At 39.4% G+C, this 551,599-nt stretch overlaps 6 protein-coding genes and 6 long non-coding RNA genes across 30 annotated transcripts; 8 read left to right on the top strand and 4 right to left on the bottom strand.

Annotated features, from left to right (window-relative positions):
* Positions 1 to 1,760: 1,760 nt before the first annotated feature.
* On the bottom strand, positions 1,761 to 10,316 carry PRPF38B (pre-mRNA processing factor 38B). Its single transcript, XM_064428005.1, has 6 exons — positions 9,950 to 10,316; positions 6,597 to 6,665; positions 6,155 to 6,306; positions 6,011 to 6,071; positions 3,232 to 3,455; positions 1,761 to 2,979 (listed from the first exon to the last, which is right to left on the bottom strand). The coding sequence occupies exons 1-6, from the start codon at positions 10,226 to 10,228 to the stop codon at positions 2,124 to 2,126; spliced, it is 1,641 nt and encodes a 546-aa protein (XP_064284075.1). The 5' UTR covers positions 10,229 to 10,316; the 3' UTR covers positions 1,761 to 2,123.
* Positions 10,317 to 12,205: 1,889 nt separating this feature from the next.
* On the top strand, positions 12,206 to 21,139 carry HENMT1 (HEN methyltransferase 1). 4 transcript variants are annotated; one of them, XM_064428018.1, is made up of 7 exons: positions 12,206 to 12,286; positions 13,715 to 13,843; positions 14,958 to 15,070; positions 16,802 to 16,936; positions 17,341 to 17,523; positions 18,682 to 18,859; positions 20,191 to 21,139. In XM_064428018.1, the coding sequence occupies exons 2-7, from the start codon at positions 13,730 to 13,732 to the stop codon at positions 20,584 to 20,586; spliced, it is 1,119 nt and encodes a 372-aa protein (XP_064284088.1). In that variant the 5' UTR covers positions 12,206 to 12,286; positions 13,715 to 13,729; the 3' UTR covers positions 20,587 to 21,139. The 4 variants fall into 4 exon arrangements, with proteins under 4 accessions (XP_064284088.1, XP_064284087.1, XP_064284086.1 ...); XM_064428017.1 differs by lacking the exon at positions 12,206 to 12,286 and adding an exon at positions 12,762 to 12,907; XM_064428016.1 differs by lacking the exon at positions 12,206 to 12,286 and adding an exon at positions 12,996 to 13,078.
* A 470-nt stretch (positions 21,140 to 21,609) lies between these two features.
* EEIG2 (EEIG family member 2) lies at positions 21,610 to 45,079 on the bottom strand. 2 transcript variants are annotated; one of them, XM_064428012.1, is made up of 11 exons: positions 44,476 to 45,079; positions 32,287 to 32,407; positions 31,648 to 31,677; positions 31,033 to 31,149; positions 29,826 to 29,872; positions 27,549 to 27,655; positions 26,922 to 27,017; positions 26,179 to 26,395; positions 25,969 to 26,096; positions 25,516 to 25,585; positions 21,610 to 24,087 (listed from the first exon to the last, which is right to left on the bottom strand). In XM_064428012.1, the coding sequence occupies exons 1-11, from the start codon at positions 44,622 to 44,624 to the stop codon at positions 24,045 to 24,047; spliced, it is 1,125 nt and encodes a 374-aa protein (XP_064284082.1). In that variant the 5' UTR covers positions 44,625 to 45,079; the 3' UTR covers positions 21,610 to 24,044. The 2 variants fall into 2 exon arrangements, with proteins under 2 accessions (XP_064284082.1, XP_064284084.1); XM_064428014.1 differs by having other exon boundaries at positions 44,520 to 45,078.
* Positions 45,080 to 52,508: 7,429 nt separating this feature from the next.
* On the top strand, positions 52,509 to 75,300 carry SLC25A24 (solute carrier family 25 member 24). Its single transcript, XM_064428019.1, has 10 exons — positions 52,509 to 52,839; positions 63,457 to 63,583; positions 64,053 to 64,140; positions 64,600 to 64,711; positions 67,323 to 67,481; positions 67,822 to 67,974; positions 69,101 to 69,208; positions 70,833 to 71,000; positions 72,010 to 72,160; positions 72,812 to 75,300. The coding sequence occupies exons 1-10, from the start codon at positions 52,654 to 52,656 to the stop codon at positions 72,988 to 72,990; spliced, it is 1,431 nt and encodes a 476-aa protein (XP_064284089.1). The 5' UTR covers positions 52,509 to 52,653; the 3' UTR covers positions 72,991 to 75,300.
* Positions 75,301 to 81,052: 5,752 nt separating this feature from the next.
* Positions 81,053 to 86,330, top strand: LOC135305001 (uncharacterized). Its single transcript, XR_010366279.1, has 5 exons — positions 81,053 to 81,619; positions 82,222 to 82,315; positions 83,617 to 83,731; positions 85,849 to 85,988; positions 86,187 to 86,330. It is a non-coding gene; the product is annotated as an uncharacterized LOC135305001 (long non-coding RNA).
* Positions 86,331 to 118,882: 32,552 nt separating this feature from the next.
* LOC135304134 (uncharacterized) lies at positions 118,883 to 119,846 on the bottom strand. The gene is made up of 2 exons (XR_010365577.1): positions 119,634 to 119,846; positions 118,883 to 119,510 (listed from the first exon to the last, which is right to left on the bottom strand). It is a non-coding gene; the product is annotated as an uncharacterized LOC135304134 (long non-coding RNA).
* Positions 119,847 to 128,306: 8,460 nt separating this feature from the next.
* VAV3 (vav guanine nucleotide exchange factor 3) lies at positions 128,307 to 274,308 on the top strand. 4 transcript variants are annotated; one of them, XM_064428028.1, is made up of 29 exons: positions 128,307 to 128,587; positions 134,638 to 134,685; positions 156,462 to 156,578; positions 179,872 to 179,930; positions 180,642 to 180,707; positions 182,912 to 183,020; positions 185,321 to 185,413; positions 185,510 to 185,578; positions 188,794 to 188,897; positions 190,842 to 190,941; positions 191,728 to 191,823; positions 193,469 to 193,537; positions 195,960 to 196,046; positions 196,476 to 196,561; positions 196,924 to 197,056; positions 197,390 to 197,499; positions 212,103 to 212,204; positions 213,353 to 213,453; positions 221,618 to 221,640; positions 224,547 to 224,592; positions 245,964 to 246,100; positions 249,780 to 249,845; positions 253,436 to 253,470; positions 255,219 to 255,335; positions 256,007 to 256,094; positions 259,185 to 259,314; positions 264,570 to 264,653; positions 269,951 to 270,102; positions 271,831 to 274,308. In XM_064428028.1, the coding sequence occupies exons 1-29, from the start codon at positions 128,384 to 128,386 to the stop codon at positions 271,870 to 271,872; spliced, it is 2,673 nt and encodes an 890-aa protein (XP_064284098.1). In that variant the 5' UTR covers positions 128,307 to 128,383; the 3' UTR covers positions 271,873 to 274,308. The 4 variants fall into 4 exon arrangements, with proteins under 4 accessions (XP_064284098.1, XP_064284100.1, XP_064284099.1 ...); XM_064428030.1 differs by lacking the exon at positions 264,570 to 264,653; XM_064428029.1 differs by lacking the exon at positions 134,638 to 134,685.
* Positions 274,309 to 282,182: 7,874 nt separating this feature from the next.
* On the top strand, positions 282,183 to 299,053 carry LOC135304999 (uncharacterized). Of its 3 annotated transcripts, XR_010366276.1 has the most exons (5): positions 282,183 to 282,638; positions 294,660 to 294,724; positions 296,484 to 296,668; positions 296,984 to 297,200; positions 298,061 to 299,053. It is a non-coding gene; the product is annotated as an uncharacterized LOC135304999 (long non-coding RNA). The 3 variants fall into 3 exon arrangements; XR_010366277.1 differs by lacking the exon at positions 296,484 to 296,668; XR_010366275.1 differs by lacking the exon at positions 294,660 to 294,724.
* On the bottom strand, positions 299,048 to 446,736 carry NTNG1 (netrin G1). 9 transcript variants are annotated; one of them, XM_064428042.1, is made up of 10 exons: positions 445,568 to 446,736; positions 438,897 to 439,586; positions 383,320 to 383,960; positions 356,206 to 356,378; positions 346,554 to 346,580; positions 336,965 to 337,030; positions 335,016 to 335,075; positions 329,826 to 329,993; positions 324,290 to 324,427; positions 299,048 to 300,271 (listed from the first exon to the last, which is right to left on the bottom strand). In XM_064428042.1, exons 2-10 carry the CDS (start codon positions 439,140 to 439,142, stop codon positions 300,027 to 300,029), a joined length of 1,764 nt encoding a protein of 587 aa, XP_064284112.1. In that variant the 5' UTR covers positions 439,143 to 439,586; positions 445,568 to 446,736; the 3' UTR covers positions 299,048 to 300,026. The 9 variants fall into 9 exon arrangements, with proteins under 9 accessions (XP_064284112.1, XP_064284102.1, XP_064284106.1 ...); XM_064428032.1 differs by lacking the exons at positions 335,016 to 335,075; positions 336,965 to 337,030 and having other exon boundaries at positions 445,568 to 446,734; XM_064428036.1 differs by lacking the exons at positions 329,826 to 329,993; positions 335,016 to 335,075 and having other exon boundaries at positions 445,568 to 446,734.
* LOC135305003 (uncharacterized) lies at positions 354,356 to 367,882 on the top strand. The gene is made up of 3 exons (XR_010366282.1): positions 354,356 to 354,562; positions 361,376 to 361,473; positions 367,788 to 367,882. It is a non-coding gene; the product is annotated as an uncharacterized LOC135305003 (long non-coding RNA).
* On the top strand, positions 374,330 to 383,279 carry LOC135305002 (uncharacterized). Of its 2 annotated transcripts, XR_010366280.1 has the most exons (5): positions 374,330 to 374,975; positions 376,114 to 376,398; positions 377,268 to 377,363; positions 379,315 to 379,396; positions 383,004 to 383,279. It is a non-coding gene; the product is annotated as an uncharacterized LOC135305002 (long non-coding RNA). The 2 variants fall into 2 exon arrangements; XR_010366281.1 differs by lacking the exon at positions 379,315 to 379,396.
* On the top strand, positions 394,456 to 438,902 carry LOC135304997 (uncharacterized). Its single transcript, XR_010366273.1, has 9 exons — positions 394,456 to 394,556; positions 399,959 to 400,120; positions 402,219 to 402,390; positions 403,599 to 403,689; positions 405,083 to 405,707; positions 411,853 to 412,090; positions 432,992 to 433,066; positions 434,776 to 434,837; positions 434,948 to 438,902. It is a non-coding gene; the product is annotated as an uncharacterized LOC135304997 (long non-coding RNA).
* Positions 446,737 to 551,599: the final 104,863 nt, after the last annotated feature.

Below are 551,599 nucleotides of genomic sequence, written 5' to 3' on the forward strand. Positions count from 1 at the left end.
GAGACAGTGCTTGTCCACGTTCAGGTCAAAGATTGTCTCAAATACCTGCATTTTTCCCTGCAAATGAATTATTCTTTCACTGTATTGCCCAACAGTCTCAGAAGAGGAAGAGCCCTGAAGGAAAAACTGCAAATCAGTAATCCATTTTCCCTGACAAAACACTGGTACTGCAGCCGCTCTGCCTAAGAACATACTTGTTTCAGAGACTGAAGGTTAAAAACAAGGCCAGAAGAAGCCCTCTAGACACAAGATAAATTAAAGTTGCCCTCACTGGACAGAATCCATGCAATCTCTTGGCAGACTGCAGAGACAATTCTAGTTATCTACTAGACAGGGCATTTTTTTTCTTCTCCCATCTTAAATGAAAGCTCAGTATTTTAGTTTGACACTGCAAGGGAATGAATTTGTTGAAGCTTAAGTTTTGTTTCAAGTTCAGACTTAAAATCAGGTAACACAAATACAAGCAGACAACCGTAACAACTTCAATATGAAAATGTTGATTACTAAAGATCATGGTGATAAAGACCATTACAGTTCTGAATACAGGACGAGCAGGAAGAAAAAGGTTGCTTCTTGGAATACTATGGAATGAAGTATACTGTTGGAAATCAAAACACTCTTTTCGCTGGATGTTTAAAACGAAATATGCCTAATGACCTGCATCACACAGAAGCAAAAAAAGGCAAAATACTGTATTTCTACCCTCAGGTTAATTCATCATTGATTCCCACTTCATATTCTTCCTATCTTGGGGCATTTATTTTGTTTGCTACATCTTCGTTGTAAGTTACTTATTACATAAAATGCCTTATTCACACAAAGTGTCACTTCGTCTGAAAATAAAATGTGGAGGAACTGAAGCACTCTTTAACTGGCAATGAACGTGCAGGGAAAAGCTGACACTCAATACAAAGGAATTAATTGAGAGTTTATTCCAGATGGTTTTCCTCACTTAGTATACAAGTCATCAGAATAATCTATGAAATAGACTTGGACTTTAATGATATGATCTTTTTCTATAATGCATTTTGGTTTTTCCTTCTAACAACCTGTTTAAAAAAAAAGTCTGCCAGATGAAATGTTCAGCACAAACTGTGATCTTTACTATTTGTAGAAAATATGAATTAAAAAAGGACACTATCAGTTAATTCTTATTTTAAATGTTTACACTTATAAAATGCTTTGGAAGCTTGAAACTTAAATCCTTTGTGATATTTTTCTTCTTCCTACCTCCCTCTTCCCATCTTAAATGCCTTTATTAGCCCAGGATTATCATAAATGACAGAGTGCAGCTGCTTAAAAACATTAAAGGACCACAAATGGATAAACTGTGGTTTTTTTTTAAAAAAAAAGGAAGCTTACATGGATTTTCTTCAAACAAATAAAATGCATAGATGGCTACGGTACTCATCCGTCAACCTTTACAGTGTCCGCTTGAGGTAGCCTTTCTACAGAATAACTAAACAAGCCCCAACATAATCTAAATCCTTGCATTAAAACCACTATCTCTGAAAGTCCACTCAATTTAACTCCACTGGTGATCAACATAATACATTTTAAAAGCTTTGGACAAAACAGCAGATACAGTGGGCATCAATGTTAGTTCTAAATCTGCAGCCCTCAATGTACATTGTACACACATAAATATCTCAGCTATAATACACATTCCAGATCCATCCCTAAAAGCCATACTATTATGGAAAGCACAGCCATGCTAACTTCAGGATACAAACCATAATTCCACGTCTACAAAAGGAAAGTATAATTAGTGGCAGTTTATTGCCTCATACAAATTTAACCAACATGGCAACCATGCCAAAGGAATTAAAACATTTTCAGGACATATGTACAGACTGTACATTTCAGAAACATCTGAACAATAAAAATGCAAGAACAATCTCGGCATTACAAATTAAACTAAACAAATGGTTTGAAACCGTCAATGCATTGAATGGGTTTACAAAGGCACTTCCCTACCGAAAATAGGAAATGACAATCTGCAGCCTAGAGGGAGGTTGGAGAAGAGTGCTCATCAACTACTGCACAATCTCAACTTTAAGAAAAAATAAGCAGGATTTAATCAAACATTTATAGGATTCAATGTGATCCACTTTTGAAAGAATTCACACAGTCTCATCTTTGTTTTTCTGTTGCTTTTCTTGGCTCTCTCGTTCTGTACTTTGGCTCCTTCGACGATCGTGTTTGTCAGAATGGTCCTTGCTATCACTGTGATCATGTTTGTGGGAACGTTCTTTGCTTCTGCTACGCTTCCTAGATTTTTCTTTGCTTGGACTCTGATCTCGTTTCCTGGACTTCTCAACACTATCTGTTCTTCCTCTGCTTCTGCTTCTACTTCGTTTATTTGACTTCTCCTTATTTTCATTTTTATGTTTACTTGATTTTTCTTTGCTCCTGCTTCTGCTGCGCTTACCTGTGTTCCTGCTTCGGCTCCTACTCCTATGCTTTCTTTCCCGGCTTCGACTTCTACTATGCTTTCTCTCTTTTTTGGAATCCCTCTTGTCGTCGCGGTGTTTCTTCTCATCTTTGTCATCCTTGTGTCTCCTCTCCTCTGTGTCACCCTTACTTTTCCTTTCTTTTGACCTTTCTCTAGATCGATCTTTTTCCCTCTCACTACCTCTTTCCTTATCATAATCTCTCTCTTTTTTCCGACTCCGCTCATTTTCTTTCTCTCGCTCCCTATCCCTGTCTCTTCTATCTCCTTTCCTGTCACGACTTCGACTCCGGCTTCTGTATCTGTCCCTGCTTCTGCTTCTCCTCCGTTCTAGTGAGCGATCGGTACTTCGAGATCTCCGCCTTTCTTTTTCTCTCTCCTTTGCTTCACGTTCTAATCTCTGCCGTTCTCGTTCTCTTTCTAGTTCTCTATCAAAACTAGATGATCCATGGCCTTCCCGATGGTGACTTCTGCTTCTGGATCTTCTGGGAGACCTCCTGGGACTGATGGATCTTGGTCTTGGAGACCTTTTAAAATAGAAAACATTCTATATGAAACACCTCCTTCAATAGTTAAGAAATCCTCTTTCCAATTTATACTTTACAGACACAGCTTGTCTTTAATCTTACATACAAAATATTATCTGATTATTTTAATCCACTAGCATCCATAAACTGTTGCCTTAAAACCTATTTCAGTGAAAAGACAACATGTTGCAGGTAACAAGTAGTTCAATATTGAACTTTTAACATTCATTTTTAAAATAATGTTTATGTGACCTTGAACGTCTACGTTCTGCATGCCGGTCTATTTCTTCCATCCCCTCCTTGCCATCTTTCTTGATTTTTCTAGGTCTGCTTTTAATTTGCTGGTCAATGGCTTTCTGGACTGGCACAGGAATTCTTGGAAACAACGTGGAAAACCATTCAAGCTTAGTCAGGAAGGAACGAAGCATCTCCCCAATGGTCATAACGCAACCCCCACCTGCCTTCACATCCAGGTCCTGCAAAATACAAGCAAAGAATATCCTGATGGTCAAAAATATTCTTTATTGATTTAAAAAAATGCTGCTACATTACTGTCCTACTGAAGTCTCATGATTATGAAAGTTTACTTGTCTCATATTCTAATACATTTCCTTAGAGAAATTCAAACTCTGCACCCTTTGGATTTGGCAGAATGTTACAGATAGGGAATGGGACTTAATATATATGCATGCAGGCACATACTAATCCTGCAGCCATCTGGATGGTAAGGGACTGTCGATGAAGAGATTAACACAAAATCCCCTTACACAGTCTGGTTATATGGTATGATCTTGCATCGTACTTAAATGCCACAAAGTTGAGAAGTCCTCTGAAACTACATTTAATACTCCATTTTGTGGATATACAACTGTGTACCATCATACCCAACCCTGTGGCCTAAATCATTTATGAACTACATCATCGCCTATCTAAAAATGATCATAGAAAAACCTCTAGTACAAAATGGCATCCTAACAGAATTGGAAGCAATAGCAAACCAACTGCCATGAAGCAGTGAGGTTTCTAATTTAGAAATATGTAAAAAAAGAAATAAATGAACAAATAATTGGAAACGCATAATCCATGATGACCATTGTCTCTGAAAAGGGTCATTACCGCATGAAGGCCTTCTTGCTATGCCCTCTCACAGCTCAGGACATGTTAGTCAGCTATTGTCAGTCCCAAACCTATAGTGCAAGCACACAAGGAAAGTGAGATTTGTTATCTAAACAGGAAGAGAAAATCTGAACGTAAAACTGCTTGCACTCACACACATTTAAGTGTTCAGATATACAGTTTTTCCAAATATAATCGCTGCAGAGATCTAAAGAAGAAAAAGAGGAGTTAAACGTAGCACCTGGAGAGTACGTACAGTTAAACAAAATAAACATAAGAAGCATTCTGAAAAGTAACTCTGTGTCCTGGGAAGGTTTTCACAGCAGCATGACAAAAGATGAACTGCTTCCAGATTTTTAAGAACTGGAGGGGAAAAAAAATCCTGTAGGTTTAAATAATTCCATATATAAAAATTTGCTTCATCCTACTGAGTTTGACCAGGACTGGTAAGAAACTTAAGCAGCCTCAAGCAGTTTTTCTACATAACACAAAGCTACTGATAGCAGCTGGGAAAGAAACACTAATTCCAAAAATATAGTGGGAGATTTTAAGCAACAAGAAATAAACACATCTTGACACCCAGTATCAGCAAGAACTGAAACGTATAAACTAAAAAATATGCTTTGGATAATGAACCAGTTAAGGCCTGCACAATGAATTGTACTTGCAACTGCTTTACAGTCCTTGGAATTGACTTTGTGGGACACTGAGAATGAAGCCAACCCAACGCTTCTCATAAAGTACAGTCCAATGTTGTGAAAAAGAATTCAGATCAGCCAGCCCCAGCTCGGGGAGAGGGACATTACACTGATTCAAGTCCAATTCGGTTTAATTTCTGCTGCAAATCTACTATAGCATGAGTTTACCTGAAATCACCAGTTGTTTTCTTTGCTCAGTGTTTCTGATACTTAGCATGATAGAAGCCGTTTAAAATAAATACACTGCACTGCAGTTAGATACAGGTATAATTAACAATATTTTTAATGCCAGTACTTGGACATCATTTGCAACTACAACATGTGAAATTTCTTCAAGTAGATGCCTAATGTCACACTGAAGATGGCAAGTGATCCTTCCTGTTCTATCTTAAATTTAGGAGGTAATTTCAAACCTGCTCAATAAATCTTAATTGCAGCAGTATGTAGCAGACCACATATTCAACTTCATAGCCCAAGAAACCTCATCCACCAGCTTCCTACTGTTTCTCCAAACAGTAAATCAGGACTAGGGTAACAAAGGTATTCTCCTATCTGACTGCATAATCAACCTTTTTAATGAATTTCTTCAGTTAGCAACTCATCTCTTTATCTACCCCATTAACAAAGACATTAAGATTCCAGAAATAATGCCACCTTATGCAGTATTCAGGCTTTTTGCTTCTCCTTTATAGAAATCCTGGGTTTAGTTGTTCCAGGACATGAATAATAACTACAGAGATTTCTGGCAGGATTTTCTAAGGTGAATGTTGGTTTCTACCACAAAGCTCCCACTCTCTCTTTTATGTGAGCATCAATTCCCCTATCCCAGTAATAAACAGATAATACAAATTTAGCACTCGCATTACTTCCTACACCTTACCTAAAAGTAACTATGATTTAAAAAAACACACAGAAGACTCATTCACACAGCCTGCTGTCTGCATTCTGATTCAGTACACCTGTTCCACTTGATTTTGCAAATCTGACACAGTAACATCTTTAACATGAAAAAATCTGTTAGATCTTCAAAATCTAAGAGAAATCACCCAGGTCCCAGCTCAGACCTGTTTCCTGCACTAATTAACATACATAATGTAAACAAGAACATAACATTGTAACATTCAAACTACAGAAATCTCTATCAAGCAATGCTTAAACCTAAAGTAGTAACATGAAAAGAAACAAAAGAAAATAAATTATTACCCTCGCCGACATACCTCTTCATCATCAAGAAAGGATTCAAACCAGTCCCATAGATCTGTAGGTGGCTGTGTGTACCTTTAAGCACAAAAATAATATAAAATTTTAATACAGCTTTCTGCATATTAGATCAGTCACTGGTTGATTATATTGATACTTACCTAATATACATAAATCCAAGAGCCCTAATATATGGGGAGTCTGTATGAGTGATAAGGCCCATCACTTGCTTACGAGTGAGCTTCAGTGTAAATAATTTGTAGAGCAGACAAAAAGCAGTAGACACAATTCCTCCAGTTCCAACACCACGCACCTTTCAAAAGCAGAAAGTTAGGTGAGGATGCAGGAAGTCACAAAGATATTATCCCAAACTTACAAAAGAATATAAGAACTAACACAGGATAAAATTTAAATCTACAAAGCTATGTGGAGAAAGGAACACTACTTACGTCCACAGCTTTGGAAGTAGGAAGAATGTATCTACCCTTTGTAATAAATATTGTATATCTAGAGACTGAGCCAACATACAAGCACATTTTAACTATGCTTTGAAAAGTTATTTACCAGACAGAAAAATTTAAGAAGGCACGTACTTCTACTTACCCCGCCACACATCCCTGTCTGGCCTGCTGTTTTTCTGCTGCCCTTTTCCCATGGTTCAACATGTGTAACCTGAAAGGGTGAGGTGGGGGACAGGAGGAAAGAAAGAAAATGACAATTACAACCTCCATAATGTTTAGGTGACCACACGAGCCTGATTTAACAATGGATATCCTAAACCAATCTTAAAAATCTGCCTTTGAACAAATTTAAGATCAAGTCTGCTTTCTCATTCCAGCAAAGCATTTGGCTATTTTAATTACCACATTAAGATATTACAGCCAAAATCTTGAATGAAATTTAAAACAAATCCCATAACCCCAAAGGAAACATCCATGCTTATTCTATACTCCACGAACTTTCAAGTACTTTATGACTAAACCCCATGATTATTATTTCCTTGGGTGATTGAACAACTGCCTTTATTTAAACTATCTTACAAGTTTAGTGATAACTGTTGATGACAGCCACAAAAGTCAAAATACACAGTCACACATTCCTAAGTCTCATTTTTGAAGTAAACTAACTAGAGAGTTATTTTCTGTCACTTACTATTAAGACAAAAGAAATATGTTTATCAAGAGTAGTATTTTAACATGAAGTCAATGTTTCTTCTCTTAGACTGCAGAGATGTAAAATTGCCCAAGACAAATCTTGTGAGATACATTTAGGGATGAGTGCACAAAGTTAATCAACACCATTCATAAAACTCGACAGTAAGAGTCATAAACAAGCTCAGAACCACATAACTGCCATTTGAAATTCTGAAATTCAGAGCGGCAGTATCTGGGTCAATAAACAAGTATATTTCCTAAACACATTGACTTAAAATATATGTAAAAGACAAGAAAGGATACAATGGTGTTACAGTGGATTGGGAATAAGAGTTCATGCTGTACAGTACTTCACAAATTAAGACTCTTTAACAATACATGAAATAAAACCAATTATGTACACAATCACATGAAATCAGAGACACACTAACAGCAGAAGTTGCTGAACTGTTTATTTGAGTTCTTTACAGTTGCTGTCTTTGCCAAACAGGAAATATGAGAGATGCCAATACTGTAGAATTCAAAATCCACTATGACTTCCTGTACTGTTAGCATGAGAAGTTCATAAATACTACATAAATAATACTGCATATCCTTCTGGTTATATAGTATTGCCTCTCACAGGAATTAAAAGTTTTTTTTTTTTTTGGTCAAAGGTTTGAGTATAACATTATCACAAATGCTAGTCTTCAACTTTAATTACAGTCAATGTAAACATGCTGGTTTTGACAGGTATCAATTAAAACAAACAACAAAATCCTGAAGACAATATTCATTTCAAAAAGGAGTAATTAAAGTTTTGATCCCACAAAGACTGCTTTGTATGCTTGTTGGAAATACACAGATGAAATGAAGCTGAGGACAGGCAAATGGTGTTAAGGTCAGGGATAAAGAAAGAGGAAGTCCTGCACTTCATAGATACAGAACTGAAACAAGAGCCCAGAATTACAAATTAATTAACTCAAATATCTGCACACAATCCCTATCTCCAAAGATGGTCCTTATCACTATCTGCCTGATTGACTTACAATCACCTTTTCTCATAATCCAGTGCCCAGCACTCTAATATTTTCTGGAAGAGCCACTTGTTCTTTAGACAGACAAATACACTTGAAGATATAGCTGCTATGACAGGTCATTAAAAACAACCCAACAACAACTAAAAAAAAAAAAAAACAAAAAAAAAAAAACCAAACAAACAAAAAAACCCCAAAACAAACAAACAAAAACCCAAAACACCCAAAAAACCCCCCCCCCAAAACCCCCCAAAAACACAAACCCATAGCAATTACTCAGAAATCTTAAAACATGAAGAGAATTCAGATCTTCTTAATATCAATGAAGAAGCTTTAACCATCAGGTTATCTTCTCTCTCACAGCTGTTACTCATGAGTGAGTAAGGGGCTGAGTTTTCTCTTTAACTGTCAAGTTCAGTAAATAGATAAATACACAGGTTTTTAATGGCTTGTCAAAATTCTTCCCAAATTTAAGATAAAACCACTTTTGGAATGAAACAGTAGGTCAAGCAAATGAACTATGTGACCCACTGCTGCTGAGCTCTACCAGTACAAAAATGACGAATTGCACCAAATACTTTTAGTGCATTTGAAGGGGTTCACTTGAAAAATAGAGTAAGCTCTCAATCTTTCTGAAAATATGTTTCTTTCACAACTTTTTCAGCTCTAAAAATCAGCTGCATAAGTAAACTCCACTACTTTCTATTCCAAGTCATGAGTCTCTCACACATGCAGCATGTAGTAAATTAACTGGAGAGATGCTGCCAACAATATATGTTACACTAAGTATTAGGAGAAATACATAATCAGCTCCAAATGACAGAGCACAGGCAGAGAAATGCTATCTTTACATGAAAAAAGAGTAGCATAAGTAAGCACAGACTGCCAAAAATCTCAAAATAGTGTGGTGGAAGTATTTTTCACAATTACGGTGCCTTAAGTAACTTGATTTGGCTTGGATAAATGAAACAAAAAGGCTACCTTTACTTTTTACTTTATTTATTTCAAATATACTGGAACCCATCAGCTGACACTATAACATTATCAAGCAAAATGAATTCACCTGAAAAAATACACCAATAACGACCAAAACACAGGTGACTAAATGAATTATCTAACCTTGAATTATCTAAATTTTGGTCTCGTTATCAGAACAAAGAAAGTGGCTGCGTTGATTAGCATTAATTATGCATACCTCTACCTGGGAGAGTGGCTTGATGGAAGCCTCGGTGCAAAACTGATTCAATCCTGCTAACAAAACAAGAACCGAGACATGGGTGCCCTGATACAGACCATTCATCTCCCCAGCACATCTTACCTCACGCCAACAGAAGCACTAAAACGAGCTCGTTAAGTCGTAAGCTGAGTTACGGAGGAGGGAACCCTACCGTGGAACTGAGACGGAAAGGCACACGCAGACACCCAGGGTCACCGCCATCCCTGCGGGGTGTTACGGGCGCGCAGGCGGCTCCGCGCCGCGGGGCGGGCCGGGCTCCGGCGGCCGCGCGGATCGCGCTCTCCGGCCCAAGGCGCAGCCCTCAGACGGCCATTTCGCCCCCACCGCCCCGGCTCACGCTGCCCTCTTCGAAACCCATTTACAGCTCGGCACTTCCAAATCCGACGCGGAACGCGCCTCTGTGGTGAGGCGGAGAAGGCAGAGCCTTGGATTCCCCCAGCTCAGCAACACAAGCGATACTTACTCCCATCCCTCGCCGCAAGATAAGGGGCGAAAAGGCGCGGGCCGCAGCCAAACCGGGCCCGGCGCCAGCGCGGCCCGCGGGCTCACCTTGAAATAGATCTCGTCCACCACTTCGTGGTAGGTCTTGAGTTCGTAGAGCTGCACCTTGAAGTAGGGCGACGAGAGGATGTTGGTGAGGATCATAGGGTTCAGATTCATGGTCTTTTCGTTGCCCCACAGCGGTAGCACGTTGCCCTGCTTGCCCGAGGCCGCCGGCTTGGGCCCCCCGCTCTGCAGCGGCTGCTGCACGGGCGGGACGGCGCCGGGCGGGTGCTGGGCCACCTGCTGCCCCTGGCAGTTCGCCACCGCGGGGCTGTTGTTGGCCATGGCGGGTCGGCGCTCGGGGCAGGCGGGCCGCGCACACGGAGCGGGGCCGGCGGGCGCTGCCTCAGCCCCGACAAGATGGCGGCCGGGGAAGTGACGGCGGCGCCTTCCGGGGCCGCGTCACCGGCCCGCGGGGCGCGGCGGGGAAAGGGCGGGGGAGCTCCGGAGCCCGGGCGCGGCCCCGCCCGCCGCTCGCTGCCCGCCCGCCGCTCGCTGCCCGCCCGCCCGGCCGTTTGCCGCGGCCCTTCCCGCCCTCGCCTCGCCTCGCGGCAGCCCGGGGCCCGGCGGGCGGGACGTCACCGCCAGGGAGGGCGAAGGGACTCTGTGACCCGAAGGGGGACAGCTGCTGACACCGACATACGGAGTTCAGTAGATTAAGCCACGCATTTAACGAAGTTGGAAACTGGTCCCCTCGGTCCCTTGTCGTTGGTAACGAGGCCCCGGCACAGCTGGCGCTGGCCGCTTCTGCCTCCACGGCAGTGGAGAAGCAAAGAAGTGACAGAACGCCTTGGGTGGGAAGGGGACCTTGAAGACCTGTCTGGTTCCAACCCGCTGCCATGGGCAGGGACACATTCCATTAGACCAGGCTGCTTCCAGCCCCATCCAGCCTGGGCTCGAAGGGACGGGGCATCCACAGTATCCCTACTGGGACAGGGGAAAGGCAGAAATGTTGAATATGTTCAGCATGTTGTAGCTGCAGGGCAATGATGGCTAGGGCATGGCTCAGCCTGTTCACTTGATGCCAGTGCTGGGTGCGAGGCCTGCTCCTCTGGCCAGGAGCTGGCTGAGCAGCTTCTGAGAGCCCTGTCAGACACCCAGGAAACAGTAACTCTTCACTGCTGCTCAGTTCCAGCTCAACAGCTCTTTCTGAAACTCCTAGTCCTACATACAGACTTGGAACAACCAGGATTAGGTTAAACAGCTAAGAGAGCATCACTGTCTACATATAATTACTAACAGGAAAGAGAAAATCCCTGGTTTTGCCTGCAAAAGCAAAAAAGCCCAAACCCAATATAACTAGCTACATACTTTGGTGTCAGTCTTTAAACCTGAAGTACAAAAGTGTGTTTTAGAAGAATTGCTGAAATATTCTAAACATCAAATGACTGTGCAAACAATTAACTGACAGTTCAGTGAAATGACTGCAAGCTGTGCCAAAGTATGCTCAGTTGTACACAGAAGGGCTCTCCATTGCTCAGTGCATCAGGAAACATGTACAGGGAAAAGTTGGTATAAAATCATCCATGGGAATAGCATCTCTACCTGCTTAAACTAACCCAGATTTTTAATTTAGAAAACAGGAGATAAGTACTGTTGGAAGTGACATAAAAATACCTTCACTCTTCATTACACATCGAAACATTGAGAAACTTTTCATTACTCTGGCACCTTAGAGCTTGTGCTATAGCAGAAAAGTGTTATCAGGGCCCTGGCAGCTAACAGTTTCTCTAAGCTGCCTGTTCTGCTATCGAGGCTTTTCACTCCTCTTTTCTAGAAATAAGCACCAGTCCTCTTTTGGCCTCTCCTCCCCTCTTGGCTGATTTCCAAAGACATTCACAAAATCTTTATTACTTGCATGGCTCTACCATTTTGATGTAAATACTCATTTAACAATCTCATATCAAATCAGAGAACTAATCAGAAAAACGAATTGCAAGAAAGTGATCTTGTTCTGGTGGTAGTAAGCTAGAGTAGTAACTTTTCTTTGATCATGAGTGGTTTTGTTATTGTTGTTTGGAGTACTTACTTCATTTTTATTGTGCAACCACTTCAAGACAGCCAATACATCTGTTATAGTTTCTATTGTCCTAATTGTGTTTCCATGGAATATTTAGGCAAATACGTTCCAAACCTCAGTATTTTTTGCACTCTATAAGATCGCGTTTTTATACTTCTTTCACTCTCTGGTGGTGATGCTGACACTTCTCATATAGTTGCAACCTATAAATCCATTTGCTCCAAATTAGATTTTCTTCCCTCAGGCATCCCAACTGGTTTTTACAGAGTACAGCCAACAAGAAAAACCACTGGGCAGAATTTATAGAATCATCTAGGTGAGATGTAAGTACTAAGTGATAGTTCAGGGTTAAACAATTACACAACAGCCAAAAAGAGTAACTGTGCACTCTGACTAGGCCACAAAAAATGTTAGCCAAAAGTTGGCATATACATTTCTAGAATATTCTGAAATCTTAATGGGCATTGAATTGTCTAACTTATCTAACTTTATCCTCACTGACACCAGAGTGCTGCCGTCTTCTAGGTCCCAGGCCTACACTAGATCTTCATTAATAACAGCCCTGCCCTGTGATTAGGAAACCCTTTTCCTTTCTATTTTCACCATGCTGCTACGCAGCTGCCTGCTCACCGAGAGACAAATTTGTCCTAGCATGGTAAATGCTTAATGAAACACTGCAAAAGACATCGATTGTTGGATGTTTGTGCTCTCTACCGCACTCACCCAGACAGGGCTAGCTCACTGTATGTGACAACCCGCCCCACCGCGCGCTTTCCCTCTGCGGCGGGGCACACACGGCTTTAGACACAGCAGCACCCCAAGGGACTTGCATGAGGAGGGCCGAGATTTTTAGGGTTTAGTTTAAAAAAAGTAGGGACACCGCTCGCCGCCGCCAATCGCCTTTTAATGACACTGAGGGAGGCTGGCACGGATCAGTAGAACAGGTGGGCCCGTGGACGGTCACTGGTGCCCATTTACCCTCTGGCACAGAAGTGCCTTAGGGAACATCCCCCGCACTGGGGCTGTCCAGTGCAGCTCCCGGCGCTGCCCGGAGGCGCCGCACCCCCGTAGGGGCGGCCGCTTGTGCCCGGCGGGAGCTCGCCGTGGGAGAGAAGGTGGAGCGGGAAGCGCGGGGGAGCCCCGGCAAGGGCAGGGGCTGTCGGGAGCCCGGGGGCAGTGGCTGTCGGGGGCAGTGGCTGTCGGGGATCGGGAGCCGGGGTGGCTCGGGAGCCGGCGGGGGTCAGGCGGGCGGTGCGCGGGCGGCCCTTCCCTCACGCGGGCGCTGCTGAGGGGAGCCCCGCAGGCCCGCTTAGCTCCGGAGGCGGCGGGGGACTGGCCTGAACACCGAGCCGGCTTTTGTGCGTATCTATACACAAAAATATATTTTTATTTGTGTCTAAAAGACGTCGTAGAGTAATCGGGTTGTGTGCAGGCTTGCCCCAGATGCGTTTGGTTGTAGTGTTTGGTTATGGTCTCTGTCCAGGTGTGCTGGATGGAGAGTGAGACTATGAAATTTGCTTTTTTTAGATTTGTATATGATTTATAGTCGTTTACATAAGGTTATTTACATAATTTCACGTAGAGAGAACAGCCTAATCTTTTTTTTGGTCATATTTTTGTCATTCTTTGAATAGAACTCAGATCAGGTCTGCCCGTGCTTAATTGTTACTCAAACACCATTGAAAACAGCAAACTTTGTAATTAGATTTGTTATGAAGTGCTTCAGAAAATAAGTTAACTTTTTATTCTAGGGTTGCCAGAATACTATGGATAAGAACTATAAAGAAGAGTTTACGCAAATTATTAAATTTGAACCTCCTTTGTACAAACAACGCTACCAGTTTGTTAAAGACTTAGTGGAGAAATACAAACCTAAGAAGGTTGGTATGTTTTGTGTCTTTAGGTTATAAACTTGAAAATAAATTGACGGCATTTCAGGAACACAAAATGGGTAAATAACCTGTTGTCCTAATTACCAAATAATAGTAATGAACGAACTGTTAAAACTGAATGGCCTTAGCAGATACCTTGTGATATGTTGTTTTTCAGGTGTGCATAAAATTAATCTTACTTGGTAGGAAGAGGTGAATATTTAAACAAGAGAAACGCCTTAGACTGTTTTTGAAAGTAGTGGGCATTCTGTTTTTAATTTAACACTGTTGGAATTTGGTTCAAGTTGCTTTCCTCATAGCTGGGCTTATCCAGTCTGTGATGCCATGGCAGTGTAATATGCTTTAAAATAGAATGTATTCACCAGTGTTGCATCTGTCTTTAAAGGTTTGAATTTCCTGATTTAGGATGTGGAATGGGTGGGAGGGTGAACTTTCTGTTTACACAGACAGTGGATAAACTAGATACAAGGATATAAACATGTTTTCATGTGGGGAACAGCAGTGTGCTTCAACCTTGACTGAGCCTGAGAAAGAAAGTGGGGATTGGTTTACATACTCAGCTATCTCTTTAGCTTAAAGGAAAGAATATTTATTATTTGCCTTCATGGTCTGAATGTCCCCAGAGTTCCCACTTAAACATTAGACTGAGCCTGTAAACTTGTTTTGTGCAGATTCTTTGCTGCTAACTTGGCTGCTGGTGAGCCTGTTCTCAGTGTTTTGAGGGAGAACAGCCCAGTGAAAAGCAGTGGTGAATGTGGAAATTGCTGCAGCTTTTGTGCTTAAAATCATACTTTACTGTTACTCATGTGGGAGACATTCTCCAGAGTCAGTGGGATGTCCTACATATACTTGTTTGTAGCTGTAGTAACAAAAGGTTAATTATTCTAAAAAAATCTTGCAGGATCTTCATATACATCTTTTAAAAAGAATTTTCAAGTCTGCATCTATCCTGCTTGCTCACAGCTGAATTTTAGTTATGATTCTGAAATGCTGTATCATTAAAAAGTTTTTTTGATAAGTATGGAATTTTAGTTTTATGCAAGTCTCTGAAATTACTTAGAACTATATAGCATTTATATGTTTTTCAATATCTAATTTACAGGTGGCAGATTTAGGCTGTGCTGATTGCAGCCTTCTCTGGATGCTGAAATTCTGCAGCTGCATTGAAGTGTTAGCTGGGCTAGATATCTGTGCAAATGTAATGAAAGAGAAAATGTAAGCTCTTTAATTGTTTTGAGGCTTGTGTTTGTCTTGACCTAGTGGTGTGGTGAGTTGACCCTGGCTGGAGCCAGGAGCTCACCAAAAGCTGCCCTATCATTCCCCCTCCTTGGCTGGACAGAGAGAGAAAATAAAACAAAGTGTTCATGAGTTAAAGGGCCGGGAGAGATCACTCATCAGTTACCATCATGGGCAAACCAGACTTGACTTGGGGAATTAATTGAATTTATTATCAAAATCAGAGTAGGATAATCAGAAGTAAAGCAAATTTTAAAAACACCTTCTCCCTACCTTTCACTCCTTCATGGGTTTAACTTTATTGTCTGTTCTCTACCTCCTCTCCTGCAGTGTTGCAGAGAGATGAGGAATGGGGATTACAGTCAGTTCATTACAGGTTATTTCTGCTGCTGCTTCCCCCTCAGGGATAGAAGTCGTTCCTGTGCTCCAGACCTGGTCTGTCCCCTGGGGGAGACACACTTGCATGAAGTTCTCCAGCACGGGTCCTTCCCACGGGCTGCAGTTCTTTGTGAGCTGCTCCAGCCCGGGTCCTTCCCACAGGGTGCAGCCTGCTCCAGCATGGGCACCCCACTGGGTCCTGCCAGGCTGCTCCAGTGTGGGCTCCCTTCTCCAGAGGCTGCTGCCAGGAGCCTGCTCCAGCATGGAGAGGGCTCTTCTATAGCCCCCTGGCCAACTTGCCATGCAAACCAAATACAAGTGGCATGGTGCAGCATTTCTTGTAGAGGCTTTCAAAATTAGGGTAACTGCAGAAATAGCAGCTTGGCAAATGAAGAGTCCTGTCATTGTTAGTCACACTGGATCTGTGCCTGGGGACTCCTGGCCTGCCGGTGCCCATAACGTCACCTCGTGTAGCCAGAGGTGTGGGTCATGCAGAGGCCTCAGGGTGTGCACATCTGGGAAATACACTGTTTGTAAAGGCACAATTGCATCGTGTTAGGAATATCTACATATCTTATACATGACATTCTTGTCTTTAGAATGATCAGTTTTGATCTTTTTGAAATGTACATAGAACTTTAGTCACCAAGGTAGGGACTTGTTTATCATTTTGAAATAGGAAGGTTAGCTCAGTGTGTGGTGTCTGGTTTAGAACCTCTCTAAAATGTGAGGTTTATGTGATCTTTGAAGCGTTGGTCCAGTGGATGAATGTAGATTTACTGAAAGCAGATCAACACAATTTCAGTGAATATGCAAGATCTGGATATTATCTCTCGCTCTTTCTCAAGAATGAAGAGAAGTAACCTTTTATATGTAATATTTATTGTGTGTTTTGTCTAATGCTGTACTTCAGAATGAAATTTGCACACGTACTTTGGTTTCTCAGTGTATTTTACTTGGAAAAAATAGTTAATATGCTTGCCTAAAACTACCCCTAAAACCCTGCAAAGCTTGTCTAAACCAGAGTTACTGTGTGTCTAGAATTGAACTATTATCAGAATTTACAAGTGGCTTTCCAAGTGACTTGAGAGTATAATGGAAATTTTTGTAAACACGAAGGGCAGTTTCTGGATTAACTTCTGCTCTTTCTGTCCTATTGTAGGTAGTTAGAAGTGTTTGTATTGCATATGCTTCTTTACATCCATGTAAAATGGTTAACCTTTTTGAAATTCATGAGGTATCTATGCAGGGTGTTTGCTAGTTCATTTTCATGCACTATTTATCTTGTCTTAAGATCCTTCCTGTAACATCATATTTTTAATACTTTTGTAGGCATACGTTGTCTCCTCTTCCTGTTGATTATTTGCAGCCATCTGAAAGATCCCTGACTGTTACCTTGCATCATGGCTCAGTTGCCCACAAAGATCCTTGCATGCTTGGTTTTGACTTGGTGACATGCATTGAACTGTGAGTATTAGGACAATGCAGAATGGTTTTTAAAGTCCATCAGAGTTCAGTTTGGAATTTTTCCATGCTTCAAACAGGCTTGATCAAACCTTTCGAGCAGAAGAGTAGAATTAGGAAAGTAGAAAGTAGAAAAGTGGCTCCTAACTTGTGTTTAAATTAACCATGCTAAGTAATTCAGGTAGTGCTTATGGCAGGAAGAGGATACTGATGAAAAAGTACAAAATGCAAGAGGAGATTTGCTCAGGCAAAATGCCACGTGCTGCCACTTGGCCACAGTGCCTGTGCTCATATTGCAGAGATAGGTGTAATTTCAAGTTACAGGTATGGGTTTGGGGTTCTTTTGACTGGTTGTTAAGATTGTAGTAGTGTGTTTTTAAACACAGACATCAACTTATTCTTTTCAGAATAGAACACCTGGAAGAATCAGAGCTGAAGAAGTTTCCTGAAGTGGTGTTTGGTTTCATGGCTCCAAGCATAGTTGTGATCAGCACTCCAAATTCTGAATTTAACTCTTTGCTTCCAAGAGTGATGTCATACAGGCATCCAGACCACAAATTCGAGTGGAGCCAAGCAGAGTTTCAAAGCTGGTAAGGTACTGATCATTGTATGCTGTGTGCATATGATGCTCATCTGAGTGCCCAGTAGTGTGCTAAATGAATGGCTGTGCATTTTCAGAGTGGTTCACTTATGTGGTTTTCTGTCAGTGAAGTGTCACCTCCTGCTTGGGTGGTTTCTTTGCTATGGAGAGCAGTTAAGCATATTCTGTGGATTTTGTATTTTATGATGGTTGTTAAATTGGCTTTTACTGTAAGTGCTCAGTAGCCAACTCCTAGTGTATCTATCCTGGAAATTTTGCCCCTTAAACTATATTGTTTCTGCCATACACTTTAAAGTATCCAGTGATTTTTGAGTAAATAGTTTTGCAAAGCTGGAAGCATGTATTTTTCTCTACAAAATGATGCTAAAACCTGCCTGTAATTAGCTACCTTAGGATATCTTAGAGAAAATTTCTATGACTTCAAGCATATTTAGATTTTGCTTTTAGATATATCTGAATTTAAAATATCAATATTACTGAAGAAATGTGGGGCTTTTTTGAGCTGCAAACATGAGAAAGCCTTTGTGTTGTGAAATAGAAATATTACATTATTCTCTAAAATACATGAGATATTAATTTAGTTTTCTTCTTTGCCATGGGGAATGATACAGGTAGGTAGTGCAGTTTTGGTTCCCTGCCCCATTTGTTCACTGGCTGATGTACTACAAGATACTTTTAATTTAGGTGTTATATACACTGTTGTAACCTTGATTAGGTAGATTTTAGTTTTTCTATATTAACAGCAAATCAGACTTTCTCTATTAAGTGGGCTCTTGTGGTTTAGAGGTGTGTATGTTTTTCATGGGTTCTTCTCAAATAATCTTGTTATTGAAAATCAGTTTTTAGCTGACTTCCAGGTTGGTGACTAAGCAACTGTGAGCATTAACATTCTGTGCACATATTGTAGAAAAACCAGTAATATTTGGATGGCTAAATTACTGATACTAAATGATTCAGACTATGATAGGCATCTTACAGCTCTGGTACAACGAGATGTGACAGTGCTTATCTCCAGGCATGGGAGTATTGTCAGAGAAATGATGTTCAAGCCTTTGCAGCCTTAGAGTCTTGATTCTCCTTAAGAATGGATCTTTATCACATGGAAAGATGAATATTTCACATAATTGGGATTACTGGTCTTTCTTAGGGCTCTAGAGACTGCTAGATGCTATGATTACTCAGTGGAATTTACTGGTGTCGGGCACCCACCAACAGGAATGGAGAAGGTTGGGTTTTGTACCCAAATAGGTGTGTTTTTTAGAAAATATCCTCAAACTGGTGAATCTGTTCAGTCTGAGAAACCCATGGAAGCAGTTTACAAAACAGTAAGTATTATTTTCTTCCTTTAGAGGTATGAATAAAGAGTAAAGTGTCTATGACTGCCTGTGAAGTTGTTACCATGAAATACAGCTGACAGTCACAGCAAGACAGTCTCATTCTTTGTGTTTCCAGTTGTACAAAGACCTTGAACTTTTAGGGTATTTGCTAAATAACAATATGGATAATCATTCTTATCTTAAGATGCTCCTATCCTTGGAATGAATTTTTCTTTTCTGCTAGCTATTTTTCCTCTAGTCATTAAATTTATTTATTATGTGGCTGTTGGCAATGACGCAGATTTTTCAGATACATAAAAAATTTTTAAAAAGCATTTCTTACTAAATGTGACCTGAACTGAAATGTAAAGTTGTGTTGTAGCTTTATCTTTTATGGTTTCCAAGCTATGAAAACATCTGTAATTTCTGTATTGGAAATTTCTATGCATGTGAAATGTTACCTGCCATCTATTGCCCTTAATAGATTAATGAAGTGCTCTTTAATGCTCACCAGACTAGGAAATACATCTAGGTGATGGTAATTTCTTTCTTTAGCTCCCGTTATAGGGTCATTTTGGAGAGAGTTTTGACATGGGTGTCCTTTGAGATGAAACAAAAGTGTTAATTTTGTGTGTTTCTTAACAAATTAATTTTTATAAGGTAACTAATTTATAGGAATAATTCAACATTTCAAGATGTAATTGCAAAGTAAGAAATAATTATAGACAGTGGGACTTCATTAGTAGTGTCTTGGTATAAAGCACTTCCTAGTAACCTGGTGGGATTGAGATTGCCTGCTTAGTTTCCTTAATTGCCTTGGGGTATAGCTCAGTATAGAACACACTACACTTCCAGAGATGTTGATGTCACCATTTATTTTCAGCATTCCCTACAGCTGTGAGAGCATATTTAATGTTTTACTCTGAAAACAATAAATGGCATGCTGTAGTCTTGGTTTCCAGATGACAATTCAGAAGTAGTTTAGAATCTCCATCACTATAGAACTGTCCCCAGAACTCCATAATGTGAGAAGAGAATTATTAAAAAGAGGTCAAGAATTACAGGGCTTTAACTTGCCTGATCTACAAGTGTTGCTTGCATGTATAGCCTGTTGGGTTTTAGGGTGTTTATTTAAGTTCAGTTAACTGCCAGTGTAGCTGTAATAAAGAAAACCAGCTCAAATTGCCTGGCTTTTCTTACCTGAAACTGTTTAATAATAAAGTTAAACAGGATTTAATAAAAAATGATGGTCACTTTTAGCAGCTTTTTTGGACAGCAAATGTTAAAATCTCAGCTTGTGATAGTGATAAACATTTTATGTATTCTTGTATATTGTAAAGGTCTTCAAAGCAGTGTACCCAAGTCTTAAAGATGAGAAGTACTTGCAGAATGCAGTGATCAATGAAGTTATTTTCACAGCCCAAATCATTAAGCACCGTTTAATGTCAAAACGTGAGGAGTATGGTGATGATCCTGAGAGAAAATCCAAATTCCAACCTTCAATGGACTGTTTTTCTGACTACCTTGGAAAACTGGTTGTTGAAAAAAACATGGAACCATTTGTCAGTGGAAATGAGGTTCACATACCTCTCAAAACAATCTTTTCTTTTCCCAAAGTGAATCGACTTTGTGGTACCTTTGAGAAGTTATGCAAGCTTATTGCAGGCAAGGTCACACTGAGCAGTGATGGTTCTGCTGTGATGTTCCATATTGAACATGAAAATGAAGAGAATTAGATCAGATTTCTCACACAAAGTTCAGTTGAAGTAATCAAAGTGGTTTTTTTAGAAGCTGTCAAATGGTATGTTCTGTATGCTAACTGGACCACCGAATACTTTCTAACCTTCCATCAGTGGTATTTATCTGTCAGCACCTCTCATTGAGTGAAGGTGAATGCTTCTGACAAAGGTAACAGTAATTCATAGGGGTTTCAAGTAGAGTATCAGGGGCTAAAAGCAAATAATTCATTCCCAAGAAGAAAATGAAGTATTTCTGTTTGCTTTTTATTGCTTTATTGTAGCTGTTGTTACTAGATTATTTCTGGTAGTCTCTTGTTAGCTTCAAAGATAGTTTGTTTTACCATCTACTGTGTATGTGAGTCAGACATAAATTTAGGGCAAGTTTTTTCTTAAGTTCTATAAAATTTATAGATGCCTTTTTCGAGATGAAAACTCAGCCTCGATGAAAACCAAATGTTGTTCCAGCTGAATTGAAATATGAAACTGGCATATTTGTTCTGTTTTTGAAAAAAAAAATTAAAGAACGGCAGTAATTGTGAATGCTAACCTATCTCTGGTGTAGCTGAAAAATTTTCTATGTTTTCATGGGCAGCTTTTGTTCAGAACTGTAAAATGCAAATAGAGTAGATGGCAAAAATTTAACAAGAAGAAAATCCCACAACACAACCAAAAAAACCCTTCCAACACCAACATCAAGAAAAGAGTGCAGTATCCTGAATGTAAGGGAAATAATGTGGGTATCTATTGTTTGGTAATGGTCAGAATAGTTGAACAGAACACTTCTTATCAGTGTTCTGAATTTAAAATTTTCATTCTAGATTAGAAAAAGAATGGGATCTAAATTACACATTTTCCTGATAATACAGATGTCACTTTGTGTTAACACACAGAAGCAGAGAAAAGCAAAGCATTTTAAAAAGAAGTCGTTAACTGGAAGAGAAACTGAAATAGACTCAAACTTCCAGTTAAGTTTGTAATTTTTTTGCATTTAAAAAAAAAAGACAACTGTTTAGGAACGGATTCCAAGCTGAAGACAGGAGTTTATTCAATGTCTGAGAGATTTGTATTCAAATACAGTTAAAAAAACACATAATCCACCAGTACATCCCGAACAGTTAGCAACATGGAAGTCTCCAGTATTCATATAACATATTTTACAAAAAAGAAAATACAGCACCTAAATGTGAAGGTTATGTTCCACTTACATGATGCACAATTAGATTATCACTTCCTGAAGAGTTGTAAGTCAAGTCAGAAGAATAAATGACTAAGATACAGTTTTATGAAAAGCTGGATTTCTATGTCAATTTCCCTATTATTTAAAATATCTGCTCAGGCAAGAAGATACTGTTTCTAGTAAACAAATCATCTAATCTATGACCATCGGCTGTGTTGTTTAACATCAAATGATATGGAAATTTCCTTGAGAATTACATAAGCAGCTGTACAGTGTTTTTGAAAAGTCTGTTTTCCTCAAACTACATGGAGTTTTCCTAGTAAATGTAAGTAACTACCATTTAGCTACTACTAGTTTTAATGGATACGTCAACAAGTATAGCAGTGTCAAAGACCACTGAAAGCAAAGAATGTATTCAAATTTCTGGCATCTTTTGCTTGCAATGGGATTTTTTGGTATGAATTAGTTATATAATAGAAAAGGAGACTATAATGTTCTGAGAGAGAGTTGTATACCAGCAGTTGAGTAGTTTCTGTTTAAAATTCCTGTGGAAAACAGAAACTGATAATACCACACTTCTATTAAGAGCAGCTAAAATAGAATCTTTGTATTAATTCTTTTACCTAATTAGATACTCTAAAGAGATCATAATTAACAGTAGAAATACAAGTATGCAAGTACCAAAACTGAGAAATAGCTCATATTCATAATTTTCAATAACAGCATTCTGGCTTTGAAGGCTAAAATTTCATTAAAAATATAAATAAAAATTCAATAATTCTACTATGGATTTATGGAAAACAAAGTCTGCTTTTGCTTATTTAACCTATAAAATATGGCCTACTTTTACATCAATAAAAAGGTGTCAGACATTGCTCTGAGCAAAATTTGGAGCATTCTGAGCTTTCAAAAGTGACAACACTATTTTTACATATTCCAGGCCTTAACTGATAAGCACTACCACTAAATTAAAAAAAAATTAAATCATTTGCAGTTTACAATTAATTACACCTATTTGTTACCCAACACATCCCTTTAAAAATGGATTCTTTCATATTCTCAATGAAAATTTAAAGAGCTCTTTCTTGCCTGTCAGGCAATCACTACTTGTGCAAATTTAAATACAGTACATTGACCTAATGTAACAGTGGACAGATAGCAAAAGAAGTGTTCAACAAAGCTGTTGCACACTAAGACTTTTTCAGTGTGCAGAGTATGTCTACAATAAAGTGCTTCTCTTAACAAGTTACATTAATAATAGTATATATAGATGTTTACCTAGTTTTAAAGCTTAAATTCCTTAGTAAATGGTTTAGTCTCCCTGTACACCTCCAATCCTGCAAGGCACATTCAAAACACAAGCAAAGCACTGACTGTGAAGGATTAAACTACAATTTAAAAAATTAAGTGGTAGTAAACTACTGACTAGGTTTGTAAACAGTACCATCCCATTGAATCTCAATGTTCATGCATTATGGAAGTGAGTTTCTGTGGGAGCAGCTGCTGAACTCCAGATTTAACAATCAAGGCAGCTTTCTTAATGAAACGCTATTGTGCCTTAGTGTTTTGGTGTGGAATCCCACCTTTTTCATCACTTGAACAAAAAGAAGTCACATTTGACGCATGTAAACCTGTAGCCTTAATTTACAGTTAACACAACTGATTAGTGGCTGGTCAGATCTATTTAGTTTTGGGGATTTGTTTTAAATGTACGTGACGTTCACCTCTTCTGTTGAAGTTGTGCTCAGTACTCTTAAGAGAAGATTTTGGTTATGTTAAAACATAGCTGGCCCGTTTTTTGGAGTCCATAACTTTGACCTGATAAAAACTGACTTGATAGGAGTAATTAGCTTCTGTAAAACTAGAATGGCATGTAGGATCAAATTCAGTAATTAGTCTTTTCAGGTTCTTTTAAGACCAACTTTCAGACGTTTTTTTAAAAACAACGTTACGAACAAAGTCCATCACTGCAAATCATCTCTTATATAAAATACTGAAATGGGACATGCTTCCACAGATGTTTCACAGAAATTAAGTAATTCCACCAGCATCAGACAGAGCTTACAAAAACGGTCCAAATGCTCTCACAAGGTACACATAGCTAAACATTGCCTTCATACCACAGAAGATGATGCTCTATGAGCAAGAGGCATTCCACTCCTTTTCAGAAAAAGATCACATTGAGTTCATTTTGTCATTCTTAGCTCTTGCAGCAGAGCAAACAGTACCAGAAGTATCAACACTGGAGCTCCAAGTTTTCCTCATTTGACATTCCAGTTTAGCGTTTTATCACCACCTGCTCGTAAGCGCCAGATCCTACTCTGAAAGTTTGAAAAAACTTAGTTCAGTGTTAATTTAAATGGAAGCTAAATAGCAAGATCACATATTAGCAAGTGTATTTAAACAACCCAACCAACAGCCTTCCCAAAAAAGCCCCAACAAAACCAACTAAACAGTAAATACCAAACCAGCTAAACGTGAAGGGTAGAAAACATTTGTCATTATTACCGTGCCATGGAGTCACCTACTCTTTAATGCACTAAAGAGATTTTGTACTACAGTCAAAATGAACAAAGAGTAATGTTACTGAACAAGAAGTTAATGTTGGACTTCACTAGAATTTCTTAAACATCACATTTAGGGTACCCATCCCCACAGCTGTATCATATGCAGCTAATACTCTTTATACACATTTACACATAAACAGGTCAATGTGTCTAAAAAATCCAGAAACTGATTGTCATCTTACATTAAGATACAAGAAAAACATCTTCAGTCTTTTGTTCACTCTGAATTGTAAACAAAACTCCCTCACCTCCCACATGACAGCCCATAGTGGGTGGTTTTCCATAGAAAATTGCAGTACTATGTAAAAAATTAATAGGGAAAGCTCTGCCTTACTACAGTGTCTGGACTGTTCTGGCAGCTGCATTAGGACAGATCTCTGCTGCAGGGGTGTGTTCTGTACCCTTTCATGTGATCCTAGACAGGTATTGGTGTGCCCAGTTTGCAGATGAGCCAATTAATTTAACCATTATTATTACATGCACATATAAAACCCAATTATTTTATGACTTTCAATATATTATCAGCTGCCTTTATATCTAGTCCATAGTAAATGCTGAAATACTGAGGCTGTTCTGATTTCTTCAGCTATAAACATTGAGTTACACAGGACTGCAGAAACAGTATTAGAACATATTCTTGCCTGGTTTTCATGGTTTTTAATCTGAAGATTAACACATTCAGGTCAAGTCATATATCAGGACTGAAGAAGGTTTAGAGAAGAAAAAAAGGTCTCTGGTTCTAAATAATAAGATAACCTGAAGCAGATTATCAAAAAAGTTTAGGGCTGCAAGTAGTTGAAAGATGAACAAGATTGAAACAAGTAATATAACAGGAAACAGGATTTGTGAGAAAAACTAAACTGAAAAAAATGAGACTTGTTATGAGGAAGACATAACAGTTTGATACTGTAAAGGCAGATGCATAAAACACTTAAAATTTTCTTCCCACTCTAGAGTAACGTAATAAGGCTGTAGAGCTCCCATTTGAAACTGTTTCCTGTGTCCATACTGACACATTGCTCAGATCTGAAAACCTCAGAACTGAGACTCCTCAGAAACTCTGAAAGTTATAATTCTTATGGCTGACACATCAGTTCTGTTTTGGAACTAATCTATGTGTCCTATTTTAAAAACTGACAATCTAGCTCTATTGCCCATGGATTAATTGTTCAGGCTACATACCTGTTAGGTAGATGGTGGCTTCCAAAAGAAGTGCTTCCACCAGGGCCCACAAATAATCTTAAACCTTCTTCTAAAAAGCAAATGATTAAAATATGTTAGCTTTCTTTAATGCTGTCGTAGCTAAAGCTACGTAATTTTAAATCTACCCGTTTTGCAGCTGACACTTTCAGATGCAAATACTTTAGGTAATGAAGAACCAACTCCTACATGGTGTAGGTTGGAGGAAGCACCTTTGTCATAGATTTGCACCTGCTCTTTTAGGCTTAAAGTAATCATCTGGGAGAGCTCCCTGAGTCATGTAAAAGTATTTTCAGTTTCTGGTGGATAAGATAAAGTAGAAAATGCAGCACAGTCCTTATGAATACAAACAACAGGGACTGTGAAGAGAGTGAGTTTTCCTAAGGCCTGTAATGTACATAAATTTTCCCTAAGCTTCCTTATTTGTCGCCATACCTTCTGCACTTGAGTCTAAACTGAAGTCTTGACTCTGGAGTATTTTTTCAACTATATCATCAGCATCAACTCTGGTAGCATCAACCCTCTTCAGCTGTGACTCCACAGAGTCTTGCTTTACAGGATGTCTGCAAAAATAAATATATTTAGGCTCTTACACATTATAAAGTAATTTACTTGTGCTAGATAAGGCTTTCAGATTAAGTGTACCTGCATTGTTTTTCTGGTGGTGCACCTTCAGTAGGTGTATCAATATCAGCTTCAGTTACTTTTGGCTCAGTCTCTTCACATGGCTCTAGAATACTTCCAGTTCCTGTTGAGGTGCTCCCCACTGAGGTGCTCCCCACTGAGGTGCTCCCCACTGAGGTGTTTCTCCTGTGGCAGAGTTCAGACAGACTGGATGATCTAGAGTGACATGTGCTATATCCTGTTGGGAAAATGCAGGAGGGAGGGTTAGGTGTGTTCTTGACAGGCCAGGTCCATCCTGAAAACAGAATTTGTGTTTTGTCTTCGTATAAAGGGACTTTCAAAAGCCCTGTGAATGTATGTGCATACATCAACTAGAAACTGACTTCAGATTTTGTATTCTAGCACTTGCCATTTTCTTTTTGTTCTAAGTAATTCCTGATGATATCCAAATAGTTAGAATGACAAGTATAGTCCCCTTCAGCTTTTAGAGCTAAGTCTCCATTTTTTTACTCATGGAAGAGGTAAAAATCTCATTCAGATATGTTAATTGGAGGGAACAAAGGCAAAAAGCTATCTTGTATCTGAAGAGATAATCCAGTGAATGCAGTAAATTTTAAGAAGAAAAAAATGTTACCGTTGCCACACTTGAAACTTCTAGGAAAAAGCTTTCAATGCAAACCTTTCTTAAAACATAAACTTATTTTCCCCTGTCTATGCCTGTGAAAGAAAACACAACAACTCATAACAAAATTGTGAACAGCTACCTGACAGTTTTGATTGCTGACTTGCATAGCTTGATGTTCTGGAATGTCCACATGCACCAAGTTCATCTGGGACTGAGGCACTCTTTGATGAGACATCTGCAACATGGGCAAGTCACACAGTGTTCCTAAAGCCAATTTTATTGCTACTTTGCCAGTAATCTTGATTAGATTCAAAAGTCACATTTCCCAGAGGGATTAGAGATTTGACACTGATTTTCTACAAACCTTTTGGAGATTCAAGTGCTGCAAAAATACCATGCACGTTAATGAATATACATTCTTTAAAAAATAAAAATCATAATATGTATCTGAGCAAAACAGTGAGTACCATTGGATTAGATAGATTTGTTTGAAATGTAGTTGTAGATTTGTCTAGTGTCAGTATTAAGGAGATGATCATTCTTTCTCTAGTATCATAGTAGAACGTTGGGACAGACTTTTCTGTCTGAAAAGCTAATCTGCTTAAAAACTTCAGCTGTGTTTGAAGCAGAAACTCACAAACCATGTAAGAAGGTTCCTTTGCAGGCCAACTGTCAGCATCCCTTTCAGATTTGAAGTATTTTGAACATCTTGAAACTATGAGACCAGTTATAAAAACATTGAAAAATTAAGAGCATTATTTTGTACCTGCTATACCCAGATGTGCTACTTTTAAGTTTTCTCCACCTTTCCTATCTTCATGCAAAGACTCTGATTCTCCAGCAATTGCTATAGATGTTGCTGTGGAAGGAGGCCTGTAAGAAAAAGGTGGTTAAGATTTGCTGTACTTCTGCTGTAATCCCTCCAAAATGATCAGCACATAGTTTTCCTTTCAAATGTGTTGACATCATTCATACTGTGCATCAAGTTAACAGACCTACAGTTATCTTCTGGAAACATGCTGCCTAGTTCCCCATTAAGGAAAATGAAAACAAAAGGAAGTTTTTGCTGTTGAGCTTAAGTACATTTAACAGAATCAATCTGATCAGCCCTCAGGCTTCTGGGGATCCTGGGAAAGGCTTTCCTTTTCTGATGATTGGTGAAGTGATATATCTTTAATTTGAAGTTGTTTCTTATTTTTTTTTAAGTGTATGCATCACAGGACAGTTTACAGACAGTTTACATGCTAAAACTATATGTAATTCAGTACTTGAAGTAATACATGAGAAGGTGGTAAATATAAAAAAAACAACAGTGTGCACAACAGTTGGCCAAGTTGGCTTCTGTGCTGGGACACAATCCTGGCTTTGTTTCATCCCTGTCATAGAGCAGACAATTATTCTGGGCTGATAACCCTGCCAACTCCTAAAAAAAAGGACCTATGGCACCATTTCCATGTATTGCACTCTAAATTTTACCTTCTACGAAATCAAAAAGCATCATGTATGACATGGTTTAAATTTTACTTACTTAAGATGTTACCTACAGGATTTTTTAATGCTTTGGTATTTTCTACATTGGGAACAGACTGTTGGTCTGCATACAAATGGGTATTTGTTGACATTTTTAGATGTGACATAGTCAATAAATTAGTAATTTTCTTCACGTAGAGTAACACAGCCCTTCTTAGGTTATGTTTGAAAGTAAAGAGAGAAAGAAAAAAGCACTTACAGAAATACAAAGCCTGTGTGACTTAACTGTGTAACATACTTTTGAAAGCAAGAACTGAATGGTTTCAGGGATGTCATCCCAGATCAAACACCAACCCTTCTAGGCTTCTTCATAAAATATGTAGTTGATGCCAGATTATGAAATTGTTTTAAGGTTTATTTTTCCTTCTACAAAGAACATCTGGATTATATAAATTGTTTGTTCTGTTTGTGTTGAAAGTTTGTGTTCCAGGAAATGGTTATATCACCAGTTTGGAAAAAAATGCCATGTCTGAATAATTTGAGTAAGAGATTTTTTCCTAGGAACCCAGAAAGTTATTTCATGCTAATTTCAACTCCTTCAGTACTAAGCAGTAAAAAACAAATACACTGCTGTGTTAGTATCCAAGACTAATGATTAGTTGCCTTTGAGGAATTGTTTATCAGTTCCAGTGATGTATTTGTTAGTAGGTCTGACTCTAAAATAAATCTACTAAAGTTGTTCTAAAGTAAAGGGGTGCTAAGCAACTTGGGATACAGAAAAGTTTTGCCCAATCAGACAAATTCAGATAATACCCTCTTGCTATTTATTCAGTAAGCACAAGATGAGATTCTGCAGTTGTTCAGTGTTCTTTTCTTCTCATTAAAGTTAGTAGAAGAGAAAAGAAAGAACATTTAGTGGTGCAAGGGGACACTGAAGAGTGCTGGGGAAAATCACCTAAGCCAGACTGGTACAAAACCACAGCACAACAATTACACTTCCTTAACTACAGATTAAGGAACAATGAGGCCAAAGGATCCTCAATGTATAGCATGAATTTTCCTAGCTGCCCCTCAGATGTTACCTACTGCATCCTTTACCAAGCTGCATAATGTCTTTGCTAAGTAAATACCTGCAAGTGCTTTCTCTTGTACAAAGTCATATCACACTTCGGTTATTTGTTGGGGGTTTTTTTGCAAATGAATATTTCAAAGTCATCTGAGACTTGTGAATAAAAGATACAGCAGTACATTCCCCCTGTACCAAGTACATTTATATAAGGTCACTGCAGGAATAGCTTCCCTGAAGTGTTTTGTTTTTTACAGTACAGATGTACATGTGAATATTCTGTCTTGATACCAAGTACCTAACACCAAGAACTATGACGCTTCTACTGGCAATTTCACCTTGTTAGTCATTATTCAGCTACCATTCAATTTTCTGTGGCTTTTTTTTTTTTTTTAATACTGTTGGCAGATTGGAGAGATGTAAAAACACAAATTAGAAGTGTAATTCTCAACATGGGATGTACACTCAAAGCACCACCCCACAGAGTGGGGTGTTTTACAAACTTACGTTTTAAAGCACGGGTCTCCAGACATCAGCTGCATGTTGATCAAAACCTACACATTAAGAAAACAAAATCCATCATAAAACAAAAAAAAAAAAATTGTTTGTGACTCGTGGTCATGTAAATAAGTTGTATTTGCCACAAATGTTATATTTAATGAAAATAAAATGTCATAATCACACATGCAAATAAACACACAGGCAAAAAATGACATCATTTTTCTTAGGCATAGAAACCACACAAAATACAATTTAAAGTAACATAGTTACACATACAAGATTCTGAAAAAGACAAATACATCAAGGAGAATCTTAGAATTATTAATAATTAAGATGGCTTCAAGGGAAGAACAGAGCCAAGAAACCTAAAACCTGAATGATCAAACAGAACATTGTTTAGATCAGTGGGTGCTGAAGTATGTTCTTTGCTGAGGGTGTTCAGCAAAGTGCTGGCTCTCAGTACGGGTTGTGCTAACATCAGAGACTGCAAAAGCACACAGGGTAAATAAGCCATAGGACACAGTCCATTGAAGGCTTGTTGGGCAGGCCAAAGCCATCCATTACAAGTGTTCTGGACAGTCTGGGACTGTCAGATCAGAAAGTCCATGCACAGACCGTATACTGAACAATATGGAAAATTTATCCTGGTGTCCCAGTAGGAAAAAAAATTTAAAATTACTTGAAACAATCTAAACATAATTATTTTTAGGTTTATGGGCATTCTTCAGGTTTTTTAACTCCCTGGACTAAGGGAAGAGGATGTCAGAGTGGGTGTCTTGCAAGAATTCTCCCCAAATGTTACAGTGATTATCAAATAGAAAACAGGAAAATTCCAGGACTCATCCCAAGTATTGAAGGTGGCTTGTGCATATATAAGCCAGTTAATAGATTCACTCTCAGAAAGATGCACAGAAGATTGCCCAGTCTTGAAGACACCATACATTAACTTGTTCATTTTTCAGCTCTTAGACTAGGAATACCTTTTAAAAGCTTTTCTTTTACAGCTATCCAGCTCCATTTCAAAACAGGGCAAATTATATTTTTGACTGTGTGGATTTTAATTATTATCTCTAAACAACACTTTTGGTTTTACTTCAAATAGCTTTCCTTCCAGAAAGTGGTTCAGAAAATAAGTTTTAAATTTCATTAAGTGCTTTTAATAGCACTTTTTCTCTGCTTTATTACTTTAAGTATGATAAAGGAAAGAAATTACTTTGAGAATGGAGTTGTCTTGTCTTGTATTTTTGGTATCATAACCTTCCAGTAAACAGCGACGAGTGGTATTTCCTGATCCAGCAAATTCTGCTAGATTTAGATCTGCAAATCCCAGCTGGTAAGAGAAAATGAAAATTAGTAGTAAGCATTTGGCTAAATGAAGGTACTTGCTAATTACACATTGAGTACCACTTGGTAGCAGTTTCTTTCAAATATGTGTAAGAGAATGCCTGTTTAAGGGAATGGATTGAGGCAAAAAGCAGAAAACAATCCAGAGTGTAAAAGTCAGCATAGTTGTATTTTCAGTTAAAAATTTAAAATGCCAAGAGAGAAAAAGAATGAAGAGAGTTTTCTTTATCATTTAATAGAAATATTTACTTTTACTAACCCTTTCCGCATACCAACCAGAAAGCAAAAAAAAAAGTTTTGGTGGTGTAACATTGTTACATACTTACTAAACACACTGATTGAAAGTTCCAACAGCACTGTGCTACTGTAATGTACATTATGAAGTCATGGGTATTAAGTACTATTCTGGAATTAGTGTAAAAGGGCATAAAATGGCAGAAAGAAAAGCTTATCTGTAGGCAAAATTAGCTACATCTCAATTTACCTTTGCATATGCCTTTCCTCCTTTTAATTCCTAAAAAAAAAAAAGGAAAAAAGATACACCATTAAGCCATTAAATATACTGACACAGGATTTTTCTTTGTTTTTTTTAGAAAAGGAGATATTAATCTTTATTTAAAAATATCTCCCCACACATTTGCTAGACTATGCTGTCATTTAGACCTTAATATTCATAATGCCTTTGGAGCAGGCCAGCAGGACACTGTTGTCTTGGAGAGAGGAATGGCAAATGCCTGATGCCAGCTGGCATTGGGCTCACAAGGTCTGGCCCCAAAGGTAGGATTTACTGCATGCAAAATTCTGGTACTTAGCACAGTTCAAGTCTTCTAAGCTTACTGCTGCTTGCTGGAAGTATCAATGAAGAGCTAACTTTATAAATACTGAAGAGAAATTCCTTTGCTGCCCTGCTGTAGAAAGGGTTTTCTTCAATAAAAACATAAACCCCCCATAAATTAGTCAAAGTAAAGTAATAAGATTACTGCAAAATTCTGAGTAAAGGAACAGCTGATGTGATTTCAGCTAAAATTTGCTTTATGAAGTTTATCAGACATTCAAAAATTAAATCAAAACAAAGGAAGAATGAGCAAGGAAAGAGGAGAGGAGGGGGAAGAAAGCTGCTTACCTTCCGTACAGACACCCTGCAAGTGCAAGTATCCAGAATCCCTGTTGTGGCACTGGCACTGATCTTACACATAAAGAAGAACTTCTTCTTCCAGCGGACACAGTTTGCCTGTACTACTTCCCTGCAAGCAGAGAGCACATGCTCACTGTTAGTTGCACATACAGTCAGAACCACACACTGCAATAAGACAGCTCAAGAACAAACACTGGTTACACTCTTTGTAGAATGGCCACTCCATGCAAATTCTGGTCCAAGGTGTGAATAATAACAATAATCCCCCATTCTGCTCTTAACAGTGTAGCATGACTAATAACTGTTTCAAGCCTTGAACACAGACCTCCAGAAGAATTCAACAGCCATGTGTTTTTTCAAATGAATAAAAGTCTAATTTCTGCAGTTTGCCTCATGAGAGTGAAGTCTTCCTGAACATCAGCTCCCAGGCACTGTCTCCCAAGCTGCTGAGCTTTGCAATGTGCTGAACACAGCATCTTTGACAAGTAGTGTTTCAGTTCAGAGAAAAGGAGCATCATACAAACAAAACTACATAAATTTGAGGCCTGGAAAAGTAGAAAGGAAATGATGTGCAATAACCAGACACAAAGTAATGCACTTGGGGAAATGAGAATTGCAGCTACATACTGTGAGCTTGCCATTTGAGAGCAAAATAAGCTGACACATCTGAAGGGATCTGTTTCTCACAGGAGAATAACAATCTGACAGTATGATGCAGTGAGAAAAAGGCAAGATGAAGGATGCTTTCAGTTATGGATGTCATTTTATAAGGTTCAGACAGAATACATTCTGTTTGGGTAATTCTGACCAAGAAACAGACTCCAAAATGAAAAGACACAGGGAGGACAACTAGAAAACCCCTGTATCTTAAAACAAAAAAAAATCCTGATAATTTCTTCTATCAGTCCAACCACTGAAGTACCGTCTTCACATATGAACATATTTCTCATTTTTCCTCTTCCATTTTCCTAATACATAAATTCCTGTTTTATATTAACTTCTGACAGCAGCTTATTATTGAAGTCTTTAGCAGATAGAATCCTATGGTTCTGTAGAAGCTGGAGCCAGAGTTTATCATGTGTATAGTAAAATGAAGAATTGCAGGATGCTCACAAAAGCTCCCTTTGCTGTGCTGGTGAGATTGCCAGCTCCAGGGCTCACAGGCACTGTGACTTCCTCAGGTGGGAATAAATCAGCCTAAAATGAGTCAGTGTAATGACCACAACAGACTAATAGATTCTGATGATACAACACTGAGTCACATTCAAGCATGTGACCTGGAAGGAACATGCTCTGTAAACACCATGATCTGCTCTATCTGGGATGTTTTACATTGCAAACTTTCCTGGATTGTGGGAAAAAAAGAATCCCATCCTGCTGTCGTGTGAGCTATTTGAATAAACAAAAGAACTGGAATTCAAAAAAGGCAGATTACAAATAGCTCCATCTCTATTGAAAGAGGCTCAGACAAGAAGACATCATGTAAAATTCACCCTTAAAAGGGATAACAACTACTTTTGTAGACATATAGAACAGTGCCACTAAATTGAAAGAGTTCACTTGTCATCCTTAAAGGTCAGAAACTCCTTTCTCATTACATCTGTTTGTTGCAGAAGTAGGGCAGCAGCCATCATCATCCTTCCCACCCTTTCCTTGTCACCCAGGACACCACTGGCTCTACCAATAACACTTCTGCTGCTATTCATCATTTCACTAAGTTCTTGGAGTGTTTTTGCTTCTGTAATTTTTCCAGTTAGTAATAATGATTTTTTTTTCCACTGAAAAAGTGTTTTTGTAAGCTCATAAAGTTGAAGCGATGTGTCAAAATCTTTGTACTACTCAGTATAATGGTTCAAGTTGTTTCTGCTTCTCAGAACAGCCTTCTGTCTCTACAGCAAAGCCAAAGCAGCTGCACATTCTACAGTTACAGTTCCAGACATCACTCACATTGTAGAAAAAGATAATGCAGTGAACATTAAAACGCATTTTTGCTTGTAAATGCAAGAGAAATTTAAGTAACATCTGCTTGGGAAATGTAAGTATTCTTAAAACCTTCAAGGATTTTGAATTTATTTCAACATACCAATACTACTATATGGCTATAATGGTTCAAGTACGGAAGAGAGCACAAAACCACTCTGCTTCTGATAGACTCAGTCCACTCATATCACAGGCTAGGATTTGCAAACAAGAAGCAGAAGTGGCAGTAAAAAGGCTTCAATTGTGGATACTGATGGTCTGATTTTTCTAAAAAGAAAATCAAAACCAGGAGTCCTTCTCATAAGAATGTCAGAAAAAAGGTACATTAGTTTCTTTCACTGGCATATAAATCACAAGATATTTGAAAAATTTGCACACAATTAAAAAAACAAAAAACAAACAAAAAACAAAAACAACAACAACAACAAAACCAAACAAAAAAACCCCAAAACCCAACCTACTGCCCCTATTCCCACTAAACAGTTCTTCTAATTCCACTATATAAAATAAAAAATTGATGTATTTTAATTCAGAATTTTTTTTTTTGTAAAGAGGAGTACCATCTAGCTATTCTCATTGTACTGAAAAAAAGGTCAAATAATCAGAACATTTAACTTCAACAGTAACATCTAAGTTTATAAGATTCTTAGTTAAGTGCCAGGCCGTTAGAAAATAAACAGCTGTATTGATTGGCTGCTATGGAAATGAACCCAGATAACTTCTGGCAGCTGGTGCTGTGCTGCGGCACGCTGGGGACAGCTTTCCGTTCTGAGTCAGTTTCCTACGAGCTCCCCGTCACTTTACCACATGCAAAGCAAAACCAGTTGTTTTCTTAATCAAAATGTATCTTGGTTACTAAGATGCACTGGAATACATACTGGGCTGTAGTGCTTTGGTGTAATTGAATAAATGCTGTCAGTAGCATGTAACCAAGAATAAATTCAATAAACAGATACTGTAGGATAAAATTACTCCAAACTATAGTGTGCTACCATCACTGTTTTTTCTTTAGAGGGACAATTGCACATTGACTCAATTTCAAATGCAAGATTTAAGCTGTAATCAAGTCCCTAATTTGTAGATATTTTGTATACTGTACACAATTGCCCCTTAAAATGTTGAATGAAAGTATTGGATTTTTCTTCTGACACGCAACAGAGAAAAAAATAAACTCAAATAATAGACAATAAATCCTAATCCAGTCACCTCCTCATCCTAAAGTGTTAAGAAGTGATGGACTTTTTTTAAGGTGTTTAGGTTTATCAGATTGTTTGTTCATTTCCATGTGGATAAAATCTATGAATAATGGCTTGTTCCAGCAAATAGCTACAAATGCAAAAATAAATCGCTTTTAAGGACCTTCAGTGTCACAGGGAAAATCCTTTCTTGCTAAATGGAAAAGCTTTAGCATGAGAGGCTCTGAAATAAAGAAGCCAAAACTCCTTGTGGACATTTACTAAAGACTGTGATCCATTAATCAGAAAATGTACTCAAGTTCTTATCTAAGTTATTCTAAACAGCCTATTAGTATCTTTAGCCATATGGGGATGATTATGTTAAACTGCTTGTGTTTGTAGTGCAATTATTTTGGATTTATTGGTCACCAAAGAAACAATAAATTGGGATAATTTGTTTTAAGATGCCATTCAGTCTTTATATCACGTGAAAATACTTCCAGAACTACTTTTGGGTTCAGCTGGGTCAGTACACTTCTTTATGTCGAAGTGGTGTTTGCTAATGCATCTTACAGTGTGTGAACAGAACATGAGTTATCTACTCGCTGTAAATACTGTAAAAAAACAGCTTTTTCACTACATGAGGTAAATGGGAATATTATTATCTTTCAAAGCCGGTAATTTGATGAGAGAGTCACCTAAGTTTTGCTTGTTTGTTTTGGAAGATCTCTCATGTTGATAAGTGGCCTGGGGGAAGTGAGGCTGCTGCAGCTGCACTGTCAGACCCAGCAGCAGCGGGGCTGCGGAGGTGTTCGGTGTTCCCGGGAATCCCCGCTCCCAGCACACAGCCAGCCTGTGCTGACAGCCTTGGCCGCCGCTCGGGCTGAGCAGGACAGGTCTGCTAGACATCCATCGATAGAGACCTGGGCATGGCTCCCAGGCTGTCCCACCTGCTCACAGCCCAGCTCCATCCCCGAGTGCTCCAGGTGCAGGCACCACAGGCACGGGGATCTCTGATTGCTGGTCCCACCCCAGTGGCTGGCGTTTGCTGTGACCCATCTGGGCTCTCCAGGTGCTGGCACCCAAGTGCTCTGGCCCACAGTCCCTGGCACAATGGATACACAGGGCCTGTGACCCACAGTCCCACTCCCATGGCATAAGTGTGCTCGCTCTGGCCTCTCCTGCTGCTGGCAGCCCTGTGACACTCTTGACTGCAGTTGCTGGCACTCAGACACCCCCTGCCCTGCAATGCACACTGAACAGAGAGCCCTTCCCCAGGAAAGAGTCACAATGTTCTTCAACAGGAAGATACAGCAGACATTACTAATTAGAAACAGATTAGACAAACGTACCAAACAGCAAACTGTTTACATCCAAGTGGCCCTTTATCCCCTTAACTGCCTGTTTTCCCCCACACTTGTTCCTCCTCAAACTCATGCCTTCCTCTACCTTTAGTTCCTCCCCAAACTGTCCCATGATAAGCCTCTTCCCTGGTATACCATGATGCTTTTCATAGGGAGCAACCCCCTCAGTCCAAAACATGCTTTAGTTTTAGTTCAACGTGATGGGTTTCCTGCCTGGACAATGGGGCTAAAGGTCTCCTGGGACAGCCCTGGGAGGGGCCCAGAGAGGGAGTCTCCTTGTGCAAGCCCATAAATTTCCCTTCCCCACCTGCCTGTGTGTCCCTGGACTTGTGTAGATGGGCCTTGATGGGCTGATGGTTCCTCTGACAGGACTGGGAATATCTGGAGCTGAATATTATTTTAGGCCCTCCACCCTCCCCTGCCTTGGCTGACTGCAGTCATTTGTGGGTCTGCAAATGGACTTCTATCACCTAAAGCTTCCTTTGATCGATCTCCCTCTGAATAGTTAGTACAGGTAGCTCTGTCCTTCTGATAAAAATACAGTATTTAGTAGCCTGGAGTTACTTTTAGTGTAGAAAATAGTCTTCTAAAATGGGAGCAATATCCCATTCATATAGAGATTATTATATTTTTTAAATATATCTAACATCTTCTGCAGAAATCTGGAACACTTAACAAAGGCCAGTGTCACCTTGCAGACAGGAATTAAGGCATTAACCTACAATCTAACAGTGTAGCCACACTGTCAGTGGGTTCAGGTACTGGAAGATTCAACCTTTCCTAGGCTGTCTTTAGTATTAGGAAGGTATTGTTGGATATAGAGTTCTCATTTATACTATACGCTAACACAGAAGGCTTTGGCATACAAGAACTGAATGACTTCTTGCACTCCTCCTACCCAAAATCTACTTCTGTGTAATATTCATTCAGTGTCAGAGTTGAGGGAAATATACAGGTAATCATTGAAGCAGTACTAAGCTACATTTTAAATTGTTATCCAATAACCAAAATGCTACATTTAGGCTTCATATAGAAAAGTACATCACTTGGAATGCTCAGAGCACAAGCTCCAAAATATGTGCTGCAGCAATAAGCTTATGCAAAGCTTTAATGTATTTCTCCATTCAGGAACAAATTCAGTTTACTTTTCCTTTAATATTCTGTTTTCCCCATGCCTGAGGCATATAAGATGATGCATTTTCTCCAACAAAAACATTTTTTTCCTAAGCATTGCTACAAAACCGAGCAAAACAAGTCATTTACACGAAGGCTTCAATGGTTCACAAATTTCAGGACTAAGCAAACAGCTGGCTCTGCAGGAAGAGCTTCACTTGTTTACAGTGCACTGCTCTCCAGTTAATTTGCTGCTAGTACATGCAAAATTTGAACAGAGTAATCATTTTCTATTCCACATGTTTTTATTCATAATAAAACAGGTTACATTTTTAACTAGCAGCATTTCATGTCAACAACTTCTTATAAAATATGTATAACTTGATTGTGGATGAAAAACTGCTGGTTACAGGCAAATGCAGAGACCTAGAAGGGAACTAGCACTGTGAAGGGTAAACTACCTTAGAAGACTGTAGTCAGCAAGTCAGAGGGAATTGAACATTTGAGACTGTATCTGCAGCAGTGTGCCTGGTTTTGGGGCCTTCTTGGCAGAAGACTGATGAACTGAAGGAAGTCCAAGGGTGTGAGATGAGGGTCTGGAGTCAGGGATGAATTCACTGATGCAGGAGAATTTGGAAACATGGGATTTTTACAATCTGATGATGAGGTGAAGGAAAATCTAATTGCCATCTACAGCCCTCTCTACTAAGTTAGAAGATGGAGCCAGACATTTCTTAGTGGGGAACAGGAAAGGAAAAGAGGCAAAACCAAGGTAAGTTCCAGTAAAGTAAGGGAAAAAATGTTCACAGTAAAAGTGAACAGCAGGGCAGGTTGTCTACAACGACTGGCATCACCATTATTGCAGATTTTCTAAAGCTGACAGGACAAAGCTCTGAGCTTCCTGATCCAACTGAAATTAGTCTTGCTTTCAGCAGGCAGCTGGACTGTGTGATCTCTGGTATTATCCTTCGCCCTAAATTATTCCGTGAACAGAAATAGTCCTTAAAATATGAAGGCAATCAGGTGCTATGGTACTTGCAAATGGCAAGTTTGTGGCAGAAAAATACTGTACTTCATGTACTGTGCTGAGGTCAGGGGAAAAAAGCCAACAAAGCAACGCCAGCTCTTTTAAATCCAAGTGCCAGTTCTGCACTAGGCAGGCACCTTAAGCATGAAAGCTTTTCCCAATGTCTCTCTCTCTCTTTAACAGATGTCTATCATGTATCTCTTCTCAAACTTGTCATTTTTTGTGACAAGTTAGGTGTTGACACATTTCTTATCAGTTCTTACAATTACAGTTAGGGAAGTCTCCCAAGACTGAGCCCTTTTTATATCTGCAATAACCAGTTACACCCCATGCAAAGAGCAGACTATACAAATATTTTCTTTTCCTCTACTGTATCCCAAAGATAAACCCCTTCAAAACAAATATATTCTTTATTCCTCTGATAAATTCTTTGTTTTTTCACAACAATATTTTTTAAATCAGTTCACTAAACATATTTTACTGTAACTATTAATGAAAGGAGAAGTACAAAGAAAATACATGTTGAAAAGTTGTACTTTGGATAGAGAACTTCTCACCTTTTCCTCCCTACAGAGGACAGTGTCTGAAAGCTGCTTAACCAACTATCTCTTCACAACTGAGGAAACATTAAGTGGGCATTTGAGAATTTGAAAAAAGCAACTACAAAACTGTAAGGTAGGACTTTTATCCCACTGCCAATATTCCTCACAGTACTTGGAAACTTATTTTGTTTCAAGTTCCCCAGCTGCAAATCCAGTTACAGCCAAAAAAGCTATTAGAAGTAGCATTATCCAGCTCTGAAGACTGTCAGCAGGATTCATACATCATGCAGGAAGATTAGAGTGATAGGGACAGTGATTCCATGTGACAGGTATGTTTTTCTAACAAGTACTGTAATTTAAAAACAGAATTAGTTAAGCTGTGTTACTATCAGGAGAGTTTCTCTCTTCCAAATGCAATAGCAGCAATCTGGAAAAAAATGGCAAAAAGACAACTTGAAGAATCCAGTGAGGCAGATGGTGTCACAAAAATATAGATGTAGTTTTAGACAGTTGAGAAGGAGGTAGCCATGCATCACTAGAAGAAAGAAGTACTTATCTGGCAGATAAGAAGTTAATTTCTACAGAAAACAATTACATGCTCTAGCCTGTACTTACTAGGAATATACTCATGCATGATGTCCCAAGACTTCCCCTCAGGACTCAAGAGAGTACATAAAAAAAGCCCCACATTGCTGAAATCCATTGGAAAATAAAATTATTTGATGAAAAGCTTATAGCTCTTGGCCACCTTGATCTCTCTCTCTCACATATAGCAATCACAATCAGCTTCTTAGTTTAGAATGTTGTGTAAAAGAAAGAAGATAGAAACATCAGCAATCTAAACTGTCAGAAATCAGATCTGAAAGGAAGGGGAATATGACCAAGCTGACGGCTGCAGTCAGAAGAACACACCAACCAGGTCCTTTCCTTGAGTGGCGTGCGACTGGAATCCAAGCTAAAAATGGAACTAGCAGGCTTACAGCTCCTGTAGCCTCAGTTGATAGAGCAGAGCATTGAAAGTACACCCTCAAGAAATCAGATCCTGATTCCCAAAATTTCTTGGATTTCCTCATATTCCATCTGTTCATTTACTGCTGAGCAACAGCTCAGCCTATGAGCCTCAGTTATCTGCTCTAGGGACCTATTAATTTTTGATTCAGCCTTTTAAAATGAGTGCAATTGCAGAAAGCCTATACTTGCTATATATTTATATCTACATTAGAATGGCCATGAATAAACATGCTTAGAATTTAGTCAAGTCTGTACCTTAAAATATTATTTTTTTCTGTTCAAAATATTAGTAAGTGCAATTTCTGCCCTGAAATAATTTTATGCCCTTTCATGGTTCATTGCCATTATGTGCACACTATTTCATGACCAGGCAGTATATAGATACACAGTATCCTGGAATCTGCACAAGTGTCATGTATTAACTTATCCAATTTCAAAGAGAGATCTAATGTCATTGGCCCAGGGAAAGGTAGAAAGATGCCTTGCCACACAGGAAACCAGGCTTAAGCAAGGAAGTTTTCTAAATGAAAGTGAGGTTTGTTACCATAACTTTGCATACATCCACAGCCCACTGGCCGAAAGTCCAGCTTTTATTCTAAAACACAATGGTAAAGATCCAGAAATCACGCTAGAAAGCCATTTCAAAAAGGAGAGTGCAGGAATCACACTGTATGGCTGATAGTGAGTTTGCTGAAACAATCAAACTGAGCCTCCCCCTTTCCACAACACCCTTCAAGGTTTTCCTGGTTTAGAGTCAAAACTTATAACACATTAATTCTTGCCAGAATTCCAAGGTCCTGCTCTTGCAGAAACTCTCAAACATTTTTACCAGTTTAAACACTGCTGCCACTTGGCTTGGTCAATGTCCTTGGATAAAAATGTTATTTGGCACTACCGGATTACTTTATAAGTCAATATTCTTGTGCAGAAATTAAACATTTAGTGTTATAATCCAGAATTTTATTTTCCCATAGTAAGGATTCACAGATGTGCACAGGAATGTTTCAAACATAAGTTTTCTAAACTGGAGTTCTAAAAAAGTATATGCAAACACAAAACTGCCAAGTGATGTGGTTTCTATTTACACACCAGCCAGATCACCATGTACTGCACTATACACGCTGGTCTCACCTGGTCACAGAATTTCTGTACGCTTCAGGCACACATCTGTGGGAGCCAGAAAAGTAACTGGACTGTGACAAGTCTCCAGTAGCATGACCCTTGTCTCCATAATGTATTTCTTAGGTAGCTCTTTCTCAGCAAAGATCTGAGTAATGAAGAAACCTTATTTTTCAGTAGCTTGAACTTTTATCAGTCTTCTTTCCCTCTCACTTCAGTGATCAGAGGGATGAGGAAGGTACCACATTGCTTGCAGGATCAGGACTTGAATCATTCATGCAGCATGATCCATAGAGGGCTGACAAGACAATCACTTGAAACTTGTTTTCATGACAACTTGCTACATACACATGGACCCCTATTCCAAGGCAGCTGCTGCCCTGGGTTTTTATGACATTCTTCTCTGTGAGTCTTTGGAAATAAAATGCTAATAATGTTAGGGTGGTTTATAGACCATAGATTAGAATTTTTTTACTTTTTTTTTTACTTTCTAAGGCAAGAGGCAGCAGGGTATTGGTTTGTATGGGCACCAACTTGAAAACTTCATAACTTCTCCCAAAATAATTATAGTTTACTAGACCTCAGTGAGTAACAAAAATAAAATAAAGCTATTGAGAAAGCAGAGTCAGTTTTCCCCTCTATTAGAAATTTTTTGGAATGAGTTTGTCTATAACTTTCTGAAACAAGAGAACTCTTTGAATGTCTTTTATAAAGCTAAAAAGATCATTACTCTAGAAATTTAACTGCCAGTTCACAGCAAAACTAACAAATGCATGCAACTAGGAGATTCTGGCCATCAGAAAGTTTGCAACTGATAAGTTTTGAAATACTACCGCTCTGGTGTAAACTCAATTTCCTCCTTATTTATTCAGCCCTTTGCTGAATCACCACTCTGAAAATTCATCTGTTAATTCTTAAGCCAAGAGCAAAGGCACTCCCTAAACTGGCACTGAAGGATCACTGCAGAAGAATTTTTACCTCCCTACCAGCATACTCAAACACTTCTCAGTCCAGCAGGAATGAGTTACACTCACAGGGACCTTGACATACCAGCATATGTTCCATTGCTGGTAGTTTCTAAGCCATAGCCCCAGAAAAAGAAAATGGAAGAATTTCTAAGCTTCAGCTCCAACACCATTTTTTACATCAGTTTCTCTACACGCACTGCATCCTACCACACACATTTTACTCTAATGAACCATTCACAAAGATATGAATGTAGGCTTTCAAGCATTTTATTTTAGCACCATAAATAGGCAAGGCAACAAAGACTAAGATCACCACAACGTGTCAAAACCATCTGCTCAGCTGAAAGCAAGTCCTTGAAAATAGACATCCTGTCCAGAAGATGTATGTCAGCCTGTGGAAATGACTTCAAGGCAATAAGGGCTGGAGGGGGACAGTAATGGCACATTAGTGCCTGAATCACGATTGTTATCATCATCATCTATTACTTATGAAGTCGCTCACAAGAGAAATGTTGAGGAAAGACATGAAATGAGATCAGAGCACAGACGAGCTGAACAACTTCCAACCATACGGAAGAAAAATTTGTCTTCAATTATACATGCTAGTATAATGGAATGGTTAAATAAGGAGGTTGTAGGCGAAAGTTCCATTTCTAGTCCTTCTCCTTGATTAATTTAATTTACAGAATCAAAAGCAGATAATTTAGAAAGCTCTGTAACGACAGTATTTTAATAAGAAAATAGCTGAATAATCATGGATTTATTACTGTCTTCTCCCATAATTCTATGATACATTTTCCAGTAAATCCTTTTTGCAATAATATTGAAATAATAACTGATACAACAAGAACACGTGTAATGGGAGAGGAATCTCCTCCTTCCCAGACCTGAAGCCACAGTACACACCCTTCCTATTGACAAGGTTCTGCCTCTGCCAGGTACTTGGAAAAAAAATAATACACTGTCCCTCTATTTACCCATTGCTACCCGTGGATCGGGAAGCCACTGCCACAACAGATGGCTGCTCCATTGCTGAGGCACAAGTGAAGGAAAAGAAAGAGGGAAAAAAGACATCTGCCTTGCACTTGCACTGCAGAACTGAGCATGAACAAAGTCAGTAATACATGACCTGAGCATTTAGAGGAAACACTGAGGACTTTTCCATGGATCTTAGGTCTCCGTGTAAATATCCACAGAACGAAACGCAACAAGCCAGTTTTCAATAATTAAACAATAAGGTCGCACGACTCACAGGGGACAGCTCACACTACAGGCTTGGGGACAAGAAATTCTCCCCTCCTGTTACCCATCCGCTCAGCAGCTCCAGCATTATGGTAGAAGAGACCCGTTTCTCTGGGACAACCCTCATCACTCAGGGATTCCTCTCCTCTGTTACTCCGCGTTTAGGAGCCTCAGTATTTATTTTACAACGTTACGACTCCAGGCAGCGAGCAGCCACGCAGACGAGGAGTTCCAAGTGCTGCCACATGTGTTCTCTCGCCGTTGATGCTGGCAAAGCAGGCGGGACGAGAAGACGGCCAGCCCGCCCGGTGCCACGCCGTGCCACAGGAGCTTCCCCTTCGGGAGGGGAGCGGCGAGCAGCACGGCCGCAGCCGCCAGGAGCCCCCGGGCAGCCGCCCCTCCTTTCCCCGGGCCCCCGCCCGCCTGCCCGCCAGCGCCAACCGGCTGAGCCCCGGGCTCGCCGCGGGAGCCAGCAGCGGGCGGAGGGCTGCGGAGGCGGCCGTGCTTTCCCCGCTCGCGGGGGACGCGGACTCGAGCGCAGCCCGTCGGACGGGGGCGGCCGCGGCCCGCCCGGGGCTCCCTGCGAGGGGCGGGCAGCCCGGCAGCCCCCGGCTGGCGAGTCCCGGAGGCACCTACCGGGAGGACTCCCCGCTGAAGCTGCCCCCGTCCAGCAGCCGCACCTTGCAGAAGAGGATGCCGTTGACGAAGGGCACGGAGGAAAGCTCGTCCAGTTCCAGCTCCACGCGGAACTTGAACTTCTTCTTCTTCATCATGATGAAGGCCATGGGCTAGGGGCTTCCCGGGGGCCGCCCCCACGGCAGCTCCGCTCCGGCCACCCTGCTCCGCTCCGCTCCCATGCCCGGGGCGAGGGCGGCACGGGCCGGAGCGGCGGCCGCTGCCAGCTCAGCCCCTGCCGGCCGCGGCGCTCCCGGCCAGCGCTTACATGGCAGCCGGCGCCTCCCTTTCAAACCCGCCCGCCTCCGCTCCGCCCGCTGCCGGCAGCGCCGGCCGGAGCCATTGGCGAGCGCGGCCGCCAGGGGCTCGCACGTCGGCGTGCGCTCTCCCGAAGTTGGCCCGGGCGGGGAGGCTATTGAACCAGGCTGTTCAATACCGGCAGCTCGGCGTGCCCCACGCCCCGCACGGTGCCCCGAGCCGTGACGCGGCCCCGGCCCCACCGAGCGGGGCTTGTGCAGCCCGGCCCGGCAGCTCCCGCGCCTCGCAGGGACCCCGCAGCGCAAACCTCCTCACAGCTCCTCCTTCAGACAGCATAACGCAACAAAGCATCGTTTACGCGTCGGCATTTAAACTCTGAATTTAGTTTCTTTCTGCTATAATTTACACCCTATGGGGGTCGCGTGCAGCCGTTCAACCTGTAATTTACAACCAGCGCCGCTTCCGCTACAAGCAACAGATGCTCTCGGTCTTGTAGAGGAGAGTGTACACATCTGTGTTTACATTTAAGAACAGTCCTGTGGCGTAGATGACTACGGCAACACACACGCGACTCTCTTGTTCAATGTACAGTTCAACACCAGCATATGCTCTCTAGGGAACAGCTTTGTCTTGAAAAACCACTGCAGGAGATTTGAACATAAAGCAAGCTCCGAGCAGCTTCCATCAGCAGATCAGTTTCCTCTTTACAGCGTTGCGTAAGGAACACACAGCGTGTCTTCCCACAGCCGGGCACTTCATCACATGGTAAGAAAAAGAACTTGTAAGACTACGTATGCAGTGTGATCTGCCCCATAATCTTCTTGCGGCTGGAGGAAGTAGTGCTGCCCCTCATTCAGTATAAATACATAGAAATATATTTTTTCATAGAATACATACCTGATCAATCCAGGTAGCACAAATAATATGCAGCTAAGTATGTCAGAATGTTCCCAACTGTCCTGTAGCATAATCCTAGGGGGAAGAAAAAAAGCAGTAGTAAGGAGCAAAAACAAAAAACACAAACAAACATAAAAATGGAGTGTTCTGGAAAATAAATGCTCCTGTTTTTTTCCTGTCCTCAAACATACAGAAAATGAATTTATATACAATTTCCTAGTAAAAAATAAACTACAAGGGTAGTTCTGATGCCATTGTCAGTTTTGCATTCCTAACAAAGAATTCCCTACAAAACTCCTAAATGTCAAGGAATAACTGGCTCTGAAAGAAGTCTTTTTACTGGAGTAAAATTAATAAAGAGATATCTTAGAGAGGAGATCTAGGCATTTGGCCTTGACCTATGGCTTCTCTTTCCAGAACATTTCTTTGATATGCCCTAAAGTAATCCTGAAAGTCTTTTCTGTTTAACAGACCACAAGTGCCTACAATATAGCATACAAAGCAGTTGTCTGGGTACTGTACTCATCAGCTCTCTCTGTTCAAAGAAGTGGAAGGTGAAAAGCTTTCAGCACCTAAAGGAACTAAATTAGTACTTAGTTGGTACCAAGTTGTATGAAGAGCCTCCTTTCTTTTTGTGTAAAAGACCCAGTTCTAGAGTTTTTTTGTTTAAAAATGGTTGATATACATTACTCTAGAAGGTCCATTGCATTAAGATGTAGAAAGAAAAATAGGGTTACACGCCAGATAATTTGTCTGTTAAAGTTCAATAAATACAATTGATCCAGCTATTAATCAATATTTTCAAGAAAAACTGGATTGAAATAAATGGGCAGGAGATCTTTCTCCTTTTTAATGCCTTTATTAAGAAGAATCAGCTCAGGTGGGAAGAAATCGACGGGTTGCGCCCTCGCCGCCGCTGCTCCCAGGCGTGGCACGAAGCAGGAGGATGATGCAGTTTTGTCTGCTGGTCTGCAGACAGAACTGGGGACTCTGTCCTCACGGGAGAGTCGTTGAGTCCTTAGTTTGTTGGTTTAGAAACCCGGGGGGTCTCTTTCATCAGTTTCTTTTCAGGTTAGGGTGAGAAATAAAAAGATACAAGCAGGTACGGGACAATGCTCCCATCCTTAGACGTCACTTTAAGTCACTTGTTGGCTCGTGATTTTAGGGGTTTTTCTTATAAAAACTGTAAAACTGTAAAAACCCAGGGTGCACTGCATTTGTCATTTGCATGTTGTTTCTGGTGTCACTGCCCATCTCTTTACCCTGGAGGGTTTCCCTTGGTATGTCCTTGGCATACAGCTAGCATCAGGGAAACAATCAGTTAATCACCCGCCATCAACGAGTGATTAAGGGCTTTTCTTGGCAGGGAACCTAAAGGAGTCTGACTCGGTCTGGCTTGGTTTTTTTAACTCTGAAACTTTAAAAAAATACAACTTTCTATTCATAACAGGATTACTTCACTCATCAAAGAAGTAGATGGGTAACCCTCATAAATTATAAAAGCCTATGTGTACTTTGAGTATTACCCCATAAAGCAGCTTCCCGTGTAAGCAATGTCCCCAGGCAGCTGTGAACTTACCCAGGAGCAGCCCTGAGCAGCCTCGCCTGGGCCCTCACCCGCCCCTGCTCAGGGACCTGTTTCAGCTCAGCCAAGCAGTCCTTGTCTGAGCCTTGGCTTAGCTCCCTTTGTTGTGTTGTCCGTGCCTTGCTGAGGGCCCTGACCCTGGTTTCTAAGCTTGGTTTCAGAGCTTTCTTCCTGTTGTAGGTGTGCCTGGCTGTGGCTGCTGCTGCTGAGCCTGCGGTGCTTTCCTCCTCTCCCTGCTCAGGTCCAGCCGGGTGGGCTCTGCCTGGGGGCCCTGCCCTGCTCCCTGGGCTCTTGCACCCATCCTGCTGCTCCTGGGGGAGAGCTGGCCCACAGCAAGGTGCCCTGCCTGAAAAAAATACAAGGCTGACTGCTGAAAAGAAATACAAGGGGGGATGCCAGATGACTTTAGGAGGTTTGAGTCAAAGGCAACCCTTATCTGAAAAAGCCCAATCTATTCTAGGGCTATATTTATGTTCTGAACAGGTGACTAGAAAAGACTCTCTATATTCAGTATAACCTTCTTGACCAAAAGAGTCAAAGTCAATAGTGTCAGAAGTATAGATTTTAAAATATATTTAGAATCTTTAATCAAAAGATTCTCAGAATAGCAGAAGAGTTTTTTTAAAAACAGATGAACACTATAGGTGATGTAACAATCCTGTGTTGTCATTGATAAAAACTTCTGTAAGATTAAAGCACTGGAGGTTTTTTAGGTGAAATGCCTAAATCTTTAAAGAAGTTGGATGTTACGGGTACAAAACTTCAAATATTCAAGAAAAACATGTTTTACAAAATGCCCCAGTTACAGTAGAATAAAACAAATAATTCAAGAGCTGTTTGCTCTCCTGAAGAATGTAAAATTTCAGTTACAAAATTGCAGGAGTTAATAGGCAATGTTCCTTATGGACAGGTGATTCAGTGGACAGCTGAAGCACAGGTTTCTGTGAGGTTTAAATCCTGCAGAGCATCATCATTGTTAGAGGTTGTGCTAATGTGATCTGTATTTATCCACTAGCCCTGTATATTTTCTGTGGCACCGGTTTCCTGCTGGGCACTTGATTTCTGACCTGTAGCTCTTTTTCCTGAGAATAGTAAAGAAAAGCTTTGAAATGCCTCTAGGTTTGACATTGGATCTGATGTAAGGCCTGGGCTCCAACCTATACCCAGATCAGTGCTCCCAGCAGCAGCACATTGTAAGCACTTTGTCTTGGTCATGGAAAGATTCATTGGGATACCTGAAATGAAATTAAACCAAAAAGTGAGGTTGGTGGGAGCTAAAAGCAATGTGTGTAGGTGAACTCTTTAATAATGACATTCCTCATGCTGCTGAAGTCTCAGTCCTCCAAATGTGTTTGCACCTGTCTAGCACAGACCCACAGGGCTGTCCCTCTGAGGGATCCCTGCCTTCGTGTGGCCTGGCTGTTAAAGCTGTGCTGTGAACAAAGCTCAGGGAACAGCGCCTGGCCTGGGCTGTTCAGTGCCCTCCAAAATGGGGATGTGTCACAGGAGAAGTCAGAACCCAGCTGAACCTCCACTGATGGTTTTAAATCATGATTTCTTGATGTAAATGATATTTACCTGAATTACACCACCAATCTGTCTGAATTAATACACAGTACCTTTTTCATGCTAAACCAGTCCAATGCTGTGTGCTAGACAAGAAGTGGTAAAGAAAAATATATGGGAAAAAAATCTAAATTTGCTATAGTTTATTATATGATAATAAGACTCCATATGGCTTTTTAAAGAATTATTTTATAATGTTAGTTTAAAACTGAACTAATTACATCTATATAATGAAGCAAGTATTAATTTTACATTAAATAAATTAAAAATAATGAACTTTGTTGCCTCTTAAATATTTATTACATTTATGTTCCTTAATTATATCCTCCCATGTGTGAAGTGAAGACTGCTCCATTAAGTGACATAAAATTTCTGGATGTACTTAACAGACCATTTTAAATGTGTAGCAGAACTGGATTTGATCTTATAATTTAAATATTACTCAACTTCCCTGCAGTCTTTGGAGCTACACCAGAAATTATTTCTGGCTCATGCAGTAGATGATTTTCAAAATCTTAGGATTATTATGAAGAGCTTCCTTACTCATGGAAAAAGAGCTACAGTATCTAAAGTAGATACCTAATAATGAAATTCAGCTGAGTTATCTTTTAGTCTATTAATAATATATATTAAGTCTGCTTCCAGTCTCTGAGGTTTTGTGATATCTATAGCACTTCATCTAAGTGGATTGTATTGATGTAATTTAAATATTTATTGTATATGTATTGATATAACATTAATTAAAAGTTTTTTTCTGGTAAGTTAAATGCTTTTTTTTGGCTATGTTTTTGCTCTTCTGATACTAATCAGTTTTGATATCAAAAAGCCATATAATACTAAAATAAATATAAATGTAATGGAATTAAAAAAAACCAAAACAAGCCAACAAAAACAGAACCCCCCATTCTAACATTAAAAATAAGATGTCTTGTGCAAAAGTATTTCTTGATTTTGTCCTTTGCAGGTCTTTGCAGTTCCTTCAAGCAAGGTGAAGATCAATGTGTAAAGTCATGGACTATTCAAGACTCACTTTTAACAAACAGGGACTTTGTAAATGAAACAGCTCCAAAACATGCCATACAAGGTCCTTTGTAGAAGAAATGATAGTTGTGGTAGAGCTAGTTTCCAAATAATAGGGAAGATTCATTTTCTCTTTGATATAAATGAGGCAGATCTCTGGATTTGTGTTTGTGGTCGCTGTCTCAGATGTCCCTGCAGGACGTTAGTTACACCTAAGGAGTTCTGTATCTCCCCAAGAGCAATGGCTTTCTCAGGAGTGTGCCTAATGGTTCGTCTATCAACACGAGTGAAATTCCTGAGGCTCTCACCTCCCGTTGATTGTCAGCCAGTCATACTGAAGTCAAAGCATTTATGCCTTCTGCACAGCTCTTTGCTACTTACTCCATTTTCAAGGAGATCAGAACAAACCTGAAGAATGAATTTCACTGTTGTGTCTCATCGGGATAAACAGTTGGATCAATGATACACAGCTGGTACCTCTGGCTTCTGCTCTGCACACAAGTGAAAGCCGAATCTATTTGCACATGTTCATTGTCAAACCAGGAAGCTATTATCTGCTTTTTATCCATCTGCTTTCTTCCTACACAACTCTGAACAGCATGGCACACCATATAAATGATACCTATGCAGGATGCATTTATGAAAGCCAAGCCTGCCACAAGTAGTTTTTTTTTTCTTCTTCAGGAAGAACAAATACATCTCTTCCTTGATTACCTTGAATTTTGGACTATTGGCACTAACTTTTCACATGTTTTCATGACAGAGTCTTGATGTCACTTTTTGAGTAGTTCTAATTCATGTATGTTATTAATATACACATACAGCACTTAGTATGATACATAAGAAAATAGGTGGAACCCTGAGACCTCAGACAGTGACAATGCTGGTTATTATTAGGAACTTACTGGCAGGCAGTGAGAGCTTAGGGTAGCACTGTTTTTTATTCCCATGTATGTCATCTGTCTAGGTATTGTATTCAGTAATGGGTTCAGATACTACTTGCATATTCTGGTTAGGGACAAAAGACAATGTTACTTCATTTGATGAAGATGTAAGGGTGATGGATGAGGAGAAAAGTGGAATCACAGGCTGTACTACTTAGCAGTATTACATTGCTGGGATGCAGTGACCTTCAGCAGAATTCACTTTCCTTATTCCAGATAGGGGTAAAGTATGTTCAGGCTCTGCCTATTCCAGTGTTTTCCAGTATTTCCCACAAACTGTGGAGAACTCCCTGGTGTGCTTGCCATTCAGAGAAGCTGGAGGAATGGGGTGACAGGGACTTTTTGAAATTCCATGACAAACATAAAGCACTCCCTCCTTGCAACCACAGGGAGCAGCTGTGCTGAGAGGACATGGGGGTCCTGGCAGAGAGCAATCTGAGCATGGGCCAGCAGCATCCTGGGCTGTATCAACAGGAGCATGGCCAGAGGATGGGGATTATCACCCTCTACTCTGCACAAGCCAGACTGTATTTTTACACTAGTTCAGTTCTGGCCTTCCCAATACCTAAAGATCATGGATAAACCAGAGAGTTCAGCAGATGGCCACCATGATGTCTGGGGGCTGGAGCACTGGCTCTGTGAAGAGGGGCTGAGGAGACTGAGCTTGCCAAGCAGGAGAAAGTAAGGCTTTGAGGCAACTTAAAAGGAGGCCTCTACCTTGCTGGTACCGACAGAGTTTACAAAGGAAATAGAATCAGGATTCTTGTCATGGAGTATGGTGGGATGACAAAAGACAGCAGACACAAAGTGAAATGAGAACAGCTCAGTGTTTTGAAGAGATCCTCCTCCCTGTGAGAACAGTCAGGCTCTAGCCCAGTTGCCTGGAGAGATTGTTTCCATCCTTGGAGGTCTTCAAGGCTGAAATAAAGACCTGAGTAACCAGGTCGGAGTTCATGGATGAGCCCACTTTGAGCACGAGGTCCCTTCCCACACCACTGTGACACAATGAATCTATAACACAATCCAGCAGTCTTTATATATGCAAGTACTAGTAGCAGTAGCCCTTTTTCAAACAGTAGTCCATGGTCAGACACTGTGGCACACTAGTTTTGTTAATTACTCTGTGAGCAAGGTTCCAGAGTTTCTGCTGTAGTGCTGAAATACATTTTCCATGGCTGTGTGTTGGCTGAATATGCCCCTGGAAACCAAGGCTCAGTTCCGTGGCAGCTGAAATTCCTTTTCGCGGCAACTCTCTTGCAGGAAGAGAGACTGTTTGGTGACATTTTCTATCCATTTACTCTTAGACAACCTGTGCACTTTTCCATTAACTCCACTAATTTATTTATGAAACCATTATGAAGAAAAAACCCCTAGAGGTTTCCTCTTGTAATGTTTATTCTGTTAGGCCAAGTAGCCAAGCTCTTTCAGGCTGCACTTAGGTTGGGATGCTCTTCATACACCTTCAACTGAGCTGTGCGCAGCTAGACTCCAATGGGGGGGAACTAGAATGAGCCTAAGCATCCAAACTGTGTCTTTTGCAGCGTTTGTGGTATTTCTCTGCCCGAGCAGGAAGCGCTGAGCTGCTACAGGCGCGTTGGTGCGGCGGGAGCGCGGTGACGAGCCCGAGGGGCTGCGGGCCGCTCCCTTTCCTCCCGCCCAGCGCGGGGGCGCGGGGAGCGCGGCGCGGGCGGAGCGAGCCCCGCCGCTCCCCGCCCTCGCTCCGCCCCTGCCCGCCGGGCGGGCCCGGCCCTGCTCTCCCCTCCCCTGGCAGCTGCGAGCGCTGGCAGCATCGCGGGCGCTGTCTCGTCCGCGCCCAGCCGGCGGGAGGCGAGGGACGCTGTCCGTCCGTACGCGCTGCACGGCCCCGACATGTTCCAGCTCCTGCGAGGCTTCCTTCTGCCGGCGGCCGCCTGCGACGGGAACAGGGATGGCGAGTCCCGCTACGCCAACCTCTTCCGAAAGCTGGACCTCAACGAAGACGGGAGGGTGGACATTGCCGAGCTCCAGACGGGTCTGCGGGCCATGGGCATCCCTCTGGGGAAGGAGGCGGAGGAGGTAAGCGCGGGCCCGGGCGCTGCCGGGCCGCGGGGAGCGCGGGGCGAGGCGGGCCCGGCCGCCCTGCCCGGGGACGGGGCGCGGCCCGGCCGCGGCTGCAGCGCCCGGGAGCCGCTCCTCGGGGGAGGCGGCCTCGGGCCTGGCGTTTTCCCTCCCCGGGCCGCAGTTCCAGCGGCAGGGATCGTGTTGTACAGGCACGCCCCGGGTTGTAGGCGAAGGGTCCCGAGCGCGTACAGCTGTCGGCGCTTCCTCTGCCAAGTGGGTTTACTCATCATGTGTGGACTTTTGACATCCTTTGGCTTCTTGTTGAGTGATATTCTGTAGCACCTTCCTCTTCCAGTAATATAAAAGATTGTAATTTACAGCTTTTGTCCGCCACTCCACCCATGCATAATCTAGATCAGAGTAAATGAGGGTTTGCTTTGGGCAGCAGGTAGTGTAAGCCTTTATAGCCGTAGGTTGTAATTTCAGAGCTAGTTATTTAAGCTAAACGCATAGACATGGAAGTTATTATTCTTGACATGGACTGTTGTCAGATATCGAGGCCCTTTATTAGAAAATGCTCACTCGTAACAGTAGCCATCAAACCGTGAAACTGACAGTGCTGAAACTCTTGGTGGTGTGGCTTCTGCAGTGATCAGTTGGACTGTTACATTCCTTTGTCCCTTGTATCAGTGTTGTGACCTCAGAAGTCAGTAAAACTTAAGTCATCAAGCATTCCAGTGTGATGCTGATTTACACTAGCAGCTCTGACCTGTTACCTGGAAGAGAAACTTCTCTTTCCTAATTGTTTTCAGTAATCCCCAGGGATCAGCATATAAAATCATTTAATACACAAATCTGTGGGAGCAAGTGTTTGTGTGGTAAGGCAAGTGTGCTGACAAGATACACATAGGTTTATTTGTGCTGAGCAGGTACACGTGAGAAGTGTGGGGGAAGCTACTGTTGTAACAATTCTGCTTGTTTCAGTTTAAAGAATGATTCCCTGGCATTCCGCTGCTGTGCCTGTACTAGCTGTTGCATACTTTCTGAAGGAGGTGCAGGAAAAGGAACTTAAATTTCAACTCCATTGTTAAAAGGTGTATTGGGTCAATAATTCAGTGACCTTATGCTGGTTGTGTGATAGTTTTTTCCCTGTGGTCTGGTTATTTCGTCTCTGTTTTGCCTCCTTCTCTTATATTTAATTCTCTGTCTCCTATACTTAAGAGAAAAGTATCCAACAGGCCTCTTGAGTTGAATGGTGTTTATTCAAGAGTATAAATGAAAGCACACTTCAGTGTTGCTGCTGGTCAAAATCATCTTTACAATAGGCACCTTTTCTGTTCTTAGGCTTTTGTAATTAAAGGAGGGGCAGGTTAGCCTTTTTGGTTATCCATGAGAGTTGTCAGTGTTCAGAGCATGCTAGCTATGAACTCCAGTCACACATTTATACACACATTGTTGTAAACCTGTTGTACCTGTCTGACTGTAACAATTTGGGGGCTTTACTTATATTGAACAATGGGGAAACAGGTGACCAGCTAATTTTGTGGTGTTTAACAAAGGTGGTCTTCCCACATAATTCACTGAAAGCCCTGGTGTGCTGCTGAATATTTCAGCAACTTAGAATTGAAGTTCCAAGTTATTTCTCAAAATCAGTGATCTTCATTAATAGTGCAATAGGTGTCAGATGATTCTCAGTTGCTTCAGGATAAACTGACAGGGATACCCATGAAACAGACATAATCTAGACATACCTGGATGTAACAGAGAGCAGGAACTGCTGCCTTAGTTGTTAAAGACACACCGAGTAAACAATACAAGCCATGAGTCACCTTCTCATTTGGGAGGAGTGGGAGAATTGTTGGAGTGCAGGGAAACTTCCGTGTGCTGACAGAAGTTGAGCTAACTGTGGTGGGCAGAGTTGGAACCAGACACTAGAGTAGTGCCTTTCCTGCCTTTTGTGGCTAATCTGCTTCCTGTCCTTTCTTGCAGCTCCATGCTGCTTTCTCCCACTTCTTACTGCTTGGTAAAAAGGTATTTTAATAACGAAGTCAGATATTGAATCATCATATTCGGAGAGGCAGAAGTAGTCTTATAATTACTAATAACCAATGAGTAAGGAATTGAGATGTAAAAATATTATACGATGGGGCAAAGTGTTTTCTTCTGAACTGCCCAGCCCTGCCAGCATAGTGGCACCATGGCATGGACAGAGCTTGGGATATCCTGGAGCAGAGTCAGTTTTGGTGCTTCATGGGTGCATCAGAGTCTCAAGCCTCATTATGTTGATGCTGGTCTGTGTTAGGTTTTCAAAAAACTCTTGCAAGGCTGCCTTCCAACACATAGAATGAAATCCATATGCCTGGGAGTGTATGCCATTGTCCTGAGCTGCACAGCTGCTTTCTGGCTAACCCATGGAAAAGGGACTCTGAGTGTTCCTGGGTTTCACTGCAAAGTCAGTTGGTTGATCCAAAGTTGTACCACCTTCCCAGTATAGTGTTTGTGCTGCTGGTACTGTTTTGCTGTTTTGTCTTTAAGTGTGGTTCCTCTCTAGAAGGAATATGCATGTTTTTAAAAGAGTAATAGACTACAGGTATGCACCTTCCATCAGCTGTGAACCTGTGTGGTAAGCTTTGGAGGTGGCTTGCATCTCCCTCTAAGGAAGAATCATTTTTCCCGCATAGCTCAACCTGACAGAACCTCCTGACTATGTTCTACTTGACCTGCCTTTTGGCAGTATCTGACAGACAAAAGTAAATGACTGGAAAATCTGGAATGTGTGCTGCTTGGAGGCTGCCAGGGTGAGTCCTGTTTGATATTTAGGACATACAATACCTGCCAGGAATGGGTTACTTTGCAAAGCTTTGCAGAAGATTCCTGACACAATGTATCGTTATCTGTAAAGGAGGAATTCAGGGTGGTAACTATCAAATGTTGCTCTACAAGCAATATTAACGGCTATTGTACAGTGACTTTGATAAGCAGGGACACAAAATAGATGCTGGGATCAGATCACAAATGATCTCATGCTGTGTCTTCAGAATGCCGTGAGTCTTGTAGGCGGGAGCACCATAAATGGTGTGAGTGGTTGGATGAAGTACTATTTTTGTTCATCCTTTCCTTCTGCTGCAATCAGTCCTTACAGTAAATCCGTAGGAGGTGAACCCCATATTTCAAGCTTCAGTTTGGGATAGGAACAGCCAAGTATTCAAATTCAGGTGCTGTTTATACATTGAGTTCTGGACTAGGAGTAGGAAGATGTTACTGAAATGAATAACTATATTCTGGAACCAGCCTAATGATCTTATTTGGACTAACTCTCTTAACATTTTGGTATAAGCCTTTGGCTACATTAAAGCTCTTTTGGATTAAAAAAAAAGTGTGAAGAGATCCCTCTGTGTGGTGGACACAGGGCCTAGTGAGACTAAATTCACAACAATCACACTGTCGTCTGTTTCAAGTAATTGACTGTTTCTGAAAATTTGAGTCCAATCACTTCTAAAAATACTCAGAACACTTGAAGTACGTTTCTGCATTTAAACCACAGGAAATGGAGAATTCTGCCAAGTGAGGCAGGCCCTGTGCTGTGTTCCAGTGCTGTGTCTCAGCCTGGGGATGGCTGACAATGGCCCAGGTGTGCATTGTTTCCTTCTGCGCTTTTCTCTGGCCTCTAAAACCTGCAGCTAGATAGTGCTCCAGAGCTTGAGCTTTCCCTAGCAGTTCTTAGTCCAGAAAGCACACACTTGTTTAGTGACTGAGCTGAATATGTTCTTAAATATTTCTCCACTGCTTTATTGAGATTTTTGCACTTATTTTAATTTTGGTAACTTCCCCTATATGCAAAATTAGAAGGGTAGTAGACCAAGGTAACTGAAGCTGCCTTAATCATGTTGTAGCTTGGCTAGAAACAGAAGAAAGTGACTACTTTGGTAACTTGGAGGAAGATACATGGGTGTCTTGTATCACACTGTATCTACTCTTAGAATTGTTCATACCTGATATACAGATCCACAGTCTCAAAAGCTTCAGTTCTTCCCTGTCTCTGTGTCATTCTGTATATGAATTGAAGCTTTCTCTCACCTTATGAGTTTGCCCAAAACCTGGTATTATAGATTTAGGGTAGTCTGGCATCTTCAACTTTTTATCAAAACAGATGTCATGCCATGTGATGTGATTGTAGAAAACTGGAACCACCTTCCCTTTTCTGGTGATAATAGATGTGATGATTATGACTGGTTATGGGGACTTAATTGTGAAATGCCACAAATATCTTCAGTAATGTGTTCAATTAGTAAATTGGAAATTGAATGTATCCAATTTACTTCCATTGCAAGCAAACATCTCAATCATTATTTCATTCCTATGGGTACAGCTTCAGAAGCTTACAACAGATAAATGCTGTAGTCTCCAAGTCTCCATATGAAAGAGCAAGATGAATCTTGAATTTGTTTTCATAACACTTTAAACATCCAAGGAGATAAAATGAATTTTTTTTAATACTAATGTGATAGGTTTTTTTCTTGAACAGTGACAAGGTACAGTGAATGATTAATTCTTCCTCCTGTTGCTGCAAAGTGCAAGAATGCCAAGAATTCCCAAATATGGGAAGCCTCACCTCTGAGACCTCCCTTAACTGCTGTGTTGAAATGCTTTGCTAAATCCCTGTCTTGAGGCAGCAGTGTGTCCCAGGTGAACAAACAAGGGAAACTGTTAAATCTTTTGAAATTACTATGGCTGGGATGCCTCAGTCGCAGAGTTGTCCTATTTAATGGGAAAACTCAGTCTACCAAGTATGCTCAAAGTCAAAAATACTAGTGTAACTTGCAAAGAATGCTGAATGAAAGTTCAAGGGATAGTTTGCATCTTCCATGTATGCTGTTTCAGATTCTTGAAATTTAATTCATAGCTATGAGTTGAGAGAGTTTATCCAGGTCCTGAAGGAGCAGCCTCTGCGAGGCATTTTGGGAGAGCACACTCACACTTGCATCTTGTCCTTTTTTGTCTCGTTTCTAGAGATTCTGTTAGCTGAAATGGACCAGGGAGAAGATCCCTGCCAGTGCTGTCCTGTTGCAGGGGAGAGCAGTGCTCAGGACAGGGAACAGGAAGGGGAAGCTGTGCAGCTGATAGCAACATCTGCTGCTGTCAAGGGTGCAAGTCTGCTCTGCTGGGGTGGGGGGCTCCTAATGTCTGTCTGGAGCAGGCTTAAAGAGCCTGCTTGGATACTCTTTACATGTCAGTAGTGTCCTTGGGGAGGCAAGAGAGCAAAAATGAATGTTGAATTTTGGCAAGCTGGGAGGCCTTTAGAGGCAGTGCGAATTCTGGTTTTACCCAGTGTTGTGCAGGATTGCTGGAGGTGAAGTGTCAGTCTGGTTCCTGTGTTGTGGGGCTCACTGGGCTGTAATGCTGTGTGAACACATCCTCAGGCCCTGTCCCTTTATGCTGGATTTATCTCCCAAGTGATGTAGTTTGACAAGGCTGACTTTAAGAATCTTTGCTAGAGATTTTGGGTTATCATAGTCTGCATAAATTTGTGTAGTCTTAGCAGATATAAATAGGAAAAAGACTGTCTGCTATGTGTCCAGTAAAGGAAGAAGTGTTGTGTATACTTCAGCTGTGACTGAATTTGGCAGCCAGTAATATTACACCTGAATAATTTAAAACTGTAGACTGCAGAGCTATGTGAATGGTTAAAAAGTACTTAAGATGAAAAGAATTGAAAAAGGGAAAAAAACAATATCATGATTGGTTTTATGTATAGTAACTCTGATTTTAAAAGCAAATGCGAAATTTCCTTTAAAAGGAAATGTGAATGTCTAAAGACATGATGATGTTCTTACTGTGGTGCTGGAGTTCTTTGTGTGCAGCATTTGTATCTGTGCCCTTTGGAACTCTGGTTGCAGATTGCAGAACACATAATTGCTACTTGCACCAGTGATGTGTCTTGAAGTGCTGTTTTATGCTTTTATCTTGTAGATAGCATGATAGCAATCAAGTAACTTCTTGATGAATCACTTCCTATTAAATATTCTTTACATTATATTAATTAGCTGAAATAACAAGCTAATGAATAGATTGGCAATCCTTTGTACTCAGCAGCCCCACCTTCTATGCACAGTTCAGTTTTGTAAACAGAATGTGAAGACTCATGCACAATACACAAATAATGATACTAAATAATATAAAAATTAGACTGTGAATTTGAAAGAAAAGTCTGCATAAAAACATCAAGCTTTCTAGTGTACTGCATTCATTGTCTTTACATTGTAGCCATGAATGTGTTAAAGTTCATAACTTTGGCATAAAGCAATCTAATAATTCATCAGGACACTTACAGAGAAGGGTAGGGAGTTTTTGATGTGTATATAAAGCCTGTCTGTAATTCTTTTTTTTCAACAGACCTGCCGACTGACTTACATTTCCACACCAAATACAGAGGTCTTCTGATGGAGTAGGAATTCAACACTGCAACATGATTTATATAATGGAGGAATTTTTTTTAAAATACCTTCAGTGTTTCAGTCTGCTCATGGCCTCTTGTGTTGGTTGTGCAGGACTTGGAAAGTAGCCGTATTAATGAAATATGCAACAGAAAAAGAACAAAAATAATAGAATTATGAAGAAAAGAAAAGAGTAAGAAAGACAAAGGTGACAGTGTCATGACCAAATAGGTCAGCACAGGAGCATTTTAGTCTGTTTGTGTGAAGGCTTGTAGCATTAAAAAGAAAGATCACAGAATCCTAGCATTGTTTGGATTGGTAGTGATTTCTAAAAGATCTTGTAGTCCAATTCCCCTGCAATATAGCAAGGTTGCTGTATCAGGTTGCTCAGAACCCCACCCAGCCTCACCTCAAATGTTCCCAGGGGTGGAGCATCTGCCAGGCTCTGGGCAACCTGTGCCAGTGTTTTACCACCCTCATCGTAAAAAACTTCTTCCTTATATGTAATCTAAATCAACGCTCATTGCATTTAAAACCATTCCCCCTGTCCTATTGATAAATAAAATATTTGTCTCTTTTATAAAACCCTTCAAGTACCAACAGGCTGCAATAAGGAGCCTTCTCATCCTCAGTCTGAAAAACTCCAGCCTTTCCTCGCAAGCATCTCACAGGGGAGGTGCTCCTGCTCTCTGATCATCTTTGGGGCCTCCTCAGGTCCTGCTGTACCAGGTCTGTGTCTTTCCTGTGCTGAGAACCCCAGAGCTGGATACACTGCTCCAGGTGGGATCCCATGAGGGCAGAGTAGAGGAATGGAAGCTCCCTTGAGCTGCTGGTCATGCTTCTTTTTCCACAGCCCAGGATATGATTTGCTTTCTGGGCTGCAAGCACACATTGCTATAGCTCATGCCATCATCTAAACTGTGTTCCTATATCCGTCAGTAATTAACAATTCTTTATGTGGTCACCATTTCATTTTACCCAGTGAATTATCCTTACTGCTTGGGATTACAGTTTTTAGACAATGAGAAAAAAAATGGTGTGCCTTGAAAAATAAACATTTGGATCTGAGCCTTTGTGAAGGTGAGGTGATCCCACAGTAAGGCAGTAACAAGAAATGGCAGGTTTTATGTGGCAGGCATGCCAAACATTGTTTCCCAGGGCTTGTAAGCGAGTGTTGGCACCTTGGTTCCTGCTCCATTGTAAGCATGCCTATTTTAAAATGCATCCAGTCCTCCTCCATCTGAGAAGCTGGTGACCCAGGCACTGGGAGAGTGACAAGTGGCTGTAATTATACAAAATCCGGTGGTATATTAAATGCAGAAGAGCAGAGTTGGATTCAGTGTTGAGCTGAAGTGGGGAGTGATTGACTGATGGAGTAGTTTGCGTGTGGAGGCTATGGAATCTCCTTCCTTGAAGATGTCCAAGACTCAGTTGGATGTGGTCCCACAAAGCCTGATCTAATTAGATCTAATTAGACATGCTTTCAGCTGGGGTTAGTTCAATGGACTCCAGAGGTTCCTTCCAACTTGAATTACTATTTGATGCTGTGAAGGGGCAGTTTGTACCAAGGACTCAGTGTGCCAGGCTCCCCACAGAATCCAGAGGTGTCTTCCTGCTGGCTATGCCCAGAGTATGGAACCCCCCCAGGAGGAAGTTTCTGCCTGCCAAGTAGAAGACAAGCTTCTTTCGGTGTTCCTGTTAGTTCCACAAACTTGCAAATTACTGATTTTAATCTGAAACCTTAACACCCACATAATTAGTTCACCTCACAGACAGCAAGAGGCTTTTGTTTGCATGAGCTTTTAGATTTGTACTGAGAGAAAAACACATGTGCCATATGTTGTTGTTCCCTGTCATTTCTGTCCTGCTTTGCTGAGAGTGGCTGAGACTGACTCGAAGTCTGGAAAATAACTGTCACAACAAAAGTAGGAAATGGAGAGTATGTTTGTGCTTACCATTTTCTCATGGTTACAATATGGATTGCATTTCTTTGGCAGATGAACTGAAAGGTGTCACCCTTCACATACAGAAATTACCAGCTCTCAACCTAGGAGTTTCTCTTTTCTTTGGTTCACATCATCCTCAGCAGTGGAGGTTTTACTATAATTATAATTTAGTTCAAGTTTTGTCCTCACAGATATGTGACACAGAAAACCACTTTCCTTGTTCTGCATTTTGGTTTGTGTAGTTCAGCTAGCAATAGGGAACAGTAACAATTGGTGTGGAGTAGAACTCACACAAAGTGATTGCAAGTGTCACATACGTCACCTCTTCTCAGGAAGGTGTGGGAACCCAGCAGGACACTCAGACCCTGCAGCATGAAGTGCCATGAGTAGAGTAATTGACTCAGTTTTTACTGTGCACAACTTGCTATGTTATGGAAGGTAAATAAGTTGCTCATTTCACTGGCGTACCATGTCAGTTTGCTCAATTTCATTGAGAAATCCTTGATAATCTTATAAATTTTGATTTTTTGAGATGAAACTTTGAAGTACATTACTTTTTGTAAAGGGATAGAGAAGATGAAGGAGGCAACATAAATTGTTTAGATGCCCTCAGTCTTTTTCAGACTTCTGCAACAAATACCAATACCAATACGACCAATTTTCTGCTTTCTTTGTGTTTAGTTTCTGTAGCCTAGAACTTGTTGGACTTTGGTCTTTTGAGTCCTCTACTAATTAAAGAGGAATAAACAAAATTAAAACCAGATTTTGCAGATTAGAACAGCCATTCAAATCTTGTTGAGGGTTACTTTATTCAGAAATTACAGTTGCGCAAGGCAGTCTGCTGAATAGAAGATATGTGAAAGAATTTTTGGTGGTTGAAATTGGGAAGAATTTCAGCTGCAGAAAAGAAGGACACTGGTGAATTTTTCAATTCAGTTTTTCAATTTCAATTTTTCAGGATCAGGAGCGTACTCAGCTGCCTGTGCTTGTGAATGAGCAGCTGCTGGATTTCTGCAATTCCCTTCACTGTGCACAAAAGCCCAGTGCTCTGCTGCTTCATTCTTGGCCTTCTGTGATCTGCACAGGACTGAAGCTGAGCGAGGCTATTCTCATTTGCTGCTCTTCAGCATCTCTGCTACATGTAGGCTGCAGTGCTGTGGAGCTGCAGTTAGTGAGGAGGTCGTGCTGTCAGCTTGGTCTCCTGTCTGCTACTGAGTGCTCCCCACTAGGATTTTGCACATTGAGGGAACCAACAGGGACCAATGTCCAAAGGAGGGATAAGACATAATTTTCCCTTAAATCTTGTGTTCTGGAGCAGGGTTCTGGGCTGGTTTCCCTGCTGCCTGACAGGACAGCAGTGCTGCAGCAGCATGAGGAGTGATGGCAGTGGCTCTCCGTGCCCAGAGCTGCCCTTGCTGGGCTGTGAAGCCCAAGCTCCTAAACCCTGCAGAGCTTCCCTGGGCTTTGCCTTGAGCACAAGACTCAGTAATTACAGGCTGCTGCTTGCAGGGCTGTTATAATTGCCCTTCTCTAACAAGTAAGTTTTCTCACATGGAGATGGTGAAGTCTCCTGGCCTGTTGTTGGTGGAGAAGTGTCTGCCTGGGCTGTGTTTTCCTGCAGTCCTGGCAATTGCATACCATGCATTCAATGCATAGTTAATTTTACATGAAGTGTTTCTATCTGCAGGACAGTTCCTAGGAAGCACATGCAAGGAAGGAAGATAAGTGTGTTTGTTTAAAAATGTAGTCAGGGCTTCAGTTTGGAGCAGAAAGCCATGTTCTCTCAAATGCTGCGGGCTGCAAGTGCCAGTGAGGCAAGTCTTTGTCATTTTTGGTCAGCATTTAAACAGTTAATTGCTGTTTGCATTTTTTATCTTTATAATTCATAATTAATAGACCACTTTATTAAGATGATAGTCAAGGTTCTGCTTATTTTGTTGACAGATTTCATGTACAGGAAACTCACAAGCTTAAGCTTGTTCTCTCTCAGGTTTTTCTCTTGTCCCCCACCTCTTCCTCCACAAATTATTTGATACCTGTAGGTATGACTTGCCAGTGCTGGTAAGAAACATTAAAATTTCTGCACAGAAAAGTTATGTAAATAATAAATAATGCTTTCTTAAATATATATTTACTGCCAAGTGTTTTCTCTCCCTATGCAAATATTGAGTGTGTTAAATTATGAAAACAAAATGGTGCTTTGTGACCTGCTGTAATTTGGACAAATAAAATATTCATTTTTCTCTCAATAGAAAATTTTTAAAGCTGGGGATACTAACCAGGATGGACAGCTGGATTTTGAAGAATTTATGCAGTATCTTAAAGAACATGAGAAAAAGATGAAACTGGCATTTAAGAGCCTGGACAAAAACAATGATGGTATACCTTGATTTATTTTATTTGTTCCAACATTGTCTGAAGAAACTGCATTAAAAGTAGTGTAACCTATATTTGTCTGACTGGAAAAAAAAGCTATGGAGTCCTTCTTTTCCTTAACATGATCATAATTAAAGTTTGCTATAGATAAAAAAAATTAAATATAGTCTTTAATATTTTTGTTCTCTCCAATACACTGAACTGGGGCTCCTTGTTCCCCAAATGGAGAAACTGTGAGAAAATTTCTGGCTGTTTCTAGCTATTAAAGATAAACCAGTTTTCACTAACTGTATATATGCATCCTATTTGCTTCATCATTGTAGTAGAAAATCAAAACACATCGTCTGTGCTAAGTTGATTTCTTTAGATCATCTTTGCAATTATTCAGCTGTTGCAATGAGCTCCAGGATGCTAAGTTTATTAAGATCCACATTTTAAATATGTATCATCTTTGTTTTTTTAATGTTTCAAGGAAAAATTGAAGCCTCAGAAGTTGTCCAGTCTCTCAAGATATTGGGTATAAACATTTCAGAAAAACAGGCAGAAAAGATCCTGCAAAGGTCAGGAATTATTATTTTTGAGGCAGCTTAATCTTCCTTGTATTGTTAATTTCTATATTTTTCTATTTCAGAAAGGGGGATAAATGGGATTATGACTTTGAAAGGTGTTGGTAGTGACTATGGGAGCATCTGGTTCTGGGAGGAGATTTCTCTGTAAATGTTGTTGATAGAAAGAAGCACTGTATTAAGTTTTTTAATGGAATAGGACAGATGCACTTGAATAAGAGAAGCATAGTATTGAAAGGCCATGGCAGATTCAGCCTTGAAGTCACCATATGGGATTTACAGTCAGTTTGGAATTTACAGTTGTTATTTGAAGAAGCATGCACCACAACAGTTATTGATGTGATAACCTAGGTTTAAAAAAAAGGTGGGGGGAGGGGGAAGAAAAAGCAAAAAACCAGAACAAAACCCTACCATTACTATTTCCTTATATAGTTTTGTTCAATTTCTTTTCAGTATTGATGCTGATGGGACAATGACAGTAGACTGGAATGAGTGGAGAGATCATTTTATGTTCAATCCAGCTACAGACATTGAAGAAATAATTCGATACTGGAAACATTCCACTGTAAGTTCAACTTCCCTTTTAACCTAGTGCAGCTCTTAAGTTCATCTCTGATGTGTTAATTTGTGATATTGAGTATAACAGCTTCATGCTTGTTGTATTTCAAGCATATCTGTATTGTTTGGTTTTCCTTTTCACTTCATGCTTTCCCATTTACGAGCAGGATTGTGTCAGATGAGTTCCTTCTGAACGAATAACGTCATCTAAACTTTGCAAATAATTATCAGTAATTCTTAGGACAGAATCTTTTTCCTCTTTTGGAGATATTTCACAGAAAAATAATAACCACAATATTAAATATTTTTCTTTCCAGGTTACAGTACACTTTGATTTGTTGAAACAACTTATATAGATATTTTAACTGTTTGTTATGCTGAAATTTGTATTTACAGCTATATAGTATCATTGTAATTATCATACAACCACTGGTGTCTTGACAGGTGATTTTGTGTGCACATTGTGCTCTTTTGTGCCATAGAATTTAATTTAAGCATACAGAATATACAACAATAGGTTATTTATTTGCAGACAATTTTTTTTAAGTTTTTATTACATGGAGCTGTTAACACCTCAGTGACTGATTTTTAAGAACAATGGTAAAGTAAGTAAACCAACAGTAATTCTGTTTGCTAGATATCCTTCCTGTAGATTATTGGAGGAAATAAAGTAAAGTTGGATGCCTTTGAATATAGTGAGACCATTTATATCTCCAGGGATTAGTCAGCATTTCCATAATAAAAAACATTTTATGAGATCTGAGAGCTTTGAGTGTTTGACACTGTACAAGGTCAGCTCAGGAATGCTTGCCAAAAGGCAGTTAGCTCCCTGTTTGCTGAAGAGAGCACTTGAAGCACTGCTATGAGATCAAACAGTCCTGGTCCCAGCTTACTTAGTGGAAAAAAACTTTGCTTTAATAAAATGCTCCTTATTATTATTATTAAACATAAGATCTGCATTTTTTGGGTTTTTTTTATTATGGAATGTCATTAGTTGCCCCCAAGGAACAACTGAGGGAGTCTCCTGTGATCTTAGTGTTGCAGTCAGCTGATGACCCAGTTATCACAGCAGGCAAAATCCAGCAACACAGCTGGTCTTTGAGATAAGAGCAGATGTGAAACCTCCCAGCCTGGCTGGCGTTTACATACAGCTCTTACAATTCTGTTTTTATAATATAATTGCTACCAGACCCTTCCAGGCAGATAGCTACATTGGCATAGAATTATTATGATAGCTGTGGCCTTTCTGTTATAAATTTATAACATTTATTAATGTTATAAATTATATAATGTTATACATTTATCACATTTGTTTATTTATTTATTTCCTTAGTTGTGTTTAGGTCTCGGTACACACGAAGTTTAAACCCTGGTAGATACACATATCTCTTAGAACACTGAATTTGTGTTTTGAGAGTTTTGATTGATCGTTCAATGTTTCCGTAGTTGAGCAACTGATGACACTTTACTTTGAAACCTCAAATGCAAGAAAGATGAAAGCATTTTCCAATTAATCTCTTCTGTGTTCAATATCCAGAATAGGTGGTGCTTATCCTTTTTCTTCAGTGGCTATATTTACACTCTGCATTCTGCAGGTTGTGTCCCAAATGACCAGGACAGTGTTCTGTCTACTGACAGAGAGAGAATGCAGCATAAATTAGGGATATAATGTCTACAATTAAAATCAGTGGTAGTTTAAAAGTTTATCAGTTACCACACTTTCTGGTCAGTACTTATCAGTTATTAATATATTTTTGTTCTTTTTATAAATATAATTTATGTGTAATAGCAGATTGCATTATCTACAGTATATTTTTCTCATGTGTGATGATTATAGGTTACACTTAAAAGCAAAAGTGACGTGAATTTTCATAGTGCCTGTCTTGGTTTTATCATTAAAACCTATATTAATATTGTTCTTTGATCAAATCCAATGGCAATACAAAAGTGCCCCCCTTAGTGAAATGTCAAACTCTTATAGCTGAAAAAAGTAATTAAATGTGTCTTTGAGTATAACTGATGATAAGAAAATCTATAAGGCATCTGTCAAACTATTCATTTGGTAGGATAATACACAGCAGTCACTGGAAATAGAATTTTCTGATATATCAGCTGTTAAAACTCTGCTTTAAAATGTTGGGGAGTGTGGGAGAAGGAGACATCCCACATGTGTGAATAAATTACCGTGAGAGAAATCTCTTGTTAGCAACTTTAGGAGATTACCAAAGTAATCCCACAAGACTGTCTGGTGAAAGGTTAGCTGCAACATATAAGCATTTGGAGCACTGCTGATCATGACAGAATGTCTTTGCTTGGGCCATACTCAAGGAGGAAGCCTGTGGTAATTTTTAATGATGATGGTGCAGTCTTTGAAATGGTGGGTCTGTGGTGTTATTGCTCAATATCTATGTAGAAGTCACTTAAAGTTGATTTTCTTTGAATAGCAATGCATAGCAAGTTAATTATGGAATGCAAATTAGAGATTTTTTTTTATTTTTAACTAGCACTTTGTTTGCACATTCTTAGGTAGTATATTCATTTGGAGTTAGAACTGTGGATAAAACTGAGGTGATGGAACGAGATAGTCACTTGCACATCTTTGCTTTGCATTCATACAGGTATTGGATATAGGAGACAGTTTGACTGTTCCAGATGAGTTCACAGAGGAAGAGAAGAAGACTGGGCAGTGGTGGAAGCAGCTGCTGGCAGGAGGAGTGGCTGGTGCTGTCTCTCGAACAGGTACAGCACCCTTAGATCGCCTTAAAGTCATGATGCAGGTAGGTGCAATGTTCAAGAATTTCTGGGTTTCCAGTGCATCACTTCAGTTTCTAGAGATCTGTTGGGAAAAAATGGGGGGCCAAGGTCAGTGTTTAAATTGCAGAGGTCTGGCTATGTTTTGACAATTTCCATTTTTTGTGTTTATAAAAATGGTATTTTATAGATGTGTGAAAAAAATGTAAGCAAATTGTTACAGTACTTGTGCTACTAAAATTAGATTTTTTTCAATAGTGATACAGTTTTTCCAGTTGGTATATTTAATCAATTTAATACTGATGAGTTTTATAATCTAATCAGAGCCATGTTCTGTACTGTGACTTTGGTTTTGGTTTTTTTTAGGTTCATGGTTCGAAGTCAAACAAAATGAATATAGCCAGTGGTTTTAAGCAAATGTTGAAAGAAGGTGGTGTCCGATCCCTTTGGAGGGGAAATGGTGTGAATGTTGTGAAAATAGCTCCTGAAACAGCTATTAAGTTCTGGGCTTATGAACAGGTAGGATGATAAATCAACAATGAAAATAATGCTAACTGAAGTCCTAAGTCACTCTCAATGTTCATTATTGGCACTGTTGTATTATATAGGATTGTTGTCGTCTTGTCCACTTGTCCCAAATTGTCCCCTTGTTGGGGATTTTGTCATAGTAATTTGAGTGACTTTCAGATTTAAAATAGCCTGTAGAATACTTACTATTAGGCAGATTTTACTGTTGCATTATAAGCAGTGCAAATGAATTATATCTGTTACATGTTTTAAACTGTCCCTGATTCTGCATGGCTTTGTGTGGAGTACTGCATTCATACCTAGATTGTTGCTGCAAAGTGAGAGCAGGCAAAAACTTGGCACATTGTGCTAGCTGAACTCACAGGGGATTCATTTGAAGTCAAATATCACAGTGCTATGTATGATGCCCTCATCCTGGATTTCAGAGTTATATTTACCTCTGAATCAGCTTTAAGCATCATGTTAAGGCCTAATCCTCCTTTGGAAAATGAACTCCCATTCTGGTGTATTTAAATGAGCTTTATTTTTGCTCTGTGAGGCATACGAGTGCCTCAAGTAAGACCAAATGAGCACACTGCACATCTCTCTATAAGGAGGAGATAAAACCAACAAAATACCAAATAAATTTGGGATGTTGCAAGACTGAACAGCAGATTTTGGTGCCACAGAATAACTTCGGGCATGTTATTCTTTTACTCATGGAATGACAGTGTGTACAGTACTCAAATGCTTCTGTGAAATTGAATCTGTGCTTCTGTGAAATCTTTCATTCTTTGATTGGACAGCTGGATCTGCAAGGGGATTTGGTTCCTCTTTGTTTTCTGGAGTTCTTAGTGTAGGTACTCTTGAGCTGGCTGTTTGCAGAACACTGATGATACTGTGGGTGACTGAGGTATTTAATCTAAGAATTCTTGCAGGCTGGAATGTTTTTTATTGTGTTCTGGAGAATCTTTTTGGGTTAGGAAATGTGACTGTAAATGCCTGGAAAACTAAGAACAGGCATGTTCTTATGCTCTTATGTTCTTATGCTTGAAAAGACATTTTGTACTATACTCTTACCTTTTATAACAACTCTTACCACTCCTAAAAAACGTGTGTTTGTGTTTTAATTATACAGTATAAGAAGATACTCACTAGGGATGATGGAAAGTTAGGCACTGTTGAAAGATTTGTATCTGGTTCTTTGGCTGGAGCAACAGCACAAACTTCTATTTATCCCATGGAGGTAAGAGAATCTGCTTCCACTGGAACCTGGAAAATGTTTGGTTTGTTTCCTAAATAAACCCCATTTTGCTCTTGAAAATATTGTAAAAATTCCTCTCTTATCTGGTACCCTAATTTTTTTTGCTTTGGACTTCCTTTCAGACTTTCAGTGCTAGGCATTTTAGAATGTACTAAGTTCTAACTGATTCTTGTGTTGTTTTGCTTTATAATATTTTTAAAAAACAATATTTAAATAAAACCTAGTGAAGGAAGAAAGATCATCCAAGAACATTTAACATTCAGTATGTATTCAAGCATTTTGTAAATTGGTCATAAATCCTTTTCCTGCTATATGTAAGGAATAGTGTCTGGTCAGAACTGAAGTTCTTTTCTGTTAGGATGGGAAGCTGGGTCTGATGAGGAGAAGAGTGTAGGGGAAGGATGTAACAGCTGCAGCTCAGGCTGGGTGGATTGGCTGCTCTTTCCCCTGTAGGTGGTACTACACACTGCAATTTAACTAGTGTTAATATAATAACTGCTCCAGTGTAACTGTAACACACCATTTCACAGAAACAGCGTGTATTTTCTTTACTGCTGGTTCCCCAGAAGGTTTATCACTTGTGCAGAACTTTGTTGGAATAGATGTTGGGGCTGGGACTAAACTAATACCAACATCAAGTTGGGTAGAAATGGCAAATCAAATGTAACCTAAATAGCTTTTTTCATGGATGGGGATTTCATTAGGAATGGAACAGCTTTCATTGCTGAAATAATAATGATCTCTTTAAAGAGCATCCTTGTTGTTCCAGAGGGTGAATCCCAGCTGAGCTGAGTACAGAGATGGGTTAAGTTAGGGAAGAACTGAAACATGATGTAGATTGTCTGGATTACACAGATCAGTGGAGACAGGGGAACTGTTCTACAGTATCTTCTGGTCTTCCTCACAAAGATATGGTACTGTCCTGGAAGTGTTTTTAGGATGTTTCTAAGTAAGAGAGAAAAGCCAAGTGCCAGGAAATTCCTGAGGAAGATGCAGTCTTACGAGGCTTTAAAGTAGACCAAATTGTTGCTTAGGAAACTTCCTCTGTGGTTTCTTTTGGATGCTGTTACTAATTTCTTTGTTCTAAGATACAGTACAGACTTGCTTGCATTATTAATCAGGTGCTGGGTTTCAGTAGTGAGACACAATTATTCCTTGTATTCCTCAACTACCTCTCTAAGTGTCATACTTTTTGAAATATTATTTTCTTAATAGGCTTTAGTGTTCCCAGATCAGCAGTATCATCTGCTAGCATGTTAGGACTCTCACTTGAGCCTTAGCTAATACTTGTATGGAATATTGCCTATGCTGTTGCCCTCAAGTTCATCAAATAACTGCCTGTTTTAATCAAGAAAATAAAGCGAAAATGCAATTTTAAAAGGCTAAGAATTTGTAAGCTAGTGTATAGTAATGTGTGGTGCCCTGCACTAAGGACAGAACTTGAAGAAGCCTGCTGCTAACAATGCCTTGCCAGTTTTCAAAAGGATTTGCAGCACCAAAGTGGAAAGCAGTTCAAGAGAATTCAATAAACAGAAATATACTGTGTATCTAAACTAGATTAATAAATAGGTATGTAATTAGGACTGCTATTTTTTTTTCCTTTTAGGTTTTAAAGACCAGATTGGCTGTGGGTAAAACAGGGCAATATTCTGGGATGTTTGACTGTGCTAAGAAGATTTTAAAAAGAGAAGGTCCAAAGGCCTTCTACAAAGGCTATATTCCTAATATTCTGGGTATAATTCCTTATGCTGGCATTGACCTTGCTGTTTATGAGGTGAGTTTAAATCAGTGAATGCATGTAGCTGTCATTAATTAATTTGCAAAAAGCATCAATATTTTTAGAATGTTTGTACTATTGCACTATTACAGCTGGCTCAATTTTAAAAAGACAAGTGAGACTTTCCACTGATGTTACTAGACCTCAGTGTTTCTGTTTGCCCCTCTTGAAGAGGCAGATGGGCCCTTCCATGCAAGAGTACCAAGCAGGAAATGTGCAATGAGAGGACTATACAGACCTTGGCAGTAACACAAGCTTTCATACTTACCTAACCCTGTTAGGCTGGAACATACCCATTTTATAGGAAATATGTGCCTTTAAAAGGATATTCATATTATGATAGTTTATACTTTTTTTGCCAGTTCTTAGGTTTATGAGTGGGTTACATTAACCTGAATTCCTTCTGTGTCTGTGCATGTTACCAGAATTCTTTCTGGCTGACACAGCTTTTCTGAGGAGCTTGAAACACTGCTGTCTTTCCTTTCCAGAGAAACTGGCACCTATTTCACCACCAGCAATGCTGCAAGTCTTTTTCTACCTTAGATAATGTGTGTTGCTAATTTTTTTCTAGTCTAGACAAATCTTTTTTTGACACTGCATTAGCCATCACCAGAACTGTTTGAACAAACATTTTCAAAGCTGTGTGGAATTTCTTTTCTACAGTTTGCATCCTTGTTTCTGCATTGGATGATGTGCACAGATGTGTGAGCTTTTGTTTCACTCTGTGGGGTGCTGGGTTGTTTCCCACCTCCTCTCCCCAAAGTATTACAGGTGCATGGGCCCCTTCCTACTGCTGGATCTTTTAAGGATTTCTCCTCTAGGTACTAACTGTTGTAGTCTGGTTGAAGTCCTTCCCTATGCACTTCAAGCATGTAGTGAAATTGGTCCAGTGAAATTGGTGCTTTTCAGGATTGAGCCCTTAGAATTCGTTATGAATAAAGAAGCACTTGTTTAACTTTTTGAATGCAGATCTCTTGTCTTACTGTTCAATTTTATACCGTGGCAGCTCTTAAAGAGTACGTGGCTAGAGCACTACGCGTCGAGCTCTGCGAACCCAGGTGTTTTTGTCCTCCTGGGCTGTGGCACCATTTCCAGCACGTGTGGGCAGTTAGCCAGTTACCCTCTGGCTCTCGTCAGAACACGCATGCAGGCCCAAGGTGAGTTCTCTTTCCTGAAAGTGCTTCTGTGTGGTCATGTGAAAATTGCATCATGGGGATAGCTCTAGCAGAGACATAGGAATAAAAAAAACCAAATTGGAAAAACGAAGGATGTATCTGGAAAATTCTTCTTAATGTTGGTCTCTTCTCCCTCTTACCCCCAACACTGTTGTTCTTCATACTCAATTTAAAAAGTAACATTTCAAGCACTGGTGCTTTATGTATTCTGAGAGCCACATTCCATACAAGACTACCAGACACAGCCCCTGTCATAGTCTGGAAGCACTCTTCTAAACTTTACAATGTTTTCTAAATTTTAGAGATTAAATGACAGGGCTTGAATTGTCCTGTGAGGGTAGACAGCAATGTTTGCTCTGTAGGGCATTTCATTAGGATAGTTTCATAGTTGAGATTTTTGTTTGATAGGTTTCTGCATAGACTTAAGGATGGGAGCCTAATTTCCAAGGAACATAGGTGGATAATGCTTTCCACTGGGATTAAGACACATGGATATCTCTCAGATGTGTGGGATTAAAAGATATATTTTCACTGGACCTGAGATAGTAGGCTCATGATCCAGGTGTTTGAGACTTGCTCAGGATTTTGAATATTACCAGAACTGTTTTATAACACATTATCTTTTTGTTCTAGCTTCAGTGGAAGGAGCTCCACAGCTCAGCATGGTTGGTCTCTTTCAAAGAATTGTTGCTACAGAGGGACTCCGAGGACTTTATAGGGGCATAGCCCCTAATTTTATGAAAGTGCTTCCAGCTGTCAGCATCAGCTATGTTGTATATGAAAAAATGAAACAGAATTTGGGAATAGCATGAAATGAAGGAAAAAGGTGAGATGCTTCTAATGCTGTTGGAAACACCAGAACAATAATGTTTTCTCAAGTAATCTGCTCTCACAATTAGAGAGAGATCTTTATAGAGAGATGCTGCAACTTCCACATTTGCCCTTAAGTGGGAAGAAACTTTCTTAAATTTTAGTTCACCATTTTTAAACAGATACTTATACTGCACTTTAAAATGTCACTGAGTTGAAAAAAAAAATCAAGAAACTGTCTTTAAATCAGCAGTATGTTTTTATTTTTAGGAAATCATGCATATTTTACTCATTGGGGTTTTTTTAAATTTGTCCTTTCTAAATGTGTATTTGTCTTGGATGAAACCAAAGGTAGGAGAAGTTTATACTGCCTTGATCCTGAATATATGAAAGTGACTTTGTGTTTTGTCGTGCTGCCTACACTCAAGCAATTCACAGGCGACATTCTGCATGCCTAGAAGTGAGCACTTTTGTTATTTTGGAAGACTTAATATTAAGTTCATAAGAAATTGCATCTTGGATACACACAATGATGGAATAACACATTAAAATATAGCCCATCACCTTTGTCTTCAGGCAAACCTTTTTTATTTGTCATTATTTAAGGAGCCTGAGAAACTGCTGTTCTGCAGTATCGGAATACCTCAAATGGATTTACATGGTATTTTTGTAATACAATCAGCAATTTTGATAACTTGCTTCACTGGACCTGCTTTTCATTGCACTTGTAAATGTCAGCACCATTAACCATGGCAAAATTTGGGTTACAGCTGCTGCATGTTTTATAGGATCGTAATACAAAGGAACAGAAAAGCTTGGATGTTAGATCCATTCCATACAAGTGCAAGTAGCTTTTTAAAAACAGGATGGAGGATCCAGTATGAAGCTGGTAGTAATTGTAGTACAGCCAATGGCAGAGCTGTCCATAGCTCTGGGAACAGGAATGCTTGTCATTTTGGACTCTCTATTCTTTCCCTTATTCAGAGGGCTACATCCACTCTGTGCTTTTAGAGGATTGCATTATTATGTAAAGGATTTTTACAGTTTTGTCATGCAAGGTCAGTCTTCCGTGCACATTGGCTGCGGGTGTGAAATTGGGATAATAAAATACTGAAGTGTTTTGTCCAGGTGACCAAGTGGCAGTGCTGACCTCAGGTGCCCATCAGATTGGTGTTAATGTAGCATGCAAAGCATGCATGCAGATCAGCTAGTGCTTGAGAAACAGCTCCTCCTCAAAAAACAAAGCAGCCCTTCCTCAATGCACATTAGGTATTTCCCTGTACAAGTCCTTCCAAAGTGACTTCCTTTTTTTTTTCTTTTGGTGTGTGTGGAGGGGCACACAGTTGCCTTCAGGCCTGAACACTGAAATAGATTAACAATTGTTAGCAGACTCATTTGTTAGGCTTTTTCTGCTTTCAGTAATGTGTAGTGTCTTAATCTTGGTAAATTCGAGATTATACTTACCTTGACCTTCTAAAAGCAACTGCTCTTAGACCACTTTCTGAAATTGGATTACTGAAGGAAGAACTTTATTCTGTTAAGGTCATTAAGGGTCTTCTTTTTAATTCTTTCTTTTTTTGGGTGAACATGAGGGCTGTGTGAGTTTTTTTGTTTGTTCTTGTTTTTTTTTAAACAGAAAAATAAGCAAGAAGCAAAAATAACTGCCTGAATCTCCCTTGTTCTACATATGCTTTGGGCTGTATTTCTCAAACAGCAATCACATGTAAATTTGTGTTCAGTGCTTCCATGGCTGGTGTTTATTCTCCATAAACTGATACATAGCAATTCTGTAAAATCTGTATTATAAAGTTTTTTATCACATTTCAGAAAATGGCAGCTCTAGCTGTATTTTGGCCTTCCCTTTAGGGAAATGTTGGACTTTGCACTTTAAAAAAAAAAAGTTATTCTATCCAAATCATTTATATGTATAATGCCTTTCTGATCTGAGTTTTCCTTGGTTTTGCCAATAACTTTGTACCTTTGTGGGATTTGTGAGATCAGTTGCTGGTAATTTTGTTTGACTGTGACCAATGAGCAAATGTATTATGTGTATGATGTAAAGATGACTTTAGCATTTCTATCTTCCAGACTTGTTCCATTTTGTTTATAGTGTGCAAGTGCCATTATGAGTATTGAAATCATGGTGACCTTTTCAAATGTTGGAAAGATGAGCTGTTGCAGATTTGATTTTTCATTACGTGCCTTGATGATGACTGTGTTCAATTGTGTATTCTTTGTCTCTTAAATGTATGTTTACCTTTGTAGCTCTATAAAACTACCAATTTGTAATAAATCTTTGTTTCCTTATCTGACTGGAGTGTGCTGAGCGTGTTTTTTTCAAGGTCTAACAGATGTCACTTCTTTATTGCACCATATGCATAATACTCAATGTAAAAAATGAAGGCAATTGATCTAAAAGTAGGTTTCAGACTAGACTATGCTTTGCTATTAAACTGATACTTGAAAACAGTTGGAGATAAGTCAATTATCATCCTATTTACAGCTGTCTCATTGCTTAATGGAAGACCACATGTTGAATATTTTTGCTTTTCATTGAACAGTATTAGCCAATAATTTGCTTCTGTGTACGTTGCGTGACAGAACTCTTCATAATCAGGGACAAACATTCTTGCTTGTATTACTGCTGATCTTGCTTTGTTGTTAATCTTAGTTGTTAGTCAAAGGATCAATATAAAATCTTTTCAAGGTAATTGACTTAATTTACTCTGCATGTGTGGTATGGTTATGCTGCTAAAAGCTTGTTAGCAGCCAGCTTTGACAACTCCTTTTGAGGTTTTCACACCAATCCTTCAAATGTTAAAGATAATTGTAAACAAATTAGGGGAAGCTTTTCTTGTCTCTGCTGCAAATACAGTTCTTGTAACATAAGATTTAGAAGAATTATTTTAAGGAACGGAAGAGGTAGAGGCACAGTGTATGATTCCTGACTAAGTGAACAATTTGATCTTCAATTTGACTTGAGGCAAGAATGCTTTTAATGGCAAATACTCTGCAAGAAGAGCCCAGAAGGGAAAGGGAACGATTATTTGTTCTCCCTTCAAGATCTATGTGGAGTGTGACAGCAATTCAGTACCATTAACACTAGAAAACACTGCAGAAACGGCATGAAATCTAAAATAGTGCTGCCAGTGTGTGTCTTTCCCTCTTGCTTGTGGTGGGCTGCCTGGCAGGGTATGCCTGCTGCAGCAGGGGCATTCCTTACAGTGGCACCAGCCAGGCCTGAGCTGCCTGGCACACCTGCCCATGGAAAGGTGAACTCTGTGTGCTGAAAGCCCCTTGGCAGCTTTTCCTTCTGCTGAAGAATGCCTGGTGCCCAAATTAGCCTTCAGAGGCCCAGGCTGAGGTGACTTCTGTCCTTTCCTGCCTTGCTTCACAGCTCTGAGCTGGCTGCACTCGCCGGTACAGGCAGGATGCATTGTCAGCTTTCTCTTTGTGACTTTCTGATTTTAAACGGTTGGATAAGGTGTACAGCAAGAAGTGTGTTGCAGTAAGTGGTATTGCCATGTGTATTTATATAAAATATGATGTCTCAACCTGCAGGCTATTTGCTGTGCAAGGAAGTGTGGTTTTTAAATGCTTCCCCTTCTGCTGTCAGAGTTGTCTTGGGAATGGCTTTTAGGACTCGAATTAAAACAAGATACTGATCCAAAACTGTACATTGTGGAGAACATAATTGATAAGAACTGGATATTTAACACAGAGTGATTTGGGAATATTGACAGTTTTGGTGTGTAACTTAGGAGCAGCTTCTAAGCCCTCTTGGTATCTGAAAATGTGTAGAAGTATTTTGTTATTTGTCCAGGGTAAAAATTGTCTGTGTTTTGGCAACTAAATAAATGCTTGAGTATTGTGCACCTAAACTCTTATACATTGCATCTGCTTTGCTAAAGGGCTAACAAAGAAGTCTGTTATGTACTGTGTAAGTTTCAGAAAACACCCATAGTGTGTATACACATGCATTTACATCTATTTAAGTATATACATGTATAAAACCTTCTCTTTGCACCAACTTTGTGCATTTCCTTTGTGCAGCAGCTGAAACAGCTTCCAGAATGGCCTTTTAAAAACTTCAACACTCTCGGAGCCCTGAAACTGCTGTCGCTGCAGAGCTTTCCCCTGCCAGCTCAAAGTAGGAGATTGAGAAGTAAGCTCTCGTAAATAATGTGGCAGTGGTACTTTTGCTAAAATCCAGAACGGTTTGTCCCCCCATGGCTCATGTGAACTGGAATATCTAGTGCCCATCCCCTTGAAGGAGGTGTTGGCAAAAGCCTTGGCTTGCAAGGTGGGAGTGCCGTAGGTGACCTTTTGGATGGGTTCTCGTGCCATTTTCAACTAAGCCTTTTGTTAACATACTAGTTTAGCTCTTGCTGAGGCTCTGATGCAGAAGGACTCGCGTTTTCCCTAAAGCAAATGCCACGGGTTTTAAGTGTTACAACTTGTGAATGAGCCACTCTCTCCTCCAGCTTAAGCAGTCCTCTCTGGGCTCTTTGCAGGATGGTGCAGGCTTGGATTGCATTCCAGCAGTGCCATCTGCTGTCGTGTTGGGGCACCCAATTCTGAGGGATGGCTGTCAGGCTCAACGCTGGAGCTCACTCCCTGCAGTTATTATCTTCACAGCGGAGGAAAAGCACTTCATAACAGTGCAGGATAGGCCCAGCTAAACCATGTTTTTATCACAGAACCATGGAATCTGTTGGCTCGGAAGGGAGCTACTGCCTTGCTGTTGGCCCTGGTGTGGGTCTCTGTGATGGCATGTCCCTGCAGCCTCCCCCGTGCCTCCCTGCCCTGTGTGTTGCAGTTTGGTAATGGAGCCATTTTGCCTTCCCTAATTAAACAAATTCCTTAACTTTAACTGGATTGCTGTGTAGTTAAACAGCCTCTGCCTCTTCCAGCAGTTCCATTCATTGCATTGATACCACTTTTACAGGGGATTTGTGTATGTTTGCTCCATCTAACCCTACTAGGTTAAACATAACATAGCTTCATGGATTTTTAAGCCCACACTCTTACCTCCTTTTATGGCCTCTTCTGATAACTGCAGGCCAGATAGCTTCATTAAATTACTTCATTGTGTGTCTATATCTGTCACATTCATTCCTTCCAGTGTAAAAAACCTTTCAAACAGCTGAGACTGTGAAATAACTGTCTAAAGGAGGAGAGGTTCAGAGGCTGGGGTGTTTTAATAGGACTTGGTTTACAAATAGGATTTCTGAGTAATCTTGGTGGCACAGATTACTGTCTCAATCCTGGCAGTAGCTCTGATGCCATCCTTCTGAAAGTAGATGTGTATAAAAAAATGTCATCTTTGCACAATAAATTCTTAAGCTAGCAATTCAGATTCTGTATGTATCTCAAATGTAAAGATTTTTACTGTCAGCTCAAAGATTGCTTGCAGCATACAGGAAAGAGCTACATTTTGGAATTCCTTTCCCATGATTGTTGCTTCTTTTTTCTCACCAGCTGGACGGATTTTGCAAAGTTTTCAGTAGGTAAGAAGGACTGAGATATAATTGCAAGTTTTGATGGTGATGAGGAAGGATATAAAATTCTGACTCGTGCATCACCACAGTGACTTTGTAACAGAAGTTCTGAAATTACTCTCTATGGCTTAGGGAAAGGTTGTGCTGTGTGCATGGAAAACTCCTGGACAAAGCTCCATGACTTGCTCATACAAAGCCTTCTTGGCTGGGGTGGCAGCAATATGTAACCTATCCTCGTTAATTGTCTGTACTAATGAATGACTGGCAGTGCACACATCTGATCCATCTGCCACATAAATGTTTTTCTTTTGCCAATCAGCCAGAGTCTGGCAGATGCTGTGCAGCAGAAAAAAATCTGCAAGTGTGGTGTTGCATTACTCCACAGGGAATTGGTGCTGAAGTAGGAGCATTTCTGAATCAGTCATGACACTGCCATACTCTTGAAGTTAATTTGGCTTAGACATCAAATATTACTCACTGGTCCCTGAAGGAATATCTGATTTCAGTTTGCTTCTCCAGTTGCTTTCTCTATCCTAGAGAAAAAACAATAAAGGAAGAGTTTTACTCTCACTTGTGTGTGCAGAAGAGTATTCTCACTTGCTCCTGCAGACTGGTGCTCAATGTCCATACCTCGCTGTGAGGCATTTGCTGGGCTGTTATCTAATGGCACTCATTTCCACAGTATGCATTTTGATGGAAAACAGTGTGATCCTGTAGATAAGAGTTTCTTGCAGATGGAGATTTTCATTTCAGTTCTGCTACTGATCTTATATATGTCCTTCCCCAGCATCTCTGGTCCTTGTATTTTCTTGTCTTATAGGTGTTAAGCTCCCTGGGACTACCATCATACTGTGATGGTTCAGTGTGTCTTCTCAGGCTGTGCTATGATACAAATAATATTCTGATTAAAAATTGAGCCCTTGGCCTACATCAGTGCTTGTTAAAGCATCGTGCATTTTATTGGCAGAGGTTTTTCGTTTGGTTTGATGATTAAGATAATACCACAGTGTGAGAAGAAACCTAATGGAAGCAGGAAATCAATCATATCCTAAAAAAAGTTGATTGCCAAAGCTGCCTGCTGAGATAAATTAATATTAATCTTACAGATAGTCTTTGATCTCTAAAAAGAAATTTGGCTTCCTTCTTGATTATTGTTTTTAGCCTTTTCTCCTAGTTTATTTTTAATTGGCAGTAGCGTCTTGCACCCTAATAAAGCAATCTCTAACATTGCCATGTAAGGGGAGTATCTCTCTCGGAGAACACTGAGAACCCACTGAACTGGTGTGGTAAATTCTGGTTTTCAAGAAGAAAGAAAGTGCCAAACTCCAGGGCCCAGTGTTTGAACTGCCCTCCTCACTGGAAGTACCCTCGGCCCTTGGAGAATACACGTGGATGGAGGGGGTCGTGTGCTCTCTGAATTGATAATGATAATTGTAATAATGATAATAATAGTAGTAGTAGTAGTAGTAGTAGTGTAAGGGTTTTGTGCAGGTCTTTCCACGCCGGAGTCTGTCAGAGCTGCGGCGGGGAGGGAAGTGCCGCCAGCGGCTGCTTCCCGGCTCCTTTCCCTCGATTTTCCCTTGGTTTTCCTTCGCTTTTTCCCTTGGTTTTCCCTCGCTTTTTCCCTTGGTTTTTGTTCGGTTTTCCCTTGGTTTTTGCTCGGTTTTCCCTTGGTTTTTACTCGGTCTTCCCTTGGTTTTCGCTCCGTTTTCCCTTGGTTTTCTCTCGGTTTTCCTTGGTTCTCACTCGGCTCTCGCCGCCCGGCGCGGCTGGAGGTCCCGCGCGGTCCGGCAGGGGGCGCCCCCGCGGCCGCCGCCCGGCCCGAGCCCTCAGGGCGGGCGCTGGGAATGGCGGCCGGGGCGATGGCGGCCCGGGGGGATCCGCGGAGAGAAACGGAGCTGCCACCTGTCCCACCCTGCGCTTGTCCGCTTCCTCAGGCTCTGGGCGAGCGGAGGGCTTCCCACCGCCGAGGTGGGATCGAAGTGAGCGATGAAACCCAACGCTGAAGGTCAACGTTTTTTCCTGACAGGGCAGTAGAAATCTCCCCAAGGAGTCCTATTGCTTGAGACACTAATTAAAAATGGAATAATTCAAATCTATGGCAACATGTATCACAGTCAACCCTTTACTGCTGTAGGTCACTTAGGGCTGCCACCCCACAAAGACAAAAGGTTTTTGATCGCTTTTAGCAGTCAGCAGGACTCTGTTTCATCCCCAGAATCTCGATTCCATTAACATTTTCTGCTGGAGTTTGAGGACCTGGGATGCCTCAGCTAAAGAGTCTCCAGCCTAAATGAAGTATGTAGGCAAATGCAAAGGCTTAAATAAGCATTCTGGGCTGAAATCTGATGCTCTGTCTGACCACACTAATTTCTCATGAGAAACTTGGAACAAATAATTGGATATTTCATTCTTGATAGTTGCATTAATCCTCTTGAGTCATTCTGTATGTCCATCTCCTTTAATTTCCCATTGTGCTGTAAGAAAAAGGTCAATATCTAAGATCCCCAAGGTTCTGAAAGTTTCCCAGGTGCCAGAAGTTGACTTTTAGGTGATTTACTCTATATAAAGGTACGAGAGCTGGAGTTTGCCATGACAGCTGGTTGGTAAACAGCCAATGCTCAAAGCATCTATCTGTGTCCTCACAAGTTGTTATTCTGTGGAACTACTTGAAACTTGTAATTACAGGCTCTTTGTTTAACTTTCAAGTATACCTTATTCATAGTTGAAGTATAAACACAGGAATGCGTGTGTGGAGAATGGGCCTTAAAAAATGACCCAAATTCAACAAAAGCTTTTCTGTGGTTCTCTCTATAAGGTGCTTTGTAATAGGGGAAGCTACCTCTCATGACCTCCCTAAGTGAGCTTCAAGTAAGTTCTTAGTGACTTGATGGCTTTCAACTTCTTGTATGAAAATCATTCAAGTGCCTCCTTAGAGAGAGGATGTCATGGAAAGAGCATTCCTGCATGCACGGGACTCTCCACAGGAGCGCTGTCCAGAGCCTCAGCAGGGCATCAGGGTTGCAACAGGTCTGGAGCGTGAGCTGCTTCCTCACAGCTAGCATTGTTTTCCACAGGTCGAAGTTCAAGGACCTTCTTAGAGGCTTCAGTAGCCAGCATGGAAATAAAGGTCATTAACTTGTATTCTTCAAGCACTTTGTCCCCCATTGCAAGCTCCCACTCTGCCTTTTTTTTTGAGGCATTTGTGAATATATGGGAATAAAGTGGTCTGTGTGTATTTGGGATCTTATCAGAATGGATCAGTGCTTAATGTACATAAACAGTGATCAATTGAGTACAAAATAACAAAAACAGTTTGTAAGGGGATTTTACTTTTTGTCAGTTATACCTTTAAAGCTATTGATCTGCCAGAGAGTGTTTTGGAGGTTTTTTCCATTTTTAGGGATTGCATATTTTGATGTGTCACCAGATGATTATAGAATTAAGACACAAATGTAGCTCAGCGTTAAGAGCTGAAATCAGTAATAAATATTTCATTAAGTTGTCTTAAACTGTCAGGGTGAGGAAATATACAATGTTCTTTATTAAACTTATGGATCATGTTGTTGAACCTCAGTTTACAGTTGTATATCAACAGCTAAATATAAAGTGTAAGGTCTTAAAGTCCTATTAGAAAAACTAGAAGCATGAGATGGAGACATTAAGAAGACATGTAAAAAGTTGGGGCATTTTGACTAACATCTTATGCTGAATTTCTGTTTGGTTCTGTAGGCAGTCTCCTTTCAGAAATGCTCATTTTAAGAGACAGAAAATTAACATCTGCCAGAAGATATCAAAACTGAGAGGATAAAACAGCCTTTCTCTGGTATCTGTGTACATAGAGACTTTTCAATGTCTTTATTTAAACAGCATATCTCCTGATGATTTCTCACAGCTCCTTTCCTAAGAACATGTCAGATGTTTTCCCTTTCTAGTGAAACAGGCAGTTTTTATTCACCTTTTGTTTAAAGTCTTACTAGGGACCTTGGGAAAAGATGTTACACTAAAGCTGAATGTGTTCAGCAGCAGGTTTGTCCTTCAGTAGGCACTGGCCTCATGAATCAATGTAACCTAAACCAAGTAAAACCCCTTTTCCCTCGTGTGCTCTCTCTGGGGGTGAGTCCAAGGGCTGAAAAGTGCTTTCTTTTCTGACTGGCTCTAGTCAGATCGAGTCACTTGGGGAGAGTCTGGATGGCATTTGCATGCAGATTGTTTTCATGTATGAAAAATGCATGAATATTCCCTCGGGTGTTAATTAATGCAATTTTTAGTTATTGAGAACTTCAAGCAAAAAATCAGTGTGTTCTCAGACTGTATTCAAATGTGCTCCCTACACCTAATTATTTGGACACACTCCTTAGGAATGTGTGGCAGACAAACTTCTCCTTCCTTCTATATTCCTGTGACTAACTGTGTCTTTGTAAGAGGGAGAATGTTGGGGTTTTTTTTCAGTTTTCCTTAGCTAGTTGTGAAGTAGGAGAATTTATTGTCCATTTCTGTTCACAATAATTGAGTTTATGGGTTTTAATTTGTTGGGTTATATTAGCTGTAGTATCCCTACTAAGTAAAGAGGAGGAGCTTGAACAACCTTTGATCAGACTTTAAATACTGCATTTTATAGTTGATTTAATCAGTAAACAGTAGGAGATTATTATATTTCTTGGGAATTTTTTCAAATTATAAAAATAACTGAACAAATGATAAAAATAGAACTCTTTCCCTCAGGACAGTGTTAATGAGGCTACAGTTTGGGTGGGATAAAGACACATGCAGCAGGTTTGTATGTTCCTGCTCTGTGTAGGATATGTGACTCTCTGGAATGAGGATTCCTTGTTGTTGACAAGGAATTTAATGCATGTGGAGGAAAAAGATTAATTGCTACTGGTTCTGATTTTCAACTTCACCTCCACAAAAGGAAGGTCCCTGTAATATCTCAAACTGTGTCATGAAAACAACTCAACTCCTTCACTAGTGGTGGTAGCTCGTACTGCTGCATTGAAATCAGCTCTGAAAGCTTAGTTTCTCTTGTAGTCTCCATGTTGGCTCTTGGAGCTTCTGGGAGCTAAGACAATGAAAATTAACAGCTTGATCCCATTAACAGCTTCCATATTCTTTTTTTCTGCACAGAGCCATCCCTTTAGACATAGATGCTACAGGAAAAATATCAAATGGGTTCTGAACAAAGCAGTTTTCACTGGAGGACATGGCTAACTTGAAAGCAGTGCTGTTAGTACCAGTCTGGGTGAGAAAGAACTTCATTTTTTCACAATCCATATTTTCAGTCAAGCAACAGGACAGTTTGACTTCCAGTTCCTGTCATAGTATGAAAGGAGAACACAAAACTGTGTACACCCTTGACTATTGCTTAGTGAAATACCAAGAAACACAACAATGTTGTAACTGTGTTACAATTGCAGAGAAGCAGATCTGAGTATCTTGTTCATACTTGGGGATATACCATAATTGCATCAATATTTAGTGATGGTAATGTGGAGAACAAAAGTTATTGACCTCCTCCTGCACACCCAGCATACTCACAGTGCACAAGGCATTTCCAGATAATTCTGTGCACAGTGGCTTTGCAGGAGCAAAACTTCTGCACAGGAGCTCCATGAACAAAACTAGAATTAGTATTTCTGCAATACATCTGGTATCATTGCAGTAGAAAGTTGTGAATAATACAAGGCAGCAGAATGTTTTAGATGGCAATTTCACTTTGCTTCTATCTGAGAAATTAAAAGGTCTTTTCAAGACACCTAAAATCCAGTGCTCAATAGCTTAATTTAATATGAACTATTTTTGAAAGTGAATGGAAAATCATAGGTAATGGTGATCGATACATTACTTTTGATGAAAAAAAAGATTCCCTAGGATGACATCACTTCTTGCATTGTTATAGCAGCCCTTAAGCTAGGCAGTCCCAGGGCTGAAGAGAAAAATGTACAGAAAAGAAATTATGTCTCCAACTTTTTTTTTTTTTTTACCTCTGTTTCACACTGAGTTTATTTCAGTCTCTGTGTTCAGATGATCCACCTGAAATTTGTTTTGTTGAGGTAAGTTGAGAACATAAGCTCTGAAATTAATGATAAGTTCCAGTTCAAGGTTGTCTGGTTATTTAAATAAGGTAACATTTTTTTCTTTAATGTCAAGATTGAAGAAATTTATTTACTCCAGGTTCACAAACAGCTGCCTTCAGCTTTAATTCAAATATATAGTGTTTGAAATCTGTCAGTGGAAGCCTCCCTGATGCCTCTGTCTATTTGTGGAATTCAAACTTTTTTGAAAGCAATAGTTTCTAAGCTGCAGAAAATATTTTAGAATGTGGCTAGTGTGCCACCTCCTTGTGTGTCATCTTTCCAAGCAGCTTTGCAGGAGAGCAGCATCACAAAGGTCTTGCACATTGTTTGGTTTTGTGTCAAAATCTGTGTTACCACTGGGAATTAAGAGTAAAAGGATGTGTACAAATATAGCTGCTCCTTCCTTTGAGCCATGTGAGTTGTGTCACTCAGACGGACACCTGTTACACTGGACAGCAGCACGGTGAAAATGATGAAATACATCTAATTACAATTAAATGAGGTAGACATTGAAAACTTTCAGTAATTGTTTGATGTGGAATATTGATCTGATAGCAGTTGCCTGGGGAGGGATTTACAAGAATTACATATAAACAGTATTGCTGTTGAAAATTACCGTAACTGTAAAGGTGGAGTGAGTTCAAGATTTGAACTCACTTGCTTTGGTTGTACTTGCCACATTCCTCCCTCAGGTGCAGAAAGGTAGGTATATTTAAATAGTTACCTCTCTGTGCCTTGACACTGTAGATAATATTCAGAGATAAAGACACTATATATCTGATGAAAATTTTACTCAGTGAGAGCTGAAATGCTACTAAATAATGCACCATGAAATAATATTTTTAACTCTTACACTGCTTCCCATCCATGCCAAACTATTAAATTTTCCAAAGGTATTTCTTTCTATTAAAGAGCAAATTAAATTGTTGTGTTGTGTATCAGACAGACATTTTGGTGAGTGGAGAAGTTTGATAATTTTCCCAAAGTCACAGGAGAAGTTGGTGACCACCAGGAATAGAAGGCACAATGCTGACAGCCAAGTCTGTGTGAGCCACAAGACTGTCCTTCCTCCTGCACACAGAGAAGCACTGGCACGAAAGGGAAGTAATTTCTGTGGGTTTGGAGAGGCCTTTCTGGTGATTCTGGCAGTGTCAGCAGAAGGACACACGGTTTGGATGGGAAGGACTGTGTGGCTCAAATTGTTTTGTAATGTTTTCAGCTTTCAAACTGATCTCATTTTATGAAGGTTGGCCAAATATTCTTCTTCTTCTTCCCCATGCAGGTAGAAGAACAAAGATGAAGCTACCATTTTTGTTGAAGATGTTAGTGAGTGGGGGATAAAAAAAGCCATATAATGCTTGTAAAGCCCTTTGGTCTGTGCTGTAGCAGGCACATGTGCCAAGGAAGAAACTTGTAAAACTGGTAAGAAGAATTGTTCTTTAGTGCTAGCTTTTAGATCTAGCTCTGGCATAAATAATGGAAAATATGTATAAATTATATTCAGCTACCTATTTTACTAGCAGTTCTCATATACTCCCATATTTTCAATGATTAACACCACTCCCCAGTTTTCAGTAGTCAAATGTCAAGACATTTTGTGTCCCTCCACTCTGTTTTCAGGCTGTAATTCCAGCAGGAACCGACAGTGTGAGTACTAACACTATGTAAAGCGAGACCAGAGAGATAGCAGCCCTCAAGAGAGTAGTCAGACAGGCAGCTGCTGGCTGGCCTGGGTCACACTCCATGGATGCAGCTGAACTGTTTGTGATGGGGAGGGAGCCGGCAGGGAACACAGCCCTTCCTGCCCACGCCATGGGATGGGTGCTGCCTTGAGGGCTGGTTATGTGTGGAGAAATATCTTTTCCTTCCTCTGATATTTTGACCCAGAAGAGTGGGTTAGTAGTGCAGAAGCATCAGGATGGCTTTCACAGAGCTTACCCCTGCCCATATGCTAGGTTTTGTCAGTATTAAAAATTGTTTAGTCCATATTTCTGTAATTACTGGAAAGACAACAGTAAAATAGTTTTCTTCTGAAGTCTTTGTTTATCCTCATAAATGTTTTTGCAAATGAAGGAGGTAAGTTCTTGTAGTACATTAAATAAACAGTGTGATTCTGCAGTTACTTTATACTGTCATCTTGGAATGGGTTGGGGATAATAAAAATAAGTGGTATTTAGTCATCTGACATCTGGCAATTAATATGAATACACTTTTCCATAGGCAACAGAAAGCAAAAGGATTATAAATGTAAAGTAATTATGTAATGTTAATGTTGCAGTAGTGGCCAAAGACCTTAGATTGGCAGTCCCATACCTTTAGGTGTTGTGCAAACAGTGAGTAAATATTTCTGGCTTAAAAAGCTTACAAATCCTGACAGCCTTTTTTTAGACAAGACTTGCTGTGTGTGCAGAGGGCGTTCTTGTTCAGTCACGACTAGAGCAGTCATCTTGAAATTGTGAAGGAAGCACAAGGTAGAGAATGTACAAATGAAAGTTGTAGAAACGGAAGAGAAAATGCATTTGTGGAATGAAAAAGTATTGATCACAGCTTGTTTCAGTGGACATTTATTTTATGTAGCAGCTGGTAAGATTCAGAGACATTTGGATTCCCGAAGGTACGTCATGCTCTGGTTGGCACTGCAACTTCAGACGTGGGAGTCCACCACATTGTCCTTGACACAGGCTGAGCACTGAGGTACATAACTCCCCCCTGAGCTCCACTGTGGCTTTATTGCAATGAGAGAGAAGAGACTCTTCTAAGTACTCAGGCCCAGATTTTTGGTGCGTTAGATTCCTGACTCTAAATTCTGCAGTCTTTTAATAGTGAGTTTTCAATATCTTACTACATCTAAAGAAAAAAAGGTAGTCAGTGCTTTACTGCATCCAGTTGGATTGATATTTACGTATGCTGCCTTCTGGCAGCTTTCCTTCTGTTAATGTCGCTCTGATTAGCTGTAAAAGACTGAGGAGATATTCTTGAAATAGGTTGTTCCTAAGGGCCACTCTGTTGTTTATCCTCTTATAGTATGGCACAGCTGGGAATGGCAATTTGCTCTTGTAACAGGTTGACCAAGGATCAGCTGCAGTATTAACAGATTAGTACCCAATAATTTCCAGTGAGCTGTTCTGTAATAAACTCAGCATGTTGATGTGGATTTTCAATGTTTAAATGTCTGTCTCCTTTATGTAACATTTCATTTCAAGTCAGCAAAAAACCCCAAAACCCCCAAAAAAACCCTGCCAAACAAAACTTCCCAAAAACCACCACCCCCCATATTCTATTCTATGAATTTACACTTTGATGTTAACAAACACTTTGATTTTAGACTTGTAAATTATGTAATGATATATGTATTTAGACATCTGGACAACAGCTCTGACAAAGCAAACAGGCCACTCTTAACCAATAGGTTGCTATGCTGCCAGCCAGAACAAATGAGAAGTATGTGGACTCAGTAGGAAGAAAACCAACCAGTTAATTTGTTTTCAAGGTTTATTATCATAGTTGAATCTTACTTATCAATGACCTCTGTACATACAAAACTGAATACATCTGTTATAACAGTGTTTTATTTATCTCACCACCCTGCTGTAAGCAGCTATCACTGTAGCATTACATATCCACTTATATCTCATTTTCCAAAGTGCATAGCTGCTATATGATGAAACCACAAAACAGCATTACAATTGTTAGCATTGAGAGGTGTAGCAGCACTCTTATTCCTTGCTGCCCTCTTAATTCTTCAGAGTTAGAGATGAGGACTTGTGTGGATCTTACAACAAAATTTCTGCATGGGAATTGGTAGGCAGGAGCTTTGGCAGTCTGGTGTCCTGAATGCTGATGGATCTTTTTCCAGTGCCCTGGATACAAGAGCGCTTTGATGTTACTTTGGATTTTAGCCATGGGAGATGCTACAACTCTTTTTCTCCAGAGAAAACATGGTGTTCTCTCGCCAGTTTTAGTCAGATGTTTAATGTTAACTTTTATATGTAAAATCAGCTATGCAAGAAAATGGAAAAAGCCTTTGCCCTCAGAGTGACACTGTGTTTCTTTAGCCTCTGAGCAACACAAGTTGGAATTACAGTGTTTGGCTCTTGGCCTTTGGAGCTGTCATAATGTCAATGAGAGTTATGACATGCTTGCCCTGACATTGTGCTGTGTTCACAGCATCTCTGTGCCCAGGACGCTGGAGTGAGCGATTGCAGATCTTCTATGGATGCTGTGGCAGGTTCTTTTGAACTGCAAAAGAGTTGTGCCAGATCTTCTTAAAATAATTTAAAGCCTTCAGGATCTGCTCACGAGCTGTGTGTGATGAAGCTGAGTGTGTGCCTTGGTTGCACAACGTAAAAGATGTGTTTTAGCAGGTTTTGAAGCACTGGATGTTGTGCTCATGAGAGCCAATTTTTTCATCCCTTAAACTGCAGCATCTCTGGTTCACATATGATAAGAGGTAATGCTATTTGTAACAATGTGCATTTGCTTGTTTTGCTATGGGTTGTTTTAAAAAAATCTGCTCCTGAAGGGTTGTTTTCCTTGTTTGCATGGCTGGCTTGTGAGGGCTTTAGTCACTTGGTTCAGGTTTGCTGCTGCTCCACTTAGCATCTAAAACATCTTGGCAAGGAGCATGAAGTGTTTTTCCTCTTCCCGGAGGCTCTGCAGAAGCTTCTGCACTGGCTGAGCCTGCCCCTTCACTGCGTGTTTCAAAAAGAAAAGGCAATTTCCCCTGTTGTCAGGCAGCCTGCGAGAAATGTGCCTCCTTGCCTCAAGAAGGATCCCAGCCCCTCTGATTCTCCACGTGTAAGGAAGAGGAGCTCATAATACTGCAAAATAAAATCCAGGATGGTGCTGTCAGCCTGTGATTGCTTTGGAGGTTGAAAAAGCAGGGAATTTGACAGAAGCTCTGAAGCCAATAAAGGACTCGTTTTGCCCTTGCTAGACTTGGCTTGAGATAAAAGTAACTGTGGGTGATGTATTTGATTGGTAGGAATCACACACAGTGGAAAACACATTAGCATTTCAGATCTATGGTATTTTGAGTCCAACATTATATGTGAAACAATAGCCAGCAATTTCAGCAGCAATAGTAAAACCCGTGTGAAAATTGATTAAGCAACAATATGTCCAGAGGGCAAGATATTTAGAGTGGGTATTTGGCCTTTGTTCATGCTTAAATGTTTTTAACCTTTCCAGTTATAAGTGGATTGTAGGTATATTCGTAATATGCATTGGTGTTTGCAGTTAAGCAGAAATCTTGAGCTAATGTTAGAGCTTAGTAAATAAGATGCAGGAAGAGGTATGTCACAATGGATATATTTTTAACATGCAAAATAGTCTTTGTTCACTATATTTTAGAAGGGACTATTGCTAAGATAAATAGATCAAATTCAGGGCTGAGTTACATAAAGCTTAACTTCAAATCAATACTCTTTAGTCATGTAGTAAATACCTGAAAACAGACCTTGATCAACATAAGACTACTAACATGCCAAGCATCCTTGACAGTCACCACTACTTTGAGCTTTGCGCTGAGATGTGAAATTCAACCTCTCTATTTCCTGTGTTGAGATGCAGTTGTTGAAGATATTTGCTGTATTTAAGTTTTACAGTAACTCCATGTAGCTAATGGTTGATTACATTTTGTCATCCTGCTGTCCAAGGCCTTGTAACTGAATGTCAGGCTTCAGCAGCTTTTGCTTGGCTCTGCCGAAACTCTTCTCCCACCCTGTTTTAGTTGCAGCAGCTGCTTCTCTTCTGACAAAAGTGTTGTTGAGAGGATGGATTTACAAAAGCATTTCTCCCACCCTCCCCAGGAGGAGAGTACCTGGGAAACTGAGCGCAAGGTAGAGATCCCCAAAGGACTTAGCACATTGTAATGCAGAAAGAAATGAGACTTCTCAAGCTGGTGTCAAAGCTGTACCTCTGAGAATTACATTGTGCCTCTGAGCTTTGTAATCTGGAAGTGAGCATAGAGGAATTGCCTCTTTTCTCTCTACTGGGTCAAATAAGTGCAGCAGAGCCTGGCTGTGTTGCTTCCTTAAACATCCATCTGTCTGGGAGCTGCTGTCTTCAGTCTAAAGGAGTCTGTGGGTATCTTAGGTCATCTTTGCCTCACAATGAATCTTGTGTCTGCCAACAGACATTCCCAGCACCAGGGCTTAAGGTGTTTCTGTAACACTGAATAAAGTTTTGCAGATTTTGGAGATAAATAGAATCCTTCTCTCTTCTCAGCTTTTTCAACTTCTGTGTTGTTCGGTCTCATAATCTTTCTTTTTTACAACCATATTGTGAGATAACAGAAGTTGAAAATTTTGTCCAGGATGAGAATTGTTGTATGAAGACTTACTAAAAAATAGGTTTATGGAGTGTTATCTTTTTTCCTTCCTAAAATCATAATGTGTTTACACACCTCTGCTACCCCTTAAATAATTAAAAAAATAAAGAACCAAAACTAACTTTGCTAGCTCAGGTAGAGAAGTGAAAAAAAGAGAGTGAGAAAATGCTGCCTTGTGCACCTGGAACTACAGTATTGAGAATCATGCAAGATAATAAGATAGAAATAAATACTGTTATGTACTTGAATTGTAAATTTTTTGCACATATCAACCAAATGCTTGACTGTAATTGAAATGGAGGAATTCCTGGTCTTTCTGTATAAGCAGCAAGTGATTTAGGTCCACAGGTGGAAGCCACTGATGGCTCTTGGGAGCTGCACCTGGCTTCCTCAGTGGAGCTATGTGGACAGCTGCTCTGAGGAAGCATCTTCCGAAGTTATTTTAGTTGCTGTCTCAACTTTCCAGGCTGTGTCTCCACCATCTTTCTTTGCTAGAGTTATAACAGTAGCATAAGGCAGAGGTGCACACTGCTCCAGAGCAGCCAGCCCTCACAAACCCCAGGCTGTCCCTTCCTTCAGATCAGATGTGTCTGAATGCAAAACCAGCCTTCTCACTCAGCTGCACCAGAACTGTCCAGATTTCTCACAGAAGTTTCATAGAAATTAATGCCAAGAAAATTGTTGTGAAATTTTAGTATGTAAGGCCTGCATGTTGGACTTGATTCTTGCCTACCTTAAGCTGTGTGCCACTATTTTCACAGGTGCAGGGCAAGATATAGCAGTGGAAATTGCCACTAACTCAAAACCATAACAATTTGCATGTTGGAAATGACTAATCAAGGCACAAAGCAACAGCTTTCAGAATGTGGTCTTGAGTTACTACTAGAGACAGGGTTTTGCTAGGTCAGGAATTGCACAGCTGTTTGGTTGGGGTTTTTTGTTTGTTTGTTTGTTTTTTGGGTTTTTTTTAATGTTTCAGTGGAAATAAATTAACTATTTTTTAATATTTCTCATAACCTTGTTAATTTTTCACTAGCTAGCATACATCTCAGTGCTGACTCCTGGGCTCTGCTTTGATAGAGATAATGAAAAAATTGCCACTCCTCTCTGCATCATTAGCTTAATGTTAGTTAATAATACTTAGTATTTTGCAGAGTCACTTGTATCTTCAAAGCTCTTAACAGTTATTAACTAATTAATCCTCACAAGATGCCTGTGAGTTGGAAGGTAAATAAATATTAACATTCCCCTTTTAGCAAAGGAGTAACCAAATAGGAAGATTAAGTGATTTGCATGGACTTAGTGGCAGAGCTGGCAAGAGAACTCCTGTGCTTTAATGCTTGTGCTTATCCTTCCAGCCATACTGGCTCAGTGTGAATTAAACCCTTCACCATTACCCAGTGTAGCCTTTCTAAATACTTCAGTACTTTTTCAGATCTAAAGTTTATGTCTCTGGTCATAGCCTATCATACTGAAGGATGGCTGCTGCCCTGGGGTGCAGATCTTCCCATGTCCCATTACACAAAGTGTGGGCAATATTAGAAAGGAGGCAACAACTCCCTTGTGCTTCCCCCAGAAAATCCATGCCAGGCCTGTATTTAGAATGTTCAGAACAAAAATATTGAGCCTTCTCATCAGGCCTGATTAAAATATATGTAATATCTGGCCATTGCTTTTACATAACAATATTAATTAATTATGCTGCTGTTTCACTCAGTGCTGAATCAAAGCTGGAGCACCTGAAAATGGTCTGTGGAGACCATGTTGTCAATCACAGTCTTCAAGAAGCATTTGTGAAACTATGGGAATTCTGTCTGATATGCCTAAATATAGTGAATATTTTAAAATTATGTAAATTATTTTTAACCAAGGCCCCCTGCTTTCCTCAAACCTTCTGTGTTCTGTGAGATCATATCCTAAGTGAGTCCAGAAGTCTCTGAGTAAATTTTTTGCATTGACAAAGCCTTCAAACAAAAATGTGGTCTAAATACCCGAAAAATGTTTATGTAAGTGAACACAGAGGATGTAATTTTTAATAGATATGTGGGTCAAAGCTCAGCTTCCACCTTGTCAGCCTCCCCTGTGGGAAAAATAATTTCCATTCTTCTGCCAGAAGGGGGTCACAGTAAGGGGAAATGCCTTGGCAATAGCTTTGGCACCAAAGGTGGAGCATGAGTTTGTGCCCTGGGATCCACTCCAGCAGTGGCCTCACATGGCTCAGTCGTGGCCCTTCCTACCCTGAGGATCCTGCTCTGCATTCCCTACACTACAGCTTGGAGGTGGGGAAAGCTCAGCGGTGTCACCCCCAGGCACCCAGGGACACGCTGCTGGGGAAGAGCTGGGGCTGGATGCCCTTTGCTGGCAGTCAGCTAACGTGGGTGCACCCAATGAGGAAATGTGGCCATGCCAACCTCCACGCCTTTCTCTGTGACAGCATTTGAGCTTTTCTGTCTGTTCTTAGACATATCTGGGGGCTCTTCCACAGCTGAGGGAATTAATGCCTTAATGCTGCTGATCTTCTAAACCTGGTGGCTGAGATATTTGTGTCCTCTCTTCCCCGCAGCCTCACTGTTCCTGCTGGTCTGTAGTGTGCATGCAGAATTATTAACAGTTGCCATGATGTAGGAGGACAGCTAGCTGTGGGACAGGGATGTGCCAGGGAGCAGATTCTTGTGTCCTCCTGTGTCAGCTTCTCCTGATGACCACAACCTGTCTTTATCCAAATTGCTCCTGCTTGTCAATCTGACATCTATCAAAATGGGTCAGAACTGAGCTCAATGTTTTGTTGAGCTATCCCTTGAGTTGTCCCAACAGGAGTTGCTGAGTTATCCCTGTTTCATGTTTGTTAATTGTCCTTTAGAGCTGGGTGATCTGCCAGAGAATAGGTTACAGAAACTGGAAGCCTAAGTAACTTTAACTTGAATTTAGTAAAAGCTTTCAGACAGAGACAAAAAGTGGAATTAGGATACTTGGAAAATGGTTTAGTGTTTTCTAAATTCTTTCTGCTTGTAGTTGGCACTGGTGAGGTTGCACCTTGAATCCTGTATCCACTTCTGGGCCCTCACTATTTTATTATAAAAAAACAACAGAAAAACTGGGTTTTATGAAACACCAAATTTAAAACTTATTGAACAGCATAGTTGCTTTAACACAAAATGGCAACTTGGCTATTTTTTTTGTTGTTCTGATGGTAAGAATACTTCACATTGAAATAGAATCTTTTGGATCTTGTTTTGATTCCAAGCTTTTTGGTAGGTCAGTCACCAGTCCAAAAACTATGGTTTGTCAGATGCTAGGTTTATTATCCTGTGCATCTAGGTGGAATTATTCCTATTTTTTCCCCCTAATGGTTGCATTGCTGATGGATTTCTTTTATAGAGCAGTAAAATACCTCTTGCATGTGCCAGTTTGCTTCTATATGGTGGCTGGCATCTCCTTGCCCTGCTTGTTTGGAGATACCCACCAAGAGCAGCCTGAGTAGGAGAAGTATGTGGCTCCCTGCTGCTGGTCATGCCTGTAACAGGGTGCACCCAGTAACTTCTCCGTGGGGTTTCACTCACACTCAGAGCTGGCTACAGTCCAATGCTACTCACACAACCGCTTGGAGAGCTAACAAATCCTACAAAGGGAAGTGGTACCTGTGTTCCTCTGTACAACACAGAGCCATTTCAGGGGATATTCACCTCTCACTGTTTAGACCATAGTGTGCATTCTAAAACTGCCCTTCAGTTCCCAGGACTCCTGCTGGCACCCTATTAGCCAGTTAAATGGGCTCTGCTGCCAGAGGCAGAGGGACAGGGTGTAGAGAAAACACAATGGCTTTTTATAAAATGTTCTCCTGATTTCCCACCCACTTAACATTAGGGAAGGCTTTTCTGATTCAAATACATATATTAATATTCTATACTTAAAAATCCTCCCTGCTCTCTTAAGCCAATGTCAAATCTCAATGGAAGCAGCTTTGTGTTGCTTTTTAAGAGTGCACACAGCTTCACTTAAGAACGACCAATTTTTCATGAGAGTAGGTGCTGCCAGCAGGATCCTCAGAAAGTGTGGGCTGAACAGTTTTATTTTCAACTCTTGCTGTAACTAATAAATTGGTTCTTGTGGATTTTCAGAGAAGCAAAATGATCCCAGTTATCTTTCTTAGCAAAAAATGAGCCACATCTTCCTTTGCCTTAGTGAAGTAGGACAAGTGTTTGGCAGGGGCGGCTACAGAGCTGCCAGCAGGCTCCGGGTCAGAGCTGGAGCTGTGGACTGTTGCAACACTGCCTGAGGCAAGATGAAAAATTTGATTAAAAGGAATTTTCAAACACAGGCTTTTGTTCTGCAGATTTCTAGGTATGAGAAAGAGGGTGGGAAGGAAGTGAGCCTTGTGACAGACAGGATGGCTGTGGTGTTCAGGTACCTCCTCACTTTCTGGGATGTTCTGTGTGTTCTTGTTTTTCAATTTCACATAAATGTGAAGTCCTGCTTTGGCTGCCTCAAGACCGGTTATGGGTAATATAAAATGGTAGTAAATTTAGCAAGGGTGCCATTTGTGTTCAGCATGACACACTGAGTCGTGCATCCTGTTTGCTATAGGCATTGCAAAACTGTATTTAAAATGTCAGCTGGAGAAAGTGGGGTTTCCAAATTGTTTTTTACACTTTTTCTGCTTTGATCTCTGGCTACTTCCAGAATGGGGGCTGGGAAGATGGCCTCAACGTGTTGTGTCTGCTTCCCAGGTGTTGCACCTGAAACTGTGACTGCAGCTAATGCTCTCCTACTGTTTTCCTCACACAGCAATGGCTGGGACCATGGTAGTCTTTCCTTCCCTCTGTCCAAACCCAACTGTTTTCCTTGTGCAGGCACATGCTGCTTGGCCAGTTCTCTGCAGCCATTCATCCAGCTTTCCCCTGTTTCTGGTATGTTTTTAACTAACACAGATGAGGGGAAGTATGAGACACCACGTTAAAATGCTTCCTGCACAGTCTCCCAAAGAAAGGTCCTTCTACAAATGCTTGACATACAGATCATATTCGACCTTTGATCATCTGTCATTTTATTGTAAGAGAGCATGCCATCATTTGCCACCGTTTAAAATAGACCCAGAGGAAGTCAGGGCTTAATCTTAACCTCAAACACATTGAGCCCTGTATTTCCTATCCAGCCATACACTGTGCTATCTGGTTTCCTACACCTCAGACCTGCTAAGTTTAGTTCCTCTCAGCCAGCTGCTAAGAAGGAAGGGAAACTGTGTTCGCTGTGGATAAAGCATTTGCTGTCCACGGCTCTCCCAGCTTTATGGACTAAGTGGTAGACACCAGTACAATTTTGAGGTTTCTCAATTTAAAAAAAAAAAAAGTATTTTGAATTCTTTTCTCTCTTAATTTGTCTGTGGGTTCATACATTTAAATTTTCAATGCCGTGCTTTCTTGGGCTTCTCTATTCCATGCTTAGGAATAATCATTTAGCATTTTTGACTATCATGTGGTTAGACCATTGCTAAATTATACACTGGAGTGTTATGCATTAATTAATATTCTATCAAACCCAGTGCAGTCACTCAGGTCTTTCATCTTAGAAAGCAGATGAATGTGTGGAATATATAATATACCATACAGAAATTGAGATTGCCTCAATAGAAATCTTTATTTATCATAGAAAGTAGCTGCATAAAATAGCTGAGATAAAACTGACCTATTTTTCACTATATCAGTATCATTCCTTGTCCATTTGCTTCAGGCAAGCAGATTGGAGGAATTGACTGATTTCCTTCTTGGGGGTATTCTCAGGCCCTGCTGTGGAAGCCATGGACCTGTTTCAGCAATGTATTTTCTAAGGACCTTAAATATTTATTAACGTTATTGCTTTCTTTTTCTCCCTAATGTTTAGTAGAATTATGATAATTTTGACACTGCTGGGTTATTGTGCCACATCTGGCAGCCACACACCACAATGCACACACAGGTGCTTCAGCAACCACAAGCTGGAGCTGGCTTTTTGGGGAGGATTTGGGAAGCCTGTATCCCTGCTGCACAGCAATGTATTTTCTCAGTGTAGTACACACTTCCTGGCAGAATTTTGGGTTTGGATTATTTCCAAAGCAAAACTCTTAGCAGCATTGATATCTCTGTGAAACCTACAAGACTGGGAAAACTCACTCTTTGTCCCTCATGATTGTACTAAACCTTGGTTAAATTCCTTCCTTCTGTTGTGTCACACATCTCCAGCATTTCAAATCATGAAAGGGGAAAGTCGTCCTGATGGAACAAGGTTTATACCACCATTACAAGAGACAGAAGGGGCTGAGGGCCTTATTTCAGTGTTTCTATAAAGCTGCTGTTTTGCTTTCCTACAGTTGCACCTAGTTTTATCTGAGTTGTTTTGATGTTTCCATAACCTTATGTCCTCCACCCCTGTTTGGTCCTTGCTTTTGAGTGGCAGCACTCATAAATTCAGTTTTGAATTTGGTATCAGGATCCACTTCTCTTAATGGCAGGGTGAATAAAAACATCCAGTTGGACCTAAAATACAGTAGACTTAGGTGGAATGTTGATATAGGACAAAAAAGAATGGTTAACTTCATCAAATGTAAAAAAGGTAGGAAATGCTACCCTGCATTTTTATTTTAATACATGGATGTATCTTATTTCTCCCCATCACATAATTACATAATTTCAAAACCGCATAATTGGTGAGCTTCAACATTCTCATTTTTAGTTAGAGGCAGATTGATCCTGATGCCTGCATACATTTTTAAAATTAATTATTTAAATGTGTGAAGGAAAAAGCAAACCACTAAGTTAGTACAGAGCATTGTCCTGCAGATAAGGACATAAAATGCACAGAATGGGGATGTAAAGCAAATGCTTTAAAAAAAATTGCATGGACCATGTAATTGAATTTATGTAATCCAGTCATGGAGACAGAAGAACCTGTCGGTACTGCTGTATTAGTCTGCTCACAGATGGCTGAAAACATATTGTGAAAATACTTAGATGCTAATGGCTCCAGAAAACTCCTGTAACACATCTTGGACCAGTCAGGACTGGTTAATGCAAAATTCAAAGCTGAAGGCCAAAGGACACTTTTGTGATGAGGAAGCTCCTAATACACCGAATAACCTTGGCAAATAGTTGCCAAACTTACTTACTATGATACCAAATGAGAGTGGGGATATTTTTGTCTAATTATTCTTGCAAGTGTGGAGATTCACAATCTTCCATCTCTCCTTCAGCTGGTGTGTGTATATAGCTCATCTCGCTGGCTTTAACACAAAGTGCAGGAACACTCAGCCTCAGTAAGGATGGCTAAGTAGCCCAGATTAAGGAGCTTTAATAAATGCTTGCTCCAGGCCCAGCTGTGTTGGTAGAAGCATTTCAGTGATGCTTCCCAATTACAGATGACTCAGAGAGCCATTTATTATACTTATGCAATTATTAAGGTTTTGTGTTGTAGGTTTGCAGTAACAACTTTGGTTTATATCAGTGATCTTAACACTTCACCTGTATTTCTCTTAATAGATTCAGGAGCAGACACCTCCATTCTCTGGGAAAAAAAAGATCAGCAGGAAAGCCTAAACCCATCCTTTTGTTTGTCATGTGTTGAGCAAATGCTGCTGACACCAGGAAATGTGCAGCACTTGACACGTGCATTCTGTAAGTGCTTGGATGCAGCTAGCAGGCATCGTGTGCCGTCAGCGCTTCATGGTGCTGACAGCACCCTGGCAGCTCATCATGCTGGACTGAAAAGAGGATAAACGACTATATAAAGCATATAATTACATTTTTATGTGCATAAATATGTACATTAGTGAAGACTTCAAAAAATTAGCACAGACTAATGTATTATTTAAGCTACTTTTTGAGGTGTAAATATATTTTAAACTATTTTAAGAATACAGTATTTTTTTTTAGGATGCTAGTTCAGACTTTGAAGATACCTGTGGTGGTCAGAGGAGCTGTGCAGTTGACTGGCAAGTTATTGTTCTTGTAACTGCTATTCCCTTTGTAACAGGAGATGACCATGGTGTAGAGGGGCAAACTGGAGCAGCAAGAGCGAGGAGTTATGTGATTGCCTGAAGAGGTGGAGTGAGGTGAGAGAGTAAAGGAGGGAAGAGGCTGGTGGTTCCCAGCCCTCTAAGGAGACATACTGATGGCAGACCAAGTCTTGGAGGGAAATGCTTGGAGTAGTCACATAACATTGCAAGCTTAGCCTTATCCAGCTCAAGCGTGGATGCACAGCCAGGCTGTGCAGACCCTCGGCAGTCAGAACCAGGCTGCATTTGCACAAATGTGCTGCTCAGCTTCTGCTGTAGTGAAAATACAGGCAGAGACTGTAAATCCCCAGCACAGTGTCCTGCAGCCACCTGTGAGGCAGAGCAGCCTGACCAGCTGGTGACCCCAGTGCTGGCAAAGCCCTGTCTCAGTCTGAAGGAAGCTGGTAAAACTACAGCTCTGACTGGCAGGCTCTGGATGAGAGGACAGATTTCCAAAACAGAGTTTAAGAAAAATCCCTGTGTATAAATCAGTTCCTTCCGGAGCATTAGGAGAATGCTGAACATGGGGTTTATAGGGGCATCAGCTCCTGCCTCTGCTCTTCTGCTCATAGCCCAGTTCTCACTCTTCTACCCAGGTTCTTCAGCCATTGGTTAACGGTATGAGTAGAAGAAAATGTCAAGTCAAGATGCCTTAACCATCATCCCACTATTTACACCTTCCTTGGAACTTGCACTGATTGTCTAATGCAGCTGCAGGCAGGCCACAGCAAGCCAGGGCCTCTGCCCCACTATGCCCCCTTCCAGTTTAACCTCTTCCTGAGACATTTGTGTTTTGGCTTGGTTGCACCCTGCCTGCAGGGCAGCAGCCAGTTCACTGACCTGGATGGTGTGAGGATTCACCTTGGGGACTCTGGCACTCAAGGGAGTCCTCTCAGAGATTGCAAAGGGCAACCCTCAGAGCTGAAAAAACTTGTTCAAAGGTTTTTGAGACCTCCATAGGTAGTGATGCAGAGCATTTATGTGTGTACAGCATCTAGCTATCCATTAGGAGAAAAACTGAATGAAATTGGAAGCAGGGAAATATTCCTGACATTACACTACTGAGTTCCTGTGCACATTGCATGACATCTGTGCAGAGCCTTGAGTAATGAATGACTAAGTATCATCTGATTCTCTGTTAATAAAAAGGAGGTGAATATGCGTGTTTCACTGAGGAAGGAAATTATGAAACTGGGGCAAAATACTTGGAAAGGACTGCATTTCAAAACCCCTTTTTCCTTCCCAGGACAAAGTAGATGCTGCTAGCAACTTTAGGGGGCAGTTGGGAAAAGCCAAAATTATAAGAATTATATAGAAAATTAAGGAAGCAGTCTTATGCTTTTAAGTCTTTTTGAGTTACAATAGTGAGTAATAGAAATTTCATTGTATATGTTTCCAGTGTAAAGCTATGGTGTGGGCAGATTTCCTTCTGCCTTTAATAAGAATTGGGTAATTCAGACACATGCCCAGCTGTGCTCTGAATTTAGAAATCAAGCACAGCTTTCAGCAATGACTTTTTGAAAAATTGATTTTCTTAATATAAATCATCTTCTAAGGTGACCTTGGGTAAGGCAAATCAATACAGGATTGCTGAGCAGCACTTGCTCTCAGCAGAACTGCCGACACCAGAGTCGGGCAGCCCCAGCCAGCCCCTGCCCCATGGCAGCCCTCCCACACCTGGCCTGGCCTCTTGTCCTGGCCCTGGGGAGCCCCCAGCACCCTCACATGCAAGAGAAGGTAATGTGGAGGGTGGCTTGAACTCATGGACGTCCTGGAATTGTAGCAAAGCAGCAGGATCTCAGGGAGACACTGGGTCTTCAGCTTGTTGTGCTGGTCTGTGAGATGGGCTCACTGGGGTCCTCTGAGCAGGAATTATGTTCTTCAGTTTGTTGCATCCCTGGGATCCAAGGTATTTCAGACTGAGCAATCTGGCTGTGACAATGGAGTGACCATGATGCACAGTCCTCACTCACTAAAGGTTTCTATTATTTTAAAGAAGTGCAGGGAGAAGTTACTACTCTAATGCTATCATGTACATATATGCAGGCTTGTCTTCCTTATGGCTTCAGATATTCCTGTGAAAAACACAGGAAATAACAGAAATGCAAAAGAACACAAGAAACCCAAATAGCCTATGCATCACTGTAGTTTCCATTATTTCCTGGATTTGACTAGCTCAGAAATACTGCAGGAAGTGCTTTTTCTTGTGGTATTTTTGCTTCCTCTCCCAGAAGAGTGGAAGCATTACACAACGACATGTGAAAATGAGAGAGGAATCCATGGTGCCGGTGGGCTGGGTCATGGGAGCGCTGGATTTCTGCTTTCTGTGGCTGTTCCCATCCCTGCACTGGAGGGCTGAGGCCTGAGGGCCGGGCTGGCAGCTCTCACCAGCTCTGAGCACCCAGGAATGCATGGTCCTCTTTGGGAAGGGGGGGCTGTGTGCAGGCACAGAGCTGCTGCGAGGGCACTGGGATCACTACTCTCTCCTCATTATTCTATGCTTGCATAGAAGCTGATCAGCCTGAGGCACTTCTTTGCAGCTTTAGGCAAATTTTTATTCTCAGTGAATCTGCCTAACACTCACATACAGCTTAATAAACACCCAGGAGGTTGAGCCAGTTCCTTGTGTGTACTTCATTGTTTTGACACATTTTGAGATCTCATTTGGAGATGTGAAATGCCTGTGATGTTCCTCCATCCAGGCTGTGCCCTGGCCAGTCAGCATTCACCCTGGTGAGCCAGTGCAAATGCATTAAATCCTGCATTAAAGCTCTGCTGATAACATTGTGCTTATTAAATAATACAACCATTTTTCCTGTTTGCCAACCAGTGGGGATCCCTAGTACACACTGGGGAAGCATGAACTATAAAAGCCTCTATTCTTTTTTAATTAGGCCGTATCTAATTAAAATTATTGCCTGCCAGTACTAGCATTTATAAAGTATTTTCCAACCCAGCATGACTCATGGGGCTATATGGAGACAGATTGCACTGCAGTCTATTTGGGATGTGTTTGCTGTGCAATTGTCCTTTATCATCACAGGCAGGCAGTGTTTGTTCAAATTATTATTCGGTGTGTACTGCCAGCCATCTAGGCCTCCACAGTTCTTTTTATAAATTCACTGATTAGCCTATTTTGAATATGAAATATGGGTTTGAGATCCAGCTTGGGGCTCTGAACAGACAAATCATTTGGAGGACTGTCCCTGGAAGTCACTGATGGGGAATTTAACAGCTCAAGATGCCAGGCTAGTTTGGGATTCAGCTATTGCAAATGATGTTGAAACACCAGCAGTCTTTCTATTAACCTGTGTGGCAATGGGAGCCATCACATGTGCTCCAAGCAGCCTGCTCAGGCTCACCCCATGAGGACTGACTGCTTTGTAGGGAAGCAAAGACCCTGCAATGGCATGGTTACCCCAGTAAAACCAGGCTTAGCCAGGTTTTACACCCACTGGAGTGCAGCCAGGTGTTCCTCCAAAGAGAGACCAACCAAGAGCCTGCATGGAGAGATGGGAAGAGGCTGTGGCAGGCAGATGCTTTGCCTACATTTGCCTGAAGAATAAAAGTGTGTCTGATGAGGGCATAGGGTGTGGTTGAGCATGGATGAAGGGAAATGGATTGGGAGGGAACTGCATCCAGAGGCAGCTGAGCCAGCTGGTTTGTGCAGGGCAGGAGCAGACTGCAGGCAGTGCTGCTGGCTCAGTGGTGAGGGATGGGTGCTGTTGTGGGGCAAGGGGACACTTGAGGCTCAGAGAAGTGCAGGGAGCTGTCCATGGAGCTGAGAGCAGCTGCTTCAGGCCAGGCAGTTGTGCTTGGAGAAATCATGCTGGTTTGGCAGGATCTTGGCTAGAAGCATGCAAAGTAATGTGTGACACGTGAAACCCCCAGGTTTACAGGCTGAGTGCTGATTCCCAGGCATGGAGGAGGACTGTGGGTATGTAGGCTACAGGGTTTAGAGCAGCAGCTCAAAGGGGTCAGACACCCTCCACTCAGGAGCTGTGTCTGCACTGGAAGGGTGCAAGGAGTGGAACAGAGTAACCCCCAGTAGAGCCCACGTTCCTGAAGGGAGGCAGGCAGGAAGCAATGCTTCTGCTGGGGGATGTGCAGGGCTGCTTTCCTTCCCTGCCTGCACAGCCCCTGCTGCATGCCCCCCACCCCACTCTCCAGCTGCCTCAGGTTGGGTGCCAGTGGTGGTGCAGATGTGAGGGGTGAGAAGCAGCCGAGGAGGGGGCAGCAGGTGCTGAGTGACAGGACACAATGGCAGTGGCAGTCAGTGATGGAGCAACTGAAAGTAAAAGGCTCAGCTCCACATTTACAGTGTATACAGGTGAGCTGAAGCCATTGCCGTGTTAGTGCAAGGTTTGCAGTCATATCTACTTTTTAATTTTTTTGTGGTACATTTTTCTTCCAAGGGTTATTACAGTGCATGAAACAGAGGTGAGATGCTATTATTGTCTTTCCTTTAAGTTCATCCCAAGGAAGACATGACAAAACATGGAATTAGGTTAAAATTAAAATCTTACCATATAAATTTAAGTTTTTAGTGTAGGCTTACCCATCTGAGATTATACCAGCTTTATTCTTAATGCTGTACCCAATACAAAATAAGATGTAATACCTGCTCTGTGAGCTGATAATCTAAAAGGCAGGGCCTTTAAAAAGAAAAGGCAGTATTTTTAGCTATAGGTGAGGAACTGGGACACACAGAATCAAATTACTCCCATGTGATGCAGACTAGGAATTAACATGTGTTTTGAATTTCCAGTTTCATCTTAACCACAAAAAAAATTTCTCTTTGAGTAGGGATAGTGTATTTTGGATTTTAAAGCATTTCTTATATAGAGTGCTGAAATAATTTATAGTTCTTGCTATGCTTCGGTTGCTCCCTTGATGCTTGGACAGCTACTTTTATGTCTGCAACATTTTCTTCTCCCACTGTGGATCAAAATACAAATTTTCTTACCTTGTGCAAGACAGTCTTTGCTACAAGTACTTGTTTTCTTCACTGTACCTTGAAGAACAGTTGGATGCATCATCCAATACAAGCTTTGCAGTATTTCTGGTGTTAAAAAAACAACAATAAAACCTCCTGGTGCTCTTTCCCACAGCTAAACAGTGTGGTAATTAATGAGAATACAGTTATTCATAAACTGCCACTCAATTGGCTTTTATGGGTCATTCTTTTATTTCTCTTTAATTACATGGTAGAGAAAGAAGAGGCTGAGGTTGTGCACGGGACAGGGCTGGTTGTTGCCATCTAACAGGAATGAGCTTTGCACTCATGGTTTCCTGCTGTAGAACACAAAAAGAGTCAGTGAGCTAACACCCAGGTTAGGTGCTGCTGTGACTGGCAGGTTGATTTTCACCTCCACGTTGCTGCCAGAGCTGAGTTTTTTCTGAGCTGCTGCTGTGCTGAAGCTGCTGCTGAGCCATTTAGATTGCTGTGATCATGTTCTGCTGGGAGCCTGATTTGCCTTCAAATTTAGGCCTTGCACCTCGAGAATTGAAGGCAGCATCTTGGGCAGAATTTCTTAGGGGCAGCTGTTTTTGCCAGCAGAAGGCTCTGAGTTAGACTGCCTGAATCCCAGTGCCCTTCAGCAATTTGTTTCTCATTTCTTAATGCAGCAGTGTTATTCCAGATGCCTGAACTTCTCACAGGAAAAACAGTGGGAGGAGGATGCTAAAATTAAGTTAGGGGGATAACAAGTTTATGCTTGTTTCTTCTGCTCTTTCCCCTGCATGGCTGTAAGAGGCAGGAAATTGAGGGAGACCAACCTTCAGGCTGGGCTACAAAGGTCACTCACCACTTTACATCTCACAAAACCAACTTCCCCACACCCCAAGCAACACTCACCCTCCATTGCTCGCTTGTGTGGTGTCTGGGTTTGCTTTCCTTCCTGAGCTGAACATGTGAGTTCAACGAGAGCTCACACACCAAAGCGCAGGAGAGAACGGGAAACCTGCCTGTTCGGTTGCATCTGGTTTCACCGGTTTGCAGCCACACCGAAAAAAAAAATTCAGCGTGAAACAGCAACTTATAGCAGAGGAGTTGCTTTTCAGTGCCATTGAACACAAAATGGTTGCAGGTCTTCAGTATCACATCTACTCCAGCTTCAGAATCACATCTCCTCCAGCTCTGGTCTTCCCTGGCACCACTGGAAAGACGGACCTGCTTTAGATCTCCTGGGCTTTGGATAAAACGATCTGTGTCTGAAAGGAAAACACTGCCAGAACAGTTAAATTTAGCCTTATTAAGTATTCCTGGCAGCCCATGCAGCGCCAATTAAACAAGGATTTAAATTCCCCAATGATTTTTGCAAAATTTTCACTTTCAATCTGTCTTAAGTCCTAAATATGCAGTCTGTCTGTTAGAAAGTGGTCACTTCCCTAAATAGTTTAAATTCATGTTATTTCATGAATGAAAAGAAAGGGTTTCTTTACTGTCAGAAATCACTAGTATATGTGCTTTTAGCTTGTCCTTTTTATTAGCTCTACCATCCTACTTCTTGCTTGGTTGCTTTTGTTTATCTACTCTCAAATTCTAGAGACTCATTAACCCTAGATTTCTATTTGTAAGACTTAGTGTAACAAAAAATGTGGGGGGTTTGTGGGGGTTTCTTCATTTGCTTTCTAAAGAGTACAACCAGACCACAGGCAGGTAGTGTTGTGTAACTACTCATTAGAATGGCACCAGGAGCAGGACAGCAATTTGAATGCCTGTAAGGTAACAGGAGCTTATCCCCAGGTGCAGGGCTGCCCTGGCAGGCCCTGAACCCTGCCAGGAGGTGTGTGGGAAGAGTGTAGCCATGCAAACCTGCTCAGCAGCAGAGCTGTGTTGTCACCCTGTCCTACTGTGTGCTGTGTGCCAGCCTGACACCCTGGGCGAGGGCAGGAGCTGCCCCAGCCACATGTCCAGGCACAAGGGTTCTTCTGGGGGTGAAAAATGGGTGAGTGGCATTTCTGTGGTGGGCTTTTCCATTATCCCTGCTATCCAGGGATCTGCTGGCTGTGATGGTGGGACATGCAAACATGCTCTGGAGACATTAAACATATGGGGTATTACAGGCACCCAATACATTGGTGGTTAAGGAAACTGCTCCTCCCTGCACTAAGGTTTATATCATAATTGCTTTAATTGTTGTCATAGTTTGGTGGGTGTATTTGTGAATTTCATATAAACTTGTGTGTCCTGTGAATAGGTAAAGCATGGAGTGTATGTTGGAAGACAGAAGCAGATGTTTCACATTGCTTGATAAATAGTTGTCACTTCTTCATCCTCTACATGGATCACAAGAGAAAGTAAAACATCTGCTTGTAAACATCATCAGGTATGAGTCAGTAAAAGGAAAGGAGTGCAGTATGAAATGATAAATTTTGCATGTTTATATGCTCATCTATCATAATACAGTAGGGCCTGGGAAGAATTTTAGCAAAAAAAAAATAATCACAGTATCTTACAAAGGAGCATCACATTACAAGGATCTCATGCTAATAGTGTTACTAAACATGAGCTGTGGTCACTGCAAGGATTCAAATAATCCTTATTTTCAACATGAATTTTGTTTCATAAGCAAGCTGTGACAACTCCATAAAGCCAAAGAAGCCTTGCTGTGAGCTCATGTGATAAAAGCCAGGATCATTGCAGAATCATACACAAAGAGCAGTGCAGAGGGACCATGTTAGCTCCCAGTGTAATTCCAGCCTCTTCAGCTTGGTCTGGAGAAAAACTTGGTTTGACCTTGCATCCATCAAGCCAAGTTTATTCCTGAGATCTAGGACCTGGCTGGTCATGCCTGTCCCAGGGATGGTGCAAGAGCCTTCAGGCAAAGTGCAGCAGAGAATCTGCCTAGGGAAACCAGATGCTTAGAAACATTGTCTTTAAATAGAGAATCTTCTGTAAAGTTGCAGCAGCATTACATTAGCTTCTAGTCCTTGTTGGAAAGTTGAAGGCAAACTACCTATAAGAAGTAGCTCAGGGTTTCTGCAAGACTGATACAGCTGGTTTACAGCAGCATTCTTCAGAGTCATCTGTATCAGATGTCTTTTGTTTGCCTGCCTGTGTTTTACAAGGGGCTGCAGATTGTCAGCTATGGGATTGCTCTTGAAAGAATTTGCTGTGTTCGTAGGGCATCAGAAAACCTCTCTTTTTCTGTAGAAAGATGAGGGGATTTGGCAAATACTGAATAGCATGATCAAATAATTTACAAATGTGACTTAGAGTTTGTTTCCTTTCCCTGAGCTATTTATGCAGCACACGTTTGAAGGCGAGCTGTGAGTATTATACAAAGAAATCTGCTAGCATGCAATCTCCAAGAGGAGATTTAAGATTTAATTTCAGGCAGGATCTGGATCACAGGAGCTAATAGGAAGAGCTGTTTACACTACTCTGACAACCATACTAAAAATTTAGTGTGTTTAATGCTTGTATTTCTGCACTCCATGTCTGCTGTGGTGAAGGGCATTTGCATGCATGGACTGAATGAATGAAATACCCTCTGATATGAAATCATGTTTTGTCATTAACTGCAGAAGCCAAGGTGAATGTTAGAGGGAGCGTGGAAGCTTCATCTCACCCACCAGTGTTTGTTGCCATAAACCAGTGATGGGTGTTCTGCTCGTGAGCTCAGGTGAGCTGGCTGCTCTCCTGTGGCACCAATGCCTCAGGACTCTGGAGTCTTGCCCCAGAGCTGAGAGGCAGCAGAGAGAGGAGCAAAGGTCTGGTTTCCATCTGCGCTCCCTGTGTGAACATGAATTAATTAACTCCTCTTTCTCTAGTTATAAACCTTTAATGTAGCAAGAGCATGAGCTCAGTGCAGTATCCTGGGCTACACCACTGAGTTCAGGTAGTCCAGCCAGAAGTGAACAATTGTGGCTCTTGCCTTCTTTTCTGTTTTTGCACTGTAAATGGTGCCTTTCCTCCAGCTACCAGAGCCATCCCTTACTGGTAAGGAAAAGCAGTAATGCCCTGTTTTTAAAAAATTATAACTTTGGACTGAAACACCCCTTAGTTGTGATCTCAGCGTGGTAAGGAAATGCAAATAGTCCATACCACTCCATCCTCACCAGCAATTTCATCCTTTCCCAGAAAACAGCCAGATTCCCTGAGATCCTGGGGACTGTAGCTGACAGGGATGCAAGCCCTGGCAGGGTGGGAGAGCCAGAGGTTGAGATTCAAAGTATTACAGAGGCTCTGCTGAGCTGGCAGCTCCTTGCTGTCTGCATCATGTGGTTGTAAGGGTTTGCCTTCCTTGCCTGTGGAGACAGAGGTAACTTTTGGGTCTTAAATGTCTGAATACATACAGAATTTGACAACTGCTTTGAGTTCCTACTAGCTCTGGGTTTGCACAAACCCAGTACTTTGTGACAAATACTGCAGCTAAATGCATTAATTAAGAGAAAATATGAAGCGGCTGCTTTCTCCTCTGCTCATGCTCTGCTTGGGCTGGCACTACAGTCAAGCATTAACCTGCTGGCTTCCAATGTCCTTTCATGCCCGACCACTTTGTCCACATCAGAGATTTCATCTTTTAGTAAGTTAAGGCATAATCTCTCTAGGGCCTTTCTCTGACCACTTCCTTTTTTACTCATTTTTATCCCTTTTTATCTTACTTTCTCCATTTTTCCCCCTGTTTTCGTAGGCTCCCAGATCCTCCTTCTGTTATGAAACACATGCAAGAATATAATGGCAATAGTTATAGCAGTTGGTATTGTAAGAAGCTCTAAATATTAGGATACTATCCCTGAAATTAGAGCTGGTTGCATAATCAATTTTTTTTAGTTCAGGTGTATTTGAACATTTCTAGTGAATGTATTGAAATACTTGAAAATAGGATTCTTTCTGAGAAAGTGACCCTTTTTCCTGGTGCAAACCAGCAGAAGGATACAATTCATTGAAGAGGAGGGACTCAGCACATGGCATGTCTGCTTGGCTCAAGTCAATGTCAAGGCTTCAGCTGCCTTCAGTGGAGTCAGGATTTCTCTGATAAAAGGAGCCTGTACTGCTAAATCAAACTGTCTTGATTACTGTCACTGGAAGGTCTGCTTGATTAGACACAACAGAATTTGTCTTGTGGAAGAGGTTCATGAGAGAGAGAGAGCACAATGTGTAGCAGGCACAGGGCCTGCAAGGCCCTGGAGATCAGAAGCCTGAGCTAGGAAATACCAAAGTCAGCATGACTAAGGATTTAGAAGCCCCCCTCTTCCGCCTTTGGGACCCTGTTATCTCTCTGTAAATCCATAGGCCACTTTTTCCCCTGACCCTTACTATTGGACAGTTTTCAATCCCCCTGTAAGGTATAAAAACCCCTAGCTCTGCCCGGTTCGGCAGAGGAGAGCTGTCACTGGACCCTTCGCGGAGACCCCAATAAAAGAACCCTGCGGAACCCACACAGCGCTGCTCTCTCTCTCTCTGCGTCTGCTGCGGCTATACCCAGGGTGACGGCCCCAGGCATGCTGAAAGAGCTGAAATCACTAAAGAGCTGAGCTGCAAATCACTATAGCTGCCTGGGCTGCCTGAACCCCCGCTGGGCGATCCTGGACCCTCGTTGAGCTATCCTGGACAACCGGCCACCCCGCTGGGCTTCTGCCCCGGGGGGCCATAGCTGGCGCTCCGAACAGAGCCGACGCCCGAACAGCGGGGGGCCCCTGGGCCGACATCTGAACCGCCGTGATAGCCTGGCCGCGGAACTGAATGCCGGACCTGGCATTTCAGAGGAGCAGCATTTCCTCGTGAAATTGTCACTGCCTCCGCTCGCCAGAGATCCTGGAAGGAGAAGCTCTCCGTTTTAGAAGGACTCTTCTGAACAGGAGGTCAGCCGACCCGCACGCCGACACCTGAGCACGCGAGTGTCCGTGGAGGCTGACGAGCAGACGACCCCCAGCAGAACTTTGACCCACAACAGGCTGAAAAGTGTAAGTTTAACACAGCCTCTCTTGCGCACAAAAATATTTTTTCCTCGGGTCCTTTTTTTTTGGGTTTTTTCTTTTTTTTTCTCTTTTTTCTGCTGGCGGGAACTGAAAAATGGGATCAAAGCTTAGTAAACGATCCCAGAACGAGAGAGATTTATATTCCCTAATCCTAGAAATCCTATCTTCTAACAACTTTTCTTTTTCTAAAGGTAACCTTTCAAAAACTAACCTGAAACGTTTTATAAAATGGATTCTCTGCCACTTCCCAGATACTAATACACAGACTATTACCTTAGACTCTTTTTGGGATACAATTGGGACCACGATATATAAGTTTCAAACTAACCAAGACTTTTCTGTAACTCAGTTTTTACCTATGTTTCACGCTATAACTAAAGCTGTAGAAAAAACTAACAAAAAGATTTTAGCCTCAGGGCTAACTTCTGTCGAACGAAACGAAAAGTTCTTATCTCACTTAACAGAAGCGCCTATTTCAAATGCTAATGGAGGAGATAACAGCCCCTCCACCCTGGAATCCAGCACTCAGCTGGGTCCTAGGGTCCCGCCATCTGCGCCGCAACCACCCGACCCCAGGGCGCCCACGGCCCCTGCCCACCCCCTCTTCCCCCCCGCCTTCCCCTCGGGAGCCACATCCTGCGCGCCTCCTTGCTCTGCGTTATCTCCGAGAGCATCTGCGCCAGTTCCCGCCGGGACCGACCCAAACCCCACCCCTCCCCCTGCTCCCCCCGACCCTACTGGGGCCACCCCCACCCCCCTTGCCGTCCCTCCTCTCCCTGCCGTGCCCGCCCCCACTCCCTCCCCCGCCCTCGCCCCCCCCGCTACCATCGCGTCTTTCCCTGCCCCCGGCACCGTCCCTGCTGCGGCACGGGATCAGCCCGCCTGGGTACCCGCGCCCCCCCCCACCACTGCGCTTTTGCCTGCCGCCGGAATTGTACCCGCCGCACCCTCCCTCAGTCCCGCCGCCTCCTACATCCAGCACCTCCCCTGCCCCCATACCCTCGCTGCGCAACCCCATACCCACACTCCGCAGCCCCCGGTCGGGACCCCCCAGACTTCCCTCAGTTCTGCCCCCCCTCCCCACGCCCCCCAGTCCTGTGCCTGCTGTATCACGCATTGCACGGCTACCCCGCCATGTGCCACGTGTAGCCACGTCCTGCCATGTGCTGCCTTATACCCGGTCCAGCCACATGCACCTCTGCCAAATGCAGCTCCAGCCTGCCATAAGAAACATAAGGCACGACCTGATAGCTCTCACTTCTCGTCATCTGATGACAGCAGTGACAGCGATTCTGATTTGGAAATAGAATATGTTGATCCTTGGGCAAAAATAAAAATGGAAGCCACACAGGCAGGGGACTGGAAATTAGCTCAGAGAATTACTGCCTTTCCAGTAGAATATAAGAAGGGAAAAAGAGGAGGTGCCACTAATAGAAAGACATGGGAACCTATTACAAATAAAGAACTTGTGCAATTAAGAAATACAGCCACAGAACATGGTAGAAGTTCACATATTTTTAGAAATTTCCTAGAAGCTACATTCTCAGCACATGTTCTGGTACCCCACGATATTAAAAATATTGCCCAGTGCCTCCTTTCTCCCGCCGAGTACATGCTTTGGGAAAGGCATTGGAAAAAGCAATTAAAAACATTATCAGATAACTATGCTGCAGATGCTGATAAGCCAAATTTTACACTCGAACAGCTGGCTGGTGAAGGGGATTTGCAGAAACCCTCTGACCAAGCTGATACTTTACCTAAGGCAACATTACAAGATGTGGCTATAGCAGCAAAAACCTCCTTACTTCTTACCCCTGATGATTCTACCCCCACCCAATATTTTTCTACTATCAAACAAGGAATAGATGAAAGCTTTATCAAATTTGTGGATAGAATTAAGGATGCTCTGGAAAAACAGATAGAGAGCACAGAGGCAAGAAAAGAACTGTTGTGTAAACTTGCCATGAGTAATGCAAATGAAAAATGTAAAACAATTCTGAGAGCCTTACCCTTGGACACAGAACCTACCATAGAGCAAATGCTGGAAAGCTGCACACGCCACCTGTCCACTGACGACACAGTGGCCCAAGCAGTTACTAAGGGTGTTGCAGAAGGAGTTTCTAGTGCATATGCAGTAATAGCTTCTAAAGATCAGGTCCGCTGCTACCACTGCGGAGATTTTGGACATTTTATAAAGGACTGTCCAGAGAGGTCACCTCCCAGGTACCCTCGCAATTTCTACCAAAGGCCCCAGAATCAGCAGTACTATCAGCCGCGTCCGGGAAACTTCCATCGGAGCGTGGTGGGGCCCCACGCAAGGACATCAAATCAAAGGCCATCCAGACCCAGTCACGCACCATCCCAGGAGATTCCAGACCACATGAGGAGGATCCAACACACGGAGCAATACCAAAGGGAACGCGCCGTCAGCTGGTAACTGCACTGTCCATTGACTTTAAAAATAACAATGTTTATCGTGTTCCCACAGGCAAACGTGGGCCAAAAGGAGGTCCTTCTAACATCCTAATTCTAGGTGATTCTCTCCATACCCCAAAGGAAATATTTGTTGTTCCAGAAGTACAAACAGTGCACCCGGGACAAGAAATCTTTGTCCAGGTGTACTGCACAGACTTACCATATTTTCTTCCAAAGGGTACCCCATTCGCACAGGCCTTTCTACTCCCTAAGAATCACAGGGAACAGCTTCCTCTCAACCCCACAGCAATGTGGATACAAGTTGTGGGACCGAGTAAGCCTGTCGTCGAGTGCGGTCTTACCTGCAGAGGAGAGAAGTTCCACCTACCAGGGATGCTGGACACCGGTGCAGACGTGACCATCATCGCCCGCTCTGAATGGCCAGCACACTGGGAGCTACAACCTGTGGCAGGCATGATCACAGGGATCGGTGGAGCTACAGTTTCCATGCGGAGCAAGAACAACATCCTCGTCGAGGGGCCTGAAGGCAAGTTGGCAACCATCCGCCCATTTGTGGTAAGGGCCCCCATCACCTTGTATGGACGGGACATTTTATGTCAGTGGGGAGCCTCCCTACGTATTCCCAGTCCGGATTTCTAATTGGGGCCACTGAGGAGCGCGCACTGCCAGACACTCCTCGTCTCACCTGGAAATGCCATAACCCGATCTGGATCGAGCAGTGGCCCCTCTCTAAAGTCAAACTGCGCGCACTACATGCCCTTGTGGATGAACAGCTCGCCAAAGGCCACATCGTAGAGACCACCAGCCCTTGGAATTCTCCAGTCTTCGTACTACAAAAACCTGGAACTGACAGGTGGAGGCTCCTCCACGATCTTCGAAAAATCAACGAGGTCATCGAGGACATGGGTCCCCTTCAGCCTGGCCTGCCCTCACCATCGATGCTGCCTAGAGACTGGACACTTGCTATCATTGATATTAAAGACTGTTTCTTCAGCATCCCGCTGCATCCCCAGGACGCTCCACGGTTTGCTTTCTCCGTTCCCTCTCTTAACAGAGAGGCTCCACTCAAGAGATATCATTGGCGTTTTCTTCCTCAAGGACTTAGATGCAATCCCAGTCTATGCCAGTGGTATGTTGCTCACATCCTGTCTCCTGTTCGGAACCTATTCCCAAATGCGATCATCCATCACTATATGGACGATATCCTGGTCTGTGCACCAGAAAAAACGTACTTGGACAAAGCAGTTAAAAGGACTATTGAAACCATAGAAAAGGCAGGATTTGAGATCCGTGAGGACAAAATACAGTACACCAACCCATGGACTTACCTTGGACTCCAGATCCGGGAACGGACCATCGTACCCCAGCAGCTCACCATCCGAGACGACCCAAAAACCCTGAGAGACTTACACAGTCTGTGCGGATCCATCAACTGGGTACGTCCACTGCTAGGAATTACAACAGAGGACCTCGCTCCACTGTTCAGCCTTCTTCGGGGCAAGGAGAATCTGGACTCTCCATGCACTCTAACACCAGAGGCCCGAGATGCCATCACCAAGGTCCAGGAAGCCCTGTCTTCACGCAAAGCCCATCGCTTCGAGCCCAGCCTGCCTTTCCAGTTCGTCATTCTGGGAAAAGCACCTAGGTTCTATGGACTGATTTTCCAATGGGACACTCAACTTCGAGACCCTCTACTAATCCTGGAGTGGATCTTTACAAATAACCAACCCACAAAAACCATCACCACCTTCCAAGAAATTATGGCACATTTAATAAAAAAGGCTAGAACTCGCCTCCGTTCCCTTGCAGGGTGTGAGTTCACATGCATATATTTGCCAATGACCACTGGGGACCTGGAACATTTGCTCCAGACCAATGAGAGTCTCCAGTATGCCTTAGACAGCTATACAGGCCAAATTTCAGTGCATATCCCAAAACATAAGCTTTTTAATCGTGACGTGACATTTCATCTGACTCCAAAATTAGTCCAAAGTAGGACACCTCTCAAAGCTCTAACCGTCTTTACAGATGGCTCAGGGTCATCCCACAAGTCGGTAATGACATGGAGGGACCCTAAGACCCAAAATTGGGAATCTGACATAAAAATAGTGGAGGGATCTCCACAGATTGCGGAGTTAGCAGCTGTTGTCAGAGCCTTTGAGAAATTCAAAGACGAACCTTTTAATCTGGTCACAGATTCAGCTTATGTTGCTGGCATAGCTATGAGAGCAGAACATGCTCTTCTCAAAGAGGTTTCCAATCCAAAGTTATACCAATTGATTTCCACATTAACACGCTTAATTTCCCACAGAAAACAACCTTACTATATAATGCATGTGAGGTCACACACTGACCTCCCAGGTTTCATTGCAGAAGGGAACAGGAAAGCAGACACCTTAGCCATGGCAATAGAGACTGCTAATGTCCCTAACATCTTTGCCCAGGCAAAGTTGTCACACTCATTTTTCCATCAAAATGTGCCTGCCCTTATCAGAATGTTCAAGCTTTCAAAAGATCAGGCAAAAGCTATTGTTGCCACATGCCCGAACTGTCAAAACTACCAGATACCATCTATGGGGACGGGAGTCAATCCCCGAGGTTTAAACAGCTGCCAGCTGTGGCAGACAGATGTAACCCACTTTGCACCTTTTGGAAGGTCAAAGTATGTGCATGTATCAGTTGATACGTTCTCAGGAGCAGTATTTGCATCAACACATACAGGAGAAACTGCGCAGCACACCATAAAACATTTTCTCCTCGCATTTGCAACCCTGGGAGTACCAAAGGAGATCAAAACAGACAATGGACCTGCCTATACCTCTCGTAAGTTAAAAGAGTTCTTCAGTGAGTGGGGAATACAACACAAGACAGGTATACCTGCAAACCCCACAGGACAATCCATCGTGGAAAGGACACATCAAACTCTCAAAAGAGTCCTCAATCAGCAACAGAGAGGAACAAAAATCACTTCTCCAGTTGAAAGACTTTGCAAGGCTCTCTATGTCATCAACTTCCTGAACTGTACAACCTCAGAGCCTGATCCACCAATACTTCGCCACTTTGCAAATACCACCCAAGCAAAGCTCACAGAGAAACCACCTGTGCTGGTGAAGGACCCAGAAACACATAAAGTCTCTGGACCTTTCGAACTCATCACGTGGGGAAGAGGATACGCGTGTGTTCTGCTACCATCTGGTCCAAGATGGTACCCAGGGAAAAACATAAAACCATACCTAGGCACTGCAAATACCAGTTCCACAAGCAGTGACAAGAATCCTCCTGAGTCAAACACAAGACCTCCTCAAAACCAGACCAGCTCGGCCTGGAGACGAAGACGTCGCCAAACATCCACAGGTGGAGGAGACAACTGTCCCATCACACGACAGCAGACAAAACAGAAAGCTGAACAACATTCTGTGGCATCAAGCCCTAGACCAGGCACAGCCTGAAAACAAAACTGTTCTCTGAATTAGATGTTATTACCCTTTTTTACCCTAAAAAACCCTATTGTCCCTTTTATCTACCCTTACCAAAAGCCTCTAACCTTTTACCCACTCCCCCACCCTTAGTACCATAGAAAAAAAAAAAAAAAAAAAAAAAAAAAAAAAAACAGTAAAAAACTAAAAATAAAGGGGGGAGGTGGGAGGAACAGAGGAAAGGAACAAGAAAGGAACCCTAACCCTCCCCTCCTACCATAAAAATAACAAGTTTTGCTTATATTCCCTATCAGAAGCCCCATTCCTGCCCAAAGATGAAAAATATCTCCGTTGGCGCTGTCCTCACTGCTGCCTGGATGTTCCTCACCGTGCCATGTGCCGTCGGTTGGATCGGCCCACAGCCGAGCCATAATGTCTGGGTAACCTTAGCAAGAACATTAAAACAGGATAACATGTGCTTATCCATGGGGAGCGTTGATAACCCACTTTCCACATGTCTAGTAGGAATTCCTTTTGTAGCCGATGATTGGCCCGCCTATAATTCAGAGCTTCTCCGCACCACAGGTAAGAGACCCCACCAGGTAGAAACTTGGGACGAGTGGACAAAAATACTGCCCAACATATCACCAATTAACAAAGCCTACAACCCTCACGATTGGTGTAATTACACTGCTCGTGTGATCTCTGTGTCCTCTCTCCATCCCAAAATTCTACCCAAGGGAACGTTTCTCATCTGTGGTGACAGAGTATGGGCTAGAATCCCCTCACGACTCCAGGGAGGTCCCTGTACCCTAGGAAAACTTTCCACCCTTACTCCAAATATCACCTTGTTGCACAATTGGAAAAAAGAGAGCGAGTTAAAACGCCACAAAAGGTCCTACACAGCATTTGATGAAAATTGCGATCCCAAATTATACGATTGGAACAAACCTAAAAAGATAGCGGTCTCTATATTCCTACCATGGGTTGCTGCAGCTAAGGCCCTGGGTGACATAAATCACCTTGGGTGCTGGCTCAGTAAGCAAGCTAACGCTACTTCTGCTGCCCTGAGCGATCTCTTAAAGGAAGAAGAAACCACAAGACATGCCTCACTCCAAAATCGAGCAGCGATTGACTTCCTGCTGCTTGCCCACGGACATGGCTGCGAGGACTTCGAAGGGATGTGCTGCTTCAATCTCTCTTCACGCTCGGAATCCATCCACGCCAACATCCAGAAACTGAAGGGACTTGTGAAGGACTTAAAAGTAGAACAGACCCCAGACTGGGTCAATGACCTCTTCGGTCAATGGGGATTAACGGGATGGGTTGCATCTTTGGTTAAGGGAATCTTGTGGATTTTTCTTGTAATTGTCATCGTGTTACTTATGTTCTCATGCCTTGTCCACTGTTTTAAAAGAACCATAGGGAACGCCTTTTTTCTAAATACAGAAAGTGGAGTTGTAGCAGGCACAGGGCCTGCAAGGCCCTGGAGATCAGAAGCCTGAGCTAGGAAATACCAAAGTCAGCATGACTAAGGATTTAGAAGCCCCCCTCTTCCGCCTTTGGGACCCTGTTATCTCTCTGTAAATCCATAGGCCACTTTTTCCCCTGACCCTTACTATTGGACAGTTTTCAATCCCCCTGTAAGGTATAAAAACCCCTAGCTCTGCCCGGTTCGGCAGAGGAGAGCTGTCACTGGACCCTTCGCGGAGACCCCAATAAAAGAACCCTGCGGAACCCAGACAGCGCTGCTCTCTCTCTCTCTGCGTCTGCTGCGGCTATACCCAGGGTGACGGCCCCAGGCATGCTGAAAGAGCTGAAATCACTAAAGAGCTGAGCTGCAAATCACTATAGCTGCCTGGGCTGCCTGAACCCCCGCTGGGCGATCCTGGACCCTCGTTGAGCTATCCTGGACAACCGGCCACCCCGCTGGGCTTCTGCCCCGGGGGGCCATAACAATGGATATCAGCCCTGGAAAAAAGTCTGGTTGTAAGAGGTGACTTGAGCTCATACAGGAGGCCTTATTAAATGGAGACCATTTGGTCCCACAGTTACAATGGATGTAGGGGGGAAGGAGTTTTTCATTAATTATTCAACGGAAGGGAAGTCTATATTTTGCCTCAAACTGACACTTTTTACCATCTGCTTCAAACATAACTGTCTCCTAACAACTATTATCCACATGGGCTTTTTCTCCTTTTTTAATCATTATGCTGAACTTCCAGATTGTTTAAGGTATCTGAGGTCCAAGTATGAGCATGCTGTTACAAATAGCTGATAGTTAAAATTGCTCTTCTTTTTCATATGTTTGGCTGGCAGCTCATTAGTACATTTGTTTTTCTCAGTTGTAATTGTGATCCAGCAGTGGCCTTGATCTTGCTAACTGCTATATCTGAGTTTAACTGCAGTCCTGTAATCCCAATAGGCTCATTTTGAAAGGACATAGTTACTCAAATTCATGCCTAGTATAACTATTGAAATTAGCATTTTTCACCAGGGATACATTTATCTCAGTATGTACAAGTGCTGTGGGCACATACAGAGGGTTGTTAGCTGTGGGCCCTGAACATGGAATGAGCAACCAGACCCTAACTGCTTGCTTTGAAGGTGTCATTTAGATAAGATTTTCTGTGTGCTCCCTCCACGTGTCCCACCTTCACTCCTAGGAAAAAAACCCAAATCAAACCCCTCCAAAAACCTACATGTGCTGCCTAGGGTCTTTGAAGGGAAACTGAGATTTATGCTGAACTCCATGAGAAAAGCATCCTGAAAAAGGAAAGGAAATTCAGATGTTTTCTTTCAGGGGTACACGAATTCCAAAACAAATATAAAATAACACCTCTTATATGCCACGAAATATTTAAAAAGTAATTAATGGTAAATTGAACAGAAATTTGTGGCTCTTGTGTGGTGAGTGTTGCTGCAGAGGACTGTCATCTTCTTCAGTCCTGCATTTTAGCGTAATGTTGAGAAATGTGACATCCAAAGGGCCACTATGGCTCTGCAGGTGGCTAATCTTTCCTCACTCGGAATGCCATCCCACAGTGGGAAGCCAAGACAAGTCGAGGCTGTCTTCAGAATACAATCCTGCACAAGTGGAGGCTGACTCCTGCTGCACCCTGTCCCTGGAAGCTGTGCTGGAGCTGGCACAGTGGTGATGAGCTGTGCCCTGCAGGGCACATGAGCAGGTGGCTGCGGGCTGTGCTGCACAGCTCCCACCCGAGAGTGCCACAGGACACCTCCTCAAGAAGGGGTGAAAGGCCATGCCAAACATTTCCAGTGTTGTTCTTATCTAGAAGGGGAACTTGCTTAGATCTATACAACTCAATGTTTGTCACACTGTCGTTTTGGAGAAAATGGTGGTAGATGGGTCATACTATTGGAAATATTTATTTAATTTTTAATTGTAGAGCAAAAGGACACTGTAAGCATATCATTGTGCATATACTTTTGTATCCTTTAAAATCCATTTTGTATTCTTTCCTGTTATGCTAGTGGATTTGTAAATTCTCTCTCATCCTTGCAGACTGGGCTGGAATTCTGAGCTACGGGTTGGGACCTCATTATCAGACATTGCCATGCAAGGCAGTGCTTACTCAGCCAGCCAAACAGCAGCTGAATTGCACCTTATCAGCTCTGCTCAAACACAGCGCATTTCACCACCCGGGTGGCTGAAACGTGCTTCTGTTCAGATGCCTTTTCAGATTCATGGCAGACTCTTTGCATATGCACCACCTGCAAGCAAGGGCTCCCGAGCGACTGCTGTCCATAGTTCTGCTGTCTCCAGCGGCAGGGAATGAATGTCACAGCTGGTGGAATTAAAGGCATCGATTATCACTGTAGTACCTATCATTCTCCATGGTTCTGGATCACTACAAATCCTTGCATTATTACATTTATAACACATAAAATGTTTGAGGAAAAAACCAAACCCCTTTATATCCATATGAGGATGACGCTGACAAACTAGCAGGGCAGATAAATTTGTAGGAAACCTGCAAATGACAAAACACTTCAAGAACAGCTTTCAGACAAGTTTAACCTATCTTGTATTCACTTAGACACCCAACAGAGCCTTCGGTATGGCCACATTAATTGTGTTCGAGGAGGTTTGGTTTAGCACACCTGGGTGCCCCAGCAGTTAAGCTCTGGCTGAGACACCTGGGAACCATTAGTTTCCCGGGAGACTAAAGACTGGTTTTTGGGAATGGCTATTGATTTGCCTTGCATCACTTCCTTAGGTGTTCTGCATACCCCCGGGGCTTCTTAGTGGCCGGCCTGGGGCTCGGCCCTCCTGCCTGCTCAGCGTTGCTCCTGCTCCAGGGACTGCATGCCAGGATAGCTTCTCTGCTGCCAGGCTTTTGTCTGGTCCTTGCCCACGCTTCATCTGCCCTTGGGTACCCCCTGGGAACAAGAGAAGTAAGAGCCAACAAATCAAAATCTGTAATTCCACTTGCATGCGTTTATACATCCTATTTGTAAACCCAGTGAAGGAGGCACTATAACACAGCAATTTGGGAACTGGATTGGTAGGAACACCTCTCCCTTGGAGCAAGGGAAAGTATCTTTTTTGTGATTGCAGCATCAGATTCTGCTCCAGTTCATGCTGAGAGGATTTGCTTGGATTTAATTTGTGCTGGTCATACTTGTGTCTTTCTGTTACTGGCATGTTTTTATTCCTCAAAAAAACATACTTTGCATTAGTTTATCTAATTTGGACCTGAAGCCTTCCGATGTCGTGTAAGCCTTTATTGTCATTAAAATTGTGTCTGGGGTATCGACATTTTCAGGCTGTTTTGTCAAATAGCCTTTAACACGGGGTGGGGGAAGTGGTGCAATGTGGTACATAGGTGGTTTAATTTCAGCTTTGTTTCCTTTGGTTGAACCCTGTGTGCAAGTTGCAGCGGTTTACGAAGGTTTGACTGCAGGAAACATGGAAGAATAAAAATGAGAGGCAAGTTAAGTGATGTTTGGACACTGAATTTTCTCTCAGTTTTGCCTGTTTGATCAGTCTTTTAGCAGATGCCTCTGCTATACCTGGGGCTTGCTGAAGTCCATATTACTTTCACAAGCTCTAAGGCTAGCTGTGTTTGTGTTCACTGTGCCTTTAATACAACCTGCATCCTAACAGAGTATTGCTTCTTAGCTGTTGCATTCCAGAAGTATATTTTTACTTCTTCAGTGAGCTTTTTTCTGGCAATCCCTCACGTTCTTGAGGATGAGATAGACGGTGGCTCACGGCACACAAAACAAGTTTATAGATAGGCCACAGTTAACTGTAGGACTTTTTGCAGGCAGTAATGGACCTGCACTCCTATTTTAGTCCTGGTACAGCTTTTTAAGAACAATAGGGAGAGGGTGAAATAATTTTACAACTTGGTTTTGCCATATGGACCACTGACCTCAGCTCACAGAAACCTAAGAAGCTATACATGTACCTTGCTACCAAAGCAACTTCTTTCTTCTCTACAGCAGTTTTATGATCTTTTAAGGTATAACATACTTGAAAACGAACCCCTGAGAAAATTCTCAGTGTGGCTCTTTGTTTTTAGTCACATATTGTGAAGTCCACTTTCCAGTGCAGCAGGAAGAGGGGCAGTTAATGAGAGGCATACTTCTCATGCCCCTCTGCTTGGTATTTTCATAGGATGGGTAAATCTCAAGTGCCTTAAATAGACAGACTTCTGCCACAATTTCTAATATAGTGAGAGCAGGGTAATTAATCTCTAACATGAATCTATATAGTAGATCTGAATTTCAATATTTTTGTTTCTAAATAATTATTTCAGTTTGATAGTTTTATCTCTATTTTATCTTTGATAGTTTTATCTGAAGCAATATTTGTCAACCAGGACTGGGGAAGTTTTGATATCAGCATAGTGGATGGGAGGTGACATCTTAAGACCGAGGATAATTTTTGTCTGTGGTTGATTTAGGACACTACTGGCCATATTAACATGGTCTCTGAATTGGATATACAGCTTTATAACCCAGGTTACTGGCAGCTATAGATACCACTGACTCAACTGAGGTGGGGATTCTAGGCAGTAAAATTCAAGACTTAGGATGAGATGTGTTTGGTTTTTTTCAGAATAAATGTTCTTGGTACCTGGGGGAGTGGGGTTTCACACCGTGTCTAAAACTGAGCCTGCAGAAATGGAAGTATGCAACATTCAGAGGACATCTGAGGATTGCTGTCCTGAGCTTGTGATGGTTTATTTTTCTGAAGGTGAAGGTTCCTTGGCCCATAATACTCTTGTTTAGCATGGCTGTCCGTGTTGCTGCAAATTCAATCCCAATGGCCTGAACAAAGAGCCCCTTATCTCTTAAATCTTGCAGTCTAGTGTTGGCCCAGCCTCATTAGACAAACAATAACCAGGTACACTCACTTATAAAAGGTGGAAAAAAAGTAGTTAGCAGAATGTTCTGAAATATTTATGTTCTTTATTCTTGAGGTGAGACAAGTATGGGTAACTTTAGGGATTAAGCTTCACTGCCTACTGAGTGTTTAGAAATATTTTGCCTGCTGAGTTCTCTAAAAATAAATTTGAATGTTCTGTTGTTAAAAATTATTAATATTTTTGACTGTAAGCATAAAAGGAAACTTTTATTTACTGAACTTAGATAAGTATGTAAATACAGATTTAACATTGTAAATGGAAAACTGGAACAGTGTCTCAGAGATTCTGTGTGACTGCCCTATTTATTCTAGCAGTTAACACAGCATGAGACTAGAGGCTGCTAGTAAATTGTGCCTTCAGGATATGAAAAATTCAATTGCCTAATAGCAGTAATTTAAAATAAATATTCTAATAGTAATAGAGTTAGAAACATGACTCCACATATATTTTCACTGTTTGAGTAGGTATTTAATGAATAGGACTTTTCAGTATTCCCAAACTTTAGGTAGATAGAGACTCTTTATTTTAATGTGAAGTTTTTTCTTGGTTTTCTATACATTCAGACCTCATCCAGTGCACAGTGTTTCCTGTAAGTGTCACACTTTCAGCAATTGATCTCTTTTTTCATGGGGGAAAAACCTTTTTGGATTCTTGGTTTTGGGTACTGAGTAGACTATGAAAAATCATACCTGCCTCACCCCCCCCCCCCCCAAAATATTTTCCTTGCTTTAGGGTTTACTTGTGCCAGTTTCTAGCTTTTCATATCTTGGTTATATGCACTTGAACACCTTGACTTCTGATAAAAATACCACCTTCTTGTCAGCTGAGACCACAAAACTATTTTTGTCAGCATCTATTTTCCTTCTGTCTTGAGCAAAGAGGGGAATTTTTTCTATCCTGTAATCTGATTTGGGTTTGCCTTCAAATCTTCATCTGACTGTTGAAAACAATCTGTGGAAGATGAGAAATGGAGATGAAATGGGGAAAGGGGTAAAAAACAGGAGGAAGACTACTAATTTATTTACTATATCAAGTTGCTTGGAGTCTTAGGAAGTCTTTTTGATATTGTGATTAAAATACATAAAGTTGTACAGCACAATTTCTTTTTTTTGCCTGCCCATAACTGGCTTCCTTATCATGAATGCTATGGCTTCCCTCTGGCAGGAGGTGAGTGGCTGCCTGAGTCTGGCTTCCCTGTTTTTCAGCACAAACAGGTGGCACATCAACAGCTTTCTCCTTTTCTATGAGTGGTTTTTACAAAGCTGAAAGTTGGCCTTCTGGAAGTCAAATATCCTGTTTTAGGAATTCAGCACAGGATTCTGCGCAGTAAAATGGGACAAATTTCTGTTAAGTTCAATAAAAAGCAGTTTTTGTCAGGAGAGGTGAGCCAATGCCTTCAACTCTTAACATGATTATTTGGTAATTAGTTGTTAGAGATAGGCAGGCTCTTTTACTGGTTTAATGTCTTATTTTCACATTGACTGGTCTGGATGGATCTTCCCTTGCAGCAACACTGATTCTTCAAATGCTCAGATGCACTTTGTGTTCAGGCAATTTTTTGCTGAGAACAGTATCTTAGTGTTCGTTTGGTATATAGCGTTTAGAATTCCTTTCAGTTTATAACTACCTATAAATTGATATATCAAGTAATTTCTCTGTATCTTCCAAGTTTTTAATGAAAACTAAATTTAATACTGAGCTCCACACATTATCTTACTTTATTATTTCCTTTTTATAATTTTTCTTCTGTTTTCAATGCTTCATTTAGATTTCAGGTCAGTTGTTTTACTTCTTACATGCTAACTTGAAACACTAATTTCAAGCAAAGCATAATGCTGTGCTGAAATTCAGGTGGTATTGCAGTGTAAGACAATAACAGAAACAAATTATTAAGAAGAATCAAATAGTGCTGCTTTTTCACTTTCTGCAGCAAAGTTCCCAAAGTAATTCTGAAACTGGAGCGTGTAGCTATAGAATGCGGCCAGATGCATCTGGGAGATCTTGATCTATGCTGATACTCATGTGCAGCAGCCAGAAATTACTGAAGAATTCTGGTCAGCCCTCTTATCCTCATTTACTTGCACTGCAAGATAAGCTGGCTCCTTATGAAATCCTGGACTATGGCCACCTGCCTGTTATTCCCATCCAGGAGCCAAAGGAGCTTGAGCCTCTTTCCTTTTGGCAGGAACCGAAAGGAGTGAGGCTCAAGGGAGGCTTCTGGCCAGGAGCAGTGGTATCCCAATGTGAGGAAGATAGAAATGGCCAAGACACAAGACTACATGTTTTCATTTGCAGATGAGGTAACTGAGTGGGTCTAACTGGGATGTGAGCCCTGAGCATGGCTGGCTCAGCCAAGACTTCAGTGGGCCTTTGGTACCCACAAATGAGGACAATTCTCTGCTTGTGCTTGCCCCTCTTTCTGTAGAATTTACAAATGCAACCATCACAAGGCAGGAAAACTTTCAGCACCAGAACTGATGAATGCATTGGTAAAGGGAGTAGGAAGGAAAAGGAAGTGAGGAGCTTCTCTTTGGGAAGAGATCTACCATTTTGTTATCTTTGTTTGGTACCTTGCACAAACTGGGTTTGTGCCTAGGGCTCATGGCCACTATTTTATCTGCAAGAGTAACTGAAGGAAAGGGAATGTGTGTATATGTTGTTGATTTCTTATTAGTTGTATTTCATTTATTCATTTTCCCCAAGATGAGAAACACAAGTAGTTTAAATACAGTAGCTGTGGTGACACCAGGAAGTCATTATTTCAGGAAGCTTGCAAAAGCTTATTAAACAAATTGAGGTAGGTTGGTTTTGTTTGTTTTAAGTAAAACAACAAGAAAAGAATTGGAGAAGTGCCACCTTCATAGGATGCAGTACAGGATACAAGTAAAGAAACAAAGTTATTATGTCCCCAGTGGGGAGACAGTTGTCTCCTGGAAGAAGAAAAAAAACATGCAAAACCTAGGGGTTTTGTGCCCCTTTTGGGGAAAAAATTCTCCTTCAAGCTTGCTATTCTTTTAAGAAGATTTTTTTGTTTGTTTTTGTGTTGCTACTTTACAGTGTTTTGAAAGGGGGAATATATATATGAAAGGTTTTCTTTATAGAAAATCCAAAGAAAATACTGCATCAGGAAATGGCTTATTGATATGTTAAAAATAAAGTATGTGATCTACATTGAAAATTGTGAAAACCTAAGCTGAGATCTGTATGCCAGATCAAGCCTAGTGGAAGGAAGATGGACTGAGGTGGCTGTAAATCAGCCCCTCTTTCAATCCAGATCCATCTGTGCAGGATGGGGAGAAGAACAGGATGGAAAGAGGACGAACTTCCAGCATATCTTCCAGTAAATCTTCCTTTAAAGTACTTCATATTTGAGGTATAGACTTTTTTTCTTTTTTTCTTTTTGATCTTTTTTTCCCCCTTCCTCCCTCCTTCCTTCTTTTCCCCTTTCTTTTACATGGGCCTTTTTTTAAAAAAAGCTTTTGAACATAAACAAATTTTAGGATTGAAAGAAAAGTTCAACCCCTTCCAGTAAATGACTGAGGACAATGGAGGAGGCTGAAGAAGGTTGTTAAAGAGTACTTTGAGACTAGGAAAGTGAATGTGCAAATATTTCTGCCTTCTACTGTTACAAGACTGTGCTGATCATGAATTTTGGCTTTGAATCCATTTGCCTCTTCCCTTCTCTTCAAGGATGTAATTCCTTGTAGAGAACTGTTTTTATGGAATTTTTATGGTTATATGGATTCTTCTCCATGTGGAAGCATGTTGCTCAGTTAATTACATGGGATACAGTAGAGAAACCAGTGTATTTTCAGTAAAATTTAGTTCTAATAGTCTGCTATAGCATCCTATGACTTAGGAACAATTTAAAACTGCAGTGTATGTTTTTCAGCTATTTAGAACTTCAATCATCACCTTTAAAGCATACTTGTTGTTTGGATGAAATTTTTGGATTAGGAGTGTTGGATTGCTCCTATTAACCATGTAAAAAAAAAAAATAGATCAATTTGAGCAACCAGCCTGAAGTGTTTCTTGCTATTTATGAATCAGAACAGTGCTTGTTTTTCTGTATCTCTGCAAAGGCATCCCAGCTGTTTGTGTTCCTTTCAGGGTGCTGTGCCACCAATCCTGGCTGGAGGCGGCTGAAGTGGGAATGTGGATAATGTAGTGAAGATGGTTTTCTCTTTCTTTTATCTATTTTGCTTTTCCGCTTTCTTCATTTGCTTCAGTGTTATGGTTGTTGTCAGCCTGAGAGTGGATAGCTTGTGGGCACACAATTCTACTCACTTATCTGAGTTCAGTCACAGATAAAAACATCTTTCTATGAGAAAGTGTTTATTGTAGTCTTGATCAAACTGCTCTACATTCATTTTGAGGGATGCTGATATCCAAATGATCACAGTGCAAACTGTTAGTTTCAATCCCTTTTGTTTTAAATTAGGAATGAAATTCTCTCTAATTCTGCCTGGTTGCAAGCAGTCTGATACTTTGATAGCATGTTTGTGTTGCAACCTGCCCTCTCCTCCAGCTGTTCAGGCATAAAACAACCAAATGTTGGTCTGAGGAGGCAGACGAACCTGTTACTGGCGGTCCAGTGTTTGGGTTGAGGTTGTTTAACAGCAAGTTCACCTTTCCTGAGAAATGGGAGCTGTGTGGCTGTGACTGCCCAGGTGGCCGCGGAGCAGGAGGGGCCTGTTGGGAAGGGGGCACTACTGCAGCAACTCAACCTAATGTCACACTCTCCCATGTAAGATTATTTAAAAGATTTAAAGCTCAGATGCAGATGCACGATCACCAGTCCTTTGGAATGAGGATCTCTGTTTTGATTCATTCAGAACTGCTTGCTGCTAACTGGAGTTTGCATTCTGTTAAAATGTCTTTGACACATCAGCTCCTTCTGCACTGATCAGACTCGGGAGCCTCTTTGGTTTTCCAGCCCAGATAATGAATCCAGAGGGCTGAAAACTAAGCCAGGTGTTTGCAACTTTGTCCTTCTTTAAGAGTGGGAACAAATGCCGTTCCCAGATGACCTTGAGCAGCACTTGTGCCTTCTAACGAGGTCTCATCCCATCCCTGCTGGGCAGTGGCACAGGTGTTACAGATTATGGAGCTGGAGCCTACATTTTGGGCCATGATTCTCTTTGTCTTTTTTGGTTCGTGCAATGCAGAATGGTGAGCTGTCCTGTGGCGTGTTCTGCAGCCAGTGGCTGCTCAGGAAAATGCCTGGAATAGCAGACATACTGCCTATTTAGAGAAAGAAAAAAGTGAATTAGCATATTGACCTTACTGGAACATGCAAATCACTTGCTAGGACTCAGTTTCTGAAATGAATTCCCATAACGTGTGTATTAATTCTTACAGAGATTATTAAAAGGATTTGTGAGATTATTCTGAGCTCAGACAGCAATAAATGTCAAGGTTTTAACTGAGGAGTTGTGGAAACCAGCAATAGTTGTGGACTATCTTGAATAACCATGTTAGTGTTTAGCTCTTGGAAGACTTTCTCACCCTGGACTGTGTTGTGTTAAAAGTATAAATGTTAATAGTACTTTTAAAGAGTTCTCTGGTTTTAAAAAAAAACAACAAAAAACAAACCCACAAAAAACCCCAACATGTTTTAATAGAGAAAAACCCCCAATTTTTGTATCCTTTTATGTGATTTTTTTTGTTAGGTGTTTGTGTTGTCTGGTTATGGAGTTGGTCACACTCAGTAACTTTAAACCACTTGTATTTTTTAATTTTAATTTGTCTAAATGCTTGTTGAAAGTTATTACACATTTGTAAACATTATTTAAAGTGCAAATTAAATTGAAGTCATTGCGAAGTACTTTAGGGGAGAACAGATGGGAAAACAATGCCATGCCATGATGTGTTTTCTATCGTTTCTAGAAGTCGCTGAGAGCATTCTGCTTGAACCTCTTCTGAGCGCTCCGCTTAGCGAAAGGACAAAGGACTGACATGAAGACAGAAGATGCCGCTGCGCCGCTGCCTACACCTGCCTGTCAGAGCTGCCTTGCGTGCCGCCGGTGCTGTTTGTGCCATCACCGGGCGGGCACACGACGCGAGCAGCCTCACGGGCCGCCCGCAAGAGCTGCCGGCTGGGTGACGGCGGCTCCCCCTCCAGCGGGGCCGTGCTGGGCCGTGCCGTGCGGGGCGGGCGCGGGGCGGCGGGAGCTGCCGGAGCCGCCTCCCAGGGCGGGGCGGGCCGGCCGCGGCAGCGGCGGCGGCGGGAGGAGCAGCAGGGGCCGCCGCGGCCGCAGCATCGCGGCGCGGTGGCGGGGATGGAGCCCTGGAAGCAGTGCGGGCACTGGCTGATCAGCTGCAAGGTGCTGCCGCCCAACCACCGGGTGACCTGGGACACGGCCCAGGTCTTCGACCTGGCGCAGACGCTGCGCGACGGCGTCCTGCTCTGCCAGCTGCTCAACAACCTCCGCAGCCACTCCATCAACCTCAAGGAGATCAACCTGCGCCCTCAGATGTCCCAGGTGAGGCCGCTCCCCCCCAGCCCCTGTCCGCTGCCCGCGGGGTCTTTGCCGGGACTTGTGGCGGAGCGGGACCCGCGGGCTGCGGAGCGGGATGCGCCCGGGGCCGCTGCCTGTCTGCAGCCCGAGCCTCCGCGCCTGCAGGGCGCTGAGCGTGAGCGGAACCCGGGGCACTCCTGGCCGGGCACCTTCCCTGCGTTGTGCCGTCCAGCCCGAGCTCCCTGCGTCCCGTGCCGGGCGCTGGGACAGGGCGCAGCTGAGCGCCGGGCTGGCGGTTCCCGACACTCCGTGAGGGCTCGGGCTGGAGCACCCCGGGCCCGTCGTGGGGTGGCCGTGCTAAGGAGAAGTTCCCGCAGTAGTCCCAGGGTCACCATTTTAACATCTGCGTGCGTTACTGTTTAATGGGAGCGGGCTAAAAATCAAACGACCTCTCGCTTCTGGTGGTTCTGGCTGCTCCTGGGAGGTTGGTGGCGAGGGAGAGCGCCGGGCCGGCGGGGCCGGGGAGCTGAGCCCGCCCGGAGCGGCGGAGGCAGGGCAGGGGCTGTGGAAGCGGCGGGTGAAGAAGCCCTGGTAGCGCCAGTCAGCTGCTCCTGCCACCTTTTGTGACTTACAGTGGCGAGGTGAATGGAGAGGGCTGATAAGTAACGAGAAATCGTGATCTTGATAGCTGGTTGCCTGTGTAGTACTATTTTTAATTTTTTAAAAATTATTGGCTAATGGAATCATTATTTAATGCCTAAGTGTAATTCCTGATTCTGCTCTGTTTTAAATGCGATTTTTAGTTTGGACTGACGTTTTTGTTACTGTGACTCATAAAGTTGGCTTCAGATATCAAGATAAGATTATATTAATAATTCAAGAAGAGACTATATATACTAGACTTCCTGTCACTGCTTCGTGCACACCTATGCCTCGGAAGAGATGGTGGCAGCCAAGCAGATGTTGTTTGGAAGGAAACTAACTTCTGAGCCTCTCATGCGTTTTAAAACATTAAGAAACAGATACACTGTAACATTTCAGTGTTGTGGTTCTCTTTTTGATTTATAGTAACAAATTGCCATTCGCGTTTATGATGTTAACAAAAAGCAGTGGAGTGAATTATACTACTTTGTCCACGTCTCTGTCGATGTTTGGTTACAAACCCAGTCATTTTATTTGTTATTAATTCTTTCTTTTAGCAGCTATGTCTTACTGCCAAGGCAGCGTTTCCTGGAAGTTCAGAGTGAAAAAAGGAAAAACATAGTTCAGCTAGTCAGAGTCAAAGCTCTGAGACTCTTGCACTAGACGCGAATGGTTCAAAGGCTATCTCTGTGTACTTGAGAGCTCAAGTGCTTGCTTGAATGGCATATGCAGAGGCAATACTTCATCTGAGTGATGGAGCACAAAGGGTGGGCTTCTCTCACTGGCAGAAATCCAGTTCAGCTTTTTCTCTGCACCTTTACAACTTGAGACTTTAAGCACTTGCTACACCAGAGCCTTGGTGTGTGTGTATATATATATATTTAATGAATTAGAAATGTGTCGTCATGATATTTTTGAGATGGCCAACTCATTGCATCAATTTGAATTCTAGATTAATGTTGATTATCTGGACCATTGTTACTTTATTTTTGATGAATTAAAACTCTGGTGGTCTCCTTCTGTCTACTGAATTTAAGTTATGAAAATGCTTTGTTGTCTTCATTGTTAGAGCAGTTTTGGGAATCAAGATTAATATTTATTTCTCTAAGTATGTTTGAACTATGGATTATAATTGTAATCCTGTAGATTATTTACAAGAGTTGTCTCATTGTGTGCTGTATGCCTGAGGTACCTGCATCCACAGTGCTGCAGACAACTCTCTCCAGTGGTGCATTTCTCTGCCCTACACTGATTCTAGCCTTTAAACAAAGGGAACTGTTGTTGGATCAAAATCTATAATGGATTACTCTACGTAGTGTTGAATTTACTGGGAATGTTACCTTTGTGTTCTGCGAGTTCAAGATTCAGTGGTTTTACTGAGGTTCTGTGGGTTTTTTGAAAAGTGGACACCCTTTCTGCTGGAAAAGATCACTCAAGTGTAAATTTCAAAAATTATTGAAATTGACATTCTGCCAGTTTCTTGTAATTTGTGGCTGAGACTGTAAAGAGCTCATAGCAATAACTTCTGGAGAAGTCTCAATGGCTTGAAGATTACTCACTTGGTGAGATCTGCTTGGAGTTGTGCCTGAAGCTGTGAGTTTTGTCAGAATAGTACTTGTCAGTAAACTAGTATTACATCATAGTGGATTTGGATCATGAAGTTGCTGTATCATAGGATCTTGGGGTCTTGTAGAAACACTAGTTAGCTCACCTTTCCTTGTGGGGTAATGGGTTATAGGCACTGGAGGCAGAGCAGGGTGGGAATTATGTTGGTCACTGACTGCAGAGTCTGTCTGAAACTGCTGCAGTGCCTGTACTGCTGAGCTGTTTGAACTTCATATGGCCCTTATTCCTCATCTTCTGAAACTGACCTGCAGCTCCTGTACTCCCTGATCTGATGTTGGTTTCTTCCACTAAGTCTTAGAATGGGTCAGGGCACTCTTAATCCATACAGAGACTGAGAAGGGTGGGTGAAGGCTTTGTGAATGGGCCTCATTGAGGGCAGACTGATTTTGGCCTTGTCTCTTACTGCAGTTGATGTTTGTCAGGCCTTTCTCTATGAACCAAGTTTTTGTGTCTTGGGGGCTACTTACAAATGCAGCAGTTCCAAAGAGCAGGAAGGTGAGAGGTGGTGCCTCAGGCAGACCTAGGAGTAGGTGTCAGTTGTCTGATGGAAGTATCAAGTCTTTTCTGTTTTGTTACATATTTATTTTTTCAGAATAAATGCGACAGGTCACACATCAGTGATGCTTTGCCTGGTAGCCCTTGGTAACCCTTTATAAGCCACATCAAACGTGCAGAGGGATTGTGGCTGATGCTGCAGTGCCAGATGCTGCTTTTGGTGGAGCACTGTTGCTTTGCTGGGGCAGGAGCAGAAACTGAGATTGATGCTCAGCATTGCAGCAGAAATGTGCTTGACCAGATGGCATGGGGTCTGTTTTTTAGGCTGGCTGGTATGGGGCCTTGTCCCATCACCAGCCATGCACCTTGCACTACAGCTGTTCTCATGGGTGGGCTGTTTTATGTGTTTGAGATCTGTGGATTCTGCCCCTTTACCTTTTTGGAGGTAATGCCTGTACAAGAGAAGTGTCTCAGTGGCTTTAGGGTGTAAAACATTAGGGTTTGAACCTTTTGAATGCTGTCTGTTTTCATCTGCATTACTGTTTCTTTATGAAAATATGTATATTTGATTAGTGGAAGTTGTCCTTTGAAGAACAGAAGCTGATTCAGTCAGTTACACTTTCCAGAAAGTGAGCCTCTGATATTAAAAGTATAAACCTTGCATATATAAAAGCTAAGCAGCATTGAGCCTTTCTCTTCTGGATTGCGAGCTCAGTGCTGTGGGGCTCCTGTCTGAGAAGCTGGTGTGTCTTTGTGTGAGGTCCCCTGTGAATAATTACACGTGGGCTTTGTATGAGGTTGGAAATTCAGGTTCAGGGGCATGTATGTCCAGGATTTTTTCCACTTTGAACAGAACAGGAAAATGTTGGTTCTATTAAGAACTCTTGTGTCAAGGCTCAAACTCACTTTGCTGTTTGAACTCCCACGAGCTAACAATTTGAGTTACTTCAACCTGTGTGTGCCATCAGACAAGGGAATGTAAGAGATGGATCAAGTAATACCTTTTGGCCTTTAACTGTAGGGGAGCCTGCCTGACTCAGTGTTGTGGAAGTGGTGTTATTGCAGGCACCAAACACTTCAACACTAGCTGCTGGGGATGGAGCTAGAAAAGGGAATTTGCTAAATGAGTAAAGGAGGTGTGACTGCACTGGTGTGTTGCAGGGTTCCCTTGAAGTGAAGCATCAGTCCCTGGTGACAGTGAGGCAGAGGATGGAGATCAGTGTCTGTGTCTTCAGAGCTGTTCACTGTAGTCACTCACTTGCCTCAGATGCTGCCTCTTGGCAATGCAGGCTGGTGAAAGTAATAAAAATAGAAGTGATCCATAACAGAAAGTACTAATCCTAATATTTAATCATCATCAGACAAGAATTTAAGTAATTTATCACCAGAAATGTAAAACCTAAACCAATGGATTATGATGGATTTGCAGAAGATGTCATCTGTTTAATGCTTATCTTTTAGCTTTAATACTTTGCAAGCTAGTTTTGAAATGGTTTTTGCAAGGCATTTAGTTAACTCGTGAGAGATTGCTAAACAGGAAAACAGCACTTAATGCAATAGTGCCATGGGAGTTTACCTAAAGGGGATGCTGACAGAGATTAAATATTAAAAACAACTATTTCCTATTATTCTAATAAAAATAAAATACCCCTCACTTAGTCTTAAAAGTTCAAATACTTTCTAATTTTAGGGAGTTACTTTTTTGGTGTGACCATATTGTCCAAAGGAAGTTGGTTATCTTGTCATTCATGTCGTATTTTGGTGCGGTGACAGGGCTTTTGTGCAGGAGTTTATTTTTCTTGATTCCGGTGGTGTCAGGTAGTCTCAGGATGTGGGTGTGCTGAGTGAGACAAGCCTCCCTGTTTCCTCTGCTACTGCCTTTGGCTTGGAGCTTCCCCATTCCCCCAGCTGACCACCCTGATCTCCTGCCCCGAGTGTGCAACCCCTCTGTGAGCTCCCTGCAGGTGGGTGTGCTGTGACAGTTTGAGAAAAACTGTATTTATCTAAATGTAAAACTTCTTGGGCTTGAACACAGATTTAGAATCTGGTTCAGTTTTTGTCAGTGTAGAAACAAGAGATGTATTTAACTCTTGAATTCTTTGAATCTTACTGTATATTCACATACATCTAAAAGAATTCAGTTGTTTGAAAAATATTTCTAAACTTTTCAAATGTTTTAAATCTCTTTACTTACTTGCTGGTGCTTTGGTCCACTTAGCATCTTCACTACATTTATTTCCATGATTCATTTGAATGAAAACTATATTTGCCATAAGATTTATTATCCAGAAAAGGTGTATTTATACATGTGTAAGTTATGTGTACATATGCATATCTTGTATGTGTTGGACTTGATAAAATATTTTGAATAAGTATTTGTTTAAAGCAAAACCTTAATATGACCTCTGTTCTGTTCGAAGGAAAGACTGATGAAAAAGTAGTGACCTGGTTTTTCTAGGTAATTCTTCCTACCTTAAGAAGGTGAAGAAAATAGCTCTTGAAAACTGATGTAATGATTTTAATTGATTCTTTTTTTGTCAGGGGGAAGGGAAAACTGTAGTTGTACTCTATGGTAAAGCTTATTTTACATGCTATGTTTATTGTACAGTTATTAAATGCAGCATATGCATCTTGCCAAGAGATGTCTCGAATGTTCCCTTCTGCACAAAATTTTGGTGTGCTGACAGCTATGTAATGCATTAATAGAAAAAAATATTTGTGCTGGTTTCTCACAGAGGCTGTAGCATCTGCCAGCAGTGGATGATATAAATTAATGTCTGTGTATGGCATGCTGCTGTGTCATGTGGGAAAAGCCAAGTTTTTTTCTGAGCCTTTTCTGACAAAAGTGAGAGACCTGTGATAGTGGCAAATTGAAGGACTGCTTATGAAAAGATGCTAATCAGAAGGGTTAAAGAAGAGAGCTATGTATATGAAAAGTAGGAGGATATAATCAAGGGAAACAATATTAACTACAGAGAATGGTCATAAGAGGTTAGGAAGCTGGTTTGAAAAGGGTATCAGCAAGCAAGACACTTAAGAATTTTGAAATTGATCGCAAGATAAGTGCAAAAAACCAATCTGGATATGCTGTGTTATTCTTTAATGATAATGGATAATGGCTTTATCAATGATGGCATGCCAGTCTCTGTTGTAACCTGCTGCCTTAGGCCTGTGAGGTGCAGGAGGTTATTTGCCAGGCTGCAGCTCTGCACATCAGGCTGGGTTAGCAAAAAACAGCAGTACAGTTTGTGCATTGGGAGATAGAGGGTCTTGGATTTCTCACATGCATCTCTTTCCGCTCTCCTTTGAAGGTCAAAAGAGTTGATGAAGTCATAGCTGTAAAGAAGGAAATACAGAGGGTAAGGAGAGAAAGGGCTTCAAGGCAGCTGCTAGGGGTGGGGGGCAGACCCTGCAGGGTGGTGGTGCATCCATCCTGGCCATGCCAGCAGGGAGCTGGCATAGCTGAGCCTGGCTTTCACTGGTCTGGGTGCTGGGGAGCAGGGTTAACTGGGAGCAGCAGCTGGCTGGCTGGTGAGAGGCACGGGCACAAAGGGTTTCCAGAGCATGGTTTGATCTTGCTGAAATAGAGGACACCCTTTGCTGAGGTAATGTTGGCTCCCAGACCAGCAGCTGACCCCGAGAGGAATAGGGCAGTGTGTGTGGCTGCCCAGGAAAGCCACTGGGGTGTGCTCCCCTCTGTGTGCTGCCACATGCTGGGGGAGAGGGCAGCAACTCTCCAGACCCGAGTGTGTCACCGAGTGTGTCACCGAGTCACCGCCTGGAGCAGGAGGGGAGTCCTGGCTCGTGCCCTGATTGTGTGGGTGTCTGAGTACAGAGGAATATGTATTGTTCTATTAGATCACTGACAGTTTAATCTTCTTTAAGTTTTGCTTTATATAGAGGGGCTAGTTTTTGAACTTGTTCCTACAATACTAAAATTGTACCTCTAGTTCTTTAAGGACCAAACGGAACAAAATCCCCCATCAGAAACCTTTGATTTTTTTCTCTGCTTTCTGTTGCTGTGAAATAGCATTGTGGTACTTCCATCTCATTCCATAATACTTCATAGCATTCTATTATTTCAGTATTTCAAAAATTCAGTTTCACAGAGAAGTATGAATTGATGTGCAATTTATAAAATGGCTATTAATTTCTTCCCCTACGCTTTTTAGTGTACTTGGCGTCACCTGGAGCTACCTTTTCTTTCCTCTTATTTTGCTTTGACAAGTGGTGTTTAAGACTTGAGGCATTGTGAAATACCAGCTCTTTGCTAAGACTTATGATGTGTAAAATGCAATCTGAACTGACATCTTTGAATTTTTATATTTAAGAGAAAGATGTTCTCTCAAAGCTCAGTGGATGCTATTGGGTTCAGTTCACCACATTGTCAAGTGAGAATATATCTTCTGGAAAAATATGGGTCAATAACCCTTTCTGTCATCCTATACTAAATGTCAGTAGTGAACGTCTTGGTAACATGAAACACTGAAGGACTATTAGTAGGATATTTGTTTCTTTGTATATTCATAACATGAAATATTAGACACAAATTGCATACTATGGAGGTATTGTAGCAATTTGTATAAAAGCCACTCATGTCTTGTTTAAAATGCTCTTGCAGACCTAGCAGGTATAGTTCAGATGTCTCACATTACAATCCAAAATATTTTTGGCCTTTATTTTCATTCAGAATTTTATTTTATAATTGGTTAATAGGTATTCAGTTAGTCTCTCTGTACTTACTTTTTTTCCTCATTCTAGTCCTGAAACTTATTTTAAATCATATAGAGATTATAGTATGATTGCCTTGTGGAAACAAACAAATAACAAAACCCAAACCAAAACAAACAAAAAACCCAAAAAAGGCAACAAAAAAAAGCGCCACCAAAAAACACAGAAAACACATTGCACAATGTTGCTGTAATCAAATATTTTCTGAAAAAGCCTCCAACCAACCCAAACCAAAACCACCCAACAAAGCAAGGCATTTTTAAAGCATATTTTTAACTGGTAAAGCTTAGCAGAACAAGATGATTTGTATTTCCAAAATCCTTAGATATACCCTTTAATCCTTAGTGCCATCAAATTTACCTATTTGTTTCTGAGTTGTATGATGGTATGTGCTGTTTAATCCATGCTTAGGATGTTTTGTACCATTGCTTGTTCCTTTATTCACACTGTTTCTACAGGGAACGAAGCCTGAGAGTCAACTGAAATAGAATGATTAGAGCTCAGCTCTTAATGTTAATTGTCAAAGCAGTCTGACTTCACTGTTGTGCAGGAAATTTGATGCTTTAAGAAATGAACATGTTATTTTGCTTGTATACACTTAAAACTTAGATACTGTAGTAATTATAGCATCATCATAGCTTGTATAATTCCTTGTGCTCGGCTTGTATGTTAGCAGCCAAAATTTAAATTGTACTTATGTGCTTCAGTGAGTGACTTCAAATTCCCACCAACCACTGCCTCATGTAGCAGTGATGCCTTTTGTCAGCCAATAAAAGGCCATGAGGGCCATTTTCCCCTCTGAATTGCTCAGGATGTATGAATAAGGATGTCTGATTCCAGCACGGAGAAGGTTAAAGGCAGATGGAGGACCACACTTTCTCCACACTAATGTCCCCTCATATTTTAGCTGTTTCTGGATGGAGGTATGGTGATGTCATAGTGCTACCCTGTGAATTGTAACTTGATGTGAACACTCTTTAATCCCACTTAGCTCTGTAGGATTTAGATCAAGATTCAAATTTCTTTTTCCTGGAAAAAAATGTAGTGTAGGAGAGAACACTAGAGAGAATGTTAAAATTATTGCTATTGCCTGCAGCATCTCTCACTCTCAAAATAGAAAGAGACTCCCTCAAGTGCCCTTGCAGGCTGCTGCCTTTGGGCTTATGGTGAGTTGATGTGTGGTTGGTTGGAAAGGGATTTCTGCCAAGCTTTTAAAAGCTAACTTATTTTGAGGCAGCTATTTTAAAAGCCTCTTCATCCTACTTTGTGGCTCAAATTTTGCATTTCACTCTAGTACCAGTTTTGCTAAATTGTGTGAAGTTGTGTCCGGAAATATTTAGGTTTCATTTTCTTTTAATGGTTTACCCTCCGCATGTGTGCACTAAGTGATGCAGCGTGTCAGGTTGGATCACATTCTCTTCTCTTATTTTTAAACATTGTTGAAAAAATCCTGCTGAGCTCTGATTTCCCACTTTCCTTTTTTTTTCCTTTTTTTTTTTTTTTTTCTTTTTTTTTGGTGTATGGATCTCACTTGGCTTTTTGAGTGCTTGATGTGAAGTAAAGTAACAATTATTTTTGGTCCATACCCCAGAGGGCTTGTTTGGGATGTGTGTGTGTCGTCTTAGCAGAAGTATTTGGTTTGTCTGAATTCTCAGAGCATTTTTAAAAGTGCAGAACATGTTAAAATTTTAAGTGGTCTTTAACAGGTGTGTCATGTCCTGAGGTTTTATGGGAGTCAAGTAGGGTTAAGTTGAGCCGTTTTGTTTTGATTTCTGCCTGTCCTGATCTTCTTTTTCTCCATCACAGAGGGCAGTCCGCATTTTCCCACCACTGTGCCTTGATGTTAATCACTACAAGTAGTCATGAGAAAGTTATTCAGGGTCTGTGTTCATTCAGTTTGCATTTGTGGTTGGCAGCACTGAATATGGTGATGCATCTTCTCTGTGGATTGTGCTGAGGCCGCTGGTTTCACTGCAAGTGTGCTGAACAGATGGCACTCTTTGTAAAGCTGAGGTTTAACTCCCCGATTGTTTTCAATGATGCCTTCAAGCAATATTGTTAGTTAGAAGGACTGTGCCTCAGAAGGTGCTGGTAGCTACTGGTACTGTGCTGGTGCAGGTTTTATGAAGCTCTGTGGAAGTGACTCCTGTAATCCTATCGGAATGCCTCTATAGTTGTGTCCTAGCCCTATAGTTTCCCTTTCTGCTGAAGACCCTGGTGCAATGATTAGTCGAGATGAAAGACTTTGCCTGGGACATTTATCTGTTAATGCAGAGAGTGAAGGGAGAGTGTGGATGTAGGGATAGCTGAGCTGTGCTGGCTACAGGGTGGGCTGCACTTCATGAGAAGCTCCTGAGAAGCACACTGGAAGGTATTTCAAATTTGTATGTCTTTGCAGCTATAATTGCTCAGATTCATAGACCCCTGGGGAATCTGCTTAATTTAAGCTATCTGCTTTCTCTTTTCTGAGAATGTAGGTTTTTTGTAGCTTGGAAGCCCCATAGTGCATCGTGTTATTTCAAGAGCACAGGCTCTAGCAATATTAATGTAATGTGAATTATTCTCTAGTGTTAAAAATACCTGCTATGAAGTAAAAAAAAATACGTGATTGAAACAAAAGAAATTATTAATTATTTGCCATGACCAATGGGAGAAACATAGGAAAACAACAACTAATTAAAAAGTCCTGAAACAAGAGGGCAAATGTATTATGTAACACTGTCTCTTAGCATACCTCACTAGAACTAAGCCTGAGGGGTGGATCCTTCCATCACTAGTATTACAGTAATTGTGAGTGCATGTGGCCTCTGCTTAGCAGCAAAGAAAGGCTTAGATGTTCTTTTTTGGGGTGAAAGTGCTGTCTTGGTGGGGTTTGTCTGTGTAGGCATTGTAAAGGTAGTTGTTATATTAATTAAGGACTTGTTCCTTCTGGCGCAGAACCTGTGTCCATTTCCATGCAATGGAATGGCTTTTAAAAAGTGCTTGTCCAAATCTGAGGCCCAAAATGCAGAACCACAAATATATTTTGCTAAATGTTTAGGTTTGGAAATAACTCCTAAGTTACGTATCATTTAATTCCAGTGAGAAACAAATGATTCCATCTAATCTTGTGTCTAATCTAAAATTTGCGATGAAGCAGTCCAGCAGCAAAGTTAGCCCTGAAAATGCCATTCTTGGAAGATGTTTTTAAAAGTATTTGGAAAAGAAATGGGATAGTATTCAGGGTTTTTTTTTGTTTTGTTTTGTGCTGGTGAGTATTAGAGTTTGACCTCAAAATCTAGTGTTTCGTGTTAAAGTTTAAAGAACTTAAAATGCTTTTCATCTTTATTTGAAAGAATAGCAGAATTTTACATGTTAGGGTTTCTGTAGAATATTTCATTTTCATGATGGGTCTGCTAGTGACAACCTTTTTCCAATCTTCCCTGTTTCTCACATTTTTCTATCTTGACTCAGGTGGCTTGATGTCACCTCTCAGAAACCCAGACTGCTCTGTGTTTAATACTGCTGTGATGATTCTGGAGTTATAAAAATTACTATTTTCCCCACCTTTCTTTGTCTATAATTCTAATTTATTTTGCCTCATCTGTTCTGCAGCTTGTTTGTGCTTGTGTGCTCAAACTGGTCTGTATTACTTTCACCTTCAACATTTGCCTTCCCCTCCCACCTGTATTTTCTTTTCCTGCCAGTACATGTGTTTCCTCCTTCACTTCATTTCTGATGCTCTTTCTTCCGTTCAACTGTTTCCCCTTCCCTGTTGTCTCTGCTGTTCCTGTTGGCTTCATTCCTCTGCAGGTTGTCTGAAATCTGTTTCCTACATGGGTAAGAGCGCATCTCCTCCGGAAGCTGTGTGGATGTTGGGCATGAAGGCTCTGATGGAAATTATGCTTTTAGGACCAGTGAAAATGGGATTCAAGGGACCACACAGCGCTTGACCAGCAATCTCATGTTGGGCTATTTTAAATTGCCTTTCAGTGACTACTTCTGGTAAATGATGATTGCTTTGCTTTCACCTGTTATTTTAAAAGTTTCTGCTGCATCTCTGTTGCGGTCAGAGCTTTGCAACATATATGACAGGGTTCCCAAAATTGTTTTGCTGCTTTGCTCCAGGTGACTGGGCAGATCACTCTGGTGGAATGATGGCAGCTAGTGCTGGCAGCCTGCAGGGTGAATCAGACTGGAAACTTGTTATTTTCAAAGGCAGAAGCACTTGATTCCTGCCCTTGTCACCAACCTCTGCAGATTTATGCCACTGCTCCAGTGCTTAAGCAATATTATTCTGTGGCTGTGTCCTGAGGAGCAGGTGGGGATGGGAATGGTAGTTATTTTTAACCACTTCTCAGATTGATTTTCAAGGTTGCTTGCAAGGCAGAAATAGCCAGTCCTGCTAGCCAGCATGTTCATCCTGCATCTCCTTTGTGCTGGACATCAGTCTCAGTGGTTTCTGTGTCTTTCCAGTGAGTTCCACTCACTCTTCAGAGGCTGATAGACATCATAATTATAATTTTGCTTCCCAGACTCACTATTTACATTCAAAGTGAGACAACCACTACACTGAGTATCTGAATTGTGGGATACAGGCTGCTACACAATGATGTCCCTGAGGGCTTACCTTCATAGTGAATAGTTTGTTTCTTCTGGTTTCTGCAATTTTGCTTGTGTGCTCTCTGTGGATGGGCACAGTCTTCATAGGCCTGCAACTTCTTCAAGGAAGTTGCAGGCAGGAAAGTGGTGATGCCCAGCTGGTTATCCCATGGAAGTGGATGTGCTGTCAGTGATAGCTCAAGAAGGTCAAGACATCAATGTCCAGTAACTGTTCTGTAAATGTGCACCTTTTGTCTTGGTTTGTTCATGCTATTTCTCCAATTGAGGCTGAAGCAGTTCAATGTTACCATTTGTTAGTTATTTTTTTAAAGCTTCTCATGGGACTAAATACAATTTTTTTCATGCAGTTTCTTGGTTTAATGGAGAATATGCATTTGAACAGTAATTGTCATACTCATCCCTTTATGCTAGCTGGTGTTATGGTTTCATAGAATTTGGAGTACTAGAGCAGCTTTAAACTATTTGTTTCACAATGAGATACTGATGAGAACTTAATCCAGGTCAGTGACTTCTGTACTTTAATATTGGGTCTTAATCCAGGTCAGTGATTTTTTTACTTTGATATTGGATCTTTCATAACTTGTAAATAATTTGCCTCAGATACCTTTTCAGAACTGAAACATGCTGCTGTGAGGAAGTGGCTTTTGCTTCATTTTCTATCATGCTTTCCTCATCAAGGTTTGCATTGCAAAGTGTAGCCTCCCCTTTTATGCCTCCTTTAACTTTCCTTACTGTATGTAATTGTGAGAATGACTAGGGAAATGCCTTTTAAAATTTGTTCTACTCTAGTTTAATCATCTTTTTCAACCATTCTAATTTCTCTGTATTTTCTTGACAATTATTAGTGTCCCCAATGGAAAATAAACTAGGGATCTTGATTGCTTGTAGATTTCACTGTGAGGGACCCATAAGCCAATAATTTGTGTGTGGTGGTTTTTTGTCCCTGTACTGGCTTTGAAATGGGTAGGATTTTTTTTTAAATAGAAACTTTCACGTTTTCATAACAGTAATCACTGAGAAAAAGAAGTGATTTCCATATTGTTCTGTCAGGATGTCTTTGGATTTTCTATGCATGTTCTTGAGTGTCCTCTATTGCAAACAAGAAATTACCACATTTAGCAGACAGTAACACGACTTGTTTTGACAGATAAGGAAATGGGACAATTTACTTTTTGCTAGTTCTCTGCAGTTGTCAAAAAAATTAATCAGAAATACCCTTGAGTGGTAAGGCATATTGGTATTGAAAAGGGAATGTCATTTGAACCACAGTTTATTGGTCCCCTTGCCATTCTTCAAGAGTCATTTTCCCTGTGAATTACAGTGAGCAGACTCGTACAAACTTCAGGTTGTGTTCATTGATGGCAGGGTGTGCACCTGACAGGCCCTTAGCAGAAGTGTGGGTACCTTGTGTCTCCTTCAGAGAGAGGGAGAGGGCTCCTCACTGCCCTGAGGAGACTCGAAGCAGGTGGGAACACTTGAGCAGAGAGGCCGTGGGAGAGTTTGTCAAGAATTTGTGTGGAGGTGCTCGTGTCCTGATGGGGTGGCCTCTTGCTGGTGGCAGATCTGGACAGATTTTGGTAGAGCTGTGAGTCATGTTCAGAGGCTCACTTGGGTCAGTTGTGTGTGGCACAGCTGTTTGCAGCGGAACAGTGAGTCACAGACTTGTGAGTTTCCAGTCCTCGCTAAAGAACGTACCCACATAGCTGCTCTTGTGGTTTCATTTAGAAATAAGTAGCAGTGCAAGAGTTTAATAATTAGACTGACTAGGTCAAGTAATTACTGTATACTGATTTCTGGGGTTTTTTAAGAACACATATTAAGAAGTGGCCTGTTATTGTCACAAATGGAAAAATGCTTGTTTCTGAAAAAAGTGAATAGGATCTGAATAAAAATATTTCCTATAGCTGGAAAATTAGTTGCAAGGGTCTATTCTAATTGTTTTGCCTAATTACTCTCCTGTCCTTGTTTCACATAACCTCACTTATTCTGATCTATTAAAAGGCTGTTGCTGAATATTTTTTTCTGTCTAGTTGTTCATGCTAAAGTATCGTCTTGCAACAAATCAAACAAGTTAGTTTTCTGCTACATGGACTCCTTGCTGCTATTGTGCTTATCTGACTTAAAGGCAAGAATCAGCCTTGCAGTGTTGTCGTGTCCATTTTTCTGAAAATCACTATTGTTGCTTCTCCAGTGCTGAGAACCATCTCCATAGAGAGGCAGAGAAAGAGCTGTCATTGTTATAAATTCCCAGTTACAAATTGCATATATATTGATTTTGTTTCTCTTTCTAATCTTGTCTCAATAAGCTATTATGCCTTTTAGATGATAGTCACCAATCCAGGATCATACTGTGTTTTATTTAGATTTCATTTTATTTAGCTGATTAGTCTGTAGAACAAAACAATAGTAAATAAAACCAGACATAAAATGAGGTTTTCTAGACAAAATCTAGACATTCTTGCAGCTTAGCTCCAATGTTTACATCCAGTGTTGGCATTCAGTATGTTATTTATAAAAACCACCTAAGGAACCATTTGTGTTGAAGCGATGTTCTGTTAGGCAATTAGTAAGCTGATGCTTGTGCAGAGGGCTGGAAGTATGTTCCAGCAGCTGCTTGTACTGCTTCTGTATGTGCTCTTTTGGATAACAGGTTAAAAACAATATTTGCCTACAGCTTGCAGGCAGATGCTTTCCTTGTCCCTATATTAGGTTGTATGTTTTCCTTTATGCATGCATCAGTGCCAAAACCAGTTATGGGTTACTGCTCATGCAGAAATTTTTAGCCATGACAGGAGTCACTGTTGGTTTTTATGTAGCTTTGTGTAAGTAGCCAGTATCTTGCTGTGATTTTGGTGTTCCTCTTTAAACTGAATGTTATTGATGATGCTGTGTAAGACGACAGGGATGTATTTATACAACCAACTTAAATTGCGTTGTGCTATCACACACCACTGCTAAATTACTAAATATTTAACTAATTCTACATGCCATGAGCATCTTACATTTTAATAGGATTAATTTTATGAATAAAACAGGATCCAGCTCTCTTCACTAAGTTCAGAAGACCAACAGAGAATGAGGACTTCCCAAGTTAGTGGCTCTCAGGTTGCCTTGGTAGATTAGTTTTTCTGGCACTCTTGTCTATGTCTCTTGTAAATTTAAGAGAAATGAAAATACAAGCATGAAACTAACAGTTATTTACACAGCCCTTCTTTCAGGAATGAGGAATACCTTTTACAGGTGCTTTTAAAATGCTTCAAGAAATTTGCTTTTCATGAAGTCACCAATAATGTGTGCAGTGTTCTGAAGTAATTCTCCTGTGAGTCAGTAGCATAAAGACTGGGATGAGTTCTTCACTTCAAAACGATCCTTAACACAGTTTGTCTACGGGCACTTGGAATAATGTGCCAAAACTCCAAGCATGTTGTACTTCAATAACTAAAAATATTATTTTGGTGCAATGTTCTGTAGTTCCCTTCCCAAGGTGATTGTGCAGCAAGAGAGTGGAAACATCTGGTGGCAAGGTACTTGTATTTGACAAGGTACTGGTGGCAGGGTGCCCTGGGTGGTTATTGAAGTGTGACTTTGATCTTCTGCCCTGTGCTGTGAACAGCTACTCCTGGCCTCCATCAGCACCCATTTTTGCAGTCTAAATCACAGGACCTGCCAAGATACAGTAGCAGTAAAGCTCTGTCAGTGTGGCTGGGGGCCTTTTGCACTGCTGAAGGGTCTAGGCATCGTGGCATCTGAGGCTTGGGGCTCAGGGGAGACACTGCTCTGCATCTTGGGCTTCATGCTGCTCTCTTGTTGAAAAGGCAGCTTTCCTGTGTGGTTTTTATGGTCTCCCCTGGACTTTACCTGCTGAAGACTGAGCAACAGATCTTGTCACAATTACATTGGGCTTTCTACTGAACCTGCCTTCATGTTGTTTATGAGTTGTTTGAAACAACCATCTATGTTATGGTTATTTAAGAACAGTTTTCTTAATTGGATTGTAGAAAAATAAGGTATTAGTATCTTAAGACTCAGCACATAGTATTGTTCAGTAATGCAGACTTCTCACTGGTGCTCAGATACTCCATTTAAAACCCTGATTGTATCACATCAAATTGCTCAGCAGACTAAGAGTCCAGATGATGCTAAATTATACTCTGCTGCTCAGGTTTCAAAGTATTTGGTTTATTGACAATGTGATTATTTTAGGCTATTACAAATACTCACTCGTGCTCTAGGATTTTAATTTTTTTCTTCTTTTCATATTTTCATCATCTTTTCATATTTTCATAAATCTCATGAGACCGTGCTCATTTATTTTTTTTCCTACTCTGTGAGATTCCAGATTGACATCCTTTGAAATGAAGTTTTGGACCATTTCTTGGTGTACCTCAACTGTTATTGTGAGAGAGACAATGTATCAGTATGATTTAGCTGTCACATGAAATGGGACACATATAGAGGTGACAGATGAATTTCTATGAGACTCCACTTACTTGCCTCTGCTGAGATGATCACAGCTGTTAATTCATACTAGTGGAAGTAGGTATTTATGCAATTTTGACACATCTCCCACACAAATTTGTGTTGCCTTCAATGATGTGTTTCATTTTGGCAGACAGCTTGGAGTGAGTGAATGCAGGCTTTTAGACAGTAAGTGCCTATGATGGTGTACAAGTGGAATGTTTTATGTCCACTGAACATTTCTTTCACTGTTTGTCAGCCTTCTTAAGGAAGGAAGCCTACTGCAGTTTCACCAAGATTCATCTGATTTTAAGATGGTGGTGTAAATGAAGGTTCTAAACTTACCAATTCTTGTGTTATACAGATACTTCACTTGAATCCCCTAATTAGGAGGGTTACACGTCACTGAAAAAATGAAGTGCAGTTTGCCTAACACTGGCTGGATTTCAGAGTGTCATGGTGGAAAACAGTTGTGGGTAAAAGGATGTAGAATTGCCTTTTCCCTCAGAATTTTTGGGAGTTGAGAGCTCTCAATGGTTTTGTGTCCTATTTATCACAGGAATTGCAACTGTGGATCAAACCACAGTTTCATCTTCTTCACCACTGACATCCAGACCAGATTCTTCAGAACAGTAGTCTGTTCCCATAGGGAGCAGTGGAGGATGTAACACCCAGGGAATTTTGCAAAATGCATGTGCTGAAGCTTGTTTTGTGCCCCAAACATTCATTATGCTGGTTTGTATTACGGCTCATTACGCCATTGCACTCTGCTGCATAAGGCACAGTACCCCAGTAATCTGTAGTTGTGGTCTTCTGTTTTAAGAAGGATGTAATAAAATGAAAAAAGTTCAGACAAGGGCAGTAGAGGTTTTCAATTGTATTATACAAGCAATAGAAAATGAGGAATTTGTCAGCTTTTGGCAAGAGGCAACATAGGGAGGGAGACTAAGAGAGGCCTGAGAAAAGAGAAAATTATTTGCTATCCTTTCCAGTGTGGAAACAGAGGGGGTGTCCAGTGGAAATGTTAGGTAGCACTTTTGAGATGCCACTGTATGGCACTCAGTGCAGGAAGGATGGCATTTGGTGGCAGGTCAATATGTTGAAGCTCCAGGGAACATCACAAGGTGTGAAAATGTAGTCAGGACACTATACAGTCACTGAGTTTATGCCTCCAATCCTGCAAATTTACTTATGGAGTTTGCTTTTCATTCATGACTATTCCCACTGTTTTGTGGTTTGGGCTTTTGGACTTATCTGTTCTACTTACTTGACTTGCAATCCTTGAAGTATTCTCTGAATATATTGGAAACCCCTGTCCTTGCCACGGAGAGAATGGTCTAATAAACTGCAAACCTGAAGTGACACACCAGCAAAAATAAAACAGTGAATTTTTAAAATAGGTAACTAGAGGACAGTCAGGTTCATATTGGGCAATTTGTAGAGAGCTGTACTTGCATCCTTAAGGTCTTTTAGGAATTTATTCCATAACCTTAAGAGTTTGGAAAAGAACACACATGTAATTCAAGAAAACATTTAAAGTATTTAATGAATCACGCATGTTAACATTAATGACTGTTAATAAGACTATTGTTCCTTCCTTGTGGAAATCAAAGACCAAGTACATGATCTGTATCTGCTGGTAAGAAATGGAAAAGCACAGGAATTATTTGGGCTAGGTTCACCTTTAATAGGAACTGACAACCCTGTGTAGGTCGTCAGCACCCCCCTCCCCTCCCCAGTTGTGTAGAATTTCCATGCAGGATTCAGCACTGACAGCTTTTGAGACTCTACGTGCTTAGAAAAGAACAAGTTAGTACATTCTAACTGGAACATGCTCTTGAACCTGCACTGTAGGTGTTTGTAAAGGAATTACATAGTCGAGGTCTGGGTCTGGCTTGTAGGGCCTGTGTTCAGGGCACTACAGCCACAAGTTATTCACCAAGAAGATCCAGCTGAGAAGGTGAATTCAGTGGTGCTTACTTTTAGGTGTGGGGTAGAAATAAGTAAAAGGGATTGTGGTTCTGTAATGGAGCTGAAGTCAGGTGTGGATCCCCCAGTGAATTCTCTACCTTTAGCCTATATGTCACACCAGGCAGCTTTGTGTCACACCTTCATAGGGCTCCTTTAGGCTCACCCCAAAATGAATTACCTTGCACATGTATAGGGAAAGTAAGAGGTCTTCTCATGTTATTGTGCTAACATTAGAGTCTTGGTAAAAATCAAGCACAGTCATGAATAAAAGATACCAAGATATAATGGAAGCAGCTCTTTAGTGTGCCCAGCTAACAATATGGAACAGATGTGTTGGGTGTTCTCTCTTGCACAGATGTGAAGATCTGTGTTTCATACTGTTGCTCTAAGGTTTTTCATGGTTTCAGTGTGAATATAATTTGTTTTCTCTGACTGTAAAAGTGCTGAGAGCTAATTAGTTTGAGGCTTTCCATTCATTTTGCTGTTTAAATGTATTCGTTAAGCTGGAGGCTTTAGGGTTCCCCACTTCTCTAATAAGTTTAACTCCTTTAGGCAGGTATAGGTTTTGAGGTTTCTGACAACTGCTAATATTTCATCAACTAAGTTGAAAAGTTGAGTGTTTAGAAAGCCTGTGTTGGGACCAATGACAATACATCCAAGTAGAAAATCAGTGTCCTTAACAGTTTTGCCATTTACAGAAACAGTTTTCCATGTCGCAATTTTAAATACATCTTATGGCACAGTGACTACAGTCTTTCTTTAAATGGCACTTTCATAAACAGTTTTGCCTGGAGCATTTCAACACCAAAATTTTAACACGTTATTTTCTTGTGTTTGGCTTTTATTTCATGTCTCACACAATTAATGAATCAAGTATTTTATTATTTCAGTGCTCTTTCCTCCTGGGTCTCTCTTTTAGTATATTTTGATTTTCTTCTTTAAACTTCTGTTTTAGTGTGTGTCTGCCCATTTCCTCTTCCTTTTCCTGAGGTCCTCTTTTAATTTCCTTGTTGTTGTCTTTCTCCTATTCATGTTCCCTTTGCCCTCCTTCTCTTTGCCTTTGCTTGTAAAACACTCAGATCTTTCCTGAAAGATGTTTTAGGGATGCAGCTTTGGGATATAAGATATAGGGATACTTATTTGAAAAGGTAAGTAAGCACAGGAACTCCCTAGCCAGTCTCTGTGCTTCATGCGCTTAATACTGTACTCCAGCTGGTTTGTTTTTGTGGTTTTTTTTTTTTTTTTTTGGTTTTTTTCTTGGACAAGATACTGCAGAATAGATTTAGTTAAGTCTTGCTAGTGGGGAGCAAAGGGCTACTCTAAAAACTGCCCTTTGCAACAGGGTGCTGTCCCGAGTTCTCCTATCCTGTCTCTTGCCAATTACTCTTAGGGAATTCCTGTAATTTGGCTTAATGATCTAAGTATTCCCATGTATTGCCAGTTTCATGGCTTGTGGGAGCACTTGACTTCAGAGACACAGAGAATTCCAATGTTTCTTTACTCTCACTTGCTCAACCAATGCTATGATGCCAAGGAGTTAGTAATGCATAAAAAAATCTTGAACTTCTTTTCCCTGCCCTCTATTCACTCCATATCAGTATTAATAGAAGGGGAGCATCCTTTGTGCTTCCTCAGCTTTTTTCCAAGTTTCAATTTCCATTTTCTTTCTTTGAGGCACAGAGAAGAGCAAACATACATAAACAAAACTTCATACTCAAGCCAAAATGCAGTAGACACAATTGAATAGTAGTCAGTTAGGAATTTTAAGAGCTTTCCTATGAATATTTAATTACTGCATTAACTGAGCAAATAAAGAACATGCTATTAATATTCATACAGTGTTAGCAGTGGTTCAGAGGAATTTAATACGTTTTATAGTTCATACAGCATCTTGTGTTGTGCAGGCCTTCAAAGAATGCCCACATCTGGAAACGTAATAACACTACAGGTCTCCCTGGCTGCTCCTTAATCCTATGAATTAAGGTGTCTGCTCGTCTTTGCATAGCACATTTCCTAGTAAAATTCTTCAATTATGTAATGCTGTCAGAACCTTAAGCAACTCTACAAAGAGCTCAGTGTGGTGTCTCCTCCATATTTATTAGTGTACCTGCTTTGTGGCTTTTGGAGAGCAAAGTTTGGGGAGGTATTTAACATTTGCTTGGTCTGCTTCTGCTTAGAGCTTTAGAAATATTGATCCTCTGAATGATTGAAGAGATTTGCTGAACAAGAGGTCAAGTGCAGAATGTAAAACTGAATTCCTTTGATGTGAGTGACGTGCTCTTCCTGTGTGTTAGTTTCATTTTAAATGTAATTTGCAAGTTAATAGATTTTATCTAAGTAAGAAAAAGAATAATGCTTACTTGCCTGGTAGCTTCCATTTGCTTATTGAAAATAGGAGCACTCATCCTCTCATGTTGGCTTGCTCTTTAAATTCCTTATGGCCCTTTTGCCTTCATTTAATAAGACTCTGGCTTTAAAGATTTTTCCAAGAAAAGCTGCACACATATGAACAAGAAAAATGTTAAACGCCATTTCTGAGTCTAACATTGCTCTTTTCTCTCTTGCTGGCTTATGAAAAGACATTAATAGATGTTGAATTAAGACTTCATCAGTGGGTCCATACTTCATTCACTTACAAATCATTACAGCTATTTTTTACTGCATATAGTGATAATTACTCCTTTTGGCAGAGCAGAACTAATCTAATGTACTTTGGCTGCTGAAATCTTTGAAGAGCCAGGAATGAGTTCTGTGTTGAATTGTTAACCCTGACTGTACAATTGTCAGTACCACAGTGGGGCTTTGTCTGATGATAACCTTATCTAGTAATCTGGTGTTAATTAACTTACAGGTAGTAAAAAGAAAATAATTGTGACATCAATTAGAAGTATAACATATTGCTATTTTGGTAACCCTCCTTTTGGGATTGTTCTGTCAAATATGGCATGTGTTGGGGAACTGTCCAGCCTGGCTTACGGAAAGGAGCTCTTGCTATATGAGCAGCTGCATCTCTAAGTACTTGATTTTCTCCCTTTATTGGATGTGGCTGAAAGAATTGTAAGGAAGCTGGAAGTTTCCTGTGCACACACACTGTGCAGGTGCTGATGAAACCCTTGGATCTTTATCTCTAGTTACCACTGCTCTTTTATGTGTGTAGGTTCAAGGTACAGTTTTGGTCTTGCTGCTGTGCACCTTTGCTATGGTCACAGGATCTTGGCTTGGTGACCAGAGGTGATGGTGCTGTTTGCTCACAGTAGCCAGTTCTGGGATCTCTCGCAAATTCAGACTCAGCAGCATTTGAACAGCATTTTAATGAAGTTTATGCTGTTCCTATCAGCACAGTTGTTGCAACAAATACCGAAACAAGTGAGAAGACAAGAATCTGCAACCCTCAGGGCATGAATCAACTTCTTGAAGGAAATTCTGAGGAGACAAGTTGTGTTTCAGTGCTTTCTTTCACTAAAACAACTTCACTTATCAATCTTGGTGACAGAATGTACAAAAGCAATTATTCCAGTTAAATCCATTATGGAAATGTTCACATTTCTCCTCTTCCTTAACAGGTATAAGTGCAGTATTTTCCTTTTTGCATGTGTTCTCAGGAACAGAATGGAAAAAATAAGAGACATTCCCAGCTAATCTGTTCTCATCATCATTCCAGGAACAGATAGGAAAGGTCAGGAGCTCATGTTTTGTAAGGACTGAAGGTGTAGAAAGTGCATTTAAGTGTTATGGCAATGGTTTTGCGCTTTGGTTCTTCTGACTTCTATTCTTGTATAATTCCACTTTTCTAAGAACACAAATAACCAGTAGAAAAATATCACATATTCACTAAACCTGAATATGCTTCCTTGCAGGTAATGTCAGTATTTCACAATTAAAAAAGCAAAGCAATTGTACCTTCTGAGATGTGTGAATTGAAGCCAAATTTGCTCCTGTTGTTGCTTCTTTTATATAAGTGTTTTGAATGTTTGGCCTTTCCTCACCTATTTTTGCTATAACATGCTTGCTGTAATGTAAAATGCCATTACTTCTTAGTTTTTCATGTAAGGCTTTTTAAAGACAAGGCAAAGACAAATAGCTGCAGCTGTGCATTTTGGAGGAGGAATAGGAGGGGAAGATTTCAGGACTTTGTGTGGTTGACATGCCTTGTTTCTTCCACAGGAGATAAAGTGGATTTAGTGAGCAGTGGGCTAAGTAGAGTCCCTTTTCTATGTTTTTACTCTTTTATCATAGCTTCTACATGATGGTGGCTAGGAGCAACTGGTCTCAGTCCTTATGCAGTTATTGGGAGCCTCCTGAATGTGTGTGGGGATAGGAACACAACATGCAGAAAAGCCAGTGAAATGCAGTGATGAAGGGATGGGTATTCCATGTCAGAAAAAGTGAATCACAGTGGGGGGGGAAAAAACACCTTTCCTGACAGTGAGTGACAGTGATCCAGTCTGGCTTTAATACCCCTTATAGCCTAGCATCAGTTTAGACTGCCTTAGATAACTGAGGCTTCAGTATGCTCCTAGTTTTTCTAAATGCAGTGTGGATGTCTGATCCAGACACAAGGGAGCTGCCAGCTTCCCAGGCTGACTAAATATCTGTGCTTGTGACTCAATCATCATCATAAAAAGGAGGTGGAAGTTGAAACAAATACAAACAGCTTTTTTCCCCCTTCCCACTATTGGTAATTAAAATAATAAAAAAAGTGAATTAGAACTCTGTCTTTCCTGAATACTTGTCATTTCTTGGCCTTTCAGTTTTCACTCGCCTGACTGGTGGTGCTCTGTTGGAATTTCATTAAATGTCTTGTGGCACAATTTGATCTTCAGAGCTCTTTGTGTTGGTTTCTGAACGCCTGTAGAAGTGCTTTTAGTACAAAGGATACATCTAGATACTGAATATTATGGTCTGTATCAAACAGACCTTTATTCCATTGAAGTACTCCAGTGCCAAAATATATTTTTTCAGAAATACCTCTTAGATTATGGGAATAGAGGTTATATGATTTCCCCCCACCCTTTTTTCTTTTGCATTTCATCTTTCACTTCATTAAAGGTCTGGTTTGAGAAATCCTTGTTCCCTGTGGGCAGCTTCAGCTCTGCCTGGGCTTTTAGTACCTAATTAGACATTTCTATTCAGTACCCTTTGTAAAATATTTCTATGCATTTGTCAGTGCACATAACCATGTGTGGAAAAAGCCTCAAATAAACGTTTTTGTGTGAAGTGGCAAATATTGTGAGAGAAAACAGCATACTATTTTTGTGGGACCTGGTATAATTTGATTTGACCACTGTCTTGTGTTTAATGTTCAAACAAATACAATCCCACTTATATAAACCATACGTGCTTTTTTAAGGTGGTAGACCTACTTTTTTTTTCAAACTTGCTTGTCATTTTAATAAATACTGTGTTAGTGCCTCCTGCAAAATTACATTCCATGCAGAACAGACCGGAGGCCGCTAAAACCTATTCCATAAAACCACAGTGGTTTAGTACAGGAGTTACACCATTTCAGCAGCCCTGACAATGGCCACATTATGGGTTTGTAGTAGAGAAACATTAGATACTTGAGAAATGACTTCACAATCTATAGCTGTTAATACTGAAAAGTGTTTTCAGGCTCCTGAGCCCCTGTCACAGAATGGGGATGGGTTGTGATTTCTGTCCATCTGTCTCTGGTGCTGGATATAGTCTCCTCTCATGGCGTGTCTGTGGATCAGCAAGAGAGAAGTTCTATTTCTCACTAGTGTTGACTTTTTTGTGCTCATGGCTTATACTACCCTACTGTCATATTTTAGTGATCTCTGTACTGAGAATTCTGGACTGCTGTCTCCTAATATAGCTATGTAGTTTAAAAAGGGATGAAAAAATGCATCATTAACTATTCCAAGGGAATGCTTTTGAGTTATTTATTTTTTTTAATGAAGAGAAACCATTTCTTGTACTGGAAGACAATGTTTGCTGTGGAGGAGACTCTTGAGATGCTCTCCTTGCATCTCTGAAAACTGGGCACCCAGCTGCTCTAATGATCTCTCTTGCGGTGTGTTAACTGTAATGTTTTCTTTTGAAAAAGAAACACAATAATGCAGTAGGTTTCCAAATATCCTGAGGACTGTACTTACTAATGAGAGACTGCAGAGTGATGGTGCCTTTTTCTTACTGCCAGCAAGGAAGGTTGTCTTTTATAGAACTTCCTAGATTTTAGCAGTATGCTCTTTTTTAATTTGGAGGCTTCTCTTACTAATCTTTACATCTTCATACAATAACCACAGTGATAAAAACCTTTGTTTTCAATGAGGCAAACTGTTTCTTTAGGAGATTGCAGTATAAAGTTTTGGAGATAATTCTAAAAGTTTTCTGGGTAATATAATCAAAACTTTTCTGAAACATTAGTAGCATATAACAAGGGGTTTTTAAAGGCTTTTTTTCCATATATTGTACTGCAAAATGAATTCATTTAAATATGAACATGCTTTTGGTTCTAGTAGTTTTGCAGCTTTATCCTTGTAGCTGCTGTGGTTAGCTTAATAGTAAGTAATAAGAATTTCATTTTCATTTTACAGGAGAAAACTGATGGATCTGGAATGGTTATAGGGCCAACTCCAACTCACTAAGCAGTCTTTGAAGTTGCAGGGTGTTAGATTGTGATGTCAGGATACTTCTCCTGCTGAAGGCACTGCCTGGCACACACTCAGTGATGATCTCAAGCACAGGCAGATTTGACAGATGCTTATCTGGTTTCTAGAGCCTACAAGATGTGTTATGTGTTATATGGCTATTGAATATTAGATCATAATTAGGTTAAACCTGCTTAACATCATGATACATGCTAATGAATTAGTATTTAAAAAAAAAAAGAGGGGCAGAGGAAGACAGGCAATTAGATTCTTCCTTGGTCTTACTGTTAGAATATTCCAAAGAATTTGATTTACTACTTAAAGTGTAGGTGCTTTAATATTACCTTGAAAACATGAGCTTGTAATTGCTTTTAATATGCTTTCAATCTGCTCAGATATAATTCATAGTAACAATAATTTAAACAAAAGGCTGATGTCAGAAAATTGCCTCTAAATTTAAAGAAATTTGAAATAACTAATAAATCTTGTTGGAAAAGTACTGCTATCTTTATCTTTTATTGTAGGAGACGTCTGTTAAGAATAGTTGGAGGGTTTTGCTGAAGGAAGAGGACATCTTGTTTGTGAAAAACTGCTGATCCCTTAAATAGTTCTTTTAGCTATATTAAGAAGCTAAATGCAACTCACTAAAATGCTCTTTAGTGAATCTAGGTCAGATTTTAGGCTCATGACAGCTCCTGTCTCTCCGTTAACTTCTTGTTCCCTTTAGAGGTAAACAATTTAATGCAGCTGTAAGCTTTCTTTGCACTGGGAGACTTCAGCACTAACTAATACAAGCTCAAAACTTAGGTTTCAAAAAGGCAGCTGAATTTTCCAGTGGGGATCATATCTGTCAGTGGTTTTGAGAATTTTGATGTAAGAATAGATGGGTATTCAAGTTGAATCAGTATTGTGCATTGGACAAACCTAGTGGTTATTGGTAGCTTTTACAAAACATAATAAAAAATCCAGGAGAAGATACAGCAGAAAACAATAATAATGTTGTATGTGCCATCTTGTTTTTAAAGCTCATTTTAAAGACCAACTTATTTTCTGATTCTTTCTGCCAATGTGATGGAGCAGGATGCACATATGTTGAACATCTGTTGGCCTTCTAACCTTGCAATTTTGACTTCAAAATTATAATCATTGCAAAACCAGATAAGCTTGCTACATTGACTAAGCAAGCTAGACTAATTCTTAAAATTCCACTTGGCATAAAAGCAGTCTGGCATAAATGCAGCATTGTCCTTGAGCAGCTCAGTGCATAGCCCAGGATGACTGCCCCGTGTCAGCTGGGAGGTGCATGCTGGAGAGCTCTTCAGGAAGGGGAGAAAGGTGGAGGCTGCAGGTCCACCTAGCATAGCAGGGAATCCTTAATGTTGATGGGGCCCTGGTCAGTCACAGGTGCTTTCCTGGCAGCTTTGGGTGGCATGGGGATGGTTTCCGTGATGCTTTGTGAGGAGTTTGTTGGCTGCCCTGATGTCCACAGGCATTGACTGGAGCTGTCTGCTCTTGTAGCATCTCTTGTTGATCAGTGCTTTCATATGTGTGCCCTTGCTGTAAATCTGGTCTATCAGGTGCTCTGCTGTTCCTGTGTCTCACTGGGTAGTTCTGTGAGATGTGAAGTAGGGCTGCCTGTTGAATTGGTACAGCTGTGACATTCAATATCAAAAATACTGCTTTGATCAAAACAGGAAGTTGTAACATGGAGCAATTCTATAATCAATCCCAATATAAGTGATCCTCATGAATCCACTAAAACATGCAGAACTCTGTTGTAATATTGAGTTGCTGTGTCAGTACTTTTAAAATGCATATTCAAAGCATGGTGCAGAGTCCTTTGAAATGCTGCTGCTTATAAATATTGTATTTGCTTTTCAACTGTGGCTCATAAGGGTACAACAGCATCCTTATGAAGCTGATGTCCTCACAAGGTGCTAGTACCTCATGGAGCTAATTGTTGTCAAGAGTGCATATTGCCCTTTTTAGCTGTCCCTCTGAAGTTACTGATGCTTTTGACAGTTACTGTCTTTTGGCCTGGTAATGTCTGGCAAACAAAATAATCCACAGGAAAATGCATTAAAAGCCTTTTAAGGAGATCATTGTGGCAAAGGCTTTATTCTTTTTCAGACTCAGATGATCATTGATGCATGTGGATAACTTAAAGGGAAATAGCCTTTGATTCAGTGCAGAATTCAAGGTGGCCTGAGGATCTTAAATCTCTGCTAGGTAAATTTAAATGACTTCACTGCAAGCTTCATCTGCTCCTGTATGCCAGATGGAGAATATGTATTCATAAAGTCTTTAGTGCGTGGAAACAGTGCACATGCATTCCTTAAACATTCAAACTAGAATTAACAGATGAAATTATTGATTTATACATGAATAACTGTAACATATTAATATACTTTTTTTAAGGTAACTTAACTGTTTTGTGCTGTGCTGTCTGTAGGGAGCTGAAAAGTAAGTCTGTCTTTAGACTATTATGTATCTAGTAGCACATTGTCACATTTTTTAATGTAAAAAGAGAGAAAATAATTATTGTTTACAGAGTGTCTACTCAGAATTTGGTTGATTATTTTGAGTCTGAAGAGAATTCAGTTTTTGGATGAATTAGAACCAGTGGAGGATCACAGCATAGTGGAAGTGCTGACAGAACTAATTGTATTGGTTAATTATATGGTGTGTTTGTGACCAAAGTGAGCATGTATATTGCTAATTTACCCACTTGACACTTAGCATGTCTGTTTTCTTTCCCCTAGTTTCTCTGCTTGAAAAATATAAGGACTTTTCTTTCGGCATGTTGTGAAATCTTTGGAATGAAGAAGAGTGAACTTTTTGAAGCATTCGATTTGTTTGACGTGAGAGATTTTGGAAAGGTAAGGATGCTCTTGATTGTATCCCAAGTAACACCTGTGTTCTGCTGCTTGCACACAGGAGACTTTTCTGGTAGCTGTGACATAGAAGTTGTGTCTAATGGATGGGCATTTGGAAATGGATGGAAAAATAGTGGGGAAGAATTAAGAAAGCAGAAAAAGTAGGTTTGTATTGGAGGGGCTAATAAAGGGGCAGAGAAAAATACTTGGCAGGAAAATTCTGAGCATATGAAAAGCCAAGATAAATGGTTTGAAAGATGCTGAGTTAAAGGGAAATGAAATGGAGGAAGACAAGCTGTGGGCGAGAGCTCTCTGGTGAAATCGCTTGGGCATAAGCTGTGTGGATTCAGAAACCCCAGGCCTCTACATTGTGAGCCCGTGTGGCACTGAACATGCTTCTGTAGTCTCAGATGCTTGAAATTCACTCTGATAATTTGCCCTTGTACAATTATTTTTTGACAGTTGTTTTTTTCCTAACTGGCTGTAAAGCTCAGACACAGCTATGATAGGTAAATGTGACTATTCTAATTTACACAGTATATTTACAGTATATTCTGTAAGTCTGACTGCTTATTCTACATTCTTTCCAGTCTGTTGTTCAGCCTCCCACATATCTGTTTGATCTGTCATTGCCAACATGTTTAGTTCAACTTCAGTTTCTGCTTTTGAGTCATAGTATCATTACCTTAATTTCACAGGAAAATGTCTAAAAATTACCTGAAGTAGCACTAAAAATAGTTATTTATTCAAATTTAGTGTTATCTGAAGCATTATTGCTTTTTTTAAGAGATCAGAATTTTACTATCTGATTTTTATGCACTGGTCTTTTTATAAGTATACATAGAGGTAAAGATGATGTAAGAGTGCAAGAATGAATCAGGGCTGCAATATGATTGTTTGAAATGTCTCAGTGATCATTATTAACCAAAATATCTAATTATTTTTCTCAATCTTTTGTCTGGTTCTCAGTCCTTTGAGCATTAAATTAGATAATATGGTAATTTCACCTGTTCTTCAGTTTTGCTGAACATCTTGTCCTCATAAATCATATTTAAGACAAAGCTTTTTGTTAAAGTATGGTCCTTTTGCACAAATTTGGCTCATGAAAAATGAGATTTGTTTTTGTTTTGGTTGTGCAAGTAGCGAAGGAATTTAAAGTAGTTGGATTTTTTTTTTTGTGCTGGCAATGTCCTATTTAAGGTATTTGAGTCAGATATCTAATGCTTGATCCACATCTTTGATGCCTGTGCCTAAGGAATTTTTGTCATATTGCGTGTTATAATTGCTTGCTGAAAGTTTCTCATTTTGTGCCATGTAAAGGTATAATGTTTTTAATACAGTCTAGTTTTAAAAAAAGATTTTACAGGGCAAATTATTCTTGCAGCATCACTGAATACCCAGCAAAAAATGTTTGAGTTAATTGTGAATTTAACCCAAAAATGTTTCTGGTACCCTTGATATGTAATTTTAACGGAATTTATTTTGTAATATGATTTTATGTAAGTAGAATAACTGGTTAAATCCCTGTATTTCATCCATGTTACTTAGTATTTAATTGCTCTTCCCAAATTCAACTTGAATGTAGAGATATGGATTTTTTTACTGTTTGCGGCCGCCATATAGCACAAATAGACTAATTATCCCTGGAACTTGTCTTCCAGTTTTAGTGCATCCAAGCAATGACTTTTCTAGTCTAGGTCACCTTTCTTGGAAAGCTATCAGGTGAAACTGCAGTGACAAATTTGAGAGGTGCTGCTGTGTGGGATTCTCTCATGAGATGAGCTCTGTGCGTGGGAGCAGCTGCTTGAGCAGAGGCAGAGATGCTGAGCTGAACAGGGCCGTGCAGCCCTTGCTGTGGTTGTGCTGGGCAGCTTTTAGGGGCCTGATGGCTCTGCTGCTCAGCTGTTCCTTTGGGTGCATAGGCAGTGTCCAGAAGGGCTGAGCTCTTTTATAGCCTGGGCAAATGAGGACATAGTGACCTTCTGAAAGGGGCTGTGAGCTTCAGGCCATCTATGGTAGTGGAAGGAAAAATGACAACTGTATTAAATTAATAAAATTGCAAGTAAAGGAAAGGTATGCTGAGTTATTTGTGTACCTTTAAGTGTATTGTTTGTACAGTAAGCAGAAAATGTCTTTAAGTGGCATGAGATTTCAATTCCATATCCAGTAATGTACTTACTACTTCGGAAATTCTGATTGTTGGTAACAGTGGTGAGAATAGGAATCTATTTTTTTCAAATTGTTCTTTACTTTTCACTTTGCTTTGAACTTTCCCCTTCATTATATTCTCCTGAGAATAACTGCAATACAGCTGTACATCTCCAGCTTCCTTGAACAGAAGTTGTATGTATGCAAAAAGCAAAAAAAATAGTGCTGCAGATTTTTCCTGCTACTGCAACCAAGTCATCCTACCATTTCTGAAAAAGTTCTTTGAACTGCTCTCTCTAAATGTGTGCAAAATATGAATGATCTTGAAATTATTACAGGTGTAAACAAAGAGGGGAGTATGATTTTAAACCACTGTTTTCTAAACTCTTGTTCAAGTAGGTGATGTGATGAGTGTGTGCATTACCTTTTATGCATTTGAATGTACTGGAATGTCTTCACATGTCTTAGTACTGGTAGATATAAATAAACTGTTGCTGAAGTGGCTCTGTAGCCCTTATCTGGGACTTTTAAATGTTTCAGTTTGGTTTATAAGGAAATTACTCTTGAATTTTTTATCTTAAGATGGGATTTTTGTTTAGTATGACAGAATTCAGTGACTATTTAAACATGCTAGGGAGGAAACAATATGAATGTGTCAGCTGTAAATGAACAATATGCCTTCAAGGAAGTAAGGTTGAAGGGCAAAAATAAGGTGAGAGACCTGGCGAGGGCAGCTGTATTTTTAAAAAGTGTTCTGATATTTTTCAACTCTTTAAAGAAAATGGCAGACAAACCCAGAACATTGTAGAAGTAGCAGCTGTATCCTGCCAATATAGTCACAAGACTTATAACAGCCTTTTGAAATAGTGGTTACAAAATGTTGTAATGGTGAAATTTGCACTTAGTAGTTAGAGGTAAATGAGCTGTTTCCAGATGCTTTGACATAGTGTATGGAAATTCAGCTTGAACTTTGTGCTCCACTTTTCAGAGACTTTGATCTCTCACTGATTAGAGAAAAAGAAGGGCGTATGTGGAGTGGATGGGAATCAGAGGTGAAGCTGAAGTAGCAACATGTAAATAGCTAAAGAATAGGCTAACAAATGGGAGCAGGTAACCTCATGTGTTTTTAATATGTACGTTCTGTATGAATATTGATATTAGCTGTTATAAGGTGAGTTTTTTTCTGTTTCAAATATAACAGCACAGTTTCTTATTTTTCTTATTTGGTTAAAAAAGAGGGGCTACATTACACAGGAGTAGGAAGGTTCTTTAAATCATGCTTTTAAAAACTATATATAGCTTGATTTTCTTGCAGTTCTATGGTATTCACCCATTCCCACTCATTCACCTTTCTATCAGTAAATTTCAGTGTTACTGCATTAAGTTCCTGACAGAGCATGAAATGCTCTCCCACACACTGGAGGTGCCAGACAGTGTTTTCATTCTGAATTCCATGCTGGAGAGTCATTTTTCACTACCTCAGGGTTGTCAGGTTCTTCCTTTCTACCTGTGTGCCAGAATAAGCAAATACTGTTGGTACTTGTTCTTTCAGCTCGGAGCCCTGCACGCTGCTCCAGCAGCAGCCTTTGTTGCTTGGTGCGCCACAACAAATTGTTGCTATCCCTATTCTCTGAAGGAAGTCTGTAACTAATGTGTTGCAGAAATGGGAATCTGAGGATTAGGTCTGTTGATGTCAACAGATGCTCCCTGGATTCACAGAGCTGTGTTTGGGGTCCTGTGGGGGGAATGTGTCCAGCAAGTGTCAGAACAACACCTTTTGTGTGCTGTGCTTTAAAATTGCCTAAAGAATGTGTAGCTGAGCATGAAGTGTTTTCATGATGTAACTGATCTAATGAACATAGCAATTGCCCTTGTAGGGATCCTGCATTAGAGGTCCAGAAATCATGTACAATATTCAATTGTGATTTTCAAAAGACAAACAAGGAGATCAAATATCAAGTGCCACCAATGAAATAAGTACCTAATTGTTTAAAAGCATATAACAATGCCTAGTGTAGCTCACTCTGGTGACAGTTAAAAGGCTGCTTTATGTAAAAGCAGACAACTGCTGTGAAAATATTGAGTTGCACATAGTCGAGTCACATAGTTGGTGATTGTTGTAGTCACTCCCTTACTGCAAAGGAAATCTGGGCAATGATGCAGGGGAAAGTCATTCTGAAGTTGAGAATCCTGGTGTGTTAGTATTCCCTCAGGTTTAATGGATTCCAGGAAGATTGGACAGATGTGCATGAGATACACCAAAAACAACACAACAAAAAGCAACTGTTATTATAAAAATGATATGTCCTTCCAGGAAAAGTGTAAAAAAATCTTCAATAAAACTGAAACAGTTGTGATTATCTGCAGTTGTTTCATGTTTTGTTTGCTGAGTTTAATCAGTGGGATAATAAAGCAAAATATGATCACTTTTAGCTCATAGAGTTGTATTAAAACTGCAGAACATGCCAAAACATTACAGTATATTTCTGTAAAGATATTAAAATGAAGAAAGAGGCTTGTTTTTATCAGTTCAATCATTAAATGCATAGCTCTGTATCTTCATTGTCTGGGCTCTTTTAGTTGTAAAAGAAACTAGAAAAAAAAAGTCTTAGTGGTTTGCTCAAGTAGCTAGCTTGGTTTCAGGAGTAGCATTTCAGTGAGATGGACTGGTTTGGGATAAATGACATTTGAACTTCTCCAAGATGTACTTCTGTGTGTGGAGGAAAGAAGAAACTGAATAAAGGGACAGGTTTCAGCTTTCTTCTCCATGGAGATTCTTTGGACAAAATGTACAAGAAGATACTAGCCTGCTACAAAACTGCTGAAATGCTTGGTATGTAGTGACCTTTTTGTTAGTTATTACTGCTGTTTGTGTAGAAATAAAGAAATAAAAGTCAAGCACTTAGTAGCCTCCCTAAAAGCATCCTTTAAATGGTAAAAAAATCACTTCCGGCCCCAAAGAACATAAATCATGGTTTTGGGCAAAGCATTGAGGTAGGTGAAAAAGCAGGGTGAGTCATGGTATAGCTCATGAACCACCTTTTTGAAATGTCCTTGAAAACTTGCACAAATGGTTTGCCATGGTGTAACCAGGGAAACTATTACCAATGCTAGATAAATTAGTGTCCTAAATTCTAACACTTTGTTGCAGTGATCATTGCCAGGTAGTCTGCAAATGTCTAGGCATATTACTTCAATAAACCTAATAGCATTAGCAAGAAGTTATAGCTTCTGCATGAGCATATGTATCTAGGCCAGAATATTTCAGAATTGGTCTTGCATGTTTCTGTTCTAGAGTACTGGTGGACTATCACCTCACTGATCTTTCAAAATGGATTTTTATCAATTTTGAAGAGTTTACCAAGAGGTAAACTCTTCTTTCCTAATGTTCACTGTGGTTCCTCTGTGCCTGACCTTGGGTCTGAGCAAAAGCTGACCCAAGCAGCACTATGAATTACTTAGGATACAGTTTTGCACTCTTCCCTGGTTTTCTTATTGTTTCCTGCAGTTCACTTTGCATCTTAGCTGACTGTATCTTGACAGAATTGAAGATAAGGAGGCAGAGAAGTGCAAACAAATGAAAATAGTGTTGAAAACTGAATAACTTGAAATATTTATCAATACCCCTGTTTCTTGCCAAATGTCTTTCGTTGTATGCATTAATGAAGACAACAGTAGTTCAGTTGGCTTGATATATTATTATGCATAGTGATAAAATAATAAATTTTATTACTTTCATTGTTCCATTCTACCAGGAAGAAGTTAGAGAATTACTAAGTAAAATTGATAAATTTGGTTTTTCACCTCCTTGGTTTTTTTTTTGTTGGAATGATCTGAAGTACTGAAAGATGCCTCCTAAATATCCCCTCTGCCTTTCTTCCCCCCATCTCTTCTATATCATGAGTTTCAAAGATGATTGAAGGGTGTCTGTGCTAAACCTCACCAGAGTGATTGAGCTACCCTTGAACTCTACCTCAGAGGCACAAATGGGCAGCAAGGGGATGTGGTTTAAACCATCACCTAGGCAGTGTTGTGATTTCCTCTGAAGAGTTAGCTGTGTGGAGCATTCTCCAAGAGAAGCTGCTACTGACATCCTGGGCCACACTTGGGAGGTGTTCCTGAGCTGGGGGAAAGCCAGGCAGGCCAGGATTTCTCAGTCTGCAGAGATCCCCCTCTTCCTCCAGGCAGGGGGACAACTGCATTCAGCTCTGTGTGCTTGGGAGGTCTGTGCAAAGCAGGAGTGCACTTGAGTGAAAAGTCCCGTAGTTGCTCCTTGTTTCTTTTTCAGTATGAAAAGCTCAGGGTTTGTTTAACCTGAAGTGTGATCTGGTCATTAGATGGCTTGTGAATTCATTCACTGCTTTTTCTGTCCAACTTCAGTAGAAAGTGAAAGCTTCAGTGAATGGTTTGCAGCAGGAAACACAGTTTGAGTATTTCATAAAAAGGAAATAGGTATGAATTAATGAGAAAGGTTTGTAAACTGTGTTGGAGGTGGTGACAAGGCTAGAGAAGTGTTTGCTAATCAAGAATTATGTTCTCTGATTCTTAATTCTGTCACAATAATTGTGATATGAATAAATGTCAGCTGCACATGCCTTTGAACAGCATGGACACTTGAATAGATGGGTAATGGAAAAAATATGTGAGAAGAGTGTATTGCAATTTATTTGCTTATAAATCTGAAAAGCTTATATTGTATTTTATTAGATCACAAAGACTATCTTGCTGGGAAAATTAATGCATGTAAACACTGTAAACACTGAAACATTTGGGGAAATGGCTTTTTCTTTTTGTCAAAATGTATTATAGTAGAAATGTGGGATCATAGGTTTTGGGTCTTAGATGTTGTTTATGAAACTTTGATCTATGAAATTAGATTTATTTGGAAAAGCTCTATTAAAGAGGTTGTTTGGATTTTCATGGCTTTCTTAATGCGATTTTGAAGGTGAAACATTGGTAATTGAACACTGAAGATTTAATTTCCAAACCAACAATTCAACAACTAAATCATTCAGTGTAAAATTTTTTGATGGATCTATTAGCTGATAAACTTGACAATGTGTTTAGAAACAGTTGTAAATAATGACAGTTGCTAAGTAGAAAGTAATATTACAGAGGAAATAAAAGTACTGGCAAATAAAACTATTAGCAAAAGCGAAATTAAATGGCACACTTTAGCTACTGCTAACCTACAAGTAAATAAGGCCTTGAGCTTCACCCAGTTAGAGTCTGAAACTGATATGCCAGTATGGGTCTCCAGACCAGCCTGTGAAGAGCCTTGGGTAATACTGTGTAATGCAGCACGATGCTGAAGGGGCTGACAAAAGGATATTGCTTGGATTTTTGGAATGTACTATTCTGAGCATATTTTCATACATAAATTTTAACTTTATCATGAAGTTGCCAAATTAGAGTTGTATATGAGTTTGAGTAGGTTGCATTTAGGTCTTCAACTGGATCCCATTGTGTTCTGGGAACACGTAAGGAACACTTCACAGATACTTTGGAAAACCCAATTGAGAGCTAGTTCACATAAGTAAAATTTATTCCCCAAGTCAACTTGAAGTTGCTGGAAGGTTTAAGGTGTTTTTAAAGTAGAACTAATTTGAGCAAAGCTCCATCAGTGACATTGTGGAAGCACATGATGTGTGTTTCTTGCAGTGGCTAATTGATACGAGCTGCATAATTCAGTGTACTATGTAATCCATTTTTTAACCAAAATATGTAGATTTCTTGAGGGAGAGTACTGCCTGGGCCCTTAAAGAACAGTAGAGCAAAAAACTGAATGTAGGTCACCAGTGGGATGGGGAGTTTGACACTAATTCCCATTCAGCCTTCACTGTTGTCCAAAACTCACAGCACAGTTTAAAGAGATGCTGTTGACTGCACAGTGACTCAGTAGGGCATGATGTAGCTTTTTTCTCCCCCAGTGACAGACAAAAATAGAATGATCTTCCTGAGTAGTATGAGGCATAGCCCCAGCTGTGTGCTCTCTGACTGCTGTACCTGAATATACCTTGGGAGTTGTGTCTGGGCTTGGGGAGATAACTAGGAGGTGACAGAAGCCTTGGAGAATAAAACATGGCATGAGGAAGGGACACAATGCTAAGTTGGTGGCAGGCCTCTCCAAACAGTTGACTTAACTTGTCTAAATATTGTCACTATCAAAGTCCTAATAAGGGGTTGTAGTTGCCGTGCGGTGGAATGATCTCCTGTGATGTATTCATGCCTTCAAAAGCAGCAGAACAAGGATTAGGACCTAATTTTTTAATATCTATTTTACCTTTAAGTTTTCTTTCAAATGCTTTTCTCACTTAAACAGCTATTAATTTATCATCTGAAACAAGTGGCTAGCCAACGTAGCAGGGCACACTTTTAAGATTATTTACTTGGCTGTTGCAATTTCTTATGATTTTATCATTCCTTTTGGTCACTACCAGCTTGTTGGAAAAGTACTATATATATATACACACACATGTAAACATCTGTTGAGATTCAAGCAATTGTGTATATGGAAGCCTCTTGTAGAACTTATTTGCTCTACTAGATATTGTTGAGTCATGTAGTTCTGGTTTTATTTTGAGACTGAGTTTTAGTGTTTTGATTTGGGGAGGACCTCCCTTAAAGTTTTTCACCTAACTAAAAGGAGAGCTGAGACCAGCTGAGTACCTTAAACAGTGGCTGGACCCAGTCTGTGATCTGTGGGAAACAATCTGGGTGCTAGTAGACAAGCTTCATTAGGAATCTTGAAGTTCAATTAACTTAATTTAATGAAAGTCCTTAAACCACCTGATTAGAAATGTCATAATGCAATTTTCTAAGTGGTGAGGTCTGCATTTTGTATATGCTAACTTGGAGGCTGGATATAAGATGTTTTTTCTCAGTTGCATATTTTGCGGCAAAAGCATGTTTGTTAAAAGCATGATCACACTATATTAGAAAACAAACAGGTTTTTCCTGGCCAAATTAGTACCAAGTTGCTTTAAATTAGGATAAATATTTTTATTAATGTTACTAACATTTTATCATGTTGTTTTGTCATGGAAAAAGTGAATTCCAGACCAGACATCTGATATAAAATTCTCAATACTATCTCTTATTCTATGGATATTTCCATATAAAATTAAGGAAATGGCCATATAAATTAAGGAACTTGGAATATGAATTAATCTTGTTTTCAAACCATAGGGAATAGAGTAGTTCTCCTATATCTAGCAAACATCTAGCCAAAAGTTAAAGAACTTGAATGCTAGGAACTTGAGCATAACATACACTTTGATTTTTGAACTTTTACAAAGTAATTCACATTCAAGTTTTGGGTTTTTTTTTGATGAAGGTTTGCCACCCACAACTGGGTGGCATGAATTTGGAATCTGTAGGAGTCACAACCAAACTGATTTTAAATCTTGCCTTTGTGTGTATTATTAATTAGATTAACCATGCTGATGCTGGATACAGCATCATGGGAGTGCATGAGAATATTTCTATTCAAATTGTGGGGCTTTCAGGTAATTGCTTATGTCTGTTTCTCTTGTGGAAGTGACTAATCCACCTGTGTCTTGAGCAGTCTGCTAAATACTAGAAAAAGGTGCCACTTTCAGACTTCATGTTAACAAAGCCATAACCACAGCAAGTAGCAGAGTGCTGTGACCACAGGCTCTGGGCAGCAGAACTGCTGCTTTCCTTCTTCCATGCTTGCTGCTTGGTTCTGCCCTGTGCTCACCCCTGCCTGACACCCAAAGAAAGTAATCTGATCATTCCTACTCAGGCTTTCATCACTTCATGTTTAAACTAATTTTCTGTGGTTAGTTACTATTTACTCTTCATCACTGCCTTGTCTCCTTTGCTGCCTGCATTCTTTGCCTTTCTCACCGCTCTGCCCTGCAGTCTGGTCTACCTCCTCATCCCTGCAGTGCTTCTTAGGCCTTTTCCATTAATGCATTTCAGGTTTGTTTCTGGAGTTTTGTTTTGTCTCGGTTTTGCTAGAAGACTCGTCCTGTTGTTCCTGTGCTAATTTAAATACATATTTAGATTTTTCTGCATAGCAGACAAGTACCCCCTACTCATCAGAGGGAGAACTATGGCTCTATTGAAATTCCTGCAATTCTTTAGAACCTGAATATGAGTCTCTTCCTTAATTTCTGTTTCCTAAAGAAGAAATAGTCAATTTGGTTTCATTGGCTTCCTCTGGCATTTGATTCAGAGCATATTTTTGTATGTTCTCACTGTACAGTGAGAACAGTCTTTGATGCTGTCTTGCATCACCAAAAGTCAGGAAAAGAGTTCTTAGCACTGATATTTTGATGAAGTTTTATTTCCTTTGTCTAAGCAGAACCTCCCCTCCCCTGCCCCCCCCACTCTAAAGATGAAGTTGTGAGAAGGAACTTAGAATTTTCACAGCAGCTGTTCAGTAAAATTACTTTAGGATTTACAAGCAGTAAGATACTCTCATTTATTTGGAAACTGTCAAAAGGGGGTTTTAAGTAAGCTGTATATTTTATTTAGAACCATATTTTCTTGAAGAAAATTGACATTAAGCAGTAGTCAGTTTGTAGTGCAACAGACAAGTGTTTTGGCACTGCCTATACTTCATGTATTGTTCTGTAATGTATTTTGATCAATATATGCATATATCAACTGCTGGGATGTCTCAAGAAATCAGACATGTGGACCTGTACCAGATTTACTTTTTCTGAATGTCTCAAAGCTCATTTATCAAATTCGAAGATGAAGTTAACTGATTCCTCACTTAAAACTGAAATAAAGAACATTGAGAGGAGGGCTTGGCTTTCTATTTCTTACCAAATCAGTACTTAGAAATGTGACTAAAAACTACATGGGGTGTTTGAATCCAAAAAACAACGCTTGTGTCAGAAAAAAAACAAGGCAGTAAAAAATATTTGAGCACTAGCACTTTTTAGAAGCCTGGATTATGAACTCCAGAAGCTGACCAAGACCTTGCAAGAGTAAGTGCTACATAGAAAACAGCAAGAGTCTTGTGCCAATACACAGCTCTGGGCTGACCCAAAAAATGCCAGGCAAGGCAGGGAAGTGCAGTGTGCTCTGTCATGTGTGTTCATGTTTTTCTGCTTGTTTGTGTTTGCAGAAGCAGAGACTCAGGGTAGTGCTGGCAGTCTGAGCTGTCTGAGGCACAGAAGGGTCTGAAAGACAGGTCTTCATCTTCTACTGTTGATGTAGATGTAGGGAATGTTGTCAGGATGTTTTTGGCTATGACTACATGAAGAGTTGTGTGTCCTTTAGGAAAGTGAGCATAAGTTACTGAGCATAGGCTTTTTTCACCTTAGATATATTTTTCAGGGAGTCATGCAAAATGCTTTATTGCATTATTCTATTGAGAATGAAAATGTAAAAAGCTGAATTATTTTCCAAGTGGTTGCCCAGAAATGGAAAATGAATACAGATGCTGGTTTGGAGGCAGTTGTTTTCAGAAGCATTTGAGAGAAAGTATATTTTGTCAAGTAAAAATAATATAGGCTCATGGAGAAATGGAGCCACTTTCTGTGGTAATTCATGAGATTATTTGGGGAAAAAAAAATCAATCCTCTAATACAATTAAAAATATGAAGCCTGTAATCTAAATTTACTGACATGAACTCTTCTGCTCTTTGTATGCACACTGAAAACAGTTTGCTCGGGCAGTGAAATTGGTTGCTTTGGTAGGTATGGTACCAGAGTAACGACTGCTTCTTTGCTTGTTTTTAAGTAGAACTCTGGCTATGAAGGGGAATTCACTATATTTGTTTTGTAGTGCAAGGTGAAATGTTAAAAGCCAAGTCAGCACTCTCAAGCACGTTGTGACCTTGTAGCTTGGTTTCAAAGCTGTTTGGCTGGAAGGAAAGAATCCATCTGACAGGGTGCCTCAGACCTTATGATAGCTTTAAACTCATCCATCTTAGTTCACTTGGCAGACTAAAGTCTTAAGGGAAAAAAGCGCTCTTTCTATGCAGCTTCTCATAGACAGAGGAGCCCTGAACTACAGAATCCCATCAGAAGCTGTTTTTCTTGCCTGCTCTGTTGGACCTTAATGAGCTGTAGTAGGAGTTGTTCTGAAGATGTGTGGTGCATGTTCCGAGTGTCACAGATAGTGAGAAACCAGAGTACATCAGTAATCAAAAATGCACTGAAAACTTCAACTTGTCCAGCAGTAGCCTGGCCTGTTTCTTATATACCAATTTTAATTTTGACCAACAACTAGACCTTCATCTTAATAGAAAATCAATAATTGTCATTTGTTGTATGCAGGTCTTAAGGGCATTTCTCCATAGGCAACAATGTAAAAGTATTGGATGAGAGTGGTTTTTTTGGCTGTATTATCCTTGAACAGCAGTAATTTAAAGTTTCCAACAGCTAAATCTAAATCTAGACTGTGTCATGTCCTCATTCAGACACCTCACCAAATCTCTGTTGTGTGTGCTCTGCATGTGATACCTGAGCTACAGCAACCAGCCAACAGTGTTAATGCAGCTTGCAGTTTCTGTGTTGATATTTTGGTTCCTTTTGGTGGAAACATGGATCATCTCTTTAACAAATTACCATGGAGGAAATGCTTACTTTCCTTTTTCTCATTTTATGTTTCATTTGCTTTACAGGTTTTGTTTCAGTTTCCTTACCTTGTTTTCAACTTTTTGAGGTGATATTTTGGTAATCTCAAACCCCTTCAGAAGCTGACTACATTAAGTCTTTTGAATTATATTTTTCCTCTCCCTCTAGTGCCTCATTCTCCTTCCTTCAACTTTCTCACATCTTTCTCTTGTTGACATTGCTCTTATTTCCTGAAACTTCTATCTCTCCAAATCTTCTTTGTTGTTGTCTGAAGATTATGTTTCATGCATCTGTCTCAGTTCAGCTGGTTTTGATACTTTCATTGCTACTATTTTTGGTATGAATGCAGTAAGGGAATTTTTGTGCTGTTGGAAATAACTGTCAGCAATAAAGTTAGTGCCTCCCAAGTAAAACTGAAGATATGTTGAGGAACAGAGTTTTAAGAAACATTACAGGTAGTGTGGGATAAAATTACAAGCTGTAATGCTGAATAGCTTTTAAACATTCAACATTGAGGCTGACTCAATTTAATGTTCATCAGCTTGTATATATTTTGATCTTGGTTTTAGATTTGAAGTTTGATGTAAAAAAGAAGGTAGATGTATAACTCAGATTACTGCTTGATATGAATTGCAACTTTCAAGTTGAAATCCCCCCTTGCGACATTTGACACATAAAAATGTAACGCTATAGCACAAATAGTGGCTTTCATTGAGACCATAATATCTATGCCAGAATGCTAGGAGAATGTTGGTATCAGACAAGATTTATCTTTCATGTTGTATGTTTGATAAAACCACTTATGCAACGTTGGTTAATTGCGATGTATTTTTTCTGAATTTTATCTACCCAAATGCCTTTCTGCATTGACTACAAACGATGTGGAAGCCTTTGTTTTTCACAAAGCATGACCTTTTCTGGTGTGTTTTCTGGGCGCATCTGCTTGCCTGCATTTGGCTCTTGCGTTTGCTCACTGTAGGCTGCTGCTGAGGACTCATAATGGTTGGGGTATTGGGCTTGGTTTGGACTCACTGTATTGGACTGAAATGCCCAACTGAATTAATGTCAGGAGTTTCATTGATCTCATATGTGCTACTGGTGTTTTTATCATAAATAGTGATGACTGAAGTTGGCCTGGATGAAGCTTTTTGACTTGTTATCAATCTGGGATGTGTTCAGTCCCGTGCCCTTTCACAAATGTTTTGAAGTACAATTCCGCAATAAATATTTGGGAATGTCTACAAACCCTATAGAGCAAAAGTTAGGTACAGTCCTGTGTGCTTCAAGATGCAATGTTAATGTCAGAGATTACTGCCTCTGCCGTGGCAGAATGCCTCTTGAAGTGGCAGAGCTGGGAAATAAGCAGTGGACCTTAGCTGCCCTTCAGAATAACATGCTGAGAAATCTATCTCTTCCTCTGTGTCTGCCTATCAATTCTCAAAGGTAGTTTATGACATGACCATAGAGTTGGGTTAGAACACTGTGTGAAGAGCACAAACCAAAGGATGAAAGTTTCTGTAGTCAGCAGAGCTGGTGAAATTCCAAGAGACATCTTAATAGTAAATATGACAATATGGTTAATAATAGGTGTCTCCTATTTAGTACAGTATGTACATCTGAAATACATACTATGATCCCCATCACAGAGTTTAAGAACTCAGAATGTTCTTTTCAAGCTCTAGATCAGTGAATGCTAAAGAACAACATTTTTAAAGCATTAAAAAAGAAAGGAATCAATCCTACTTTCTCTTTAGCTCTGCAGTGGCATTTTAGAAGTGTAGCACATAGATAATACAGCATGCAAGCTGCTGCATGTTCAAGGCAATAAGACAATAATTAGAAAAAAATAAAAACAGCAAGTTAGCTTTTCTCATTCATTTTATAATTTTCAGTATAGGGATCCAGCTCAAGGAGAATTTGGTACAAACCTGATGGGAATGTATTTTTCCACATATTTTCTTCCATTACTGCAAGTGTACTTAGTTTTTAAAAAAATCTGAGTGAACGTATGTTTAGGGAGAAAACCAAACCACTGCTCTTACCAGAGTTTCAATAATAGAAGCTGACAATGCCACTTCCGTTGCAGCATGTCTTCCCAAGTTTAATTTTTTAAAATCACGTATCAAAGCTGATGATGTTTAAAATGAGTGGAAAACAGTGAAATGTCTGAGTTACGCCATCCTGTTTACTGTGTATCTTTTTGTAGTGTTGGAGGCAGGTGCTTTTCTGTTGGGCCGATCTAATGCCTTGTCTCTTCTGCTAGAGAGATCTCCTAAGAGTGTGAGGCCTGAAAGAGTGCTGTGGGCTTTTGTGAGCCACTGTGAGCGAGCTGGAGGCTAACTGCAGCAAAGAGAACAGCTCACTTCCCTTTGCACTGCAGCACAGAAGTTTTTTTTCTTGCAGAGAATAAGGAGATATACAGTGTGTATTTATGCCTACTAAATATTCCTATCTTCATTGATTATGTACTGGAGTAAATGAAATTCTTGGTTCAGGTGTCACTTGGTACCACTAAGCAAAGCCACACACTAGTTAAATTTGTGTAGTCAATGGTTAAAGTAAACTCAGAAAATGGAGAAGTGTGGCAGTAACTGGTTCACCCAAGACAGGAAGAAAAACTCTTCCTCTGCTTTTAGCACAGGAGAAGAAGAAAAACTCCATTGCACAGCCTCCTCTGAGTATTTTTCTTGCAAGGGTCAAAATTGACAAAGAATCTGTTTAAATATTAAAGTGAAATAACACAGTGGGAGTGAGGAAACCACATGCCATTTAAACTGCAGGATGCATACCTAAAACAGTATTGGAGGTGCAATCAATAATGAATATGTAAGCACTAATTTTCTTCTAAAATATCTGTATGCCAATTTTAAACATCCAAGGTCACGAACATCCAAAATGTATATATGAAGTGTACAAACTGGTGGTTGCAGTTTAGAGTTTAGTTTTTTGCTTGTTCTTTTCGAAACATGTAAAAATAGTAATCTGCAGTCTGTCAAAGGGCAGGGGCAAAAGAAATGTAACTTTGGAAAACACACAGAACTGATTTCTGTCCTTTCATATTTAAAAAAAGCCCACATGTCCCCAATTATCCAAGTCTGAACACCTTTGATAATCTCCCTGTTCAGTCATTAGGGATTTTAAAAGGAATCCTTACATTTAGGTAAAAAAAGAGATTGTATTAAGATATTGTGTTTAAAGAAATTGTATTAAGATATTCTGTTTAAAATGCAGGAAAAAGCCATTTCTTTCATGATTGATTACTCTTATGATCTATATAAAATATGGTAAAAAACCTATGGTATCATCAGTAAGTGTTCAAAAAGCATTGAAAACAAGCACTTGATCAAAGCTGAATACAGCTCGAAGATGCTGTTTCTAAGTATAGGTTATCCTGTAGTGTTTATTCTGTAGGGAACTGGAATGACTTAACAGCAGATAGGTTTTGCTGTACTGTCCTAGGAATATCCTTTGGTGTTCTTTTGCCCTTCATGCAAAACCTGAAATGTAGTACATGCACCAGAAAGGACAAACTCCAATTCCATGTTTAGAAGAGCTCTGAGGCAATCTGCACTTTTGCTGTTAGTTGCAGTGTTTATAACACAGCAATGCTTAAAGGTTGTCATTCTTTAAGCAAGATCTTAACAAAAAGAAAAAGAAAAAAACCTCCCAAACCCAGCCAAAAAACCAGCCCCAAACTTAACAGCCCAGAAGGCATGGTGAGGGCTGGAAGGTATTCAAAGAATCAAAACCACGAGCTGCAGACAGGAAGCAGCTGCTCAAACTCCTTCCCTCCATGCTTGCGTTAGGGAGTCTCTCGGCCTTGCGGACAAAATGAGCCAAGGGATGAGCAGGACTGTGCAATTTAAACGTGTTCATTTCCCTGTAAGAACAGAGCCATCTAGGGAACCTTTATTGCTTTTGGACTAGTGACAGAGACCTAAACTTTGACAGAGACCTCGTCAGAGACCTAAACTTTGAAAATGGGGTTTTAAGTACAATTTTAAAAACTATACGTACATTTGTGTCTATTGTTGCATATTGATTAGTCAAGACTTGCTCATTAGAGTTCTAATAACATGATATTGAGTTTTACAGATTCCCAGAGAGCATTTGGTTTTGGTTTTTCCTCCTTTAATGTTTGGGATTCCCGTGTGTAGCTCTGTCAGCCAGTCGCATTGTTCTAGTTCCAGAGTTAGCATGATCAGAGTTATCACTTCTGATAAAAGGAGTAAAATGTTCATTATGCCAAAGGGGGTAAATATTCTTGGTATCAACCTGTTCTTTTGGACATAAGATCATCTGTCCTCTTATCTTTGAATGGTTTGTAAAAATAGTGTTCTAGAAGCTTTGCCGTCCTTCCTGGTTCCAAACTGCCCGTTTTGCCTCTCTCCTTCTTAGAAGGCTTTGGAGAAAAAGTTGTATGTTCTGTAGCTGTTAATTCCCCGGGGCTTTTGAAGTCCCAGCGGTTTGCATCTCTGTATTTAGCTTATCTGATAACAGATCGGCAACACCCAGGAGGTTTTTTGTCTTTGCTATTTTTTTCCTCTTTTTTCACTATGGAAAAACTTTCCTGCCACTTTATTGTGGAGGCACTACCACTAGGGAGAAGGCATGAGATGAGCCTTCCCCAGGGCAATGCGTGTAGGGTATGAAGGTCTGCATGCCCAGAGCCAGCCAGGCTTTCCCCTGCGGCACTGCAGCACCTCTGAGCTCTCCTCTCGCAGCTGGGGCTCAGAGGAAACGTGCATGACTGCCAAAACCAGCTTTTACAGCAATCGTACCCTTGCTGCCTCTGCATGAAAGCATTTGGCACCTGGTTTCAAACCTTTCTTTCACAGTTGCTGGCAGGCTCCTGTCAGTCACAAAGACTTGGCTCCGGGTTGTGAGTTTCTCTGCCATGGTTCCCTGGGACTCTCGGTCTATTTTCCTCACCGCTCCTTTGCCACTGCTAAGCATTGATGGGAAGGAGGGACGAAGTAGTCCTCAGATATCTTTCCTTAGGGTGTAGTTCAGTGGAAATGGAAGAATGGACACGGACAATGAGAGAGCCAGAATGAGGACGTCTGAATGTGATGGCAGTGAGCAAACAGGCATCCCACAGCTGGTGATAACCCCAGTGGAAAGTAAATTTGTGCCTTTTCTTTGGATTGCCCCTGTCAGTGCTCTACACCTAAAGCCCGGATGTCATTGTCTGAACGAGGTGAGGATCAGCAATGTGAAGCTGTTTGTAATGAAACACAAAGGATGACTTTTCTACCTGCTGGAGGTTTGCAGTCTGTCCTGTTCCTAAGGAGGTGTTGGTGCAGGTGCCAAGGCTGTAAATTGTCTTTCGCATCTTTGTGTCTGTATGGCTGTGACACTTCAGTGCATGCCACAACAGTATTTAGTAGAGGCATATTTGCATAGCTGGCATTTGAAATTTGGTTTTTGCTCTTAAGGGCCTGTTAGAGATGCCAGTATGTGAAACAAAGGTTTGCTTTTAGGTCAGGTTTTTTTCTTTTCTCTTCTTTTTCTCCCCTCTTTTTCTTTTCTTTGTTCTGTCCCCTTCTTTCCTTTCATTTTAAGAGGTTTTCATTCATTTTGTCTTTTGGAAAAGCCCTCATCCTTTCTCCTTCCCCGGAGGCTTGTGGTTTGATTAAAACTAACCTGAACCAACTACTAACTAACACGGTACCTGAACAAGGCAGATGGAGAGAAGATGTTCAATTTAACTTATGAACACGCTTTACTTGGAATAATATGCTCATTAGATCAGCAGCTGTGTAATCATCCTGGAGTTGTCTGGCTTAATGTTTGGGGGTTTTTTCTGTGGTGTTGGTTTTTTTTTTTAACCAAGTAAAGTGGAAATACAGCAGTTCCTAGAGGTCTTTTGGTTCAAAAGTTAGTGATGGATTAGTGTACAATATTAATACATATTAATCAATATATATATATATGTATATCTCAACTGCCTCCTACTCCACTTTGTGCCAAATGGAGTATTGATCTGGGGTTGTGCAGAGCCTGGTAAACCCTACAGTAGCAAAAGAGAAACCTTTCTTAATAGAAATAATTTGAGAATATATTTATGTATGGCATTTATATCTTATATCTGAGTGACAGAGACACAAAATGATGTTTCTCATTCCCCTTCTCCTCACCAGTCTGGTGAATGAGTGAAAACAGCTTCATGAGAACTCGCTCAGCATGTGGGCATGACTGGCAGTTCTGGCTTTAAAGTGTCCTGGAGATGTGGCACTTAAAATTGGCCTAATAAAAAAGCCTCACCCCATGTTGCAGAGAATGCATTATGTTGTGTTCTCCAGAAACATTGGATTTCTATATGCATTGGCTTTTTGTTTTTCATGATCTTCTCAGAGCTCCGACTTTTACCATGTTTTAGGAAAACACAACCTGATTTAAGTGCCTGCATGGAAGCAACTGCTTTCATGATGTAACCACAAGTGAGTCTTTCTAGGTTTTATTGGCATAAGCTATGAAACTAATGCCATCAATATTTGCTGATCACTTAACATTTTCAGTTTATATCAGAAATATCAGAAATATAAATATGTGCATAGTTCTTAGAACAGCTGTCAGTACCACGGAGAATTATTGCTTGTTTGGTGAGACAGTGAGTTACAAAATAATTTACTTCTGTTTCTTCTAAAAGTGGAAAAGTACCCTTAAAATGTACCCAATCTGTTCTTTAATTGCATGATTTGCAAGTTCTTTTTAAAGAAACGAGATAAAAAAGAGACACCTCTAAAATACTTTAGAAAGGGACATTTTAAACTCGGATACACTACTGCTATGGAAAGTTGTAAAATAGTCCCTCTAGTGTACTGCTGCTGTAAGCAGGCACAGGAATATCTGATGTGATTAACTGAGGAGTACGGCAGCAGAAAATTACAAAATAATGTTTTGGTAAGGCATATGAAAGTTCTTATATAAACTGGAGTGTCTGACCCACACTGTAAGTCAAGTCAAGCCATAATAAATATCAAGCAAAAAAAAAAAAAGAAAAAAAAAAAAAAGAAAAAAAAAAGCTGTTAAGAGTTCCTAATTAAGCAAAGAGTTAATGATGTGCAGTGTGAGACTATTGCTCTTGCCAGCAGTGCCTGAAACGTGAATGAGGGGCAGAGCCACTCACCAGGGTGTGGGCTGAGGTGTGCTTCCTCTTCCAGCACTGTAGATTTGAATTTCATGTCATATTTTGCATGAACTGCCGATGTACTGAAAAACAAACTTGGATGTTCGCATCTTCTTGAAGTGAATGTGACTTTGATGTGACTTCTAAAGACCTGCTTAACCTCTGTCTCATGGTGTTAGGCAGTGCAAAGGTGCTGTACTGGGGTGGGTGCAGTGAGGCTTTCTTTTATGCCTGGAAGTCTCTTGCTCATGTCTCCCGGTGTCCCTGCAGGCCAATCACAGCGTTATTGTGCTTTCCAGTGTGAAGCAATGTAGTCGTTGTGGGATGTTTTGGAGTATAAATGTTTCTTTTTTGTGTGTATTGTAGCTGTCCAGAATGTCGATTAGGAATCTTTACTGAGTACCTGTTTTTTGCTGACTGTTCCTGCTGGTAGTGTGTGTGCAAAGCTCTGCAGCCCTTTGTACATTGGTCTGTTGCAGAAGCGCACCAGGCATAGAATCCCTGTTGTTCTGGACTTTGTGCAAGCAAGGAGTGCTACTTTTGCACTTAAACTAAGATCCAGTTAAGCCTCATGTAAAGTACAGGAGCATCTGTCAGAGTCCTTGTTTTGGAAGAGAGCTGGGTGATCATTTAGGGTTAAATGCATAAAAGGGATTAAAGCTCTGCTGAAACGAAGAGAGCAAAGCAAAAAAAGCACATGCAAAGTGCTAAATTGTATGTTAGGCACTGTAATGTGTATAGTACATTGTAATTTGGGAGTTCAGAATTGCACAATATTATATGTTCCCTCATGTCAACTGTACAGGCCTTCAAACGATCACTGTTCTGAAAAACTCCTGAGTTTTTCTTTTGTCAGTTATTGAAAATCAGACATTTTTGCTGCATTTAAGTTTGTTTTGCCAAATGACTATTGAAATTGTTTATCAGACCATTCAGCCCATACATAACTGCAATCATCCCCATGGACCTTGTAATTTGGGAACTCTTAGTTTTTTCTTTAGTGTCTCAGAACCAAAGAACTGAAATTTCAAGTAGAAGAATCTTGCTTTGCCCCACCTTTTGTTGGAACAAATACATGTACACGTATATGATACTGGAATAGTGTGTTGACCAGAAGTGGTAACTCCATGTGTGATTACTGGTGGAAGTATTCTTGACATTTTCTCAGAATTCTTTAGGGAAACCACAACTGCAAGAGAAATGCTTCTCGGTAGACATGGTTCTGTTTCTTGATAGCACCGTTTTAAGCTGTGGTTTAATAGGAGTGGTTCAATGGATAAGCACTATCTTTTATTCTGTGGAAGTTGAATCTGTGTTCTAATCTTTACTAGAGACTGGAATGCTTAATGGTTTCTGTTCTAAGAGCAGGGAAGATTCTTGTTTGTCTCTATTCATAAGTTCCTTTCTCTGTCCTTTTCATTGGGTGTTTTCTGGTAAATGTTTCTCTGGCTTCCCCAGTGTGTGTGGGTGTTGTGAGGCCTCTGTGCCTGTCCCCTCCAAGTTTTCACATCAGTTCCTGAAAAGTTTTTTCTATTCCTCTTATGTATAAGTCTTGCTTTTGTTTGTGTTCATATTGATAGCTCTAAAATGTAACTTGGCAGTACACTTTGGGAATAATGTTTGCTAGCTACCTACCTAAAATTCATAATTCATTTGTACAGCATTTTTTTTTAAACGTTATCTTGAAGGAGCAGTAATTAGCTGTGAAGAGTAAGCCATATGTCTACTGGGTTTGATTATGCTAGATAAGTGAGAATCCCTCTAAGGAAAAGGGTCTGTGTGGGTGGAATAGTTTGCAGGAGATTTTTTGTATGCTGGGAAATATCATGTTGAAACAAGTAAGGGATGTTTAGTTCACCAGACTTGCCCCTCTTTGTTTTGAGAACCATGAAGCCTCCTGTGATTTTGCCAATCAGTGCCCACCCATGCATCAGGACAGATCATTTTGCCATTGAATCCCACAGCATCTTGTCTCGCGTGGCTCAGGGCTCCTTGCAGCCCTGTGCTGGGATTCTTGCAGGTGTGCAGGGGCAGGTTCTGGTCTGCTATGGAAACCAGAACTCCTCTGCAATACTGAGACTTGTTAAAGGACTTTTTTCCCCCTTTTCATCTTTTGATTAACATGAAATAGTTTTTAATTAATTTGGTAATTTATTTAATCGAGTTTTATTCATAATTTCTAAAGCTTGTTCTAGACCATATTGCATTTCTTCTGTTCAGAGGAGAAATATGTGCCCCCATCTTTGATTATGTTAATGGCATATTTATTTGTTTTTATTATTCTTTGCTGTAAGGCAAAATAAGATTTTTTTATGGCATTAATTTTCACAGCAGTTTAAATGAACTCCAAATATTGCTTTCACAGGATTAATCTAACATTAATTCTTAATTTTGCTCATCTGCCTATGAATTATTATTCACTATGGAGGCTTTGTAACTTCAGTTCAAGCTGTAGTTTGTGATATTTTTCTGTGGTTTTTACTTTGTCATTCTCATGTGTAAACATGTAATTTTCCTTCCTTTGAGAGATGCACTTTTAACTCTCTTTTATGGTCATGGTAGTCTTGTAATTAGAACTTCAAAAATAAACAACTGAAATTGTAGTGATTATTCCCAAATGTCTGTGATATGTAGAAATGTAGAATTGCTGTACTGAATTTTGAAACTGCTGATAAAAAGCTTATTTTGAGATTTCTCTTCAGCTTAATATGGATTTTGATTTGAAAAGATACAGGCTGAAACTTCTGAGGAGTTCAGGGGAAACCTTGTCGTTGAAGTGTGGCCAATTCAGGCAGGGTGTCATTCTGGGTCATTTTCTCTCTCTAGCAAATAAGAATTGCATATCTGTGTAGAAGTAAATAGTTATGATGGAGAGGACCGGCCAGGCAGAGTCACAGTAGGTCTTGTATGAATTGAATTGGCAGCAAAACAACTCCATGTATGTGACCGTGTGTGTGTGTGTGTGTATTCCACCCTTCCTAATGCTCCCCCTCGCTGGGTGTGTAACCTCAGCGCTTAGAGGAGGTGTTCGCTTAGGATGGGCTTTCCCAGACTGCTGCCGTATTCCAGACATGCGGAAGGGTTCAGGGCTGCTCTGTGCAGCTTTGGGGCCGACGGGAGGGCTCAGTTTTGGCCCCCGGCGGCGCGGAGCTCTGGCTCTGTGTCGCCCCTCCGGCTCCCAGCCGGGGTCCCCGGGCTTCTGCTGCCTCGGCCTCTGGCTCCCTCTGCTGCCCAAACTCCTCTTTCTGCGGCTACCCAAGGAGCCCAAGCAGTCTTAGGACAAAATTTGATTACAAGTGCATCCAGGTCCAATGGCAAATTGTGTTTGGCACATCCAGATTTTGTATCTGTTTATATAATTTCATTTGAAGTAGTGATGCTGATAATGAAACAACAAAGTTTTACTGCTTCTGTTCTACAACTAATCTTAGTTTCTGTTTCCCTCTCTTGCAGGTGATAGAAACACTTTCAAAGCTTTCCCGCACGCCCATTGCACTGGGCACAGGCATAAGGTAAGTTATTGCCATCAGGAACGGTGACAGTAATGCCTCTTGGTGGATGCTCCTTGGCCAGGTTGTCAGAGGCAGTACAGGCTGTGTCCCCTACTAAGAACTTCTGTAGCTGTGAGCCTGAGTGCCAGGTGGGCAGCTGTGCAAGGCTCTGGAGCTCTGAGGAGTTCCAAAAGGTGCCTGCTGCCTCTGGTACACTCGCTGAAGGGCCTGAGTCGTGTGTGCTGCTCGTGCTGAAACAGGAGGTGAACAGAGGAGCAGCTGGTATTGCAGAACTTGAGTGGTAATCGTGATGCAGGGATCAGAAGTCAAGCTGATGCAGTGCTGTAAAGACAAATGGGGTTTTTCTTCTTTCTTGCTTCTCTAAAAAAATCAGCAAAATTGCCCAAGTTTGTGATTCTTGTTTTTGAAAAGAAACCAAAAAACCCCCAACAAGACCTAACCTGAAAGTTTTGATGATTTTTTCCAGTTGAAAAATGTCAATGATGTGTATTAGTGGTGATTTATAAAAACTGTGTTCAGTAGGGTTTTTATTATATTGTTAATCCACATAATGAAGTACAAATATACATATACTGCTCATTAGAGAAAGGGGGGAACATATAAGCACATTAGTGTCCAATAATCTGTGTGAAAATTTTGGAAACCAAACAGAAATCCAATATATGACTAGGCTAGTGGTGTCTGCAACTAATGCTATTTTTCTTTCTACAGGCCCTTCCCTACAGAAGAAAGTGTTGATGATGAAGATATCTACAAAGGTCTTCCTGATTTAATAGAGTATGTTGTAAATTCATTAATTACAGATGTTTTGTCTTTCAGTTGCATGCTATTGTTTGTATTGTGTTGTAGAACATATAGTTTTAATGGAAATGGGATATTTATTTAATTTGTAAGTATTTTGTTAGTTACTATGCTGACCAGGAAGAATTACTTATGAAAACTTATTTAGAAAGCAGCATGTTTCACAGAGGGTGCTTGTAGCAAAGCAAATAAAGAATGCATTTCTAAGTTACCTGTCATACTATTAGAATGCTTTCAGAAGATTGCACTATCACTTGTGAGGAAATTGTCTTGAACTAGCAAAGAAAATGAATGTTTGTATCGTAATTCAAGTGCATCTTTTCCCTAAAGTCAGTGAAATTCTTAATGTGAGTGCATTTATCCCTTCTGGGTAAGTGTTTGTAGGATTGTCAGGATACTCCTGTGTCCTGTGGTTGGAATCTTTCAATATCCGTGAGGAATCATGTTGGACAAGAGCCAGGACAGAGGTCACTGTTCCAAGGCTCAAAGTTCACCAGCACTCCTTGCATGTGGGAAAGAAGCTGCTGCTCACCCCAGGGATGAGTTTCTTCAGTGCCTGTAAAGAAGGGAAGCCTCACTGTGACTGGCATTGCTCAATTTACCAGTTTCCCTGCAAAGCTTGCCCTCGTCTCTGCAGCTGACTGTCTCATAGCTAATTGCTTTTCACTCTGTGTAGCAGAGCGTGCAGAAGGTAGGAGTTTCAGTCTCCTCTGAGAACCAAGTGGGCAAGAGGTGATGTCCTTATCTTTTAGATGTGGTGGCATTATAACTGTTTGAAAATAATATTTCCACCAGTTCTTAAATGGGTATGTAAATTCAGCATTGTGAGACAGTCTTTCATTAAAAAAATGCTAACAAATCATACCAAAGAAATTGATTTGTAACTCTCCTTGTGCAACAAATGATGAAAATTATTAACAGAAATTTAATAGTTGCATGCTGTCTCAATTGTGGAGGAAGCGATTCAAGAATAAGAAACAAATGTGCCAGTGAATAATGCAAATCGCTCACATTTTTTCGTTTCCCTCAATTATTAGTGTTTATTTGAAATTGATTTAATTTTCCCTCAGTTTAAATGATGTCTAAAGAATTTAAAATTAATTTAAGTCTTGTTGTCAGAAAGAGCTGTAGTAGGTAAATGTTTCTATTCTTACTCTGCCTTTTTGCCAGCTTTTGTTCCCTGGAGCAGAGGTGGTAGAATGGAGTGTGTGCTGCATCTGACAGCTGCCAGTGTTTAATATGAAGAGCCAGCACACCATCACTGCTGGTGGGAACTGCAATGCTGGACTAACCTGTTGCTTTTTACTGTGAAGGATTTCAGTGTTGTCAGGATAAACCTCAAAATTGTCTGTATATCTGATCCAGTTTCTATATTGTTGTTGTGACTTGACTGCTTTCAATATCTCGTAGAGTTTTTTTGTAGAGTTTTTTCACCCTAAGAAATAGGAGTGAAAGATATTACAGGCTTGATACAATCTGAGCACAAAGTAGGTAACACTCTAGCAGGGCTGACTGTAATGAAGCTGAATTAACAGAGGGCAGAGTTGAGCCCTGACTTTCTGCTTTATTTCTGTGGTCTGGGTTATTGGAGGGCATCACTTGCACATACTCGGTTTCATTGAACTGTCTGATTTTCAGTTTGATTGGTTCCTTTTTTCATTTTCATGTAGCTGAAGGTTGCATGAGATGATCCAGATTCAGGTGCAGTGCCGCAGTGCTGGCTCTGCAGTCTTTGGTGTATTTTACCCTGGCTGATTTCTTCAGACAGGGAGAAGCCCTGTAGCAGTGTCTCACATCCCAGTGTAGTGGGATGCCAGGCAGGAAGGACAGGCAGCTCCTCTTCACTAGATGTGGTGGGAAGAAGGTCAAGGAGAAGAGGGCAGCTTGGTTTTGTACCTTGTGACAAAACTGTCCTGAGCTTTTGCTGCTGGTTTAGTTCCCATGTGGTTCTAAATTCATTAGTCTTCAGTATTGTGTTGATTTTGTAAAATTTATTTTAAATGAATTGAGAAAAGAAAATTAATGGACTTAATTTCCCTTAATGAGTTATTTTCATTAGCTATTCTATTAATTAATATGTTTGTTTACTGTAGAACCTTCTCCTATGAGTAGTCCCTTGCAGAGCTGGTGGTATTTTGTCTGTGCTGCACAGTTTTTTTTTCCTTGTCTTGTCTTTTCAGTGAAACTGGTGTTGAGGAAGATGAGGAGTTGTATGATTGTGTCTATGGAGAAGACGAAGGTGGGGAAGTTTATGAAGACCTAATGAAAGATGAAGCAGCACAGCAGCCTGTATGTTTTCCAGCTCCTAGCTGTTTTGAACAATAGCAGTTAACTTTTTGAAAGTTGAAATGTTGTCTTTATAGATAGTTGCACTGACACTCCTGCTCAGCTCCATCCAGAGTTCTCATGTGCAGAGCATTATCTTCTGTGTGAGACTTTGCAGGCTCTTTGGGTAAAGAGGAAAACATTAATACTACAGTAAGCTTTTAAAAAAAAAGTTATTTTTAAAAGAAATACAGTAATTACTTTAATAGTTTTGAGTAGTAGAATTTACCAGCTATTTTAAGAGTAGTTAATTAAATTGCTTACTTGAAAGTGTCCTACCTTCAAAACTGTTACCATTTTGTGAAATCATTGTGTATAATATTATTTCAGCCGTAGTTTGGACAGTTAGCCTAACAAGGACAACTGAGAATTGTTCCAAATGAATGAATTTCCTGTTTATTCAGCCATGTAGGTTTTGTTGATCATTAGGTTGTCATTATGTTACAAAGTAAACTATTCCACTAAGTTTTCTCTAGGAAGAGCTGAACTTCAAAGGCACCTTTTCTTACCTGTACTGGTATTGCACATTATTATTTATTCCTGCTTTCCTTTTGTTTATTCTACTCAAATGCTAGATGTTTGCAATGTGGATAGAAAAATTGATGTGTCAATTTCAGCCAAAAGTGTCTGTGTTAGTGATCTCTTTGGGTTAGGTGAGCACAAAACTGAAGTGAATGGTTTTAACCAGAATGCCAGGATTTGTTTGCATTGCTCATACAAGTACTGATGAACAACAAACACCCAAATTTTGCAAATGGATATAAACTGTTGAGTACAGCAACTTCTGAAATGGGGCAAATACTGCAAACATTTTGGGCAGTATTGAGCTAAAGGTAAAATATAGCTGAAAGTCTAAATAATGTAAAATTTTAATACTTTATAGAAATTAATTACCTACAGTTAACTGTGACAGTGTCTCTGTCCCTGTACAAAAGAATTTGAGAATAAATTTGAGATGAGGGTGGCCATGATGATGCTCACAAAGCACAATTCTTCTGATAAGACTGCATTTTTTGCAAAATGGTTACTTGTGTCTGCATCTGATAAAGACAGAACCTTACTGTTCTTTGCGGGAAAATGAAGAACTGCACAAATTGGGTTTTCCAGAGTAGTCTCTGAAATATTAAAATTTCAGTCTAGAAATTATGCAATTCTTAGAGGAGAAAAGTTTTTTGTTCAAAAGCTAAAAGTAGTTTTTCTGAGTGGAAAGAACTATAGTGCTAAATTCCTACTCCTGACTCTGTATTTGAACATCATCTAGTCATCTGGTCTGTGTGCAGCACAGGAATTCTCTACATTGATGAAAATAATTAAGATACAACCAGGGATATGCTGAAGGGTGTTGCAAATTGATAAATAGGCTTCAGAAAGTATGTTGTAGTTCTATTGCTTGTTAAGATACTGCTTGTTGTTGGAGGAAACATTTTGGATTAGTCACTGCTTCTAACTGCTTCTAACTATCCAGTTACTGTCAAATCTTCACTCTGACCTCTGATATCTCCAGGGCCTCTGTGCCTTGCTTGACATGAATGGTTCCATATTATCTTCCAGTTATTTACTCTTCTATTTGAAATAGGATTTTATTGAAGCTGTAATGCTGTAAATCCTATCTTGGGTAAGAGTGCTTGTAAACTATTTTTATAGAGTCATGTAATTACTGATAATTACTTCCATGTCCTATGAGTCTGGTGGTTTACATGGAAAAAATCCAGGGTCTTGTTGGAGACACACATACATAGGCAACAGTTGAACTTTGAGATCACTGCCCTTCCTGATCTGAGCACATACTCCTGTTGAGTCTGAAGAGAAAGCTCCCCTTGAGAAATGAAAGGAGAAAAACTGTAAATAAGTACAAGGATTAGACTGAATCCAATATTTATGGCAATGTAAAGTTGCTTACGTGATTTAGCTCCATTAAGTTTAATAGAATTATTAACTGCTGAGTATTTTAAATAAGATTTCTCAGTCTGGATGTAAATTAAATGTGACCTTGTATTTCAGCTTCCAAGAGTGCACGCTGATACTTCAGTTTTATGTCTAAACATTAATTTTTCATAATATTACTTTGATTTTGATTTTACTGAAGTCATCAGCTAATTGAACATTAAAATATTCTTGGTTATTTCTGTCATCTTTGGAGGCTGCAGTACTCAGAGAATTTCAGGAAGCAGTTATCCTAATTGTGTAATTCTAAACAAATAAAACCATTTGTTATCCATTAGGTGCCTGTTAATGACTTAAACTTGACTCCATTGTAATTGCAGAAATGTCCTGAAAATGACATAAGAAGCTGTTGTCTTGCTGAAATAAAGCAAACTGAAGAGAAGTACACTGAAACTCTGGAATCGATTGAGAAAGTAAGATGCTGCTTAAAGACTTATAACACGCATTTTTATAGCTGCCTAGAAGACAGAATTACTATAACCAATGTATATATAATTACTTTCTTTCAGTTTTTCATGGTGCCATTGAAAAGGTTTCTGTCAGCATCAGAGTTTGATACTGTTTTCATCAACATTCCTGTGAGTAATTATATTTAATGAGCAGATATAAGGTTCATAGCTGATTGTGATATATTGGTGTCACATGTTACTGCACAAAATGATTATTTGAAATACAATGCATGGTGTGTTTATGTGGATGTTAGTTCATTAAAAAAGATGTGCTCTACCAATTTCTGTTTTTTTCTGCTTGAGGGAATAAGGTAAGATAAATAGCATTAGCATGTGACATAGTGTATTGTTATGAACGGCAGTATTTTTGATCCTTGAAAGCTAATACTTTCTAGAAATAAATTATCTTCTAATTAATGCTGATATTTTAATGATGGTACAAAGTTGTGACTGCTAAGTTACCTATTGCTGTGTACTGACTATCTGTAGGTGCTCTGTGAATCCTTGTAGCTGCCCTGGCTCTTACATCATCGAGCACACTTGAAAGTTAACATGACTCTGAGTTTTTGAACTCAGAATCTGGTGCTGGAAAGGATCAGGAAATCCTCTGTGAACTATCTAGGAAACCTCCTATTTGGTTGAAACAATAGTGGTTCCTGTGATTGCTACTTGGTGTCATTTATTTTCAGCTTAATCAAAACAGTGTGACAATTTACATGTATTTTTAGTTGATAAGAGATCAACGTGTCTTTATTCTATGTAACTTTAAAAGAAGACATCATAAATGGTCTGAAGTCTCTCTCAACACAGACAAATGAAAGCAATGTTCTTTTATGAGGCCTTTTTAACGAAAAGGTCTCCAGAGTGTGGCCCATGGGTCACATCAGCTATTATTGCTTGTAAAATATCACCTCTGGTTTGGCCTTCTCTGGCATGTCCAACAGGCTCTCAGGTTATAGAGGGGGTGTTGGGGACTTTATTCTATTCTGTGAGAACCTGGCCTGTCCATAAAAATATTTTGGTTGTTGTTCCAGCATCATCCTGGTAGAAGGTAAGTTATGACAGATATTATGCAGGTGATACCTGACCCCTTGCCATATTTTTCCCTCAGTGAAGTTTTCACTCTGCCTCTTGATTGCTGTCATGTCCTCCACTTTGAGTATTAGTCCAAAACACTGTCACAGATATCAGTAACTAACTTGTCTTCTTGAATTACATCGGCTCCTCACGGAGTTCCCTTTGCTTTTGAAAACAAATTTATATTCTGTCCTGCATTAGTATTTCTTACTAATTGTAAATAAAGCCATGATCTGCCCTACCTAAGTTACTGTAAAGCTCTTTCCTAAGGCTCTGTGTGCCCAGGCATATTGACTTACTTTTGTTGAAAGACCTAATTCCAGTCAATGAGAACACTGCACAAAGGTACAGAAAGTGCTTGAATGTTGTTAGCACAAACAGGGAGGTCAGCCCACTCACCACTAGTTAAAGGATTGCATGGGATCACAGAAGATTAACAAGAACAAAACCTGTGTGTTTAGACTAGAGAGGCGCATAGTAAGCTTCTGTTTGGGTTGTTTTATTTTGGTTTTAATTGTCAGCATTCAGTATTCTGCTGTTAGAAGAAGCTGCTTATTCCCAACTCCAGGAGCATTTCACAGGCATCCAATAACCTTAAAAGAAATACAGGACTTGCCTAAGCCAAAAACATTTGCAAATGCTTTGTCTGCTCAGACCTTGTCTGTGTGGCAGTTCCTCAGCAGGAAGGCTGGAGGGCAGTGGAAGCTTGTTTTAAACTAAAAATAGCTGTTACACACAGAGCTCTGCAGCAAAGTGAGATGTGAAGAGCAAGTGCCGTGTTCTCAGAACAGAATGGATTTTCTTCTGTTAAAGGGTTGTGGTGAAGGATTGTTTCCTTAGGGTGATGTTATATTCCTTAAATAGACTCTAAAAGATGCTTGCTAGATCAACTGCTGATCTCAAAATACTTCATTTTGAAGAAAAAAATTACCTCAAATTACTCACCAGTCTAAAGAGAGTGCCTTTGATTTGCGCTTATATTTCAAAGTTTTGTTCTTTAAAGTGACTCTATGGCTCTATATTTGAGTCTGTATATGTCTGTCTATATTGTGTATATATGCATTTGCATGTACATCTATGTGTGCATCTGTGTATGCCTTTGAATTATATATATGGACATACAGAGAGAAAGAGAGATGAAAGTATGTGTTACAGATACTGAAGTGTTGGAACATTCATTAACTTCTAATGATGTTACATTAGTTTAGTTTAAAACTTGATTTGAATTAGAGATAGAAACCCAGAAAGATCCATTGTCCCCTTAGTATTAAGCTGTTTTTCAGGGGTATTGCTTAGCTGAGTCCCTGTGTGCTCGTTAGAAAATGTGCTCCTGTTCCAAATACATTAATTGGGAAGATTTCTGTAATAACGTCTGTGTACTGCAACTTAAGATTCTGAGGATAAGGCCATACAGTTGCTAGCAACTAAATTTGATCTGTTTCAAGATACTGCACCCTCATAAGTGATGTGATTGACCTTGTATGTACTGTTAGTTTTCATCAGTGTGAAGTGAAATGTTTTAACTTGATTCACAACTCATTATTGAATATTATTTTTGCAGCGTGTAATTTCTTTCATTAAATCATCACCAGTGGCTTGCTCTGTTAAACAGTCCTCTCTTTTTCATTCCAATGGTCTGTATACTATTTAGTTACCCAGGTTTCAAAACTTCTTAACCATGACTTGATTTCTTGTGAATTTTCTGACAGTGTCCATAAATTGTTGAAGCTGATGCAATCTCCTATAGTTTGTGTGATGTTGTATAAGCAAGGACAGTTGCAACAGTAATCAAAGAGCAAATCTTACTGCAGTATTCTTTCTCTCAGACATTAGCTGAGTGCTGTATTGGGAAACTCATTATGATTGCAGTTAATTTAGCATTAGGACATCACTAATTGACCAATGTAATGTACAGAACTAATTTTTCACAGCTCAGGGACAAGAATCATTACTTTAGCTTGTCACTAAAGCATTTACTTGACTTGCTTAATTTTAAAATTATCATTATAAAATAAAGGTGAATTAACAGTGCACATTCCAAGCTAGAATAAATTAGTCTCTAATAGGTAGTTCTTGGAGTTTAGTTTTTCTTGTTGCACTATAGGGAAGATGTGCCAAACCTTGAAATTAGATTCTACTCTCAAATAATCTGTTTTCCAATTTATTGAAATTAATGGGTCTAACATAAAATAATTTAATTTTATATTCAAATCTTTAAGCCATTTTGTTTTTACAAAGCTTTTCCCCTCCCCATTACTGTTTTTAAGGATTTGGTGAAAATTCACAGGAATCTTACACAGGACATCAATGATTCCATTGTTAACAAAAATGATCAGAACCTATATCAAATTTTTATTAACTACAAGGAAAGGTAAGATTTAAGCATTCTTACTAATTGTGCTGATATGTGCTCAGTTCAGTATTTTACTCTATTTGATGAATATTTCTGAAACAGGATTATGTTCAAAGTAAGTTTCCTTATCAAGCTAGTGTTGGTGTTTTGAGCCTGGAAGTCAAGATGCCACCTATTGCTTTATGACCCCTCACTCTTGTTAGCCCAGCTTTGGCAATATTTTTGCTTAGACAGGTAACAAATATATTTTTAAGGAAACGTCAATTTTGCACAGCATTTTTTTTCGTGCACATAATCCCTGATATTTTATAATGTGTATTAGTATTGTTTAAGAGATTAAAGAAAGAATACTTATTAGGGATATTTCAGATTAAAGAAAACAGAGGAGGTCATAACTGGAAAGAAGAGGCAGCATATGTAGAAGAGAAAAGAGACTAAGGTCTTGCTTTACCCTGAGTCAGAGGTGTGATAGTAAAGCAAACACCCTCTGCCTTCAAGCTTTGAAAAGCAGCCAAGCTGATAACAGGATAGCTGTGGCAGCATGCCATACCCTGTGGGCTAATTGCCAGTTTTTTACCCACCTTTTCATATTGTTCCTTCTGCCAGCACTGAACAGCTGTTGGACTCTACAGATGAATTTATATGCCTGTGGTACTTGGCTGAAAACACTTGCTCTGTTGGCTACGTTGCTGACCTACCTTAAAGTAACCTTTGGGATTTGGTTAAAAATTAAGTCCTTCTGGGAGCAGAGTCAGACTTGAGGGAGCTAACTGGGTTTGCTTCAGGGTGAGGGAGGATTATTGCAGTAATAATTGGTGTGTGAGAAATTGGACAGCAGCATCCCAAGAATGTTAGATGGGGCAGTTTTCCAAGGGAGGGGGTGTCCCAGACTGCCCATAAACAGTCCTGCCTTCAGAGACCCTCTGTGTCAGCTTCTAGTTTGGAGCAGGACACAATTATTTCCCAGGCTGTTACACTTTCTGCTGCTGTAGGAGGGAATCAGGGGACAAGAAATTGTTCTGGAAAATCCTTACCTTTCTAAAGTTGTTCTGAAATGTATGCTAAAAGAGAAACAAAGGACACTGAGGAAAAAATACCAAAGTTACATTATTAAAAAAAGGGAACAGAGGATGATGCAGTATCTGAACCATACAGTGGTTAAAAGTGATCAGAAATGATAAGTTTTAAATCATTGTCATCACCTTATTGTAAAAAAAAAAAAAAAGAATTAAATAAAAGGGTAAAGTTTAGGTGAGAGAAAAATAAATTTAGGACACCACAGTGGAAGGCTCATGGGAACACACCAAAAATGGTTTGAAGCATACAGAAGAAATCACCTCAAGAAATAGATGAAAAGGTGAAAGAAGAGGGCACTCTTGGAGTTGGGAAAGAAGCCCTCCACAGAGAGGCAAGAAACTCCTGTCATAAAACCAGGCTCCTTCAGGAAGCCTTGCTTCATTTGATATCTATTGAAAATTTCTTGAGATTTCATACACTATTATTTTGATCTGAGAGTTCAGACCTGATAGAAAACTTTGGAGACAGATGAGTTTGGATAATCTACAAGTTCTTTAAAGGATGGTTGTAATTAATCCTCTTAGGCCTGTGCTCCAGAATTTATTCATTACAACCTTGGAAGTCTACATTGCTGTAAACACTATAGACTCTTCTGTTCAACAGAAATTTTGCTGCTTTTTAATGAATCCTGTATTTATCAGAACATATATATATGTATATGACTATTAAAGGAAAAGGCAATGATTTTAGACTATTTTGAAAATAGAGCAAAACTCTTCTCCTGAATAGTCTTTATTAATTCATGTTGTTAATTGAACACATGGTTAAATTCTACCCTTGCTTATATAGGCACTGCTTCTTTTGAAACAAGGATTGTGAAAAATGATCAAGGGTTGTTTTTAAATTAACACACATCCTTTCCTTCTTCCTCTTGCTTTGATTTAGGTTGGTTATTTATGGACAGTACTGCAGCCAAGTGGAGATAGCCATATCGTGCTTAGACAATATCTCTAAGACAAAAGAAGATGTTAAATTGAAGTTAGAGGTATCAATATTTTTTAACATGTATATATATGTATGCACCTTATATCATGTGTTTCTGTGATTATGTGCTGCTTTCATTGAAGTCAAAACCTTTATGGCTCTGAAGAGGAGGGGGCCTTGGACAGAGCGCCAAAGAGCTCTGTTTGCACCTGTCCCTCAGGTGGTGCAGGAAACATCAGTCACTGCACTTTTTGAGCCTCATAATTCAGTCAGTTTTTTATAGACCTGGAGCATAACATCCCAACCTGGATATTACTCTGCTGTGAGAGCTGAAGCTGTGGAAAAGTCAAGGTGGGCTCTCCCCACCCATTTACAGATCCAGTCAAGTAGGTCAGGCATTGACTTACATGTGGTAAATCCATGCTAGGTATTCCCCTATAATTTCTTAATGTGCCCAGATATTACTGCCAAGAGGACTTCTTCCACAATTTTTGCATTGAAGTACTAAAGTGAGACTTACTGGCCCTGTAGTTTCCATAATTACCTTTTGGGGTTTTTTTGCCCCATAGAAAATATATATTATTTTTAGTTGTATGGAATGGCTAATTTCTCTTGCCTTTGATCTACTCTCTCATGCATGTTGAAACATCTGAGAACATGTGACTAAATCCAGTCCCATATTTGCTTTTTTTTTTGTTTTGCCATATCAACTGTTTTTCATTTTGTTGCTACTATTTATCACAAGCTTAAGATAGTTGCTTATATGTCACTGAATTTTCATATGTATCACTGGAAGCAGTTTATTTTCTAGCTCTATTGCCTTCTTCTTTCTTCTGCTTTGAACTAGGAATGTTCCAAGAGGGCCAATAATGGGAAATTTACATTGCGGGATCTCTTAGTGGTTCCAATGCAAAGAGTGCTGAAATATCACCTACTGCTCCAGGTATTTTATTTTTGAAATTTAAGGGGGTTGAGAGCAAAATTGTGATTGTTTCTCATCAGTGGGTTGTAAAAATGAAAGCCAAATGTCTTTATCAAAGGAAGGTGATTGATGCATCCCTAGATATGTTAAGAAATAAAATTCAGTCAAGTGCAGGGTTTCTCCCAGAGATAATTTCTTAGAGCTGAAGCATAGCTGGGGAAAATAAAGTAAAACTATTGTTTCCTCAGTCTCTGGACCTTTTGTTGTTTGTGTGTTTAAAATGGTTAGTAGTACCAAACCATAAGCATGGTACTTGGAAATGTGAACCATTACACTCCAAAACAAGAAGCTGGGCCATACATACAGTATACTTGTAAGATACTTCTTCGCTGTCATAAATTGCAATTAAGCCATATTTATTTTGAAATGCTTCTTGTTATAACCCACAAAGCATTAGCTTTTGCAGTTAGTCCTGTAATAAGGGTGGAGAGTCTTATAAATTTAATTTGATAGCTGTGCCAGGAGACTCATTAGTTCAGCTGCGAAGAAATGTATTGCTATATTAGACTGTCAACCCTGCTGATGCTTGTAAAATGTCATTTTAAAAAGATCTACTACTTATATATGGAGCATAATTTTTACTCTGCAGAACAACATACATTTTGTAATATTAAATTTTTGAAATACTTCTGTAAATGAGTCATCAATATTTTGATCAATGCAAAATTGGAGAAAAGCAAAATTAATGGTACAACTTCTTAAAAAAAACTTATGAGATCTGACTCATGATTTTATAATCATCCTGTATATTGTTGAAAGTTGATATACAATGTCACGGTGCTCTGTGTAACAATATATGTTGTACAAAAATATTTTACAGACTTGGAAAGAAAATAATGAGTAAATTATTAGAACTGCAATGCAAATATAAGTACTAATTATTATTAATTGTAATATGAGTATTAAAATACTATTCCATGTCTTATGATTTTACTAAGTTATCTGAGCTGAAATGTATAATTATTGCCTCAAATTATAAAGAAGACCTCTTGTTTCCCCAAGGGGTTGCACTTCTACTTCATAAACCCCCCAAAAGACTCTGTGTTTTCCATATGGGAAGTGGCTAAAAGAATTCTTTGAGCATGTAAATTTGATTTCAGTATGTTTTCTGAGTCAGCTTCCTCTTAGGTATGACGAGACAGTGACTTTTAAGCTGTGCACATTTCAGCTGAGGTTTTACTGCTAGCATGGATCCCTGTCTGTGAGCAAGTGCGTGCTTTAGAATAGGATGAAATACCACATAGCAATGTATAAATGAACCTGAGTGTTGTTTACCTGGGCTTCCAGCATGCACATACAGTTATGATCTGATTTGGCAAGTTTTAAGTGCTAGACAGACCAAATTCACTTCTCGTGATGGTTCATTAGCAGCTGAAGTCGGTGTTTAGGCTGTGCAGCAATCATTCCTAAACACTTGCCAATTACTGTTTGCAATAGTCCCCACTCACTGATAGGCTGCTCACTCTGGGGATGAAAATGCCTATTCTTGGGCTGTGTTTTCTGGTTTTGGCTTCTGTATTTTTTGGGGGTGGGGATGAGCAATGATGATTTCAGTTTAAAAAAATGATGAACAGTGGGTGGAAAGTTTTAACTGCTCTGTCCACAGGAGCTGGTAAAGCACACTACTGATGCCATGGAGAAGGCAAATCTAAAACTGGCACTTGATGCAATGAAGGTGAGTATTTATGGCAGTGAAGTATTTATGTCTGTTGGTGGTTAGAATGGTAGCTCAGAATTGTATTTCCTGGACGAGGTCATGTTCTTCACAACATTTCAAGCATGTTTTCACAGGTTCCTGTGAGCTTTGTATGTCATGGCAAGTGTGAAGTTGAGGGTTTTACTCAAGTCTGGGAAACAAGTTCACTAGTTTTCTGAAGCAGAGGGCTTGTGAAATGGAACTTCCTCATTTTGGGTTACTTTTGCGTTTGCTGGAAAACAGATGTTTCAATCATGTTGGTCTTGCTTCTGAAATTTAGGAGTATTTCTACTGCTGTAAGTCAGTTTGAATCAAGATCAGTAATTTCCCAGTACGATGGAGAGCTGCCTTTGTTTACAAGGCCTTTTTCTGTCATCTTAATATGATCTCTGTGGCATTACCTTTGAAAGCAGTAGTGTCTTTCTGGAGGTAGGGTACCTGTCACTATAGATTCACCTGCAAGTGGTACAAACAAATGCTTTATAGAATAACTGTTCTGCTTTGTGCATGAGGTAATATATTATGTGCTCCTCTGCACAGCTTCAGAAACAAAGCACAGGTCTGCTTCGCTTGCCTTCATGGCATGAATGGTGACATTCATGTGCTGGAGTTAGAAAGTTTTTTCTGTTCTCTGTGGAGAAAGGAGCCAACATGACATAAATTATGTCTCCTGTTGTAATCTGTATGGTCCACAGTAGATGCTGAAGTCAGACTAAGTTAGTCTTGGGTCACACAGCTGTCTCATATTTTGTGGCTGCCTTGAATGTCTGGAATACAAAGCAGCACAAATATGAGATTTTTATTGCCCTTTTTTTGTTATCCATTTCTATGCAGTGAACGTAAAGGGATGGGCACTGTAATGATTTCCCTCTGAGAGGTGCCTGAAAAGAGATGGCACAGTGTTCATCCATCTAGTGGCAGGTCATGCATCCTGGTTGCTGCTAATTGGCTTGGAAAATAACTGTTTTATATTTACCCCTGTTTTTTCTTCCCAATTTGCTGGTTGTCTTCATTGTTGGTGTCTGTTGGATGTAAAGATCAGAGAAATCTCTTGCCAGAGTGTCTGTGGCAGAGATGCACTGGCAGGATGTAACCAAATAAAATACTACAAAACCTCACCCCACCCCCTCCAAACCCACAAACCCCTGAGGTATGAGTGTCTCTCCTTAAGGTTGCAGCATTGTTCCCATTCTGATTTACTGTAGTCCCTGCCATTGTAGTAAAAATAACAGTGTAGCCCTGGTGTTTTGCTTCTAAAAACCCTGGTGTCTCTTATCAAGAGAGACAAAAAGAAAATGTCTTTGGTAAAACTGCTAGCAAAGTGGTACTGCCCCCCCAGGAAAGAAAATTCTTGGAAGGATAATGCTATTGGATTTCTTTTGGCAGAAGAAAGGAGGTTATTTAATTTCTAACCCAAGCGTTTTAAGACTGACGTGAATGTGTCCTGCACAGATCCATTTTGGAAGCTAGCATAATGACTGCAGCTATTCATAGATTTTGATTAAAAACATCTTAGGGAGAAGATATGTTTTCCTCCCACCCTCCAAATTTGTGACCATATTGAAGGGATATTGTAAAAGCAAGTTAGGAAGATCATAATGCCTTTTCCAACTGCTGCTCTCAGCATTCCTGACCCTGCCAATTACCTCTTCTGCTCACTCCTCATCTCTACCCATAAACACAGAAGCCCCAGCAAATTGTCACTATTACTCAAGCATCTTCAGAGCGTTTTAAAGGCTTTAGTGAAATGTGCACAGTACATGTTCTGGTAAAGGGCACAATGATGATCTCACCCTGTGACTTCAGGTAGTATATCCCTTCAGAAGCCCCTTTTAAAATCTGCTGTGTAATGGCTTCTCTCTGCTGTGCAACAGTAAGAGCAAGATCCCCCTGCTGGGGCCGTAGCTTACAAGCACCCAGGTTTATAATTCATTTACACCTTACATTCTGCTTTTGAGCTGCCTTATATATGTTTTCTGCTATATTCTCTATTTACCTCCTATTTACCTCGGAGGTTGGATATTGACTGCTTTTTCAGTAGTCAGCTGCATGAATTTAGTTTCCATCTTTAATCTTGAAAATAAAACACTAAGGAAATTCAGAAAAAATCAGCTCTTTTTAAGAATTCATTACTTGTTTCCCTCTATAGTAAATTCATGTTCCAATAGATATCATGAAGAGTGTTTTAAATATTATTGAAGATATGCAGACACATATTTCCTTCTTTATTTAGGCATACATATTGATAGTTCTTGAATGTTAAAGAGAATTGCAAAAGAAATTACTAAATATGTAGATAAGACAAATATAAAATTAGGAATGAACATGTCAAAATAATTGATTGAAGCAGTCGGTTATAGAAGAGTTATTCTTTTCCTCCCTTTTGCTGTTGATACTCTAGGACTTGGCTCAATACGTAAATGAAGTAAAGAGAGATAATGAAACACTTCGGGAAATTAGACAGTTTCAACTATCAATAGAGAATCTGGTATGTGATTTTTTAATTTACATATAATTTTAAAATCACTTTTGATCAAACGTATTGATTAAATGTATTTTGTCCTCATTTCTCAGGACTTTATAATATTTTTGATAATATTTAAGTATGTTTTGCTTCGTTTAGAATGACATGCATATTAAACTAAATAAGTCTCTCAATTATGGGTGTTGGTAGTTAAATATGTTTGTATGTGTACAGTGACTCTCAGATGTTTTTGTAATGGGAAAACCTTTCACATTTGAAGACAAAAATAGAATGGGCCGATTCTTTATAGTATTTTGTTTGTTATTGAGGAAAATATGTTGTTTCCTGGTCTGAAAAGTCCTTTATTGGGGTAAAAGGAGTGAGTGGTCTAACATTTGAATGTGTTATCTTCACACTGTTGCTGTATGGAATCATACATTTCTTCTATTTCAGAACCATTCCCTCTTACAGTATGGCAGACCTCAAGGTGATGGGGAAATAAGGATAACGACATTAGACAAACGTGCAAGGCAAGACAGGTGATGGCATGGCATGTGGTGTTGGCTGTTGAAAACCTGTGAAGTAACTCTTGAGACATGGGAGGTCAGCTCACCGTTTCTTGAGGGCTTTCCACTCACAGAGCCTGTCTACCACTGACCAAGTGAATGTGCAAAGGATGAATGGACAGTTAGTTATTACATTATTGTCTGAGATCACTAAGCCCCTTACAAGGAGTTGGTCTTAAGCAAAAGTACTTCCAGTGTTAGTTGTTTTATTAGCCAGTAGTTTAGTTCTTAATCTTCAAAATTTTAAATGCCACTGGCAAAAGTGTGTAAAATAAGACTTTTTGGTGTTAGTTTTCTGGAGTGTTTTTAACCATCTCTGTATTGTATTTTCATAGGCATATCTTCTTGTTTGATCTAGCTGTCATTGTTTGCAAAAGGAGAGGGGATAATTATGAAATGAAGGAAATAATAGATCTTCAGAAATACAAAATTACAAATAACCCTACTACTGATAAAGAAAATAAGAAGGTAAATATTTTTTGCTAACTCACATAAAATGTTTATTTTTAGCAAGAATTTGAAGCATTTTATGGGAGTTTAAAATTTAAATACAATTTCTTTAAGATGTTTTGCATTTTAAATGTAAGCTGGAGTGAATATTTAGAATTCAATTTTGTTCATTTTGAGGTAATTAAAACGTTTGAGTAAGTCATTCTAAGGGAACACAAGAAAGTGGTCTTACTGTTCCCAAAATTAATGAATTAAAGAATATACAAATGCTTTGTTATTTTTAGAGGTTTTTTACCTCCCTTTCAGTTCTTTATAACTGATGATTTTTGTATTACCAATCTTCGTATGCAGTGGTCTTATGGCTTCTACCTCATTCATATCCAAGGTGAAAATGGTTTAGAAGTTTATTGCAAAACTAAAGACTTAAAGAAGAAATGGCTTGAACAATTTCAGATGGCTCTGTAAGTATATTTTTATTAAGGTAGAATCACTTTCATCACTAATGTAAGGATTTTGCTTAAATTATACTAAATTTTTTTCATGTTTTAATACAGTCTAGTTAGCTATTTTATTTGACATTCTGAGAAACAACTGATTGACATCTTCATCAACAGTATTTGAAATTCCTCTTGGAAAAGGAAGAGGGCACTCTAGGCTATTTAGTATTTTCCAACCTTGCCACTAAAACGGTTTTAGTAATGCTGTCTTAAGCAACCATGGGGAAATAATAATTATATTAACAATAAATATCTATCAGAATTGTGGCATTTTTCCTATCCCATTTTAATTTTGACTAATTGAAGTATGTTTTTGAAAGGTAATGCTGGTGGTTTGGGAGGGGATGCTGGCATCTTTCCTAGGGGGTTTTATCTAATTTATTAGTTAGGAGCTGAATCAAGTTGCTTGACGTATTAGATTGAGTTTCAAAAGGCTGATTTCCTTTGTATGTTTTAAAGTGAGAGGAGGTTGCTTTAGACTTCTTGAAAACTAAGTTGTTCAGTTGCAGCACTGCAGATTACATTATTGTTATGCAGCATGGACTTTATTTCCATTTCTGATTCTTGTCAGGAAGACAAACATGATTATTGACACGTTGGGTATTGTGATTAAATTTAAAGCATGCACAAGGGAATTGGATGACAGGTGATGCTTGCTTTATGGAAAGAAAAAGTGTGAGGGGGAGTGAGAGGCTCCCAGGTGAACACAGCATTAACAGTGGCGGGTTTGAATGTGGTTGTAAAGGGGTGTGGATTCAGGAAAAAGGGTATTGTGAGCTGATTTGAGTGAAACTTCCTCCAAAATTATACCTGATTTTTAAAAACCTCAGTATGGTGAGTGTTCATGATATAACGGAAACATATGGAAGGAGAACCTGAGCTGGGCAGATACAATAAAGCCTGTTTACTACTTTCCCATCTTGCTGATTTTTATTGAAGGCAAAAATTTTGATTGGCAAAAATTTCTAAGTGGGGTTGGAAGGAGGTATTTATTTGCATGTGTACCTCTTTCTGTCCCTCCGCTCTTCCCGCTGTGCTTTGTGTAATACCATAATTATATTTACTTAACATTAACATGTGTGTGAGAAGTGAGTCACTCAGACTTATCACCTTCAGCATTGTAACTCTTGATCACTCTTCAGGCATCTTGGCCATGCCCCAAAAAAGCAAACAAACCAGAAGTCGGGCAAGGAGCTAAGAAGAGTGGGGAGAGCACTATGATTTTTTCCCCAATTCTTCCCAGCCATTTCTATGGCTGTGTGAGGACCATTCTCCCCTGCCCCTCCTGGTGCTGGTGTGTGAGTGCAGCTCTGCCCTCCTACAGTGCTGGGCAGCAGCCAGCACTGCTCAGCTGTTGGGAATGTCCTCTGTCACAGGAGTTATGGCTGCTGCTGGTCTGTGGGAGCAGAGCAGGCAGCACCTCTGTGGTTGGTGAGTTTGTGTGCCACTCTTTCCTCTCTGGCAGATGGACTTGTTCTTTGAAAATGGGTGGTGTTGCCTTGCATGCATGTTTGTCCTTCTTGTAAAGCCACACCTGTAGTTCAACCTCTTTCCGTGTGGTTAAGGCACTGGGGCTGGAGCAGCAGGATCAGGGCTGAGGTGCACCATGATGCAATGGCATTATTGCTTTATCCTTTCTGGAGTTCTCACTGCTTATCCCCAGCTCTGTTACATGGCTTTGACTTCACTGCGTGTTTCCCTCAGCATCTCTCCCAAAACATACCTTGGTGCATGTAGCAATAATGATCTTCTAATGCATGTTGAGACACAAGAGTTTGTATTTGGGAACAAACTAAGCCAGGTGTGTTGAAGGGTCACTTGATTGGTTTCATTTGTAGTTTTCAGGGTTCTCACTGTCACTGTGTAGATTGACTTTTCTGCTCTGAAACGTAGCTGTGATTGAAATTGTGCTCTTATTCATTGCATTCAATATAATTACTGCTTCCATGGGCAAAATACTTCTCATTACTTGAAATTTTACAGGACTGCAAACCCAGCACAGTTGAAGGGGTGAATAACTTGGGATTATCAGAAATGATGTTGTTTACTGAGTTCCAGGCAGAAGTTTCAATGCCTTTGGGATAGCAGTGTGTTGAAGACAGGTTTGTGCAAGTGTTAATCCAAGAACATAATAACAGAACAAAATAGGATCTCTCTTATTATTTTTAAAGTAAGAAGTAACCTTGGTGCTACTAGAACAGTCTAAGAGGCATAATTATTTCAGCTAGGCTGTAATTTCTCCTTTTTTGAGGGGGGGAACTTAGATGTTTATACTGGTGTATGAAAAAATGGTGATAGTTTATTTGATGAAAAAGCACCTATTGTGGAGATGCTGGTGTTGTTGAAATGAGTATTTGCCTCCAGATATGGGAAGTTTATTGATGAAGTATGAAATAGAGGAGAACACTGCTGGCTGGACTTGATTTAGGTGCAGAGGGCAGGAATACATTAGGCATACTTGGTATGGAAAATCCCTAAAGGAAGGCTAGATGAAACCCTAGTGCTATTTCCAGAGTGTTACTTTCCAGAGTAGTAAATTTCTCTTGGAAAGCTAATTTCAAAAACCTGTGAAAATATTCTACCTCTTAGCCAGCTCTGTTAGTGTAGTGTGTGGTGAGTTTTGTTTTGAGGGAGGTTGGAAATCCTGGGTTACTGGTCATAGGAAACTGAATAAATTGTTTTTATTTATTTATTTATTGGTTTTTATTTATGGCAGCTCTGTTCCTACAGTATGTATTTGCTGTTTTCCTGAGTCTGTTGCTTTATTTGGAAAATATATAATATACCAAACACCACAGTTTCTTTTTATCCTAAGAATTTCATGGGTGTTCTTGAACTCTCTTCATTGCCAGTGCCTGAGTTGTGCCTTGATGTGCCTCTTCTCTCACTGGTGTGAATGCATGTTCTGCATGCACAGGGGTGTAACCGGCTCATTGCCTTGGAAGAGATGTGGCCCTTGACTGTGACAGTGGCCAGCTTGAGCAGTTGCTGTTTTGTTCTTGGAGTGCTGTTCCTAGCAGTGGATGAGCCTTTGCTACAAGGGTAAATAAGCATCTTTTCAAATATAGTGCTGCAAAGGCTACTGTACCAGACATGGAATGTTTAAATTTGGTCTAGTGTGTCAAATAACATTGGTTTAAATGCAAAGTCATTCCATATCCAGGATAATATTGATAGAAGTGTACAGCCAAATTACTGTTCTCATTCAGCCAAATTAGAGACATCATGTATTAAATGAAAGTTTGTCAGCAATGTGATGAAGTGCATGGTTTATTTGCCATAACTAGGCCATTTAAAACCTCAAAAACTGATTGTGTGAGACACAAATCTTTTTGTTTTTCTAGTAGCAGATCTTGTCTGATTTCTTTCCTCCCCTTTTGAAAACACCAAAAGAATCAGAACAAATATGTAATACTTTCATGTTATTCAGCTTATGCTAAAAGGTGGGAATGTTGATTGATATTTTTCCCTAGAAAGCTCTTCTGTACATGCTTTTTGATTTTAAAAATGACTATTTTTAAAAATAGTTGGCTAATATTTGTGTCAATGAATTTGTGCTAACCATTCTTTATAAAAGAAAATACGCCTTGAAAGGTGAAGTGTCCCTCCTCTGTTGTATGCATATGTACATATTCTATGTATGTACCTCAGTTATATTGTTACTTAGCTGACTAATTACAAGGCTTAATTTCTTATTATAGAGCAACTGCTTTTCTCATCATTGTTGGGAAGAATTTAATTCTTCTATTTTCTCATGAGATGATAGAATAAATGGTGAAAGAAAATCTGTTGCTTGCTGCTACATCTTTCCCATGCTGACACTTAACACTCCCTTCCATCCACTAAATACTTGGTTTGTAGTTTGTTTCTTGATCACAGTAGAGCATGAAGCAGGTGTTTGTTCTCATCACCACAACAGCAGAGATCTTTCCCGTGAAAGGCTGCAGACTATATTTTCCCACTGACAATATTTGAGTCCATTAGTGTAATATGACATGTAATATCTTATGCTGGTTTGTGCTGAATTTATTTTGTTATTATGTTGTCCAGTTTCCTAATTTAATTTAAGCCTTTCTCAACTGGGTTTTGTAATCCAGTCTAAAAATGACTGTCAGCAAACTTGACTTGAGTATAGAAACATCTTACACATAAATGCAATTTAAAGAAGCATTTAGGTTGGAAGAGGTGTGTAGAGATTTTTGGTTTTAGTCTCCTGCAAGACTTAGGTTGCTCAGGGCAGTGTCAGCTTTAGTCCTGCTGGATTTCAAGACACACAGAACCAATATTGTAAAGTTTCTTGCAACAGTGTTGTAACACACCTTGTAATTAGCCTTTACTCAACTATTGCCTTTCGCAAACTGAGAAATGTATTAAAAGATCTTGCAGGCAGAGGAACAGTTAAAATTTTGCCTTCTGAAGTACTATGATTGTAGTTTCTGCTTTGACCTAGCTGAAATAGCAATATTAATGTCATGTCTAATTAGTAATGCCTGAAAAATCAGTGGGAAACAGGTTCATTATAGTGATTAGGGTATGCATTAATTGTATGCAGTTAATGAATCTGATTTTTCTTTTAAATACCTAAATAAAAGATTTTGGACATGAAAGCTGTGCAGCCCTCACAAAATAGTGGTTTTAGTTTTAATTACACTGTACTTTGTTTTGGGTCACTAGAGAGTTTGTGCAGCAGCTCAGGTAGAGTCTAACATGTTTTTGATAAATTGCTGCATCAATTCAACATAAATTCACACCTTGCAACTCAAGGGACACAGAACATATCATCTGATAGTGAGGAAATAATCCTGAGATTCATTGATTATCAAACCTGGTAAGTGTGTGCACAACAATTTAGATTAGAAAAACTACATAAATTGCACCCAGAGCTCATTGGTTTTCTAAATTTTAATAAAAACTAGTACAAGACACAAGGTAGGTGCCAAGTGTCTCTTACCTATCATCATTTGTATTTTCACATTGGTTTTGCACTCTGTGACTAATGACATTGGTCAGATTCCACTCCAATAGATCTGTTCCCTCAGATAGTGCATTAATAATGCATGTGCATTAAGCTTTCTTCTGAGAGAATATTTGAGCTCTGACATATTGAACACTGGCATATTAAATTAAAGCTTTCTTATCAGAGCATCATAAAAGCCTTAAGATGTCTGCTGCATTTTTTAAATAACCTGCAGAGGTATTGCACTTGTACCAACCTCACACAGGTAACCAAAGCAATAAACAATCATGTCTGCCTGGGGTTTTTTCATCAGTATAAGTATTGCAATACTGCAAAAATGAATGCCAAGTTCTTGTCTGTTAAAAAAGAATGCTTTCCTGTTCTTTGCTGTGACTCCAGTTGCTTTTGATCAAATGTTTTTCAGGGTTATAAGCAATCATTCACAACATATTTATAGTTATAAAATTTCTTTAGATTATTCCAGACACAGCAAGAACTGTGTGAAGATGCTGGATATGATTAAGAGCACAGTGTAAGGATAGTGTAAAATGTGAAAGCAAGCAAGAGTTTATGAAAACAGCGGGTAAACACCTCAAGATGATAAATATACTTCAGTATTATGTCTGTCCAGTTCACAAAAACCAAAAAATATCCCAATCCTTAAGTTTTTACAACTTACCTTACAGTATCTGAGGAATATTACTATGAAAATTAGTGCTTCTTAAAATTCAGTGAAATAAATTTGTAGTGACACTACATCGTAAAAATAAAATACCACAATCTTAATATTGGCCTTTCTTGTGCAAGGAGATTTTTCAGTGCTAAAACATGGAATGCTGCATTACATAATTGTCTTGATACTCTGGTTATATGAATAGATGTCATAGCTTCTCCCTGCAAACCAATGCTATCTTTTTCTTAGCACAGGTAGGTATTTCTCTAATAATTTACAAGTTAATGGCTGTATAAATCCTGTATTTTCAGAGTTTTTGATTCCAAAACACAGACTTATCTTCAGTTAAATGTAAATACGATAAAATATTTAAAGCTTATCAATACAAGCAACTTGGTAAATTTGGATTTGTTAGACTTAGAACTTCCATAAATAATATTCAGCCATTGAATACAGATGTATATTAAGTATAGACGCTCTTGATTTGCAAGTACTGATGTCTCACAGAGCTTTGTTCCTATCAGGTAGTGTTCAAAAATATTTTACAGGAATAGATTAGCTCAAAGCAGTTCACCTCCCATGCTTTTTGGGGAAGTAGATAAAGAAAAAGAAAGCAATTATCTTGTTTGAAACAATGCAGTATGTTTCCAAAAAGTTAACAAGATAATTTCCTTGATCTCAAAAAAGCCACTCATCATATGATCAAATAAGAAAATTTCCAAGCAAATTCTTAGAAGTTGTGTGTTCTTAATCAAAAGCACAGTTTACTTGTGATAATTTAATTTTATAACATGTCTTCTTGATGAAGACTCTTTGATGTGACAAACCAGAATGTTTGAGTATTAGCATATGGAAAATTGATTGATTGATTACTTCAATAAATAGCATTCTCAAAGATGATTCTGATATATAACAGCTGAGCTGGAACAGAGAAAATGAATTAGCTGTAAGTACTCAGCATTGCTCCTGAGAAGGTAAAAAAGAAGCTGCAAATTATCTTTTGTGAAATGGCATTGCTCTCCTCTAGTGAAAATATCCTTTCGGATTGCCTTTATTTTTTCGTAAATAATAAAATCCTTGTAAAGATTTAAAAAATGAATACTTATTTGTATTTTACTTATTTGTAAATTACTTATTTGTGGCTTTCTCTCTGCCCTCTTACTTTGTTATTGCACAAATGCATTTTCTAGTAGATGACAGCATGTTGTGTGACCAGTTGAAATGGGGATGGTTGCACAGAGCTGAAATGCTTGGAGTGTAAAGCAAGTCCAAATGTAAGGCTGGCTCTGTTTGTAGGGGCTGGGATCCTAAGGGGGTGAGTCTGTTGCATGTCTCTTGGGGCCATCTTTGCAAGAAATTTTTCGTATGAGGTTTGGCTGAGAGCTTTTAGCCCTGTTTGACAGTAACGTACTTCCAAAATTTTCTGAGATGCTTAGTGCCAATTGTCATGGCTGAATTTTAAGGTGCTTAAAGTTTTGAAAGGAGGTGACTTTGACACAAACTAGGAATTTTAACTCTGGATGTTTTCATAAATAATTTCTGTTAGCAACTAGTATCTTATAAATAGTTACATTAGATCTGAGTTTACTGATGCATTTTCTGCAGTGATGCCAATATTTTATACAATAAGTAAACCTGGAATAAAAAATTTTTATTTTTTATTCAGTATCCAGAGGTATTAACCTGTGCTGTTTCCTTTACAAGCTATACTGCATGAGTACAGCATCAGATTTCACATCACATACACTTGAAAATGATCTTCAGCAGTTCGTGCTCAGGGTGTCCATAATTCTGAACGGTTCTGGATGGAGCATTTTAAATTATTATAAGCATAACATGGAGTGCAGAATAACATCAGCTCTGAAATACAAAGGTCTAACTTGAGGTTGAGAGTTGAGGAGAGTTCAAGGTATGGAGTTTTATCTGAGCTCCCTGTAGTATTTCTTCTTTTAATACTTAAAACAATTGTGATTCACTGCAGACTCTTTATCTGATACTTCATGCATCTCCTTATTTGTTATGCCTCTGGGCTCACAGGTGGGCATACATGCATTAACTATTCTCTAAAGCCAAGTTCTAATCAAGTGAAACGGCTATTCAGTTTCAAATATAATGCATTTCCAAAATGATGGACATTTTCCAAGCACGTACATACAACTGAACTCTGCATAATTTCTTGTGACACGATTGCATTTCTTGAAGAGACTAAGGTGGGAAAATGATCTTTGAGACCTCACCTAAATAGTATTTTTGTGAAAAGAAGTCAAACCCAAACCCAAGAAATATAATTAGAACTTCCTAGTATGTTTTTTTTCCCCTTTTGGGGAGAACTCTAAACCCCAAAGGGCGGGCAGCTGTCTCACTGCACTGTTATGAAGAGCCCATGGCTGCTCCGCATCCTGTTTCCAACCCAAGAAATTGCTGCTGCTTCACGTTACTCAGAAAACTGCTGTGGGACTGCTGCTGGGGGAAGAGAAGGTTCCTCTGCTCTCCAAGGTGCCAGTGCCACTGAGTGGCAGATGGAGGAGCATCTCCGGGCTTCAGTGATACCTGAGAGGTTTGTCATCAGTCCTCTCTCTGAGAATGACTTGATTCAGTCAATGTTTACAAGGCCTTTGCTTGCTCTGTGTTTAACAGCAGTGATCTACCCAAGGTTATCTGGCTCAGCACCTGCTCTTGCTGATACCCTCTTGTTTTGCAGACAATTCACTTTTGAAAGGAACTTCGCTGATCTATTTACAAAGGGTTACTTTTGCATTAATCTTTGTGTGAAATGTTCATTCCTTGTTTTCCTATGCATGCTCTGATTAAACATGGACGTGCTTCTCGTGCACATATATCCGAGGAATATCAAACTTTTTCAGAGGAGTTTTTTCCTCCTGTAATACATTTTCCTTTCACTTTTAAGAAGAAAAACAAATTAAATTTAAAAACACTTGAAGTTTGGGAAAGAAGTTGAGTTTTTAATTAAGTACTCCAGAGCAGCAATTTTTCAACATTAATTAAATTGTTTGTAGTGGGTTTAAACAACACCTTTTCAGTGGCCTAGACCCAGGGAGGGGGGAAATCTGTAAAGGTCTTAATTGCTGAAGTCAAGCTGGTATTGAAAAGCTGCCAAGAAAGCAATTAAAGGAAATGGCCCTCAAAATACAGCGAGAAAGAGAGAACTGGTCACTAGTGGAGGACAGCACTGGACCTTGCACGTTATTTAAACTGCAGTTTCTAATTGGTAGCATTAAATGCAATGGTAAATAGGTTTATAGTAAAAGAAAGAGGTATTTTCCCTTGTGCTGTGTTCTGAAGTCTCCTTCCTTTAACTCCTTGCTGGAGGTGAAAGATGGTAGATTTGCAGTGCTCTCTGCTGCTGAATAGCTTCTTTTTGCTTGTTCTGTGCTACAAGATTGACATTCCTAACCAGGAGCCAAAGGCTCCACATTCTATTTGCTTCTACTCTTTGCATTTTCATAAAGCCACTTTTTCTCTTTTGTGCACACTTTTTTAGTAAAGGCCCTGTGGTTTGCATTTTATTAATTTCCTATTTAATATTTAAACTTGCTGTAAGGATGTAATTAATCTAACAAATGTAATACTTCATTTTATCCCTTGATTATGCTTCTGTTAGATATGGCAGCCTGTAAGCTTTCAGTTGTATGTCCATGCAAGACAAATGTGGGACACTAGTTCTTGGTCTTCAAGGCTAATACTGAAATATCTGAACTGCTAAACATTCAAGAAAAGATATACTCAGTATAAAAAAATTATAAAATAAGACTACAATACTTTTTTCATTTTTAATAACTTTAGAAATATGTCCTTTCTGAAATGAAGACATAGTGGGATTAATGGGATTTTAATATACTTATTTGCCAGCTGGGAAAATAGGAGGAAAGGGCTATATAGTAAGCTATCTCTCAGCCATTTATTTGTTCTCTTGGGAAACATATGTAGTAATTACATATTTTGGAGAAACGACTGAGTTTTGTGGCTGAATGTTCAGTAGTTTTCCTGGTGCATTTCACTTTGTAAGCCCTACCTGTGTAGAGGAAGTTTAACTGACAGTAAAATAAAGTATATTTGTGCCTACCCCCCTGAAGATGATGTAATTGATTTGTTGTGGAAGGTACTCTGTATAGTTTTCCCTGTAGGAAACAAAAATGTAAGAATGCTGATAAAACCTAAATTGTTGCTATGAGAGACCAAATGGTATGGCCTGTGGTATTCTACTGCTCTTCTACTGCTCTTCAGAAACGTTCTGATTTAAGTGCCTTCTAATCAGAATATGGTTTTCATTAAGTAAGGAAATTACAGTAACAAATCTTAGATAAGTTGCTTGATACTAATGATGTATTACTTGCATATACACCTTGGCAACACTTTGGATCAAAGACAATCCAAGTTCACATTTGTAAAATGGGGCACAGGACTTACAGAGTTGGTTATGTCAAGGTTATCAAGGTTCATTGGTGTTTTTTTTGACTTAATTATTTGTCTTTTGATGGTGACATGTTTGTGTTTTGAGGGTTAGGCATGAGTTTTAAGTCTTTGATGTGTTATCTCATCTGCTAGTGTGAGAAAATTGTAGCTCAATCGGTTTCATTTTTTTATATGAACAATTATTTTTTGGTATTTTGAGGCAGGATAGTTAAGGGAATTTATTCCTCATTCTATAGGCATAGGAATAAGCACCTAGACATCTTGTCTGACAAGACAATTTTGGGCTATCTATATCATTAGTCCGTGGCCAGCTGTGCCATTAATCTACACAAAGATGATTACTGGAATGGATTTTGTCTGCAGAAGCCTGTGGGGGATGGTTGATAACATGACACTTGTTGACACCATATATAAAGGTGTTGCATTATGTGGGTGGGATGAGATTGGCCTATGATCAATTTACACTTCTGAAAAGAACAAGTCTGTAGAAAGAAATGGCACTGCAAATGTGGAGAAAATATTTTTAGAAGGAGAGTAATTCATATGCACAAAGAGTGCTCCAAAGGCTGAGGATATGAAGGGCAATTGAATAAGACACCTGGGTAACTCTTTTGTCCACTGAACTTTCAAAACTTTAACACAAAGGGACCGCTCAGAGATGGAGGACTGACTGAAGATGATGGGCATTCTGCCCCTGGAACTTTGGCTCCCGTGGCTTGTGGAGAGACAAGAATTGCATGTCCGAGTGACAGAGACTCGTGAGATATGCACCTGCAGGACTCTGGCTTGGTGGTGTAGCAGTGAATTGGTCCCAGTGGGACTAATATTCTGGAAGTAAATTGGAAGGAGAAAGCTTTGCTCAGAAGGCTCAGGGGCAGCCCAAGGACATTGCAGTAGTGACTGGAGTAAATCTGCTTATGGGGTTCCAGCACTGTGCTGGAGGAACACTTGTGGTTGTCCCTTATAAAATCTCTGGTGCTGAATTGAGGAGAGAATTGGAAAAATTGTCCTCATAACAGATTGACATTGACATTTTGTCTCTGCTAGAGTGGGGAAGTTAAAACTGCCTGAGGAGAAAGTAGATGAGACAAAGGGAAACTACTTTTCCCTCCCCACATTGTTGTTGCTTGTAGAAAAAAAGAGTTTTACAATAAAACGAGGAAAGTGTTCGGTGTCACTGTTTACTTCAGATTAAGTATTTCTGGTGTATGAGTGACTTCCTGCTCTGGCCACTCATCAGGATTGTTTGACAGCAGAAATAGAAAATTCTTTTTGCTGCCTGGGGAACCTCATAATAGCAGTGGTTGTGGTAGTAGGGACTGAGGAGTCTGCAGGAGGGCTTGGCTGTTCCACTGTGATAGTGAAGGAACCCAGTGTAAGACCCAAAAGAAATGTTGTTAATTGCTTCAATACATTTGAATTTTGCTAACAATTACATCAGGGTTTCTTTTTTTTTGGTCTCCTTTAGAAGAAATCGTTCTTCTAAAGAGGAAAATAATATTAGGCTCAGAATTAATATTGACATAAATACTCAGGGTTTTTTCTGTCTTGCAATATGCCTACTGGTTGGAAAGTAGAAGAGAAAAGATTTGAGAAGGATGAAATGTTTCGTTTACTGTGTTGTGAGAGCGCTGCTCTCTCTTCTGAGGGTATCAGTATAAGGCTTCCATGCTGTAACCAAAATGGTTGGACATGGCTTTGAAAAGTTGCATGTTATGCCATGACTGTTCTGCATTATCAGCTTTATTTGCTGTATTTGAAAACTCAAGACATAGTATGTAATTTTCAGTTTGAGAGGTTTTGTGGGGAAAAAATTCTTATGATCCTTGTGGTATTTGAACTTAGTCACAGATGAGTTGTGCTTAAACTCTAGCTGTAAACCTTCACATATTAATCAAGTTGGGTTATTTTTGTGTTTGATTTCAGAAAAAAAAAAATTGAAAACTAAAATATCAAACCCCTAGATTCATTAAGTTCCTGACTTTACATTTAAAGGCTTGCTGCTCCATCCATGCTGCTCTAGTGCATCATCTCAGCCTTATCTGATGTGACTACAGAACTGGATTTGCCATAATGCTGCATTACTGATCTGGTAGCAGAATGTGCAAGAGTCTTCCAGCCCACAGTAGCACTGCACTAAATGTTCTTCTACAGAGCTTTCCTTATTCTACCTCTACATTTGGAGTAGACAGCACACCTTGATTTATTTTTCTGGGTTTTGTTGTATCACTAATTATCTTTGCATATTGTACTTCACTTTACAGCACTCTGTCTCCAGAGTAAGCAATTTCTTACCTTACACTGTTCTTTTCAAATATTGCTTTTAATATAATGAAGAATGAATACAGTGTATCATCTTTGTTCTGTTAATAGGAGGTATATTTTGAGTAGTTCATGCACTTCAATCTTTGTGGAATATAGCCTGAGAGAAGAAGAAAAGAGAATTTTTACATATGGAAGAAAGTTGTATAGTCATATCCATGTGTTAAACTACTGTCTGTGTAAGGTTGTAATGTTTTTTTCTTTTGATCCACCTATGCTTATTATTTTTAAAGATTGATTCTGTTCTAATTAAATGAATGGAATTTTTTCTTTGGTTTGTTCTTGAAAAATGGTCAGGTTGTTAGGTTTAATTTGATATGCTTTCAATCTCATGAGTCTTGCACTTTTGGCTTATACTTTGAACACAGTTCTGCAAGATGTCCTGGTCTGAACCAAGTGGTCAATAAAAATTAGCTTTTGTTGGGGGTGAAGTACTGCAACTTGTTCTAGGGATTTTTAGGATTGCTTGGAGTGTAGCCTAAGAAGTTTTGGCAGCCCTCTGGAAGACAGGTGAAATACAGGCTGCACCTAATTAAGAGCCAAAAAAAAAAATAATTCTTTTTCTCCTGGTTAGAAAAGTTCTTTACTTTATGAGATTAATTTTGTCATGCTACTGTACCTTCCTGCTGTGGATGGGTAGTATGCACACCTGTTTCAGTTAGCAGGAGTTGTGGAATTGACATTTTGCATGTTAGAGCAGAAAGAGAGACACAAGTGAGGTGGTTAAAACAGTACTGATTGTAAGGTTATTCTCAGGCATAGAAGCAAAATTCCTTTTGCTTTTGAAGTATGGTTTCATTTTCAGCATGTTCATTTTCAGCAGTGGATTTCAAGATGGACCTTTCTGACACTGGGTACTTAAGCAGATTCTTTGAATGGCTTTTTGCAAGCCTTTTAATTCCATCTAAGAAGGAGTGATGCTTGCATGGTTATCTATGTTTCATTGCAGTTTGTGGCTGGTCTGTGTTTTAGTCTGGAACTTAGTTATAAGTTTCATTCTTATGTATTATAAATATCTCCAACTTCAGTGGAAGAATATGTAATTTTCTATGTTGTAAAAAGCTTCTAGTTTCTTCTTTGAGTACTGTAGATTCTTGCATTCCTGCCCTCATTATTTTTTCCTGTTTTAATTCCTATGCATTGTGCTTTGCTTTGATTAAAAAATACCAGAAATTAATGGAGTCCTAAGCATTTTAATATAAATAATATTAAAAAATTAATTAAGCCTTACTATATTTTTTTTCTTATCTGATACAGTCTAGATTAATATTAAATTATGTACCTAGCATTTCAGCATTACTGATTTTGACAGTTTTGACTACTGATTTTAGTTTGGGGATCTTATTGAATTAAAAAAAAAGAAAAAAGAAATTAATTGAAAATGCCTGTTCTCCCATTCAGTCTTGGAAATGGGACAGATGACAGAAAAAACTGGATAGATAACTTAATAAAATTTAAATCTGAAAACAGTCACTGGTACAACAAATGATGAATGGTTTACATTTAAATTATACTCCTGCTTTTAAAAGGGATCAGTAGGGAAGGTAAACGAAACACAAGTACAGTAGTGGACCAGTGCTTTGTACCTAAACCTGATCTTTGGAAATAAGTCTGCTAGTAATGTGTTAGTATATTGGCAGTGTGAGTAGTGATCTTTTATTTTGTTTAGTTTGCTGTGGGCATCTATAGCTGTGGGCACTGTGCAACACATTTAAACAAGACTAACCAAACCCTCGTGAATATTTTCTAATTGTTTTGAAAGCACTCGGGTTATCCAGTATCTTGCTGCATAGTTATGACCTAACTGTCTTAAATTTGCTGGTAATGTTTTCAGATATGGTGCTTCTCAGACTGTGAGGTTATTTTTGTTGTGCATTCACATACTAAGATATTGTTGAGAATGATCCTAGTTACTCAAACAAGAATAAAAATCAAATGTTTAATTTTGTATTTATTGTGACAGCTAAAGTTGTTATAGGATATATTTTAAGAAGTCTGCATAATACCATAATCCAGATTTAATTTCAAGGTGTTTGGTAAAGTCCATACTTCTGGTTCTTGTCAGTGAAAAACATTAAAGTCTAAATAAAACTAGTTGTTTGGGGATAAAGATTTCATGCTGTGAATGTTGCCTCATGTCCTAGATTTAATTTAATGCAAATTTTCAAATTTTGTGTTTAGGTCAAACATCCGGCCAGATTATGCAGATACGAGCTTTCATGAGTTCAAAATGCACACCTTCAGTCGAGTGACATCTTGCAAAGTCTGTCAGATGCTTCTGAGGTATTGTAAAGGGTTTTCTTTTTTTTGGGTGGTGGTCTCCCCCTTCCTGCTGGATGTAAGGGCAGGCTGGATGGGGTTTTGAGCATCCTGGTCTAGTGAAATGTGTCCCTGTCCATGGCAGAGAGTTTGGATAATCTTTAAGGTCCCTTCCAACCCAAACCCTTCTATGATTCTATGTTGCATATTGTTGGTAGTCTGAAAAATGAAGCCACAGCATTTTAACAAGAGCATTTGAGTGTGGGTAGTGCCTTTTTAAAGTATAGGCATGGAATAAATGAACTTCAGGTATGTTCCTCCTTGTTATGTATTTTTTTCTTCCTTTAGCAATGCTTTTCCTGACTAGTCAGACTGACCTGTGTTTTCAGACATTGTTTTTTTCCCCTCAATGCACGATCCAAGTGACTATGAACAGTGGTACAGACCTTCTAAACTTAAAAGTCAAGAGAGCTAATTCCTGACTTTGGAGCAGTGTAGTTGTTACTGGGTCTGCAGCAGCTGCTGTTGCTGAGGAGCAGCTGTTGTGCAGTCAGGACACAGCCCCCAGGATGCTGCCTGGGTTCTCCATGGGCCACCAGCTGGGTATTCCCAAGTGCCACCCTGTGGGACAGAGATGTTTAGAGGAAGTAGCAGCTCTGAATATTACCTGAAGTGTCCATGGTATATAGTTTTTAAAAACTGAACAAATGTAAAGTCAAGAATATTTGCCATACAGCCTAAAAACTACTTAATGCTTAAATATACATTCAAACCTACAACTCTCTTGAACTGGATCCTGTTCTTCATGGTGCATAGGCAAATTCCCACTGAGATGAAGTGGGGTGTAGAACTGTAGTAGGATAGATGCATAATTTCAAGTGCAATTTCAAGTGCACTGTTCCGAAGTAGCTTTGGATTATGTTGAAATGGAGGCTATTATTCTACTAGAAGTCTGAAAGAACTGTCTGGTTGTGATTTTTAAATGGCTAGTAGTGACAGAAAGCAGATGAGCTAGCTGTTTGTTTGTCGGTTGTCACTTTTTCTCAAGCCTTTAAGGACTATCATTATGCAGGAAAACCAATGATTTCTAATACCTTCTGCCATGTCTCTTATGTCCTTTATGTGTGGAATTTGTCACCTCTAATGTATCACTACCTAATTTTATTTTACAGGGGAACATTTTATCAAGGCTATTTATGTTCTAAGTGTGGAGCTGGAGCACACAAAGAATGTTTAGGAAGACTAGACAATTGTGGCAGGGCTAATTTAGGTGGTAAGTCATTTTAATTGTTAGAATACCATTTTTAATTAGGACATAAAACTTGCTAGATATACTTAAGGTTTAATTTACCTCTAATTTGTGTTTATTGTAACATGCATGCTTGTGAAGCTACCATTTACAAGCACAATTAGAATTGCATTTAGGATTCTTAGGGATTTTTATTGCTACTAAATTGAAGTGTTCCAAAGCAGGAGAGAACTGTTACAGGTCAAACCAAATTTCTTCGTCAATGTTGTATACAACAAGGAATTGCTCTCGTTTCAGTTGTGGACTGCTTATATATAACCCCTACAGTACAACACATCATCTATCATCCTTGTGCTTCTCCCTTTATGTCAATTTTTGTGTTTTCCTCTCAGTTCCTAAAGCTGTTTGTGTTGCCTCAGCTTCCTGTTTCATCTCTTTGGTTTCCATGGTTTCTGTCCACTCACAATATTCACAACAAGGTGATTGATGGCTCTCTACTTCCCACACCTAAGAACTATATTTTTTCTTCTTTTAATCAATTGCTCCGTGAATTTCTTCTCTGGCCACTGTCACTTTGCACTTCCCCTGTTGTTTTGCTCTTTGGGACCTTAAGGAATCTTTTGATTTCAACTACCATTTGGCCTCCCACAAATAACTCCAAAAATTTGACATCTTCCCGTTCTGCTCAGTATTATACCTGTAAATCTCTTTCTGACATCTTCTGGATCTCCCACTGCTAATGCTCAGTTAGCCCCCAGCACTGGCCACCCTTCCCTTCCCTGTACCTGCTCTGTTGTTGGCAGTGAGTTTGTTACACTATTGCCACAGTCATATAATCCTGGTGCCACTTTGGACTCTTCCTTCTGTTCAGCTTCTCAAACCTTCTTTTTTTCTAGTGATTATTTTGAATTGCTGTTGTGTTTAAAAAAGAAAAGCCATTGGGAGGACATGACGATTTTGGGAAAGTGGAGTTTTATATGTTGGGGAAGTTTCTTGTCATGTATCATTCTCACTTCTTTAAAATCTTTGCATTCCTTTTCAGAATTATTTTATAGTAATTTGTGAAGTTTCTCATGTCTCACATACTTCACATAAGCTACTGCAACCTCTTCCCTTGGGTTATTTTCTTTTTGACGTTAGTATCTACAATCTTTGTGGAGCGCTGCTGCAGATATTCTCTCTCATACTTTTGAATTATGTGATGACTTAATGCACTGCTCTTTATTAAGCTGATGTTTCCAAATTTTGAGTCTAGCTTGTTGTTCCTTTCAACATTGTATAAGCTTGTTTCTGTCTTTGCCCCTGTGTGCGTTACTTCTGACTTCTACTTGGCTTTTGGCTCTCTGTGCTAATTACCTGTCCCAGTCTTGCATGGTTTCAACAGGATGGCAGGCACTGAATTTTGCTGTAGCCAGTAAACTTTTGTCAGCTGCTTTTCTGTGTTAGAAATCTTTCATGCTATCCTCCAAGTCTGAACTCTTTACAAATAATCTTTTGTAGATCTAAAAACCATACAAGCAGTCACAGTATTTGTGACTGAAACCCTTTTTGGAACACAGACTTTTCACAGAACCTCCTGCAGATATTCTAAGGAAAATAAATATTTAAAATGATCTTAAAAATTGAATGTTTTAAAGCAATTACTTGAAATTAATAGGGTGGAAAAACAAACACATATTTTTCTTTCCAAAAGAACTGTGTTCTGTGGTATAAACCACCCCACTTCTATTTTTTTTGTCTTGCTCATTTTCCTTTAATCACTTCTGTAGTTTTTATTTTAATTGGATAGCTGGCGCTCCAGGAGGCAGGAGCTTGTCTTTCTGTTCCTCTGTAAATATCTGTGGACACATATGGTGCAACATGCATCAGTAAGAATGACCATAAATGCCTAGATAAGAAAAGGTCTGATTTCTTTTAATTTTCTTGCATATTTAAGCAATGCTGTAGATTTGCTAGAGAGAACAAAATAACAGTAACAACAAATCACATACCTCCTTTTTAAGTGGAATAAATTACAATTTTAAAAATTCAAAGAAGCAGAATGGTGTTTTGTATTTTACATTAAATCATCTTCCTGATTTTTGTAGAATTATACTGTACTGAAATTGCAAGCAACTGTGTTGCTAAGATCCTTTTTTGTGTTACGTGTTTTGGTTACGTCCAGGTATTCTGTCCTCTCTTCAAACCCCACTTTCTCTTCTCAGTCTGTTTTTAATTCTATGCCATAACTCTGGTTGCTGTAGCTCTCATACAGACAGGAGAGTTGTGCATCTCCTACCTTCCCCTCTGTCTTTCCTTACAGTCTGCTCTGGGATCACAGCTGCAAAATCCAGCTCTAAAGTGCAGCTCTTGCTGTACTTCCCCTTCCTTTATCAAGTAGTGAGCATGGAAGGGACAAGGGCTTTTGCTTACCTAGCTGAAAATGTGTCCTCCCTCCACCTGATAAAGAGACTTTGGCCAAGGAGTAGGAAAGGAGATTCTCGGTTTTTTCTCTAGTGCTTTCCGCTTTTACTCTTTATTTGCCTTTTTTAAAGAAAGAAGCATTGATTGAGCAGTGCTGGCCATTTATAATGTGCACAGACCAAGGAAAGGTTTAGAGGAGGAGCTTTACCAGTACCTGCTTCCCTATGTGGGCCTGGAAGGGATGAGACAATTAAAACTCTCTAAAAAATTGATTAGTGCAAATTGAATTATTTTTTTTTTTTGGAGCTGTCCTTTAATTATTTCAGAGCTATACTGAGAAATGAGGTCTCCCATAAATTACCTTTCATGCCTGCTAAGGTATGAAATGTTATTCAAGGCATGCAGACATAAAGATATAATGTGAAGTTCAACATCTTCACTCCACTTTGTGGAAGAAGTAAGCTCTGTAGGCACAACAATCTATCACAGTTTTAATTTTGAATACTTTTCTTTTGAAATATTTAGAAAATAATTTATGATAAATATGGTATTTTTTAGCAGTGTCATTTGCTGCTCCTAGGGGCAATGAGCAAAGGCTTGTACAGCAGCAAAATGCCTGGAACACTTATTGTATTGCTGTGTTTGGTGAGTTGTTTTGTTTTGTTGGTTTGATTTTTTTTGGTTTTTTTTCCGCCCCAGATTTTTTTCTAGGAGACTATTACAGCCTTTTTCACAGGGTATAATGTACATGAAACTGAATCATCTTTTTGGGAAACTGGACATTATTATTCCCAAGTCATGTGGTATTAGTTATGGCCACAGACGTGGAATGTATATCTATATATGTGTAGATATATGTGTTTTCTGTTTAATCTGGTATTCTGTCAGTGCCATTCCAGATGCTTCACAGCAAAGTGCAAATCCTCTGTGTGGAAGACAATGTCCAGGAGTGATGCTCCTTGCTTGATCCTGTTAAACTTTCTTCCTTTCTTTTTTGTGTTTGAAGAGTTTTTAGATCTTGCTAATGCTTTTGCATTTCCCTTTTTGGAAATGTCCCACTGCAATTCAGAGTTTTAGAACAGTGAGTTCTCTGTGAACATGTGACTTCGGGCTTTTGTGAGAAGTCTTGACTGACTGTTTCTCTATGATAAATTATTTTGACTTCTTAATAGTATATTCTCTAAATGGAACAGTTTCAATTTTTAAGTTATCTTCTTATAAGTGTAATTTTTTCCATGTTTCAAATAATTTTCATTCCTATTCTGTAGACCTCTTGTACTTCTAGAGGCTTATTTGAAAAAAGGTGATCAGAGTTCAAAGCACTGCATTGGGAATATGCCATTAGGTTTCTCAAAGGAATTTGGTATTTTCCTCAGCATTTCCTGGTTTTGTAAAGTTTAAGATTGTTTCCTTTATAGGCCATGAGCAGATGTTTTTGCCAGCCTTTCTGAAATGATGCTTAGAACTTTCCTGAGTGGATTAAATCTTTTTAAATTTCATTCCAAGTCGCACTTTGAGAAAATTCAAAAGACATACATCCAAAAATAGATGAAACCTTTTGAATGACAAAATTAAGTGTCAGATTTAGATGATATACTTATGAGAGAAACATTGACAAAATCTGAAGATAGATTGCTGTGTTCTCATGCTATGCCTTATACACAAACATATGCCAGTTCTTCAGAAGTTTTGCTTCAAAGAAGGCCAGTTCAGCAGATTGTAGAAATTTTAGTGATAAAAGATGCAGAGTTAATCAGTTGAATTAATAAACAGAACAAAATGTTTCTATTTAGCCCTAGGGTTTTCTTGGTTGCTGTTCCTGCCCTTGCTGCTCTAAATTAGAAGTGTTGGTTGAAGTTGTCTGTGCTCGTTTCTGTCATTATTGATTTAACAGGTTTTTTTCCCCCTAAAATGCTGTCCTGTATATTCTCAAATAGTCCTCTAAGTTTTCATATATTTTACTTTTCTGCCCTATCACTTAATTTTTCTGTGGTTTGGAATGCTTGCTAATGTTCTGATGAAGTCCTTTGAGTCTTAAACAAGAACAGACTATGAAATCCTTAAACACAAGGATTAGAAAATGGATGGACGTATTTCTGTCACAGGCCGTTTATAAAGACATACGTGGTGTTCTTTTCTCTGCTGGCTATGAGGGCATCTCCCCTCCCTTGTTACATCTTCTGGCTTTTCAGCTGCATTCCTGAGTCTTATTTCATGGCACAGAGCAATTTCACTCCTCTGGTGATGCTCTCCCACTGGCTGTAAGGGTTTGTGTCCGGGAATGTTTAAGATTGGGGCCTTGGGTAAGCAAGAATAAGACACACCTGTAGTAGCCAAAGGGAGAAGCTGTATCCCTTGTTGTTTCCACCTCTATTGTACAGTCTGTTCTGTCTCCCTTGCAATTTTTTCAGAGGCCTCATAGGATTGATAAGACAGTATCACTAAGCCCAGAACATACTAAAGAACTCCAGTCTGTTTCCTACTCTAAACCAGCAGAATTAACAATTCATTTTTATTTCCAGGCTGGAATTTTTCCAAGTCCATCAAATTATGTTGAATTAAGTATTTTCAGGCAAATGCCTGCTGGTTCTACTGACTATTGAATATTTCAATTAGAGAAACCACCAATGATTCCAGAATCTGAAAGTGTTTTGAATATTTAAAATATAGTGCCAAACCCACAGAATTTTCTTCTTTATATTGCTTTTCCCAGGGAATGTTGAAGGCATGTCTCATCAGGTCATAAATAGATTAGAAAAACATTAGCTGGTCATTTTTATAGTAAATCTTACTTAATTTATGCACTATTTCTTTCTTATTTGGATAATTTAATTTGAAAAGGTACTATATTTCTTTTGAAATGCTGGCATATGAATGGGTTAAGTTTAGAATTGTTTTCATACAGTAATGTGCCTGCCCAGTGATACAGTCCATGCTATTCATGTCCTAATTGCTTGCTACAGCACATTAGAGATTATTCATGAAAAGCCTGTGGTCTTGACATCTCAAAAAAACCCCAGCAGCTTTCACTATGTACGTTTTTGCTGACTTAATCAATAGTTGCAAAGTTGCTGGCTCCCCTCCAAACCTCTTGTGTCAACTGAATTGACAAGTAAATACTCAAATCTCACAAAGTTCATTGGAGTTATACCACTTTTTAAAAAAACTGCAAAAGAGGTTGAGCTGTATTGCTTAATGATTCTTGCTCAACCTGAACAAAAGCCAGTTAGGGCGCTTGATATTTTTTAGGGTCCTACAGTATGGTACATCTGGGTCACATTTCTAATTTTATTCTGATTGAGTAATGACTGGCTAAATGACTGGAAAGGAACATGTAGTCCCACACGTTCTTCCCAAGGGATTTAGTTTATACCTCTTGCATTTTAAATATTTTGAGTTTTGTTTTAAAATAGAAAGGTGAGTAGTTTATTACATATATTTATTTACTCTCTGTTTAGTTAGCATGTAGATCCAGCTGCTCTGTTGCATCCCTGAAGATCAGCTTACCCATTTTCTGAGCCCTGTTCCCTCACTTACTGAGACCAGCTGTTGCTCCTCTTGCTTCTGTAGTAAAATATAATTATCAAAATGTGACCCAGTGGTAATGTGGCCTCAGTGAATAAACAGGAAAAACCCCAAAACTGTGCTGAACTATGGCATTAATTAAGTGGCTGTCAGAACTGAGGACTCACTTGATGATTTCATTGGCACACTGGTGCTGAGCAGAAACTTGAATTAAAACTGTGGTGTGTAAAATATCTGCTGGTAGATATCCTCAGGCACTACTTTTTTTCCCCCCCTAAAAATAGAAATGAAAGTTTTCTTGGTCTTGTACTTACGTAATGTTTGGAAAACATTATCATGAGGACATGATACAAATATTTCAATATAGAATATTCTGAAATACAGGCATATTTAAACTATAATGAAATAACAAGTCTTAATTTTTTGAATAGGCTTTTAGGTAGAAATACAGACACTGGATATTGTTTTCTATTCCTGAATTGTTAACAGTGAAGCCACAAATGGCCTTTTGGTCCATCGGTGTTGGTTTTCTTTTAATCCAAGTCCCTCACTTCCCTTTTAATGAAATTTATTTTACGTGAATGATCAGGAGTAATTATCTTCTTATGTAGTGATTTCTTGAGCTCAGTTATTCAGTTATCGAAAGTTAATCACTGAATTTCCTAATTATTCATTATAAAAATCTTTGGGATCCTGCGATCACCAGATGGAACTTGTTCATCTAGTTGGATTTGGGATATTTTCTAGAGGTAAAAATATTCAACAGCAGTGTTTAAAAATCAGATTCATTCATTCCCATTTGGAAGATAGAACAACATTTCCATTTAAACTTTTTGATAAATGACCTACTGAAATAAATGTAAGTCTTTAGAAACAGAAAAGAAAGAAAACCCCTAAGTCTGGGTTGGAAGTTTTGGCCTCCTTTGCAACTAGTTACCTATATAATTTACTTTCATTTCAAGTCGTTCATAATGCTGAGATCAAACATTCAAAAGAGGAGATTTTATTCAGATTTTGGCAAAAATTCTGAAAAGGCATATCCGATTGTAAAATACCAAAATTTTATTGAATTTCAGCAGCACTTGGGCAACTGATTCCCTCAAGCTGTTTGGGAAACCTCAACAGACTACGTGCATCTCCTCCTTTGGGCGGGTTTATTTTTCTTCTCTTTGCTCACTCTAGAAATGCCAGCTAATCCTCCTGGAGAGGTTCGATGCCAGGAGCTCTCCGTGCACTGCGGGCGTACGTGCGTGCGGCGCTGCCAGCGCTGCAGGGCCGTGCCCGCCCAGCGCGCGGCCTGGGCTGGGCCCCGGCACGCCAGGCCTCCTGCTTTCCCACACTCCCTGCCTAATAGAACCTGTGCTTGCGGAGCAAAAGTTAAAGTTTATTATTTGTTTTACTGTGGGTATGCCTTCCTGTTCAGAAGTTAGTGCAGTAAAAGTTTTCCAGCGTCCTGAAGTGCGCAGGGACCAGGGACGTGCAGCTTGTGCTGGGCGTCAGCAGTGTGTGCGCTGCCAGAGGCAGACACAGGCAAATACAGCTGTGTGTGCTTGGGTAGGGCACCCACCCGAAATCTAAAGTGCACCCAAATACCTGCTGTCAGATTAGACATTCTAACGACATGTACTAAATACATATTCTTTTGTGCCTTTTGTGATGTGTGGTGGTGTGTATGTACTGAAGTGTTACTGGCTTTATTCAGTCTTTCTGATGTCCCACAGGATTTTTTCCCTAAATTTTATGTAGTATCATAAAATTTATAGTAAAAGCAAATAAAGCAGCAGTAGTGTTGGTCTCTGGTATACTAATGCAATGTTGAATTGAACACGAAACATAGAACACTTTGAAGCTAAAGGTATACATTTAATGTTGATATACCTTGCCACACTCTGAAAAGAAAGGAAAAAAAAAAGGTGTGAACTCGACTTGCAGTGAACTGTAGCTCTGCGTTCCCAAGGAGGCAGTATTTATGCAGCGTTTTTGCAGTGTTCTCAGGGTTTGTCAGGGGTGCTGTCCCGGCCTGCCGTGCCGCTGCTGGAGCGTGCAGGTGCCCTGCAGCCGCAGCCAGCCCGGCCATGGGCGCAGCACGCCGGGGCCAATGAGCGGCGTTTGCACAACAGCTCTGGGGCGGCTGCTGGATCAGGTGGCAAAGGGAGGCAGCAGGGTTTTCTCTTGCACCACGCAGCACAGGCTGAGATTGCTTTATAAAAGGTGCACAATTTGCAACCAACAATAATGCCAATTTTTTCTTATGTTTCAGAGCACGGAAACGTGAAACATGAGGTAAGGATTCGTTTTCTTTTGCATGTGATGTTTGTTTTGTTGGTGACATACGAGCTCCTTATTACTCTGTGTACATGCTGGTGGAGAAGGTGTGTTTTTCTTCTGGGTTTGCAAACAGATTTATTTCGAGTGCTGTAGAAGTTGTCTAAGCAACAAGGTATTCATGATTAAATACAAATGTCTTCTGCTCCAAATGTGAATTAAACTTGCAACGAAATGACAGTGCTGAGAGCACTGAAAGGGGTGGAGATGCTTTTTTAAGCTGCAGGTAAGAAAACATACATTGCTTCACAACTGGTGTGTAGATCCTTACTGTTCCTAGACAAAATCTGGCTGTAGAGTTAAACGTTTTTTTTTTTTTTCCTCTGCCATACCAGAGAGCTGTGGGGTGATGAAGGATTGGCAGGGCAGTGTTTGCCTCTTCATGTGAAAACACTGTTTGCAAGGGTATCCTGTGGTATGGAATTTATGTAATCTGGAGAGAATGTTAGGACCTGAGCAGGGGAACTGCTGTGATGCACATAGTGTGGCTTGCTGTCAGCCTAGGCCACCCTGCAGCCTTTATTTTTTGACCAGCTCCTGGGACCTCTTCACTGTTACACAGGAGGGCACAGCAGCTGGATTTTATCTGTCCTGTCTGACAAAAGGCAGCACTTCAGACCTAGACCATAGTTTCTAGCATTAATTTTAGATCAGAAGTTTATGGTAATTGCTTAAATGACATGCCAGTTATGAGCAGCATCAGTATAAATGTTAATGCTCTCCATAAGCATGGCTGTGTTTGATGCTATTGCAGATAGGGGTAATGGGAGGATGTTACTGCTGACATGGCTGGTGCAGGGCTAGCTGTGTGCAGGGCTGACCACGGCGGTGCCCTCTGTTGTTTGACCTGTTTGGGTGTCACTGTAACCCCAGACATGAGTGGGGCAGCTCTGCACCCTCAGGTGAGCTCCTGGCATGGGAGCCCTGGGTGGGCTCCTGCTCCTGGGATTCTGCAGGGGAATCGTGCAGTGACAGGGGAGCTCTGGCAGAGGAGAGGGGTGTGCTGCCTGTGCCCTGCCCCTGCCTGTGCCTGCTCCTTACTGCATCCTCAGCCATGCCTCCGGCCAGGTGCTGCCCAGTCTGTCATGTCTCTGCCTTGATAAATGCTGATTAAGGGCGCTCAAAAATTTGGGAATCACAGTGTAGTCCATTTGCCTTTCCAGTCCTGCAGCTGGCAGGCATGGCTGGAGAGCTGTGAGCAGATAATCTACTGGGTTTAGTGGACAAGGCTGCCAGGCTTCCTAAAGCTAACTGTGGTGACCATGGATGAAGAAATAGTTTTTTCTAGTTAGCAAAGTTAAGATCTCCTTTCTGGAGCTATTGATTTGCTATTGCCTATTGAATTGATCCAAAACATCAGGATTACATTAACTTTTACCAAGACTCCTATTGAAATGCCTGATTTAATTCTCTTTGTGCAGAAGAAAACTTAAGCATGGATGAGGAACTGTCATTTTGGAAAACATGGATTTAGGTTCTATACCAGTAAAAAAATCTACTGGTAATTTATTATGTTTAACGGTATTGAGCTCATTTTTATAGAACTCAGAAACTATTTCCTTAAAACCATTTTCCAGCCAGTCCTTTGGTGTATATGACTTGAGTTGTCACAGTCCCGCTATTGTTTTTATTTCAATTAAACGTTTCTCTCTCTCCCTTTGTACTTCCCTGAGTCCTGCCCCTTTCCCTTTCTTGTGCAAATCTGTGGTTGCTCAACAATCTGCATCAGTCCATATCAGTAACATGGCTTCCATCTGTAAAAAACAATAGAGAATATAGTTGAGCATTTTGCTTTTATCTAGTACTATTATCTTCTTTGTGGTATCAGCTTTAAATTTTTATTCTATCTACTGCAGATGAAGCAAAACTTGTATCCTTTATTTAATTAGACTTGTGGGGTACAGAGAGAATATGTCCAAGGACTTGAGAGTTTGAGAGCTATTTTCAAACCAAGCTTTTGATTTTGCTTGCCTGCTACAGGGCTTGGTAATTGGGTTATGCCTCAGGTTACTGCTTTCTGGCTTGCCTTGGTGTGTGTCCTGCATCAGCTTATATCAACGGCGAGTAAATCAGAGCAACCTAATTGTTCTCTTTGTTATGCAATGTGCCTTTCTCTGCTTGGTTTGATTAAAAAATAAATAAATGCATGAATCATCATGCAAGTTACCAGATAAAACAAGTTGGCAAAAGCAGATGAGTGGTTTGCAGATACGCATTATTGCACATTGAAAGTTCCAGGGATCCATAGTAAGTGGCTTAGTGTATAAAATATAGAAAATAAATTGAAATAGTTGAATCTTGTCAGAGAGTTTCTGATTTCACACAACTCTGGTTCCTCCAATTTTACAGAGATAGACAAGTTACTAAATATATTGAAATACTTGCCCCAAAAATAAGGAAATTAAGCATTCCAAGGGAATTGTAGTTAACTTCAGTTTAAAGTAGAATTAGTGAAAGTTTCTACCATATTAAAGTGGCTTTCACTTTTGTGTTGTTGAATGTTATCTGGGGCAGATAAAATGCCAGACTGCATGTTTTTCCCTTATCCTATTCATAAGTGATTTAAAAATACATTTATTCTCAGTATAATAAAATGCTGATTTATGAACAAACCTTCTATAGACTCAGACTCTTTCAGCCTGGTGTCAGAAAAAATGGGATATATGAAAAAGCCATCAACATTTCTAAGAATATTTTTCAAAGTGTGATCTTTTGACGAGATAAAGATAATTGTGTTGGTGGTTGGGGGAAATAACTTAAGAAAACCAGCTTTGCCTAGTAGATTGTGGTAATTGAAAGGATTGCAGTGAGCCTCCATGAAAACATGTTTATTCATATCCTTGATTCTTATTTTTGCTCTGTAGAAACGAACAAATGGAATTAGAAGAAGCTCTAGACACGTGGACCCAGGTTTGTGTCATGACTTTTTAATACTTAAACATGAAATAAAAAGAGTAAGAAAGCTGTGACTTGCTTTAAGTTGCATTGTGAATGCTATTGCCATGCACACAATGCTGAGAACTTGACTGCTGAAGTCATGAAGGTCTGAAGCAATTGCTTTGTTTGGGGTTTCAAAGATAAGGTCAGCTGGTTAAACTCTTAGTTTTTTTCCCCTTTTTTTTTTTTTTTTTAAGTAGAGCTCTGGTTCTATTTGAACAACAAAATGCCTCTGGGCTTTCAGTTAATATGACCCACCCTACAGTAGTCTGTAGTTTTATAAGAAATAACTAAGGGATGAATAGGAGACAATTGCTTATAAAGTTCAGGTTCTAAGTCTTCAAGTTGTGAGTATTCTCAGCTCTTAACTGTAGTGGTGCTCAGTGCTTAATTGTGAGTTGCTTTTTTGAAAGGCATAAACCAATTGCAGTTTTATATTGAACTTCAAACTGATTTTATTTTCCCTGCTAGTTTATAGTAGATACTTCTGTGGAATCATGGAAACAGCAGCCCTTAAGAAAATTAAATGCTCGGTTATAGGTTGTGTACTCAAGGGGGTGAACGTTTTCTCTGGAGACCCATTATGTTTCTGTATAAAATATTCAATGTTTTTCAGTGTAAGTGTGTGATATTTTTAGTGTCATTTTAGTGTCAGTAATTACATTTCTGTCCTTTATGTTTCTTGTATAGTTTAATTACTGGAGATTTGTTATGCAGATATTATTTGGAATAAAAGTAAGCTGTGGATTATTAAATATTTCTAGATGTGGACATCTGAGAATAGTTGGAGTTAAACATTAAACAGGATGGCAATTCTGTACACCACATTATAGCCTGGCAGAGCTAAGCACTTTTCAAAAAGTAGGAATGCTGGTTGTGCCACTAGCATTGCAGCTGCCTTGGCTTGGAAAGTCTAAATGTTGTAACTAGCTGAAGCAGACCACACCTTTCTTACTCACGTACCTTTGACATGTTTTGGAACACGTATCGTCACTTTGCTCCCTCTAGCAAAATAAACCTGCTTCATGATTCTAGAAATTGTCCTGTGTGTTGTGACGACTGCGGCCATAAAGGAAAAAAATGAGCACCCTGTAACTCTGAAAATTAATACAGTCAGAGGGGAAAACATCAAGGGAAGGAATTAAATAATGCAGCAGGGGATGATTTCTTCCAAGTGTTTGCTAACAAGACTGAGTTCTTCCCATTCATTGGTGCATGTTGCAGTGAAGTGTAATTGTGTGCTTGCAGAATAGTTCTTCTTATAAGTTCAGTACCTTTAAACACAGCTGTCTCATAGAGAGTCAAAGAAGGTCAAGTAATTTAGCTTTGAGAACCTTTTGAGTATGCTGGTGATTTTACTTGCTGTTGAAGTCTGATGGAAGTATTTGCGGGATCTTTATATACAAGGACACTTTAAAAGTAGTTTTTACTGAAGATCAAGTACCACTGAAATCACCAAAAATAGTTGAATTAAGTAGGTGTTTAAAAGCTGTATGTAGCCAATGCCTAAAATACAGTTCTGCTTGCCCCCTGCCTTGTCCTTTTACCTACACAGAACAGTTCTTTGAATTGTTGGGATAGTCTTGTTATGGAGTGAAGAAGTTCTTGGTCCTCATAATTTTGAAAGCCGAAAGAAATGCAGAGTGTTTGCATGAACTTTAATTCTCTTTCTTAGACATGGCTCTAGAAGAGTTCTTACAGAATTGCTTCTGACATTTTAAAGGTTTTAAATAAATAATAATGAGAAATCTATTACATACAAATGTGCTCTGTACATCTACTGACAATTTTAAAATGAAATGAGATATTTGTTTTGCATTTTGTCAAGATAGGCATTCTGTGTCCTCCTGTAACTCGGTGGGTATAACTTTTAAAGTCTTTGGTAAACTCCTGGCATCCATTTTGCATAATCTAAGTACTACTGTTCATCAGATGGTACACTGCCTTGAGAGACAGATGCTATCCAGAGGGCAGTGCTTGAAAGAGATCAGTCATGTCAGGCATACATTACTGCATTGAGCCTCAGAGCTTGACATGTAAAGTTCTGAAGTCTGAGCACCAGGATGCTCTTTTGGCTGAGAGAGGTGGTCAAAAGATTGACTGACAGAGTGTTTTAGATTTGGTTGGCTGCAGCTGCTGCAGCCAGTGCTGTGATGGTGCTCAAGCTTGGCTGCTAGGTTAGGGAGCTGACACTTGATGTGAATCAATAACCATCACCTGCAGTGACTAAATATTGGTGGAATTTGATATCACCAGTAAATGCAAATATTTTGGGTTGTAACTTTTCAAGATTGTTCTGTTATGCCTGTCTTGGCTGTTTTAGTAAAGAATAATGAATAGCATGGTCAAGTTAAAGCATTGGTGCTTCCCTTTTTATGTGTAAAGTCAAATTCAACTTTTGCTGACACAGCTTGGCCCAGAATGAAAAATCATTTACATTTGATGAGAAGTATTGAAAGTTGAAAGATGGTCTAAATAAGACAATGGGAAGATACTGGATTACAATATCTTGTTTCTTGCTGGCAAAGCTCATTGATGAAGGAACCCATTTAGCGGAAGTACCCTAAAGGAAATAAGTTAGTTTATAGCTTTTTCATTTTTGTTTCTTTGAAGTTGGGTTAAAAGTTTTGACAGTGACAGTTTTCTCCTCAAGATTTGCTTTGTGCTGGATAGGAAAGAAGGGTAAAAGAAAAAATGATTAATGGATGGTGAGGTAGAAAAATTCCCATGAAATGAAAGCAGTCATGAGAAAAAAAAATATGTACAAAAAGAACAGTGTACAGAAATTGTACAGGTGAAGAAAAAACTGGAAATCCTAAAAATATGGCTTTATTTTTATGCTGTGCAGTAGGCCTTCAGCCTGCATATTCATAAGCACAAATTCTTATTGTGTGAATTCTTGAGAAGGATAATGTAGTCTGACCAATGTTTTTAATGGAAATAACTTTGTATTTATTTTGAGTAAAAATTACTGTCTTTCTCAGCTATTGAAATAGTACAGTGTATGTTTGCTGTATTTTTTTTTTTTACAGTGTAAAGAGTCTAAATGTGATAGATTCACAGCTTAGTGTTTTTGAAACTGGTTTTGCTCTAAACACTTCTGCTAATATAAACATTGGAATTTTAATCTCTAGAAGTGTGAAAGTATATTTCATATCAGAAGGATAAACTCGGTAAAAATAGAATACTTGAAGCCTTATAGTCAAGATTCATTGTAGATTAAATGTAAAATCTGATCTGTGAAAGATCACTGCTGAGCATGTTCTGACTTCTTAAACAGCTGATTTCTTTATAAGCAAGGATTAAAGATTAGAAAGCCTCAGTTCTGAACCAAGGACCAGAACCAATATTTTTCCCATCACATAAAGTAAAATATTGTAGTAAAATATCCCAAATATAAGTAAAATATCCCAAACTTTTTTTGGGATAGAGGGAAACAATACGAACGAGTCATGTATACAGTGCAATAGCTTGGGAAAATGTATTTTTCAGCCCAGGAATTCCAAGTTCAAATAATAATTTTAAAAAGAGATGTTCGTATTTCTGGTTGGTGTCTGGTCCATACCTGCTTTGTGAATTCTCTAATACTGGTTTTACAGATTATTAGAAACCCCTTGGGATCTGAAGAGTGTCACTACGTTTAGAGCCTGAAGTATATGCATTAAACAAATCTCAACAACAATCTGTGTAGGGACAAGTACAATACTGGAGATACATTTGTTTCATTAGCTAGAGTGGGAAATAAGCTACTTTGTGCTTCATATTTTGTTGAAGTTGGATTTTGGAATCTTTTAACTAGGTTGTGTGTGTGATTAGTAAGCAGTGGAACAATATTCAGGGGTTTGTGTAGTGTGGTAGTGTTTGCATCCTGTCTTTGGAGTAAAAATTAGGAGTAGTGTCATATTGGCAGTTTAGATTTTCTTTTCAGTTAAGCATGAAGCATGCCAGGCTGTGAGATATTTGCACAAATTCTTACACAGTATGCTCGATGATACGCAAGTCTAACTCTGATTTCCATTTCAGTGCCACTCCAAGCGTGTGCCCAGCCAAAAGCAAAATCTGGCTCAAACTCAGATGCTGGGATATCCCAACCAGCAGATAATTCTTTGCCAAGTATGCAGTTGTTATAGATAAAGCTGCTCTTTAACTAAGGTTCTGAAGCATGTCGCTCATTCATGGAGCCATCCAGGCGCATCCTCAGTAGTCCTGATTGACTGTTGTCTTCTCATTGAGCCCAGTACAGAGAATACCCAATTTCATGGATGAGAAAAGATAACCTTCTGCAGTGTGAAGCCCAGTGCTGAAAGCAGGCAGTCAGGAATGTGTTTCTCCATTTCAACAGTGGCAGCAGCTACCTGGGAGTCTGGCTGTGGTTTGGTGGCCCAGTATTAACTAACTGGCCATCAGAATCAGTGTTGAGAGCAAGAATTTATCTTGGTTTTAAGCCACAGAAAATGGTCTACCAACAAAAAAACCCAAAACCATTAAATAAATTTCATGAGGAGTTGACTGATGTCATTGATAGTATCTCCTTATTATTAGGATTGTCTTCATCAGGATGAATTAGACCAAGTAGCATCTTTTTGCTTTGGTAAAGGAATCCCTGTGTATAGAAACACGAAATACATTGATAGGTGTTTTTCATATACATTTAATACTGTTATTTAATTATATTTCCTGTAAATAAAATGTAGAAGTGAATAGCAATTCCTCATGAACTAGAATATAAAATTGGCATTCTTTCCAGCTTCAGATCCTGTTAGCATGCGACATGATGTGTTTTAATGGCTGGACAAAATGAGTGTGACTGTAAATTAAATTGAGGAAAGCCAGAAGGAATACTGGAGCAAAGAGAAATGTTTTAGGAAACTTTCTGTAGTGAAAAATAGTTGTTTTGACAGAGTTTGAGGTATTTTCTAATGTTTGTGGAGCATTAGATTTACTAAGTAACTTAGGACTTCTCTGCGTGCTTCTGTTTGAAGCAAGCTACAGAACCAACAATGAGGTTTGATTGTACAGATAGTTGATACATGTTTAACTTTTGGCTGGGTTTTATGCAGCTATGGATGCTTCTTCCTTTTCTGCACAGCATCTAAACACTTTGTTCGAGGTGCCTCTACTGTATCCAATACATGTCTCCAGGAATCTTTGTGGAGCAGAGGAATTGCAGGTCAGAAGGGGTTTAATGGGGAGCTGGGAGCACACTTGCTGCAAGGAGAACACTCCTTGGCAGGAGAGAACGGTGTGGAATCTTGGAATTCACTGAGGGACTTGGATTGCAGCTCTGACCTGACCATCTCTTGGTGTTGATAGACATGTTTGAGCATGTTTTACATCAAGTATCTGGAATGGGGGTTGGTGTTTGAGACCAGAATCAGTGAATTTCTTTGTGGTCCCATGTCACGGGGCAGGTTCTCTCAGCTGGGCCTCATGGATGTGAATTCAGAGATACACTGAATTGTGTAGCCTAATTAGCTGAGATCAAATTAATTTATCTCACATATTTATTAAAAATATGTATTCAAGATCTTTGCCTTTTTTTTTCTTTCCTCTACAGTGCTTCACAAAATAATGAATTCATCTTTGTTGTGTTACAAGAAAAGACATGTCTAATGTTTTGCACGGAAATTTTCCACTAATGCGTTTCTGGAAGGTGAAACAGAGTTTTGTCTTCCAATGAAGCATTTCAAATGCAGTTTAATGATTTTTATTTGGGTTGTTTTATTTTAAATTAAAATTATTTTTACATTCCTGTTGGGGAGAGGTATTTGAAAGGTGCCTGTCCCCTTGGCATCTCAGCAGTGAGCTAACATTCAGAGAAGAACATAGCCTTTAGCCTTTTCTTTTAATTAAACATCAGAAGATCCAGATGCCAAAGGGTGAAATGTATTTATTTTGTCAAACTCTTTCATCCTTGTCTGGTTGGATTGCAAGATTAGTTTGTAGTTGAGTGATTTAAACTCTTTTGTCTTATTGGATGTGTTTTTGGGACTGTCTCTATATCGTAAGCAATTAACATTTCATGTTTCTCTTAGAGAAGTAATGGTGTTCAATACATACTTAGCCATATACTAACATAATTTTTAAGCTGAGACGGATTAAAAAATCATACAGTATCTTTCTCCTTTTCTGCATAAAAACACTCAGAATCAACTATTTAGGCAAAACATCACTGTTTAGAGATAAGTGCATGGAAGTTGTCAGGAACAAAAAAGGAAAAGGTCAAGTAGAGGTGGAAAAAATGGGCATACAAGTATGATCAATAAAACAAAAAAATACTCTGTTTTGTGCTTTAAACACACACAAAAGTAGTGCAGCACTGTTTAATAAAAGGAAGAGACCTGTGCCAGCAGCTGTATGGCCTAAATTTGCCTTTACTTACCTTGGCAAGTGGAAGGGAATTGCTTGGTATTTGGTAAAGTTTTTTGGGACTTACAAATCTCTTATTCATCTTCAAGAGGAATATTGCATTTACCCATCTATTTTCATATCTGATTTTAATCTTCAGGGTGCTGTAATTCTCAGAAGGCAAAACAAAGATAATAAGGCAATGAATGATTAAAAATAGTCAAAAGTAACTGAATTTTAACAGTACTCTAAAGCATATGGTTTCTTTTTTTGTGGCTCACTCATTTAACTAAATCAGTATTTGATCGCTACTTCAAAGTACTTCTCACACAAAGAATTTGGGAAACACTGTAAAATTGAAAGCAGCCATCCCATGGGAGAAAAAAGACTGCTGAAAATTCACACAAGAGAAGCTCCCAGATCTGCCTCTGCCTTTTGCCTGAGGAAGGTTTTTAAGCTTGGTAGAAGAGGCCAGAGGCAAGAGCCTGAGAAACTGATGCTGCTTTTCAGGAGAGTTTTTAATGTGCTCACCACTTTGAGATTGCCAGAGAAGGGAACAATGAAGCTGAGCTAGGCTGCAGGCCAAGGTAGCTCAGGATGCCTTCAACAGCAGCCAATTAAATGGATGCTGAAAGAAAGATTTTGGGGTAAGGTGCTGCGGTACTTCCTGCCTTACCTTGTGTATTGATTCCTTAGCTCTTAATTTTCCTTCCATGTATTTTCATTACCACTTATTTAAACCAGTCTAAAATCTTCACAGCATCCTTTAACTGTCTCTCTCATAATTAGTTGTGTGAATAAAGCACATCTTTGTTTGCTTTTAACTTGGGCAAATATAACAACTCCAATGCCTGTATGTTTTTGGATCGAGAAAATGATTAAAAATAAGGAAATAATGAGTATTTTTTTTTTCTGGTTACCATTATACCACTCATGAGTGGTCTGTCACATCCCCTCCAGTCACATGTCCTCCAGCCTGAAGAGCTATTATCTGCTTAATTCTGCTGATACAGAAGCTCTTCTGTATGTCTGACCAGCCTGTTTGCTTGTTTGCATAATTCTAGGTCCAGGAGTAGTCAGTCTTTCTAGTTCTGTGTGTGCCACAAGAAATTTCTTAGTGTTGGTACAGAGCAGATTTAGATTATGATATTGAAGAACTGATTGTAAAAAATACTTAGCAATTACTCTGAGATGTGTTGTCTCTGTGATGACATCTGTTCTGCACTCCATCATTGTGTATGAGTATTCAATCCATATGTTACTTTAAGTCTTTCATGAAGGTGTGACCAAATGGCCTCCAAAGATCCTTCCAGCCAGAGTTACTCTCTGATTTTGAATCCTGTTGTTCATGAAATCTTCCTTCAGTCCTTTGCAAGTACTGTTCTTTTTAAAGCAATGCTTTTGCATCTTCTCCAAGACTTAATCCACTTGTACTACCATTTTAATAATGCTTATTAATTTTTTGAACAAGGAGGGGCCAAGCACAGATTCCTTTGGGTGACCCTTCTGGACTAACTGCCTTCTATTTGAAAAAAATACTGTTGTTCATGCCTTTTTTGTCCTGTCCTATTGTTGTTTATTTATTGGGGACAGAGAGGAAAATTTTCCTCTTACATCATGTAAGCTGAAAGGGAGCCTCATTGTGAGGCCCGTTAGAATTATTTTGCTAATCCACATTAATGTAAAATCCTACTTCATTATCTGCTTTAAAGAACTGTAAACAATGTCCCTGACTTGTTCTTAAAAAGTATTTGTAGTCTTTATATTATATTATCCATATACTTGTTAATTCTATTTCTATAGTAGTCTTTAGCAGTCTGCCTTGTACAACTGTCTCATATTTGTGGTGAGACATCTACTGATTACAACTGAGTTTCTCACATATAACTACTTATTTTTATGGTACTGAGTTGTTTTAAGAAATAGCTTGCAGATCATAATTAGCAGCTCAGCGATGTAATGTTTCAATTTATTTGGTACTTAGCATTTTCAAGTAGTAACATTATAAAACCTGATTTGATGATTTTTCAGTAGAATCAATTTATTTGGTTATTTCAATCCTTAGATGTGGTTTATCCAGGAAAAAAGGTAAAGTACTTAAGCATTAAGTGAAAGAACTTGGAGTTCAGCCCTCATTGCTGCTCTTGCTGACCTGCAAATAAATAGAAGACATGTTCAGTCTTGCTCTTCTTAGAACTTGTGTTTCTTAAGCTTCAGTGTGCAACAGGGAATTAAAAAGTAACTTCATTATCTGATATCTTGAAAACCTGCCTCAGTCCCTTAACCATAGAGGTTACTCTTTAACCAGCCTGTTTGGAATAGGGCATGTGGAGAGGGGGAAGCATGAGGCACTGTCTTTTAGTTCAGACAATAAAGTGTGATGTTTACTCTTCTTGGACTTTTTCCTTAATTGGGTTTGACAGCAACAAATAGCATGAAATATAATACAACAAAAGCTGAGTATGGATCACAGCTTTCCTTCCAGAACAACATTGCACTCCTGGCAGTAGCAGTCTTCTTGTGACTGGCAGGGATCATTTTAGTACTCTGGAATTCACTTAGTGCTGATATATCTTCAACATTTTTTTCTTTATTTCTTCTTTACAGAAGACCCTACAGGTTGCCCTATAATTTCTACCCTCCCCTTTTCTGCTTTATCATTGGCACAAGAAAGGCTAAAAAGGAAAAGAGTATGAGGCTTAATGATAGGGACTTAAAGCTCCAACTGCTCCTGTGCATTGTGTGCAGCGTTCTTCTTTGTCCATTTATGGAGGTATTGATTTAAACCCTGCAATTGTGTGTTGCTCTGCACAAGGCTCAGGCACCTGAGAAATACTGAAGGATCAACTAAGCTCAAAGGGCTAGTGCTGGGATTTCAGTGTCTGAGGTGTATTCTTTGTCAGGGCAGTATTTTGGGAGAAAGAACCAAGTCTGGGTGTTCTGCTGGTGTCATTTGATCTCTGGTGATTCTTTGCTGTAACTACAGGCTGTTGCCACAAGGTGTGGCGTTTTTTCCCACTGAGGTGTCCCCTTACTGCCTTTCTTTTGAACCTATGGATCACCCAGTCATAGGCTAAATAACTTCAGTGAGGTAATGGCAAACTGGTCACGGAGGCAGCGGGGGAAGCCGCAGTGAGGAGATAAGTGAGGTAAGCCTGACTTACCTGGGCTATCAACCCACAGACTTGATTGCTTTCGGGTATGGTTTCTGTCTTAACAAATCTCGCACTTTGCTGGAGTATATAATCTGCATTCAGACTGGAAACAGAAAATGGAAGGAGAACCTTCACTATTGAGCAGATGAATATATTATATAAGGGTTTCCTTGACAGGGAAGGAAAGAAGCAAAAATATGTAAGATGCAGCGTGATTATTATGGCAGCATTGATGTCTTGACAGGGACTAAACTTGATACCCATCTTTGCTGCCTATGATAATTTAGCAATAATGTCTTGATTTTGCAACAAAGATCAAGTGATGGATTATTTTATTGTATGTTTTCATTTTTGCATTTAAGAGAAGGTCATTTTACAGCTTACTATTTATTCATCATGTAAACAATCTTCAAATTAAGAATTTATTTATATGTAGATGTAGAAAATTATTCTCCTTAAATTTGGAAAATTTATTTGGAAAATTGTTACTAAAAATTGAAAATATTTTTCTTTGATAAAAGGGAGTATGTAGAAACAGTATATCAGAATAGTATAAATTTTTTTATGTGCTATTTGTGCTAGAAAAGAAAGGCTGACATAAATGAAGACAGTAAAAACTTATATGTAAGACATATGTTTTTATACTCAGTGGATGTTTTCATTGTAGTCCGAATGCCTTTGTCCAGGTATATCTGCTGACTGAGGCTAGGGATACTACAAATTTATGGGAAAGCTGGAAGCATCACAAAATGTGAGGCATTTTGGATTTTCTAGAATTTTTTTCATAGACTGCAAATTTTCAAGTATGGAAAGTATGCAGCATAAAAGTAAAATCCCATGTATATACTATTTAGGAATAAACAATTTTAACTGTATTTTGATGTTAACAGTGAAACACATATTCATCTTTTTTTACTTCTATTGCACAAATACTTTGTAATGAAAACAAGTTTTGCTGTCTTTTCTCAAAGAAAATAATTTACTTGCTGTAGCCTATACAGACCAGAAATAAGTAGGCATATTTTTTAAGCGCGGGTTTGTTTTAGCCAAAACAAGGGTGTCTTTCAATTGCTTTAATATAATGCCTTAATTCTTGGCAACATTTGTCTATTGATGATTGCATGCAAAGGTAGTGTATAAGGCCTGAAATTTTTTTGCATGTGTGCTAAGAACTATCAGTTAAGAAGTAAAAGAGGTATCTGCTGTAATCAGGGTAGAGGCCACAGTGAAGAAAAATTGCTTGAAAAGTAAGATCATGAGTGTTTGACTTGAAAAGATGAAGGATTATACAGCATTATGAAAAGGGTACGTGCAGGCAAAATTATTTGTCATGTGCTGGGAGCTGCCTGCTTTGCCAGGCATCAGCCACTTCCCTTTCGTGTTATGTAATAATTAAAATGCTTCTCTTGCCAGAGAATTTAGTTCTTGTAAGTAACACAAATGGGAGACTAAGGCCTTTAATCTTAGAGGCAGATGCTATTAGTCAATACTGAGCACAAAAGAAATTGCCTGAAAGAGAATTGAATTCTTATTTTTGCAATTCTTGGTTAATAAAATGTCAGCACATATTCAGCAGTGTGTGTTTTTAGATTTGATACCTGTGAAAGATTCTAGGTGGTGTAGGCATGTATTTTCATGGATTCTATATTGTTAAAATTATTCAGTCTGCAAATTCTCAACTCTAAGAAAAAAAGTCTGGGTCCTGTACAAGATTCATAACATTTTGCAGTATTACGTTCAGTTTCCATTGTGGGGTTCCTGTTTTCAAGTCTTTTCCTCTTACTACTTGCTGCAGAATTATCCCTTCCCTACTATGGGTAAGTTAGTATTTATAATATTTAATTACTTCTTTGGAATAATGGACTTCTATACTCCAAGAGTTGTCCCTGTTTTTCAGAGCCCTTTGCTGCACGTAACCTGCTGTCTGGACACACCTTCATAGCTCATCTGCCCAATGCAAGTTGTTGGCCCCTGAGGGCAGGTGCATGTTTGAACAAATACATGAATTAGAATGCCTTGCCTGTCTATGGCATCACATTAAAAGATGTGATAATTAACACTGGTTAATCTTCATACCATGTGTTTTTATAAAAAGCAGCACCACATATACCACACTTTTTAATTCATATGCCAAAACTCCATTTTGCTTAACTTAAAAAAAAAGAAAATTAAGCTGCTGACTTTTGAGGCAATGTGATTTTTAAAGTTTGTATCCCTAATTCACCTCCCAGAGTACATTAAAAGGATGAGATTTCATTACTTTGTCAAAACAAGTGAAAACTGTGTTTTTGAACCTGATTATTCTTTGTTGTTTATTCCCATGAAACATTTAATGCTCAGCTGTTTCTAATGCTTGTTCGAAGTGCTGAGACTCTTTTCAATCCACACAATTCCAAAATTGCTTCCTCTCACAAGGATAGCTGCCTGTGTCACTCCAAGTAAGGAGTAGTTGCCTTAATAAACATTTTAAGTTAGAATTGTACAAAACAACAAGAGCTTGTCCTTAACACTTGTATGGAGGAAAACCTGCTGTGAAGAGGAAACTAAGATCTGTCAGTGAAGGAAAAATAGTTTTCACTCTAAATGAATCACAAAAAGTATGTGGCAATGACCATTAGGAAGTCAGTGACTTTTTTAGCTCTCTGCTTTCTTTCAGTACAGTCATGGAGAGAGTCCTCCTTTCTTGAGAAATTACCTGGGTTTGGGTAGAAAAACTAAGACAATTTTGGAATTGCACAAGAAATGCCAGTTATTTTAGACATATGTTCTTGCATTTGCAATCTGAAGTTCTCAATCTAGGGCATGTTCAGGTTTTCTGAATTAATATGGATCTACGAAGACAAATGTATGTATTACAGGGGAAGAGTGAGTGTTTGAAAGATGCAAATACAGCTTATGAAAATGCTTGCTGTGCAAATGGGATTGGGTTAGCATTTGTAGATTCTTTCAGCAACATACTTGACTAATTTTGGTATTTCTTTTGTGTTGTAACACAACACAAAAGTTGTTGTGTTATTGTATTGAAATTTTGTCACCTGACTTCCCAAAATCTTCAGAGTTTCTTTTCCATCTGTTTTGAGACACAAAAGTAAATTAAACTGTGAACCTATGAGAGTTGTGAGCAGAACCACCCTTAAGGATGTTAAAGACAAATGGTCATTGGCCATCTAGATAAGAATAGGGTCATTCTTTCCTAAAAGGCAGCCATTGTGACTTTCTCTTCTGAAGTTTAAAAACACGGCTTTTCATAAGCATTTTTGTAGTGATAGTTTTTTTTTCTTGCACAGGGATGAGCTTCCAGGCTCCTTAAAATGAATGTCACAATGTGCCGAATGTCCCTGCTTAGGAGTGAAGAAAGAAAATGCTTTCTGTTGGAGTTATTTTTCTAAATTAAAAAAAAAATAATTCTGAAACTTAATTTGGATTTTGGATTTTCTTGGCTAAATTTCTTGTTTTTGATCAAAATAAGTCTTTAAGCAGCAAAACTACTGTAATATAAAAAATAAATGTGTAGAAATATAACAGAACTCATACAGTTTCAAAAAGCAGCCTTGTAAATTGAATAACGTTGCTAGTCTTATTTTCCTTGCAGTGAACTCCTGCTATGAGCTGCAATGTAGTTCCAAGTTTTGTGTGGGTCTTAAACAGGAAATGGAGATACAGCCCCTTATCGGGAGGCTTTTTGCTAATGATCAGATCTACAAAACCTGGGGAAGCACAAGGACTTCCTGAGTTGTGGTGTTTTTCTGTTTCTCATAACAAGTTGTTGATCAGACTGTTAGCAGACAGATTTTTTCCTCCCACACATCTTCATTTTGGTTGATGGTTGACCATTTTTGCAGAGGTCTCTGCCAAGAATACAATTTCTATATGCAGCATTAAGGAGAAATGGTGGAAAATTTGAGTCTTCAAAAAACCTAGATTTGAGAGGTAGTAAAGGACTGAGGGAACCAAAAAACCCGTTTCAGTAAGGTTTTTAGGAAGGAAAATTGTTAAAAGAGAGGGACAGTGACAGAAAACATGGCTAGGACTGTGAAAAAAGGATGTTTTTTTCCAGTAGTTGTATATGTTCTGGAAGGTGAGAGTCTTTAAATCTTCCATTTTGATGGAAGCGAAATGTGGATATTTTTCAGATGTGGTTTGGAGTGCGTTACAGATTTGTCACCTGAATTTTGAGATAGTGAGGAATTTTGCTCTCCCCACATCCTTCCTCCATCTTGCCCCAGTGCTTGCAAGTTTTCTGTTTGTGGGAGAAAGGGCTGCTTTACTTCTATAAGCAGAAAATTCACAGTTGAGTTAAGGCTTATGGTAGCTGATAAATGTTTTAATAATCGGTCTTGTGTAGTTTTTTTACTTGAGAATTAAGTGATTAACTCCAGAGTTGTGGTTAATCATATGCTAACAGTGAGACTTGATTGAGCAGTACACAAAGGCAAAGCAGTTAAAGAGAAGACAAGTGGAATATTCCTGAGTTCCAGGCTCTGTCAGCATTTCAGCCACCTTGCCTTTAAACTGGAAGGAGGAAGGTGTGGTTAGGAAGCAGTTCTTTACTGTGAGGGTGGTGAGGTACTGGCAGAGGTTGCCCAGGGAAACTGTGGATGCCCCATCCCTGGAAGTGTTCAAGGCCAGGCTGGATGGGGCTTGGAGCAACCTGGTCCAATGGAAAATGTCTCTGCCTATGGCAGGAAGGTTGCAATGAGATGATCATTAAAGTTCCTTCCAACTCAGCCCATTCTGTGATTTTACGAATGTAAGGCTTAAAAGCAATATCTAAAATTAGAACTTTTAATTACAATTGCATACAAAAATAATGACTAAAACTGGGAGAATATAAAGTTCAATTAAAATATCTTCGTTGAGGTATGTGTACTTATTAACTGTGTTAATTTTGTCCAATAGTAATTATTTAAATCGCTGCCACTCTGAAGAGTGCTCTTAATAGACTGTGCTGGCATCTTCCATCTACATGAGTTCTGTAATTTGTGCTCTAAAGTACTTGGCCTAAAAATTAAGAAATCCCACCCCAATCTAGTCTGTTTTGAGGCATTAATAGACCGCCTCAGAAACTGAAAGTGGGTTTTTTAAACAGATTAGTAGTGTTGCATTCCTCATGTCTCCTCCCCAGCTGAGAAGGCCTTCTAGACAAGTTTTGCCTTGGCAGTAACAAAACCATTGACTTCCACTGGTTGTGGAGATGGATGACACTGATGAGGAGTTGGGAAGCTGCTCTTGTGATAAATGCAAGAGAGAAGAACCAAGTTTATGGTTTATTCTGCAATACAATGATTATGAACAGGATTTTAAATACTGAAGGTAGCAGTGCTGATTGGAAGAACGTACAGAGAATGCCAAAGGACTTTGTTTTCATACAGCTCATGCTCATATTAGAGCTTTCCTTTAACTAGCTTTTAATATTAGTGTTGGACCTAGATGATGTTGCCAAAAAACATGTCAAAGCTGGTGATTTTGTGTCATGGATGCTCAGATTGTGGGTATAACAGTTCCACCTGTTCTTTACACTGCTGTCCTTATCAACCCATCTGTTTTTCTCTTTCAATTGTAACTACTTGTTACTTTAGTATTTGCAGTTATGCTTCTTGATCAGAAGCCTTCCACGTGTAATTTTACTTACCATGGTGTAAATACTATTTTTTTTTCTTTGAATATGAGCTTCCCTTTGCCTGTGTCTCTTTAATTTCTGCTTTTTAAAAATCATCCATGACACTGTGGGCTACTGTTTAGACATTTAATCGGGTGAGACACTGCCATGAGTTACTTAGCCCTCACTTCCTTGTTGGAGTGTGAAGATGTATGGAAATGTATCTGCTCAGAGATTTCAGGTGGAATATTCCTCCTGTCTTTACTATGGAAGGCTTATCAATCACTAAATGTCAGCTTCTTTCTTAGCAGGACTACATTCTCTGTGTTAGTAGCTGCAAAGATATAAACCAAAAAGTGTCAAAGCAAGTTCGGAGGTTCCAAACAGACACCCAAAATGCTGTTGTGGTGAAAGAAAGGACAGAATTAGTGAGCCTTTGTGTCATTTCCTATATGAAAGGCAGTGTTGTTTTCTTGCGATTCTGGAAACATCAGGATGTGGCCTTGTCAGATGGTCTAAAATTCTGCTTCAGGTTCAAAGCCTCATGAAGTCAGGAAGCTTAGTTCCATTGCATTAGTGTGGTTTTTTTCCAGTCAGGTTATAAATATTGGTGACTAGGCTAAATTTTTCATAGAGAAAAAGAAAGTCTTACAGTTCAACTAAGAAGGGATGTTTAATGCAGACAAAGTTGTTTCATGTATTTCTGGTAACAGTATAAATTTTATCCAGAAATCCACCTTTGAACCCTGCTCTCCTATATGCTGAGTCATTATTTTGTATGTTAGAATGATCCCTGCCCAAAGCATAAACCACGTTTTGCTTTCCTTGGATATAACAGATGCTGAAATCAATTTTGACAGATAGAGATCGTAGTAGGGCGTGCATTATGCATGTTGTTAGCAAAAAATAACATTTTTGAATCCTTGCATGAAACTCTGAGAGTCATTCAGTGTTGTTTAGAAATGCAGAGCTGCTGTAAGAAATACAAGTAGTTTACTTTTTTTTGTTTCCTATATAGTGGATATTGTAACTTATTATGTACTATGTTAATTCTAAATTGTAGCCTCCTTCCTTGACTCATAATTATCAGATGAAATACTCAAATGCATGGCACAGTTTATGAAAGGTTTTATTTTTCTATAATGTAACCTAATTGATACCTTATAAATCTTGATCTATCATGCTTTCTGTTTTTCTCATATACTACTATTTAGACCATCAATTTATGTTAGTTCTGTGACCCAGAGCCTGGCTATGGAGTTTTCCAGGAATCTGCAGTTTTTTTCCTGGTTTTCAAGTGAAGTAAGCTTTAGCTATTTATTGGTGTCATAACTGGATAAGTTTGGTTTTTGACTTCAGTATTGAAACTACCAGGCTCTTTTGTATCTTTAAATTAGAAAGTTTCCAGATAAAAAACTTTGTCATGCGGAAATCTGACTTAATGGAAACCAATGGGATTTTTATCATTGATGATAATATATGGATGAAATGCTGATCTTGTCCCTTGTGTTGGAATTTTACCCTATTTTTAACATGTTAATGAGTAACATTTTTGTGCCAGATATGTTTATGCTGTTGTCAGATACTGTCAGTTCTGCAGCTATGTCCATTGCAGTGGCAATGTTTCTAAATGCATAAATTAATGCATAGAGGTTCTATACTGTTTCTATAACAAATAATCCATAATCTTACTCTAAATAATTAATAATGCTAAAGCATTTCAGGTTTCTGTAGAATACCACTTTTTCTTGTCTGCATTATTGAATTACAGCAAGTTCTTAGGATTCTTAATGAGTATATTTGTTACGAATCCATGTGCCAATTAAAAATGAAATGTCAAGAATGACAAGGAAAATATCCTAGATCTTGCCTGTCTGAACTTCTGTAAAGCAGCTGCTGTACTGCCTCAGAGGAATTGGTCTCTTATGAGGGGAAGCTAAAAGAACTTGGCTTGTTTAGCCTAGCAAAATGAAGGTTAATAGGGGTATGATTGCTCTCTTTAACTGTAGTATGAAAATAAAAGCAGACAAGGAAAAGAACTCTGCAGGCTCCTGTTTCTAAATGGATGTAAGTTGGCCATGAACTAATTTACACTGAGAAGTAGAATTCTTGTTGTGGTTTAACCCCAGCCAGGAACAAAATGGTAAGGTGAGAAGACTCGTGGGTTCAGATAAGGACAGTTTAACAGCTAAAACAAAAGCTGCACACACAAGTAGAGCAAAAAAGAGGTTTAATTCACTGTTTCTTGGCCATTCTCTTGTGCAGCCATCCCAAGGAAAGAGCAGGACTCCATTGTTTGTAATGGTGACCTGCGGTGACAAATGCCATCACTCCAAACATCCCTTCTTCCTCCTTCCCCTACTTCATATCCTGACCATGATGTCATATGGATGGCTTATCCCGTTGTCAGTTGGGGCCAGCTGTCCCAGCCATGTCCTCTCTCAGCTTTCTGTTCACCACCAGCCTACTTGCAGGGTTGTACAAGATGCAGAAAAGGCCTTGACATTGTGCAAGCAAGGCCTGTTTTCAGCACTAATTCAAACCACAGGTAGTCTCATACTGCCTTTTCTGAGAACTCCCCCAGCCAAAGCCGGCACAATCCAAGTGCTCAGAGTACAGAATTCTAGAATGAGCAATTGGAACAAACAGATTTGTTTTAGGGTAAACTTGTTAAACTCATAGATTGCTTGAGATGGTTGGTACATGAATGATGGATAGGTCTGGGTACATCAAACCCCAGTGTTTGTCCTTTGTATATGTTAGGAGATGAGAGCTTGACCAATTTCTGCCCAATTAAATGTCCACCAGCACAGTGTTAATCTACTAAACTCTTTCTGAACTACTATAATCAAATCTGTAATTGCATACTGAAAAAGAAGTTAAGTATTCTATTTGGAGCTGCTTGACTCTTTCCCTCAAATTATTATTTTTTCTGTCCCCCATTTATTTTTTCCATGCTTAATAGTGATCTAAGGGAAGTTTTATGAGAAGAACACTTACCCATGAAAATTTAGCTATTCCAGAATAATATGTGCTTGTTTTTCATTGATGATTCAAAGATGTCATTTAGCCTTTTGTTCTTGGAAAAGCTGATTAAAAAAATAAAAAGTTTAAAATTATATGACAAGGATAAGTCCTTTTGATATTTTCATATAACTAGCAAAACCTATTAGTTGTGCACAGCAACACCATTTCGTTATATACTCACTGCTTTTGTATCTTTGATTGATACAGGCTGTGTGTGCATGTGTGTTATTGGTACTGAAATGAGTATGGCCCTCAGTGACTCAGACACTCCTGTTGTTGAAGAGTGAATTTACCTTTAGTTGTTTCACTTGGAGCTATAAAGTGCATTACAGAATCTAAGTAAAATCTAACATGTGCTAAAATAATTAGCACCAAAATACCATTTCCCTTGTTCATCCATGCATTTTTTATCCATAGCCTTGAAGCTAGCAGGCAGTATCATTACAGAAGTGTCTGAATGAAAGAAGACATTGCAGTGTCAGTGATTCCTGTATGTTGTTGCAGTATACTGGAAACCTGGCCCTGCATCCCACATACTCCAGGTGCTGGTTTATGTGAGTGTGACATTGTGCTAGTGAGTATTCCTAGCAACGACACTGAGCAAAAGGAGCTCCTAAGTAGGCCAAGGACAACAATTGGATAAAATAGGTGTTAAAATTCCAGTAGAAAAATAAGATTTGTGTGTCACCATAGTAGAGACCAGCTACAGTAAGCAAACGAGCACTGTAGTTCCCAGGATTTCTGTAGGCATTACAACAAACAAGTTTTAAGGAGGGTTCTGAAGCAAGATAATAAACCCCATTAAGGCTGTAACCCAAAAGCCTATTTAAATGATAGGATTATTTCTAGTGATGTCAAGAGGTGTTAGATCAAATCTTCCAACCTTATATCTGCCAAGGTAACTTCATAGTGAAACTTGTCATAGGATTTTACAGAATCAAGCATACTGAATTATGCATGAGTATGCTGGGCATAGTACGTTTTAACAGGATTAATTTTGTGTTACCTTTTGAATAATTCTGCTAGTTGACACAGCACAATTTCTCCTTTTTTTCCACAGTCATCTTGCCCTGGTTTTCAGATATGCCAAAATTATAATTACCAGTGGAACAGAAATAAAAAGTACTTTTATTCATGTTTATGATTAATAACTTAAGCACTGTAGTATCTTAAAAAAAACCCACCAGGATTTTAATTGAAAAGTACATGATTATTTCCTGAGTGTATTCTGATGAGCTCAATCCAGGGGTGGGGTTTAAAGTATATTGTATCGGTACACTAATAATGTGATAAACTAAATCACCAAATACATGGTTTTATAATGTGAGTAATTGTTTTGTGCATTTGTTTTGACTTCCATGTATGTCCCTTAGAGGAATACCTGCTGACAGTTTGTTCATTGCATATGCAGAACTATAATTCAGATTCTGATGGGGGATTTGCTTCCATTAGGACAAAGTTGTCAGCTTTCAGTAGGCACTTGGATGCAACATTACTTCTGTTTGCCATGCAGTGCATGGAGCTTTTGTTGGTGCTGACTCAGTACATGAAAACATGAAAGCCTTCAGTTTAGAAACAAAGTAATGTCTAGTATTTGCCTAAGTGGAATAATGGCTTAGTAATAATTAGGTGCTTATTTTAAGTATGCCAGGTAACTTGCAGAAACAGTAAAAGTTAAGGTGTCATTTGGGTTGAGTAATGTAAGAGCTGGTATTACTTTGCTTAATGTTTCATCAGCACTTAGGATTAGTATTTATTCATTAATACAGAGAGTAGTAATTATAGAAGTTGATCTCTTTCATGTTTCATACAATTTAGAGGAGATCATGGATATTTGTGTTTGTTGACACCTAAATTACAGTAGTGTTCTTGCAACAGAAATAAGTCTTCTGTGGGCCTGATGATCCTTTGTTGTTACAATGAAATTAATGGTGACCTTCCAGCAAGAAACGTTAAATATGGCAGCCCAGTGACCTTGACTTTGCAGCCTGTCACTCTTATCTGTAATTATTAATATAGATTTTTACAAAACTCTTACTTAACCAAAAACTGTCTGGTTAATATTTGAAATTGATATACCCACTTCATGATAATGATTTTGAAAATCCCATGTTTAGTTAAAACCAGGAAAATTATTCTATAGGTTTTTTTTAAAGATAGAGGGAGAATAATTAAAAATAACTCTGTTGTCATAAAATGCTTTCCTTTAGAAATAGAGTGCAAAAATGCTGTTCTAAAAGCCTGTAAGTCTTTAATAAGTTTGTTATGGAGTGGGTGGTGCTTCACTTGATTTCAAGTATTCTTATAGTATCAAAGCACACTCTGAGTACAATACACTAGCTGTCCATAATGCTTAAAATGTTGTTTGGTTTTTTTTTTTTTTTTAAGCTGTTAAAGTTATAAGAACATGGGGTTACAATATCTACCATTTTATCTTCTGACTGAAGATGCAGGGATTGCCCCCCATTTGATACACACCTGCGGAGGATTCTTGAACTGTAGTTACTAATAGTGCTTTAGTTTGTACAAGCGGACAGAAGTGGATTACTCCCTTTAAAAAATAAAAAAAATCCCCAACCCAGCTTAGTTGTCCATGATGCAATCTGTATTGATGTGGAAGAATTAGTGTGCATCTAGAGTTCTTGTCTTGAAAGTGAGACCTTCTGTTGATCCAGGCTTTGCTGCAGGCACCCAGAAATCATGTTATAACATGAAAATTTTAAAAACCCCATAAAGTGTTGTGAGAAATCTAAAAGAATTGTGATCCTGACTCTCCTGGCCATGTTCACATGGGCTGTAGGTTTTTGGTAATAGCATTATAAAGTGGATGACATTATTCATATTGGTGTCTTTAATGCTAGTTCATTGAAATATTTGCCTTAAACTGTAAAGATAGCCTTAATATTTGAACCCTGTGCAGTGCCATGGGTGCACATGTACAGGGAAGAGTCTCCATAAACCTGAAATCAACTTTACCCCAAGAAGAAAGGGAGATAGAGATGTTTTTCCAAAGTAATTGTTTTCTATTTGGTTGTGCCTGGTATAATACTAAGTATACTAGGGCCTTGTCAAATACCTGCCAAAGGCATAGTGTTTCTTTGCTTGATTGCTCTCATGGTTTTCAGATTCTGTAGATTGTCATTAAGTAAAAATTGATTCTGGCTTTTGGGATTTTTTCTTTTTATGTTATTTATTTTAATGGATTTTTTTTTCAGGTTTACCAAAAATGCAAGTGATTCGGAACTACAATGGAATCCCACAGCCAGCAGCACAGGATGGGCCACCATTGCATATCCAGATTGGGGACACTATTGAGCTCATTCGAGGAGATGCACACAGCTTATTTTGGCAGGTACTGTGTCATACAGCAAATGGCTATGTTCTGTTTGTCCAAATGTCAACTTCTTAGTGATATTTTACTCTCCCAAATTTTTTTCTTTTTGAACAACAACAACAAAATTCTTTGTGATTTATCCAAATAAATTCCTGATAAAACTAATTTTGCTTTTAGATTGCCAGTAGTTCCTATATAGTGTACATCTTTATTCTTGGAACCTCAAAGTAAAAGTCCTGGTGAATAAATCTGCAAGAGCATGACATTGGTGGCAATCCTAGTGAAATTATAAGAGTTAAGGAGAGTGTTTATTACAAAAAGCAAAGTTTTTGAATTTTCAATCTCTGTTTCTGTAACACAACATAAGTAAAAGCTATGTTGTCAAAACCCAGTTAGTGAATATTACATTTATAAGGGAGAGAAATAGCTGTGCAAAACAGAAGCACACCTAAACTACTTGATGCTGACTCAAGTCAATTAAGGATAGGGGATTTGTATACATGGGAAAAGTATATTCTATTGATGGCAAAATTTTGTCATGTGATTCACATCACTACTTTTGTTACTAAAATTTCTTCTTAAATGAGAACTATAAATGTTGCAAATGCTGACTTGTATTCACTTTAACAGTAAATGCATTAAAATGTGTCATTTTTCTTGATTGTTTTCTTAATTGTTTGTATTATTGGATGCATGGAAATAGAGCTAAATAGAACTATCAGGAGATTAATAGAACAAGTGGAAAATATATCTTTTTCAATTGGTGTTCCTGTGTTGATCTTCCTGATTTTCTTTTTTGTTTCTTTTTTTAAGCTATAATAAGGTAATGAATATAATATAAAAACTGCCTGGTCTGTTTTGTGTGTTAGGGTCATACTTTTTCTTGTTTGTTTTGGCTTTTGTTTTTCTGGCTACAGTTAGGATGGAATCTCTTCAGACTCTTCTGGACAGGATCAGTGAACTCTTCTCATGTCACTGTATCATCCTGAACATTTAATTGGGAGAAGTAATAAACAATATAATTACTTTATCTATTAGAAAAATATGTAAATAGGTGTAGCCAAACCACCTTACCCCCTCCCAAAAAACCTTCCAAACCCGAAGAACTGGCCAACTCCTCTCCAAACCCCCCAACCTGTTACTTAGCAGACATGGGTATTTCGCATCACTAAAAACAAATCTTTTCAAATGACGGAGTTTGGCCTGTGTAGTTTTGTTTGTAGGACTTGGTTCTGCAAGGTCTAGACTTCTGATCTGGAGAAGCATTTAAACCTGCTGTTGACTTAGGACTGGCTAGAAGGTAATCATCTGACTAATACAATTAGGACAAGCCAAAATTACTGCTACCACGTGGGACTGATTCTATTGCCGTGTTCATACACATCTGTCAACTCAATTTACTGGAAATTGTCTTAGAGGTTGTTTGTGATTATGATGCTAAAGAATTTAGCTGGAATCTCATTGTGTTTAACTAGCAGAAACCAGAAAGTGTGTTAGGCTTTTCCCTAGAAGCCTCAGTAATAGATTTGAATCCTAATGGAAATTGTCATCTCCATTAGCATCATTCAGGAATTTTTTTTTCTCTCTTGTCACAGACTGCTTAATACAGATTTTTCTGAGTCTTTTAATGACGTCTACATTTCAAAATGCATATTAAGAAAGAGCCTGCAAAATGCAATTCATATTAAAATGTTTAATTATTCAAAAGGACTTTTAGGGTAATTTACAGCTGACCCACTAGACTAATATTACAATGGTTTTCTAAGTTGACCATTTAGAAATTCAAATGATTGTAATAGATAAGTATGTGTGGTTTAGGTAAAACTTTTTTGTTCTTTACAGCACATCAAATAAATAATACAAGTTATTAAGCAGTGCTTGAGCTGTAGCTGAAGTGTGGTCAAACATGTCTTGATAGACATTAATATGTTTTGTTCAGTGGCTGGTCTTATTGAGTGTGGTACCTCTTGCTATTCAGGTAGGATTAGCATTGAAAATAAGTATCACTTGGATGGCAGACTGTTTCAGAGGTCTGCTTAAAATTAGGTCTGTACTTGAGAGGGGTTCACGTTTCAGGAGTAAATAGAATATATGGATACAAGGGGTAACCTGTATTCAAGCAGATGATGTGAAACAGGGTAAGGAAGTTTTGCTGAACACAGATTCAAATCTGTGAGATTGTCACTTGTTTGCACATAATTATTTTTTTAAATATCACTGGTATAAAGCACTTTTAGCTTAAGTACTGCGTATGTGCTTTTCCCTCTCTTCTGCTGCCTCTGCGCTTTTCTGTATTTTTGGATAAGGTGGTAGCTACTGTGTATGATAAACTGCATGGTGATCTCCTGTGGAGGATGCTGCACTCACTTATTGTGCTTAGGATAGCACCAATCAAAGTATGTTTGTATTTTTTTTCATAAACCCTTGTTATTTTATGTTCAGCTCTACTCTATGAATTTTGTGAGTTCTGTTTTTTGTGGTGGTATTATGGTAGAATTACACATTTAGTGTTACTGAAACAAAATGAACTGAAACCCTGAAGAAATTTCATTTATATTTGAGGGTTTTTCCCTTTAAAATTTTTTTTACGTTGCAGGTATGCCATCAAAAATAAAAAAGAAATCTAATTTGCATGATTTTAATGCTTGTAAAGTACTCATGCTTAATCTCATTGCCAAATGCTGTAAATATTATATTTACAGTCAGTATATTATACTTAATGGAGGTTGAGCATTTATGTGCTTTTAAAAATCAGTTAAAGTAAGACACTTGTTTGCCTAAATACACATTTTGATGCCTTCACTTTATGAATCTGTGTTCAGGATTTTAGGTATGTGCTCTCTTCTACTCTGAAATGTCTTCACTGCCAAATATTACTACTAGGAATAAAAAGATGTTTTAAGGTGTTCTTCAGGAGAGCTTGGTTGGTGTTGAACTGTGTGTGAGCTGCTGATGCATGGATTTGTGATGGGCAGGTCACTTTTGGTGCTAGAAGCTGGAGTGAATTGGTGCTCCTGCCACTCTGTGGGGGCAGCAGCTGTGGTGCAGAACAGGCTCGGTTTAGGCCGTGCTGGATGCATTTCTGCCCCAGTCTCCCATTGTGTGGATGCATCTCCAGCACGTCAGTGCATCATATCAGAGAGTCATCTTTAATTCTGTCAGCATTCCCCTGCCCAATCGATTTCCACTGATGTGCATCACTTACGGAAATGTTTAACACTGGCTGTTGGTTCACTAGCTCTGAACTCCTGCTGGAGTTTGCTCTCTCAGGGGCTGCTGCCCCTGCTGCACAGTGCTGTAGGCATTTTGGGGATCTGCAGGGTTGCAGGATGGCAGCTTTCTGTAGAATGCCAGCTGAGGAGGAAGTAACTTGAAAGGAGATAATTAACATTAATGAAGATATCAGACACTGGCAGACATTGACAGAACTGGGAATCACATTGCAGTCTCTAAGCTCCTTTCTTGCCTCTCCTCTCTCAGAGCTTTCACATCTATCAGTTATAATTATTACTTAATTATATTAAAATCCCAACCAAACAACAACAAACCCACAAAAAATATTGAGAACACTTTATTAGAAGAGCATTTTATTTTAAAGACTCTTGGATATATTTATTGTCCTAAATCCCTGGGCATGTATTATTATTTACTGTTAATCCCAATTATGTCTCAAAAATGGAATGATTTTTTTTTTTAGGGAAGAAATCTAACAACAGGAGAGCTTGGATTCTTCCCCAGTGATGCAGTAAAACCTAGTCCATGTGTAAGTACAATTATTTACTTCTGTTTGCCACCTTACAGGAAAACTGCCCAGTTAATTAGTTAATCAAGATAAAATTAATCTTACAGAAATAATATTGTTTCTAGTTCCTTGCTGCTTTCATGGTGGGTTCAGTTGCTTAAAGTAGAGAGTTCTAATACTTCTGGTTATTGGATGTAAGTAGGACATGTCAAGAAAATAAGTTTGATAAGCAGATTTAACTTTTGGGAATATTAATAAATTGAACTGTCTGACGAGTTTCCAGAGTGTAGATCAAACACATTTTATGTGAAAGTGAACTTTCTTCCTTCCCCAGCAGGAAGGTGAGACTGCTGTGGCTCTAATCTATTCCCCAGTCACTTTGGGTTAGAGAGAGGGATTGCAGCCTAGGTAGTAAGTTTAAAAATTGTAAAACTAATATAAGACTTTGAATTCTGACTGCTTGATAATTTTTTTCTTTATGTTCTTACCTGTCTTTATTTCACAGAAGAATCTTCTCAATCTTGAAAAGTTTGTGAAAGTAATAAGAAAAATTATTTTATAATATGTACTCGAGAGTTTTATGTACAGATGTGATGATGTATTAATATACTAGACACTTGTTCCTTCTCTGCCCTCTGTAACACTGTGCATCAGTGCCTTCCTTTGTTGAGGTTAATTGAGAAAAACCCATAAACCCTGTAATGAATTGTAGTCCCTACTTTGCTTTAAAGTAGTTTTCACTTACTTTAACCTGATTGTCAACAGTTTGACTTATTAGTAAAATTGCTTTTATACCACTTCAATGGCTTTTATAAGCAGGTGGGGTCAGCTCTTAGTAGCTGCATTTTGATATATATTTGGAGCTTATTGTGCCTTAGTTTCCAGAGCAAGTATACATGAGATCCTAAAGAGTATAAGTATGTTAAAATACCATAAGACATCTTTAATACCCTATATTTCCAGGATTTTGTTTGAAGAGGAACACACAGACTGTTTATTGGTACATGTTGTGTTAGTTTGGGTGAGAGGACAAATATGAAATGAAGATGAAATTGTTGTGTGAATTTAGCTTTCATCCCTCCACCCTTTGCTTATTGTTAAATTTATGAATTTCCCACCCCTTGCTTATTGTTCAAGGGTGGATTTCCCATTCCGTGGTGTCACTGTCAGTGACCCCATCAGTCATTTTGTAGTCATTGACCCCAGCTGCAGCAGCACTTTTAGGAATCACCAATATATTTTAAAAGCACTGGCAGTGTGATATCTGAAGTTAGGAAAAATGCTGCTGGGGTGTTATGTAGGTCTCTTTCTAATGGTGAAGCTTTCTGCTAAATTTAAAATACACTATTTAAAGAAGCATTGAAAATAATGCAGTTTTACAGAATTAATAAATACTATTCATGAAATGTTACCAACTGGTGTCATGATCAGAACAAAAAGATAAATTGATGCTTCACCACTGTTAACTTGGAAGGATGAAATATAAACATCTTATTATGATAAATGATGCAGTTAAAGATACTGAAACATCAATCAGGTTTTAAACATGCTATAACTTTTACTGTTATTATTAAGTCTAACAGTCTTTACAACCATCTGATATAAAAATGCCCAGAAACAGCATAAAATCCATATATCAGAAGACTTTAGGAATGAATATTGAATGAAAAACTGCTGAGCTCCAGAATATCTATATTCCAGACTTTTCACAGATGTCCCTATAAACAATTTTTTCCCTTTAAAATAAGTAGTATATGTCAGCAGACATTTTATGCACTGTATGAGTAATATCTGCTTCTTCCAAGCTTTCCTCCATTTTTCTAGTTTCTGTAGAGGCATTGAATACATAGCACAGTATGAGCCAAGAGCTTCTGGAATAACATTTGATTTTATCCTCTTTATGCCAATGAGCAACACTTGTTATATGAATATATTTGTCCATTCAAAATTTACAAAAGCAGCTACTCATCTATCCTTTAAGTGCTCTGGAGGATGGACTTAAACCACCTTTGAATTTTTATATCTTTTCTGGTCTATTACCACTGCTCAAAATATTGAAACAAATTCCAAATATTTAAGAATATCTTGTGACATGTAAAAACTTTGTAATTTTTGAAATTGTGGCCTTGAAGTGTGTCATCAGGTTGATCCACTGAAACATTTTGCTTAGGAATTGTTTGTCAGCATTCACATAGTCCATTAACTTTCTGCCATTAGAAGCAGAGCTGCCTGAGTTAGCACCACGAGTATCTGCAGGGATGGGAAAGGCCAGTGCTGCTGCCAGGGTGACACCTGGCTCTCCTGGGTGCCCTGCACCCCTGAGGGGTTCAGTGCTGCCAGCACTGCAGATGCTGCTGTGAAAAGAGCCCTTTCTCTACACTGTCTGGGAATAATGCATGGTTCCTTTTTCTCTCTCAAGAACTAGACTAAATGACTGTTTAATACCTGTTAGGATTTACTGCCACACAAGCCAAACACGTGAGCCTGGTTTTTTCACAGAGAACTTTGTGTTCCACGCTGAAGTTTATTTCAAGGTCAAGTCTAGAGACTTGAGATCCTGGTTGATACCTGAGGTCAAGACACTGGGAATTGTAATTGATTGCAATTCAATCAATTTAAGTTTATAGGCCTTTGTAATAATATTTTCCTGACTTGATTTGTTTTTGAAAGTCTCTTTTGGTGACATTCCATATATCATGAATAAAAAATGTTGAGAAGAATATTACTGTAATTTCTTCCCTATTAGAGTCCAGAAAAGAAAACATTCGTTGGTTTTACTTGAAGAAAAAAACCAAAACATGTTTGCTTACTAAGAATATGTGACATTAAGTTGTAAGTGTGTGAGATTTGTGTTAACCTTTCACTAAAGTCCATTTTTCAGCACTGTGCAATTTCACACATTGTTCTAGAAGAGTAGGGTAATACTGATTTATCACACACTAATGGGAGATGATACTGTGCCTCTTGTGCATGAATAAACATTTTCTATGCATATGCTTGTGTACATATAACATCAATTTTGCAAGATGATTGCAGTGTAATTTTTAAATTTAATTTCATAATCAAATGAAATTGATTATGAAATTAATTGAGCAGCTGTTGCACTGTATCTTAGCAAGATACAGTGCAACAGCTGCTCAAGTCGAATACAAAGGAATGAATGATGTCATGTGATAGAAGTTGTGGAATATCCTCAGGTCTCTCTGAAGATTATAGAGCATATTTCCCAGTGGACAGTCTAAGGCCACACAGTCCTGAATACATGAAATGAATTTTATACTTCAATTTGGTTGCATGTTTTAGTGCACTTTTTTACAATATAGAGCACTGAGCTATTTTGTGTATGAAATTTAAATATAGGCAATGTCAGAAAAGCTTTGAACAGTTCTGTGAAGTAAAAATACCCAAAACAAACTATCACAGAAGAAAAGAGCTTAAAGTATTATGTACTACTTTCAGAATGATATGGATATTTGTCCTTTATTATAACTTCCTTGAAAGAAAATAGACTTGTAGATGAATTAGATCACCTGGATATTGTTAGTTAAATCTATCTAATTTCTGGTCTTTAGGAAAAAAATCTTGATCTTAATTTCTTTTTGAAATCCTAGGTTCCTAAGCCAGTAGACTACTCTTCACAGCTGTGGTAAGTCTGTCTTGTCTTACAAGAATCTCTGAAAGAAGCAGTCCCAGAAAGTAACTGTGTTTACTACAATTTAAATTATATTAGTTTAACCTTTGTAGGCTGCAGAAGAAGACATTGTATAATGGTTTGGGAAAGCAATACCATGCTTAAAAAGCGTACCTAAAAGTATTTCTGATAGAATAAAGTGCTTAATGCTTTTGATGTTTTGTTTAAAAGTCTGTGGCTGTACAGCCTTAGTCCCAGAGGTCTGAAATAGAACAATAAGAGATGATTATTATATGAAGCATGGACATATATGAAGTATGTTGAGTGAATAAAGGAAGGAATAGTGTTGAACACATCTTTTATCATGAATAATTCTGCATTTCCTTGAAAACCCCCACCAACATTGAAGCTGTAGAGATATAGGTGGGGGTATAGTTCAGGGGTGTCTGTGGTGGTGCAAGGTTGGACTAGATGGATCTGGAAGGTCTCTTCCAACCTTGATGACGCTGGGAAAAATTGCTGTATCAAAACTGCAACCACTGCTGCTCTGGGGTTTATGAAGTGTGTGAACTCTTTCCCACAACTCAGAAAAGACATGGTGGTTCTGAGAGAGCATCACTTGTGTTCTTTCACTGATTTTATGCCTTACCATTTAGACACGAATTCTGACTTCCTTTTAACTTGCCAAAAGTGCAGTTAGAATCGCATCTAAACAAATACTGGTTTTTCATAACAAGACAAGTAAAATGTTTATTGTTTAAAATTGATATTTTGAATTAATTTCTAATATTTAGTCGATTTATAATTTTGTTAGAAGGAAGCATACTACTGGCATTAATCTTTATCTTCTATGGATTTTTAATAAAGAACTATTTTTTTAGTTAAAGCTTCTTTCTAATTGGTTGTGATGTATTGGTGTGAAATTTTACATAGGGGTGGTCTGTGGTGGTGACAGCGTTTGTAAAATGGTAAGATAAGCATAATTTCCCTGGAAGCTAGGTCACTTTCTCCAATTAACAGTTTAACCTGTGGTTCTGCAAATGAGTGTCTGCTGACAACCTCTCATGATGTCCTACACAAACCACAAGGCAGAGCAAGGGCACAGATCTGCTCATGCTGCCAGGCTGCAGAATCAGTGATTTATTTGTATTAGCTTTCAACACTTAGCATCAGCTTTTTCAAATTTGGATGTTTTGGGCTGATTTTTTTTTTTTCCCTCTGGATGTTGGGTATATCCATTGCACTTTAGCCTTTAGAGGTTATGCATAGTTATGAAACCAAATAAAATACTGTCTTGTGTAAGTACCAAATTTTCATAGGTCTTCTGTTGACCTGATCTGCCTCTGTGGCTGCTTCTCCATTCTGTTGTAATAAATCTCCCTAAAACTCAGGGCGGTTCAAAGGTTCTGGACCCCTGTTGTATTGCTTCTCTTGCAGAATTTGATTCAGATGAACCACTTGGTTTTATGAACTTTTCAAGCCACCAGTCATTCAGCTAATACTTGGGCTCAAGCACTTTCCTTAGCAGATATTGTATTCACCATGCAAATAAGTACTTTTTAAATTAGGAATTCCACAACCCCCAGCTGTGGAATGTTTTCATGTTTTAATCTTCATTCAGAAATCTGGAAGTGGTATTCAGTTGCGACTGATATATTTTTGGTCCTCATGATATGTAGAATATTTTCACTCTCTATTGCATATTTAATAGTCCTTTGGAGCTTTGAAAAAATCACAGGCAATTTTTATTTTCCTTGTTACAGGTTTGCAGGAGCAATGGAACGATTGCAAGCAGAAAGTGAACTAATTAACAGAGTAAACAGCACTTACCTGGTGCGGCACAGGACCAAAGAATCAGGAGAATATGCAATTAGTATTAAGTAAGTGGACATGGAATAAGAATGCCTCAAGAAAGTTTCCTGTTCTCATTTTTGTCTAGATATTATTTGAAATAAATACGGGAAATAAACCACTGTTTCCATTACATAATTATGTGCAGCCTTTAAGAGAGTCAATACAGGAAAACCGAAGCTGCTGTCAAAAACACCCAGGATTTATAGAAGGAAAGAAGCAATGCTTTTATAATGCTGATGTAGCAAATTTGCTACAAAAATGGAGGTTGAGCATGTTGGAGAAGAGTAAACATTGTTTGCAGTACAGTGAGGTCTGTTTCATTGCCTTTGGTGAGAACTCAAAGCCCTTTGCTTCTCAGACCATTCAGTAAAATGTGGGTTTTTACATTTTGTGGATGCAAATTATTGTTTGCATTCATCTTGCTGATCAATGTGAATATAAAAGCAGGAAGTACATGGGAATTCCCAATTAGAATAAGCAGTTAGCTGTGACTTTTTTTTCTGATGACAGATTACTTCTTTAGCTGTACTTTAATAAATATGTTTGGTTGATTAGATGTCAACTTTGTTTTGGCACAGATATACATTTTGTCTTAAGAATTTATGTGTGTGGTGTTCTAGGGGCATGCCCTCAGGTAATTATTGATTGTGTCTGATTAAAAACACATTTATATTCATAAGTTATTCATTGCCCACAGGTACAATAACGAAGTGAAACACATCAAGATTTTAACAAGAGATGGCTATTTCCACATTGCAGAAAATAGAAAATTTAAAAATTTAATGGTAAGCATTGATTAGCTTTTTAACATTGTGAGATTTTCTTTGTAGCTGTTTCTGTTAGAGAGAGCAACTTTGGTTTATGAATTTCCAGAAAGCTATGTGAGTGAAAGATTTGAATTTTGTCCACTCCTGGTAATAGGTTAATTTTTTATGTTTATGGTTTTAGCTCTAAGTGATAATTTTATGTGCTTAAGACTACATATTTATTGTTAGGACTGGACTGTGTCCCTTATAGTGGAGTGGAAGAGAGGAGAAATTTTGAATCCCATGCATCAGCCCACTCTGGGGTTAGGCTGAATCTGGAAAGGAGAATTTGATTTCCTTGGAAATCTTGGTTTTTAAGAATCAATTGGATTAAAATTTATGGAGCAGCCTTCATGCATGCATACTCAAGTATGTGAAATGCTAAATAAAAAGGAAGCATAATACAAAAGAAGAGCAGGGAGAAGCTTTAAAACCAGGAAGCCTTAGAAATTATTTTAGTTTAACCACTGATACTCTGTAAAAGAAGAGCATCCTAGAAGTGGGGAGAGATTTAATTGTAATCTGTAAGTGCTCATTAGAACAGGAAGAACATAAATTTCTTGATGAAGAATGCACCAAGCTGTTTTGGCACTCTTATCTTCATTTCACACTTACAAGCCAGTGAGTTGTTCAGTTTTAGGGCTGGGGACCCTGAGATCTCTTCACTGTTTAGCAGCAGAAATGATGGTGGTGCTCACATACACGAGGAGGTGGCTGCTTAGCCTGTGAACCCTGCAAATGATGAGCTGGAAACTGATCTTGGCAAAACACGGCAGCTGGAGAGCCATGCTGCCAGCTTTCTTCTTATGGCAGTGATGCAGTTTGTTGCACTGGTGCAGGCTCCAAAGCAGAGCAGAAATATAAATGAAGGACCAAGTTGGATGGAAAATGAGCAAAAAGAATATGCATTGCATCACAGAATTGAGAGGACAGAAGAAATTTCTGGTGTAAGGACCTCACTGCTACCAACTTAGCCTTGCTGACATTCAAGAAGTAAAGAATTATTGTCTAACACAGATTTAGTTATGAATTCTGCCCTTGAGAGTTAAATACCCATGTGGCAGTGTGGTGTTTGTACATGCCATGGAACAACTGCTTTGTTCTGGATAGATGCAAGAGAAAAAGTCTCTGAAAGAAAAGAGGAACAAAAGTAGTCTAAATAAAAGTGGGAGCAGAAGAGAGACAAAGGCAGCATCCATGGAAACATTAAGTTGTGATCTGCAGTGACACAGCATTTTGTACTGCTTTGAAGGGGACAAAAAAGTAGAAGAGCTCTTGTGTCTACTTTTCATAGTACATTTGAAAAACTTCCACCGGAGTAATTAAAATGTGCTGAGTGCATAAAGCAGGGTGCAGTGAAAGGTCAGTTTGGCTGCTGCTGTGAGGCAGGGTGATGTGACAGGCTCCTGAGGAGCCCCATCCATGCTGGCACAGACTGCTTACCTCACTCATCTGTTTGTAAGCTGCTACTGTGATTTGTGCAAATCACGTTTTAGAGGCCAGTTGTCAGTCAACCATTTTCATGGAAGAATGGAATTAAAACCGAAGCTTTAAAAGTAACTGAATCTGTTACTTGAAATGATTTTTTCTTTTTCCTCAGTTTAAAACAATTTTACTTATTTTGCCAACAAACAACATCTGTCCATTTGGAATTTGAACTACTTTTACCAAACAATGCAATTCTTACAGACTTACACTGTGCGAAAAGTGCTAATTGTATTCTATTTATCCAGATATCCTACTTTGAATACTACTTACTTACAAGTCACACACAGTATTGTCATGGTTCTTTAAATGTTTGGATATTCAGTGATGATATGGGAGTAAATTTAATTGCAGACTTTCCAGTTTGTATGATGTGCTGATATCAAACAGCAAAGCCCAAAGAGTTCTTAGTATCACTGATGTAGGCTATTATAGGCTAAACATTTTGGCAGCTTTTTTTGGTTCTGGCTTTTTTTTTGTTTGTTTTGGTTTGTTTGTTTTTTTGTTGAGGTTTCTTTTCGTAGAAGAAAATGATTAAATACAGTGATCTCCTAATTTTGACCTAAGCTTGGCTTGGTCAACTCTGATTTTGCAAGTCTAAATTAAATAAGTGGAATGAAGCAAAGGGTTTACAGTAAATACCTTGCTTTGTGCTTGCATTTCTGAAGAGTGAAATCCCACATTTGAATGGATCAATTTAAGTACATTGGCTTTGAATTGTCCAGTCACTTTTAATCTTTTTCTAGCTCTGTGTACAAATGATGTGATATTGAAATTTCTAGGGCTAATTCAAATGTAACAGACAATGGCAGGGATTGAAGATTGCAAGGGAATAGAATGAGCTGTCAGAACTTTGATGGGTGTTGCCTTCTTTGGAGTAGGAATTTGAGTAACTTGTCTTCTGGGTTACATAACTATGTCAGCTATTCTTTTGTATTTACATATATGAATTTTTGCATATATATGTAAAATATTCCTGTGTGTAGCTATGAATGCTTGTATAGATGCACACACAGAGATGATGAAATTTTTGCATTGGGCACAAGGAGAATGTGAAATAGTGGATTTTTCTGGCAGTGTGCACTGACACCCCCCAAGCCTGCCCTGCTGTGGAAGTTTTACATCATCTCAGTATCTGCACATGAAGTTGCTGTTAGCTTATAAGCCTTGTGCTTTATTTCAGATCTGTGTACTTACAAATACATGTGTAGATAAGCATCATTTTTATGGCAAAAGATATTTGAGAAAACAGGGACATTTACCACTCCATCCTTAGCAAGCAGCTGACTTTGCCTTCTGCCTGACTCCAGAAAAGCAAAGCCCAACTTAAAGGAGCAGCAAATGTTGACTGACAAAAAGATTTCACTGAGCTGATTTTTGGGGTGTCTTTTCTGGTTTATTTTGTTTAAATTTTAAGTGGCAATATGAAAGTTGGTACTTTATATTTTAAAAAAAGAACCATTTTCTATGAGATTATTGTTAAATAAGGTTACCTACATAATAAAGCTGTCATTGGCTGTGCACCAGAATGCTGAATGGTATGTGGTTTCAATTTCCAATGCAAGTGTTTTTCCTTTCTGAAAGGAACTCGTAGAATACTACAAGCACCACTCTCTCAAAGAAGGTTTTCGAAGTTTGGATACTACTCTTCAGTTTCCATACAAAGAATCTGAAAACTCAGTGGGACAGAGGAGTAACAGAACAGCTGGCAATGGTGAGATTTATAAATTTTTGTGTATCACACTCTGTCATATAAATATATATGTGTGTGTGTATGTATATATGTATTAAAAGGACAAGGTACTTGAAACATTTTCATCTTCCATTATTGACATATAACCAATTACTATGGCAGTGCTTTTAGCTAGGATTTTTGGAAGCTAAGCAGATTCAGATCTGCCAGGAGATTTATAAACATGTCTAGCAAGCTTGTCTTGCTGCCAAACTTAAAATCTCCCCGATATTCAAAAATTCTATTAGACATGTTGGTGAGAGATTAAACTGCATCTTGCCTAGTTTCTTAAGAAATTTGCATATGTGCAGCTACAAGTGTTAATATCTGTGACAATTTTTAATCCTTAAAAGGGGATTTAAATAAATCAGTCTTGTAGCATAGCCCTATGAAGTAGCATCTCAGTAATACCAAATAATTGTGTCAAAAAAAATTAGATTTACTATATAATAATTATTTTTATGCACGTTTTTAAACATTGCATGTTTATTAGAGTTCCCTTACTAAGCTTCAAAAGTTAATGAACTACTGTCCAATGTAAACAGCAGTTAAAAAGTTGTGAAGTTTAGAGATAAACTGAGAAGGCTTGCAATGCACCTGCTGTCCTTTATTTAAGCTATTACAATTTAAGTGGAAGTTAGCATGATTTTTAGAACATGGACAGGTTCAATGTTAATGATAAAACCTACCACGTGTCTGGCCTCTGGAAAATATATAATGTTTTTGTCAAAGAGCAAATATTAGATTTGCTGTTCTGCAGTCATTGGCTGCATCTTGGTACTGTAACAGATAATAAGAGGAAAATAAAAATTAATGGGGATTTTAACAATACGAAGACTGCTGTAAAAGCCCTGAAAGCCCAGTCTAGTCTTTGTGATGATGGTGGTGGCTTTGTTACTTTCATTTGCTGTGTTTGTGAGCTTTTGTTTTCTTGCTTGCCTCTGTTCCATAACATTTCTGTAACTTTGGAGGCTTTCTTCCTCTCCTAGTTAAAGTGAAGATAATTTAGGACAAATCAATGTGAGAAACCAGCGTGTCCCTGGCATTTCATGTGCAGTCTCTACTTCCCAATTCATCTTTCCATTTCTGTTCTCCTTCACTGCTTCCCAGGACTTCTGTCAGTTGTCTCCTCTCTGTGGTGTTCATGTCAATTCCTGGTGAATTTCTTTGCCCTGTTCTTTGCTCTCCCCTTAGCTCGTGGTCTCCCTGTGCTTCTCTCTTCCTCTTGCCATCTCTTGTGCTTGCCTCATCCCTTGCCTCTGCACAGCACTGAGGCTTTAATTGTTGAGAGAACATGTCCTGCTTGATTTACTTTGCATTTTTTTTGTGTTATTATTGACTGTGAGAGGAACCAGATTGTTTTCTGTTTTTTTCCTTAGGCCAGTTAGAATGTATCTCAGTTTGAATATATCTATACTATCCACCAGCTTCTTGTTCTGCCAGAGCTCAATCCTTTCCTGCTTTACAGGATACAAGATTTGTGGTACATCCTCATTCACTTCAGTCATCATACAAAAGAAAACACCATCTTTTACAAGACCTTTTAGGCAGTATGTGGGAGAGCAAGAGAAATGACTGAGGGATGCTCTCATTTTAGTCCAGGGGATGAGGAAGGGCTACAGTAACTATCAGCCCTTTGATGCTACAAACTGTGCTGGTGCAAACTGCAGGTTTTGTCTTCGACCAAACTGACCTGAAAAACCTTTCAATTCCCAAACTCCTCATGTAAAATCTAATAGATTTCCATAATTCTGCTGCTCTGTCTAGACTCTGAATGACACTTCCTTTCATGGATTGGACAGTAAAGTGTGCCTCCATCAGTGTGGTGTTTCATTTGTTGTTTTGGTTTTTGTTTTTTTTTTCTTGTTTGTTTTGTTTTTCTTGTTTAACCAAAATGTCCATGATTATTAGTCCATCAGGGTCACTCTGCTCGGGTTTTAAGCTGTCTTGTTCATTTTACCAAGCTGATGTAAGAAAGGCCTTGAACCCTGCTGGGCTGAATTTAGAATTTGGGCAACTTGAGGCTGTGGTTTGGTTTAGTAGAGGAAGCAAATAAGTCATGTGGGGCAGCGTTTGGACATGGAGTTTACTCACAGCCCTCACTGAGGACCACCACACAGCTGATGTTTTTGATCTCTTTCCACATAATCAAAGTGCAAAAAAAAATAGTTGTTTGAAGGAAGCCAGACAAAGTAGGTGAAGAGAGAGGGGGCACTTCATATTTTTCCCATTTTGCAGCTACTCAGCACGAGGCTGAAGCTAGTGAATACAATGGGCTTTGGCAGTTTGAAGCTAATTTAAAGAAGGATTTGGGTTTAATGCAGTATTTTTCTCTATACTATTCACATATCTGGATTTTTTTAATGAAGCCACTTTTGAAAAGACATCAGCTTTTTTTTCAGGATATATAACTGACAGAATAAGTGGGAAAAGTATTTCCAAAAAACATTAGTTGAAGCACTGCAGACTTTGACAGAGTTTTATCATTTTCTGCTGCCAAGGTCTTTGAGCTGCTGTGAAATTGGATGGCAATACTAAATTGACTTTACTTCCCAGAAAAGAATAAGAAAGACGTATGTTAATTTTTTTTGGTATTTGTTATGTTTTCATCTAGCCATTTGGGAAAAGAAAAACAACTGGTATTTAATTTAACTTGAGATTTCTAATATGAATCATAATAAGTCATCTTGTAACTTCTTAAATTTTCATGGAATTTAATTCTTGCTTCAGCATCTACCTGATTTTTAGAACAATTTTTTAGAATAAAAATCTCCTAGTGGGATAGTTATTTTGCCTTTCCGGTTTCTGGCTTCCCACCTGGGTTAGAACTTTGTATTTCCAACAACACAGGTGACATCTGCATCTCCTTGCAGATGTCACCTGTGTTGTTCTTATATTCATTGTACACTTCTTTTAATGTGGTTGTAAAAGCTGTCAGATGTTTACTTCTGTCAATATAGAACTTCAATTTAATTGGGAAGATTTTTTAGGAAATTGTATGTCCTTTCTTCTTAGTTTTTCAGTCTTAGGCTTTTCTAGACACAGACAGTATGACCAAGTTTTGTTTTGCTCCACAGAAAAATACTAATTCTTACATTAGATTACAGGAATGATCAACCAGTTAATGAAATAAAGGCAAAAAGGGAAGAAAAGTGGACATTACGCTGTGGAGTGGAATAATGGCACTTTATTCTGATTTGCTGATGCAGAGCACAATCATATCGAGAAATTAGAATCTTTATGAAATTTCAATTTTAATGTAACCTAAATAATGAAGTCAAGTTCTACCTGAGTGATATTTTTCTTTGTCAGTTAACTAGGAGTAGGTATATTAACTAGTTATCACGTCCTACTTGTGCTTAATGCATTAACTGCCTACTAATGCTTAATGCATTAACTGTGTGAAAGAATCTGTTAGTAAAGTAAAACAAAGCAAGTATCATCCCAACCCTTAAGGAATCAAAGGAATTCAGCCTTTCTGCTTAAAGCCAACACCAACACCCTGTCATCAAAACAGATCAGTTATCTGTAGAAATCTAGCAGGATTTCCTTGCCCACATAGGTTTACTTGTCCAGAATTTGACACACAAAACCAAACCTCCAGCTATACCAGAGAAAAAAAATTGGGATAAAGTCTGCTCAGTTAAAGACCAGCCATCCTCCATACAGCACCTAACCTGGGTGTGTTCCTGTGGGTTGCTGTTCCACTCTGCCATTGCGCTTCTGGAGAAGTAAAGGCAGGTTTTTAGTTTGCCTCTAAGCATGGGCACTGCTTTTGAGTCAAGTGGCCCTCTTGGTTTGTGTAGCACAATTCCCCACAGAGCTGTTAGCTACAGTGTAAAGGAACCCCTCATGCATCCCAGATAGTCCATTCCGTGTTAGAGGTGGAGAGAGCATCATCACGGGAAGGATCAGAAGGGAGCTTCCAGAGTGTAAGAGGCCCTGGAGCCACGCTTCTCTTGTCCTGTGAGACACTAACCTAAAATGCTGTTGGTTTGTCTTGTGGGATATTTTTTATTTCTAAACGAAAGGTTTAGCACTGTTAAAATACAGTATCAGTTCTGTTTATTTTATTCATGCTTGTAGTTTGCTTGTCACAAATGCATCTGTTGTCATCCAGGTAAGATGCACAAAGCTGTACCATTACCTCCACCATGGATTCTTGCATAAAATCATTCTAGTCATCATTCCTGCAAGTACCATTTTGAAGCAAAATTACTGTGTTTCATGTGTAGTCAGAAGAATAAATTCAGAGAAGTAGCTGTAAGTGATAAATATAACCCTGCTACTTTTTGAAGGAAAATTCCTGTTCAGTAATTACAGATATTATTAGCTATAATTTAGAGGCTGCATTATCATTTATCCAGTTGAGATGGATGTACCTTTCCAAATCGCAGCTGGGAGCAAAGATCCCAACTTCATTAGACATGTACACTATGTATCTTTATTGCCTCTTCAAAAGAGGGACAAAATGTGAGAGCAGGTCAATAAACTCTAGTTTCACTTGAAGCAATTCTAGATAATTTCATCTAATTTTTGCATTTAAAAGTACATTGCCCCTAGTTTTGTTGACAACAGAGCAAGGGCACCTGTGGCTTTCACCCAGGGAAACTGCTATAGGGGCTGGTTCTGCCTAGGCCAAGCTTTTTTTGCTTGTTCAAGAGGTTTTTTCCAAGTTGGGGAAACTGCAAATATGAGCAGTTCTGTTTGGGCCTTAGAGGATGTGGTTTAGCTGTGGAATTCCTATTGATGTTAATGATTTACAGAGCAGAATGCATACTTCTTTTCCATGCCATAGTTTGGAGTTGACTCCAGGTCAGCTTAGACTGTATCCTAATTAAGGGCATGTGACTAGTGTTGCTGGGCTTAGAAGGATTTATGTATGCATGAGTTCTTGCTTTTGTAATAGTAAGAAGTGGGGCACAAGAAGAATGTAAAAAACTTGTGTTAAATCTGAAAATATTTGCAGGAGGCTGCAGTTACAATTTACTTCTCTGAAGTCCGAAATGGGTGACTTCTTCCAACTTTACTCTTTGAAAAATGCAATTGTTAAAAATTAAATCATAGATCCAAATTTTCTGGTTATTACAGTCAATTTCCTTGCAGACATCCTCAGTAGGGAACCTTAGTTTCCTTAATATCAATGAATTATATAGTTAAAAAACTATTATTTAAATCTTATGCCAATATTTCAATGTTCTTTTGCTTTTCTCTTTTTCTCTTTTTTTTCCTCTAAGCCCCTTCTTTGTTCTGTGGGTTTTCTTTTGTAACTCCTCCAGACTACAGCTTTGTTCCCCCTTCCTCCACTCCTTTCTGGTCAGGTACTGCTTTACTGCTTTTATATTTCTTCTAAATTTGCTTCTGTTGTTTCTGTGTGCAGCAAGTGAGGGAAGGGACGAATCTAATACTTCAGCTCTTCTCTGACTCCAAAAACTGAGTTATTACTTGTTTTTCTTGGAATGTAACAAAAATAAAACTCTTAAACTTTTGAAATATTACTGCTTATTGCAGTGAGCAGTTTGAACAGGAGTTGCAAAGCTCAATAGTTGCATCAGATTCCATCAGTGACCACTTGACTGTTAATTTGCTGTGCAGTTGACATCTATGAGCTATGTATTTTTAATGTATTTGTTCAAATGCACAAACATAGAAATCTCATTGCTTGTTGGTAAATAATACATTCGTCCCATCCCTGCAGCAAACCATACTGCAGTAGCATCTTAGAATACAGTAGTTTTTTTTTTGTAGAGAATGCTTTCTTTAAATTCTGCATTAACATTGTTAATTAATTTTGCCCATCTGCTTTCTAAATATGGTTTTCTTTTTTTCCATTTAACCATCTCTGGCTTTAATAGATGCAATCATTTCAAGAGGCTGCATAAAAATGCTAAAAGTATTAACACTGGTAGCCTCAGTCACTGCATCAGTATGGGTATCACCTACTCTGATCTCTAAGATCTGGTCTGCAAAGAGGTGAACTGCTCCGCTGGACAATTTAAGAAGAATTTTGCCAGTAGAAAGGTGAATGCCTTTGAGGAGCACATGGAAGGAGCTACTGATGTGCAAAATGTAGTACTTGCTCACGTTACACTGGCCTGCCTTTGTGTACGGGGTGGAGAACACTGCCTGGGGTGTGCACAGCAGGATTGGGTCCGGCTTTTGCTCTAGGGAAGGGAGGAGTCAAGCACAAATGCAGATGGAATCATCAAGATCTCAGTGGGCAGTATGTTTTACACCTGCTCCACAGAGGTTGTCCAAATTATTTAGTGCTCTAAGAAGGATTCTTGGGGCTTTCCATAGTTTCCTGATGGGAAAAGAAGGTGGCAGCTCTGTAGGAGAATGCTTACTGAGCTTACTTGTGCTGAGAGCATCTCTGGTGACCCTCCCTTGACTCACCCCAGAGATTTCAGTCTCCATGTCTTAGACTACACTTGGATGTTTTGCCCCTCAGTTGTTTCTTCCATTACATACATACATTTTTTGGGCAGATACTTCCTTTCAGTAGTCACAACAATGACTGAGAATCCAAGCTAGAAGGTGCCCTTCCAGTTGATATTTGCTTTTATAAAGGGACACCTCTGTAGAGAGCCATTTTGGTGTAGCTGTTTGCCCTGTGGTGATGACGCTCAGCTGGACTCCCTGAAGCATTCACCTGATCTGAAACAGCATGGAGTTAAGTTTTAGCTCTTTGCTCAAGGTAAATACTGTGGGCTTTTGTCCTTTTGGGCAGGGATAGGAGAGGACATCTTGCATTCAGCTGCCCAGTACTTGACTGTAAATTCCATTCTTACTGAAACTGGTTTCTGTTCCATGAGAACAAAATTGTGAAGTAGCCTATGGTGATAGAACAGCAGTCAAGACTCACTCACTTTAACCTTATCACGCATTTCCATATATTCCCATAATGAGGTTTCAATAAATGATAATGATGTTCTTTCTTTTCATGTGAAAAACTGCTGTATCAGAAAACTCATTAATAACTACAATAATAGGTATCACTTCAATGTCTTACATATCATAATAGGCCAATTTAAGTATTTTGTTACACAAGTACAAAATATTAAAGGGAAATATTGATCTGCAGTGCTTAATTAAGCATATCTACCCATTATATTCTGAGTGCTAAGCTGCATTGCTTCATATGTTTGTAGTAAAGCTTCTTTTTAAAAATAGCCCAATAATTTGCCTACATTAGAAGACCAAATACTTATTTCATGGTATTACAAGTATCTTTTTTCAAAAGTATCTTCAGAGTTGACTTAGTTCTGCTGATCTGGAAGCTGGTAACACAGGAGAAGGTTAAGTTGACTGCTGAGCACTACTGAAGGTGCTGCCTGTGCCTGGATAAGGGCACTGAGGTTTGGTGAAACAGTAAATGTACAAGTAAATGTACAAGGCTTCAAGGAGCTTGGAAACTAATACACAGGAGCAACCCTCAGGGCAATGGCTGCAGATTTATGAGGAGGCCAGAGCACAAGGAGAGAGAAACAACTACTCTCAGCTTTAATAATACTACATTGACCTTCATGGAATTCAAGCATGTGAGCTAGACCAGCCTGCTGTGATCACAGGAACCTCTGTTGTTTGCACCCCAGATGCATCATCAGGGGCTCAAACTAGTATTAAAATTCATTTGCAGCACATCTATTTCACTGTTAATGTCCAACATACTCCAGTGTAAGTCAAAGCTGATGATAGTTCCTGTAGCCATCATCTTCTGTTTGCAGAAGGAAAGGCTGGATTAAGTAAAAACACATTTTTCTCATTCACATATGCACTTTTTAGTTGCCTCCTTTGGACTTCTCGCTCTATTTCCAATTAGCTCTCTGAGTATCTCCCTTCTATTACACAAGATGTATTTATTACTGTTTTTAACAACATATTTTCTTTTTTAACACTTTCTCCTTCCCTCCCCCCTCCCTTTAATTTCTCATTCACCTGTTGGGCCATTTCTTTCCATGGATCTATTCTGTTAATCCCATTCTCTGTGTTCTTCCTGTAGCTATCCTCTTTCTGTCCTTCACTCAATGTTCATTCTTTCCCATCTGTCCAGGTGTCCTTTCCATGTGTTGTCTTCCCTCAATTTAATTTATGCTGGGACAGCACTAATTGGGTATTCAGGGCTGATAGTCTCTACTCAAGGTGTTTTTGTGATTGTGTCAGCAGAGAGATATGGTTAATATTTTTTTCCAAAATTAGCACTGTCATTTTCCTGTATTCCATCACTCATCTGGCTTTCTTTTATATATTTCCTATCATGAGCTTCACTTTTATTTGAAAATATGGATCTTGGATTCTAAATTAATCTGAATTCTGCTGCTTTCTGCCTCAAGACTTTTGAAGATATATGGTTTTGATTTCTCTTGCTTTTTTCTCCTTTTCCTCTCTGCTTTGTGACTTGAAAAAGAGTCAGAAGTCCTCCTTTCTCCCAGATGTGCTCCTCTTTCTTCTCTATCCTAATTTTCCTTGCTATTTTCTATCTTTATTATTTTTCTATGCATTTCTTCCCTTCCTAGTTCTTTTCTTCCCCATTTTCCAAAATTTGTTCACCTTTGCTTCCTGTAATTTTTCCTTGCCCCTTTATCTTCTTTCTAGAATCTGAAATTATACTCTGCTCCCCAGAATCACTCCTTGCATCCTGCAGTGCTTCTCCAAATCCGTCAGTGAATGCTGCATGCCTGGGAGTGCTTACTGACCCTCCAGTCAATAACTGCTCTTCTTTCTTCTTTCTCCAAAACAATTGCTGCCCATGATGTGCTCTTTCCCTGTAAAATTGATTACTGCAATGCTGATAAGGTATAGGACATTACATTCATGTCAGGATCTAAACAAGTAGCGTCTGCATCTGACTGGCTAAGAGGGGGAAAAAAGCATGTTTAAGCTTTGATGTCCTTAATATATCACCTAGAGTTTTGTAACATCAATATAAGCAATAAGCTGAGAGGCTGATTCTGTTATATGGCATCTTTTATGTAATTTATCAATGTCTGATAAGCATACTCTACATAAGCAGTCAGAAATGTTGGACTAAACTTTAGTGATGTGATATAAACTGGGGCATTATCTGTTGTCAAAACTGCTTTTTAGGCATTCTGTTTCTGTGATACATCTAACAAGATTTTAAACATTGTATTGTTAGTTTAAAATAAATTGTTTGTATTTTCTCTTTAAACTGAAAGTATTTGAACATATGATTTTCAGATATCTAATACTATTACATATCTATGATCCAGTGGAGGCAGAAGAAAACTTAAACACAAGCAGAACTGAAACTGTTAATGTTTCTTAGCTTGTCTGCTGTGTTTTGGGTTCTTGATTTAAATTAAAGGTATCTACATATGAACCAAAAATAGTATTATAATGTTGAAGGCACCACCAAACTAGAATCTTAAAGGCATTTCCTAATGAAGATTGGGCATTTCTAAGAGATGTGAAAGGGTTCTGAGGACAGAGATGATTTATGTACATTATATCAAGTCATCCATCATGATCATATGAATTAATCTGAAATCTTTTCAAAGGAAGGATGCCTGTGCTCCTGGACTCCTCTTGCAGCAATTTACATAGGAAAACAGTGGCATTAATGGGAAAAAAAACCTGAAAAATGCCTTGGCCAAATAATCCAACTGCAAAATGCCATGGGGTAGTAGATATTCTTTCTAAAATGCTCAAGTCCAAGGTCTTTTATCTGTTAGGCCATGCCTACTGTCCTCTTACTGTTCTCACACTGGAATTGTTGAGGATTTCTTTTGCAAGTTTGAACATTCTACATCAGTGTTGGAACAATTTCTTATAAAACTATTTGGAACAAGGATGGTTTTTGAAGTGAGGCTTTTTGTACCTTTGCTTTTTAAAAATTCTTAACAGCTTTTTATTGTTTAAAATGTCCATTGGCAAAATTCTTCTGTGTTGAAGTACTGTAAAACTATAAAGTGTTAATTTCACTGAACCTTAATTTTATAGAAAAATTCAATGGTGATTTACAAAACAAACTCCTGAAAAGAATAGATTTACATCAGTCAATATTAATGCAGATTGTGACAAATGATCCGTGTAAATTTCCTGTAGAAAGTCTGTAAGTTTTTGCTCATGCTGATGTTAGCTTGCAGTTTTAAGTGCATTAATATTTAACTTGGGAGAGTTGTTTTTTGAAAGAACAGCGCCTTATTCTGTTTGTTTTGCTTCATTAGAGGTCTGAAGTTAAATCAACTGTAAATGCTAATAATTCTTTTGGAAAGAAATTAGTGACCTGTAAAATATGTTGATGCATATACCTGGCAGCAAGTTTTATTATGAAGCACAAGAATAAAATAATTGCAAATGTATTTAGCAATCTCAGGGTGGGGAATATTTTATTTATGGCTCATCTAGTTTGATTTTTCTTCTAAAAATAAAGAGGACTATACAAAAAATAACAAAAAATCCCTTCAGCTTTTTCACCATTAACCTATATTTAAATCTTCTTGATGTTTGTAGTGCAGATGTTTTTGCACAAAATGAATGCCAGCGTATGTTGCTGTCGAGTCCCTGTTTTATATTTTACAGTATTTCTGTTTACAGTAGTTTGGTAGCCTTCATTTAAGCAGCCCTAACAATATCACCATCTGCTTCCTTGCAGTGCTGAGCCCGAAGGTGATTGGCATTGCCATAGCCAGGTATGACTTCTGTGCACGAGACATGCGAGAGCTGTCATTGCTGAAGGGGGACGTTGTCAAAATTTACACCAAGATGAGTGCCAATGGCTGGTGGAGAGGTGAAGTAAATGGAAGGGTAAGACTATTTATTTTTCTTTTCCTGTGTTTTTTTCCGCCTTCAATGACAGTGATTTTGTTCAAAAAAAAAGTGTTCCTACGTTGTGTATTTAAATTCAAAAGACAGAACATGTTCTCATCTTTGTTTCATAGAAGCAAGGCAGAACTCTTGCCAGGTAGCTTTCCCAGCATCTAAATTATTGGTTATTTAATGTGACCTACCAGGCTGAATATTTGGGCAAGGTTATATGTTTGGAAAATAACCAGGATTAATAGCACTGCTACAGTTGACCTTTCTTGAACTGTTTTGTGCAGCTATTTGGGGTCAGGCTCCTAATGCTGTGGAACTCTCTTTAGCACTTTACCACAGAATGATTTCCCACATCTTTCTGCCAGAACGCAATGCAATGGAATCAACCACCTTTTTATAGAAGGCTGCTTCTTTGATCTCTAGGAATGTGGCCCAGATGAAGTGACATATTTAGCAGGGATTTTTATGAACTCACTTTACACCCTGCTCTGAGACTTGGAAGTGAAGTTTCAGTTTTGACCTATAAAGGGTTTATTGTTTCAATCTTAGTTTACTGCCTTATAATGCAGATTAGTCAGAAGCATTTGGGACTGCTCTTTCCATGTTTAAAGTGCTGAGATGCAGGGTCAAGGAATGTGAGAAGAATGTAAATTGTCTGAAGCTGGAAATGATAGTTGCAAGTGCAGTTGAAGTGAATGTCCAGACTTACAGCTTTATGAAATTTGAAGAATCTTTTTTATTGTGTACATAAGCTTGGTTATGTTAAACTGTTAAAGCTTTTAAAATAGTCAGTTAGACAGAAAAAATAGGGAAGAAGAAAAAATACCCATTGTGCTACATACATTTTACATGTGAAGAAAGCTGAACAACTCATTGTGACGCAGCTGCCCACATTCTAACAGATGCCCTGTTACATGTTGGCATTCTTTGGCAACTTTCATGTCCTGGACATGACATTATAAACTCACCTCTGGAGATATTTTGGCAAGGTAGTCTAAATATTTCTGCAGTCACCCCTTCTAGTTGTGCTCTATATTTGGTTTTGAGTTCTTTTTATGAATGTTAAATTCACTTTAGGTATAAAGAAATCTGAAGAAACCTAAAGGAAATACATAAAATAAGAAATATATGACATTACATCACTTTGTCTTACCTAAACTTTATTTGGCACAGGATTAATTTCAGAATATAGATAACTTTATAACTTCTGAAGTGTAGGACACTAGACTCTGCTGTCTCATTGTGTCATGTGTAACACCTGTGTGGCGTGGTGTCCTGTCATTGGTGGCAGTGGAATTCAACTCCATGTAAAGCAATTAAATCAGTCAGTGTTTCCTTTAGAAGAGGATTCTGTGGACCTGACTAGAGCTTGTTAAAAGTTTAACTTCTCATTCAAAAAATAGTAGTGTCTTCCCTGTAGTAAGAAGAAATGCCTGTTGGCATTTTCTGAACTTTTAGACTTCCGATCTGGGCAAATGTGTTTTAGATTTTTTTGGGGGAGGAAGTGACATAGAGGGTGTTGGTCTCCAAACTGTCATATCTGCAAGTTTTCTTTTATTGAGGGTACTTACTCTGTGTCAGGTCAGCCAAGTTTTATCTTTATAATCTTATTAACATATTTACTGAACAGACCCATCCTTGTTGTGCCTAGCTCAGCTATTAAAAAAAACCCTTGTGTATCTCATATATTATTTTGTTCTGCTTTTCCCCTTTTAGGTGGGCTGGTTTCCATCAACTTATGTTGAAGAGGACGAATGAATTAAAAACTATCCTCTGCTGATCAGCAGTTTCAGGGATTGTAAAAATTTGTATCTTCAATGTGTTATTGGTCTTGTTAAGTATTTAAACAGCAACATTTTTGCCTGTCTGAACCTTCCAGTCTTCATGTTGGGATTTATACAGAAGTTTGGGCTGACAGATTATTACCTTCCCCAGAGCTGTGCAAGAAACAAGCTGCCAGTTTGCCATCCCTGGGGATCAGTGCAAAGTCCAACCCTCACCTTCCCAGAAGATCTCTGGAAAACAAAATTCTTTGTTCCTTTTCATTTCACCCTGTACTAGACCATGAGTACTAGCAACGGCTGAATATTTAACATTTCTCTTCCAGCTAACATCTGTGATGGTACAAGGAGATGAAGGCTTATTATTTCTTATCATTGCATGCAAAAAACAGATTTCAATCATTCCAGTGGGCATAAAGTATAGTCAGTAGACTTGTCTTGAGACATCAAACTACTTTACTTATCAGCTTACAAACCATTTTACACTCACAAAAACACTCTGAAGAAAATGTGTAGTAAATATGAGTAGCATTCATGCATATGAAATTACTTAACTGGCTACTTAGAGGTCCTGCCTGGATCTTCTAACAATCTATTTAAAGGCATTCTAAAAAGGTGTAGTGATGTGGAATGGCTTTAAAAAACATTCACAAAGTGGAATTGTGTGATCCTTTTGTTGTCATCTCAAGCCTTTTTATGTGAGGTTTTTTCATTTAAGCAGCTGACAACAAAAGTGCAACTGGGGGATAGTCATGACAAGATGAGTTGAAGGTTTTCAGCAATAACATTAAATAAATATTGTAGACTTATTCTGAAGGAGAAAATACTAATGCAAGATGATGCCATTTCTCAAGAGCAAAAGTGTTTATCTTAACCTCTTGACTGATTTGGATGAGCTTCGATGCTTTCAACTCAGTACTGTCTTTTCCTAGTTACACAGAGTTTCTATCACCCTTTGTGACTGCAAATGGAACTTGCAAACTTCTTTCTACCCTTTGCTTTCTTGTTGCCTGGGATGTTAATGGCAGTTCAATGAGGGAGTTGTCTTGTTGCAGTGTTCTCAACATCCCCAAATGTGTCTAGGTTAGCCAGCATGAAAGATCAGGCCTTGTAGAGTGGTGTCCACTGCTCGGTGAGGCAGTGTTTCCTGAAATTATGAAGAGGTAGAAATGTAGTTACAAGCTAAAACCAATGTGGATGATGTCTTCAGATATGCAGTTCTAAATATTTAAGTAATGTCACTTGAGAACTTGAAAGAAAATCAAGCTCTTAAATGAAGATAATTCATCCTCTCTTTTGCTTTTTGCCTGTTCTCTTTTTTTGTTGGCATCTTAAAATTAGTGTGCACTGACACTGCATGATTCAACCCTGCAGTGCTTTCCCAGTCTACAAGCACCGTAATCTCCACTATTTGTCCACAGAGCAGAGTCTGCTAGTGCATATTTGGGTTGCTCTTTGGCTGCCTTCAGGATTCTTTGCTTCTTTCAGGCCTTTCCTGGCCATCGAGAAGAATCAAGCACAACACAGGGAGTTCACAAAATCCCCTTCATCTCTGCAAGTGTCTTACCCACCTGCCACACCTACAGGCAGTGCTGTGTGACCAGGGGAAAGAGAGGAGCTTCTCCTTAGAAACTTGAGAGATTCAGCCTTGCAGATGAAATTCTGACAATGCTCTAACTTTCAAGGATTTACCTCAAAATTATGTAAACTGTGATTGTGTTGAGTACATTACTTGATGGAGTAATTGAGAGCATCTGTAAATATGTAGATGATGCATAAAAATTTTGTAAATGATGTGTACAGCAGTGTAGGCTAGAGTAAGCAGTCTTTGATCATGTTTTGCCACGCAGTTTGATTGTCTGCTGTGAGCTTAATCCTATATTCCTTAAGGAGACGAAGATGATTCCTTCCCAGTTTTGTCTGCTTAAGGGGCAGAGGAATAGGCTCTAGGTCTGTGAAGTGTTGGGTGCTTTACTGTCATATAGTTCTGAGAAGAGGCAGTTAAATTCAGTAAGAGTTGAAAACTATAACAGTCATTTTCAACAGCTTGGCTTTAGAATAATTTTGAGTATTCTCTCCATCCTAAAAATGTTGTAAAGCTTTTAAGCAATTTCTAAGTCCAGCAGTCATCCTTTGAGAAGAATGAAAGCCATAGGTAAACTTTACTTTTGTGGTGTAAATCTGCATATCATTGTCTGTGTTTAATGCCCTGTATTCATTGAGTTAATGCTGCATCTTAAACTATATTTTGAGTACCAAAGACTTCCTAAGTATTCTGGAGCATCTCTTTCATGTGCTGCTTTTGCCTGTATGGAGTTGTTTTATGTCATGCAATAATGGAGTTACAGTACTTTAATTTGTACTATTTTGTAAATATGTTAAATATAATAAACTGGTTAAGTTTTTTGTTTAATGATGTGTCACAATGTGTAGTTTGCTACTGTGAAGGTTGTGCTTCATTTGTCTCACCACTTTCTCATTGTGAGAAGTTGATAATGGTTTGTTTTGGTCTCCAAGATTTATATAATCCTTATTTAGCTGTAAAACTGAGCTGTCAATGTAAGTGGGATAGTATAGCTTTCCTTGAGAACTTTTTATTATCAGGATAACATGCCTTGTGCCAGGAAGGTGCTGTAGCTTTTTTGTTTTGTGTGGGGTTTTTAAAATTTATTATTATATTTATTATTATTATATTTAGCTATAGAGAATCAGTAATATTCTACTGATTTTTGATACTTGCAGGTTTTTTTAAAGTTGTTCCTAAAAAGCTTAATTTGTAACTTGTCACAGCAACATCTTTTCGTTTCCACCTTCTTTTTCTTTTCTCTCTCGTATGTGAATTAACATAAATTCAGGCTGAATTTAGCTTAGGTCTGAAAATACAGTCTGTGTCTGATTTCATGGGCTACTTGATAACCTTTTTGTGATATAGCCCATTCATGTATATTTTACAATGTAACATTCATTACTCATGTGTTTATAAAAATATTTCTGGACAAGTGAATTAACTCAGCAAGGACAGTGATGATTCAGTTGCACTGGTTTTTTTGTGTCCCTTTCATTTTTCAGTAAGAGAGATTTTCTTGTGGAACTGCCCTTCTAACAGATAATTATTAAAGCTAATGAGGCATTTACACATCTCTGCAGATGTAAGGCATAATTTTCCTGTCACCCGTGAACATACCACATAACGAAGAGTCACACCTAATGTGGGATGCAAAAATGTGTCCCAATTAAATGCTCTTGTTAACAGTATCACACTCGGTCACAGACATTCTCTCCTTCCCCTTGTATGTGAGAAGAGATGTGTCCTCTGATGGGTGAGAAATTGAGAAAGCACTGTAATTAGGGCATAAGAACCACTTGTGGCTGTGTTCTCAGTAGGTTTTTTCCCATTGTAAGGCTTGGAAGCTTGAAAATCTCAGCTTGAAAAAATGAATCTTGACAATGAAAATTATGCCAACCAGGGTTCCTTTCCCCTTTGCCTCTCAGGCAAGCCTGAGATGCTCTGTGAGAAGAAGAAAAGGACAATTCTTGAGGTTTAGCCATTTATAAAGGTGAGCCAGAGGTACATCTGGAAAGAGGTGGTGCTTGTTTATACAAAATACCCAGCCTCAGATCCAGGTTTTGTTCTGTTGACTTTAATGTTCAGTTCAAAAATATTTGTTTCTATTAATTCTTGTCTCCTTGCTGGAAACTGGGCTGCTGAGAGCCTACATTACTATTTTGTCTGTTGTTCTCTTTGAGCACCACTTATTTCATTTGAGTGACAGAGGAAGCACTCCCTCCTCTCTATTTTATTGCTGAGCATGGGATTACATGGCAGAATATTTCTTTGGTTAGTTTGGGTTGTCTACTTCTTTGTGTCCTCCAAATTTCTGTTCACTGGGGGTCATGGCACAGAGTTACAAACAGAAAACCTTGGTGGAGTGCAACGCTGTCCACCAAGATCTGAAGCCTCAGTGTGTTGCCAGCACTGTTTTTGCTGCAGATGTAAAATGTGAGGCTGTAAGAGCTGGGATGATGGCAGTCAGCACTATCTGGGGCACACCCAGTGCAGGCATGAAGGGAGCTGCCAGGCAGGGATGCTCTGTGTGTGTAATGCTCAGTCCTGTCCCAAGCTACAGGAAGCAGGAGCCAAGCAGTGAAACATGCTGTGGGATTTTGGTTCTTTCCTCCATGTCCACTCTGTGGAGGAGAGAGGTAGTTTTGGGTAATTAAGTGTCCTAAAGCTGTGAGATGAGATGTTAATCATATCCACTTTCTCACAAAATGCTGAAATGTATGATGCATATATAATTAGCAAAAAGAAATATAGAAAGGATTAAGCTTCAGAAATTGACTGCGGAAGAGTGATTCACTGCATTATCTCAGCAACTTCCTTTTGAAGAACAAAGAGACGTTTGTTTTTATAGGAAATGAAATTTGGGTTTCTAATTTAGTTTTATAATTCCTGATCTGCTGTAGTGTATTCTGTCCATTCATTATGAGGATCTTTGCTGCTTACATGACTGTAAAGTTAGATTTTATTTAATAAGCCTCCTGGAATATTTAAGTTTTTGGTGATTTTTTCTGGGTTCCAATTTTCTGCCTGATAAATCTGCTTTTTGGAAAATATGTGAGTTCATTAGAAAAGGTTGAAATCTGACCTTAAGTAAAATTACAGGTACAAAAAATGGCAGTTTCAGAGGTGGCTGTTTACCAAGGGACATCAGGTTGGTTTGCTTTTTTCAGAGCTGTTTTTTTAATATTGATAGTGGCTTTGGGAAGAACTTTGGGAAGAAAGAGAGAAGACTGGAAAACAAGAAGTAAAAGGTTGCTACCACACCATATGTGTTAAAAACAACCTGATATGTGGTAACTTTTCTAAATGATTGCCCAACATATTATATGTGTCTTGATAGCATTGGATTGGAAACAGAAATTCTCTTATGTCACCCTGTGGGAAAACATTTGCTAGTTTGGTCCTAATCAAGGACTCTTGCACTTGATCTGGTTCTTACCAGATAACTCTCTAAGTCTGTTTTCAATTAGTTGTCTTTTTTCCCCAAAGCAATTGAAAGGTCTCCTCAAGGAGATGCAGTGTTATTTCTAGGATTATAATTCTTACCTGTGCATAAGGCTAAAGGAAATATGTATAATTGAATAAACCTTTTCTCTGGTAGTTTTACAATTAATGTCCTTATGTCCTGTAGCTATTAATAATGTGCCATGTGCCAGGAGACCCCCACCCTACTCCATTACCTGGGTATGTACAAAGATGTTTTCTATTTCTCCCTTCCCTGTTACAAAGTTCAGCTGAGGTGTGGTACAAGTCCCACAAGTATTTACACCACTTGTGTGGGGAGAAGAAAAATACAGGCAGATCATAAAAGCAGTCATGCCTGATTTTTGTTTTTGTAGCATTAATTTTTATTGTTTGGGAAAGGGCGGGATGGGACTTCTGTTAGCTTTTATATCAACTGCTTTATTCCCAAGAACTGTTCCAAATAGAGGATGCACTTGATGGCAGTTGGAGAAGATACATGGTTTTTGCATTGTGTTTTAATGTAAGCATGTACATTGGATCAGGTAAAGATGGAATTAGATGATTAAGAGGTCAGTTGATCTCCAAATCAGTATGGTAGGATATGGAAAATCAACCTGCAGAAATCAGATTCAGCTTCTCAGTCTTTGCAGTTCTGATTCATTTAGGAGAACATACCTTTTATTGCAAATTCTCCTGAATATGGGAATGCAGGTTTAGTCTTTCTGTTACCAGAACTTGATTACAACTCCTCAAATTTATACAGTAAGACCAGATGCACAAAATCTTTTTGATATCTTCTGGGATGCACTAGTAAACATTTTCTTTTGTATCTATCTACAGGTATACAAAACATTGCTACAGAAAATATTTGATCACAGTGTGTTTTTTTTTCTTTTTTTTTTTTTTAATGTGCTACACTGAAGAGCCACATGGCTTTAGAAAAAGCAAGTTTCCAAAAGTAAAGGAATTTGCGCATTTTTCCCTTTCAAATCACTGATGGTCTCAGTGTGTCTTTAGGGAGTTAAGATCCCATGCTCAGGGATGTCTTTTTCAAATGTACCCTTCCCCTCAAAAAATCTTGACAAATACTACTTGGTTCTGTCTAGAATAAATTTAAGATATTTTGAGGTGATATCATGCAAGCTGTGAGTGGACAGGAGGATTGGATCACCCAGATACTGATAAACTGGTAGTTTAGAAAAGAGTAAGCAATTAAATATCCATGAAGTTTTATTTACAGGTGGGAAGAATTATCTGTACCAGTTAAGACTGGGCAACTTGTGGCTAAGCAGCTGAAAAGAGTAAAAATGAACCATGGACAGAACAGAAGTTGACAGGATTTTACTGTGAAGAAGGTAAATACTGTATTGATGCCTAGTAAAGGGAACATCATCTATAAAATGAGAAGTCATCATTTAGTTAATTACTGGTAAGGCTTCAGGTTAATTGTTCAGTTTTGGCCACTAAGCCCTGTATAGAATACAGAGAATAGGATACATGGAAAATATTCCTGAAGAGACTTAGCAAATGTGAAGAAACTGGCATTGTCTGAATGGTAGTATAGAACAGGCTAAGGGGGGGTGTGGCAGTAGCATCCAAGTAACTAAAAGGTTTTACATAACTTAAGAGACTGAACCCTTAGTTCAGTCCTAGTCAGTTCAGTGAATTAGTTCAGTTCCTAGTCAGTGTAAACAGTAACAGAAAACACAACCTTGAGCTGAAGAAAGGGGACTCAGTTTTTAGGTAGGTTTTCTGAATAACATGTTACATAAGACACAAAATTATCTGGGCAAGTTGTGTTATCTGCAGCCTGAGGTGTTTGAGATGTGGTTAGCTAAATGTCTGTCAGGGGTAGTTAATGTGGAGTTAGAGATGCCTGAGATACACATCAGGTGCTCTTTGGAGCTCCTACTGCACTTCCTTCCTGTAACTGCCTCTGAGCTCTCCAGGGCTGCAGTTGGCTGCTGGTGTTTACCAAAATCTCATAGAAATGTTATGCCAATGTGTAGAAGAAAAGGTAAATGAAAAGTAATAAGGTGAACATCCATAGCTAGCAGGCTGCTAAATATGCAGAGTCTGAATGTTGATGGACTAAAACAGTTTCTTCAGGAGATGCAATTGGCTCATATTTAGCTCATAGTGTAAAAATGTTGTAAAACCACAGTGTTTAAGACTTGCTTCACAGTGGGAGGCATGAGCTGAAGAGCATTATTGCAGTTCACAGGTTTATTTTTGATAGAACATACTGTTGCTGCAACATATGTAGGTTTGAAAATCAAAACTTTTCTTAAATATGTATTGATTTCAGGGAAAGTTAACAAGAAAGGCAGCTAAGATACCATGTCTTTCTGCTTGGTTCTGAACGTAAAGAAAATGGCAGATGTGAGAAAGAAATTACTTTGCTTCAAGCATTCTTCCCTCAGATCATCAAAGACTACATTTTTGTAAAACAAGCCCAGTTCATTTAGTTCTCAGGCAGAATTTGCAAAAGTACTGTAGTATTGAAATTTGTCCCTAAAACAGAGTAGCAAGCAAGCCATCAGCTTGACTGTGCTCTTTTTTGAAGTCAAATAGTTGAATACTAGTGTTAAGATTAATTCTACTTGGTGTCTGGAAGCATCCTTTCCTTGTTTGACCTTTTCTAGATAAATAACAGTGTTAGCTCTTGGTGTGGCATCCTTTTTCTCTGTTCTAAATGTGTATAAGGAGATGCAGGGACTTCTCTTACATGCAGCTGAATTTAGTCTCAGTTTTTCAGATTGTCATGAGTATTTTGTAGGTAACAGTAAAATAAATCAACGAGCTGTACTCTAAATGAAATGAATCTAATAAAATCTGGCTATTTTCTCTTTCTGGCTCTTCATAATGAATGCACTGTGCAGAGAAGTTTTATTTGAATGTGACTGCATGAGCAGTTCTAATTACTAACAGAATTCATCAAACAATCTAGTAGTGTAGTGACATTAAGTAATAATTAATGAACTGTGTGATATGTGGGTGCATGAAGTGACAATGATTAACCTGTGGCCTAACAGGATGTGCTTGGAAAACAAGTGGCATATGAGATGACACTTTGTTCTCCCCTGTGTCATTGGAGTTTGGCCTGTCTCCACTCACTAAATGAACCTGGATTCAAAATCAAGATTTGGAGCATGTACATATTTCACTACACTTCAGCCTGGGTGTGATATGGCTGCTTATTTTGGAGCCGATATTAATGGGTCCTTGTGTGGCTTCACTTTACCTTCAAAGAGTTGGCAAAATATCAGGATTTGCTCTACTGATACATTAATTCTTTTATAAATTGTAAGACCTGTGTTCTCTAGACACTGAAGTTACAGCTATATCTGTGTGGTGTGAGGATGTGACATAATGCATTCAACTGTGCACACAGAATATTCTTTAGCCAGTGTTGAGAATCTTGCTGCTTCTAGGAGAAGAAATGGGTGGAAAAATCCAAGTATTTCATTGGTACAGCCAGTATACTTACAAGGAGTTTACAGATTTTTCAATTTTCCAGATGAACAGTCCATTTTCTTTCTAGAGATTGCTTTTTCTGGCAAATCCTTTGTCTTTTATTCTCATTTGTGACTTTCTTCTCTGCCTGGGTAGTGTTTCTGTGGTTCCCTACACTCTTTTGTATCCTTTGTTCCTCCCCTATTGTCTGATGACATCAACAAAAGAACACTTCAGTCAATTCTTCATCCCTGTTTTAGGAAGCATCACCAAGAAGCCTTTTTCCAGCATGCGTTAAGTTTTCACAAAGAGCACCTTGCCTTGGGCAGTGGTTTCTTATTATACTTACCAGTGCAAGAAACATGTGATTTTTAATTCCCCACATAGTCAGTATGAAAAATGCTTAGTAGGGCATTAGCTTCTACTTGTTGAAGTATACATAATGGAGCTGCTTTCAGAACACTTCCCAGCACAGTAACAAGCATGGGGTGTATATATAAATGAAAGAAACCCTGTTGTAGTAGGAAATTCAATGACAAAACACACACTGAAATTATAATGAGCATTTGCTCTGGGTTTTTAAAAGTGAGCATTTCTAGTATATATTCTACTTTCCACTTCTCTTCAAAAATGACAATGTTTTATATTGCATGCATTGATGAGAATAGAGCCTCAAAGAGAATCACCATGTCACCTACTCATTGGTGGCTTTTTCATATGGAAGGGTTTATAGGATACTCTGTGGCTTCTCATGAGGCAGGGAGGAAATTTGTTGTAAGAGAGAGCTGAACACTCATTTTAACAACGTTCTGTTACATAATGGAACTTTACAAAGCTTTTATATTATTTCGGAATATTTTATACTGTTCTTCTACTGCAGTGATCCATTGTGATCATACAAAAATTAGGCTAAGAGGGAAAATTGTAAACTCAAATGCTCTTTGAATGTATGTGGTTATTTCCATGATCAGAATTCACTAATACACTTCCTGGAGTGTAGTTGGAGTCATGTTATATTTTCTTCTAAGCTTTTGAAATGAAAAAAATGGGTAAAGCAGAGACCATGGAGGATATAGACTATATCCAACAACCTCAGAAAAAGCTCAAGCTTGACTGGCACTGAAAAATTCTGTTGTAACCATGAATCTTTCATTCTCAAGAAGACAAAGACTGGTGCAAACTGAAGCCATATGATTCAGTTAGGGTGTGTGCTCTTGAGAATTACTCAGCTGCATGGGTTTTACCAGTGATGGTGCCTGAGGCCGTATCTTAGAGTTAAGTCATAGTTGCCTGGAAATCACATAAAGTAACTGTCCAGAAAATTATATTCCAGCTGCATCTCAAGCAAACTGATCTCCTGTGCATAGAGAGGAACATCAGCATCTCTGTATCACATACTTGAAAGCTGAGGTTAAAGACATAACAGAGTTGCACAGACTGCAACCTCATGTACTACTGCAGTGGGAGGTAAGCATTCCTCACTCTGAGCCTAAAACCTACAGTAATCCTACAGTGCCAGAAGTAAAGCAGACCAAAATTCAAGATCTATTGTTTTTACCTGGTTCTAGTTGTCTATCAAAGGAAATGCTCTGAGAACAACTTTTTATATGCTGGATACCTGATGCTTTTTTACAGAACTCTCTAGGATGAAGAATTACTCTCCAGAGTAATGGTTGTGACAAAGATTCCACTTTTGCTGACTGTTTCCTTGCTCTCTAGCATGGTCAGAAATGGTCAAGGACAGACTCTTTCAGTGGAGAAAACTTTTTACCAGTGAGTTCTCCCTGGAGTGCCTTGGACAAATGAGTGCTCATTGGTTAGTAGTTAGATAAGTGTTTTCCTGGTTTTTTTTATAATTCTTCGTGTACCTAAGAATTTCTAGTAGGAATATGTAGGCACACAGTTTGTGGTGATTGGGAGTGGGGCTGGCCCAGCCCCATCCCCAGTGGGTGCAGCTGTGAGCAGCAGATGAGCAGCACTGACAGCAATGAGCCATGGAGTGCCCAGGGGCACTGAGAAACACCAAAGGGAGCAGAGGGCACACAGGTGCAGTGCATCAGCATGAGGGGATAAAAGGTTGGGCTAATGAATGAGAAGGGCAGAGCTTGCAGCCTTCTGAAGTGGTTTGGTGTTACTCTGTGTGGAGTGAAGCTTTCTGATAGTGTATGGTGACACTCTGTGTACCATGGGTGTATCAGCTGCGACACGTGTAGCAACAGGTATACAGAAAGGATAACACAGAAAAAGTTGCTGGAATGGTAAGTGATCATGTTTACCAAACTTTTTATTTTCCTCTTATTTTCCTTTCCCTCATCTTCCTCTTAGAAGCTGTTGAAAAGCTTGACATCTTTTGTGTTATTTATGTTGTCAGACTTGTAAAGTTTCTTACCTGACACAGAACGTGGCTCAGTGCTTGCTGTGTGAGCTGCTGCTGTGTTTATCTTGCTTGCTCTGAGGCATGTGGTGTTACACTGGAGTCCCTGCCTGTTTACAGACAGTGTTCACAGTAACTAGGAATCCCTTGTAAACAGGCAGTACTTCTCCCTGCTATTACATACAAATCAATAGTCTTTTTGCAGCTGAGCAGATCATGTAATTTCTAATATAACAAAACAGGCAGCAGCATGAAGATGATATTGCCTAAAAACAGGTGCTAGAACAAAACAAATGGTCTTATTGATTCTCCAAAGTTTAATTAAATTTTCAAAATATTTCCACCCTGTCACTTTCTTTGGCCTTATGAATTGTTGTTACAGTATGGGTACAATTTTCTAATTAGTTTCTGGTACTTTAAGAAAAAATAACATCAAACTAAAGGATATATTCTGCAATGTTTATACATGGGAAAAACAGATACTTGTAGTGAAGAGATTACTATCCCAAAGGCTTTTTCTCTTTTAGAGTCTCAGTCTGCATAACAGTGTTTGAAATAGTTTAATTTATAGATTTTGAGAATTCTGTTGCTGAAGAAAAGCATTGTAATTGTGAGGGGTGGGTAAGGGTTGTGTGTGTGCAAGAACAATCTCTGTGAGTAAGAGTGATGAAGCACTGGGCCTGAATGCTGGAGTATTTTTTGGAGGCTGGGTAGAATACAAAGGGATATTTTAAATTCAGTTTTAGAAAACACATACGTTTCCAACCATTGCAGAGCAGGTAAGAGCTGGTGAGTAAGATGATGCTTAAGTCAGTGGGTTTTGAAGAGCTGCTGTGATGATAGCTCCCTCATCCATTTGCCCCACAGCTGGCACAAGGCTCTTCTCACTTGTTTGGCAATGATAGTGGCTGGTGTAGGAAGAGCAATCCCAAAGTCTGGAATATCCTGTACTGCAGATAGGTGGGAAAAGTCCAGTCATTATTTGGATCCATTTTTCCTCAAGGGGAGACGAGGACTACAGCTGGTGCATTTGAATGTAGGAAATCAGACACTACTCTCACAAATGCCTGCTGGAAGATGTTTAATTCCATTATTTTGTTATGCTTAGTGCAATCCTGTAGAGACAGGATTCAGGGGAAGCTTTTGATCAGTATTCTAATCATAGCTGTGGTGGAAAGACTGCTACCTGGAGATTGCTGCTAGGACTGGGGAGAGGATAGAGCAGTTCAGGGGCACTCTGCAGGGTACAGCCTAAAACTTGCACTAGAAGGAAAGAGACATTTTAAAAGAACGACACATAATTCTATCACGCAATGTCCCTGTAGGAAATACGAGTCAAGTGCACCAATAAATGGAAGAGAAAAATGCCATGGAAGGCAGTAAATCAAAATGTAATTGATTGGAATATTTAGAGAGCTTAATTTCAATTACTGAAAGTGAGACAATGGCATACTGCAAAAGTCTGAGGTTTGGAGGGAGAGACTTGCAGCACTTAATGTTCATCCTGCTTCCTTACTTGCCAGAAAAGGTGTGCTGGGGGAGCCCAGCAGGTGACCCTGAGGGACATGGCCTATTGCTCATTTTGGGACAGTGTGTAAAGCTTCAGTCTTTGCAATAGTTTGACAGTTTAAAACTGAGGAATTAGGCCATTAAGCACTAGATTTGGTGAGAGTGGAAACAGTCTAGGAGCTTGGCTGTTCTCTGGTTAGCAGTGTGAAGCTCTTACTCACTGAGTCTTGAGTGCTGTAACTACCATTTCCATTTGCTTTTGTGGTTTGTACTGTGCTGAATCCTTATTAGAACTAAGGCAATGCCAGTCAAGCTACTGATAATTCCAGTGAAGTTATACACTTCCATCATCTCTCTTACATTTTTCACTAATAATTTCATGTCTGATTTCAGTTATATTTTAATATTTTCAATTGAAATGGCAATTATTCGTTGTCAGAACCCAGCCATTACTCTTGTCAAAAAGACATATGATGCATTAGCTTAAGGGCAATTGGCAATAACTACAGAGGTGACATTCAGTTACACAGGATGGGCAGGTTCTACATATATCTTCCTCAAGTGGTCAGGGTTTGCATGCCCTGCAGTTTGCACTGTTTGGGAGTGCTGCCTAACTAATTGTGCAAAACCAAACCAAATTTCAGTTTGGCTTTGAGACCATTTTGCTGTAATTAACATCTGCTCTTTCCTAGTTTCATTGAAGTCTTTTTATGTTTGTGTTTTATAACTCACTGAATTGAGCTAGTGGAAGGGGAAGCACTTTGTTGCCATGTAGTCTCCCTAAGCATTTGTGATGACAAAGCTTTCTGATTCTTGGGAGGCAGGGATCAAATGATATTTTCTTGCACTATTTCATTTTGTGCAAGATATCCTTTGCTTTTCTAGATCCTGCTATCCTTCCTGCTGAGGTTATGCTTGCTTTCACTTGCTACCTCTCGAGAGAGATTTGCAACATGATAAAATATCCTTTGTTTTATTTCATTGCCACTGGACTTGTGGGACAGATTTTAGATGCATTCAGGAATTCCACATAATTTCTGCATCTTTGGAGCTTTAAAAATCCAGTTCCGCTGATGCAGCTGAAAGAGGCCCTCGTGTTTTCTCTCTTATAACAGGAAGAGTGGGAGTTATAGTTAGCTGTGCGTGAAGGGAGGGGAGGAAGCTGCTGGGATGGTATGATGCAGAGGGATTTTATTTTGCAATGACAAAAAAAATTCTCACCACAAATATTTTTTTATTTAATATTGAAGTGTGCAGTGTTCCTTACTCCATTTTTGGACACAGTGTGACCTGATACATTTTTCTGGATACACTGGAGTTAGTGGCAGAACTAACTACGTTGTAGTTAGTGGCAGAACCCATGAAAGCTCAGGAAAACAAGATTTCACATGCTTGATATGGATGCCTGTGTTTGCTAATTCTGCTCTCAGTGATTAGTATACAGACATTGTTAGCAATGTAATTTTTCTCTAATTCTATGCTGTTTTACCCTTCTTTGCCTCATTTAGCTGGGAGAAGGCAAACAAGGGATGATTTTACTTTGTAGGTCCTTTTAATTTTCTGCCTGATCTTACACAAGATTTCTCTATTGGAATACCAGTCACCACAGGAGAATGATAAACATTGTGACATTTCAAGTCCAATAACAATATGATAATTTACATCTAATTACCTGAGCTAGTTGTACCCATAACTTCCCTTTAAGGCTTCATGAGGCTCATGATACCCACTGTCCTTGTTCTGAAGAGATCCTTGGCTTATCAGCTTGTGCCTCTCTGAGAGGAAGGGCTGGGCTTGCTACTCTTATTTTGATGTACCTTCCTGCTTGCTGGAAGGTACATCAAAAGCACTTTGTTGCCTGCCAGCCCCTGCCCAGTCTGTTGTCAGCACCCACCCAGCCTCACTGTGGGGTCCAGTGCAGCACCGTATCTTGTCTCCTTACAGGGAGTTCAGGGGTGGGAACAGAGCATTCCTCTCCTCCTCAAACCATGTGATTACTGACCAGCTCCTGCAATCACTTGCCTTCCAAAAGCAGTGCTCCTTATTTATGCTTTTAGTTATCTGAGATAATCTAGCTAATAGCGTTTCCTTATTTAAAATGTCCCTTTTGGAGAGTGGCAGCTTTCAGCTGATAACCAGTGTCCTTTGTTCTTATTTCAAGGCTCACATCGTGAGCCTTTCATCTTTCACATGATCATCTCCAGGGAAATACTGGTCCTCAGATGAATACTCTGAGAACCCAGTGGCAAAAAATCCCCATGGACAGCACTGTGGGATACAGAATGATTTCTTCCCAGCTGTTGCTTCCACCAGCATATTTCCATCTCCACTCACCTTAATTTGCATCAAAAAAGAATAAATCCTTAATGAGACAATTCCACGTGTGTCTTCTGCAACAAGACACATAACTTGTGAAGACAAACTGGCTGCAGAATTTATATAGATACTGAGTTCCTAGAAATGCAAACATGTATAATTGCCTCCTTAATAAGATATGAAGGAGTAATAAATGTTTCTCTTTTCTGCATGTTACAGGGAGCCACTAGTTCACAACCAGAGCAATTACAACAAATCCCACAGCTCAAAGGCTGTGGCAGTTTTCTTGTCAGTATTAAGTAAGAACACTTTTTTCCCCGCAAATGAACAGAAGCTGTAATTTATTGTAATGTGTCCCCTTGAGATTGGCTTTCCAGCCACTCCTTGCCCTGGCAGAATTTTCCTGAGCCCATGAGTGTTGTCATCATCTGGGAACGCTCATGTCTACCTCTAAGGTTTATTCAGGCAGTGCTACATTAATGAGATGCAACTTTGTACTTCCCATTTCTTGAAATCTACAGTCATTAATGCTTAATTAACAAACAAGCAACAGTTCTTACTGTTGTGGTGCTTAAAATCTGCACTGGAATCTTTTTCACAAAGAATGAAAATCCAGAGCTGGCCAGTGAGCAGCTGCACAGCCTTACAGTACCAGCAAGAAAATGAAATAAAAATCATAGGCTGGAAGAGGTGAAGGTGCAGGTTTGTAACAGAGTAGAAAAAAAAAATTCCCAGCAATGTTTTCTGGCTCTCTGAAGATAATGAGTGCAATGATGCCTTAACTTCAATGGGAACAGAAGCAGACCCCTAGAGAATAGTGGTAGGATCTATAATGTAAAGCCCCTGCTAATAACTCTGTTAAATAGCTTTGGTGTTGACTACAGAAGTAGCAGCTGCACACACTCTTGGCTGGAGAAGGAGAGTTGGGGAGATGTGAATATATGTGGGAACATCTGGTGTGGAAACTAATCAAACTGCAGAAATTATTTTCTCTGTGTTATTGCTTGATTGTTGTTCTCTGTGCCAGAAAAGGAGAACAGGAGGTGAGTGTGAAACCTCTTCAGACAGTGCAGCAAATCCTGCTGAAAGGAAGAATCTTTTTTTCTTCCCCTGAGTTTTGAGTTGTTTTGCTTGAAAATGAATCAACAGCAAAACTTCTTTAGGAAAAGAAAAAGCAGTTCCTCTTCATATTATGGGTGTTTCCCCTCTTTCCCCTGCTAGGCAGGTGTCCATGCTGTGCCTATGTATATAGGCAAACCCACTCTGTTTCCTCATTTCTCTTTCTGGCTCAGAAGACATTAATTTTCCTTGTGCAGCCTACCTGTACTCAAATTCTGCTCTTGCCGCAGGAGTGGTTTCATTCCTGTGGCAAAAATTGAACTAATATTTAGTTGTATCAAAAGAATAACTGCAGTTATTCCAGAAATTCTTATTTCAGATTAGATGGCTTTATGGTTTTGAGCAAAATATCATCTGCTGTAGTCCAGCTAACTAAAGCACTGCATTATTTGTAACTGTGGTTTAGCTTTACAGTCTGTGCCAGTTTGTCTTATCAGAACATGATGCTGACACCACATCACATCTAAGTAAATCAAATTATCGCCTTGCATTGCTCAAGAGCTCTTTTGTATTTGCTTAAATTGTACAGGCATTGTTCTGCTCCTGTGTGTGGGGATGGTATTTGGGTGTTTGGTTCAGCAGTGTTATGTCCCTCACAGCCACAAGATGTCAGGCTGAGGAGCAGTGCTGTGCTCAGAGTGCTCTGCCTGTTTCTGTGAAAATGATGATGAGGGCAACAATGACATCTTGGATTTTAAAAGGCTGATAAAGAAGTCAGTTGGTCAGTTCTTTCTAAAGCCTAAAGACTTTGCTTAGAATTATTTACAGCACTCAGCCTTTACTGTCTCATGCTAAGACATGATTAGAAATAAAGTGCACAGTGCCCAGTTCTCTCACTGGGTGCAAGGATTTGGAGTTTAGCCTCTATTCCTTTGAGTCAATGCCCCACTGTCTTCAGCTGGGAGGGGAGCTGTGTGAATAATGAGTCTGAAAATGCAACCAACACATGATTCTAAGAAGGCTTTATAAGTACTATCTCTATTTGCTCAGCACTGTTGACAGAAGTTCTAAGGTGTGTTAGAAACAAGATGTTTTTCTAGGTTGTGCAGGGGAAGAGGACAAGTTGCTGTTGTTTGTGGGTGAGTTCTTTAAAGTTTTGGAAGACCTGCTCTTTTGCAAGACATGAAGCAGGCAAGACTCACTAAGCAGAACCTGACCTGCTCTCAGGAGCATTGGTGTGCAGCAAAAAATTCCAGGGGCTGAACTAAAAATTTTCTACTTTGGCAAATTACTTAAATAATACACCTACAGTTGAGTCCATCTTTAAAGACTGTCTTTTTTCTGCTTGTCTGAAGTCTATGCCGTCCATTTTTCCCAGGTTTTGTTGTTTTGCTTCTTTGACCTGAGCCTCAACAGAGAGTAGACTTTCTCTCTGTGAAAAATTGCTAGCCCAGTGCTAGCCCACAAGATCCAGGGGTACATCAGTTAAAAGTAATTGAGGAAATGTGTCCTGTCTTGAACTGTGTTACAGAGTTGGAAGACTTCTATGTGGTAAAGGAGCTTGCACTTTTAGACACAGATAACACAGAAAGAAGGTGGGAAAACTACAGGTAGACACACTAGAATCTTCCTATATTGGTAGAAGTACAGACCCTGGATGGAATAGGAGCTTCAGAGATATAGAAAAGGGTCAGTCCCATGTAGTGCAGACTTAATCTGATGACTCATTACAACTTCTGGTGTAATTTATGAAACATGTAGGTTTTTGAGTCTTTTTGTAAATGAGTAGTGTTTTTGTCACTGAGTATTTACATGTGGTACTAACTGGTGAATAGGGAATTTAAGGCTATTTTCTTCTCAGGCACATGGTAATTTTGATTTATACTATTCCTTCTTAATTTAGTGTCAGTTCTGGAGGAGCCTGGGGGACACTGTGACCTCTGACAGAGATGATTTGGTGCTGGCTCACACTGTGTGTGTCTGGGTACTGGGTTCTTAATGATATAGCAGCCAGCTCCTATGCTGGCAAAGATACAGAGAACATGAATGGATTTGAGACTCTTGATTTGAATCATTTTATCTCAAGTCCATTTAGTTCACTTAGTCGTGGAGTCATGACAAATTGGGCTGGAAAGGAGAAGGTTTCATACATCAGCTTAACAACCTGAAATGCCATTATTTTCCTTGTGTTCTCCGGAACCCTTGCTGATTTTGTCCTGCTGCATGTGTCTATCTCTGTTCCTTGTTCTCAGTGGATACCAAAGACATCCCAGGAAGCCTTTTACCAAATTTTAAATGTTTCTATAAGAAAAATTATGCAGTTTTAACAGCATGTGCAGGTATTTGTAGAAAAGCAAATGTGTTTCCCTCTTGGCTGTTTAGTTGTCTGTAACAATAATGTCATAAATAAATAATGTTTCTGTGAGGGAGAAGAGATGTTTATCAGATAGAATACATGCCAGCTAGGATAACTCTGAACAAAATGTTAACACGGATTAAACAGGAAAACATGCTGCTGGCAAACAAATTGTTGGTGAAAACAGCTTCAGCTAGGGAGTTCCTTTCTCTGTTGGATAGAAATGGTGTCTGCCATACAGACCAGCATCTTAAATTAAGACATTTGTCACCAGAAATGCTGGGTCTGTGGAAACATTCAAATGAGAATAATTTAAGTGCTGCAGTAGAATAATGCACAATAAATAGTACATGGAGCTGTACAAATGCTACAGATTATAGTAGGATCAGAGAGATAATGCCTAAGGGATTACTTTTTCTTTTCCTGAAATTATTTTTCAATCTAATTTAAAACCTGATTATGTTTTGTTGAAATCAAGGTGAGGTTTTCCTTTGCATTTAATGGATTCTGGAACAGGTTGTTAACAAATGCAAACTGGTCTCTGCTTGAAGAATGAAACCTAATTGTTCACAGAATAGATATACCATTTACACTGAACTTCTGTGTTTTTTCAGAATGTTTTGTAAGTGTATTTCCTTCTTCTCTGAGGCCTGGTTTTTGAGATATGCAGGGCTAGCTCATCTTCATTTCACTTCCCCTTGGCTTCCTTTGCTAAGATTGACAGCTGAGGAACAATCCACTGATAGTCAGCTGCTAAGGGAGATGTGCATGCTGATAACAAAAGCTAATTGCCACACGAGCATTACCACCCAGAACTGAAGTCTCCAGACAAAGCCATGCCTGTCTCTGTTTGTCTGTCTCTCTGCTTTTTGTGTTTTGATTTTTAAAGTTGGAGCAGGCTGGATGACAAAGAGCATACAGCTCACAGGTGATACTGTCTCACAGTGATCCTACCTCTTCTTAGCCATCGTGAGCCTTTTGAGGAAAATAAAGTTGGCATTATAGACTAGAAAAAAAAATACACTAAAGAGGACTTTGGTGTTATTTAAGTATATGTTCCAAGTTCAGCATGTGCTTACACTTAATTTTTAAAATATGATTACCATCCTGAACTGATTTCCAGTTCAGACTTTGACTTCTGTCACTGGAATTCTACATTTGTGGGTTTTGTCTCCCCTTTTTAAAGACATTTTTTGGCTTAAGAGTTGGCACAATTTTATTATCAGTAAATGTCCCTAGTAATGTTGGAAAGCATGTTAAAATTCCTACTACAGAATCCAACTGATTACTCTGTGATTATCTAGTTATTTATTTATGTACTTTGTCAGCCCACTGTGCTTGGTTCAAAACACAGGAAAAATCTGGTGTTTAATACAGATAATGCTTATTGGCTAAATAATGTACATTTGAAGAATAGGAAGAGAGAAAAGAGTGGCAAGATAATGTCTGAAAGCAGCAGAAGAAAATACAGATACATTGGAGATAGCTGAATTGCAAAGAAAGTAAGTACATTCAATCAGTTGTTCTCTATTGGCTTGAGGGTAATCTCTGCCATATTACAATGTACTGATTTATGGACTAATTAGTTGTACAAAACAAAAATATTTAGAGAAAATATTTCTCTCAAGCAGTCAGCAAAACAACTAAACAATAGGAAAATGGATTTTGTGTATTAAAAAATTAAATTCAATATATATTTATGAGCCTATTCAAAATGTAGAGTCTTTTTGCTACCAGATTTCCAGTAAGCAAGAAATATCTATGTATCAAAATCTAATTGGGTCAGTATCTAGACATTCCTAGAAGAAATTAAATGCCTAAGCTATAGGTATTTCAAGTCATAAAAGATATTATATATATTTATCAAGTCATAATATTATTATTATGTGAGCTCTAATACACCCAGTTAAATAAAAATCAGACAAGGAGGGGAAAAAGAAACCCCTTAATAATCTCTTTATTTTGGAAGAGAATTGTAGTCTCTACTGTTTTTCTGTATGCATGTCTTTTAATTTATCAGGCTGTTAAAATGCTTCCAATTACTTTCACTCCTATGTAACATCCCCTCACAAAACAGTAGTTGTGGTTTCCTTCTAGTCTTGAACTGAAGTGCCAAAGAGAAAAAAACAGACCAGCAAAATTACACGTGTGAATTAAATATCACAACACTGAAACTCCAATGTTTTGGGAAGTGTAATGTAAAATAGACTTGGAGGGGATAATCTGAAGTAAGTGGGTGGCAAAAAGATGCAGATGGGAGACTATTTAACTTGAGATTTGTGTAATTTGGATGGAGTGGGGAACTGTAGGTCTCAGTACTTATTGCGGTGGACGAGGTGTCAGAATTAATCTCTCTTTCTGTAATTGAGTTTGTAAGTCTCTCAGCATCTTCAAGCTTCAGTCCTTATGACTAAAATGGAAATAACATACTTCCTTGCTTTGCAGTAGTGTCATGAGGCTAACCTCAGTACAGTCTGGGAGATATTCTGATGTTAGATATTGTCAGTAAATGAGAAAACTGTCAAAAAATTGTTCAGCACTCCATCTACATAGTTTAGTCATCGTTCCTTACATCCTACTCAACGAGCAAATTGTAAAAGTCGTTGTGCCTCTATCAGATCTGGGAAGGCAGAGGAGCACTGCCAGAATTAATTCATAGGTACCAATCCACCTACTTAGTGCCTGTGGGAGATCTGCAGAGCAAAGGAAGAAAAATAATTTATGAGGGCATAGAAAAAACCCTGACATGGGGGAAGAAAGCAAGCTGGAGTATGGCAAAAGAAAGCAGTATAATAAATGTAACTACTAGGGTGTTCTACATGTCACTTCTCCCATCCTTCCAAACAACAGTAATTAGAGGTAAGAGCTGTTAACAAGACATGCATCAAATGAGTCAATGCATCCAGGGCCTTCCAGTTCCTTGTTGTATGTGGGGACTGCAGATGCCAATAGAAGGGGAAATATTCTCTTCTGAACACATTTAATTTTCTATGTGCTCATAAAAATTACTTAGAGATTTCAGAGGTGTGTGGCAAAGAGCCAATGTAACTGCTGCATTACACAGATCGTCGCAAGGGAATGGGGATTCCTCCTGCACTGTGCTTACTGTGCTGTGGCCTGAGCCAGCCCTGTGATGTGCAGAAAAAACATCTGCTTTGTGAACATCTGGGCTAGAGGGCCAGACTGTGCCAAGTGCACAGCTGGAGCAGAGACAAGGCAGAGGTGCTGATGGCCCTGGGCTCAATATTGTAAGTCTTGATAAAAGTAGACTTCTTTTCCTTTTTGCTTTGTTTCCCTCTGCATTCCAGTACCTTTCATATACACTTCTGTTTGGATTGAGGTAAAATGTGTCTGAGTAGTAAGAACAACACTTTTGGTTCTACTTCATCTTGATCTTGCTGGTCTGCATCTTCAGTAACCTGTTTCTGCTGTACGGTCTTCAACATTCATTTCTGTGTTTAATCTTTCAAATTTCTACACTGTGAAGCTGAAAACTTTAATATTTGAATTCCATTTCCTGTGAATGCTTTTTAGTGCTATTAGATGAGCAAATACCAACTTATAAATGTGACTGTCATTATATTTTAGCTTACTGTTTTTTGGCATACATAGCTTTTAGCTAGACATGTGTTTTGTAGGTCTGTTTTGAAAGAAGAATGAAATACATTTACTTTGCACAAGATCAGTAAAACCAACAACAAGTAAACAATAAAATAAATTATTTTAGTACTTGTCTAAATTTTTAGTGCATTTTTGTAAATACATTAAATTCTCCTGTGATTAAGATGGCTAATATCAAGGTATAGTAAATAATTTGAGATCTCATGATAGTTAAAAATCAATGATTGTTATCATTAATTTATTAACCACTATATATTGTTTATTCTCATTAAAATACCAATACAGGAATACTACCTTTTTATGACCTTGGTATTCATAACCCTTAATAAAGTGAAGAAAGAATGAAGTTAAGTAAGAATAGTTACCTGTTCAGGCAAGGAATAATTTCACACCATTTGGGGATACATCTGTGTCTTGCTTGTTACTTGTGAGAACCAATTTGGTTTCATCCTCATTATAAAATGAGCAGGTGTGAAGCTGTTTTTTCTGATCAGTGGCATAGGTTATGCATAACATTGTTATGTGTATGCTAATGCTATACACAGTACTAGTTGTAACCAAAGTTACCAAGAACTTTTCAATACTCCTGTAGTGTAACACTATTCACATTCAATGTGCTGCAAAGCTTGAGCGTGGTGAATCTGTTCCTTGCCTTTGCCAGCTGCTTCTTGGGCTGTTTCAAGCAACTTCATTTACCTCTCTGAATCAGTTTCTTCATCTCTGTCAAGAGATACCTGAAGTATCTGAACATATACAGACGGTAGAGAATAAAAGTCTAGCCCCATTGTATCTTTGAGGGTTTTTGAAGTATCTCACTTGTGATAAATGGAAGTGCTTTCACATTGAGTGTCATTAGAATCTTGTAAGAATGACTTAGCCTTGTGTTTATTTAGTTATAGCAAGCAAATACATTTTTTCCTTCAATGTGTTTGCACAATCCAGTCGAAGGGACTCAAGCCTTTGAAGGAGATTTCTTGGTATTGTCAATTGCAAACAACTAATATAGGCAGCAGCCACTAATTTTGCATCCACAATTATTTTCAGGTGCAAGGTGAGCCATGTTCCCAGCAGATGTACAAGACTTGAAGTGTTTTCATTTATCTGTTCAGGTAACACTGAATACAGCCACTTAGAGATGTGAAAGCATCAGCTAGATCAAGGCTTCTTAATACCAGGGAACTTAGAATATGCCTTACACAAACTGTCAGGGTAAGGGCCTGAATGATCTACATCTCACCAGGTAGTTTTGTGGAGGAATGGTGTTGCACTTCTGAATGCAGAGAATGTGTTAATCTCTAACAACCAATGTCCTAACCAGAAAAATTTATGCCCAAAAAAATCCTTTTGTTCCATGGAGCTGAATCACAAGTCCGAGATTTTTTTTGTTAATTCATGAGAACTCATGTTCACATATACAAACATTAGAATTTACTTATTTGTTCTTGGATGTTACAAATACTTGCAGAGAGTACTTGAGTGAAAATTACACTATATGAGAAATGGAAAATACTCATCCCAAATGAGTCCCATTTTCTCTAGCAGACAAGCATAGCCCTAGAACCCACCTAGAACCACCCTCTTTCCCCTCCTAGAAAACACTGCTATTACTTCAGTTTCTCAACAGTTTGCTTCTAGCACAAGAAGGGCATTTCCAGTGACACCAGTAGACTTGAGCATGTGTCCAGCAGCTGCACTGGGCAGCACTGTGTACTCGGGAGTGTCCTGGATGTGGAACAACACATCTGCAAAGACAGTGCCAAGGCTTTGATGGGGGAGTGATGCCTGGCGTGTCCCCGTGTGAGACGTGCCCCTGCTGCCAGGCCCACACCCTGCTCTGGTGCTTTCTCTTACTGGGCTGGTGCTTTGGTTTTGTGCCTGCTGTGGGACACCCATACACTGCATTCCATGGTGTGATCTCCATCCCAGTCCTCTTCAGAGAAGAGCGCTGGATAGCAATGTATGCAGAAACCCAAGCCCAAAGCCTTTACAATCTGTTCAGGTCTCAGTTGTATAAATTAGTCTTCCCTGTGCTATCTGAGGCTGTAAAAAGTCTTAAGCAGTATTTCATTGTCTGTATGTTTGTGTCTGTATAGATAATGATGGCCAGAAAAACAATTAAGGGAAGCATATGCTTTGTACTGGAATTTTATCTGTTGCATATTATGGCAAAATGGTGTCTTGGTGAACATACTGCTCTGGTGATGAACTTTCATTTCATTAAATGAAATGCACCATATGGTGCAAAATGCTGCCTCTCTACTTGTTTGTTTTGCATATACTTATATCCTCTTCTTTTTGACACTCTGTGATGGTGGGAAAGGTATCGTTGGTTAATATAAAATTTCTAATTTATAATACTAGATCTGCATTGTAGTGGATAAATGTTTGCATCCATAAATAATTAAATGTACAATTTTTCTTAGGAATGAATTGATTATGTCTTAATATTTACATCTGTAACTTTGCATTTGCAAGGACAAACATGAATGCTAGGCTGAAGGTTGCCTGAAAATCTGGTCTTGCATATTCTATGAAAAATATTACTCACATTTCTCACAGGTGAATAAACTGCATGCATGGATGAATCTAGTTAATTCAGTGGTTTAATAAACCTAGAATCCCAATGAGGTTATAACAAATCCCCCTGGTGTCTTGGAGTTATGAGAAAGATGTATAAAATTATATGCAAGCAAAAGAACTCTTTCTAAATCTGAGGAGTCTTTTGCACATTATTTTTTTTTCCTGTTCACTACATGAAATAACTTCTCACCTGTGGCTCTGTCATAATAAAGTATTAGATCAATTTTTTTGAGGGCAATATCTGGGGTCAATTTGCATCTGACTAAATTTTTTTTCCCATTTGGATAGTTTGTTTTTGAAACAATTAGGTAGCATGAAGACAGATGCCTCTCTTAATTTCCCTGTGATGAAGATGTCTGGTATGAAGTGGAAATATCTGCAGTTCTCCTGTCAGGGAGCAGCACCTTGTCACAAGCTGCCCAAATTTCAGATGTTAAACACATGTGGATCCTGGATCAGAACCAATGCTCGAGGTACAAACACAGGAATAGCAAGATGATTTGGAGTGACTGATTTAGCAAAGCAGCTGGGACTAATGTAACTGAGTAAATCTATGATGAATGCCAGTTTTAGGGTCACTGTACTCTGAATTACACAAATCTGGACAACTCAGCTATCTAAAGCCTGGTCAGCTCTTATATGAGAAACCTTCCAGGAAAGAAGTATCAGGCAGAACATGATCATTCCATAGTAGGCTTTTTTTGCTGCATTTTGATACAGAAGCAAAATCCTAGCCTAGGGATTGGGTTGGCCTTTTTCAGTATCATGAATGTGTTGTTATTTTACAGGCATTTGCAGGGAGAGGACAGCCATTCCAAGAAACCTCAATATGTTGGAAGGGGTCTATATTTTCTGGTGAAAAATAAAGCAAATGCTGCGACTGCATATTATCGTGGAGAGATCCTACTGCATGCTCAGGAAAAGGAATCTGTTGTTTTTCACAGCTTCTGAAGTGGGAAACAAGTTCTGCCTCCATTTTACACTGAGTTAAGTAAAAAATTGCAGGTAAAGTAATGCTGAGTGCTGTAATCTCTCTCAAAGGTCCACACATAATTTTAGAAATATACTTGGAATACAGTAGCAGAAACTTACACTTAGATTTTCATTTAGTAAACTTCTGTGGAGTTTAGAGGAAAAAATAATGAAGCTGAAGAAAAGCACAATTGATAAGAAGACTTTCCACTGGATGTATTCCTGTATAAAATTGTAATTTTATTAACAGTTGAGGGAGGATAAAATGCACAAAATGGTATCTAAATATGTGGAAAGCCATATACTCTGTCCTGGTTTAAAAGATCCCAAGTACATGAAATTGAAACGTAGCTGAGTTGATTGTGATCTTCTATTCATTACTCTTCAGCACTGCTGGCAGAATCCCTGCTAACCAAATGAGCACAACATGCTTACTTAGCACTTTCACAAAGCCATGAGTTTATAACCACAATTAAAGCACTTCTTTTGCAATAATTACACAATCTGAATTGGTCTGTGGTAATAGAAGAAAATTTTAATTCCCCATCTTAATATCAGAAATCCACTTAGTAGGTTCCATTTTTAGGTAGTCTCCAGTTCTGTATGCCACCTGTATTAACATTTTTATTCCTCATTGAGTCTGCTCAGGGTACTCTTCTGTTTATTTCATGAACATACTTCTAAAATATACCTGCAATCTCACGTAGGCATGGCTGGCAACCAGCAGAGCACTTCATTTCTCTCTGCCTTACCTTATTTAGCCCACAAATGGGTGCAAGTGTGAACAGCAAACTTCCTATGTGATGGAGGGTCAGGGTGACAGCCTGAAGAGGCAGCAGCTTGATGTCATCAGCATCTTCATAGCATTCTTTTAGAATCTTATTTCTTTTTAGAAATGAAGACCTGGTTTCCCTACACGCTTCTGGAGGCTGGGTACTGTCCTGCAAAACTTGCTTCCTCAGCAGAAAGAGGTTCTCCAAGAAAGCAGTGCCCTAAATTCTGCTGTTCACCGTTTGAAAGAGGCAGCCAGGTAGAATTTATTTTCTCAGGAGTTTTTCTTTTGCTGATTAATTGTTTTCCACACTAGGCCATTATGTTGGTAAAATATTTATAACCATTATGATGAAAATTGCCAGGAAATGAATTCACATAGTCCTGCTACCTTTAGAATTTTTTTTTCCCAGGACTTTGAAACACTGCTGTGGTTTTGGCTTGCCTCTCTAGTCTTGCTATTCTTTTCTGTCACACTCGGTAATTGGCCTAATAAAAGGCAGTAACAAGAATTTATTACACCTTGGGCGATACTTGAAACAAACTTTATTTGCTGGAGCAGCACTTTTTATCTACTCGCTGCTGTATATTTTGACAGTCTTTCTAAATATTAAATCTGACTTTATTAAAAGTTAAATCTTGGTGCTTTTTTGTGATTGCTGCTGTTTTTGCAGTTTCTTAAGCAGACTAGTACATATATAAACATATCTTTTTAATGAAGCTTTTGGAGAAATAATGTAAGCTGTAGATCTATCTGCTTATTGCCAGAATCCACAAAAAAGGTATGAATTAAAGACCAGCTTCTAGGAGATCTTGTAATTTAGTTTTGGAATAATGTATGTGATTGAGAGAACAAAGATGAGAACTATTCAACTTTTCATACCTTTTTCAAGGTTCAGATTTGATGAAATGTTCCTTGAGCAAATGACACCCTTAACATTTAAAGTTCGCAAAGTAACAGCAGTAAAATTAAAGCAAGGCTAGATTGCTATGATGTAATTTCCCCTTTTAAATCTGGGTTTCTTCTTCCAGATACTGAATGATAAAACCATAAACTTTTTTTGTTTGTTTTCTAAAAAGGCCTTAAGAAAGAGCAGTAAGTCATCCTGGAACTGTTTATGCAGGAATTTTTATTCTTTGAAATCTTCCAGTGTTAAAGCAACAAGAAAACATTTATAATGTCCTTTGGTGGAATCTTATTACACTTGTTATATATGTAAACTGATATTCTTTGATGCCAGCACGTTGCCCATACAGAGAAATCTCTGCACAATTAAATGAAAGGAAAAAGAAAAGGACTAAATAAAAAGTAATAGTTTTCTCTTACCTGATTAGAATTAAATACATTAATAAATTGTCTGGTAACACAAATAGGCAATAATACAAAAAATCTACATTGTACATTATTTCAAGAAAAATAACTTCATTTGAATACAAAAGGATAAATACACTTTTTGTCCTATAGCCACTCTTGTACAGTAGGTGAACACAGCATCTTACTGATGCAGTGCTGCTAAGGTATACAAGGATATGACTGGCTTGAGTTTTATTGAGGGGGCTGTTACACATGTGCATCACTAACATCAGACAAAGAAATCTTTCAACCAACAAGGGTTACAGAGCAACGTTCACTAAAGCACAGGTTGGAAAGGATTTGGGGACTGAAGCAGGCCAATATGGCAGCTTTTACAGATTTCCTTATAGCCACAATGCACTGACAGCAAAGAATGCCTTGGTTCGGTCAGTCCACACACCGGGCGGAGGTACAGGAGCGCACCAGAGAGGAGTAGCGAATGTTGTTGGAGTTCTCTTCCGTTCGGGGGCTGTCAAAGCCGTGTCAGTCCCGCAGCCGATCGATCCCACAGACAGGCGGCTGCCGACGCGCCTCGAGTCTGAGGGCAGCAGTCTCCACTCGCAGCCCTGTCCGTGGCTGAGTGATATGGCTTAGTTCAGTTCGGCCTTCCTAGTTTGAATGCGGTTATTTTTACTCTTTTTTTTTTCTTTTCCCCTCTAGGGATTCCAGTGGCGAGCGCCGGGCTTTGTCCCGTTTCCCCGCGGCCGCGCACAGTCCGCGGCGCGGCGCGGCCCTCAGCAGCCGTGAGGCGGCCGGGCCGCGAGCAGCGCGGGCAGCAGCAGCAGCGGCAGCAGCCGCGGGCCGGGCCCGGGCGCCGCCCGCCCCGGGGCCGAGCTGCGGCCGCAGCCGCCCGGCTCCCGCTCGCAGCGCAGCTTCTCGCACAGGATGCCCGTGTAGGCCGGCGGGCACTGGCAGCGCACGTTGTTGATGCAGGTCCCGCCGTTCTGGCAGTGCAGGAGCTCGTTGTCACACACGTTGGCTGCAAGACAGCAGGGGAGGGGGAGAGAACAGGGAGCGATGTAAGTTCGATTTCAGCAGAAATGCACCAGAGGCTCCACCTCCCTCCTCTTCCTGAGACATATGATAAGGGACTCTTCTTCAAATACTCGGATTTTTTTTTTCCATTTTAAGGCTGTATTCTTGGAAAACCATCAAATTCGTTTAACACCACTGACTAAAGTATTGATTAATTTTATATGAAGGACTATTTAATAATGAAAAAATAAGAATTTTAACACGTGCCTTGTGCTAACGTCTGCATCTTTATCACTGAACTGGAACTGTAGGTGGTGTGTGTTATGTGAAAGGGGCAATGCATCTAGAGCTTTTGGAAACCACGAACAGTGGTTAAAAATGCAATATGGCTTTGCTGAAGTAAAAAGAATTGCATGAGAGGACAAGGTTTTATAATCAAGAGCTGCATGTATTAATGATCTGAAAAAATGATGCAAAAAAGATAAGGCAAGCACAGGCAGGAAATTCAGCATGCTGTTGGATGGGGATTATATAGCATAGACATCTGGAAATAAAAGATAATGTTATTTCCATTATAGATCAAATATTTCTTCCTGATTAGATTTGCTACTTTGGTACATGGCATCTTAAAGCTATCTCAGATATTGTAGCCTGATAATAACTTCAGAAATCAGATTTGACAGGGGAGTTAAGAGACAATAATACAGGCAAAACTTTTAGACCTGCATAATGTTAGAGTATTTGAAAAGCTGACAGCTTTACTTTGTATTGCTTAATATCAATTCAAATATTTCATGGGTGAAAATGCAGAGGTATGAACAACGTACTAATTAAACGTGTCAATCTGTGTTTTATTTCAGATGATACCACTAGTATGATATGTGTTGGATTACAGCTCTGCCTTTCACTGAGAGGCAATTTTAGTAAAGAACTTGCACCTATGATCTAGAAGCTAACTGTAAAAATTTTAACTTAGAGAATTAGGGAAAAGATCTACATGGGTAAGAAGAAGACTCAACATCATGTGATATTTACGTATACCTTAGCCTGAAAATATTCTAAATAATTCAAAATAGAGAAAGTATTGTTAATTTTATCTTAACTATTACTGTTTATTGCTACAAAGAAATACAGTTTTGCAAATATTTAATTACTTTTAAAAGCAGTCCAAATATAATGAGAACTACAAGTGAAATAGTCCCGGTTCTTAAGTGGTTTAGTTCTACGTAAATCTACAATTTTGTGCACCACCAACCTCACTGGTAATCTTATCTGTCCTGGCTTGCTTTCAGAAAAAGAATGTTTTCACCCTAAAAGGTGTCTCTATTAACTGCTTTCTGATGTTCTGCATCCAAGTGGGCCAAATAATGCAATATGTTGGAAACTTGTAGATGCAGTTGAGAGGCACCAGTAAATCATTATTTTTCTTAGTAATTCCTTTAGCAATCAAGGGTTTTTTACTGAGAGCTATGGATTTAATATTGTTGTCCAGTTTCTGAATTGCAATGGAAAAAATTGCACAGTAAGGTAAAAAACCACATTTTGTTGATGATTCTATGTCTGAATTTTAATGTTCTACACATACATTAGAAAAAATGTATAAGAATCGGTAAGTCCCCACCAAATAAATGTGATGAGATTAAAAACCCAGAAAATACCATGGTAACAGGCAGAAAAAAATAACTGTATTTTAATACAGTCAATATTTGCATTACATCTCTTATAACTGAGGCTATGTATTTTTTGAAGTTGACTTTATTATTTAGATTATATATAGTTAGTCATCTCAATATGCAAAATCAAAGTACTTTATCTGATGGTACAGCTACTGGATCGACATGTTCTAGACTACTCATTGCTGGGATGCTTCCCCCAGTTCAGGCAGTGAAAATTGTAAAATATCTGCCCCATCAATACAGACCCTTGTTTGCCTTGACAAACTCAGTGGGGGTCCACAGTTCATTAAATACCACTTTTTAAACAGCAGAGGAGATATTTTGCTTCACATTTTGCCTGGAATAATTTATCCAAATTTTCTCAAGTATTAAGTAAACCATATTTTTAAAAATGTATTATAAAACAAATATCTTTCCTATTTTAAACTTCATTTTGCAGACCACAGCCTGTTATTTGAAGAGGTCCTTAGCCCAGATCTGGTCTGTAGTTACAGGTGGCTGGAGATGAGGGGCTGAGGAGGTGTTTTGCTGGCTGTTCTGCCTGACACAAAATTCTGCCATCTACAAAACACTGCTATCCACAAAATTCTGGATACAATGTTACAGATGCTGATTTCTAAATCAGACCATTTCTTTCTCATTGGGAAGTTTTTGAAATGTGCTTAAAGAAGGGATGGGTCAAAAGCTTAATCATTATTCTTATAGGAATGTTGTAAATGTCTGCCCACAGGAATGCAGGTATGTTTTATTGTTCTCAGCAAAATAGCTGAAAATTCTGGAATTGTTGATCTTGTATTAACACAGCTTTCCTAATTTTATGCTTGTATCTCTTTTCTCTTGCACACAGACATGTATGCACATATATGTATCATGTTGATAGCAATTTTGAGCTGGAAGTTATAGAAAAAAGAATCTGGAAATGTTATGAAATCCCATTATTTTTTGCCAATTTTGTTTTAATTTTCTTCTGACCAACTCTAATACCATTTTCACCTTTCTGAAAGTGTGGTCATGATTACTTTCAGAACTTTAATATTGACTAATTATTATCTGAATGGCATCAGGTACCAAACTGATAAAAGAATGAAACATGAGAAGTGACACAAGTAAAAGACCTGATTCTGAAGTCATCACATTGAAGACTATTAAGACCTGTGTGGCTGAACTAGCTGAGTTTGCTGTCAGATCTTCCTTAATTAGAAGCCAGGACACCAAACTGGTCACTTAAAAACCAGAACAGGTATCTCATTTGTTTTGGAGAGCTTTGCAGGCCTTTTTGAGGGATGTTTCTGAGCACAGTCTCCAGATCTGTGCTACTGCATGAAGTGAAATATTTAAAGTAAACTAAAGTAAATTGTTTTAAAGGTATTCTCATAATCCATGAATTTGCAATTTAACTATGGTCCAGTTATAGCATCCTTAAAACACTTCACAAAGAAGACAGAAAAGAAGGCACAACATGCCTTGCCATATGTCAAAACTATTCTTGATCTTTAATTACAATGTTAATGAATTTGGGAATGGAATAAAAAAGGAAAACAAGGGAAAAATACCTATCTTTGAGCTGGCTCAAGGGATAGTATTAGCCTGTCATAGATGTGCTAATGTTTCACAGAATTTATATTGGGTATTAAATTAAATATTGTGAGTAACACAGCTGTTTGACAAATTACTACTTTCCTCTTGAATGTTCAAATCTGAATAATACATGAAAATTCCTGAGTCTCTCCAAAACTCAACTTTAATATCTTTGTAGCTTCTTGAAAGAAAAGAGTTAGACAGCTCTGGCTGATATTAGTTCTGAGGCAGCAGCAGAGAGAAGAAATGCAGGCGTTGCTCTCTTCAGTCTGGAGGGCACCTCAGGCACAGCCGTGTGCTCTTGGCTTAAGGACCTTCTGTTGCTGTGTCTGGGCAGCTGCAGAGCACATGCCCAGGGCTTTAGGTCTGCCTGCTGCCCAGACACAACAACAAGAAGCTACAGAGCTTAAATACAGTTTCTTCTATACTCCTGTCTTTCCCAAAGGCCATCCAAGGGGGAAGAAAATAAATTTCTACCTTTCTTTGTGCTACCTTAATTTTTGTACAGCTTGCCTACAGTAGCATCTTGTTCAGGTGGGACAGGCTATTGACACATTTTTTGAGCTGGGATAGATGGTATTCTCTTTCTGCATCAAAATCTGGGTTTATTATGAAATTTCCTTTGTGGGAACAATATAAAGATGATTAATGATAAATTTTTTTCTTTCTGTGACTTTATTAGAGATCCTTGCTTCCTTTCTTGAATTCTTAAGGCTTAAATTTCAAACAATGTTTCCTACATTCGCTTCTATCACTGTTTTCCTTCAGTGTGCACCTTTTGTGGCATCATTTGTTACAGACGTCTCTCTCCCCCTCTCTCTTTTTAAAACCATCACTTCACTTTCCTCCTTTTTGTCTCCCAGGTCATGAGTATCACAGTCCCTGGACAGGCTGTTGGGTTGACAGCTCTGAATATATTACACAACATATTTGTCTTTTCTAAAGCACTGATGCAACTTTGCCCTGACTTCTGCTGCAGTGAATTTTCCATACTGTTTGTCAGTGGTTTTTGTTACTGGCACTACTGAATTTTTGACCTTGGATTCCATGTATTGTTCATAATTTTGAGAGCATGCAGGTCTCATGGCTGAAGAAATTATTCTTGGCTGTTTTTTCTCTAATGCATTTGTTTCCTTGGCACTTCTGATTTAGTTAAGAATATTACTTGAACTCATGAATGAGGAAGATTTCAGCACACATGCTAACAGAATACTCTGTCTGTGCATAAGTGAGTAAAAAGCCAGCATAGTGAAACCCATGTTTTCAGTAATGATGTTTATAGGTAGCTCCAACATATGCAGTGGCTGTCTATATATAGACACTGAACAGCACATTGAAATGCCATGAAAAAATTGGGAGGTTTCGTCTCACTGCATAAATAACTACAGTAAATCCAGGCCAAGCACAAGCGATTTCTTGTCAAATGCAGAATTAGTTCCTGTGAGTACTATGAGAAGCCTGTAACTAACATGCATTATTCCCTAAATCTGTGATCATTTAATCAATGAATGGTAAAAACAATCCCAAAATATAAAATAAATTGCAGTGAATAAAGCTTGTGTGAATGCCTAGTAAGAATGTGAGCATCTGCACATACATATATAGCAAGAAAACATCTGCAGTTGTGACAGCATTAGCAGTATTTTCCCCACATTTTTTCAAATAGGCAGAAATGGAATTGGGGAATGCAAAAGACTTAGTCTCATTCGAATGCAAAGGTGTGAAATTGTTTCCAGTTGTACCCAGTTGCATGTTCCAGTTGATGTGACTGCAATCAAAATATTTCAAATTGCGACAGTCAGCAATGAATATCTTCACTATTTGGAAAAAAAATCTTGAAAATGCAGTATATGCTTGCTGTGTGTTGAAGATCTCTACATGGAATTCCACTGACTCATGAGATGTCACCCATATAGCATAGATGTCAGGTAAGAGGATAAAAGGGCATGGGCAGTAGTCAGGCTTCTCCTGAAAGGTTACAGCTACTGCTGTTACAGTTTGTGCTGCACAGCAGATGACAATACTTCAAGTTTTTATAGCTTAAGTATCTTACTCATTTGAATAACCAGTGAGTAATAACTGAGTTCAAGGCTTTGTTGCTGAGATTTCTTCTCCTGCCTGTCTTCCAATTAGAAGTACTCATTTTACTTATTTTATTCTAATGTTTAGAATTTCATTTATTGTTACCATTTACATTACTGCCAAATGGCTTAAAAATGTTTTACTACTGTGAATATGTGCCAGTGTTGATCAGACTTCTTCAGTGCTTTGAATCCACAAACATACCTGATATGAAAAACAGCTACAGTTCTTAGAAATGAGATATTCATAATAATTTCTTTGTTTGGAAGTGACACTAATTCAACATTTGCTGTAGTAGTAAAACTATCTTAGGATACTATCAAGACAAGGCAGATGCTTTGATGGCATGAAAATAAAACTGGTTTGCACTTATCTACCAAAGCACATTCTTAAGCTATGACAAAATAAATCACTTCAGACAAGTACAAGCCTAAAGCATATCTTACTGTGTCAAAATTATGGTCACAAAATAACAAACATTAACACAAAGATCTCTGGTGCAAAGTTGAAACAATGTTGTGATTAATTGCACTGCCAGCAATACAAGGAAATAAACATTGACCAAGTGAGAGTAGTTTCTAAAGGCAGACATCTCCATCTTGACTTGTCTTAGAAATGCCTGTTAGAAGCACAATTGAAATGACACTTGATTTTTTATCAGACCACTTTTATTAAGTTATCAGAGAGTAAATGAATAGGGGAGTAATGGAGATACTGTGTTCACTGAATATTTTCAGTAGAATTTTTAGATTGTTTTCCTTCATATAATTTCTGTTTTTTCTGCACAACAGGCAGTTCAAAGCCAAGCCCGTTCTAATCAAACATGCAGGTGAAGTCTTCAGAGTTTCTACAAGAAGATGTAGATATTACTCAGAGTTCTGCCCTGCACACAGCCAGAGAATGGATGGTGATTCCTCTCCTGCAAACAGGCAGTAATTTATCCTAGCGTCCACATGGGTAAGCTTAGTTGATTACGTCTCACCACTGAAAGTGCAAAATTCTGTACAGAATATGTGGGGGTTTTTAACCATGGTATGAGGACAGTAGAGGTAGAAAGTTACTGTTTTTCACAGCTTGTGTCTGTGCTTTCTCATTTTTCATCTCTATTCTTAATCTAAAATCCTTGGGTTTAATTAATAAAGAATAATGAGAAGAAATACATCTAGACTGTCAAAAGGACACGAGGGAGAACTGAATTTTGGAATTGATACTCATACATGATAGCCATAGTAGCTTTGGTAGAAACTACACATGATTGTGTAATAAAATGGATGAAAACAAATCCAGATTTAGTTATCTAAGAATTATAGTTGAACTAATACCTTTCAATCTTCCTTGGTTTCAGGAAATGAATGATTTAACCTTTCAGTTTTCTGATTTTGATGGTTCCAGTTTCATACTTGTACAAAAGAGGATGATTCCCAAAGTGGGGGAAAGAAAAATTTCCCTGTTCTTTTTATTGCTTTGCTTATGGAGGAGCACCACTGAATTGGTATGACCCTGATCATACTTTAGGGTAATCTCAGGAGAGCAATAAACTACATATCAGCTTTAGTTGCTCCGAAGGGACTACATGCCCCCATCATTCATATTTCACTTACTAAGCTGTAAGCTACAGTGCCATTATTCCTCTCTGCTGGAGAAAAATGAACATTCTCACATGACCTGTCTTCTCTTCCCTTAACTAGGAAAAGAAGCAGTTATAACTCCAGCGTTGTGTTTCTTTTTTCTATTGCCAACAGCAAGGTCAGGGTTTAGATGTAACAACTATCAGTAAAACTGGTTAAACACAAAAAGTACTCAGATGCAAATGATGAAGTCATCAAAAGGCCCTATGAATTGGGGGATGGGATTTGGTTCCCTAAATATGAGCAGCTACTGCCATTAGCTTTCCAGAAGGCACTTCAGACATGCACAGGGAGCTGGCAGGTGTGCCCAGGAGCTCTGGGAGCTTTAACTGGGGAGCAGTGCTGCCAGGGGCTCCTGGGCCCTGCTCTGCTGCCAGGGGCTCCTGGGCCCTGCTCTGCTGCCAGCCTCTGGTGCAGCTTCCCTGCTCCAGCCCAGCTCTGCTCCTGAGGCTGCCTCTGGAGCTGCTCTGCTCCCCTGGCTTGGGGCACTGTGTGCTGGGAAACTCCTGTCCTGCTGTCCCTCACCCCTCCTGACCTGCTCCTGGCTCAGTGGCACTTTGGGAACATCCAGCTGCCACTGCTCCTGAGACATCTATGGCCACTTCAGTCTTATCCAAAGGGCTGGCAGGGTGACCTTGCCTGCACAGCAGCATTTTCTGCTTCATGTGCAACAACAGGATTTTCTTGGAACTTAATTTTCCCAAGAATTATGAAACAGACCTGCAACAAGTATTGCTTTTATAGAGCACAAAACCACGGGAGAAAGTCTGGAAAACAAACAAAGCAGGATCATGCGAAGGTCAGCAATTCAAATACACGATTATGAATTATATAAAAGGCTGAATGTTCCTGAATCCTTGGCTGCTAAGGTGTTTGATTTGGAATAATGTTATGGGCACAAAAGAATGCAAAGAATTTGTCTTTGTTTACAAAGAAAATAGTATCTCTTTTGGCTGTTCTTACCAGTGAACACTACACTGAAGACTTTGAAAATCCATGAAATAGCCCCAAACACTTGTTACTTTATTTGGCAGCAAAACCAGGCAAGTAACAACTGAAAATACTTCCCAATGATTTTGGAGATTAGAATCATTCCAACAAGTATTTCCTAAATTTTTTAGGGAAGGGATAAAAGAGAGACAGAATGTGTTGTTGATGGCTTCTATTAATAATTACTGCTATTCTAAAGTAATTTGTGATCTAAAACAATTTGAAACTTGCAAACATTCTTCTCACTTCTTTGGCTGCAAGCCAATTGCATGGGAGCTTTTGAACAACTGGTAAAAATCCCAGTGGAAATATATGTTATGATCAACTTCTAAACTACATAAACCAGCATTTGTAATGGAAACACCAACAATCTTTAACTGCACTGTAGTAATTATAAAGGGTATTAAAGTGGGATGGGTATGTAACTAAATGGAAGTGTGACTTAGCAGCTCTTTTACACTGACCACAAGGAAAGGTAAAGCCAAGTATGTATTTGCATGTCGTTATATATTCCTTCTGTGTGCATTTGCCAAAGGAAAGGTTTAAGATATTGGGACAATGTTCTCCTACAGAAGACCAAAACATCAGTGTGCAAAATTAATGGTGTAGAATCTCTCAGGAGATGAACATTGTGAATTTATGTTAATGTTAGCTACAATGCAAAGGTAAAACATTTGCATAATTCCTGCAACATGTGAAGTGAGGGATGCAGTTTTTTGTTCAAGTAACAATGCTGTGAATCAGGAGATCTTTCTGAATGAATCTACATTGATTTATTGTTTTGAGTGTGGATGAAACGCTTCTGAGTGCTTCTGCTGAGCCAGCTTTAGAATGGAGATAAAAACACTTCCCTACAGGTGTCAAAGCCATTCAGAGTAGAACTTCTTATTGCTAGTGAACAATGGGGAAGTTGATGCCAAGGGAAGTCCAATGAGTTGCCTGTGCAAACAAAAGGAGGGAATGATGCAGGTCCTGTGAATTCCTGCTCTATTTATTACATTGAACTGCTGATTAGATAAATGCAACAGCAGAGTTGATTATTGTTTCCAGGGGAGTTTGCTGACAGTCTGCTTTGAAAAGGTTTCTAAACTATGAAGTTTAAAAAATGACTATGCAATCTTGTCCAATTGTCATATGTGATTGCATAAGATGATTAAATACTCTGACAATCTCAAATGCCAATGCCGTGAATCATATCTCCTTCTAATCTCACCTATCAGAACTTCAGCTGCTTCATATTCATACATAAGATACACAGTAAAGATATGCAAATCTTTTACCCATTCTGCTTCATCTGACCTATAAAGATATTACCTGTTATTGTCTATTTTTGTGTTACATTAAAATTAAAAAATGAATTCAACAGGCAGATTTTTATATCCTAGTTCCTGTCTGAGCTATACCAGATGATAACATGCTCTCTTGTGAAAGGGATTTTAATTGGTGCAATGCTTTACTTTTCCACTCTTTTCATCAGAATACCAATAAGATGATTCAAACAGTTGACATGTAGCACTCTGCAAAAATAAGAATGAATAAATTAATGTATCAAATAATTAAAGCTATTAGTTTCTGCATGCTAGTTTTCATCAACAATATTTATTGCTGCACACAGATTTGCTTCGGGTTATCACTGTGCATTTATCTTCATGACAGAGCAACCATTAGATGGGAAACCCCAGATAACAGCTCCTCTCTCCAACACAATCATCTTCAGGCATATCAGTTTTTCTGCAGTATTTTACCAGGTACAACCAATGTCACAGTCTTAGCCAGTGTTTTTTTACCTGAAAACATTTAAAAATCTGACTTATCACACAGTTCAACAAAAAAATCTGAAAGATGTTCATTATTACACACTAGCCAGTAGAGCTGAAGCAGGCATACAGGCAACCTAAAGATTTTTCACAATATTGATATGCAGGCTACCATTAATAAGCTGTTTCAATAGTAACAGAATTATATTAATCTTATTTAATCAACTTTCAAGTTTTGCTATAATGTCAAAAAAGATCTGAATAAACATAGACCTGTCTTAGAGAGTACACAGCATGGTTTGTTTGGGATAATGTCTGAGAAGTTCTTTCTATCAGCATATGAACTAAAGATGATGTCTCTAACCATGGATGTTGATATTGATTACTATGACAAAGTGTTAGGGTAATTCAGGATATTAAAAAGACCAGAGCTTTATTCTCATGAGTAAGAGCTGTTTCCCTGTGAGCTTTATATCGTTCTAGCATTACTTTTGGCATGCTGATTAACATACTTATATTTCTGTTTATCAATTGTGATGCACAAAGGTGTTAAAATTTAATTATTAATGAAGACTGAAATAACCTGGGATCCTTGAGGAATAGATAACTCTCAAATGTGATTTAACTTCCAAGTACTTTCCTTATTTTGTTTAAAATTATTTTCTCCAATTTTTAATTTGTCAAGTCATGCCAGAGTTGAAAAATACCAAGGCTACCTTCATTAATTGTGATCTAATAAATTACTGTAGATAGTGTGCTAGATATTTTTAAAGCTATATTGTATCAATAGCTTTAAATCTAATGATGGAAAAAAATAGTTGTGTCATTTAAAAAGTCTTCCACCTGCACTTAAGACTGAGAAACCAAGACCTTGGTCATTTTCTCCTGCTCTTGAGAGTGTGTGTACGGCGATGTCACGAACCTCTGGTTTAGAAAAGAAAGGGTCACGTAAGAAACAATCAATTTTTATGAAAATGTACTTTTAGAATGCACTTTTAAAACATCATGTCTGACTATATTTCTTTTAAAACTCTCAGTGAAAAAGGAGACAAATTTCTGCACAACAGACCTGGGATGATGATTATTCTGTATTTCCTGGCAAGTTTATCTCATTGGGTCCAGTCCTGTCATCTGCCCCAGAGAACCCTCTACATTACACGTGAGCTCCCACAGCTCCTGTCGCATTTGTTCTTCTCTTCCAGCAGCCTTGGCAGTGATGGCAATGGAAATCTGGCTGATCAGATCCCAGCTCCCTGAGAACTCTGTATTCTTTGACATCGACTCCAATGGACGCCTGTGCTGCTGGCTGCATGTGTTAGTGGAGGGCAAGGAAAGGCTGTCATTACAGGTAGGATGAATTTTTGTAGGCTGGAGCCTTGTGAGGGACAAACAGCAATGGAGCCTCCTCCAACTTCATGGAAATTCAAGGCAAGCAGGGCTGGCAAGCATGGCCAGGCAGCACAGTGCCTGCTCAGGTTTCAAACAGCCCCAGAGTGAGGGTATGACAGGAGTGTGAAAGGCAAAGGTTTTCTGCTGTGAGACAGCATTTCTGAAGTGGTAACATGGCAGATCTGAGTGGGATGCTGGTTTTCTGAAGACTGCCAGAAGCTATGGAATGAGTAGCTGTTTAGCTAAAACAGCAGGAGGAGTGCTAAGGAGAAGTAGTTGGAACTGGAACAGTTCTGAAGAGAGGTTTGGGCTAAAGCCAGGGCGGGTAGGAGTAGGTGAGGGAGGTGCTCAGCACATCTTAGCTGGCTCAATGTTTTGTATTTGCAAAACACTCAGGGTCCTTCTAATGGTGCAGTGCAGCGTGGGCTGCAACATCATCACTAAGTTGTCATGTTGCCACTGAATAAAAGATATAACTGGAGTACACTTCCCTAAGTGTCTTTGCACTTTGTTTTAAATCAGTAATGGTTTAGCATGATCTAGCAAAGCTCTCAGGTCATTGCAGAAAAATTATTGCAGGATATGGCTTTATTTTGACAGGTGGTGTAAATCTTGACCCAAATTTTCATACCTTTGCAGAAGTTATGCAGTATACATGCCACCTTTCATAGTACTCCCTTGTTGTGTACCAAAGGGCACGTGTGCAAATGTAATTGGAAGCATTTCAGAGAAAGCATCCAGCTCAATTTTTGAGATGTTTGTGTTGTGGTATGTTGCAGTATGCTGTTGTAATCTAAGATATGTGGAATAGGATGCACTTTCTGAGAGTGGAAGCCTCCTTGCAAAGAGCTGTGCTCTGCTGCATAAAGTCAACATAATGGAGCTGATTTAAGGATGCTATGCTTGCCCTCAAGATGAATTTCCTTGCACTAGCAAGCTTTAGTTTAAATTGTAGGATTCTCCTGTTCCTGAAATCAGTAGGAAGTATGTTAGGCTTTTGAATTTTGTGAGAGTAACTTGTCTGCCTTAGATGCTAGTCACTGCTTATTGCCTCATGATCAAAATGCAGCTTCAGCTCTTTAAAGGAACAGCTACATGTGATGAAACGGTTCACACTCCTTGGAAATGAAATTATAAATTCTTCAAGGTAAAAGTCCTATTTCAAGGTTCCTTTGGCTTAAAAAGCAAGTTGAATTCCCATTTAAAGTATGTGTGCTATTCAGAGCTCAGTGGGGCAGCACCTCATGAACAGAACACCCTACTGAACTGTCTCCCATGGACTGCTGTTTCTGTACTGAGGATGCTGGAGTTTGTTCCTCCTCCACTTGCCAGTGTGTTTGGGGACTGGGTAGTGCATGTGGGGAACACACCTGCTAGCTCTTTATTTTAGCCCCTGTGTGCCCCTGATGTGTAGCTGCTTGGTGCTGCTTCTTAAGGCTCACCAAAACACCTACTAAAGCGAGAATTCCTCCTCCAAAGGGATTATGGCTGAACTCCTTATAACCTAGAGTTCTGAAGGCAAGAATAGATCCTTGGATTTATTGGAAAAGGTTTCAAATTTAAGCAGGAAAGAGAGTAAGAACAGAGGCTACTTGGATACTGGTTCAATGAGCTGGAACAATGTTTTGGGTTATCCACAGAGAGATTTGTAAATCTGGAAAATACAGATAAATATCTAAAAAGTGTGAAAGATCAGGAAAACTATTCCACTCAGTCTCTAGAAAGGGAATAAAGTGGGTAAATTGATCTACAGACAAGTGCAAATCAAAATATTGGCTCTAGATTCAGCCAGTGCCATCACTGCAGTTGTTAGTACGTGACTTTCCAGGTCCATCAGAACAAAAAGACAGACAAGTCATTGGCAAGAAGAAAAAAGCATCTCAATTAGTACCTGTCCAAGATGTAGTTATAAAAACACTATATAATTTTGGGTATAACACTTTAATTATCCTGAACCTCAGCTGCCTGTTGACATCAGTGATGTTAATGAATACAGTCCCTTCAATATAATTATTTCAAGATGATTTCAGATACAAGTAGTCTTCTATAGAAATTAATTGCCAACAACTGAATTACAATCAAACTCTTCCCCCTTCTTTGTAACATCTTTAAACTTCCAGCACTGTCACTTCTCTTCTAACCTGATGAATACAGGTAACAATTTTATTAACAATTTAGTTATTCTCTTTAGAACCCAAGGTAATTATAAGGAGCTTGGCTTCTACCAGAAGTCTTTTAAATGGTTTTATCATTGACTGTAGTCCAACATAAGAGAAGAACAGGCCATAATCAACAAAACAATATCTCAAAATTGTGCAGAGTTGGGAGAAATTGAAAGAGCAATGCTGTAAATGTTTTACTGAACATCATGGTACTTTTGTATGGGCTATGAGTCCCCTCTAAATTTACACTGTAAATGTTGTAAAGCTCTATTCACTCTCACAGTGAGTTTGTGCTATAAAAGGTGGTAATCAAAGATCTGACAAAAAGCTGGACTGCCATTTATGAGATCAAGCTGTTGTTCCTGATTTTATCATACCTATGTTCTCTGTTTCTCAAAATCTTTCCCTGCATGCTTAACCTGAAGAGGAATTTGAAATAGCTGGAAGGGCTGGTCCATGTCTCAGGTGTATGGGTCTGGGAGAACATGCTCATGCAGATACTTACTAGAGAGAAATGCAAGGAAAAGCTGAAGGGGCAGAATGTTTGCAGGTGATTTGTTGAGCCGGTTGTATTTGAGATGCACAAGTGAGTATCAAAAAAAACCCCAAACCAAACCTATTTAAAAGGATTCTTATAAAAAAATACATTGTTAGTAGCAGACGAAAAATTTTTATAAGAAAATACATTTACAAAGGGTAAATAAAAATGGTGCAGTTATGATGAAATGAAGGAAAAAAGAAAAGAGTACACATTCTCTGAGCTGTAACACATTAACTGAGCTGTAAGAACTGGTTAAAGTACCCAGGTAGGCCAGAAATGATTGAGCAGTTTAGTAAAATCATAAAAATTAGCCATTATTTTTTTTCTAAACATAGGAGAAGCCAGGCCTTCTAGAAAGGCTGTAGGCAAATAAATGCTTTGTAAGGTAGGGAAGGGAAAAATCTATTAACTATGGAAGAGCCCTGGGAGGTTACCAGGCTCCTGCCTGTGGTGATGGGGACATGTTCTGGAGGTGTGTCTGAACGTTTATACAAACCATTATTTAAAAATGGAAGTCTGTTTCATCAGACCACCAGAAGCAAATATTACTGCTGAGATTTTTTTCCAAAAATGCAGAAACATCATTTTCACTGCTACTTGTGATTTTTCTAATTTTATTTTTTCTAATTGTCAGGATGGCTTGATTAACTACAAAAAAGGACCTGTGGCATGTGTGATATTTATAAAGATTTTCAAGGAGATGGAGAGGAACTAGAGACTGGCAATTAGAACTTCTGCAGCAGGCAAGTTAATGGAAAATGTGATGAAGAACAAAATTAACAGTTAGGTGAGTGAACATAAGTATGAAAGAGAGAAATAATAGTGTACAAACCTAGTAAAAGATTTTTTAAGGAATTGAGTAAGTATATGGATGCAAAAGATCAGGTTGACAATGTATCTTACTCTACAAAAAGTATTTTCCAAGACCCTCAGCAAGGATCTTTTTGTTTCCTTTTAATTTTTTTTCTTTATGGAATAATTATAGCTTGAATAATAAGAAGCAGGCTAAGAATAGATGTCAGGAACTACTAATCAGTCTTATGGGGACTTACACATACAGAATTCTGCTAGAAAAGTGAGTGAAGCATGGTGTAATACATTTGCTTAGACTACAAAGGTATCGTGGCTATAAAGACCTTCAGAAGAATTTCTAAGGTGTGGCTGACAGAAATTGAGTGTTCAAGAGTAAAGTATTCCTACAGATTCTTGGCTGTACCATTTAGAAAAGGCACCTAAGAGTAGTTCAGGATGTTTTATTGAAAATTTTGACTTAATGCTCTTCATCAGTCAGAAAGGCAAATAGATTATTGAATTTTTCAAGGCAGGAAAAAGAGTGAAGTAGAAACACCACAATGCCACTATACAGCTTCATGATGTGCCCATCTCTTGAACACTGCATGAAGTCCTGATATTGAAAATATATATATGTAGTACAACCATAAAAGGTAGAATGAAAAGCTGTCACAGCTATAAGCAGGCCATATAAAAGGAGAGATTAAATAGATTATGTTTCTTCATTGTAAGAAAGGGAAGATAGATTGAAGAAAAATAAAATATATGTCTTTAAAATCACAGATGTTATGAAAAAGGTGAATTGGAAATGATTATTTATTTATTCTTCCTCTCAAGAACCAGGGAGGAACAACCAACCAGTTAAACAAAGATATTTAATTGTTTTTGTTGTTGTGAAGTTGTGCCCAGAACATTTGGATAACAAAAGTATGAATGTCTCAATAAGTTATTAGGCAAATTACTGGCTGAAAGACTCACTGAGACCAATTAAATACGAGGATATTGATGAATTCTTTGGCTGAGAAAATCTGTCAACTGCACCTTCCAGCAGCTGGGTGCCTCTGCTGCCTGAAGCTCATACAGCCTGCAGGTGTCACACAGAGGGCAGGGCTCCAGCTCAGAGCAGCTTTAGTTCCTATTGTGAGGTGTTCCATTGCCTGCAAGCATGAAGATAAGCACATGACTCACAGGAGTGAAAGGTTTTGAAGACCAGCTCTAAAATGAGCCAGGTAAAATGGTCAGAAAATAGGGTGAAATGGGAAATGTAAAAAGACACTTCTGTTAAGTGTTTTAGTTAAGAGCCCAGATCTTGAAAGGTCTTGATTAGAGTCAGAAATTCTTTGCTGAAGTACTCGATTTATTGATACTAAATAATAACTCCTTTAGTTTAACTAAATTTCCTTAAAACCTTCAGTCTGAAAATTTTTAACCCCACCTCTACAAATTACTCATAACAAACACTGTCAGTTCATCAAGACATCCAAAATATTTTGAACAAGTACATCAAATAGTAGAGTATGTAAAAAAGGTCTTGAATTCCTTTGCTGTTAGATACTACAATACTCAGCTCTGTAGAACTACAAATCTGACATTAGAAAGGCTGATTACTTTAGGATTACATCTATTCAGCATGTTTAAATTCAGAGTAGAAACACACCTTATTATTAAGTGTGCCCCTATACCTAAAGTAACTCTGAAATCCATCAAAAGTGCAAGCTAGTATTTTAAAATTTAAATTTACAGGTGGACAAAATCATAGCATGATCCATGGCATCCACTTATAAATGTGTAATTATAAGGCATTTTAAAAAATTTAATACCACTAGGGAAGCTTAACTTCTGTTAGTGGAAGCTGTCAGCCCTTTGCAAGTTAAAACCCATCAGCTCCTTCTCAAGGAAACCTTGGTTTCCATACTGTTGTGATTGCACATATGTACAGGAAGTTAAAACAACAGCTACTGAAGCCTTGACACTCAGCACGTGCTGGTGTCAGCAATGCCATCAGTTCCATCAGTGCCAAGATAGGAAACCTTGGCTATCTTTATTTGCCTCAGGTCAGTAATTTTTATCTGCAGTTAAGTAGGATGGAGATGACTTTACTTACTTCCAAATGGTCCTTTTAAGGCCCCTTCATAAAAACGCCCCATCTGGGTGTGTCTGTGCTGCTACTGATCTCTTTATTCTGTCCTCATAAAAAGGCAGTGAGCAGGAAAATTACACAGAATCTATGGCCACTGAGCAGGCTTAAAAGGAAAGCGTGACAGATTTTTCAGAGGAAAAGGAGTCCTGCTCATCACTGTTCAAATGAACATTTAATAATTCATAACAACTGAGTTATAAGTTTCCCCTTCAATACGTTTCCAAATGTGAATAGATTAAGTAGTAATTGCTATCAAGCTTTATGTTCTATTTCATGTACCTAATAAAAGTTTATCTAGTGGAGCTTACTTTGTATCTTTTTGATCTATTCCTAACTGACTGCAATATACTCTATTAAAATATTTATCATTGTGCTATCAAATATTAACCATTTTAAAATCATCTGACTGAAGAAAACAAATAATGTTACTTGCTTAAGTTTTCATGAATTTCCTGTTATTTAGTTGTTCAGAACTCACCCCTGATATAGCACTAAAAATACACGAGATCCAAAAAATGTATTCACTCTCTTTGAATTGGGCTGTTTTGGAAATGCACTCTGCTCACATCCATCACCACTGTCTGATTTGGCTCTGCATGCAGAATCCTAGTTTTGTTCCCTGAAAAGCTATGATTCTGCTTCAGTACAAGATAATATTAGAGAGTTGTCGGTTTTTCTGTAGATTAGTGGATTTTTAAAACTATTTTAATAGTACAGAATATTGGGGTTTTTTTTAAAGGTAACGTTTTTAAGACGTTTCCCTAATTATCCACCTGCTCATCCTTCTGAAATTCGGTGGCTTTGTCAGGTAAAAATACTGGCAAGTTCTTAGAGTGTAGAATGGTCTAGAGATGGGGAGTGATGTGCCACAGTTGCACGGCAGCCCAGCCCAGCCTGACTGGCTGCCAGGCTTCCATCCTTCCCCAGCTGAGTGGGTTATGCTCTCCCAGGGTGCTCCTGCTTGTTCAACCAGTGGATGATTCATATCACAGAACTAACATAGCAAAAAACTATTCTTTTTTGGTTAGTGTCCCGCTGAGTTAGATTTGAAATCATTCAGTGAAAGGTCAAACAACTGCCTGAGAGATTGCTAGGGGTGTGGGACTACATAGTGGGGAATTGGGAGAAGAGGGATTGCAGCACTTGCAATTAGAGCAGTTTGGACAGCCATGAAATAGCAGCTTTGAAGCTGACACTTGGGCAAGATCAAGAGGAGAACAACCTCTTTGCTCCAATCCAATCCCTCACCTTGCTGGGGAAAAATTGTTCTGTTAAAGGTCAGGTGTATAAATGTTGGTACTGAACCATTTCTTTTTGCTTTGGAAAAAGCAATTCCTGATCCAGGTTACCAGAGTAAATCTCCTGAAGAGCTGCAGTCTGTCAGGAGCCTGGTGCCTCTCAATAACATGGTAACTATGCAAACTAGTCCCCTCTTTTGAGCCTCACTCTCTGCTTGATTTTATTTGCCTGTTATATTCTTTGGCTTCTCCACACACAGGTATTACCTAATTCACAACCCCATCCTGTTCACAGAGGCCTTCCAGCACAGAGATACTGACATTAGGTCCTTGAGCTCTCCCCAGTACCCCTCTAGCCTATTGCTTCTACAGGTTCTTCCATTTCCACAATATGCCACACACTGCTGTAGGCAGCAGTGCTAAAAGAAGAAAATTAAGGCATGGTCTCCAACCTAGACATGCTGCAGGAATTATGCAGATCTGTGTAACTCTCTCAGAGCATCTTATGTTTTCATCTCCTCTGTGCTCTTCATAGAGGAGAGGTGCCTCACTTAATCATTTCTGTTCATATACAGTGTTTGTGTTCTGACATGTTTACTCTGACTAAAATATATTCTCCCCAGAGAGAGATCAACCTTCCTTTTCTCCTTCAAATATAGCATCTCATTAAAAAATAATAACATTCCATGATATTCATACTTTGGTGAACAACTTTCTATGTATCCTAGTATCTGTATGAGTATTCTGTGGGCTGTGTATTTTGGAAGGAATGCATTAATAAGCACATTTGCATTGTTGTTTCTCAGGTTTAAAAGACCCTGGTTTTGAAAGGATATCAGGATGGCATTACACCTGTAAGTCACCAGCACACTTCCCCTGAGGCAAGCAGAACTAGTGTTTTGCATCATCTGAGGATCAGGTCTGATAATGCTGTAATTTTATTTGTATTCTTGCCTTGCTTGTCTTACATCTGTAAACCATACTTTGCTGAGAGTTGCAGAAGTTGGATTCTGGATTAATGTAAAGATAATTATTCCGGATTTAAATTTGCAGCCATTTGAAGGAGAGTCTGTTCCTCTTGCATCTAAACCCCCCTATACACACGCACAATTTCTTTAGTCTGCATAACAACCATGTAAAATAGGTATTTTGAAAGCAGTATGTTCTGTATAAAGATAAGGGACAGATGACTGTTCCCTGAGGACAACAATGCTCAGCCCCAGCAGAACTTTATCCTTTTGAAGAAATTCTTTACTTCCCTTCAGCTCCAAGTGTAGCAGTGTGCTTACAGTACCAGCCTTGGCACCAAAGCACAGCAGAACTGAAAGTATGTACAGCACCTGTGCAGAGGGGATTCCTACTGTATCCTGACCAGCTAACAGCATTAAAACTGCTATTGGTAAAAAGATATAAAGATAGATAGGTGGATCTTCTATGACTCCCACACAGGCAGTTACAAGGAAAAAGGAAAGCAGGGCACCCTGAATTCTGCATTTCTGTTTCTTCTTATTTTTTTTTTGTCCCCTAGGCACAAGTTCAATGTGTAGGTATTGGACACATCTGTGTACAAACTGTAGAAGATCACTAACCTTCACTGGAGAGACCATTGCATTTATATGCATTTAATCTGTCCAGAAAGAAGTGCAAGGTGTAGTTTTTTGAAAAAAAGATTTTAAAATAATTAGATGGTGTGTGTCTTTTCCTCTTTTCTTGCTGAACAGTAAATCCAATCTTCCAAAAGCAAATGTTAATCTTACATTCCAAGTTTACAATTTCAAGTTCGATTTTCTTTGGCAACTCAATCTGCATGATGATTTTGATCAAATGCTCCAGCTTCTAACATTTGTAACACATGAAAAAATCCACACCTAAAAAGCTCATATTTAAATAATTGTATAATAAGTTAAATGCATGCTGTGACAGAATATGAATTATCTCACAGGCTGGAGAGTAATACAGGTTTATTCTGGAAGACTACAATCACTGAGTCCTATTTGAGCATTGAAGATAAGAGTGCAATCCTTTGCTTGCTTCTGTTTAAATGAATGACAAAGGGTAAAATGAGATACATTGTTCAGACCTTGATATAAGGCATCTGGCTGAAAACTCATTTGCTAATTGTTTAAGATTAGCACTATTGAACCAAGATAATTTAAAACACTGATTTGCTATGGGGTGCCAGCTACCATTGGTAACTCTCACTCACTCTAGGCCTTTGTAGTGCTGTGGGTTCAATGTGTTTACTTGCTTTTTATATGAAGGGAGATAGAGAATATTATTAATCATTGAACCTTCCCTCACCTTTCCCCCCATGAGGAACATACCTAATGAAAATTCGAGCTGTGCTGCCAAACTGATATTGGCAAAAGATCTTTTCTTTGCCTGATTGGATAAATATGCAGCTGGTTTTGGAATCAATGCTTCTGTGAGTGAAATTAAAAGATGTTACTTTAAAATGCTGCTGTATGTATGCAGTGGACTTTAGTCACCTGAAATGTCATGGCCAAGAAATACAGAAGACGCAAAACTGTGAGCAATACATGAATGCTCCTACTTAATATTTTGTACGTGTTTAAATGTTTTTGCCTTTGATACAGGTTCCTTTTTCCAAAAAACACTACGTTCAGTTAAAAACTGGCCCAAATAAACTGTAGTTGAAGGTTAAATTTCTTGCCAGGCTTGGAGCTTGTAGTTCTGTTTTAATGTTCTTTTTTAAAGGAAATCGTTCAGTTTCCGTAAAATAGAAAAATCAAATATATGCTATGCTATGTAATTTCTCATGTTCCAGGAGTTCTAAAAGGATTTCAGGACCAAACTGTTCTGTTCTGAATTCATTCCTGTGCTTTGATCCTGGTGAGAAAATCCATTGTGGGTATGTGGCAGGGAGACCCCGCTGAGCCCAGCACGTTCCCGCACGCCCACGCCAGCGGCCGCAGGGGTTCTGGGGAGGGCTCAGAAGCTGCGCCAGGCACAGCCACATCTATTGTGCCTCTTCTTCTGAGGGCAGCAAACCTTCCTGTACCAACCAGACCCCGCTGACCGCTACGTCTCTGCAGCACAAACCCTGAATGCAAGAAGATAACGGCTGCTATCACAGTGCTTTTTATCTGGGAGGCAAAGTCTAAAATTGCATCTGACCTCGGAGTGCGCAGAGACGCCAAGCAAGGAGCGCTCTGCCTGGATCCTCAAAGGGTTTAGATTAAATCACTAAGAGTGAGGTACCTAAATAAATAGTTCTGAGGATAATAGCTTCTGTGACTTCTACTTTGTGTGGTACAAAGTAGACTCCAAACTGTAATTTATCAAATGATACATTGTGGGCCTTAGAAAACACAACTTGGTATTTGTGTTGTTTTTTCTCTAATAGGTTTACTAATATATAGAATTATGACACTCCATTTACTTATAGAATCATACATGTAATTAAACTAGCTATGGTATAGATTTAAATTGTTTATTTACAGTCAAGCTTCTGTTTGCAGTAGGTCAATGATTTTTAGCAACAAAGCTCCATAAGAATAGAATTTCATAATAATGCCAATAGCCTATGTCTAACAAAAAGTAAACAAGTGCATATTGGTCTGTTGAGTGAGTGTGTGTATCCATCTTTGCATATCTATGTTCCTGTGCAGCACAGGCTTAGGGAAAAACAGATCAAAACCACATGCTATGTGTCCAGACAAATAATCTTTTTGAGCTTTGCCAAGGCAACAGAATGAGTTCTTATTTTTCTTGTATATTGGGGTCTGCTTGCTTGCCTGGTCATTTGTTTAGAATTCAATGGGAAAATAAGAAAGCTAAAACTGACACTGTACAAAATTAAATTAATTGGAATTCTGTTCCTCCATGATAAGACTTGAAATGAGATTTAAATCAGTGTGTGGTTGGTAAAACACGACAATTTGATGTCTGTTCCATAAAACTGACAACCGCATCTAGTTGTTTTTCTTCTGAAATTGATCAGATAATTTGTTCAAACTTGGAGAATATCTGACAGTTACACAATCAGACTGAGATTTGTTCAGAAAATTACAACATAGTGAGGGAAACTCAATTACTTTTGTCAGCAAATATAAAAGCACTAGCTTGCATTTCCAGAAACTGTCCAAAGCTTTTACAATACTCTTGATTCAGCTAAAATTAAGCTAATTATATGCTGGGCTCAAAAAACTCCTCATTAAAAGAACATTATTTGTCATGTAATGTCCAAACCCGAAAATATAGGAAGTACTGAAATTAATAAGTAATTGCTTTGACAAACTGGTGTATATATATTACTGTAAAATTTGCTCAACAGTCCTCCAGACTTGTTCAGTACCTCAGGTACTTAATATCTTTTTTTAAACCCACTGGGTGGACACAGTGGTAGGTTTTCTTTATTCAAATTCTATGCAGAGAACCATACTGATTTCTGTTTTCGCTTTTTTGCCTTGTAGCTTGGGTCACTGCAGTATTTCCAATGCTTCATAAATTCCAATGGTTATTTTGCCAGTATCTAGGATAAGGTACAGGGTGGCAACAACCTTCTTCTGCATACGGGGTGCAAGACAGAGGGAGACCACTTATTTCTGAGTGTGTTGTTTGGGAGGTAACTAGGATCTGATTTGGTGAAGAATTGGTAATAGAGAACTTTGAAACTTGAAACATTACTTCACCTGCTTTCTGCTGCAATTCTAACTGCCCAATAATTTTGTGAATCATAACTCAAGTAGAAGTATCTGGAAAATGAGCGCAGTCAACAACCACATGTGAAAAGTATGGTTTGGTTTAAATGCCCTGCCAAATACAAACAGGAGCTTGCTGATAGAAGCTGAGGAAGTCCAGTTTTCTCAGGCTGCACTGAACAGTGTTGCCATGCAAAAGAATGCAAGCTTATTTTCTTTTCATATACTCTCTTTAATGCTATTTGGTTAATTATCACAATATTTCCTGAAATTATTTATTGATTTTCTTTCTCGATATAATTTGTTGTGTTGTCACAAGTCCAGCTTTTCTGCTTCAGAGGTACTCATCACTTGGCTAGGCAGTGGTAATCTCTAGCATTATTGCCTTTTAAAAAAAAATATATAAGATTTGCATTTGGTTTTGAGTATTTAGAGCATTTGTATGGCTATTGACCAATTTTATAATATTTGTCTAATTGGTCTCAGTAATTACTAATTGGTGTCAGTAATTATTTTCTCGTGTTTCTCAGTCTTAAGAATCAAAAGCAAGCTCTTGTAGAAATCTGTCTTTATTGTGTGTGTGGTTAAGAATGCAGGCAGTGAGAGAAAATGGAAGAAAAATGTGAGAGGACTCTCCAGAGTTTCTGGAAGTAGATGATCAAAAGTGTTAAAAGAATAAATCTTAAGAAATTACTATGAACAAAATTTGCAGTAAAAGTCTAAATCTGTATATACTGAAGTGATATTTCTACTCACTTGTTTACAAGACCCATTAACCAGAAGAGAAGCAAAATATCTCACTAAGCATTGAAACAACATGTGTTCTAACACCATTTAAGGAAAATTTCAGCTCTTATTTTTAAGGAAGTTAAGTATACTTCCATTTTTTTCCCAACCATTAGCTTTCATCTAGTTTTCACTAATTATTACAGGTACAAAGCCAGAGTTTTGCAGTTATTGTCCAGGGATAGTTTAAAGGTATGAAAGCATAATTAACTTAGAAGCTGAAGTTTAGGACAGAAAAACGTGAACATGCAGAGAAATCACCTTCTTTGTTTTAGTAGGAATTCTGAATTTGGAAGTAATATACTGATGTTTTAGTATACAAAACTTACTTCACAGTTGCCAAGACGAGTATTTACCTATGGCAGCAGGAGCTCCTCCGAGTGTTAGTGGGAGAGAGAGAGGACACTGGGAGTGCATTGAATTAACTGGATGGCACAGTCAGTGCCCTCAGCTGGGAGTCTCCCAAGGGAGAGTGCATTATGGCACTGCTACAGCCCAGAGCTTTTGCTCTTTCTCTGCTCCCAAGAATTGGCACATGACAGCACACGGACGAGAGGCAGCGGAGCTGCAGGAGAGGGGCGACTCTCAGAGTTACTTACGTTGACAGCCCAAGCTGTGCCAGATATATCCCGGCAGACATTTATCACATTTAGGCCCTGATGTTCCCTCCTTACACTCACAAAATCCTCTGTCATTACAGCGATCATGGACTGAACCAAAAGGGTTACAATAACAGTCTGCAGAAACAAGACAACACATACACACTGGATTCAGGTCTACATGTGGAGATAATTCATTCAAAACCAATAAAGGGTGCATTTCCAGTGCTAAAGGTAAAGGAAGACTGTCTATTAAGAACATCTACTGTAGTGAATATAATTACTACATGTCCATTTATTTGTTTGCATGTGTCATTTCAGGAAGAGATGTTTTATGATGCATAGAGAAAAAGTAAACAGAAAAGATTTAAAGCAGAAGATACCACGGTCTTGAGGGTAAGTGATTGTAACATATTCTCTTTGGCAAGAATATTTTTGACAATTTAATGAACATTAGAAAAGCTTTGTATAGTATGGATATATCCATGCGCCATCAGGGTGAAATGTTTTGCTTTATTAAAATAGGCTTATCTGTATTACTCAATATTTTCAGAAGTGCTAGATGTCTTTACAGGGCTATATAAATGCACTTTACTTATTTCCAAGATAGTCTTCCTTTATAGGTTTGAGCAGTATAATAATTTAAGTGAATATTTGCCATTAAATTGATGAGATTGATTTATCAGTGACATTAATAAACCTTTTGCATATTCTGCAATGAAAAGCTTGAGGTGAGCACTAATGTAATGCAAAACCCTTAAGAACAGGCTTTATGCAGCCATTTTAATTTCTCTCATCTCCCAGCGTGCAGATGGAAAATGCAGTGAGGCTCATTCCCCGCTGTATATTTTTCACATGTGTTCAGCTAATTAAAGAATAAGTAGGGTAACACATTTCCTCCCACAACACTTACTGTGCTGTTCATTCACAGCCCTTTTCTTTAATGTGATTACAATATCTGTGTTCAGCTTTCAGCCAGCTGAACAAAGGCAAAGAGCTCAGAGAGCTCATTTTTGGCATTCCTGTTCTTCACATTGGTTATTTATATTTTGTTTTCAAATGAAGGGTTATCTCATTTTTATGTAGACCCATGTAGACCCAGAGTAACTTCACTGTTAACTGAGATCATAGACTCCTTTTGGAAGCATCTGATCTCTGCTTTTTCCTGATTTGGGGCAACATGCTGGGAGTCTGGATTTATATTTTTGTGAATCAGTGCTGCTTTGATGACTATATCTGGCAATTGTTCCCTAGCATAAGGTTAAACCTTAGTGGTACCATAAATGAAAAAATGGAGTTGAACTGGGAAGTTACATATGTATATATCTCCAATAAAAAAACTAACAGGAAAAGAAATTACCAGAAAGACATTTGTCATCTCTTGTCTCACTGTTTATTAACTATAAATTACAGATGGCACTTTGAACATTTGGGATGCTGAAGAAGAATAGTTACCTTTGGCAAAAGGGTTCCACAATAATAATAATAGAGTCAATTAGCTGGCAACATTCATTAATGAAGCACAAAACTGACATGCCAAAAATACTGTGCAAGGCTGAGTATTACAGCAAAGTGAGTGCCTTTTGAAAAGCTGGGAATTCTGATGTTAATCAGATGTATCAAATGCTTATGTAAACAGGCATAGACTTGAGATACATTCTGAATGCAGGAAGTAAAATTTGCTTCAAGAGTATTTATAGAAAACCATGAAAGACAAAAACTTGGAATTTCATTGAAAAACAGGGCCCAATTCTTGTTAAAAACAACTTTGTTAGACATAATGAAGTTACAGTGATTTAAACAAATATTTGTGAAGGAAATGTGATACTGGATGTTATATTTTCCAGAGAACAAGACCCTGAACCAGTGAAACCCTTCCTACTGAACTCTGTCACATAAACATGTAGGATGTTCCAGGCCCATATCATGCTATTGAAGGGGAAGTAAATAGTAGAAACAAAGTTTTAAGCCAGGCCATTTTGCAAAATTAGTCGATCCAATCAGAACACCCAACAGACTAATTCTAGCTTCCATCTTTCCCAATTGATACCACAGTAATATAACCTACAGAACATTCAGGGTCATTGTTCAATACAAACCACAATTTTTGGAACACTTCCCAAGGCCTACCAAATACTTAAGACATTACAAATCTTAAAGGTCACAATTTCAGTGTGCCACAGGGAGGCAGCGAGTATCTCCAATGCCCTTGCAACAACAGGGCACTAAATAACACTAAACTAACATTCCCAGATCACCCTAATAAGCAAACCACACACAGGTTCCAGGGTGGGGGAAAAAGCCCCTGCAGATCTGAACCAAGAAAGAATTTCCATCCTAACCTTCATCTGGGAACTATTTGTAAGGATAGGAAGATAACAGAAATGGTAATCTGTTCACTGGGGTTCACTCTATCAGTGTGATGCTTCAAACAAAACACAATGAGCATAAATAAGAAAGGAGGTGAGGAAATGGGCTGAGGCTTGCAGGCTTGCTGCTTATTAGTCGGGGCTGACAGTGGCTCCAGGACAAACCTCAGGGTTAACTTAACCACGTGTCATTAGGGCTTCTGGTGTTAGCCGAAGCTTAAGGCTGACTGACTGCAAGGGTGGCTTTGTTAGAAGTGTGACAGCAATCACCAGTTCAGTATTTATGCTGTGAGGCAAAGGCCATGTTTTATTACTCTGGGTCTACCTGGTGGTTTCCATGCTATCCTTGCTTGTCAGTGTGTGCATTCACTGAAAGTCACTCGGGTTTTATCAAGAAATAAAAAACTCTCCAAGCTGTTAAATTATTTTTCATACCGAATGAATAATTTTTAACTTCAGAATACTTTGATTTATTCTGAAACTGCAGTTGCCCATATGAGGTGATTTTGCAGTTAACATAGAAATCCACAAATTTTTGATATTTCATTTTAGGAAATAAAATCTATTTTGCTGCTAAAGAAATTAAGGGCGTCAATAATTAAGATTTAAGCCCACTGTATAATACATTGCATTTGGCTCACTGGTAAAAAATCTTTTCAGTATTTGAATTCTTTATTCTTAAAAATTAAGCATTTTACATTTTCTCCATTGATTTAGCATCAGCTAAGATTCACAGATTTGTTATCCATGTACTTACCATATGTATTTCCATATATATCAAACTGTGAAGCAGTTTTGATAAATCAGAGCCAAAGCCCTGTTAGCTGCCATTAAACTAGCTTATCCAAACATTTGTTACCTTTCTACATATATGGCTGAAGAGGAAAGAATTAGCCTGAAAAAATGACTTTCATACGGGAATAAGACTTGCACATATCACTGCAAATCTGCTTATTAAAATGTTCATGCCAACATTTCACTTGTAGTTAAACCACAGAACACTGCTTTTAGACTCAGAGAAAAATGAGCGTTTCCAATAGAGCAAGACTGTGCTTGACCTAGAAGGGTGGTGAATCCATCAGCTCTCTCACAGGTGAAAATACTCCACATTTTGCCCAATTAAATCTTAGGAGCCCCAGATCAAGACAGCACTTTAAGAACAAACTTCTCTGTTTTCTGAAAAGTGCTTTAGGTGTCTGTTCATTTCACTGACTTTACACAAGAAGTAGGAAAGACCTCTAAAGTTGGCAAATCAGTTAGGACACATACATTCGAAACATACATTTTGTATGGTAACTGTGATCTGGAAAACTGTCTTAGTCCAGCAAGAATGTTATTTATTTCAAATTAATTACGTAACATGTAGAAAACCATGGTTTGATCCTATAGTTATTTTACATGGTGCAATTCTCAGGGGAGCACAAGAGAATTCTGCTTGCATTAAGGTGGAAAGTCAGCAAATGTTTCACATTGCCTTTTTTTTCTAAATAAAAGATTTAAAATTTTATTTCCTTAGTATCTTGGCAATTTTAAAGTGCACAGTTGTCTTCCCATGACATTTTAAATATATCACTTATAAATTAATTTTAAAATTACTTATTTTTGGCTTTTTGTTTGCTAACTTCCTTGTCTTCTGTAGCTGCAGCTGCTGTCTTAGCATTTCAGTGTATATGGGAAAACAACATACTGAATGAGCTGATGAAAAATTCCAAACAGACCAATTTAGAGTTGTATTCATTAGGCCTATTTAGGCAGCTGAAATTATACAGCCCTGATGTCACACCAATGATGTCTATCATTTACATCAAACAAATATGTGGGACAGTAGTTTTTTTCCAAGAACATTTGATTGTGTTAATCCTCAGCACAGTCATACAAAATCATGACTTGCCTACTAAAGTTCTTATTAGCTCTGACTAATTACTGGCAAAGGAGATCATGCATTTCCTGAATGCATTGCCAAGCAAAGTTAAAAGAAGGACACATGAAATGCAGTGCATGGATGGATCTGGGTGTTTATCACAAGATAAATATGTAAATCTGCCAAGTTACAAACTCAAACAAATAACAGCAATCTGAATAGTTTCTGGCTTGAATCTCAGCAATGGATTATAAATGTATTAAAATGTAATTTATTCACCTGTAGTATGTTTTGATTTTACAATATCTGCTAACTACTCTCTGCTTCCTGGAAGATGGAAAGAAAAAAAAATCACATTGAAAATCCAGAACAGGTCCTACTGGTGCTTATGTCTATAAGAAACATGATATTAAATTCTCCATCTCTGTTTGTTATTGGAACAGTGTCTTTAGTAAGTTAAACAGTGTCTTTATCTGTTAATTACTGGTCATTGTGCAAAGCTTCCTTTATTGACTATGTTCAGGCTTCACCTAACTTTGTTGTATACTGTCTGGTCACATGAGAACAATGCATATTCTTCTAGGGTGCTAAGATCTTAAATTTTTTCCTAATATGCTTTTCTTATTATGTTCTAATATTTTCTCTAATTCTGCAGTTTGAATATTTATAACAGATGCTTGTTCTAAAGCACTGTTTTCACCTAGGAATCCCTTTTCTAAATTGACACTGTGTCACACTGATTTGACAAATTCTGTTCTTAACCTTACGGGCATCGTTTCCTCCTCTAAGTAGAGGGGAGGTAACAGTGCATTAACAACCCTGCGTCTGGGAGCAGAATTAGCTACAACATGTGAAATTTAGTGAATAAAAGGGATTAACAGAGGTCTCTCTGTTCTCTTGATGGAGCTGGCAACCTTTGTAGGTATCCAGGCAAGTATTCAAGAGTCTACTAGTAATTGCAAAAGTCAGATTGGGACCAGGTATTTAAGACTCAACTCCTTAATTTTCGTGTGTGACCCCAGTGTGGCTCCCTCCTGTGTAAGGAGAGCACATCCAGTGTCTCAGGGGTTTCTGGGGAAAGTCTAACCAGGACCCATAGCCAGGGAGATTTTTTATCATTTACAGATTCAAAATGCCTCCTTGGGGCTACCAGGGCAATAGAAATGAGGTGAGAAGTCTACACAGATGTTCTGATCCATTGAAAAAGCTCATTCTGGCTTCAGTGCAAGTAAGCAGCAGTGGTCCCTAGCAGCTGCCAGGAGCTGAAAAGGCACAGAAGAAAAGGCGCAGTTATCCCGGGACTGACCTATGCACACATTTTCATCGTCCAGCTCTGCAGAAGCATTTCTGAAGTAGCCCAGCCTGCATAACTCGCAGTGCTGACCTCTAGTGTTGTGCTTACAGCTCACGCAAATGACCGTATTGAGCAGCTCGATGTAACTGCACCGGTTGGAGTGCCCGAAGCATTCACAGTCTTTCAAGGAAGAACAGAAATGTATACAGAGTGTATACAGCAGCAGAGTAATAGCACATTACATGCTTAGTTAAAATGAACCATGAGCAGAAGTATGAATGAATGGCACATACATGTTAATCAATGTAATGGACAGCAGCAGATGTTTATCTGCAATGGAAGTGGAGCTGGTTTCAGGCAGGTTAGCGTGACCCGACAACCATGGCATGACGTCGGAGGTTGGCTGTTGTTGGCAGACCTGATGGAACTGAAGCATTTGCAGTTGTAAACCTTTCAGGGTTACTGGAGGTTCAGTTTCCGCTGAGAGAAATGCACATCTTTTTTGCACGTTAGAGATGAGTATAAATCAAGACCTGGGAAAAACCTCCTCGTATTAACAATGCTAAATTCAGTGGACAAAATTGTCAAACTTAATTATGATTAAATCCACAGCTGTAAGTAAAATAATTTTTTTTTTTTTCCTGACAGGAATGGAGAGTGTTCGGGGTGCTATAACTAGTAGGCACCTTGAGAACCAGAGTGTTTTATTTAATGGCCAAACAAATCTCTGGTTTGACAATTTTGGCCAACACCTTCTAAAACGATTAACAGTGAAGAAAAGGAAGGAAAACAGTTATTGGAGAACTACATCAACTGTACTTTTGAGGTAAGCATTAACCAGTTTTTGTATTCTGAGATGAAAACCAGCTGGGCTAGAAAGAATATGATAATTCTGAAATGTGTACTGATTAGAAAGCATGCTTATTGCAGCCATCTGAAATGAAGTTGGCATGACAGCCACTTAAAAAAACCCCTTCATTAAATATAGAATGTTAGTGCCTTTTAGTCTTTAATCACAAGCAATACTTGGCTTTATACAGAACAAAGAAAAAATCCGAAATTATCCATAACATTATAGAAGACACAGCTCTACTTTGTGTAGAATACTTGTGTAAGCCTGATCACTCAACTCTTGGGATTATGAGCCCAGAATGAATGCAGGAAAGGTTACTAAGATGATCAGAGAAGTTGAGTCTAATTAAAAAGTGAAGACTAGGAAAATTTGCCTTGTTTAGTCTAGCAAACTGATGATAGAAGGCATCACCTTCTTGTACAAATACAGCAAGGAGCTAAGCCTCCTGCCATCCTAATGGTCAACACTGGCACAGTAACAAATGGTGTTAACTGGCTACTGGGAAATTGCAGCTGGAAATTAGATGATGATATCTAGGCTTTAGGGAAGTGAGGTTGTTGGACACTTTCTGCTTGTCACAAAACACACTGATGCTTTACAGATACTTTACAGTTTATTAACTGGTAGAATAAATTACAGTATGTTTCCTGCAACAATGGAGCACTGGAGGCAGTGACTTGGAAGGGCTTTGAGGTCTTGAAATTATCTTGTAATTAGATAAAGCTGTAGCAGAGGGTGTTTCCATGTATGACAGAGACCAAGTCCCCTGTGCTGCCTTTCCTCTGGTATGCTCCTGATTATGCTGGGCCACCTGATCATCCCCCTGACTGGGGGAGTAGGGCATCACAAACAGTATTTGAGCCTGTCTGTATTTTTGTAATGAAACAACAGTCACAGTACGTCTTTCTGAGTATGCTCTGCACTCCCAATACATGGATATTTCTTTGGCTTTTGTCTGATGTACTGGACCATAAATAGATTGGAACGTAAATGGATTAATTTTTTTTAGACACTTAGCACAACATATGTTTCAATCTTGAGAGCTGCCTTTCTGCTGCCAGAAAACATTAATCCATTTTACATATATGCATTTAGTTAACATATATTTCTTGTTCTCATCAATGTTATTCTGCTAAACCAGTGTTTTGTGGTTCTGATGCTAATCTGATAATTTTGATGCCAGTAACTGCTGGAGTACAGGAAAACATTTGGTGTATCAGTCTCAGTATGTTACCACTTGACACAATTGAGTAGGGAGGAAAAAAATGTTAGTTTGTGGTCTTTTGCAGCTGGTCAGTCTGATTCAGCATCTTAGCCAGCCACCCTGCAGCATTTTTCTCCAAGTATATCCATCTTGCTCAAGTGAAAACTGCCTGTGTGGAACAGATGAGATCTAAAAGTGGAAAATAGCACTAGCAAACAGGAGTAATGGAAAATTGGTGTGATTATGTTTGTGTTTGATTTTAAAGTAAGAAAGACTGACTAAAGTTAAGCAATCTGAACTTTGTGAATTCAAGATTCAGAAGCAAGGCTGTCAGTCTTTCTGTCTGACAAAGGACCTGTCTTCTGCTACCAACAAAGAATTTGTTTTGGTGAGATGATACTATATTGGTATGTTGGTCAGACTTGTTGCTAAACATTTTCACTCCAGGTGAATTTAGAGGAAATAATTTGCCTATATACTATAAAGAAAAGCTGACTATGCTGCAATATCTTTTGTATTTAAGGCAGCAAGAAAGAAACTTAAAATAGTTCATGAATGAATGACTGAACTATTTCCATTCTGAAACTGCAATACAACCTTCAATTATATTACTACTACACATAATTAGCCATAACAGCACAAAAACAAAAGCTGCACATTAAGCAATTCACTCTGTAACACAGGGCCTGCTCCAAGTTATGATTTGGAGTGAAGAAACCTCTAATAATTATGAAGCACTCGGATATATGCACATGCTCTGAAACCTGTGCAGGAGGACTGCTCAAGTTCAGAGGTGGGTCATTAATATTTAAGGTAAACAAAGAGACCAAATTTTAAACTTGGTTGCATTTCTATGGGTATTGCTCTTTTGTAACAACTGTGCTGTGTGAAACAAAGTCTTTGTCTCAAAGTTAACTAATGCTAAGATACAGGAGTGCTCTAGTAGTCTTCATCACACAAGTAAATTCTACATGGTGTAGAAAAAAACACAATTAACTCGAAAGCAGTCCAACATCTGATCAAACGTTAGCAATGGCAAAAGGAAAAAACAAACAAAAAAAGGAAAGTAATGATTAAATCACTTTTGTGACAATGTTTGCTTCTCCCCTGCCTCCCCACCACGTTGTTTGTTAGTGCAGTAATTTTTTGCTGTTGGCCTGGTCAGTGAATCATATTTACATCCCTCTGTGCTTACAAAAATAAGCTATGTAAAAAGTCCTCCTCTGATTGAAATGGAATTACTTTTTCTACTGGCTACATGAGGTGCTGCCCTAAGCCACTCAGACACAGCACACAGAATTGCATTCAGCACCGTGCCAGCTGGGAAGCTGTCAGTGCTGTACGGCCCTTCCAGCATATCATGTGGTTCACCTTAACCAGAAAGTATTCTGCTTGTTAGACCTGTCAGAAGCACAGCTTAGGGTCTTTAGGCACACAGCTCTGGCTAGCAGCCTAAAACACTGTCACGCACTGGCAAAATCATGCAAACACTGAAGGAGATGGGGGAAAAGTCTCAAAATCAGGCTGCACATGGTTTACCAACCATTGTGAAATGACATGAGCTTCTTACAGTGACAGAAAATGCTGCTTTCAGTTCTGAGTACCACATGTCAGAAAAGACATAGATAAGTTGAATAACAATAAGGAGTGAATGGTTCAGAAACTAAAAATCTCAGAGAAGAGGTAATGACAGCTAGATAGGTTTAATGTGAAGGAAAAAGGGATTGCCATGTTAGATGTGATCATTGTTTTTGGCTGATTCAGGAACTGTCAAATCCCTTACAAACTCACAGAAGCATTGACTCTCTGAGCCTCCCTGACTATTTTCCAGTGCAATGATTTTATTGAAACAATCTTGATTCTGTTGCAGAAAGCATGATAAAATTACCCACTGAAGCAGGCTCACAAAGTTGATAATCTAATTGTTTTGTTTCTATAAATTGAACACTTTCCCCCCATTCTAATGCTATGCACTTACATCTTTGAGATAACATACTGTTATTGTAGGGATGAAGTTCAGCTGAAGCTTCAGCTACAACCATTAAAACATGAAATGTCATCACATGAAACAATGATAAACACACATGGAAGGGTAGCGTCATTTCTAAACTAAGACAGGTTGCATGAGACAGCTATTAGTGTCACTTTTTAATTAAAAGCACAAAGCATATTTCAAGAAAAGTGCATTCACAAATCATTAAATTATTTTTTCTTTTTCATTTTCCAGTCACTCCGTGCTCCTCCTCCATACACTAAGGCAAACAAAGGAGATTTCATTGTAACCTTAGAAATTACCTGCTTCATAACAAACAGTATGGTTCATTACCATGATCTCATCAAATGGGTCAAACTAAGTTCAGAAATTTCTTAATAACCCTTTTCCTTGTTCGTATGTATTTCAGGAATAATGAGATATTCACAATAGCTGCAGAAAGACAAAACATCTTCATACATACTCTTTACAGATAAATTGATGAGGAAAAACAATGAAAAGATCTCAGGGTTCAGACTGTGAATGACAGATATGCAAATGAAACAGGTTGCCTGTAAGTCAGAAAGAATATTGGCATCCTTTATTATATTCATAAAATTCCATTATTTTTATAGAACACTAGAACGTCAGTTCAAAATGTAATGCCTGCACTCTGAATTTGCACACTTACAATAAAATGAAGACATAAGGCACACTTACAATGCATTAAAAGACATAACAATGCATTACATTCCATGGCATTTACAGATACTTCTTGAGGACATGGACAATTGATGTTTTATGGATTGTTTGCCCTCAACTAATCTGCTTATGTTTCCTCTTTTACAATTTATGCATATCACTGAGGAAAACAAGACTCCAGTAAACATCTGCTTTCTAGGCAAGGATCTGAATAGTCATATTCATACATTTAACTCCTTTAAAAATAAATGCCATGTCACTTTATTTGCCACCAACAACTGTCTAAGAAGCATATTTATTTTTCTTTGTATGGCTTATGTTTATGTGACTTAATGCTTCTGTTGTACTCAATGAAGATGCCTCACCAGTAAACTAATGGGTACACTCCACAGATATTCCAGATTCATACAGTGCAATGTTTTCACAACACAGAGCACTATGGGATCGCTGTATGAATCCTAGAATTCCTACCTCTCTTGTGGTTTGCAACTTGAACAGAAGAAACAGTTGACATAGCTAATTTGGGAGCAACTGGATAGGTAATAAAATGAACAGCAAATTAGAAAAATTACCATAAAGGAACAAATCAAAATATTAAGATAAACATGTTTATTCTCCAAATTTTGAATTTAACAATGGTTATTTTCTTGTAAGGAGAGGGTAAAGTTACAGAAAATGAGTTATACATTATCAATTATGAATTATTTGAGCTGTAACATCCAAGATCAAGACAGGGAATGTAATTCACATCTATGCACTGTGGCAGTTTTGTGTTAGAGGCTATTTGGTGGTTTCTCCCAATCCATGACAAATGACTATATGGTAACCAGAGTGGTCTGAAAAGGGTTTTATTGAATTTGAATGCATATTTATTCTGGCCAATTAGCATAAACCTAAACCCCACAATAAAATATTTAGATATAGGCAGATTTCTGTAATCATTCTTTTCATACATTATCCTTAAATGAAATATTTAATCTACACTATATGTTAATGACTGTAACAATATGCTGCAAACACACAAAAGCTGAATAGAAATGCTTTGAAGTTTTTGTGTTTTGTGCTCCCTACCAAAACATCAAAACTAAATTTACTTCAACTCTTATTTTTGGGGAAGAAACACTGAATAATTCTGTGCTGTTCAAAACATATTTTGTAATGAAGTTAGATCTTGGATCACACACAGTATAATTAAGCAATGAAATCCATTAGAAATGCTAAGTATAATTTAACTGAGAATGTTTTAATTTAAAATTCTTCTGAATAACGTAGGCTAATCCTTACAGAGAGCAGAGGAAAAGAGATCAGTCTGGATGGGGTTTTTTGTTTGTTTAAAAAAGACATGCAAAAACTTGGGCAATACAGTGGAGCTAAATGAAATTGGAATGCTAGGTATTACATTATCAGGGATGCTTTGTTTTAAATATATGGTGAATAGTCCAAACTAAAGTACATTTGTAATCCTTACATAGAGCTTAGATCAATTTCTTCAGTTTTGTTGGGCACATAGAAACTTGCAGGCATAACATGGTAGATTTCACATGCACATGGCGTATGTTTGATTTGGTGATTGTGATCCAGACTTAATTACAGCCCTTCCCCTGTAATTCCCAACAGATTCCCAATACATCTCATTTAGTTTAGTGGCCATTGTCTAGATTGCCTTTTCATTAATTTTATCCTCCACCTCTGCGTGTTACAGCACAGAAAGGACACCCTTTGAACATGAAAGCAAGCCACAGGCCAGATTTCTGCAGGGACTTTTGGGGGAGGAAAGGGCAGTAAATAAGAACAGAAGGAAATTATTTTTATAATGAGCAATCACTTTGAAATGTGAAGTATAGCTGAATACTTCTTCAACTAACAAAGAATCTTAGTTTTATTAGTCATGTCTTTCAGTGCTAATCGTCATATCACAGTATGTGAGCAATTTTTTGTGTAGCATTCAAATTGTAGAAAACCATGGGTCTTTCCTGCAGAGAACTTGCTTGTATTGTGGATGGCATGAAAGCTGAGAATGTTTCTCAGCTCACTTGGGAAAACAAATTGGAAACAAGACATTAAAAATCCTTTTGAGGCCGACAGTGACAACCTTTGTTCACTTAAAAATCTTAAAACTTATTCAAAATACAGATTGTACTACCTAAACAGGTCCAAAATTGTCCTGGGCTTTCTGTGTATCATAAATTTTAATCTGTATGTCTGCTATTCCCATATTTGCAGTAATGTGCACAGTCTGAGTGTTGGAAGACTTCCTTTTCAGGTAAGGTTTGCTTTATAGTTATTTTCTCACAGGATAGCATTACTTAGCACCAGAGAAAAATTAGTTGAAGTATCATTTTTACTACTTTTTACCACGTGGGACTTGTTGAGAGCAATTTCAGTACCTTTAGACCACTAAGAATTTCACAGCATCCTACCTTGGTTTGGTTTAGAAACCTCAAGGGAAGAAATATTCGGCCATATCCTATCAAACTTTGGAGGATCTGCATGCATCAGGAAAAATCAGGTTTTGTTATTTACATCTGTGATATTGTTCTAAACAGGCAAGCATATGGACAAAGACAGAGATTACACACAGCTATTACTGGACTAGTCTAAGTTGCACTAGAACAGAACATGACTCCACAGTGAACAAGAAAACAAGCAATTGATGATTCCCAAAACACCAAATGGACATAAAATACTGTGCATAACAATTCCTCTTCTGTGGCTTAAAATATAATTTTTCATGATGAGAAGATATCCTAGGCCAATATATATAGTTCTAACACCAGGAACAAAACAGGAACATATTGTGTTAAATCTGCTCTGCAGAGATAAAACGACAGTATCAGACAAATATGGACTTCTTACCAAAGACACATATCTTACTGTAACATCCTGTTTCAGGGCCTTTTGAGTGAATTGCATATCTGTTATTAGAAGAAATATATTTACCAGTAGAGTGGGCCTCTTCTTTGGCTCTCGCACTTTTGTGTGTTTCATCTATTTCCTATCATCTGATATATCTGCTGATATATTTTACAGCTTGATTTTTTTTGTCATAACGTTAAATATCTAAATTTCTTCTAAGTTCTAGAAAATGTGTTACTTGCATGAAGCATTTTGTGTGAGCTATAGAATTAGCTGTGTCTCTTTAGATCTTCATCTCCTTTGATTAATATGTTCTGGAGCTGGGGAAGTGAGGAATGACAACCCTTAGCAGAATGGTGCTGGGTCTTGGAGCGGAAAGTGAAGGGGATGAGGTTTTGGGGAAGGAAAGAAAACCTGTTTTTTTCTTGCCATCTGCCTAGCTTTGCACATTAGACTTGGACTGTGTTTTTATAATCTTCTCTGAGTACTGCAATGGTTGTGTCTTGTCTGAACCAAACAGAATTCTTCTTACAGGTCACATCAGCCTTTGTCCCTAAAGTTCTCCCACACAGAGAACAATGAAAGGAAAGGATGGGGACCTGCACTGTGCCATTTGCTGTTAGGCAGTCTTCGGCAACTGAATGGGTCAAGTTGTAATTTAATCACATAATTACATCGGATTCTTCATTTTTGTGCTTTTTCCTTATCAATCAAGAAAACTGAAGAAAGAAAAACGGAACGAGTTTGGTAGATTTTCAAAGAGTCTGCATATTGACTGCCATTAACCTGCCTCTACAGGTCAAGATCCACCAATTCCCACACATAGGAAGTGCAAGTGCCCAGTCAGAGTGGATGACAAGAACTGTCTCCAAGCTGTACCTAGTGAGGTGCTGTGGTAACCCTCGCCCCCTCCACTGACAGACTGCTGCCAAGCACCTGAGAGATCACCTTCCTCCTCCTCCTCAGGCACTCACTGACAAATTGGTAGGTTTAGGAACACTTAGACTTGACCTAAACATTTGAAAGTGACTGGACATTAGGCATAATATAAAAATCAGGAGTTAAAAAAGGAAAAGCAATTGTTATGGACTATGTTGTGCTGCTGTCCCCTGAGTCTTTTTTATTTTTAGCCATTGTGTAGCATCAGAGTTGTTGCAGAAAACTGGTCACATTTCAGACTGGAGCTTCCCATATCCTGCTTGTGTTGTTGAGTACAGTGTGGCATGCCTGCTATAAAAATTCCCATGTATAGTGGTCTTCAACTGAAAGGGCCTAGGTATTACCAGAAGTAAAATTAATAGTGTCAAATAATTTTGTAATGCCTTAGGAATAACCCTCTGAAATTTGTAATTTCATAAACTATAGGTCCTATATAGTAAATCAGATACTTTACATAATCAAACTGATATAACCAGTAATATTTAATATATAATTTATCCTGATTATGATTTCTCTAATATAATGTCCAAGTAAAATCATTCCTTGTAAGGCAGAAAAAAAGTCATATTCAATTTCTCAGAAATTCTATAAATGTTGTAGATCTGTACTTGTTTTAGCAAACTTAAAGTGGAGGTTGTGACTTACTGCAAAATAATTAAAAATTCCCTGACCCTTTAAATTAGACAACAGTGAACTGAGTTTCTTAATGGGCACCCAAAACAATAAAGAGCATATTTACAGTGCCAGGAGATTACCATTTAAGTATTATTACTAGTGATTATTAGTGGATATTACTGATAATTATAACCATATTAGAAAGGACTTCTGGAGGTGATTTATTCCCACAGTTTGCTCATGGCAGGGTCAACTTTAAAGTCAGATGAGGTTGTTGAAGGTCATATCCAGCTGAAACCAGCTGCTACTTGGTAATGTGGTTAATGCTCCTTAGACTTAAATGATTCTGTTATGTGTTTTTTTTCAGTCTTTGGTAAAGAGAATATCTTTTACTCATATCCTTTCTTCATGGTCTGTATTTCCATCAAGATTACAGGTTGCTTGATAAAGGTCTTTCTTTGTGTCTTTGAATGTTTTTTTAATGGCAATGACTTGAAATGCTTTATCTGAAAAGGTAGGTGAAATATCCAAGTCCAGAGATGCTGGATGTCATTCCTACATGTATATTGGAGCAGATGAGTCATCCCTTGAACAGACACTGGGAAGATTCGTTTAGCAGCTAGTTATTCTTTCACAGCAACCTGTGAAAATATTTCTAGTCCTTGGTGATTACCACCAAGGGCTTTATTTATAGAGAAGTTGACTAGATAAACCAATCTTTTCCAGAACAGTTCCATGCCTGGAAACTGCATTTTGTAATTAGAGTCATTATTTACCAGAATAATAAATGAATGTTGGGGTAGGTGTTCTATAAGATGTGCTATTTCTGTAAAAATCTACTGTAAAATATTTCATGACAGTTATTCTGGGCAAGCAAGGCTAAGAAATGTGAAAGAGAGTTTCTGAATGTATGTTTGAGTGTTATTATTTAAAAGTGAAACTACTGTAGGCATCTTTAAGAGTGGAGGTATGCAAGCTGTGTGACTGAGGAAAAATCAAATATGACACTTTAAATTTGCACTGGACATTTTTGCATTTTTAGTTACTATTGTTCCAAAGCCAATCATATGTAGAAAGTAAGTATTGGAAAAAAATTTTGCTTTCATGAAGTAAGGAAAAACTAACTGCATTATACTTATTAGATGTATGATAATTTCCTTTGTCTCATCCCAATATTTTTTGTTATTTCCTCCCTGACATACAGTATCAGAATTACTTCCAATATTAAATGAAGAAAATCTGTCTCAAATATTCACTGGAAGTACAGTCTGCACCATGGGCTGTATCATGGTTTCAAATGGGGAAAATAAAGGAAATGAATGGGTAGTTTCAGCCTAATTCCAACCCGACAGCTGCACATGAAAAAATCCTGTCACGATCTTGGCAGAAATTAATGGGCATTTTGTTGGTTTCTCACTCCAACCAAGTAGTGAGCTGGCAGTAAAATGAAAGTGTATTCCCAGTGAGAGGGGCTGTCCCTGCTCAGGGATGAGGGCAGGGGTGATGGAGCGCAGGAATTCTCCGCTGCTGCCGACAGTGCCTGATCACCCCCTCAAGTGATCCTGCTGGCCCAGCCCACAGACAGTGCAGCTGCTGGAAATTACTACCCATAAATCTCTAAGTCTTAAATAATGCTCACTAGTGGCAGACAGGGAACACTTGTGTTGGCAACTATCATTATTAATTTAATTTTTAATAACAATAAGGAACCCCTGTGAGATATGCTGATTAAGATGTTTTCTAACTTTCTTTCCATTAAAAAAAAATTAAATGTGTATCAGTATAAACTTCATGATTCAGTAGAACTTCATGTCTCTAGCCACAGAAAGCTGGCCTTGCTGCTACCTATTTTAAACCATGAGTAGGCAGCAGTAAATATCTGTTCTCAATTAGAGATGCCTGCTGAGGACAGTGGACTTATGACAGTTGTTTTAGGTGCTAATATTGAACAAAAAAAATTAGGATTTTAAAGAAATAATGCTTACTGAAATCACTGGCAGTTTAGTAGCTGCTGGAGTAATCAAGTGTGTTTATATCAGATTGTATTCCACCACTTGCAATCATCATATCATTGTTACAGCATCTCTATCTCCTTTGGTCTTTTGGAAGCTATGATAATCTACCTCACGTAAAATTTGCCTTTTAGCACTTTCATTAAACTGCAAAATCTAAATCACTGAAAGAGAGAAATGCTGATTTTTTTAAATCACCCTTTATTTTATTAAGTTAAAAAAATACTTGGCCAATATTAGGCAATCTTTCTTGGAGCAATGTAGGAAGTTTCATACCTGTTCCTTTGAAGAAAGGAGAATTCTGCATAAATGTGAAGATGTGGTTGTTTTATGGTAGCTCCTCAGCCATAACAGCTTTTATAACTGTTGGAAGAATTTAAATGTAATTAGTCCTTTATGTGTCCACTTGTAGAGTAAAAAAGAAAGTGATTTTTTCAGAGGCTTAAAAAAATAATCCAAGGATCCATCTCTGGAAACTTTCAGATATCAGAAAAAATATACCACTGATTTGAACAAATTTTTGGCTGATTCTCAAAATAGTGAGGGCTGAGGGAATTCTTCAATTTTAAGTATTTCCATTTAAATGTTTGTAGAAGTGCACAATTAATTCAAGTATTTTTGGAATTAAACATTTAGGTACCTTCTCATGAAAAAACAAATTACTTTGTTGATTGTTTGCAGGGGTTGTGTTGTTATTTTTTATTTGGACTGGTTCTGCTTTTTCCTATAAAAATGTTAAAATTGTCTGATCACCCAGAATTACTATACAGTAATTCCCAACTGATGAACAGTAAATCAAGATTTGTTTTTTTAAATCACTGTGCTGATTTGGAAATCTCATTCTTTGCTTTAGTCTGTGAAATAAACTCATTACATGTTTTAAGGAACAGAAAGAAAAAGATAAGAGGGTAACATAGAAATGCATTTTTTTCCTGGCAATATCTCCCCAAGTTTTATAGATAATTAGATGTTAAAATATCTTTTTAGGTTGTGTCTACTCTCTATAAACTTTCTTGAGTAACTGAGCTCAACTTGCATATTGCAAGTGTCATGTGTTTTCCATGGGTACCATGGTACATATTGGAATGTTGACATCTTATTTTTTGGAGTATCCTATCACTGCATTATTTATTGGTTAGATGAAAGATAACTATGAACTGAGTAGTTCTCTATATAATGCAGCAAATCAAAAAGCATTGAAAACACTATGTGATTGACAGACTGATTTAAACTAACTCAAGATGGTGGTGGAAAACTGGGAAGAGGAATGAGAAACAACTCTAAACTGTCAGTGGCTGTGTCTGAGACTGCTGAGCACAGCTCTTCTTATCTGTTGAAATTGGTGGATCTGGCAAAACCAAAACTGAAATGAAGGCTCCCTCAAATCCCATCCCAAGGACCTGGCAGTGCTCCCTGGGGCAGCACTGGTGGTTTCTGACCCTGCCCTCAAAATCACTTGATTTATTTATATATTTGTCACAGCAATTTTAGCAGAGAGGCACTTTCTGCTTCCTCACCTTCAGGGGACACACCCAAGCTATACAGCAAGAAAGTGGCTTTGCTGGGACTCCTACCAGGTACAACTATCTGTAATGGAATTATTTGGAATGTAAATTTCTCTCAGATCCAGTATTCAAATGAGCACATCATACCACAAAGGCCGTTTGTATTTTCTTTCAGCTCAGTAATGTTTTAATATAGTGTAAAATCTAATTTGTGAAGGAAAGGATTCCAAGAGCTTCAAAGCATTAAAGGAAGGAAAATAAATACTGGCTTGATATTATAATCAGTTATCTAGATAAGGTGATTGCCTTAGACAGGAAGCCTGATTAACAGTATTATTTATTAGAAGGTCAGATTTGGATAAAATTAAATTGAAATGAGAACATTTTGCTTATATGTCCAAAATAACAGACACAGTCTGAAGACAATATTGGAATGTCTTAAGGAGATAAATATCTGAATGGTCCCTCAACAGTACAGCTTTCTGTAAAACTTGACCTCAAGTAATAATAGGAAAGTAATGTACAACCTAGTTATGCATGTTTATGCCCTGCTGACATGTGTTGGGTACAGACTCTAGTCCAGAGTTTGGCATGGTAATGGTTTTGCTCACATGACTGAAGATTTGATAAGAGAACTTCTTGGTTACTGCAAAAGGGCCAAATCAGGTCCAAAATACTTTGTGTTGTTATTAAAAAAAAAAAAAAAAAATCCACTAATATTTGCTCTCGCCACCTTTTAAGATATATGTTTACCACATTAGAATTTCATTACAAAGAAATAAATCTACGCTCATCCAGACACTATTTTAGTTCCAGAAAAATATCTACGAGTATTTTTCAAGGTTAAGAAAACAATCAAATAAGAAAGTGCCCATTCAGTATTTTTTTTACTTCATCTTGAATTCATTATCATTAAAGTTCTCTTAAATTAAAATTGACTATAAGGAAGAACAAAAACATAGAGAACAAAGCAGAAAATACTGTTTGGTTATTGTGATTGCATCTTGCACTTGGGTGCATGGTCTGTCTCTAAACTCTGACTCATCTGCCAGCAGCAGGCTTTAAGGTGATAATCGCCCACACAGAGCTATTTGCACATCATGTCTATCTTATCCTCTATCTAATTATACCCTCTGTAACAAACTGTTTAGCATAATTAGCGGAGTTATGCTTTACAGAAAAAAAAGAAGCAATCGTTTAGAAGACTCAACTTTTTGAAGGCATACATGTACAGATTAGTAATGTTGGTATTTGGTCACAACAGTGAACATTCTGATGCACTGCTCTATGTAAAATTGTACAATCATTATTTTAGCAAGTAAAATAATGCAGTTTTCAGAATGTTTACATACTGTATATAAGCATTGCTTAAAATTATGAAATTGTTTTGGGACTCATTAATTGCTAACACTTTCACCAGTATTTTTTCAGACATGGCTGAAAAATGCTGAAAGAGCCAGCATTGTAATCAAGAATGCTGGAAATGATCAGAGAACCTATTATTCAACTAATAGACAACAGCAGGTACAAATTACCTTAATGGGAAAGCTCTGGGTTTTTTGGTTTTTTTGTTTGATTTGTTTTCTTCTAGATGATCAGAAAGGATGTTTACCAATGACCACTGGTTTTCTGTGATCAAATTTTAGTGCTAAGCTGCTTTAATACAAAATCCTTTGAGGTAAAAAAATGACAATAGAGAATAATACATATATGTGCACACAGGTGAATTTTATTCTTTGCTGGCTTTCATTGCAGTCTCAAAAAAGTGTCAATGAACATTGCTTGAGATGGCATCTTCTTTGCATGCTGGAAATTTAGTGTTTCTAAGCCCCTGCCCCAACCCCTTCCTCCTTATAAACTAGAAAAAGCTGGGAGCACACAAAAGCCAATACCCCCTGTAGGTGTTTGCTGCCAGGCAAAATGAAACCCAAACGGAATCTCCCAAGAGTAACTTCCTGCTCCCAGATGGGGAAAAACTCCGTTGATATGAAAACAAATGCTGTGTTAGTATAGACAAAACAAAAATCATGCAGAATCCATTAAAGCAGCCATGACTAATTAATCTTGTTTGGTTTTGTGTGTTAATTGGACTTCTGTTAAATTCTCTTTGAGAACAGGATAAATTTATGGATTCTATCCATATTTAACAAAAATTCTGCTATTCCTATGTTATAGGAAAGGTGTTTAGAACATTAAGCAAGCAGAGTTATTTCTCCCCTGAGCTATTTAAGAAAAATCACATGGAAAAAGCAAGCAGAGTATCAGTATTTACTTGTGCTCATGAAGAGATGCTCATACTTCACCCTTTCCAGGTAGACAAAGAAACATGTTGAATTCTACCACATATTATCCCAAGACATTTACAGCAGACTAAAGATAAAACATAGATTTGCAGAAACTCTTGTATTTCCTATAGAATGTTAAACAGAATTTTCTCTGTTCGTAATAAATAAACTGTACTAACCATCCCAGTGTAAAATACAAAGAGGTCAACAATGCATCCTTTCAGCTCACCATTGTTCAAAAGGTATTTGAGTTTCCCTATTAAGTTTTCAAAGGCCAACATCTGCTGATGCTCAGAAATGGTAGATGTGGTGACGAAGGCTGTATGGAGGGTGAAGTGAAAACACAACCATATAGACCATGCAACACAGTAGTACTAAGAAACTAGCACAATCAAACTCCAAAGAACTGTTTCCCATTCATCCCATTTCTGTTATTAATGGCAGAATTATTTCTGAGAACAGTGACATAAACTTATTCTCTTTCATTTAGTTATTTTTTTTTAAAATCAGACATGTATAAACACAAAGTTTTGAAAATAGCATATCACTATGAATCTGCAGGCGTGCAACACCAGAGGAGACACTAGAGCAGGCAAATGACATTATTAAGATGGAAGGCTTTCATTTGCACATTATTGTCATTGATGCTGTTTTTCTATTTAAAGCAGAAAACAGATGCTGTGGCATTCAGCTGCTTGCACTTGCAAGGGAGATAGTTTTGATGGCATTTAACTTGCCTGTCTAGAGCTTAACAAATCAGTGCTATTCATGAGCTTAAGTAAACTGAGTTGATTATAAATTGATAGTCCTGACACTGCATCATAAGAAGTGAGACAGTTTTACCCAAATTGTTAAAAACTTTTCACTTGGATACTGGATATAGCAAATTGCATTTAACAACTGTGGTATTTTACAACTGTGATTGTCCTGTATTATGCAAGTTCTGTCCAAAGTATTTGCAAAGCTGAGGCTGTGGGGAATATTCTTTCCTTGAGCCACAGCAGGATCCCATTTCTCCCTCCCTGCTTTATTGGCAATTAACTAACGTGCCATGACTGTGTGCACTCCTCAGCTGTGGAACTCAGCTGAGGCTCACAGCTCAGCTGCTGTGCACTTGGTCTCTTCACATGCTTTGTTTCAGTAATCATCTATTTCATTGATATAGTAGTTCTTTACATAACAGTGTCATGATTTTGTTATAGTTTAAGAGTTGTATTTTGGTGCTTTGATTACATACAGGCAAGCATTTTTCTGTGAAGGAACATAATTCTATTTATTTTGTGGAGTAAAGCCGAGTTCAAAGCCTGCTAGAGTTAATGCAGATTCCAGCAGATACGCTGCATTTCCTAATCTACTTCATAGAAATGAAAGCTATTCCATTTATAAACTTTTCCATTTGCTCTTTGAATTTACACACACATATACATGCATGAAAATTATTGGTCCTATACTTCTGTTATTAGCAAACACTTCAAAATGCTCAACAAATATTTTCTCTGCAACAGTGTCTTAATTCTTTGTGTCACACTAGTTTTATAGGACTCAGTGCTCATCTGCTGATAAGAATCGATCAGACAATCTGGGGCTGAATGCAGATGTAAGGAGTGACATTGTCTCTGACCACGTAATAACAGTTACATGTTAATGCCAGAGAGGAAGGCCAATACACCCAATACACAGCCCCTGCACCACAGGGCATGCTGTCAGAGAAACTTATCTACACCAGAAAGGGATGTTGGGAAATCAGATCCATGAAGCTGAATGACAATGCAAAACAATACTGGTTTTATTACTTACTACCAATACTGGAAATACTGGGTATACCTGCAGAGAAAGAAAAAACACAAAGAAGTGTAGTTAGCTGCTTGCTGTAGCTGGCCAAGCTATTATACCTAAGATTCCGAAAACATCTTCAGAATACTTTATCAATACATAGTTAAACTCAAGTATCTGCCATTACATGCCCAGTCCTTTATAAATGCAGAGTCTTTTAGATTTTTCAGTATGGGGCTGCAGGGACCAGTAAAATGCATTGACAGATGGGATCTATACCAGCTCTCTTAACTTCATGAATTTGTTCAGAACAGTTTTGTATTTCAACTAACCAGCCATTAGGTTTAATGCTCTAGATAAAAATATCAGTCATGCATGTATTATGCAGATCCAGGAGAGTAATTTAACCAAGGGATAGATGCACTGCTAACTGCTTTGGCCAGCTGCTTAAATCAGTTGGTACCTTCTGTTGCTTTAATTGTATAGAACTATTTTTCCCTCTTTTACCTGACACTTATCTAAATTAAGCTATGTAAAAGAAATGTAATTGAGTGAAACAATCTAATGCAGTAGGTTGGCCATATTGATTAAGCCTCTCATTGATTTATTTTTTTTCCTGTGTTCATTTCAATTCCTAAACTGAATTAATGCAAGGAAACCATTCCAGAGACAGGTGAAATTTACCATAAGAGGTGGGGCTGTTAAGGAGTAAAACTCCTTCACTGGGTTAGCAGTGTGGGATCTCATGCTGTATAATGCAATCCCAACAACTAGCTTCTTGTCAGGTCTGCCCTGAAAATTAGGCTTTGTGTATAGCACAAAACCATTGATATGAAATCTTTCCTAAAATGCCATTTTCTTAAGATTAAATGCCATTGTTAATGGGACTGTGGCTCATCACTTGGGTTAGTCAGAAACTGCAGATCAGTATTGAAATCCTGGATATTTGCATCCTCTTCCTTAAATACAGTTTGATTTTTTTTAAAGTTTTATTGACTTTTGTGGCATGCATTTTGTTGCAGAAATCTGTCTGTTTCTCCATTAAACATCTGCTACACTTCTTTCAACATCTATCTTAAAGTTCTCCCTTACTCAGAGATGGCATGGACCTCACTCTGCAATTAAGTGAAGGAATGTCTTGAGAATAAATGATATTCAATGTAAGCAAGGTTTCAGAGTCAAGTTGGGAAAAATCCTAACTTGTGGCATGGCTAAGACAATGCTGAAGTAAGAGAATTTGCAGAATGGGGACCAAACCTAGACTTTTTATGTTTCACCACATCACTCCTGGGGCACACGTTAGAATTGCAGCTCCCGGGTTTTATATCCTATGGAACCATGGCCTGGCAGAGCACCATGGACAGCACCTGCTGCTCACCCAGCCCCACACTGACACTGTTTGCAAACTTAAGTATTTCTACTTCTGCTGAGATGAACGTGTATTTTCCAAAATTTTAGCACCATGAAAAAGGTGAAAGCTAAATGCAAATAGCATCATAATAGAACAATGTGGTCATAGTTCTTATAGTAACAAAAAGTGCTTTTCGTGGTTAAGATCATTAAAGAGAATGCCTATCCCCTTATTTTAAATGGCAAAAAGACAATCTATTTTAAAATGTTTTTCCCTGAAGTTTCAATAGCAGCTTGTTTAAATTTTTGCAAGTCATTGTAGCTGGTTTAAATTAGCAGGATTAGTTTTCCTTTATACACTCATGGAACCTACACAAATATTAGACAAAAGACAAAAACTGTGCTCTGACACTCACACTTGCGCTGTGAAATGGTATTTGTATTTCCTCTGGGTATACTCCCCCGCCTCAAACCTCTCTGTCTCCTACACACATATACAAATATCCTTTCCTTTCTCTCCTGAACAGATTGTAGCAAAGGAAGAGGTTTTCCTGCAAGTCTGCTTGCCTCACATTATTGTACGTCAAAATTTTCAATGAATTCATAGTGATAAATGCTTCCTGGGCAGAAAATAATGAACACAAGATGCCTGCTAGCCTGAGGGCTCTGTATTAACCTTGCAAAGATATCTTCAGGTTCTGTTTCAAAAGCTGTTTTGCTATTTCTGTACAGAGTTTTTTAGTTGGTGTGGTCTTCTGTAACCAGACTGGTTTTTGTGCTACCAGGTATCTCTGTGTGAGGTGACTGGCCTTGATAGTGCACTACTTTATGTCCTTCTTACTGAAGAGAGTGAGAATGACACTTGTGAGTTTGTCTGGAAAGGAGCTGGTTATGTAGGGCCACGACGCAGGATCTATTAACACTCTGTGAAAACCGCACATATGATGAGGAAATTATTCTTAGAAGGAGTGTTTGTGTGAGATCTGGAGTTACATATTGAGGCTAGCTCTTGAATTCAGCTGAGCTGGATTTGGTGCAAGTCCTTAGGTAATCAGGCACAGGAGGTGTGATTCTGCTCTCCCTCTCTGTCAGTGTGGAGGCAGGCAAGGGCCTGAGCACAGGCCTCTGCCTGTGTCACCACTGCTGGGGACAACCACAGGCTGTGGGGTCATCCCTGCACTGCTGGGGATAACCACAGGCTGTGGGGTTGTGCTCCCACTGCTGGCCCTTGGCTTGAACCTGCTCTGTTACATGGCATGGATCGTTTCCAGTCAGCCTTGTACTGAAACTGAAATCTGTGAGCATGTTGCAGCAGTGAAGTGATGGGGACAGGTTAGAGAGCTGAAGGATCAGGCCTCCTTTGATGGACAATTCTGTTGTACAAGGTACAAAATGGGATTGAATTGACACCTATTCAGTTGTTAAACCAAAGCAATGTTCAGCCTAAATTATCTTCCAGTTGAAATCACTGGGATGGTTATTAATGGTAATAGATTTACAGTGAAGGGACATCAAGTAAAGCATGCCAAATAAGTTCAGAGGTTAGTACTGCCCCTGAAATTGCAAATATTGCAGGAGAAAGTCACTAATACTATTTATTATTTTTGACTTGAGGGCGGTGGTTTGGTATATTACATGTTCACTGTAAGTGCATCTAAATATATATGCATTACTTGAGAGGAAAAAAATCTGGTGTTTTCCGTTTGTACGATCTTCTGCATCTGCCCTGTAATTTTCTCATTTCCCCTACTTTCAGAAATGGGTTGTTTTAGCTCTTAGCTACCATGGAGCTGGCTATTGAGATGAAGAAAAAAGCAAATCAGATGCTAGCAAAGAAAGCAAGTTTTTGATTCTGTCTCTAGTTTGTGTCAGTGTGAAATCCCTAACACAAATGGATCAAGCTTTCCATGAGAAGGACCACACTGCTGCTTCCAGTGTCAGGGCAGGTCAGACCCTGCAGCCCCTCTTAGCACCTCCATTGTCAATGCCCTGCATGTGCTTCTGGCAGGACTCTTAAACAGGAACAAAATATAGAGCTTTTCATAGCAGAGTCAGAGCAGGGATGTTAATGCTTCATCCGATCTTTTGCTAGAATATCTGCCCTGCAGCATGACAGCACTCCCTGCAGTGAGTCTTTCTTCCCTTTGCAGCTCTTCTATTGAGGAATGATTGCAATATCAGATGCTCAGCATCAATTTCAGAACTTCTGAATCTCTAGCAATTTAAAGCCCTGAGAAGCTCGATGATACTGGTGCCTTGTAATCCCTCAAAGGGAGTGATCATTATGATCGTAGGAGCAAACTTTTCATGGATTGTTAAACCTGTATTCAGACAAAGGATTACACACAGTCAAAGAAAATTCTTTGGAAATTTCATCTGTTTCATTGCAAGAGCCCCAGAATTCCTGCTACTGTTAATTTTGCAGTTGTTCCTCTGTATAGATTGAATTAATAGAAAAGGCACTGCTTTGATGAAGTTTCTTATCCCTCACCTCTGCTTTCTCAAGCGATACCACCAGAAGTAAATGGGACAGAGGAAATAATTATTGTTTTATTGGGTAACATCTTTTAAAATTTGGACTTCTTCATGTTATGTTTTAGTGAGTCCAAACCAGTACTGAAAACTCTGTCTAGGAAATACCCAGTGAGATAAAAAGATTTTTTTTTCCAAGTAATCATAATTTATTGATAGAATATTAGAAACTTTGCAAAGCCTGAAACTCAGACTGTTTCTGGCACTTTGAACATCTTAAAACAGACACTTTGCCTTCCCATGTGCTGCTGCTTAAGGACCAGAAGTCTCTTTCATTTCACCTTTTCACTGTATATGGCAAAAATAGAGTTGTATGAAACCAGTGACGTACGGAAACAATTCATTTCCCAGCAACAGATGTCACCACAGCCAGCACAAACAGCCAGCTCAGCAGGGTCATGCAAGAGGGTAGAGTGCTGAAGGATAATTTTTCAAGCCTTTTTTAAAAAAATACACCATATTATTTATAATGCATTGTTTTTAGGTATGTACCTGCAATGTTTTGCTGGCTATTGCACTGGATACCCAGTTGAAGGAAAATGAGTTTATCAGTTGCAGATTTTGCAGTTTTTCCTGACATTCCTGTTTACCTGAATGTTCTTGATACACTGCAGTTTTGTCCTTACACTTGGTTTCCCAGCCTTTAGTGTGACATGTTCCTGTGGCTTTATACCTTCTGTAAGCTTCGTGGACTAATATTAATATGTAATATAAATATAAAATAGGAGCAATATGAAGCTTTGCTGTTTTGTAACTTATTGATTGATATCTTCCTTTTTCTCTTCGAAACAGGTTGTCAAAAGCATCAAGGAACAATATTTTATAACTTCAACATAAGTGTCCCATTCCTTCAAATCAAGTCAGGAAAAAGGCACTGGAAAACTTCCAGTTACTTGGGAGAATGGTCATTAGAAAATGGGACACTGTCTAGTTTATGAGTCTGCTTTGACTGGAAAGCAGCATGTGTGATCCTGTCAGTGAGAGGGATCCGTTACCTGGATTCCTGACTAGAAAGCACAACTTCTTGGACAGCTTCATTTATGCAGGTCCTTCAAGATGGCTTTGTGTCAGCAAATATTTATGGGAAAAACTGAACAGCAATGAGGGTAATACCAGTGCACTTCTGGAGGTGCCATAAGTTTTGCCAGAAAATGTTTTTGTGGCAGCTGTGCTGCATGGATGTCTTGTAAGTCTTTTGCCTTTTAAGGAGGTTTAAGGCTGTGTTGCTGAGACAGAGGCTGTACCATGGGAAGGGAACCCACTGTAGGAGAAATTTGGTAAACTGACACTGTCTGCCTGACTGTTGACTGAAAAGAACCACCAATGTTTCCCGTGTCCTGGTCAATTCTTTGTTTCATGTTGAACTGTGAATTAGGAAAGTAATGTAACACCTGGGAGGGGGCTCTGCTGAGCGTGGGGCACTTTTATACAGGTTATTGGTGGTGAAGTGACTGACACAAAGTGAGCAGGCTTTGATGCAGGGCAGCTCAGTGCAGTCTGAGACAGCTCTGTCTGATGGAGCAGAGAACCTAAGTGCCAAAGATGATCTAAACAACAGGAGGAAGAAAAGGGCTACTGCTGTCAGACACATACAACTGCTGAGGAGAAAAGCTATCCTGTAATACCAAGTAGAGAGAAATTCAATAAGTTCAGTTTGTGTGTCAAAACATATTGCCGAAAAAACTATCTATAGAATGTGGCAGCACAAGGGAATGAATGTAATCACAAAATAGTCAATAAGATAGAGTGGAAATATAAAATAAATGCTGTGTGGAGACAAATGGAGAAATATTGTTAGTGCCAGTAAACAACAGAGTACTTGCTGTCCTTCACAGGAAAAGCATGGAAAAATGTTTTGCATTCTCCTGAAAACTCAGGGTGACTTAAAATGGTGAAGAAATAAATGGATAAAGAAAACAGCTTTGTGTCAAGGTTCCCACTATGACTACAGAATAATCTGGAATAGTATTCTGTTTCAGGAGCTGTAGCTTGAAAAGGTATGATGAAGTCTTATTGGCCAGAAAAAATGGCAGAAACAGAGCAATGGAAACAACAGAAGTTCCAGCTGGGAAAGATTTGGAAATAAGCATTAAGCTTCTTGTTGAATCTAAACAAATTTCACAAATTTTATTTTTCAATATTGTGGAAAGAAGAAAAAAAATCACAGTGTTTCATTTATACAACTATTTTAAAGTGTATCTTATTTAAGCATATTCATGTAAACTTCAAACATATTTAAATTTTTAAATATTTTGGTCTTAGATGAAAAAGATGGTCTTTGAAAATTAGAGGAAGGAGAAGTATCAGAGGAATACTGTATTACTGGATTATACAAAGTGCCTCCAGAGAACCGAAGTAATATATGAAGGGAAGTTATTTCCATCAACATGTTTCAGGAACTATTTCAGAATCCACACCTGACTAGGGAGAGTGCAACACCAGGGCTGCACTGCTGACCACACGATGGAGATGGTGACATAAAGGCAACAAGTTAAGTGAAATTACACTGACTGTGCAAAGAGTTTACACAGTAATGAATAGCTTCATAGGCTCCAACACATACAGCCTTAAATCAGGAAATGACAAAAGAATTGAAGATTTACATATCATAAATGATTGCTGCTTGTACCAAAGAATCAGACAACCCACAAGAAGAGAAACTGATTTAGTTCTGAAGCAGTGCATAGGACACAATTCAAGAAGTAGTTATCAGAGAACCACTTCTGGACTGAAACTTAACAGGCTTGTTGAGAAGGAAAAGGATAAAAAAAAAATCCACTGCAGTAATATTTAACTTTGAGAGAGCAAGGAAACGAAAATGAGGAAGTTAGATAAAAGGAAAGTGAAAAGAACATCTAAAAAGATATGCATGCAAACAGCATGGAAGCAGCTGGAGGCAAGTGTATGAGATGCTCAGAATAATCATATGTAACTCATCTCTTTTTTTGTAACTTATAGAAATTAGCTCACTTATAAGCAAAAAAAAAAAAAAAAATCCAAACCCCAATGCCAAATTCAAAACAACAGAATGTAGATTATTTTGGAAAGATACCCTTCAAAAGTGTAAGTCTTCTCAATGGAGAAAGATATGGGAAAAAAAAAAGCATTAAATCTGCCAATTTAAATATAAACCACAGTATTTCAAAAATCAACTTCCTATGGACACAGAAGTTAGAAATTCTTTTTTGTTAAAACAATCATTCTAGAAGCAGGAGGCCCAGAGAGATAACTGGGAAGATGGGCAATTGAGGTGTTATTAATACTATGACTAATTAATAATTAATTTAATATTGAATACTAAATTAATTGTTTTCACTGATGTTCACAACAAAGAAAGAGAGATTCTCACCTGCTGAGGAATTTTCTCAAAGTCTGTGAGCATCTGAAGTAAATGATATTGAACAAGAATTGCCATGAGGAAATACTGTCCCAAGAAGTATTTTACAGGAAGTCAAATATGATGTTTCTGAACTAACTATTGGTAGCATATAACCTGTAATTTAAGTCAGCCTTGAGGCCAGAATGAATGTTTTAACTGTAGTACAGTCTTAAAGAAGGACTCAAGGACTGATCCAGAGAGTAACAAAATATAAAAACCCCACATTTTAATGTTATCATAAAAGAGCCATGTTGTTGTCCTGTCTAGTATACCATGTGTAGTTTCAGCCTCACCAAATAAAAAAACGACATCACAGAACCAGAAGAGAAAGCACGGATGACCAGAAATGTGGCATGGTTTTATGATAAGATGAGAGAGATCAGGACCTGTCATTTAAAAAGAGTGGAAGAGTGGATAAGGTCAAGTCTATAAATGGTGTAACAGATGTACACAGAGGTGCATTTTTCTTTGTTCCTTTCTTATCTAAGGAGGTACTGGCTTAAACATTGAAAAATATTTAAGGCAAGCAGAATAAAATACCTTTCACTCACTGTTTCACTAAAATTGGAAATGTATTGCCATAAGGTATCACTGAGGTCAAGCTTATATTAGTTGTGTGTCTCTCTCTGTTCAGCAGCAAGCAACCCTAGAAGTCCTGCTCAGAAAGCCAGTTTATTTGGTAAACTGAGAAGGTGAAGAAGAAATCCTTCATGCTTCTTCCTGTTTGCCAGAAATTCCTGTTACTGCTGACTGCTCAAGTCAGGATTTGAGGGTAAGTGGAGTATTCTTCAGCTCAAATAAGGTTATGTTTTCATGATGCTATCATCATCACCATCATCCCCAGAAATGACTACCTATTATTTATCAAATGTTTTGATTTTTGATGAAACTGTATGTTTGCTGAAATTCACTGATGTTGTTTTAACATAAAGTTGATTTAAAGCTTCAGACACTTTCAGTAGGTGCTAATTCCACTGTTCCATCTGTCGTGTGCTCATCTGACTGGGAATGAGGTAAAACTCACAGCAAGGTGAATTTAGCTAAAATCAACCTGGTGCATCTCACCATAAACAGAGCTTTAAAGTATTAATTCTGTGACCCACACTCAGTTTTTATAACAGGCGAAAAAAGTGAAGACTCTTACAAAATGTTTTTCCCTGCTTTCTGGAAGTTCATTTTTTTCTGCTCAGTAAGAATTTTATCATAATTTCATGCCCCCACACTTCATGGTTTGTTACTTGGTCTATTACTCTCACATTTTACTTGATAAGCTCCTGCTTCCTATGATCTTAATTTCTGAGTTTTGATTCTTCACAGCTGCTGCTTTGAAGTCTTAGATAACATTCTGAGCATTGCACATTGCTCCTGGTTTTAAACTTTTCATTCAGCTGCATCCATAGCTCTGTTTCTCTCAAATAACTTTTTCAATAAATTGTTATATCTAATATTTTAAAATGAATGTTTTGCTTTTAATCAGGGCAAAACTGTGGACTGTTTTCTTAAAAGAAGCTAGTAACTTCTATCAAAAGGTATTCTCATTTTCCATCCTTTCTTTAAAGGAATTTAATTCCGTTACTCAGTTCAGGGGGATTCTGAATCACTGCGTATTTCATGTATGCGAGACAGGAAGAACTGATGGTCATACTTGTCTTTGTGCCCTCTCTTTCCAGTCCCACATTTTATTTTGGCCCAATCCTATCCAGAACCAGGAAACAGAGCTGTCAGTAACTTCCTGCTTTGGATAATATGGAAGTGTGCTAGAACAGTCCACATGTGTGTTGTGGAGGGGCTGTTAGCTGGAAACAAGCAGATATAAAACCCCATGTTTTGCCCTCATTTTCTCTCTTCAACACTTGATCTACAAGAATGCATCTGAGTCTGGACTGCAGGTCAACATCAGGGAAATGTTTCCCAACCTTTAGATCTTTAGTTAGTAATATGAAAAATCTGGCCTGAGGTGTTTTTTCCCCCCTTTTTTAAATGCACAAAAAATGCAGGGATCTCACATGCTGAGCTGAGAGTGTCACTAACCTCAAGACAATGTATGAATGGAGAGCTGAGGGCACCGTGGCTGGAGCAGTACTGCAGTTATTCCCACTGTTTTCTCTCATCTGTGTGTGTTTTTTATGTGACGAGTCCTAACCTAACCTTCTCATTCCTTAGCCCTCTCTGTGCAGTGTCCAGGGATGTGTCTATGGATATAATCATGTGGTTCTCCTGGAAGTTATTTAAAACCATGTGAGAGCACAGATGATGTGTACTTACAATTAGCACTTACAAATTGACACCTTGTCCAGTTATACACACCGAGTCAGAAGAAATGACAAACTTTTGCAAACATTAATCTTCCTTCAGAGTCATGATATGGGGCAGAGTTGTAATAATAAAATATCCTTATTATACAGAACTACTTACAGATATTAGCAGTGCCCTTAGGTATAGGCAGATAAGAACCAGGGCTCCACGGTCGGCCCTGATAATTCTTCTTGCATTTTCCACAGTCTGGGCCCGTTGTGTTATGCTCACATTCACAAAGTAGTCTTTTGTTTTCTTCTTTACAGCCAGTAGCATGAAGGTTGCACTTACACCTAATTTTAAAAGGCAAAAATAAAACAAAGTGGGATGTTATTTAGAGGTGGTTGAGTTTAAGCTCAAGTTTTTAAAAAGCATGTCCTATGGCAACCACTTGATTTCTGTGCTGTCCGTCTGGTATTGTTCTACCAGGAAAACATGGCATCCCAACACATCCCTGCAAAGAGCAAGTTGCAGATCTTCAGCTCACAAGGTCTAAAAGCAAAAATGTCACTAAGACTCCCATATGCTGAATCTTGTTTTCACTAATACAGCACCACTGAGAACAAATAAGTGATTTATATATATATTTTTTTACAGATAGGTCTATAATCTTGCAAAAATTCAAGAGTTACTATTCCCAGGAACAAAACAAGTCCTCTGCTTATGTCCTTAAAGAATCTGGTCCAAATTATATCCTGGGAGCCTGAGAAAACATACTTCATTTAAATATCCTCTGCAATTTCACACTTAAATAGAAGGAAAGCTCATTGTAATGGTGTCTTGCCATTTTTGTTCAGCAAGTACTGTCTTGTTCAGAAAGGAAATTTCTTTTCCTGCCTTAATTTAATATAGCTGTAGTAGCTGAAGGTCAGACAAATTATTTTGGTAGGCACATTTAGTTTTACTTGGGGAAGAAACCTAATCAAGCCTTGTGACAAAATCATTAGATAAACCAGATTCTGCATCTGGTCTTAAATTCCCCTCTTTTCCCAAAACTAGGACACTTACAGAATGGGAGGTTAGTTTCATAAACAATAAGGTATTTTCACTTCTTTCCATCCCTTTCCCATGGATGTCAAAACCAGCTAAAATCTATTTCTGTTTGGGACTGGAGAGAAAACCAGTATTTAATGACCTTTCCTGTTTGTTTTCCTAATGACCGTACATCTAGTAATTTACAGGGTTCTCATGTGGGCATTTGTCACCTGTTCCATACAGTGACCAATAATTAGAGCAAAACAACATGTGGAATGGCCAAGTGCAAATTAACAGCTGTCAAGCTGACTTCCATTTGGAAGGAATATGACCTGAAGCAATTGGCCACGTACATATATATCCCCAGGGTAAAACAAGCTTGCAGTTGTCATAAGTAGCTGCTGGAGAAAATCCACAAGAATATGTAATACAGTAGATGGTGGAGCATTCTCTCTGTGCTAGAAATGAATGCAACTGCTGTTATTTGAGCAATGCTCATTCTGAAGAGAAACAGATTCAACACCTTTAAAATTGAAATGACCAAAATGTACTCAATATGCTGGACAAGTGAAAGAGAGTAATTTTTACACAATTTACAAAATTTATGTGCTTGAAGACTAAATCAATTGTGAATTTTCAGTGAGTTGCCAGAGTAGAATGAAAGATGCTTGTCTGGGCATCAGTGAATGACTTCTATCTATTCACCAGACACTCAACCTTTTGGTAAAGGGTACTGCTATTAAAAAAAAAGCCATGGGTTGTTTTAGTGTCCACAGGAATTTGAAAATGGAACACTCCAAACAGGAGACATATACAGTAAGAACAAGACCAAAAAATAGAGGAGAAAAGCAGGTAGCTAGAATAAATTGGAGAGAGGAAGGGACTGACTGGGGTCCTGCTCAAGGCATCTCGTGTGACTGCAACCAAGCCCCACCAGACAGAGACAGTGAGACATCCTGGAGGGCTACGTTTGTACCAGGTACAGGCAGCTTTGCACAAAACCAGCAAAATGCATTTTCTTCTAGAAGTAGCTGTCAATTCTGTCAAATTTTAAAACGCTATTAACTGAGATTTAAAACCCACAGCCCCCATACGGGCATTCAGACTAAACACACACAAAATAGACAAAGTAGGGACATTTTAGCCACTTAGCTTCCTAAATGGAAGAATTGCTAAATGGCTTTTCTTGTCCTAAACCAGTAGAATAATCAAAGATTCATTCAATCAATGCCTTTATGCAAATCAACTTATTTATATGCTTTATATGTATTTTTGAAAGCTTTCCCAGTAGAATTACCCCAAATGCTGCATCCTGTCTAAAAGAAAATTCCAAGTAATAACAAAAAACTGAAACCCCCCCAAACCAAACCCCAAAGCATGACCCCCCCCCAAAAAAAAAAGAAAAAAAAAAGAAAGAAAACTATGTGGAGAGAGGAGAGAGTAGTGTAGCCTTCTAGGAGTACGATTTAAAGAGAATAAGAGAACAGTAAGTTTGATCACTGGAAAAAAAATAAAGGATTGATCTAAAACTTTTGTAGGCAGAGGATAGCCCAAATCTAACGTTAGTAACTGAGCAAAAAAAGAGCCAACAATGGTGAATTTCCAAATAATCCTCAGAATACTTCAAACTTAGTTGTGTACGCTTTCTAATGAGAAGAAAACACAGAAAAAATGTGTTCAATAAACTTTACTACAAGACTAGCTAAAATTAAGGTTAAAAGTACATTTATATTAAAAATGTCAAATTTGACTTAATAAGAGTTAGTTATACTGGGCGCAAAAATAAATGTTTACAACCGCCCCTAAACCTAAACCACAAATATCAGATAATGTATGGTAAAAACTTTGCCTTTTTAGTGTATAGCAAACAGAAGAGTTGGGTTTGGCTCATGTTTATTTTCATACAAGTATGAAAAATTCTGTAGATTAATGGAATCTGAAGCGATTGAACTGATAGTCTTCTTAGTGTCAGTAACTATACATAAGGAGTAAAAGAGTGGAAGTCTAAGTAGAATAAGATGTTTGGAAGACTGAACCAGAGGCTATGATTCTCCTCTTGCACCATTTTTTTGCTGAAGCCACTTGACAGATTTTGAAGAGATTGATCATGACTTCCACTGCAAATCAAGGATGTAGCTGAACAGTGAATGTGTGTAAAATGCAGGCAGTGCTAAAACTGGAAGAGAACAAGAAGCATCTGTAGAAAGCAAACTGGAGGGCACCATGTCTGGGGAAACCCAAGGCAGTATCAAAATCTGTGGTATATGTGGAGAGAGAAACAGGGAAGTAATATTTCACATGCTTTTGGTTTTTTATGAAGGGTGCACTAGGAATTGGGTAATCTGTCCCAGGGACCTCATCAGAGTGTACATATGCACAGTCTCAGAGACTTCTGCAAAGAGCCATGCGTGTTGTGCTTGAGGGACAGGCTTCTCTGGATGACTGAGAGAGGTAAATGAGCGGAGCGGGGCTCAGAGATGACTAGAGTACAATAAAAAGCTGCTTCTATTTGCAGAATAGGCAGTAAGAAAAACAAATATTTAGGATTACAGAAAGAGAGGGCTATTTTGGTAAAAGTAGCACCCAGACAGACCATGAGAGAATCACTCTTTTTATGAGATACACTGGATTGTCAGTGGTGTGAAAACAAAGCAGCACATTCTGGACCGTAGGAATTTCAGCTGTCAATCAGCTGAGCACCGCTGATCTGGGAGCTGACTTGAGCTCCCAGCAGATCACTCAAGATGTGCAATCAGCTTCCTGTGGAGGATACCCAAATTCATCTCTTTCTTATGGAAGATTACCTTTCTTTTCTACTGTGGCGAGAAGGAAGGATTTTGTTATCTTATATGAATTTATCTATGGTGATAAATTATTACTGAAAATCCTAGGTACCATTTGTAATTTCATTAACCACTTGCTTTGAAGGTTCCTAGCTGTTACTGCTGTCAATCTAAAATACTAACAAAAGGTTTAATTACATACAAAGCACATTTAACACAATAATTCCATAGCCTGTGTTGATGTTTCCATTGAGAGAATGTGCTTGCTTCAGCTGCTCCATAACAGTGGAGAAGGTCTGAAAACCTAAAAAATTGATTTCACCTCTAGTATACTGACAGTATTCTATGCCCATTTAGAAATCCAAAGAAGAAAGTCCAAGTCCTGTAGATGGTATGATGTACACACACCCAGAAAGGCAATTACCAGGCAGCAGTGGGTGGGTAGCAGCTGCTGGCACACCAAGTGGGTTTGCCTATGCAGAGAAGGGAATGACAGAGGGAGCTGTAATCAGTACAGCAGGTTGGAGTGCACAGGTTAAGGTCTGGAAAACAGAGGAGGATCTGTGCTGCAGCCTCTGCACTGCACTCGCTAACAGCTTAAGGGCAAAATCTCATGTAAGGACACAGCAAATGTTAAGGGCAAAGTGCAGTTCTAAGATACAGTACATGCTCACTGTAAATGGCACTGCTGAGGTCTAATCCTTGTATGACTTTACAGAGAATGACTGAAGTCCATGATTATAAATATCAACAACTCCATGGACAATTAGGTCACGTATGGAGAGATGTAGGCCTTGAAATGGCTTTCTACCTGAAGGGAAAAGCTGTCTGCCATTTATATCTGGTGACAGTTTTGCAGACTTTTTTATTATTGCTCCTGGTGGGGCAGATCTGTCAGTGCTGAGCTTGTGGTAGTGAATGCCATGGCCCCACAAAACTTGTCTGCATTTGGAAACTTCCACCCTCATGCTTTTGCAGCACAGTGGATATCCATCTTCTCAGTTCAACCTGCTAAGCAGCCTGGTTATAGCACACGCAAGAACACATTTCCCTCAACGTGCAAATTCAATTTTGAATCACTGGAGATTGATATTGCTGTCCAATGCTATAAACCCTAATTGTGTGGGAGAACAAATTTGTTTTTCTGACCACTCATCTCTGACAGACTCATTATTTTGTCATAAAGCAATTGAAATGATATTTTTGGCAGTTACATAAGGCCCAGGAGCGCTCTGGCGCACTGACGGAGCAGTGCTGTTGTGGTGGGAGCCCTGGGTGTGCTGTGCTCCTCACAGACTCTATTTACATACAGGCAAGTGACATTAAAATGCTGTAAATATCACCAAGGTAATTGCTAATAGCGTGCTGACGCTCTCGCAGGGGAGTGCCAACCAACAGACTGGGGGCACGTGAGGGGATCCTTGATGTTCAAGAGTTCATTCACGAGAAAGAAAGACAAGAGGAGCTCTTTGATACATTTTTAACGACTAGCCATATGTTCCTCACTTAGATACATCTTTGAATCATTCTAGGTCATTGCCAAAGTTTAGAAAATTAACTTGAAACCAACTTGGAAGCCTTCTGCACAGACTCCACTTCTGCACGCCACGAGTCGGCTCCCTGCTCCCAGGTAAGCAAAGCCTGAGCTTGCAGAAGGGTTGGTGTGTTTGCTCTTCACATTACTGCCCACACAACGAAAAATACCATCCCCACATAGTTTTAATTAGGCACTTCAAAACAGTGTTGGCAATGTTAGGAGCCTTAGTCAGCTCCCCAGCGCTAGCAACTACTTCCAGCACCTTGTTACAGTCGTCCTAAAGGACTTGGCCGTGTTTATCATGACATCAAACGTGTTAAGGCTGTCATCTACATTATGCATCTCAAGCTTACTAATGACCTTGAGGCAGCTTCCCCAGTGAGGTTTAGTTTTGTAATGTAATGTAGACAGAGGAAAATTCCACATTGCAAATACATTTGAAGTGATACTCCAGCAAGGAAGGAGGATGAGATATAAATTGAGAAAGCAAAAGTCAAAATATACCATGAAATCTTTGTCACTGAATCATTATTTTTCAGATTTAAATTTTTTTTTTTTTTACTCTTCATGAGACAGATTTTACATAACTTGAAAAACCATATGTATAGGTAAGTTACAAAACTCTTACACTGTTTGTGCAAGTGTACAAGGTAAACATCATTACTTAGGTAAGTCCAGTTATCCTTTAATTTTCTCTCACAAGTGAACACATTTTCATTGAGGCTCACAGTCTCAGAAACATCATGTTGGCTGAACATTATTATTTGTTATATTCTAAGATTTTTCCATGTCATGTCAAAACCCCAAAGTATGCTGATCCTTACTGCAGTTTTCTAAGCTTAATAGATTTTGTGGGGATAAAAACAAGTATAAAAGATACTGTTGTGAAGAAATAAAAATGACTGCTGGCCAATTTATTTCTGTGGGGATGCAGCAGACACACTTTCATCAAAGCGGTACCAAGATAATTACTGCAATCTTGGCTACCAATGCTCACTGTGAGGACTACCCATCTGAAGTTTTGAGCTAAAAGGGTCAAAACCACCTAAGGACAGTTGACAATCAGAAAATGGCATGGCTTGCTGGCTGCAAGTAGGTCTGCTGAACAAATGTTCTGGCTCACATGAAGCAAAAAAGTAACTTCTGTTTTCTATTAATATTTTCTTTTTGAGTCATATGAGTCTCAGGTGCACAATGATATATGGAATCTAAATGCAGAGTGGGCACTGCATCTTTTTCTGGACATTAGGAGAAAGACCCCTGTGGTCTGGTGGTTAAATGTAGCCACTACAGTGAGAGTAATGAAATGTGAGTCCTTTTTTCACTTGTTTATTTCTGGAAATGCATTTGGTCACCAGTTTTTTCCTTGTCCTTTTCTCTGAATTTATCTAATACATCATAATCTCTCACTGAAAAAAAAAATTCCTTTGTGGAATAGGGCTACATCAATAAATAAGGGATAAACAATTCAATAATAACAAATATAACTTTGTATAGGTAGATATATTATTCTTTCATTTGCAAAGCAAGGACTAATGGTGGATCAGGTTTTTAAGCTTCTTAAATCTGTAAGTAGCTTTGTGGTTAGAAAAGAAGTTTAACCTGTGCTCAGTAATCCTGCTGCACCTTAGTACCTTACAATCCAGAGATTTACAGAAGCTTCTTCAACTTTATTCTTTACTGTTTCGTTTTCACTGCTAAATTTGGGAGGAAATTGAATTAGATTCCCACAGGCAGTATGGAAAATTGGGGAAAATAGCTTCTTATTCTCCCTCAGCTGAATATAATGTATCTAGTGGGGAACAGCAAAGCCGTGGCACAGAGAGCATGTTTGCTTTGCTTTCTCAGCGGCCTACTTCCAAGCAGTTTGGAGAGCTTGAAATTAAAAAAGAAAACAAAGTCCAAAAGGGCAGCATAATTCCCTTTCCCTCAGTCCCAGGGCTCACAGAAAGCTTGCAGGGCATGGAATTGCCCACTGTTTGCACTAAGCCAACCCAACAATAAGAGAATGCAAGTGCTAAATTTAAATGTTAATAAGATTTATTGTGTTCATATGCTAGTAAGCATTTCTATATACTGGCAAGTAAATGCTGGCAATACAAACAAATACAGCATCATTACTGATCCACTTATATCTCAACCTGTATTTGATTAAGATTGATTATTGTCTGATAGATGCATACTATCTTCATTTTGAAGCAAAATATCATTGAGGCAGGTCCTTCTGGCTTTGCTTCTCCTTTTCCCCTGCCTCTTTCAGACAGAGGGCCACAACCTACCATACCTTGCCAAATAAACAAAATGTTTCTGAAATGCAGTAGTTTACCAAATGACAGCCTTCCAGACAAAAAGAGGCAACTGAAAACGTTGCAGCCTAGATCACCAGCACTCATCACAAACCCAGATAGGAGGCAGTAACCTGAGCAAATGCCTCAGTAGTTGAGCATTTATAACTGTTCTGATTTTGTGACTGCATAAAGGAATGTCACAGACCAACAGATATTCTGACTTCAGAGAATATTCAGACTTGCTTCAGTTTCTTAGATCCAAAGTCTAAAAGTAATCCACTGATACTTTTGTCTAATAGAACAGAACAGCTAATTATGAGTCCAAGTTATACCAGTTTACCACATAAAAAAATAACTGTCCTTAAATGCTTTTATCAACTTAGCCAAGTGGAGTGGACACATACTTTTTCTAACTTTGATTCCATATTCTCTAAGTGTGAAAGCAGAAATACATGTCTGAATATATAGCTGCTGTTAGCTGCTGTAGAAAATTAACTTCCATTCCCTTCCTAAGCATTCATTTTTGCATTTTCTTCAGAGGTATTAGTTTTTATGGAAATGTGTCAATAAAGAAAGTGATTATAAAATCTGCTAGAGTTTGCCAGCAGCGTGTTCTGCAAATACTTTCACTCGTGAACACACTTTGTCAGATTCTTAGCCGATGTAAATCCATCTGGCTCCTGTAAATTCAATGAATTTATGTTAGTTCACACTGCCTGAAATGAAGCCTAATTTGTTTCCAGCTTTCATTCATATTATCCTAAGCTTGGTGGCTGTATTTTTAGGTAACGACAGATAATCTTTTTATAATTTGCAGTGGCAGGTCCAAGGCCTTGAAAAATCATGGGATGGAAATTGGGAATCAGTGGAGGATCAGGAGCCCAGGTGTGATGTGCTTAGGGACAGGACTGCTGACAAGGCAGGATGCCAGTATTCCACATGTTTCCATGCATCTGTTTTGCTCTAATCTTTAACCTCAGAAATAGGAAGCTTTTCTTACCTACATGAAGGATGCTGACAAAGGTGGTCATGTCTCTCCCAGAGAAGAAGCAAAACCTCTTGTAAAGATGAAGATCAAGGTCAAAAATGACAGTTTCTTCCAGTGCTACCAACTGGTCATTTAACACTAGTGATTGTTTTTGTAGGTTCCCAGACTACCAATGAAGAAGTGAGAAAAAGTAACTGATGTAAACTCTAAGTACATCAGTGTTACAAGTTGTTTTGCTTTTTCTTTCTCTCACTTGAGAATTTTTTTATTTCTCATTGGAATCCCTTTGGTCTTACCTACTAAATTGCTGTACTTCACACAGCAATCAATGTCTTTACACAGGGATGGGATGAGAGGGCACAGGGGGAAGCAGGTGTTGCAGAGGTACTACAGAGCTAAGGTATTTGAGTTGCCATGATGTATCTCCTGTTTTAACTGCTTTGCTCTAAATATAAAGACAAAAACTAGGAGATGGCAAAAACCTAAATATCGTCAGCTCCCCATAGTGTTACATATCAGAGTGGCAAGGTGTACTGGGACAAGAATACACTCCTCTCCACCCACCAGCTGGAATAACACAGTCTGCTTGGCAGTACCCTGCCATTGTCTGCCTGAGGAATTTAGGAAGCATGTAAATCTGAGATTTGACAACTACTCATTGTCATCAGGATATTAAGAAAGAAAAGCTTTTGGTATTTTTAATTGTTTTGGCGCTGTCCAATGTCCTTCTTACCCATTCTTAGTTTGCCATCTATCATTGGGCAGTTGTCATTATCAACAAGTCAACAGACATGAAAAGATACCTGAAAACCACCTTCTGTCTTAATCATTAATCATGATAATACCACCAGACAGAATTTAACCACTGTATTGCAGAAATCTAGATCTAAGAATGTAGTACACAAATCTTGCATGAAAGGTGAAGCAATATATCACTGCAAATTTTTATAGCTTACAAATTTAAAAAGAGAAGTTAAGAAATCTTTAGGAGTCACTTTTTTTCTTTTTTCTCCTGATATAAACCTGAACACTGGATTTGAAATTCCCGGCATTGTGCTAATGTGCATCACCACTTTCAAGTTTATTGAGAAATCAATTTTTCTGGGTTTAGTTTAATTAATAAATACCAGTCTTACATCTGCTCAGCAGCACTCCCAAGAAAGCTGCTCTAAGATGCTAGTGATTACACCAAGCTTCCTGTCTTTATTTGTAAGTAGTATTTCACAGCATCAGCTGCCAGCTGGTCCCAAATTCTTTTTCCCAGCACAACACTGAAAAGGAACAATTTGTTGTGTGGGAGGTCTAAAATTGTGGCCATTAAATTACCATCCAAGTGGACATGGTTTACAAATCCCATTCAAAAATGTCATTTAACTATCCGCAGTGGGAGAAATTTTATTCTTGCATGCAGCAATACCCCAAGCGAGCTGTTAGGAATTTGTGTCCATGACTGATGCAGGACAGACCTGGCTGAAGCAGAAATATCTTTACTAGCTTAGAAAAAGACTCAGGGTGTAGCACCTATTGTGTCACAGTACGGAATAAAGTATTTATTGTCAAGAGAGCAGTGTTTCTGCTACATGAGAAACAAGCAAGGTTAATTTCATACTGATTTTGGTAACCTTTTGGGGACTATAACCAAGAAAAGCAGCATAAAGATATCCATGTGTATAGTGAATTCAACACCAGGGAAACCAGCTCTGTGAAGCCATACATCTGCTGCTCTTCTTAAAAGGTTTGAAAGCATTTGTTTAAGAAACCTCCCAAAGACTAATTTAACAGCTAAAACGTGTCCCCTGGAGTCACTGCTGTGGATGGCATACATGGAAGAGTGGGGTATGGGCTGTAACTGGTTGCCTCCAAGGGAGAGAGAGTGTGCCTTGTGCCACTCTGAGCAGTGCTCCTGGAGGAACAGGGCTCGCTGCTGTCATTGCTGGTGGAACCTCTGCATGCCAGGTAGCTGCAGAGCTGGGAGGGCAGGATCCCTGTGGGATGCAGAACAGCCCACCCCACCCCACCCACACTGGCTTTTGGCACCAGGTATCACCTGAAAAAGTGAGATCTCTGATAGCTTAAATGCAATGAACAGCCAGGTCCTGCTCCTACTGCAGTCAGTAACAGGAAAGGCTTTCCTGTGGGCACTGCTACCAGGATTCAATGAGGAACCTTCTCCCCTGCTTCTTCTCTGATAGGCATCTGTTGTGACCAGCTCTGCATTAAATCCCTCTAGTTATGCTTGTGTCTGTAGGTGAGGGGATTTTACAAATCAAAAAGTCCTGAAGAGATTTTCACCTCCTTTCCAAATAAACACAAAGACCAGGGAAAAAATTTGTTTCCAAGAGGATGAGTTGCATTGAAAAAAAAGCAAACACAAAGCAGAATCATTGATGGAGGCTGTCTAACCCTGCCAGAGGTGCTGCTTCAACCGCAGTGACAGCAGCCATGCAGGATGTGCAAGGATATGGAGCTGGAGTGAGGGAAAGGAGCCAGCAGAAAAGCTTCAGGCAGGTCATCAGAAGACCCACTTACTTCTCTTTGAAGAGAGCCAGGAAGAAGTCAGACTTTTATCCAAAGATAAAGGGTCTGTTGAACATATCTCCGTTTTTTTGCTATGTGTCTTGGCCACCTTTTGCTTTAGGTGAACCACCAGTACACACAACCCACAATAAAGCATACCAAAAGACAAAGGCTAAGTTTTCTTTCCAGTTTAGTTCTGTTAATGGTTACATATGACCTAACAGTACCTGAAAAGCCTAGGCTGTAAGTACTTTAAACAGAAAAAAATCAGTTCCTATTTTGTTTTGTTTTGTTTTTGTTTTATAGGAGATGTGTTGGGGAAAGGTAAAAAATATTGATAAAAGCACTCTTTTATTTTCAATATCACCATGAAATGTCTGGACACTGTTTGGACATTTAGAAAAACTGCTGGCATAAGTCAGGGAATAAATAGAAATGTAATTCGGGTGATTTTCTTTTCAGAGTTTTGAGAATCCAAACAAGAAAACTTTTGGCATATGATTTATGGCCTTCTCTCTTAGTGGATATTTTAAAATGATAAATATGTAAAATATTTTTTAATTGTGCAGACTAATGCTTGATTCTGAAAACTAGCTTAACATTTCTCTTTTCAGGCTCATTCCTGCCTTCACCTCATCTGCACAGAAGGCACCGCCCGAGGTTCAGCGCTGTAACCACTCTGAAAGGCACCTTTTCACCAGGTAAACGGAGTCCTGCAGGTGCTGCTGCGTGGCGCCTCGGTGCCTCTGTCCTGGGCAGCCCGGCCGTGGCTCCCGTGCTCCGAGCCCGCGGCTGCTTGCTGCCAGCTCCTGCTGCCTCTGCTCCACGCCTCGGAGGCTGCAGGAGAGCATGGTGCTTACACGAGGCCAGGTGAGTTGATCTCTTTTTGAAAAACCACGTTTCTGAACTTCAGCATTAAGGATAATGATAAAGCAGCTCTGTTCTCTTCTGGAGTGGGTATTCATGATTAAACCAGCAAAGCTGAGAGTGCTTAACAACCTGATCAGAGCAAGGGAAGCCTAGTAAAGGTTTCAAAACTAGTTTTCTCTTGGTGTTTTCTTGTGTTTCATTAAGGTTGACTTTTAAAATGCTTAGGCCTCATAACTCCACCTAAAGTAACTGGGAATTGGTAGCTGCTTATTATCAAAGCAGACACTCCCAATCTACTTTAAAATACACAGAGCTTTTACAGTTCCTCTTTTTTCCTTTTTTTTTTTTCATTTGGTTTTTCATCTTGATTAGAGTCACAACTTGAAAGAGAAAAGTGTAAAAATGAAACAACATTTCTCAGTGTTTATCATGTTAGCCTCAATCTTTTAACTTCTAAATTCCATACAATAGAAGCTCCTTGTCACAGAATAATTCCTTTTGGAATGATTATGATACGAATTATTTGCCAGTAGTGCCATTGCAAGTAATTGACTTTTTCAGCTCACTGACTGAACTGAAAAAAGAAACTGGGGGGAAAAGATCATTTGTGTCAAATGAAATGTGTGGTTTTATTTTCAGATTTTAAACTACGTTTTAGAATATTTTTGACAATTTTAAAAGAAACATATTTCCAATGGAAAAATTGCACCTCTTTTGAGCTTTTAGAAAAATTAGTCAAAAGTATTTACTAATGTGGGTTAAATTCTGAAGATGCTTTCAGCCATCCTGGACAGAAATTTCTTCTGTGAATGATTTATACTTCAAAAATACTAATCCTTGGGTCACCCTATTTCTAGCCCCGTTGTTTATTATAACACAGCAAACACAATGCTATATCTTAGGAGTAATTTTAAATAGTTTAGGCTATAAAGTCCTAAGTGTATCTTTTTAATTTGGGAAAACAATTCTTCTTTCATCTAATGTACTTCAATTGTTGATTTTGTGAGAGAAAACTTATTTTCTTTCTCAGAAATACCCTATAACAGTACTTTTTAATTATAGACACTACTTATTGTTATCTTGAAGCCAATAAACTGGCTAGAACTGAAATGTTTTATTATGTTGTATTAAAGTCAGAGGAATTATACAAAGATGGGAAAATACTTTCTAGTATTAGAATGCTTGAGATAGGTGATAAATGGTCCCATTTTCACTTACTTTTTACCAAAGAAAAATTTAAAGGGAATAATTTAAGTGCAGAATCACAGAACAGTCTGAGTTGGAAGGGACCCACAATGTGATCCCTAGATGGTCTCTGGGTGTGACTCCTAATGGCTGACAAGGTCTGCTCAGAGCTGGGTGGCCAGAGTGGGGCAGGCCTGGCCAGAGGCAGCTGGAAAGGAGCTCTGACACCTCAGATGGTGAAAGGCAGAGGGGACCTGGCTTCTGGCACTGGCCTTGGAGCAGCAAGTGGGTGATGTGTGTGGATATGAGCAGGTGGCACATGTGGACAGGAGCAGGTGACATGCGTGGACACGGGCAGGTGACATGCTGACAGGAGCAGGTGACACGTGTGGACATGCATAAAGGCCTGCCCATTGTAGAACCACCAGTGCTGGTTTTCCCCCAGTGCCAAAAATAGCTCTGCCATTGGGTTTAATACTTGTCCTAGCCACAAACTTACGTGACATGGGACAAGAGACTTCGTGTATGTCACTGTGAAAAGGGGTTGCTGACACTGCTTTGGGAAGCTGAAGTGACAAAGGGCTGGTAGTTTTAAAGCCTTGTATTTTAAAGTCTTAAAATTCTGACCTTATGTCAGATGAGAATAAAATAGGGATGGCTTTTGGCCTTCAAGTGCTCTGGAACATTTATTATTCATGTTTGTTTTTAACAAATACTGGGTAAATCAAAGAATGTTCACACAGACACTGCAGTGTCCACGGAGAGGCTGGGAAAATGTTTTTGTTGCCTATGAAAACAGACATGCTGGGGGGTTGAATTTGATCCAGTGACTATAATATTCCATGTACCAGAAGAACTAAACAACTTCATTTATATTTTAAATGTTTCAAATCAATACTTCCCTTCATATTCTGTGACCCCCGCCAGGAAACTCTTATAACTGAAAATTTAAAGAATAGATTTTAAGTTATGAATAATGTAAGGCTGTCATAGGGGAAAGCAACAGTGAAATACTGCTGACAGAAACAATCAGTACATGTTTATACTGAAGAACAAACCTTAGCAATTCCATCTTGCATAACATAGCTTTTAAAATCCTATACAAACTTTTCAGTTTTCCCTGAAATGTCAAGCAGTCTTCCTCAGCCTTAAACTCCACTGGAAAATACACAAGCTGTTTCTGTTTCTCAAAGACTGAGTTAATCTGGAAGTAAAATGTATGCATATATAAAATAAATAGCTCTATGAAAAATAATAGAGTACTAATAGATGCAGGTAAAGGAAGAGCTTAGATTTGGAAAAAAAAATCCAGAAGTCCTTAATACAAGGAGGTCTAGCAGTATCTATTTTTCAAGCAGCAGGTTATTAGCAGGAATAGATCTAGCAAGATAGAACAGGATCCATTTTGGGGCACAGTCAGATGGTGAACAAGAGCTTCCTTGCACTAAAGCATTCTTCAGGGCATAAGTGTGCTATTTGAGTTTTGTTTGCACACTGACAGAGAGTTGCCATCCATTGAAAATGAGAAGAGGTATTTGTCATGTAGACCTGATGAGTAGTAAGAGCCATGGTGCCCTGAGAGGATCCTTATAAAAATGCTTGCATGACACAGAGCTTTATCTTAAATGTATTGGGGCATAATTATCACAAACTCCCTGAATTATGCAAATAAAAAATCAAGAAGAAAAACATAATGGCCATTTCATTAGGAAATATTTTTCTAAGGAATACTTCTGGGGATGAAGGAGTTATTGTTTGTGTCTGATGTGTTTATAGATGTGTTCTCTCTCAGACAGTGAGGGCTGCAGAGGGGAAGGAGGGAGACAGTTCACTGGAATTTAGGATGGTGCCCACAGCAGTCATGACCTCCTTTCCCACCAATACTGTTCATTGTTGCTCCTCATCTACTCTCATGCCTGCTCAGCATTTCCTCCTGTTGACCTACACAAGCCAGGAGGAGGGAGCATTATTCAGAAGCGTCCCCAGATCTTGTTAAAGCAGTTCTTTGCTTGCAAACTGGGGGAAAAAAAAATCAGGAGAGAAAAAGGGCAGCACTTGTAGATTTTCTGGTATACACAGCTTTATCATGATAAATAGCAGATTGACTGAGCCAAATGACTTAGTGGCCATATAATCACATCACAAAGGGGATAAGCTTCTGGCATCTGTTCTTCTAACTGAAGTTGAATGTAGCTTGTTGGTTTTTTTTTTTTTTTGTTGTTGTTGTTTATTTGTTCGAGAATGCAATATTTCTATTACTCTTCCTTTTTTCCCCCCTATGCAAATATCTCCTGTATTTTGTCTCAGTTTTACCGCTTCATAATATTCTCTGGGTTTTCAGATGCTGACCTTATAAAATAAGGAAAAAAGTCTTAGTCTATAACAGGTTTCTCTTGAGGTGCAAGCATTGCAGAATGGGAACTCTGAGAACAACCCCAACCAAGCAGCTGCCCCCTCTCAGTCTTACCAGCCCTTGCTTCTGTAGCTGCAAGGCAGGACAAGTGTCCTGCTCTCCCCTACACCTCTGGGCAATTCTTTGTCTTTTCTTGCTTAACTAATGTAGTTATGGCAGCTGGTTTTGATTTTTGGGGTTTCTTTAATGTGCTAAGTTTATGATTATATAAAAACTACACATTTTATGTGCTAGGAATTAGGGGGAAGCTCCTGCATACAGGACACTGAGACTGGACTTTATGGTGTATTAACTGTGTTTGCAGCAATATTTGCACAACTGTCCAAAAGATCTCTCTCCTGTTACAACACACACTCAGCCCATTTTAAATTGCTAAATCTTTTTCAGTGAAAGTAAGCAATTTTTTTTGTGGTCCTAATATGTGCAAGAGATTTTTCAAAAGCCCTGGTATAATAAAACACAGTCAAAAATTCCAACATCTCAAATTTTTTCCAAGAGTCAGCACTCAACCACTGTTACATAATTTAATTTTAAATGCCAAATGTCTCTAAAAATCTGTGAGTGATGCATCAAGTGATGCTCTTTGGATGAAGCCTTTAGAGCATATGTATCTCCCCTCCCCAATTCACAAGCAGGCTGAATGTCAGCCACACACTTGTGCATTTGTTAGGTATGACTGCACAGGGAGGAAACCAGGGAACATTAAAGGTATATCCTTTGGAATCAAAGCACACAGCCCTTTGTCATTGCTGTGGTATTGCTGTCTCACATCTCTCCTATTTAAAGCATCTATATTTTATGAAGCACTAACAGACAAACAAACAAACCAACATATAGACCACAAAGTCAGCATCAGCCTCCAAAAGCAGCCATTGGAAAGACAAGGTATTTCAGGATCTGCTCTCTCAGTACAGTGATTCAGTATCTTTAAAACCCTAAAGTTCTGATATATATTTTAAGGCATCAAGTCTGAAGCATGAGATATTTGCACATGGCAGAATGGAGGCCATTGCTGTCATCCACCTGGCAGGATTACTGTTGGAAAGAATCACCACACTGAGGGTTACTCCTGCAGGGTCTAACTGATCTGCCTGATGAGAAGGTACAATCATGCAAACTGCTTTGGGTGTGTAAGAGTTCTACACTACTGAACCTTTCTTACAAGACATATACACTAAAGGGGAAATGAAATATTATTTTTAATTTTCATTTCATCCAACTCTTTCTCCACTCCCCTGTCACCACTCAGGAATAAAACATGGAAAAGGAGGATGAAGCCCTTTATTCATACCTGCCTGAACCCATCCCATCTAGCTTCTGGATTAGGTAAAACATTTTCAGTAGCAGAATTATTAGTAGCAGATTAACTGATCTTTAGCTCATTACTAACTGTAAGCCACCATTTTCAAACCACAGCTTCCCATCTTTTAATTCTCCTCCTGTGTTGCAGAGGGGAAGGAGCTGCCCTTGCTGGCAGACTGCAATTCCAAGGGGAGATAAATGATTAAAAATGTAACTGGCTCCTTGCTGTTTCACTGTCCTGCTGGAAGAATTATTTCAGGGGCATTCAAAGGAAGGAAGGCATGGTTCCATAAACACAGGATCCTTAATGAAGCTTGTTAAATGATAAGCAATTTTCTGCATTGACAAAGTAGAATTGCTTGACTTTTTTATTCCAAAGGGAGATGTTCCTCCAGAAGGTTTCCATTCCTTCTTTGAGCCACTCGGGCAGCAACTGAAGGAGTGATGATCACATCATGGAAAAGAGAATCAAAGACTGTGAGAAATGAGCAGTGGAGCTACGTGGGCTGTGGGACAAGGGAAGGAGGATTTCCTGAAGTGGGTCACTGACAAAACAGATGCCTTGTCACACTGCACCTCTGTTCCCTGGCCCAGCTGCCATTGCTGCTCCCTCTTCCTGCTGGCTCCACTCCCCCAAGGGAGCAGCAGTCTGTGGACCTGCTGTGCTCTAACTGCGGGCCAGAAATTGTAATTAAAGAAAACAACCCAAAACAACTTTTCCAAGTCAATTTATGGTTGTGCTTACATGGCAAAATCAACAGCTCTAGCTCTATCTAAGGGAAGAAACAGCCCACAGTTCAATAAATATGAGAAAAATCTAAGGCCAAAGAAAAAGATCAGCTACTGAGGGAATTAATTTTATGTTTCCTCTCCTGCACAAAAGGCTGCCAGAGTTCCTGGACTCCAGTGCATGTTCATGTGCTTGGATTGGCTTTTCTGAACAGGCCTAAACCAAAGCACTATAGAACCATTACCAAAAAGTTAAATTACTATGGTTATGACAATTTCAGTAAACACCATTCCAACATCTAAAAATCCTTATTGCACAAGAGAGTTGAAGGGGGAAAAAAAGTAAAATCTGTTTTACCACCTACAAAAGTCACAAACAATAAACAGTACTGCAACCATTCTGTATCTGGTAACTGGCATTAAAATATATATATAAAGTATTCTGGGAACTGAAGCAATGCTTCAGTTCAATAAAACTAATGTAATTAAAGAGAAAGAATCCTGTTTTTCCTCTGCTTGCAATTTCAAATGAGAGCTTCTTAAAACTTGTGACCATTGCTGGAATCCAATTCAGGACCTCAGCTTATCAAATTCCCTGCTCTGGCACCATGCCTTTGAGGTATTACGAAGTGCTGCTCATCACAGCATCCCTGTCTGTCTATAAATGCTCCCAATAACTTTAAAGTGCAGATACCTCATTTTGAAACAGGCAAGTGTTCACTGTGAATCAAAATGGAGTCACCAAACATGTGCAGCCTTCAGCTGGTGCTTCTTTTCTTGCAAGGTAACAAAGGAAAATGTGTTGGAACAAAAAGTCTCTTTGTAACACTTTAAACTTGGGAAGCTTTGCAGGACAGCACACCTACACAATGCCACAGCTTTTTGAGACCCTGTAGACCTCATATCTTCTTCTGTAATTTGTTCTGGGACGGGGAAACTGCCAGGCTAACGAGCTCTCCTGCAGCCTCTTCCCCTGCAGGTGCTACCCTGGAAGCACAATCTTAAATCAGACACAGCCATGCCAGATGTAACCTCCTGAACAAATGCTCCCACTGTGGTCTGAGCAAGCCATGGCAGCACTAGTGTCTGACTTTGATGAAATCACAAACTTCTTTTCCATTCCATTCAGACAGTGGAAGCCAAATTAATTCCTCAGCTTTTTTAATGCTTAGAGCCCCATCTCAGGAATTCAATACAGGAACATATTAATCTCTCTGATAGGTGATGGTGCAATATATTACTGATGGGGGAGCCAGCACGTCAGCACTGTGATAGTGACCCTGACCAGCAGATGACTGAATGGGTAAGGAGTGAAGCAGCTGCTCTGGCTTGAAGGCACAGCCTCAACTTCAGCAGGCAGTCCTTCACTCTTGCCCCACTGCTAATTTTCCAACACATTATTTGTGGCTTGGGTATCTAGGAAACCTCATTAGGAAGGTATGTGACAGCCCCTGATAATACATGTCTGTGGCAAAATAATTGATCCCTCTTTGCAGTGGTGATCTTTAATGCTCATAGGGCATGGGAGGTTATTAGATGGAAGGCACCCTTTGATGGTCTCCAGTGTAATACGTTACCAGATAGCAATGTGCCTATCTATCACTTACAAAATAATGTCATCCCTGAAAAAGGGCCTGGCAGTTGGTGTTAGGGAGGAAGGGGGTTTAATTATATTTGTGGATGAAAAGATGTCCTGAGAAAAGTGTGCAGTCTGATTATTTATTGGCTTTTCAAAAGCACTCAGCACAATATAAGAAAAACATCAGGCTCTCCAATACGGTGGTTAACATTGCTGTTACAGACTCTAGCCTTGAAATCAAGTTCAAGCTGAAGAACAAAATTACCTCTTACAATATGTGGTTTACTTCTGAAAATGAAAAGGGTAAGAGACGTATTAGCAATGTTGGCATTAGTGGAGGCAGCTGTTTTTAGATATTTGGTATTTCAGGGATGTGAGTTTAGCATCGTTACTAGAAGTACAGCTTACTATATTCCTCTGCTAACTTTCCAACAGTGAGCAGATGGTTACCCTATTACCAACCATTTGCATTTAACATATTGTAGTGATTTATATACCACATGTCACTGAGCAAAGTAAAAACAGTCGATGGTAACTAATTAGTTGAGTGTGAAGATGCATATCTCAATGTATATATTCTTATTGTAATAAAATTTAATCTTCTTGGTTGTTATTATGTTTAATGTGTGGTGTAACAGAGATACTGGTGGCAGTTAAATGTGAACTTTCATGTCGCTTTACCATTGAGACAGTATTGGTATCATTAACATTTCCACCAGCACTCCTTTACATGCCTATTTTATGAATGATGGTGCACAGAGGGTAGATTATAACAATCCATTGTTCTTCTCTACCAATCCTTCTTAAGTGTATTTCAAAGTACTTTATAAATCCTAATGTATCATATTGGCTCATATTACAGGACAACAGACATCTGGAGAGGGTGGAAGTGGGAATGTTGCTTGGAAGAGAAGAAAGAACTCAGAGCTACCATAAAGACAGAAATGGATTTAAGAGAGAAAATGAAAATAACCACAAGGTCTTCAGGGGAGTTTGCAAAGAACAAGCAGACAACTACTGACATTTACATGAACATCAAAGTCAGAAGATAGACTCAAGGGTTCAGAAGAAGAACTCAACTTTAGAAGCCTGCCCTGCACAACTAGGATATGGGCAGGTCTATATGCCAAGTATCGCACTACCCATGGTATGTCCCAAGGCCTGATCAGATTTAATGTTCAATATGAAACTATGGATTATCTGCCTTATCCTGAAATTGTTTTTGTTCACTTTTTGGCTTATTTCAAAATGGTGGCCATCACCTCAGAGATGTCAAAATAATTTATAGTGAAGTACAGCTGGGTTGTTCCAGAGTATAGCAGCATTTCTAGCATAAAAGTCTGGATTAACTGTTGTGTGAACAACCAGGTACTGTTGACAGACTGACTCTAAGGCTCCAAGGCTTCAGTATGCTGCAAAAATTACAGGTGGTCTCATTTGGGAGTGGCAGTATGTCAAGAAGTTCAGCAGCTCCTGCTCCCTGCCAATGTTATTAGGACACCTCTTGCTTCTCAGCTTCCTTTCATTTCTACCATATCCAGCAAATCTCCAGGGACACAGCCTGTTCTCCTGCAAAGGGCTGCAGCCAGCATTCTGCTTTCCTGAATGCGTCAGCAGCCAGACTTTCTCTTGGGAATACGACCTGCAGTGTAACTCCTCGGCTCCTTTTCCCTGACCATATTGCTGCCTGCTAAAATTGCAGCATTGCCATTTGTTTCTGTAGCTTTTCCTTGCTTTTCCATGAACTAGATGATAATCTATAGGAAAGTGTTGAAAACTTACCCTGTAGCTGAGTCCAGTTAACAATACGCTTCACCTGTGTTTTACTGAGGATTTTTCACTACAGCCTGCTGTGATCAAATAGGGACTGTGATGATTCCCTTTGAGCACGGGTCACTAGTACTGCTGAGGCACAAAAATCCCAGAGGTGGACTCCAGAGGGAATGGTAGGAAGGGTCTCGCAGACCCCATATAATCATACCATTAGACCTTGACCTTTACTAATTCACTTTCTAGTTTCTGAATAGGTGACTGTACCACTGGACTGAACAAACTGGCTGCTTTACATCAGCTCTATCATGAGGACATGAGACAGGATGAACAGACTGAGAGGTATGGTTTTTTTCTTTCTTTTTTTTTTTTTTTTTTAACAGAAGCTGGGATAGCTGCCTGACTACTGTCCTCCCTCCCTCCTTTTTCCCTCTTTTGTTCCTTTGGGTTTTTTTTTTTTTACCTTTTCAGGCAGGCATTTGAAACTCAATGGGTTAATAAGGGTAACTTGACTCAAATTACTCCTGATTTACAGGATGGCATCTGAAATGAATGTCAGGACTGGTCTCTTGTTTCAGTACTTAACTTTTACATGTAGGGAGTGATACAGAGCATACTATGGCACTGTTCTAAAGGGAAATGAGAGGAAAGACAGTGGGATAACTCTCTTAATTTCAGATATTTCCCTAGATCACAGCTGAATGATGGGTTATTTATTACCAAAAAAAAAATTAATTAATAGAGAGAGAGAGAGAAACATCAGCTATGTCAAGAGAAAGTGAGTGAATATTTTGGGTTCAGCTACTGCTTTCTAAGGCACTTCACATGCTGAGAAGTTTCAGGGAAGAATCAGCTCCAAAGTAGACACAGTCAGGTAGTGAGATGAACAAAACTATAATGGCAAGCAATACCACCACACTGGTACCCATGCAAAAGATCAGAATGTGAACTTAAAAAAACCCCAAACAAACCCATGCCTAAAAAATGGTAGTTTGGAAATTTTTAAACTTTTAATGTGATAATATGTTGTACCACTCCAGCTTTAACTTCAACTAGAAGGACATCCCTGTGCCAGGAATCATTTGTATATGTGATACAGAAGATCCTTAAGCTTATTTCAGTGTTTGCATTAAATTGCACTCTTTTCAAAAGCTTAAAGGAAAGAAAGTTTCTGCAAGCTATTGGAGTCACTGAATTTATTCAGAAAGGCTCTTTGGATTCCTTCTCAGCATACAAAGCAATACAGAAAGAAAAATCCTCATTTCTTTCATCAGGATTTTTATCTCTACTCCTTTAATATTCAATGGAAAAATGAATTATACTACAAAAAGGCTTGGTGCCTCTCCTCAATAACCCTGACCCTGCATGATACTGAGCTTCCTTGAAAGACAGCTGGGGGAGATCAGTAGGGAAATGCTTGATGTCTTGCAAAAAAAGAAAAGATGACCAGATGCTAATGAGCAAAGGTGGTGAGTGAATCCTGGGGATTTAAACCCACTGATTTCAAAAGCATATGTATTTTGAATGAGGGTCTTAGACAGCATTCAGCCTCCACTGCTCTGCTCCCCTTCCAGCCACTGTGACTGAGGCCACACTGAGCTGATGGACAGGACTTGTGCCATCAGGATGGAGGGTAGAAATCAGTATTATCTGAACACAGGCAGGAGTAAAATCCACCCAGGACACCTGTACTGAGTAAACCCCTAGAGAATGCTCATGTGAGAATACAGACCATGACCATTTATTTCAGTTCCTGATGACCCTAGATTTGCTTACAGAAAGCGAAGGACCATTTTCCTTAGTGGCGTATTACAGTAGATATATTAAAAAAGCAAAAATTGCCCTTGGGACTTACAGATCAATTGACATGCTCTTAAATACATGTTTCTTTTTCTTTCCTATTCTCTAATGAGTTTATAATTTAATCAGAGAAACTGCTACATTCCCTCCAAATACTAGTGAAAATCTCAAAGGAGAAAAGCTGCTTATGCAAGTGTTCCTGTAAAACAAAGAGTATTCAAGTATGGCAAATAAATACTAGAGTCAAGAATGGTATTCAGTCATCTCCTTAAAAGCTTGAAGCTTACATATCTTAATATTGATGGTCTGGTTCTGAGCTGAACATCAATTAAAACATTATCTATTATAAATAAAACTACAGCATTTGTATAGATTATAACTTCCCTAGGGCTAAGTTCTGCTTTTGGGTAAATAACAGAGGGACAGTATCATACAGTGCTGCCAAGTGTATGACAGAGAACGTAGAGATTTACTCCAATAAATCCATCCACAGACTGCATCTGCAGAATAAACCAGAGGGTGGGACCCTGTAGAGCCCAGCCTGCCAGGTGGAACCTCCTGCCCGAAGCTGCAAGGTGAGCTCCCACTCAGGGCAAGGGTCCTCACCCACCCCACATCCACCACAGCCTCGGGAGCAGTTCAGCCTCACAGCTGCCAGGAGCAGCGGGCTGACCAAGGAGACAAAAAAGCCCCAAGCCCCTAAGTAGCAAAGATATTTTCCTTCAGATTAATTTATTCAGATGCTGAGATGGATTTGAATTTAGAATAGATAATGTGAGAGCAAGGAACTGCTAAAACTGAGGTTACCTTTCATTTGTGTATTGTGATTAGAGGTTTCTATTGCAGCTGGGACTGAAGCGCAGCTGAGATGCGGTCAGAAAACCCTGGGGCTTAAATACAGAAGCTTCAAGGCGAGAAGAGTACAAAAATAAATTCCAGAGGGCTTAATAACATTGTGCAGAGACTGGATATTCTCGTGTCAGAAAGAAACTCGTGGCTCTTAGATCAAAACCTAATCATTCAAAAGCAATAAGAGCTTTTGTTTTACCCAGCCAGTCATTCTGTTACCCACTGGGACCATGGTTTTTACAAGCATCCCGAATTACAGTTAATTTACAGTGTATAAATGTACGTGTCACTGACAATATAACAGTTAGAGCAAAAATACTTTAAAATTAACATGGTTAAACCTTCAGCAGTCTGATCCAAAATCTGCAAGGAACCTTGAGCTTGACTTCAAAGGAATTATTATCAGCATTTTAGTGAACTTCTACAAAAATAGGTTTAAAACTGGGAGCTGTACCTCACTGCTTACTGCCAGGACTGTCCTTCACGTGGAATTGAGCACAGGTAGAGCCTGCAGACAGGTCAGGCCACCTCTGCAAGGCAGCACAGTGAAAGAAACCTTCCTGAGGCTGCGGCACAGGACACCCTCTGATCCTCTGCAGCAAGGCCAGATGAGGGGAAGATGTCTGCTCTTTCTTAGCTTCCCATCCCAGAAGACTTTATTTATGCATTCGTTGACCTTTCTAGCTGTTAGGACCATCTTGCTTCAGCAGTTAATTAACACAAGTGCCATAATTTAATACAGTTAATGCTACTTTATGCCCTTTAATGTACCTTCCATTAGTGATATTATTGTAGTATTACCCTGTAAATTAAAATAAGATCAAGAATAAGAGAGGCTCTCTTTAATTAAGGTACTGGCACACTGCATCGTCCATTATTCACTAGAAAAAATCACCCTGATTTAGTGAAGCAGACCATCAGTAAGTCAGAATTAGTTCATGTGGATTATTAGGTTTCTTGAATAATGGGAGCACAATGGGGTTGCTGAAATTGCTAACAGCCATGTTTCCATTTTTTCATCACCTTAATAAATACACAATGGAAGTGGTAAATTGAAGAAGAATAAACAGGTGGTAATAGAGCAGGAAAGGTTTTCATCTCTAATGCAACATACATCAGCCTTATTTCACACCAAAATGCAAAGCAATGACAAAACAAACCTATATTAAGTGGGCAAGTCTCCTGTCTGTAATTCATTGTGAAGTATTAACCACCACATAGTCCTGTATATTTAACATAGTGGCTTTAAGATAGAGGCTTTTCACTGTCATTGATGCTTAAAACACAGTGTGAATTTTATGTGAAATTACATTTTATGCTGCCTTTAGAAATATGCTATTATGAGCTTTGGTGATTTTAACTATACTTGACCTACAGGTTATGTTTTTCAGAAAAAGGACTGGCTTTAAAGTGACTGCCAGCATCCCTCATCCACTACATGTCAAGCTCCTTGGTAACCTCCCTTTGTATCCTGTCTTCATGAAATAATCTAGTCCAGTCTTACCAAATTTATATAAATAGCTGGGTCTCAAAGCCCAGAATATGAATCTTGGTAGCAAAAAAAAAAAAAAAAAAGGTAAGAATTTCCAGTTAAGGAGCAAGAGCTAGAAAGCTTAGCTGAACTGGAAACAGTGGCACAAGTACCCTGGTAACCCTTGCTTCCCTCCACTGGTTCCCATGCTCAGGCCATGCCAGGGCATATGCTGGGAATGCTGACTGGGAGACTGTGGTGGGGTAGAACAAGGTAACAGTGGGCTTATTGCAAGTTACAACTGGTGCGACTAAACAACCAGGGGCTGTGTACTGCAGCCCCACAGCTGCTCAGCAGCAAGCACACCCTTAAGATTTTCACAAGGAGGGCTCACTAGATACTGAAGGAAATGGCACCAAATCCCAAAAGAGCTGCTCTTCTCATTAGCAGAAAAGTGATAAGAATTCACATGAATCTAATCTAGTGAGGTCCTATTACACATCAGATACTTCTTTTAAAGCACATGTCCAATTACTGCAGCATTTAGACAACAAGCATCAGCATCAGATAAGTTCTCTGTACGGTCACACTTCATTTCTACAGATAATTTTTCACAAGATTGGTGAGCCCCAGATGTGCTCAGAAGGTTTCTGTTTCTAATTTGCATGCAATGCACTCTTTTTTAATCCTACTGATGCTTTCTTTGATAAAGTAATGATAATCTAATTGAAGTCAGACTAAGCTCCAAATGGATTTTCAGACAGGGAACAGGCTTTCCTTAAAGCCTCAGGACCAAATCCTGAGCTTTGATATGATGCCTCAGTAGAGCTAACCTATGTGGGAGAGCCCAGTGGAGAAAACATACACATTAAATAGGTGTTACTTTTTTATATTGAGGCTAATTTTACCAAACTATTTCAGACAGTATCTTAAGCTGTTCATGATCCACTTAGCCCTCCCAAGAGACTTCTGAAAAATAATTTACAATGTAACTAATGAGCATTGCAAGAAGAATTCTTAAAACAGCAACATTTATTTTAGATTTTCAAATGTTAGACTAGTAATTATGTATAGATCTATAGTTGATGTGGACACAGAAGACTGTAACTGCATGTTAAACTTCCAGTCCTAAGAAATGCATTTTGATAATTCTGATTTTCACTACAGGAATAATAAAAATATAGTCAGAATTGTTTTATATAATCACTATTTTTTTCACTCAGTTCTGAGTCTGCAAAGAAAGTCCCTGGCCTTCCAAGATATATTAGCTTTTCTGTTTGTTTTGATACTTAGATTCTCTTAGAGAAGAAAGTTTTTTTTTAAGAAGGAAGTCTTAAACCCTGTATAGGAGAAACAGAGAAAGAACAAAAGGTATATTAGACTGGCAAGTGAATTGCTAATAGAGGTGATCCCACTTATTTCCTCTGAACAGCTTGGCATCCAAGACCTGTACAAAGGGATCACCCTCCTGCTTGAGGGCATCAGTCAATTGCTAGTTTGAACTGGGAACAAAATTTCCTGATAGGAATGTCACTGCAGTTATTATTTTTGGGACTACAGCACTTGATACCAGCCACCACTTGCCCTAGAGGGAACCATTTGTCTTCAACGCAGCTGAATAATCATCTTTGTTATATTCAAATCAGTCTATCTAAAACACTGTTGGGTTTTTTCCATTTTAATTCAGCTTCTCTGCATTTCAGAGCTAATTAAAGTAGAAGGAATGGGCTCTAATCTCTGCTGCTTTCCTTGCTCACAGCCAGACCTAGTGGGAGGGGTTTGTGCAAGGGTTGCTGTATCAATCACAGCTTACATTAGAGGCCTGGAAAGGTCAAATGATAAAACAGAATCTCTGTTTTTAGTTAACTGCCACTGGATCAGACTGCAACTACAAAAGAGAAGAAAGTGTTCGACTGCTAGGGTGAATTCCTGAGCCAACACATGAACTGTCCTGCCTGTGAGACCCAGGGCTCAAGATCCGAGGTGAGTGCCAGCAAACACCCAGACCTTGTGCCACTGAGTCAGAAACTTGTGGTATGACAGCAATGGCCTTCAGCCGAGCCAGATTTCCAATGAACACTGGCAGAAAATGTCATCTTCTTTGGGGAAATAAACACTTTCGAATACCTTCTCAAATCAAAGACACATGCCTGTTTCTAAAGTGATATATTCTCTTACCTTCCGTATACCCTTATGTCTGAGATTGCATAAAAGTAGCGTGCCAGGTGTTGCTCATCTACATATATTTCACCAGTTGCTGGCCTAAGCAGTCTTATCCTCAGATCTGTGATGGTAAAGAAATCTCTTAACTTCTTGGTGGTGTCAAGCTGGCCGTAAAGAGAAGCCATGTTATGAAGCCGAGGTCCAGCAAAAAAAGCAAATCTATCTTTGATTTCAAAGTGGATTATTTTGCTATTTGTCATGTACCCAGTAGAGTATTCCTCTGTGCAAATGATTTCTAGGACTGTGTGCTGTGATAAATCCCTCACTGATTTTGGATCCATGTGAAAAGCATCTAAGCAGTCTGTGGCATAGTATTGGTAGGGCTGCCACGTTCGTCCATAGTCGAGTGATTTCTCCAGGATCATTTGGTCTGGACGGCCAGATTCAAAGGTGATAACTATGTTATCTGTAAGCTCAATGGTTTTGTTCCAGGAGAGTGTAATATTAACATGAAGAGGCTTCGGATAGTCCTTCCAAGTTGTGGACTGCCAGAATGTGGAGGGATGTCTTCCTTCCAGATCGAACATCAGTTCTGGAGGATGAGCCAGTTCTTGGGTACTTGCATCACATTCATTATTGCACATGTAGGGATTCCCCTGGAAAAGAGCAAAGCAGTGTTACAAGGGGCACCACAGAGGAGAGTGTGACACACAGGTTGATTTTTGACTGAGGACTGCTTTTCTCCAGGAGGAAAGCCAAGAAAGAAAAAACAAATGCCTGCAAGTAATAACTTTATCTTAGTGAGATTAATCCTGGCTATTTTACCTGTTGAAGTACAAACACAACATAGCACCCTTGTGTCTGTACTGTAGACATTTTTCTTAATATAAGTTAAAGAAAGAAACAAGCTTATTTACCCTGAATAACTTGGACCAGGGATTGAGTCACAAAAGACTAAGAACAGTATGCTCAATAACTCCAACTCTTCTTAGAAAGCTGCAGCAACCAAAGAGAAGATATTTTTGAAACAAGCATGTTCCTCAGAGCTCTGCCCAAAAAAGTACTAATTTTTAGGGCAAGTGTATTTTGTTAGCAGTGCAGCCTGTGTGTACTCAGTATGAGCCAGTATTCAGTACACTTTCAAGATTCCTTTCACCCAGGTGGGAAATTTATCATGCTTAACCAGCTCAACACTGCCTTGCCTTAAAACATTTACACTTGCAACCAAAAGCTATTAGAAAAACAGTGTTCTGTCAGCTCTGGGACTTGATTCAGGTATCTGCCATCTTATTACGGGGTACCAAAGTACTTCAGAGAAGACTTTTCATGAGGCACCAGGTTCAATTTATCAGGACAAGATAATCCAGCACTTGATTAGGTGGGAGATGTCAGTGGCTCCAGCTGGAACACTGCCTAGGTGGCTGGAGTTCTGAACTGAGGGTTGAGTTAAAAACAGCAACAAAAAAAAGCTTGCCAATAGTGCACAGCTTTTACTGCTGCTTGTCCTCTGAAGCAAGGTGAAAGTGAATTATTCTCTTTCTGGCCTTTTTGATGCATTAACTTTCACACTACAATCTTCTGCTTCTTCACAAAGGCTATTTTGTCTGCAGATTGGGGATATCTTGCAGCAGTTGCCAAGATATCAAACCCTGTAGGCTGCACTGAATCATGTATATCTTATTTCAGCTTTCAACAGTACGTTAGTATTTTGCTACTTGTTCATTCTGTGTTTGTTCCAGAAAGCAACTGCTGCTCTGTAACCTTCCCTCCACCTGACACTGAGATTGTGAAGAAATCTCTATTCACTGATAGTCAGCACTGCTGGGGGAAAATACACACATGCCTACACCTAGCAGAGCTCGATGAGGTCATTAATGTAGCTGTTATTGTCATTATTCAGAGTGCCCTGCACCTGCCCTGAAAAGAGAACAAGCCCTGGCATGATGATCAACCTTTTCTTTTCTTATAATTGCAGTTATACTTCTCTCCATCTCAAAGCCTGAGGGCAATGAAGTGACTCAGTGCTATCCAGTGTGGAAAACAGGTTTCAAACATGAGTTTCCACCTTGGCCACTGCTCTGCTCTTTGATATACTCCCACAAAACACAAGCAAAAGAACTTCTGCACTCACTCTGACCTCCCCACTGGCAACTTCCTCTTACCTGGGTTGGAAAATGCTATTTTTTTCCTCTGTCTTTCTTGTTAATACAGCTGAGTGCTAAAACTGACAACGATTCACTGGGACTGGAAGTTAGGGAAAAAAACTACATGACAACAAAAAGGGTTATTTGAAAACCAGCTGTAACTGGAAATACTCTGCAAAATTTTGTCTATAATCTGTTACAGCTCTGATTTCAAGCTCATGGTTGCTATTTCTATGCCTTCCTATTGAATAAAACAGTGAAAATTAAAAGTAAGTTTCAAGCAGAAGAGAGAAAACACAGAATTTTTAAATATTTAAGCTCCATTTAATATATCAGATACAAATGCTAGAATCTGCTAACTTACAAAAGCATATTTTCCTCAGGGAAAATATACATATTGTGAAATCTGTAAGGTTCCAGATCCTTTGGCTATATGTAAATATCAGTTTATCAGAAGATGCTCAGTTTGCATAAATCACACCTGTCTGAGGTTGCCCAGAAAAATCTGGTCACTTAGATCTGTGTACCTCTAATCCATATGCTTTATGCTTCTGCTTTTGCTTTGGCAAAAGCAACTACAGTGGGCAGTCACAGGTATTGAAATCCAAGGAATAAATGCTCCTGTGCAGCCAGACAGGTGCATTAAGCACTGCTGAGGGATGGCTTTAGCTTCCTGCTCCACAAGCAACCGCTGAGTCTGTTGTGACTCTTTGTGCTAAAAACTAAAGCCACTCTGATCCCTTAGTCCCTGGATGCTGGAGGAAGCATCTTTTATGACTTCCAGCAGCTAACCCAGGTTGTATGGGATGTAATGTTTCTTTCTCTATATTAGCTGATTTATTTTACTCCCTTTGCCATTTATCTTTTACGGTTTAGCAAAAGCTGAGGTGCCAACACAATCAGAGAATAACTGGGAGGGGGGCTCTGAAAACACCCCACAAGCTGATGTGAATGCAGTATGACATTGAGAGCTGGCAGCCCTAGCTTGCAACTGAAATGCAATCTACAACTCTGTGCTTTTTAGGGAAAGAGAAGACTATTCCAATTAATGGCAGAGTATTTTGAGAAATAGGTCAGAATCACAGTGCTGTCCTGTCCTGCACCTGAAACTCTTACCAGTGGTAAAAGTAGTGCCACAACCTGCCATTGAAACACCGAGATAAGGACATTACTACAAATGAGAATCCTTATAAAAACTTCAGGTGTATCCTCACCAATAAACTTAATTATTCTTTTAATTTTATGGCACAGAATTCTCTTTTAAGAGGTGAATGACTTGATGACACCAAAATAACCTGTGTGGAGTTCAAGTGCTTGAAAAAGAAAATTAGGAGGAAAAAAAATCTAAGCTGATTATAAGCCAATAAAACAAGTGTCCTGAATTCTAACAGGAGGAGAGAAATTATGAGTTTATGTAAATTCCCCTCTGTCTACTGACATGGCAATTGCTGATGTAATTTTGAAATATTTAACATAATTATTGCTTCAGAGGCTTGGAATCAGGTTCCCATTTTCTCTGCTAGCAACTTGGCTTTCAACTGCTTCTAATTAATCTTAAATGTAATTTGCATGGTAAGTCATACTTACATTACCAAAACAGTCTAAAAGGGTCTTACTCTACACAAATGTCCCTCAGTACATGTTATTATGAAAACAATTAATTTAACTGGGATTAGTTACATATTTTAATGCCTTGATCTGTATGATAATCCTCTTTAAGACTTTTGTCTCAGTAAAATGAATACAACAAAGACAAACTTTGTCCAGTTTGTGAAAGCCAAGCTCAGTCTGTGTTGGGGCCATCTGAAGGACCAGAGCATTAGCATCTCTAAGTAATTTTGTGCCTAGGAGGCAGCTGTAAATAGATCTTCATTTAAGCCTTCCAAGAAGCAGCTCTTCAGTAGGACAAGGTGGAAAATATTTATAACTTTTCAAAATGATATTTAAGCCATTAGGAGAGTTCTAAATAATTAAATACTGATAAATACTTCTAAACACTTTAGTGCCAATTAGCATAAAAGGTAGCTGAGTCTTTCCCACCACCACAACCATGACCACCTAAAGGAAACCTGCTATTTTCCTGTACAGCAATGGGAGATTGATATTAGATATCTCCTTGCAGGCAGGCAAATTAAGCTGCTATTTATTTTCATTTTGGCTGCTCATGGAATTGAAAGTATTACTGAAACTACTGGCACAGTCTAAGTGTTGGCTTTAGGAGGAGGTACCTGATTTGCAGGCACAGTGAGGGCATGTGGCTGTATCACACGACTTGATCACATTCCACCCTGGCTGGAAAAAGGAGTTACCTGACAAGCTCCTGAGTAGGGCTGACTGCAGGTTTCCCCTCAACTAGCTGGATTCAGTTTGTTTTCCAGTAGGTTTCCCCACAACTAGCTGGATTTAGTCTGTTTTAGGACACAGCAATGTTCCTTTGTGGCAGCCAGCCTGAACTTATACAGTGGTTTTGGAGGTGCTGTGTAAGTGTCCCTGGCTGGGGTGGGGTGCCAGGGCTGGCCTTGCTCCCCCTGGGCAGCAATGTGTCCTACCAAAAGCTTCTCCAGGAACAGCACAGTGGCCTTAGAGTGAGGATTTAGGTCAAAATCAGATGTCCAGCAGCAGTGTGACTTCTGAATGTCAGCAGGGGAGCAGCTGCTGTTCAAGGGTTGCAGTTTGAGTGCTGCTGCTCAGGTGAAGCCTCTGGTCTCTCACCTGTGCAGCTCCTCAGTGGCACCCACACAGGCTCAGGGTTTGATTGAAGATGTTGCTCCTTTCAGTGTGTTCCCTGTCCACATTAAGACCTCATGGACTTTCTCAGTCAGGAACAAACACAGAGGGGCTGAAATCATCTGCAGCGTGAAGACTGGAAGCTGTATCACAGATTTCATGCTGTAATGGACACCTGGCTAAATCCCTACAGAGGATTGTAACTTGCATTTTCAAACTGGTAAAGGCTGCTGAGGTCAAGCTGGCCAAGACTTTAAGAAGAAGCAAAATAAATTTTCAAGAAATGAGTCACTCCAACTGATTTTTATACCACTGCCACAAGGTAATTAAATCAGATGCACGAGACAAGAAATTAATACAGCCTCACTTACGTCTGGAGTGTGGCTGTGTGGTAAATTACCACATTCACATCACACTTTTAGAAATATTAGAGTATTTCTGTTTTCCTTTTCAAAAGATCACTACAATTAATTCACTTGGTGCATGCTGTATATTGTAGGTGATTAATTAGATAGCAATAGCTAACAGCAGCAATTGCCCTAATGCTTACATTTTGCATGTGGTTTCTAACCAGGAATTACTTGTTTACCATGACAGAGCCAGATTATGAAACCATTAATTGTGACACTACTACACCTAATAAGGTATTGTTCTGCTAAGGGCAAACAGTCAGTGAGGTGGAGGATTGGCAAGGTCCAGGATCTGGTGCATGATAATTGATGTTATCAAAGCCACAACATCCATTAGCTGGTTTGAGAGCATCTCGGTCAATGTCTGCAGAATTATTGCTGTGATGATGACAGGAATGGCTGTAGACAAGAACATTTTACCATCAACAGCCTTTCATCACTGCAGTGACAGCATTTTAAGTTAAAGTGATTTAAGTTAAGAAAGAAAAAGTGCTAAAATCTGAGTGGAAGATTTGATGCTCTTTCAAGGGCTCCCAAGCGAGGGCATCTGGATGCCCAGACTAGCACTTTGAACTCTGAGCTGCAGGCTGAACAATGTACATTCTTCAAAATGAGCAAAAAAGAGAATAAAAGCATGTTTAAATCAATACCTTCTGGGGAGACTTAAAAAGATTAAACCAGGGAGGATGTGACTGGCCAAAAATAGACAATAATGCTTAACAACTTCATGTACTTTTAAGCTTGAAAGTACATTGTAGATTATGGTCCTGATCCTGAAACCAACTTGGTGTAAGAAGGCCCTTGTAACTCAGATTTAAAAAAAGATATTTAAGCCTCTAAAAATCTGTCACTTTTGCTGTGTGGCACACAAACCTAGCTAATTATTCTTCATGACCTTCACGAGGTATGGAATCCTATACCAAATTTACATATAGATGCAGAATTAGAGAGGGATGCTTTTGCATGATGAACTCGGTAATCCCTGATTATATTGTACTGTTGCTTGCAAAGCCTTTTGGCAGATCATGTGAAGGTATTCCTGGCATACAGAGTAGTTCTCAGATTACTGCCTCTTTTCAATACTATGGATTGAAAATGCTGCATAGGAAAACATTTAATATTTGCAGCACCAAATGCATTGGTGCATTTGCCAAAGGCATTTACTTCCTAGCAGAACATTCTCTATTTTCAGTAACTTTAGTTACTTTTTGAAAAAGATTTTCAATTTACTCTATGAGTCAAATGGAGTTTTGTTTCCTCTGAAATATTTCTATCCACTTCTGGGGAGTGAGAATCCTTCTTTTCCTCACTGGTAGCTTTCTGCTGCTGAAACTGTCTGTGACTTGGCAACCTTGCTGATGTAACTTTGGCCACCTGATCCTTCTGGCATAACCTTATGGCAGATCTTACTGGCACCGATCCCAGTGTGGTTTTGTTATTTCAGAAACTCAATATTGGTGTTTTCCTCAAGCATCAGCAGGTATTTGGCAACATAATCACTTTCCTATTTATAGCTCTTGCAGTGTCATGCCATGCCTGATGCTGGGACCCCACTGTGCTGAGCTCTGGCTGAACAATACAGCAAATGTTCCAAGAAAAATGGAGTTTCTTTTATACCAGATGCATACCTGAATTTAAGAAACTGAAATCCCAGGGGGTGTAATATCCCCTTCTCTCAGAACAGTTGTCCTGGCTAAAGCAGCCCGTCCATGAGAGCACTCCTTGGACAAGGCAGCAGAGGGTATCCATCTCCAGCATCCTGCTCAGCTCAGCATTTTTGTCTGAGCCAGTTTTCCAGCCATCCTGCTGCCCTGCAGGAGCTCTGGCAAGGAGACAGTGCAGGAGATACAGGGGGTGTCCTCAGCTGGGAATAGCTTATGCTGCCAGAAACAACAGCTTGGGGTGTCTCTGCATTAGGTTTTGTGTTCTGATACAGCTCTCATCTTGCTCACTTTCTGATTATTTTGGACTATCCATGGATTAGAATGGGAGCCATTGAGAAGGTAGAAAGAAGTCTAAAACATTAAAGCTGAAAGGTGCCATTCCTGAGCAAGGAAAAGGCAACGCAGAGGGAAGTTGGTCCATTATTATGAAAAGATGTTATCAGTGATCACAGTGAACATGGAGGGAATATGAGCATCAAAATCGGAGAAATTAAATCATCCTGGTGGGGACAGGAGAAATCACGGTGCTGGGAACACTAAAAAAATTTTTTTTTGTTCTTTTTCTGTTCCTTTGTAGTTATAAATGATTGTGTTCAGAGTTTTGGTCCAGAAAAGAAAACTGTGTATACCAAAAAGTTTGAAAACAGGTTTTGATAGCAAAGAAGACCCCTGCAGGCCTTAATGTTTCCCCTAATCCAACCTGGCAGCAGGGGTTGATGTCCCTGACCAGCCCCACCTGGGCCCCAGGCCAGTCCCTATTTAAGCTCAGGTCTCTGTTCTGTTGCACTGCTTGGCTGGAAGAGTACTGGTACTACCAGAAGGGATGCAACAGCTGGGAATGAAGTGAAGAAGTGCAGACAGATTGACTGGCTTAAGGGCAACATGAAAATGCACCCTAAATAGTGAACAGAGAGCTAAATTGTGTCTGTGCTGTTGTACTCATGCTTAAGTGACTAAAAGGTCACTTACATACAAAACCAGCAACTTGCATGTGCAAATGTTATTTATGTTGCAGAAGACTACTCAGGGAATATATGTGTCTGTTGGACTTAGACACAACCATTTCTGTCCCAACAAAAAGAATTTCACTGCATATGTCCCCCCAAGGCATCATTACAATTTTATTCTTACAGAGAGCAGCAGGATTGAGGACAACAAACTCAGATTATTTCCTTTCTGACAGATGTAAACATAGCACCTGCAAAAGCTTACCCTGGTCTGCACTGCAGGTATTGCTGTTGCAAACTCAACAATCTAAATTCAGGAATGAAGAATTCTGTTTGTTCTACTGGCAGTATTTTACTTCCTCTGTATTTACACATCTGTGTTAGCAGACTTTATATTTTTAATTTGTTTCACTTAATTGTTTTCTTATTTCCTGAAAGTGGAACTGTAGAATATGCTGCACCTGGGAAGTACAGCAGTGCGATAGAAGCATACCTTGTTATGTCATTGTGATTGTAGGTTTTATGTTTTACTCTGAATACTGGCAGACTGTGTTAGTGGAGATAGCCAAAGGCACCAAGCTATTCCGACTGACAAGAAGTTGATACAAAACTATTTTCATGCACAGAAAAGCACAACTCCTTTACTAGGACCTAGTTAAAAGGGAAACTGACAAAACCAAATCCCAAACCTTTCCTAGCTTTGTGAAGACAGAGTCCTTGTTTAAGTATTCACTGTCAGAAACAAGATCTTATAATTTATTTCTCACTTGTGATTTTCACCAACTTAAAAGATGCTATTTGGTTGCTTAGATGTGCAGCTACACAGTCATTCTGCAAAATCTGTGGGATATTGACTATGAATTATGGCAAGACAATGAGCAGAAGAAAACCAAATCCTCCACGGTATTCATTAATGGTTGCCTGTGACAAACCACTGTCAGCTTTAATAGTTTTCCTGGGGTGATTCTTGCTTCCTCTGTGGGAGACTTTTGAGATTGCTAAAAAGATTCCTAAGTAGTAGCAATAGTTAAATAACTTTCATCAAATGTAATGCAAAACATAGTTAGAAAAAAGTTATCTTCGCTTACATTTTATTTCTTCATAAAGAAGTAATCTTAGAACAGATGGTCTAATCAAGTACCTGCACAACCAACACTAAGTAATGCTTATATTCACTAGTGCATTGCCAAAACAGTGAGCTAATGTTTTACTAATCACTCCAATGAGAGAAATGCTGAGTGCCATTCAATAAACAGTTAATTTTCCAATGCTGGACTAACTTTTCCTTTGTTATCATTGAAATTAGACAACCTTTCCAATCCAAGGCAGGCTCTCTTCCCCAGCTCTGACAGTCCTTTATTTTGTGTGCTATCACACCAGTTTGAATAGGATGCAGTGTAGTAGCTGTGAATAAAGATAGCAAAACCAGGTCATTTAAAGCTGTAAAAAAACCCTTTCAATCCCTGTTTATGTAATATTGCATGTTTAGGTAATGTTTTGCATACTACTTTTTAGCTCTAAATCTCCAAATGACTTACAACCATGTTCAGCTGCCCACAAAGTTACAGGTGCAAGAGATCAGACAAAGAGGTGAAGTAATTAGTGCTCAGACAAGTGGCTAAACCAGACCATTTGCCTCATGGTCCTTTTTATTTTAAAATATTTTTTTTAATAATTTTTTTTTTGAAGACAAATCTTTTAATTAATTCTATGGCTAATGCCATTGAGAAAAGACAGTGCAAAGCCAGACAACACATGAAAAGGACTAAAGAGACAGAAGGAATACTTTCCTTGTTAGGGGTGTCTCAGCTGTGTTTTTGTGACTGTCTGCATCTGTAGACACTGTTCATCCTACTCCAGAGTGTTATTGGTTCCGTGCTTGTGGACCTCATGCAAATTTGTATTTCTACAATAACTGTAATTTTATTTCTGATTAGTAGCATCAATATTATTTTTGACAATTTCGGACCAACTAATATATCCATTGCCATTTTTAGTAAGTTTTACAGCTGATGGATTGACACTGAATGTCAAACACCACAATTAGAATTGTTGATGTTATGCAGAAACACTGTTCTTAATATCTGTAACCTCCCCTTTGCCCCCATCCTATTACTGCTGCGGAATCTGCACTAATTTCTGTTGAATTTGGTAAGTTTTTTGTTGCAGGATTCCCAGGCTTAGAGGACCTTTGCATGTATGTGAACCACTTAAAGGAAGAATGAAAAAGAGCATAAACAATAATGACAGTTGTAAGTGAAATCCAATTTCACCTCATGTGTCTTAAAAGGTGGGCCACATTGTTTTCCCTTAATTTGTGTTTGTCAGGATGATAAAATAAATATTTTTAATGAGTCATAGTGTATACCTACATAATGTGGAATTGCTATAGAGACAAATTTGAATGTTGAATTTCATTATACTGTGAAGCGATGTCTTATTAGTATTCACAATGAATTGTGTGATGTCTCTCCACATTCAAATTAGAGTACATAGTGCTTTGAAAAAGAATAAAGTCGCTCATCAAATCCATATTAGGATACTGCACCAATATAAGTAATTCAATCAAAAACAATCCCCACATATTATCTTTTGAGGAAGGGTTGCAAACTTTGTGATAAACTGGTAATTTGTTCAGTTCTGTGCTGGAGAATGTCACGTAATTTCCTTTATCACATATGTTCATAATAAAAAATAACCATACAGCTTTGAAAAATATACAATGACTTCCTAAAATCATTAATACTGTTATCTGCAAATTTGTATTTCAGGTATGATATGTGCTTGCACTGCCTCCTAACAACCTGTCATTTAAAAAACTTATTTCATCATAGCCGACTGGAATATGGAAAAGCCCAACTGGCTGTGTGGCAGTGTTGCTAAAAGGGGAAGGAAAGCAGCTGCTCCTGTCCCATGGAGAGGGCAGGGTGTAAAGCCTGCACAATCCCTGCTGCTGCCTCAGATGGGCACCCCAGAGCACTGGGGATAAAACCAGTCCCAACAAGATTTCATAGCCTCAGGTACTGTCCCAGATGACACAGAGTATCTCCCAAGCCTGAATGTGAATATTTTACCTAAAGTAAAACAACAGCATCTCCAAGTGCAAGAAAGGCTTATGATAAGTTATGTAACACTTTCAATTAACTCATCAGATGTGTAGCATGCAACCAGCTCCCCTGAACTGAGGCAAACTTGCTCCCTGGGTTGTTTATAAAGTAATTCAAATCTGAAGAGGCTTCTTTCCCTACAGAGCTGTGGGCAAGACTTCTGCAAGCTGGGGTTTCCCTCTGAACCTGTGCGTGCCTCCAGGGTAACCAGGAACAGTCATGAATTCATGGCACATGAACTGGGCTAACTCAGGTAACTTAGTAAGACCAGGGCAGCCTGGGCCATGCAGTGCTCTGGGCATTTCAGTGCTGCTGGCCTACGGGGATGTTGTGCTGCTAATTCTTTTTCTGTGCTGTTAACCCCTCAAAGAGATTAAATCTGCATGTGTATGCTAGGACAAGGCAACTGTAACTCATGAACATTGTTGAATGAATATAACCTAAAAAGTATTTGACTTTTGGTAAGCATTAGGTGGAGGAGTTTCTCAGAAGAAGAGAATCTAATTTTTCTATAGTGGTAAAAATAGACTTTCTACACACACCTGCTGGGATGCCTGAAGGTAAAGTTTATGGCCAGGGTTTCCTTTTATCCTAATACATTTCAGTCTATTACAGAGCAAGTTGATAAGAGAAGCTCTGTTTCTTTCCACTGTACCACCCTGGGAAGTAATAAATTACAGCCTATTATGTTCCCTATCAGTCCTACCCATCACACGTCTTACAGAAGATGTGATAAAGAGAAACATCTTGGCTAGAGTAATGCAATTAACTGCTGCCATTTGAAATGTGAAGAATTACATTCTCTTAGTCCAGCCTGTCTAGTTGCTCAACTAATTTTGATAAAAGATGCTGTTTAATGACTTGATGGTCGACTGTATGACTACTTTCCAACAGAGTCTGTTTCTTGCAGTAGGTGCAAGAAAGGTCAAAACCTTTCACCAGCCTGCAGTGTCCTGGCTGTGCAGCCCAGAGGTCGGGGGGCTACGGGACAGGAGAGTACTGGGACAGCCCAGCTCCACCGTAGCTGCCTCTGTGAGGGGCACACAGGGACAGGCCCTCCCCAACACCTGGATGTGCTTCTGATGTCACATGGCAGCTGGGCAAGGCAGCATCTGAAGCCAGAAAGGGATGAATATGAGATACACGTGTTCCTGTAGGGACTCAGTAATTTAAACAAGCTAGCACTGCTCAGCATTTATCTTTAAATGGAGTTTTAGGTTCCAGTTAGTATGAAAGGAGCTGTATGAAGTGCACTTACTAGAATGAGAAGTATCTGTTTATAAAATGAGTCAGTACTTGTAAGGGTGCAAAAATAAAAGACCTCAGAGCAGGTGAGGTATTCTCTCATCTGACAGAGAATTTAAGGCTGTACTGTGCTACAAACCAGAGCCATATGCCCCTTTCTTTAAAGGTATGCAACATTTACATTTTTTCATATAAAAAACCCTTTGCATATAGCATCTGAGTATTTTCAGGCCTCAGTAAAGTGTTTTACGGATAAGAAGTGGCATAGCTCTGCTTGTAACAATGTCTTTAGACAGCGTACAAAATCACCCTGTTCCACATGGCCATCTGTGATATGTTAATGCAAAAGTAAAAAAGAAAAAAGCAACTTCAAAAGATATGCCCTTGGATTTTTTTAATTTTCATTTCCCCTAATTTTTCACTGGGCATTTACTAAAAGTGCTGCAGCGAGATCAAGGGAAAATAACTCCAAGTTTTCGCTTATAATGGAAGTGAACATAAGGCTGTAAATAATTTTTAATGGATTTGAGATTATTTTTGTGAACTCTGTTATACAGCACTTGAATACACCAGTTAATAATATTTTGTGGGCACATGCAAGTTCAAAAAGCTGGTCAATAATTAAAATATATATAAGAAAAAAGCAAGCCTCTTAAGGTATCTTTGATTTTGGTAACTCACAGTGACATCGTAAGGTTATGGAAATTATGTATTAATGTAATTTATTCAAGAAGCTGGAGAGATACTTGCTTTTGCATAGAAGCAAATAAAGAAAAAAATCTACTGTTTACTTCTCATCTCCTTGCAAACATTTGTGACTCTGTATCTCTCTACTTATCTGTATATATTCTGCAACACAGTACTGACTAGCTTTTAATCATAAAATCAATTCCTCCATGTGAGATTATGCCTAGTCAAGTTCCTTCATATTTCTCAGACTGCTTTTCTAGACTTCATTTTGTAATTGTTATTTTGCAGATATAAGAGAAATATAAATGTATATTTAAGTAACATTTTCTTGTAGGGTCCTATAACCCCCCAAATCTGGAGAAACTGCCTGCATACTTGCAGGTGTCTGAACTTGGCTGATACCAAAAGTTTGGATATGATGCTCAAAAATAGAAACTTCTGACTTTTTTTAAATCTGCAAACACACAAGAAAACAATTTAAAACTGTGTTGAATATATGAAGGGATATTTAAGTAGTTATAAAACAACCCTATGCAATAGGAAATATTTCATTAGGACTTTATAGTTTATTTAAATTCTCTGAAGTTTCTTTCAATGAGACAAATCCTATCCTGAGATTCAATTAATTTAACTCCTAGACATGAATTTGCTGAAACCAACAGATGTTCTTACTGAATAAACGTGAATAGCAATTGAACGAAAGCTCCAGGAGGTATCCCAGTGCTTATGAAGTTCCAGATCATCCTGTCACCTCCCAGCAGCTTTTAACTCTGCACATACTGAGCTTCTCCAAAGCTGCTTTGCCATCAGCTGCTCCCCCACTGGCAGTGGAGGAAAATGAGGAGGCAGTTTTTGACTGGGGGAAAACTAAAAGTCACTGCTCTGCTCCTGGAGGTTGTAGGTGTGGCAAGGCTTAGGACAAGATCCCTGCAGCATCCTGGGGCTGTGGGGAATCCATTAAAACAGGGAATGGGGGCCACAGCCCCACCTGAAGGCAAATAAGGCAGTAAAACAAGTGTAACTCAAGTAAGTCTGAAGAGTAATTGTGTTTCTCTGAGTGTAAGGCAAGTGTGTTTCATACCAGTGCTTGCCTTCTCAGGTGCTGCCTTTGTTAATTAAAGAAATGCTTTATAATAGAATAGCTGTCACAGATGATATAATGCTATCACTTTGATATCTTAATTAAATTACACTGCAGGCTCTAAGTCCTTCAGGACACCTTCATTTCAGATGCTCTATGTTTGTCAGTACCATCACAAATGGGATTTTGTTTTTTAATACCTCCACCTAGAAATGCCTGGCTTTATTAGTTGAGTCTAGGCTAGCAGAGTGAAGGTAGCCATGGGATGATGTAACTACAAGAGATTAGACTGAAAAGGCAGATTTGTTGAGGTTCTGACTAGCTTTTATACAATCATGAATCTTATCACCTTGCAGGAGAGTTTAACGTAGGTTAGATAGTAATGGTGTTCAAACGTGGATTATGTACTGGACAGTCCACATTTTCCATTAAAAATCATAGATGTCAAAGAGTCTAAACTCAGTGTTTGTCATCCTGCTTCTTATTTGCAGTAGAGGAGCCAATTTTCAGCTTACGCAGTGGTCTAAGGGGCATAATGGTATTGAATGCCACAGGTCTGTGTAAAATGTTTGTAGCTCAGTTAGATGAACAAGATTTATACAATGGTTGAAGCTAAGTAAAGAAAAAAAAAGCTTTCTTGTGGCTGTCATTCTGTTGAATGTCTTAATTATTACTATTTGTTGACATGTTGGTATTACAGTGGCATGGCACGGAGTGGCGCAAGCCCACAGCTTGCTGAGGGCCATTGTCCAAGCAGGGGTGAAGACAACCTCTGCCTGGAGGCACTGCCCATCTCGACAGCATTTTAATATTTCTCATTGTCAGTGTTATTATTTTGTTGATGGCCAGCTGCTCTTTTGTCACTATTACAATGACAAGCTGTCAAGTGTGTGCTGGTCTTAGCAAAGCTCAGTTTGCTTGTTGCTGTGCCTTGGAGAAGGGGATGTAAAACAGCCCCATCCTACACTGCTGAGTAAATCCAAGTAGCAAAACTTCAGAAAGCAAGTATAAGAAGAAAATATATACATATATGTATTTGGTGCTGTTACTCTGGCATTTGTGATGGACAAGTCCTTCATGTGTCACTCTGAACTCCCACTGAAGACTGTGGGAATCTTTGCACTGATTTAAATTGAGGCAGACTTGCTCCTAGATGCTCCAATTATGAAAACAGCAGCAAGAGCTTATGAGACAAAATTTTCTCACACTGGGAGAAAAAAATAATGAAGGGACACGCTGTATTCAATGTGGGACACGGAATAAAATCAGTCTCTTAATGATGAATAGTTGTAAAGGTTAAAAAAATGACATTGCAACAAACAGTGTGCCCTTCTAGTCACCTCAGATGAGGACTCATCTCCTATTGTGTTTCATTGTTTGGTATTATTTTATTACTGGACTTAACTTGATGTAAAAGTAATTATTCCTTAATATATCTGCATTAAAAAAGTGCCAAACACCAATTATGAATGATGACATTTAAAATAATTCACCAAGTGAGTGTAATTAAGTTACAAATAGACTGTTCTGCAAATAGAACTGTTGCTCTGAGGGCAGGCTGCAGCATGCTGCCTGCATGGCATTAGCCAAACAGGCACTCCTGATGCATGTGTGCCTAGACTTCAGAAACAAAACTTTTCTGAACTGGTGAAATACCAAGAATAATAATTACTCGTGAGGGTGATCTTGTAAGAAAATATACCATTCACCTATAAAGGCAATGCCCCAGATTGCAGTGTCCTAAGTGATTTCATGCTTTGTATTTTTAAAATAATTCTTTAAAGCGTCATTGCAATATAAGCCAATTCAATGGTGAGAAGGCTGAAGGAAGGATTTAGGTGAGTTTTGAATCTGTAGTAGAGCAGATGAGTAAGAAGGGTGGGGGAAGGCATAATAATTTTTGCAATGATTCAACACAAGCCAGTACTTGTAAGAACAATAAATTTCCCTTCCTGCAGTACAGCTGCTTTTTCAGTTTTGGAAGAAAGTCTTATTTTTTAACACTCCTCCATGACAGTACAGAAGTCACATACAAAGGAGATTCTGTGTTGCATTCCTAAATTGCTCCAGAGTTTGAGGAAAGTTTATTTCTAGCTTTCTGGAGGATATCAGAGGTGACTGAATAAAATATATGGGAGAATATACACTTACTCTGTAGTGCTGTGAATATAGATAATCTGGACTAGAGTGCTTATATTCTTATCTTTAATGAAATGCTATGGGAAATCTGTGTAAATCAGAATAAAGTGGGAATAACTCTTCTGACTTTGTTAAAGCTGTGACAAGAAAAAAATTAGGAAATTAGATCTTTAAACATGTATAAGGTTCCCTGCAGTACCTTTAATCAAAATCAAATTTCTCTAAAAATACATGAAGACTTTAGAAGCTGAATATTTTGATATTTGAATATGTGAAGTAGATTATATTTTGAATGCTTGACCAATTGCAACAGGTGCTGGCATAATTTTTGGGATGTTTACTTTTCAGAGTGCCCCAGAATGGGTAACTGCTGCAGAAGTGGGAAGTTTCAGAGACAGAAGAGCAGCAGTTGTGCTGTGCTTTTCACAGGCAGCATTTACTGACACATGCTGTTGATTATCTTATGGCCAGAGAATTAAATGTGAATTCTTTATTTACAGTTCAGAGCCTTTGTCCCCCAAAGCAGTGAAGTTGCTGCAGCAGTGCCTGAGAGCTGACTGTGTGAGCTGCATGTGCGGCTGCACAAATGGGGTCAGTGACCGCAGTGCCGCAGCAGTGATCCATCCCAGGGCACTGCAGCCCTTCCTCCTGCATTTCTACAGGTAGGCTTTGGGTGTGTTCTTGGTCAGGAAGGAAGTTTGAAAAGAAGGGGGAGCAGAGCGGTAGGAAAGAGCACAACTAAATTTTGAAACAAGTTAGTGACAACTGCTGGCAATACCAGGTAAAACTGAAACAGAGAGGTGGTAATGGTATGAAAAGGGAAAGAATGGGTGTAAAGCACTGAGGTCATCAGAAAAAAAAAAAAAGCCAATTGAAGTTTAAAAAGACAACCTTTTGTTACTGTTTTCTTCTTCTTTAGTCCTCAATTATTTCAGGTCATTCCCCTGAACAAATGTCATGGTTTAAGCCAACTGGCCACCAAGCTCTATAGAGCTGCTCACTCAATCCCCCTGCAGAAGACTGGGGGGGAGAACTGGAAGGGTAAAAGCCAGAAAATTTGTGGTTGAGATAAAGTTTTAAGTTTATAGGGAAAGCAAAAGCCATGCATACAAGCAAAGCAAAACAAGGAATTAATTTGCTACTTCCCATGGGCAGACATTCCTGCTCTTTTAAAAAAAATCTGCACTAACACATCCAAATTGCTGAACTACATTCATGCATATAAAATCACACCTCCATTTTGCTGGGTATGAGGCAAAGAATTGAGTGTCCAGTCTGAAGGCACTGGAGGAATTTTGCACACAAGAAGAAAAGCAAAAGGAAATAAAAGGTCGCTGTCTTAAGATGGATAAAGAAAATGGGATGTAAAAGGGCTAGATTACAAAAAAGTGAGTTACCATTAGGTAATTTTCCCTACTGCCTGATTTCCTTTTGCTCCTCTGTCTTAGACACTATGCTAAATGACAAAACAAATGGTAAAGACCAGGACAAGAACTTCTCATGTAGAACTGCCAGAAGTGCAACTTTGTAAAGTTGTATTTTTTTCCTTTTCCCCCAATATTCTAAAGATGCTCTTATAAAGAGTATGTGCTTGTGAACAGAAGTGGGCTTCTAATGGAACCAAACCGTAATTTATTTTTATGGCTTGCAGTGTTAAGTAATTTTACTTAACATGCCATTTTTGAAACTAAATGCATGACAGAAGGAAAAGTATGAGACACAGCAAATGCACAAAGTAAGATTTATACTGAAAAATAAACTGCTGGTCTGGTTCACTGATACCACATTCCTCCAGCCTCCAGCATTAGACAACTCTTGCAGGTAAGTCTCCTGCAGTGTTTCACAAATAAGTCTACTTCTTAAGGTGCTTCTAAAATATTTTTTTTCAGATGAGGGAACGAGGTCACAGTTTAACTGACTTGCTGGATGGACCAGTGTGAGAGTTTGCACTGACCAGTGCATTCAGAGGTATTGCAGCACAGCATTTTGCTTGCTGGATGCGGAGATTTAGCAGCAAGTCACAAACTCGTTAACTATCCGTTTGGTGTTACTGTGTCGCATCCATCATCACCACATCTACTATCCTCTACTTGACAGTTTATCTCATTATAGCAACTGAAAGGAAAAGCGTCCTCTGAACCCTTTCTGACTGGGGCTGCTACTGGCTCACCAGGAAAACAATTAGGAAACAAAGCTGTTCTTGGCAATACTACCATCTTAAATGCTTGCTAAGATCTTTTATCAGGCTCTAATGATTATTTTTAAGTTTAAAGATTTTTTCCTGCTTTATTAGCCTGCAATTAAAGTGAATTATGTGAATGAACAAAGACAAACTTCGCGTCTGCTGCAAAGTATATACAGCCTTATAGTTTATTCCTATTTTTTAAGCACTGCTTTGCAAGGCAATTAAAAAAACCTATTTAGAGCATGTACGATTGTTGAATTGTTTTATTTTTTGTCTTCTTTTCAGTACCTCATAATTTTATTGCTGCAAACAGCTGTATACGGTCATGTGTTTGGACAAAAAAGATGAACAGCAGGAAATATGACCTGTGACTCTATCTGGTTAATAAACATATTTCAGGAGAGGTGCAGGAGAAAAATGAAAACCTAATGGTTCCTGCCTTTATCCTTTGCCAAGCTCAAGAATGTCTCCTAATGTGACTTGAACATATTTTTGAATTCCATTAAAGCTAGTGTTCCTAAAAATACCTGTAAAATCATTCCAATACTAATTGGAACATTGTGTTTTTTCTGCAGGAAGCTTCATATTCCTACTTCTGCCTCAAACCAGCCAATTCCTAGGAGAAACATCACGCAATTCATTGCAGTTGCCTGCAAAGCCTGGGTCACTCTGTTGCCAAATGATGAGATTCAAGACCCAGAAACTTGGATCTTTGCAAATTGCATGCCAGCTATAGCTAGGATTCAGGTGGGCTCTTTTGTAAACCATTTGTCTCATCTATACAAATCTGCTAATTGGCATTTTTCTGTAAGTTTTTAAATTTCTTTTCCCTTACTTTAATTATGAGAGGTACATCAGTACCGAGGGCTATGTTACTATCTCTACACTGAGACACTTTAAAGTAAATGTTTGTTTTATACATCTTCTGCTTTCTAACCTGGTATTAATGCAGATGTATGTCAAGCTTCTTGATGTGGCAGGTGTAGGTATCCTCACTTCTCAGGGGCCCTGCCCGGCCTCAGTATGTTTGTAAATGTTGAAGCCTTAAAGATGTTTTCCCCACAGAAGCCACAGGGTAAATGTAACAAGTAATCAATCTTTGGAACAACAATCAGGAAATCTCCTAATGAACATCCTACACAAATGCAATAATTAATCTAAGTATGACCTGAATGGCAATGAATATAGACAGCCTGAAATGGTGGCCATACTGTACTCATTTTTTTGGCTTTCACAAATAGTCTGTTACATACAATACAAACATATTGGGCTGTTTTGAAGAATACTGATTTCAGGAGGGGAATGTGACACAAGGGGTGCATGCAGATCAGGTTGTCTGTTCTTACATGTTCAGTCTGATGCAAAACACAATGTCAATGTCAAAGCAGAACAGGAAGGATATAATACATTCAGAAACCCAAAAACCCCAGGCCATCAAACCTATAGCACAAACCACACAGCAAACCCAGTCCTTTAACCACAAAGCCTCAGACAAGCAATCGAGGGCTGTGAGCAATAAGTGGTGGAGAAAGAGAAGTGTTTGGCACAGGTTCAAATTAGGCAGTGTAAGCACCTCTTTATTAATTAGAGGGACATGTAATTTGAAAATTGCAGGCTGATCTTCAGCCAGTGTAAGTTGGCCTAGTGCCATCTTGCTCAGTCCAGTTTAAGATAGTAATGCAAATTTTTTGAGACAAGACATTTTTTAATCTGATTTAGTAAGCAACACGTCAAGATTCTAAATGAACGTGTTTCTTCTTCACTTGGCATCAACATTGGACATCAGAAGCAGGTGGGCAGGTTTCAGTCCCCAGTGAGCAGGCTGGAGGCTGTTGTGCACAGTAATGTTTCCAGGGCAGCACTGCAGAAGTGTTTTTAAATAAGAGCAAAAGCATTTCCCTAAGGATTAAAATAATGCATCTTCTAACAGATACCTCTAACAATCTTTTACACAGATTTTCTTTTTTTACATCCATCTACCAAAATTAACCTAGGAAATGCCTAAGAAATGCCACCAAAAAGAAACTTCTCCTTGGACAAATACAGGTAATGTTGACTTTCACTATCAGTCATGTAAAGATGGGATTTATTAAATTTTATATTCACTGTTTATTTATTTGGTTTGGCTGCCATTTCAAAATGAGACTAAGAAAAAAAAAAAGAATTCCTTGTACTTTTTCTGGTGGTAGCTCACTAGTTGAGGCTGGGTGAATGCTCCCTAGTGACTGATGAGAAATGCTCATCATGGCATCTTTCTCAAATGACTCTGAAATTGTCTTGTGAATCATTAAATCCATCACCTAAATTTAACCGTGCATTAAGCATATTGTATACCTGGTCCATGGAAAGGTAGGGCTTGCAAAGTGATGGAAAAGTCTGCCAGGTAACTATTGAGCAGTTACACGTCAAGAAGAAAATTAATTGTTAATAATAACCTTGCTTACTCACAAAGAAAGAGCATGAGGAGCAAAGGAAAAGTCGGGGGAAAAGAGAAGAGTGGAACATACTAATGATGGTTCAAGAAACATCTCAGCACAACTATTAAAATGTAAAATATATTTTATTGAAGATATTTTTCTCCTCAATAATTATTTTTGCTCTTCTCTATGATGTCACCACAGACAGCTCTTGTTTTCACTTCCTCTGCCACAGTTAAACATATATCAATGTTTTCCTTCTCCATATAGTGTGAAAGTAAAAGAATTATTTTCCTAATGTCTCAGCCACTGACAGAGTGCCTGTTGCCATTTCCACCGTGTGCTACATTTTTTTTTTTTCACCACAGAAGGAATCAGCAACTCAGTCTTTTTTTTTTGCCTTCCATTCCACAGAAGATGTGAACTGTGGGAAGGAAGCCTCCTCCTTCCCTCTGTCCTCCCTGTCTCACAAGGCTTGGCCATTTCCTCTGGCTTCCTCCGTGGCCACTTTGCTCAGCGGGCAGCAGCCCGGGCTCCTCGTGCCTCCTGCCCGCCGCGGGCACGGTTCTCTCACAGCCTCTGGAGCTGCTCCTGCGCGCATGGCAGCCAGAGAGGCGCTCAGATGGTGACAGGGACAGCCAGGCACAGCGCGTGCGGGAGCAGCCCTTCCACAGAGTGAATGGCAACAGACTGGGAAAGGGCGCTCAGGTGGTTTCCAGTCGTGCTTTGAGGAGGGCAGAACTTGTAGCTTGTGAAGGACTTTGAGATTTCAAAGTCTGGGCTCTGAGCTGAATATCAAACTGAAAATTTGAAAATCTCACTTGGAAGAAAATGTCCACCAACAATGATTTTTGTATCTAGCAAATACAACTTTTAAAAAATGTTGACACAAAACACTTTGAATTGTTTCAGGTTTTTGGAGGAGGAAAGAAAAAAGAAAAAAAGTGGGATACAGAGCATGACTTTTATCTGTGAGATTTTCATAGTTGAGACATAATAAACCTGAGTTTTTATTTCAACAGATAACATCAGCTATTAAAAACCAAATAAACCAGATCTACAGACTATCTCTTACCAGTTCAGTTGCTGTGGTACACATGAGTAGATGAAATATGTTAAGGGTATCCCTGCTGAAATGTAAAATGCAAGTGCTGAGAAGCTAACCAAACTGTATGAAAGCATACCAGCTGGGCTGAGACAGCAAAGGAGGAAGGTCAGGAACTCTGAAAAGAAGGAGGATCAATACCAAAGTCTTGAGAGGAATGCATTCAAGTCCTACAGAGAAAAAGAAAACTACCTTAGGTGAATTGTCAGAAGCAGCTGCCTGTTCAAATAATAATGGTGCTTGCTCTTTTGCTCAAGTTTCTTTTTCTTTTTTTTTTCTTTTCTTCTCTTTTCCTTTTCTTCTCTGCATTCCCTTGACTGATAACAGAAAAAAAATGGTGCCTCTATGTGCTATTGCAAAAATGTTGAAATCTGGCAAATGGAAAAAGGCTAGAAAAATAAAAGATTAAAAATGTTAAAGTATATTCAGCAGCCAAGAAGCTAACCCAAAACCACAGGTAACAAGTTCATGCAGATGTCAACTTAAAGTTCAGATGGATCAGCATTTCAAGTGAATATTCTGCAGGGTTTCTAAAGAGAAAGGTAAGAAAGAAGGTAATGAGACTGGAAGTATTCTTTCAAGCTTACTTTGGCCTTGCAGTCTTCTCTGCAGTTCTGCATAATGGAAGAGATATTCAAATAGTTTAGTTGTTTTTTTCCTGCAAATTTCTCAACTAGAACTGGTTTATTAATTAATGCAAATTAGTGAGAAACCCCACTAACTAGTAATCTCCAGCTCTGAAGAATGGGTTGCTTTCCCTAGACGTGGCATCATCGGAGAGCTTCAGTCCTGGGCTACGGGCAAGGTGCAGGAGGAAGGAAAGGAAGCACAATGCTCACCCCATTTCATCCCCTGCTCTCACATCTCTCCATCTTTCCCGAGGCTCAGATTTTGTCTAAATGCTTTGACAACCCTTGCTATGGTAGGAGTTGAAAAATACTAATGTTGATAGAGAAAATAAGAGCAAACTTGTGCTAATTCTGCTAAAGCTGCTGATGTTAGTCTGGATTTAACTGGTGCAAATCAGAGCACAGCATGGACGTAACCAGCTGAAGAATAGGAATTGCTGTACAAAAGGCAACATTGCATCAACTTTAGATCTATAAAGTCTCTTAGTTCTAAGGGGACTTTGTATTTTTAACTTAGTTACAGCTATGATGCATGCTAAAGACCTCGGCTACCAATTAGTAGCAATAGGCAGGAATGAAAGATGAATATCTAATGTTTGACTGATTCAGTCTCCAGTGAGAGTGGCTGGGTATTTTAAATGCGTGCCTGCATTTCTGGGGAAGATACAGTGAGCGGCTTGATGCCCACAGCAGTTGGCACCAAACAGTTGGCAGCTTCTTCATCTGCCTCTCAGGGGGGTGCCTGCTTTACACCAGGGTTTGGTTTCATGTTTAAACCTGCCATGGAGAATGACACTGATGATCGGCGAAGAGACAGTCAGCAAAGGCACCCATGGCAGGCACAGTCAGAAATGTTGTGTGTGCAGTTCAAGGGACTGCTCAGAAATAGGTTAAACCTCCTGTGGCATGGTCACCATGGATTCCATGGGGCTTGGGGGGGCTGTGTGCTCACTTGCCTGTCCTCACAACTTGCCCCAGACCCAGCACAGGGGCAAGTGAGCAGGGCTGCTCTCCATCCCCACTTTCTTACGCTCCTCTGTTCAGAGATAAAATTATGTCTAAGGGGGCTTAATGCTCTGAATGTGTGAATGCCTGTTTAGATTATTACAGGCCTGTTCATAACCTAAACCCTTAGGTATTTAGACATCCTTTTAAAAGAATAGCCTACATAATGTTTAAACACCTGAAATGGAGACCAATTAAGTTCTTCTACAATAGATTTTTTTAAAGACAAACTTCATTACAAAAAGCCAAATACCAGTAGAATCGTGTTCCTCACAAGGGTAGCAGCAGCTAACACATACAGCACAAATAGATCTATTATTTACTATCCACCTAAAGCTTCATCAGTGCCAGCGGTGAGCCAGACTGAATCTTATCAGCAAAGCTGCTTTGACATCAAGCTGCTTTTCTCACAGAGAGTTTTCCTGGATTCTCAAGGCCCTGCAATGAGAACTGGAGAAACATGCAGGACAGTGTATGAGCAAACAAGGCTACAGAAGCAGCCTGTGCTAATCATTGGAGCTGTTGGCACACTCTTAACCTCTTGCAAACAGCTGTGAAATTATTCCTTTTTCAGATGTGAAAAAAAAAAGGAAATAATCACAGTTTTATTTTTTCCTCAAAAAGTTCCAGAAACAGTGATATGACCTTTAGAAGAATGCTACAGAAAATGGGAGAGATAATGGGTCCTTTGAAACAATGAATCAATGGGGGAAATGTGTTTTCTTACATAATCCATCACCCTGATAAAATTTGCACTTGCTGTGTTAGGGAGTAAACTGGCTATAAACTGTTCTGCGCTGGGAGAGCGGCATGGTATGTGCTGCAGTCTGTAAGGAGGACACACAACTTGGGGATATTTTGAGCTGAGTGATTTACATAAGCAAAGAGCCTGATCCTGTGCATGCAGGACTCTGGAGCAATGGTGCAAGCAGGGAAGCAAAAGAAGGAAGCACCTAACTTCCATGCATTCCAATGACCATGGTATCCAAAAGAAACAAAAGGAAGACAATCTGCTGTGTGTGCCACGGCTGGCATGGGCGCTGGCTGGGGCACTGCACTCAGCTTTTCTGCCTGCTGGTCAAGTAGAAGACTGATGATAAGATGAAAACTTTTCACTTGTTCTTCTCTGACAGTCTCACACCTTTATTGAGATGTTTTGAAAACTGTGTATCAGAGTTGATGATTTTTAAGCATGGTCTGCGGGGTTCAGTGTCAGTCAGCAGAACCAGCAGAGGTAACCAGAGCAGGATTAACGCAGATTGGACTGCAGATACGAATCATACAGTGGCACTGACACCCGAAGAGTTAAGTTTGTAAAATACCTAAATATTACAGGTAAAGAGCATCAACCAATCTCAAGATAAAAAGATGCATCTGCTAAAAATTACTAGACCCCATACAAATACAAAGTTTTCTGTACAGTCTTGTAGCTGTCATCTTCCAGCTGGAGTCCTCTGGGAATCAGAAATACTTAATACTTTGAAAATCTTTATGAATCCACTATGGAAAGGAATCATACACAGCAGTATGTCTAGAAAAAAAAATCTCAGGACTACTATTCTTTTTAAATGCTCACAAAATTAATAATTCAGGGTAATAAAACTCAAAATCATTGCCTTTTTAACCTTACGGTGACATTATTAAACAAAGAAGCAAAACAACTCAGATTTATCTTTGCTTGATCATCTGAGTTTTAGCCGATTACTGTGAAAGATGAAACCCCCCAAATTAATACCAGCATAAAATGAAAATAATAGAGGATTTTTTTCCACTGCTTTCTCATCCCATCATCATCTCTCCATTGGACAGCACAGTGGATTTAGTTCATTTCACTGCTGCTAGTGCTGGTTTGCCACAGGTTAGGTCAGGCTGCTTCTCTTGCACAGAGTGTCAGAAACAAATGCAAGTGAAAAGAACAGAGGAAAATAATGCTCTACAGTAAGAGTGACAGAAATTGCTGAGAGCGTAAGGCAGGCATCACAGCTGAAATAATTCCTGCCTATTTAAAAAGATAACGTTTCAATTTGGTACTGTCACTTCAAAACAAACAAAGCAAACTAACATTTCCTTGAAGAAAATAGTAATTTCTTAAAAGACTAGTCTTAAAGTTTGTTTAGATGTTCCCTCTTCAGAACAAGAGTAATTCATAGCAGAGAGAGAGAGACACACATTGAAAGGTGTGTAGTTTGTTAGCAGTAAATAGTAGTAAATACAATCCTGCTCTCTCCATCCTGCCATTTATATAGTGAAGCCGGCTGGGATGCCAGCTCTTCTGTTGAAGAATACATTAGCAATTCATCAAAAGAGCAAATGTCATTATACATGGGAAGCCCAGGGAATTATTTTGCATTTGATTTCCAGCTCTGATAGCATCATTATTGATTTAAATATTCTCCTGCATAACATGCACTAGACACAAAGGATCATTGTATTTTTGAACTTCCAATCACAGTCATCCTGAGTTGCCCAAATACTGATGGCTTTAATACAAATGAATACACAAACCCCTTAGGTCAGACTTCTAGCCTGCTCACTGATGAAGTTCAACGGAAGCTGCCAGACTAAAGCACAGTTTCTGAAATATCTAAGAACACAACCCTAAAACACCTGTATGAGTATATTTTACACCCACAAAGCCAGACATGAATCCTTTAGGGCAAAAATCTGATTTAGATAGAAGTAGTTAGAAAATGAGTAGTAAATGAAGAAGGAAACATTTCCTTGTGCTGCTCAAGTAAGTAATGGTGCAGTGGGGCCGGCACAGTGAGTAATCACAGCTCAGCCTCCCCAGGTGACAGAACCTGGGCCTCCCACCTCCCTTAGAAGTACCCATTTTAGGAGAAAAATGGGAAAAGACCAGCCTGATAGAGAAGAAGTGTGATAATTTTCTCTCTAAGGCTTTTTACTGTATTTCTTGAAATTGCAACGTTATGATTCATTTAAAGCACAATACTATCTGGCTGCAGTGCTGGCTGTACTGTTCCCAACTGGAAACATGTTGGGACTCCTGGGTTGTAAGAAAGGTGTTCCTTTGAATGTTTTTGACAAACGTCATGTGTCAGACCCCACCTGACAGGACCTGTGCTGAAGGTGCCTATGATACATGGCCAAGGCATCTTCAACAACTTCCCAAGCTGCATTAGGAAGCTTACAGTGCTCCAGAAAACAAGGACTCATGGACAGCCTTTGATCCTCTTGAAGAATAAACATTAAGTCATCACCTGGATGTGAAAGAGACTTGGCAGGAGACTGGGGCACAAAACAGTTTTTACCGTGGTTCGCAAGATGTCCAGAAGAAAGATGGGCAGTGTTTTTGGCAGCTAGGCACTATGTTTTGCCATGGGTGGAACAGGCAAGACTATGGCTTGCAGTAATTTAAGGCTGTGTATAGAAGGAACCAGGAAAAGGAAACAAAAAGACCTTATGACTCCATGTGGCCATATCTGAGAGGACTAGCTGAGATGTTCCCACAAGGCCAAGATAAAACAAATGAGGGTGAGAACTTGGTATAAGAAAGCACAAGTTTACTATTCCTTGGTTACTCTGCTTGTAACTAGTACTGGATACAGCAGAGAACTGGTACTGAAGCGATTTGAACCCCCCTCTGTAAATGCCAAACCAAAAAGCAAACAAACCAACAAAAACCAAAACAAAACAGAAAAGGAGCTTTGTTTAGATAAATGCACCCATCCAAAACCAAGAGACATGAAGTGCTGCTGGGCTCAGACACGATGACACTTCCAGCTCACAGAGGGCTTTGACATCTGCTCCCCAGTGATTCTGGCTGGAGAGAAGAATTCATGGCTCTTCCCTAGAGGTCACAGACCCACAGCAGTTGGCAGATGAGATTGGCTGCTCATGTCAGCACAGAATTCATCAGTTCTGCTGACTGCCCTGCTGGCTGTGGTTTAGAGCTAAACCAGGAGACCTCAGGGCTGAAGCAGAGGGGGAGTCATCTGTGGCCTCTGCTGACGGGGAATGGGCATTAACCCCAGCAGGCAGAGGAGGACACTGCAGCAAAGGACAATCTATCCTCAGCCATGTGGTGCACTTGCTGAATGAGGATTAAAATACACTTGGAACATCAGATTCTGTGAAACTAGAAAACCTCCAGAGGTGGTGGCCCATAGAGAGAATAATAATTAGAAATAAGATTACCACCTTTCTTCCAGATGTTTCACTAGCTCAGCATCTGCTTTACTGAAATGTGTGTCTAGCTTCAGCCTCCATTCCTAGAAGTAATGGAGTCAATCTTACTTTTATCAGCAACAAGAGAGAACAGTGGTCCCAAGACAAGAGAAGACAGAACATGTATACCCATTCATACTGCAGCTTTGTCACATTTAGTCACAGACAGGTTACAATTATTTTCTGTTTTCTTTCTTTCTCGCTTAGCAAAATGCACTGGAAAAGTTTAGTTATCAGAACTAACTTGTTTCTGCCACACTGGTAATGACATACATAACTGCCTACATGCTATATAAAAATTCAGTGATCCCATACCTAGAAAAACACATGTATGTGGGCTAGGGAAAGAGTGGGATGAGGACAGGTACAAACAGCATGATTTAGTTAACTCAACTGAATGTTAAGCTTCAGTGTCTTATTCCAAGCTACCTACTTATTTATAGGTTTGGATTTTTGATCATACAACTTTTCTATAAAATTAATACTTTTTATAAAATCAAAGTATCCTCTATTGAGAAAGCATCAGAACACGCTCCAGATATCCAAGGATGACAGTGGATTTGCTCTGCTTGATTTATTTATTGAAGTTTTATCCACCTACATCTTTCTCAGGTGCTACCATTCTGCTTCCAGTTTCACATTTTAAAAGGAGTATTATCTTTCTAAAAAGAGGCATTCTTCAAATCCTATGTAATCTCCACACTAGACTATTACTTCTAAAAATGTAAGTCTAAAAATGCAGTGCACAAATATGTTTTCATCATATAAAAATACAGAACTGATGGACTGCTCCATTCCCAATTAATTAAAGTGTGAGCATTATAACACGCATTCATTTTTTTAATTCCATTTTTTCAATTTTTAGGTTGACTTCTTTTGAGAGCCATGATGAAAACTTTGCCTCACCATGGACCCAGCTTTCAGAAGCGAGGTGAAAATTAGGCATGGATGATTCCTCTGATTGAAAACCTCCACAGTTTTACCCAATTAAGGTTGTTAATGGTGGTTGTTAACTAAGAGCTTAAGCGAGCATGTCAAGGGCAGTCTGGAGATGTTGCTACTGTTTGGAAGGCTGTGATGGCATCTAGTCAGTCCTGAGCAAGGTGAGTTTCAAATTACTTGAATAGAACTTAAGGTTTTTATTCTCCTAGAATTCTGCAGCTTTTTTTATGGCTAGTGTTTCATGAGCAGCCAGCAGCATTACTTTTTATGCTGTAGTTACCTACTGAAAGTGTTGTGTGCTAAACTCTGCTGTGTGTAACTGTGTCTGCCACTGCTGGAAGGGCTCTCAGCAAGTGGTGATGGTCAGAGGACCGTACTGGCAGGAATGAGATGGATTGATTGATGTTGAGTCACTGCTGGAGCTGGGGCTATCACCATGGATGTGTTCTGGAGCTCCTCAGTGGCAGTGCTGGGTCTCAGTTGGGCAGTAATGCTGGTTCTCAAGTTCTCTCAGCTGAAGGCTTGTGAGGCTGTGTGCAGTGCCCCTTGGCTCACCAGGGAAGACTGCAGCATGTCAGGAGACGCAGAATCAAAAGGCAAGCCTGGGGCAGCTGCAGTAGTGTGTCCAAGGTGCTGCAGTATCCACCACCAGAACAGCTTTTTTTTCTAATTTAAAATTTGATATCTACTGTGAAAGAAAAAAATCCTTCAGCAATGTGTTTAATGCCTTGTTAGCGAGGCACTTTAAGTTGAAGTAAAAAAGAACTCTCTACCAATCCAAGGTTACCCTACTTCACAAAAGAACAGTAAGAGACTGCACTTGGTGTCAGATGCTCTGAAAGCACCTGGCTGCCATACAAACTGTTTTCCAAGAAATTAAAAGTGTACAACTCCTTCAGTAAGTGACAGAAAATACCAACTGCCAAAACTTTCCCAGAAAAAATTCTTCCTTGATAAATCTGAGATTCTCCATATTGTATTTTGCTTAAAGCTGCTTTCAAACTATCTTACCTTAAGCTCTGAGGAGTCTGGTGCCTACTGAACATTTTGTAAAGTATTTCCTGTGGTAAACCAAAGTTCTTTCAAGTCTATAAAAGAACCTAAGACAGCACAATGTATATGAAGCAGGAACTTCCATGGGTTAAAAATTTCGTAACAGTAAGACATCAAAAGGATAGGATCAAGACACTGGAAATACTGGCATGTCATTCCATAAATCATTGTTGTACCCTCTCTTAAAATATATTTTTGTTTGCTTCACCTGACATAGGACATTGCAGAAATAGAAAAGACTCAAGATCACGTGATAGAAATTATTAGATGTCTGGACTGACTGCAACAGGAGGAAAAATGAGAGCATGTTTAGGGAGAATAGTGTGACTTGCACAAAAGTAGTAAATGAAGGGCTCTATTTGTTATTTTACCTATTGAAATGAGAGAAATCAGTGGAACAGGCAATATATTTTAAATTAATTACTGATGGAACTTAATCCTATGATGTTTAACCAAATGTCAGGGCATTGCAAAGAAGGTACCGAACGTGACACAGAAATGCAACAAAGCATCATTTAGGTCAAGGTAGATTCTGGACTTATGTTGGCTGTAGCAGAAGCAGTACTGTAGCAGTACTGAAATAGAATAAAATGGCTATTTAAAACTTGAAAAGAAAAAAAAAAACCAACAACCAACTGCTTCAAACTCCATCTTCAACCCTCAAAAGGTCAAATTCAGCCACAGAACAGCAGGTACAAAGTATACAGAAGCTGAATTTGGTGCTAGAAGGGTATGACTTTATCCTTCATCTCCAAGGTTTTACTGTATTTTAAAAAATTTTTTTGTTAAAAGCTTGGACTGAGTTGTTATTCTCAGCACAGTCCCATAGGCTTTAATGTGACTATCATATTTTATTTGTGCATTTCAGTGAAATGCATTAGTCATGTATCAGAGATGACCTTGTAAGGGATAATGTTGAAAGCAGGAGAATATTATAATATTATGAAAGGTAATTTAATTAAAATGATAAAAGTTAATAAAGACAGAGCATTAAATAAAAAACAAGCTCAGGGAAGGCACCAACTCTAAATGGAAACAGGCAGTGAATACTGTCATTCTGAATTATTTTTGCTCTAAGTATGGCCATTGTTATGGATATTTGCAAGTGAATGCAGTTAGCATGTTTCACTTTGTCAAATACAGGGTAATCTATACACTGACTCTTTTTCTTGCAGTATTAAAAAAATTAAAAATTGCCCATTAGAAAGTACTTACTTGCAATTGCAGAATACAAACCAACTGAAAAAGGAAACAAAAATAAGAAATGACCACTTTTCCTGAGAAAGCATGGTGGACTTGGTTGTCTGTTTGCATCAGTGCTGCACGACTGGGAGGGACAATGCATAACTTGCTATAGAATGCAGGCTTTAGCCTGTTCCCTTGGCTGTGGGATGGAAAACAGCTTTCACGTGCTGGGGATGGTACTGGAGGTGGCTGTGGCTGTTAATAATGCTGAGCAGAGCCGCGGGGAGCACAGGGCTAGCAGGGCTCTTGCACCGCCCTGCAGGAGGGGCAATGGCAGGAGGGGCAGTGCCTCCTGTTTTGTCCCAGGAGTCACCTTCTCTGTCCAGGCTGACTGAACCTGGCTGCCCCACTCTCGGTACCGGAGCTGTGGGGTCGTGTCCGTGCCCAGAGAGCATCTGCTCCTCCCCTAGGCAGAGCGGTGTACACAGGATACACAGCAGGATGTGGAGGTTGTGTTTACCTACTGGAAGCCCAAAGAGAGGAGCCAAGAGGTATATTTATATCCACTGCCAAAGCAGAGAAAGAATCTGTACAAAATTCTGGTCCTAACTTACATTAAAAACTTAGAAAATGCCATCATTACAGTCTAATGTACAGTATTGCCTGAGGATGTGACCATGGCAATTTGCACATCCTCAGGAAAACCAGTGATTATCTCAACATGGCCAGAAGAAAAGAAAATCTCCTGACAAAATAGAAGTGGAATGAAAAAACTCGATAACACAAACACCACCAACACATATGAATCTGATTAAATGCTGCCCTCACTGAGGAGAGCTGTGCTTTATGTTCGGAAGATGTGCTATGCCCTGAATGAACACTCAAGCTATTTAATCCAAATATGGTTAAATTGAAAATTGTGTTATCCCCTTTTTAGCCTAAATTGTGGGCAGAGCTTGGCACACGGAGCTTGCCTTTGGAAACGTGCCGATGGCATGTCACTGCCTCTCTGCAGCGATGATGTGATTTCGATTAACGACAGGCAGTGTGAGGGGGATGCTGACTGTAAAGAGCAATCCCATCACCTGACAATAGCTCTGTGATGAAATCTCTTACACAGATTAAAGTGGGAAGGGCAATAACTCATCAGAAAAAGCAGAACTGTCTGCTTAATTACTTGAAAAATGTCTGAGCCACTACCTTTTATGACACCTGGTGGGTATAAACATGTCCACAGTTTTAATTAATTTTACCTCTTCTTTCATTGCACCTGTATAGCCTGGAGAAATGCAATTCTAATGAAATTACAATTGCACATTTCTATGTGAGTTTGAAACACTTTGGCAATAACCAAAAAAATGAGGCATTTCCATGGATTTAATTAGAGACAGGAAGTGTACTGGGAAAAATACTTCCCAATAATTATAATTATTCCAAATCAAACCACAGTGCAAAGTCCCTTCTCTTAATTCATAAAACTTAGCTTTTTGGTGTCCATTTTAATTTAAAAAGATAATGGAGGAGGCTTTACTCTGGAGTGAAGCAGAGCTATGGTGAAAATCCATCTTGGCATTTTCAAAGCAGCAACAGCATAAGCTCATACTTTTGACCTTGCAGTCCTGCTACTCTCATTTAAAATTGATGAGTGAGACCCTTGAATTTGTTCTGCTGAAAACAACACTTTTTATAATGACTTTTATAAACATACCACTAATTGTTCAGCATCCTGAAATGCCAGCTCTGCAGAAAAATGAATGGAGCAGAGGTCTTTCTTGCCCCTCTTTTTCTCTTTTTTTTTTTTTTTTTTTTTTTTTTTGGAGGCAGGAACAGGTTTGCTTCCATTCTTTGGGGACATGAACTACTGACTTGTCAAGCATAGCCTGAGTTTCTACCAAAGCTTAAGCAAAGATACCTTGCATGTTCCTTTCATATCACTCTAGGGAAGTCATGGTTATGCTGGTCTAAAGCAGACAAAATTGAGATAAAACCCTAAATACAAATTCTATCTAGAAATCAAACTTTCTCTAAACCTCACAATTACTCCGACACAACAGGTAACCCTTCTAGAGCTGAAGTTTTTCACTCCTTTCCTGTATTAGTCTGTGAATTTGTGAAGAAAGCAAGTGCTTTAGAGGTTGAAATGGTTTCAGTGGATGAAAACAGGACAAATTAAGGATGCAGGGTAAATAGTGGGGGAAGCAGAATCCAAAATGTGCAGGAATAGTGCAGTCACAGCAATTCAGTATTGACATTTCTATCAAACCTCAGCTTCATTGCCTGAGAGTTTGGGTTGATAGACCAGTGCCTGGGCAGCATCCAGGATCTGCAGTGTTCCACAGCACTGCTGATGAATACAATGATGGCCTCTGGCTTGGCTAATGCTGACCAGAACATTTTCCATGGGCCCCAGCCATGGAAAAACCTTCCAAACCTTCTGAGCTGCTGAGGAATGCTTGAAGCTAGCCTCCAAATTTTATTTGTGTCTCAGTCATTAAATTTCTCATTTTATATACAGGTACTTCATAGTAAATTCTAGTTTCTCAAAAACTCACTGACTGATACTGTTTGATAGCATGTTCATACAGATGTTTAGCTATGTCTTATTTTATGCCATCAAGCATATTACACTTGTTTTAATTTTTTGCTTCAAAGGCTTAACATCTGGAAGGTACTGAATTAATAACTAGGAATATGTCATCCCAAGTATACAAAATAGTTTTAATGATAATTCTGTATCTTTGTCATTCAGAAAAGAAAACCCCAATATACTGATGGTAATCAGATTCAAAGCAGCACAGCATGAATTTTCAAAGTTTTTTTGACACAATTTTTAGCAGCATTTTGGGTTCCATGTCTTCCCCTCTCCAGAATGCCTGTGTTTATCATTTAGCATCGTTAGAAAGTACTCAAATATTATCAGGTATACAAAATTCTTTACTGTAAATGCACTGAATGGTTTGGGCCTATGATGGAATATGTGTAGCCTGTACCAGTGCAGTCTGGAACTGCCAAATGACTGTAAGATTGGTGTGTCTTGGATGACCAGTATATCCTTTGGAAAGCAGCCATCGGAAATCTCCATATGCTTAAGTGCCCCGAATAAAGCCATGGCAAACCTGACATGCTGAGGCAAGAGACATGACACTATGCTGCTTAGAAGGACTACAGCAAACAGCCAGATCCAGAAGATGTCTGTTCCTTGAGCATGTCAGTCCTCACAGTGCACGTCACTGCTGAGTATCTGTCTGGACAAGCACTGCTTGCATTGGCATGGAAAACAAAGCAGAACCGGACCCTCTGTTTGAAACTTGAGGTACTGGGGGAGGAAATGGGGTTGCTGTAGGGAAATTGATCAGAGGAGAGGCTGTAAGTGACTGAAGTTGAGAGCTGTGAGTCAAAAGCAGGACTGCAGAGAAGGGAAACTGTGATTGCAGGAAACATTCTGCAAAGAATGACTTAAAGCGAACAGGATCTGCTGTACCTCCCGCCTGTCAGGTGGATTAATTTGGAAAGTCACACTTAGGCTAAATATGTTTCCACTGTATTTAGTTGCACAGAGCAGAGAACTGAGCTGGCTATAAATCTGTTGTTTAGATGTTCTTGTGATAGCTAAAAACCCTATAGCTTGGGTAGCAGACGCCTCGCTTTGGCAGCGCAGTGCTCATCATGGGCTAATTGGCCTTGCTGACAGTGGCCTGGCTCTGCCAGATGATTTATGACTTCCATGCTCCATCACTATCGTATCACTGTGATACAGTCTTTCCTATCCATCTTCCTAGTTAAACTCTCATTGAGGCCCTTCCCACACCGTGTTTTGATTACAGCAACAACCTTTTTTCTGGCCTTGACAAATGCAATCTAGGCCTGTTGATAACCATCCAGAAATCCAGAATGCTTCTGCTAAGATTATTTTTCTAGATCATTGCATGCTCTTGCACTCCAGCACCAGCTACTTCTTCTCCATCTCATCAGCCATTAGCTGTTCACCCTCACTTTTGAAACCCTTCACTGCCTGTTCCTGCCACACTCATCATTCAGTTTGATATCAGTGAGTGAGTGCTGCCCTCATAGCACTGCTTGGTGATAAGAGCCTTTACTCCTTACCTGTTTGTTTTTTACTTACGCTTTTTTTTTTTATTACACACGAACCCTTGTATTTTCTTTCATGCTGTTTTTCACACTTGGGAGGAGTTCTCCATAAAAATCAGTGAAATGAGATAATGAATCTCCTTAAAGGGGCCCTCTTTTTCAGCAACTGGAAATATGCCACTAAATATTCATTGTGTTCTTTGTTACAACTAGTATCTTTCACACTGGCTAATGTGGATTTTTCATTTCCCTGTACTTCACAACTTGTCCATAAAATGAGAGCTTGCACTTGGGGTAGGGGATCACCCAGATGTTTGGACAGCATGCTGTTAGCACAAGAAGGGCTTATAAATACATGTTACCCTAAATAATACACTTGTATAAATATTTTTACAGTGACAACACAGAAAATGCTCACTTGGAAATCAACCAGTTAAACCCCCATCTTCAGTAAGTTTATGGAAATGATGCATCATTAAGTGCTGATGCAGAGTGTGATATTACTTTCTGCCTGACTTCCCCTGCAGACTCCCACAAGTTTTTAGACATTGTTACTGCTGTTGTTCTCATGCCATTTGATGTTCAGAGAACTCTGATTACCTTGTAACCAAGAAAGGATGAGAAGCTTGGACAGGTTTTCAGACAAAGAAAATCTGGACTGCTTAGATGAAGGAGATGTATTGAGAAATGCAAATACATTAAGTTGCTGTAATAGCACCATCGACTTAAAAAAAAAAGAAATACAACTAACTGGAATGCCTGAGTTATAGCAGTAATCTCCTAAATTTAGCTGGCATGGCAAATAAGTGCTATTCCTTCGAAGCTACCACTGTGACTGACTTTTAACAATTCTATATGAAAGCAGGAACTTTAATGCTCTGTGATCTCCTGTATAGCCTCTAAAGCACTAAATATATATATATTTATATACTTAATTCTTTTGAAGGTACCTGGAGTGAACAGTGAGATAGTTAAGGAAACATAAAGTATGGTTTCCTATAATTTTCTTATATTAATTTTCTTCTGTGAGAACCCTTAATCACAGTATTCAGTAGGGGCTTGCACACTAAAGCATTTAGAAGCAGTGCACTGCTGTGGGAAGTTGACTGGTGTGAGCTGAGGTGCAGGTGCTGGCTCCTGTTCACAGCACATGACTGCAAGTACATGCATGGGCACAGGCACTGCAGATGAACAGGAAGATCATTGTATAAATCATGTTATTTGAGTCAGAGGTCTCCAGGTTTTAGAGAGTACCCCCATGATGCGTTTGCTCCACAACACAAATATTAAGTGCAATGAAAGTCCATCAGAGACTGCATTTCTCAGGAGCAGTCTTACAACTCTGTGCTTCAGCTTGTGGTACGAAACTGTAGTATAATCAGCTACCACTGTACACATTTATTTCTGGTCACTGCAATTTAGATTAGTTCATGCCTCTATAGGATTTCTGTCAGGCACCCTGGTTACAAGTGAGTCATTGCTCTGGAGAAGGGACCAACTCCATGCACTCACAGATATCCACATTTATCACGGCACAACACCTACAAACGCTTAGGTCTCCTGTGAAGGGCAGGAAGCAGCACTGATCTATGTGCTATGAACTGAAAGGAAACATCATAAAGGGAGTATTTTAAACTTAAAATAATGCTATTCTTAGCTGGCAAGACTTGTGATTTTGATCCTTCTCAGATACACAGCCAACAGTGAGCTATCTGCACAAATGCCCCCGCTTTTCTTCTCTCAGTTAAATCTGTGATTCGAACGCACACTCCAGTCCTCAGGAACATTATGTAGATTTGCAAAACTTTCAAAAAGACTTCCTGTCCATTAGCCACTGGCTGCTTTGCAAAAATGCATAAAGATAGTGTTTTCCACTTGTAACAGATGTAAGCTCCTTGCACTGTTGTTCGAACTGCTTGAAGGAAAGCAATATTCCTTTTCTCTTTCAGCTGAAATAGTGGCATCTCAACATAAACTGAAAATATACTTGGAACTTAATTTGATGCAGCTCTCAGAATTTCACACGTGAGGGATGAACAAATGAGGATCAGCCTCTGTAATTAGTGAAGCATATTAGAAGGGCTGCAGCCTGTAAAGTGTTCTGTGCTCCAAATGACTAATGTTCTTGTAGTACCGAGAAACACTTAAGGTCTGTGTCCAGGTCTGAGCCTCTCACTTCAAGAAAGACTTTGAGGAGCTGGAACATGTCCAGAGAAAGGCAGCAAAGCTGGTGAAAGGTCTAGAGACTAAGTCCTGTGAGGAGCTGAGGGTGTTTAGCCTGAAGTAAAGGAGGCTCAGGGAATACATTTTGCCCTTTAAGATGACCTGAAAGGAGGCTGTAGCCAGGTGGGGGTTGGCCCCTCTCCCAGACAACCAGCAACAGGACAAGAAGAAATGGCTTCAAGCTGTGCCAGGGGAGATTCGGGTCAGACATGAGGAATAATTTCTGAAAGGGAAGTTAAGCATCAGAAAGAGCTACCCAGGGAGGTGGTGGAGTCACCATTCCTGAGGTATTCAAGAAACAACTGGATGTGGCACTTAGGGCTGTGGTTTAGCTGACAAGGTTTAGCTGTTCAGTAATAGGTCGGCCTCAACTATCTTGGAGGTCTTTTCCAAACTTAGTGATTCTATGAGTCTATTCTATTTGAAAGGTGCCAAAATTTTTATTTCAGTTGTCATTCTTGAAGCTTATTTTAAACAAATTTAGTTTTAAAATTTATGAACATACTGTAGAAATTGTTACCTATAGTGTGGAGCAAATTCATGTATTTTGGTTTCCAGTTTATGTTCATCACAAATCAAGAGGGAGAAGAGTGGTCCTAAAGAGCATTTCATCCTGCTAAGACTTGGAAGAACTCTAGACATAATTTAGAGCATCCTGTAGGGTACTCTAGCTTGCGTTGGTTACACAAGTCCCAGCACTCTGTCTGGAAGGGTTTTTCTCAGGCCTTGCTCCATGTCCTCCAGCTGCTGGCATGGTCCATCTCCTCAATAAGCCTTTTAAATAGGGGGAGGATCAAAGAGCAGATGGCATTGGGCTGATTTTGCCAATCCTCTGCCACTGGAGGAATTTTTCCTGTGCCAGTAAAAATCTTCTGCTCCACCCTAAAACCAACCTAAATTTGGGGTTTTCTTGGGTCTACTTAACATGGTGAAGACAGTATGGAAAAACTAAAACAGAGTCTAGATGCTTCCACAGTGACTTCAGTAGGCTTGCTCTAGACTCAGAGGTGCTTCTGGCAGTGCAGAGAAGCCCATGGCAGATAAAATAGGTGGTTTGTAATGAATGAGGCAGAGCTGTGCAGTAAATTCGCCAGGGACACTGTGGCAAGCCCCAAAAGAGAAAGAGGTCTAATATCCATTGAAGAGTGATGATAAAAATAAATTTTGAACAGCTGCTCTCCTCACTTTGCACTAGACAAGGACATTTTTAAGGGTAAATATTGTTTAGAATAATCTAAAAGCTTCTGCATAATGAATTATCCACCTTTTCTGCAATACCCTTCAGAATAGCTACCCTGAGTTTTATCTCAGGGTGAGGACTGCCCACAACCATTTTCCTAAAAAATCATTAGAAAATACATTCTATAGTTCAAAATCTGGACAAAGCGCTTTAGCAAAGTTCACAGCAAAGCAGGAGCAGGCTGCTGGGTGAGTGGTGACAAGGTGTTTCATAACTGAGGATCTGCAAACCCTTGCTGACAGCAAGATCAGCACAGTGGGACCAGTGTTCAAGGAAAGATATTTTAAGTCTGCCAGAAATTTTACGGCTCTTGTACAACCCAAATCATCATAGAATCAGTTAAGGCAATTTTTATTTCTGAAGGGCAGCATCTGGCCTACTTGGCACGCTTAAAAATTTCAAATATGTATTTTTCAAAGCAAGAAGCGAAACAAAAATATATAATTCGAACTGGCAGAACATTATACTTTGGATGACATTTCATAGTTAATAACAATTTAATATAGCATAAACTGTACTTCTGGTGCAACCTAGAAAAGCATCACACAGTTTAGAACAGACATGCTAAAAGTTCATTTCAAAGTGGTGATGCAAGCAAGCTCTGTGGCTCTTGCAGGAGCAATAGCTTCTGCATTATTCTTAGTGACTGGTTTTAGCATTTGATACTTGTAAATGGACAAGATTCTGAAATTAAAAGGGAATGTGAGGGGTAACACCTTGGTCATGGCACTGCAAGATTTCTATACAGTTTTGTCTGTTCACAAAATCAAAAGGCTGTACAAACTTTAGGAGCTTTGTACCAAATACCCTGCCTGGGATCTTGACTCTGTCCTCCTTTGCACAGAAAGCCCTTCCCTGCCCTGCCCTGCTTTGCAGTCGGTGTCACTTACATTCTATTTTCCTTTCACCAAGTGCCCAGACATAATCTGGGCATGTCTTGGAGAGCTAAGCTGTGCCTGAGCAATGCAACTGAGCACCAGCTGCCTTTGTTTGTCCTCAAGTACCATGATATTCCTCCACTCGGTACATTCTGGAAAAAACTGGGTGGCCCCTCACTGTGCCTGGGAATGGCCAGACCCTGGGACATGCACACACCCCACAGGCTGGAGGAAAGCCAGACTGGCTAATTCCTCATTTTTGTCAATGTAGTTAAGCTTCTTCCTAATGATATTTGGACCTGGGTAGAGAAGAGGAGCCATATGGCATCCTCCACCCCTGACAACAACTGTGGTTAGTGCAATCAGCACGTTAGCTAGGTGATTTGTTTAGATTCAGCTGTCACTAACTTGTGGCAAACTCACTTATAATTAAGCTATGTATTAGGCAGAGTCCTAATATAAACTGGTTTAATTTTCATATGCCATTTCAATTGTATTTTCTGCCATAACCCTGCTTTCTGATGAAGAGCCTTGACTAACTGCTCCTCAGGGCCATTGTGTTTCCCACCTTCTAATTCAGGAACTGAATTTGTGTATCATGGCAAATCAGAGAGCTACAGCAGCAGCCAGAGAGCCATGCAACAATTTCAACAAAAATAACGTGCCTAAGTCAGCCTTCAGAGCCTCACTTTTTAATTGCTTTTGACATCTGTGTTTCGATTGTGGTCCAAGCTATTTAAAATGGTGGCAATGTCTTTCCTTAGTTTTGGGCAATATATAGCCCAGTGCAGCAGCAGGTGTAAAGGAGGACTTTGAAAGTCACAGAATCACAGAATATTCTGAGTTGGAAGGGACCCACTAGGGTCATTGAGTCCAGCTCTTAGGTGAACGGCCAATACCCACAACCATGGTGCTGTCCACACCATGCTCTAACTCACTGAGCTAATAAACCACTATTTGTATTTGCAATTTTCTGTCCTTGGAGCTAAATGATGGTTGAGGGAATACCTCTGGCTTTCAGCAGCAGTTGAAGGTGTTTATGATATAGGTTTTCTCAAAAAGTGTTGATGCAATAATGATACTGGTTTAAGTCCTTTAAAATTTCCAATTTCCCCAGACAGTATCCTGTGTTTAATAACAGGATGAAAGAGCTCAATAGTACTAACCCCCATCCTGCAAAATTAACCTTCCTCCCCCAACACCCTGAGGACAGAACCATGATATCCTATCCTTTTTACAGTATAGATTTCTAAATCAAATATTAATGCCAAGCATAATGTAAATGGGTTCATAAAGCTTAGAAGAGAGAGAGACAATGTTGATGGTTATCTAGGGCTATACTATTTCTCAACTTTACTGCATTAACATTCTAGTTAACAGAGGGCATGTAGTTCTTAAAAGCTTACTGCTCAAGAATACTGAATAGCAAAAAAATTATAGATACTGTCAGATCACTGCAGTTGATTTACAAGCTTTTGTTTTTGAACTGTAACCTCAGAAAACAAGGAGAAAGATTGCAATAATCACAAATAATGATCAAACATTGAATTATGGCTTTGATAAATGCTTTCAAAATTGCAATGATAAACAAATTAGCACCCTTTTACTATGCAGTAAATAGGCACAGTTCACTATAAAAAGAACAAAAGGATCAGTTTCTGTAGGTATTTAAGGTAAGTGTGGGACAAAATGCAGGGCAGCAGACAATGGAGACTTAATCCCAAATGAACACTATTAATATCATTCAAAAATTCAGCAATTCTGTGAATTGTCTCCATCCCCTGCCTGGAAATGGAGGAGACCAGAATGAGATGCAAATCAGTGCATTTATCTAATGAATAATGCAAATGAGTGTTCCTCTTATGGCATGGCAGTCTGCAGGAATCCTCTCTGCCTCACCTCACATTTCGTGTGGATTTAAGCACCATGTGTCAGAAGAAATTAGAGAACAGAATTGCCAAGAAATGACAAAGCCTTGGAGCCCCAAGTCAGTGCAGACAGCAAGGTACATTAAGATGCATAGCAGAGAGGAGGAGAGAGCAGACATCTCATTAAAATGAAAATGTTGCTATTTTTCCTTCACCTCATTAATCGAGTTGTATAACAACTTAATCAGCAATTATTTCTGTGGCTACTAATTAGAAACACCCTCTAAAATGATACCAAGGTGGGATCTCAAAAACTTGACAAAATCTTTCAGTTTGGCTTCTTTTTTTTTTAATGCTAGTGTTATTTTATCTCTCTGGTATCAGTTGACTGCATCAGCATTTTTCTCATAGCATCACAGAGCATACTGCATCTTATCCATTAGTCACAAGCCTTGCTGTAACTTTCCCTTAGCATCTAACATTACCCTCCAAAAATATACTCAAGCAAACAAATCCGAAGGCATGCAAGCCCCGAAAATTAACTCTTTTTTCTTTTTCCCAATCATATTTTGCCTGAGTGTGTATGTGATTCAGAATCCAGGATGGATTTCATCTGCTTCATTAAAACCTCTTAGCATGCAGACCAGCTATGCTGCCACAGCTGGCATCAAGTCCCTCCTCTTCATCATTGCACTGAGTCCTCAATCTGGGGATTTGTGAAACTTTATGCTTTTCTGACTGGTGCTCTGTTAAAATACAGAGCTGGTACATCCAAATGAACAAAGCCATTTGTTCCCTGGACAACTTCTTAGTTATCAAATACAGAGTGGTGAAGGATAGGGAATGCACAGAAACCAGAGGTCTGAGAATGCAGTTTGGCCAGGTGCTATGAAGTCCAGTTTGGGGTGGAGGGAAATTGCCTCTCACTTGGAAAGGGAAGTGCACCTCAAAGTTCTGAACTGTAAACTGAGAACTTGATGCAATCACTGAAATTTGGTGTACCCATTGAATACAACAAAATGTTAGGGCAGTGCTCCCATGGGTCACTGAGCATGAACCAGCAGGCAACAAATTGGTGGTTTGATTCAGTAACCCATCAAAGAGATAAATCTATGTATTAAGCAAAAGAAGAGATTAGAGATATCTTACTACATGCACTTCCAGGAAATGTGAAAAATAAACCAAACCTAAAAAACAAAACCAAAATCCAACCCTTTTTTCTCACAAGCTGACAAAGACATCATCGTTATTTATAGTTGTGCTTCAGTTCATCAGTTGGAGGCACACTGCAGAAGATGCTAAAGCACTAGCGACATTGCTACTAAATTAAGAGCTTGCAGTTTCTTTATAATAGTTGAAAGCAAAGCTATTTCTCCACTGGGCAGCTTGTTGCAAATTCCACAATACTGGGAAAAAATGGTGTATTATTTTGATGGATTTTCTCTCAGGTCAATCCTAGTGAATCAAGGGGGAATTGCCTGGGATGTAGGTCTACAAGGATTTGGTGTGAACTCCATGAAAATGCGACTTGCAGTCAGTAGCATTTTCACTCTCTTAAATTAGAAGGACACGGGTAGGTTCTCTGCTCCTGTTCCTGTTGGCAGTTACCATGCCAGAAATACACAGAGAGTTTAGGTTTCTTCTAGCAAGGGCAATGGTAGCTACAGCGAAAAAAATACTGTTAAAGCAAACTAAGAAGTTGATTTGAAGCAAGGAGACAATTAAAGCATAGCCTTTCTGAAAGAGTAATAAAAATGTCACTGCAAATGACAGATTGTTACAAGTCCTTGGCTTCTTCCTAGCACTGCAATAGAATACAGTGTTAAATCAGTTCCCAGAGATTATTAGTGGTATATGTTATTTTCCCAAACTCAAGGAACTCAGTATCATTTCATAAATCAAGTGCAGGTTAAAATTAGATTTTTTTTTTTTACAATCTTAGTTCTGTGACTCTTGCACATAGAATTAGCAAAGAAAATTATATTAAAAAAATAGCTGAAACCTGACTCATCAAATTGGAAAAGCTAAACACATTCCACCAAAAACCCAAACCAAATCAGAAAATAGCTCTTTTGTATGGCTGCTCAATGAGTGGGAATTTCACTGACTGCAGAATAAGACATGGAGACAAAGATATAGTAGGAATGGACTCTCATTTCTCATTAGCTTAAAGTTCTGTAAATTAGCTCTAAAGTCTACCTGTATTGTGTTGTGCTTACTATCTGTACTGCTTTTTCTTTTTATCTGTACTGTATCAAGCATTAAGAAATCTAGGTCAGAAAACTGTAAGTAATTAAAGCCAATAATAACTGAACCCCATCACCTGGCATGTGAAGATCTCCGATGTGCAGGCTTGAAATGAGTTTTTGTGTTGGCAGGTACAGTGGTACTGCAGGCTCAATTGCAAGCTCCTCTGTCTGGGGTGTTTATGGGCCAGATAACATCTTCTAACAAAGTCTCAGTGACAATGCTGTTAGAATCTCATGCATTTCTTATGTGGCAGAAAGCTGATTTCTCCTGGAAACAAACTATCCAAGAACCCTTCAATTTCTGTTCAAGCACAGAAACGGGAGGGATATCTGGTACCGTCTTCCAACATGCAACACTGCTGTGTGCATGGCTTGCTTGGGGGGCTGCAGCACCCCTGGAACACTCTGGTGTGTGCTGGATACAGGGCAGGTGTGCCACCAAGACCAGCATTCCCTCTCAGGTTCCCTACTAGCTCTGATGAGGAGGTTTATTGTCCTCTTCTTCAGCAGCTGCCCTTTGCTAGAGCTGCACTGCCAACATTCACATGTGTTGCAGCAAAATGCTGTGCACCTGATCCTTGGTTAGGAGAGGTAATTTTGAATTCCGAAGTGTTTCCAATTTATGCTTTATTTCATCACCGTAAAAGTAAACTTGTTCTGCTCTTCCCGTGATACAGGATTTTTTCCTGCTTTATACAGCTCATAATTATCAAGAAAACAATTACTAAGAGAAAAGGCAGTGACAGGAAAGGTTTGCTCAGCATTGCCCTTACATCTGCTTTCTGTGGCCTTGGTGGTTGGCTGGCTGAAAGACAAAAAAATCAACTGTGGCTTACATGACAGGAATTGAGAGAAGCTCATGTATGGTGGTGTCATCAAGAAAGTGTTAAACAGATCATCACAGGCACAGGTGCCATTCATCCCTGTAGTAATTTGTGAAGAACATTTTTCTTCTTAGTCAGCTCCTCTAAATTTTCTTTTGAAGTTATGAGAACTGGCCTGACAGGAGAAGGATGTTGATGATTGCATTAGTAGAGGTGTAATGACCTTGAAGATGGGAACTGGAAAAAGCCCCTGTTCCTAAAGTAAAACTCAGTGGTGCCCTGATTTTTGTTTCTGATCTTATGTACAATTTTATTATTCCAAACCCATCACTTAGTAGTACGATGCCCTTGACATGATACAATCACAAGAACAAGATTTACTTCAAATTCTTAGCCAGATTGTTATTGATTGGGAGAGTCAAACACTGCCTGGTAAAAGGGCTATGCCTGCTTTTTCTGAGCTCCTGCAATGTGTTTACTGTCCTAGAGAATGAGCACCTGGGAAAAGCAGCATGGTGAGCAGGTCCTCATCAACCAATAAGCATTTCTGCACAATCTATTCTCATCCTACTGCTGAACTCTTTAAATTTAGAAAACCTCTAGAAAACACTTTACCTGTACCCATCAAAAGTCCACAGATTAGGTCTGTGTGGTCTGTACCATTTCCAAAAAGAATATTATCCAAATAGGATATCAGAATTGTGTATAAGAACAAGCCCATCAGCCCTGGTGGCTTCTCAAGGTGCAGAACATTAAAGGTGTGACAAGACAGGGGTGCAACCAGAAGGAAGGCAGGCTCCTCTGTTCTTTGGAACAACTCTCCGTGTCTCTCTTCAGTCTTTGTTTTCTCCACTATTTTCAAGAAAGGGAGAGAGGGGCTGGCACTCTGGAGGGCCACATGGATTGCACAAGTGGCAGACATGGAGAGCTGCCTGCCACGCCATCCCATTAAATGTGTGTACACTCTACACCAGCTGAAGACTTGAAGATTGTAGAAGAGGGAAAACAATTGTCCGTACGGCTTAAAAAAACTCAGACCAACCCCATGTGGCATTTCAGACATCAGTCCGCTGTTTAACACTGAAAAAATGGCAGACTTTTTGTCAAGGCTTCAAATTTGACAAAATGTTCTGCTGAAACCCCCACCTTGACTAACAAAGGAAGGACAACTGTTGTAGTGTTTTCTGAGACCTGTTTTCAAACTTATAAAACTTGAAGTTCATGATTGATGATGCCTGGCTAATGTTTGAGTGCTACAAGCCATGATGGTGCAGTTATGGAGAACTATGGAAAGATTAGTCAATAATAGTCTTCTGTCCTTTTCAATTATTTACAAATAATCCATGAGATGCATAAAGCTAAAATAGAATATTTTAATATGCAAACCCTGTTATGTATTCTATATGTGTATCCTAGCTGGCACTTTCCAGCTAGTTGCTTTCAGTGTATTCTTGTATGCCCCAAAACCAAAAAAAGATGGGTAATGTCCCATTCTCCAAAACTTGTTTTGTCACTGGGGACAAAGAGCCTTGCACTGAAGCTCACAATGGCTGAACTAATCCAAACCCCAGTACCAGTAAAATGAGGAAAGAAGATTTTAAAACTGAAAATGCTGTACCTAACTGAACTTCAGTGAAATTGCTTCTGACAAGAAAAATATTAGAATATAAAGGCATACAGTTAACTTAAGATGGTTTTATGGTTTCTAGTTGAGAGTTTCAAACTAGTACAGGTCAGAAGATAATGCTCACTACTAAGGAAGCTGCTTTTTGTCACCATCCATTGCTGTCAGTAGGAGTCCTTCTGTTGCCTAACACAGGACACATTAATTTCAATGGAAGATCATATTTTAAGCTCTGTTCATGTAAAGTCAAACAGTAGCTCTTAGGCATGAAATATACATGATGAGTCACTTCTAATTTCCTTTTAGTTATTGAAGTGTATCTTTTTTAAAAAATCAAAGCCACTGCTTCAGATGACAAAAAGCTTCTGTGTTCTTAACATTTTATTTTCAAAGGGTTATCCCACTTCTTTTTAAGTAAAACAGGGTTTTCAGCTGCAAACATGCTGGCAAAAATTTACCCCACTAATTTAGTGAGGGAAGCTACAATGCTTGAACCCCTTAATCCCATTACTTAACGTGTTTGGCAGTCTGAATCAACCCTTGTGAAGTGAGACACCTTGCTAGGATATTTCTGCAGGCTATCCCTACAGTATTCATTCTACTTGGCAGATCCATATGGTCAAGGAAGCCAAGAGGCATGTCAGTCTGCAAGCTGGTGTTAAAAATAGAGGAGGAAAATAGCACGTGTAGAAAAAGTTGTTTTAGCGGTTAGAAAACTGCATTCTGTACTTTTTTTCCCCTACAGCTATGCATGTTGCAGATTTTAGAGGATGAGGGCTTTTGTGTAGTTGTTTGCTATTCCTTTTTATTTATTTTTTACCATCTCCCCACCCCCAGTCACTTGTTAATGTCACCCACAAGTAGCTCTGTTTCTAGTTTTCACTGGAGGAAAACGTCTTATGAGCAGGTGTAGCTGGTAAAAATCAAATTGGTGAGTTAAAATGTGGCTCGTGACAGTTTTACAGATAAAAATGTAAAATGCACCAAGATGTTGGAAAGACACGGCACGTACATGTAAGAAAATGCTCCTTTCATCATAATGGTGTCTTCTTTTAGAGGTTTTACAAATACGTAGCTATAAAAATTCTCTCTGGGCTGAAGCCTGACATAAAATATCCCAGATATAGTACAAGTTCTTGCTTGTAGTAAATATAATTAAAATTCATTTGCATACTTTTCTTTCCTCTCCTTTTTTCATTCCTAAATTCCATACAAACAATCTGCCTGAAGAACTAAAAGATAAGAAATAAAACCATTTTCCAGAAAATACAACACATCAAACATCAAAGCTACATGAAATCAGTTATGCACGTTGCCAAGTCAGCTCAATGCCAAGGATTTTTGTGTCCTTAGCTATATTTATACTTGTAGATCAACATGATGTCACCACAAGTGACCTGTGAAAACAGAAATTTCCATACCTAAAATGTCGACAACAGTCATTGTTTCTACAAGTAAATTGGGTACAGAGCTACCTATTTTTTAACTAGGGAGATGAGTTTTCCAGTGTACACAGGGATCTGCATCTCATCAGTCAATGGCCTTAATAGTATCTGGGATTATTTTTTATTTTCATATTCAGCCAGTACTCATAGGCCTTGAAACAAGTCAAGAAATATTTGGATTAACAGATCTCTCATCCGGTTTTAGCTATTCTTAAATAGGTACGTCATTTTATGTATTGAAAATGGCAGTTTTGGCAAAGCAGTATGAGTATTAAAAAAAGTGGCAGTGGTACTCATGTTAAAATTGACCAGCTCCCACAGATTCAGGCCTTTCTAAACTTGGTGGGTAAAAATAAATGACAGGTTTTCATCCTCACGTAATGAGATGGGTAATTTCCATATTTTGTCAAGAGGAATTGCTAATGCCTGTCTGCATTTCTCCCCCTCTGCTTCTCAGCATACAGGAGAAGGGACGAAAGCGCAGATTATCATCTCAGTTTGTACATTTATTTTTTGTTGAATGACTGAACGAAGGTGATTTGGGTTGCATTAGGACTGGATGCTTTATAAGTAACATAAACGTCTAAATGTTAAAATCATTACTTGAAAGTCAACTTACTGATTTCTTCCTTCTCAAAGGACTCTGGGGAGCCCACTAACCAGTATGGTTGTCCTGGTGTACACTAGGTTTGTAGAATTCTCAGTTGAGTTCACTTGGCTTTGTTTCAACACAATGCTTACAAATGGAAATTTTAATATATGGAAGTGCCTCAGGAACTTGCATTTGGTTTCCAGTGATTCTTAGCTTTTACAAAGTACAAGCTCTGCAAGAAAAAGACACGAAACTCCAGGGTTCAGAGACATTCAAGTACTAAATGAAGATTGAAAAATATGTTTATCCAGATAGTTTTATGCTGCTTAGGTTTGTCCAAATTATCTCTGCTCAGTTCTGCCAAGTAAATCCAAAATTCACATTCTGAGACTTGTCTACCACATTGGGAAGAAATATAATATAATTCTCCTTGTACAGTGTCCTCAGCCTGGAAAGCCTGATGCTGCACACTCCCTTGGGACTGAGGGCATCGTGCCCCTGACCAAAGTGTGCGAAAGCAAACTGAGGGGGCGATGCTGCAGCTCCGCTCCTCCCGGCTGCCTGCGTGACACCGGCAGGTTGGGAGGCAAAGGTCACTCTGCTGAAAGGAGGATTTGCCATCCTGGAAAAAATTCTAAGTTCAGGCTTTCCAGCAGAGAAGAAATGGGGTCACCCAGCTCTTCCTCCCATCAGTGCAGGAGGGATGTGCTGTCCTGCCCTGGCTGAGGAGCACCAGCTGGGATGTGCTGCTGTACTGCACCCCAGCAAATCTGGTCAGGAGTCTCCCTGCAGTGAGCCACGGGATCGAGATCACCTCCGCCTCACCAGCAGCAGTTCAAATTATGATAGGTCTAGTAAATATTTTATTTATAAAGCAGTATTATTTTACTTTGCTAAAGGTGCTGCTGAGGGGATGTTTCTGGTCTGACTGCACTGACAGCAAGCCATTCACATTCAACATGGATGTCTGGGAATTCATTTTATACTGGAAGATATTTATTTCTTTATAAAATTGGTGTTGCTGGTTCCATACTCAAACAAAGCCAAAACTCCAAGTTCCCACAGAGTACTTGGGTATCTCCCTCGACATACCCACCTCAGTGCTTTGGAGGGAGCAGTGGGGGGAGGCACCAGCTCAGGTATTTTAAAGAGCCTCATCCAGAGAGCCACAATCTCCCCCGGCACAGCTCCCTGCTTTTTAAGATCAATTGTTATTTAAATAACGGTCTAAAAATGTCTGCTATTCCCAGCTAACTTCAGGGGAAAAACAAACCAAACTGGAAGAGCAAGTAGTATATGGAATAAAGGCAATGTTAGAAAATGCTTAACAGCTGTTCTTACAAAGCGTATTTACAAATTATAAATCTCTTTAAAAGGATGCTCTTCTACACATACCAGTGACATGTGCTTTAAAACTGCAACTGAAAATATGTAGAAACCGTTTATTTTATTTAGGAACCCTGTTTTACCCTCAAATATTTTTAACAACTGAAGTACTTTGTGGGTGTGCTTTTGTTTTGTTTCAGGCTTGAAAACATTCCCGTACCCAAAGTGTAACTGAAGAGGAAAAAAAAAAGCAACTGGACAGAGTGTTGTTAAAGATTTACTAGAGCATCTTGATATGTGATAATGAATAAAATGCAACTCTGTTTTACTACCAATCCTCAGTTTTGATTTATGAGCAATTATTAATTTTTAGATTGCTTCCAGCTGGATGAAAACAGAGATTTTTACCAAACTACTTTTTTATTCCTGCTGTCATTAAGTATATCCATCTTCTTAAATCTTGTAGGAAACCAAGGAATCCTTTCCCATGAGGACCAAGGAGCCTTTGCAGAGTGTACAGCAGGTGCTGCCAGAGGCACAGGTAGGCTGGCGGGTGGTGCTGCCCAGTGCGGGGGAGCTGGGGGACAGCATAGCGACAGTCCATGCCCTTCATGTCCCTGGGGGACAGACAGGGCCAGTCGGTGTCCCTGGGGGACAGACAGGGCCAGTCGGTGTCCCTGGTGTCCCTCCTGCCCCGCTGGCAGCTGAGGGGCTGCGCGAGGGGCTCAGTGGGGCTGGATGGCAGCAGCCCCAGCAGCGGGGCTGAGCTGTCCTGCCCTGCTGGGGACAGGCCAACGGGCAGGGGCTGAGCCTCTCAGGGCTCACAGTATTAGAAATGAAATGCAATGCAATGAAATGTTTACTGATTTTAGAGGAGGCACCAAAACAAAAACCCTGCTCTCTGAAGGGCAAGGCGCTCTACAGTTACGAAGCAACAGCTGTAAAAATTAAACGTGCCCAAAGAGTTCAAATTAGATGAATGCAGATGTTGTAAATGAAGTCTGCAGTAACTCTGAGCTGTACATACTTTAAAAATATACAACTATGAAAATCCACTTTAAACAATACAGTAGCAACAGCTTCATCTTTAACTTCCTGCTCCCATTCTACCCCGTGCTATCTAGTAAGACTATACAGACAGAATTTAGAATTCCTTTATTTTTATTCAAATTTAGCCCATAAAAGAAAAAAGCTTTTTTCTTAACAGCATCTTCTAATGGTATTGCACAACACTGTTTTAAAATGTCTCATTTGAGAAAGTATCTATGAATGCCAAAATGCTTTCAAAAATAATTTTTGTTTCACATTTTGATTTACCCATTACTCGGAAAAGTATCTGTTCATTTAATTATTTCAGTAAACATAATATTGGTATCACTATCTATGCTACATAGTATTTCCCCCTTTTTAAGGAATATGAGCCTACTTGTAATTAAAGGAATGCTATATTAATGATGCTGAAAGTCTCAAAGGGAAAAAAACTTAATGTCCACCTCATAATATTATGGCAGAATTACATGTGCAGAATACTTTTTAATAATCTTTGTTTCTTAATTTAGTTTTGATTGGCTATGAAATACGGAGTAGCACTCAAGGGCTCAAATTTCTACTGTCATCAGCATTTCTGCTCTATAAAATGTACAAATGCACAGGACTCCCATCTGCAGGCTCCTTTTCAAGCTTCTATTTAACCTACGAAGGAAATTAGCTGCAGGCAACTATAATTGAAGATAATTTCATCATTTTTTAGTTGTTGGGATGTATTATGATATCTAGGTCTAAACACAAACAGAAAATTATATTTTAATGTTGCCATTTGAGCTGCAAACACAGGTCGGTAACACAAACCCATCTCCAGTTTGCAAATTACAGCAACAGCCACTAGGAGTCTCCTGGTCAAATCCATGATGAATTTGCACAGTAATCACGGCTCAGGTTTGAATACAAGCCCCATGCTAAAGGCTGGAATTCAGCAGAGGGACCAGTCCCTGCGCAGGGCAGGTGGGACTGGGGCGACAGGATCTCTGAGCTGTGAGCAGCATCATCAGGTTCCTGAGCCTGTACCAGGGATATAGCTGGCACATGTTTTAGAAGGAAAGCCAGAAGCCACCTACACGCTGTTCTGGTAGAGCAAAAGATGGTGAAAATCACAGGAAGTCAGATTTGTTTCTCTTTATGACTGGACAGAGTATTGTGGAATTGTTTTTACAAAGAGGGAAGCAGGTTTCACTGACTATTAGTTACTCCCAGGAATTTCAAGAAGATTTGTTTCACACTGAAATGCTGCAGGCCACAAGAGCTAGCACCACCAGGTACTTCAGAATTTGCTTAGTGTCTCTGCAGCTCAAATCTGAAAATGTGAATAGCTTCTTTCTCTTTTCCTCTCTCCTCTCCTCTCCTCTCCTCTCCTGTCTCCTCCCAGGCCAACTATGCACAAGCAAACGGTGCCAGACACACTCTCAGCAATGCCAAATGCTCAAAGTTCATAAATTACAGATCTGCAGGAAGGGGTCACGCTGGCTCAAATACTGTGAATGTTTAGTCCAAGTCTGTGACTGACAAAAGATGCCCAAATTTCCTTGAAGGAATACCACAGAAAGCAGTCATACACCTTCTGCCAGCTTATGTAGCTCACTCTGAGACACTAGAGACTACTTTATAATGGACAGGGAAGCCAGAGGTGACCAGTGAACCCTTCCCCACAGTGCTGGTTATCCTGTAGGCGGGAGGAGCCCTACTTATGCTGGAATGATGTTGTCACATCCTTCTTACAGATACATGCAATTCCACATCTAGAAATTTTAAGTGTTCAACTGCTCTTAGCCACTTATTTGTTTATAAGTTTCTTTTATGCCTCTCTCCTGTTGAGCAAAAATCCTTTCCAAGTTGTAGAAAACCCGAATGACTTTAAATCTGATGAGATTTTAAACAAACAATAATTTGGAAGATTATTTTTTTGGCTTCTGCTTTTTGAGCTCCTTGGTTTCATTTTCAAACTTCTCCCTGCAACCAGAAGGACTAAGGAAATAAACATGATGTTTTAAATGAAACCTGAGAATCTCATATAATCATAATTGTAGGACTCCAGGGGTTTGAGGTTTCAGAATAATCTCATGAGCTGTCAATACTGAATGTCACCAGAAACGATAATGTTATTCTGGGAATAGATGCCTAAAAGCAACGGTGGGATAGTTTTTCTGTTATATGCTCCCCATAATACCTACAAATGCTGTTCTGGGGGGACACCACAAAGCTACCTGCAAGTGGTGAGCTGCCAAATGCTGGCTTTAGCTGCCAGCTAGGGCTGTTATATTTTGCAACAAATTTACATATGCAAAGCCCTGTTATTCAGTCTGTCAACTAAACAAGGAAAGTACAAATTCATCACAGACTCATAAGAACATTTAATGCCATGAGGAATATGCAGAAATAAGTAGGGGGCCAATTTAACCACCCATCTCTTCTGTATTGTATGCTTGCACACATTGCAAGGCACGGCTGCATTGTGTGTTATTGCAGATTATTATCAGCTACTCTCACAGACTGCCTTAGATTCTACCATAATCTCTCAGCAGGACTTGAATGAAATTCTCAATCTGGTTTGTTTCAAGGATCTAATCTATATTACACAGCTAGTACCTTAGTCCATTTGGTGAAGAGAAAATTAGTAAAGTGATCAGGAAACTGACAAACAAATATAACAGGAGGCTGCTTCAGCCTCCTTGTCATCCTGCAGAAGCAGACTTGGCTGCTTGGTACCCTTGCTTATTATTAGAATACCTGAAAAGACCCTGTTCTTCTCCAAGTCAGTGTTAACCTGATTTCAATAACAAAACAGTGGTACAGGTTTGGCAGGCACATAGCCAGTACTTACAAGAAGAAAGCCAAGCATTTGTATAAGCCAGTTTGGCACTTCACTGTGCTGAAAAGAAACCTTTGCATCTTTGTCACTTCAAATTTGGGATTTTTTAGCACCAGAACATGCCTAACACGAAAGAACTTTTTTCTGCTGCCCACTTTCTCCAAGTATGTCAGTGCTATCTTAACTCATTTTCTAAAACTAAAAGTGAACACAAAAATTCAAGGTCTCAAAAATGCCAAGGGCTCAGCCCTACAAAATATATAAAACCTTATTTGAAGGAAATATCTAATTCCTACAGGTAGCTATAGTACAGATAGACAATGAAGCATTTTTAGGGATGAGAACGCTCTGCTGTGAGCCATGGGCAGTACCTTAGGAACATTAAATATTTCTGTCATTTTCCTTATGTTTCAAGCAAGCCCAGCCATTACCAATGCATACCTAAATATAGTGTATATGTACAATCTACATCTATCCTGGAAACAAATCCCACAGTTTATCGTGTAAGAGTCAGTCACTCTGCACTTGTGTAGCTGAATGCACACTCTCATTCTGTGTGTGCTCTCTCGTTCTTCCCCAGTTACTCCCCTTTCTCTGCTCCTCATGTGAGGATTCTGGTGGCCTTCTGCATCTCACAGGCTTAAGCTGCAAGTGAGCTACAGCTGTAATCTCAGGTCACTCCCAAGCAAACTTTGCTCCCACATCACAGCTCTGATGACCTGGTGTGGTCAAATGTTTTCAAGGGGAGCTCTGGCACCATTTTTAACACTTAGATTTAATCAAAATGTCTTTTGTTTGCCTGGTTGTTTTTCCTTTAAAATTGTTGTTCTAAGTAGAGTGCATACTGATAACAAAGGCCTTGAGAAACTTACAGTATTACTTAAGATAGGAACTGCTGCAATGTTTATCTGCACTAAAAGGAAGAAACAAATTTTATTGGGCAGGTTTGTTTGTTTTGTTTTCTCATTAAAAGAACAACTTTTTGCATTACATGATGAGTTACTAAATATTATTGAGTGCTAAATCACAGCTATAACTATTCAGAAGGAAAAAATTTATTTCAAGATTAAGGAGAAAAACCAGTAAGACAATGTTATGTGGGGCACATGATTTCTATTTGTTTTTAAACAGTGGCTGCTTGAAGCTGCTTGGAGATTTAGAGTGTCAAAGGCATGTCAGCAGAGATGGATTAGTGGGCAGAGAGCAAGTGGTGCAGTCAAAGGTTCATACTGAATGTAATTTATTCATGTAGCTCAACAATTTATCACGTGGCTATTACCATAATGTACGTGGGAAGCAGCTGCGTGCGTGCAAATAATGCCTTAAATGTATGTGTGGTTGGATCTGAACTCCTTACAGAACAGCAGTGGTGGAAAATGATGCCACAAGGCATTTAAAAGCAAATTTCCTTCCTGTGGGGATGCTGTCACCCAGCAATGATGATTTGTACACAGGCAAATAAATATCTTGTAGGCTTTTCTCAGTTGTGATAACCTCACTTACCAGAACTCATTGGTCTTTCAAACCTAAATAATGTAGGTAATGTGGTGTATGTTTCCAGTGCTGTATTAAGAGATTTAAGTGTGCATGTTTTGTACACCATACTCTTATTTTCTTTTCAAGGAACTCAGTATCTTCCACACACTATTTAACAGAAATGTCCAATCACAAAGAAAAGAGAGTCTCTGTGTGTGTGAGGACAAAGAAGTTCTCTACAAGTTAAAGATCTCCTTTAACTGAAACAACCTCTCACAGTGTGATCTAGCAAACACTTGGGAGCAGCACGGCTGTAAAATATTGATATACATACATATGTGTGTATATACATATATAGTGTCAGATTCTTATACCTGTGCATTTACTTACCAAGCCAAATATTTCCAAACCCAGTCTATTTTAGGACCATGTAAAATGAGGAGCTCTGGTCTCTCTTGGCTTGCTTGAATGCCTACAGTTTCAGCTAGGAAGAAAGCTCTGAGTAGTTGCTAGAGCTTGGAGGTGATTTTAGCTGCACTGTCCATACATACCTGCTGCAGCTCCTTGGGTAGCTGGGAAACCTTCAACAGCCCCACTCCCAACACCATTTTTTAAGCTTTAGCAACTAGAGTTTAACTGGTCTCACTGTTTGGAAATTATACTTAATTATGCCATGCTATGATGCTTTAAACTGATTTTAGTGGAATCAGTTCATGCAAATCTTTCTTGATCAGGCAAAGGCCATCCCAGTTATGGGTTAGCACAATAACAGTTTCATGCTGGTTTCTTTAGATACATTAAATGTTGCTGTAGAGAGACATGGAATTCAGATAAAGTCAAGTCCTCAGAAACAGAACACCTCATTGCTCAGCTTAATGTACTGCTCAGAGTTTTGTACAGCAGAACCTTTCACATTTGGAATATGATGCAGGTTTTCTTGGATAATTTCGTGTGCACTCTAGGACTTCTATTTTGAAGCCATATATCACAAATATATCCCCACTAATTATGCAAAATGAAAAGCTTGCCTTACCATTGCACAGAAAGTCTCAGGAGGATCTCCACATGTTATGTCGGGGGGATCCAGAGTCACTTTTACGTATTTGATCATGTCTCTGGCTTCTGGCTGGCAGGCCATGTAATCCCATACTTTTCCTTCTTCGGTGTAAATCTGAGTCTTACACACGTCATAGTGTCCCCATACAGAAGGGTAGTGCTGCATCACGGAGGATACAGTAACCCAGAGGGTGTGAAGTGACAGGAATCTTGACAAATACATTTCTAAATCCTTTTATGTCAGCTTCGTAACGATGCTCAGTGCTGGCGTATGTGCAGTCTAGAGATTATATGTACATCTAATTTATATATTTATAAAATAGGTTCCAACTCAAACATGAAGCATTAGGATGGGATGTTTGTTAAAGACTTTGGTAGAAGCCACCCAGGCCCTGATGACAGCCTTTCACAACCATGCAGCGCTTGTCCTTCGCCTTATAACTTATCTGTCAGGGCTTCTTGTAAAAGATGTCCAAGAGCAGATAATAATTTGTGAAGTTGCAGGTCTTCAGCTACACTGTCGATAACCCTGAGTGATCCTCCGTGTTCAGGGCTTGCAGGGGATGCCTGGACACACTGATAAATCAGTATCCGAAGGAAGAGGGTGAGTGTCTGTAGGCTGGTGTCTGTTTCCCATCAATCATCCTTTTCTTCTGGCACCAGCACCCTTTTAGAAACAATAAAAATTAAGAGTTATTGTCCAAGAATCAATGCATTACAAAATATACGATATGTTGACATTTTGGAGATTTGATGCAATATAAAGCAAATTGGTACAATATGGATAACCTTTACTGTGGGTTCTGTGCTAGAATGAAAAAACTACCAAAATCATTCACAGTGAAAAGTATTTTGACATGAAGGATTTAACTGTACTCTAACAAAGACAGATTTATAATGTTCCAGGTGAGTTAGAGCTTCCTGTTTCCAAAACTGTATTTTCACCCTAGCAAAACTGAAGAGCAAACTACTGCATTCAGCCATGGCCCAGATGGTGCAGGCAGGCAGGGGAGCAGGCAGCCCAGCACTGCAGGGCAGCAGCAGCAAGGTTCTTTTATTCAAGTGACACAGACATGGGCATCAGGGCTAGCAGGTGCTCGTAGTTTCTTGGCAAGAGGACCTCATGGAGCTCCAAAAGCCTTACATATTTCTTTTAGATTATTATTATTATTATTTTAAGAATAACAAATATATAGCAAGTACAATTCAATTTCCTTCATGTTTCTCATTAGCATTGCAAGAGCTTTGCTCCATTTTTTTTTTTTTTTTTACATTTGAACTGTGATTTACTGACCACATTGATGGCAAACTACTAATAAAGATAATGGCTTATTTTGTAGCTTACTATAGGAATGCTTTCCCCCCTTATTTTCTTAGGTTTGAGGGTGTCTGTACCGGAGTACTCAGCACTTATTTCACAGCAGATATATGCCCTTTCACCTCTTCAGAAAACAACCAGAAATCCCCTTACTTTGTAGCACCTGAACTACATTATTACAGGTATAAAATTCTAGAATCATATCACAGCAACTTCAAATATATATTTCCTGAATAACACAGGAAAAAAATTTCTAAATTCTGTATGAGGAAAACTGCAAAGACAGAGTAAGTACCCTAAACAGGGACAAGGAAAACCAGGGCAAGGAATTCCAGTCCATATGTGTCAGCCTGTGCCACCCGAGGTTGGAGAGCCAGGGCGCTGGGCTGCCGGAGAGGATTTCAGCCAGGCACTGCAGCACTTCCCAACTTCCTTTGTCTGGATGCTAAAATCTAGCCAGACCCACCAGACAGATGTTGAGAAACAAGCGTAAGTCGCCACTTTCTGCAGCCTGCTTTGCTTCCCAGCTTTAAATTATGCCCAGTGCCATGAGCCCTCCTACACCCCACAGCCACGGGAAGAGGTGTGTGACCTGGTAAGCTCCTTAACGTGTCACATTGGGAATGTTCGTTTTCAAAACTTATCTTCAAAGCTATTCACAAACAGCCTCCCTATATTTAAATAATGCTTCATCTTAAACTGAGCTAAACTACAGACACCATGAAATGCCAACAGATGGTTGAATTGTGTTTCCATAGCAAAGTAATTTACAATAATTGCTGTATGGACGTAAATGCAATTTTCCATTATATTCATTTTATCAAGTGTTACCATACAACTCTCATGTATTTTATCAGAATACGCAGAGAATATCTGAATTTTCCTGCAGTAACAATTCTCAATTTGTTCAAACATATTTAAGCTTCAAATCTGAATTTGACACAAAAGCAGAAATATCTAAGACCAAATTAAATTTAAATCTCTTTAAGACGCATGCTGGGTAGTACTGTTGGCTTTGTAGCAACCTTACATTCTTTTTTTTTTTTTTGTTTTCAGTGGGAGTGTTTGCATATTATTTTGGAATTCAGTAATTCAGAGAACACTTTCCGTGTCATTCTAAAGACACTCCTTCTCCTGTGTTTCCTTTCCAACGTATTTACAATTTTGAAGGGGAAAACAACGCACCTGCAAGAGCCCACAGCTTAGGGTTATGGGAAACTATGTCACTATGAAAATGGGAAACAACTCCTTGCTAGAAGAGGCCGCAAATTATTTTAAATTTATGGCAAATCAAATACCCTTTATTGGAAATGGCTTAGTCATAGCTGGAATAAACAGTAAGTAAATAAATAAATATAATTTTTCTGTGTAGAAGTAAGAAGTTACTGAGTGTAATTATCATTAGACTGCAAGCTTGTCAGGCAATTCAGGCAAAAAAAAGTTTTTATTTAACATCTCACTTTCTAGCTCTTTAGTTACCTGTAACCTTTGATAACTGCCGAGACTCAGATCCACTAATAAACAGGACTGGGTAGGACTAAATAATGTGAAGCAAGCCGCTACCTTAACACACTGTGCTAAAATACTTCCCATATAACGAATTCTCATTAAAGTAAGCCAGTCATAATGATGGTCGTTACACAGAATTATAGACTATAACATCGATTGAATTTAGTGCACTGACAAGAAAAAAGTGCAGAGGAGTGCAAGACATCTGAGCATTAGGCAGCTGTAGCCGTGTACAACAGACACTCCTGACAAGAAGCAGCCAATTATAGCTTAAATTTCTGGCATATAACCAGTTCTGATTAATAGTTTTCCATTACATTACAGACATATTATTAATGTATTAAAAATGTCAAGCTTTGGCAAGAACTAGTATGGCATGGCTCAGTTAGTCTACAATATCTTCTTTTAATGAGCTTCCATTGATATAGAGAAAGATATTGACCAAAGCACATTAAGGATCATGTGCTGAGTGCTGCCAGGTTTTTTTCTGATGGAGCTATATGATTTGTCTTGCTTTTGTTTGTTCCTGCAGAGTCACTTATGATATGCATTTTACATTTCAGTGCCCTATTGCTAAGGACATATCTATTTGAATTATTTTGTAGAAAAAACGTTTAGAGTAACATTTCTGAAGTTTACAGCTGTACCAGATGTTTAGTGATAAGCCTCTAGCTGTGGGAAACACACAGCAATGGGTTTTTTTGTCCCCTGTAATGCCTGTGCATTTGACCTGAGGAAGAGGTACTCAAACAAACCGCTGATAACTACTGTCTGATGCCCTGATTCCGCCTGCCCTGCCCTGCTAGTCGCACACCCTGGGTGATGGGGGCCATGGAGGTGGCAAAGAGGGATCAGCATCCTTGCTGGCTGTGAGGGCAAGGGAACGGCAAACTGCCGGGAGGGCTTCAGCAAATGTATGCAAAGCCTCCAGAGCACACTGCTCCTGGCGTCTGCTGTGTGGGGCAGCAGCGCTGGGGCCTCGAACATTCCCATGTGCCACAGCCTCTGCACTATGGAAAACACTAGGAGGCACCTGGGAGACACCGGCGCAAGGCCCCGTCTGCTCTGCCTTCCCCTCCGAGCGCTGCTCCGTCTGCGAAGTGCCCGTCGTTCCGGCCACAAGTGAGTATGTCACAGCCATCTGAGAGGAATGGCACGCAGCTGACCCCCAGACTGAAATCAGCAGCGGGGAGGCTCTGAGCACATGCATCCCTTTCCAGATGGGGAAGTCACAGCTCATGCAGCCTGTTAATTCTGCAGATGGAGGAGACACCCCCTTTACAGAATAGATAAAATGCAACTTGGCAGCATCAGTGCCAGGGAAGAACTTCAGGTCTCATTAGGGGATGTTAGCAAACACTCCTCCTTTGCCTCCTTCCATCACTGTGAAAATCCACCCCCTTCGCCTCCTCACAAACCACAGCGGCTGGATGTCTTGCATGAGCTCCCTGCTGGGAAATCCCTGAGATCCATAGGGGTGGGCTCTTGGGCCTCCCTTTGGCAAGCCACAGGAACGAGAAGGACGTAATAAAACAGTGACCACCTCCCACACTGCCCGTGCCTTGGATCGAGCAGCAAGGAGAGCCAGCACCAGATACTCCTCTGCCTGGGGAGAACTGGCTGAACAGCCGAGCCAGGCGAGGAGCGCCGGCTGTCACCTCCCCACAGCGGCAGCTGCGGAACAGATTTTTCCAAGAGAAACATGTTTCAAGTTTGTATCCCGAACAGCTTAAGCAGATGAATGGATCCAATCAAGCCCAAGTAAAAAGCGCCTGTGCGTCCACTCCAGTTAATTATTTAAAGTCCGTTTAGAGCATAGGAAATAATGTGTATTAGAATACAGAACTAACCCTCGTGCAACTTACATTTACTAACCTTGTGTTGTATACCATGTTACACCTAGACAACTTGAGAACCTTGCACATATACAAACCAACCCCTTTTATAAAGGCAAAATTATTTACTTATTCAAAGAAGAAGGGAACCTGTATTTAATGATTTAATACATATTATTTCTGTCAATACTAGTATGAAATTCAGTATAATCAAGCAGCTGCTTTGGTGTCGTTGGCCTCAAATGCTGTTCCCAGTCAAAGTTTAGGTTCTATTCTTATGCAGCTTATTTAACTATTTAGCAGAAAATGATTTCTTAGCCTCAGGAGAAATTTAAAATGTCAATACCTAATTAAAGAAAATAAAATACAGCTACCAAAACCCTGCGAATTGGCACTACACTTGAAATACTTCTGGTTTTCACACATTATTCTTTGCTGACTGACACATCATACTACCACTGCCATTGCTTGCCAGGTATCATCAGCTGTCAGAATATGGAGTAAAAAGCATTTCAGCTATTTAAATTTTAGAGCCTCAGTACATAGCTGCTTTTTTTCCTCTCGCATCTTTATAATTGTAGCGTCTTGCCTTAAATATCTCTGTACCTAGCATCAATCTGTTCTGCAAGTTTTTCCTCTGGGAATTTAAGTTAGCATTTGGGGAAGTTACAGGCTTTGTTTTTGGCTCTTTTTCAATGCTTCTTCACACTCAGTAAGGTGAAGCGTGTGGATGCTCATCACACAGTTATCCAGGGTATAAGGCTAAAAAGCTTTTCAAGTTATGGTGTGAGCTGATGACTTTCTAACTGAAAGTTCTCAGGTTCAAAAATGAATGCCTACTGGTTGCTGAATTTGCTGTGCTATAGCTGTATTTTACATAAATACCTAGAAAGTTGGAGCTGTTTATCAGTGTCAGAGGTTTGATACAAAGTTCATAACTCCATGAGAGTATCTCCACTAACTGTTTGAAACTCTCTAGTAATCATCCTTTTAAGGTACAGAAATATACCAGAAATCGACCTTTATTTTTTCCCCATGAAAAGCACAAAGCAAAAAGAACCAAAACAAACTAAAACAACCACAGCAAAAAACAAGCCAGGGGAAGTTTTGCTGTGGTTTTCTTCCCCTTGACGGGCTTCCCAAGCCACAGCTTCTCATCCTGAACCGCATTGTCCTTAGGCAAGACAGTGACTTATTCCCTCTTTAAAAGCATCTCCACCGCTTGTTCCACTCACTGTCTCTGCTAGCATTTCTGCAGAAGTAATGCTGGCTCCTACCATCAGATTCGGAGTATTGAAAAGTTGATTGCAGAACAATAAAAGTGTATCAGTCAGAGGCCAAAACCGCACATGCACCAACTTTGAGCGTAGAAAAGCATCTCTTTCATCGCGTTTAGCTGATCTGCGCTGCTCACCGCCATGAGGGGTTTTCTTTGGGGGTTCTGTGCGCGTGTGAATGTTTAGAAAAGCCGCCTGCAATTTCCGATGCGCGGGAGGAACTGTTTCCAGGCTGGGCGGCAGTGACCTGCCCGCTGCTCCCGGGGGCGATGCCCCGTGCCGCCGCCGCCGCGCACCGGGACGGCCGCGGTGACTCCGCGCTGCGGGGCGCGCGCCGGCGCCAGGCACGCGCCCCTCCCTCAGAGCTCGCTCGCGCTCCCTCAGGGCTCCCGCACCGCCCGCGCCCCCTCAAAGCTCGGCGCGGCGCAGCCCGGCCCGGCGGGTCCGAGCTCCGGCTCCCGGTTCCGAGCTCCGGTGGAGGAGACACCGCGCAGGTACCGCCCCAGCCCGGCCCCGGCCCCGGCCCCGGCGCGCTCCGCTCCGCGCGGGCGGCAGGGGGCGCGCGGCGCGCGCCGATCCGCCCGCGGTCGGTGGCCCGAGCCCGGCGGGGCGACCCCCGCGCACAGCCCCCGGCACCGCACCGGCCCCTCCGCGCCGCGCAGCCCCCGCGCCCCATCCTCTCCCGGAGCGGCACGCGGGCTGTACTCACCCTGCGGGCTCGGGCCGCCCGAGCCTCACCGCGGGGCGGCGCGGAGCCGCCGCGGCGCTGGGACGCGCTGGAGCTCCCTCGGTGGCGGCATGAAGGGCCGCGGGGAGGGCGTGAGGAGGGAGGATGCTCTTCCCCGAGAAAGTTTCCGGCGGGTCGCGGAGGAGCTCGGCGGAGCCGCGGCTGGGCCCAGGCACTTGTCGGCGTCGAAGTTTAGCGGGGCGCGGGCGGCGCGCGGCGGGCGGGCGGCCGCACTCCTCCGGCGCTCGGCGGGGCGGCGGGCGGGTCCTGCCGGCCGGGGCTCCCCGCCCGCCACCGCCGCTCAGGGCGGGAGCGGCCCCGCGCGGGGCGCCGGCGTCCGCGGCATGGGGCGCGGCGCGAGCGGAGCGCGCCCCTGGCCGGGGCTGCGGCGCGGAGGGCTCCGGCGGCGCGGCCAAACTTCGGGGGGCGGCGGCGGCAGCGCCTCCTCACTTCGGAGCGACCTCGCCGCGACTGCCGGCGAGCGGGGCGGCGGCAGCTACCCCACCTCCGGGCCCGCGCAACGCGCGGCCCTAGCGCCGCCGCCGCGCCCGCCCCCCCGCCGCCGCGCTCCCCGCCCCGCCGGCCCGCGGGCGCACCGCCGGCGCCGCCTGCCCCGCGGGGGGGGCAACGGGACCGGACCCGCCGCCCCGAACCGAGCGGGAGCCGCCCAGCCGCCGGCGGGGCTGCGGCTCCTCCGTGCCCGCTGGAGTAGCTTTAATTTTCCCGTGTTATTTCGGCTTCAGCCTGGTAACGCGCAGGCGGAGGTGCTGTCCGTGCTGCTGCCGTCCGAGCCCCCAGCCCGGCGGGCTGACCCCTGCGCCCCGCCGCAGCCGCGCTCGGCTGCAGGAACCGGGCAGCGTGCCGCCCGAGTCGCCGGAGGGTCCCTCCGCAGTGCTGGGCACGCCGGGGAAGCGCCGCTTCGTCCTCTGCCTACAGCACCGAAGTGCCACCGACACAGGGAGGGAGTGCGACTTGTCCTGTTGTGGTGCTGCTGTGACCGCCCGCCCCGTACCAGCCCCTCGGGGCTCCTGAAAGACGCGAAAACCCCGTCTCCTCCTTCTGCTATGCTTTCCCGTTCCCTCCTGCACGCCCTCTACTTCTGTCGCTTAAACGAGAGGCGCACGCACTTCTTCCTTTTAGATTTCTTCAAGCTACAAAGCAGTATCTAAAACTAATGACTAGCAAGTCCCGTGCAGGAATTGTGCTTACTCCTGGCAACTACCTGGTTACTGAATTTGACCGACTGCAGCTGCCAGCGCTGGGCAGTGGGACACTGGCTGCATTGTGAACGCTCAGAAGCTGCGTTTATCGTTTGTTTGCGTGTTTTGCATGTTAAGAAGTGTTAAATGTATTTATGTAGGCAACAGTGCCGTTGCATTTTGTTGACAAAATTTGGCGGTTTGCAATGCCAGTAGGTAACCAGATGAAATGAGGCAGGGATTTACAGAAGAGCAAGAAATTTGTTCACTATTTGAGCCATGGGATTTGATAGGTTGTGGAAATATCTGGCAGGAGCCATTAGGAACGGCAGTTTTCTTCTTTTCCCTAAGACAGGTAACCCAGTGAAGTGAAAAAAAGATGCTTCCTAGTTCTTCCCAGCTTTTGTTTCTCTGTGTGGGCAGTAGTGTTGTTTTGGCATTTCCATTCATGCTCTGGAATCTCTGTGACCGTGTTAGTGCAGGTACCACACACATGGAAAAGTTCTTTGTGTGGGAAAGCCAGGAATGATCAAAGGGGTGGTAAAAACTAGCTTCAGGGATTTTCAATCCCCAGAAGCAGTTCTTACTTTGTTTGCAGCCTCCTGGTCCCTGAGGTACAAAAGGATAGAAGATGGAAATCAGTAATTTTTTTCTTCCCACTTGAACTGGAAGCATGTCAGGCATCGAGACTCCATAGGGCCTTTTGTAAAGAAGAGGGGCAGAGTTTCACTGCAGTTGGAAGAAAAGGGTTGTTTTCCTAATTACCAGACAGATGGTGGGCTGTACAGCGAAGTGCAAGAGACTGTACACACTGAGCCAAGTCCCTGCAGTGGCACATGTGGACGGACCAGCCCTGCTGCCTGTGACAGCTCTGGGGTTCCGCTGCCTCGGGGGGCTCTGAGTGTGGCTTTGTCCGTCTCTGGCCAGGCTGGATCGGCTGTTTGCAGGTGCTGCGAGGGGAGTGGTTTGGGAGCGCTGGAGGAGTGTTGTCTTGCTTAGACTTGAATTGGGAGAGGATGCCTTCTTTTCCACATGAAGAGCATAGCTCTTTATGTCACAGCAATGCCACTTGGAGTGTGCCATTCACACCTGCTCTGCACCTTGTGCTGCTCCGGTCACATGCCCTAAACCTCACCTCCAGAGATGTGCTGGAAGTTTTCTCTCCTCTGCAGAGTCTTTGGCCTCTCTCCTGAGGCCATTATTTTCCGGGTGGGACTGGCTGGCCCCAAAGATTAAAGGCAAGACCGAGTCATCTGATATGTCAAATGTCATTAACTTCTTCATGCTAATGGTATTGGCCTCTTCTGCATCAAAGCTAGAGCAGCTGGTTTGAGTGCAGTGTCACCAAGTCTGAGATTAGATGTGCCTTACTGGTAAAAATGATGGCCAAAAATCAAGTCTAGTCTGAGGATGTGGCCAAACTTTACAGCCAAATTTTAAGCTCACGAGAGAAAAGGAATCTGATTTAAATTCTTTGTCAAGGGCTGTTGAAAGGATGGAAAAGCAGATGGAATTCAGCAGCTAGAGATTTGTCTGTGTTGTTTTTGTTCTTTTTAGAGTGACAAGCTGGAGTTAAAGGGAGAAGGGACAGTGCTTTTATAACCAAACTGAAAAATACTGTGCCAATGCCTGTACTAAATTTCTGACAACTCTTTTAGTAGTAAGTAATGATTTTTCACACATAAATGGGCTGAGCAACTCATGTCACAGCACCTTGAGACTGGACTTCAGCAGGATTCCTAAAGCAGATTTGATATGTAGACAGAAGATAAGATTAACCAAAGTTTGAAAGGAATATTTAAAAACACCTCATGTCCCACTGCCTGCCTTACAGGATTGGAAATTCACTAAAAATTAAGATTTAGCAGTTGTTAAATACCAAAGGATTGAAAGTCACAACACTGGAAAAGTGTTATCTTGAAAGTGCTTCCAGCAGTATTTGTTATGTCTTCTCAGTAATAGCTGGCACTGGCCCCTAACAGAATCAGGAAAGGGGATTAATTTTTGATTACTGGCCTGAACATGGGAGCACCTATGCCTATTAGGACACTCCTTGCTGCAAGGCATAATTTATACTAGAAGCAGCATAAATTGCTGGTACAGAAGTGATATCGCTGATTGCAAACTTTTCTGGTGAAGCACCAGCTGAACTGCAAGTTTTTAACCAAGTCCTAAATCTAAACAAGCTTTGCATGTTTTCAAGCTGTGGTTTGGCTATTTAGTGCATCCCCTCATGTGCCATTATGAATCTTTTATTACTTGCTGTAGTCCAAGTTGACCTCTAATGATACAGCAGAATTATTTTATTACTGCCTTTCCCCACAGCAGAGTACTGCTGCAATGGGCACTAGCAGAGTACCTGGCTTTGCCTGAAGTAGCAGCTGTCCCTGGAAATGTATCCAGAGACACAGGGAGCTTCCCTGCCTGGAGCTCCGTGTTCAGCATGCTGGTGGCTGAGGGCCGCAGCGAACACTGCAGGTGTGATGCGATGCAGCGGCTGGGCCTGGCCTCACAACACAGGCTGCTCATGGTGGGGCCAGTGCCCTGGCAGGACAGAGGAGGGGAGGCAGTGGCTGCAGCTGCTGGGGCTCAGTGGTGGCAGGGAGGGTCCTGCTGAGCAGAGAGCAGCTCGCTGCTTCTGCACACCTCTGCTCTGTGGAGCCACTACCTGCTCCGTGTGCTGCTCTGCTCCTCCATCACACTGCATGCATATTTCTGACCTCTTTTGTCACCAGCTGAAGGAGATTTTTGCAGAGCAGCAGGCAAAAGGTGTGGAAGATAAGAGCAAGAGTAGTGCTAATTTGCCCCTGCCTCCTACTGCTGAGCTGAGACAGGGGTAGAAATGGCAAGAAACAGCAAATTCTCCCAGCGGCAGAACTCGTCTGTTCACCTTATTGCTGCTTTGCCCACAGTAGTTTAAGCCTTCTGTAAAATCAATTGGCTGTCTAGAATTTGAGTTTTGTTCTGGGCTTCCATGTTTAGTGCCTTCAGTGCTTACAGCAGAATGACTGGAAAATTGTATTTAGATAAATGACAAAGTCAAAGGTTTCTGCATTAAAGTTGTTCAACCTGGAGAAGAGAATGCTCTGGAGAGACCTTATAGCACCTTCCAGTAACCTAAAGGAGACCAACAGAAAAAGAGCTGAAGAAAGGTTTTTGCAAGGGTATATAGTCATATGAAAAGGGGAAATGGCTATAAACTGAAAGCAGATAGATTTAATTTAGATATTAGGAAGAAATCTTTTACTCTGAGGGTAGTAAGGCTCTGGAACGGGTGGCCCAAAGAAGTGGTAGATACCCCCTTCCTGGAAGTGTTCAAGGAGGAATTGGATGGGGCTTTGAGCAACCTGTTTTAGTGGATGGTGTGGTCCTGCCCACATCAGGAGGATTGGAGCTAGCAACCAACTCAGGACACCAAATGATTCTGTGATTTGTACAGGCAGGGGACAAATCCTGACCTCTGTTTAGTGAAGCAGTGACTACATAGACATCCCTATGTAGTGTTTTGACACTACTCAAGCTTCAGCATAGCTCAAGAGCAGGGGACTGGAAGGCTACTGAAAAAAATGTCACCTCTTGCTCTGAAATCTCCATCACAGCACAGTTTGTGAGAGGTTTTCTCTGAGCAAGCTGGGTGACAGAACAAAAAATGCGGGCAGCTACAGGTGCCTTGTCTAGACCACAGCTTCCATCACAGCAGCCCCAGTTTAGCAGGCCTGCAAGTCCTAATGGGAAAGGCCTGCGGAGGCACGCCCCTGAGTAAGGTAATCTGGGCAGCCAGCTGGGAGTATGATGTTACACTGATGAACACTACATCAAGAGATATGCGAGTCATCCTACTCCTGCTTCCATTTCCATACAGCTTGATAATGACTTTTTCTCCTTAGAGGGTAAGGAGATCTTTCCCAATGATGTTTCAGGGCTGAGAGCTTCTCTGAACAGGACATTGGGGTCTGAAATCTTGAAATAGGGTAGGTATGAAATCTGGGAGAAAGAGTACCTCATCAGCAGCGTTTTTCATTTGGCTGGGACTGTTTCCTGCTAGCAGGCTGTGGGACCCCATTACTTTTTCCTCAGGTCTAGGGTAGAAAATGGACCATTTTAGGTCTCCTGAGAGCAGTGTGTTTGTAATTCCCATGCAGTTCCCCAGGGAATGCGGGCAAAGAATTTTCATGAGAAGGCAAAGTCAGTTATTTTTTTATACAAAGTGTTGTTCTTAGGTATTGTACTTGTTGATTCAGAGATGCATGTAAATTACAGCCTGGGTTTCCACTTGCAGAATGAAAAATGTCTTGTTCTAATAATAAATACTGAATCTCTGCTGTTCCCATTTACATAACATACATGACACAATGTGTAAATCCTCAACAATATTTTTTCAGAATTTAGCAGCTTGTTTTTCTGCAAACATAAACATTTATTTTTGGTGTTAATAATTAATATTATGCCACATGCACATAATAAATGTGAAATCTAATTTTGTATAGACATAAATGTGTCTGCCAAAGTGGTCTTTCTGTGCTGTAAATGATTCTCACAAAGTGGCAGCATACATTCTATTTTCAATCACTGTCTCTTTGTTTTGTGAACAGATATGTCATTAAATTAAATGTTTTCCTTTGCAATTAACAAATACTTCACACTTTAAAGAAAAGAAAAATACTTGATAATTATTTTTGAAATGAACATGGCTAATAAAAAGTCTTTCCAGCTGTATCCTAAGCAAAATACAGACAGAAATGTAGAAAATCCGGGCAATGGAGGGAAGATTAGATATGAGAGTATCAGTCCTTTTCTGCAGGGAAAAGAAGGAAATGACCAACTTGGGGTCCAAGCTGCAGCTGGACAGGGAATAGTGTGCAGAACAAGGCACTGGAGTGGTGCAGGGTAGCAGACAGAGGTACACCCTTCTGTCGCTTATTGATTCCTCCCTCCAGAGTCCAGGATTTTTAGTTTTCATCACTTCCTAGAAACCAGCAGTAGCTGAGAACCCTCCTGACAAAGCCTTGGGGCTGTATTGCCGCTAATGGCTGTCCCACCTGGCAGCCGGGGGTGCGGCTGCTCTCGGTTCCGCTGTGACTGCTCTTCCTCGCAGTGGGACTGCTCTTCCTCACGGTGTGAGCACAGCCGGCTGCAGCCGCTGGCTGCAAGCTGTGGCTGCACTCAGGAACCCTGGCTAACAAATTAGATGGTACTTTAGCACTGATTTCTGGTAGGAGGTGCAATGTAGTTTGTGTCATTTTCAGGGAAGCCACGCGGAACTGTGGTTTGCTGAACGGCAGAGGAAATAACAATCTTTGCAGAGCAGGCTGAGCTGACTGTGGGAAAGGTGGTGATGCGCTTGCACCAAAGGCTTAACAAAACACGAGATGTTCTGTTAGGCTGTTTCGTAAAGACCTTTTATTTATATGCTCGTTTTGCTTTTATTTATACTATTCCAGCCATTAACTCTTTGTCTTTGTTGACAGTTCATTGGTTGTGGTTAGTAGTGGGGATGACATAAGGGTCCTCAGAAATTTGTCAAACCTTCTAGAAAAAGTAAACCTTAATATTCCACCATGAAATAAGAGATGAAAGAGATTTATCAGAAGCATTTCCATGGTATCGTTATGCATTCTGTAGAAGACAAAGATCATAAAAGTCCAGTTGCTGTTCATGAGCCAATACTTATTAATCAAATGAAAATAAGGTGCCCTAGGAAGGGTGAGTGCAGAGTAACTGGGCTGGGATGACTCAGCCATCTCTACAGCGACAAACTCACTAAATGGTATTGTCCAAGGTGCTTTGGAGGAAAGTTTTCAAAATTCCCTGTTTTCTGAATTTCTCTTTGCTCAGTTCACCTTCTGTTTGGGCACTTTTTCCAGAAATTCTGGACAGTCTTTTGGAAACACAGTCATGCAGAGCTTCATGGGGGCTCCTGCTGCTGTAACCGAACCGAGTTCTGGGGGAGCCTGCTTACCCGCATGGGTGATCATAGGGTACAGCTGTCAATACAATTGATTCAAAATGTGCATAGCAAGGTTTTTTTGCACTTCCAAAAAGGCTTTTAAAAATGAAATGTTCTCTAGAAATGGCCAGCACCAATGCAAGATTCAGCCATTCTTCAAACATAGTAGTAAACACAATATATTATAAATAGGAATAGATTATTTGTCAAAAAGTATTGAGCCTGTTTTTGAAATGGAGGTTCTATCTTTTGATTCTGTATTTTGAAAACATTTCTTGTACTTGGTTTTTTTATTTTTAGAAGACAGACTTGTCAGGACTTGAAGTCAGGGACTACTGCTTATGTTTGTGTACAGAAAGGAGCTCTGCTCTCATCTCAGTTATGCATCTAAGGTTGGACTTGCTGCATATAATACCTACTGTAATTAACAGTCATTCATCATCTGTCATCAGACACCTTCTAGCTGTTAATACTATCCTAAATGCATCTCCTTTGGAAAAAGCACTTTTTCAAAGATGCATAGGTCTCACTATGTATATGTCAAGGTCTCAGTATGTGTATGACAACTAATATGAAACAACCAACTAATCTAAATTCAGTTCCCAGATGAAACTTAATGTTTGGACATAGGTGACTATTACATTTGCTAAACCAGCTATTTTCTGTTCCCTCATCAGGACAAAATGCACATGTTCAGAACTACTGGTTATTTACCAGTTATGATCCCACCTGTTCCTACACAAATACAGACATTATTAGTACCACTTTTAATCTGTCCAATATTTTAATATTGAAAAGAAACATTCCAGCAAAAATGTTCATTATTCTCTTATTGAGGCATTTCTTGCATGGAGGAAAAGCATAATTTAACACTGAGTAGGGGATTACAGTAGTGCTCTGACATGGGATAAAATACAAGAACAATGGGCAGGGATAGTATTGGTAACTATCTTATCTCTCCCAGTGAAAGGCATGAGTAAGTATATAAAAGCATTTATTACTTGAAAACCTGGATTATGAAGAGGCAGTTTTGGGTGTTCATTTACTGGTATGTGGAAGTCCTGGATGGAGGAGCAGGGAAACTCAGTTTTCATGCAGCTGAGCCACAGATTTGTCAGGTAGCCATGAGTTTTGATTTGTGGTATACCATTATGAACCAGTGAAGGGCAGCACTATCCAACTGTTCTAGGTAACTGGATAGATCACTAATTATGTTTTCAAGTTTACAATGATGTAAACATTAAATGTTTGACTGGATTTGCTATGAAAATGGTTGTGTTGCTGTATTACTGAGAAACAGTAACTTCAAGAGCCTTTTGTAATCATCACCAGATTTCTGCAGTTACAAATTAACAGCTTTTTTATAATGAATTTTAGGGAAGGCCATTTCATTTATTGAAAAATTGAATCTCTTGCTAAGAGTATGGTAATTTCAGTTGCTTTATTAGGTTGCAGCATAGTGTCCACACATCAAAACAGATTTTAGCAAATTGAAATATGATTAGTATCAGAAATATGTGAAAAATAATACAGATATTTTTGTAGCTCAAAACACTGGTTTTCTACACAAATTGGTAGATGAGATTAGTACTTTTTTTCCTGAAGTTTCCTTCAGCATTTTTCAATAGGAATTAATGATTGGTTTGTCTGATACTTGTATTTATGCTCAATATAACAGGATATTGGAAAGAAATTCCATTAAGAGTTTTATTTTTTTCTTTGTGTGTGAAAATTTAGCTGTATAACTTATACAAACCCTTTCAAAGTGCTATTTTATTTACTATGCTGTTTGGGAGGGAATAAAATTAAAAGGTGCTCTACTGTTTAGTCTCTTTTTAATGGTTCTATGCCCATGTGCACATGTAAAAAATAGTGTTTTGGTTTTTACTCCAAAAATAATATCTTGACTTTCCAGAGGAAACTGTGTTATACTACAAGTCTGTACTAACAACAGTTCATCTAGTTATGTGTAAAAGCAAAGCTATACATTGTTCTGGATTTGAAGTATTTTTAATGTGAATTCAGATGGTGACACTGTGGCCTTGCAATGTTTTGCATGATGTGAGTGCTTTAGTTTTTTTTAAAGATATCTAAGTCTTTCTGACATACAGCTGGCTCTTCTGCTAAAAAAGAATAAAAGAGTCTAACTGGTGTTTACCAGAGTTGGAATTTCACCTGTAGTGCTTCAGACACAGAAAAGTAGGTGCTGGCTGAGGAAGCCACCCTTGGCTCCCTAGGCAAGGAGATTAGATGGGCAAGGGTTCAATCCCTGTAAGATGTGAGTTAAACAAGAACCCAATGCGGAGCCTTATGGCTTAGGAGTGGGCTGCAGGGGAGAGAGCCCCTTGGTGCTGCCTCTCCAGCCCCAGGATGGTTCTTCCAAACTGCATTTGAGAGAGGTCCTCAAATGAGGTTGAGACTTTATTTCCTTGTCTTCTTTTTCATGCAGATCTACAATGCCTTCAGCCTTGCAGTACTGTAGAGACGGTGTCAGGGCCAAGATGATGTTAGTTGTTTTCTTTCTCTAGCAGACTTGTGTACTTAGTAAACATAAATATCAGGATATTCACAATTTATTTATATTTTAAATTTAAATTTCACCTGCATTGCAAGACATTTATTACTATATTTAATGTGCAAGACTGTCCAATTAATTCATGAAAAATTCTGGGACACTGGTTACAAATTAAAATGGCGACATTTGCTGCAATAATGGTTTTTATGTTGGAGAACCAGACCAATATATCAGATTATAGAAAGATGAATGAATCCACAAATGAATAAAATGATTAAAGGCTTAAGCTGGCAGTGGAGTTTATATGTTTACTCTGGTATGTAAAACATCTATTGATCTGAAGTTTGATCAGTAATATTTACAAATTTATTCTCATATACATCATTATGATTGTATTCTCTTGTGCTAAAAGTTTACTAGTTTACCTGAGAAGTGTATACTGATTACTCAGGCTGCTGCAGATGCTTGGACATCTTGGGGAGTTCTGCTTTCCATGCATTGGTAGGGCTTCCACCTGAGGCGGGAGAAAAAATGAGCAGGAGGGCAAATGTTTGTCCCAGGTGAAGTGATACCGTAGGGATCATTCACGCGCCAGGGCGGTGTGTGCTGTGTGTGACAGCGGCTGGGCTGTGCCGGGCCCCAAGTGTCTGTGGCTGGAGAGGGAGGGAGAGCAGCCTGGGGCTCTCAGCTCTGCCTCCTCCCTCAGGACAGGGATGTCATTCCTTGCAGGAGCAGTGGAGCGGAGAAGGCTGTAGAGCAAGGGCTGCAGGAGTTTGGCCCTTGGCATGAATAAGAGCAGGAGGAGACCAGAGCTGTGCCAGGCTTGTGAGTTCAGGCTGCAGCGCAGCGCACCTCTGTAGGTTTGTTGCATTTCTTCTCAGAGGTCTTTTTCTGTTTCTCCAGGGCTTTTAAAAGTAACGTTCCCGAGGGTAAGCTTTCCTTTTCCTAGTCTCTTTTTCCTCATTTCCTTGATGCTCTGAAAAGACATTATATTAAACATCACACATGCCCTCCCCTCCTCTGAGCTTGGACATTTTGAGGGATCCAAGGACTGATTTCAAGACCTGAGAGGATGGGAACTCAGTGTATTATGCTCCAAAAAGGCATGTACAGAGAGAAAAAGATGTGAACCTGGAGGTTTCACTTTTAAAATAGAGTTTAAAAAGAACTATGAACAACAGACAGGTAATTTCAGAAAAGCAAAACTGGATTAAGCAGAACCTGGGGATTGTTAAGAGGGGAAAGCTGGGCAATGGATGTGGTCTGCTAATAAAAGAGAAAGTACAAAGCATCTCTGAAAGCAAATATTTTAACAGAATTAGTATTTTTCAGAATGATTCACAAGCACATAAAAAGGATTGAAAGAAAGAAAAGTTTCCAAAATCAGAAGTTAAATGCCAAGGGGGTGCATCTAGCATCCATATTGTAGTTGATGGTGAAGTTACAACTGCTTTCAGTGGGTGCAGGGTTCAGATCTGTCTCTTTCCAAGTTGCCTGCCAGGTGTCCTTTGGACCATCTACCCTCTCAGGCTCTTTGATTTCAGCAGATCTGGGGCTGGGTTCTCAGGGCCTGAGAGCTGGGAGAGCATGTTTTGACATTAGCATCTGTCTCCATGGGGAATCTGCCACTGGCTTCCAGTCCTGCCCAGCACTTCATGCAGATCAGAATCAATATCAGCTACAGTTGTCACTTTAAGTATTAGCCATGTATATCCTTCTGACTTATGCAAAAACATAATCTAAAATATGTGTTCTCATTTTTCTTATGCTTCACCTGATGTCTGAAATCACAAATTATATCCAAAATGAGAAACATTGTGTGCTCAACTAGTACACATTGCAGCTTTTAAAAAAATACATTTTTATAGAGTGTCATAATATATTATTCTTTGTATCTATTCAGTGGCATGGAGCTAAGTGGTATTTTTACAGGAAATATAAATGTGCTGCTCTGATTGGAGTCTGCAGTGGCCCTGCTGAAACATTCCATAATGGGCACCTCCAGCAGGCAAAATGGGGCAGGGAATCAGCAGGAAGGGTGTGCTAAATAAATACTCATAGGAGAGCCAAGACAATACAACTTATAACTGCAGGTGCTAAAGCTTGAAAGTAACTTTACTTAGGGGAATAATTTCATATTAGTTCTTAAGGGTTCTTTTGTCTTTGTAATTATATTCTCTTGTAAATAAATATGTAGGTTATCTTACCAAACAGATAATACAAAGTCTTTTACAATAGGAAATTGAAATATTAAAATTCACATCCTGTAGTAAGTTGCTGCCTGAACACTCGTTTACTTCTGAGAAACTTTTCTAACTGCCCTAAAAGAGCTGCTTATTCTGATTCTTATTTATAAATTGTATTTAAAATAGGGATCAAAACTAGTTTCTATTTTTTTTTTTTTTGGGTTGATTTTTAATTTTGTTTTAAGGCCCTGTTTTGCTCAGCCCAACAGTCTGAGAGTTCAAAAGATAAGCATTTTGTGACATGAACAACCTGAAATATATTTTAAAAGAAAGCCATTAGAAATACTATTTTCTAACACACTTCTCGCTTTATTGTTGCTGAGTAGTGAAAAAAATGTAAAGAAATATATCTAGAGTAATTTTGTCTGTTACTGTAACATTATAGAAAGTGTGATTAATCCCATACAAACAATAAACAATGTGCAGCTGAAACTACTGCGGTAGAGGTCTCTTGGGTTAATTGTGTGTGTTAAGGTCTTCTGTAGGTGCATAGTTTGTGGTGATTGGGAGTGGGGCTGGCCCAGCCCCATCCCCGGTGGGTGCAGCTGTGAGCAGCAGGTGAGCAGCACTGACAGCAATGAGCCATGGAGTGCCCAGGGGCACTGAGCAACACCAAAGGGAGCAGAGGCACACAGGGGCAGGGCATCAGCATGAGGGGGTAAAAGGCTGGGCTGAAGAACAAGACGAGCAGAGTTTGTAGCCTTCTGATGTGGTTTGATGTTACTCTGTGTGGGCAGATGCCTGAAGCCTTCTGATGAGGTAAGGTGTTACTCTGTATGGGTTGAAGCTTTCTGAAATTGTAGGTGATACTCTGTGCATTGTGGCTGTCTGGACTGTGGCATGTGCTGTGGCTCTCTCCCCTCCCTCAAACGAAGAAATGATTATCTAGCAGCACAAACAATTGTTTTTCTGTTGTTTTTCATGTATGGCTGCTAAAACAGTATGGGAAGTATTGCATTGGCTTGTTTATTTCTGCATCCTTTTATTCACTGCAGATCAAAATGAGAAGGTCTATTTCAGCTGTATGCATGTTCTTCAGTTAGTCCAAAAGCTTTATCTACTTTCTTCTGCACATAAGTTTCTTCACTCCCATCTTCTGTGTAGATCTCTATAGTCGTGTCGAAATTGGTTCAGCAACCTCAGTGTATCAGATGAGAGACGCATTCACTATGGGACAGATAGAGTACTTTCCTTCCCTTTTACCAGTTTTGAATCATTTAGTTAATAGGTGGTTAGTGGCTCATGTAGCTTTCTGAGCAGGTGGAAAACCTTGGATGGTTGTATTGCACTGTGCTTACAGAATATATGTGATGTCATCCTCTACCACAATGGTTGTTAGCAGGAGTATGGAATTCATCTTGGGGACTTCTGAAGAAGCTGTTCTAGGTTTGTTGTGGTGGATAGTGAAATTATTAAGGAATGAATAGGATGAAGTTTGTGTTAACGCTATCTTTGCTCTCCCCTGTATGGTGTGTTAACCATAGCTCAGCCATCTGTCAATATCTGCACCTCTCGATCCTATTGCCAATTACTGGAACCAGCCACTCTCTGTATGTATTTTAGAAATTAGTCCCTGATTATTAAATCATGACTGCATGTTAACACACATTATTTTTATAAACCCGCTGCAGACTCCCATGCATTATAAATAAATTGTATTAACTCCAGTTCATATGAAATATTTATAAATACTATGGAAAGGGCTCACTTTCTGTGCATAGTTATTAGATATTTTAGATTATAAAAGATTGCAAATGGTCAATTATGTAAAATTATGAGAATACAAACTTAAAACCAGACTCATAATCCTACAATGAGAGACACAGAAAACCAAGATTCCAACTGGGTTCAAGAAGAGTGGCATGCTTTATGTTTCTTAATTATCTTTATTTCCCAGTAGCATTGCTATTGCCAGAGCTCAATTTACTATGTGCCAATGAAAGAGTAATAAGTTGCAGAGACACTCCTATATCAGATGAGAGAGTTTCACTCTCCTCTGTTGTCAGAACATAAACCCGTAGAGGTCAGATGATTTTAGCTGCACCCTGTTTGACTCAGAGCAATTTTATAATTTGGGCAAAAATCAGCTGTGAAGTAAATGGCTCTTACCAAAAACCTTTCTGGAGATGGGCAGTGAGGCGATTTATGTTGCTTCATGTTAAGCAGCTAATAGGGATTATAAATCTACATATTTTTGTAAATCTAGGTCATAACTCCGGAGTCTTTGAAAATATACCTGAGTGTGGTAATAAACCCTGGAATCCAGAGCAGGAGTACTGAGCCTGCTGGTTTGTAGTGCTCTAGTTTACGGACTAGGGAAGGACATGGCTGAGTGACAGGAAGAAGTTTTTGAAAAATATTCATTGATATTCCACTGAATCCAAGGGAAATAATATTTTCTTCTCTGGGAGAACATGGGGAGACCAGTGAAGAATACCTCTGAAACCCTCAACCTGGTGGTCTGAGCTGGCCTTCATAGAGTTTCCCCATCAGGGATTAGCAGCTTTTGAGATGTTTTACCTTTTTGTTTTGGTGAGGAAGCACCTCTAAGAGAACCCTGTATGGTCTTTTACATAAGTGTGATAAACCTGTTTACCCAACCTCCTCTCATCCACAGCTTTCTCCTAACTAAATCTAGGTTATGTCCCTAGTTAGAAAATTAATAAATAAGTTAAATGTTTGTACAGCACCTTGAAGCTGTAAAGTGCTGTCTAAATCCCAAGTACCAGCAACCTTCTCAGTTATGATACAGCATGTTTATATAAATATGTTTGATGTCCTCAGAACATTTGGACTAAGTGGAGCATATTTCCTGTTGAGCATAGATTTTGCTAGTTGGAAGCCATGCCTTATGAAAGGCAGACTGTTGTCACAGCATCCAGTTCAGGAAAATAATGACATAAAGAAACATAATTTGCCACATTAAACCCACATTTCTACATATCTGGAAGCAGAAGTAAAATATTTAAAAGAATCCCTTCTTCCTGGTTTAGTCAGAATTGTGTTGCTTTGCTGATTGCAGGAGCACCTGTGAGTTTTATTATAGTGGCATTGCATTTGACTTTAGTTAATGGTCTGACTGTTTTCATTATGTATTTTTATGAGTTTATTGTTTGGACATTTTAAAATGGTAACATAATGAAAATCATAATGGAATTAGGAAGCCTTTCTCTAGAAGAGCGGTTTTCAACATAGCCTACTCCTCCCAGTACTGTTTTTCTCATTGTCAGCAGAGGAGAGGACTGTCTTTGGGAATACTGGGACTTGCTGTGAGGTCCAGGACTGCAGCCAGGGAGAAGGTTGCTCTAAAGCAGTTCTTCTGTCACAGTTGCAGGAGACATGTAATAAGGTGCATGGAAAGACGAAAAGAAATGCAGTCAAAGTAAGTCTTCTAACTTCACCCTTAAGACAGCGACTTCTCCCTTTATATACCAGGCTATTCTTTATTACCATAAGCTTTCTTTGACTCAGAATATCTTTAGCATTCTGATTCTTGAGTGTTGAAGGTGTCAGGCAGTACCTCAGCAAGCAAAATCTATTTTTTCAGGGAAGTATTTCTCATCATTACAATGCTTTTTAGCCTCAATTAAGGATGGTTTATGAATTACAATATCACTGCTAATGCCAGTAAAGAGGTCACATTTTGCTGTGATGGAAAAGAAAAATTGTGCCTAAGGACTCCAGAGAATGCATGTACATTTTGGGTAAAGAGCTGTTAGACTTCTAACAGCCATGTCAGAATTCATATTCTCATTGTTGAAAGCTGATACTGGATAATTAAGCCATGCCAACAGATAGCCTCAAAGATATGCTACCAAGGATACAGCATGCTATTCATGGCATTAAAAAAGCTCTAAGGCAGAAAATTCTGAATTGCTCACCATTAGGGTGGCTCTGCTGCCACTGAAGTAAAAAGTAGAAGTCTTGTCAGCCTACACAGGAACTGTGCTGCTCTACTGACATGTGTCAGATATCTTCATCATTAATTGCATGACCAAATAATTTAATTGTAAATCTGATTGAACCTTACTCATCAGTAATGTATTGAAAGTATCGATAGGCAAAGAGCAACTGTTCTTGCGATGACTATCAAGCCTTCAGCATTGTGGTTTTTTTGTTTGGTGGAGGTTTTTTTTTGTCAGATTACATTGAAATTGAGAGGAAAAAGAGAAAACCTCTTTCAGAATAGTGCTCTGGTAAGAAATGGCTGCTTATACAGTAGTTAGGGAGTCACCTAAGTGATAATTAAGAGAATGATTCCCCATGCTTGAACGCAAGCCTGGCTGTGCATTGCTTTCCCTCCACAGCCTGGGAGTCACTGTCCCCCAGCAGAAGTGATGAATCAGGGCAGCCGACAGGGCTGCGAGAGGCTCTCCAGGCCCCTGTCCTGTCCCCTCCCTCCTGCAGGATCCCTGCCCACCCTGCATGACTGCTTGCACTGGCACAAACCTCCTGCCCTAAACCCCTCCTTCCACAGCTTCACCATCTTTTGTCGTGCTGCTTTCTGAGTCCATCATTAATCCCCACCTTTCATGTCAACTGTTGCCCTGAAGACCATTTCTGAATGGTGCTCAGGCCCCTGGGATTTTCCCCCTCCCAGGCTATTGCCTGTGGTTTCCTGCAGTTGCTTTGCATCAGCAAGGCTGTTAATTCTGCCTTTTTTTCTATTTCATGGCAATCATGTGACAGTCAGAACTACAGATGGAATTAAACTGAGTAATACTCAAATTCATTACGCCAGACTTCTACCTATGTTTTCCATATCTGAAATCTGGTAATCATTTTTCTGTGGATAACTGCTTGCTAATGTAACCTTTTCTTGTCTTGCCTTTTTTGCTTATCTTATTGAACAAGACCAAGCCTGTAGAATAGAGCATCCTTCACTTCCCTGCCAAACTGTGCATGGAGACCTGCTGGTTTCTCTGCCTGTGATCCCATACCTGCTGCATCGCTGGACCTCCCTCAGCTGTCCTGTCATTTTTGTATGAAATACATGAGATGGTATCATAGACAAGTTGAGCTGTCTTCAGTTCATGCTTTTTGTTCCCATAACACAGAGGCCATGGGAATGGGTTGCTCTACTACTTGATGTGTTCATCCCATACCAGCTTAATTGCCCAGACATCTGATTTTCTGTTTGCTTTAAATCTTGTTTGGCGGGTGGATTTTTTGACGTGTCATTTGGGTGTAGAAGCTTCTTTTCTTTTCCTGTGAGTGTCTTTCAGTTGAAATCTTATCAGTCTATCAGTACAGGCCCCCTGTGTGACCTTAAAGGACTTGTTGTCCATAGGAATTCCAAATCATTGTTTAAGCTGATTAGTAAGGAGCATTTACTATAGATACTGAAAGCCCAAATGCTTAAGAGAGCTTCACAATGTATGAATTCTTATGCAGTATTTTTACTGTGGTGGTTTTTAATTTTTTTTTTTAATAATCAATAATCTTATAATTGGGTGCTCATAATGAGCAATTTCCAGTGTTGATTGACTATTTTATGGTGATTGCTGAAGCTTTGTCACCTGGAGTAGTAACTCAATATGTATTTTTGGTGTACAGTAAGCAACTTTCTTCTTGAGAATGATAAGACATCTTAATTCTGAGTTGGGAGATTGCTATATTTTGTTCCCAGGAGCCAAGCCTCTTTACCCACCAGGTTGTCCAACTGGGCAAAGTTGCAGTTAGTATCTACACAGCCTGTTTTAATGATGGTGAAGAGATGGATGATCACAGTGTGACCCCTTACCTTGTTTCTTTAGTAAATATTCAGACTTTTTAATGCTTTACTGGGAAAATTCTATAATCATAATTACATACATAATTTACATTAATGTAACAGTATTAATGTACCCTGGATTATGTTGTTAAAACTGACCAGAATTTGATTTATGAAATTTTATTTAAATGCAGTTTCTAATTAAAAAGTAGGAGTTTCTGTGGTGTTATTTGCATTTCTTGTAGCACATGCATTTAAAAGAAATGTTCAGTATATATTGAGATCATAGTAATTGGCATGAGGTTTACCAGAGCAATAGCTTTCACTGAAATCCACAGTAAATAGAAGAATAAACCCCAAGGTAAATATCAATAGCTTTGTAGCTCCCCATAGCACAACAGGGACTGCTGCAGGAAAACAGTCAATTTCTATACAAGCTTTATTTTTCAGTGCTGGTTTTCCAGCAATTTGAAACTGACAATGCAGAAAAATATTGCTTTCACATAAACAAAATATTTTCTTCACCACTGTTGTCCAATGGCCTGATGAAGAAATGGCCAGTGGGACATGTAAGAGATCCTCAAGCTTCACCTCTGTTGATCTGAGATGGGGATCCTTTGAGTGACACTGTGTGCTGTGAGACCCTGCCCACCCCTGCCAAGGTGTTGTGCCCACAATATGGGGTGGGGTTAAGGGGTGCATCTCAGACTCTTTCTGAGGTGAATGCTGCCTTTCAGCTTGCCCCTTTGAGCTGTCATGTCTAAGGACTCTTTAGAAGCTACTTTTGTTTGGTTCCAGTTCTAGTTTTCCAGCTTTATTCTTTGGTTACTATGAAATACTTATATATATCTATATCAATATAAAAACCCCATAAAATGTATATTGTGTGTATATATATGATAGCTATGTACATAAAATATTCCCTAAAAAAAGTATACTAAGAGAATTTTACTTCCTGGTATTCATTGAAATGTTATCTGGATGTGACTTCTGGATGCACATCATAATATAAATGTGCATTGAAATACGTGAATGATTTAGCGGTTTAAATGTTCTTAATTAACAAAATCTATAATATTCCTTTCACTGTCCAGGAGAAGAAAGGAATGAAGCATGGGCAAGTGAAGTTCTCATTTTGACAAGAAATATGAATTGCACTTTCTTACACCAGAATACTTCCCAGTTCTTCCCCCCACCTTCTGAAATTCAGAGTGCAGGGCCAGAAGGATCTTGGGATCTTGAGGCTGTCCAGTCAAACCTTCTCTCCGTGTTACACTACTCAGTTTCTCCCCGTTTGCTATTGTGATCAATAGGTTGCCGAATTATTAAAAAATACATTCCTAACTTTTAGTTTGAATTAATCTTCTTTCAGCCATTGCTTCTTCTTACACTTTTTTTCTGCTAGATTAAAGAATCCTTTAGTGCCTGGTATTTTCTCCCCACGAGGTGCTTATCTGTTGTAATCAACTCTCCAGTCAATCTTCTTGATAAGATAAACAGATTGAGCTGTTCAGGTTTCTTACTGTAAGGTATTTCCTCCAGCCTAAAATAGTGTATGTGAGCCTCTTCTGCACGTACTTCAATTTTTTTTAACATCCGCTGCCTTACGTGGTTTTTATATCTAAAAGGAGCAATCCAGCACAGAAGCCTTTCTCACCCCCCGAGAAGGAACAATAATCATGCAATGACCCCATGCAAGCCTCAAAATAACAAGAACTGCATTTCTTTTGACAGCACTCATTTATTAGACAGCAAGGACAGCTGAATGTATCTGAATCTTGCTGCTTTGTTTTTGGGTGAACCTGGTTGTGGTAAAATTCTGATTCACCAGAAGGGAAGGTGAACAATGACATGTGTCCCCAGGAGGGGCCACCTTGCCTCGTTGCTGCTGATGTGCTGGGCTTAAATGGGAAAGCTGTGTGGAGAGGGTAAGATTTGTAAGAATTGTCCAGCACTGGGACAAAGCTGGGGATTGTGCCATGGCCAGCCCTGCTACGCTAAGCCTGGGAGCATCTTCGTACTATAGAAATTTGGGGATTTTAAACTTTAAATGGGAATTTTAAATTTTAAATCCCATACAAAGCAGGAACAAACATATTGTGGGTGGAGAGGGCTCTGGGGAGGAAGATAAATTAGATGAGTAGTGCTGGTACTTTGGGGGTGACTGAAAGGGAAGGTTTATCCTGGCTGTGCAGAGGATAGCTGAGAGTGGAGGGAAACAATTTCCCTGCTTGCCTAAGTCACTCAAACCCCTTGTTTACTACTTTTGTGATACTCACTGTTATTGTTGGTAGTGATGTGGTCCAAGAACCAAATGGTATCAGCTGTGGTATGTTGAAAACAAATGTGATTTGCCCAAATTTGCTAATGACCTCACTTTAAAATACAGAATAAGTTGAAGATAATTAAAAAGGCAGTTTTAGGGCTAGTAGAATGAATAGCAGAATAAAAGACATACTAATTAAGTTTCACTCTAATCTGTACATACCTGGTGGAATCAAATTGCATTTTAGAAAGCAAAGTAATTTATGGGTGAGTTCCTCCTGATGCTGTCTTCCAGAATCTGGCTTTTCTGCTGTTTGTAAACTTCCATGAGAGTGCAGGAAGCTGCCCACTGCCTGGCTGGGTTCTAAATAACCGAAAATTCCATCACTCCTATACAGGAATGCTATATGTGGTGAGACACGTGGCATTGCTGCCTTCCTCTGCTGAAGGATGGAGGAGATGAGGTGTTGGGATTTCAATAGTTGCCTATGACTGAACAGTCACGGTTCAATAGCTTTCCCCTGCTGCTAAAAAAAGCTATTTAAGAAATTGCTAATACCTCATTTAAAATCTTGATCCTTTTGATGTGATGACAGGGGGTCAGGCTTGGAGGCGGTGTCACAAACAGAAAGATACGAATGTTCAACATATAGAAGTATTCATTAATGACTCATAAGCAAGTGTGCCTAGCGACTAATTGGAGATTTTTGTGCAGAAATATTGTATTTATGGGCTCTGTAGACTCTAACTTATTTTTGTTCTGCTGCTTGTGAGGTTATCTTTTTGGCAGGAAGAACTCATTAATCAAAATCTTTCCTTTTGTAAATGACAGAGTATTGAGAGGGTGGGGAGAGAGGAGGGCAGGTAGAACATGGATCTGAAATGCCAGAGAGATTTTGTACTGATACAGCTCATACCACCAAACAGGAGAGGGGGTGTCAGAAAAGAGGAAAACCTCTATTCTAATGCTGCTTATGTCTGGGCATCATTGATGAAACCCAGTTCTACTTCTCTGAGAAATCTGAAGTTACACTTTTATGATCCCTTTATATGTGTTCCTATTTTTTAAAGCAATGCACCTAAAATCCAGTTGGCTTACCATTAAGGTATTTGAATTAAAGTTTTCTAATGTTACCCGATTTCTCACTGTCTAAGGGTTCTTGGTGGAATAAAGGCTTGTGGAGAGCTGTGGGTTTTGGGCAGGGAGCCTGATCCTGTTCCTACTGGGTACAGGGTATCCCCTCTCTACCCATGTGCAGGGGTTGCTCTCTAGCTACCAGAGGCAGGGCAGCCTGGAGAGCAGGCTGCACAGAGCAGTGCTGGGGTGCATGGGCTACCTAGAAACTGAGGACAGCTGTGGATATGCCTGACAATAGCTCCCCTTGAGCTAAGGCAAGGGGTGTTTTCTCATTTTATTGCTGTTGATCAAGAATCAGGGATAGTTTAAACAGATTGAAAGGTATCTCCACCCTTTCAAAGGATTGGAATATGCATTCTCTGAAACAGTTTCCTTTGAACAAAACAATGTGGCATTTAAGCTCTTTTTGCTTATGCTGTGTCATAGACTAACAGGGATTTCACATGTATCTACTGGCAGAACCACCTTTTATCCTGTTCTAGCAAGGCCTGATTAATCTATCTTTTTAAGATAATAAATATGTCATTGACCCTGTCTGCTCCCATAATTTACAAATTCATTAACACTTTTCTGTGTTGTATTTTTTACTGTGCTATACAGGTATGCAAAGAGAGCTCCAGCCATTGTACTGTAAATCACTAATACCCAGACTGAAAGCAGTTGCTGTTAATGAGATAGCTCACACATCAGAGATACTAGTAAAAGCAGGATGATGTGCGCAGCTTTGGTGGAGGCTGAATTTTGTCTCTAATAAATGCAGGAATAATGGACAGGATGCTTGTTCACACACCTGAGCAGCCTGTCTGCAATGCCCGTAGTTTGCAAAGAACATTAGAGAAATTAACAGAAATGTCCTTATGATTAGCCAGCTTTTCCAAGTCTAGCTAGCATAAGCTCTTTAGTCTTTGGAAGGAAATACTTCCAAGGAGGATAGAGAATTGTTTTTAGTGGTGATAATCTTCCAATAAATTACTTCTGACCAAGGGAGGACTTGGAGGGGCAAGATAATCCCAGAGTAAAGTTGATTTAACTTCTCCATTATTCTCAGGAAGGCTCTGGGATTGGAGGTTTGAAGAGCTGTATGTGACATTTTTAAAAGGCTTCAGCAGAGGCTTAAACTCCTATAATGTTAAATATATTTTCTGAGGCAATGAGATTCTCATGCCAGGTGCAAGACATGAGGAATGCTGTTGTGTGTGCACTAATGTAGATGACATCAGCTTTTTGACAAGGTCACAAGATGCAAAAGTACTTCTGGGCACAATCTTATTACTTTCCTAATTAATAACAAACAGGGAGTTTTCATTTTTCTTTGGAATTAAGTGTTGTACACAAAAGGAACTTTTCCTGTTGGACATGATTGTACATCAAAGCTGTGTGATTGTGATCCAGCCTCTGCCCATGGGCTCTAGGTCTGCCATGGAGCACGTTGGCAAGGCTCAGAGTTTAGCTGGCTGCCACCCCTGACCTGTGCATCAAGAGGATATGACTTTGCAAGTCTTGAGAATCTGTGCCTTTTTCATTCAGGTACAAGAAGAAAACCTGAAATTGTCATTCTTTGACAGGATGTACTGATTTGCATTACAAGGCTGGGAAGAAAACATGCACTTCATCTGCTTTGACAGTTGGCCTTCTGAATTACACTTATCAGCTGTATTAGCCCAGTGGCCTCTGGCAGAAGGGAGCAGGGGTGGGTAGCGTTGTTCTTGCTGATCGGGACGATGCATGGCTCTGGATGTCTGCATTCCCTTTGGCACTTGGGTGGCATTTAAAAATATGACAGCTGGGAATTAGCTCAGCTATTTACAGGCTGGATTGCACATGGCTCACTGACAGGCAAGGTGCAAAAGGGTTTTTTTTCTCTTTCACTTAGTGTTTGATTTCCACCAGGAAAGCTGTGGCAGCCAAGTATAATAGCGGTCACAAGCCTCAATAAGACTCTGCTGATCTATTTGCCTTGCTAATTTCTGGAGACAGTTATGTTTGCATCTGCAGTAGGTCTCGGTGGGAGGATCTTCCTTTTACAGCTCTATGTGCTTGTGTTGTGGGATAATGAAGAGGAAGGAGGCTGAACATCTGAATTCCTGCTCTTACAGAAGACCCTCACCCTTGTTGCTGTTTGGGTGCTAATCGTGTTACTGGCTTTCCCATGGCCTGTTTGATTGGTGTTCCTTGCTGGATGAACTCTGTAATGCATGGTGAGCAGCTCACGTGGCCTCTGCACCATTACTAAGATACAGTAGAAGTAGAGGGGGAAGAACTCCACAACCACTATTGCTTTTATTTTCAGAAGTTTCTCTTGATATTCCACTTAGTTTGATAGTTTAAACATTTGCTGAATTTCTTTGCTGTTATAGGCAAAAGTGACTTTTCCCCTGTTTTCATGTCCATATACAAGGGTGTGCAGGAAGCGCATGGTGTTGTGGGAGAAGGGAGAATGGGAGCTCATCAGGAAAGGCAGAGTGACAGAGAAGATAGAGCCTCAGATCTGTCCAGGAAGGGCAAGAGTAGAGTCTCCTAAAGCCCGGTTTTGCTTTGCAGTAGGCTGTGTCCTGGTGGGTTTGAGGCTGGGCATTCATCCAGCCTGGGCCACTCTGTGAACGGCTGGCATGTTCTTGTCTGCTTCCTCTTCTCATGGAGAGAGTGCCTGTAAGCCACCCAGAGGTTGAACAGGGAAGACCTGTTCTTTCCTTCAGACACAAGAAAGTCTCATTGCTGCCTTTTGTACCAGACAGGAAATTATCCATGTTCTTATTGATGCTGATAAAGTTCTCCATGCATCAGTGTCTAAGGGTCTTAAAACAGGGAGATGCTTTCCCCTTTCAACTGTCTAGGAAACTTAGTCTTGTCAGATTGTACCTCAGCAGCACCTCTGCACTGTCTTGTATAGATGTAATCATGTGTCTCTCTTATGTTACATACTGTATGTTTGTGGCACAGAGTAGAAGATTGGTATGGAAAATTGTCTTACAGGAGTTATTTCTGTGTTAGCACTCCCTTCCCCCATCAGACTGTTAGAGTGATCTTTTAAAATTTTTTCAGTGCCTCCCATACAATTCTGCGCAGTCACCACCAAAATCAGTTATCACAGAAAATCCTTCCCCTTCTGCCCCCTTGCATCACTAAAATCTAATTTTAGCCTAGGAAAAAGATTTAAAGGATTCATATGGGTAGGGTGAATTTTGTGACAGACTGGTCCAAAACTCCATCCTGGAAGCAGTTCTGCCTGTCAGCTGAGCCACTGCAGTATCTGTAATTTTTTTGTATTAGGGATCTGGCACCTTTCTCTGGCGTCTTATGCTGTACAAAATTAGCCCAGCATATGGGTAGTGTAAATTGGAGGACATAGGTTTGAGTAATGAACAAACAGTGACTATGCTAATTGGCTTCATGGACATGAAGTTCAGTGTCTTCTGAACAGAATCACCTCGGCTGTTTTACAACCAAAAATTATAAAAATGACAGTCCCCGATTTGGTGATTTTGGTTTTTCCTTTTTGTTTTGGCAGTGGCAAATATTTTCAGCCTCTTATTTATTATGATTAGAGTTTGTGTGCAGCCCAATTATCTGCATATTTTGATGGATGACTCTTACAAACAGGTGAGCCAACATCCTTTTCTTTAAAGGTGTTTAGCGTAGCTGCAGTTGATAATAAAGATCAGCACATCTGAAGGTGTTCATCAAATTCTAACATCAAAACAGTAAGGAAAGCAGGAATTGCTGTGCTCGTAAGAGCTGTAAATATCTCGTAAAACTGAATATCAATTTTCAAAAAATAAAGCTTGCTATAAAAAGAACCTCAGAAAAAATGTATTTTGCAACGAGTTTTATTTTATGAATTTCTCTTTACTACAGTGGTTTCCAAACTTGCCTAGCTGTTTGGTGTTTTTTTTGTTTCTTTTTCCCTGCAAACATTTTAATGACCCTCATTCTTCCTCTGTCTGATCCTAATTCTGCTGCCCGTGGTCACTGCTGCCTTCTGCAAGGGAGTAACCTCTGGCCTGGAGACTGCTGAGTCAGCAGCAGCACTGTCTCCCTTGCCAGCCCTGTTCCTACACTCTGGCTGGCAGAAGCACCCTATCACTGCAGGGCTGAGTGTATTCTTTTTGGATTTCTTCCGAAAGTCATGGGCCCTCCTGGGTGGGCAAGGGGCATCTGGCGTGGAGTGGGAAGCTGGGACACCTTTGGGAAGTTGTTTGCTGCCATTTTGGTTCCTGCTCTTGGTGTGGGTGTGTCTTGCCAAACGCTAATGTTGGGATTTAGTGCAGGCTGAACTTATATAGAGTGAGTGCAAGCAATTTCAGTTCTCCTCTCACTATGAAAAGATGGCGTAGAGGGGAAAGGAAAGAAGAAAATGTGGTTTAGCCTTGTAAAAGTCAGCTCCTTGAAAGACGGTACACTTTGTCATTGCTGTACAAGCTCACCTCCATCCTCATGTTAAATTTTGCAATCTGTGTTTTGCGGAGCATAAAAGGTGATCATTCAAATGTGGTGTTCTGGATTTTGTCTGTGGCTCTTGGGGTTATGGAGATATTCTGAAATTGAGAAGTGTAACCTTAATGCAGTCTACAGAGGACTACTTAAGCAGCCTTTGTTCCTTGCGTTGGTTTAGAACAAAGTGCCTGCATTTTAGGTGCTGCTTGTGTAGTTTTAACTGTGAGTAAATGGAGGAATTTGACAGTCACCTGTCTCCTGGAGGAGAGGTAGCTTTAACTTATACATGTTTCTTGACTGGTCATAAATCATAATCACAGATCTCGGAATATTCTGAGTTGAAAGGGACCCATGAGGATCATCAAGCCCAACTCTTAAGTGAATGGTCCATATGGGGTGAACCCACAAGCTTGGTGTTAGCACTATGCTCTAACCCATGGGACTTATCTCAGGGTCATGAAGATCATAAGAATTCATAAGGATTGAACATTATTCATGGTAAATGAGGTAGAAAAAAATCTCCTTTCTGTTGTAGCCCTCCTCAATAACCTGATGATCGTTACTGTGCTAAAAACCTTAAATATCCTAAACAATTTGCTTATCAATAGCACCCTTTATAATGGCGATATGTGTCTGTTTGTATATGTAAAACACTAATAGTACTGTTTTTGTAATGCTGATATTTTAGGATTTAAATGGGCAGGGTTTTTAGAAGGATAGTATCTTCTGTTGGATCAGCAGTTTTAGTTGGGGAAGACTGGTAAGTGCTGGTGTCTGTTCTCTCTCTGCCTTGCAACAATAAGGCCTATTAGTGTAATTATCACATGGTTGTTGTCTGTTATTACTGATGCTGGGGATTGAGTTCCTCCTGATCATGATTGTTTAAAAGTACATTTTGATTGCTTTACATTGCACCTGCTGTATTTATCTGTGGGGAAAAAAAGGTCATGCCAGTGACCCCTCTAGCCAGGGACATACAGTATGTGTTACTTAGAAATTTCCTAGTCATGGCTGTTCACAATTCTTCTCAATTATTTTTCAGACATACTGCTCTTTTCTTAAAATTGAATTGCAGAGTGCTCCTCATCCCACAACTCATCCAGTAGGATCAGGACAGCAGCAAATGCTGTAACTGCTGGCCAGTGTTTTATATCACCAGCTGGGCTGCTCTTTGTAAGGGCAGTGCCTCTTTGTTACTGTCCATGTACTTCCATTGCTGCACAATAACTTCATCTGCTGGGAGTGAAAGTAACCTAATTTTGAGTAATCTCCTGCTGGCCTTGATATCTGTAAGAATTTCTGAAGTAGAGGACCTAAGACTGTTTCATCTCTCATATGTTAATTTCTGTCTCAACTCTGGACTAAGAGAAGAATCAGATGAGTGATGTCATGATAATGATAAACTTGTGTAAACATGAGTACAGATTTTAAAAGCAAAAAATCGTGATCTACATTTCTTTTTTTGCCTCATGTTTATTATTCATGAGTTGTATGCAGCACATGCAACAATAATGTGTTCTTTATAATCTTGACAGATGACCAAGAACAGCCACTTACTCCAAAATGCAAGCATCAAACATTTTCAATCTTTCTAGTAGATAATTTTAATTCTTTCCAAATAAAGCAGCACAATTCAGGCAGTACAAAGCTCGGCAGGTAGCATGATGATGAAGATGGAACAACTTCATTGTGTTCTAGATAGAAAGTGCCAAAAGGAATCAATGATATAGGAGCCAGTGAGAAGCAAACTTGGGCAGTCACCCTCTCTTGCTTTCTGTCAGAGAATAGGGTGGTTTGTAATTTAGTATTCCTGCATGAAATATTTGGTCTTTTTCTTCCACAGAAGTGTTTGTAGGAAAAATTCAGAAACCTTTACAAATGCTGAATTCAAGTTTCATGTTCCATTATTATTAATTGCTATTATTCCATTTATTGGCGCATATATAGCAAAATACTCCTTTTTTTTAGATGTTGGTCAAATGTGTAAACTATATTTGAAGAGGCTCATTTCAATTTAATAACTTCCCACATATCATAAAAGAAAAAAAATCACAAGTTGAAAAAGCTAACTGTATTTTGCAGATCACAAACCTGTAAAGAAGCATGGTGCAAATTATTTTCCAATTCCAATGTTTTTTCCTGATTTGCTTTTTTATAAAGCAATTAGGTATGCGCTTTTAAAATGTATTTAATAATATAATGCCTAGCAATTTCATGTAGATAGTAAGGATGTAACTTATGTCTTTCAAAATAAATACAGGCATACCCTTTCAGTTACCTGCTGGATATGATCCATTGAATGCCAAGTGTTACAGTGGCAAATCTACAAGAGGGGAAACAATAACAAAACAAAAAATCCTTGAACCCGAGAAATACAACTTTCCAGCTGCAGAATAACACCTCTGCTGTTCCTTTTGAGATAACAGATTTATAATAGATATACTCATCCCAGAGCTGAGCTGATGGTCTCCACCCCCCCCAAGTACTGTTAGAAATAATCAAGGATACCATAAAAGCACTTCAGTCTTACACATTTGCTTTGCTAGTATAGAAAATAGAGTTAATAGGTATCATATCACTACTTCTAGATTTCAGTTTTAGCTGGTCTGTAAGTTAAAAAAAAATTAAAACTAGTCAAGGCAGGGAAAATGAAAATAGTCCTTTCCAAGGCAGAAATCCTTTCACCTTGTTCTCATCTGGGCCACAGTAGTTCAGAAATAGGATAATTCTGAATTTGACTGTAAATGCAGGTGTAATTTAGTTTATCCAAATTGCAGTTTCTCCTGGATGCTGTTAGATTTAATGCTCCCACACTTATAGTGGACAGTGCTGTGGGCTTTTCAGCAGTCACTGTCCCGGGGACCTTGGCACTGTGTGTCCCACAGAAGCTGGGCTGCCTCCCCACATGGACACTGGGATTGCTCCTGAAAGATTGTACTGAAAGAGGGTCTCTGAGGCTCCCACTCACAAACTTCTTTACTGGGGAAGAGCAGCAGGCCCATCCCTGCCAGAGCTGAAATATCTTGGCATGGTTTTTTTTCTTGGTGTCACCATTCTTTGACTCACCAGACAAGGTCCCTGCCTGGCAGGGGCAGAGATCCCACAGGTCCTAGTGCCCACCAAGGCTCTTGCACATGGTTTACCCTGTTGGCAGCTTTGCTGTTCTAAGTGATGTGCTGCTCCTACAAATTGGCCCTTGGAGGGCCCTGTTGGGCCAGTACCACCTTCCTTCTGAAGTGCCTTTCTGAAGCCCAGCAAGGAGGATGCTGGGGAGATGCAGTGTGCCAACTGCACGCCCTTTCTCTCTTCCTTGGGCTCCAGACATGTTCCTGATGAAACAGCACTGCTGTGGCAGATCCTGTTCTTGGAAGAAGCTGCCTTTCCTGGTGGCTCAGTGGCACAGCTTTCAGGAGCTGTTTATACGGTCTCCTCTCTGCCTTATGAGTCAATGAACTGCAGCAAGGTTCCAGTGTGATTTGCCAGCTCTTGTGTTGCTGGCAATGCTTGCAACACTTTTGGTTGGATGTGCTGTGAACGTGACAGGATTTGTAGCCAGGCTGGGCTAGTGTCCCCTCACAGGCATTGTAGGGTATTGTTGACTGCTACTTTATTTTCCTAAACTACTTAGATTTAGAATGGAAACTTGTGCCTTTCAACACTGGGTGTGAAATCGGCATTAGTTTGGAACTGGAACAAACTGTGGACATAGTTCTCTTTAAAACAGGTCTGCTCTGCTCAGGTAAAACATGAAGATAAGGTAAAACATGAAGATGAGTATATACAGCAGTAAGGGACAAAAAATCAGAAAAACACAAGCAGTTAATGTGCTCATTCATGGCAGCAATTTACTATTTCCTCCCTGTTCTTACCCTGTGTCTGAAACAGAATCATCCCTCCAGGGGAAAATAGTTAAAATTTGGTAGTACTTCTGGTTCAAATTAGAACAAAACTTTGTTTGTCTTTTGTAGTTGTTGAAAACAATGTTCAAAAAGCTTTAGATCAGAAATGCCAAAGCAGGAGGTTCTTAGTGCCCCATCAGTGAGAGGCAATTTCACATGCTAAAGTCAAACTTCAGCTGTGTTCTTCCTCATGACCTTGGCCCCAGGCAGTGAATAGCTCCCGTGCCTCTCCTGGTGTCAGCCATCCTGGACCTCCCCTGGAACTGAAGCAACCACCCAGCTCCAATCTCTCTTGCAAGCAGAATTCCAAGTAGGAATTCAAAACTTGTGCAGGGATGAGAACATATTCCTCCTTCTGTCCTCTCAACTCTTTTAAAAGAGCTTGGATTAAAAGCATACTTAGCATTTTATTCTATTAATAAGAATGCATAACAAAGATAATATATGTTGCTGCCTGTGGTGTTTGCACTATGCTGTTCCAGTAAAGGTGTTAATATCAGGAATATAAAGAACTGAAGCCTTTTTCCTGATGTGTTGGTTATTATTAGAAGATGTGTAGGCCTACACAGGATGGAATGGAATGTGCTTCAAAATATAGTGACTGATCCTACATTTTAATGCTTTCTACTATATATACACTTGTTTTTATTACAGCATAAAGTACTTTTCCATGGCACAATCAAGAGAAATACAGTATATGCATGTGTATTTATCACATTTTTGGCTGATATACTTCTGGTGAAAATTAGGAATAGAAATAGGGCTATGAATACTAGGGCAATGTGACAAGTAAATTTAGAACAAGAGAAGAGAGTAAGCTGCTATCTGGGACTAAACTTTGTATAAGGGTTTTCTTTGTAAGGATACAAGGATGAATATGAAACAATTCCACAGATTTTATTAGGGTGAAAATCAAATAATGAAATGAGGCAAATAAAGCTCTGAGTCCTCACCAGTTTGGGGGAGAATTTTGGAGACTGCTACATAGGCCTAATTCTCATCAAAATCTAGGTTCGGGTATGACTGAAATCCAAGCCCAGTAATAAAACCCGTGTGTGCCCTGAATTTATATGAATTATTTAATTACATCTGTAGTTATAAAAAAAAATTGGAAATAGTCTAAATTTTGAGGAAAACAGCCATTATTCAAATCCCACTTCAATGTAGTTCTCGCCAATTTGCCTTCCATAACAGATGCTACTTCTCTTGACAGTTTATTGAGGCCAAACCATTTATTTCTAGCCAGAAAATGGAATAAATGACAAAAGCCACACTGGAGGAAGAGATATGTTCTTGTCAGTGGAAAGGCTTTTCTTTCCCTCAAGATGATGTTGGTTGCACAGGAATTAGGGTGCCTACCTAAGTGTGTGTGCAGACACACACACGCTCATTTGCCTTTTTTTTTTCTTGGGTGTTCATTAGCTTAGGACTTGATTGTTTACGTTTTTGCTCTTCTAACATATTTCTGGTTGGTTTGTTTGTTTTGTTAAAAGTCTGTTTACTTTCAACTCTCTCTTCTACTCCAGGCTAGTTTGGAACATTTTGTCAGTGTTTGGTCTGGTGGTCCATTCTGTCCTCTTGCATCTTTTCATCATGCAGATTTGCATCATGCAGCTTCGCATCTCACTTCTTGGCCCTTCTATATGTTGTCAAACTTCTTGGAGGGTGCATCTTGCTCTATAGGGCAGTGTTCTCTTCCTACTTTTAGAAGATATCAAACTCTTCTACTCAGTATCAAAATAACCTTAATAAGAATTTGCTCCTAAATCAGAGTTGCAGACTGCTGAAGGTACCATTGTGTGGAAGATCCAGAAAATGGTAATTACATAATTATTTACTAATTTATATTTTTCACTCTCAATGATTCTAAGCAGATCATTACACTGCTTATGTGTGACAGCAGCAAGAATTTTAATGTGGTAGAATACTTTAGGAAAATAAGCAAAATTGTCACGTAATTAATTTTATCAGGATTTGGAGTTATTGCAGCCAGATACAGAGAGAAGCGTTTGCTTTTAGTGGACAGTTGTATAAGACAGAAGAGAAAAAGCTTGAAGGAATGTTTTTGAGTTCTGCTTTCACACCGGTGTGCCCAAATTCCCTCTGCTCTTGAAGAAAGAACTGATCCAGATGTATTTCACTCTTGAATCAGGGAAAGGATCTATGACCTTTGAGTAGAAACTGTTCTCAGAAAGCCTGCCTTCTCTGATCCAGTGGTGTATCTTTCTGTCTTCTTCAGTGTCCTTTCACAGGTTTAAGAGCCACACACATACAAGAACCTTGCAAAAGCTGAATCCATCTTGATCCCAGTTCCACAAGACAATCAAAGATTTCTGCAAAAATTCCAAGGAGTTGCAATATTTTTTCCAGAAGCCAGTGGGAGATGGGTATAATGAGAAGTAAGGATTTTGTAGAGGTAAAAGCAATTTCAGATCTTAGATTCATGGACAGGATGTGACTTTCAAAATCATAATTTGCTCATTTGTGCTGAGCTGCCAGCATGCTTCTGTCTGGGCTCTGGGCAGATAGGGACAGTCAGGCACCAGGGCTGAGCATTTGAGGGTTTGAAAACAAGATCCTGGCAATGGTTTACAGGTGACCAGAATCCCTCTGGGCAGAATGATCTGTGCAAAAGTAAGCTTTATTCTTACTAGTAAAACTTTTCAGATTCCCTTTGTTACAATTATATTCACAATATGAGTGGAGACATGCTGCTAGGACTAAACTTGATGCTTGTACTGTATTATAATAAAAGTTTAAGATAGGTTTCCTTTTACTCCCTCTTTCTATGGAAAATTTTCTGTCTTTACTGATGGCATAGCAAACTACCAATTATTCAGCCTGCCACCAGCTCTGTACTGCTGTGTTTCATGGAAAGGAGGCAAAGGTTTCGTGCACTAATTTTGCATTATTTGTAATTTTACACATTTTGTGGCTTGTCACAATCTTACTTGCATTTGAATGCAGTTTCTCTGCATGTTAAATATAGCCTTTTAAAATAAGTGACATTTCCTGTGTTTTATGTGGTGACATTACAAAATAAGAGTCTTAAAAATATTAAGGCATGATAGGCCAGTGAAAACAGGAATCTTGGTGTTTCACCTCTTCAAGGGGGTTCAAGCAGTAAGCAGTCCATATTCAAGGTGTCGGCAAAGACACCACAGGACATCAAGTAACAGATATTGCTGTCTTATTTCTCTCTGTGCTAGTTCCTAAAAGCTGGAGCCATGGCTTGGGTTCAGTGTGTTCTTGGGTACTGTGAGGAAAGGGAGTCTGCCCCAAAGGGCTTGTGATTAAAGCCAATCTTACTCAGATTTTTAATTTTATTTTTTTCCTGGAATGTTATAGATATGAATAAATTTTACTGCCAATGGTGCAAATGGTTTCTCTTGATTTTGCTGAGCATATAAAGTGAACTATTTTTTATCAGGTTGAAGAAATATTTAACCCTAAATTATCTGATTCTGTCCTGTAGCTATGCATGCCAGGAACCCCCACAGACTGCAGTATACTTGCAACATGATAATTTAGGAACTGCTGAATCAAGTTTTCCCTCTGTATGCCAAGGCAACAGATCTTACTTTCTTTGGTACAGGAAACATCAAAGGAAAACATTGTTCAAAAAATTTTTAGTAAAAAATCACTGACCATCACTAACATCAGATATGGGTGGGCCAATATTATATGAAAAAAACCCCAATTCAGACTTGCACACATTTAAGCTCACAGATTATTCTAAGCACTATAGCACATCTCTATTGCATGTTGCTGTAGCTTGTTAATGTCAGCCTGAAAACATTCCAGGCAAATCTGTTCAGAAAAAGAGCACAGGATGTACAAATCTCGCTAATCTAAACAAGATGGGATGCTACTTACAGGTATGCAGTTTACAAGGCACGAAACATATGTTGAGTGAGCAAAACAAAAGAAATCGTGATCATGTAGCAATCAACCATCTGAATAAGCAAGCATGCTGTGCACAAATGTCTTTCATCACTTAAATTATCACCTGCATTTTCAAAAGGCTTTATTAATGTGTTTGATGACGCTTTTGCCTCTAGTGCCATTATTTTATATTCTATTAAGTACCATTTAATATAGTTAATGCAGACAACAAGCAGAAGTCTTAATAAGCTAATAGAAAGTCTTAATAGACTGTAATTATAACAAAGTATCTTGATCAAGAAACCTCAACACTTCTAACTGTCCAAATTCAACTTGATTGTAACAGGATGTTTGCCAGCTGTTCCGATGGGAATGGGCCAGAATTAATCATTTAAAGTAATACCTAATTAATATTTTTCTGCAACAGATATCAAACTTTTTTTCTTCTAGACCTTAGTGCCTATAACTTTTGTGTACTAAACATGTCCTCAGAATCCCATTTTGACCCTGTTTTAATACAGCCCTACCAGAACTTGCCCTAAAGGAACAGCTGTGAAACACTCTGGTGTTCAGATGTGCAAAAGTCAGTGCAGCCAACAGCTCTGGGGACCAGAGCTGTGCCCTGGGGCTGCTGTGGGATGTGTAATAGACAGCCTGGGTTACAACTGGTCACTTGCCTCTGCTCACTAATTTGGCTCTGTGGCCTCCTGGGGTCACAGGGCAGCAGGAGGCCAAGGGCACAACACTGTGGTGATGGTTTCCCTTGGTTTTGTCCATTTCTGGGCAGTTAGTTCTGCCTGTATGTTTCTATGGCTTTGATCTCACTTGTGTTCCTGATCAGTGCCTGCAGAGGTGTCTGGAAGCACATGCTGTAGCCAGGCACAGCAAAGTGAGTCAGCTGCAGTCTGCATGGCAGCACTGAACTGTGTCCCAGCAGAGCTGGTGATGTGTCCTAGGCCTCCCGCTGCAGGTAATTCTGTTCTGTAGTCAGGAGAATTTGCTGCAATTGGCCTGCCCCCAGTGATTTCCCTTTTCTGACCAGCTCCCTGTGCCCAGCTGCCGTGCGGGCAGTCCGAGGCTGGCACTGGCAGCGCTGCTCAGGAGCAGGTCAGGGGCCTGTTTGGGCTGGGCAAGCCAGGGACTGCCACAGTGCTGGCACAGCCGTGCCATCATGGGCCCTTCTTCCAAAGCACAGTTATGCAACGTGCATGGGGAATTACTTACAGGGGTGTCTGAGGAGCTTTACAGAGAAGCCCAATTTTACCTACTCAGAGAGAGAAAAAACACCCCCAGCTATAGGAGAAATGACAAACAACATGGAGATGAAAACTGGAGAGACAGAGAATACAGTGACAGGGAGGCAGCTCTGAAATGCTGCATGGTTTTGTTTTCTCTGTCATCTCATCTGCTGTCTAACCTGTAGCTCTTCCAAGAAAGCAATAAAATACAGCTTAGCTTATGAAAGTAAGGAGAGCAAGTCTGGAGGTAGATATGGCCTGCTTTATATAGGGCCAAAAATTCTAAGGATAACAGTGCAAATCACAGAATGATGGATTGGAGTGAAGCACAGAGATGGGCATGAAGGGGTGTTCTGCAGGCGTTGCTTGATATTTTTAAAACAAAGTGCAATAAAAAAAGGCACATGTACATGTGTCTGTATGCAGAAAACTACCTTACCTCCAAAAAAACTCCAAATTGAAGTTTGCAAGTGTGACCATAAATTTAAAAGGAAAGGCTTGTGTTTTTCTTCTCTAGACCTTATTCTGCTCTGTTTTCCCGTGTGAGAGGAAGGTGAAACCAAAGTAGAATTCACCCATCTTGTAGTGGGAGTAAGATGATGCTTCTACAGCCTGACAGCACTGGCTAAGACTGATGTTGATGAAATCCCTTTGATTTTTTGCTGATGATTTTAAATATTCTAGGGGCAGTGACTAAAATATTTGAAATGGTGTGGAGAAACCAATCTTGGTGTGCACAATCTATATGGATGTTTTAAAAGACTATTTTCTGGAGTCTAAAGTCCCTCCAATTCAGACATTTAAAAAAGTGCTGTGATCAAGAAGTAGCATTTTTCTTTATTTAGAGCTTCCCTGCTTTTGTTGGTTTATAACATGCAGAAATATAATAAAAAACTGTCATGATTTAAAATATGCCATAAAAATACGAGTTATTTACCTTCTTTAAAGAACTTAATTTTAGGAGCTCTCCCTTCCTTCCTTTCCCAGTTTTTAAGAATGCATGGGGAGTATTTAAAAAAAATGAAAACTGCTGTGGTGGGATAGCTTGTTTGACATTTCTCAACAAAAACTGAGTTCTTGGTTTCAGGCTATTTTTCTAGCCTGAATGAATTTTCATGGTTACATCGTAAACCCTTGAAAATCACAGTTTATAGGGAAATGGGTGATACAACCTTAGTTATGATATATAATGAGCTGCCATTCTAAAAAAAAATTGTTAACTCCTTCTGGGAACTTGTGACTATATTGTGATGTTCATGCACCATCTGTTTGGTTATATTCCAAAAAAACGTGATGGTGAAACATGTATAGTCTAAGTGTCAGTTTAGATTAAGTGATCAGCTCCATGAACTACAAACACAGACACACACCTACGCAGCTAATCAATCTAGACTTCATTTGTCAGTTCAGTGCATATCATTTGCAGAGGAGAGAACAAACTCATATGTTTAACGTGGTTAACTTTGCAGTAAGGAGGCTTTTCCTGATGTATATGTTTTCCCTTGTCTATAATTCTGGTTTGGTAACAAAATTTGAAACTGGGGAGTCACACACTCAGGAATGCTGATGTTAGCTTAGAAATCATGACTTTTGAGATGTAAAGGCATGGGAATCTTATTAATTAGTCTCTAGGCCCCTAAAAGCATAGGCATGAATTTCACAAATTAGCAGAGGTCCAGGGTGGTACTTTGAACAAGTTCTGACAGTTATCAATTATTTGGCCAAACCAAAACTTTATGCAGGTAGGTAATATGGTCTGCCCTCTGACCCCATGGTGTGTATCAGGCACGAGCTGGAGCCGCAGGGCTCAGCAGTTCTTTGGCTTTCATGACTGTACTTCACACTCAGCACTTGTGGGTCACAAAACTGGCAACACTGCAGGTACAAGGAAATTTTATTGGCTTAGTACAGCCATCAAAAGTTATTGGCCAAAGAAATCTCAGCAGCTGGGGTGGATATGTGGGAATTACTGGCTGAAAAAAAGCAGAATGGGTCGTTCTCCTCCGGGCTCTGTACAGAAGAAATGAATGAAGCGTAGGGATTTCAGTTTAAGTTAATGCCGTGTTAGCTGATGCACAGGCAGCTTCAATTCTCTTTAATTAGTGCAGCATTAAGTGACAAAGTATTTAATCAGCAAGCTAACAAGTGCAGTGGCTGATTGCTCTGTGCATGCACTTGTGTGGGGGCGTGACTGAAAAAAGTAAATAAAATTACTTTCCTTGCTTTAAATGAAATGGGATCCCTAATTTTATTACAGCTGCAATTGGTTTAGAGGCATGATAGAGCAATAAAAATTGATTCTATCCTGCTTTATTCCTTTAACAAAGTATTTCATTAAAAAAGCTAATACTGTAATTTAACTGTTTAGCTTCTTGAGATATGAATTTAGGCCTTATTTCCACAGTGTCACTGTCAAGGGAATGATCCAGCCATCTCATCTTATGTTGTACTCTTGCATCCAAAGCACACATGTTTCTATTTGCCACTGATCAGATTGAAGATTGAGCCCTCTTTTCTTAGAAAGGTCTAGAAATCATGATCCAAGTACATAAGCTTATTAACTTTGAGTATTGCAGTTCATTACATCAAGGTCTTAAGATAAATACTGTGAAAACCCTCTAACTGCTGCAAGCCACTTACTGGCTTAGTAATGCAGATTACAATCAACATGTCACCCTGCACTACATTCTCTGCTGGGTTCCTGTTGAATATGGTCCAGTTCAGGATTTCTGTCTTAGATCCAAAGCCCTCTGCATGGACTCTGCATTTACCTGTGGGATTGTCACTCTGTTGTACTAAACCAAAACTGCATGAACTGGCAGAGGGTGATTTGTATGGTCCTTTCTTGCCACTCAGTGCATCTCACACACATGAGCTGGAAATGGCCCATTCACCTGTTCACTTTCAGACTCAGAGCTTCCAGTTCCAAGCAGAATGAGTGCTGAACCTGATCTTCCAGGCACAGGGGGGACTTCATGTGTTAGGTACCCACAAGTCAGAAAGGCATACCTTGTGCTAAGTACTTTCTGAAAGTAAATCAGACAGGAAGCAATGGTGATAGATGGAGGAACTCGGAGAAATAGTGAGTTAGTATTAATTTATGTGGGCATTAGTGTGAGAACAGTAGAAACTCAAGTGGGCTTTGAAGTAAGTGAACCAACTACTTTAGTATTAGCTAACTACTTTACCTAGTCAAGAACTTCCTTTGTAACTCTCTAAGAGGGGAAAAAAGAGACTTTTCAATTAATGGAAAAAAACCTGTGACTCACAAATGCAAAATGACCCCTTGTAGCTGAGTGGCAAAAATCCTAAATATTCATTGAGATTTTTGTTATTGTTTTCAAAGACCTCATAATTTCAGCCATAATTGATAATTTATAGTTTGAGCCATTCCAGAAACACGAGCCAAGCAATGGGGGCTGAAATAGCTCAGGTGAAAAGGCTGATGTGTGTAGGTGGTTTGTGGAGGACAAGGATGCAGAGCACACCACCACCCAGCCATAGGGGCAGGGGACAGGAGCACATGCCCACAGCCCTTCTTAAATCTATGCCTGAGGCAACAGAAGTCATCTAAAATCTGTAGCATTTTCTCCACTTTTTATCAACAGCAGCACTCCTGGGAAGTTTGTTGTTTGAATTTACAGTAGAGTGCTGAGGGAGGTTAGCCTGGGAAGACAGACATGGAAAACAGACCCTTGAATATGAAGTTGACAGGTTTTATTTAGAAAGCTGGCATATGCACTGGCTGCATTCATATCTTCACTGTTCCCCAACTTGACAGGCAATCTAGAGTATGGTGTATATTAAAGAGAAATAGTTTTGGACTCGAATTTTGGTTCCTTTCATGCAGTTCCTGTAACACTGAACATTTTTAGACAAGTGCTGGTTTTGTTTTTCAGTAAAGACTACATGGTTTGTTTTTTTTTAACAACTCACTGAAAAAAATTGTGTAGTAGCATAAGCCTGGCTACCTAGTTAGACGAGTTTACTTGCATTATTTTAATGCAAATATAATGCCATCAGATTTGATCATAAAAGCCTGCTTGAGGAGAGTATAGGAAAGCATGACAAAGTTTTTTATGATTTTAAGTTAATCTCAGAAATAATGTACAGCAAGTAGAATACTCTACATAACTATGTAAGCAGTATCAACATAATGAGAATTCCTTTGAATTTCTCAGTGACCTTATGAGGATGGCTTGATGCTGCATATGACAAAAATGAATTATTAGGATTTCTCCCAAAGTGGGGCCTAATTTGTGTAAGTACTCTGCTTGGAAACAACCCCACGTATTATAGGCTTTTAGCTCAGGAGGTGATGAAACCCAAGGTCTGGCACCTGTGTGACTCAGTGTGCAGATGGGGGTGATTGTTGTTGATTGGTGGTGACCAATCAGCCCATTCCCCAAGTAATATCAGGGAACTCTCAAGGCAGCTGTTTCTGAGTCAGAGATTTTCAGGTTAGGCCTTATAAAGAAAAGAGTTTACTCTCTCTTCCCTCTCCCCCCAGAAAACCCCAAACTCCACCAACCAAAAAAGGGTTATGTATTTCTTTGGAATGTGAAGTGTTTTAGCTTCTGTGTGTACCTATGAAGCCTGAAGAGCTGGAGGAATTATGGAATGCTGATTGTTTATTGACTGGTAAGTGAAATGAACTTATGGTTTTAATCCAAACCTCACAAGTGTATGTTCTGATAATAAATCCTGTAGCTATTGCTACTTCTGTTTTGGTAATCTTAAGAAAAAGTTCCCTGGAACAGTCACTTGGGACTGAGGCTGAAAGGCAGAATATAAGGGTCAGGAATCACACTGTCAAGGTTTCCATGTTTGTTTGTGCACTAGGTGCTGCTTCTGTTTACAGCTAGGGATTGCTCATAGTAAAATGATCTCATGGGGGAAGATGCTACTTCATGGTCTGAAATGAGCTTGTGGCAACATGGAGTGTTTTTCCCTGACAGGAGAACTTCTGGACAACCCTGGACTAGGAGAGAAGATGTTATTAGCAGTGTTTTGCCTGTTAACAGTGTAAATACTGTTTTCTGCAGACTGAGTTCTGGCTGGACTAGCCATGCAGGTTTATGGCATCTCAGTGGTTTCATGACACTGCCTGCTGTGCAAACCCTGGAGCTGGTTTCTACTGGAAACTAAGTACAGCAACAAAGGGTTCATAGATGCGTATAGAAGTCAGAAGTACAAATGGAAATGATAATTTTGGAGTGATCCTTTCCTAGATTTTTAAGGCTCTTGCTGTATTACACTGGTATGTAGGAAATATTTTTAATATATACTTGTTTTTCCTTGGTTAAAATGAAATATTTAACATAGAATGTTTCCTGTGTATCTGGACAAAAGGGAGTAAACAGAAGAGGGGCAAGGACAGGGAAAGGGGAGAAGAGAAAATCTCTGAAGAAGCTGAGGAGCTTTCCAAAGAACAAATAGTATGATCTACTTTGTGGCTAAACTGATTAGCTCTCTTATAATCACATCTCAGCTGATGAACTTTGTGATCTTCCTCTGTAGAGCCCTCCATGGCTGTTCTATTTCATTCCTTAAGAAGATTAGGTGGGTAATCCTGAAGCTCCACAAAACCACCTGTTGTTTGGGCTGCCGTATAATACGGCTTTTGAGGCAATCCTTTGACAGTTCAGAAGTAGGATTGTGAGCAGGCTTGGTTATTTGTGTACCTGCTGCTGCACTCTGTGTGTGCTGCGTGGCACTCTGGGCCGTGTTTCCAGCAGCATAAGTAGCTGGCCCTTAGGAAAACTGGACCAAATCAACCTACCCTCTCTCCTGATTTCCCTTCCCCAGGGACCCTTTCTGTCTGTGGCAGCACGGCTTTCCTTGTTGTAATGACATTTGCAGAGTCTGCGTCTTTACCATCTGGCTGTTCTAGGGTTTCAAATGCACCAGGTGTTGGTAAATTCATCCACTTCATCAGGAAGGGTGCTTTGCAATGTGTCTAGAACAGAATTATTAAAGAAAACAAAAAATAAGCTGAAACCAGATAAATGTGTTGGAGTGAGTAAATCCAGGAAAGCCAGTCAGCTGCAGGTTGAGCTGTAAATAATAGTCATGCCAAAACTGGGTCAAAATCCTTGTTCTACATAATCTGCTGGGACACAATGGTAGCTGGTCTGTTTTCCTGTAAGCTGCACTGTCTCACCATCCTACTGAAAATGTCACTCACTACAAATGAAATTCCTAAATTTAAACCCACAACCCTAACTCCAGAGGAATGTAGGAACTTTTTTTTTCCCCTCAGAAGAGTTCAGAAACCTGTGATGATAGAATATATTTGTAAGATATGAGTTAAGTATTCTGGGTTTCCTGTTTTTCTGGTCTGCCAATGTTAAGGACACAATCTAACAATATGTTAAGCTGGTGCTTAATTCTAAGTATCTTAATGATCTAATGGTAGTAGGCAGTAGTGTGGCTGTTTGTCTGCTTTGATTTAAAGACTTCCTTAAATGCATTGCTGATTTTGGCTTTCTCCACCACAGGTTAATACATTGTGATTAAAAATGAATAAGTGCAGTTATATCATCAGCCACAAAGTTGACTTTGTCAATCCATTAAAATAAGATTATTCTCATCAGTATGTTTATTCTTTTCCATCCCTTCCCAATGAAGCCTGTGAGGGGAGGAAAAATAATTTTCAAGTTATAAATCTTATTATAAATGATAGAGGGATTTCAGGCAAAGGTCTTAAGAATGTCTTAGATTTAGTGCCTTTTTTTATGAAAATAGAGACAGACATTAAAATAGTTCTCTCATCTCCTGCTTACTTATCTGTCTTTCTTGCCCTAAAACAGTATGTTTTGGCCAACGGGTTTTCCAGCATCTGGAGAATGCATCCTGGGAGTAAGAGTTGCACACTGCTTGTGTCTCCCTTAGGGCCATGATGACAGGTAGAGCTACAGCTGTTTGCTGCAGTTTGATTACAAACACAAGATTTTGTGAGCCATGGGTGCTGAGAAAATTGTGTAATAACTTGTCAATGCTTTTTTGACTGTGGAAATCTGATTGCTTTAAAAAAAAGTAAACATATGGCTATTGTGTTTGATTAATCTGTTTCTTCACGTTCCCTGGCAAGGAACGAAGGGGTCACCAGACTCAAGCATAGATAAGTCACTTCTGGTTGCCCTTCAATTTGATCTCTAGTAATCACCATTAATGTTGGTACAGGTTAATTGAATGTTTTGTATTGCAAAATGGATCTGTATGGAGATCAGCACATTCCATGCTTAAAATGGCTCAGTAGAAAAATAATTATCTAAAAAATGTTTTTGACAGGGTCTTAAGTGGCAGACTTAGAAGATAAAACAGAAGATTACTGTTGTGAGGATCAATTTTATCAGTGGTGGTAAGGGTAAATGGAAAATGAATTGATCATCCTATTCCTGACAGTGTAGGGCAGAGAGGGTTAATAACAGGAGTATTCTTTCACCATGCTCTTCTGGCTGAGAAAGCTCAAGGTAGCCAAATGCAGGTATATGGTTTGGTTGACAATTTATTCATCAATGCATTGATGGTTTCCTGCCATTCAGCTTGTAGACAGGTTGTTGAGTAAAGAATTCTCTAATTAAAATTCCTTTGTGGTGTGATTCCCCTAGAAACACATGAAGCCAACAGATTTGAGGTTTGTCCTTCAATGTAGCTGCCCTGGGAAGTTTCAAGGCAGGCACATGCCTCAGCTTTCTTTTTGCTTTTGGCTAATGGCTTTGTATTTTCTGATGACAATTTACCAGGGGAGAACTGTGATAAGCTGGAGCTTCACTCAAGATAAAGAGTAAAAAAACCAGGGAATTTAGTCTACTTTTGGTTGAGGAGGTGAATTTGAGTTGTTGATGGCTTCTTTTCTTTGTCAGAAATTGATGCGTGAACTTAGGAGTAGAAAGGAGCTTATCTGTTTTAGCTCTCTGAAGGGTAGGGAATATGATAGAGGAAAACAGCTTTTTTGCTTGTAGCAATTACATGAACAGCAGAATTCAAACATTAAAAATTCTCCCACTCCAGGAAGTCAGCATGCTATAGCTCAGCTTTGTGGTTGCTCCCATTGTACTGATAGTAATTTTCTGTCCAATAGTTTCTGTAAGACAAATATTCTCTCTATTGCAGATATCTCCTGCTGTTTACTCAAAGAATTACAGTTTTCCAGCCTTCCTAGCTCCCAAAGGAAGTGTTAGACAAACTAGGCTGTCACAGGGATTGCAACATCCCAAATGTTTTGTATGAAGAGTGCTTCTAAGGGGTAAAATAATGCTGAGCAAGCACAACTTCTTAACTTTGAGAATTTTCTGTTGCTATCTTGTAATCTGTAAGACAGTAAATAAACCTTTTTCCTAGTAGAGAACTCTAAATTGTATCTTGCAGAATTGGAGAACATTGAGTAGCATTATATTCCAAAGTACTGAGATACAGCTACCAAACCTTCAGATGAGACAGCTCTGTGTGCATGTGTATGTATACACAGCTGGCAATAGTGATATTTTTTATTGAAATGAAATATAGGGATAAAAACCCATGAGTGAAGAAATAATAATAACTACATTTAATGCAGGTATTTGCATATTCCGTGATGATAAAGGGATTAAATGAGATTTCTTTTAGGTCAGTATAAAAGGATCTTTCAATATGGTAGTAATTAATTCTAGATTTTGCATAACATACTTGTAAATCAAACAATTTTTTTTTCATGTCTAGGTATTTCTAGAAGCTGACTGCAATGTTCTTGTTTGAAATAGGGGGAAATAAGAGTTGTATGGTTTAAGACAGTGAGGAAAGTCAAAAAGTCACCTCTTAGAGAAGCAAGGCCAAGAAAGATGAAAAAAATAAGTTGCTGGATGATTTATTTCTTATTTAAGTTTTTGGCTGTGGAAAATCTGTATTACTTAACGGGATTATTTCTGATTATTTTGTTATCATACTTTCATGAGGATGCAAGTTGGCCACAAACTGCAAACCTGATTGTATGGGCTCTCTAACAGAAGGCAGCAGACAGAGCACTGTCACTGGCAAGCATACCCATAGACCTGCTGCTAAGTTCTCTTTTATCTAAAGAAAATGTAGTAAACCTTCCTCTGGGGCTTAAATGAGAGGAGAATAAGTCATAGGAGAGATCTGGAGTTGTCCCAGTCTCTAGAAGTACTTTCTTTTAATTTACTGTTTTCTTAATGGAAGATGGACTTCAGTTCCAAAAGTGGCAAACAAATCATTTGACTACATTTGGGAAGAATGTGAATAATCCTGTGGTATGATTTATTATGTGCCATTGAAAGCAATTTTGGTTTAATCAGAAATCATAGAAAAGATGTAATTAAAAAGCTCTCAAAATGTATGGGTTAAAAATGTCACTTAGTATGGGTTTATAACAGCTTCATTTGTCCATTCTGTACTTGGAGCTGTATGGCAGGGCACAATCACATGTACAGCACAGTGATTTATACAGCTGAGAGCAGACACTAATGAGAAAAAGCTTTTAAAATAAAGACTTGTATTATATAATTTACGTAGCTATGGCCATAAAAATTCAAAAAATACTGAACAGATAGTTTCTAGGCTTAAATGTGAAAGTGTCCAAGCTTTATACCCTTATGCATATAAGAATAAAGTAGGAAAGAGCTGACAATAAATCTGGAGGACAGCTATATCTTGCTAAGTGGCACTTTAGAACTTGTATTAATTCTAAAAGCTAAAGTCAAACTTGCCTTTTCCCTCCCTCCCTTATGCAATGAGGAGTTTTTGACTTCAGCTGGGGTTGGGTTTTTGTATCGTAGATTAATAGATACCTCTTGCATACACTATGGAGGCATAGGTCAGAGAGAAGCCTATGTTATTCAATACAATACAGGCAAAAAGTCTTTAATAAATAATTTGTCTGAAGACTTTTTGTAGTAGTGAAGGCAGTGCCCAGCTCTGGCTGGCACAAGTCAGCAGTGCTGACATTAGAAGCTCAGGGCTGACTCCCATCTGCTGCCAGGTGATAGAGCCCATTGTCAGCTCTTGGTCCTGTTTAGTAGTTGGCTGGAATTGCTGTGCAGTAATGTGGAAAGGCACTGGCAACCTGGAACACAGCTCTGCACATGAGTAGGAAACCGCTGTGGAGGAAATGCTGCTGCTTACTTGTCCCAGTTCTGCTGTTTCTGTAGAGCTTCTGCAGTGAGCTGGGTTTGAACCATAACAAACATCTTTGCTGCCATTAGCAGTTGTGTCTCTGTCAAAAAGTCCTGCTTGTGCTTTTGAGTTGAAAAAGGTTTTGCTAGTGACAAGAGTAAAGAAAAGAAACAAAAAATTATAAATAACATTTCTAGTAGATCACTTAACTCTCCACTAAGATTTTGTTTGCTGATTAAGTTATCTCAAAAGTGTAGATACTTTGATGTACAAATGGATTTCCAGTTCATTAATCTCAGTTTACAAAGGCATGTAGTGCTAAGTATGCTTGGGTTTTTTTCTGACTGACATCTAGTAACTGGCTCAGTAATACCAGAGAACTGTTCCTAATGCTGTTGCAGGGCAGTCTATGCACTTCATACAGCTTCCATAGATAATGGTGCAAACATTAGAGTGCTGTTCCAATCAGTAGCTCTGAGCGGGGCCAGCTTGGGACCCCTGTCCAAGAGGGACTTTAATGATGCTAAGTAAATATCTATGCATTACAGAAATGAAATAAACTTCTACTATACTTTCTTAAAAATGCTAAAAACCCTCCAAACACCAAAAAAAAAATTATTCCAAGGACTAGTGGACTCTCAAGCATAAATTTTATTTGTGAAGCAATTTTTTTGTTAAGACCAAACCAAAAAACTTTATTTTTTGTCATTGCGTTCAGTAGCAGGATTGAGGAAGCTGTGCAAGAAACTGAGCTGTAATGGACATCTTTGTAAACCATGAATAGGACAGGTTTATAAATCTTGCTCCTACCTGTGGAATCACTGGAGATGCTGTAGGGTAGATGGCCTTCCTTTGGGGTCAATACTTCCTTTCACTAGAAACTGTACAGGGGCCCAGTTACATATCCTGATGACTGTGGCTTCAGCACCAGGGAAAGACCTTGCCTGCTATCCCAGTTAATTTTTTTGTGTATATCATAGCTGGAGAGAAAAAGGCAAGTCTTTTGCCCAGCCCAGGAACCCGAGCCAGGCTGGAGGCCAGTGCTGTGTGGTGTGTATGCTGAATGACTGCTAGTAAAACTACTGCCTTCTTCAGATTCAAAAACATAGGATTCTTTTAGCACTGTATTTCTGAGGTGAGTAGTTATGAAGGATGGTCAGAAATAGCCTGTCAAAACTACTACATGAGGAGGGCCTATTGCATTCCAAGTACAACCTCTAAATTTTTGGCACCTTGGGAGCTACTTCAGTCATGAGGGCTATTTTGTGTGGTATAAGCCTAGAGTGAGTCCTTAACATAATATGGGCAGGCTTTTGCAAGGCGGATTAGTAAAAAAAATTATATTAATATAACTGTTTATGTACCTGGTGAATTACAAATTATTCTAATTAAAAAACAATTTATATTTCTTTTTTTTTTTGAGTTCTTTATTCCTAAACAATAGTCAGTCTTAGAGGAGGCTACCAGGGGACATTTCAGCCAACTAATAAAAAATGGTGTTTCCTGAATATGTGATCTTTGCTTGACTTTTGTTAGATTAATAATTTAGTAAATATCGTTGAATGTGTTTAATGCAATTTTCTCCTCTTTAAAATGTTCTCGTAGGTAAACGAAAAATCACTTTTATTTGTTCTTTCATGAACAGAATCCCGTTTTCCCTCCCTTCAGGATGATCTAATGCAGCAGCAAATAGGGGATGGGGAGTGGAGGGGAAGGGTGTAGGAGTGTAGGAGGGTTGAGCAGCCAGGTTGTTCAAGCATTGCTGTCAAGTTTGAAAGACCAGTGCAAATTAATTGCTTTTCATAATTTCCATCTTTGTAAACACCTTGCATATCACCATAATGTGGATAGATAGAAGGTAGGAGACTAGAGATAGTGGTGAAGGTAATCTCACCCCTAAAGAGTTACAGCTGTGCCAATTATCAAGCATTAAGAACAAGCCTGCCCTTAATAGGCCACAGCTGGATCCAATTAAGAGGGGTATTATAAAAGAGCAGGTTGGCTGGTCGAGGTGTGAGATGGAGTTTGTTGGCTGTGCAGAAAAGAAGAGAGTCAGTGCTGTGAGGAGCTGCTCTTGAGATATCACCGAGAAGGTATGATACCTTTGCAATAGGATAACAACACCATAACTTTAACCAAAGGAAGCTTGGTGACAGATCTGTGGCAAAGCAGGCAGTAGAGAGGTCTGGAAGTGCAGGTGAGGCATGAGGACAGCTGCAGAAGCAGAGTCTGCTCTTGCTTTGCCTGCCCCATGTGGACACAGCGGAGGTGCAGTGTTTGATGGGTTGGGATCTGCTCCTCTGCTGCTCTGTGCACAGTGTTGGGATCGTGGTGATTCCAGGTACTGGTGCTCTGGCAGCTCAACACATCTGTGGCTCTTAGTGAGTTCTCCTGGCCTGCTGCCCTTTCCCTCTTCCAAATGGTGCTCCTTCACTGTGTCTCACACCATGAGCTACATAAAAAACAAGTTTCCAGTTGCTCCAGTCGCTGCCCCAGAGTCTGTGAAGGGTTGATGTGCAGGGTTGCGGCTGCCAGCAGGTGCCTTTCCTTCACATGTCTCATGGGCTCCAGAGCACATGATGTCATGGAAAAGATAAGGAAGGAAGGATATGGCCATCCACCCACCAGCAGCTGGGCTGAATCAGACATTGTATTAAACAGGTCTGCTGCCGTCTGCTGGAAATAGAAACCAGCAGTAAGCAAGAGAGTCACATGGGCTCTACTTTCAGCATTAGCAGAGGATAATGCCTCTTGTTCCCTAGAGGCTGTCCAGCACATCATCTGCTGCTGTGGGCTACGTGCTCAGCAGCCAAAAACTGGCACTTGGGAAACAGATATTAAGCATTTTTGCCTAATTCTCCAGAAGTCCTACTGGAAAGTAGACCAGAAATTGCACTGCCTGGTATGAAAATTTTATGTTAAATAGTTCAAATGCTTAGTCTAAAAAAATAAAGACTCTTGTCCTTTCACAACTGGAATACAGAGCAGAATATTAAGGTAAAAATAATTTATGACAGTAATATGCTATAAACCAACTTTTCAATAGCTAGTTGCTTGAATTCCTTCTTCCCCACTCCACACTTGTCAAACCTGTAGGGAAATCACTGCAAGAAATACCCCTTCTGTCTGCTATAGTCATCAGAAATAGGATGTTGTATGTGAACACTTAACTGTGTAATGAAAAAAGGATCTGATATGCAATGATCTGGAGGATCAAGCGGTCAACCAGTTTTCTGAAACTACGTCTAATTTTTACTGGCAACATCTAATATTAATTACTAAAGCTCACACCTTTCCCCATTAAATTCTGAACATTTTTGCACATTAATATGAGACATCTAATGGCTTGACAGCTTTAATTTTTTTCACTGTGTGCATTTCATTTTGTTTAACCACAAGAAAACTGAACTTCTATTTATTAAGGGAAAAATTGATTCAGAATAAATCCTGACAGTTTGAGTTACTTCTGAGCTTTTGTATTTAATGGAAACACAGTATGAAATCCCTTTCTATGCTCCCTGTGTGGGAAGGGGGGATTTGACAGTGGGAGAGCAGACATCACCACTAATAAAAGTGACTGCATGGCAGGGTGGGACAGTCTTGTTGTGTGGGCATTTTGCTTCAGGACCCTTCCCCAGCAGGGAAGCCCCAGCATGTTGGTACTGAAGTGCAGATAACCAAGAGCAGCTCCAGCAGGCAGCGTTAGTTGGGATGAGTGTGCAAGATTGCTGGTATTGCTGCCTTTACACCAGGCGTTTCTGCAGACCAGAGGAAGTCGGTAGATGATCAGATGTCCCTTCTCCAACCATCTCCTGATAGCTCCAGGCAAGCTAAAGCCTGTATGGTAAATGCAGAAGCTGCGCTCAGAAAACAAGCCTTGTTTGGTTGAGCTCTTCCTCATTGCCACAATAACATTGCAGAGGTCTGGTGCTTACTGAACTTTGGCTGAAATGCTCAGTCTGGTGTGACAAGTATGGATGCCAACTGGATCAAGTATGTATTGCTGCAAAACTGGAAGGTGGTCGCCAACTCATTTCACACCAGCTACTGGAGAGATACCAGCTGAATAGAAAGGCATGAACTTGGTATGGGATTTAAGAAAGAAAAAAGACCAAGCCATATTTTAATCATTAAGAAACAAAGCATAAATGAAATGCTGGCTACTGAAGAAGGTTAGGTGAGGACATTGTGAGGCCCCAAGGAAATTCCTTATAGGAGAACAGTTACTGCAGCAGAGTTCAAAAGTGGGAGGGAGATGCTCAACAGCAAGGAGAGTGGAAAGAGTAGATGAGCTGTCCTTGATAGGAGCATGACTATTAAATAGCAATTTCTGCTTTTGCTTGCTTGTCTACTTTGTTTTTTCACTTTGACTCAGCATGAATAGTAGCTTAATAACTGCTTTTGTACTGGTAGTCCCCTGACAGGAGTACTATCAGGTTGGATAAGTGTGAGAAATTCAGGACTGCTGAAGCAGAGGTACTGAAGCTGGTCCCTGCCCCTGCTGTTGCTTGTCATTTCTGTTCTTGTTGCCGAGGGGGGATTTCTCCTCATCACTTCTAGACACTTTTCATTCTTTAAGATTGTTTTGTAAATTGTAGATGTTGGAAGCATGTATATCTAAGCTCTCTGGAGTTCAGGCTCTTGTGCAAGGATATTGCTTGACAGAGGGAGAAATCCTTCATAGTCCTTACCCTGCAGTAACATAGGATAGTGAGCAGGAAATGGTCTGATAGTTAAAGCAGATGGTTTCTCAGCAAAAGCCTTCTGTGACTTGTGTTCTCTGTAACTTTTTTTAGTGAGACGAACCAGCTTTCCTGATATGACAGCTTCATTGCTGTGCCTTGTGGAAACATGCTGCCACTTATACTAATTTTACCTTGTAAGAATATCAGAGCACAGTGGTAAAGCAAAAAAGTCAGCATTGCTATGATTTGAGAGATGCTTTTTTTTCCTGTGGCATAAATCTTTGCCAATAGAGGGAAGCGATTTGTTAAACTATGCAGAGAACAACAGCTTTAAAACATAAATGTGTTCCTGCTTTTCCTGATTTTTGCATAACTGCATTGTGAGCCAATGCAATTGCTAAAAGAGTGCTCCCCAAAAGGGCTGTTCTACAGCTATGTGGTTTATAAATGACAAGAGTTAGGAGAAAAATAATAAAGGCAAACATCTTCCAGAAGACTGCACTAACAGGATTTAGAGTCTGAAACAGGGTGTGTATAAATGAATGTAGAGCATTGGTGTCAATAGAGGCCAGGGAATGCTGCTAACAGGGCTGGGGAGCTGGGAGATAGGAGTGTGCTGGCCTTCCAGGGAGTGAGGGAACCAAGGAGGTGGCAGCACATCTCACACATCTTAGTTTGTGCAGACCAAGGGAAAGGGAGGCATGTCTGCCTTTCCTCTGAGGTATAAAGGAGGAGCAAACAGTGTCCTTTTCCCTAACTGGTGCATTGGACTTTTGTGTGAGTGGGAGGTGAAGATATGATAATTAATATTTTGTTTTAGGTTATATTGACTTCCACTGAATATATCAAAAGGTTTCAGATTAGAGCCTTAGTGACACTGAGGTGGTCTTCCTACAGTGCTATCAACCACGTCTTCCTACAATGCCAGGTGTTGTGTTTGATGGGAAGGGGTCACGGTGGTATCTGATTACATTCATGCTTGTTCTTAGAGTTATCCTTTTTTGGAGTGATTTGGGGTCTCTGAAGGTCAAAGTAGAGGAATTAAAACTAATAATCACCTATAAAAATTCAGAAAAAAACTTCTGGAAATGCCTTCACCATATTAACTGTTGGCATAAAATATAAATTCTTAAATGATTGTGTATTCATTGTTCACATTTCAGCTCTATGAAGCTGAACTCATTGATTTTGAATTCATGTCTCAAGACACATCAGTTTGCTAACCCTGTATAAGGGCTCTAAATGACAAGTTGATGACATCATGATAGCTTTTCTTATGTAGTAAATTGTGAAGCCATTAACATATGACTTAACAGGGTTATATGACGGTTATATGACTTTTGAGCAAAGAGAATGGGTTCTCAAAGAAACAAGTTCTTAGTCAAAAACATATCTTCAATAATAGCAGGGAAAATACAGAAAATTACTGTTAAAGTATATTGCATTTTGGATGAATACCATCTTCTTTCAAGTTTGTCCCACTGTGATAAGCCTTCATTATTTACTGGTATTAGCCTTTTCTGTTTAGAGACCTTTAGTGAAGACTTATTTTATATTTCGTGTATCATTAAAGTGACTTAAATGATCAAGGATGGGGTAGGCCTGACATTTATTTTTAATTATTAGCATAAATAAAGAGCCATCTATATTCCACACCTGCTGCAATTATAAAAACATATTTTCTTCATTTATAAAACAAATTATGTGCTTCAGGGAGTCAACCAGAGAGATGAGATGCTGTTCTTTTTGGTAATCTCTCTATATTGTCAAGGTCTATTAGATCTGACTGCAAAGGGCCAGCAGTGTGTTTTTGATGCCATGCAATTAATGAATTCCATGCAATGCCTGGGAAGGGTATCTGCATAGTAACAAAAGCAGAATTGTGGAAGAAAACTGCTCCAGAAGTGTTTTATCATGGTCTCATATCTACACTGCTGGGCTGTGCAGCCTTAGATATAGTATTTCTGAAAAGAGCAGTTTGGTGAGAAATGTTATATTGGTCACAAAAAACTCAAGCTAGAACAGGAAAGAGGCCACTTCAGTTTTTAGATATCATCTAAAAAGCACTTCAGTTTAAATTTTGATCACTTTAAAGATGAAAAGTTTCATATGAATTGAAAAACCTGAGCTGTATTTTACTCAGCATTGCTTTCTATTTTTTGTTACCTTTGTATGTGTAAGTCAGCATTAGTTATAAAATGTATACGTAATTACATTTTAGAAAATACAACACATTCAATTAATTTTATCTGAGACTCCATTTGTCAAAGTACTCTGCTTTAGTAGTTCATACTCCCTTTTCATGCAGGCTGTCATATTTTTTTTAATGAGAAGTCTATCATGAAATAGTAATGGTGTTTTAACACTCTTGGCAAGACTGACTACAGCCAGTATCAACTGGTTACAACTAAATAATTTCTCTTCAAACTGTTGTGCCTTAGGTCAAACGGTCTTGTCTAACAAGGCTGAGAGAAGCTTTCTCTACTTTTCTGTGTGGTGGAAGAAAGCCTCTTTTATATTACACTAGATAATTTCTATTTCCTAAGCTGCTCTCCCTGTTCAACAGTAACTGACTTCAGTGAGTTGTGGTATCCTGTACAGCAAGTGAAGATGTATTCCATTTGGATGTTTTCAGTCTGGGGATTTCTTGTGATCGCGTTAGATGCAGGGGGCTACACACGACCTTCTGAGGTCCATGTGGCATTCTGAGGCTTCCCTGTCTCACAGCATGTCACAGCTCTTCACACTTGGGAAGGTTATACCAGCACGGAGTGTCTAATGTGACGTGTTTGCTTCTTGTGGCACACCAACACTGTATAGCATTTGTCACAGTGCAAATTATTAGCGGAATACCTTTTGATGAAATAAGATATGATGGTAATTTAGTGTAAATTCATAACTTTGTTGTTTAAAAGTTAAAGTAATTAGTTAAAAGCATTTTGATTAATGATAGCTAACAGCTTGTATGTATGAATATAATAGTGCTGAGTGGCTGTATTCCACGAGAAGTGATTGATTGTGTTCTGGGGGTGCACATATGTTCTGGGTGCATATAAATTATTGTTAGTCATGCAGTTTCACTAATGGGATTATTTTCAGTGGTATCTCTGCCATTTTAATGTGCTTGCTTTTCAGTCTTATTCTAGATATCCAAGACTGCTCTGTCTTGCATCAGCATGGTTATTCTCTTCTCTTTCCTGGAACTGTCATACTTAGGGACAATGGCAACAAGAAAAATGAAAAGAAAATGTGTTTTGCTGTCTTGAAAACAGCAATATAGAAAAGAAAAATCCACAAACCAAGAAGCCAAACCTACAATATTTTATATTTTAAGCAAATAAAAGGTCTACTTTGAGTTTTTTGTGCCAAGACAATTTGGCTTTTAGGATAATGTTTCCACATATGTTCAACAGTCACCTAAGTAAAACTCTTTGGATGTCTGTCTTCCATTTGCTTTAGTCTGAGGTATGAATCCAGACTATTTGGTGAAAGAAACTGGTATCTAAAATGTTCATGAAATTTGTTCCTCAGGATGCAGAACTTTATATCACTTGACATTCAGGGAAGCAAGTGTTCTTTTGTTACAAAAATGTTTCTTGAAATTTCATTTGAAGGCAACAAACTGAACTGTGTGGGCTTAGCTTACCAAGCATATTGCAGCTGTTCTAGTGGTTTTCTTAGCACAGAGAGCCCACTTGACATCTCTGGGTATACCAAGAGATCTGTGTGAGCACTAAGCTTCTAGGATATGGCCAAAGCCCAAGAGTTTGGCTGAGACCTTGCTGTGTGGTGTTAGACATCACCTTGAGCCACTGGGGATTTTGATATGCAATATAAAATGGAATAACCTAGGAGGGGATCAATTTAATACCAAGCCACCACAGGGCAGAGGGAATGCAGAGGCGGCATCAGTTCAGTTTTGGCCCCAGCCTCTGACCTGGGCAACCCTCGAATGCGGAGCTAAAGAACATGTTGTTCTGAGAAACAAACCCAAGGTGCTAGGCTGACAGCAGTTGTTGTGTGGTGCTTAATTGTCTCAGGGATACAACTAAAAAGGCAGTGACTGAGAATGTCTTCTGCCATTCCCTAGTTCCACAAACCTCACCCAGGATTTGCCAAAACCATTTTTAGACATAAAGGTGTCCCTCTGTCCTTTCAGGATTTGGTCTCTATGCTCAGACTGTCTGGAATTTTGTGGGGAGGTCGCCTGTCTCCCACAGCCCAGACTGGAACCATCCACTCATTTCACACAGTGAGGAGAGCAGCTGTCAGACAGTAAATGCTTTCATCCACCGACCCTTTCCCTCTGTTATTTGCACATTACTGTCGTTTCTGCCTCTCTTCTCATGTGCAGAATATCTGCTTCTAGATGTTCTGAGCAGTTTCTGCATGCAGATCTGGAGCAAGTTGCCTATCAGAAATCAATATTTTAAATGATGTTTTCCCCACAAGATTATTATCATTGTAAAATCAAAATATTTTGAAGATCTTGAAAGCTCCAAGGATATTCTGTGTATGAGCTGACAGGAAACCATAATCAAATTGTCAAGCAATTGCTTCTACTGTGGCAAAGTGAGAATGTTAGATTACATGTGTCAGCATGTGAAGATAAAGACTGTGCAGTGAACAGCAGGCTGAAGGCTTGATAGGAGATGGGGAGTTTATCGCTGTACGCTGTAACCTATTGTGGACAGTTCTGCTACCTCAGCAGTCCTCAGTTTGCATTAAAAACTATGATCAATAAAATGCCTCAGTTTTGTCATTCTACCAACTTTATTTGATCAATTAAACTGAAAACTAATTGCTATTCCAAAGGGTTAAGTAATAAAAGATGCAGAATACTAATGTATGTTCAGTAGTTGTTTACTGAATCTAATATCATTGCTGCTCTAATCTCTTCAAACTGGCATCAAAATGTATGCTGCTGTGATTATTTGAGTAAGAAAAATGGCTCATTTATTCAACGTATGCATTGGCTGCTGATCTGGGTTTTTAGATTTTTAAAGATTTATGTTCAAATTTTTTTTTTCCAGTTTTCCTGTTCTTTTACCTATTGCTCTGTAAACTCTTCAGTCTTCCTGTTCTCTGTGGCTGCTCTATGTCCACTGAAAACTTCTTATTGGTTTTTGGTTCTGTGCTTGGGATACTAAGCCAAAATGTGACAAGAACTCGAACTCATTTTAAATTCAGTCAGAATTAATGGCTCGTCACCTTGAAAGATCAAGGCTTGTAGGACATGTTCTCAAGTAGCCCAATCATTCCTATAGCTTTTGTAGAGAAAGAAAATGTATTTGCAGGAGTGGAATTTAAAAGGTTTTTAACTCTGGTAACGAGATTGCCATTCAGGATGGTTATTTAACTGTAGCACAGAACAGGTATTTAATATCAGTTAAATAAATGAGTAATTTTAGAACAGTACAATATGTAGCCAGTCAACTGGTACAACCTTTGTCTAACCATGACAGGACTTGTAATTCCCCAACAAAATTTAAAAGGAAGTAAACAATGATACTAGGCAATCAGAATTAGGTTACCAATGGCAGATGAACCAGTATTGTACATTGCGAACAGTGACTGGTGAAGAGAATGCACACAATTTTATAACTTTGGTAGGCAGCAAAATAATGAATGTTTGAAAGTATATGGAGGGAAATATAATGGAGAATGAAAAATGCATGAAAGCTGGAAGAATTATGTGCATTTAATTTAAAGATAAGAAAAGAAAAAACAAAAAAAAAGAGATAAATTGTGAATGTTTAGACTGGTTTAGAAATAGATTTCTAATCCTCCTGGGGCAAGGGCCTGGAACAGCCTTCCAGCAAGATTTGTAAGTGGGAAATGTGATTTCACCTGCAGTCATATGACTCAATTTCCTGACTTGCACTAGAGAGGGCAAAGCAGAGCCAGTGTTGGTTGTGCCTCTGCCTTTCTGTTAGTGGGTGTTGCAGGTGGGCTGTCACCTTAATACTAAACAAGAAGGTAAATTTACATTTAAACTGGAAATTAGTCAGCTAGTGAGACAATCCTGTAATATGGGGCTGGGACTAGATAGCATGTCCAGTGACTCAGCTCTGGTTCTCTAGTCTTGCATATTTTATCCTGAAGAATACATTATTTCTCAGAACTAATCTGTGTCTGGTAGGGGCATTAATTCACAGATTGAAGGGCAATGTCTGTGCTTCTGTGATCAGTGTATCTGCTGCTTTAGAGTGTGTCATTTGAGAATGTGTAACATTGAGCAATATGGCCTAGGCTTGTTTAGTACCCAACAGGCAAACTCTCTCTAAATTTAAATTCCTTTGCTCCTTCTGGGGTTCACATGTGTTTATAGCTGAGTCCTATCCCCATTAAAGCAGTAGGAAGATGAGAGATGAGATTTTCATGATCTGGAGAAAATATTCTTTGTCAGGGTCTTGAAGGCTTATGAAATGTTAGAGTCTGAGACTCAGAAGAAGAGAGGCTGTGACTGATCCAAGATCCAAGTGTAGTGCTAGGGTAAAAAAAACTTCTTTCATTCTAAGCTACTAGTTCTTTTAAATGAGCACTTCAGTGTCTTCTCTCTCCTTGTTTTCTCTCCATGAGAACACTTTTCCTACAGTCCACAGCAAGGTATTTCTCCTCAATATAAGCAATTTGAGAATGTTGTTAAAAAGGTATGATTTGAACCTATATAAAAATGATATACGCACAATATCCTAGAAGAATATTGAAGTACAAAAGCAAAGCTGAGAAAACCTGCTGGGCTCAGAACTTGATGTTGATGCAAGTTTGGTACACATTAGTGCTCAGAAACTTTTGTTTGCCAGCAATCTGTAAGGCCTTTTCATTAGCAAATTACTGTTTGTGTTCAATCACTGTTTTCTCATCCCAAAGGCTTATCAACTCTATTTCACTCAGCAAATTTATCCCTTTGATAAATTTTTTTAGCATCATGCACTTGCAGCCCAGAGAGCCAGCTGCACCCTGGGCTGCATCCAAAGCAGTGTGGGCAGCAGGGCAGGGAGGGGACTCTGCCCCTCTGCTCTGAGACCCAGCCTGCAGTGCTGTGTCCAGCTCTGGGGCTGGAAGCACAGAGAAAGGACTTAGAGCTGTTGAGGGGAGACCGGAGGGGAGACCATGAAGATACTCAGAGGGCTGGAGCACCTTTCCTATGAAGATGTGCTGAGAGCATTCAGCTTGGAGAAGAGAAGGCTCTGGAGAGACCTTAGAGACCCTTTGAGTACCTAAAGGAGAGACTTTTTGAAAGAGGGACTTTTTATAGGGGTGTGCAGTGCTAGGAAAAGGGTGCATGGCTTTAAACTGAAAGAGGTAGACTCTAGGAAGAAATTCTTTGCTTTGAGGACGCTGGAACACTGCACTCTGTATCTGTGGAAGTGTTCAAGGCTACAGTGGATGGGGCTTTGAGCTACTTGAGCTGGAGGAAGGTGTCCCTGCCCATAGCAGGGGTATTGGAACCAGATTTTTAAGGTTCCTTCCAACCCAAACTGTTCTATGATCTTAGTTGAAAGTTATGCAGCCAATAAGTTTTGTTCACTGTACCTAAGCAATGAATACTGACTGGTTTCTGTCTTTGTGCTGTGACAGTAGGAACTGAAAATGAGTAGGAATTAAGTAGCAGTTAATGTTGCTTTAACTCTTGGTTTGAAACTGTTTTCTTGTGGTTTATTTTTGCACAGCTCTCCAAGCTGCTTAGCTGAAAAGGCATTTAAAATGTTTGTTGTATTGCTGGGAAGGATAGCCTGCCAAGGGCTATTATGATGACAAAATAAATGCCAATGGCTGCACTTTGCCAACAGAATATTGGACCATAACTTTTTTCTTCAGCATTTTCCAGAGTCACTATCTGAATGGAAAATGGCAAGTGTTGGGGTGAAATGCCATAGATTCAGCATTTTCCCTTGACTGGCTCTCTTCTTTACTTGGAGGACCTTAAGTACATATCTTCCTGAAATGAATCTTATACAGGACCCTACTTCATCTTCCTGCTTCTTTCAATTGCTTTGATAATAATAAGAATTATAGCATTAGAAGTATGCCTTTGTAGTAGCACTCAAGGAGGAGTCTTTGTTGTCATACATCTTAATAATTTATCATGCTCTTGATAAGAATTCTAGATCAGTAGAAAAGAGTAAACAGGCTCAGGGAGACAGCTGTTTGTTGCTGATGTTAATTTTGCAGCAACCAAATTGGTCTTCTGTCATTACATTACAACTTAAGATGTATAATTGCAAGATCATCATTTTGGGGAAGTTACTGCTGCCAAATATTTTACAAAATGCATATTAATTAAGCAATTTAAAATGAAATGGACCTTACCTTACTAACATAGAAAAGAGGATATAACTGTAGTGTTGAGACCTTAAAACATTTATAAATGAGTAGGAGAGTGTGCTGCAATCTCAATGCTAAAATAAGATATTTTTTTTTAATATAACCAAGTCATTAGAAATGGACAGACTAGTTCAGATAAAAATAGAATTAAACTAAACCTATAGTTAATATTAAAAAATACTGAATGGTTGAGAAACTGATAATGATTTTGCATGTCTCAGTAACTTGTCTGATTAGCCTTAGTAGGGGCTAAAGCAAGCAAAGAAATATGTAATAAAAAAGGTAATTCCAGAGAGGGAAGTGATTTAGTGATCTAAGTTTAAGTGTTTGGGAGTTTTTGTGTGCTTTTTTTGTGATCATGTCTGTTAGCCTGCTCACAAATAACTTAGTATGAAGCCATATGGAAGAACAGCACATGAATGCAACATCAGCTCAGTGAGAAATGCCTGCAGTTGTTTGTGAACCTGACTGTATTTGGGAATGATGAGCTTGGTAATGCCCTTTGTCAGAGGTAAAAAGAAGGTGGTGGTTCTTCGCTCCCTCTGCTACACCCCTTATGAGAAGTGACAGTGTGTCTGAGTGATCTGTGAAAAAGGAGAGCACAAAACGTGTGACTTGTATCAAGTTTCTGCTCAAGTGCAATGAGAACAGCAAAAATGGCTGTTGGATATTAATTAGTCTGTTTTCTACCATATTGGAATAGTCTTAGCTGCTACAGAATTCTTGCTAAAGAATTCTAAAAATTCATTTGGGAGAGAGCAGAGAGAGAGCCCTTTGTAGCTGGGGAGATAAAGCAAAAACATGGTGGAATATTTCAGGAAATTTGAGGAAACGAAGCCAAAATCTCCAGGATCAATCCTTTGAGAAGTTTAACAATTGTGGAGCTTAATGGGAGATACTACAGGTTCATTTATTCTTATTGGAGAAAACTAGAACTTAGGTTCTAATTGAAGATGCAGTGGTAGAAGCCAGGAATTAATTTGTAAAAATGAAAGGTGCTAGAGAAGTATAAAAAAATCTGATCTTGTGGCTCTGGTGATGTGGGTTCTGCTTGTGGAGTTATGCTTGCTTTTAAAACAATGTGTTAAAGCGTTTGCCTGATTACTACTCTGAGCTGTTCTGCTTTTAACTTTAGGCACATATCTAGGAGTGGGCAGATGTTTGTTGATCCATCTAGACTAGACCCCACTACTCAGACCAGCTTACTGCCCAAAGGCAGGAGAAGCCTGGCCTGTAAATCTGCTTCTTCGTGCCTTTGTAATCCAAGTCCCTGTCCCAAGAGCACTGATTGCCTGCTAACGTTTCTGGTATGAGGACAGCAGTAAAGACAGCTATTACAGCGGAAATGGAACCAAGTGCAGCTAGGAAAAAGCTAATTAAAAATGAAGAGGATGAGGAGCCTGGAAGAGGTAATGGTCCAGGAAAACATTTTGGTCCTAGGACAAAGGGTTATTTCTGATAGGTTTTCTTAAAAGCATTGTCAACATAAATTCCATCTATTCTGTAGAGATGTCTTTCTGTTTCGGGTATCTTTCACAAAACACTGTCACCGTGTAATTGTTGCTGTCTCATCTTTTCCATCTAGGCATTTTCTCTTCTTCAAAGTGATTTTAATTGTTGCAGTAACATAGCTACTCTATGGATCTTTGTTGCATTCTCTAAGAACTCTTGCCCAGTGCCGAACCAGGGCTGAAGCTGTCCATTATGAATGAAACACAGTGCAGCTTCACAAACAGCATTATTGAAGAGGCACTTTGCATTATTCCAAGTGCCCACTTTACTAACATGTATCTATTCTCAAGAGTAATAAGGGCTGCATTTGATTCTCTGTGAACAATTTGAGGGTCAGGGTCTAGACTCACTTGTGCTGGGATAAATGTAATGGAGCACCACAGAAGTCAGTTGTTGTTATGGCTCTGTATGGCTGGAGCAGAGATTGAAATGTTTTTCTCTGTATCACAAGTAGGGCTCTCCCAGGCCAAATAGGTAGATTATATTTCCCAAGTACTTAACACCAAAAAGAAGAAATATGTATTTAACAGCTTTAGATAAACAAAAATAGGATTTAGTAATTTAAGATATTAACATTTTTTTGTCAGTCTCCAGTTGCTTGTTTGCCCTTTTTCTCTAACATTGTTTGCAGCTTTCCATTTTATTTGGGCTAAAAAAAAAGATGAAAGAGAGGAGTAATATCTTCTAGCATTTTTATAGTAACAGTTATGGTAATTTTAGAACATTGTCATGACAGTTGGTGTGTTAGGGTAATTTGAAGACATTACAACAAGGTAAAAAAAAGTCTTTTATGCTGATGATGACTGATTTACTCGCAGCGGAAGCCTTGGTTTTCATCTCTGTTAGTGTAGCAGACCTGCTGTTACACCTGCCTCACTACTTATGAAATAAAATATGATGGGCTTTTTGGAAGAAGAATGAGAAACTTAAAACAAGGATTATAGCCCAGTATAATTCCTGGTTTTTGGACATTTCTGACTGAGTCCCCACTGCTGAGAGTCTGACCTGTCTGGAGCTGCACAGTGATGTGCTGTGTTATTTTATTGAAGAGGACTGAAGGCAAAGAGATGAAGGGTATCTTTCTTCAAATCATTCACAAGTCTGTACCAGAAGGCCTGGGGTGTGTTGAGGTTTCTGGTGTGCACCCTGGGTGAGACAGTGTCTCCCCAATCTTGTCTTATTGGCCCCACTTTCCTAGGGGTTGCCTTTTCCTTCCATCTCATTGAGGGCAGGAATATGTGGTTCCCTTGAGCTGAAAATGAGAAAATGTTACTTTTCCACTTTCAGTTTTTAGTGATTGTAATGGGCATGGCAGGTATGGGAAGAAGGCTGGAGCTGGCTGAGGGGTAGAAGTTGCTTTGGGATTGCCATGGGATGTTGAGGTGGATGTGGGGCCGTACCCTCAGCCAGAAGCTTTGCTGGGGAAGAGTGAGGCTCCCCCTCCCTGAGGAGACAGAACGAACTCATTGCCATGGAAATTGCTGAACTACAAAGCCTGATCTGTTCAGAAGTGCTTTCAGTCCAGGCAGTTTGTGGAGCCACCTCTGCACTGACCCTGTTTTCCAGGAGAGTGTGCTGGAAGTGGCCATGTGGAAGGGAGAGCAGAAAGGGGCCGAGAGATTGAGGTAAGGGCTTTGGGGATTTGCAGGGGATGTCTTCAGAAGTCAGTTGTTACTGAACCAGTGCTTCCTTACTGAGGTGAGGACTAATTGCTCTTTCTTCATAAATTCCTGCCTCTGGCTTAATGCCAGTGTCTTTATGCCTGTTGGATATTAACCTGTTCAGCGGGCTGAAGTGTTCAACCTGTGGCTGTCTTGGAGGACAAGGGGGTTGGTTATGCCTGTCCTGTTTAGCAGGACAAATGCAGCAGAAGCCCTTGAAGGGAGCTGATGCCTGCTTCCTCTGTGAGGGGAAGGATGTGTAACCTGGGGAGTGCATGTCTGCAAAAGCTTTTTCTCACCTACACAGGGAGCAACAAGGAAGGAGAAACAGGGGCAGTCTGTTGAGAAGTTAAAGCTTAAAGCATCCTTAACAGGAGAGTGGGAGGGAATACTGTTTAATCTCTGAGTTTTACCACTCTCAGGAGATAAGAGTGGAGGAGTGAGGAAAGTACATCATGACATACTCTGTGACATGGCAGGGAAATGCACTCTTTTTTTCAACTTTGCTGAGGAGCACAAGTTATTGACTTGCACTCTGTTGTAGCCAGGTACTGTACAAACACAACAAAACCCTGTAAACTCCTTGGATTGGGGCTGTCTTTCTAAACCAGGGAGTGCAGACCCCTTGTTTTATGCTCTGACAAGCTGGCTTTCCTGCAAGTCAAGCAGCATTGCCACAAAAAAATCAGAAATGGGTGCCTGTTTCACATGTTTTCAAGTCGTACCTGGTTTTCACTGCCCCCTCTAAACATGTGCACTGTGTGTGCCCAGGGGAATCAGCATCTTTTCCACAATGAATTACTCATTGGATATATCTGAGCTTACTGTGATTTCACAGCAAATAACAGTAAAGCATTCTCTGAGAATCAGCAATTTTTATTATTTGTTACAGATATCTGAATTTATATAGTTATTAAAAAGGGTGAATTTCTTGATCTAGCAAACATTAGTATACACTATTCTCATAGTGGAGTGATAGCAATTCAATCTTGCCTTTTCCATAGTGTCTGGTAAAAGGAAGAGATGAGCAAAGGGTCCTTTTCACTGAATCTTTGCTCTGAATGGCACTTCAGGTGTGCCTATAAAATACAGACTACAACTGTACAGTGCACAATTTTCATGGGAACTGATCACTACCAATGAGAGACTTGTCTCTCACTGCCCACCTCTTTTTTTCTGGCAGCAGTAGGTCGTAGCTCTTGATTTACAGCAGGTGACCCAATGAGACATGTGTAAAGGTGACAAACCAGCTGCTGTGCAGCAACTGCCCCAGGTAATGCCTGCTCCTGTCCGTGCAAGCAGTGTCATAAGCAGGAGAATCCTGTTGGGAGTTTGATCAGGTCCTCATGAAATCAAGATAGTTACTGTGGGACATGTGTTGGTAGACAACCTGGTGTACTGGTGGGGATGCCCAGGGTGGGGTACTCACCTTCCCCCAGCTGGTTACTGGACAGAGATCCAATTTGTCTTTTCAATTTGTCTTTTCTCTTTGTCTTGTTCTTGTAATTTTATCAGCAAAATAATATTGCACAATTTGAGTATGCCATTAGTTATGGACCCTCCTAATAAGTCTTTGTGCATGTAAGTCTGTCTCAATGTTCTTTGCTACATTAACATGTTAGAGCTCAATATCCATTGGACTGTTTGGTGGTGGTCGTAATGCAGTAATACAATAGCACAAAGCTGATTTGCACAGGCTCTCAAGTGTTACTGTGGTGCCGCATAACCCCTTCTAGGAGGACTGGGAGTCCTGAGAATTTTACAATAAATGAAGAGGAAAAACTACAACTTGTGTTCACTTATAGTTAGAATTCTTGTCCAGTAAACACTTCAGATGGAGCAATAAGCTTTCAGCTACCATGTAACTATGCACAGCAGGTCACCCACTTGGTCTGTCTGGATTTAGATGAGAAAGGCTGTTCTTGTCAGAAATCCAAAGAATGCTCTAAGGAGCAGATTTTTAAAAGAAAAGTCATTATCCACATTGTGAGCCAGACTTCCTTCTAAAGCTTATCCCCAGTTTAGGCACCAACACAAAGTGATCATATTCAACCCAAGGGCTCAGTGTTGTGTGTGTGTGTGCAGAGTCCTGATCTCTGTGGCACTGCCAGGGCAATGAGGGGCAGCTGCTCCTTGAAATCATGAAAGTGTCTAAATATGATCTTGGCATATTGAAAAATCTGTCCATCCACAACTGAAGGTACTGAGCCCTTGAAGATTAACCCCCTGGGCTCTTCTGGAAGTCCAGTCCTGCATCTGTTTGATCTGGAAGTGCTGGGAGGGAGCTCTTGCTATGCGGATTCACATTCCTTGTTGAATTCATTTAGAACTGGTTATCATATTTTGTAATTAATCTGTCATAAACATAAATATGTTTGGGGGAGTAAGAATTATTATTAATTTGTACTATTACAAATCTCTTTGGTGTAGTTTTCATTATTCTCTGTTTTGTTAGAAGCATGTATCTTTGTCACAGCAAATTACACTTCACTTGATTAAATGCTGGGAGAAACTTTGTTCTCTGTCAGTGGAAGAGCCTTTACTAAGACAGTGGTGGTTCTATACTTTCCACTTTGGCTAACTTCAGAGAAGTTTAAGAAATAATTAAGAATATATTTCTAATATTATATATATTAGAAATTATATATATTAGAATTATATATCTATTATATATTCTAAGAATATATAATCTCAATTACATCTGAGAGAATTTTTAATTCTTTTTTTTTCCCCTTTCCCCCATTTTTTCTTCCTACTGGTGTTGATAAAAGAGTTTTGGTCACAACTCTCTTTCAGTTTCAACATGTCAGGAGGTCATCACAGGGCCTTTACCTGTGGTCTGCCTTTACCTGTTTTATTATTTTTAACTTAGATTACTACTTGCTTTGCAACAATTCAAAAATTCTGGCACGTTGTAAGGAGTTTTTAAGAGCACAAGCATGTGCTTGGGAAAATGCGGAGAAGTTAACAGCTTAGCTGATGTCATGCACAAAAGCAATTGGTACAATTGAGAACAAGCGTGAGCCTTACAACCAATTATTTTTTCGGTGTTTTCCAGAATGGAAGCCTACTTATTCAGACAGTGGGTTTCTGTCATGAATACAGGCAGGAAAACACTGTGATCCTCTGGCTGAAAGAGTTCAATCCATATGTGGAGTTGTGGTTATTACTAGTAATACACGTTATGCATTTTTATAAATAATTTGTGGTTTTGCTAAAATTGTGCTTTGACCCCTTGCAAACCATAACACATTTTCAGTATATTCTTTCAAGCTATAATATTTAAAACCTTTTAATTATGTTCTGTAGATTTTTATAATTCTTGACAAATAGTTTGAGTATACACTGTCACATACACCTTATGTGGTGTGCATTACTTCTCTATTTCTCTTGCATTGTTGAATAATTTGCCAGAACACAGCCAGTACAGGTAATCCAGCAGAACTTGTGCTCTCCCCAGTTTGCAGTAAGAGAAACACTGGGAGTCCCATTCCCTTCTGGCACAGCTTGAATCTCACAGGATTTATCCTAATTGAGAATATCATCCTTGCTACAGAGATGTACATGAAAAAGATCCCTTTTTTTTTTTGAAATCTGTGGATATTCATTAACCAAAGGGAATATCATAAACTTGTCCTATGGTGAACCTTTTAATAGCTGCACAAACAGAGGGAGTATTGAGAGAACAACTTCTGTATGATAAATAATTATTCATTTCTCCTGGTGCCCAGGGTTCAAAGATTAGGCCATGCAGCTTAACCTACCATCCATGAAAGTCAAAGATCCCTTTCACTCATACCCTGTATCCCTGTATAACACTCATCTCTTAACTTCTGTACATCCCATGGAGAGCCTGTGTTGCACAAAAGTTACATGTAGTCCCTTCTGTTTCATGGATGGCTTTTGTTGTTGGGAGTAGAAATCACATTGCTCCCCGTGTCTGCAGTTTCTTGTTGAAGAGGGAAGACTGTCAGTGGAATAAGGTTATGGTTCCACCTGTGTCTTTGAACAAGAATGTGCAGTGAATGGTGGGTGCTTTGGTTGTTTAGCAGCCCACCTGGGCCTGACTGGCACCTAAAAAGAGCTTTTTCTCTCAATCTCAGGCTCTTTGCAAACCCAAAACAGTGTAATTAACTCTATTTTATACATGAGAATATGAGAGATGGATGCTAGTTATGACCTTTATATGTAAAAAAGTAATTTCTGATGGTTGTATGCCTCAGTTTTGTTGTAAGTGATCTCTACCAGGAAATCCTTTTTATGCTCTTGCCTGCATCTTCTGCATTTCTGTGACTTGGACTAAGCTTTCTAAGCAGATCCCTGTTTGAAAGGGTTGGTTTTGGTCTGGGTTTTTTTATTAGGCTGTTTGAAAGGTTTAGTCTTGGTTTGTGTTGGTGTTTTTTAATAGGCTATTATTAATAGGTAGTCTTTTCAAAAGTCCCAAGTTTTAGTAGAAGCATAAGGAGAGTTTTCCTGCAGTAAAACATAATGAATAAAAAGTAAAAATAACAGTTTGGATTTGTTGTTTCACATAGATAAGAGTTTTGCATCCTATGGTGGCTTTAATGCTGACATGACACTGTGGCATTTTTAGAAGGCAGTGAAGTTCCCGGAGTACAGTGTTCATTCAGGCTTTTACTGACCTAGCACAGAATGGTTAATAAATCCACCTGGACATTGTGGACAGAGAAAAGAAGAAGTGAAGGAAACCAAAATACATTCAAAACAGAAACAAAAATGTTTCTGACAGGCAAGAAACAAAACCTAGAAATGAGAGGATCTAATTCCAAGGCCTTCCGTGCTTGTTGCAATGTTTGTTTTCAAATGCACAAAGTAAGTTTTCCCTGCCACTGATTTTACATGTGATTTTTGACATCTAATGTAAAAATATTACTAAAATAGTTTATCATTCTTTGCAGAGTAATTCCAGGTGTCTTTTCAAAGGACACCATCACGGAAATCTAATTTTTATTTTTCTCATAAGTGGTATTAAATAGCTTGGAAAAAGATCTGTGATGATTGTAGAGTGTGTTTTGTTTGACTTACAGCCTTTATTATATTAGGTGATTAACAATAAAACGGCCTTTGTTGTTACTACATAAAAATCTTGAAACAAGCAAAGTTTCAACTTTAGAGCTTCAGATAACACTGAGAAATGCTTGAGACAAGTCTGCCTTGATTTGCTTGCGCTGTTGGCAAGAAAGGAGGTGGGGGGAAGTTATATCTGCAGTTATTTCTTTCCTGGGGAGCAGATTTGAGGAATGAGTTCTGTGAACACCTGCAGCAACACTCAGTATTTCTCATATAATCAAAATTAACAGCCACACAAAGGGCTTTTGCATAGGAGACACATCCTCCAGTGAGCTAGACAAGAACTATAGATATCCTCCAATAATGATAGATAGGCTGCACCTCCACAGTTATTTCATGTGCAACAACATTGTTTATAGATATGAATCCTTGTCACATCTGTGTGAGCGATTCTGTGCAGCATCCTAATGGGTTCCTAGCAGCCTGTGAAATGGTCTGCCTCAAACTGGTCCTTAAAGGTACCTTTAAAGGTCATCTAATTCTAACCCTGCATTCCTCAAGTATTCCAGCACCAAGAGGACTCCTGTACTTATATATATTTTTAGAGCACTTCCATGTTGGAGACATGACTGAAAGGATATAACAGCTCACTTGCAGAAAATGGTTATAAATGTATATTCACTATTAACCTGGACAACCTTCTTAACCTGTAATCCATTAAGTAAAGAAAGCATTTTTAAATTTCTTTTAATAATCAAGATATGGATTTAGAAGCTTTATAGCACCACTTTAAAATAGGCAAAATAGATCCTATGGGTGCATTCAGAGTGTTAAACAGTATTTAACAAGGCATATCCCATTAAAATCATAGGCTGCTGTCTGGAAAAAAAAAAGAGCAGCAAGAATGTAATGGAAAACAAAATAAATCAAGCAAATGCACACTAAATCTTAGCTATGAATCTGGCCTTAGGCAATTTGGCACCAGTTTGCACCCTTGGAGATCAGCTGCATTGCAGAGGAGCTGCTCTCTGACAGGAGGGTGCCTTTACAAGCCTGTTCAAGGCTCTGCTGCAGCCCTCTGCCAAATGAGTTTCTTCTGCCCAGGGACAGGTGCTGAATCACGTCTCTCTTGGTCAAACAGGAGCCATCTGCTTCTGTACCAGCACGGTCCTTTCCTGGTGGAGATGTTGGCCTCTCCTTTGTGATGGAAAGCCTGCCTGCAGGATAATTGTGATTCTGAACCTAAGAAGAGGGATCAGTGAGTGAGTAGTGAGTCTAATCCTGTGTTCTAAGGAACTTAATTTTTTTTGTTTTTTTGTCAATATGGTGTAGTAGTCATTCATTTCACTAACCATCTGAAATGAGAGGATGATTCTGGAGTCACTTGCACAATATCTATCTACCAAAACCTGTACTAGAGACACTTATTTTTAACCAGCGCCTCTGAGGTTGTATAAACTTATGAATTTGAACAATTACTCACTAATTGAGAGCACCAGTTAAACAGGATGATCAAGTGAGACTTACAACACAGGTGGAGAAATCCCACTTGCCTGTGCATCTGAGTTGTTTCTACAGGTCCCAAAACAGGGTGAAGAAGCTAAATTTTCAGTGGTAATGAAGTGCAGTAAACTAACAAAACCTAAGTCCTGTATGGCTTCAGGTTTAGTAGCATTGTTTGAAAAATCGTGCTTTGTTCCCTTCTTAAAGATGTAAATATATACTCAGATTTGTGGCTGAAGTTTTAAACCAAGGCTATAACTCTGCAGAAAGGATGTTTTTGGAGGAAGTGGTTGACTGTGGCCTAAAATAAATGGTTGGTCCCAGAGTCCCTGGAGCAGCTTGCTTTCCTTGGACAGCACAGGACAGGCAGCACGCTAAGCTTCAAATACTGACAAATGTTTTTTGAAGTGCTGCTAGCTATATTAAACCTGCAAATGCTCACAGTAGCCCCATTTTAGCCACTTACCCTCATTTTTCCTGCAGTTATTATTTGTTTCCTTCATTTTCATGTAACTCAGCAGTTCTCTGCCATGAAAATGGCACACAGAAACAACATTGACAAAAAAAGGGGAGAATAGATTGAGAATATATATGTAGATGTGTTTATGCATCCCACATTAGCTGTTAACATAGTATGTGCCAATTTAAATGAGTCTTCATTGATAATTGCTTTACAATTACTTGAAAATATTGCAAAAGAGGGTCTTGATCTGTCAAGAGCACTGAGGAACAAAAGCTGGAAATCTTTCTGGTACAGGAAAGTATATGTTTCATTTTAAGGATGCTTAAACAGTCATGCTGAATATCTTAGGACTCACCCATTTAAATGCATTACTAAATCATGACCTAAAGCTTTCCAGCTATCTGAAGATATTAAAAATAAGTGTGTTTAACAAGAGACATATTTTAAAATAGTAGAAACAAGAAAAGGTTGATGCTGACTATGTTCCCGGGATTTGCCTTCCTCGTTCATTAATTAATCCAGGAGGAATTACGCAAACTTGTTGTCATCCACCTCTTCCAGATGAAGATTAAAGCGGTGCTTCTTGGTAGAATGTGGACTTGCTGAATACCTCCCTTTGCCTTTTATAAGTATAGAGGTGTTCTTCCATTTTGGGGAAAAGAAGAAATTAAATCTATTGAAGACCAGACTAAATTTACATTTTGCCGGCCTGAGCAAGGACGGATATTTATCTGGGCTGTTAGTAATAAATAGTTCTTTTATTTCTCAAAAGGATTCTATTTATACTTATGGTAAAACAGTTTATTACATTTTATATGTAAATATAAGTTGCATTTGAAAAGGTAATTATTACTGATAAGAAAAATAAGTTGTTCCTAAGTAATTTCTAGATGCTATGAAAATATTTTAGAAATTTTTTTAAGAAGAACCTCATACCAGAATACTAACCTTCCATAACTATTTTTTGCCTATGAAACATTCAATAGCAAGAAAATTATGGCAAAAATTAACACAAAAAAAGGCAAAAAAAAGATTGTTGTCAACCAGAGCAGAGTGCCTGCCAGAAATATTTAAAGCAGATATTGATTGAGATACCATCTTACAGTCTTGGCAGCGAGGTAACTTTTACACAGAACAGGGAAAGCCAAAAGGCTAAATTCTCTGAAGAGCAGGATGTTCAAAAACCTGCCCAGGCTCATGACCCAAGAGCAGTCTCTTCAGAGTACTTCTGAGTGAAACAGTCTATTATTGATTCAACAGGCTTTCTTGCTTTCCTTGTCTTTAGATTCTTCTGCTGTCCTTCATTTCAGTCATTTGGGGCTTTTCAGGAAATCTCAAGAAGTATCTGATCTCTTGTTTTGCAATTTCTATTATTTCTATCCAGAATACTTTATTAAAGTGCTAAGAAGTTTGAGAGCACACTAGTATTTTAAATATGTAGAGCATTGAAAGAATAAACAATTTTGTAGTTACAGTGTATAATTTTTTTTGTATTTTTATCTATAAATGTATTTATAAAGGCCTACATTATTCTCACAGAATTTGAAATGCAGTCCAATGCACTATCAAGGCTGAATGTCAATGAAACTAGAGAATTCTGAATAATAGAGGTGCAAGGTTAAGGTCACTCCAACCGACTTCTGTGCTGTTCTTGTTAGTAGGACTAGGAACAGCTTTTTGCATAGTTTAGGGGATTAACCTGAGAGGAGGAGTACTTTCTGTAATGTGGTCTTAAAAGGAGCTCATTGCAAGTTTGCCAGAAGAATAATGATATATTTTTAGCTAAAACAAATTTCTTTTCTTTATAAAGCCATGTGCTGAGACACTTATATTAGCAGTGGAATTAAAGTCAGTTTTTATGAAGGAATGCCAGATTAATATGGCTGCTGCTGCCCCACAGCCAGTGGAGTCTTAGCTGTGAGTGTTTTTGTTTGTTAGATTTTAGTTTTTTATTTTTGTTTTGTGAGGGTCTTGAGGTTTTTTGTGATTTAGTTGGTTTTAATTTTTTTCTCCAGAACAGTTCTATTCATTGAGGATTTCATTCACTGAGGTCAGTCAGAGCTGTAGCTCTTGCTAAGCTTCTTAGGAATGTGTCATTTTATGGGTACAAACACCTTTTTTTGGAATTGAGGAAAATGGGGCAAATCAAGTACCAATGACTTATATTTTTTCTTTTTTTTTTTAGGGGGAAAAATGACTTTTTTCCCTGTTTCTGAAGGATTGAATTACAAAATGGCAAATACAGAATGCATGTAGAAAATGGGAAATGGGGAGAGTAATGGAGATGTTTGGAAGAGGGGGTGGGGAAGAAACACAGTTGAGTTTAACAGTCTTTTTGATTATGGTCAGATTTGTTAGCATTTCAGGCTCTTAAGACTATAGGGTTTATATTTATTTCTTAGTGTTGACTTGGAAGAGAGATACGTTGTTTTATTTTATATTCTGGATACATTAATTTCATTCTCATTTTCATTCTGTTTCCATTGGAAGACTTCTATTTTACTAAAGGTTTCTGGAACAGAAATATGTGAACTTTTAAGTTTCAGTTTAAATTGACCATACAGAAGACAGAACTTGAAGACCTGCTCTAAAACTGGCTGGGTGCATCTGAGCCTCCATCTTTAACAGCACATCTGTGCCCAGTGTAGGTTATTCTCTGAGCAGCTCAGGTCAGTGCTGTTTTATGAGAGCCTGGCTTGGAGCAACTCAGCCTGGGGCTTTTCCAAGCTGCCAGTCCCATTCTCTCTAGATCTCAGTGCTTTTTAGTCCCACCTCTTTTTATGGGACTGTATTTCTTCACACAGGCCATGAAACATGTAGCAGTATTTCTGACACTTCTGCCTGTTTATTAATGGTTGATGCTGAGTGGGCACACAGGACAGAATAGGAGCTGCTTTCTCTAGCCACTAGCTGACACTTTATCTGTTGGACTGTAAATTTATGGCCCAGTGGGTGGCAAAATTTTCTAGATGCTATCACTCCATGGGGATAGACAATTGACTAGTTAATGAATTTGCTTTGTTCTTACCATTTTAGTGAATATCTGTATACTTTATGGGTATAACTTTATGGCATAAATCCATTTAATTTATAATTATCAATAGCTGGTTCTGTCTGCTTTTCTCTAACATGCTTAACAATATGATCCATGGACTGAAGATCTTAAAATACAAGTAGCGTGTTGGGTTCAGCCCTCAGGATAAAAGGTTCAGTAGATTTGCTACAGCTATCTTCCTTAAATTTCTGTCATTTACTAAATTCCTTAGAACTGAGACTTAGCATGCTGTATAGGAAACTTTAGAATGATTTCCTGGATGTAATACAGCAAGTCAATTATATAAATTCATTCTTTTTAGGTGATTTGCTACTGGCTGCTTATTGATCTTTGATGAAAAAGTATTATGAAAGGAAATTTATGTGCCCATAAACTTGATGGCAATAGTGATAAACAGGATTTGCATGCAGGCATAGCTACTGCTTGCATTCCCAGCAGAGAGGTTATATTGCTTCCCTCCCTGTGACTGGAAGGGAGAAATAGTGCTCTACCATTTAGATTCATGAATTTGGTGTGTGTGTGTGTCTGTGCATGTATACAAGCATGGAATATACTCATCATATGGTAAATCAGAGATATTTAGTTCTTTCATTCACATTTAGTGACTGTGAAGCGCATCTTGGGGAGATCAGGCCCAGCTCAGATTCCATGCTACTGTCACACTTCCCATGCAGGAACTGTTCCTCTGTTTTTTTGGCTTTTCATATTATTTCTGCTGGGGGAATGTCTCCAACGGAGCTGCATCCTCTCTCAGTTTTCAGAGGTGAACAAGTGGTTTGTACCTTGTTAGTTTATTCTGGGGTTGGGTACCATGAATTGAATATTCCCTGGATGTTTGCTTCGGTACTGCTGACAAATAGGGATGAGTTGTTGGATGTCAGTGTGGGGTTGATGTCACTTTGAGAGCTCTCCACTGGCATGGGGGAGATTGTCAGGCCTTTCTGCAGAACCCTTTGGTGCGAGGCCTGTGGGGCTCAGCCAAGCACAGCACACTGTCAGCAGGGACTGTAATTTTTTGCCATGGTTTAAAGTAGAAGTCACATGAAAATTGGTGACCTTGTGATCCATCCTCAAGGTGTTAATCATCTTCACAGTACATTAAACAGTCAATTTGATCTGTGCATTAATCTCCCACAAAATGATGGGAAAAACAATATCATAGTAAGATAGCCCAACAAAATAATTAATATGCAGTATTAAATCTCTCATAAACGGACTGTGAGGGAAAGAAAGCTCAGTCATTACACTGGATTTAATTTGCTGAGGGAAACAGCCTTCACACCTGAGCCACAGTCACAGCTTGGTTTTCTCTCAATTAAATCCATGCTTGTCTAAAGCAATGAAGGTTTGGAGGACAAGATCAGGGCACATGCTAATGAAATTCCCTGAAGAACAAGGACATTATGCAGAAACTGTTACAAGGCATAGACCACATAATCTGTGTTTAAAAATCTCTCTAAGGCAATGAATGCAAAACTTGGTGAGCATTAGATATAGACCGTGCTATTAATAAAGACAATTATTTTTTCAAAGTAAAATTCTGTGGATAATCTAACTTTTTGCTATAGGATATTGCTATTCAAGAGTACTTATCACAAGATTTATATTTTTACACCTACCCTTTTGAAATCTAAACAGAAAGATGTTGCTTAGTCCTTTCCAGATCCGTTTAGAATTCTTCCCTTCATAAACTATGTTGTTGGCCAAATCAAACTATAGCACTATGATCTACTGCAATACTGCTCTAATTAGGTTTTCTTGCCAGACTGTTAGAATTTCTGGCAGTAGCTCCCAGAGAACCTGTAAGTTGGGGCTTCCAAAAAGTTGCAAGTATTTACTGTGAAGGATTGCTTTTCCTTTACTGAATACCATGCCTTAGAAGGATGATGAGCAATTGTGTTCAAAAAGACTTTGAGGTGTGCCAAAAGCAGAATGTTTTTGGTTTTTTTCCTTTCTCAAACATGGCAAAGATTTTTCAAGGAACTTTTTCAAGGTTCTTCATCTATATACAAGTATAAGCAAGTACCCCTGTTAAATAGTTCTCCGCCTTGTGCATATACATTCACTAATTCCTTCCCTGAGTCTAGAATAGAATTTTAACTGTTCCAAGTAATTCCTAACTAATCTCTCTATTTAATTCTAGAGGGCATTTTTTGGCTTCTGTCTGTAAATCTCAAGAGAATTTTATAAAAGAAATTTCAAAGAGCTTAAGAATTTTGCTAAAACTAACACTTTTACATTTAAGAATGTTTTCATTTGCCCTCAAAATATTAATTCTGAGGGTGTTGTTTTTTAGGCTTTTTTTCCCCCCTGTGCCAAAGTAGTCAGTCTCCAAATTTGGTACTGGAGAAATCCAGAACTGCAAGTTTCTATCTTTAGGAGTCCCATCCTATTCTGATTGGCTTCACGCCACATAATTTATTTAAATATAAATATAATAAAAAAACTGATTGGCAACAGGAAACCCACTTGCAAAATTTGTTTCTTTGGAAAATTCTGAATTTAAAATACTGCACATATAAAGAGAGGGTCCAAGAAATCAATTAGTTTCTCTCTTCCCTTTCCTGCTTATCCCTAGGCTGCTCTTGGATTTGCCTTATTTTTTGCAGGGGTCTAGATGACCTATTTCCCCTCTATCTCAGGGCATTTTATCAGCTATACAGCTATTTTTATAATATTCTTAATTTGATCCAACTTGTGTCATATGTCACATTTATGTCATTGCTATTTTTGTCTAGTCTTGCTGTTTATACATGACAAAAAACTTCCTACCTGACCCTAATCACTGGGCTCCTATCCCAGAATTTATAAACTAAATTTCAAATAGTGAGCTGAGTTTGAAACAGAAAACAAAACCCTTAAGAAAGGATTAAAAAAAAACCCTGAAACCAAATGACCCAACAAAAACATCACCATATGTTGGTCAGCCACTTAGGATTACATCTTTTGAACATGCTGAGGTACTTCTGCCAGGAACAGTGCTTAACTAGGCTATTTGGAGGTTTGCTATTTAATAATTTATGAAAATCCCCCAACTAGTAATTTCCACTTTGGTGTGGTTTCATTATTTGTTTGGGGTGTTTTTTGAACACTTTGTCTCTTGGTAGGATTTGTTTTTGTTTTTTTTTTGTGTTCTGACCTTGTCGGTTTGTGTAATCTGATGAGTCATCAAGGTTTGGACTCTGCTGATGTGACTTTATTTGCATATAAAGCCCAAAGCAGCAGTGGTCTGTTCACAAAAGCAAGTAATATCCTCACTTGTAAGGGACCCGTGAGGCTCATGGGGTCCACACAGGGCAATGTGTTAAACATCTGAGAGCATTGTCTGAATGCTTGCTGGGCACCAAAAGGCTTGGCAATGTGGTTACTTACCAGAGGAGCTTGTTCCAGTGTCCAGCCTCCCTCACACCTCTTTCACACTGACTTTTCTGCCTCTTTTGTATTCTTCTGAAAGTGAGGAGTACACTGCTTTTTTGGTTCAAAGGCATAAGAGAATTGAGAATTATGAAGTCTTCAAACTGTGAAATGTGTCAGAATGTTTATAAAGCCAACCCCCTTTTTGGCATATCATGTTTATGCCACTTCCATGGCAGTGCCTTGAATCACCTAGCACTATTGATAAGAATCCACAAGGCTGCTTTTATTGCTCTGCCTAGGGTTAGGGTTCTGAAAACCACAAAGCCCAGAGCTCCAGGCACACTGCAGCTGCACAAGACATGCCAAGGGGAACACAGAACTGCCACAACATGGCTCCCTCCCCAATTTTCTGCTTAGCACCTGCCTCACCCCATGCACCTTTCACTCCCTCACCTAGGGTTAGGGTTGGACCTAAGGTTACAGTTCCGAAAACCACAAACCTCCAGGCACACTGCAGCTGCAAAAGGTGTGCCAAGGGGAACACAGAACTGGCAAAACATGGTTTCCTCCACAGCTTTCCCCTTTGAACTAGCTTTTGCCCAAGGCTGCTTTTCCTGCTCCTCCTAGGGTTATGGGTACGCCTAGGGTCAGGCTTATGCCTGGTGTTAGGGTTATAAAAACCACAAAGTCCTGAGCTCCAGGCACTGCAGGTGCCAAAGGCATGTGAAGGGGAACACAGAACTGCCAAAACATCGCTCTCTCCCCACCCTTCTGCTAGGAAAACAGATGTCACCCTGGGCTGCTTTAGTGCTCTGCCTGGGGTTAGGGTTACACTTAGGGTAACGGTTCTGAAAACTGCAAAGCCTGGAGGACTGGCCCACTGCACGTGCAAAAGGAATGCCAAGGGGAACACAGGAGTGCCAAAACCTAACCCTAACCCTATCGGTATGACCTGAAAGGAAATTTGTGTGGAACAAATAAGTAACACTCCCAGGGGGCCTGTGAATTCTGAGATTGATGGATATGGCAATAACTAATACATGAGTCTGCAGATTTGAACATGCAAAAAGAAGCAGACTAAGAGATGTGATAAAAATGGCAAAAAATAAAGAGCTCTTTAAAAAAAGTCTTAGATGATGGAAACACTTGTAGTATAAATGGATTTAATTATTAAATATAAAAACCAAAAAATGAAATAACCTCTTTCACCTCAAACTACAACATAAAGTCCAGTCTCTCTAAGTCAGAATATGAAAAACTGAAAAAAGAGTGAGTCTGTAAAGGATTTTGCTCTTGCACATAAATCCAGAGAAAAGAATGAAGAAAACCCCCACATCAAGCACTAAAAATTATCCTAGAAAGAAAAGGATAATAAAAATGTGTTACTGAGAGTAACTTGGCAGTGTGACTGGAACTCTAACCAGTATTAGTGAACAACAGATCAGTGCAAAATATTTTCATGTTAGAATTTGGCATTAAAAAGTTGGCATATTTTGTTGTGGTCTGCTTTTCACTTTTCTTGCAAAAATGTTGTAATAATGCAAATCATTATTCTTTAATTCACTCTGATCTGAATTACTCCTAAGAGGATTAAGAAATAGTGCCTTATACATGTTTAGGTTTGGGTTTCTTTAGCAGCATCTAACCATGGCAGAGACATGAAATTGTGGAGTAAAGAATTAGTAAGAAATGGTGATGTGGGTGCATAAATCATGGAATCAAGCTATGTGTGTGTTAAATCAATGGAACCTTTAAAAGGTTAAGGATCTGAAGAAGAGTGTGGTAATGATCTCTGTGAATATAACATAATATTTTCTAAATTCTCTAAGAATTCTTTCTGGTTTTCCTTCCTAAAATTTAAAACATGGTGAATTTATTTATTTTTTTTCTAACTAACTAAAATACATGGCATGTATGACATGACTGAAGGTTATTTTTTCATATTTTGGCAAATAAATGTCATATGTTTTTAAGGGGAAAAAAGAAAACAGAAATGTTAAGAGTAACTAATTTCCAAAAAATGAACCAAAAGATTGCCTTTCTTTTCCCTTGTGGATTTGCAAGGGCAGCTGTCCTCCAACCTTTCTCCTTCTGTAAAAGAAATCCAAGAAGACGACATGTAAGCTGGTAATTAAATCTGCTTCACACTGTGTGGTTCAAAATGCAGAGGTAAAGCAGAACAGAGAGAACAGCTCTCTGCTGCACCTATTGAGCTGCAGAGAATTAACTTCTTTTTGAGCATCCTGTTATCTCAAAGGAAGGACAGCTTCACAGAAAAAGTCAAATGAAATCCCAGTAATCACAAATGCTCAGTGGTTTATAAACAAGTTGTTATAATGGGACTAAGGCATGCACAAAACAAATTTCAGGTTAGAATGGAAAGCAGTCTTCATGCTTACTGCCATGTTAGAAGCCAGCGTTGTGACAGGCTCAAACTACAAAAAGGTAGTTCAAGGTGCATTCACTCACTTGTGACTGGTCAGGTTTTCCTATTACTGCTATCAAATGAAAACTTCAAGTATGAAATGTACTGTCAAGGAGTATTGGCCTAAAAAGTAAAAACCAAACACAAGCCTTTCCAAAACAAAATGACCCCTAATCCCTGCCCCCCCTCTCCAAAGGTTCTCCAAACCAAAAGAATTCCCAAAATAAATACTCAAAAGTTCCTTTCTGGGAGTAGTATTCACAGTTACTTTCTCAAGGCTTCCTCAGTAAGGAGCCAGAATGTACAAGATATAAAGTGATAGCATTTGTGAAGAAACACTAAACAAAGATTTAAATTTTATTTCCTAACCAAGACCCTGTTTCTGTTAGTGCCTTTTCTGACAGAAACATTGGCTCTGAAGACAGCTATAGAAAGTTATGAGATAATAAACTCATTGCATAGGTTAGGATAAGAAACTGGTGACGCCATTTTAATAATAAGCTTTCAAAAGAAGCAGCTTTTAAGGAGTGCCATAGGCAGGTAACAACTTCAATAATGATCATTTTTGAGGCTCAAATTATTACTGGAAATGCCATAAGTAATTTCTATGGTTTCATAGCTTAACTGTGCAAGGCATCTGATTGTAATGACTTTAATTTTGCACAAAGGTATGGAAAGAACATGGAAAGAAGTGCATAAGAATGATGGAATGCAATGGGCAATATTTTTGAGATTATTGGAGGGCCCTGGCTCCCTGTGTGCAGCCGGGACCCATGTCAGTCTGTTCCCATGAGAAGGGACCCAGGGATGTGACCCTGATGACCTGGGACACCTGGTGGGATGCTTGATATCAAAGAATCTTCTCAAAGAAGAAGAAATTGAGTTTAGACTAAAGAAATGACGTGACAGCAAATGCCCCCAAAGTAATCTGGAAGTTCTGGCATGTTTTGCAGATGATGCATCACCATTGCGAAATGGTAACTGACTGTTTAGGAAGAAAAGTTTTACTCTGATAGTTAGAACTGAGATACAAGGATTAGAGGGTTGTATCTTTACATTTTATCTGTATATTTATCATGGGAACTGTGAGGGAGCCATGGAAGCAGGTAGGTGAGAACACATTGATCAGGACACACCATGACACACACACTGACATTTCTGTTGAACTAAGAGGTGTACCCAAGACTGGAACTTAGAAGTTGCTGTGTTATGTGAATTATATAATGTTATCATATGCTGCACTTAATAGAGATCAAGCACTAAATTAATTATATAGCCTTGCCAGATATGTTGTTTTCAAATACATGTCTGAATAGAGAAATGGATGTTACTGTGCAAAGAGCAATGGGGACAGTGCCAGACATGGAATTATTTTCACAGGAGAATTCTGACTGTGTGGGCTGGATGCAAGCCTGATAAAAAGGGTGTCAGAGTAACCAGAAGCTGAGAGGACCAAACTCTGTCCAAAGCTGCATGGAGAATGCAGTGATCTAGAAAGGGGGTGGCTATTTGCTAAAGGATACCCACCCTTTTGCTAAAGGATACCCACCAGAAACCCTATTAAATTTGCTGAAATAATTTTCTGTATTTTGACTTTATAGAGATATGCAATGACGACATAACAAAGGAGAAATTAAAGAGGATAGAAATATGTAATGTGTTAAGTTGTACTATGTCATAACTTGTTACAAAATGGGAACTCACTTTTCACAGATTTTGTTGTTCTTTTCCCAAATTTGTTGTTGTTTTCTTATGCAAGTCAGCATTGTTTGTTTTTCTTGTTGTGTCTTCTCAGTTTGAATTTCCCATGGGAGCTTCATCTGACAGCTCGAACTTGGTTGAGACTTACTGATTAAGATTTGAGGTTGTCTTTTGTACTACTGAGCCCTTATATCCCTGTCTTTGGATTGTCAGTATCAAGGGAATAACTAAACTAGCACTTGTGATCAAACTGGCAGGAGTAAGGACTGAAGAGAAAAAGAGCCTTGTGGAACCACCACAGACATTTGGAGACAAATAGAATTGAGACTGTGAAGGAAGAAATTGAGAAAGAGAGAATCCAGAGAGGCAGTAGTAAGGGGAAACCATAATATGACAGCATTTCAGATTTTAGTTTCTGAGGTTGGAGCTATCAGATGACTAGCTGACCTGTTAAAGAAAATATGACTAAATTAGCATTTGGGATGGGCATGATTTTTAGAGATATTTGCCTGGTAAGAATAGGGTTTAAAGAAACATGAACAAAGTAAAAAAGGACATATTTTAAGGTGTAAGTATCTGAATTTCAAGATGTGTCCATTTTCAATGTAATTTTTGCATAGTAATTTGCTAGAATGTAAGGAAAAAACATAAAGGTTTTTTCCTTATTTTTAGATAAATTACCAGATGGATTATAGTAACTGTAATACTAAGAAATATTTTTGTGGCAAGAAGCAGGCAGATGTCAGATATTTCACATCTAAAAACTTTTAAAGGTTTGGCCTTCATAAATTCTAGACAGGAGAAGGTATCAGATTGATTGTCAAGTATGTGTTAGTTACTGAATAGGGATAAAGCAGTGCTATATCTAGATATTTGGCTGTACTCCAGTAAAATCTTATTTTGTCCAGATTTTTACTATATACTTGCTAAATTAATTTCTGTGAAAGCCAACTGGAAGGAGCAGTAGAGCAGTACATGGGGGAGGTATGCTACAGCATATGCTCTGGTTCTGCCCTTGAATAGAACAGTTCTGAAAACAAATTATATAATGTGTTGACAGAAAACTATAATCCCTGAGGTAAATTTGGCTTCAGAAAATATTCTCTAAGAATCATTTGACAGGTCCTTTGAGAACAACAATATGGTAAGAATGGTATCTGATGAACTGTTAGCAGATTTGAATCTATCCAATCTTTTTTAAGATATCTGAAGGATCTGTGATTTATAGTGGGTATAAGGCAAATATTTGCCTAATTTTGAAGGGAAGTTTTTCTATCTACAGGGTTATGTTCTAACACATTTGTTCCTGATCCTATATCTAGCAAAAAGGGTGCAGTTCTGCTAAGAGTCCTGCTGAGACTTTGGTCAAATTTAGCTCTCAGCTGAACCTCTAGAAATCCAGACCTGCTCTAGTTAGTAAGGTCTGTGTGAACTTGTACAAAAATTACTGTCAGAAGAACCTGACTCAGTCAAGTATTACCAAGTGGTGTGTATTTTATAAATGACTGGTATCAAACTTACAGCCTTCTCACTGATCTAAGCTGGAAATATAATAGAAGTGGAGGAGAGTGTGTGGTGCTGGGTCATGGCTCATGCTTCAATGGATTGTTTTCAGAGCTTATGTGAGACTGTTTTAAAGAGAGTGAAGGTTCAGCAAGGAAAGTTTAATGCAGTTATTTTGATACTGGCTGGATTCCACTGCAATGAAAGCTGAATAACCCTTCTTACATTTTAAACCCCTTGTTAGTCATAGGAAGAATATGATGTACTACTATATTTACAACAAACACCATCTAACTGCTGTGTGGTGTGTGAGCCTGGGATTGAGAAGCTCATATGCTCAAGACCATTATCACCACAAAGTCACTGGCATGGCTCTGTCAGAACTGACCACATGTACAGACAGGTGTTCTACAGCTGACTGAGTTTAACTGACATTTTAAACTTCACAGCAAAAATAGGAATTCATATGACAGGCAGTTTTGGGGGCTTCCTTTGTAAAAAGAGGCATTCAACCTGCCAGTGAGTTAATAAACTCCTAAGGGTTTTGTGAAATTAGGGAATAATGTTTAGTGGTCTACTGAGTAGGTGAGACAGTTTTGGACAAGGCCAAAGTCTTTGTGGCTTAAGCTTGCTTACAGAAACTTCTCTGCTTTTCTGAAAATGGGCTTGGTGCTGATGTTTTTAATGATACTCTGTACCTTGAAACATGGGCAGCAAACACATAAAGGTCAAAGGTTACATTTCGCTGGTAGAAGCCATTTAAAAGTGAAAAGGCTCTTCAGAACCTTTATGGAAAAAAATGATAGTTTCCAGCAGTTTCTGTTTTATTGGATGAGTTCTTACTTTGTCATGCTTTCTGTGCATGGTAGCACTGTTTGGTCTTTGGTCATTCAGTGCATTAAATGGCAATCGAATATCACTGGGAAGCCTTTTGTTTGGGTAAAAGAGTGAAATATCATGGTTCGCATGCAAGCTCTTGCATGACTGAGTCAAAGGAACATCTTGCCTGTCCTTGAGTCCGTGTTTTACATTACCCATACTCCAAAGCCCAGTATTTAATATATGGTCGAGAATTTTATTTACTTGTTCCAAATAGAGGAAACTTTTTTCTGTTACTGGAATTTAAATGCTCATGGAAACAAACTATGACACCTCAAATATAGTCCAGCTTTGAAAGGAGTGTAAAAGGATGAAGATCCTTTTGGAAACTTCACATATATCAGAGACCTAGGGTACCAAGAAAACTGTTCCTTCTTGCATAGTCTATTAGGAGAGATATTTCTATAATTTCTGCTTCAATTGTTGTTCTACTGAAATATACATTTCATTTTTTTCCTCTTTTAATTTTATTCTGGTAGTAACAACTACTGCCCTCTCTGTACCCTGCCCTGCTCCAGCAAGGAGAGGAGAAGTTTTTGCTCTGGATGCTGCATGCAAATTTCTCAGTAGGAATTGTTAGGAGCTATGAAATTGTCACACTTCTGTGATATCTACAGATATCACAAAAGTTTTTTATGGTACAGAAGGCTTGAGGAGGTACTTTTGCCTGGGTATTGTGGCTGTGTCCAGCTGCCCTACTGAGACAGCAAGATTTTCACAGCAAAAAAAACTTCTCTTGCTTTGAGAAATGTATTCCGTGTTTTTGTGTTAAGTACTGGAAGGGGTTTTTTTTAAGCTACTTGTACTTTCTCTCACTATTTCGTTCTTACCTACAAAGTGTTTCCACTCTATACTTGTGAGGTCTTCTGTGACATTCATTTGGTCCTTGCAGGGAAATCTTTTACCTGCACAAATTCAAAGCAAGTCAGAGGCCACCTTGAGGAGCCCATGGTGGATGAAGTTGCAGTATAACAGTATCATGCTCAGAATAATGATCCCTCTTCCACTTTCAATAGAAATCAGAGGTACTTCTCTGCAATGTAGAATTCTCATTCTGCTCACATTCTTTATTGATTTCTAGTGCTCGAATCTGATTTTATTGAAGTATCCTTCCCACCAACTGCAAAATGTCAACACAGCTTACAAAATTTTTCATCTTTTCTATGACCAAATTTTATTCGATTAAATGTATAGCATCAGCAAACATTAAAACTACAGAGTTATCTGAAGGAAATAATGCAGTATAGTTTTTTAATATTTATTTTATTTTGCTGCCTGAGGTCTTTATTCAAATGCAGTTGAGTAAGACAACTGTCATTAACAGGCAGCATTTTCAGCAGCTAAAAATGACTGTGGAACTGCTGAGCATCATTTGTGTTTTAGACAAAGTGACTCTTAAATAATTATTTAGCCAAACTATATGACCTGACAATTTATGTGACTTCCAGGGATCAGAGCATCTGTGAAATGTATGTTACTAAACCACAGTCTGTGCTGGGACTGATTTTTGATCTGATGTTTTTTTGAAAGTATCTTGACCAAGAGCTAAATCCTGCTGCCTTACCAATGATAACAAGTACTGATACTGTGTGTTCAACAATGTTAAAGGAAAAAGACATTGCTTAGCATGAAGAAAGTGGGTAGCATCATGCTTTTCAATATGAGCCATTCCTTCCTATAGCAGGGAAAGCTGGATATCATTAAAAAGAAAAGAAAAAAAGAATATTTAAAAACGTTTTTTTCTGTGTTGAGAATATTCAGCAAGGAGCCAAATGATCCTGGGAACATCTATTAAAAACTCAAGTAAAAGTGTGTTAAGATGACTGAATCTCGCACAGTTCAGGTGTCTTACTCCAACAGCCCACAGTGCCTGTTGCAAGGGTGTTTGTTGGCAATTAAGGATATTCTGGCCAGTCCTGCTCAGTGGGTATGAAATGAAAGATTTTCCTGCTGAACCTCACTCCTCAGATGTCATTTTACCTTTTTTTCTTTAGGGATCATATGTATTTGAATCCCAGCTCTAAAGCTGTTCCTGCTCTCTGCCTTAGTGGACAGCCAAGTTCAAGTCATGCTATAATAAATCAGATACCTAGAAAAGAATAAACAGGAAAGCTGAGTCAGAGCTCTTCTCTTGCACAGCCCATCAGGTTTTGTGCTTCAGGCAAACATCATCAGACCCACACACATTCCCTCCTGAGCACACTGACAAAGGGATGCCCCTTTCTGCCCCAGAAGGAGGTGGGGATAGAGACACTACCTGCAGGGTTTAAAGATCCAGTTTCTAGATTTCTGTACCACTTTCCTGGCCCTGTAGAGGCATTTGGAAGAGGATTGCATAGGCAGTGACTCAGACTTGTTGATTTAGAGTCACATTGAATCAGCCCACAGGAACTCGAGTGCAACATATATACTTTATCTGACCCACTTGAGAAGATCAGATTTAAAAGGGAGATGACTGAAATATAGCAAACAAGAGGAATAAAAAAAGGTATGAAAGTCTGACCCATACTAAATTTTTCAGTGCTTTTTCACTTAAATTGGGTCGCTTTACATAATAGGTCAAAGGAGCTACATAAACTTTGCAAGAAAAGCTTGAATTTTAGCCTTTGTCTCCTAACCTGAAATGAAACATAAGCTTTTCTTTTTACCTTGCTCTCTTCAAATGACAAACAGAACATCCTTTTTTTCTAATTACTTCATATCTGGGGTCTAATTCAGTTGGTCAGATTTTATGACCAACTTAGACAAACAAAATATAGTAATTTTTTTTTCTTAGCTTTGTGATAAATTTTTAATTCCTCTGGACTCAATAATGATCATAAAAATCAGTGTGAAAATAACTATTGAAAGGGTTTCTGTCACTCATACAAGTGATATATTTCCAAGAGGCTGAAGGACTCTCTTCAGAGTTAGGGAAGAGAAACAGAGAATTGTCCCGCTGGAACTGCTGTTGCAGGAAGAGAAAGGGCTCATCATTTTTTTTCATAAGATCTCTGTAGAGTCTTTAAAATGATGAGAACTTGTGTCAATAGTGTAGACAGCCAACTATTAATCATGTTGGGTGAGGGGGGAGGAAAGCCAGGCTGTGTTTGGGAAGGTTTGTTTGTCTGGTGCCTCCTGAAGGAGCATTTGCGTCGATCCGCTTCAGTCTGGGGGCTCGCAGCAGCTCCAGCCTCTGCCCTGCAGTGCAGGTGCCTGGGCAGGCACTTGCATCCTCACAGATCAGCTCCCCTGCTCACACACTGATTCTTGGATGTCTCACTTTGGAATTCTGTCGTCTTTTTTTCTCTGTCAAGATTATTTCAAACTCTAATCCTGCTTGTCAATGTTACCTGCAGTCCCTCTTGGTTCTGTGTCAGTTATCTACTTAATTTTACATCTGTCTCATAGTAATTTCACTTGCATCATATTTCTGAAGCTTCCCTATGAGAATGTCATGCAAAACTGTCAAAAGCTTTACTTAAACCAGAGAACATGACACTTATTCCTTCTTTCCTGTTCACATAGTCTGTCTTGAAAGGAAACTGGACAGATTTGATGTTTGCTCTTGAATTAACACAGTGGCTGCTGTTAACCTCCCTGCTGCTGTCCCAGCACTCACAAACAATTTTTAATAAATGTTCCAGATTTTTTGTCCATTGAGCCAATTCACCTAAAATTACCCAGTTCTTCTGTTTTTGTCTTTGGCTCCGCAAAGAAGGAGGGTCACATATAAAAGTATGGTTTATGGCATAGTAGACCAGGAGATTGTAGTGATGGCTTTTTTCTTGGTAAAATTCTATTAGTGAGAATTCAGATTTGTGAAAGAAAGCTGCTCAGAGGCAAGCTTTTGTTTTGGTGAAAGAAATGACTACATTTGAATCTGAGGGAAATCCTATAAACCTCGTATAGGCAACAGTATCTTTGGTAAGAGGCTGGCTAGGAAGACATTCCCTTTAAACAGAGCTATGTGATTGAGCACTAGTGAAACCAAGATCTAGGACCGTTATTACAAACAATTTTGGCAACGTATGAGTCTGAATCAGTTATTGCCTCATACAAGGTCAAACTTTTAATGCTTACAAAAAATAACTCATTTTAGTAACTCATCTATATCTGAGGATATGCTTGGGCCTTTTAAATGTTGTCAATAGAGAAAAGGTCCTGTGGATTTTATTTTCTTCTGGTGCTTTGTTTTTCATTGTGAAGTACTCAGAAGTATTCAGGACAACTATTTGTAGAATTTTGCAATAACATACCTAGGTAATAAAAATTAAAATATAAAAAAATTATTTTGTTTCAGCAAGTTCAAAACACATTATTGCCTTATAATTTCAGAGCTGATCCTAAATATACATTTATGTAAAATGCTTCACACAGTACATGCAAGACTTATAAAATGCTTGACAAGAAAGAGTTATATTTGTTTAGCACAGAAAAGAGAGGCTGGAGGAAGATGTTTTCGTAGTTTCTAGAAATCAAAAGGCTACAAAAAAGGTAATTTTAAGAAAAGCTGATTTAGATCAAGTAAATATGAATTATATGGATATTTAAGGACTAACAAAGGCTACAGGTGGAGGCTGTGAAATGCCCTTAACAGTAGAATTTTAATTATAGGTTAGGCAAATATCTTGCATGGACAGCATAGTTATACTTGACCTTGTATCAAGTTCTGGGGCATAAATGGGATGACTTCCTAAGGTTCTTTTGGGTCTTTTATAATTTTTTGTAATAAATATCAAAGTGGTCACATCTAAATATTTTGAAAAAATAAAGTGACATAGTATAATATATAACAATATAAAATGACCTTCAGATTCTCAAACGGATTAATGTTTTTTTACATCAGCCTGGGCAATCAATATTGCTTTGTCTCTGTCTATTATTTAACACCATCATTTAGGCTTCTAAAAGCTGTGATTAAAAGCATGCTTCCCACAAATAGATCTTGAAGTAATTGGCTGTCTTTGATAGAGTTTATCTAACCAAAACCACATGATTTCAACTGCTCAGGGACACATCATTGCATCTGGGATGAGGAGAATGGATCATGTGTTTTACCAAAGCAAATGAATGTGATGCATTATTATCTCTTGTTTGCATGGCACCATGAATGACCCAGGTGCTATCGAGGCAGGCAGTGAAACAAAGGGGAATGAGCTCCAGACATAAATGGTGCTGTTTTGCACAAATGTGATCCAGGCATAAGAAGGGAATGAGCTGAAAGAAAAGCAATAAGTAGCTTTTAGCCTGAAGACTCAGCAATTATTGGTTGGAACCCATTAATGCTGTGATGTACCAAGGTGCAGGATGGCATTCCAGGGCTGATCCTTGGGATCATTATGGAGGCGATGACATTTCTGCAAAACTGAGCAGGTCTCCTCTGGAAGCAGTAATTATTCCCCCAGAAGATGCACCAAAATGTACCAAAGGAGAGAATTTGCAGAATCATGCACACAGCGTATGTATGAATAGACTTGTTTGGAATACAACAATCATGAATTTAATACTCAGCAATTACAGAGAGATTATGAAATATGAACCTGTGCTTTATGACTGCCAAAACAGCATTCAGCTGTATGTTAGATAAAATCTTAGGAATAAAAATGCAAAATTGTTGTCAACTGCAATTTCAGAAACTTTGCACTTGACAGTGACTGCTTCAAAAGAAAAAAAGTATCCTCATTAATGAACTCCGCTGTGAAAACTCATCTGCATGTAAACCATAATTTTAAGAAGAATTAACATTTCTCATATAAAAAGAGGATTCCAGTGGCTTTAACCAGAAATATCCCTGGTTTATCCTTGTATCTAGGGGAATGTGAAAAAAAGTTCCGTAGTTTCAGTAGATGAAACTTAGTTATTGCAACACTCATGAGCCTCTGTTCTGTAAAGGTCATAAAATGAAAGCTGGCAGGGTCAGTCCAGCAGGTCCTTCAGTCTGAGGCAGGACATACGCCTTACTCTGAAATAAACATCCCTGCATGTATTTGCTCTCATTGCAGAAACAGCAAAATGTTTATTGTTATTGCAAGGTCCCTCTTTTTTTTCCTCTAAATTTTATTATTCTGGAAAAAAATGTGAGTATGACTGCCTTGTTTGTTTCTGATTAAAATGCCAATTATTTGTGATTTACATTACAACGTGCTACTTTCATAGTACTAGGAAGGATGTGTGAAATTATCATATGAGCTTGCATTTGAAGCAATCAAAACTAAAAATAGAAAAGGGGGTCGGACAGAAAAGAAACTTCAATTTGTGTTTTTCCTACTCTTAATCTGCTTTTTTCAAATGAGTGGATCAGAAATGAGGCAGAAGACTATGCAGGGAAAATACAGCCACTGAAAAACATTAAAAAATGAATAAATAACTCAAAATCAATCCTGTAACTTGTAGGACCTTTAAGAAACTTCCTGTTCTCTCTAATGCATTTTTTTAGCTTTTTAGGGCATGTGTTTTCAGCTTTTCTCTGTACTAGGAGGCTTTTTCCTATTACGTGTAAATCAGAAGTTGACCTACTCTCAAAATCACCAGATTCTAGCATATAAAAGTTTTGAGTTATGAAATACTGAATGTTGCAAAACTGAGAGAGTAGGCAATATTAGCTTGAAATCTGTCAGGTTTAAAGGCAGATATGCCAAAGCAGCAGGAGGGACCTGAAGTAAGGGAAAAAGTAACAAATTCAGAGATAAAAGGTGTAATTGGCCCCATCTATGGTTTACCTTTGCCACAAGGAACAGAAACCTCATACCTAAAAAAAACCAGCATAAAGCTCTTTTTAAGCCTTTTGTTTAAGCACTGCTTCAGCTTTTGTCCCTGGTTCCTCCATTTAGGGGTGTGCTGAGCTTCCAGGTGATTCTTTTCTCGGCTGCAGTGTGACATTCTGCATGTGGCATCTTCAGTTGTCCTTGTCTTTGAGCAGAGCCCTCACCTCCTCCCTTTGCTGTGTCCTTTTCCTGTGAGTCTTGGGGTTTGTGCCAGAGTGCATCGTGTACCAAAAGATGAGTGACTGTGCTGGGGACACCGGCATGGCCATTGGAAGCACTGAGGACACGTTGTGCTTGTAGGATAGAAGAGGTGGAATAGTGGAGCAGGCTGGTGACAGCATGACAAGTCACCCTGCTGTGTTGCTGTAGTAGGAAATGAAAGAAGTAGGTTTTTTGGGAAAATTCAAAAGAATGACAGCCCAGTTTTCTTCTATTCTGGATGCTGCTGTGTGCCTCTAAAGTGGGGATATCAGCTTCCTGTTGTGAAATACCAAGGTTTCATCTAAAGAGTATCCTGACTCTGTTTCAGAAACTTTCTCTGACCCTGTGACAGGGTCAGGTGAAGCCACTAGCCCCTATGATCTGTCCAGAGAAGGGAAAGGATGAGTAATTAAGAGGCAACAATACTGACACAAACACCTGTCTTGGAAGGTATCAAACCCAAAGTGCTGTGAGGTGCTGCATAAAGTATTTGACATGAGACATTGCAGAGATTCTAGGCTCCTGCAGATTGCTATTTTGATGGGCAGTAATTGTGGTTTTGAAGCAGTGATAGAGCAACCCACAGCAGGCTGCAGTGTTCATAAACTGCCATGTTCTTTGGATCACTGGGACACAAAATGATTTCTGTTTTACTGAAGTTGATTTCAGTAATATAATCTTGTTTTGTTTTATAATGTCCTGCTGGGAAACAACTCTACCCCATGAGGGGTGTGGTTAAAATAGCTCAAGGCCTGCTGTGATGGTGCCAAAAAAATACCACTGTTTGTATGTATGATTCGCATGTTGCCTTTCACAGGGTGGAGCAAGATGAAAAAAAATCAATAGTTTTACCAGATAAATTATCCTTCTGCTCATGAAGTCTACCTGTCTAAATAGGCTTTTAAGAGATAGGGAAATACTGGCCATGCTTTTCATCTTTAGTGATGGTACCAGAATAATCTAAAAAAATGTATTTCATATAACAGCTTGAGATCGTGAAGTATAGACAAAGTAGATGATAAGTATGTGTATATAAATAAATTACTTCACTGATTATTTAAAGCAGTAAAAGTTACTGAGGCTATATCTTCAGCTGGTGAAAATTAGGTTGGTGTCATTGGCTTAGGTTTGGTTTATTGGTTTACTCTGATTTTCATCATCAGACTTAGTGGTTGTAGCTTTTAATCAAAGCAGGACAACAAGAAAAAATCTAATGTGAACTCTTTGCTCTTTAGCTGTGGAGCAGTTGCTCCGCATAATAGGGTTGTTTGTTTTATTAAACAACCCATGTGCTATGTTTTGATACAATTACCTAAAAAGCCCCCAACCACAACAAACCCAAAGAAAGCAACATGAAAAGGATGACAGTGATCTCACCTGGCTGACAAGCCAATATAATTCCATAAGAAACAGAATTAAAAAACTTCTCAATTTGATTTTGGACAGTGCAGAGACACTGATGTGGGGATGGGGGCTCTGCTGTGGCTGGGATTTTGGGGCCTTGGGGGTGTTTCTGCCAGTCAGGGCAAGGACCACCTGTCCAGGGCCTTCCTGGTGGGGCTACTGCCTTCACTCTTTAGCCTCAGGTGTGAGTGTTTTCTCTAGCAGCCCCATGCCAGTTTCTTATTGTGTGCAAAGGCAATACGTAAAGATGCTCCTATTAAAAAAAAAAAAAATCTGACTTGAATGGAAATAGAAATATGGAGATAGTTCTGCTTTTCCATTTGCCTTGTCTGTTTGCAGACTTCCAGGATTACTTTACTACAAAATTATGCTTTATTTCATCCTTACTTAATTTAAAAATGTTGGTTTTGCTGTATTTTTTGTATATACTGTGCATTGTCTCCTATGGCATTAATGGACTTGCAAACATATTAGACAGTTTTGTGTTGCAGAACCTTAATTCAGATGTTACTCTTCAAAATTTTGTTTGATTCAAGTCAATGAAAGACAAGAATTATTCTTTAAACTCTGTTGCAAGATTTGAAGGCTGAAGCAGGTTTATTTGGGGCTTTTGAGAGCTGGAAATATGTGTGGGGGTGGCTCTCCTGTCTTGAACTTAACAATTTATGAAAAGAAGGCAACTTTTTGCTTGCAACCTTTTAAGATGGGGTTTTCTGTCCGTGAGTTTCTATTAAAAGTCTGACATCCATCTTGGCTCCATCTGTGGAGTCTCTGAACTAGGTGAAATTGTTGTTTCAACCAATAACATAATTATTCCATTATGATCTTTCCTTTAAAAAAAAACTTGATAAAAGTAACGGGAAAATAATTTGTGCACAGAGCTTGTCACATATGTCTTTACAGGCATTGTGGAAGTGTAATGTAGTAGGAGGTTAAACTTGCTGGTGGTGCACTGAATCAATATTTTTGTCCTAACTGCTTAGTGTCAATAAATCTTTTCATATGCCTCATATATGAAAACCTAATTTTTTTCAGTCGATAAGCAAATATCTATATACACACTTGGAAACTTTTTCCTGAACATATAATTTCTTATTCTTCCTCTGCTTTTAACAAGAAAAGGATATAATGAATCCCTACACTGATTAACTAAATGCAGAATTGATGTAAATAAAATCATGCTGGTGTAACTTCTAAAGGAATCTTATAATGCATGTGGTGCCTGGGGATTCTGACCACTGAGTTCCTTCTAACTTTGTCTCATTTCTGTGGGTTATAGCATTTTTCTTTCATGCATATATCGGGTTTGATAAAGTAGAAAGAAGTAACAAATAAGGAGTAACCAGGTAAAGTTACTGATAAATTAAAGATAATGCTTCATCTTAAATCCTTATTTTTATTTGTTCTTCTGCTGTAGCATCATCCCTTGCTTTAGCTTGGAAATTACACCAATGTTTATGAGCTTCCTCACACCAGTGCAGGGTTTTAATTTAAGGTCTATGAAGGGATGATGGGAATCTGCAAGTAAGTGGTGTTGCTTCTCGGCTGGAGTCAAAAATCAGAAATTTTATAAATTTTTTTAATGATAAGCTCAAAGTGTCAGAGAATAACAGAGGGAAAGTTTTTAGATCACCTTTGATGTCTTTGTTAGACCTATACAAAGTAGAGAATTTTTGGTTTTATGAAGTAATTTATGTGACAGCTATACTAATACTTGAAGAATTTATTGAACAAAGACAAAATCTTGAAAAAAAGGAAAAAAGAGTCCTTCAAGGAAAGAGGCATGGCTCTGTGTATGCAATCTGCCTATGTTCCTTCCAAGGCAGAGATCAAGGAGGATGGAAAACCTCTGATCCTTGGTGACAGCTAGAAAGAAGAGCCATGATGAGCACTACCGGGGGGAGGTTCACTATGAGCTGCCAGATTTAAGGCCTGAGTGAAGCTGTTGGTAAGGAGGGGACAGGGTAACTGAAGGGACAAGGTGGTCATGAGAGAGGGGCTGAAGAGGCTGAGCTGGGAAAGGAGTACAGCAGTACTCCTGTGACTGATTTACAGCAGTAAATCAGTCACATTCTTTAAATCAAATTGTCTCTTCTTTTAGTTAATAATAGAGAACAAAGATTTTGGGGACAGATAGTTTTTTAGATTTGATCGTACCTGCTAAGTAAATTCTAACTGATCATTATTAAAGTCAGAGATAGTTTGAATGAGGACAGCCAAAAAATTATAGCATCTCTGATCTGTGGAAAGAGCCGAAACAACCTTATCTTTCCAGGCAAACAAAAAAACTCCAAAATGTGCAGTAGAATAACCAAGGTATTTCACAAAGATAGTTTTCAACTGTCACAGAAAACTCCTATGGTACTTCTTCTGAAAGCCTGGTTGAATTGAAAAAAAACCAAAAAACCAAACAACAAAAAAACCCAAACCAGTTACAATGATTTAGCATGTCTTTAAATGAAAATAATTTTAGTGTACTCTGGGGGAGCACAATGTAGTTGAAGTTACTTGGAAATCCAAACCCAAAGAGTTGCTTGGTGGTCCAGATTCAAAATGGAGGGCAATGTTGAACAGTGCTGTTCAGTTACTTGTCTTGGGTCTGGTTATTTTCTGTGTGCATTTACTCATTTTTATAATGAATTAGCTAGAGGACTGAATAGTGTGACAACTTTTTAAAACTGGAACACATCTGGGAGAAAATTTGGATGTGTTGGAGGAATGGAATGGAATCCAAAAATTATATTGAAAAATTGGGGAAACACTCTGAAGATGATGGATGAAGCCTGATGGTTGTGCTCAGCGGGAAAGCTAAAACAGCTGGATATCAAGTTCTGAAGGAAGCAGTAGTGGGCTTCCAGTGGATCATGACCTGGACATGGCTTTAGTTTGCCTAAAGTGGCAAATTTGCTGGTTTTGCTATGGCTGAAAAGAATTGTCATAAGCACTCTAGGGAAATGTGATCCTGATAAGGCTGTGAGACTGATACGCACAGCAGTGCACCCTGCCAGATGCTTGAGGTAATTTGTGTGAGTTCCTGAGTAAGCCTCAGCTGCAGTGTGGTTGTTTGCACACTGCAACTCAAGACTGATACAGACAAAAAGGGAGGATCTACAGAAAAGGAAAGAGAAGTATTTGGTATAGAAATAGAAGCTTTACAAAGAAAAATGGAAAGAATTGGGAAAGACTGAAGGAAAGACTGACATCTCTTCAAGAATAAAAAATGCTGCTGCAAACCCAAAGGGAATGAGCCATTTTCCATCTCCACAATGAATAGGACAGGATATACTAATAGATTTCTGCAAGAAAAACTGATGTTGGGAATGAGGATGAGTATTGTTGGTGCAAAAATGAGTCTTGATGTAGGAAATGATTGCCTTTGTCAGTTGTGGAGTGGCAGCGATAGAGACTTGCAGAACAGAAACCTGTCAGGACTGATGGTGGGGCCCAGCAGAACAGTAGACGGCTGCTTGAAATGTCTTCCAGGTGTGGATATATAACAGTCCTTTATCATTTTTATGATCCTCTAAAGAAAGAACAGAAAATGAAAATGAAGAGTTTTTGCAAGGCCCACACTATTTTGTTTCATTGCTTAGTGTTCTGGTGTACTGGGTGCTAGGTTTTATTGAGTTGGTGCTAAAGCTTTTAGTAATGGAAATGCCATCTCATAGAGTATTTTCCATTGCCATTTAACCTAAGTCAGTCTCCCTATAATGACTACTTTAATTTGCAGAAAGAATATTGGAATCAAAAACTATGAGTTTACTTTGCAGTGTTTCTATACGTCCTTTCATACATAAATTTAAGCAGAATTTGCCACATCCAATTTGAATTATTAATCATTGTGCATTTTAATTATCTGGGAGTTATCTATGAATCTAGTTGAGTTTTTTTTAAGATATGGAGTTTCTCTAAGTTACTTATGTTTTAGCATGTCTGGTCTAATTTTGGCTTAGCAACTTTTTTTTTAGTTGAACATTATGATGAAAGATGAAGGAAAACTCATCTTTTGAGCTGATTAAATGAATGTGGTAGATTTGCTAATCAATTTCAGTTGAAGAATATATCATTAGACAATAAGTCTGTCAAATGAATTCAAAAGCTTGACAAAATCTTGTTGTACAAATAAGTGATTAAAAATGGGAAGCTATTATCTGGCATACAGGCACAGATCTATGTCTTGCAGAACAGCAAATCCACGTTTTTATATAAGGATTATTTCATAAAAGGAGCAGGTCTTGGTCTTTGACATTTTATTACCCCATGCTTTTCAAACCAACATTTAGGTGGACTTGGTAAATGTTGTTTATTATCTTTAGTCATTCACAACATGCATGAATCTGTGTTCTCATGGAGGCAGTTATGCATTCATCAGAAATGATACAGATTTTGGAGCATATTTTAACAGAAATAACCACAGTATACAGTCATTTAAAAACACATTTGCAAAATACTGTTTTGCAACCAAAATGAAATGCTAATGCTGAATATAGACACAATATTTCAGATATGACAGATTCCACTTTTTTTTCTCAGTTTCTAACATTATTGTTACGAGTTGTCATGTGTAGTTGAGTGCTTGGTGATTCTGAATCCTTGTGATGATGCATTCAATTTCTGCAATGAGCTTTCCACTTAGAGAAGTTGAGTAACACAGAGTTGAGTGTTGGTTTCTTGATTCCTTTTATGTTCTTTAATTACTGGATGGGAGCAAAAGTTCATTAAACTTTTGGGTCTCTCAGTAGATGTGGTGCAGGGTGGGTTTTAAAATTTGGAGGAGGGAATGCATATTCAGAGAGAGTGAATGAGAAAGACTTGGAGAGGAGAGAGAAAGGGGGAGGGCTTTCCCCCACTAATCCAGAATCTCATTTGCTGCTGGAGGCTTAATCATATCCTTGTGTCTCCAGTAGTTGTTACCAGCAGTTTGGATGGTTTTACTTCATTTTCTAAAGCAGGCAAGGATAATTTGGAATAAGGCTCACCTTCCTGGAGCTGGTCAAATTTTTACCTCCTGGAATGGCTTAGCTCGTGTTCTGGTTTACTCTGTGTGCCCTTTGGGGTCAGGTGAGTCTCTACCAGCTGCTGAGCACAAACTGCACTTTACAAATCTAGGTGCTGCTAACCAAACTTAGAATACAGTAACACACATTTACAGTACACAACAGTTGTAGCAGGGCCAGTGTGTTTCTGGCAGTCTCAACACAATGCAGTAAGGCTTTGCTTTTGTGCACAAGGTAGTTTGATGGGTCTTTTGGTGTGCCACTTTTCCATATTTTTTTCTGATGTTACTGATTAAATAGCAAGTTTTGCTTTATCTGCTAAATACCTGGGATTAACAAAACTATTCCTACTTTCAGTTCTTATAAGTACAAATACAGCTCTATTTTTTGTGTATCGGTTTATTCTTTGAAGTTAATTTATATTTTAAAGGAATTGCACATTTGGAATTAATTTAAATAACCAGTGAACATTGCTGCTGGCTCTGCCAAAGACAGGAGCAGGCATATTTCTCTGGCTGTTTAAATAAAGACAAGTCTAGGTCCAGAACTCCTTAATAGGGCAGTTTTGGAAGCTTGCCTCCTGTCTCTATTCCCTAAAAGTTGTATTTTGATTTTAGTATTCATAACCAGCCATTGATTTTTCCAACCTAATTTCCTCCCTGATGTATTTAATATCAAGCCAGATCTGCCATCTATCTACAAATCACCCTGGCTTTACAAGCCAGCTCTGCCATCCATCCACAAATCATAATGGCTTTAGTCAGGAAATTAGAAGTAGGCTTAATTTTTTTTGAAAGTAAAGGATTCTTAAGCCACTTCAGCCCTCTCTCATGACTCAGCTTGTGTTTCTATTTGTTGCAGCTCCTGGCTCATGGACTTCATCAAGTTATAACATACAGCATATTGTAGCTGATTCAAATTCTGGCAATCAGAATGGTTGGTTGCATTTTTTCTTTTTAAAGAAAGAGTCCTCCTTTTTGGGTAATAATTCTAGAAATATGCATTTTAATGACAAGACAGTCAAAATCAATTGCATTAGAAGAAGGAAACATAGTGTAGCAATAGTAGCTCTTTAATAAAGAACAGGAAACTATTTAAAATTAATTACTGATAATTAATGACTGTAATTATGTCCTGAATTTCCTTGATATGATAAACTGTATAATCAAAACCTTTTTGTTTGTAAAAGTCCTCTCAGAATATATTACCAGAAGTAAAACTGAAGTTATAGTAAGAATGAAAGTATTGAAGTTCAATGATCTTAATTTCTGACAGATTTTGAATATAATTCAAAAGCATCACAAGATTGCTCCAGTTATGCATATGCCAAAGCCATGGCTCCCAGTGTGTTCCAGTCATAAAGGGATGAGCCATCACCTTTGTTGTTGCTGCTGAGAGCAAAAATTTATGAAAATCAGCATTTGGGAGTTTACATGGACTCACTGTGCCCTGGAATTCAATAGCAAATCTCAGATGCTCTGTTGATATTGATTAATGTTTAAGATCACTCTATAATTATGTTGTTACTATTATGTATTAAGTTTATAATACTTAATATAGAATATTCATCAGCATAATATATACAATCTCATATACTCATGCTTTGGTTTCATATGACAGTATATTTTTATGCTACTTTGGGGGTGGAAAGACCAGAGAACTACTTTTAGAAGAGGTAGGTATGCACCCAGATGGGTTTTCTAAAGCATCTGAAAAACAGCGAAGTCTTACCTTTGAACTGTGAAAAATTTTCTAGATTTGAAACTCTTGTTGGGGCTATCTTCAAGTTTTTAATCACATAGGGTAGTATTTCTTAAGGGACAGATTCTGTTTATGTGTTTCTGATGTTATTGCTGGAAGAGGCACTTTCCCCTACAAATAGCTCATCTGTGCCCTGTAGGGTTCACCCATTGAACTGAACCCATTGAAACTCCCAAATACAGAGCTATACATTGTCAAAGAGAATTACCTTGAGCTTCTGCACATAGATTGAAAAATAGAAAGCTAAATTGTAGAATTCTTAGCTTAAGAAAAAAAATCCACTCTCTAAATGAAACACCATGAAATTCTCAGTCTGACGAAGTGTCTGAGATGGTAAGGGTTGGGAAAGGTACCACCTGAAAACAGCTAAGAATTATTGAGCATTGGATCTATGCACCTGGAGCACATGAGCATCAGTACCAGGCATTGCCAGGTAATGTTTATCTGTGGTGCAAATCAGCTGTAGGAGGCAGTGTTGATTTTGTTTATTTTTTTTTTTTTTTGGGGGGGGGGGGCTGTTGTTCTTCCAGTATTTTTCCTGAAGGACTAGATCTTCTTGCCCTTCCTTTCATGAGATCATTGAAAGTTTTTAAGTTTTTTTGCTTGTACTTATTGCTTGTGTGTATAACTTTTATACTCCTTATAAACTAATGATGTCCTACAGAGATATTTACAAAGATGAGTCAGTTTAGTTGTATTTTGAACAGATTTCTTGTAATGTATCGTTTATAGTGAAAGGAGAATTCATCTGGTAGAAAAAGAAAGCTGGTGCTCTACAAAATGGGCTTTGCTGCCAAACCCTTCATGCATATGGACTGGCTCTGTGTTTTGACAGTGTGTGAGGGGAATAGCAGATGTCAACTAATCAATGTATACAGCACTCAAACTATGTTTCTTTACCATAAGTTATTAATTTATTTTTTTTCCTGTGAGCTGCTGGAATGAGCTGTTCAAGAGCTCCATTTAGTTATTGCTGGGGCTGCATCCTGAACTGAAAGAGACCCTACTGGAAACAGAAGTCTCGTGTCTCTTCTCCATGGGAACATGAAGTCTTGGGGAGTTAGATAAGGGTGTTGAAAAAGCACCAAGTGAAGGTTTTAAATGTTGCTATAAATCACTATGTAAAAAGTCAGTAATGTACAACACCTCAGGATTTATAGATCAGAAGTAAAAATTTCAAGCAAGTTAAAATTTTTCTATATAGGTAACAGAGCAGTGGACTTCAAATCAGTTGGCTCTACACCAAAAAGCTTGAAGATTTTAAATATTTATCAAGATGTACCTTTTAACCTTCACTCCCACTGCAAAGCAGCCTAAACTCTGTCCAAATCATTAAATTAATCCTTAGTGGCCTTTTCAAAATCAAAATTTCTTTTCTTCACCATGCAAATGATACTATTAATGCTTGAAAACATACAGTACACAAAAGTCCTCATCCACCCGTCTATTTTGGTCTTGTCTGAAATCTTCAGCATTGTTAAACTACAGACGCAGGACATAAAATGCAATTTTAAATTAATTATTGCATTTAGATGGCAAGAACTAGCTTTATTTGAAGGATAAAAAGATTAGTCTTTTTATCTGCTTTATGCTGCTGAAAAGCATGTGTGGACACTGTAAACTGAATGATGTAAGAGGAAAAGGTATATTGCTATGAAAGATTTTACTATCACTTTGATTCTGCAGCAAGTTTTGGGATTAACACAGTTCAGGAAGGTCAGCTTTAGAACAGGGCTGCTGAGTGCTTCCCTTGCTTAGAGAACTTGGTGCCAGGGGAACCCTGGGGTCACCCTGGCTCTAGCTCAGGTGCCCTGGTTCACCTCCTGAACTTCCTCGAGTTTTCAGTAGCAGCTGCTTGGTTAGAGGGACTTGTAGGTTCCCCATGAAAGTACCTGGTGCCCATGGCTGTGTTAAACTGGTTTTTGTAACCTCTCTGTAAGTGCATCTTCTTGAGGTGCCCCATGCTGGGGCACAGCTCTGCTGAGGCTGCCACTCTCCTGAGTAGCCACCGCCCGGATGCTGCTGGTGCCTGGCTCGTGCTCCCCACCCATCCTGCACCTCCCAGCCCTGAGTGAGCAATCTTTGTGTGGCACTAGTGAAAGGTGGCACTGGGGTGCCACCTTCTTATCCAAGCTTGGGTGGACACTTGAGGCTGAGCCTGGAGCACTGCCAAACCCAGAAGCCTGAAATGTGAAAGCCTGGGCTGTTGGCATGTCCTGGAAGGGGAGCTGAGCAGTCCTTGCACCTGCTGCTACCCTTCTGGGTGCCAAAACAGGCAAGTGAACATCGTGTTATGGTTTGGTTTTTTTTTTCCCCGGCTGTTGCCTTAGTTTCAGGAGACATGGGTGGCTGAGAGATGGCATTGGGCAGGAGAAGTGCTCTGCCCACAGTTATCCACAGGGAGATGTCAGCAAGGAGCTGGGAACTGCAGCTTCAGAGAGGGTGCATGAGGGTCTGGGCAGTCTGCTGGAGTGAGGGCGAGTGCCTGAGAGCAGCCCAGAGACATGAAACTCCAGCAGACAAACCCCTTCTGCTTCTGTGCTGCTGGGCCCTGGCCACTTCACCTTTCTCTGTTCAGCCCAGCCACTTTGGCTTTTCTCCATTTGGAGATCTATTTTAAAAACATCTTCCTATGCTGAGTTTAGAAACTTTTTGATCGTCTGCTGTAACGTTAGAAAGTCCAGGCAGGTCTAATTTAAACCTGAGGCCAAGCTGGGGTCCTGTCACAGCTGTCAGGTCCTTAGGTTTTCATGCAGTTAAAATGAGTAAAGATGCTGATGTGAATAATTGAATGATATGTAGAGAAAGGCTAGTGCTAAGTAACCTGAAAGACATCTCTTATTAAATGGGTTCCTGTTCTGGTTTTGAGACAGGTTCCATATTTTGGGAAGCTTTAGTTCAAATTTGGACAGCCTCTGGTCAGTCTTTTGCTGCTTAATGAAAAGAGAAAGGCCTCATGGAGTTATTGTAAAACTAAATGAAAACAATTGCTTCAGGAAGAGTTGGAGTTGAAATGCTTCAACACTTTATAATTTTAGGGAATTACAATTTATTTTAGAATCAAAAATCTTTGTGCTGTATTTTTGCATGCCAACTTTCCTTCAAATACTTACAATGCTTTCAAGGTAAGGTAAACTAGAGTACTATTGAAAACTAAACAAGGACATCCAAACAAATGCTTGTTATGGTTGATTGCGGCCTTTGTTCCACATTATGTGAGCAATATTTTGACATATTGAAAAATAATAACACTTCAAAATACTTGGCTAAATAATCAAAACTGTTAATGTTTCTTAACTGATAATAATTTCTTAATTCATTGATTTTGATAACAATATAATTTTTTCTCTTCTGTCACAAAAGTAATACCAACTTCTGTGCTAGTATATACAAACACTTCTAACACTTGTGCAGTTAGCATGGCATATGTCAGAGTACCAGGAGCTCATATTAGTATTTTTTGAAGGACCATATTATGAATATTAACTTGTAGATTTTTTCTGCTGAGCTAATACATAATAGATCACCATCTATTATAAGTCAGTCTGTAAGCTAAGGAATACCTAAGGAATTTTGGTTTAGATCTCTCTATGTTGTTGTGGGGATCAGAGATTTTTGCGTTCAGAACCTGTCTCGGCCACAGGTTATTTTTTGAGATTATTATTCAGGGAAACAAAATGGGATTTGTGCGTTGTTTCACCATTAGTGAAATTGTTTGCATATTTATCTGAAGCTGAAAGTTTTAGTAATATAGTCAATCAGTGCTTATATGTTAATTACAGAGGTGTGGGAATACTAAATTGGCTTATCCACAAATATATGGGCATTCAGTGATAGAACAGCAAGACAGTCTTATGAATTAAGATATCAATTTCAAAGTATTTAGAAATTAAATCGGTATTCTCTTTTATTTTTCCCTGAAAATAATTGTCACAGGCATCATAATGATTAGTGTTTTCATAAGAAAAATATTAATTACTTAAAAGAATGTGCTGGTTCCTTACTAGACCTTCCAATCATTCTTTCTAGTTTACACAGTCTATTACTCTAGAGGGTGAAATCCAGAAGTCTGCACTCAGTATTTATGCAGTTTCAATTGAAATCAAATCCCCAGCAGCTTCAGTAGGACTTTTACCTAAACCAATTTCTGAATAAGCACTTCAGAATCTGGACCCTAGTGGAAATATGTAATCTGAATTTAAAAAGAATTGCTCTGAGTATACAGAAAGCTATAATGTTCAGCAGCTGAATAAGAGAATTCACAGCATCCTAGGTTTTAAATTATTAATTCCTATGAATTTGTTATCCTCTACTTTCCTTCAAAACTTTTTACTGCAAAAGAAATTATCCTTGTTGGTTTTGGGTTTCTGCCAGTGATGCTTGCGGTGCTTTTCCCCACCAGGGGTGTCTGGTTACTCTTTGCTAACCAGTCCCCTACTTATGCCACACAACCTGAGAGAACCCCAGGTCAGCTATAATTTCTAGAATTAGATGAAGGACTCGTCCAGGAATAAGGCCTTGTGCTTATGAGTTAACACAGAGCCAGGGCTCCTCTGTGCACCTCAGGTGAAGGCTATGTTTGCACTGCATGCATTTGAACTTTAAATAATCTACTTGAATAGTAAAATTATGATAAATATTATTGGACCGTATGATAATGCTCCTGTATTTTTTGTTGCCCGTAATATTTAATGTCTATTTAAAGGTAGTATTCAATATTTGATCTTATCTAAGACTAAGCAAGAAGGGAATTGCACAATACGCACATTTTGTCAGCCTTCTTTACCTTCCCTGTTTTTGATATTTTCAAGCAGCAGTGATTTGACTAGAAAAATATTCCTTTGTGTGAATTACTTTTTCCACAGTAGTCTAAAATAAGACCAGATTAATATGTAATGTCTGGCTTTTTTGAGTTTCTTTGGCTATGACAGTATTCAGTATTGGCAATAAAGCCCTTGTCCAGCTAGGCGACAGACTTAATATGGGTGACACATTTATATGCAGCCCTATCTGGGTCACCAAGTTACTGATTTGATAAATTCATGCTATCCAAAGAATATCTTTTCTTTCTTTACTGCCTTATGGAAGCATGTTCTCTCTCAGGATAATTGCCTCATGAAGGTCCAGGTTTTTCCCAAAGTTAGGGAAGAGAAACACTCTAAGACAAATCAAGTTACTACATAAATCAGAGATATTTGCTATGTTGGTTTCATGCTCTATAAATTTCTAGATATATCAGTGTTGGAACAAGGGAGTAGTTCAGAGTATATTATGTAAATTTAAAAAATCAAAATTATCAAGGAAAATTTTATTTAATCAAACATTGTGGAAGAAACACTACTGAATATGGTAATGCTCTCATTTTCCTTTGCATGTACCTTTTTTTTTGCATTTTATGTGACTTGGAGTACTGAATTCTGTATTCATATGGGCTGGAATGGGTGATAAAGTACAGCAGTGAATACTATCAGTATTTGGCATTTGGAATCCAAAATATATCTGTTTTGGTTCAAGTGTAAGGGTGACTTGATGTATTTGTTTCCTACTTCTTAAAGTGTAATTCACTACATTATTTTTTCAACAGAACTCATTCTCACAAATTCTGAATCCCAAGTCCTAAAGACTTTAGTTTAATGGGTTCAGTTTTTTTAGCTTAGAGAAATAGGTCTTGCAAAAAGCTGTTTTACAGGAACCTAGTGGAATAATAAATGGAAAAATGGACACAATAGTAGGATGAGCACAGCCTGTGTATATTTAAGAATTTGGGTCTAAACCTGTTAGTGAAGATAACAAACTTCAAAGTGAGTGTGCTGTATTATCCAGGGAGCCATATGGTGCTAACAACTTTACTGCTTGGATCAGTCTACCACTCAGATGACAGACAAGTAAGAAAATGGAACTTGATCATTTGTGAAGTTAGTGAAAGGTCTGACACTGAGTTTGATCAAAAAATATAGGACCTTTGCTCCCTGCCTGATACTTTCTACAAAACCTCTGTATTTTCAAAAGTCTCATACTGAGACTTAACATCTTTGAAAATGTATATATTTTTAGTCAAGTAAGGAATTATAAACATGTGAGAAAATGGAAAGAAAACCCCCACAAAATTAGAATAGTCTCTGAGGGCATGAGGGAAAAGGCCTTTACTTCTAGCCAGCAATTATGTTTTATCTTATGATGTTCCTAGTAGTTCTTTCAATTCCCTTGGTCTTAAATGGTATCAGTACTACAATATGCAATCATCCAATACACATTAGGAAGCTATAAAAAAAAAAACTGCCTTCTTCATACATTTTCTAATAAATTTAAATTTAGGAGTGTTCTTCATTCCTTAGTACAAATAAATCAGGGGAAGATAAATTTTCAAAAAAAAAAAAAAAAGTTTTTTCAAAATCAGTGCTTGAATTGAATTTCCTCTTTCATACAGTCAGCTGATAAAATCAGATTAGTCTGTGTAGGTTTCTCTTTCAGCAGCATAGGGAATCCTCCATAATGACCCAAGCAGTTAATGAGCAGTCACAGTTTCTTGTGGCATTCCTTCTGAACACCATCTTCTTCTGTACTGGAGTCAGTTAAAAAGCCTTTGAAGTACAGAAGTGAAGCACAAGGACTGGAAATTTACTGGTCATTTTTCATTAGCTATTTCTCTGCAGTATGGAACAGCATCACATGATGACCAAAAACTGCCTAAAGCCTGTCTGGTAGGCAATGTAGGTGGTACAGAATCCAAGGAGTTAATATGCTGAGGGAGAATTTAATCCAAAATGGGAAGGTATTGCATGAATTCTTAAAATCTTACTTTTCTCTTGTTTTCTATAGGTAGGCTGGGGATATTTTTAAAATCCTCCCACCGACCTGCCAAATCACAGGATGGAGTTACTCAGTGTCTCCTTTCCATTGAATGTTTTGCCACATGCAAACTTTCATCTTCTGTCTCGGCGTACTTCTATGTTTTGATAGGCTTACTTTCAAAGGTAGGTTTTTTGCTAACATATGAAACTGCAAGGGAACTTAATCATATAAATGACAGAGTTCAGAGTCACAGATCTAATGTCTTTGTCTAGTGGTACATTTCTTACCATGGTGTGGTGTGATGATGATAAGAATTGTTTTTTATTTTTTTATGTCCTGAAAATTCAGCACAAAGAAAGCTAACTTTTATAGGTTCTAATTATAATGGATTTTTTTTCTCCTCATTGTGTGTGGATTAGAACCAAAGTGAATTATAATATCTCTCTGATTTCTTTTCTGTGCATTAGGAATAGGGGAAGGATAAATGTATCCAATAGTGTTTTCTCTGTGGAAAGAAGCTAGCACAGAGTGAATTGCAGCTGCAGATTCAAATGTGTGACACCAAAAGCCCTTCCATCCTGACTCACAGCTTCAGTGTCAATAGCTATTATCTCTGGACTAGTAGTTTACAGTTAATGTCAGAAGCACCTGACATGTTGCTGGAGCCGTGAATTAGATCAGCTGATAATGAAGATTACTGCTGGTCTAACAAAGTTTCTTAATCTAGCTATATTAATAATTCCTTTGAATGCAGGTGATTTTGTCAGAAGAAAAGAATCTCAGTGTAGATGTGTAAAGGGACACAGAAGGAGATGAGGCTGTTCGGGTGTGACACAGTACCAGTTTTAAAGCTTTTGTTACTTTGTTTACTTTGAAATGCCAGCAGATTGACTTAATTCTGAACTCCTTACTATTGGGTCTCTTTCTCCTGATTTCACTAATTTTACCTAGAAGTAATAAAAAACCCTCTCCAAAACAGAACAGAAAAAGTCAATCAAAACCTGCAAAAGCAAGAATGCATATTTTTTGAAGAGGTTAACTAGGAAGCTTTGGTATTTATTGAACAAAAATTATGGTAGGGTATTTCATCATTGCTCTTTTTTGGGGATTCAAATTTTTTTTCTAAACTTTTCTGCTGAAGGACTCAGACATAAAATTTCCTTATTTAACGACTGGACAAATATTAAATAACACTACTCAATTTTATTTCATTGAAAATTTATTTTTATATTCTTTGAGGAGAATTTCAGCTATCACTACTCACTTTCATTAGGCTAAAATATTTCCTGGGTGATACTGCAGGCCGCAATGTTTTGCTGTATTTCAGTTCCATTTCAATATTACAGGAACTGTCCTTGGGCTGTTCTTACCCTGTACCCTCCAATCTTAAATGAAGCTTCTCCAGACCCAGTAAAGACATAAAATTTAAGTGAATCATCGAAAACATTAAATATGATTTCATATTTTTCCCCATTAGTTTGTGTTGGATGAATAAGAGGTGCTGTGTATCTTGTATCAAGCCAGGCCTATCTCTATAATCCTGTAGTTTGATCTGAGCCCACAGCAAAGGGAAGCAGCACATGCTGGGCACTGTTTTATGTTCGTGGTAATCTCACTGTGACACATTTACTTTAATCTGTCAATGAGTCGTGTTTGACACAGACTTGAATTAATGTTATGAAATTAAAAGAATAGGAAAACCTTTTATTTTTAAAATAGACATGCAAAACAGGCAGAGAGTTGAATGCCTCTAGCCAAGACAATATATCAAAGAATGTTCTGCGAGATAGACCCAAAGATCAGGTGCTCTTGCCACGAGGGAAAGGAACATTTTTTTGGAAAAACTATATACATAAATCCAGAAAAGCTAAACAAAAAACCCGTTTGTTTTCCTGCCTCTAGAATGAGAAGTGCATAAAAGATTATTAGGTTTGCATATAATGGCCATAACCAGACTGAGGCATGATGAATTAATGCATGGGCAATTTCTGTAGCAATCACTAAACATACCAAAGATGCCAGACAAGCACGACAGAGATGTGTCTTTTGTTTCAGAAAGAGAAGCTTGGTGCCTGACAAAGGGTCAGATGCTGCTGATGCTGTCATGGTCTGGCCAAATTTGTGATGTCCCCTTCTCTAAGGGATGATGTTGGAAGCCTTGTAGGTTTCACATCTACTTCATATTGGTAACTGAGAAGGTCTGTGTTGATACCACAGATGGTTAGATGGGTACTCTTGCTCCCAGATCTAGCAAGCTGTAACTGGGCAGTATTCACAGGAGGGAGTGGGGTTTACATGTGTCTCCCAGTCAGGAAACTCCTGGGAACTAATTTTTCCTTTTAACGAGGTAGAACCAAGAACATGATGATACTCTTTATCAGCGTGTTATTGTTGTGCCCATGAACTTGACACAGGAAACTGGCTTGCCTGGTCATCAGGTGAATGTTTACTGAGCTAAATCCTAAATAATGACTGGTGACTTGTATTGGGACAAATATCCAAGTGAAGCTAGGACAGGTTCTGAATTTTGTGTGTTTTGCTTTGGAGAAATATTGGTTGACAGTTTTTATGCAAGACCTATTTTGAGGTTTCATTAGAATTTGAAAAAAAGAAGCAATACCTGTCCCCCACATTTTTACTAGGAAAAAAAAAGATCTATAACTTCCAAAAGCAAATTATCATTTTAACTCTCTTTATTCCCTATTTTCTTGTCAAGGTTAAAAGAATGGAGTGTGCTGAAGTCAGGAAAGCTCAGAGTGAGTTTGAGGTGAAGTCACCAGCATTGCATTTCTCCACCAGTCACAACTGATAAGTTCAAAACCACATCAGGTGAGGTTATTGTACCCTTGACTTGAAATGTGAAAGTCAATGAATGTGCAATCACATATCTCTGTTAAACCTCTTCCTTGTCAAATCATATATCACTAATGAGTTTTTAACTGTGAGTTTGGCTATTTAAATTGTCAAATTTCTTCTGCATTCATATGGTATGAACAGATAGGTAAAAATACGAATGTTATGGTAACTTCTGCATTTTAGCTTAAAAAAGTGCATATAATTTTCCTTTTTATTCAAATAGAATTGCTAGCAAATCAAAATAGAAAGCACAAGCAAACAGAAGAGGGAATATTTGAACAAGTACATGCAAAATAATTATTCAGCACTGCAGACTACTCTTTTGCAAAGCTTTAAATAATATATGTACAGAGATTAGAAATCCCTGCAAGGAAGTTTTTAATTTTTTCCTGTATGCTTCTCTCCAATATTTTCTTTGAAGCTCACATGGCATATCTTTTAGCTTAATTCAAAATGATGTTTTTACATCAAAAACTGCAGCCAAGCCAATAATTTTCCTTCAACTGGTTGTTCAAAGGGGAAAAATTGTTAAAATTTGTTTTTTAAAAACATTCTGCTT

This window comes from Passer domesticus, chromosome 7 (assembly GCF_036417665.1).
Source record: "Passer domesticus isolate bPasDom1 chromosome 7, bPasDom1.hap1, whole genome shotgun sequence".
NCBI lineage: Eukaryota > Metazoa > Chordata > Aves > Passeriformes > Passeridae > Passer > Passer domesticus.

Coding starts and splice junctions, on each gene's coding strand:
- PRPF38B (XM_064428005.1), bottom strand. CDS start 10,228: ATGGCCAACAACAGCCCCGCGGTGGCGAACTGCCAGGGGCAGCAGGTG. Junction 6,307..6,596: donor AGACAGGGATGTGTGGCGGG/GTAAGTAGAAGT, acceptor TGCTTTTGAAAG/GTGCGTGGTGTTGGAACTGG. Junction 6,072..6,154: donor CTTGGATTTATGTATATTAG/GTAAGTATCAAT, acceptor TTGTGCTTAAAG/GTACACACAGCCACCTACAG.
- HENMT1 (XM_064428018.1), top strand. CDS start 13,730: ATGGATAAGAACTATAAAGAAGAGTTTACGCAAATTATTAAATTTGAA. Junction 13,844..14,957: donor AGAAATACAAACCTAAGAAG/GTTGGTATGTTT, acceptor TCTAATTTACAG/GTGGCAGATTTAGGCTGTGC. Junction 17,524..18,681: donor CAAGCAGAGTTTCAAAGCTG/GTAAGGTACTGA, acceptor GGTCTTTCTTAG/GGCTCTAGAGACTGCTAGAT.
- EEIG2 (XM_064428012.1), bottom strand. CDS start 44,624: ATGGCCTTCATCATGATGAAGAAGAAGAAGTTCAAGTTCCGCGTGGAG. Junction 27,656..29,825: donor GGAGACCCGTGCTTTAAAAC/GTAAGTTTGTAA, acceptor TTTTTCTTACAG/GCCTCCTTCCACAGCAACAT. Junction 24,088..25,515: donor AGCCACCATCTACCTAACAG/GTATGTAGCCTG, acceptor TCAAACTTTCAG/AGTAGGATCTGGCGCTTACG.
- SLC25A24 (XM_064428019.1), top strand. CDS start 52,654: ATGTTCCAGCTCCTGCGAGGCTTCCTTCTGCCGGCGGCCGCCTGCGAC. Junction 67,482..67,821: donor GCCTTAAAGTCATGATGCAG/GTAGGTGCAATG, acceptor GGTTTTTTTTAG/GTTCATGGTTCGAAGTCAAA. Junction 71,001..72,009: donor TTGACCTTGCTGTTTATGAG/GTGAGTTTAAAT, acceptor ATACCGTGGCAG/CTCTTAAAGAGTACGTGGCT.
- VAV3 (XM_064428028.1), top strand. CDS start 128,384: ATGGAGCCCTGGAAGCAGTGCGGGCACTGGCTGATCAGCTGCAAGGTG. Junction 197,057..197,389: donor CTGATAAAGAAAATAAGAAG/GTAAATATTTTT, acceptor CTTCGTATGCAG/TGGTCTTATGGCTTCTACCT. Junction 249,846..253,435: donor CAGTAAAACCTAGTCCATGT/GTAAGTACAATT, acceptor TTGAAATCCTAG/GTTCCTAAGCCAGTAGACTA.
- NTNG1 (XM_064428042.1), bottom strand. CDS start 439,142: ATGTATTTGTCAAGATTCCTGTCACTTCACACCCTCTGGGTTACTGTA. Junction 383,961..438,896: donor CTGAGACTTTCTGTGCAATG/GTAAGGCAAGCT, acceptor GCTCTTTTCCAG/GGGAATCCCTACATGTGCAA. Junction 329,994..335,015: donor AGTTGCAAACCACAAGAGAG/GTAGGAATTCTA, acceptor CTTCCTTGAAAG/ACTGTGAATGCTTCGGGCAC.